At 46.8% G+C, this 488,527-nt stretch overlaps 15 protein-coding genes and 1 long non-coding RNA gene across 33 annotated transcripts; 9 read left to right on the top strand and 7 right to left on the bottom strand.

Moving 5' to 3' along the window:
• Positions 1–37,239: 37,239 nt before the first annotated feature.
• Positions 37,240–129,676, top strand: SPTLC2 (serine palmitoyltransferase long chain base subunit 2). Of its 8 annotated transcripts, XR_004968339.1 has the most exons (14): positions 37,405–37,646; positions 65,700–65,894; positions 72,402–72,556; positions 74,424–74,572; positions 77,777–77,901; positions 85,077–85,170; positions 88,124–88,229; positions 89,172–89,391; positions 94,484–94,610; positions 116,505–116,640; positions 118,909–119,038; positions 125,121–125,275; positions 125,590–125,922; positions 126,023–129,676. XR_004968339.1 is itself a non-coding variant. In XM_036314199.1 (13 exons), the coding sequence occupies exons 1-12, from the start codon at positions 37,255–37,257 to the stop codon at positions 125,262–125,264; spliced, it is 1,611 nt and encodes a 536-aa protein (XP_036170092.1). In that variant the 5' UTR covers positions 37,240–37,254; the 3' UTR covers positions 125,265–125,275; positions 125,590–125,973. The 8 variants fall into 8 exon arrangements, 7 of the variants coding, with proteins under 7 accessions (XP_036170092.1, XP_036170063.1, XP_036170108.1 ...); XM_036314199.1 differs by lacking the exons at positions 37,405–37,646; positions 126,023–129,676 and adding an exon at positions 37,240–37,284 and having other exon boundaries at positions 125,590–125,973; XM_036314170.1 differs by lacking the exon at positions 126,023–129,676 and having other exon boundaries at positions 125,590–125,973.
• Positions 129,677–143,071: 13,395 nt separating this feature from the next.
• ISM2 (isthmin 2) lies at positions 143,072–160,009 on the top strand. Its single transcript, XM_036314156.1, has 6 exons — positions 143,072–143,372; positions 153,019–153,243; positions 154,471–154,801; positions 156,657–156,797; positions 157,057–157,140; positions 158,322–160,009. Exons 1-6 carry the CDS (start codon positions 143,238–143,240, stop codon positions 158,837–158,839), a joined length of 1,434 nt encoding a protein of 477 aa, XP_036170049.1. The 5' UTR covers positions 143,072–143,237; the 3' UTR covers positions 158,840–160,009.
• Positions 160,010–163,853: 3,844 nt separating this feature from the next.
• Positions 163,854–172,612, bottom strand: AHSA1 (activator of HSP90 ATPase activity 1). Of its 3 annotated transcripts, XM_036314130.1 has the most exons (9): positions 172,340–172,610; positions 170,791–170,981; positions 168,859–168,941; positions 168,349–168,466; positions 167,216–167,304; positions 166,147–166,275; positions 165,589–165,690; positions 164,591–164,642; positions 163,854–164,247 (listed from the first exon to the last, which is right to left on the bottom strand). In XM_036314130.1, the coding sequence occupies exons 1-9, from the start codon at positions 172,417–172,419 to the stop codon at positions 164,075–164,077; spliced, it is 1,017 nt and encodes a 338-aa protein (XP_036170023.1). In that variant the 5' UTR covers positions 172,420–172,610; the 3' UTR covers positions 163,854–164,074. The 3 variants fall into 3 exon arrangements, with proteins under 3 accessions (XP_036170023.1, XP_036170038.1, XP_036170033.1); XM_036314140.1 differs by lacking the exon at positions 164,591–164,642 and having other exon boundaries at positions 164,108–164,247; XM_036314145.1 differs by lacking the exons at positions 168,349–168,466; positions 168,859–168,941 and having other exon boundaries at positions 172,340–172,612.
• A 413-nt stretch (positions 172,613–173,025) lies between these two features.
• VIPAS39 (VPS33B interacting protein, apical-basolateral polarity regulator, spe-39 homolog) lies at positions 173,026–198,190 on the top strand. 3 transcript variants are annotated; one of them, XM_036314114.1, is made up of 20 exons: positions 173,027–173,160; positions 177,309–177,401; positions 178,046–178,148; positions 179,599–179,745; positions 181,131–181,169; positions 181,507–181,571; positions 182,300–182,356; positions 184,220–184,312; positions 185,032–185,065; positions 185,555–185,657; positions 188,191–188,218; positions 190,784–190,857; positions 191,369–191,444; positions 191,884–192,018; positions 192,610–192,651; positions 192,992–193,081; positions 194,870–194,956; positions 195,500–195,589; positions 195,994–196,098; positions 196,956–198,190. In XM_036314114.1, exons 2-20 carry the CDS (start codon positions 177,309–177,311, stop codon positions 196,974–196,976), a joined length of 1,482 nt encoding a protein of 493 aa, XP_036170007.1. In that variant the 5' UTR covers positions 173,027–173,160; the 3' UTR covers positions 196,977–198,190. The 3 variants fall into 3 exon arrangements, with proteins under 3 accessions (XP_036170014.1, XP_036170007.1, XP_036169997.1); XM_036314104.1 differs by lacking the exon at positions 196,956–198,190 and adding an exon at positions 196,237–196,516; XM_036314121.1 differs by lacking the exons at positions 194,870–194,956; positions 195,500–195,589; positions 195,994–196,098 and having other exon boundaries at positions 173,026–173,160.
• Positions 198,191–199,214: 1,024 nt separating this feature from the next.
• On the top strand, positions 199,215–222,998 carry NOXRED1 (NADP dependent oxidoreductase domain containing 1). The gene is made up of 7 exons (XM_036314092.1): positions 199,215–199,744; positions 201,377–201,564; positions 210,506–210,699; positions 215,762–215,942; positions 216,775–216,926; positions 218,041–218,263; positions 221,839–222,998. The coding sequence occupies exons 2-7, from the start codon at positions 201,410–201,412 to the stop codon at positions 222,011–222,013; spliced, it is 1,080 nt and encodes a 359-aa protein (XP_036169985.1). The 5' UTR covers positions 199,215–199,744; positions 201,377–201,409; the 3' UTR covers positions 222,014–222,998.
• LOC118658584 (solute carrier family 41 member 2-like) lies at positions 202,781–205,474 on the bottom strand. Its single transcript, XM_036314075.1, has 2 exons — positions 204,607–205,474; positions 202,781–204,534 (listed from the first exon to the last, which is right to left on the bottom strand). The coding sequence occupies exons 1-2, from the start codon at positions 205,267–205,269 to the stop codon at positions 203,548–203,550; spliced, it is 1,650 nt and encodes a 549-aa protein (XP_036169968.1). The 5' UTR covers positions 205,270–205,474; the 3' UTR covers positions 202,781–203,547.
• On the top strand, positions 209,640–210,273 carry LOC118658595 (60S ribosomal protein L29-like). The gene has a single exon (XM_036314080.1). The coding sequence runs from the start codon at positions 209,665–209,667 to the stop codon at positions 210,148–210,150; it is 486 nt and encodes a 161-aa protein (XP_036169973.1). The 5' UTR covers positions 209,640–209,664; the 3' UTR covers positions 210,151–210,273.
• A 1,376-nt stretch (positions 222,999–224,374) lies between the features above and the next one.
• SAMD15 (sterile alpha motif domain containing 15) lies at positions 224,375–236,010 on the bottom strand. Its single transcript, XM_036295692.1, is given in 4 exon segments — positions 224,375–224,452; positions 224,573–224,785; positions 232,503–232,601; positions 233,977–236,010. Coding segments are annotated over 4 exon segments (2,247 nt in total). The 5' UTR covers positions 235,834–236,010.
• On the top strand, positions 235,971–265,603 carry TMED8 (transmembrane p24 trafficking protein family member 8). The gene is made up of 6 exons (XM_036314070.1): positions 235,971–236,301; positions 248,688–248,769; positions 253,722–253,851; positions 256,012–256,138; positions 256,361–256,666; positions 258,113–265,603. The coding sequence occupies exons 1-6, from the start codon at positions 236,184–236,186 to the stop codon at positions 258,328–258,330; spliced, it is 981 nt and encodes a 326-aa protein (XP_036169963.1). The 5' UTR covers positions 235,971–236,183; the 3' UTR covers positions 258,331–265,603.
• A 3,681-nt stretch (positions 265,604–269,284) lies between these two features.
• GSTZ1 (glutathione S-transferase zeta 1) lies at positions 269,285–279,719 on the bottom strand. Of its 2 annotated transcripts, XM_036314062.1 has the most exons (10): positions 279,582–279,719; positions 276,889–277,221; positions 276,560–276,611; positions 274,754–274,821; positions 274,187–274,267; positions 273,120–273,245; positions 271,952–272,030; positions 271,403–271,455; positions 270,629–270,678; positions 269,285–269,838 (listed from the first exon to the last, which is right to left on the bottom strand). In XM_036314062.1, the coding sequence occupies exons 2-10, from the start codon at positions 276,904–276,906 to the stop codon at positions 269,712–269,714; spliced, it is 654 nt and encodes a 217-aa protein (XP_036169955.1). In that variant the 5' UTR covers positions 276,907–277,221; positions 279,582–279,719; the 3' UTR covers positions 269,285–269,711. The 2 variants fall into 2 exon arrangements, with proteins under 2 accessions (XP_036169955.1, XP_036169958.1); XM_036314065.1 differs by lacking the exon at positions 276,889–277,221 and having other exon boundaries at positions 279,582–279,718.
• Positions 279,720–279,738: 19 nt separating this feature from the next.
• Positions 279,739–319,631, top strand: POMT2 (protein O-mannosyltransferase 2). The gene is given in 23 exon segments (XM_036314058.1): positions 279,739–279,919; positions 279,922–279,975; positions 279,978–280,287; positions 287,903–287,987; positions 292,270–292,374; positions 294,097–294,205; positions 295,885–295,993; positions 297,640–297,799; positions 299,091–299,197; positions 299,856–299,938; positions 302,241–302,350; positions 302,939–303,005; positions 305,989–306,058; positions 309,804–309,882; positions 310,948–311,099; positions 311,526–311,617; positions 313,151–313,227; positions 316,514–316,585; positions 316,869–316,928; positions 317,017–317,122; positions 318,079–318,219; positions 318,329–318,443; positions 319,265–319,631. Coding segments are annotated over 23 exon segments (2,550 nt in total). The 3' UTR covers positions 319,371–319,631.
• Positions 319,632–325,384: 5,753 nt separating this feature from the next.
• NGB (neuroglobin) lies at positions 325,385–329,757 on the top strand. The gene is made up of 4 exons (XM_036325434.1): positions 325,385–325,709; positions 327,001–327,112; positions 327,747–327,866; positions 329,281–329,757. Exons 1-4 carry the CDS (start codon positions 325,621–325,623, stop codon positions 329,413–329,415), a joined length of 456 nt encoding a protein of 151 aa, XP_036181327.1. The 5' UTR covers positions 325,385–325,620; the 3' UTR covers positions 329,416–329,757.
• A 6,656-nt stretch (positions 329,758–336,413) lies between these two features.
• TMEM63C (transmembrane protein 63C) lies at positions 336,414–401,048 on the bottom strand. The gene is made up of 25 exons (XM_036314049.1): positions 400,813–401,048; positions 386,565–386,706; positions 371,640–371,702; positions 369,803–369,965; positions 369,197–369,276; positions 368,689–368,770; positions 363,807–363,844; positions 360,301–360,443; positions 358,851–358,899; positions 356,436–356,544; positions 355,098–355,171; positions 354,403–354,483; positions 354,165–354,288; positions 353,343–353,476; positions 351,873–351,995; positions 351,275–351,428; positions 349,569–349,675; positions 348,550–348,636; positions 347,955–348,020; positions 345,748–345,910; positions 345,445–345,550; positions 344,866–345,033; positions 343,057–343,166; positions 341,567–341,635; positions 336,414–339,128 (listed from the first exon to the last, which is right to left on the bottom strand). The coding sequence occupies exons 4-25, from the start codon at positions 369,950–369,952 to the stop codon at positions 338,928–338,930; spliced, it is 2,418 nt and encodes an 805-aa protein (XP_036169942.1). The 5' UTR covers positions 369,953–369,965; positions 371,640–371,702; positions 386,565–386,706; positions 400,813–401,048; the 3' UTR covers positions 336,414–338,927.
• A 19,398-nt stretch (positions 401,049–420,446) lies between these two features.
• On the top strand, positions 420,447–428,520 carry ZDHHC22 (zinc finger DHHC-type palmitoyltransferase 22). The gene is made up of 3 exons (XM_036314044.1): positions 420,447–421,156; positions 422,963–423,502; positions 428,255–428,520. The coding sequence occupies exons 2-3, from the start codon at positions 422,977–422,979 to the stop codon at positions 428,518–428,520; spliced, it is 792 nt and encodes a 263-aa protein (XP_036169937.1). The 5' UTR covers positions 420,447–421,156; positions 422,963–422,976.
• Positions 428,521–445,938: 17,418 nt separating this feature from the next.
• Positions 445,939–463,747, bottom strand: CIPC (CLOCK interacting pacemaker). Of its 5 annotated transcripts, none has more exons than XM_036314020.1 (4): positions 463,156–463,739; positions 456,170–456,355; positions 451,780–451,949; positions 445,939–447,744 (listed from the first exon to the last, which is right to left on the bottom strand). In XM_036314020.1, the coding sequence occupies exons 2-4, from the start codon at positions 456,303–456,305 to the stop codon at positions 446,854–446,856; spliced, it is 1,197 nt and encodes a 398-aa protein (XP_036169913.1). In that variant the 5' UTR covers positions 456,306–456,355; positions 463,156–463,739; the 3' UTR covers positions 445,939–446,853. The 5 variants fall into 5 exon arrangements, with proteins under 5 accessions (XP_036169913.1, XP_036169918.1, XP_036169914.1 ...); XM_036314025.1 differs by lacking the exon at positions 463,156–463,739 and adding an exon at positions 460,999–462,226; XM_036314021.1 differs by lacking the exon at positions 463,156–463,739 and adding an exon at positions 461,010–462,226.
• An 18,393-nt stretch (positions 463,748–482,140) lies between these two features.
• On the bottom strand, positions 482,141–484,446 carry LOC118658473. 2 transcript variants are annotated; one of them, XR_004968331.1, is made up of 2 exons: positions 484,068–484,446; positions 482,141–483,733 (listed from the first exon to the last, which is right to left on the bottom strand). It is a non-coding gene; the product is annotated as an uncharacterized LOC118658473 (long non-coding RNA). The 2 variants fall into 2 exon arrangements; XR_004968332.1 differs by having other exon boundaries at positions 484,072–484,445.
• Positions 484,447–488,527: the final 4,081 nt, after the last annotated feature.

The following is a 488,527-nucleotide window of genomic DNA, read 5'->3' as shown; positions in this document are numbered from 1 at the left end:
GTGAAGGAGCAGGGCGCTGGTGGTTACTGGAAATTTTTTGCTCCCGCACACTGTGGTCCCGGCACTCACACCTGCTGCTGGCACCAGCCCCAATCACTCTGCTCCATCAGCAGGTGCAAGTGGAGCCAGTGCTGTCAGCACATGGGAGCAGGGCTGCAGCAGGAGGGGCTGAGCAGGGACACGGAGGATGGGCCAAGACCAACCCCTCTACCCACTGGAGCCTCATGGCCCACAGTTCCTTTCAAGGTGCACAAATTTGTGCACTGGGCCCCTAGTGTAGTAATAAAAAATGGAGGGACTTCATCTTTCAACTCTGTAATTACAGTTTCCTGTTATAGATCAGATCTGATGCTGTGTTAAATGATGCAGAAAGCAACTGTTCAGCTGCTTCTACAGAGGCTTTAGTTCTGGTCTCTGGGTTGGATTCTGGAGGTGGGGTGGAAGTGGCTAGGGGGGTCCTCTACCTATACAGGCAAGAGGACCAAGCTCCACCGTATTTTTGCATATCCTAAGCTCAGGTAGTTTGCTGTGCCCAGAAACCTTGATCTACCTCTACCATGAAAATATTAGATGTGGGTTTTAGTTGCTAGGTCAGCCTTAAGGTGGAACCAATGTTTGATGGCCATAGTCCCCTAAAAAGAACCACTGTTCCAGGGAAATGGCTGGGCAGAAAGCGTTGAAGGCCACACAGCCCCAAGATCTTTTATTTCTGTGAGCCCTCTGGTGAGAGTAAGAGAGAAGAACGGCAAAGCCTGTACATGTCCTGGGTGCACTGTGTGTTCCCTGGTGTTAGGTGGTAACCATCTGTCCACCACAGTGAGATGGGGCCTGCGGTGTGCCCAGCCAGTGGTGGCTGTTTCCCTTTGTTCCCATCAGCAGCGACCAGTCACCAGCTACAGGCCCTACAGATGTTGCTTCTTCATTTTTAGAGGTGCTTAACGCCGAGGCTCCAGTCTCAACAGCTGGGAAGGAGTGAACAAACCATCTCCCCTGGGTTTCTGGCTATGCAAGATTTTTCTTCTCTCTGAGGATAGTCATGCCATGTCTATGTCATTAACCAACTACTCCTGCCTTAGGAAGGGTCGAGTGGTGGAACAATTGCCTACGGGGGTAAAAGAAATATCAGCCTCTGATGTCAGCAGCCCTTGTTACTTATTCATCCAGCAGCTATTGAGCATCTGTGAAGCGTGAGTCACTGTGTTGTATGCTTGTGACAGGCATTGTTTCTGCCCGCAGGGCAGGTCCTACAGTGAGTAGGAAAAACACCCACATAAACAGGTTGTAATCTAGGCTGTGATGGGCCAAGTACAAGGTGCCATGGAAGGCGCACTTACCCCACAGTGGGTAAGGAAAGGCTTCCTGCAGGAAGTGACCTAAAAGCTGATAAGGAAGGAGCCACAGTTAGCTTCTCTCCCTTCTGTCTGGCAAAAGACCATTTATTACCTCTCGTTTCAAGTGGCCTTGTGGGAATAAAAATGTCTGGGAATGTGAGGACTTTAATAGTTTATGATTCTGTAAAATTCATATTGAGATTCATTTATTTTGTTCAAAGCCCTTAGCAATGTCTGCTATTACATCTTTTGTTCACTCTTATTATATGTATCCTCCACAGAATAAGCTCCCCAAGGGCAGGCATTTTTCTGTCTTGTTCACTGATATTTCCCTGACATCTCAAATGCTGCCTCGGCCTTCAGACCAAAGGGTCCCGGGTTCGATTCCAGTCAAGGGCACATACCTTGGTTGCAGGCTCCTCCTTGACCTGGGCCCTGGTCAAGGCTTATGCATGAGGCAACCAATTGATGTGTTTCTCTCAAATCAGTGTTTCTCTCTGTTCCTCTCTCTCCCATTCTCCCTAAAGAAAACAAATAAACAAAAAAAAAACAATTGAAATATCTTCGAGTGAAGATTAACAACAAAATAAATAAATAAATAAATAAATAAATAAATAAAATAAAATAAAATAAAATAAAATACTGCTGCCTGACCTGCGTGGCTCTGTAATTGAGTGTCAACCTATGAACCAGGAGATCACAGTTCAATTCCTGATGAGGGCACATGCCTGGGTTGCAGGTTCGATCCCCAGTAGGGGGCGTGCAGGAGGCAGCCAATCAATGATTCTCTCTTATCATTGATGTTTCTATCTGTCTCTCCCTCTCCCTTCCTCTCTGAAATTAATAAACATATTTTTAAAATAAAATACTGCTTGGTGTATAGTAACTGCTCAATAAAACATGTTGGATGATTGAAGAAAGTTTTCTTTGTCATATTCTTAATGTGGCATTGCATATCACAAAAGTCCTATGCAAATGACTGCAGAAAGGTAACAGCATCATTTTGCATATACATGTGTCCAGGCAGCCTTTTCTGAGAGAGTCTCTGCTTATCCTAATTGGGAATGTGGCTAGAAAAGACATTTCCAGCACCCAAGTTCTCCTCCCACACCTATCAAATTACAAAAAGCGATCAAGGGCTGGAAGAACATCCAGCCTCCCTGTGAACTAGAATCAGAACAGACTTCAGGACCACGGCACCTGCAGTATTTCCCTCTCCCATCCTCCCTCCCTCTCTGATATTGGCTTCCCTCTGCCTGTCTTCCTTTTGACTGGACCCTCTTGGCTGATTTCTCTTACACCAGGCTGCCCCCTTGTGGCATCTTCAGTCCCTGACCTCCCAGGTTGGTTGTGTGCAGATAATTAACCTAAATCCAATATGCTGGAGGAAAGCCAGCTTGGTATTCTTCAGGTCAGCTGTCTGCCCCCAGTCCAGTCAGCTGTGACCAGGGAGGCAGGGATACTTTCCTCTTCAAAAACAAAGGAAGGCCCAGCCAGTGTGGTTCAGTGGTTGAGCATCAACCTGTGAACCAGGAGCTCACAGTTCAATTCCAGGGCACTTGCCTGGGTTGCGAGCTCGATCCCCAGTAGGGGACATGCAGGAGGCAACAGATCAATGATTCTCTGTCATCATTGATGCTTCTATCTCTCTCTCCCTCTCTCTTTCTCTCTAAAATCAATAAAAATATATTTTTTTAAAAAACAACAAAGGAAAGACAATGGGTAAAAGGACAGGAAATGATTAGTTGAAGAAACTATCAGCATCCCTATTGATATTTATTGCACAGTTTTCCTTCTAGAATGAAGTGCTGGAGAATGTTAACCCCAGATCACTGGACCAGGAGAAAATAAAGGTGGGGCCTGTCCATGGCTCTCCCCAACCCCCTTCACCAGAGCCTACTCCCAGACCCTCTCCCAAACAAAATTCATCAGCGTCCCAGCGACATCTCCCCCTCTTATCACCTCTTGGGCATTGTTGAAAGGTTGGAGATGAGGGTGAAGCATCTGGTGCCCCCACAGTCCCATTGCTTTGTAGACCAGAGGCAATCGAGGCGCTTTCAGCCAGAAAAATATAATTTAAGGGCTTGACATCTGGCTGGGAGCAGAGAGCTGTGTTGCCATGGCAACGCCTCGCTTCATTAAAAGCAGCACATACCTGAGTTTGGTCACATCCACACTCAGGCACGTAAAGCACCCTGTCAGCAGCCCCACAGCATGCACACGTAGCTCTGGCAGAAACCCTCTGCAGGAGCAAAGCTCACTCTCTGCCCTCCTACCCAACACAGACACGACACTCATACCCTTTCCTGCAGCACCTCGGCCAGTCACAGAGACACCAAGAGCACCCCAGCCAGCACTGCACTCCAGGGAGCTGAGGGTGCTATTTGAGTGCAAACCCTGTGACAGGCCCACATAGAAGCCTGCTGGGGTCCATATGCTTTTCCAACGTTCCTCACAGTCGGCATATCTTCATCTTCCTTTATGAATCTCCTTTGTATGTCATCTCCAAGTTTAACAACTCCCAGGAGGATGGGGGGTAGGGGCGAGAGCAGTGGTGGCCCTGTGCACAGATGCTTCTCTGTTTTCTTGAGAGGACAGGGCTTTGGCCAACACCCTACAGGTACTTACCCAGAGGCCCCAAGCACCCAATGATGATGTTTCTGCCCCTCCCTTAACTCGGGCTGTGGTGGACAGGATGGATTAGAACAGGGAGGCATGAAGGCACAAGAATATTTATTGCAACACTATCTGTAACTAAAAAATCTGAAATAGCCTGGATGTCCATTCACATGGAATAGGTAAATAAATGGTGGCACATTCGCACGGGAGAACTGTAGAGATTTCAAAGAGGTATGTACATAATCCGTATATATTCACATGAAAATAGGCCAGGATGTAAAGTGTGATCCCACAAGGTGTTTTATCATGTGTAGTTTTACCACTTATACACATGGATTTTTATAATGTGTGGGGAAAGGTCTGAGAAGAGTGGGATCAAGAGAGGGATGAGGAGCCCTAGCCGGTTTGGCTCAGTGGACAGAGCACTGGCCTGTGGACTGAGGGGTCCCCAGTTCAATTCTGGTCAAGGGCCCGTACCTTGCTTGCAGGCTCGATCCCCTGCCCTGGTCAGGGAGTGACCTTGGTCAGGGAGCGTGCAGGAGGCAACCAGTTGATGTGTCTCTCTCACATCGATGTTTCTCTTTCTCTGTCTCTCCCCCTCCCTTCCACTCTGGAAAGCCCTAACTGGTTTGGCTTAGTGGGTAGAACGTCGGCCCATAGACTGAAGGGTCCCAGGTTCGATTCCAGTCAAGGGCATATACTTTGATTGCGGGCTGGATCCCTAGTAGGGGGTGTGCTGATGGATGTTTCTAACTCTCTATCCCTCTCCCTTACTCTCTGTAAAATCAATAAAAAATATATTTAAAAAATAAAAATCACTGGAAAAGTATCCTCGGGTAAGGATTAACAAGAGAGGGATGAGAAGAGCCGTTTCAGTTATCCTCTGTTGCGTAACCAACCACCCTAAACCTATTGTCTTAAAATAACAGTATTATTTTTCCAGATTCTGTGGGTTGACTAGGTAACGCCTGCACTGGGTTCCCCTGAGCTCAATGACGTGGCTGTCCTCAGCTGGCGATGGCTGCCAGCGGGCTCCTCAGTCTACATGACCTCCTACTGCAGTGGGTAGACCGGCTTCCTGAGAGCAGTCCCGGCAGCATTCCCAGGCGATGAAAGCAGAAGCAGCAGGACCTCGGAGGGCCGAGACCACACCTGCCACATTCTGTTGGTCAGAGCACGTCAGAGGTCAGCCCAGTCTCGAGGAGTGAGAAAACAGATCACCTCTTGGTGAGATGGATTGCAAAAGGCCTATATATTGGGATGGGAAGCATTTGTAGCCTTTAAACAAATGACCATGGGCACCTCTCACTCTGTATGTAATCCTGTACTTTGTGTTCATGTGCCACTCTAGTAAATATTTAAAATAAATGAATGGGTGAATCTAAAAGACATGAAGGAGTGATGAGGATTCTGTTGACACCTAATTCAGTCGAAGATGACCTTAAGGTTACTAATCTGGAATACTAAATTGTGGCAAGCTTTTTTTTAAAAAAAATCAACTGTGAGGAAATGTAAATTGGGATGCCCAAGGCTAGCGATGTGATGATGTTGACTGGTGATATCGTGGGCAAGTAGCATGACATCTGAAATAGAGAGACATGTTATTACTGAGCTGTGAAAATGGATGACAGGATTTTCCATTCTCTTCTGGCTCTCTGCCATCTTTTGAGGGTCATTAAGTAATTTGCAACCACATCCCCATCCATAAAATGGAATGATTCTTTATGGTATGGTCTTTGTGAAAGAGGAGTAATGATTTCACATTTATATGGTATTCTTGTAAAGATGGTTGGATCCATCAGCATTGGTGATTTAACAAAACAGTACCTGCCCAAAGGCTAGGAAAAAAAGACCAGCTAAAGAGAAAATAAAACCTCAGTCTCAAAATGCCGTGGGTGAAGCATCTCGCTTTTCATTCTGACCTGAGGAGAGAGGGAGGGCCTGGTATGTGCAGAGCACTGTGCAAAGTACCAACTTAATCAAGAGTTCCCAGGACACACAAGGAGAGGCAGTAGACTAAGACTACTGGGAAGATGCCAACCCCACAGGGAAGACAGAGGTCATGTGTCATGTATGGGATAGGACCACAGAAGCCATCACTGACATTTTATTCTTTAGAAGCAAGCAAGTCTACCCTGGCTGGGTAGCTCAGTTGGTTGGAGCATCATCCCTATACGCCAAGGTTGTAGGTTTGATTTCCAGCCAGAGCACCTACAAGAATCAACCAATGAATGCATAAGTAAGTACAACAACAAGTCAATGTTTCCCCCTCTCTGTCTCTTTCTCTGTCTCCCTCCCTTCCTCTCTCTAAAATCAATTTTAAAAAAGAAGCAAGCAAGTCTGGTCCAGAAGGGAAATTAGGCTCCATCTCTTTAGGAGTGTGTCAAAGGACTTGTACATCTTTCTTAAAACTACAGAGCCCTCCCCTCGCCAGTGTGGCTCAATGGTTGAGCATTGTCATATGAACCAGGAGGTCACCGTTCAATTCCCAGTCAGGGCACATGCCCAGGATGTGGGCTTGATCCCTAGTGTGGGGCATGCAGAAGGCAACCGATCAATGATTCTGATCATTGATATTTCTAGCTCCCTCTCCCTTCTTCTCTGAAATCAATAAAAATGTATTTAAAAAATAAAAACAACACAGAGCCCTCAACAAAGGAAAGTGACTGGGCTTTGCCACACAAGCCAATCAAGAGTTGAAGAACTCATTTGTCTAAGTAGCTTTTATTAAAAGCCCACTAATTGCTAGGCATCATGCTGGGCATTGTGTGTAAGATCCTTTCATGCAGGGTCTGTCCTTTAACTATGCCCCTCCCTTTGAGGCGATTCCTCACAGGCCTGAGGGAAGTGCCAACCCAGAGCCCTCAACCCCTTCTAGTCTGTGCACCTAGACCCCCAGGATTCTCTTTTCAAATGGCCCAACCTGCTCCCTGGGCCGGTGGAGTCCTCACCGTTCATCCTCCTACCAGTGTAGGTCCACAGCAGCTGCTTGTGGGCGTGAGGAGAAAACTTGGCCCCAGAGGCTGGGGTGTCCACATACCTGGTGTGGGCCAGCAGCAGGGACAGAAAGAAACGGAGGATGAGCTGGGAGGGTGAAAAGAGGTCAGTTGTCAGATGCATGGAGGTCAAGGTTCCCACAGCACATCAGGGCGTTTCTTCCTAACTTGCCAGTGCCCTTGTCCATAATCCAGCAAGTCTGTCTCAGACTGTGTGAGGGGCTGATGGGAGTTGGGATTTGGCTGCCCCTGGGACACCCCTTCTCAGACGTCAGGGACCAGCAGCCTCTCAACAATATGCAGTGGGGCACCACTTCTGAGCCCAGGCTTCCCTCTAGTGACCAGACCAGGGACAACAGCCAGAAGCTCTTGGCCACTCTCCCAAACCGACACCTCTTGCAGAACCTATTCTCCAGGACACATAGCTGATCCTGTTGTTCTTTGCTTAGAAACCTCAAAAGCAAAGCCAGCCGACATTTCCAAGGCCACTCAGAGCCAGCTTCTGCCATGCCCACCCACCCCCAACACACACACACACACACACACACACACACACACACACACACACACACACACACACACGGGGCCACCGCCTCCTCCCACCACCTCTGCTTCCCTATTGATACCCACCTGTGCTTAAGTCCTTGCTCTTCACCAACACCATACATGTATTTCGTGCCTCTCTTCTTTTGCTGGTGATAAACTGCCCACATTTTCCCAACAAACTCTTACTCCTCCATAACGACCCACTTCTTGCTCCTTTGTGGCTTTCCCTGGCCCCCTGTGGGTTCCCCTGACCACGTTTGTGCAGAGTAATAGCAACACAGATGGTGCACTGAATGCCAGCCCCTCAGCTGAGGATTCGAGAAGCATTATCTCATTTCATCCTCGAAATAACCCTAAAAGCCAGGAGCTTATCATCCCCCTTTTAGATGAGGAAACAGAGGAGACGGGTTGGTCACGTGTCCACCGTCACATGGACAGCAAGTGAAAGAGCACTGTGGTCTCAAGTGTTCTCGCTTGACCTCCAGCCACCTCCTCAAAGGCGGCTCTTGTTTCCTGCCTAAGCAGACGTCCAGGGAGAATCCTGTCCTCCTGTCTCTGAATCCCCAGGGTGGAGCACAAGCCCCCGTGCCTGGTGTCTGGACAGCTCTCAAGCTAACCCCCTAACTGATGGCTGACAGGAAGGGTTGGCTTTGCGTGCTACACTCTTTCTCAGGTCCTTTGGGCCTGGACCCCTCTTAGGCTGAAAGTCTTGCTCCTGACTATAGCCAGTCACACATTCTTAACACGTGAGGACAGAAGCTGTGGGCATACTTTGCAGTGTGAAGATTCACTGAGAGTAAGAAACGGGGATGTAGCTTTGTGCTGGTGGCCAACACAACTGGTACCCAATTCCCCCATCTCTAAATTAACTCACTCCAAACTGGCCAGGACTCCGGGGTTTGTGCTGACACACCCAGCTGCTCCCTCAGAACTGCCTGGGGCCAGAGGGCTGCTTCCCCTACCCAGGCCCGCAGTCCCTCTGTCCTTCCTCCCTGGTGGGACCAGCCGCCAGCCGGTCTCCCTCCGTCCTTCCTCCCTGCCGTCCTGCCTTCCTCCTCCACTCGCTTTTCTCTAATTTAGGCAACAAAACATTAAATCACTCCTTTTTTTGTCCATCTGGCGGGCTCAAACTACTAGGCTTCATTCACTTCTTCCTTTTTTTCTTCAGAACGGAAGTACAGAATGTTATTTTTCTTCCTGATTATGAACAAATATGTCCTGTTGTAAAAAAACAAAATGCAAACACATAAATGTTTAAAATAGGAAGTGAAAGTTACCAGTCACACCACAAGATATCCACTGCTATCAATTTGGTGTATAGCATTCCAGGTGTGTGTGTGTGCATGAGAGAGAGAGAGAGAGAGAGAGAGAGAGAGAGAGAGAGAGAGAGAGAGAATGAGAAAGGAAGAGATTTCAATGCAAAAAAAAAAAAAATGTACTACAAAGAGAGCACAAATCTGACTCTGGAAGCACTCATGCTGAAAGTCCATTTTCCTAAAGGTTTTCTGAAAAGAAGAATGAAGAGGTCACAGATCACAAAACTTTCTCAATATCCCATCTGTGTCTTTTCCCTCTGGTCCCGCTCCCTCCGACAGCTGTCCACACCCCTTTCCTCCCCGACCTCTGCCCCGTCCCACGGTCCTCCTTTCAGGACTCCTCCTCTAGGCCTTTAGGCCTTCCAGATTTTTCCTCCCTCTTCCAAGATCTTTCCCATGGTTACTGATCTCAGGGATTACAGACTGATAACCCCAAACACAACCTACGAAAGTGTCTCACTTGGCCCACACTGCATTTCAGAATTTTGAATTAGTACCAGCATTTTAAACCCAGCAGATTTCACATACAAATTTGATTTGCAACTCTTAAAATTAAATTTATTGGGGTGACAACAGTTAATAAGATCACATAGAAAAAAAAAAAAGATCACATAGGTTTCCAGTGTACGTTTCTATGGTACATACTCTGTATATTGCCTTGTGTGCCCACCACCCAAAAGTCACATCAGCTTCCATCACCATATATTTGGCCCCCTTTACCCTTTACTAGCCCCTTCCCTCTGGTAACCATCATGCGTTGTGTATGTCTATGAGCTTTATATCCCACATTTGAGTGAAATCACATGGTTCTTAGCTTTTTCTGACTCATTACGCTTAGCATGGTATTCTCAAGGCCCATCCACATTGTCACAAATGGCAATATTTCATCTTTTCTTTTGGCTGAATAGTATTCCGTGATATATATGTACCACATCTTCTTTATCCAATTCTCTATCGAAGGATACTTTGGTTGTCTTCAGGTCTTGGCCACCATGAATAATGCCGCAATGAATACAGGTGCATAAATCTTTGCCAATAAATGTTTTCGAGTTTTTCAGGTAGACAAACTGGGTCAAGTTCTTAATTTTTTGAGGAGCTTCTATACTGTTTTCCATAGTGGCTGTACCAGTTTACATCCCCATCAGCAGTGAGTGAGGGTTCCTTTTTCTCCACAACCTCTCCAACCCTTGTTATTTCCTGTGTAGTTGATAATAGCTGTTCTGACAGGTGTGAGGTGATATCTCATAAGGCTTTTTTCTACATAGCAGCAGCTGGACAGCATCTGCTCCCTTTACAAGTGCTGCAGATTCTTTACATTTATCTGTCTCCTCCCTTCCCTACAGCCTGCTGACCATGAATCTGAAGGTCAATTGCTCTTTGTTATCATTTTTACCACTTACCTTATCGGCCTGACGCTTCCAGGTATTGGGATTTCCAAGCCCTCTCTATGTTTGTATTTGGATATGATAACTAGCCAGCCAGGTTTTAGAACAGTCCTGGGGGTGAATTTTCCTGCCATGATTTTCTTGACTGATGAGGAAGACTTTATCTCTGCACTGGTTCTTATTGAAAATTCCAGGCCTGCCGAAACCGGTTTGGCTCAGTGGATAGAGCGTCGGCCTGCGGACTGAAAGGTCCCAGGTTCGATTCCGATCAAGGGCATGTACCTGGGTTGCAGGCACATCCCCAGTTGGGGATGTGCAGGAGGCGGCTGATCGATGTTTCTCTCTCATCGATGTTTCTGACTCTCTATCTCTCTCCCTTCCTCTCTGTAAAAAATCAATAAAATATATTAAAAAAAAAGAAAAGAAAAGAAAATTCCAGGCCTGGTACCTTATCCAAGTGAGTTCTCCCCTGAAGCATGTGCCCTCTGCATTCAATTGAATGCAGGAGCCAAGGTCAGGTATATCTTCTAGAAACACGTTCTTATCACAGGGTAAGAGTCAGTTGGGCAATAAAAAGTGAATGCTTAACACAGCACATGGTGATAATGACATAAAAAATGTAATGCTTATTCTAAGGTGGGTGCTGCTAGTCTGACTTTTATATTTATGATAAGTAATAAGCTCAGTGCTTGGTGATTCAACTTTGAAACAAGCTTTCTCATTTTTATTGCAAGCTTGGGAGTTCATTTAATTAGAGTCCTTGAGATTGCCAGGTGAGCTTTTATCATTCCTCCCGATCTTTCTGTTAATCCAGAGTTCTGCAGTGTTTTGCTGTGTCAGGCTGTATTGTTGTTTGTGAGGATTCACTGCCTCTCCCTTGGATAGGATCCTATTTCCTTGCCTTGTTGACATCGGGCTTGACCATGTGATCTGACAATAAAATGTGAGTGGTGGTGATGTTAGTGAGAAATTAACCCTTGTAACATGCCACTGAAATGTTGGGATCATTTATTATGGCAGCATAGCCTATTCTGACCAAGACATATGCAAACAAACCAAAAATACTAACTCTGATAGCACAACAGATTGCAATCATCTCCTTGCAATTTTCTCCTTGATTGTAATGTAAATGTAATTTTCTTCTTGATTGTAATGTAAATGACATCAATTTAAGCTCATAAAATAATTATATACTAATAAAATGCTCTCTATAATATGATACATAAAATTATATATATATATATTTTAGAGGCCCGTTGCACAAGGAGATTCGTGCAATAGGCTTTCCTTCCCCTGGCTGCCGGCACCGGTTTTCCTCCGGCCCTTGGGACCCAGGCTTTTGGTCCAGCTGCAGCGGAGAAGCCAAGCCTCTTCAGTCTTCAGTCTTCAGTCTTCAGTCCAGCCAGAGCCTTCAGTCTTCTTCTTGTGCCTGCATATGCAAATTAACTGCCATCTTTGTTGGGTTAATTTGCATAGTCACTCTGATTGGCTGGTGGGTGTAGTGGAGTGATACCAATTTGCATGTTTCTCTTTTATTGGTGTAGATATATAATCAGATCACCCTCTCAGGACAAAACTTAGATGGAAACTGTTAATGTGTGCTTTTTTTGCATCTCCTTTTTACAATACAATAGGATTAGTGCCCCTATCAGAAGAGACACCAGAGAGCTCACTTGCTCTCTCACTCATGCACAATGAAGAGGTCATGTGAGATGGCAGCCACTTCAGCCAAGAAAAGAGGCCTCAGAATGAAACATACCTGCTGGAAGCCGCTCCACCCTTGCTGCTTGACACAGTCGCTCCAGGGAAGAAACATCTGCACAGCTTGTTTCAAAGGACCTGGCGTATATGGCATATGTTTGCTCCCCCTCTTAGCGCTATGTGTTTTAAACAGGACCACCTCCCCAAAAAAGGTTGTTTCCCCAGGTGAGGATTTTTCCCTAGAGTTAGGGATTAACAGGACTGAGGAAGAGAATAAATCAGTAAAACCCCCTAGTGTTACAGAAATACCATGTACTACTTATGAAGAACTTGGACTAAGACTGTTGGCAATAAATTTGGGACTTGTTGGGCCCACATCCCCAGGGGTCTGCCCACCAGGGAAAGCACCAAAGCCTATGTATACCCTTGGAAATCCACTGACACAGGGCAGTCCCAGGGAAGGCAAGCAGCGAGGCTGGGAGGACATAACCTTTACTGGGTAGGAGAATCTCCTTCAGTCACTTCCTTGTAGCTTATCAGTAGAACAGCGACCTTGGAATAGCCCTTATAATGGAACACAGAGATTAACCTAGACAAGATTAAAATCAACAGAACTAGATAGAGACAGATTTCTGGTAAAAAGGTCAGATAAGAAACTATGAAACAAGGAACTGTAGAAGGTTACCCAAAACATACCATGATGTGATTATAGAGGCATGCTTATAGGATCAAATAGTATAAATACAGATGTAACAGGACAATAAAGAGAGAACCTAGCTATGATGATCAACTGAACACTGCCTCCGTGTCATTCCTTCTGTGCTGACTCCGTCCACACCTTTGGGAACCCCTGGACCTGCTGGGTCTGGACCCCAACATATACCTTCATGGCACCTTGATATTGGACTTCCCAGCCTCCAGAACTGTGAGAAATAAATTTCTGTTGTTTGAGCCACCCAGTCTATGGTATTTTGTTACGGCAGCCCGAACAGACAAAGTTCTCTGCATTAAGATCCCTCTGTTTCAGATACTCAGGATGATTTCCCTTTTCCTGACAGGACCCTGAATGATTCACTGTGTCATTCTTAGGGACATTACATGGACTAAGATATATCCATCTCCAGTCTCTGGCAATACAGCGTGCTGCTTAAGAAATACACCATCGCCCTAGCTGGTCTGGCTCAATGGATAGAGCATCCGCCTGTGAACTGAAGTGTCTGAGGTTTGATCCCAGTCAAGGGGCACATGTCCAGGTTGTGGGTGTGCAGCAGGCAGCTGATCAATGATTCTCTCTCATCATTGATGTTTCTATCTCTCCCTCTCTGAAACCAATAAAAATTAAAAAAAAATTTAAATAAAGAAATACACTATCAAATTAGGCTGACCTGAGTTTGAATCCTGACCTCACCCACATCCTTGTTCCATCATTATAGTGTGACACTAGTCTCCCTAAGCCTCAGTTTCTGTAAAATGGGGATAAAAATCCTAAAGTCTCTTCTATAGAGAAAATAATGCTTGAGAGGTATTTAGCATAGATATTTAGCACAGAGAAAGTATGTAGTATTAGCTAATATAATAGGTGGAAGGACAGGGCATGGTGAGAAGCTGGCATTGTCAGTTACAATCACCAAAGTGCTCTTATAAATTTACCCACAACAGTAAATGAATAGGTGTGGCTGTGTACCAATAAAACTTAATGGATACCAACATTTGAATTTTGTATAATTTTTCACTTGCCACAAAATATTATGCCTCTTTTGATTTTTTAAAAATCATTTACACATGTAAAAAAAAATTCTTAGCTCTCAGTCTGTGCAGAAACAGGCAACAGGCAGAATTTGGCCTGCAGGCCATACTTTTCTCAAGTTCCTGTGCTCTTTTAGTTGTTGTTGCCTTCTTTCTTTCCTTCTATGCTGGGTGACACTGAATCAGTCACTTAGCCTCTCTGGGCCTCAGGGTTTTTCTTTAATTAAATAATTAATTTGGTTTTTCAGTTTTATGGAGATGTAATTGACATGCAATACTGTATAAGTTTAAGGTGTACAGTACAATGACCAGATATACATATGTTGTGAAATGTTACCATAGTAATTTCAGTTAACATCCACCTGGGCCTCGGTTCTTTATTGGTAATCCTGGAGTATCAGATGAGTGTTTTTGAAAGCCAGTCCTTCAGTGAGGATGGGGCAGGAGAGCACTGCTGGTTTGTGTTGTTACTCTTTTTCATCTCTTTTATTTGTTTAGGCTTCCAGGTAAAATTTCGTTCAAACGAAAAGTCCCCCTCCTACAATTCAGTTTGGGAAATTACTCATTGGTCCAATGGTTCCAAATCTTTTTCCTGCCTCCCTAGCCTTTACCGGCACAAAATAAATCCGTCAGTAACAGGCCAAAGGTGGAGCTGAAATGTCATAAAAGTGTCTTTCCTCCCTGAGTACCACCTTATTAGACAAGCAATGCATTTGTTTATGTCTTAGGTTCTTTCTTCTAATTACACATTTCCGTTCACTTATTAAAGAAGTATTTGTTAAGCACCTCCTATGTGCAGAGCATGGTACCGGATGTTTTGTAGTGAACAAAACAGACAGGAGGAGCAGTGGAAAGTGTGTGTGCAGGGGCCAAGTGCCATGGGGATGAACTATGTGGAATGCAGAGAAAGAGGGAGGGAGAGTTGGATCAAATCAAGCCCAGTTTCTGTGTTCCCAGAATTGTCCAACATTTAACTCCAAAGTTCCTGCTAGCCTGCCTCCCTGGCTTCCTTCCCATGTTTTCTCTTTAGTTTCCGGGCCTAGCGCCTGTGCCAGCTCATCCTTTTCACCCCTGACCCTTCCCAGCACACAGGGAAGAGGGGACTGAGCTTGGATATCACACCCTTCTCCCAAGCATGTCCCCAGTCCGCCCCCCTTCCCGCTCTCCCTTCTCAGAATTGCTCCCTACCCCACCCCTAGCCTCCATCTGACCACTGCCCCTAAGGGATAGGCACTGTGGGAACCTGGCCACCTCAGGGCATGTGCTGGCCTCCACAGTGTCCTCATCTCTGTTGGGAAGCCGTTTTCAGGTTGACCCCAGTCTGTTTCCGTGAACTTTTCTAAAGAGAGAAGTTGCTGCCAGCAATTGTCAGGAAATACACACAAATTATAAGAACACTCCCTCTGTGGGAAGTCAGCCTCAAATAACCGGAACTCCTGGCTTTCACTTTCTTTTCTTTTGTCTTGAAGTATGGTAGCAATCATCTCAGATAGAAACTATAGTTTAACTTTAACCCTGCTGTTCGGCTTCTGTAGTTATTTGCTTTGTTTAACAATAGAAAGGTTATTTTGATTTTCTGAATTATATAAATCATCCCATTCGATTGAATACCTTATTGATTGTAATGTGAATACCCCATTGGTTGTGGTCATACTGGTTTTAGAAAGCACATTCTTCTGTGCTGGAAGCCGATCCACCCTTGCTGCTTGATGCAGTCGCTGTAGGGATGTTTCAAGGGACCTGGCGAATATGGCATACTGTTCTTAATATGTTTGCTCCCCCTCTTAACGCTATGTGTTTTCAACAGGACCACCTCTCTGAGAAAGGTTGTTTCCCCAGGTGAGGATTTTTATCAGTAAAACCCCTTAACTAAGTGCCAGGCGGGTAGTCACGCTTAAACTACATAATCTTTACTTAGAATAACCTCCTTCAGTTACTTCCTTGTAGCTTAATAGAACAATAGAGTAACATTGGTATGGAGATAAGAAACGCCCTAACCTTGGGAATAGAATGGATAGGATTAAGATCAAATAGTATAAATACAGATGTAAAAGGACAATAAAGAGAGGAATCTGGCTAGGAGGAACCTGGCTAGGAGGAACCTGGCTAAGAGGAACCTCACCATGATGATCACCTGAAGGCTGCCTCCATGTCTTTCCTTCCTCGCTGACTCCGTCCACACCATGGGGAACCCCTGGACCTGCTGGGGCTGGACCCCAACACTTCTGTACCTGGGAACCAGGAGAGCACAATTATCCCAAGGTCAGAGGGCTCCAGATAATATGTCCCTGTCGACTCAGTGGTCCCAAGACCCGAGGGCTCTAGATAATGTGTTTCTGTCAACTTAGTGATCCAGAGACCCAAAACTATAATTTAGATAACATGCTTAAGTCTGCTTCTGTAAACTACTTTTTGCAAACCAGGTTCCTCATTCCAAACCCTGGGATGTAATCAATACCTTTGTGATCTTTGCCTATAAATCTGGTGGTGGGGCTGGGGAGGGGACTTCGAGATTTGGGACTCCTTAATTCGACTTCTTGAGGCGTCCTTGTGTGATTCCCGGGGTACATTGCAACAGCCTCAGTGGCAGGAAGGTTAGAATGACAATTAATTCTACCCTCTATTTTCTCAGTAACAACTTTTTTTTCCCTCGGGCCACTCCTTTCTTCATTGTTATTTCTCTACCCACTTCTTTTCCACACTAATTCAAGAAAAGCCCTTCCGAGATTGCATTTTTACTTCTTTTCTAAGGAATTTCTCAGCTACTCCCTGGAAGAGCTTTTTTTTTACCTCTCAGCTTTTCTTTTTCTTTTTTCTTTTTTTATTGCTTAAAGTATTACAAAAAGTATTACATATGTCTCCTCCCCCCCTCCCCCCCGCACATTCCCCCAACCGACCCTACCCCCCAGTGGCTTGTGTCCATTGGTTATGCTTATAGGCATGCATACAAGTCCTTCAGTTGATCTCTTACCTCCCCCTCCCGCCTCCAAACCCTCCCTGGCCTTCCCGTTGTAGTTTGACAGTCTGTTCAATATTGCTCTGCCTCTGTATCTATTTTTGTTCATCAGTTTATAATGGTCTTTATTATCCATAAATGAGTGAGATCATATGGTATTTTTCTTTCATTGACTGGCTTATTTCACTTAGCATAGTGCTCTCCAGTTCCATCCATGCTGTTGCAAATGGTAAGAATTCCTTCTTTTTTAAGGCAGCATAGTATTCCATTGTGTAGATGTACCAAAGTTTTCTAATCCATTCATCTGCTGATGGGCACTTAGGCTCTTTCCAGATCTTCACTATGGTAAATTGTGCTGCTATGAACATAGGGGTGCATATATCCTTTCTGATTGGTGTTTCTGGTTTCTTGGGATATATTCCTAGAAGCGGGATCACAGGGTTAAATGGGAGTTCCATTTGTAGTTTTTTGAGGAAACTCCATACTGTCTTCCATAGTGGCTGCACCAGTCTGCATTCCCACCAGCAGTGCCCAAGTGTTCCCTTTTCTCCGAATCCTCTCCAGCACTTGTCATTTGTTGATTTGTTGATGATAACCGTTCTGACAGGTGTGAGATGGTACCTCATTGATGTTTTGATTTGCATCTCTCGGATGATTAGTGACTTTGAGCATGTTTTCATATGTCTCTTGGCTTTCTGAATGTCCTCTTTTGAAAAGTGTCTATTAAGGTCCTTTGCCCATTTTTTGATTGGATTGTTTATCTTCCTTTTGTTAAGTTGTATGAGTTCCCTATAAATGTTGGAGATTAAACCCTTATCGGAGATAACATTGGCGAATATGTTCTCCCATGCAGTGGGCTTTCTTGTTGTTTTGTTGACGGTTTCTTTTGCTGTACAGAAGCTTTATATTTTGATGTAGTCCCATTTGTTTATTTTCTCTTTAGTTTCCAATGCCCTAGGAGCTGTATCAGTGAAGAAATTGCTTCAGCATATGTATGAGATTTTGTTGCCTTTGAATTCCTCTAGTATTTTTATAGTTTCCTGTCTTACATTTAAGTCCTTAATCCATTTTGAGTTTATTTTTGTGTATGGTGTAAGTTGGTGGTCTAGTTTCATTTTTTTTGCATGTATCTGTCCAATTTTCCCAACACCATTTATTGAAGAGACTGTCCTGACTCCATTGTATGTTTTTGCCTCCTTTGTCAAATATTAATTGAGCATATTGGTTCGGGTCGATTTCTGGGTTCTCTATTCTGTTCCATTGATCTATATGTCTGTTCTTGTGCCAGTACCAGGCAGTTTTGAGAACAGTGGCTTTGTAATACAGCTTGATATCAGATGTTGAGATCCCACTTACTTTTTTCTTTCTCAGGATTGCTGCAGCTATTCGGGGCCTATTTTTTATTCCAGATGAATTTTTGAAGAGTTCGTTCTAGGTCTGTAAAATATGCCATTGGTATTTTAATTGGCAGTGCGTTGAATTTATAGATTGCTTTGGGAAATATGGACATTTTAATGATGTTGATTCTACCAATCCATGAACATGGTATGTTCTTCCATCTGTTTATGTCTTCCTCTATCTCTTTTTTCAATGTCCTGTAGTTTTCTGACTACAGGTCTTTTACCTCTTTAGTTAAGTTTATTCCTAAGTATCTTAATTTTTTTGGTGTGATGGTAAATGGGATTGTTTTTTTAGTCTCTCTTTCTGTAAGTTCACTATTGATGTTTAGAAATGCCATAGATTTCTTGGCGTTAATTTTGTATCCTGCTACATTGCCAAATTCATTTATCAAGTCTAATAGTTTTTTGATGGAGTCTTTAGAGTTTTTTATGTACAATATCATGTTATCTGCGAATAAGGACAGTTTTACTTCTTCTTTTCCAATTTGGATGCCTTTTATTTCTTCATCTTGTCTAATTGCAATGGCTAGTACTTCCAGTACTATGTCGAACAGGAGTGGTGAGAGTGGGCATCCCTGTCTTGTTCCTGTTCTTAAGGGAAATGGTTTTAGTTTTTGCCCATTGAGTATGATGTTGGCTGTGGGTTTGTCATAAATGGCTTTTATTATGTTGAGGTATACCTCTCAGCTTTTCCACCTGTTGCTGGAACCTGGTCATCTCTCCCAGGCTGGATGGCCCCTTCCCACCCACTCATTCCCTAACATACTTAACCTGACTTTTTATCGCTTCCCTTCTTCCTCACCCAATATGTGTGTGTGTGTGTGTCTCTTTCTCTCTCTCTCTCTCTCTCTCTCTCTCTCTCTCTCTCTCACACACACACACACACACACACACACACACACAAACACACTCACACACTCTCTCCTCTCTCTCTCTGTCTCACACACATACTCACACTCTCTCCCTCTCTCTTTTTCTCTCTCTCTTTCTCTCTGTCTCTCTCTCTCTCTCCCTCTCTCTCTCTCTCTCTCTCTCTCTCTCTCTCTCTCTCTCTCTCTCACACACACACACACACACACACACACACACACACTCACTCACTCACTCACACTGGATGGGCCCTCAGCAACCTTGTTTGAGCATGTGACCTTTCCTCCATGGTGTTAATTGGACCAGGGATGTACAAACTAACAACTGGGTCAAGCCTATTTTCTATTCTAGACTTTGGACATATTAGTTGCAGCCCGAGCTGGTCTCTTAGATGCAGGGAATGCAAATGGGGTGGGGGTGGGGGGTTGCCATATAAATATTGAATCAGTGAAACTGGTTTGTTGAGGCTGGAGAGAGAATAATTGCCTAGGGATGTGACAGCTTTCCAGTTCCTGCTTCCTGGGCTTTGAGAGTAACTGCCTTTAGTTAGGTTCCTGGATATGATATGAATGTAGTATAAGGTCTACATGAGTTAGGATGTATTTGACTGCAAGTAAGAGATAACCTAAATGATAGGGATTTAAATAATTAGAATATGTTATTTCCTTAAGGAGTCTGGAGGCAGGCAGAAGCCAGGGTGTGTTCAGTTCAGCTGTGTCATCAAAAGACCCAGGTTCTTCCATCTTTTGGCTCTGCCTCTCAGCATGTTGACTTTTCATTGTGTGCTTGTTGGTTCATGGTCTCAATATGGCTATCATGGCTCCAGACATCATGTCCTCACATCATAGCAGCAAGTAAGAAGGAAGGGAGCAGATGGAAAAGAGGTTTAATTTCTGTTAATAAAGAAAAATCCCCCTTTCTCAGTCTGCACAGTAGACTTCCTCTTATATGTTATTGACTAGAACTGTGTCACATATGTACTCTACCTGCAAGAGAGTTTGAAAAAGTGAGTGCCTAGCAAAAGGTAATTGAATGGCCACAATTACCTTACCAATTATGCCCCCACCCCTTGAATTGTCTGGGTATTCTTGTGGAAAATCAACTTATCATAAATATTAGGGTTTATTTCTGGATTCTAAATTCTATGATATTGCTCTATATGCCTATCCTTATTCTAGCACATTGTCTTGACTACTGTAACTATGTTTAAAATCAGGAAGTGTGAGTCCTCTTTGTTCTTCTTCATCAACATTGTTTTAACTACTCTGGGTTCCTTGCATTTCCATATAAATGTTAGGATTAGTTTGTTAACGTCTTTTAAAAGGCAGGTGGGTATTTGACTTATAGGGGTGATGACATTACATGAGTCTATAGATCAATTTGGGACGTATTGCCATCTTGACAATATTAAGTCTTTCAACCCCTGAATGTGGGGTATTTTTCCATCAATTGCATCATAATATTTTTCAGCAATATGTGTAGTTTTCAGTCTACAAATCTTACACTGAGAAGACTAACCCCTATTTTGTAAAACTACTGTTTGGAATTCTCTGCTATTCTTTAGCCGGCCTCTTATTCTAAAAAAAATAATAACTTTGCTTTCTAGCCTGCTTTAGCTTGCTTGAATAATGAGGAAGATAAACTTAGCTGTCTGACCTTGTAGGCTAGAGACTAGATACGCCCATACTCTCAGTGCCATGCCAGGTGTATTTTTTAATTGGATAGAACTGTGTAGTTTTCAAGGCCACCAGCAAGACAACCACTAAGCACACATAGGGCTGGCTCTTTCATAAAAAGGGAAGTTCTGCTTGTAGCCCTGCTTAGAATTTGAATTCATTTTCTCTAAGCCCACCGCGATGAATAAAGTGTAACTCCAAACTCTCTGAGCATTGCTTGATTTATTCTGGTTCTCTGTAACTACACCTCTATTGTTAATTTTTCCCAAGAATTTTAGTCTTTTTGATGCTAATGTTAATGAAATTGTTTTAAAGATTTCATTTTCAGAATGTTTATTGCTAGAATATAGAAATATAGTTGACTTTTCAATATTAATCTTGTATTTTGCAACCTGCTTAACTTGTTTACTGGTTTTAATAATTTGTTAGTGGATTCATTGGGATTCTGTATGTATAAGATCATATCATCTTCAAACAGAGATTAATTTACTTCTTTCTTTCTAATCTGGATGCTTTTTATTTCATTTTCTTGCTTAATTACACTAGCTAGAAGTTCCAGTACAATTTTGAATAGAACTGGTAGAAGTGGACATCCTTGTCTTGTTCCTGGTCTTAAAAAGAAAGCAGGTTTGCCATTTAGAATGATGTTAACTGTAGGGGTGCCGGGAGCCAGTCCATGCTTGCTGTTTCAAGGGACCTGGCATATATAGCATACTGTTCTTAATATGTTTGCTCACCTTCTTGGCACTATATGTTTTAACCAAGGTCTCTGAGAAAGGTTGTTTCCCCAGGTAGGGATTTTCCCCTGAAGTTAGTGAAAGGGCGAGGGCTACGCCCTCCATCTTACCCTGGATCCTCCATGTTGGGGCAGAGGCCATGTGCTCAGAAAAGTGCCTTCTTCCCGAGCCCAGGCCCCTGCTGGCCACGCCCAGGATTTCTTTGAACTAACCAATGACAAGCAAGGGATGTGCGTGCCATAGAGATGACCACATCCTGTGTAACAAGACCCGACTTGCGCCTGGCCAATCGGCAGGGCCACAGCCAGCTCCCCTCCCCTCACTATTAAAGCCCTGATTTTCTCATGGGTGGCACTCGGTTTCCGGTCGCTGCGTCGACTGGAGGTCCGGGTCGGGTTAGCTAACTCAATAAAGGACCTTCTGCTTTTGCATCGGACTGACTCCCTGGCATGGTTTCTTGGGGATCTTGAATTCTGGGCATAACATTTTGGGGGCTCGCCGGGATCCCCAACACCATGAGGGACCCCCAGTCCGGAGGGCCTGACTGACCGCGGTAGGTCTATGTTTTGTTTGTGTCGTGTGTTTTGTTTTGTATCTATCCGGTGTGAGCTCACTTCTGAAATCTGTAAATGCCTGTAAATGCCTGTAATAATGATCTGAGTGGATGCACAGGATCAATAGGCGGGAGGAGCCGGGGGACGCCCTGATCCTCCATCTGAAGGGGTATAGCTTTGCTTCCGCGGAGTCGGAAGGTCTGTAGGAAACCCCTTAATCTGAGACAGGCAGGATGAGTAGGGGGGCTCCCTGATCCTCCATCTGAAGAGGGGAAAATTTGCTTCCGCGGAGTCGGAAGGTCTGTAGGAACCCCTCAATCTGAGAAAAGGCGGGTCGCTCCTGCTGGTTGGCGCGCAGCCATCGTCTAGCTTTCGGTTTTTGCTTCCATGGAGTTGGAAGGCTGTACTTTTTTGGGCCCTTTAGTTGTTTGTGTTTCCGTTTTATTTTGTGGACTTGCTGGATTAATAATTTCAAGGAGATTGGGGGAGGCTTTAGAGCTCCCTCAGGAATGGGGAAGTTGTTAGGAATTGAATGGATTGTTTAAACTCTGAATGGATGTCTGGTGAAAGTGTTTGAATGTGGAGGGAGGGGGACTGCTCTCACCCCTCCTTTGTGTGGCGGTCGGACGGCGGCCTGAGTGAGGGTCTGTGGAAACAGGTCACCCCCTCCCCAAGTATTCTAAAATTAAAATCCTTCTTGTAATTGAAAAGCGTTTACAAATTTATAAATGCATCCGGGATTTCTGTGCACATGTAAAGGGAAAAGGCCAGTTTAAAAACGAGTGCGCATAGTTTTGAGCTGAACTTGACCTTTTGCTGTGTACAGAATAAAAACCCAAGACTGTTTTGGCCTTAAAAATGGCAAAGTTGTTTTTGTTTCTTGACCATTTTAGCAGCTATGCCAGGCTTATTGGCTGGAAACTTAAAACTTTTACGTGCAAATCATCTAAAAGCATTGAAATTTGTAATACTGAAATGTTGATCTAAATATGCCTAATATGAGGTCTAAATGATAGAAGTTAATCTGTTAATTGAAAATGCCTTTGCTTATTAATCTGATTGAGAAGAGAGGATTGATTTTGTGACCTCAACTGAAGATTTTTAATACAAAAACCAGTTTAAACTTAATTGATATTAAGATAATTATAAAAAGTATAAACAGCTAATGAGATTTCTGTTTGTCTACAATATAATGTTGGCCATCTACTTTTAGGGGTTTTGGTTTGCTCTGTCAGAGAACGGTGGACAGCCACAATGTTGAGCTGCCTGACTTGGCAGCCGCCATGTTGGCCGCATGGCCTGCCGCGCCCCTGGGGGCCGCCATCTTGGAACAGCCCCTCCCTCTGACTTAGCCAATCACAAAAGGAGTGTCTGCTCACTAAGGGAGGATAGAATTTCAGAGGTGGAGTTTTAAGGCGGAGTTTTACTGCAGAAATGCGGATGGGGCAAAAAGTGTGCTAGCCTCGCGGATTTATTTAATACTTAATAAATTAGCAATCACGGTCTTAATATAATTTCAGTGGTATGATAGCAGTAGAACCACAGTTATACATAATATCATAAACAAATTAAGAGTAATTGATTCCATGGTCAAGACTAAATCCTATTATGTTGAGAACTGTTTTTAAGTGTTGAAAATGTTTTCCTAAGTTTTACCTAGGTTACCCAAGAAAGATTTTTCTTTTTTCTGTGTCTCTTAAAATGTATTGCTAATCACCTAAGAATTAAGGCTAAGAGTTCTAGCTACCTGGAAAGCATGGCCTTGGTGTGATAGGAGAAAAAAAGAAATGTTAAGTGAATAATACAAGCCAGTGTCATTTAGCTTGCTGGTTAAAGGAAAACAATGGACCTTAGAATCTGTAAAGGTGGGCGGGAATGAAGCTGGTCAAATGTACTGAAAGAGTTTGGTACCTGTTGCTGCTAGCAAAGGAGGGGCTGATACCCACTTCTAGCGCACTCCCTTGAAAGAAGCCTGGTTGCTGCTCTGCCACAAAGGGAACCGGTAGAAAGACAAAAAAAGCAGAGTGCTGTAACTGATAAACAGGGTTACCTAGAAGCCATCAGGACTTGGAAGTTCTCCAAGAGAGGAGGAATCTGACTCAGAGACTGGTGAGGACTGGGTGGCTTTTCTTTAACAATCTCTTTCCTTGAGAGGGCTCCAGAGGGTGCACGAGGACATTTGGTCGTGCCTCCGCGCCATCTATGGGACCAGCCCAACCCCACCTCCTCATCAGACTGCTGGGAGACCCTAGAGCCACGTTGGAAGGGTCCCTACACTGTGGTGCTGAAGACCCCCACCGCTCTCAAGGTAGACGGCGTCACGACCTGGGTCCATCCGGAAAGACTTCATCACCAAATGGAGCATCGATCGATCAAGATCAACACAATCCGCTCAAGCTCAAGCTACGGAGTGCTTGACCTGCCTGATGCCGGTAACATGACTCGCGATCGCTCCTGTCACCAGGAGCCCCCACAATACTGTGTAATACACTTAGATAATGCCTGCATCTTCATGGATATGGCTCCAAAGAGACAAGGACCATTTATAGGATCACAAGTTTAGTGGTAGATTTGGCTACCTGAAGCGGCCATGATGCCAATATTATGTTTCATTGTATTGATATGTTATATTAACCTTTGATTCTTTTGCAGGTTTGAATGTATGTTGGCTGTCCTGGAAGGGAGCTGTGTGGGGTGACCCCCAAAAGTAAAGGGTGTCTAGCTGCCAAGAGGACAAGTGCCCAACTGGGCAGGGAAGGGTGCCCATCAGGTTTTGGTCTCTGTTGAGAGACAGCTAACAGTTGACAGCCTGTAATACTGTCTTGCAGGCCTGAGTCACCATGCCCATGTCAGGGGTAGTAAAGCTGGAAAAAGCCTGTTTAGATTAGAAAGTCTGAGGCATGGACCAACAATTACTGTTTTGTTTTAAATCCATGAAAAGAAATTAGCAAGGAAAGTCAGAAAATCTTAGAGTAAATCAGTATGTTTTTCTCCTTATGTAATTCCTCCCAAATCTGGCAATGCTAAGTAAGTACGTTTCTTTGCATAGATTCAGTAAGACTGGTGCCTAGTAGTGGTTTTATTAACGGAAAACTTTGACTGGAGTATCATGTTTTAAAGAGCCCTATCTGAGCTCTAAAGACTTGAAGCCACTAAGAATGCCACGAAGAAAGCCTGGTATGCTGCCTGGGAGCCCTGAAGACGGCTGGCGCTGGAGCGTCAGGCCCATGCCCTACCATCACTGGCGGTTGGTAAGAGTAGAAGGGGAGCAGTAAAGATGCCTCTGCATCCCTGCAGAACCCCCACACACTCTGGGCCGCAACGAGTAGGAGGGCTACTGAGATGGGCCTTAAAGCCTGGAGCATGGGCTCAGGTGGAGTTGCTACAGGTGAGGGATTCACCTAACTCAGCAGATACTGCAGGCAGGCCTGATGGCAGCTGGATGGCTTGGCTTCCTGGCCCTACGGGGCACATTAAGGTTCAACCATGAAATTCCAGCAAAGGTAGTCAGTTACCATTCTTGTTGTGTTTATGCAAACATCAGGACAGTAAATAAATTAATCTTTATTTGGCTTTTTAATAGCCATGGAGGAATTTTAAGAAGAAAAATCCTATTTCAATAGAAGTTGTTAAAGCTAAAATGGTTTCTTTCCCTTCCACCGGACCATTTGTTAAGTGTATAAAATAGTTCAGTTGATAGTTCTGTGTGCTCACTACGGGCCCCTAGCGACGGTGAAATAGAAGTGCAGTCCGTCTCATGATTGAGCCGGAAGTTCCAAGACAAGGGGGGAATGAAAGGGCGAGGGCTACGCCCTCCATCTTACCCTGGATCCTCCATGTTGGGGCAGAGGCCATGTGCTCAGAAAAGTGCCTTCTTCCCGAGCCCAGGCCCCTGCTGGCCACGCCCAGGATTTCTTTGAACTAACCAATGACAAGCAAGGGATGTGCGTGCCATAGAGATGACCACATCCTGTGTAACAAGACCCGACTTGCGCCTGGCCAATCGGCAGGGCCACAGCCAGCTCCCCTCCCCTCACTATTAAAGCCCTGATTTTCTCATGGGTGGCACTCGGTTTCCGGTCGCTGCGTCGACTGGAGGTCCGGGTCGGGTTAGCTAACTCAATAAAGGACCTTCTGCTTTTGCATCGGACTGACTCCCTGGCATGGTTTCTTGGGGATCTTGAATTCTGGGCATAACAGTTAGGGAGGGAATAAAACCTCTTAACTAAGTGCCAGGTGGGTAATTAATCACTTTAACTATGAACAATCATGCTTAAGCTACATAATCTTTACTCCCTGGAATGGAGATAAGAAACGCCCTAACCTTTGTAATAGAGATTGATAGGTTTGAATCAACTGGTATAAATACAGTTGTAACAAGACAGCAAGACTCAGAACTTAGAACACAGAACTCAGAAGACAGAAGGGAGAAGACAGAACCTACACTCAGAACCTCGACACAGAACCTAGCGAGAGAACATGGCAAAAGATCCTGGACTGAACCTGACTACAGAAATTGGCAAGAGAACCTGACTAGAACCTGGTAACTGAATCTGGCTGGAGAACCTGGACAGAACCTGGCTGGAGAACCTAGCGAGGGAACATGGCTACAGAACCTGGAGAACCTAGCAAGAGAACATGGACACAGAACCTGGCTGGAGATCCTAACCAGAACCTCTCTGGAGATCCAGACCAGAACTTGGCTGGAGATCCTGGCTGGAGATCCTGGCTAGGCTGCTGATCAACTGAACGCTGCCTCCATGTCATTCCTTCTTTGCCGACTCTGTCCACACTTTTGGGGACCCCTGGACCTGCTGGGGTTGGACCCCAGCATAGGGGTTTTTTGTAGTGTCCTTTATCAGGTTGAAGAAGTTCTGTTCTATTTCTAGTTTATTATTCCTGTTCTATTCTTAGTGCTTTTATCATGAAATGTTAGATTTTGTCAAATGCTTTTTTCCCCATCTATTAAAATGACCATGTGGGTTTTGTCCTTTATTCTATTAAAATGGTGTATTAAGTGAGTTTTTTGGATGTTAAACAACATTATAGTTCCACTTTGTCATTAGATTTTTATTATCATAATTATAAATAGATTCATTATTTTTAAAATGGAAAAGTAGGAAGACACTGAGTTATCTAGAATTCTTGGGTTTATTCTCTGGGATACAAATACATGACCAAACAAGATGCATAAATAGTCCCACAAACTAACCAAGCACATTTCATTAGTTCCCATTTAGTGGATGAAAAAACAAACACACATGGGTACACAAATACCTTGGATATAAAATGGCACATATTGAGTGCTCTATTTCATTATGGGATTACTCCTCTAGGACTCTGCTCCAGAGATAACAAGTAGCTGTGCTGTCTACCCACACTCTGCTTTGTATCTTGTGATTGCTCATGCTGTTCATTTTGCCCCAAATTTTCTTCCCTTCTTTCACTACTTTTTTTTCCTATTTATCATTCCTGGAAGGACATATATAAAAATATATTATCCGTGGTTTTCATTTGGGACAACATGGGTAGACCTAGAGGGTATTATGCTAAGTAAAATAAGTCAGACAGAGAGAGACAAATAATTTGTCACTTATATGGAATCTAAAAACCAAAATAAATGAACAAATGAAACAGAAACAGATTCATAGATACAGAGAATAAACTGATGATTGCCTGTTGGGATGGATATTGGAGGGCTGGGTGGAAAAAGTGAAGGGATTAAGTAACTCAAAATAGTCACAGGGATATAAAGTACAGCATAGGGAATATGGCCAATAATCCTATCTAATAAAATAGAAACATGGTAATTAGCCGTGTCTCCGCTACCCTTCTCATTGGCTAATCAGGAAGATATGCAAATTAACTGCCAGCCAAGATGGCGGCCGGCAGCCAGGCAGCTTGAAGCGAACATGAGGCTTACTTGCTTCAGTGACGGAGGACTCCAACGTTCCCCGCCTGCCCGTGCCGGCCTCTGAGCTTGCAGTTTGAAACATTGTTACAAATATAGAAGCTAAACAAAACCCCAGAAACCAGCTTTCAGCCAGCTGGGATCTCAGAGCTGGAGTTGAAACAGTGTTTCGATTATAGAACCCAAACAAACCAGATACCTGCTTTCAGCAGCCGAGTCCTCAGAGCTGGAGCCAAGCCGCAGAGCTAAAGCTGGCCCAGATAAAAAAAAGAAAAGAAAAAAAGGAGTGGTTGGGAGCTTCAGTCACTCGCCAGCCTGAAAACAGCCCTCAGCCCCTCACCCAGACTGGCCAGGCACCCCAGTAGGGACCCCCACCCTGAAGGGTGTTTGACCAGCTGCAAACAGCCATCATCCCCTCATCCAGGCTGGCCAGGCACCCCAGTGGGGACCCCCACCCTGATCCAGGACACCCTTCAGGGCAAACCAGCCAGCCCCCACCTGTGAACCAGGCCTCTATCCTGTATAGTAAAAGGGTAATATGCCTCCCAGCACCGGGATCAGCATGACAGGGGGCAGCGCCCAAACCCCCTGATCGCCCTGCGGCTCTGTGTGTGACAGGGGGCGGGGCCACAACCTCCCTATCCGCCCTGCTCTGTTCATGACAGGGGAAGGCACCCCAACCCCCTGGTCAGCCCTGCTCTGTGCCTAATAGAGGGGAGCTCCCCAACCCCCTGATCGCCCTGCGGCTCTGTGTGTGACAGGGTGCGGTGCCCCAACCCCCTGATCGGCCCTGCTCTGTGTGTGACAGGGTGCGGCACCCCAACCCTCCCCCCCCTGGCCCTGCTCTGTGTGTGACAGGGTAGAGCCATAACCTCCCTATCGGCCCTGCTCTGTGTGTGACAGGGGGGAGCTCCCCAACCCCCTGATGTGCCCTGCTCTGTGCGTGACAGGGGGTGTCGCTGCAACCTCCCCATCGACCCTGCCTTGAGTGTGACCAGGGGCGGTGCCCCAACCCCCCAATCGGCCCTATCCTGAGCGTGACTGAGGGTGGCATCGCAACCTCCCGATCCGCCCTGCTCTGTGCATGACAGGGGGCGGCGCCCCAACTCCCCAATCGGCCCTGCTCTGAGCCCGACCAGGTGCTGCACCTAGGGATTGTGCCTGCCCTCTGCCACCCGGGAGCAGGCCTAAGCAGCAGGGCGTTATCTCCCGAGGGGTCCCAGACTGTGACAGGGCACAGGCCGGGCTGAGAGACACCCCCTCCCTCCTGAGTGCACAAATTTTTGTGCACTGGGCCTCTAGTATTGTAATAACTATGTATGGTGTCAGGTGGGTATTAGACTTATTGGAGTGATCACTTTGTAAGTTATATGAATGTCTAACCACTACACTGTACACCTGAAATTAACATAATATTGAATGTCAACAGTAATTGAAAATGAAAAAAAATATTTTTTAAAAAGATATAATAGTAGTGTTTTTATTTTTTTATTTTTTTATTTTTAATAGTAGTGTTTTTATAAAAAAATACTTTTTAAAATTGATTTCCAAGAGGAAGTGAGAGGGAGAGAGAGATAGAAACATCAATGATGAGAATCATTGATTAGCTGCCTCCTTCATGCTCCCTACTGGGGATCGAGCCCATAACCCAGGCATGTGCCCTGACCAAGAACCATGTCCTCCAACCACTGAGCCATGCTGGCCAGGCTATAGTAGTGGTTTTAATTTCTTCCATTTAGGGCCTATATCATATTCTAACTTAACTATATTTAAATATATGTTGCTTTTATAATAGAAAAAAATTACTTAAAAAAATAGACTCCACTTGGGGCCCACTGGAGCTGCACCTGGAGTAGCCAACAAGCTAGGTGCCAGAATACAAGAAGCAGAGCCTGTGACTCAAGAGAAATTGTGGGCTGAAGGCCCTCAGGCATTGGTGGCCCCTCCTTTGTACACTTCCATTGTGTTGGACAATAGCTCAGGGTTTCTGTTGAAATGACTGACTACCTCCCAAATGGTTCCTGTGTCACACTCCTCAAAGGTATTTTCTCATTCTTAACAATATGGATAGGCAGAGGATTTTCAAATCTTGAAGTTCTGCTTCCTTTTTCATTAACAATTCCATTTTAAAATCATTTCTTTCTTCCTTTATTTTTCTATAAGCAGTCAAGAGGAACCAGGCCCACTCCTTCAACACTTGGCTTAGATAGTTCCTTAGGCAAATACCTAATTGCATCACTCACAAGTTTTACCATCCACAAAACACTAGGACATGAACACGATTCAGCCAAGTTCTTTGTCACTTTATAACAAGAATGGCCTTTCCTGCCCTGTCCAATAGCATGTTACTCATTTCTGTCTTAGACCTCATCAGAATGGTCCATATTTCTACCTATATTCCATTCAAGATGCCTTGTATATTCCCTAAGAAGACTGAGGCTTTCTCTGCAGCACTCCTGTACCTCTTAAAATAGGTACAAGAAAGTTCATTTTCCCTGTCAACTGTTTGGGCACCACTGTTGCATCCCCACTGCCTGTTTAATTCCTCTGATTTTCAGGACTACTTTGAGAGAATTTGTCATGTGGCTTTTACTAGTAAGATACCCTGTGAGCATAAACAATAGAATAACACTTATAGATACAGGTTTAAATGGCTTTCCTAGACACTGGGCACCAGAAATTGTTGGTTTTGGGGTTGGTACAAGATAGGAAAAAATATGAGAAAAAGTTCAGAAATATTGAGGACAGGGGGAAGAGCTCCAAAAGGCCACTTCAAAGGAAGTTATTTTATCCAAGAATATGCAGCATTACCAAATAAATATATAGAGAGTGATGGGGAAGATGCAAAAGGATTTTTATAATAAAGTGGAAAAGAAATGGCAGCCTCACTTAAACCTATTCTGTTTAAATATGCAAATCCCATCACTCCATACAATGCATATATTACATTGCTTAGGAACCAATGAACCTTAATTGTCATTTTTTAAAACTATTATTTATTGAGGTAAATTTTAAATATAGTACAATTTATGTAATTTGAAACTGACAATAAATAACATATTCAGAGCTAATGTGGTTGTCTATGAGATCTTTGTCATCATTAATGCTCTCTTAAAGAGTAAATTCTCAGTCTGTTGAGATGACATTTCTATTTTATTATACAACTAACTAAACAGAGGATGTTTATGAATCGCTTTGGGATGATGATTTGCTGAAAATGAAGATAAGATATCAATCACTCTAATCAGGTTAAGTAAACATAAATTTGGGGTAAATTTTGGAAGTTGGATATGAAAAAGAGGGAGAGTCTGAAACTAGTATTTCTTATAACATCTAAAAATGTTGAGAATCTCCTAGGCATACCTACTTCCTGTTTCTTGTTATCGTTATAATATTCATCATGAACAGTATAATGCACATTTGTTGTTTATTCCTGCCTAGCACCCCTTTTTCTGGTGATAGCATCCATCTCTTCCATTTGGGAATTCATTGGTCTTCCATTCTCAGAGCCTGTGGCTCAGAACTGGAGGGAGTAGGTGGGCATAAGATTCAGTCCTGGCCAATCAATTCAACATTCATCTGAGGCATGTGACCCAACCTGGGCCAATGGAAGCTTACCTAGGACTCTCACAGGGACTCTAAAAAAGAGGCACTCTTCATCAGCTGAGGTTTTATTTTATTTTTTAAATATATTTTATTGATTTTTTACAGAGAGGAAGGGAGAGGGATAGAGAGTTAGAAACATCGATGAGAGAGAAACATCGATCAGCTGCCTCCTGCACACTCCCCACTGGGGATGTGCCCACAACCAAGGTACATGCCCTTGACCGGAATCGAACCTGGGACCCTTGAGTCCGCAGGCTGACGCTCTATCTGCTGAGCCAAACTGGTTAGGGCCTCAGCTGAGGTTTTAAAGCTGGTTGACAGCAAACTTGCCAGCCATAAGCCATCTTTACTATCAATGGTGACCTCCTATCTAGGAATGAACCAAATTTATTGGGACACCAAACCCAGGATAGAGACAGATTTTTGTTTGTTTTTTTCTTTGGGACAGATTTTTTGATGGCCTGGTTTGAGCACCTAGATTCAGTCAGATCTACCTAGGTTTTTCTTTTTGGTTATATAAGCCAACAAATCTCTATGCTTAATACAATTTGAATTTAGTTTCAAAACTGAAAGTCTTGACTAATACCATCACCATCATAATTGTTATCTGCAGCACCACCCCTTCTCCTCCTTCCTGGCGCCAGAAGTAAAAGTCCACTTCCTGAAGCAGAGCCTCAGATGATTGCAACACTCAGTCGCATCTGTACCCACAGGAAGTCCAGGGTGGCAGTGTGGGGCATGGCAGTTGAGTAGGAGGCTCTGAGGTGCTTCTAGGGCAGAGGAAACACAACGGCAGAGACCTACCGTTGAGAGACAGGCTCTTGCTGCCTATTCCTGGAATGCTCATCTATTTTATCTCCAAGCTCCAATTACAAAAGCCTTGGTAGATACAGATTGAAATCACTCTAGTGGATGGTCAACAGGCACCTTGAGCCAATGAGAAACCATCATTTTCTCTTAAAGCTTATTTGCATGCATCATTCCTTTAAACAATGTAAGTCTAGCAATGATACTACAATTCTAAACTGGTCCTGAAGCTGACTCAGTTCTTGTAGCTGCAAATATTATCACTGGAAATGGTCCAAAAATGTGATCTAAGATTTTCCAGCAAAAATAGGGCCAGAAACCCAGGGAGAGAAGAAGTAGACTTTTCATTCATTGTATTAGATTAGAAGTAATAAAAAGGGAAATAGCAAGTCCATTTCTTGTAAACCAGGACGGCAGCTCCATAAAGGCAGAGACCATGTTGTTTATTTGTTTGGTTGGTTATCATTGTATTTGTAGTACCCAGCATGATGCCCTGAATTAATGAAGCCTGAAAGATTTGGAAAAGGAAGACCAAATGATGCTCTCAGAGTCAGGATCAGATATCTCTGAGTTGCCCAGCCCTGGGTTTTGTATGGAAGTAGATTGCCTCTATATCTGCTATCTTTACAGATATTGTGCACCTTGGTCATGTTTGCCTGTCCAACATCTATCCCCTTTTTCTAGAAGGTCCCCAATTTCCTTTTGGGAACATCCTCTCCTCATTTTGTGTCCTCTTTTTGGGAGAGTGAATCCTGGTAAACACCGCCCACATGAAAGGTGAAGAAAGCACATCCTTCTTTTGTTTGCCCCACCCTCCCATTTGGACCAAAGTGACCTAAAGTCACTCAATCTGATGATCTCTCCCAGGACTTTGACTCTTGGACAAGTGCCAAGGAGGGAAGAGCTAGTTGGAGCTCATTTATTTTGGTGGTTAATTCTCCAGACAGTTTCTGCCACAAACCCTTGCCGAGGTCCTTGCTGCCTAGCCCACTGGAGCTCCTTACTTGTCTAAGCCTGGTCACTCAGCCTCCAGCCAGGTCTCTGAGCTGCTAATGACCTTCCAATGAATTCCCTTTTGTGTAAGTAGGCCAGCATTAACTTGCACTGCACGCAACCAAGGCCTTTATCTGATAGTGCAGGTGGGCTGCTTCCCCGGCTAAATGGTCTGGTTTCTCTCACTTCATTTCTTTTCCTCGGCTGCAGTTCTGCTCGTCCCTTTTAAAAATGCTGTCCTGGAAGCTTCCTCTTTTAATATCCATTCCAATCAATGGTTATTTGTCCTTTCCATTCCCATTCCTTGTAATGGACAGTGATAAGGTTGTTCCTTCCTTCTCTGCAGCAAATCCTCCTTTTCTGTAACTGACTCCTCACCTCCAGTAGCTTGACTTTGTGCTTTGGCCATCATTGATTGGTTGGTCAAGCATTAGACAGTTTACCCTAAACTGGGCCCATCAGATTTCTCTTTTCTGGTAGCTTATGTTCGACCTAGGGAATGTGAAAGTTGTAGGTTGCTGCAAGCTGAGCCTCCAAAGTAACTTGATGCGGAGAGGAAGGTTTGTAATTTTCGTTGCTGAGGTTTGAGATTTTTTTCTGGGTCCTAACACCTATCTTGAGGAGAGTTCCAATAAACCTGCCTTTCTTGATGAAGTTTTCTATTATTGGCTTATGTTATCTGCAACCAAACACATCTTAATTAACAGTTTCCATGTGCTAAAAGGCTTTTTGGAGACAGCAGCAGATTTTCATTCATTCATGCATTTATTCACTCATGCCAGGCACTGTGCTAGGTGCTATGAACCTAGAAATGAATTTGACAATTCCCTGAACTCAAGGAGCCTGCTCTCTGTCTAGTTGGGGTGTAAATGTATTCAATCAATCATTCATTCATTTGATAAATAATTCATTCATTCAACTAATAATCACCAGCACTTATTAAATATTATGTAACAGGCCCTGATACTAAATGCTTTTCTAATAGGTATGTCCCATTTTACAGATGAAGGAACTGAGTCACAGAGAGGTTAGACAACTTTGCCAAAGTCACAAGGCTTCTAAGTGCTACAGCTGGATCTCCAATCCTCTCTAATCACAGAACTCTGGCTTCTCACCACCGTGTAACCTCCCTTTCAAAATAGAATCCCAAAGCAATGCCCCACATGCTTACACAAGTGTGTGGAGGTTGGAGGTCAACAAAGGTTTTACAGTTGAAGTGGTTTGAGCAATCTTGGAGGAAGAGAAGAGTTGTAACCCTGGTGCCTAACACAGTATTTTGCATATGAACTCAGTAAAATGATGATGAGGCTGCTTATGCATCTGGAAGGAGTTGTTTTTCTGCTTACACAGAGCCTGGGGTGTTTCCTACTGCCTTCTGAGGCATCCTTTTTGTGATTTAGCAATGGCGTGCAAGGACATCATTTGTGTAGTGTATCATTGATGCTCACAAAAGGCTTTTGAGGTAGTAGTATTGACTTCATAAGATGGGTGAAGAAACCAAGGCTGATGTTGCATGACTCGTCCAAGACCACACATGGTGAATAAGTGGCAGAACCAGCCAAGGACCTGGTATTCTGCCCTCCGGAGGGAGAGATTGGCTAACAGGATACCTCTAATCTAGTCAGGCTTCTTTACTCTGAGTTTCCAATTTAAGGCTTTGCTCTTTACAGCCTCTACACCTGAGCCTCTGAAGGTTCCCTCTCCCAGAGACATCCTCCCATTCTTTCTCATTTCCAACTTACTAAATCTTTATCATCCTTAAGATTAAACTCATCCCACATCGTCCTCTCAAGTGGTCTCCAGTTTCATTCAGCCCACTAGCTAAATGTCAATTAAAATCCCTTAGCCATGTTTCCAATTAGATTCTTGCCCTGAAAGTGTCTTATTTAGAAACTCCAGACTCATCACTGTCATCCAGCCTTCCTCATCAGAACTCCTGTTGCCTAATCTCTCCAGCCTGCAGTCGGCCTTTTATTGTTGTTTACTATGTGAACATCTTGTCTTTCACTAGAATGTGAGGCACAAATCACATGCTGCTTTTTTAAAATTTTTAAAAATATATTTCATTGATTTTAGAGATGAAGGGAGAGGGAGAGAGAGCTAGAAACATCAATGATGAGAGAATCATTGATCAGCTGCCTCCTGCACACCTCCTACTGGGGATTGAGCCCACAACCCAGACATGTGCCCTTGGCTGGAATCGAACGTGAGACCCTTCAGTCCGCAGGCCAACGCTCTATCCATTGAGCCAAACCAGCTAGGGCCACATGCTTCTTCTTCTTCTTCTTTTTTTAAAATATATCTTTTATTGATTTTTTACAGAGTGGAAGGGAGAGGGATAGAGAGTCAGAAACATCGATGAGAGAGAAACATCAATCAGCTGCCTCCTGCACACCTCCCATTGGGGATGTGTCCACAACTAAGGTACATGACTAAGGTACATGCCCTTGACCAGAATCGAACCTGGGACCTTTCAGTCCCCACGCTGATGCTCTATCCACTGAGCCAAACAGGTCAGGGCCACATGCTTCTTTTTTAGCTTCATACATCTATCGCAAACTTGGGTTCTTTGGGGTCATGTTGTTTGTTAGTTCATAGAGGATATGTGCTCTGCCCACCTGCTGTTAGATTGTTTAGCTCCTAAATCATGCAAAACTGCTAACTTGTCAAATCCCCTTTCTAAAGCTCCTGGAGGGTCTGAGAAGAATGTAGGGGCTCTCACAGGCACATTCAGCAATTAATAATAACCAACACTTATTCATGTTTACTAATTGCCAGGTCCTGAACAAAATACACTACACGTATCAACTCATTAAATCCTCAGGACAGCTATTACCCCCCTGAACAGATGAAGACGTATAGAGATCACTCTGCTCATAAGTGGTGCAGCCAGTATTCAAACGCAGCCTGAGCTGAGTCCATACTTTTAACTCCGACACTAAATCCTTTATGGGTAACCAAAAGTCTCTTGCTATAATATACATCCACTTCCTTTCTTTCTAACCTGCGTAGGAAGATAGGATTAAAGGAGTGAGAAAATAATAGAGGAGTTATTATACTTCTAGTCACGCAGTGATGGCGAACCTATGACACGCGTGTCAGAGGTGACATGCGAACTCTTTTTTTGGTTGATTTTTCTTTGTTAAATGGCATTTAAATATATAAAATAAATATCAAAAATATAAGTCTTTGTTTTACTATGGTTGCAAATATCAAAAAATTTCTATATGTGACACGGCACCAGAGTTAAGTTAGGGTTTTTCAAAATGCTGCCACGCCGAGCTCAAAAGGTTCGCCATCACTAAAATCTAGTGTGAGCCAGGTATCATGATAGGTGGACAATGCTTCATTAAAATAATTCTTGCAATGAGACTATGAAGCAGGAAGTATTAACTCCATTTTAAAGAATGTGGCTCCTAAAGTTGTGAAGTATTCAAGGTTTAACTTGCCGTTATTGGCAGAGTTGGAAGGGAAACCAGGTTTCCTGACTTTCAAGGAAGTGCTCTTTAAAGGAAATTGAACACAAAACATGGATAGAGACTGTGTGGAGGGGAAAGAGACATTTGAATGATTACTTAAGAAACGTGTTAATGCAGTGTAACGTATATGATTGTTTAACCACTACATTGTAACCTGAAACTAATACAAATTCATGTCGAATGTAAACTGTAATTGAAAAATAAGGTTTAAAAATATGAAAAAAAATGTTGGCAGCTAGGGGAAAAAGATATGTGTTCATGTAAACTGAATAATGGTGAGATAATGTAAAAAATGCTACTCTAAGAACATCCATAGAGGAATTGTTAATTAAATAAAGGAGCCCTGTCTTGGCCTGGAATTAAACCCGCGAATTCACCCGGAGGCAAGAGAGAGGGGGCGCCAGCTGTCCAGAAGAACCAGGGAACCCGCTCCACAGACGGGCTCGGCCCCCTTTTCTACCCTCACACTCCAATTGGCTAATTTTCCTCGGCCCCGCCTCCTCGTCAGGGTGGACCATTAAGCAGAAGCCAAGCCAATCGGGTGCCAGGTCCACGAGTCCCTCCTGAAGGCCCCTGGACAAGGGCGACCAGATTTACTCTCGCCTGTGATTGGCCAGGCGGCAGCATGGGGTCCGCCTCCTCCTCCTCCAGATTGGTCAGTGGTCCGTAATCTCCTGACCCTCCTTCCAGCCCCCGCCCGGACTTCCCGCGGGCGGCCGGGCCTCCGCGGGAGTGGGCCCCGCCCCCTTGTGACAGCCGGGAATTGGCGGCAGCGTGCAGCCATTTCCGGTTTCGGGGAGGTGGGTGGGGTGCGGAGCGGGACTTGGAGCCGCCGCCGCTTCGGCCACCGCCTACAGAGTCTGTCTTGCGCCTGGTGCTGCCTGGACCATGCGGCCGGAGCCAGGAGGCTGCTGCTGCCGTCGCCCGCTGCGGGCGAACGGCTGCGTGGCGAACGGGCAGGTGCGGAACGGGTACGTGAGGAGCAGCGCCGCTGCCGCCGCTGCCGCAGCCGGCCAGGTACGGTGGGAGCGGGCGGCCGGGCCGGAGCTGTGGGCCGGGACCCCGCGAGCTGGCACCCGCGCGGAGCCGGCGGCCGGGCGGGGCGAGGTCGCGGTGACCGTCCGCCTGGCGCGCGTCCGGCGCGGCTCAGGTGTGTGCTGGCGGCCGTTCCTGGCGCTGGCCGGGCCTGTCCGGAGCTGGAGCCTCAAGGGCGGCACGGGGGCTCCCCCGTCTCTCCTCGCTCGAGGTCCTCCTCAACTGTGCCTGGAGGTGTGGGGTGTGCTTCAAGTCCGGGTACTTTCCTCTCTACGTTTGGGCCAGAAATGTGGGCCGCCGAGCAGCGGAGGCAGGGGGTGACTCCTCGGACCCTGGAGGAACCGCTTAGGGGCTCTTGATTCTCCCGAGGCGCCTTCCTCATGCCCTCGAGATGGAGGCTTCCTCTTGGAGCCCTGAAGCCCTCCTAGGAAGACCATCCTGGGGTTCTCGGGAGGCAAAGAAAGTTAAGAGGCGGTACCAGGCGGAAACGAAATTAGTCACTTCCTACCACATACCCTACCCCTTCGGCAAGCAAGACATTGGACCACCCACCTGCAAGTAAACGCGGTCGGGTGCCTCGAGAGCCTTAAGCTCATAGCCCGTGGTGAGACCTCATCCCCGATCCAGGTTGAGGTAGGTGGTCCCCTGGGCCCTTTGAACAACAGTTCTGTCACCCAAGGGGGTTATTTAACCTGGCGATGACTTGTGATGACTCCATACGAATTAACCGAGGCTGAATCACCAAGCAAATCCAGGCAGTTCTGAAATATCTTGAAAAGTTCTCAGTTCAAGACTAATTATTAACCTTCCAATTCTCTGGATTGGCATAGTCTGCTGAAATGTGCTTTTAAAGACAAACTGATTAAAAGGATGCAAGATCCGTGTTGCTGGAAGAGAGTGCTGTGATATTTGCAACTGTCTTTCATACTTAAAAGTCATGTTCAGATATTTAGGAAAACTTTTCCACCCCCAAAGGTAATCTGTTCCCTGTATTTGGCTTGTGACTGTGGTTTAATTTGGCTTTAACATAAATATCTGGCAGGCTCCTCCCCCAGTCAGTAGATATTCTAGATAGGCCTGTTGCTGTTTGGTGTGAAACAGAAAATAAAACATTTCTCCAGGTCATGCTGAGAGAAGAAGACTATAAGAGTTGGGGAGAGGAAATAACATACAAGAGACTTGACCTCCCTAGAATTTATAAGGCATAAGGCAGTATAGTACTAAATTCAAAAGATTTGTTGTCATTTTTTAAAATAATTAATTGTGTGAGAGAGGAAATGATAAGAGTGGGCTCATTATAAGCAGTGGGAGGAATTGTTTTCCTAGTCATGGCTAATAAGACAAAATTGTGGTATAGAATATAACAGGGAAATCTCACAGGAGGAGTCAGAAAATACATTGCAGGTGAATGAGTGGATTATTTATTATTTATTTATTTATCGATTAGTTTGTCGTCCCACCTCTTTATGCATTCATTGGTTGATTCTTGTACGTGCCCTACCTGGGGCTTGAACCCACAACCTTGGGTGTATTGGAACGATGCTCTAACCAACTGAGCTACCCAGCCATGGCCCAGTGGGTTATTTAAAAGGGAAAAGGAAATCAAGAGAAAGGTATTCAGATTTTCGAGGTGTTTTGTGTTTAAGTGCTCTTTTCACTTAACATAGGAGCTATGTTCTGATTTAGTAGTAAATTAAATTTCTGCCTCCCATAATTACTAACAGCTGAGCATTAGTAAGCATAATGTTTCTTCAGAATTCACGACCAATATGATGATGAAATAGCAAGTTGTTAAAATGAAACTTAAAAACCTGCCTGACTTTTCCTAGTACATTTTAGGGGAAAATTCCTCTCAAAGCACTATGGTGGTATTTGGAAGAATGCGATAATGGAATACGCTAAACAATGTTTAGGGCTGCTTCTAGGAAGTCTTTCAGAAGTCTTTTTAAACAAAGAATTTAAGTATATTGCTTTGTACACGGACATGAGAATATTGTGTGAGTTTTTTTATTTCCTTTTAAGCAAAAGAGAGATTTTTGGTAACTTCATGAGAACAAGAATATCTTAAAAACACATTTTAGCCCGGTCAGCATGGCTCAGGGGTTGAGCATCAACCTGTGAACCAGGAGGTCACGGTTTGATCCCGGTCCGGGCACGTGACCAGGTTGTGGGCTCAATCTCCCAGTGGGGGACTTGCAGGAGGCAGCCGATCAGTGATTCCCATCATTGATGTTTCTCTCTCTCTCTCTCCCTCTCCCTCCCTCTCTGAAATCAATAAAAAATATATTAAAAAATATATATATTAGTTAATCCCCACCTGAGGATATTTTTCCATTGATATATATATATATTTTTTTTTAGAGAGAGTGGAAGGGAAGGGGGGGGGGGGGAGAGAGAGAGAGAGAGATTGATTTATGTGAGAGAGGCACATCAATTGGTTGCCTCCCACAGGTGCCCCAACTAGGGCCTGGGACTAAGCCTGCAACGGAAATACATGCCCTTGACTGGAATCGAACCTGGCACCCTTCAGTACACAGGCTGACACTCTATCCACTGAGCCAAACCAGGTAGGGCCTTAAAAATATTTAAGTTAGTTTTGTTTTTCTTAAAGTGATATGCTACTGCTCTAACTCCAATCAGCAGTTTCTGGGGGATATGTGTGCCATAAAAATACACATAAGGTGTTAAATGCTGGGGATGTCTGTAATACTTTCAGCAATAAAGATAAATTTTTAAAAAAAGATGTTATGTGCACAGGTGTGCATCATGCTCTTACTGTAAATTTATAGTATAACATGTTTTTAAACCCAAGGTATAAGTTCATTTCCTCACATATTCCTACATTTGTCTTTTATGAGCAGAGAGAAGTTAGAAACTTCTAAGATTTCTTTACATTCTCCAGAGTCTATGTTTCTGTGTTTGAAGGGATGAATGTGTAACTGAAACCCAAGGTGGGCTGCCTGCTGCCACAAAAACCAAACTCATTAGACAGATGCTGGTGAAAAAGAGGTTTTAATTCAAGTGCCAATTGCCTGAGGAGATGGGGGACTCTTGTTGCAAAGCCCATCTCAACGTCTAAGTGCAGGCAGAGTTTTTATAAGGAGGGAGAGGCAACGCAGAACAAAGAAATCAAGGGAAGGGGGTTGAAAAATTCTCTGTGTGCAGTCCAGCACAGTCCATTCTAATAAGACCTTCAAAACTGCTCAAGTGATAGTCTAGTGTGGATCATCCTGGTACTTTGTCTTCCTGGTTCTGCGTTTGAAGGTCAGCAAATCTCCTGGAACTGGGATGACTGAAGGTCGGAGTTGGTAACTTCTGAAGTTAGTTCCTAGGATTCTTATACAAATGTACTGTTTATTTACAAGCTACATATTAGTCAGAATCAGCATTTACAGGAACAATATCAGAAAAATAGTGGGGTGGGTTACAAATGTACAGATGCTCAACTTACAATGGGGTCACCAGTTGACGTCACCCAGGGTTTTTTTTTGGTGATAGCTGTGAGATAATAGGAAATACAGGGTGTGGCAAAAATGTACATACACTTTGAATTATAAAGGCAGTGTTATTAAAATGCATTTCATTAACGTGTGTATACATTTTCTTGGGACACCATATATATCCTCCTATATAATAAAATGGAGTTAATGATTGATCATGCTTACGTACTGGCCAAATGGTGGAATGACCAGAACGACCAGTCGACCAGTCGCTGTGACGTGCACTGACCACCAGGGTGCAGATGCTTAACGCAGGAGCTGTCCCCTGGTGGTCAGTGTGCTACCACAGTGGGAGCACCGCTCAGCTGACTGGGATGAGTGGCTGCTCCTGCTGTGAACCCTGGGCCGATAGGCAGGGACCCGGGCTGCGATCATCGTCTCCTCACCCCAGGCTCCTCCTTGCTCCCTGCCACCTCTTCTGGATGCCCATAGGCCGTGCAGTGCTGCTGCCAGGCTTGCAGAGCTGATCCTGGAGGCTGGGAGGCGGATTCATGGCCACTGCAGGACTGAGGCCTACTCCACTGCTTCTCGGTGCTATTGTCCCTGGGCCCGGCGCTGACCAGGTCTCTTGGAGAGGCAAGTGCTCCGGCTCCACGGAAGATGCCAGACCAGGGAGCAGCTGCTCAGAGGGTGGGTCTACAGCCGCTCAGCTGACTGGGATGAGCCGCTCGCTCTCTCACAGCGGGCCCATCCCAGCAGGCTATGCTCCCCCACCAGTGCACGAATCCCATGCATCAGGCCTCTAGTGTATATACATAGATAGATAGATAGATAGATAGATAGATAGATAGATAGATAGATGATAGGTAGGTAGGTAGGTAGGTAGATAGATATAGATATAGATATAGATATAGATATAGATATAGATATAGATATAGATATAGATATATCTGTCTATATATCTATATCTATATATCTATATCTATCTCCGCTGTTTCTGGCACGGAATTCCTAAAACTTGTGTGATTTCCTAAGTGAGAAGTGTATTAAGAGCATGTTTTGTTCTAGTATTTGATCTTTGACCCTGATTCCTAACCACAGAGTACCTAAGTCTCTTGGAGTGTTCTGGGTGACCATGGTGTTCTTTGTTCTGTGAGGTGACTCTGGGTGGGCTCCTGGATAGGGGCTGGTCACCAGAAGGACCAAGCCATGACTAGAAGCTTGGAATGCTCAGCCCTACCTTCCATTTTCCAGAGAGGAAAGAGGGGCTGGAAATGGAGTTAATGATTGATCATGCCTACGTACTGAAGCCTCCTCCATAAAAGTTCCCATAAGTACGGGGTTCAGAGAGCTTCCGGGTTGCTGAACACATGGAGGTGCTGGGAAAGGGGCGTGCTCCTTCCCACACATCTTGCCTTCTCTTCAAACTAGATGTTCACCTGTATTTTTAATATCTTTTTATAATAAACTAGTAAACAGTAAATAAACAATTTTCCTGAGTTCTGTGAACTGCTCTAGCAAATTAATCAAACTGGAGGAGGGGATGGTGTGTACCTCCAATTTATAGTTGATCTTAAGAAGCACAGAGGACGATCTAGATTTGCCATTGGCGTCTGAAGTTGGGGGATGAGAGAGAGTCTTATGGGACTGAGCCCTTAACCAGTGGGATGTGATGATATCTCCAGGTGAATAGCATTAGACTTGAGTTAATTGTAAGACACTGAACTGTTGTCGAAGTGTTGCTTGCTGGTGTGGAAGCACACACGCTTATTGCTCCCATTCTGGTGTCAGAAGTGTTGTGATTGTGGTAACACATTAGTGGGAATAAATGAGAAACATCACAGGAGTGCTGGGTGTTAGGTTTTTTTCTTTACAGTAGCCATCCTCATGAGTGTAGACATTACTGTTTTGTTTTTTTAAATGTTTTTATTAGAGAGGAAGGGAGAGGGACAGAAGAAGAGAGAAACATCGATGTAAGAAACATTGACCCGCTGCCTCCTGCATGCCCCTCATCAGGGACTGAGCCCGAAACCGGTGACCTTTGGTGCACAGGATGACACTCAACTAACTGAGCCACATGGCCCAGGACAATATTACTGTATCACTGTTTTTTAATGATAACAGTAGACAGAGTTTTCACAAGGAAGGGTAGCAATAAAGCAGTAATTTTTCCTCCCTACCATTCAGAGGAATGAGAGGAGGGTCAGCCTTTATTGGAGGTAAAGAGTTCAATTAGCATTAGGGAAATTTTGAAAGAGAATTGGAAGCTTTGGCAAAATTAGAGCTGGAAGGACCTTTAGGGGGTTATGTAGTTCAGTCCCTTTATCTCTTTGTAGGACTTTATTAAAACTAATCTTAATAGATGATTCCATCCTATTTTTAAAGACCTCTGGAGGATTTGCAGGACATTTTCTCATCAGCATGTTACAGTATTCAGTGATCTTAATTTCCAAGAGTTGGGTGTGTTTTTTTAAAGCTCCTTGTTAATGGCACTTTTTTTTTTAGATCTTTAATTTCTTTATAGAACCTTGTGAGATGTTCCTTAATTAGTTAATAAGTATAGAAGGAAAAAAATTATCTGCTTTTGAGACAGTTTTGAACCTAACTTTATTTTCTTTAGTAGTAATTTTAATGAAATATTAGAAGGATGATAGCCTTTTAGCCACCAAAATAAATGAGATTCTAAAGGAGGAATTGGGGTACAAGTTATGTTCTTATTTAAATAATAAGCCAGGAGAAATAGGAAGAACAAAATGCTGGTCCTGCTACTTATATGGTTCTTAGAAGGCTACAAATGAATAACTAATGAAGGGTGGCTTACTAAATAGCTACTAGCTTTTGTTTCCACTTAATAGAAACCGTAACTCTGAAAATAAGTTATGAGACAAGAACAGGAGGAGTAGCTAGAATGTCCAGTATACCTGTTCAGGTTTCCCAGGGCCTGATGAGACACTGGAAGACCTAAGGCTTTGCAAAAATGTAACTGTTTACTACTTGTGGGACTGAATTATTGTTTCAAATGTTTTTGTTCCGACAGGAAGAGCATTTCTATCTGGATCTGAAAGATTCCAGAGTCATTTGAAGTATTCAGGAATTCTCTAATAAAAATTCTTGAGAGCCCTGACCGGTTTGGCTCAGTGGATAGAGCAACGGCCTGGGTACTGAAGGGTCCCAGGTTCGATTCCGGTCAAGGGCATGTACCTTGGTTGTGGACATATCCCCAGTGGGGGGTGTGCAGGAGGCAGCTGATTGATGTTTCTCTCTCATCGATGTTTCTGGCTCTCTATCCCTCTCCCTTCCTCTCTGTAGAAAATCAATAAAATATATTTTAAAGAAAATTCTTGATAAATGAGACCAGTAGTACGTTAGAACTTGAATATTCAGGGAAGACAGACTTGCCTGCTTTTTAAGGTTGGCCTAGGTGCCCTAGGAACTTCCTAGTGTTCTGAGCAAGATAGTTAATTGGTTGAGATTCAATTAGATTCATTTTTTGAAAGAAAGAAGCAGTGTTCATTGGCAGAATAGGCAATTGAAAGGGATGGGTAGAGGCTGTGTTTGCATTCTGAGTGGGTGTGCCTTCTTTGATTAAATACATGGTTTGTGGCCTCAAAAGTCAGTTGGCTTCTGAATAGCTTCTAAGAAGGCTTTAATAATGTAGTTTGTATTTTGTGACTGATTAAGCAAATAAGCCTTTTGCTCTTGACTCATTTAATTTCAGAAAATTTAGCTTATTTTTGTTGTCTTTAAGATTACCTTCAAGACCCATTATGAATGTTAAAGTGGGTATTTTTTTCTTGTATTTTAAAATAATTTTTGCTTCTGACTAGAAATAATGCACGTGTACCATAGAGCCCTAAATATTGGGATACCCCTGTGTTGGGGGTTCATTTTTAAATACGGTTTGTTGTAAATCAGTATGCTTTCTGAAATAAGCATGCAGTTCAGTAGAAAATGGGCAAAAGATAGGAATTGGCAATTCGCAGGCAAAAAAATTGAAAAATAAATATATGAATATGTTCATTCTCACTAGTTCTTGAGTTACTGTAAGTTAAAACAGTGAGATAATGTTTTCATCTTTTCCAATTTGAAAGCTATTAAAGTATGACAGTATTAAATGTTGACAAAATTTTAGCAATTGGAACGTGTATGTGGGTGCTCTTACTATAAAATGGTACAATTGCTTTGGAGAACAGTTTCTAGAAAAGTTGAGATATGCATATTTATAATGATTGTTCTACTAAGTCTCTATGTAGATATATATGATAGCAGAGGTTTTCAAATCTTTTTATTTCAACCCACACCAAGAAATAACATTTTTATATCACAACCCAGTGCACCCATAATGTATGTATATTTTATGTGCTTTACATATTTTATGTCCACATACATATGTAACTGAAAGAAAGGTTTCACAAATCAGTGTTTACCCATGCAACACTGATCATCTGATCGTCTTTATTCTGTACTACTCAATGAAAGTTTTGAACTGAAAGTTTAAAATACGCTGATCACAAACCAGTAAATTGACATCATGAACCACTGATTGGCTGTAACCCACAGTTTGAACACTGCTAGGGCTGCCATAACAAAGTACCACAGAATAGGTGTCTTAAACAAAAAAATGTGCTTTCTCATAGTTGTGGGGACTGTCTGAGAGAGGGTTTGGTCAAGGTTGGTTTCTTCTAATACCTCTCTCTTTGACTTGTAGTTGAGCCTCTTCTCCCTGGATCCTTACATGGTCTTCCCTCTGTTCCCAAATTGCTTCTTATAAGGACACTAGTCATTGGATTAGGACCTACCCTAATGACCTAATTTTAATGTGATTGTCTCTTTAAAAACCTTATCTCCAAATATAGTCACATTTTGATGTATTGGGGTTAGAACTTAAGCATATGGGGGGTCAGTCAGTTCAGCCCATATATTAATGTTTTCCCAACAGATTCTGCTCATGGCCACAGCAGACATATTTCAGAAAATATTTTAAAAATCAACAAGCCCAACTGGTGTGGCTCAGTGATTGAGCATTGACCTATGAACCAGGAGGTCAGGGCACATGCCAGGTTGTGGGCTCGATCCCCAGTGTGGGCGTGCAGGAGGCAGCCTATCAATGATTCTCATCATTGATGTTTCTCTCCCTCTCCCTTCCTCTCTGAAATCAATAAAAATATTTTTTAAATACATTTTTTAATTGACTTCAGAGAGGAAGGGAGAGGGAGATAGAAACATCAATGATGAGAGAGAATCATCACCCCACACTGGATATCAAGCCCGCACCCAAGCATGTGCCCCTGACCAGAATCGAGTCTGGGACCCTTCAGTCCTCAGGCTGACACGCTATCCACTGAGCCAAACTGGCTAGGGCAATAAAAATTTTTTTTTTAAGTCGTTTTATTTAAAAATATTTTTTTAAAAATCAGCAAAGACACTGTATGGCGTAGTCATACAATGTAATACTAGATAGCAGTGAAAAGTTGAATCATGTCTATATTATGAACTTGGGTAAATCTTAGGTACATACTGTTAAAAGTTGCAGAGAGATACATATAGAATAATGTGATTTTAAGGATTAAAAACATGCAGGACAATTATTCATGGCTATGTATTTATATAGTAAAGGTACTTTTAAAATTCATGGGAATGATAAACACCAAATTAAGGGTAGCATTTATACTTATAGCGAAGTGAAATAACACTTCCCCAGGGCAAATTTCTTAAAAGGACAAATTTCATGTGGCTCTCCCATACCTCCCTGACTTCATATCCTTCCAGGTCACTCCGCTCCAGCCAAGCTGGCCTTTCTGCTCTTCCCTGAACACATCAAGCATGCTTGCCTCAAGGCTTTTGTCCTTTTTATTTTGGTCTGAAAAATATTTTTTCCTTAGTTTGTTTCTCCAATCCATATAGGTCCCTTACATCCTTCAGACAGCTTATTCCTGTTTAAAATGCTCTTTTATTACTGTATTCTTCTAGTTATAGCATTTATAATTGCCTGATATTAAATTATGTATCTTTTTGCTTATTTATTGTCTGCCTCTCTCACCAGAATGTATGCATTTTAGTGCTCAGATAATGCCTAGCTTATAATAGGGGCTCAATGAGTATTAATGGAATAAATGAATGAGTAAAAGAATGAATGGTAACTTCAATGTTTTATTTAATGGAAAAATAAGATCTAAAGCATATAAGCTAGTTGTTAAATTTTGATAAATCTAGGTGTTGAGTATGTTTTTATCTATTTTAAAAAATTAATTATAGTATGGTATTTCATATGTGCTTGCTTGTTGATGAAAACCAGTTTCCCAAAATAATATTATAAACATACTAGAGGCCCGATGCATGAAATTTGTGCAAGGGGCTCGGCCCTTGCAGCCACAGAGGCTGTCTTGGCTCTCTCAGCCTCGGCTTCGTCTGGAAGGTCATTCGGCTGTCTGGTCTAATTAGCATATTATGCTTTTATTATTATACTAGTAGATAGGAGAAATAGGTTGTGCCAGTAAAGAAACTCATAGCATAACTTTTAGTGTTCTAGGTTTACAGGTGGTTAAAAATAATAGGGGCTTACTGAAAATTCTTACTAGGAAGGGTGACCGTTCATGAGGAGGAGTGGGAAGTGGTCAGTGACATTCCTAATAGTCTGGAAATGGCACGGACACACTCCAGTATATATAATCACCTTTCCGTTAGCTCTTCTAAGGAGCAGCATGGCCAGTAGTCACTTCTGCAGCACCCCTTCCAATAGTCTTACAAGGGGTGTAAGCTGTGAGATGCTGGTTGGTGCTTCAAAGGAAAGGAAACCTGTTAGCTTTGACTTTCTGCCTTGCCACCCTTTCTCACCTTGACTTGGAATGCCAAGAAACTGGGCTGAGAAACCTGGCCTGTGATCACTGATGAGACTGTAATAGAACTACCTGAGGAGACTCCTGCTGTATGTGCTAAAGGTAATTAATATCTTTACCTCCTACATAAGCATGGCTTGTGTATAGGCAAAGGAAGCAGTACATCTAAATTAGTTCTGGTTTCCTAAAAACAGACTTTTTTTTTTAACAGAGGAAACTCATATACCATCATTTATCTCCATTCTAGGATAGCTAGTAATATGAATAGCAAAAACTGCTAATTATCTGAATAGAAAAATTAAGCATGAAGGGTGAGTTTAAAATGAAATTCTAATATTAAGCCATTGATGATTTTAAAACAATCAGATTAAGTTGTAATATCTCTGATATAATCAAGGGAAATTTTGATTAATAGAAAATCTCAGGAATGAGATTAAGAAATGCCAATAAATGGAAAAGGTAACGACTTGGATTCTAGTCCCAACTTTGAATTTAACTTTTTTGTGACTAGACAAATTGCTTAATCTCCTTTCCTTGATATTGCCATTTCATGTGGAGAGGAAAAGTGAGCCAGCTTGAGAATCAGTTATAAAAAAAGGCTTCTCAAGTTGTGTACATTTTTCATTTAAATATAAATCCCTTTAGTAAGTATTCTTTAAAATAGTTTTTGTTATTCTCTTATCTCAAAAGTCATGTAGCATATTTGAAAGTAGCTAAAAAAATGGATCTTGAAAGTTCTCATCATAAGAAAAAAATATGTAACTATGTATGCATGATGTTATCTGGACTTTTGTGGTGATCATTTTGCAGTACAGTATGCGAATATATCAAATCATGAGTTATATACCTGAAACTAATATGTTGTTATATGTCAATTATACCTCAATAAAAAATACCCCACAAAAATGTTGATTTTTGCATCGTTTTGCTCTCTTAAAAAAACTGCAGACTTCTTGAAGACAAGGATTATCTTTTACTTGTATCAACTACAGAGCACAGTTCTTGACATATATAGAGAAATGAAATATTTTTGAATGAGTGAAAAAGAAAGATAATTATGATTTTGAGCTCCTTGATAAAATGAGACTCTGGGTTCCTAGGAGAGACTTTGATGTATGAAAATTATTTTTGCAGCTTGGGAAATGTTAAAAAATTAAATGGGAGGAATCTCTACCTCTTGGCATGTGAAATTAAAGGGAGGAAGGGAAGATCAAGTTGAGAGAGATTTCCCAAGGCTAGCAGTGCTGAAGTAGTGAGAGGTGAATGTGTAGACTACTGTACACTGTGCCTTCTCTCTTTTTCAGTCATATTCATATTCCCTCCCTGCCTACTCGCAAAGCAGAAGCTTTTGATTGCTGGACAGTATGAATAAAAGACCTCCAGAGACTAAAGTCAGTGTTTTGTTTTGTTTTTTCAGCTTTTGCCCTCTGAGGTAGATACAGTAAGGGGCTAAGCCAGCCGTGGGCAAACTACGGCCCTCGGGCCGGATTCGGCCCGTTTGAAATGAATAAAACTAAAAAAAAAAAAAGACCGTACCTTTTTATGTAATGATGTTTACTTTGAATTTATATTAGTTCACACAAACACTCCATCCATGCTTTTGTTCCGGCCCTCCGGTCCAGTTTAAGAACCCATTGTGGCCCTTGAGTCAAAAAGTTTGCCCACCCTTGGTAAGCACTGCTATCTAACCAGAGGTAGAACAGGGTGCGGCTGGGCTGAAGTTTTGGGTAGATTAATCTACTCTAGTGAGCACAGTGCCTCAAGGGTGGGATCCATTGTGTGTTTGTTGGGAGCCCTCCCTGTAGTATGTATGACTTTATTGCCTAAGCATTGTGAGATTGTGGTGAGTTTCAAGTCACCTTTCTAGTGCAGCCCTCTAGCTTCTCTAGAACTGTGTAAATGTCTTGTGCAGAAAATTGGCCATGTGTTTGGTGTTAATCTAGAATTCAGTCATACCAACTTGTACAGCTCTACCATAAGCTCCGCTGGTTTTTATTCCTCTTGGTAGAGTGTTTCTGCCTATGGCAAGCCCAATTATGATCAGTTTATGCTCAAACCCTGCAAATACCACTAGGAAAGAAAATGGCTAGCAATTTCAGCTTACCAAGAAAAGGCTCTTTCATCTTTGGAATTTTAGTTCATCATGTGCTCTTTACTTTGCATTGAAGACAACTCTACAGTGTTATTAAAATTGTTTCTTTTTCTGCCTTGCTGGTATTGCTCAGTGGTTGACTGTCAACCCATGAACTAAGAGGTCACGAGTTTGATTCCTGGGCAGGGCACAGGCCTTGATTCTGGCTCAATCCCTCGTAGGGAGTGTGTAGGAGGCAGCTGATCGATGTTTCTCTCTCATCGATGTTTCCATCTCTCTATCCCTTTCCCTTCCTCTCTCTCAAACCAATAAAAACCTATTTAAAAAAATGTTTCTTGTTTTGAGTAATCTGTAGTTTTATCTAGTTCTGTGTAAGTGATGGCTTGCCTCTAACTTTTAACTCCAACCTGGAAGCGGATGTCTCAATATTGGTTTTTGATTTTTTCAGTTTTGTTTATATAAGTGGCATAAAAATAAAGTTATCAAAACAAACTGATATTTACAGAGAACAAACTGATGGTTGCCAGATGGAAGGGGTATTGGGATGAGCGAAAAAGGTGAAAGGGATTAAGTATAAATTGCCAGTTGTAAAGAAAAGTACGGCATAGGGAATATAGTCAACTAGTGACCCAGTGCATGAGATTTGTGCACATTAAAAGGGAATTAACTAGAGGAAATATTTTAATATTGCTATTTGCCCTTTCTCTATAATAGAAGTGTCAGAGATGAAACAAAATTAGTAAGATGTATGTGAAAATCTTCCTCCTGTCAGAGTCTGGGCCGCGCCACGAGAATGAGAGTCAAGTCCCCGTCCACCCATGTGCGCCTTGAAATCACACCAGACCCAGACCCGGCCGGCCCCACCTCCATTGGGCTAGATCCAGACCTGGCTGGCCCCACCCCTGTCAAGCCCCGCCGAGTGGGGGGCACGGCCTCAGGTTGCCTGGCTTGGTGCTGGGGTGAGGTGCGTGGCCTGAGGTCCCCTGGCCAGGGGAGGGGGCATTCCTTGAGGTCCCCTGTCAAGCCCTGCCATTCAGGAGGCGGAGCCTGAGGTCCCCCAGCCTGGTGCAAGGGTGGGGGCATGCAGCCTGAGGTCCCCTGTCAAGCCCCACCAGTCGGGGGATGTGGCCTCAGGTCCCTGCTGATTGTTCGTTAAAGGCTCGTTATGGGAAGTCAGCCTCCACTATGGGCGCAGCCATCTTGTGTTACGGAATCCCTACCTCTGCTGTGGGTGCAGCCATCTTGACCATTATGGCATGATGGTCAATTTGCATATTTCCTCTTTATTAAATAGGCTAACATTGTGATTTTATATATATATATATATATATATATATATATATATATATATGATTTCAGAAGGTTACTAGATTTATCAGGTGATCACTTCATAAGGTATATAAATATCTAATTGCAATATTATATACCTGAACCTAATATAATACTGTATATCAATTGTAATTGAAAAATAAATTTATTTTTTTAATATATATTTTATTGATTTTTCACAGAGAGGAAGGGAGAGGGATAGAGAGTTAGAAACATCAATGAGAGAGGAACATCGATCAGCTGCCTCCTGCACACTCCCTACTGGGGATGTGCCCGCAACCAAGGTACATGCCCTTGGCTGGAATCGAACCAGGGACCATTGAGTCCGCAGGCCGATGCTCTATCCACTGAGCCAAACCAGCTAGGGTGAAAAATAAATTTTTAAAGAAAATAAAAACATCTTCCTTTTTTAAAAATATATATATTTTATTGATTTTTTTATAGAGAGGGAGGGAGAGGGATAGAGAGAAACATCGATCAGCTGCCTTCTGCACACCCCCTACTGAGGATGTGCCTGCAATCAAGGTACATGCCCTTGACTGGAATCGAACCTAGGACCCTTCAGTCTGCAGGCTGACGTTCTATCCACTGAGCCAAACCCGTTAGGACAAAACATCTTCCTTTTGGAAGAAAATTAAGTTCATCAAGATATAAGTTATTATTATTATTATTATTATTATTATTATTTGTAAAGTCTGGATGTAGATAAGTAGTCCTAGGTAGGTAGGTTATGAGGTATGTTCTGTTATTCTGCAGTATTTTAGCATTTTGTCTTCATTAGCATCTGATTCTTCAGCCACATCTATATTCCAGGCCATAGGCAGAGGGAAGGAAAAGTGGAGGGAAAGCAATTTCTTTCTTAGAGGATGTAATCCAGCATTGGTATCCATCACCATGTTCACTTCCTGTTGGCCAGAACTTCATACCATGGCTACTTCTAGCTACAACAGAGACTGGGAATTAAGCTTGTAGTTGGGTGGCCATGTACCCAGCTGAAACAGATTTGGTTACTAAAGGGAAGATAGGGAGAATCTATACAGGGGGCAGTTAATGGTCTCTGCCACAGTATGGGATGAGAAGTTCTAACTAGAGTTATTTTTTCAAATAGTCAGTTTTCCTAAAGTCTTGTATTAAATAATTGAATACTTCCCTTTTTGTTTGTGATTGTTCTTGCCATGAAAGAGTTAGTCTTGTTTAATGATTATGAGCATTTTCTCTGTAGTTGGACACTGTCTAAATTAATGTTATGAGCATGTTCTCTGTAGTTAGACACTTTAAATTTTGATTTGTGGTCTGCTGTTGCCCTTTTTTAAATATTAGCTCTTTTTTGGGGGGGGTGGGGGGGGATTGTCTTCATGTGTATTAATGATAATCAGAGAAGTACTTGGTTATAGCAGGCAGTTAGATTCTGATGTCCATTTATATATATAAAAAGCCAGTGTAGCCGAAACCGGTTTGGCTCAGTGGATAGAGCGTCGGCCTGCGGACTGAAAGGTCCCGGGTTCGATTCCGGTCAAGGGCATGTACCTGGGTTGCGAGCACATCCCCAGTAGGAGATGTGCAGGAGGCGGCTGATCGATGTTTCTCTCTCATCGATGTTTCTAACTCTCTATCTCTCTCCCTTCCTCTCTGTAAAAAATCAATAAAATATATATTTAAAAAAAAAAAAAAAAAAAAGAAGCCAGTGTAACGCCAGAATGACCAAACGACCGGTCGCTCCTGACCACTAGGGTGTAGACACTCAATGCAGTCGCTGTGAGGTGCATTGACCACCTCTCAGTCCCTTCCCCCAGCCCGCAGGCTCCCATTGCTGGATGGCAAATGGGAACCACGGGAACAGGGCTGGGTGGCAGCAGAGAGGGACTGGGGACTGGACTCGCGGGGCACCCGCAATGTCGCTGAGGGTTGCAGGGCAGCGGCAGCGTCACAGAGCGTTTCAGGGCAATGGACATGGCCCTGATCACAGGCCTAGGGACCCTACGCACACACGATTTTGTGTGCTGGGCCTCTAGTTATATATAATGAAGTACCTACTAATAATTTTGAACCAGGCATCCCTTATCCTAGAGAAGATAGTAAACAGTGTCCCAAATATACAACATTGACCAGGTTGGGAACCATTTGAAAAAAAAATGACTGAGCCCTAAAAGTTTCAGGCAATGTTAACATATAAATACACAGTGTCGTAGCTGGTTTAGCTCAGTGGATAGAGCATTGGCCTCCAGACCAAAGGGTCCCGGGTTCAATTCTGGCCAAGGGCACGTACCTCATTAGGCTCCTCCCCAAGCCTGGGCCCTGGTCGGGGCTTGTGCAGGAGGCAATCAATTGATGTGTTTCTCTCAATTGATATTTCTCTGTCTTTCCCTCTCTCCCTCTCTCTATAAAAATCAATGGGAAAATATCCTTAGGTGAGGATAACAAAACAAAAACAAAAACACCCAGTAAGGGTAGAAAAGAAGTTCTAAGAGATTTTAATATAGAATCAGTATCAGATTTCTTTCAGTTGATAACAGCAGAAACTGACTCTTGCTAAACAAAAAGGTGATTTATTTCAAGGATGATAGATACGCAAAAAACCAAACAAACCAAAAAACAGAATGGGGAGGAATTGATGAACAACTAAGTCTCAGGAAGTCACAAGAGCAAGAAATGGCACAGCGATTGGGACCTTAGTGGCAGGAGTTTATGGACCTTTTCCTCCGGGATGTTGGTGCAGTGTCTTCAGACTCTTTCCCCATTAAAATTTCCAATCCCATGAGAGGGTGTGTTGGGTTTATTTTGGCTTACCCTTTGTCAGTCAGTTATGACCTAGGAAATACAGTCATATTGCACAGATGGGACCACCAGGGGGACCATCCCTGTGTATCAGGGCATATTTCCAAAGAAGGAAAATTGGTGTCAACCGGGTTGTCTCTCCAACTGGTGTTTTTTACAAACCTCTGTGGAGTGTGTGGAGGGCTGAGTGGAGGGCATGGTGCTATAGGTAGGCCCAGAACACATTAGAGGCAGATGATAGCGCTAATGGATGCAGAATTTGCAGCAGAGCTGCACTGGTACTCACTTCCTAACTATTATATTGTTTGTTATACCATGAGGCTTACCTAGGGGTAGGAAAGTGCTACAGAGGAGATCTGGGTGGCAAGTGAAAGTGGTCGCACCCATGCACAGTGCACAGGATGCCACTGCACTTAAATGTCCCCCAGTGCACATATACTTTGAGGCCTCCATTTTGGGGTCAATGGGAAAATAGTAAGTCAAAATACGAATTTGTTTACAGATAGCTTTGGAAGAACTTTTTCTTTTTTAATATTTTTATTGATTTCAGAGAAGCATGGAGAAGGAGAAAGCATAGAAACATCAGTGATGAGAGAGAATCACCGATCGGCTGCCTCCTGCACACCCCCTGTTGGGGATTGAGCCCGCAACCCTGTCATGTGCCCTGACCAGGAATTGAACCGTGACCTCCTAGTTCATAGGTTGATGCTCAACCACTGAGCATACCAGCTGGGCAATTTTGGAGCACTTTTCAGTGCATTCTATATGAGATACTTATTGACAAAATTAGGGAATTTATCCTGTTTGCAAGAAAAAAAAGTGTGTCCCTACTTTTCAAAATTTGCCTGCTCAAAAACGAAGACTCTTCTGAAAATATATGTTCAGAACATGGAATAGCTTGTGTGACAAGCACAAAGCTCCTAACTATTTTCTCTAGTATGTATGGTATGCAGTAGGGAGAGATTAAAACATTGCAGTAAAATTCCAAGAAAAGACCATTTCAGCAAAACTTCTTCTAAGGGATAGCAGGCTATACCACTGGGAATGAATAGGGTTTATTTACTGGAAAATGCATAGTAACAGCCCTTTGATTGTTGAAGAATAATGGATATTTCATATTGAACACTTAACTTTTTTTATATAATGTTCCAAATTGTCCACCAGGTGGGCAGTGTCTGTGGTGATGGGGCAAGCTCAGTCATCCTACTGCCACATTCAGCAGGAATGTTTATTTGCTTTAAACAAAGATGCTTATGTGGTTTTTGTATTCATATCAGAAATTTACGCTGTTTCCCAATAATTACATCCTCATTGTTGTATAATTACATAGTTACTCTGTGTACTTTCATGGGATTCTTTATATATTTCAGAGAGGAAGGGAGAAAGAGGCTAGAAACATCAATGATGAGAGAGAATCATTGATAGGCTGCCTCCTGCACGCACCCTGCCCCCCACCTCCCCTCACCTCCATGGGGATTGAGCCTGCAACTTGGTCGTGTGCCCCTGACCAGAATCAAACCCAGGACCTTTCAGTCCTCAGGCCAATGCTCCATCCACTGAGCCAAACCAGCTAGGGCCTCTCATAGGATTCTTGAAACCTCTGCTCAGGATCATTCAGGCCAAGTCAGTGTACAGTGTAATCAAAACATTTCTTTTTCTTTTCTCAAACTAAGAGACAGAATGCAACACATGATCCAGGACTTACTTTTTTCCTATTAGCTTTTTATTTTAAAAATTTCATTTATTGATTTTTGAGAGGAGGAGAGAGGGAAGGAGGGGGAGAGACAGAGAGAGAGAATGAGAGAGACTAAAACTTGTTCCACCCATCCATTCACTGGTTGACTCCTGTATGTGGCTCGACCTGGTGTATGGGGATGACACTGCAATCCACTGAGCTACCCAGCCAGGGTGATCCAGGACTTTCTTTTGTTGTAAAGGACATCATTAGGACAATTGACAAAATTTGAATTAAGAATGTGGACTAGTTATTAATATTCTATCAATTTTCTTTTTTTTCCCTGTAAATTCCATTTATTTGGCAAATCTATCAATTTTCTGATGTTGATAATTGTTCTGTAGTTATGTAAGAGAATGTGTTGAAGACATACACACTGAAGTATTAAAAGGTACTGGTATATGCCCTAACCGGTTTGGCTCAGTGGATAGAGCGTCGGCCTGTGGACTGAAGGGTCCCAGGTTCGATTCCGATCAAGGGCATGTACCTGTTGCAGGCACATCCCCAATAGGGGGTGTGCAGGAGGCAGCTGATCGATGTTTCTCTTTCTCTCATCGATGTTTCTAACTCTCTATCCCTCTCCCTTCCTCTCTGTAAAAAAATGAATAAAATTTATATATTTTTTAAAAGGTACTAGTATATTTACACAAGGGAATACCATGTGGCTGTAAAAAAGAAGGATCTCTTACTCTTTGAGACAGCATGGAGGGATCTGGAGAGTATTATGCTAAGTGAAATAAGCCAGTCAGAGTAAGACATAATCTCACTTATATGTGGAATTTAATGAACAAAATAAACTGACAAACAAAATATATCCTGAAACATTGAAGCATGCAACAGACTGACATATTTCAGAGGAGGCGGGTGGGAAAAGTTTAACCAAAGAACTTATATGCATATATGCATAACCCATGGAGATAGACAATAATATGCCGAATGCCTGGGGAGTGGGGCGGGAGTGGGATGGAGGGGGTCAAGGGGGGGAAAAAGGGGGCACATCTATAATACTTTCAACAATAAAGATAAATTTTAAAAAATAAATAAGCCATTGCTGGTGTTGTTCAGTGGTTAGAGTGTTGGCCTGCACACCAGAAGGTCTTGGGTTCAATTCCCTGGTCAGGGCGACTGCAGGAGACAGCCAGTCAATGTATCTCTCTTGTGTCAGTGTTTCCCTGTCTGTCTCTCTCTCCCTCCCTCCCAGTCTCGCTGAAAAAAACAATGTAAAAGATATCCTCAGGTAAGGATTAACCGAAAATAAAAAATAAATAAATGGTAAAGGTACATACCCTGGCTGGTGCTGTTCAATGGTTAGAGTATCCGCCTGCTCACCGGAGGGTCTTGGGTTCAATTCCCTGTCAAGGGCATCTGCCTGGCTTGCAGGTTTGATCCTCTCCCCATGTTGGGCTGGGGTGGGTGCGGGAGGCAACCAATCCATGTGCCTCTTCCACATTGATGTTTCTCTCTTGTCTCTCCCCCTCCCCCGCCCTTCCATTCTCTTTCGAAAAAACAATGGAAAAAATATCCTCACTCCCTGGGTGAGGATTAAAAATAATAATAATAAAATAGTAAAAGGTAAAGGCACATTATAACTGCAACTGACTCACAAATGGTTCGTGAAGAAAATTCTTCATCATTCTCTTTACACATGTGCTCATGCACAAACATGGTTATTTTTTCCTAAACCAATTGGGAGTACATTGTATGCATTTGTTTGTTTGTTTTTTATTAAATCTTTATTGTTCAGATTATTACATTTGTTCCTCTTTTTTTTTCCCCCATAACTCCCCTCCTTCCAGTTCCCACCCCACCCTCCGCCCTCACTCCCCGCCCTCACTCCTCACCCACTATCCTCATCCATAGGTGCACAATTTTTGTCCAGTCTCTTCCCGCATCTCCCACACCCCTTTCCCCCCCAAGAATAGTGAGTCCATTCCCTTTCTATGTCCCTGATTCTATTATAATCACCAGTTCATTCTGTTCATCAGATTATTTATTCACTTGATTCTTAGATTCACTTGTTGATAGATGCATATTTGTTGTTCATAATTTGTATCTTTACCTTTTTCTTCTTCTTCCTCTTCTTAAAGTATACCTTTCAGCATTTCATATAATACTGGTTTGGTGGTGATGAACTCCTTTAGCTTTTTCTTATCTGTGAAGCTCTTTATCTGACCTTCAATTCTGAATGATAGCTTTGCTGGATAAAGTAATCTTGGTTGTAGGTTCTTGGTATTCATCACTTTGAATATTTCTTGCCACTCCCTTCTGGCCTGCAAAGTTTCTGTTGAGAAATCAGCTGACAGTCATATGGGTACTCCCTTGTAGGTAACTGAGTTTCTTTCTCTTGCTGCTTTTAAGAGTCTCTCTTTGTCTTTTGCTCTTGGCATTTTAATTATGATGTGTCTTGGTGTGGTCCTCTTTGGATTCCTTTTATTTTGGGTTCTCTGCTCTTCCTGGACTTGTAAGTCTATTTCTTTCACCAGGTGGGGGAAGTTTTCTGTCATGATTTCTTCAAATAGGTTTTCAATATCTTGCTCTCTCTCATCTTCTGGCACCCCTATAATTCTGATGTTGGTACGCTTGAAGCTGTCCCAGAGGCTCCTTACACTATCTTCGTATTTTTGGATTCTTTTTTCATTTTGCTTTTCTGGTTGGGTGTTTTTTGCTTCTTCACATTTCAAATCTTTGACTTGATTCTTGCGCTCCTCTGGTCTGCTGTTGGGAGTCTGTATAATATACTTTATTTCAGTCAGTGTATGCTTAATTTCTAGTTGGTTCTTTATCACAACATCGAGGGTCTCATTAGATTTCTTGTAGATCTCATTAAGTTTATCAGCAGTTTCTAGAAAATTATTATTATTATTATTTTTATTTTATTGCTTAAAGTACTACAAAGGGTATTACATATGTGTCCATTTCCCCCCCCCCCCCCGCCCTAGACAGTCCCCTAGCCTCCCCTATCCCCCAGTGTCTTATGTCCATTGGTTATGCTTATATGCATGCATACAAGTCCTTTGGTTGATCTCTTTCCCCCCCCACCTCCTGCCCCCCAACCCTCCCCGGCCTTCCCGCTGCAGTTTGACAATCTGTTTGAGGCAGCTCTGCCTCTGTATCTATTATTGTTCAAAAGTTTATAATGGTCTCTATTATCCATGAATGAGTGAGATCATGTGGTATTTTTCCTTCATTGACTGGCTTATTTCACTTAGCATAATGCTCTCCAGTTCCATCCATGCTGTTGCAAATGGTAAGAGTTCCTTCCTTTTTAGAGCAGCATAGTATTCCATCGTGTAGATGTACCACAGTTTTCTAATCCATTCAGCAGTTTCTAGAAAATTATTGAAAGACCTTAAAAGTGTGGTTCTGAATTCTATATCCTCCATCAACATTTGTGTCCTGTTTCTTTGTCTCCGCGCTTTTTATGCTTTCTTGGTGCACCCCCTAGTGGTCTTTGTGCGCAGTCTTGTTGTAGTTAAGCCTTGATTGTTGTAGGTAATACTGGGGGTGATTTGACCTCCAGGCCAACTGGCTGTGAGAATCAGCTGTGTCTGCAGTGGGAGAACTTTTGTCCTCTAGGGAGGTGCTAATCTAGCCCTTGCCTGAGGCTATCTGGCAAATGGCTCTGTGCAGAGCTTGGGCAGGGCGGGTCGCACGGGATCAACAGGGCGGGCGGAGGGAGCAGTTATGGCTGCTCTCAGTCTCGTCCCCAGAGGCTCTGCTTCTCAGAGTCCCAGCAACTGCTGCAAACCTCGGAGAGAAAGCTGCCCTCGAGTTCCTACCAATGCCAGACAGTCCCGCTTCTCCCGTTTGAGTCTGGGTCCCTAGAGATTCGCCCAGAACTGGAGCTCAGAGCCTGAGACTCCCTCCCGATTGAAACAGACAACCGCGTCTTCGGCCGCCAGCCCACTCCGTGTGCACCTCCGCACCTTTGTATTTTCCGCACTGCGTCTCCTCTGAGTCTCGGTATGCTGTTCTTTTTCCTTCTAGTTGAAGAATTTCCCCTCAGCCAGCCTTCCTGTGGTTCTGGGTGATGTCTGTTCCGTCTCTTAGTTGTATTTTTGAAGTGGTTGTGCGAGGCAGCAATCTCCGGTGTTTACCTATGCCGCCGTCTTGGTTCCTCTGTATGCATTTGTTTACCTGTCTTTCTTCAGGCTGCCAGAACCAAAATACCATAGACTGGGTGGCTTAAACAACAGCCATTTATTTCTTCTGATTCTGGAGGCCAGGAAGTCCAAGAATCAAGACTTGATTCTTGGTGAGGGTCCTCTTCTTGGCTTGTAGAGCTCCTTTTATATCGAGCTCACATGGCCTTTCCTCAGTGGAGATCTGTGCTTATTCTTCTTATGAGGGCTTTAATCATATTATGACATAATTTGAACCTAATCTAAACCTAATTATCTCCCAAGGGCCTCACCTTCAAATATCATCACATTTGGTGGAGGAGACACAAATATTCATCCTATAACATTTTGCCCATGGGTTACCCCAAATCATGTCCTTCTTGCATGCAAAATAGATTAATTAATTTCATCCTAACAGCACCAAAAGTATTAACTCATTCCAGCATCATCTCAAGTCTAAAATCCAAAGCCTCATCTAAATATCGTCTAAATCTGATATGAATGAGACTCAAGATAATTAATGCTGCGACAGATTTCCTGTCCAGCTGTGAACCTGTGAAACATACAAGTTACGTGCTTCCAAAATACTATGGTCGGACAGGCAGCAGGTAGGCATTTTTGTTCCAAAAAGGAGAAATTAGAGGAGAAAAAAGGAGTCACAGCTTCCAGCAAGTCCAAAATTTAGCAAGGTAAATTTCATGAGATCTTAAGGCTCAAGAATAACCCTTTTAGGTTCAGTGGTCAATGCTCTGCCCTCTGGCCCTATTGGAGTATGGAGGTCATGTGTTTTCCCTGGCCTTCCCAATCCCCCATGCTCCAGGCTGTCACTCTTGAGCCTCTGAACTGTTGAATCTGAGGCAATTCCTCCTAGAAGGAGATGATCTCTGAATCACCTTTGCAACCATTGTTTTGTTGTTGTTAATCCTTACCCGAGGATATTTTTACCATTGACTTTTTTTAGAGAGTGGAAGGGAGGGAGAGGGAAGAGAGAGACATTGATGTGAGAGAGACAAAGTAATCGGTTGCCTCCCCTACGTACCCGACTGGGGCAGGGGATCAAATCAATCAGCCCGGTATGTGCCCCTGACCCCTGACCCCTGACTGGGAATGGAACCCATGACCCTTTTGTGCATGGGTCGACACTCTAACCATTGAGTAACACTGGCCAGGGCTGGAGTCATTATTTCCTTTTCTTGAAAATAGTGCACATTCACAGCCAAAATAGCTCTATGGTCCAGTGCTATAGGACCTAAGAATTCCTAGCAACCCCTTACCTGTAGCACTTGGTATGGAGCATCGGACAGTTCCACAAGGCTTGTTTTCAGATATACAACAGTCTTCTGCTCTCTTATACCATTTTCTTCATCTTCAGAGGTAACTAATTTATATTTTAGCAGATTCTTTTGAAGTTTGCCTCCATAATCTAACATGCTTATATTACTGCTTCTTGCCTTTTCAGTATTGGACACTAGTCATTGACATCACTATTAGAGGAGGATTCTTTTTGGAAAGACTGTGGCAAGAAGTTTAGTGTGACTGAAAGGATAATTGAGTGCAGGGAGGGTATTGCAGTAGCTCACTGAAGGAAGAGGTATTGAGCTTTTGTTTTTAAATTGAGGAGTAACATACATTTAGTTAAGTGCATAAAATGTGCTAGCTGTACAACTCCATGATTTCTTACCTGTATGTATACTGTGTCTCCAATGCCTCCCTCAAGATGTAGGACATTCCCAGTCTCTTTAAAATTCCCTGGTGCCCCACAAGAAAATTTTGAATTAAGGCATGAAAATTCATTACTAGTTCTAGGTGAAAGCCAGAAGATAAGGTGGAGCTAAAGATGACTCCAAACTTGGGAGACTGGGTTGACTGGATGGTGATTCTGTCGACTAGGTAGGTAATATAGGAGGAGAGGAGGGTCAGGTTTGAATTGAGGGAGGAGTTAATATGGTGAGATGTTGATTTGGGCACATCTAAGTGGAGCTAGATAGGAGGCAGGTGGAAATGTAAATTTAGAGTTTTGCGGGGTGGGGGGTTTGGGGATTGAAATGTAGATTTGCACTTACTTATCAGCATGTCAAGTCCTTTCGAGATCTTAACAAGTAGATGAGAATTCTCTAGAGCAGTGGTTCTCAGCCTTCCTAATGCTGCGACCCTTTAATACAGTTCTTCATGTTGTGGTGACCCCCAACTATAAAATTATTTTCGTTGCTACTTCATAACTGTAATTTTGCTACTGTTATGAATTGTAATGTAAATATCTGATGTGCAGGAGGTTTTTTCATTGTTACAAATTGAACATAAAGCATAGTTGATTAATCACAAAAACAATATGTAATTATATATGTGTTTTCCGATGGTCTTCGGTGACCCCTGTGAAAGGGTCGTTGGACCCGCAAAGGGGTCGCGACCCACAGGTTGAGAACTGCTGCCCTAGAGAGTCTGTAGACTGAGCTGACCTAAAGTTAGGATGAGAAGTGTATGTTGCTTTTATTAACTTCGTTTTAGTCCAAATAGTGAATAAAATCAGTGAGAAAATTGAGTTTAAACATTTAAAAAATAAAACGATAAACAAAAATTCAATAATATAGAGTCTTAGAAATAAAAAGTAAATTGGTTCAGAGGGTTATAAGTAGGAAGTATGCTTCCTTCCCCCATTCCTCTCCCCATTCCAGTTTCTTGTATCTCCTTCCAGATGATTTTAGTGCATATTAAGTTTATGGTTTTATCTTTTGATTATACGTCACCCCATTATTGCTTTGGTTGGGAGTGTCTTTCCAGTGACTTAAAAGTATGGTTGGTAGCTTATAGGCATGTGACCAAAATGGAAGCTAGCAATCTACCAGATACAGAGTTCAAAACACTGGTTATAGGGATGCTCAATGAACTTAGGGGAAGAGTAGATGAACTCAGAGAGAACTTACAGAGAGAAACCATAAACAACAACAATCAGAAATGAAAGATATAATAACTGAAATGAAGACGACTTAGATGGACTCAGCAGCAGATTCAGTGACGCAGAAGAGTGACCTGTGTTTTTGACTGAGGCCACATTCCAAAAGTTCTTTCAGAGTTGAATCTCAATTCCTTCAAATGCATTTCATTTTAAAAGGGGCTGCGATAGAATCACATAGTATTTAAAAGCAAACTAATGGTTTAACTTCCTCCTTCCTAGACAGTGCAACCATCTGTTTACATTTACTTAGTCCTGCTGGTTTGGGTGTATCTCAAATCCAGGTGGATATCTTTTAAAGAGATAGCCACAGCATTCCTGACATATAAATCTGCCACACATATTTTAGACTTAGGCGCTCTGAAAATTGCCTCACATTTTACTTTTTTGTTCAATTGAGAGAAAATAGTTGAAACAATTTTAGAGTTCAGAAGAGTTGGGTATTGGTATGACAATATTTTTAAATGTAGTTTTTTAAAGAGATGATCAGAATGTTATTTTTCTTGTGTTTTGATTGCTTTTGATTTTGTTTTGTTTAGCTTATTAGCTTATGTGTTATATTGTTAATTTTAAAATAATTTTCTATCTTCAGATAATGGCTCATTGCTAGCTATTCTCTTCTAAACATATTACAACCTTACTTCTGCATAAAAACTTTAAGTATTAAATATTGACACAATCTCTTGGAGAAGAGATTGATGAAGACTTAAACCAGTTTTACGAATAGTTTTCCTAAGTTCTTTGGGCAGTCAAATTGAATCAGAACCAATAGATCCCATGTATTATGCCTATCTGAATGTCTTTTCTTTGTCAAATACAGCTATTTTTTCCCAAACTGTTCTAACTTGCAGCATTCAAGTAACTTTCTCAAACTAACATTATCAGGATACAATATTCTAAACCATATTTAGCCCAGGGGTATGCATATATTAATTTCTGTAGTTTTGTAAATTTTTATTAATTTGTTCTTATTAGTTTACATCGGATATCTGATCAGGTTGCCTGAGAGGGCAAAAATCTTTTCTTCCTTTGGGACTTTTTATAACTCTAGCTCAGAGCTCACTTGAAAAATATGCTCCTGCCTGGTGGTGTGCTTCAGTGATTGATCTTCGACCTATGAACCAGGAGGTCAGGGCTCGATTCTTGGTCAGGGCACATACCCAGGTTGTGAGCTTGATCCCCAGTGTGGGGTGTGCAGGAGGCAGCTGATCAATGAATCTCTCTCATCATTGATATCTCTCTCTCTCTCTCTCTCTCTCTCTCTCTCTCTCTCTCTCTTTCTCTCTCCCTCTCCCCCTCCCCCTCCCACTCCCTTTCCTCCCTCTCTGAAATTAAAAAAAAATGCTCCTGGTAAATTCTGATTGACTGTCCTCACTGTTCTCAGTTGTTTCAAGTAAGATTAACATTAACACACAAAATACTCTAGTGGGCCCTGGCCAGGTAGCTCAGTTGGTTAGAGCCTCATTCCGATTCACCAAGGTTGCAGGTTCAGTCTCTGGTCAGGTCACATACAAGAAGCAACCAGTAAATGCATAAATAAGCAGAACAACAAATCAATGGTTTTTTCTCTCTTTCCAAAATCAATAAATTTTTAGAAAATGCTTTGTGGATTTTTTCTGTAAAATAAGATTTCCATTAAAATTGACCAAAAAGGCTCTAACTGGTTTGGCTCAGTGGATAGAGCATCGTCCTGTGGACTGAAGGGTCCCAGATTCGATTCTGGTCAAGAGCATGTACCTGGGTTGCAGGCACATCCCCAGTAGGGGATGTGCAGGAGGCAGATGATCAATGTTTCTCTCTCATTGATGTTTCTAACTCTCTATCCCTCTCCCTTCATCTCTGTAAAAAAATCAATAAAAAATATATATATTTTAAAAATTGACCAAAAAGTAAAAAGCTTTAGGTTATGATATCAAAAGTATGGTGGTTTGGTATCTGTATATTAAAACTCAGGTACCCCAAAGAATGTATGAAGCCAGGGATAATCTTGCAGCATTTAAATGGACACTTAGATGGAGGGGCAGAATGATTTCATTCACAGTTACTGATTGCTGTATGCCTTGCATTGGATTTCACTTTCTCCTTTTATACAATGCTGAATCACTCACAAAAGTAAGCATTGTGTGTGTTTTCACAGGGGCCTAATGTTGATGTTTGGAATACTGTGATTGAGTGGCTTTAAGGACATAGAGCAGTAAAACATTTACAAATATTTTATTCTAAAACTGAATTTACTTTTGATCACTTTATTTATTAGCTAATACACTATTTTTCAGGATAGGCTTTCTCTGTTGATTTATATTTCTGTGTGCTTTTTTATTTTTTTCAATTATGGTTTACATTCAATGTTATTTTGTATTAGTTTTAGGTATAGTGGTTAGACAGTCACATACTTTACAAAGTGTTCCCCCCGATATTTCTTGTTTTCTTTATTAGAACAAAGGAAATTATGTATTCTCCAACCATAGTATTTTAGGATCTATTTCATGAAATCAAATAATGAGAGAAAAGAGTCAGGCATTGTTCTTAGGCAGTCCCTCTCCCTCTGTTTTTTTGTTTGCTGTTCATCTGAATTATGTGTAACTTAACTTCTGTTGAAAAATAATGATGCCCTATTTAGATCTTAGTGGGTTTTTTAAACTATAACTTAGGGAATTCCAAAGGTATAGTTATACAGATCTGTGAAGACTACTTAGATTTTTAAGTAGAAATCTTCCTTAGTGTTATTGAAGTAAACATTTTAAATCTCTCTTTCAGGTCCATCATGTTACACAAAATGGAGGACTGTATAAAAAACCGTTTAACGAAGCTTTTGAAGAAACACCAATGCTGGTTGCTGTGCTTACTTATGTGGGGTATGGTGTACTCACCCTCTTTGGATACCTTCGAGATTTCTTGAGGTATTGGAGAATTGAAAAGTGTCACTATGCAACAGAAAGAGAAGAACAAAAGGTAATTGTTAGAGAATCTTTAATTCTGTGAATGGAAGCCTTTTATAGAAATCTTGGTATTTTCTTTTTTTTAATTTTTTTTTATTGATTTCAGAGAGGAAGGGAGAGGGAGAGAGAGATAGAAATATCAATGATGAGAGAGAATCAGTGATCAGCTGCCTCCTGCACATCCCCTACTGGGGATCGAGCCCACAACCCACGTATGTGCCCTTGACTGGAATCGAACCCAGGACCCTTCAGTCCACAGGCTGGTTGCTCTGTCCACTGAGCCAAACCAGCTAGGACAAAATCTTGGTATTTTCACTCAGTTTTTTCTTTAGATATTTTGGTACACATTAAAATAAAAATATTCCAGATGCAGTTAAACTTTCCACAAAGAAAGTTGGAAACAAGGTTAAAGGCATGAAGAAACTAAAGAACTTAACTTTTCTTGCCCTAGCTGGTTTGGCTCAGTGGATAGAGCATTGGTCAAAGGCACATGCCCGGGTTGCGGCCTCAGTCCCCAGTAGGGGGTGTGCAGGAGGCAGCCAATCAATGATTCTCTCTTACCATTGATGTTTCTATCTCTCCCTCTCCTTTCCTCTCTGAAATCAATAAAATATATATATATTAAAAAAAAAAAAAGAACTTTACTTTCTTTTCAGTCCTCATCGAGGATATGTTTTTTTCATTGATTCTAGAGAGAGAGGAAGAGAGAGAGAGAAACATTTAATATGAGAGAGAAACATTGAGCCTTTGCCTCCGATACACGCCACAACTTGGGATCAAACCTGAAACCCGGGTATGTGCCCAAGTTAATGTTTCCTAAGGAGCTTAGTTTCAGAACTGGTATGCAGACACAGGTTGGTGAAGAGCCGAAAGCCATGTTCTTTCTATTCACAATACCATATTGTATCCCAAGTTGTGTCCACAGTCATCTGAAAAGATTTTGTTCTATAGAACTTGGGATGTGTTTTCTCATAGACACATTATACATAAATGTCTGGTTCACAAATCAGGTCCTGTCCCCAAACAAATAAGCCCTAAAGCAGAATGGCTGTTTATAGTAGAAACCACCTTATGTTAGTAATGGTAAACAGAAGTGATAATGTCTCTGGGGAGGAGGATCTAATTCACTTCCCTTTTCTCTGTATACTCCTTTGCCTCTCTAGAGTTTTGTACAATAAACACACATTACTTATTCTCAAAAAGAAATAAAGTTAGAGTGAAATGCCTGATTTTACAAAAAAGAAACTTGTTCTTGGCAGGTGAAGTATGGAGAGGTTGTCCTGCAGCCCAGGGAGTGTACTAGATTAGAGAAGGGATTCAGAAGTTAGACTCTTGTTGTCCCTCACTTTTGTGGGTGTAGAGGAGAGAGATGTAAATGGCAGCAAGGTCACCACTGAGAGAGGAGCCAGGAAACACTGGGAATGTATTGTGAGGGCATCCGGAAACATGAGAGAGGAAAAGGTTCTTTCTGGAACTAGGAAGTCAAAGCCAGTCAGGATTGAAGATTCTGGCCCTGGGGAAAAGGGTCCAGGCATTCTTTGTCATCTCAACCATTCTGCATCCTTCCCAGCTCAAGCACCATAAGTTGGCCATCTTACTCTTTGCCCTGAGATCCCTACAAGTTAATTTCATTAAAAAGGTATTTCTTAAATACCTAATGCAAACAAAGCCCTGCATTCAGAACTTGATCCAGTTGGCCAAACTAATTTTCATAATTGAAAACCAGAACAAATTAAAATTTTCTTTACCATTTTTTTTGACCCCTGTATGTCTCAAATAGACTTTCTAGCTAACATGCATCCATGGTATGTTGATTTTTTTTTTTTTTTACATCCCTCAGGTATGGCTTACTTACCATAACTTACAGCTTACTATACACTTACTGTATAGTGTGGTATTGCAATTACTTGTTCACAGGCAATCTTTTCCTACTAGACTGAGTTGATGGCAGTTATGACTGGATGGGAGCTAAAGTTTTATCACATATTCAGACTAGAAAATCTTTATCTACGAGGACCCCCCATAGTGTCAACATACTGTAGAGACCTAATAAATGACAGGTAGAGGTGGAGATGGGATGAGCTGATTATGGTATAGAGAGGAAAGTATAGGTAAAGGCATGAGCAGTGTTTGGAACCAGTGTTTGGGTGTATGAAAAATTGTGTTTTGAATGTAAACTAAGAAGTTTGGTAGGCACTGAGGAGTCCTGGGCAGTTTTTGAGCAGGAGAATGACAATAGAGTTTGCACAGCTGGTGCTCTGTCAAGCATGATGAATGGAAGGGACAGAGGGAGGGGATTCATCTGAATTACTTGGTGAATAAGTATAGTATCTTTGGAACTTGTTTCATGTTTCAGGGTAAATTGTTTAAGTATTGGGGCTATCTGTGTGAAAGAATTGGAATACATAGATTTTATTCTTTTAGTTTCTAATTTTGTTGAAGAAACATTAACACTTTGAATTTATAGGCCTTTGCAAAGCTTTCTATATGTAAATAGTCCTTGAATTGTATGCAGATTTAGAACAAAAAAGTAAACTGAGTAGCATAGGATTAGTCAGGAAACAATTTTTGGAGGAAGTAATAATAAATATTACTTTTTTATTTATTTTTTATTAATCCTCACCTGAGGTTATTTACCATTGATCTTTTTTAGAGAGAGTGAAAGGGAAGAGGAGAGACAGAAAGAGAAACATTGATGTGAGAGAAATGCATCGATTGATTGCCTCCGGCAGGCGCCTCAAAGGGGCCCAGAGATTGAGCCTGCAACTGAGGTACATGTCCGTGACTAGAATTGAACCAGGGACCCTTTGGTCTGCCAGTTGACACTCTTATCCACTGAGCCAAACCAGCTAGGGCTATTTATTTATTTATTTATTTATTTATTTATTTTATTGTTGACAGTATTACAGATGTCCCCCATCCTCCCATCCCTTTTCTCCCCTCCACCCAGGCCACACCCCATATCTTCACTACATTATTGTCTGTGTCCATGGGCCTTGCATATATGCATATAATTCTTTGATTACTTTTAGAGGGAAAGAAAGAATAATTCATCGTTATGGTAGAGCTTGTTTTCTGATGCTGGATTAGATGTAGTCCAGGGTTAGGCAAATTTTAGTGTTAATATTGGAAAGAGGTGAGGGAAAGTGCTTGCTTGGGATCATAAAATCCTATATAATAAAAGCCTAAGATGCTAAGTGTCCAGTCATCTGGCTGGCCATTCAACCAATCAAAGTGTAATATGCTAATGATATGCTAAGGCTGCTCTACCACTCACTATGACATGCACTGACCATCGGGGGAAGACGCTTCGACCAGTAGGTAAGCTTGCTGCTGGGATCCGGCCGATCTGGACTGAGCCAGATGGGCTGGACATATCCTGGAACCCTCCCGCAGTCCCTCCCCAACTGGCCAACTTCCCATGTCCCTCCCTGGCCCGATCATGCACCAGTGGGGTCCCTTGGCCTGGCCTGCACCCTTTCGCAATCCGGGACCCCTCGGGGGATGTCCGACTGCTGGTTTAGGCCTGATCCCTGTGGGCCTAAACCAGCAGTTGGACATCCCTCTCGCAATCCGGGACCGCTGGCTCCTAACTGCTGGCCTGCCTGATCACCCCTAACCACTCTGCATGCCTGTCTGATTACCCCTAACCACTTCTGCCTGCCTGCCTGATGTCCCTAACTGCTGGCCTGCCTGCCTGATCACCCCAAACTGCTCACTTGCCTGCCTGGTCACTCCTAACCACTCTGCCTGCCTGCCTGATTGCCCCTAACCATTCACCTGCCTGCCTGATCACCCCTAACTGCCTCTGCCTGCCTGGCTGATCACCCCTAACTGCCTCTTCCTCAGCCCCCACCACCACGGCTTCGTCTGGAAGGACGTTTGGCTCTCCGGTCTAATTAGCATTATTATGCTTTTATTATTATAAATTAACTTAGGTTGGCACCAAGCCCAGACCCGAGGCCTTGAAGCTCAGTGGTTTTCTGACTAGTAAAACTGTAGTACAGTTTTGTTTGTTTGTGTGTTTTACCATTTACCTTCAGGATTTAAGTAGATTCTATGTGGTCTAGTCATGTGTGTTCTGAGCAATGGTCAAACCACATGGAACATAGCATATTCATTCATTTTAGCTCATGGTGACTTTATTTTTTACAGGCTTAATTTTAGTATAACTTAACTTCAGGGATGAAAAAAAGGGTGTTAAGTCCTTGATTATGGAATTCATTTTTTTTTTTTTTTTTTATTGATTTCAGAGAGGGAGAGAGAGAGAGAAACATCGATGAATCATAGATCTGCTGCGTCCTGCACACCCCCTACTGGGGATCGAGCCCACCACCGGGGCATGTGCCCTTGACAGGAATCGAACCAGGGACCCTTCAGTCCGCAGGCCAACGCTCTATCCACTGAGCCAAACTGGCTAGGGCTTTTTTTTTTTTTTTTTTTTTGAATTCATTTTGAGAATCTTTCTTATATATATATTTTTTAACTTTTTAAAAAACTATTTCTCATTATTATTATTTTTAATCCTCACCTGAGGATATTTTTCCATTGATTTTTAGAGAGAGTGGAAGAGAGAAGTAAAGACAAACATTGATGTGAGAGAAACACATCGATTGGTTGCCTCCTACACACGCCTTGACCAGGGCCTGCACCAGGGAGGAGCCTGCAACTGAGATATGTACCCTTGCCGGAATGGAACCCTGGACCCTTTGGTCCGCAGGCCAACGCTTTATCCACTGAGCCAAACGGGCTAGGGCTGTTTTTTAATTTTTATTAAAAACTTCTATCTAAGGAAAGAAACCAGACGCAGGGATCTTTCTATAAGCTACTTAAGAGTCTTTTGCTTTTATCATTTTTCTTTGAATTAATTTCATTTTGATCCTTAAAAATATGCCAAGAATGGAATCTTAATTTTGGAATTATTTTTCTTGTTAGAAACTGAAATTATAGGAGTTTTTATGGCATTTCCCCCAGTCAGTATTTTACTTGGGGTAGGGGGCAGAACACTAGTCTTTTTTATTTTATTAGGAAGGAAAACTTTTAATGACAGAAATGTACAACTAAGTTTATTTTTAGAGGCCTGCTTTATTCAATTCTTTGGCTCTGCATTCAACCATTTCTTATAGATCAACCATCAAAAAACTGTGTGACTTTTACCTAAGAGTTGTTTTAATATAAACAGAATTTATGCCTTTCAAAATGTTTTCTGTGTCAGTTAACTCAGTATAATTTTATTTAACTAACCTTTAAAAAATATATATTTCTAGTCCTGACCTGTTTGGCTCAGTGGATGGAGCGTCGGCCTGCGGACTGAAAGGTCCCAGGTTCGATTCCAGTCAAGGGCATGTACCTTGGTTGTGGGCACATCCCCAGTAGGGGGTGTGCAGGAGGCAGCTGATCGATGTTTCTAACGCTCTATCCCTCTCCCTTCCTCTCTGTAAAAAATCAATAAAATACATTAAAAAATATATATATATATATACACACACACACACACACACACACACACACACACACCCAAGCTGGAGGCTGGCTGGAAGCAGGTATCTGGGATTTGTTTATCTTCTATAATTGAAACTTTGTTGCCTTGAGCGGAGGCCACAGCTGGCCAGGGCAGGCAGGAAGCTTGGCTTCCTCTATTGCCGGGGCAACCAAGCCTCCTGCTTGCTCCAGCTTCGTGGCTACCGGCTGCCATCTTGGTTGGGTTAATTTGCATATAGTTGCTGGTGGGCGTGGCTTGGGGCGTAGTGGAGGTGCAGTCAGTTTGCATGTTTCTCTTTTATTAGATTAGATTTCTACTAGAGGCCCAGTGCACGAAATTTTGTACACTGGGTATGTCTGTGGGGGGGGAGGGGGGTCCCTCAGCCTGGCCTGCGCCCTTTCGCAGTCCAGGAGCCCTTGAGGGGATGCCCAACTGTGGCTTAGGCCTGTGGGGAGTGGGCCTAAGCCGCAGTCGGACATCCTTAGCACTGCTGCAGAGGCAGGCTCGGCTCCCACCACCACAGCTATGCTTGCCAGCTGTCAGCCTGGCTTGTGACTGAGCGGAGCTCCCCCTATGGAGTGCACTGAACACCAGGGGGCAGTTCCTGTGTTGAGCGTCTGCCACCTGGTGGTCAGTGCGTATCATAGCGACCAGTCATTCCAGCAACTGGCGTTCTGCTGTTCGGTCAATTTGCATATTACCCTTTTATTATATAGGATTGATTTTAGAGAGAGAAAGGGAGAGGGATAGAGAGATAGAAACATCAATGAGAGAGAAATATGATCAGCTGCCTCCTGCACACCCTCTATTAGGGATCAAGCCCACAACGCAGGCATGTGTCCTGGTCAGGAATTGAACCTCAACCTCCTGATTCATGGGCCATGAATGGCTGAAAACATTTTGAAAGAGCCATGCTGGCCGAGCTAAATCAGTATAATTGACCTCATTCTCAAGTGCTATTGCAATATGAAAAGGGAAGTTGTAAATTGTTAAAAAGTAACTTAGTTAAATTTATGGTATTTCACCATTTGTTGGTAGGACTTTGTGCCATTGTATCAGGATTTTGAAAACTTCTATACAAGGAACCTCTACATGAGGATTAGAGACAACTGGAATCGACCAATCTGTAGTGTGCCTGGAGCCAGGATGGACATCATGGAGAGACAGTCTCATGATTACAACTGGTCATTCAGGTAAGTCTTGTTTGGGAAATTAATTCCTAACAACAAAAAAAAGGAATTTTTTGACTTTTTAAAATATTCTATTGCAAATTTGACAGTATTTTGTCAAAACAGCAGTGGAAGCTGAAAATACAATACAATGTGATTAATTTCCTTGCATATTGTTCATTGTTATTGGGATGTTTAAAATACATTTTTTTATTAGTTTGATACTGTGTTGGGTTATAGTTGAAAGCAAAATTTGACCTAGTAAAACAAAACAAGCCCTAGCTGGTTTTGCTCAATTGGTAGAGCGTTGGCCTCTGGACTGAAGGGTCCCAGATTTGATTCTGGTCAAGGGCACATGCCTGGGTTGCGGGCTCAATTCCCAGTGGGGGGCGTGCTGGAGGTAGCCAATCAGTGATTTTCTCTCATTGATGCTTCTATTTCTTTCTCCCTTTCCCTTCCTCTCTGAAATCAATAAAAATATATTTTAAAAAGACAACATCAACAAAAAAACAACACAAAGAAAAACTGTCTTTTCTATTATACTACTTACCAGAATCAAGTATCTGAATTTATTTCTGGGTATTTTGATTTCTCAAATGAGTCAAGGATATGTAGAGTGTTTTTACTTAAATGGGTTCAATAGTTTAAAAGAAAACTTTATAAAATTTTATTTTGTTTAGATTGCTCAAGTATTACATGATTGCATTGCGATTAAAAAAAAAAAAAAGACAAGCACTAAAGATAAATTGAAAGTCCCCATGAGAACTAACCACTATCCCTTTGCAAATCCACTGCCCTACTAATCCTCACTCCCCAGAGGTAACCATTGTTATGTCAGTTTATAGTGTGTTATTCCTCCAGGTGTTTTCTGTGGGATATGTATATAATGTATCTAGTAGGATTACACACAGTTTTTGATTTACAAAAATGGCATCATACTATAGAAATGATACTGCATCTTGTTTTTTTACTTGCTAACATATCAGTAACATCTTTGTGTATATTCACAGCAAGCTCATTATTTGTAGTGGCTACTTAGTATTCTATAATTTTGATGTTTATAGTGTACACATGCAGGTTGGGCTGCATCATCCTGTGTTAAAAACTCCAAAATCTCAAGTTAAAAGATTGGCAATTTATTTCTTGTTCATACTTCATGTTCAACTTAAGTTGGATGTGCCTCTGAACCATGTCGTCTTCACTTGAGGGGTCAACTGTCTGAGCTTCCACAATTAGGAATGTCACTGGTTTGTGTGCCTCGGAAAGAGACATGGTCACAATTGTATTGTGACTCTTTTTTTTCCTTTGGTTAGTCCTCACTGGAGGATATCTTTAAATGGATAAGTACTGTCAAACTGCCTTCCAAAAAAAGTACTCTGATATTCTTTTTTTTTTTTTTTTAATATGTTTTATTGATTTTTTACAGAGAGGAAGGGAGAGGGATAGAGAGTTAGGAACATCAATGAGAGAGAAACATCAGTCAGCTCCCTCCTGCACAACACCTACTAGGGATGTGCTTGCAACCAAGGTACATGCCCTTGACTGGAATCGAACCTGGGACCCTTCAGTCCGTAGGCCGACGCTCTATCCACTGAACCAAACCGGTTAGGGCAGTACTCTGATATTCTTATCTACAGTGTATGAAGTAGTCCTGACCAATGCTGGCTATGGTCAGTTTTTAAATCTTTATCATTATTGATAAGCAAAAATTGGTATTTTAACTTTCATTTCATTTATTGGTAGTGAGTTTGAGCTATTTTTCATTTAGACCATATTCTCTCTGTTTCTTACATATATTGCTTCCTTTGGTATTACTAATACATTTATTATCATATGTAAGTGTTTGACCATGTTCATGGGTTTCATGAACATTCATCCTATTGAAATACAGGTACACAGGGAATACGATTAAAGGTGTTATAAACATGGGTTCCTACAACTATCTTGGATTTGCACGAAATACTGGATCATGTCAGGAGGCAGCTGCCAAAGTCCTAGAGGAGTATGGAGTTGGCGTGTGCAGCACTCGGCAGGAAATTGGTGAGTATAGTCTGTTTGGCTAGCTGATGTTCTTAACTTTTTTACTCAGGAGGGAGTAATACGGATAGAGTGCTAGAATATTAAGTATCCAAATACATACTTTGCCATGTAGTTTAGATCAGATAAAGAATGCTTTATTTTTCTGAATTAATGGATGATTTTAATGCTTTCAACACATTTTGAGACGTATTTTTCTTTTCCATTATGTTATACATACAGAGTATGTTCGATACTATTATTTCATTTATAACTTTAGTGTTGACTTTATTGACTTTTGCAAATGATAGTTCATTAAAGAGCACCACTTCATATCTGAGCCTGTGAGCATATGAAAGTTAATTCTATTTCCGTACTGGTAATTTGGGGCTAATAATAATTCCTACCTTATAGGATTGTTTTAAGAAGCTAATTCATGTAAAGTGCTTGTAACATGGTAAATACTCATTAAATGCTAATTCTTTTTATTAGTAGTACAAGTCTATAAAATGTAAAAGAGAACAGATTTATGTAAAGAGATTTAATTTATTTAGTTAAAAGGAAAATTTCAAATTCTTCATTTTGTTCTAGTGACTGATAACCATAGAAGTTATAAGGCATCAGTCTGGATATTTATTACTGTGAAGCACATCAAAACTTAGTGGATTAAAACAATTCAGCACGGCCAGTGTGGCTCAGTGGTTGAGCATGGGCCCATGAACCAGGAGGTCATGGTTTGATTCCCAGTCAGGGCACATACCCGGGTTGTGGGCTCAATTCCCAGTGGGGGGCATGCAAGAGGCAGCCAATCAATGATTCTCTCTCATCATTGATGTATCTATCTTTACCTTTCTCTTCCTCTCTATGATTAAATAAAGAATAAAAAACAATTCATTGTTATTCGCATGGGTCTAGAGCAGCTGTGGGCAAACTACGGCCCACGGGCTGGATCCGGCCCATTTGAAATGAATAAAACTATTGAAAAAAAAGACCGTACCCTTTTATGTAATGATGTTTACTTTGAATTTATATTAGTTCACACAAACACTCCATCCATGCTTTTGTTCCGGCCCTCCGGTCCAGTTTAAGAACCCATTGTGGCCCTCAAGTCAAAAAGTTTGCCCACCCCTGGTCTAGAGATTGGCAAATACAGCTGGGTTGTTTTCACTTAGGGTCCCTAATGATGTGGTTAAGGGAGCATTAACCACATATAGAAGTCACACATCTTTATGGCAGTTTATATTTTATAAAGTACTTTTTCATAAAGTGCAGGCCAAGGTCAACTAATGCCTGTATTCTGCCTGGGGACACCCAGCATGAGCTACAAAGCAATCTGCAGATGGTTGCTACTTATGCTGGGCTTGGAGTGCAGCAAGGCAAAGCTGCAAACTAAGGCTGGCTGCTGCTTGTGCTGGGCCTGGGGCCACTTAGTGAGAACAACAGGGCATGCTGAGGCCAGATGCTGCTTGTTTGAGAGATTTTATTAAAATCTGAAGCACAAGCCAAAACAGGCTATTCATTTGGAAAAGCAACTGGAAACAGTTTGGGTGGACCCACAGTTGGGTGGGATGGGGGTCTCAGGGAATCACCAGGGCCAGGAGAACAGTGTCAGCCAGATTCATGGAGACTCAAATATGGTGCACATCTACCAGTTCTGTGGGTAGGGCATGAGGAGGGTCTCAAAAAAGGAACAGTGGCCTCTGCCAGCACTTCTGTCTAGGAGAAAGCTGCCCCTCCAGACAGTTCAGTTCCTCCCTTTGTTTCCCTGGTGCCTTTTGAGCTGCTGCCCCAATGCTGGAACCCAGAGGGAATGAGTCAGAGCAAGTCTACGCATGGACCCTTTAAGAGAAACTGCCTAGGACTCCAGCAGCCCTCCATCTCACTCAGCCACAATCAACGCTGGTTTTTACCCCCAGAAATTATGTGGATTTCTCTTCCTGGCACTGGAACCCTGGGCTGGGAACCCGGGTTGGGTGCTGCGACCCCTCACTTCTCAGAGGGGACCTCCACAGCTGAGATATCCCTCCTGATTTTTAAAAAAAATTTTTATTGTTTAAAGTACAGGTAGTCCTCAGGTTACGTCGGACTCGATGTAGGTTGTTTCGTGGTTACGTCGTCATCTCCCATTTACAGCATTTATAAAAAAAAAAAGTTCTGTCATTTTGACATATGTGCTTTATGTTTTTTATTATTTATTTACCACAAGTAAAGGTCAGAAATTGGTATCTTTCTTTTAAATTTTTTTTACTGTTTCACTTCATTACTGCTGTGTATGTGCTCCATGTGAGTGATGTAGGTGCTTATGTAGGTGGATTCTGACTTAGGGCGAAAATCGGGTTACATTGCGCCATAGGAACAGATCTCCGACGTAACCTGAGGACCTACTGTATTACATATGTCTCCTTTTTCCCCCCATTGACCTCTACCCGGCTAGTCCCACTCCCTAGCACATGACCTCACCCCCCCCCTCCTCTCTGTGTCCATGGATTATGCTTATATGCATGCATACAAGTCCTTTGGTTGCTCTCTTAACACCCCCCCACCCCCCACCCCCCGTCTAAGGTTGGACGGTCTGTTCAGTGCTTCTATGTCTCTGGACCTATTTTTGTTCATCAGTTAATGTTGTTCATTATATTCCACAAATAAATGAGATCATGTGATATTTTTCTTTCTCCAATTGGCTTATTTCGCTTAGTATAATGCTCTTCAGGTCCATCTATGCTGTTGCAAATGATAAGAGTTTCTTCTACAGCCGTGTAGTATTCCATTGTGTAGATGTACCACAGTTTTTTAATCCACTCATCTGCTGATGGGCACCTAGGCTGTTTCCAAATCTTAGCTAGTGTAAATTGTGCTGCTATGAACATAGGAGTGCATATATCCTTTCTGATTGGTGTTTCTGATTCCTTGGGATATATTCCTAGAAGTGGAATTACTGGGTCAAATGGGAGTTCCATTTTTAATTTTTTAAGGAAACTCCATACTGTTTTTCACAGTGGCTACACCAGTCTGCATTCCCACCAGCAGTCTTCCTGATTTCTTATCCGCCACACATGAGTGTGGGACCCAGCCATTCCTTGTTTCCACCCCTCCAACCAGTTCAGTGTGGCTTTTTTTAATATTCTTAGTTGTAGGTCTTTCCTTCAGCTAGATTTCAGGCAGTAAAGTAATGAATGATTCTTAAATTTTGGGTTTGGTGATATTGACTTCATTAACTTCTTCACACAGGTAACCTGGACAAGCATGAAGAACTAGAAAAGCTTGTGGCAAGTTTCTTGGGAGTAGAAGCTGCTATGGCATATGGCATGGGATTTGCAACAAATTCAATGAACATTCCTGCTCTTGTTAGCAAAGTAAGACTTAGTCTGTCATTAATGAAAACTCCCTTATATATATCATATTTTGTTTTATAAAACATTCAGAGCAAGCCAGAAACTATTATAAATTTAGGTTAAATATAGTCTGCCCAAAGATATTTCTATCACAAACTTTTGGATAAGTATATACCATAAAGATTTACATCAATTGAAGCTTTCTTATTAGAACCCATGATCCCTTCCTCTCCCATTAGATGACACTTGCCTTCTTCATTTCATACAGTTTTAAAGGGATTCTAATAAATAAAACCTTATGAATGGCTAAAATTATGGAAGAAAGAATGTTTCATTTGGAAAGTTATTTAACAGGTAGTTTTTCCCCAAATAGAAAAATTTGAAAATATATACTTGTTCTCACTGTAATGTATATTACTGAAAGACATATGAGCAAATTATATGTGTGTCTATATATATGTTAGTAATAATGTAGGTTAATAATGTGTGTAGAGCTTCTATGAGGGGACAGTAGAAGAGAAGAGATGAGACATTGTAAATCACATTTTAGCAGATTAGCACTTTCAGTTTGAGCAGTTCTTCAAAGGGTATTTATTCTCATTTTAACCGTGATCTGTGAATGGTATCTTGAAAAAATCATCAGTGCCTTGAGTCCAAAGACTTGAGTTTTTTGTTTGTTTGTTTGTTTTTAATATATATTTTATTGATTTTTTTTTACAGAGAGGAAGGGAGAGGGATAGAGAGTTAGAAACATCGATGAGAGAGAAACATCGATCAGCTGCCTCTTGCACACTCCCTACTGGGGATGTGCCCGCAACCAAGGTACATGCCCTTGACCAGAATCGAACCTGAGACCCTTGAGTCCTCAGCCTGACGCTCTATCCACTGAGCCAAACCGGTTAGGGCAGAAGACCTGAGTTTTCGCTTGTTTGATTATATGGTCAAATTTAGCTGTGTGACTGAACAATGTCAAAACCTTTCTGAGCCCCAAATTTTCCTTTGTAAAATTAAGTACTTGAATTAGATTAACTCTAAAGTCCTTTTCAGTTATGTAAATCCAGGGAACAGAAGAAAGAGAACAGAAAGCAAGAGAGGAAATTTAAACCTATATTGGCATTACATTAAATGGAAATGGTTTATACATTCCAAGTAAAAGACAGAGATTGTCAGATTAGATAAAATTTAGTATGTTTCTACCAGAAATCAACTTTAAATTTAAAGACACAAGTAGGTTTAAGTAAAAGAATGGAAAAGATATAGCATGTAAATAATAATCAAAAGGAAGTTGGCGTGCTCTTGCCAGGTGACTCAGTTGGAGCATCATCCTGTACACCAAAAGATGGCAGGTTTGATTCCTAGTCAGGGCACATAACCAGGTTGTGAGTTCAATCCCTGCTTGGGGTGCATGCAGGAGGCAACTGATCAAAGTTTCTCACATCGGTGTTTCTCTTCCTCTCTAAAAATCAATAAAAATTCAAGAAAAAACACACAAAAAAATTGATAGAACTAGTATGAAAATCTAAGGAGATAGAACATTTGAAAAACACAATTAACCAACTTAACATTTATGAAACATTTCAACCAGCAACAGCAAAACATTTACCAAGAGACCATTTTCTGGGCCATTAAACCAACCTTAACAAATTTAAAAGAATTGAAATTATTCAAAATACTAGAGGCCCGGTGCACGAAATTTGTGCACTGTGTGTGTGTGTGTGTGTGTGTGTGTGTGTGTGTGTGTCCCTCAGCCCAGCCTGCACTCTCCAATCTGGGATCCCTCTCACAATCCAGGACTGCTGCCTGCCTGCCTGCCTGATTGCTCCTAACCACTTCTGCCTGCCAGCCTGATCACCCCCTAACCACTCCCCTGCCAGCCTGTCTGATGCCTCACTGCTTTCCTCCTGGCCCATTGCCGCTAACTGCCCTTTCCTGCTGGCCTGGGCACCCCTAACTATCCTCCCCTCCAGTCCTGGTCCCCCCCAACTGCCCTCCCCTGCTGGCCTGGTCGCCCCTAACTGCTCTCCCCTGCAGGCCTGGGTCTCCCCCTAACTGCTTTCCTCTACAGGCCCGGTCACCGCTAACTGCCCTCCCCTGCTGGCCTGATTGCCCACAACTGCCCTCCCCTGCTGGCCATCTTTGACCACATGGCGGTAGCCATCTTGTGTGTTGGAGTGATGGTTAATTTGCATATTACCTTTATTAGATAGGATGTTCTCTAACCATAATGGAATTGACTTAGAAATCAGTAACACAAAGAAAGATATCTGGAAAATCCTCAAACAATTGAAAAGTAAATGACACACTTTTAAATAACCCAGGCTCAAAGAAAGGCAAAATTGAAAATACTTGAACTAACTGGAAATGTAATATAATTTGTGGGAGGAAGCTAAAGCCATACTCAGATGGAAATATATAGCATTAAATGCTTATATTAGGGGGAAAAAAGAGTTTTGAATCAGCCATCTAAATTCCTACCACATGAAATTAGGAAAAGAAAAGAGCAGATTAAACCCAGAGATTTCAGAGGAAGGATACAATAAAGGTAAATGCAGAAATCAATAAATTAGAAAATAGACAATAGGTGAAATCAGTGAAACCAATACTGATTCTTTGAGAAAATGAATGCAGTTGACAGATCTCTAGTCAGATTGATCAGGATAAAAAGAGAGAAGACAAAAATTACTAGTAGTAGGCATGAAAGAAGCTACTTCACTACATATCCTATGGACATTAAAAGGATATAAGGAAATATTAAGAACAACTTCATGCTAGTAAATTCAACAACTTAGCTACAGTGGACAAATTTCTTGAGAAAAAAATAAGTGTATGATTCTTTGATTATAGTACATTTTGACATCATAAACTTGAGATTCTTATTTGGAATTTCATAGAATTTTTTACACTAAAGGGTTAAATAATTTCATTTTGCTTCCCCTGTGTGTTCACAAACTAACAATCACTATCTAGAATTAGATGTTTTATATACAGACGTGGAAGATACTACCTTAAACATTTATTGTGCAAATTAAATATTATAGTTGAGATGTTATGAAATATATTTTAATCTATTCAAGGCAACAACAAATCCAGTTTTACTCTTTCTTTAAGACTTATATTACATTTCAATAGGAGGTGATCAGTAACTCACCTTAAAGTCAGAGGCAGACAGTATATTGACTAAGAGCATGTATTCTAAAAGCAGAAGCTTTGTATCAGACACTTAAATGCTCTGACCTTGGGCAAGATTTGTAACTCCTTAGTTCCCACATGTAAAGTGGGGATAATAATAATAGTTCTTACCTCACAGATTGTTGTGAGGATTAAAGGTAACTATGTGTTTACAACCCTTAATATAATGCCTGAAACATATTAAGCATTTAGATGTTAACTGCTGGCATTTAATTTTTATTTTTGCATAAATGACATAATAGACCCTCATAGTATATTAGAAGAAAAAATAGGTTGATACACAGAAATGGTGAATTAGGCTGTCTAAAAAGGAGATGATAAACAAAAAGAACATAATTATATTGCTGATTTTGCAAAAAAGAAAAATTAAATGGAAAAAGAAAATTGCATTCTTTTTAAGGTACAGTGGAATGCCAAGAGTGGTTAAGGAAAGGATTTAAAGACTTGCAGAAGAGGAATTCAGCCTCTCCATTTTTCCCCTAATTTTTTCAATTTTAACGCTTTTTTTCAGAGATAAATTTAGACTTACAGAAGAGTTGCAAGAGAGTATAGAGCGTTCTGGGTACCTTTCATTCAGCTTCCCTTTATGTTAATATTTTACATAACAGTGAAACATTTACCAAAACTAAAAAACTAACTTTGATTCAATACTACTAACTAAAGAACAGAACTTGTTTCAGTTTCACCAGTTTTCCCACTGATAACTATTTTCCTGCTCCAGAATTCAATCGAGTATCTTCATTGCATTGAGTTCTTGTCTTTCCTGGTTTTGACTCTTCTGAAGGAAGTGTTATTGCTTCTTCCCTATTTATTTATATCAGTATGGGTTCATGAATATTTTATTATTTGGGTTCAACATGATTACTTTTAATTTTGTTGCTCAAGTTGATCCAGTTTTGGTCATTAGTAGATCTTTCAGGTGGGCTCCTGCGCCCTTTGAGTATGCCCCATTTTTTTTTTTCCTAAAGCACTTTCTTTGCAGCATAACGAGATGCCCCAGGCCCGTGGTCAGCAAACTGCAGCTCGCGAGCCACATGCGGCTCTTTGGCCCCTTGAGTGTGGCTCTTCCTAAGCCTTAGGAGTATCCTAATTAAGTTAATAACAATGTACCTACCTATATAGTTTAAGTTTAAAAAATTTGGCTCTCAAAAGAAATTTCAATCATTGTACTGTTGATATTTGGTTCTGTTGACTAATGAGTTTGCTGACCACTGCCCCAGGCTCTTTTTACCTATCCTCACCTTGGGGTCAATCACTAAGTTCTCCATTGAGCCCTGGTTCCTTTTATTGGAGGATTGTATTTAGAAACCAAGATTTGATGTGTTCATTGCCTCTCGGTGGATAGAGCTAGAAAAATAAAAACATGTATACTAACTCATGCATAAACATATCAATTAGTATGCATGTGTATAAATTTTTTTAAATTCTTTATTAGTTAAGATATTACAAATTTGTCCTTATCCCCCCTATTAACCCCCCTCCCCCAACTCATGTTCTCATCCCCCTGTTGTCCATGTCCATTGGTTTGGCTTATATGCATGCATACAAGTCCTTTGGTTGATCTCTTCCCCTTACCCCCTCGCTCCCCTACTTTCCCTCTGGGGAGTGATAGTCTGATCGCTGTTTCTCTGTCTTTGAATCTGTCCCTGTTTATCAGTCTATGTTGTTCTCTATAATCCACAAATGAGTGAGATCATGTGGTATTTATCTTTCTCTGACTGGCTTATTTCACTTAGCATAATGCTCTCCAGTTCCATCCTTGCTGTTGCAAAAGGCAAGAGTTCCTTCTTTTTCACCGCAGCATAGAATTCCATTGTGTAGCTATACCACAGTTTTCTAATCCACTCATCTGCTGATGGGCACTTAGGCTGTTTCCAGATCTTAGCTATGGCGAATTGTGCTGCTATGAACATAGGGGTGCATATATCCTTTCTGATTGGTGTTTCTGGTTTCTTGGGATATAGTCCTAGAAGTGGGATCACTGGGTCAAATGGGAGTTCCATTTTTAGTTTTTTGAGGACACTCCATACTGTTCTCCACAGTGGCTGCACCAGTCTGCATTCCCACCAACAGTGCAGAAGGGTTCCTTTTTCTCTGCATCCTCTCCAACACTTGTTTGTTGATTTGTTGATGATAGCCATTCTGACAGGTGTGAGATGGTACCGCATTGTCGTTTTGATTTGCATCTCTCGTATAATTAGTGACTTTGAGCATGTTTTCATATGTCTTTCGGCTAGATATACATTTTAAAAACTATTAGTCCATATGGGTATTTCCAACTCCACTTCTCTTCATTTTTAATCTACACATTTTTAATGAGAGAGCTTTTTAAAATCTTAATAATGAAAACTTTACATACAGTAAAAATTTCAGGTGGACAATTGCTATTGCAAGTTCATAAGTATCCATCCAGGAATACTCTTCCTTTTATTCTGGGAGCACGCTGACACTTTCTGCTCCTTCCTTTTTTCATCTATTCGGATATTTTGAAGGCCATTGTTGACAGAGAAAAACCTGTTTCTGAGTTCAGACTTTATAGGTTGGAACCTGCAGGAGATGTGGAAGAGTAAGAACTGGGGAAGAAATAAATATTCTGAGAGCTTCAGATGTTTCTTGTTGCCTTAACAGAAACCCATGTTTACATGGATTTACAGAAAAACTTGTTCAGAGATTTTAAGGGCAAAACTAAGCCTACACTCTGTGTGATTTTGGGAATCCTATCTAATAATATACAAACATGGTAATTGACCATACCTTTGCTACGCCTCCCATTGGCTAATCAGCATGATATGCAAACTAACCACCAACAAAGACGGCAGCTAATTTGCATACTGCAGGCAGGGCGGGACAGTGCCATCCCGCCTGCCCCGCCGCCATCTGGGCCTGCTATTTGCGACCCGGGGCGGTGGGGCGGGACAGTGCTATCCCGCCTGCCCTGCCGCCATCCGGGCCTGCTATCTGCGACCCGGGGTGGCAGGCGTCCGTGTACGACCCAACCCGGGGCGGCTGGGTGGTGCAGCAGCAATCTGCCGGGCGTCCCATGTGCGACCCAACCCGGGGCGGCTGGGCGGGGCAGCAGCGATTGACCGGCCCACCTGGGCGTCCCGTGTGTGACCCGACCCGGCGCCCCAACCCCCAAATCGGCCCTGCCGTGTGCACGACCTGGGATGGCGCCTTAACCCCCAGATCAGCCCTGCCGTGTGCGCAACCTGGGGAGGCGGGGCAGGCACCGAGGGATCAGGCCTGCCATCTGCCACCGGGGGAGCAGGCCTAAGCCATCAGGTGGTTATCTCCCGAAGGGTCCCAGACTGTGAGAGGGCACAAGTAGGGCTGAGGGACACCCCTCCTCCCCCGCCAGTGCACAAATTTTTGTGCACTGGGCCTCTAGTCCTATATAATAAAGAGCTAATGTGCTAATTAGATCAAACAGCAGAATGACTGTCAGGAGGACCTTCAGGACAAAGCCGGGGCTGCGAGGGCCTATGCTTGCTTGAATTTTGTGCATCGGGCCACTAGTTAGATTAATAAGTGGGATTGTTACTGAACTCTGGATGGTTAGGAGTGGGAGGAAGAATGCACTGTTTCCATAAGCGTTACTCCCTCAACTGCCTTCTCCCCCACACACTTTTTCTGTGAGTAAAATAGTACATCATACCATACTCATGAAATGACATCATACCAACAAAATTGAAACTCTATGAAGACTATCTGGTATCTCAGATTTTAAGTATAAATAAAAAACCTATTGCTATATATCTGGGTATTTATGTCCATCTCAGGAATGAAGAAGTTAAAAGGCTAGAATTTTGCATCTACTTCTAAATTAATTTTTTTGGGGAAAAAAAACAACTATACTTTTTTTCTTACTGAAATTGATTGTTTGCTGTTATACAAACTTTCCTTAATAGGCTATAATTATTAATGATTTTAACATTTGATCTTTTGTGTAATGAAACCTCACCTGCCTCCACCCCAGCTTCTTACTTCCTGTCCTTGTGGTTTTGCAGGGTTGCTTGATTCTGAGTGATGAACTGAACCATGCATCACTGGTTCTGGGAGCCCGACTCTCAGGAGCAACCATTCGAGTCTTCAAACACAACAGTGAGTTTGTTGTGGAGGTCTTAGTGTTTAGTATTCCTTGGATTAGTGGCAGTGGTCATATTAATAATAGAAAATATAAATGAAGATGAAATAGCAACATTTAAAATGTTTTTCTGAGCCCTGGCTGGATAGCTCAGTTGGTTAGAGCATTGTCTCTATACACCAAGGTTGTGGGTTTGATTCTCCAGTCAGGGCACATACAAGAATCAACCAATGAATGCGTAAATAAGTGGAACAACAAATCGCCCTCCCTTCTCCCTTCGAAAGCCAAAACTTTCTTCCTAAATGGAAATGTGTTGTGTATTATTAAAATATTTATTTGCAATAAAAATGCATAACTTTTGTAATTAAAACATTCACATGTAGAGAAGAAAGATTACCAACTGTATTTTTAATAACATCTTTTACCAAAGTGAGTACATGTACAAACAAGTCTAGAAGAATATACACCAAAATAGTAGGTCTGTGCTCCTGGTTGGAAGGTTAGAGATGGTAATAACTTCCTGCCTTTTGTCTTTGTCTTGTCTAAAATGTTTTACAATAAGAATGATGCAAATAGCATTTTGTTTTATGTAAATGGAAATAGCATTTTGTTTTATGTAAATAGGACTTATTAAACACCACTGTGGAACCTGCTCTTTTCTTACAACACATTGGGAACTTTGGCAATACATGTGACTCTCCTCCTCCCCTAATGTCAGGGTGGCAGGCAGTGTCTGGAAGTGCCCTTATTCAGACTGTCTCTCAGTTTGGACATCGAGGTTGTTTGTAAAATTTTCTACTAGAAACAGTACTACCTGTTACCCACATTTTTGCTCAATGGTGTGATTAGTGCCTTGGGATGAATTCCTAGCAGTCTTAGAATGCCTGGTTAAAAGGGCACACATATTTTTGTATTTTTCCAAATTGCCTCCAAGCATTGTACAGACTTTTACTCAACAACATGACAGTGACTCACAAGCCAACTTAGGCCATTATGAAATATTTTAAAACTTCCCTTCTCTAATAATCAACATGTTAATTTTATTTCTTTCATTATTAGGTGTCAAGCAACTTTTTATACAGTATTGTGTTTGAATTTCTTTGTAAATTGGTCATTTTCAAATGTTTTCTCTTTTTTACTGATTATAAGAGCCCTTCCTATTTTCTTTGATACTGCATTATTTTTTATGTTACTTTTAACTTTGTTTTTAGTTTTTTGCTGTGCAAACTTATTAAAATGCTTATGTTGTCACATTTATTATCTTGTGACTTCGATTTTGTGTTAATACCTTCCATATTTAAGATAATAGGGTTATTCTCTTATTTTCTTCTGGTAGTTTTGTGGTGTTTTTTTATTTACATCTTTATTCTTACATGGGATTTGTGAAGTATAAGAGAGATACTAGATTTTTCTCCCTAAGTTGATAATATGGTTTAGCATTGTACAGATATTTCCTTTCATCTAAAATTTTGAATCAGTATTTATTTTTCTCCTCTTTTCTGTATGTAAACAGAGGAAACTAAAACAATGACTACATTTTTACTGGCTCTTGCTGATTGCCAGATGCTGCCCTCTGCAGCAGGACTAGCCACTTCAACACTTCCGGGACAGCATCTCCTGTCTCTGGGTCAGGTAGCAGACAGATTGTGTTCTTACGAATAACTGAAGGTGTCAACACAATCACAATCCACGGCCATCTTATCTGTGTTTGTGGTGTTTTTATTATTTCTCTTTTCTACCGAAGTCCTTTCTATGAAAAGAGCAAAATCATGTAATTTTGTAACACCCTCCTTCAGTGAGGAGCAATAAAGACTATAAAATCAGATTTTATGATGGCTTGCCTCCCACCCTTGTTAAATATACTGCAGTCTTCATGTTACAGTTTTCTTGAGGTGTTTTTTGTTGTTGTTTTTTTTGGTTTTGGTTTTGGTTTTTTTGAGCGGGGTTTCTTAAGGGCAGTGTTTCAGGGCAAAAAAATTTAAATAAGAAGTTGATAGCAAAAATTTAAATAAGAAGTCGGCAGCAAAAATGGTCTTCAAAGCATTTATCTTTAACAGGAAAATTATGACCCTCATTAGTGGTAGTACTAGCCACGTTGTTTCCTAGACCTGTTAACCATCTTAAGAACCAACAGAGCCACAAGAACTTGGTTGTGTACAGATAGCAGATCAAATCAAACAGAAACAATCTCAACTGATTGCCAAGCTTGCTTAACACAGAGATTCATGCATTTAGGAATTTATTCTATAGCACTAATCAGACTACTGTATTTTTAACCCACTACTAAGATAAAGTTATTTAACAAGCATTTATGAAGAACATCTTCTGTGAAAGGAAATGGGCATGTACTTTGAAGTTTTTCCCCATATTTGATTTTTAGGAGGTGTATGTATTTACAGTGGGACCTTGACTTATGAGTGTCCCGACTAACGAGTTTTTTGAGATACCAGCTGTCTCTCGGACAATTGTTTGCATTGAGTTGATAGAGTAATTTGAGTTAAAGAGCTCCTTAACGAGTTCGGTCTCTGAACAAATTAAACTCGTAAGTCAAGGCCCCACTGTATAGTGGTTTCCATACTCTTGCTCAGTCTTCTTTATGCATTATTTCTGAATGACTCACTAAGATACAGTTGATTTTATAAATACAAAAAAAGCTAACTGAATGGCCAAGTATTTAACATGAAACATTGGTAATTTCATAAGCCTGCTAACCACCTGACTCAACTGTGCCACAGTCATTTGTTGAGTTCTGTGACTTTGAACATTTGTTACATTTCAGACGAGATTTTAATTCAAGATAGCAGTAGCTCACTCATTTTGCTCCATCTTTTTCTGCCCTGTTCTGACTTTGTTAATGTCCTTTGCTGTCTGAGACAGTCTTCCTAAATAAGAAATGTTTATTTGCATTTCTGGAATAAAGTTAGGAAAGAGAAAGTACTTTATGCTGACATCTTTTTGTGTGTGCTATAGACATGCAGAGCCTAGAGAAGCTATTGAAAGATGCCATTGTCTGTGGTCAGCCTCGGACACGAAGGCCCTGGAAGAAGATTCTAATCCTTGTGGAGGGAATATATAGGTAATCCTGCTTTATGTTCTAATTTTTCAGATTTGGTTCCATGAAGTCTTAGAATTTTTCAGCCTCACTTCATTCTCAAGGAAACACTAATTAGACCCCCCTGGAAACTAAGGAGACAGTGTTTTTGACTTGTTAAAGTACCTGGAAGCAGAGTTAGCTCTAGGACAAAAGTCTTTTTGTCTGGCTTTTAATCTTTCCATCATGCTACATGGTCCTCAAATCTCCCTTCTATTTGGATCCTTTATTTTTCTGTTTATAGAGGGAATTTGTATATAGGTCAAGAATTGAAATATGTTTTCTAATATGTCAGAACTAAGTTACACACCATTTAATATTAAGAAATTTTTATTTTATTTATTTGCAGCCCTTCCACTTACTTTCTTACCTCCTAATGTTTTTTAATTCTTTCTGTAGAATTTCAATTGCATACCTATGTGATGCAGAGTCTAACGTTGCCTATAATTACAAGCTTTAGAAGAATCTGCTGTGACTTTTATTCCTCTGTAGTGAATTAAGATTTGCCCTGACCTGTTTGGCTCAATGGATAGAGCGTCGGCCTGTGGACTGAAGGGTCCCGGGTTCGATTCCGGTCAAGGGCATGTACCTTGGTTGCAGGCACATCCCCAGTGGGGGATGTGCAGGAGGCAGCTGATCGATGTTTCTCTCTCATCGATGTTCCTAACTCTCTATCCTTCTCCCTTCCTCTCTGTAAAAAATCAATAAAATATATTAAAGAAAAAAAAAGATTGTGTTCTAGTACTTGTTTTAAAAGATCCATTCTAGCCATGGCATCATTTGATTTTGCCAGTTTAAAACCACAGGCAGAGTTGTTGTTAGACTATTTCAAAAAGCAGTAAAATTCAGAAATTAATATAGTGGCCAGCTCCTAATTTTGAGAGTTAAGAAGTCTCAGTGTATGTATTGTTTACTCTGTTTTGCCAGCATGGAGGGATCCATTGTTCGCCTTCCTGAGGTGATTGCCCTTAAGAAGAAATACAAGGCATACCTGTATCTTGATGAAGCCCACAGCATCGGGGCTCTGGGCCCTGCGGGACGAGGTGTGGTAGATTACTTTGGCCTGGATCCTGAGGATGTGGACGTTATGATGGGAACATTTACCAAGAGCTTTGGTGCTTCTGGAGGATACATTGGAGGGAAGAAGGTAAATGGGCTGTGATTATTGAGCAGTTAAGAACAAAGGCACTGGCTACTAGGTTTAGTAAGTCATGTCTAATAGCTTCCAAACTGGGATGCGAGATCCTGAATTTGTGGTTTAGGCTCATGGTGCCAGCGGGTTCACACTTCAGCTGCCTGGTGAGTGACTGAGGCATTGAAGGCTGGTTCTGTTCATTGTTTGTTGTTTTCTTCTTTGAGCTTCGTTCTAAACTACATGCTGGTTTGAGATATAGAATACCCTCTTGTATGAAAGAACACACAGTGGTGCTGCCTGTTTGCCACACTCTTTTGCTGGGTTTGAGTTGTGCTCAGTTTCAAAGTAGTGGGGTTGTCATGGGAGCTGATGGGAATAAAAGGCCAAGTTCCTTGCCCTTAGACTTAAATGCATCTTGGGTGAACATAAAGACAGGAAGAAAAATGATTATTTTGTTAGCTCTGGTGTATTATAAGGCTTTGTTTTTTATTTTGTTTTGTGGGTTTTTGTGTTTTTGGTTTTTCAATTTAAAAATCATATACTGACCTCTAAGCCATTTGAGGCGTGTGGCATGGTAAAAATGTTTGAACCATGGAGACAGAGGCCTGGGTTTGATTATTTCCTTAACTTTGTGAGACCTTGGACAAAGCATTTAACTTTTCAATTTCCTTATCAGTAAAACAGAGGTAAATATGCTGGCTTATAAGATTGTAGTAAGGGTTTAAGAAATAATGTATGTCCATGCTGCAACATGGATGAACCTTGAAAGCTTTATGTTAAGTTAAAGAAGGAAGTCACAAAAGGTCACATGTTATATTATCTCTTCAACTAGAAGGCCCAGTGCACAAAAATTTGTGCACTGCGGGGGGTCGTCCCCTCAGCCCAGCCTGTGCCCTCTCGCAGTCTGGGACCCCTTGGGGGATGACCACTTGCTGGCTTAGGCCTGCTCCCTGGGGGGATTGGGCCTAAGCTGGCAGTCAGACCTCCCTCTGGCAGCCCGGGAGCCCTCAGGGATGTCCACTTGCCAACGGGGAGCAGGCCTAAGCTGCAGTTGGACATCCTTAGCGCTGCTGAGGAGGTGGGAGAGGCTTTCACCACCACTGCCATACTGGCAGCCGTCAGCCTGGATTGTGGCTGAGCAGAGCTCCCCCTGTGGGAGCATACTGATCACCAGGGGGCAGCTCCTGCATTGAGCGTCTGCTCCCTAGTGGTCAGTGTGTGTCATAGTGACCAGTCATTCCCAGATTCCCAGTCATTCTGCTGTTAGGGTCAGTTTGCATATTACCCTTTTATTATATAGGATAGAGGCCTGGTGCATGTGTGGGGGCCGGCTGGTTTGCCCTGAAGGGTGTCCCGGATCAGGGTGGGGGTCCCGCTGGGGTGCCTGGCCAGCCTGGGTTAGGGGCTGATGGGTGTTTGTAGGCTGGTCACACCCCCTTCAGGGTGGGGGTCCCCACTGGGGTGCCTGGCCAGCCTGAGTGAGGGGCTGAGGGCCGTTTTCAGGCTGGCCACAGCCCCCCCGGCGACAAAAGCTCCCAACCTCTCCTTTTTTTCTTTTTTTTTTTTTTTTTTCTGGGATTTATTTACCTTCTATAATTGAAACTTTGTAGCCTTGAGAGGAGCTCAGAGCCGGCCAGGGCGGGCGGGAGGGAAAGCCTCCTGCTCGCTCCAGCTCCGTGGCCATGCCCGCTGAAAGCAAGTCTCTGGGTTTATTTATCTTCTATAATTGAAACTCTGTTGGTTTGAGTGGAGCTCAGAGCCCGCCGTGGCAGGTGGGAAGTTGGCTTCCTCCATCATTGGGGCAACCAAGCCTCCTGCTTGCTCCAGCTCCGTGGCTGCTGGCCGCCATCTTGGTTGGGTTAATTTGCATATAGTCGCTCTGATTGGCTGGTGGGCATGGCTTAAGGCGAAGCGAAGGTACAGTTTGCATGTTTGTCTTTTATTAGTATAGACTAGAGGCCGGGTGCACAAAAATTTGTGCACTCGGGGGGAAGGGGGGGGTCCCTCAGCCTGGCCTGTGCCCTGTCACAGTCTGGGACCCCTCGGGAGATAACGCCCTGCTGCTTAGGCCTGCTCCCGGGTGGCAGAGGGCAGGCCCAATCCCTAGGTGCAGCCCCTGGTCGGGCTCAGAGCAGGGCCGATTGGGGAGTTGGGGCGCCACCCCCTGTCATGCACAGAGCAGAGCAGATTGAGAGGTTGCGATGCCACCCTCAGTCACGCTCAGGGTAGGGCCTATTGGGGGGTTGGGGCACCGCCCCCTGTCACACTCAAGGCAGGGTCGATGGGGAGGTTGCGGCGCCACCCCCTGTCACGCACAGAGCAGGGCCCATCAGGGGGGTTGGGGCTCCTTACCCTGTCACACACAGAGCAGGGTCGATCAGGGGTTGGGGTGCTCCCCCCTGTCACTCACAGAGTAGGGCCGATAGGGGAGTTGGGGCACTGCCCCCTGTCACACACAGAGCAGGGCGAATCAGGGGGTTGGGGCGCTGCCCTCTATCACCCACAGAGCAGGGCCGATCAGGGGGTTGGGGCGCCGCCACTCTCACACTCAGGGCAGGGCCGATGGGGAAGTTCTGGCTCTACCCTGTCACACACAGAGCAGGGCCCGTGTGGGGTGGGTTGGGGCGCCGCACCCTGTCACACACAGAGCAGGGCCAATCAGGGGGTTGGGGCGCCGCACCCTGTCACACAGAGCCGCAGGGCGATCGGGGGCTTGGGGAGCCCCCCCGTATCAGGCACAGAGCAGGGCTGATCAGGAGGTTGGGGCGCCTTCGCCTGTCATGAAAAGAGCAGGGTGGATAGGGAGGTTGTGGCCCCACCCCCTGTCACACACAGAGCCGCAGGGCCATCAGGGGTTTTGGGCGCTGCCCCCTGTCACACTGATCCCGGTGCTGGGAGGCATATTACCCTTTTACTATATAGGATAGAGGCCTGGTGCATGGGTGGGGCTGGCTGGTTTGCCCTGAAGGGTGTCCTGGATCAGGGTGGGGGTCCCCACTGGGGTGCCTGGCCAGCCTGGATGAGGGGATGATGGCTGTTTGCAGCTGGTCACACACCCTTCAAGGTGGGTGTCCCCACTGGGGTGCCTGGCCTGTCTGGGTGAGGGGTTGAGGGCTGAAGCTCCCAACTGCTCCTTTTTTTCTTTTTTTTTTCTTTATTCTGGGCCAGCTTTAGCTCTGGCTCCAGCTCTGAGGCCTCTGCTGCTGAAAGCAGGTATCTGGTTTGTTTGTGTTCTATAATTGAAACAATGTATAACTCCAGCTCTGAGATCCTGGCTCGCTGAAAGCAGGTTTCTGGGGTTTTGTTTAGCTTCTATATTTGTAACTATGTTTCAAACTGCAGGCTCAGAGGCCGGCAAGGCAGGCGGGTAACGTTGGTTTCCTCCGTCACTGAAGCAAGCAAGACTCATGTTAGTTTCAAGCTGCCTGGCTGCTGGCTGTCATCTTGGCTGGCAGTTAATTTGCATATCGCCCTGATTAGCCAATGGGAAGGGTAGCGGACGTACGCTAATTACCATGTTTCTCTTTTATTAGATAGGTATAGATATGCTTTATCCAGAATAGGCAGATCATAGAGATAGAAAGTAAATTGGTGGTTGCTAGGGGTTGAGGAGCTGGGGGAAGTGGAAAGTGACTGCTAATGGGTGTGAGGTTTCTTTTTGAGGTAATGAAAATGTTCTAAAATTAGGTAGTGATGACAGTTGTATAGTTCTATGAATATACTAAAAAACACTGAATTGTACACATTGAAAAAGTGAATTCTATCGTATGTGAATTATATCTCATTAAAACTGTTACTTTGCCCTAGCCAGTTTGGCTCAGTGGATATAGTATTGACCTGCAGACTGAAGGGTCCCAGGTTTGATTCCCGCCAAGGGCACGTTGCAGGCTTGATCCCCCGCATGATCGGAGCTCCTTTGGGCAGCAACCAATCGATGTGTCTCTCTCAAATCAGATTTTCTCTCTCTGTCTCTCCCCTTCCCTTCCACTCTCTTTAAAAATCAATGGACAAATATCCTCAGGTAAGGATTAACAAAAACAAACAAACAAAAAAATGCTGTTTAAAAACTGCAGTTTTAGGGAAAAAACAGTGTATGTTAAATATTTGTATGTGGCATATAGTTGGTAATTGTAAATTTCTTTAATTCCTCTTTAATACTTTGGAAATCTTAAAGCATGGATTTTCTCTTAATAATTGATTGCCCTTTAGAGAAAATTTATTATCAGTAGTTTTAGTCCAGTTTGGTAGATTTTTTACCTTGAGTTTTGATAATGGGACCAGGCTACTTTGGAGAGTTGATTGCCTTTTGGTAAGATTTATTGCTAAATCAAAGGACAGATAATAATACTCTGGGAGGTATTTTCGGTACATTATATTTATGTTATTGTGGGTTTTATATAATTTTGCGTAATTTTGCGTACACTATTAAAAAGCCACATTATGTGTCTTCTTGATTCTGGTACATAAGCTTTTTTGTGTGAATGTTTAAAGACTTAGTGAAGTTAGAAGGTATCAGTGATTGGGGATAGACAACTGATTTCTTTGAAAACCTTGTATCTTATAAACAAGGTTTTTCTTTATTCTTTGTTGCAGGCCTTAGTGTTCTGTGAAAGACCCAGGGATTTTCTGCCACATATAATTTTATAAATATATATGTGGAGGATATTGAATGCCTTTAAAATTGATTTAGAGAATTGATTTTCTCTGATCTAGAAGTGTAAGGAGGGCTTTGCAGATGTGGGATGCAGATGATATTTTCTTTAATACTTACAAGTAAACCACTTGTCCAAAAGTAATATAAACACTTTCTTGTTTAATTCTGCATTGTAGATCTATTTATATCATTAAGTGATACGCTGTCCAAATTTAGAGGGTTTCTTTAAAACTACTTTCTCATTCTGTGTGGCAGGTTTAAAAAATAAAACAAAGCGTAAGGACGTTGCCATGTGTCCAACCCAGTTGGTTGTCCTTGCCTCTCAGATTAGTGTCCCTATTCCAGTCTGCTGAAGGGAGGAGGAGCCTGCTTTCTCCTGGAAGGTAGGCAGTGACATTGCCGGTGAACCCAAACATTGCCTCTGATGCCTTGCTTCTGTGAACTCCCCAGGAGCTGATAGACTATCTGCGAACACATTCTCATAGTGCAGTGTATGCCACGTCACTGTCACCGCCTGTTGTGCAGCAGATCATCACCTCAATGAAGTGCATCATGGGGAAGGATGGTACCACCCTTGGTAAGTAGTTCTTTCCTTGGAAAATGTCCTGGCCTCTGTAAATATTTAGCAACCAAACAAAGGTTTGTTCTAGAGCTTTTTGCCTAAAATGAGGAGCCAGGTACCCTAATCAGCAAGCTGGCAGGTGTGTGAGGCCTTGGTTTCTATGGACACTCTTCAGTGTTTGATACACATGCCATGAGAACTAGTCTGGCTTGCTTCCTGTTGAATTTTATTCTCTATCGGTGGTGAGATTTTAATCTAACAATCCTCCCTACCCTTTTTAATCACAGGAAATAAGTCTTTAGGATCTTTCTTGAACTGCACAATTTTATGTGAAAATAGAATTCACTATATAGTGATATTTCATTCCCATGGTATTTAAAAGCTGCTGTTTTCATGAATTAGTGTCCTTGACTTGGTGCCTTGAAAAGAGTTTGTAATTTAACATACAGTAGCTAATATAGGTCATCCTGAATTTGTTTATTCTGTCTTTGGTGGAATTTGTAGAGTAGGTGCCCTAACTTAAAATACTAAAATGAACAATCAAGTGTGCGTTTGCTTTCAATAGTTCACTTTTATTCTGCATCCTTAGGAGGCAGTGTTAACTGCAGAAAAGTTACAATGAAAGGGGAGCAGGTGGATTTTTGTTTTGTTTTTTCACTTTTAAAAGTATTTTAATTGAAGAGCCATACATTAATTGTGCATGTTGGTTTTTTAATGCTTCTAAAATCATTTTTACTGTCATAAAAGATCTCACATTCTCAGCCTTGAGCTCTAGACTTTTTAGTTAAATAACACTATAGTAAGATTAATTTGGTTTGCATTGAAAAACAACAAAGAAGTGATATGTCTGATTTTGATTGATTTAAACCTGTTTTCTTAAGTCAGAATTTTACCTTAATATTACTATTACTTCTGATCTGTGATACATGCTTGTTATCTCTAGTGAGAGATTTTTGGAAATAGATTTTTGAAGTGTTGATCATTTTCAATTTCATGAATTGATTCCTGGAGAAAAAACATTTCATTAATGTTGTGAACACAGCATGGAGCCTTGAGCTTAGCTCCCTCTTAACAGTTATAATGTTATCTTCTTTCCTCCCCACATGGTGTTATTGAAATAGTGTGCTTTGATCTGAGATATAGTGATATATCTATTTATCTATATAGCTAGCACTTATCAAGCTACTTCACATAGGTGCATCAACCTTATTGATTCAGCAGACAGCTTTAGACAACTAAAAAAATGGATGGCTAACAGCTATCAAAGTTAACTTTGGATAATTTATTTGCCCTGACCCCAGAGTGTGAATCTGTGATGCTGACCTCTTGATAAGGATAAGTGACTTATCTGTACTAAATAATGAAATCTAGGTGGTGAGAAAATGAAATATGGTAATTAGATATAGGCTTTGGGTTAGCATTCGTTTTCCAGTTTATTGCCTCTCTAACCACCCCCCCCCCCAAGCTTAGTGGCATGAAACAACAGCCATCTTATTACGCTCACAGATTCTGCGGGTCAGGAATTCGGTCAGAACACAGCAGGGATGGCTTGTCTTTGCTCCACAATATCTGGGGCTTAAGCTTGGAAGACTCAAGCCACTGGGTTAGACTCAGATGGCTGGGGGCTGGGATCATCTGAAGGGTTCCACACTCACATGTCACCTGGGCTGGAGTGACTAGAAGGCTGGGCCCAGCTGAGGCTCTTGACTAGAGCACCTTCACATGTCCTTATCATGTGGCATGGGTTCTTCATAGCATGATAACTAGGGTATCCAGAGAGGATGCTTTAGCAAGCAAGTGTTCCAAGGAACCTGCTGCAACCCCGTGACCTTTTCTGATCTGTTATGAGCAGGTGACTAAGGCCAGCCCAGATTGCAGGACATGGGAAATCACACTCCATCTCAAATGGGAGGTGGGTCAAAGAATTTACAACCATTTTAAAAAATTGCCACTACCAGCTTTTAAATAATATATTTTTAAAATTACTCCCTAAAGCTTTTCTTTATTGTTGACACTGTTACAGATGTCCTGTTACTCTCCTTCACCCAGCCACCACCCTCTTCACTAAAATTTTAAATTAGTATGACAAACTTCTGTTGCCTACATTGTTTCTCTGCCAAAATACAGGATAATAAAAATCTAACCAAAAATAGACTTACAAACCATTTTTCATAAAGCCTTTTAACTGATCTTAATTAATTTGGCCTGATTTATTTTATTTTTGAGTGCATTAGGTAATGCTTATTTTTATGGCACCACTGAAAGCATCTTTTTATTGTCCTTGTAGAAAAAGAGCTGTGAACCATGCAAGAACCTCTTTACTATGTCTTAAGGTGGCCTTAAAAAGAGGCATCTCCAATTAATTACCTGAGTGTGATTTTACAATAGAATGACCTGCTTTAAGAGAAAGTTAATCTCTGATGTTCAGGACATGGCATTTCATTGATCTCACAAACGTTGAGTATCTCACTAAATGTTAAGATGGTGTGAATCAGAATCCACAGGAAATGGGCATACAAGCAGATCATTTAAGTGACGTATATACTTGGGGAGTATTGAGGATGCAGGGGATAGTGGGCTGTTGATTAGTCCCAGAGACTAGTGCTGCTTAGAAAAATTGAAGTTTTATTAATCATAACATATGCTGTGTGTTAGCAAGTGGTAAGTACCTTGGGGAAAAGGTAAGCCAGGATGGTGGGCGATCAGGAGTTCTGGGGACCAGTTTGCAATTTTAATTAGGGTGGTCATTGAAAGGGTAGGATTTTAGCAAGGACTTGAAGGTGAAGCTTTAGCCCTGAAAATCCAGGGATAGAAGGCCCTCAGATGGAGGCTACTCTTTCCTGTACTTTGATGCTTTTACTCTGTGTTCAGGAATAGCAAGGAGGCCACTATGGCCAGAGCATAATAGTACAGGTGAGTGAAGTGAGGATAGAGGTTGTGCAGAGTGTAGAAGTTCCAGCAGGGGGCAGTCTTACCTTGTAAAAGTATTAGGTTGATACAAAAACAGACAGTTTTTGGTAATACAAGGATGAGTGTAATAAAATATTAGGATAATGCTGTTTTAGAAAGATGGAGACTTTACCAAAAATGAGCTTTCAGTTAATAGGTAGTATTATTGGGCAGAAACACCAAAAGCCTATTGGTCGGTTGGAGTAGATAGGCTTAGGGATTTCACTGTATATGAGTTATACCAAAGCTGAATGTATGAAAGTTGACTAACGCTTTACTAAATTTTTTCCAAGTATATGTCATCTCCCCTATCAGATTATAAATTCTTTGAGGGCAGGGACCCATGTCTTGCTTCTTCTTTGCATCTTTTCTTTCTTCTTCTTTTTTTGGGGGAGGGGGGGTGGTTATCCTCAATAGAGGATATTCTTGCCATTGATTTTTTTTTTTTTTTTTTGAGAGAGAGTGGAAGGGAGGTGGAGAGACAGAGAGAGAAACTCTGATGTGAGACACACCAATTGGTTCTCTCCCATACTCTGACCTGAGCTAGAGATCCAGCCTCCAACTGAGGTTTATGCACTTGATTGGAATCGAACCCGGAACCCTTCAGTCCGCAGACCGACGCTCTATCCACTGAGCCAAACTGGCCAGGGCTCCTTTGCATCTTAAATAGTGCTTATTTCAAGACCTTAGAGTCAATAATTGACTTCATTGTTCTCAAAATTATTTTCTCTCTTCCCCAAGTAGAATGAAAATTGGGAGTTTTGGCCACCTTTTGTTTCTTCTGTTTAGAGCTGTGTTTGGCACATAGTAGGCATGCAGTAAATACTTGGTGAATGATTAAATGAATAATCTTTTGGTGCCTTGAAGAGAAGCAATATGACTTAGTGACCTATGATTTAGTCCTTTATTATATTCTTAAACTCTGAGAAGTTAAGAACTCTGTACACCTAAAGAGGATAACATTAGTCATTCACTCTTTCAGGATTATTTCTGAATTAAAGCCTCATGTATACTGACCAATGTGACTTAGGAAAAAATATACAATAGATTTATGATTGATAATTTGTTTTTTTAATATAAATGCAATATTTGATTTGATGCTGTTACAGATTTTCTTTTAGTGAGAAAATCTTCGTACTCTTATGATACAGTTGGTTTGGCCTTTACTATCTTAGCCAGGTCCGCTTGTTACCAGAAGCAACTATTTATAAGCTAGGTTTCAGAGCCAGGGAAGCATTTGCTCCATTTTAACTTGTAGATTTTGTATCTCATTAGTGATATAGATATAGAAACTAACCCTTGGAAGAACATTAAAAATCAAATTAGAGAAGCTAAACTTAGTTTTTTATAAAAAGGACTTACAGGTAACTATAAAGCAGGTTAGACTTTAATTAAAATATAAATACTTGCTTGTCATTAAATACTTAAGTTGATTTTAGGGTTGTCTATTAATATCTGTTTTATTTCAAGCAAAGACATGACCTGTGTCAGATTGTAGAATTTATGGCACTATATGTCCTTCACATTTAGTGGCTACTATTCTCTCTCTGTGGGCTTCGTATGATTTTCATCTTTTTGCCCCCAACCAGAGTTAGTGGATCTGAAATAGTTGTTTCGTAATGATAATACTTAATGAGCTATGAAATATAAAGCAAGTCTTTCATTTAAGATGAAGTCAAAACTAAAATATTACTTGAGATCTAGGGGATTAAAAAATGAGAAAATACTTAGCCTTGACACTTGAGAAACTTTCCTTTTTTTAACACAAACGTAGTGAAATAATATTGGTTTTAATTAGTTTCGAGTGTTTAGGGCCAGTTAGAGCTAAGCATTCAAGGTTTAGCTATGGTTATAAACCAGATGTAAATATCAAAAATCTTGACAGTGTAAAAGTAGCCACAAGAAGGCTGGGGATGTCGAAAGTAGGGAGAGAGAGGTGAGGGCGTACAAGTGTGTCAGTTTCTGTCATCATACTTGTTGGAAAGTTAGTAGATACTACCAACTTTATAAATAACACATTTTGAAGTTAAGAAATAGTCTTTAAATTTATGAAGTTATGTAATCAGCCACGAGAAGACTTAAAAATAGTAATATTTATTACAAGATTGGTTGTGATTTGTGGAGCCAACATGGAAAGTAATCGAAGTACAAACGCATACCATGTAGGTGGAACAAGAAGCAGAGGTGTAAGTGTAGTGCTTAGCATTGTGGTACTAGCTACCAGAAAAGCCAGAAACAGAACCTGGAGCCACTTCCTGGTCAGGGGGGGGGGGGGGGGGACTTCTATTTTTTAGTTAATACTCTACACTACTAGAATTTTATCAAGTAGTTTTAAAACTGTTCTATTTTTAGATTCCAACGTACATTTATAACATATGGAAATAAATCCTGCTTATAAGATTGAAAGTAAGGCCTAAACATATACAGAAATAGTTTATAGTTGATTATTAATAAATGTTTTCTTTTGGGGGGGGAAGACATGTTACTCTTTGGGGACTAGAGTGGAGCCTTCAGAAAAGCTGCAGCTTACAAGGGAAGTTGAGATCTGTTCCCTACCTACTTTGTAAATTCTCCTTTCTCCTTCTTCCCTACCTTTTCCACATTTACTCTCCAGTTCCTGTCCTTTTCCCAAAGAAGAGAGGGACATGTGACTAGGAACCAAAATAGGTTGACAATGGGTGGAGGTTGTGCTGCTCATGTGCTTGTATCTTGAGTGGGTATATTGAGTTAGAACAGGCTGGTGGAGAGAAAAAAAATGAAGCCTAGGAAATTCTGACCAATTCCTTTAGACATTTGAAGTTCTAGCTTTTACTTTTCACATTACTAATCCAAGTCCAGTAATGGAAATGTAGCTGTAAGGTCTGTTTATGAATCAAGGCAAATTGTCTGACCAAAGCAACTAAAATTGTGCTTGTCCATTTTTCAGAGCTTTGCTTTGATGTGTTTTATTTCTGGCTAAAGATATAGTTAATAAAATGTGTCCAGCTTAGTGTCTGACATTTAGTATAAGCCTTTCAGTAATTTTGCTGAATGAATGAGTGCACACATGATCCAGAGATAACTAACTAGAAAATGAGTGGGTTCTTGTATAGTGGAATCTTAAGCCAGAATGGCAAAATTATGGAATAAAACTAGATAGGAACCTTTTACTAGATCAATGATGACAAAAAACTTTCTAGAAAATTACTTTTAGTACTTCATTTTGAAAGGAATTGGGCCCATTTAGCAATGTTGGTATAGGAGAAAAAAGACTTTGGGTAGATTGAGGTGTAATTAAAATTAGGTTTGGCTCGCCCTGACCGGTTTGGTTCAGTGGATAGAGCAACGGCCTGCGGACTGAAGGGTCCCAGGCTCGATTCTGGTGAAGGGCATGTACCTTGGTTGTGGGCACATCCCCAGTAGGGAGTGTGCAGGAAGCAGCTGAATCGATGTTTCTAACACTCTATCACTCTCCTTCTCCCTTCCTCTCTGTAAAAAAATCAATAAAATATATTTTTAAAAAAATTAGGTTTGGCTCATTTGCCTTAATTCCTATAATAGACTTGTTAACGAGGTATTGAATGATCACCTTGAGAAGCCCAGGAACTGTCAAAAACAAATTTAAGAGAACTGAAAAACTTAAAGGAAAACCAAACAACCACAAAACAACCTTCCAGGATTCCCATGCTAGAGGGGCAGAACTGTTCAAGAAAACAGTGTTTTGGGGGTGGGGGTTATAAAGAGAATTTCCTGCTTCTCTGCAGGAGGCTAACAGCTTCTAACATTCACTTGTTATGCTTGGCAGGTGGAATTTTCCTTTGGCTGGGCCTGGGTACTCCCCTCTCTAAACCCTGTGCTTTCTGAGTCCAGGAATATTTGGGTTTCACTTTTTCTTTATTATATTTATCTGTTTACGTAATTTGTTCATGTTACTATTAGAAATTCATCTAAATAAAAGTGAAGTTTTCTAGTAAACACAGTTTTATGTTAGCCATGGTATGTTTAGAGGTGTATCTGAGGGTCAGGCTAGACCCCTCCTGTCTTATAATTTACTACCTGAACACAGTTAAAAAATATTCAATTTCACATTAATCAAACATTAATTAAACCTACTCTGTGTCCTGTGGTGGGTATGTTCTTTAGGAGTTGAACAGTGCATACTTCTTGCCCAGTCTAGTGGTAGGGGTTGGATTCCAGGGAAGCATTGATCTCAGAGCCATAGATAAATTCTTCCTTCGTTCAGCTTCCTCTTTTCTCAGTTTCCTTTCTCGCTCACCCACCCACTCCCCAAAACCTTAAACTTCCTTAAAGTCAGCTAATTTTTTGAAGCAAACTCAGATCTTCTGTTTCTTATCAACCTTTTGTTAATGTAAAAAACCATTGAAACCTGTAAAGGATTTTTGTGAGTTTATTTGAGCCAAACTGTCGACATATGCCGGGAAGCAGAACCTCAACGAATTGAGATAGTGCTCCGGAGAATGGCGGGGTTACATCCGTATTTATACATGAAATTCATTGGTGACACATTTAAGGAGGTGGGATTAAGCGAAGTGGGGGAAACCTCTGTGATAGGATAAAAAGTAAAATGATGGACACATACTTAGGTGGGTGCAGGAACAATTAACATGATAAATGAAAGAATCTGCTGCATCTGTCCTGGGCTTAGCACATCTGATTGTGCCCCAGGGGCTCCAGATACAGGGAAATCACAAGTTACCCAGACATTTCAAGGATATGTTATCATAGATGCAAAAAGACAGATAGGCTCAGTTACGGTAAAGGTTGACCTTATCAGTGAAGATATTGGCTTAGGACGTAACTGCCCACCATAACTGCTTTTAGTTAAGGTTTAATTTCAGACCATCCTTTGTGGTTACTTTAGGTCTCCCAGTCTGCAAAACTGCCATGCAGGCCTCTCCTGAGCTTGTCAGGTCAGCATGTGGCCCCTTTCGTCCACACTTTCTATGTGGATTTTTTTTCTTACACAATCTCACTGTACTAAATTACTAGCAATCAAAGAAAAATAACGATTTTTCTTTTGTAAAGTAGTCTCATTATCATCTAGGTCAGTGGTCGACAAACTGCGGCTCGCAAGCCACCCGCGGCTCTTTGGCCCCTTGAGTGTGGCTCTTCCACAAAATACCAACTTTTGCGCATGGGCCACGAAGTTTCAATCGCACTGTACGTGCGCGTTCACACGTGGTATTTTGTGGAAGAGCCACACTCAAGGGGCCAAAGAGCTGCATGTGGTTCATGAGCCGCGGTTTGTTGACGACTGATCTAGGTTATAGGACTTTTTAACCATTGGCTTAAGCTTTCTGACATCAGCAACCAATATGAACACTACAGGTGAAGAAACTTGAGCTTACAAATGCACCAAGTTTTCTTAATATCTTGTCTCTGAGTAGAATGTACTTTCTTGAACTCCATCCACTTCTACTTCTAAAGTTGCATTAATGATATTTAACATTTTCTTAAAACAGGCTATTTTACAACCTATTTCTGATTTTGTGATTTCTGGTCTGCTTGTTTTCCAAAAGGCAGCAAAGTTGAGTTGTGAGTGATCAGCCCCACGAATGAAAGCCCTTTGGGGCATCTGCCTACCTGTTTCCTCTCTGTGGATTAGTAATCCCTTTCACCTCCCTCCCTGCTCCAGAAATCTATTCTGAGTACTCATGAGCTTTTATATCATGGTCTGTCTATTTCTTCTTCCACTCCCATCTCTTTCTTCCAAATCCAAATGCTAATAAAAGTTTCCTGCCACAAGAGTGGTCTCTCCTTTTTTGTCTTGTTTCAGAGTTTGTTTGAAGCTAGCTATTATAATAGATGCCCACAGGCAGCAGGCTGAAAGCTAACCTTTGAACAAATGTAGACTTGTTCATTTAGTAAAATATCGTTCTTAATTCAAAACATAAATAAGGAGTTTGAGTTCATTTCTCTGGAACAGAAAAGGAGCCCTGAACTAGAAGTTCCTCCCTTAGTAGATGGTGTAAGATGATATAAAGGAACTAAACTCTTAATTGAAGTACAGTACTGTTAGGCTGTTTTTTTGTAAGATTGAAGTGAGGGAATTACTGTAGTTTTTTCATAATAAAATATCTTTAAAATTTCCCCCCACAGCCCTAGCTGGTTTGGCTCAATGGATAGAGCATCAGCCTGCGGACTGAAGGGTCCCGGGTTCGATTCCGGTCAGGGGCACATGCCTGGATTGCGGGCTGGATCCCCAGTAGGGGGCGTGCAGGAGGCAGCCGATCAATGATTCTCTCTCATCATTGATGTTTCTGTCTCTCCCTCTCCTTCCTCTCTGAAATTAATAAAAATATATTTTTTAAAAAAACATTTTTTGCCACAGTTTTATATATTCAGATACTGTTTAGTTGAGACATGTGATCATTACTTCAGCCTTTTCTTCTCATCACTTCTAATTTGTTAACTTTATAGCCCAGACTCTGTTTTGTTTGTTGAAGAATAACTTTCTAAATCTTAACATGGTTGGAGTTGCATTCCTTCCTTTCCCCCTCCCCCCAAATTATTTCTGAGGACTTTATCTGGGAGACTTGAGCCTAGCTTTCATCAACTTTATTGCTGTTTATTGCTGTAAGAATACTTAATACATATAAACAAGTGACAAGTTAGATGGCCTCTGTTCTCCATTAAGAACTGTTATGCTGATGGCTTGCCAGATTTGAGAGCTTTCTGAAGAGGAGTTGGTTTATTTTCTAATGGTCACCTACGGTTTTTCTAATTATCTAAATATTTGTATCTTCCTGCCATGTACTTAGCAATGAAGTGAGGTTCAGAAGGACCATGCATTAAGGTGTTCTCTTTCAAGCCCATTCTCAAACTTTGTCCATAGACAATTTGCATCAGAGGTACTTTTAGTATGGTGTTCCTACCATTGCTCACACACAGAAAAGCTTAAAATTTAGTAATAATGCTGATATCAGGGTGATATCAGGCCCCTTGCAGACCCAGTGAGGGTGAGACCCTGGCAGGGTGTTATTTAAAAGCACCCCACATAATTTTTTTTTTTTTTAAATATATTTTATTGATTTTTTACAGAGAGGAAGGGAGAGAGAGATAGAGAGTTAGAAACATCGATGAGAGAGAAACATCGATCAGCCGCCTCCTGCACACCCCCCACTGGGGACGTGCCCGCAACCCAGGCACACGCCCCTGACCGGAACCGAACCCGGGACCCCTCAGTCCGCAGGCCGACGCTCCATCCACTGAGCCAAACCGGTTTCGGCCACCCCACATAATTTTACTACTGGAGAGCTTGTCCACTCTACCAGTCCACTAGGACTTGGTGGTCAAGGCCCTGGTATATACATTTTAAAGAAAACCTCAGTTAATAATCAAACTAACTTTTAAGAGATTTAAGAATTGCCCTGTAGCCCGGCTGGCATAGCTCAGTGGTTGAGCGTCAACCTATAAACCAGGAGGTTACGGTTCAATTCCGAGTCGGGGCACATGCCTGGGTTGCGGGCTTGATCCCAGTATGTGGTGTGCAGGAGGCAGCCGATCAATTATTCTCTCTCATCATTGATGTTTCTATCTCTCTCCCTCTCCCTTCCTCTCTGAAATCAATAAAAAAATATATATTATTTTAAAAAAGAGAGATAAGGACACATATGTAATACCTTAATCAATAGAGGGGGGAAAAAAAGAATTGCCCTGTTTTTTGAGCTTGCTTACATCAAAGAGAACCAAAAAGAATTCTACTGATTGATGGTAATTGGGGAAAGGAAAGGAAATCTGAAGGCAAGATGTATGATCTCTTTTTTAAAAAACAAATAAGGGAAATGTTGACTTCTGGAGCAGGACTTTGGTGGTAAAGCTAAGTTGCTAATTTTCATTGTTTTTGGAAATCTAAATACCTCGATGCTTCCTTCTGATGATTCTTGCTGAATGAATCGGTGGCATACATGAAATTTAAAACCAATTAGGGAAGGGAGAAAAGAAAGCTAAGGAGTCAGAGGTCTATGATCAGGCTTCTTAAGGCTGGTTGGAATTACCTTTTGTTTTACTTTTTTTTATAGAGTATTAATTATCCAGAATCTCAAATTTTCTAGTACATAACCTACAAATGGCCTTGCCCACTATAAACTTTAAAAAATTTTGTGAAACTCTTTATTGCCTTGCCTTCTACCTCTAAAACTATTGGTTGAATTCCAAGCCTAGCCTTATTGCCTTATTTGCTAATAGTGCTCCTCATCTGAAGGTGGATGCTTGACCACAGTACATGTATTTCCTCATCCTTTTAGTTCTGTCTAAAAGTGTCCTGTGATATTTTCCAGCCCCGAAGGGGGATGGTAGGATCATCTTTGGACAAATTAAGACTTTCTGTCCTGCCTGTGAGCTGGTAGCATTTAAAACTCAGTGCCTTAATTTTTCATAGGTACTTGGCCTCCTTTCTTCCTTTTGTTTAAGAACCTCTGTTTTGGGCTGTGCATTGGCAACCATTCTTTTAAACTCTTGATTATATTGAATCAACAACTTTAAGCCTTGGCCCCTGCTGCTTGTCGCACATCCTGCGGCTGTCCTCAGGAAATCCTGCTTTTTGGCATTGCAACTAATTAAAGGATTAAGCTACTACTAGGGAGGAGGTGATAGACTGTGCTTGTGAGAGAAATTTACTGTGCAGGGCTTGGTGCTAACAAAGGCTGCTCTAGTTGCAGATGAGAGAAATAGCAATAGTAATATGGGAAAGTAGACTAAAATACTTGGACACAGTCTTGTTCAGAGGTAAAAAAAAGAAAACAAAACCTAAGGGCTGCTTTAACACTAGAAAGACTGAAATTTAGTATATACCTATATTGCCCAAAAGCAGTCAAAATGACTGCATTGTGAAAGAATAATATCGGAGCACTCTTCACTTATGTTCCTTAGCTTTTCCAATAACTCACTTCTAGTCGACATTTCTTTCATGAATTTAGGGCACAAAAGAAATACAATAAACAACTTATTAGAACAAGTATCACTGCATAAAGATTCGAATAACAAGTACTAGTTTAGCTTATTGAGCAACTGCAACTTATCAAGTATCGACAATTTATCATGTACTTGTATGTTATCATGTGACGGTAATCGAAAAAAAATGAAAACTGTTATTTCAATACAGAGCCGACCTGGTCATATAAGAAATTTACTCAATTCAATAATAAGAGTCATAATTTCCCCCGCCCCAAGCAGTCAAAATGACTGCTTTTGGGCAATATAGGTATAACACATATATATATACCGGAAATGAAGGAGGGGGAGGTAACTACAATTATTAATAAATGCATTCATATGTTGTAAAAAAAGTCACAAAATTCTAAGACATTGTGTCCTTATATACATAATTGTTTTTCTAATTGAAATTAAAAAACAGTCAAAATGACTTCCTTGGGCAATCTAGTGTTAAAAAAGTATCGCTAGGGTAGGGAGAGGAGTCTGCTTTGATGTTCTTCAGCTTGACAATTGTCCGAGCTGAGCACTTTCATAGTTGTCCCCAGTCCAGCAATATAAGGGCTGTCTCTAAGAGATGCTAACCAGCCGTGGGCAATCTACGGCCTGCGGGCCGGATCCGGCCCGTTTGAAATGAATAAAACTAAAAAAAAAAAAAGACCGTACCCTTTTATGTAATGATGTTTACTTTGAATTTATATTAGTTCACACAAACACTCCATCCATGCTTTTGTTCCGGCCCTCCAGTCCAGTTTAAGAACCTATTATGGCTCTCGAGTCAAAAATTTTGCCCACCCCTGTTAAACCTAGTTCGCATTCTTTTTGCCTCAGTGTCATAAAGGTACTGAACTCTTGCTGCCCGAAGTTGCTTATAAATAACGCTTTTATGAGACTGTTTACTGAATCATGAACATTTCCAGTGCCGTTTAGTTGGTACAAGGGGAAGGAAAAGTTACCCTAGGGTGAGCTCCTTGTTTTCCCAGTTTTGTGTATTGCGCTGAGCTTTCCACCTTGGTGACCTGTACCTGGCTCATTGTCCTTGCTCTCTGCTCATGTCTAAGTGCCTATCACAAAAATATGGGATTTTTTTTTAATAATTTTTTTTAATATATTTTATTGATTTTTTTACAGAGAGGAAGGGAGAGAGATAGAGAGTTAGAAACGTCGATGAGAGAGAAACATCGATCAGCTGCCTCCTCTCCTGCACATCTCCCACTGGGGATGTGCCCGCAACCCAGGTACATGCCCTTGACCGGAATCGAACCTGGGACCTTTCAGTCCCCAAGCCGACGCTCTATCCACTGAGCCAAACCGGTTTTGGCATGGGATTTTTAATACCACATTTAAATTACTCATTTATTCATTCATACTTATTTTGTTCATAAAAGCAGTACATATACATTTTCAAAAACCCAAATATTGCAGATATATGTCACAGAAAGAAACAGTTCTCTGTGATCTCACTAACCAACCAGTGTCTGTTGTTTGGCATATAGTGTACAGATTTCTTCGAGTGCATGCACTTATATACAAATGATTTTTATTACTGCTGTTACTTTTTAGCAATAGCTTTAAATGCCACTTGATTAGGAGAGTTTAATAGTCGGTTACTGTGGGAGGGAGGAATGAGAATATTTATTGCCTTTTCAGCAGTTATTTGGGATATTTTCATAATAGGTTGTTAGAATTTTCTCCATAATTTTGGCAAGAACAAAAATAGATGAGTTCTATTTGAACACCTCCCTCCTCCAGTGTTTAATAGTACTTAAGAATAACAAAAGAGAAGGAAATCACATTGTGAGAAAACCCTCAGTTTGTAAATTCTCCATAAGTGGGGTGCTAGCAATGCCTAAATACGTGATAAATATCTAAGTTGACTCTCTTGTCAGTATGGTAAGTGAAGTGTTCCATATTGTTCCTGCATTTTATGTGCATACCTCCATCTGCTAGCACTCCATAGAAGGCTGATGTGTTTCCACATTAATTCTCTCTGAAATATTTTTCTTTAAAAAAACAACAACAAAATAAGGCATTTTGTTATTGTTTCTTTTTATTCCCTCCCCCCTTGTTTTAAGAGCAAATGAGTGTTGAATCTTATCAGTTGCCCCCCTAAGTCTTTGACCAATGAGAATTGCCCTTTGACCAATGAGAATTGCCCTCATAGAACACAGACACTCTTGGGCAGGAGTCTCTCTGTCCCTCCTTGATAGTGTACTCCATGCTATCTTCTCTTTCTGCTGTGTATTTTATGTTCTGACAAACAGTTTTGTCATATGTGCAAATAATAAAGTTATGCCTGGAGTCCAGGTGCACATTTTATGACTTCTGAAAGTTTCTTCAAGGAAGGACATAACTAGTAATGATTAAGAAACAGGATGATATAGTAAAGACCTTTGATGTTGTATAAAGTATCATAGGTGTCACTGCAGCCTGGGTGTATTAAACATTAATTCTAAGAATAGTAGTGAGAAGAAATACTGGCATTGCCATAAGTGTTTCTGTGACCTCAGTGTTCTGATTCTGCCTGCCTGAATGCACTGGCCCAAATAAATTCACAAGCAGGAGTCTGCAGTATAGAAAAGTAAATAGTTTAATATTGAATTGGCCAATCCGTTGACGGGGAGCTAATGCTTAAGACCTGACTCCTTGATGGCATTGTAGGTCACAGATTACTATATAAGGCAAAATTATAAAACAACTGGGCTTTGGGGGTTTGGATTGTGCTGTTCGCTGATTGGTTAGATGTGAAGGAGGGTAGTGAATCATTTCTTCAGGTCTTGAGGTCTTTTACCTGAATGCCTCTGTCAGGTTTCATGTAGCCAGGGGATTATTCCACCTGGGGCTTTAGGAGCAGAGACATCATTTAGATGAAGATGTTATCTTTAGCTTGCCATTGGTGCAGACTGTGTGACCATTAGTCACATTCAGGCTACAGTCTTCTGCTGCCCTGGGTGTTACTGATTATCAGAGGAAAGGCTAGGTCTCCAAGGGGCAAAGATATAGAAAGAAGGATATGATTTCTAAAGCTAGAATTTAAAACTAAATCTCATCAAATCATAAGGACCTTCGGTTTCAGAAACATGCCCATGGCTACATGGGATTCTGTATGTTTAAAGTTATTGCAAACATACATGCTTAATACTGTTACATTTTTGTTTATTCTTGGATTTTGCATGCTAACGCATATTTTGGGGGCTATAAACAGATTGTGCAGCACATTTGTAATCATAATCCACCTCAGCAGCTAAATATGTACATCAGTTGTTTCCCCCTCAGTAGAACTGGCATATATGGACTTATGTGAAAATTAAATGTTAGCACTCAAATAAGTCTTTGTTTAAAATAACAAAATATACTTAAAATTTAAATGAACACTTTTCTTAATTATCTGGGTATCATCGCTGCTGTACTTCCCTTCCCCCATCTTCACAGTTAATTGAGAATATGTTGTTAAATTTATTTTATTAGCAGATAAGAGTTGTGTCTATTACATGTTTATATTTTTTGTTTTTTTAAGGTATATGTCTTTATTTGATATCTGATCTTTAAAACACCTAGCATCTCCTGTGTTTTGTTTGGCCTATTTATTAGTTTCAGTTATGTTGGGGCAGAAAAAAAAATTTTTCTTTTATCCTTCTAAGTTAATTTGCTGGTCTAAGAATTAAATAGAGAAATTAAAAGGAGAAAATCAAATTTCATTACGTACATACGTATGGGGAATCCATGCAAACATGACAGATTCCAAAGGCAGTCAGGTAAAGTGAAACTGATAGGCTATTTTGAGCTAAGGAAAGAGGGTTAGTGGTTTGGGACTTCAAAGGGAAGGAAGGCAATTCACAGGAAGATGAAAAGAGCAAATGTTTGGTAAACAATGTTTGCTGGCCCATCCAGGATACAATGAGACACTGAGAGGAATTTTAACAAACAAACTTTGCTAGGTTCCTCCCTGTCTACCACACCTAGTTTATAATTATACTACTAGAGGCCTGGTGCATGAAATTTGTGCACAGGCACAGTCCCTAAGTCTGGATGGCGAACAGAGTGCAAGTGTCTGGCGTGGAAAGGCAGATCCCAGCTGACCTCTGGGCCCTGGCCCCTGGGCTCCCACACGCACCCCTCCACCTGAGTCATTGGGTCCCCGCCACCGGTCACTGTCTCCTGGGCAGTTGGCGGGACGATCAGGCTCCCACCTGGCTCCCTCAGTGCCTGGGAGCTGGGTAGCAGCCCCACCCCCCCACCGCTGCTGCCACTGGTTGCCGTCTGCAGGGTGATCGGCCGGGCGATTGGGCCCCACTCGTACCCACCTTGGTCTCGCGCCACCCGCTCACCTGCTTCACCATCCCGCCGCGGTCCCGCTCTTGTTGGGGCCAGCAGCACCTCCACTGGTGCCAGCACCACGTCTCCCACCATGTTCCACACCGCCCCCTGGTAGTCAGTCCACGTCATAGCGAGCAGTCGAACTCCCAGTTGAGGGGACAATTTGCATATTAGGCTTTTATTATGTAGGATACAGTTGACCCATGAACAGTGCAGGGATTAGAGACTACACCCCATGCAGTCAAAGATTCACATATAAAATTTGACTCCTCAAAAACTTTACTAATAGCATACCAATAATATAAATAGTCATGAACATATATTTTGTATGTCATGTATTATATACTCTATTATTACAATAAAGTATGCTAGAGAAAAGAAAATGTTAAGAAAATCATGAGGAAAAGAAAATTAATATACAGCATTGTGCATATTTATTGAAAAAGATCCTCGTATAAGTGGACCCACACAGTTCAAACCCAGGTTGTTCATGGGTCAACCATAGTTCTCTATGATGATGGCTCCCTTTCTGGAGCAAGCCCTCTATCTAAATTCTTTTCACCCTAGGGGGAAGAGCAGAGGTTCTTCGTAAATCTTTTGTTTCCTAAAAAAGTCCTCATGCCAATGAGACACATCTTGAGGTGGCAAATTTTGCTCCATCACAGCCACAATAAGAATTTCATTCATTCAGCAGTCTTTTTTTCTTTTTTTTTTTTTTTACTATTTACTGTGCTCCACCCATGAAAAATGACATAGTATCTTCAATAGCTTCTTAAGGCAAAGCATTCTGTTCTTTGAATTCTCAAAATAACATTTCCTTAGCATTTCTAAATACCTCTTAACCCTTTCTGTGTTTTATTAATTTTATTCTCTGCTTTCTTGGTGTCTGATTAGGTCTTAAAGTTAGAAAAGTCAGTTGGCATGCTTTTTCTCTTTTTACTGAAGATCTTTAACATCTCCTTAGAAAACAAAGTATATATATTCATTTATTCCTGGGTTTTTCCAATTTGAAGACAGAAGGATAATACCTTAAAGCAGTGGTTCTCAACCGTCTGGCCCTTTAAATACAGTTCCTCATGTTGTGACCCAACCATAAAATTATTTTCGTTGCTACTTCATAACTGTAATGTTGCTACTGTTATGAATTGTAATGTAAATATCTTATATGCAGGATGGTCTTAGGCGACCCCGGTGAAAGGGTCGTTGGACCGCCAAAGGGGTCGTGACCCACAGGTTGAGAACCACTGCCTTTAAAGTATTATAAGTAAAATAATAAAAATAATATAAATTATCTTAGATATGTAAATGAAAAGGAGTTTTTAAACACCATGTATCAGGCATTTCATTAAGCACTTTACATGCATTATCTCATTTAATCCTTAAAATAACCTTATGAAGTAGATGGAATCATAATCATCATTACTATTTTGCAGATGCGGAAACTGGGGCTTAGGTTAACTGTCCTGGCCAAAGCCTTTCTGCTAGTAGATGATGGAACCACAATACAAACCCAGATGGTCTAACTTAAGAAACATTTATACCACCAAAAAATCAAACTAAACAAGTTATTGGTGAAATTTAGGAAGATAGTGGATTATTTGTTCCTCTCTTTCTCAGACCTGCTTTTACTGCTTTGATATATTACATCCAAATAGCTTTTGGATGGTTTCACGTTTTACGCTTCTTCCAGATCATTAGGTGAGAGAATCAGTTTAGCCCAGGTAGAGACCAGGTTCTCTCTCTGTTACAATAAGGAATTGTTTCAAAGTGTATATACATTTTTGGGGGGACGCCCTGTATATCAAGCATATTTATAAATTGTAAATCAGAAAGTTTAAGAATGTCAGCTGTGTCCTGAGTTATTGACTAAGAGTGTGATTTCAGAGAGGAAGGGAGAGGGAAAATGAGATAGAAACATCAATGATGAGAGAGAATTATCGATCAGCTGCCTCCCCCACACTGGGGATCAAGCCCGCAACCTGGGCCTGTGCACCTACCAGGAATTGAACCGTGACCTCTTTGTTCATAGGTCGACCACTGGGCCACGCCAGTTGGACTGAATGGCATAATTTTAAGGGAAAAATATATGCATGGAAAGAAACAAAATAGTGGACATTCATTGTATTTACTGAGCATGGTTCCAAGTGCTTTTCATTAAATTCTCAGAAAAAATGTTAGACATACTTTTCCTTACTTTACAAAGTGAAGCAGCTAGGAGATGAAATTGCTTACCTAAGGCCATGATTTGAACCTGGGTGTCCAGTGTCAGATGCTTTTTGTATATGAGATATTTAATTATTAATTGCCTTAATGTAATGAACATAGGTCATTCCACTGTGGAATTTAAATTAGTTTGAACACATAAAAGGGTTTTCATTTTCTCAGAATATTTCAACTTGAATGTCTGCTGTGTATACTTGGGAGAGGTAAAGGGGGTGGGGGGAACAATATTTGCCCTCAGCATTTAGAGTTGGTTTTTGAGGGCACAAGATCACACATGAAAGGCGTAAGAACAGAAACAGGAACTTACAAACAAGAGCAAATTAATGAAGTACAAAGTAAAAGGCATGTCTTAAAATGTGCCAGGAACTTTTCATAACCAATGTTTTTTACTTCTAGCCATCATCTTTCACAGTGCTCTTGGTTCTTTTGGAGTATCTAAAGATTAGAAATACATACATACTAGTAGAAAAATAACAAAAACAAAATGAAAATGAAAGGATAAATTGCTCACGTTTACTGATTTGTGTGATTTTTTTTTTAATATATTTTATTGATTTTTTACAGAGAGGAAGGGAGAGGGATAGAGAGTTAGAAACATCGATGAGAGAGAAACATCTATCAGCTGCCTCCTGCACGCCCCCTACTGGGGATGTGCCCACAACCAAGGTACATGTCCTTGACCGGAATCGAACCTGGGACCCTTGAGTCCGCAGGCTGACGCTCTATCCACTGAGCCAAACCAGTTAGGACTTTTTTTCTTTCTTTTTTTTTTTTTAAAAAAATATATGATTTGTGTGATTTTTATCTAAATTGCAGAAAAATTATCCGTATGAATTTTCATTAGTAGAGTTTTATCTTGACCACTCAAGCAATGGCAGAGAAAGACTTAAGAGTTTTAAGAGAGGTGTGGATTTTTTTCCTCAGAAGTTATCCCATAAGGCAGTGGTTCTCAACTTGTGGGTCGCTACCCCTTTGGGGGTCGAACGACCCTTTCACAGGGGTCGCCTAAGACCATTGGAAAACACATATATAATTACATATTGTTTTTGTGATTAATCACTATGCTTTAATTATGTTCAATTTGTAACAATGAAAATACATCCGGCATATCAGATATTTACATTACGATTCATAACAGCAAAATTACAATTATGAAGTAGCAACGAAAATAATTTTATGGGGGTCACCACAACATGAGGAACTGTATTAAAGGGTCGTGGCATTAGGAAGCTTGAGAACCACTGCCATAAGGCTTAGGTTTATGTAGAAAAAAAGTCACTGAAGGATAAATTATATTACATTCTAGCTGCCTCCTGCATAGGCTGGAAAGATTGGGGTACATTGGCGATTATTTGCTAATGGGTCCTCATTTTGGGGGAGGGGTGATGAAAATGTTCTAAAATTAATTATTGTGACAAGACTAGGTTCCCCACCCTTTGCAGCACATTAGGACCTACTCTAGTAGCACAGGGACAATCCAAAGGCTCACCTCCTGTTAACCTTCTCAGTCCTGCACTGCCTGTGGCCCAGTAACTGGAAACCATTGTTTTATATACTTCATCCAGTTTCCTATTGTTTATAGCAGGAAGATAATCTGGTCACTGTTATGCTATCATGGCCAGAGTGGAATTCTCTTCTTTTGAGTAAGAGTAAGCATATATTGCTATTTCTAGAGCATATGTCTCATCATTCCTTAACATACTTAAATATAACACACTTTAATGTCTGCTTTATTATTTGTAAGAGTTATGTCATAATTTTAGCGATGTTCATTAGAGTTCATACTAAGCTAATCTATGTTTGAGTGTTATTTTTTGGTCAACTTGAAATTATTTACATAGAGAGTATTAAATTCGGGTTATTTGTTAAACCTCACCCAAGGATATTTTTCCACTGATTTTTAGGAAGAGTAGATAGGAGAGAGAGAGTGAAAGACAGAGAGGAACATCAATGTGAGAGAGACACATCAATTGGTTGCCTCCTGCATGAGTCCCGACCAGGGCCTGGGCCAGGGAGAAGCCTGCAACCAAGGTACATGCCCTTGGCTGGAATCAAACCCCAGGACCCTTTGGTCCATAGGCTGACACTCTATCCACCTGAGCCAAACTGGCTAGGGCAATTTGGGGTTATTTGTAGCAAACATATCTAAAGTAGCTTCCCATCAATGATGGATATAGTAGTATTCTAATTCTAAGGAAATATATTAACCATTTGTATTTCTGGTTGATTGATTTATCTTTTGAACAGTATGATGTTTGTTTTTAATATTAATTTTCTGGCTTTCTAATATATGTGAGAAAATGACTGCAAACCTTTTTTTTCTTATTGGATTTATTGGGATGACATCTATAATAATAAAAGGGTAATATGCTAACTAGACCAGAAGCCCTTCTGGGCGTCATTCCAAATGTCCTTCTGGACAAAGCCAGGGCCAGAGAAAAGCCTGGGTCCTGGGTGCCAGAGGGAAGCCTGTGCCAGCAGCTGGGGGAAGGAAGGCCTACTCTTGCACGAATTTTTGTGCATCAGGCCTCTAGTTGGTTAATAAAATTATATAGGTTTCAGGTGTACAATTCTATAATACATCCTCTGTTTGTATTGTGTGTTCACCACTCCAAGTCAAGTCTCCTTAAAGCATCACCATTTATCTTCCTTCACCCTCTCTGACCTCCCCCAACCCCTTCTGCAAACCTTTTCTTTACTTGGGCATATTCGTAATTAAGATCATCGTTTGAATTCATGGCTTGCTCTCTATTACAGAACAGTTGTTGGGACATCTATTCATAGATTGACCTACCATAATGTCAAAAACAGGCCAAACGTTTAGTCACTTAGCAGTTAGAGAAGTGTATGTTTCAATCCATTGGTGTTATAGGGAAGATGGACAAAGTGGGATTAAAAATATGATTTTACATTATTATGGATATGCTGTTGCTGTCTGGTAGGAGTTTTGGGGAAATGGTAACATAAAATCAGACTCTTAAGAGGAAAATTTGGGTCTCTACATGGCTCTGTCTCTGGTCTTATATGTAAAATTATTCACAGCACCGTTAGGTGGAATGAATATTAAAGTTGAGAGACCTAGATTCTAGTCTCAGCTGTGCCACTTATTACCATGTGACTTACCAGCCAATCACCGCCTTTGTGAGAGTCTCCTGATCTATAAAATGAAGATGAAAATAAATATCCTACCTACTGCAAAAGGATAGTAGGGTGTTAAATGAGATGACAGTGTTTGAGGACGCTAATGTGCAATGGAAATATTAGCTGTTAAACTTATTTTGTACATTACTATAAAATCTGTTGTCAACACCTAGTCTGACAAAATACAAAGCAAGATATAGTTATATTTCATACAGCTTGCTGTGCAAAAATATTTTATGTTGGAAAGGAAGAAATAAATCATAGGACTGATTGACAGAATGGAGATAGAGGCGATTGCTCTCTTTTTTTTCTTAATATTATTTTACTTGTTTTCCCATGATTTTCCAGGCAAAGAGTGTGTACAGCAGTTAGCTGAAAATACTAGGTATTTCAGGAGACGTCTGAAAGAGATGGGCTTCATCATCTATGGAAATGAAGATTCTCCAGTGGTGCCTTTGATGCTCTACATGCCAGCCAAAATCGGGTATGTTTTATTGCACAATACAAACTGGTCTCTCTAGGCTTAAGGTTTCCGTGATGTGAGACTCAGAATTAGGTATTTCGGCCTCTTCATGTTAACATGTATTCGCTAGATATGCCATTGATTAGTGGATTCCAACTTGTAAAATATGTTAACTTGTTAGTCTTTCATTAAACATACGTTTGAGTTTAATGCACTCTTCTGGGGGATCGAGATAGATCAGCAAACAATACACAAAAGTAAAAATCCCTCTCCCGTGGAGCTTACGTTCTAGTGGGGCGACAGACAAACATAATAGATAAGTAAATTATGACATATGTGAGAAAGTATTTAGAGCTATGGGAAATACAGAGCAGATAAGGGTCATTGAGCGTGCCCTGTGGCGGGCAGTTTACAGCATTAAATGGGGTGGTCAGGGTGAGCCTCAGTGGGAAGGGAACATGACACCTGAGCTTAAAGGACAGAGAGAGTTACCCACCTGGAGAAAGAAGCTTTTGTGCAAAGGCCATAAGGCAGGAACATGCTTAGCCAACGGAAGAATAGCAAGGAGGTGAGTGGAGCTGAAGTGCAGTGCCCATGAGGGCGAGTGGTGAGCCATGCAGTGAGGGTGTGTGCTTGCATAATTATCAGAAGTGCAGATTGCACCAGCTTCTTTGGCTTATGCAGGGTGTGTATAATAGGAAGCCTTGTCCTAGAATGGCTTCCAGTGTATAACAAAACCAGAAGACATTTGAAAAGCAAATATGAAATGAACCAATACACTTATTTGCAAAGTAATTACATGCAAAATTGTTCCAGAGATGGAAAATAATTCAGATTTGTGAGTTTTGACTGGTTCTTAGATATAAAATTGGATAAGGTTTAATTGAAGTCATTAAAGGAGCAAGTATTTTATTCATCTTTGAATCCCCAGTTCCCACCGCAGGCCCTGGCATTCAGAGGCCCCTCAGTAATGTTTATTAAAATGAATAGGAGGGAAAATTCAATCAGGGAACCTAGAAACATGGTGATTCCTATGATAATAATGAGGGGAAAATTGGGCAGGGGTGCTTACTGAGGCAAAAAGAGTTCAGTTTTCAACAGGAAGTCATATGGGCAGTTGGCCTTAAGGCCTTCAGAAGCAGTGGTGGAAATGAGCCAGGCAGAGGTGTAGAATTTTCCTCATTCTTGAAATGGAATTTTCATGAATAAACTGGAAGAGTTATTCAGTCTGGAGGACTGACTGAATCTAGAACCCTTTCTTTAGAGAGGACTGTGTCTATTTTGCCCTAGTAAAGCTGACTGTGTACATCATAATTAAGACTTGGAGAGAGTGAAGCAGAATTGGAATAAATCACTAGATAGTTTGGGAACATGAGCTGAAGATGCAGGCACTCAGGCCCTTGCTGCCACAAAGGAAGTACATCGAAGACTGTACTGGTACTAGAGGGAGTGGGGACTGGCTGGCGCTAATGTAATTAGTTGCTAATGTAACTAAAATGTGTGGGATTCTTTTTATTTTCAAAAAAACACTTTAAACAACTAAGGGGAAAATACAAAAAGGATTGGTAAGTCAAAAAGAGGAAAAGACAAAGAACATAATTTAGTAAATATAACAATTTACATGAGAGTTAGTATTATGTTATTTAGACAAGATACAGAAGTGGAGCAAAGTCACATGCCACCAGGGTGCCTTGGGGTTGGGGGTTAATGAGAGCTGGGTACTCACACAGCTGGAGCCTGGGGATGTGCTGGCCTCACAAACACCAAAGGAAACCCTGAATTCCAGAGGCAGATTGATGCCCACCTCAGTCAAAGAAATGCCTAGTGTTGGGGAGTTAGTGCTACCAGGCCATTTTACGAGCAGAAGTCCATGGAACAACAGATCCTCTGCGTCCTTATAATCTTAAGAGTCTTCTAAACTGCCAAGCCTAACATTTCAAGAGCCAGTTTTTAAACTCTAGTTCATTTTGAAGCCTCTGAACCACTGTTACATGTCTGGGACACTTTAAGGCCAAAATTGCAAATTACTTTAGGCAAGCCCTATTAAAAACTGGTCTCTGCCAACTGTCTTCTTCACCTTTGTGAAGAAAACCATTTGGGAGACAACCACTTTTGGACTGAGTAAAAAACGTCTTTGTGAACTGTCCATGTTAACTTGAAGAGGAAATTCCTCATAGAAGTGTCCAGCGCCTCTCACTCAGGAGTTTAGCTCATTCAGCCCTGCAGGACCTCTGTACTGTATGCTTTATGACTCTTCCTGGTTTCTTTTCCTTGCTTTCCCTTCGTTAGCGCCTTTGGACGGGAGATGCTGAAGCGGAACATCGGAGTAGTTGTGGTGGGATTTCCTGCCACCCCAATTATTGAGTCCAGAGCCAGGTTTTGCCTGTCAGCAGCTCATACCAAAGAAATTCTTGATACTGTAAGTAGACACTTTAACCTTGGTATAAAATACCTTATACTAAGAGGGCCTGATTATCAGATGAAATTATTTGTTGATCGTGACGTTCTTTGAGCACCTAAGATATTTACCAGTAAAATAGAGGAGGGAATATACAATGCTACTTAAAACATTGCTGTTTACCAAAAAATAACAAAGAAAAACCATTAGCATCACCCACCAGACCCTGTGTGATCATGGGGACTTTGGGGAATTTTTTGACTTCATCTTGTGCCATGCCCTCCCTCTTTATGGCCTCTACAACTAACTATACAGTTCTCTTTCTACTCTATGTTTCTACTCAAAACGATCTTGTTTGTTTTTTTTGTCTGTAGGATTTTCTTTCTTGAGCCTTCTCTTATCTTTTCCCTGCTAATTCCTACTCATTCTTCATATCTCCACTTAAAGGAAACTGGCTCAAGGCTATTCCCAAACCCTCTTGCTTGATGTTTCCTTGGAATCTTAATATTTCTCCTTAGCTCTCTAGCCATTTTGGCTCAGTGACTAGAGCATCAGCCTGTGGACTGAAGGGCCCCAGGTTCGATTCCGGCAAAGGGCACATGCCCGGGTTGCAGGCTCAATTCCCTGTAGGGGGTGTGCAAGAGGCAGCCGATCAATGATTCTCTCTCATAATTGATGCTTCTATCTCTCTCTCCCTCTCCCTTCCTCTTTGAAATCAATAAAGAAATATATTTTAAAAAGAAAAGATTTCTCCTTAGGGAATTATTCACACCTTTCATTGTTTATGGAAATACTCTCCATTAGATAAATCTTGAGGATAGGAGCTAAGTCTATTTTGCCCATTCTCTATCCCAAGACCTAACACAGTACCAGGCACATTTATGATAGCATTCAAACATTGCTGAAAGAAGATTTAAGTAAATGGAAAGACATCCTGAGTTTGTGGATTGGAAGATTTAATATTGTTAAGATGGTAGGCAGTACAGCAAGATCCATAAATCCATTGTGCAATCCCTATCAAAATCCCAATGGCTTTTTTTGCAGAAAGTTTAAAGCAGAGCCTCATATTCATATGGAACTATAGGGTCCCCAGATAGCCAAAATAGTATTAAAAAAGAAAATTGAAGTTGGAGGACTCAAACTTCCTGATTTCAAAACTTACTACAAAGCTATAGTAATTCAAAACAGTGGGATTCTAGCATACGGATGTTCTTATAGACCAGTGGAATAGCACTGAGAGGAATAAACCCAGGCATCTGGCTAATTAATGTTCAACAAGGGAACCAAAGCTAGTCAATGGGGAAAGACTAGTCTCTTCAACAGATGGTGCCAGGCAATTGGATAACCACATGCAAAATGATAAAGTCGGACCCCCACAGCATGGGTGATCTTAGAAAGCATTATGTTAAGTGAAAGAAGCCAGACACAACAGACCACATTTACATAAAACGTCCTGTAAAGGCAAATTCCTAGGGTCAGCCCTAGCTGGTTTGGCTCAAGGGATGGAGCGTCGGCCTGCGGACTGAAGGGTCCCAGGTTCGATTCCAATCAGGCACATGCCCGGGTTGTGGGCTCGATCCCTGGTGGGGGGCGTGCAGGAGGCAGTCAATCCATGATTCTCTCTTATCATTGATGTTTCTATCTCTCCCTTCCTCTCTGAAATGAATAAATATATATATATTTTAAATTCGTAGGGTCAGAAAATAGATTGGTGCTCCTGGCTAGGTGACTCAGTTTTGAGCATCATCCCGTACACCTAAAAAAAAAGGTTGCAGGTTCAATTCCTGATCAGGATATGTATGGGAGGCAACCGAACAGTGTTTCTCTCTCTCTCTCTCTTTCTGTTTCTCTCTCCCTTTCCTTTCTCTAAAATCAATAAACATATTGAGGATTTTTAAAAATTACTCTTTAAAACTAAGAAAGGAAAGAAAATCTATTGGTAGTTATCAGGGCTAGTAGTGAGGGAGGAATGAGGATTGATTGATAGGAGTATGAGGTTTCTTTTTTGAGGTGATATGCTTTATAATTAGTGATGAAAGTTGTACAACTCTGAATATATTAAAAGCGTTGACTTGTACACTTTCAAAAGGTGAATTTGTGGCATGTGAATTGTATCTCATTAAAGTGTTTTTTTTGTTTTATTTTTTTAATATATTTTTTATTGATTAAAATATTATATATGTGTCCTTATCCCCACGTTACCCCCTACCCCCCCCCCCCCCCCCCCCCGCTCTCACCCCACCCCACCCCATTGTCCGTGTCCATTGGTTCGGCCTATATGCTTACATATAAGTCCTTTGGTTGATCTTTCCCCCTTACCCCCACCCTCCCCTACCTTCCCTCCAAGGCCCAACAGTCCAATCAATGCCTCTCTGCCTCTGGATCAGTCCTTGTTCATCAGTTTGTTGTTCATTCCACAAATGAGTGAGATCATGTGGTGTTTATCCATCTCTGACTGGCTTATTACACTTAGCATAATGCTCTCCAGTTCCATCCATGCTGTGGCAAGTGGTAAGAGTTCCTTTTTCTTCTTCCTCTTCTTAAAGAATACCTTTCAGCATTTCATATAATGCTGGTTTGGTGGTGATGAACACCTCTAGCTTTTTCTTATCTGTGAAGCTCTTTATCTGACCTTCTGTTCTGAATGATAGCTTTGCTGGATAAAGTAATCCTGGTTGTAGGTTCTTGCTATTCATCACTTTGAATATTTCTTGCCACTCTCTTCTGGCCTGCATGGTTTGTGTTGAGAAATCAGCTGACAGTCATATGGGTACTCCCTTGTAGGTAACTGACTTTTTTCCTCTTGCTGCTTTTAAGATTCTCTCTTTGTCTTTTGCTCTTGGCATTTTAATTATGATGTGTCTTGGTGTGGTCCTCTCTGGATTCCTTTTGTTTGGGGTTCTGTGTGCTTCCTGGACTTGTAAGTCTGTTTCTTTCACCAGGTTGGGGAAGTTTTCTGTCATGATTTCTTCAAATAGGTTTTCAATATCTTGCCCTCTCTCTTCTTCTGGTACCCCTATAATTCTGATGTTGGTATGCTTGAAGTTGTCCCAGAGGCTCCTTACACTATCTTCATATTTTTGGATTCTTTTTTCTTTTTCAGTTGGGTATTTTTTGTTTCTTCGTATTTCAAATCTTTGACTTGATTCTTGGGATTCTCTTGTCTGCTGTTGGATCTCTGTATATTATTCTTTATTTCAGTCAGTGTATGCTTAATTTCTAGTTGGTCTTTTTTCATATCCTCCAGGGTCTCACTAAATTTATCGGCGGTTTCCATAAAATTCTTGAAAAACCTTATAAACATGGTTTTGAACTCTATATCCAGTCGTTTGCTTTCCTCCATTTCTGTCATTTGTGACCTGTTTCTTTGTCTCCGCATTTTTAATGCTTCCCTGTGTTGGTAGAGTGGTTTTGTGTGCTAGGTGTCCTGTAGGGCCCAGTGGCTCAGCCTCCCCAGTTACCTGAGGTGGACACTCTTGGTGCACCCACTTGTGGGCTTTGTGCACAGTCTTGTTGTAGTTATGCCTTGATTGTTGTAGGATCACTGGGAGGAATTGACCTCCAGGCCAATTGGCAGTGAGAATCAGCTGTGTTTGCAGTGGGAGAACTTCTGTGCTGAAGACACCCTTATGGGGCAAGACTTGCTTTAATGGGGCTTTGGTGCTCACTGAGTCTGCCCCCTGAGTGTGTCCCTTATGGATCTGAGGAGTTGTAATCTGGATATTCCCACTCTGGCCACTGGGTACACTGGCTCTTGGATCTAAGGAGGTGCTAATTCAGCCTCTGTCTGAGGTTACCCAGCAGGAGCTACGAAGAGAACTGCAGATTCCCCTTCCTTTTTTGGAGTTTGGAGGTGCCCAGATGAGGCCCAGCTGTGAAGCAATGCAAACTGCTGTGGGGCCTTGGCCTTCTCTTGGAAGTTCTGGGTCTGTCTGGCCCAGCTGCAATTTGTTAGGTAATTTTCAGGTTGCAAAGGGCCAGGGCATTCATATGCGAAAGCCTCTGCTGCAGCCTGGGTGGGGCGGGGTCTCAGGGAATCAAAGGGCGGAGCAAGCAGCTATGGCTGATCCTCAGCCCTACCCCAAGGGGCCCCGCGTCTCAGTGTCCCGGTAATTACTGCAAGCACCTCTGAGGGAAAGCCGCCCTCAAGTTCTGAGTTCTGCCTGCTGCCAGACAGTCCAGTTTCTTCCCGTATGAGTCCTGGGTCCCCAGAGACTTCCCGGAACCAAAGTTCAGAGCAGTCGGGAGCTTGTGACTCCCTCCCGTTTCAAAAAGACAGCCACGTCCTTAGGTGCCAGCCCCTTTCTGCGCGCACTCGAGCCTCCGTACCTCTGCACTTCCGCAGCTCCTCTGGGTCTCAGTGTGCTTTTCTCTTTCCTTCTAGTTGTAGAATTTCCACTCAGCCAGCCTTCCTGTAGTTCTGGATGATGTCCGTTTTGTCTTTTCATTGTATGTTTGAAGTTGTTGTGGGAGGCAGCAATTTCCGGTGTTTACCTATGCCGCCATCTTGGTTTCCTAAAGTGTTATTTTTAAAAATAAGAAGGGCAGTGCTATTGGTTCAGGAGCCCAGCTGTTCTAAAATACTCTTATTAAAGGACCACAATCAACCCTATAATTAACACTTTTTTAACTAAGAACCCATCTTACCCTGTGATCCAGTGGTCTGGTGTAGACTATTTGTTAACAAATGGTGGTCCTTATAATGGTTCCTTATTTCTAATCTAACCAGGTAACCCCACATAATAGCCGGCAGTTTCTAGTTACAATTTTACCTTTTATGTAAATAAAACTTACTCATCTGAAATATTTGGTTTGGGATCAGAGAAATTTTGTTATCTAGATCCCTTTGGGCTACTGTGGGTTTATTCCTGTCTCTATTCATTTTCTTTTTTAAATTGATGACAAAATATTAAGTTCTTCTGAAGTTTGAGTTCATAAATGTCCTTTACTCTGTGATCTTAGTAAGTCATGTGTTGTTTTAAATTACAAATTCTATATCAGAGGTCAGGAGCATAAATGGCTAATGGGTTCTCACAGGTAAAATTCAACCTTAAATTGTTTCCATATGGAGCTTTCAATTAAGCCTCTTCTCAAAGATACCACTGTTCTGATAACACATTGAAATCCAGCTCTTACTTGCTTTTTATATCTTTTCACATTTGGAGTGAAGAATGTTTTATCTTATGCTGGAATAAATAAGGAATACTATTAGTGGGCTTTTCCTCTCTACAAACACTGATTTTTAAAAGTTAAACTTAAGAATAGGTAAGTGTGGCTTTTTACTAATAACGAACTGATTCCCTCTTCTGAAGTAGAAGGTGTACATTTTTACATGTTATAACCATAAGTGGACAGAAGATGTAGATGGCTTGATGGAATGCAGAGAGTTACAGGGCTTCTACTGCCCACCTTGCTGTTTCTTATGAGATGGTGTCATAGAGCCATCATCTCTGAAGCCAAGCGCATTCACCCCAGGCTTGTTATTAGACCCACTAGGTAATGTCCACGGGTCTGGGGAGTGAGTAACAGGGCTGCAGAGCTACCGTGAATTGAAAATTGCATTCTTTGACCTATGCCAGGTTCTTTTATTAGAAAGTCTTAGCATCTAGGATTTGAAACATTTTGCTGTCTTCCTTGAATTTCTCTGAGGTATATCTGGGGCTTAGAGTTTCCCTATCCTTGCAGTAAAATTTTCTCTGAGAAATTCTGAACACATCCCTTTCTTATATTAGAATCCTCTATTTTGACTGTGTGTGCTGCTTTTTGGAAAGGTTAACTCTGTGAACTCTGATTCATATGTTGCTCTATGTATGTCATATTTCAAGAGCTTTTTTCTTCAATACACATAAGAGACCATACGTGGATTGCTGCTACCAGGTAAACCAGTGTAGCAATCAGGAAGACTTTGCCTTTTATAGCTTGCCTTACTGTTTGAATTGTTTTATATGAAGCCTATTTTCTTTGAAAAATAAAGGGCTAATTTTACAGGAAAGAACATTATACTGAGCAGAGTTTTGATGGGAAGATGAGATAATCTCCCAAGATTGGGCTTCTGGATCTCAAATCGAGCTATGTCCTTTCCCTGTTCCTCCCTTACCTGCAGCCCGTTCCTCACCCACACAGTCTCCTCCTCACGTTTCCACTTGTTCTTCCTGAGTCAGGGCAGCAGTCCACTTTGGGGACTTTCTCCATCTTGCATCTGGGAGGCATCTCAGCGCAGACTTCTCGTCAGTTTTCTGGAGCGTGATACTGGAAAGAGTAAGCACTGAAGTATAAAAGGAGAGAGAACACATTGTGGCCGGCCTGGCAAGTCCAGGGCACATGTTTCTTTTCCTGCCAAGCATAACATACTGTGGTGAATTATACCCTTTATCCTGAATACCTGCTATTCACAACCCATTATTCATGGTCAGCCCCACGTTCTTGCTCAGAAAGCAGCTCTTTGCATAGCTGCACTGTGGTCCAGCTGGAGTAAGCGCACTGGATACAAACAGTCCCACCGGAGGATGGGAAGCACTGGCCGCGCCTGCAGCCCCTGGCTCTGACCACCTCTGCTCTGTCTTACGTTTCAGGCTCTCAAGGAGATAGATGAAGTTGGGGACCTACTACAGCTGAAGTATTCCCGTCACCGGTTGGTGCCGCTGCTGGACAGGCCCTTTGATGAGACCACATATGAAGAAACAGAAGACTGAGCCTTTTTGGTGCTCCCTTACGGAAACTCTCCCTCACCCAGGACAGTGTGTGGCCTTTCTGAGCCAGTTCCAGGAACCACACTTCTGTGGCCGTCTCACGTGAAAGACATTTTCTCAACTACTGACGGTGGCCACCTCCACTCCAAATGGCATTTTGTAAATAGGAAAAACTGCTCCACGTCTTCCTTTGCTGCATTTCACCTTTTGAAAAAGGTGACTCACTTTGCTTTTTTGTCCATTAAAAAATGTTTTATTTTATAACTATCCTATTTGTGAAATCACGCTGACCCGCCTGTCTCTGCTAACCACGCAGGCTGTTGCCCTTCCCCAGCCGCCTTGCAGCCTTGGGCCCATCCAGAGCTGCCAGCCGGCATCACAGCCTCAAGACTCACCTGGCCCCCCCTCCCTCGGGAGCAAGTGCCTTCCACTTACTTCCACTCCAGATCCCGGAGGTTGCCAACCTGGGAATCCTTATTTAACCAGTCAAGTAATCAACCAAAGTGTTCTGCTTTTAGTCTTAAGTTTAACCTTTTAAGAAAAACAGAAAACGTTAACACTGTTGATATTCTCCCTCGTTGTGTAACTCCCCCTGGTCTAGAGCCTCCCAAGTCGTGATCTTGTTCCATTTACTGGAATGGAACAAAGATTTCTTCATTCACCATCAAATATTTCTTCATGATGGTCACTGTCTGAGGGTATGTCCAATTTCTGGATTCTCCCCAAGCTGTAACTTAATGCCCCACCCCCTACGTAGAACACTTAAATTGTTTTAAAGGCACCCGTACCCCACCCTGATCAGACCTCCATGGTGAAGCTGACTCACACTTCATGATTCTGTGTTCAAAGCTGCTCCGTGAAGTGATGTGCAGTCCTGCTGGGTGAGGGGCAGGGGCAGCTGGAAGAATTGATTACCACTTGCAGAACCAGACTGTCTGTGGTTTGCTCCTTAATGCTATCTGCTTTTCAAAATTATGATGGCCTCTGCCTGGGTCTAGGTCCAGATTAGGATTTAAACTGATAAAGGGAAATGTTGGTAAATCCTCTGCTCAGAAATAATTTGTCATGTTCCTATAAGGATTAAAGTTATAAACTTGCCCTTTTTAGAAGTTGGCCCATTTAAATATCACTCTTCTGAGTGCTGGTTCTCTTTATTCTTGATGTCCTAAGACAATTCTAACCTGACATCAGGGGTTTAGTCTCCCTTGCCTTCCATTACCTTCCCTTCTTTTAAAGAAATTCTGAACACATATCTGTTGGCCAAACTGGCACCGTCTCTACTGACTCTGTTTTCATATCAGGTAAGGGGACTTCTTTCAGAGAGCTTTATGCTGCTTGACCAAAGAACACATCTGAAAATCACCATGTTAAAGTTCTTTTATTTTTATTTTTTTCTGTTAATCAAAGCTTCAGTGAAAAGAACTTTAGACTTTATTCTGCCCAAGATCAGCTTGTCTTTTTTTAGTAGCCATCAGGTATGATAGGGAAAGATTGAGAACCCAATGGAAAAGAATCCTGTGAAAGTGTTTTTGCACATCTCTAATTGTGAAACCACTCCTTTCATTGGTAAGAATTCTCAGTCCAGATTCTCTTGGGCATCTTATCATCAGCTGTGGTATGTTTGTGCTAATATGTGTAGTGGAGGATGTATGCACTATTATTGTTTGTGAAGTTTTGTTTTCGTGTCTCAACTTGTCTTTGATCACTCTCAGCATCTGAGAGCCTTAAGCCCTTGAAATGTTCCAAGGTTTCATTTTACTTTTTTAAAGAATAGCAAGGGGTGAATAAAAGAACCATGTGGATATGCGGGGACTATACTTAGCATGTACAAGCTGCAGTAAGAAAGAAATTGTGGTGACCAAGTAACTCGTCCTGTAAAATAAAGTGCATTGCTACCCTTTCCTGTACATCTAGTGTCTCACCCTAGGACCCCATAGAGTACCAGAAGGCTTTTGCACTGCAGTTACTATGTAGTGGTGTAGGGTTTGCAAAAGTCACAAACTTTATGCAATGAACTTACTTGCTAGTCTTTATTTTGGCTTGCATGAAGTCAGTGCAATATAAAATATCGGTATGGGCATTTAAAAAGTTATATATCACTTTGCTGGCATAAAGTTATTTCAGTATAAAAGTAGTTAAATTATAAGTTTATTTTGAAGAAACAAAAGTCCTATGATCGATCCAGGACCTCTGCTGTCTAGAGGACAAAACATTATACATGCTGGTTGTCTCTTCTTGAAACTGTAATATAAATCTAGGATCCAGTCATATAGCAAGTATCATTCTTTAACCAAGCCCTTGGGGGAATACAAGTGTATATAAATACAGTCCTTGAGAACAAGTCGAAATCTGGGACTTGTAAGTATTGTTTAGTACATGGTTTAACACAGCCGGATTCGAGAATCTGATGGGATTCAAACAGGCATCAGCTAACCGTGACTACCAAAGCTGATCATCTGAGTCAGTCAATGCAGGTGTGACTCAGCCTTATCACATTTCCCCATCTCTCTCTTTAGCATTCTTGACCCATTCCCGGTTTAGGAGACTTTCCTGCAGATTACATCAAAACCCAGGAAATCTATAATGAGGGGACATCAAAATCACACACAAAGAATGGAGCAGATAGCAGATCATCCTCCCACCTTTGCCCTAGAATGTGATGTACATTCTAAAGCAAGGAACTATGGGAAATGCTCAGGGGCTTTGAAGCACTTTTTCAACTTTTTGCTTTGCTTTGGAAAATTTCTTCTCTATTTAAAACATCCTAGTCTCCAGAACCCCAAAGTCTCTATCTTAAACTTTGATGATAGGCTGAGGATTTCAGATGGTCAAAACACGCTTCTTCCTCATGTAGTCGCGTAAGGTGGACAGAATATCCTACATAACTACTGAGGACTATGTGTGCCTAATGCCCTTTCAGAGGCCAAGGAATTGGATATTCTTCCCATGATTTATCTCTGTACTCCCCTCCCTCCTGTATTTGGCTTCTTTCTTTCTGTTCTTGATTTTTAGAATTCCACAGGCAGTGAAGAAAAAGATTTGGGGGGATTCTTGTTTTATTAGACTTCATAGGGATGTGACAGAACCTGTCTCCTGGTTCTCTTGTGCAAAGAATTGCTGTGTCCTAACTCCCAGGGTGTCTCCTGGTGTTCTAGGTAAGCCAAAATGGATTCTAATCTCTACTTGCTGAAACCTGTGTGGTTAGGCAGTGGGGAGAGTGAGTGGTTTTCCTTCTGTCTACCTTCATGAAGATCCAGAACTGGAGCATTTCACACAGGTAAAATCAGCATAGCCCAAAGGGATTGTGAAGGTTATAAAAGTCAAAAGATTCTTATAGCTGTTGAGCAGCTGTTCGCTTAACTGCAGTCCCAGAACCTATAGATGTGCTGCTACCTATTTATCATGGAGGCTCAGTTTATCATGGGAACTCAGTGCCCAGCAGGCATCTTAATCCATTAAGCAAGTTAATCAAAACACCTCCATGTAGAGGAACGCATGTCCATTCTCTCCTCAGCTTTATCCTCATGAAATTTAGTGTCCAGGCTCCTAGCCAATTGCTATGTGCCCAGATAGCCAAATTAGAAGGCTGGCTTCCTGCTTATCATACTGAAGAAATGCTAGGACTAGCCAGTGATCCATTTGCTTTCAATTGTATGGAAAATGCTATTGCCTCTTTTGTCGTTTCCAGTGACCTGTATTCCAAGCATCTTTTGCTATGGAGTGAGTCTTTTCTAGGGAGGAAACCAAAGGGATTAGCTGGAACCCCTATTGAAAATGTTTATTCAAGTCTTCTGTGGTGAGTCTGCAGGTATCACATTCCCAGTCCACCCTTGGGAGTGGCTTGGTTGGGGAGCTATGGGCAAGATCTTGCTTACTGCATAGTATACATGAAAAAATGGCCTTAAACTGTGATTCTTTGTGGTATGATGAGATATAATAAACTGACCCTGAGGATGCAATGGCTCTTAAACTGCAGTTACTGTGTTTTTAATGAAGCAATACCCAAAGCTCTGTTCTTGTGGAGCAGTGGTGGGGAGGTTAGCAGTATCATGATGGGCTAAGTGTCCTGTCTTGCTGCCATCTGCATGGATAAGTGGACCCCTCCATGTATGTGGACCCTTGAGCCAAGTCACAGTCTGCTTTTCCAACACAACTCCCAAGCTTCTTGTGCAAAAGCTTGGTCCCTTGGTTCCTAGGGAGTGTGGGACATGTCACAGACTAAGGTGGAATGGTAACTTGTCTGCACCCTAAACAGGTCTTACTTCTGTGATGTTAAACCAATGATTGGAATGACAAAAGTCATTCTTGATGGTTCTTCACAGGATACTGGTGAGTTCGTGCTCACAGCCTCAATGATCCCTCTCTGTATAAAAGTAGCTAACATTAAGAGAAGGGGAAAGAGAAAATAAGAATAGACAAATAGCTTATGGGGAGCTGAGATCTTACTTTGTTGGCCCATATTTTTCCATTGACCAATTTGCCTGTAACCTGGAATTTGCAAGAGGTGCTGTGATAACCCCTCTCCGTTGCTGCAATGCTCATAATCTGACAAAGTGAGAGAAGGGGAAATTCAATAAAAATGTAAGTGATATTAAAATGTCTTTCTTTCTCCCTTACCCCTGTCTCCCTTTTTTGCCAAGTGATTTTTTTTATTTTTTATTTTGTTGGATGACTGGGAAGCTATAAATAGTGGGTTGGGATAGGTGTATGAGCTTTAAGAGTGCATGTCAAGAACTGAAGGGTATCAGAGGGGAGGGGGGTTGCAGGGCTGGGTGAAAAGGTGAAGGGATTAGGCAAAAAAAACCAAAAACTCATAAACACAGTGTGGGGATTACCAGAGGGAAAGGAGGGTAGGGACAGGCAGAAGCGGGTAAAGGGGATAAATGGTGAGGGAAGGAGACTTGATTTTGGGTGGTGAACACAATACAATATACAGATGATGTGTTATATAACAGTACGCTTGAAACCTACGTAATTTTATTAACCAATGTTGCCCCAATAAATTCAGTAATTTTAAAAACTGAAGGGGAGCTACTTGAGATAACTTAAGCAGTTGCCAACCGGTGGTCCGTAAGGTCTGAAAGGTTGGCGACCGCTGCTTAAAAATCATCCCATACAAATATATTGGTTTGCCCCAATAAAATATTTAGAAGGTTACATCTGCCTTTATTCATCAACCAATAAACGTTGGGTGCTATTTGCATGCCAGGCACTGCACTGAGCATTACCAATAACAGCAACAAACAATTAGATATGGTTCCTACTTTCTAGTAAACAAGCACATGAACATATATATCCTTTTACAAACTGCTAAGTGCCATGAAGGAACAGTAAAGAACACGGTAAAAGATTGTCACCAGGGTCTGGTTTAGACAAGGATGAGACAGAAAACGTCTCTAGGGAATGGAGGACTTGAATGACAGTGTGGTTGATGCTCCCTGAGCAAAGGGGAGATGATGAGGTGGTCTGGGGAGGAGGTGGTGCCGGCCTGCTGCACTGGGCTGTCCTGTGCACTGGGGAACACTAGTGAGAAGTTTAAAGCATTGGAAAAGCACTTGATTTGGTTTTTTTTAAACCCTCACCCGAGGATATTTTTCCATTGATTTTTAGGGAGAGTGAAAGAGAGAGGGAAAGGCAGAGAGAAACAACGATGTGAGAGAAACACATCGATTGCTTCCCTCAAGCATGAGCCCTGACCAGGGCCCGGGTGGGGAGGAGCCTGCAACCAAGGTACGTGTCCTTGACTGGAATCGAACCCAGGACCCTTTGGTCCACAGGCTGACACTATCCATTGAGCAAACTGGCTAGAGCACCATTTTTTTTTTTGTAGGCATTGACAAGTTGATGAGATTTATATGGAAATGCAAAGGATCTAGAATAGCCAAAACAAAATTTTGAAAAAGAAATTACACTACCTGATTTCAAAACTCTGTACAAAGCTGCAGTAACTAAGACTACAGTTGGCATTAGGATAGCCGTGTAGAACAATACTATAGTAAAATAGACTAGAGTTCAGAAATAGACCCACATATATATGGTTAATTGATTTTTGACAAGTGTCAGGCTAATTCAATGGGGAAAGTACAGTTGGTCAACAAATGGTGTTGGAACAGCTAAAAATCTAGGGGAAATGACTTTTGTTGACGTCTGTATAAACGTAGCTAACATTAAGAGAAGGGGGAAAGAGAATAAGAATAGAAAAATAGCTTACAGGGAGCTGAGATCCAAACCTGTAGAGAATTTTTACTAGTTTATTTGAGCCAAACTGATAACAATTGCCAGGAAACAAAATCTCAGCGAATTGAGAAAATGCTCTGGAGACTGGCAGTTCTGCAGTTTATTTTATACATTTGAATCAAGAGACATGAGGGTTACATGAAATTCACTGGTGGTAGATTGGGGAGCAGGAAAAGGTAAAGTGGGGAAATCTCTGGGATTGGATAAAAGGTAAAATGGATAGACACATACTTCTTTTACAGGATAGGAAATTAGTAACATTTACAGCACTTAGAGATGGTATTCCGGGAACAAATTAACAATGAGGGGTTCTATGGTCTCATGTTCTGCTGGAATGTTGTGCTCTGAGCGTCTTCTTGCCATCAAGGGTGAGCACGTAGGGAAGACCCCTGAAAGGCTGAAGGAGGATGCTTGTTGGGAGGCTGGACTGTGCCAGGGGACGCCTGGCAGGGGTGGCTCAGTGGTTGAGCATAGACCTATGAACCTGGAGGTCGCAGATTGGATTCCAGGTCAGAGCACATGCCTGGGTTGTGGGCTCGATCATTGATGTTTCTATCCCTCTCTCCCTCTTCCTCTTTGAAGTAAATAAAAACATATTTTTGAAAAAAAGAGGCGGTGGGGCACTGGCCCCTAGAGCAGTGGTCGCCAACCTTTCGGACCTCACAGACCACCAGTGGTCCATGGACCACCAGTTGGCGACCACTGGCCTAGAGGATAAGGAAAGGATAAGTCGGTCCCAGAACAGGGTCGATTGGCACGTACCCCCCCCCCCACAACATGAAGCAAATGTCTGTGCAACCAGGAACACTATGAAATCACTCACTGTCCCCCTCCCTGCAGAAAGACCATTTTTAGGCTTTAAATATGCAAAGTGAGCTTTGAGTTAATGCTATAAGTTATTTGTCCCTCACTGATGGTAAACCATCTAGCTGTGGGATACTCTTTACCAAAGAGGCAGGTTGTACAGCAAATGTGCAAAGATACAGCCAAAGGGAGAAAGAGGCCTTTCTGGTACCAAGGGGAAGACTCCAAGTCAATTAGGAGCCCCTGGGCCCTGGGACCTGAAACTACTTACGATTGGAGAAACCTTGTCCAGGCCCTTTTTGAATGCACTTCTCCTACAGCAGGAGAAAGCCTTCTGGTTTTAGCCTGACTACTAACCCCACTCCCATCCCCAGTCCTTCTCTGAGTGCTTGTCTCTTAGATAGGAGGAGCTTAACCATACTATACCCCTAGGCCCGTGGTTGGCAAACCTCGGCTTGCGAGCCACATGCGGCTCTTTGGCCCCTTGAGTGTGGCTCTTCCACAAAATACCACGTGCGGGCACGCACATACAGTGCAATTGAAACTTCACGGCCCATGCGCAGAAGTAGGTATTTTGTGGAAGAGCCGGTATTTTGTGGAAGAGCCACACTCAAGGGGCCAAAGAGCCGCATGTGGCTCGCGAGCCGCGATTTGCCGACCACTGCTAGGCCACCCCACTAGACTGGGAAAGGCAGATGGGAATAGGGACCTATTGTCTTGGGCCCTGTTGGAAAGTATCTCCATACCTGCATATCCAGTGGAGGACTGGGTAATCGGCCAAAGGGAAAGGATGAGTCATTTGGTCTGGGCCCACTCTGTGGGATTTGTGTATCTACCAACCATAAGAGATGCCCCCCTGGGAGGGTGGCAGCAAGTAAGGGATAAAACTTCAAGGATATGGGGAACCAGAAAAATCCCCCTTGGGGTAGTTATTACAGAATTGGGAGTCACTCAGTATCACCCCTTAACTGAAAAGCTACTTATTTTCCTTTGTAAAACCACTTGGCCGTATATGAACTGGGGGGCTGGGAGGGGGTGGTGGTGGAGAATCAGGCCAGTAAGCAGGTCTCTAAATTATAACACAATTCACCAAAATGGTATGAAATCCCTTATGTTCAATTTTTCATGGCCATGCACCAGAATAAGAGATGACAAAATAAAATAAAAATGTAGGACTACATCCTGAAGAGGGACCCCAAAAAACTAAATCAGTTTTGCCAGCTCTAAATTCAAGACCAGAAGACCTCCTTGACCTACTCCCTCCCCAAGGCCAAGTGCTCCCCTGATCCCACCTAGTCCTAATGGCCAGCCCTCCCCTGGACAGGATGCTACATCCCCTTCTGATAATCCTTCAAGAACCTCACCTCTTCCCTCACCACCTCCTTCATCCCCTCAACCCTACACCTCATCCACACCCAGGCCTCAGCCTGGCCAGTACTCATAGTGAGACAAGTTACCAACCTGGGGGACAGGAAAGTTGTTCCCCTCAGCAAAATTCCCAGTGGATAAAGAGATAAACTAATGACTGTGTATGTACCCTTGCCTTGTCAGATCTGTATAATTGGAAGGCACATTCTAAAGGATTAAGAGAAGACCCAGAGGGCTTCCTTAACCTGGGGGAATATTCCAGACCCACTACCTCACTTGGACAGACATCCAGACCCTCTTTTTTTAAAAAATATATTTTTATTGTTTCAGAGAGGAAGGGAGAGAGAACATCAGTGATGAGAGAGAATCATTGATTGGCTGCCTCCTGCACGCCCCCTACTGGGGATCAAGCCGCAACCCAGGCATGTGTCCTTGACCAGAATTGAACCCGGGATCCTTTAGTCCGCAGGCTGACACTCTATCCACTGAACCAAACTGGCTAGGGCCAGACCCTCTTAAATGTCCTATTAACAGAGGAAGAGAAAGCCCTAGTCTTTACAAAGGCTAGAGAAGAAGCAGACAAAATTAATAGGGATAATGCAGGTCATCAGATCTACCAGGAGCACAAACCATCCCCAAGAGGGATCCTAATTAGGACTTTAGGGACAATATAAGAGAAGGTCTATTTAGCCATTTTAGAAATATGATCCTTAAGGGAATACAGGCAGTTGGCAGAAACCTATTAATTGGAGTCAGATCCAGGAAATTAACCAGGAGCCTAAAAAGAGAATCCCTCTGCTTTCTTAGAAAGACTTAGGGAATGCCTGAGCATCCTCACCAATATAGACCCAAAGTCTATAGAAGGAAATGCAGTAATTCGGTCCCACTTTATATCACCAACTGCTCCAGACAGTAGGTGAAAACTGCAAAAATTAGAGATAGAACCTACCACCCGACCTCTGATAGGTGGAATTGGCCTTCCGAGTGTTTTAGCAACAAAGACCTCAAGGCAGAAACCAAGGAAGGCCAAAAGAAAGCCAACATTTTGGCCGTGGCGGTTCAAGGTCAACCAAGCTCCTGGAGACGATGAGGCCCACCCTATGGGACACTATAATACCAGTGAGTCACTTGGGTCCCTAGACAGGGGCACCCAGCAGCCCTAGAGACGTGGGCCCAACCAGTGCGCCATATGCAAAGAGGAGGGCCATTGGAAAGGATAATGCTCCAAACATTTCATAAAGAAACTAAAGGGGCTGAAGTCTCCTCAGAGGTCCTGAAAGTTCCAAGGCTGACCCTGACCATAGGGGAAAAAATGGTTGACTTCTAAATCGACAGTGGGGTCACCTACTCGGTCTTGAACACTGGACAGGGTAATATGATCAAGGAGAAATACAAAATAATGGAGATGTAAGGAAAGCTAAAAGATATAACCATCATCAAACCTCTAAAATGTGACCTAAATAAAAATAAAACAAGACAAAGCAAGTCAGCCCATTCCATATTTATTAAGCTGATACCTTCACCCTTTAGTTTATTACTTTTACTTTTCTCTTGCAGGAGGACTCCTCCCTGAGATATATTAGCTCATAACACAAGTCCTAAAACTATGAACATCCAGGTCCAAACCTTCCTCCTCACCTTCTCAGTCATTATCCCTGAATTCCTTCTTGCAACCAATTTTAAAAGCCATGGGCCCTGGCCATCCAAAAGGTAGCACAGATAGGCAACCTATCAAACTGTTGGATATGCACCAAAATAAATCTTTCTGGAGAGGACCCTCAACTCAAAGCTATACCTCTAAATTTAATCTCTCTGATACACAGCAATGGGTCATATGCAGGATTTGACTACATTCTACACACCAGGATGACGAATGATGGGATTGGAGGCAAACTGCACTTAGTGGGTTACAAAGGAAGAGGTAGCTACATACTGTGAGGTTGTCAGGCAGGCACTCACATTAGTAAAAAAGCTCATCTCTGTGCATTAGAAATCAATTTGACTCAGGTCTATTTTTAGGAGAAATTTCCCCTGTCTATGTAATAATACAATATCACCGATCATAGCCTCACCCCGTATGTAACAATGCTAGCTATGAAGTCAAACCCATTAATAACTCAGTTCATTGGAGGAATAAATTACTAAATGACACTGCCACTGGGAGGCAGATGTCCTACCATTAAAAGATGAATTTGGCAATGAAACATGTGGTCCCAACTAACTATTGGGGGTACCCTGGAAACTAGATAGTAATGGCAATTTAGCCAACAATCTTACCCTCCAAGCCATTAAAAACTTTTGGCTCACCTTTTTTAAAATTATATATTTTTTAAATTTATATATGTTTTTTCCATCACCATTTATCCCCTCTTTGCTCTCTTCCACCTCTACCCACTCCTCTCCCTGCCCTGCAATCACCACACTGTTGTTCATGTCCATGAGTTCTCTCTCTCTTTCTTTTTTGCTCAATCCCTCCATTCCCCAAATCCCTCCCCCACCAGAGCTGTCTGCCTGCTCTCTGAGTCAGTCTGTATTTTGCTTGGTAGTTCAGTTCATTAAATGCTACATATGAGCCCTAACTGGTATGGCTCAATGGATAGAGCGTCGGCCTGCGGACTGAAAGGTCCCAGGTTTGATTCCAGTCAAGGGCAAACCTTGGTTGTGGGCACATCCCCAGTAGGAGGTGTGCAGGAAGCAGCTGATCGATGTTTCTAACTCTTTATCCCTCTCTCTTCCTCTCTGTAAAAAAATCAATAAAATATATATATTTTTAAAAAATAAGTAAATAAATTCCACATATGAGTGAAATCATATGGTACTTGTCTTTCTCTGACTGGCTTATTTCACTTAGCATAATGTCCTTAAGGTCCATCCATGCTGTTGCAAAGGGTAAAAATTTTTTCCTTTTTTTGGTGGAGTAGTATTCCATTGTGTAAATGTACCACAGCTTTTTTATCCACTCATCTACTGATGGACAGACACTTGGGCTGCTTCGAAATCTTGACTATTGTAAATAACGCTGCAATGAACATAGGGGTATATGTATTCTTTCGAATGAGTTTCAGATTTCTTCAGATAAATTCCCAGAAGTGGAATCGCTGAGTCATAGGCAGTTCCATTTTTAATTTTTTTTAATATATTTTATTGATTTTTTAAAGAGAGGAAGGGAGAGAGATAGAGAGTTAGAAACATCGATGAGAGAGAAACATCGATCAGCTGCCTCCTGCACATCTCCCACTGGGGATGTGCCCGCAACCCAGGTACACGCCCTTGACCGGAATCGAACCTGGGACCCTTCAGTCTGCAGGCTGACGCTCTATCCACTGAGTCAAACCAGTTTCGGCCATTTTTAATTTTTTGAGGTAACTCCATACTGCTTTCCACAGTGGCTGCACCAATATGCATTCCCAACCAACAGTGCACGAGGCCTCCCCTTTCTCCACATCCTCGCCAACACTTGTTGTTTGTTGATTTATCGATGATAGCCATTCTGACAGGTGTAAGATGATATCTCATTGTGGTTTCAATTTGTATTTCTCTGATGATTAGTGATGGTGAGCATCCTTTCATTTGTCTATTGGCCATCTGTGTGTCCTCTTTGGAGAAGTGTCTATTCAGGTTTTTTGCCCATTTTTAAATTGGTTTATTTATTTATTTAATTTTGTGTGTGTGTGTTGAGTTTTATAAGTTCTTTATAAATTTTGGAAATTAACCCTTTATTAGATGTATTATTGGCAAATATGTTCTCCCATTTAGTGGGTTGTCTTTTCTTTTTGTTGATGGTTTCCTTGGCTATGCAAAAACTCTTTAGTTTGATGTAGTCCCATTTATTTATTTTTTTCTTTTCTTTCCCTTACCCAAGGAGATATATCAGAAAAAATATTGCTATGAGAAATGTCTAAGATTTTACTGCCTATATTTTCTTCTAGGATTTTTATGGCTTCGACTCTAACATTTAAGTCTTTAATCCATTTTTAGTTTATTCTTTTGTGTGGTGTCAAAAGTGGTCTAGTTTCATTTTTTGCACATAACTGTCCAATTTTCCCAATATTATTTATTGAATACACCAGTGATGGTGAACCTATTACACGCGTGTCAGAGGTGACACGCGAACTCATTTTTTTGGTTGATTTTTCTTTGTTAAATGGCATTTAAATATAGAAAATAAATATCAAAAATATAAGTCTTTGTTTTACTATGGTTGCAAATATCAAAAAATTTCTATATGTGACACGGCACCAGAGTTAAGTTAGGGTTTTTCAAAATGCTGACATGCCAAGATCAAAAGGTTCGCCATCACTGGAATACACTATCTCTAGTGCATTGTATGTTTTTGCCTCCTTTGTCAAATACTAATTGACTATAAAGGTATGGATTTATTTTTGGGCTCTCTGTTCTGTCCCATTGATCTATATGTCTGTTTTTATGCTAGTACCATGCTGTTTTGATTATTATGGCATTTCGTATAGTTTGATATCAGGTAGGGTGATTCATCCAACTTTGTTCTTCTTTCTCAATATCATTCACCAGGTTAGGGAAGTTTTCAGACATAAGTTTTTCAAATAGGTTCTCGATCCCTTGCTTTCTCTCCTCCTTCTGGTGCCCCTCTTATGTGGATGTTGTTATGCTTCATGTTGTCCCAAAGGTCCTTTAAATTACCCTCATTTTTAAAAGTCTTTTTGCTGCTCTGATTGTGTGTTTTTTTTCTACCTTGTCTTCCAAATCACTGATTCCATCCTCTGCTTCATCTACCCTGCTGCTTATTCCTCCCATTATTTCAGATATGGTATTCTTCATTTCTGACAAGTACTTTTTATGGTTTCTTTATCCTTTTTCATGCTGTTGAGCATCCTTATAATCATTACTCTGAACTGTGTATCTGATAAATTAGTTACTTCTACTTCATTTAGCTCTTCTTCTGGAGAATTATCTTGTTCCTTCATTTGGTGCCTGTTCCTTTGTTTTTCCATTTTGGCTGCCTGTTTGTGTTTGTTTCTATGTATTAGATAGATCTGCTATGACTCCCAGTCTTGGTAGGTGGCCTTATGTAGTAGGTGAGCTGTGGGACCCAGTGAGGCAATCTCTCTGATCACCAGAACTGGGTGCTCTAAGAATGTCTCTTGTGCCCATTGTGTGGGTGCTCCTATTGTAATTGAGTTTTGATTGCTATTGACCCATTAATGCATGGGCTCAACACTCGGGCTGGCTGACAGTGAAGCTCAACCTGCAACACAGCCTGCAGGCTGCTGTGCAGGTGCTGATCACACGAAATGGCATTTGTCTCAGCAGGTTCTGGTGCCTGCCAATATATCCCTGTGGATACGCTGCTTGTGAAGCTTATTGGATCCTGCTCTGTTGTTGTCTGAAGCTGGCCACTAGGTGTGTTGGCCTGGGCCTCTTTGGAGGGACTCTGGTGCAGGACAATGTCAGATACTCTCTGTGATTGGCCCTGGGCAACTTGTTTGGAGCTATCAGCAATCCACAGTTTATGGCTCCCTCTACTGGGCCTGGCTACATGTGGAAAGGACCAAGCTGCAGGCCAAGGTTTGCTTTTACTAGTCCCAGGCCCAGGAGCTGGAGAGGCAAAGATTCAAAGCACCCATAGATCCGCCTCTGCCTGTAGTCTGTCTATTAGTCTCAGTCACTTATGAGTCTCTGGCTATAGTCCTCAGCAGGGCATAAGCTCCACAGGGTGGGGTGAGAGGGATTCCAACAGGTAGGGCTATTGCTTCCCCCCAGGCTAATGCTGCATGATGGGAAAGGTCTGCCTGAGAAAGATGTCCTCTGCAGTATGAGGGAATGACTCAGCACAGGGATCCAGGCAGCTGTCTTCTCAGCTCTCACCCCAGAGCCACTAACCTGGGACTCCTCGCACAGCTCTCATCCACTCTGCCCTTCCTCTGCTGGAACCCAAGGTGAGTGGCCACAAACGAAATTTGTGCATTGGCCCTTTAAGAGGGTGCCTGCCTTTCTAGCCATCTCTCCTTGTCAGACAGCAACCCTGCTTCTTTTTCCTGCCAGATGTTATGTGGGCACCTTTCCCAGTTCTGGTGCTCTGGGATGGGGAGCCTGGCTTGAGGTTTAGACCCCAGACTTCTTACAGGGAGCCCAGCAGCTGAGATATCCCTCCAGAACTTCAGCAGCTGCTGTGGGAGCCCTGCCAGCCCTCTCACGCCTCTACACTTCCAACCAGTCGCCATGTGGTCTCCTGGGTTGTAAGGCTTCTCTCCAGCTAGTCTCCAGTTAGTTATTCAGGGTGATTTTTTAATATTTTAGTTGTAATTCCAGTTTGGTCCTGGGAGAAGATCAGTGTGGTTCCCAACTAATCCGCTGCCATATTGGACTCCCCCCTGGGTTCACCTTATTAATATTCAGAAACCTAAGATGCCAATTTAATCACTCATATAACCTTGACCAACAACTACCTAATTACCACCCTTTATGCTTTCTGGAAATATGCCTTGTAGAGTTTGATCCATGGAAACCATGGGACCCTTCACTTAAGGGCACAGGAAATGTCTGGCTATGTGATACTAATCCTATCCTCATCCTACCTAATGGTGGCAAGAGATCTACTTAACCCATTTGGGTCCTCAAGAGAAATCCCCAATCTCACCTCCTTTCTGTCCATTGCATTAAAAGAAAAAAAAACCTGGAGAGAGAAAAAAACCTGTGCCCTAAGAGAGGTACAAATGAATAAAACCATTATTATTTCTTTAATAAATATTTTTATTGATTTTTAGAGAGAGAGGAAGGGAGAGGGAGAGAGAAAGAGAAAAATCAATGTGAGAGTGAAACATTGATCAGCTGCCTCCTGCACACCCTCCACCAGGGATCAAGTCTGCAACCTGGGCATGTCCCTGACCAGGAATGGAACCAGCAACCTTTTGGTGCATGGGCTGTTGCCCAACCAACTGAACCATACGGGTCAGGGCACCCTTTATTTTCAAACTCCGAGTTTGATGCAAAAGTCTGATGGAAAGACAAAATATTTGGTTGGATTCAAAAATAGTTTTATCAAAAAAAGTTCTAAAAAAACAAAAAACAAAGTGGTCTCCCATTTAGTCTAGTAAAAGCAATACAGTGTAGCAGGTGCTCAAATGCTAGGTTTCTTTTGGCCAACAGTGTTTACACGTCACAGGCCTCTGAATAGGTTGCATCATATGAAATTGCCAGTATTTGACCTTGTTTAACTAACAAGTGGCAACTTTATATAGTTCATCCTAATATAAATTTTTTCACATACATTCTTAGTTCATTCTCACACCTGTGAAGTAGGTACCTTTCTCCCTCCACCCACCCGACACACACGTTTACAGATGACAAAAGCACGGAGAGGTCAAAGAACTTGTCTAATAATATCAGCTTCTTCGTAAATGATTCAAACGTGTGGCCGACTCCAGACCCAGGTTGTAATCTCTGTGATGCACTATTCAAAACACTGCAGAGTCCTGGGCTGTGCTATTGGGGATAGAAGCAGTTTCTCAGAAATAAGCCAGTCCCCTAAGAGTTTCACTATGGCTAAACCCAGATCCCAAGTCTCAGCCCTGTGTCAGGTTTCCTAGCCATCCTCCCCAGCGCCTCCCGAGAGCTTCTATCCCTTCCTTGAAACTGAGGCAGACTGTGCGCCCTCCTACCTTCCTAATGCTCCTTACTAACCTGTCCAATCCCCATCCACTCTCGCTTGCCCTGTGTCACCAAGCTCACATCCCCTAACAGCCCCTATCTAAGCCACTAAAATTGTCATCGCCCCTTGAGTTCCTGATGTTTACCATAACATTGAGGTGTTATTCCATGCCCTACCCGCGAGGATCCCTGCACTGGGGAGAGTGGCAGTCCCACTGAATAAAACTAAGTGACACCAGCAGCATGGCAGGATCTACTGGCCACTCCCTCAAATATGGTTAGCAGCTGTCTTTCTGGGGCTTTAACCTGTAGGGGCTCAAAAAATATTAACACTTTTCCTCCCACTCGCTAAGTTCTGGGTGGGCTAATAATCAAATGACCAGAGACAGATTAACAGGAGAAAATAAAAAATTTAATAACGTGTATGGGGAATTCACATAAGCATGAAATCCAGAGACAGTGAAGCAACACTGGGTATATAAGACATTTTGGACAGTGGAGAAAAGGGGTGGGGGGCGGGGACAGGGGTCTTAGATTTCAGAAGTGAGACTAGGTGGTTTACAGGTAGTTGAGGAAGAGTGGGACACATGTACCTCAGAAGCCGCTGCCCGAAGCCCTCTCTTTACCATCCTTAAATCAAATTAGGCTAAAGCAGCATCCTAAGATCTCCTTCCTAAAACAGGTTTTTCCGTCTGAATCTCTTGGGCAGGAGAGGGGGAGACATAAAGGTTCTGAGTCTTGTTTCTTAATAAACAGCTTAAAGTCAATAGCCCAAAAGGCAGCTTCGGGGTTGCAAAACTTCGGTTCCCTTCAACCCTCCATCCGAGTCTCAGCGCACTCCTGGTTTGAAGTGTTCTGAGGACAGACTCCCTGAGAAAACTGGGTGCAGGACGGCAGGTGTTTCTCTGGTCTCCATGCCCAGCAGGGGAGCTGGAAGTCCGGGGGTTACTTTCAGGCCTTCCTCCCCACGCAGACCTACCTGGAGTCATAAATATTTTGCCCATAATCTGAGGGGTCCCGCGTGGGGCCGCGGCGAATCCCTTAAGCGCTAGGCCCTGGCTCTCCTCGCGCCCCAACGTCGCCGTGGGAGTGGGAGCGCCGGAGGGGAGAGCGACCTCGCGGGAGTCCTCGCCCCGGGCTGGGGAGCGCCTGCCGGAGGGCTGCAAACTCCCCATTACAAGAATTTGCTTGGGGCTGCGATGGCGACAGCGGCGGGGACAGAGGGTGGGGAGGGGGCCAGATTAAAGGAAGCGCGGAGGAGCCAGACCTCCGGAGAGGGCGGGGACCCCCGGGCGCTGACCCTAAGAGCCGTGAGTGCTCAGTGCCTGGGTCTCGGGCCGGAGAGGGCGGCGCGCCGCTCGCCCCCGCCCCGCGCCCCCGCGGCCAGGCTGAGCCGTTGCCCCCGGGCTCCCCGCCCCTGGAGGCCGGGAGCCTACAAACTTCGGCGGAGCGGAGCGCATCGAGAGGCACCGAAGGAGCGGCTTTGGAGAGCCACGATGCCTCGCTTCCCCAGCAGAGCAGGGCTGTTCTTCGGCGCGGTGCTGCTGGCAGCGCTGCTGGCGGAGGGATGGGGTCTCCCCACGAAGAAGCCGAGGGGTTCCCGGCTCCGGAGCCAAGCGAGGCTGGCGGAGGTGAGTAGCGGGCGCGGGGCTACGCGCTTGGTCCCCCTCCCCGCACGTCTGCTCTGGCCGCTCGGGGGAACGCGGCCGGGACAGAGCAGCGGCCGCCCCGGGCAAGGGCTGGGCCGGGCGAGGGCCAGGTGCACGGGGCCTCAGGAGCCCCCACTCCCTGGGCTGTGTGGCGCGCAAGCCTGGGGAGCAGCTTCCCTTCTGTGCCGAGTGAGGAGCGTAGACACCCCAGAAAGGCCCGGCATCCGCTCGTCGCCTGGCCCTGAGCGCACGTCTCCTGCAACCGCGCTGGCCAGGTGCGCCCTCCCTCCGAGGGTGCGAGGGTGGCAGAGGAGTTGCTGAGGTTCAAACGGTCAAGGTGCAGCCTCTTAAATCTGCAAAGGGTTTGGGCCCCTTTGGGCATGAATTGAGACAAGGTGAGGTAGTAAGTGGGGTCCTCCAACTTGCTGGGTGTGAGTAGTCCGCCAGGGAGGGACCTTTATATTATTATGAACTTAGAAAAGCAGAAGGGATCACCCAGACATCGGGAAGCACTTTCTGGGTGGCCTGAGAGTGGGCCCTAGGGGTGGGTGTAGGACAGGGGTGAGACCTTAAAGAGTGATGTTAGTCGTGGAGAGAAACCATAGTCTGTTGAAACCTGTGTCTGCTGTCACCGGGGGATCAACAGTCCAGCTGTTCCTTCCTGGACTGGAGTGGACATTCATCCCCATAAGGACAAAACCTGCTGGACTCGTTCCAAGGTATGCAGGAGTGGGCCTGCGTGGGAGGGGTCCTGGCCCCTCCTCTGCCCTGAGCTGTTCTTGGAGGAGGTCAGAGCAGTTCTTCCCATTTTCCGGGTGAGGACACTGAGGGGCCCAGACAGATGTGCTGGAGATTGGTGAGTGAGTGAGAGCCGAGCTTGGGACACACTATTAGTGCCAGGCTGCTGAGGCCCTCTGGGGGCATTGGGACCAAAGGCACTTCAGGGGCATCTGTGTGGACCAGGGTCTGTCCATCTTTTTTCATTACTGCCCCCCCCCCCCAAGGAGCCTTTTATTTTTAAAATATATTTTTATTGATTTCAGAGAGAAAGGGAGAGGGAGGGGGAGAGAGAGAGAGACATCAGTTATGAGAGAGAATCATTGGTCAGGAATCAGACTGTGACCTCCTGGTTCATAGGTAGATGCTCAACCACTGAGTCACACTGGCCAGGCTAAGGAGCCTTTTAGGCATTTTTTTCCAAGTGCTCCCCCCCAACCCCCATGAAAGTTTAATAACACAGATAAACTGTTCAGGTACCATGGCCCTTTGGAGTGGTACAAACCATTGTAGCATCTAAGATTTTATTTTTTATTTTTTGGCCCCTGAGATCCAATTTTCCCCCTGTTGAGACGCACTACTGTCGTTTTGGTCATATAATTCTTTGTTGTACATTGTAGGGTGTTTAGCAGCATCCCAAGCCTGTTAGATGCCTATTGCATTCCCTCCCTGACAGAGCCAGACTTTGCTAAATGTTCCCTGAGGGACACCATTGGTTGAGAACCCACTGCAGTCTAGAGCAACTAAACAGCCTCTGGCTAGTCCCACCTCCTAATGAGAGATGACAGTGGTCATAAATTAATTACATTGGCAGTTTTTCTACTCATTTGGCTAAATACTTTCTATTTTAGTCTTACTGCTTTGTATTGTAATTATTTTTAGTAGGTTTGCCAGATCTTCCTCCAGCGGAGAGGATGAGTTATTTCAGAGCCAAAGTCATATCCCCAGTCCCAGTAGGGCCTGGACGAGCCCTCAACATGTTAAAGCAAATTAGTGCCATGAAGGAAAAAACAGAGCTTGGAGCCCAGGGCCTGGGGTTCTGGTCCCAAGGGGTCATTAACTCCTATGTGAGTCACCTTGGACAATTTCCTGACATTTAAAATGAGGGGGCAGGCCCTAACTGGTTTGGCTCAGTGGATAGAGCATTGGCCTGCGAACTGAAGGATCCTGGGTTTGATTCCAGTCAAGGGCACATGTCCAGGTTGCAGGCTTGATCCCCAATAGAGGGCGTGCAGGAGGCAGACAATGGATGATTCTCATAATTGATGTTTCTATTTCTCTCTCCCTCTCCCTTCCTCTTTGAAATCAATAAAAAAATTTTTAAATGAGGGAGTTAAGTTGCCCTGGGCTGCATGGGTTAGTGCAGTGATGGCAAACCTATGACACGCGTGTCAGAGGTGACACGCAAACTCATTTTTTTGGTTGATTTTTCTTTGTTAAATGGCATTTAAATATATAAAATAAATATCAAAAATAGAAGTCTTTGTTTTACTATGGTTGCAAATATCAAAAAATTTCTATACGTGACAGAGTTAAATTAGGGTTTTTCAAAATGCTGACACACCGAGCTCAAAAGGTTCGCCATCACTGGGTTAGTAGTTAGAGTGTCCTGCCCCTTCCCCCACCCCCAGCACCCCAAAGATCCAGGGTTTGATTCCCACTCAAGGGCACATACCTGAATTGCGGGTTCCCTGCCCTGGTCGGGCACATGCAGGAGGCAACTAATCGATGTGTCTCTCTCTCACCCATGTTTCTCTCTCTTTCCCTCCCCCTCCATCTCTCCCTCCATCCCTTACACTCACTTTAAAAATCAATGGGAAAAATATCCCCAGGTGAGGATTAATAACAACAACAAAAGTGAGGGGCTAAGTTATCTCCTACACATCAAAGGTGTTTGTTAAGGAATTGTTGAGAGGATGCAGACTGCTATTCTAAGGGCCTTGGTCAGAAATGACCAACTCAAAGACCTTTATGAAGAAACTGAAGAACTACGGAAACCCATCAGATCTAAAGGTGTAGGATGCCTGAGGGGGAGTGAGCATTCCCTGGGCCTTGCAGAGTTGGTACAAAGACTTTAGTGATGTTATTCCACTGTCACACCATTCTGACTTGGGCATTATTCCCCTTTTCCAGATGAGAAAATTGAGGTGCAGAGATGTTAAACCTAGCTGGGATGGGGAGCCAGGTCTGTCATTTCAAGAGCTACCAGTCCACTGAGGACCTTTTGGTTTATCTTTGCATACCATGCCCCAGCCCTCTCATTCAGTTTGAAATCATCAGCATCGTGAACAAAACATGCCACCCCCTCTCTGGGCAGGCCTGTTGCTGAGACCCAGTTTGCTCCTACAGTCCAACGGGATGGCGTGCTTGGTGTGAAAACACAGCACACATACATGGGTGGCACCGTCGTTGCCAGGGGCTGGGGCCAGGCAGTTTGTTACAAGGGTGCTGGACAGGCAAAGAATGACACAGCTCTGCCCATTGGGTGTCTTCTATTCTGGTTAAGATCAGACGAGCACCCAACAGCCACTGTGCCTAGCATTTTGTGTTTCTTGTCTTGTTATCCTCATTATAGGGACGAGGAAACTGACAGTGGATCCAATAACTAACCTACAGTCACACAGCTAGTAAGTGGTGAGCCAGGATGCAGACCCAGCTTTGCTTAATTCTACAGCCCTGGGCTGTAGTCTGGCACGAACCACTTCCTAGGCAGGCAAGGGAAAACCTGGGGGTCGGGGAGGGGGGTGTTGGGTACTTTGGGCATAGCTTGGGCCATGCTATTAGTGTGCAATAGAGCAGCCGTCGCCAACCGGTGGTCCGTGGACCACGGTGGTCTGTGAGGTCCGAAAGGTTGGCGACCGCTGTGATAGAGGGTGATGAAGATCAGAATGGGCAAGAGAACTGAGCGGTCCTCTCTTCCAGGCTGCAAGGACTGTCCTGCATGAAGGGGTCCCTTGTGGGGCAGAACTGGGGAGATTCCTGCAGCAGCAGCAGAATGAGTCTCCACTCTGTGCCCTGGCCAGTGTGGCACAGTGGGTTGGGCATCATTCCGTGCACTAAAAGGTTGCTGGTTCCATTTCCGGTCACAGCACATGCCCGGGTTGTAGGCTCAATCCCCAGTAGGGGGCGTGCAGGAGGCAGCCAATCCGATGAATGTTTCTCTCTCCCCCTCCCTATCCCTTCCTCTCTCTCTTTAAGCTACATAAAAAATGAAGAGCTAAGCTCAGAGGAAGGAGCCTCCAAGCCTGGGACCGGCATGCACAGGATAGGCGTGTTTAGTTAGCACCTCAGTCCTGGTCCATTGTCCAGCCAGTTGCCTGGCACAGGGACTGGATGGTAGGAGGGGCATTGTGGGGTGAAAGGTCTCACCTGCCAGGTGGGTAACACTGAGAAGCAGGTGTTTTCCTGCAGCTTGGCCTCTGACCCTCAGAGGGGAACCGGGTCTCCCCGATGCCGAGCCTGTGGTCTGGCCTCATTCCTCCTGCAGACCATTCTTCTTGCTCTTAGAGTTCGGGACCCCTGGAGAGCTGGTTGTGGGAGAGAGGGAAGGACAGGAACGGGCAGGCGCCTGGAGGCTTGGCTGCTCATGGTCCCAGGCAAGTCCCCAACCTCACTGGCTCTCAGTCTCCTCATCTCCTCCTCCCGTTGGCTCCTCATTGGCTTGTTATGAGGATCAAAGGGAAAATGGATGTGAAAAGCAGAACATCCTGTTCTAGTGTTTTGTTCATCACCACACTCAGGCCCCCAGAGTGGCAGGCAGTGAGCCAGAGGTGCAGCCCCTGGAGTTGGCAGAGCACGAGGGTTAAGAGCACAGAGTCCAGCCAGCCCACCTGCCTCAAATCCTGCTCTGCCAGCCCCCTCTGACCCCAAGCACGTAACTTCACCTCCGATCCTTGACTGCCTCATCTCTTAAGTGGGGAGGATGCTAGTACCTGCCCAAGGAGTTTGGAGTCGATACATACAGAGAGCTTGACCGGACCCGCTGCATGGTTTGTGAGGCCCAGTGCAGAATGAGAGTGTGGGCCTCTGAGCATTTCACAATGGCGACAGCAGAGCATAAACCATAGGTCACACAGCCTGAGCCAGCCCTGGTGCTGGGAGGGTGTCTCTGTCAGGAGTACTCTGATTACAGGGAGGAGCCAGGGTGGGCTGGGTGAGGCTGGTCCACACCAGCCAGGAGAGTGAAGGAGTGAATTCCAGCCCCCTCCCTCTGCCCGTGGTCCGCCAGCCTGGCCAAAGAGGCAATTGCTGTTGAATGCTGGGTGACTGTGTGCGCAGCTTGTCTCTGGATGGATGGGCTCGGGCCTCAGCAGCTGGGGCTGTGGGGAGGGGAGGTGCTGGCCTGCATCTGGCAACTGGATTCCATTATCCGGAACAAGTTCCCGACCCCGAGGCAGAGAGGAGCAGGGAGAATGGAGGAACTGGAGGGGCTGAAACAGGTTAGCAGGCAGGTGCGTGCAATGCAGGAAGGCTTTTTGGGGATGAGGGCTCTTGTGTTAACTGGGAACACATGGGTCAGGGCTGCTGGCCAAGCCTGGGAGGGCACATGTAGGGGTGTGTGTGTGTGTGTGTGTGTGTGTGTGTGTGATAGAAAATGGAGATATAGCTCAGTACAGGCATGTCCCGTTTTTCGAAACTTTACATTGCGCCTCTTCACTTTTACAGAACTCACATCAGTACCTGTTTTTGCTAACTGAAAAAAGATCCAAGAGGATTGTTGCTTTTATGAAAAAAGGGGGAACATATAGCAGCAATAAAAATATGGTAGGAAATATTTTTTTAAAAGGTGGAGGGAGGAAGCAGGTTTGGCTAAGTGGATAGAGCGTCGGCCTGTGGACTGAAAGGTCCCGGGTTTGATTCCGGTCAAGGGCATGTACCTTGGTTGCGGGCACATTCCCAGTAGGGGGTGTGCAGGAGGCAGCTGATTGATGTTTCTCTCTCATCGATGTTTCTAACTATCTCTCTCCCTTCCTCTCTGTAAAAAATCAATAAAATATATTTTTTTTAAAAAATAGCGTTCCGATTTTGTCTTGCCGCAAGCTGATACAGGGGTGGTGCACTCCCAAGCAGCGAAAGAGCCACTGCTTTTATTACGTTAGTTTGTTTCGGTTTGGGGGGTCTGGCAAGGCTGGAGACTTTCCATGTGAATGAATGGTCAATGAATGGTCATTGCTTCTTTACCTTATACCATTTCTCCTTGTGAAAGGTTTTGTAGGAAAGCCCTACTTTTGGATAGTGGGGAGAATCTGTGTAAATTCTACATCTCAAGACTCTCTGGGTAATGATTCCATCCCCCTCCCACCACCAAAGAATGGAGTTGCATATTTGTGCCTGCGTGAAACTCCACGTGCAAGCTTAACAGGTGGGGGCAGTTTCCTGGGGGCACGACAGGTGTTCTTACACAGGCAGGCGGAGCCTCAGAATATTGTGGAACATACCTGCCCAGGTCCTCCATCAGCTGTGGCAGGTGGAAGGTCTTCAGACCAATTAAGATGTAAAGAGCTGACACAGTGCCTGGAGAAAGAGGCACCTCCTCTCTCTTCCCTTTCAGAACCATCCGTCATCACTTCTAAGTAACATTCACCAGTTAACTGCCACATAATACTTTGAATTTAATTAAAAAGGGTCCGCTGCTTGCGTCTATACACCCTTATGGCATACAAATGGTTCATTGCATGCTTGCCACATATGAGGCACCTCATGAGACAGGGATGGTGTTTCCTAATTGACACAGGGAGAAACTTGGGCAGATGAAGTAAGCTGCCCAAGGCCACACAGCTCGTTACCACCGAGTTTAGCTGCCAGACAAGATGATGATAGTGGGTGTGCTTTGTAAATGCAGAGGTGGTTGCACTGATGCATGGACTTGAGATCAGGCAGAGCTGAGTTTGAACCCAAGCTCTGCTATTGTAACCTTTGAGACTTTACGTAAATCCTTACCCTCTCTGGGCCTCCATAGCCTCCTCGTTCACATAGTCCCACTCATTCCTCAGGATGCTGGCATTCATTTCAGCCCTCAGCAGTGATTTATTGAGCTCCTACAATATACCAGGCACCGTGGTAGGCACAGGATACAGCGTGAACAAAGCAGACAGAAATTCCTACTTTCACGGAGCTTACACTCTATTTGGAGTGGGTGGCAGAAGGTACGTAAAAGGCTTGGCCCATATGTGGTTAGACAGGGGTCACAGGTCATGGCTCTGGGGCTCAACCCATGTGCCCTCAGGCGTTCCAGTTGCCAGTGTCCAGCTGCCTGAGGGTGTTCACTGGCACTAGGGATGGCTCTGAGCTGTACATGGCAAGCCCGACGTACCTGCCTGGAGAGCAAACTCTCCTCCATCCCAGCAGTCCTTAGCCAACGACTGGCGGAGTGGGTAGTAGACAGCCCAGCTCCCCTTCTCTGGGGATAACGGAGGCGTCCAGGGGGACTGAGCTCCAGTTGCCCACTGTGGTCACCAGCCAGATGGAGCATTCTTTTTTAAAAAATATATATTTTTATTGATTTCAGCAGAGGAAGGAAGAGGGAAAGGGAAAACATCAATGATGAGAGAGCGTCATTGATTGGCTGCCTCCTGCATGCCCCCAACTGGGGATCGAGCCTACAACCCAGGCATATGCCCTGACCAGGAATCGAACTGTGACCTCCTAGTTCATAGGCTGATGCTCAACCACTGAACCACACTGGCCGGGCATGATGCAACATTCTTTATTAGCTGCCTCCCTTCCCTGATTTGCTCTCTCCTCCACCCTTCCACCCCCGCCACAGTGTCTCCTGGGATCAGATCACCTGCCACTTGCCCTCGAATCCTTGTGTCTGGTTCAGCTCTGAAGGAACCTAAACTAAGACCAGATGTCGTCCCCCCCACCGCTCCCTGTTCCACACCCCAGAACCCCCAGGGGCTGGTGCACCGAGCAGGAGGCTCCACAAAAAGGGTGGCCTCTGTGGCTGGGATGTGTAGCCAGGGCTTTCCATGGCTTTTCTTCATCACCTGGTCCGACCGGGCACCAGGGAGAGCTGGAATTGACCATCCTCAGCACCAGCGAGATTCCAGCTCCTATCCATCACCTTTCCCATTTTATTTATTTTTTATTTTTTATATTTTATTAATTTTTTACAGAGAGGAAGGGAGAGAGATAGAGAGTTAGAAACATCGATGAGAGAGAAACATCGATCAGCTGCCTCCTGCACATCTCCTACTGGGGATGTACCCGCAACCCAGGTACATGCCCTTGACCGGAATCAAACCTGGAACCTTTCAGTCCGCAGGCCGACGCTCTATCCACTGAGCCAAACCGGTTTTGGCAACCTTTCCCATTTTACAGAGAAGGACACTCACAGAGGTGATGTGCCCCGCCAGGGTCCTGCAGTCCAGATGCCAGCCACCGCCAGGATTCAGACCCAGGCAGCCTGCCCCTAGAGCAAGAGAGACTGCAGGGCCAGGCTGAGATGGGGCCACAGCTGCCCTGGGACCAAGTGATTTGTGCAGGAGCCTTGGAGCCAGGCATCTGCATACCACAGAAGGGGAAGTCAAAGGGGAGAGACTTTTCCAACCCAAGAAAAGAGTGAGAAACTAGACTGATTAAGCCCCAGATCTGTGAAGGGGACTCTCAGTGCTCCCGCCTATAGTGTTAGAGCATAATGGTTCAAATTCTATATGTCTGTGTGCCCTCAGGCAAGTTACTTGCCCTCTCTGTGCTTTAGTCTCCATTGTCAAAATGGGAATGGCAGGAGCACCCCCCCTGAGGGGTGTTGGAAGGATGAAACAAATGATTAAATGTTTAGAATAGTGGTTGGCACACAGTCAGTGCTGTGGAAGTGTTTGATAAATAAAATTCTGACTCCAAGAGACTCTGGGTAGGAATTATCCTAATTTTACAGATCAAGTTGAATGAGCTCGTGAGAGGCAGAGCTTGGATTTAAACCCAAGCTGGTCTGACTCTCCAGAACCCATGTTTCTCAGCCTTACCACACTGCCCAGGTGAGATGGGAGGTGGGCTCAAGGCTGTGGCAGGGTTCAGAGTAGGCTCATGGCCCCTGAGGCTTATAAGGGTAGCTCTAAACAGTGCTCTTTCTGCTCTGGCATGAAGACTGGGCAATGGCTGCAGCCTGGAGGTAGGTAGACGGCCCCAGTGTCCCACTGTCTGAGCAGATGGGCCCTGGAGCAGGTGTCAGAGACAACTAGGATCGACCTTTCACCTACTACCTGTGCTGAAGCAAGGATGGTGCAGTGTGGACCCCGTGGGTACAGGCTGGTGCAGGGAATTAGCTGGCAGCCAGCCATCCATATGAGCAGCCTGGAATAGGAAAAGGGACCAGACCCAGGTGGGCAGGCAGAGACAGACAGGCAGCTGTGGTCAGAGATGCTAGGGAATCCAGCCCCCACATGGGCCGCTCGGGAAGGCCAGGCAGTGGGGAGCTCTGAGGGGAAGGGCCAAGGCCTGCTGCCACCCAGAGGCCTTCCTGGGGCTTCCTTCTCTGACTTGTGCTGCAGGAGGCTGTTCTCCGATGACCACAGCCTGGGGGATTCTCGGGCAGGTGGCCTGCAAACTGCACTTGGAACCACTGTCTTCCCTCCCTGGGCCTCAGTTTCTTCCTCTGTAAAATGAGGAGGATGGACTGTTTCTTCCGTGTGCAGAAACCTGATTTCAACCCGCCCCTCATGCCTCACATTGGCTCTTTGTCCAAGTGCTCTGTGGAAACAGCCCCACTTATCCTATGAGGCCTTAAAGCTCTCATGTTTGGATATACAGTCACGGCAAGTTTGTGATCTGGTCACACCCAGCCTTTTTTGGGTCCACATGGGGCAATCCCTGATCTCAGTCACCTCTCCCACCCCCCTCTCCCCCTTAGGTTTCAGCCTCCCCAGATCCAGGCTTTCCTAGGGAAGAGGAGAAGACCCCACTCCAGGCAGGGCCACAAAGACGCAGGCACTGGGTTGTCACTGAGCCAGCAGCTCTGACCCCAGAAGACACAGCTGCTCCTGGGACCCAGGAGGACACCCCCTTGGTGCTGGAGCTGCAGACGCTGCCAGGATTGGCCAACACGGACTTGAGTACCCCAAACCCCGATATCCAGGTAAGAGCTGCAGGAGGGCCATGGGCCCAGTGGGAACCAAGAGAGGAGCTGGGCTCAGGGCTCAGCTCTGAGGTCAGGTGTCCTGTCCGGCCTTCCTTGGAGGTGCGGGTGCTGTGTGGGGTTGGAGAAGTTGACTCCCCATGCTGTCCCCATGGAGTTGTTGGGAGAGAACCCGCTTCTCTGCTTTAAACTGCAGACCATGAGCAACTCATGTCCATAGCAAGGGACAAACAGCGCCAACCTGGCAGCACTGTCATGGGGACCAAATGAGCGGAGACTGCTTCTTGAGCTGCAAGGGACTCTGGAAATCCCCGGGGGAAGCCTTGTGGAAAAGCCTGGAGGTCTGATCCCCACCCAGGCTCAACCGCTTATGCAGTCCCCTGAGGGGTTGAGTACAGTGGGTGCGGGATCGACATGCCCCACTGCCAGTCCTGAATCCCTAATGGTAATAATTCTGCATTTTTGTGTAGCATCTACAGTTAGAAAACACTTTCACTGAAAGAGAAAAGTGTAGAACATAACTATAAAATTGTTTAAGAGTATGTGTGTGTACACATGTGTATATATATATATATATATATATATATATATATATATGTAAAACTGGGGACGTTAATCCCCAAAATGTTCTCCATTGGTGATGGAAGGTGGGCAACGTTCACTGCTTCTTTAGATTTTGCTGTTTTCCCCCCAGATTTTTTCAGTGACCTCAGATTAATTTAACCCCAAATGATGTTTTTAAGGTTCACTTTTACAAAAATGATTTCATGTTTCGTTTTCCCTTCCACATGTGGTGAAAGAGAGCCCCTGCTCCCCCCCAGGGGCTGCCCTGGGGATGTGCTGTCTCTGCTCTCATTTTCTGGTTCTACAAGGAAGAAATGGAGGCTCAGGGCTGTAGTGGCCCCGGAGGCTGTGCAGCCTGAAAGCCGGTGAAGCCAGAATTCAAAGCCAGCTTCTCTGACACTAGTGGGTCTCTGCCCTGGGACCCGCTAGAGCCCCCATGCTTGGCCTCACCTGAGACCAGTTACACCCATGTCTGAGGTAGTGTTGGGGAGTCTAGGACCTTCAGGGGATTCTGACGCATAGCCAGGTTGTAAGCTGTGACCCCATGTGACCAGAAGGCCAAGAAGGTTGGGCCTCTTCCTCCTGCCTTTGTCCTATTCCCTCTCCTTGGTGTCCAGCTCTGAGCCTCCCTCACTGACCGGCGTGGAGTCTGTCTCCCTGCAGGTGACCATCGAGATGGTGGAGGACCCCCAGGTCAAGGTGGAGAAGGACGTGCTGGCCAAGCCAAGCAATGTCTGGCCCTTCGGCTGGCTGTCTACCGCCATGGAGACCTCCAGGTCCCTCCTCCGGGACTACTTGAGGGGTGAGGAGGCGGGGTCCAGTCTCAGGGACAGAGCCCTAAGAGAAGAGGAGGAAGCAGAGGAGGAGGAAGCAGAGGAGGAGGAGGAGTACCTTACAGGCTATGAGTACAGTGAGAGCGAGGACCAGGAGGACAGTGATGAGGAAGATGACAACAAGGAGCAAGACTGGCTGCACCCCTTCAGGGACTTCTACGGTGAGCACCTCCATCTTGGCATCCCTGGTTGCTTCCCTCCAGGTCCAGAGTGGAACTGGGGGTAAAGAGAGGGCTGAGAGCTTCCTGGGCAGGGGCAGCTGGGGAACCAGGAGCTTAGGCCTGTACAAACACCATCATCCGCTAAATGGTAACATCACCCATAGCTTGCAAAGTTTTTGCCCAAAAAACATTTGACCCTCACAACAGCTCTGAGATCCCCTAAGCAAAACCGACATATTAATATTATGTATATATATTCATATCTGTCAGTTTCCAACAAATTGCAAAATATTATAAATCCCACCACTCGCAACTGACCTCATTTTCAGACTATGAGGGTTTGAACCCCGACTCTGCCACTTACCAGCCGAGTGACATTAGGCAAGTTACTGAACCTCTCTGTGCTTCAGTTCCTTCCTCTATAACAGTGGTTCTCAACCTTCCTAATGCTGCGACCCTTTAATACAGTTCCTCATGTTGTGGTGACCCCCAATTTCATTGTTACAAATTGAACATAATTAAAGCGTAGTGATTAATCACAAAACAATATGTAATCATATATGTGTTTTCCGATGGTCTTAGGCGACCCCTGTGAAAGGGTCGTTCGACCCCCAAAGGGGTCGCGACCCACAGGTTGAGAACCACTGCTCTGTAAAATGGAGTCTAGCACAACCCTTACTACATAGGATTGGGTGTAGAGGGTATTAAGTCAGTTAATACAGTTAAAGTGCCTGCATGTAGTGAACACAGTATCCACTATTTTGATTAGAAAACAATACGATATAGTCTGTTCAGAAAATATCACCTGGATCCTGCCAGCCCTCCAGGCAGCCATTTTTATTTTTGCACATTGTAGTTCAGGATTTCCTGGGTGCAGACCACCTCACACATATTTGCAGCCATTCTCCCTAGAGCCTTGTTGTTTTGTCATTGGATGGAGGTACCTATGATTAAGACTAAGTTATAGCAGCCTGTTCCCAAATTCACCAAAATAATATTAACTAACAGGCAGAATTTTTATGACTTTCAGCTTTTCTTCCATTTATTATCCTTAAACTCTTGGTGCCAGCCTGCTCGGGCCTGCCAGGAAGTGAGGAGAGCACTGGCTGTGTCATTACTCTGGGTTTCCCCAGAGAGCCCTGGGCCCTGCACAGCCAGAGGGGTGTGGGTGCAGTCAAGGGTGTTCCAAGTCTCTCAGCAGGACCGGGCCCCTAACATGGGCAGTGGGGACATTCATATATATATATATATATATATATATATATGATTTCAGAGTGGAAGGGAGAGGGAGAGAGAGTGAGAGAAACATCAATGATGAGAGAGAATCATTGATCAGCTGCCTCCTGCATGCCCCCTACTGGGGATCGAGCCTGCAACCTGGGCATGTGTGCTTGACTGGAATCGAACCAGGGACCCTTCAGTCTGCAGGCCGACGCTCTATCCACTGAGCCAGCTAGGGCAGGGACATTCTTTAATAACCCCAGGAGAGTATTGTCATCCTGGGTTTTGATTGACATAAAAACTACAGCTCAGAGATGGAGGGAGACTTGCTCAAGGTCGCCCTGACAATGGCCAGATGGCCTCCAGCCCAGATACCGTTTCCTCTTTGTTGCTGTGTTGGCATAGAGTATGTGCTGGGGGTTGTGCTGCCTCTCTAGGGCCACCTCCTGCATTTGCACAGGTGTTCACTGCACAAAGGGTCTGAGAGGGGCTGAAATCTAGCCCCTGCTCCGTGCACTAGGCTTGGAGCCCTGCCACGGGTTGCATCCTCCTGAGAAATTTAGCAAAAGGCGAATATTCTCCAGTGCAGCCTGTGGGCTGTGCCCACTCACCCCGGCTCCTTGCCTTGACACAGATGATGAGCCTCCACAGGAGTGGGGCCCCTGGTCTCCTTGCAGAGGGAGCTGCGGCAACAGCACCCAGCAGAGGACCCGGCCCTGTGGCTTCGCCTGCACTGTCACCCAGACCAAGGACTGCGACCTGCCCCACTGTCCTGGTGAGACAAGCCACAGCTCCTGCACAGGGAGTGGCTTACACACCGTGCTTGGTCCCCTGGGAATGTGGGCATGTGAGCCTTACACCAGGGTGGTCTTGGGAGAGGGGATGTGGGAGCTCACAAACATGGTGGTCCTGCCTCATCCCAGGCCTGTCCTAGATGCTGTGGGCACCAAGCGCCTAGGGAGGGCTGGGCTTCCCCATCGGGAGCACAGAGGTGCCTTGGGACCCCACCAGCCTGACCGCCTCTCTTCCCAAAGGCGCCAAGGACAAGGACCCCTTGGACTTACCCAGTGAGGAGTGGCCATTCCCGGCCCCCAATGCTACAGATATTCTGGACTCAGGTCAGTGGAGGGCTATTTCCCCCCCCCCCCCCCCCCCTCAGCATTTCATGGGCAGAAATCTCACTTCCATCCATTGAGGCAGAGAGTACATTTTCCAACAGGAAGGTCAGCCTCCCCAGCAAGGATGCCCTAGCATGTGTGACCCCTGTGGACAGGCCCGTTGGCCTCCCCAGCTTTATATTCCTGCTGGGAAGGTCTCCATGGAGCTGAAGAGGTCTCCATAGTCTCCCTGGCAGCAAGATGGGAAGGGGACATTCTGGCTACTCCTGAGTCACCCTTTGAAGACTCCTGGGCAGGCTTTGTCTGGGAAGGGGGTGCTGCCAGAAGTGGACCGGGTTCCAGAACTCTGGGACTTCTCCCTCCAGCAGCCCGGAGTAGGCCACGCCTCCACCAGCATGCACAGCATCTGGGTCCCTTGATCTCACCTGCCCCTTGCAAGGAGCCAGGAGGCTGTGGATACCACCTCCCCCACCTCTTCCCGCCTGTGCAGAGGAGGCCCCTGCTCAGTGTCACAGCAGCTCATGGTTTCAAGGGGTCAGAAGCCACATTTCCCAAGGCAGAGAGATAGGCGAGGGCAGCCACTGGGGGCCCAGAGTGGCAGAGTGACTCACCCAAGGGCATATGGCCTGAGAAAGGCCGAGTTAAAAACAAGAATGGGCCAGTGCGTAACGTACAGGATGGGGCAAACGTAGGTTTCCAGTGTGAGTACCCAAAACGGTTTATTTTTGTACTGTTATTTACTAATTAGTATATTATTTTCCATACGAACAAGTGCAAACCTACTTGTGCCCCACCCTGTATTGAAACATTTTCTTACCAATTGGTTTAACCGTTCTCCCTGCTCTCACCACCCAGCTCCTTCCCCAGGACCTTTCCTACCACCCAGCGTTGAAAGCAACAGCACCTTAGCAGAGCAGAGGCCATCTGGGCCCCTCCTCCAGCCCCTGGGCCTGCATCTATTTTAAACCAGGGCCTCTTGCTTCAGGTTGCCTGGTGTTGTGTGGGAACCCCTGTCTGTCAGCAGTGGAGGCCAGGTCCGGGAACTCCCAGTTCTGGCCCCTAAGGCCTTACCTGGCCACACCTTTGCCCCAGCTGGGGCTCTGGCCTCCTCTCCACCCATTGGCCTCACCCCCCACACCACAGGGCTGACCCAACTTCCCCCACTTCCCTGCCCTCTGCAGGTGTGGACCACTGTGAGAAGTGGCTGAACTGCAAGAGCGACTTCCTAGACAAGTACCTGAGCCAGGTGCTGCAGGACCTGCCCAGTTGCCCATGCACATACCCACCGGAGGCTGCGCACAAGATCATGAGCTTGCAGGACAAGCGGACCGGCCGCAGCGTCCAGTGGAGGGACGCCAGTGGCCCGGGAGAGCGCCTGGACATCTACAAGCCCACGGCAAGCTACTGTCTGCGCTCCCTGCTGTCCTCGGACAGCAAAACGCTGGCTGCCCAGCACTGCTGCTATGACTCCAGCTACCGGCTGCTGACCCGGGGCAAGGGCGCTGGCTCACCTCACCTCATCAGCAGTGAAGTCTCACCTGAACTGCACTTCAAGTTGGACAAGATGCCCTGGATCATGTGTAAGGGCGACTGGAGCCGCTACCACTCTGTGCGGCCCCCCAACAATGGCTGGGCCTGCCCTGACAACCCTCCCGAGCCAGAGTACCTGGCCCAGCTGCAGGAGGCCAAGGAGTACTGATGAGAGGGCTGCTGTGCTGAGCGCTTCCCTGGCAGGCCCCTGTCCCTGCCCCTGCCCAGGCTGGGTGAGTGTAAGGGCTTAGCCTGTGAGGCCTGTGAACTCCAGGCTGGTCAGCACCCAAGTGTTGGGTGGGTTTGGGGAGACGGTTGAAGGGTGTACAGGCTCAGGGTGAGGCGAGGAGCTCAGCCCCAAGGTCCCTGTGGGTCCAGCGGAATTCTGTGTCTGTGGGGGCTACCCTCCTGCCTGCTAAGAGGTGCTGTCCCACCCTGGCCGGTCATTTCCCTCCCCCATCTGGGAGCTGGGCTGTCCTGCCCTGGTTCTGCACACAGGTGTGCGCCCGGCTCTCCACTCTCCACACAGCCTGGTTCCCAGGACCTGCGGTGAATCACTCAGACCCCCCACCCCCACCCCCACCCCCACCCCCGAGGCCAGTCCTTTCATCTCAGCCCCCACAGCTGCCCTTGGTCAGCCCTGGGTGACCAAGCCCTCATGACCTCTGAGTGGCTACACGTGGCCCTCTTGCCTGCTGGGAGCCACTGAGCAAAAGGGTTTTATCCTCAGCTCCGACCTGCCTTTCGGCGGACACCACTTCAGTCCGGGGCTGAAGCTCTCAGTGGACAGACAGGCTGAGGCTGCCAAGCCAGGGCAGGCTCCAGGCAGGGACGGGATCCCCAGGTCAGGTCCCCTTGGTCCAGCCCACCTGTGTTCTGTCCAGGTGGTGGGAGATGGCACTGCCCCACATGGGGGAGTGGCAGCTTGTCACAGCAGCCAGGCTTGCGGTGGACTCAGAACAAGCTCAGGAGGTGCGGCATGCTCCTGGTGCCCCGGTAAACCAGTTTTCCGGGCAGGGAGAACCCTTGAATGTAGCATCTGGGTAATTTCTGTGGTGTAGATACTCCCACCACGGCCCATTCCAGGCTCCCATGGTGACGTCGGTGAATGCACTGAGCTCAGAGTTGGGGAGACGAGCACAGTCTGCTCCCCTCCCCCCACCCCCCCACCCCCGCTCACCTTGTGCCTCTTCCTACCTCCCCTCACCCCCAACCACACCGCCATGCCTTCCACGGGGCTGAAATGCTCAAGTCCCAGCCGTCCCTGCTCACAAAAGCCTCCGCTGGGTAGGGGATTTCACTGCCAGCCCCTAGACAGCGGCCGTGAAGCTCTTGGGATCCTCAGCAATAAAGCACTTTACGTTCCAGCTCTGTCTGTCTGATGAATTTGTGGCCCAGCAGAGCAGCGTGGGTCGGAAGGAGCTCCCAGCTCCCACGGGTTTCGTGTTTTGGGTTTCATTTGTGACTGCCTCACCCAGCTGGGCAGGCCGAGCTCCTGGGTGCAGGGATTTGACCAAACTCACACTTGCAAAGGGCTGCCTGGGAAGCACATTCACTCTAAGTTTTTTGGTCAAAGAGGTCAATTGCATTTACTCTGGAGGAAGTGGCCCCACTTCCCCAGGTAACTTGCTGCAAGGGAATCCAGCACAGAGCTGCCCAAGGACATACCTATAGGATGGCAGAGTTGGACCTGGCCCCTGCCTTAGTTGGCACCCGTACCAGACACTCCGTTGTCACCCCTGGCCTTTGGGAAGGGAAAGAGACGCGCCAAGGAAACAGAAAGTAGAATGAGGCAAGGTGTTTCCAAGCTGCCACTTGGAGAAGCCCAGAGAGCCACATGTTTCCCATTAGCATCACAGCTCGAGGTGAGTTTATTAGTCTGGTCCTGGACCACAGTCTAAAAATACTCCAGTGCAATTAGAATATTACAGGGTCAGAGAGGGCAGGATCTCAGGTCACCAGCTGGAAGCCAAGTTTACTGTCTCGTCTATAAAATTCAATACAATTAATTAGCAAGGACATGTTTTAATTATTTTTTTAGCATAAACTTAAAAATTAGAGACATCCCAGAGTCTGTTTTCACAGAAAACTGCAAATTCTCCTCCTTTCTAATGTAACTTACTTGACACACACTGCTGTATAAATTTTTAAAAATATATATATTTTTTTATTTTAGGAGGGGAAAGGGAGTCAGAAAATCAGTGTTGAGAGAGAATCATTGATCACTGCTTCTTGCATGCCCCCTACTGGGGATCGAGCCCACAACCCGGGCATGTACCCTTGACTGGAATCGAACCCAGGACTCTTCAGTCCACAGGCCTATGCTCTGTCCACTGAGCCAAGCCAGCTAGGGCTGCTTTCTAAAGTTGATCTATACCTAATGGTTGTTTATTACCCAAACAGTGCTTAGTCCCTTTTTTAATCTGTAATCTCAGTGACATGCTAAATTGCTACCATGTCAGGCACAGATGAGAAAAACTAAGAAAAAGGCATTAGGGAGTAGGTCAGCTACAAAATGATGTGTATTCAAGCTCTACAGAGGAGAAAGAGACACCGCAGGCAGCTGCAGGCGGGGGAACACCTGTGTGAGGAGACACTGTGATGGAGGTTGCACAGCACTTGTGAAAGGGGGCGGCTTGGTAGTGGCTAGTTAGTATCAGAGCCAGGAGGGGCCCAGGAAATCAGAGGACCCCCTCCCCCCACTCCTGTCCACTGCCAGTCACCTCACTGCTGTCATTTACTGTTCTCCCTGCGCCAAATGCCAGGAGCCACCTTGGCCATGCATGGCTTATGACCACCACTACTGTTTCCAACTTTGCTGCTCCAGCCACCTCAATGGTTTTGCACGATTTTCCCCTCTGGTTTTTCTCATCTGGGATCCTAGTTTAGGAAAGAAGGGTCCAATTGAATTCTTTTTTTAAAAAGAATAGTTTATTGATTTTTTTAGAGGGAGGAAGGGAGAGAGAAACATCGATGTGAGAGTTAAGATCAATCAGCTGCTTTCTGTACCCCTCCACCAGGGATTGAACCTGCAACCTCCACAACCTCCCTATACACGGGAGGATGCCCAACCAACTGAGCCACACTGGTTCAGGCTCAAATTGAATTCTTACTAGGGTTTAACCAGCAATACAAAGCCTGTTGGATCCTGCTGACCTCCCTTGTCTCTTGGAAGATACGGTGTTTCAGATCCTTTGTCCCGTTATTCACAAAAGGGACCTAAGTATGCTTCTTTGGCTTGGCCATTACAAGATTTTCTTAACATGTTGAAGCACTTCTCAAAATGAATTCCTGATATGGAAATCACCTGAGATACCTATCAAAATGCAAGTTCATAGACCACACCCATTGAGTAAGAATCTCTAGTGGTGGGGTCCACTTTTCTGCATTCAACAGATGGTTCTTAGGTGAGGAGACTCCTTGGTCTATGATTTACAATTTGGCCAATTAACCAACTTTTCAAAATATTCATTCTTGCTCCAGAAAAAACATGTGGGCTCATGAGTACAGAATTAGCAGATACCATTTGCTTAAGGCTGCCAGCTGCCAGCACGTCTAGGTCCATCATCTCTACTTCTCTAAGTCACCTGTTATCCCCATTATACAGATGAGGACATTTGTCCCAGGAAGTGGCATATTTACAATTCAAACCCAAGCTGAACCAAGTTCACAGTTTTGTTTTTAGATACATCATTCCGCTTTGTGGGCTCAGATGGCTAACAAATGCTGTCAAATGGCTGTGGGAAACATTGGAACAGCCATCAGTACTGGGGATGTGACATGATCATGTGTATGTCATGTAACAGATACTTGGCTTAGTGCTTTGGTTTGCTTTAAGGTGTCTGTAGACTTTGCCTTAGGACTTGTTGTAAGTACTATTTTCTTAATTGGTTACTCTCCAGCCAGGCGTGAAAGGGCTCCTTTTTGACACTGGTCTCTGCTGGAGTGGAGTCTGTATTAGGAGAGGCCTGTTGATTTAAGCTGGAGTCCAGGCTTTTTATCAAAATACCTCTTTTTGGAGCCGCAGGAAGCAGATATACAGAATTAGATGTGTATTAGTTCAGTCCCGTACTCTTTGAGTAATTCAAGACACAGGTGGCTTTTGGGGGTCAAAATTATCCAGATCAGTGCTTCTTTTCTGCTTTAACTACAACATTGTGGCCAAGTCATTTTGGTAGCATTAGCCTGCGGGCCCGCCCCCTAATAAACAGGCGAAAATAGGAGGAAAATAGTTGTAGCTGCAGGAGGTAGTGTCCCGGGGAGCAGGCATTGACTCATCCTGGGGGGCGGGACGCCAGGGCAGGGGAAGTGACCCTCCTGTCCAGATAGCTACCTCTCCTGCAACAGGGCAGGGTGAGCCCCCTAGACTGAATCCTCAGCACTTGGTCAGTGCTCAGGAAGCTTAATGCAACGAGAACATTCACTTCTTCCTCTTTCTGGGAGTGCGGAGGCCTGGAATTTTCTACTCCAGGAGGGATGCCTAACATACTAGCAACACAGCTGCTGCTTTGTGGAAGGGAGTCCGATGACAAGGCTGTAGACAGTGGTTTAGACTTGAGTCCTGGCTCTGTGGTTATGGTCCCTCTTCCAAATCCCGACTCTGCTAAGTATCAGTTGGTTCTTGGATGTTACTTAAGAAATCCAAGGGTTGGGTTCTTGTAAAACAGAAATAATGGTAGTATTTATTTCATAGGGCTCTTAGGGGAATAAATGAGCTAATACAAAGAAGCTACTCAGGGTAGTGTCTGGTACATAGTATCTGCTCAATAATAAACAGAAGCTGTTAACCCAAGGCCTATAGTTCTCTGCCACAGGGTGGGAATTTCTCCCCATATCTCAAATCAGTACCTGGTGATCACCTATTCTCTTAAAAGGTTAAGAGGCCATGGAGAGTGGAAAGCAAAGGATGCCACCTCCACCAGTGGTTTGCTGACTCTGTTTATGCCAGAGCCAACCTGCCTTTCCTTTCCCTCAGTGAGAGGAGCAGACCCATCTGCCAGCCTGCGGTATGAGGCCAGCGCAGGAGTGCTTGGAGACAGGCGAGTCCCCTCATGCCTCTTAATCACATACATTTTTCCAGAATGGAGGCAAGGCCTCATTTCCGCCCTCGTTTTTTTAAAAATTCAAAACCATCAAGGGAACTCTTAGTACCAGCCACCCAATCAACACAGGTTCCAGATATGCACATTTTTTAAATTATGTTTATTTAGCATATGTACACATAAAAGAGAAATTGCCCTCTGATCCCTCCCAGCAGAAAACATGCACAAACCCAAGGTATACGCAAGGGAAAGGGCCCCGGCCCCAAGTTAGTGGTTGGGATGGTGCAATCCTGTGAGTCAAGCCTCAGTCAGGAGAGGGCTGGACTGAAGTGTCGGGCAGGCTGGAGCTCCCGCTGCTGGCTCTAAAATAAGCGTGCGCCATAGCCAAAGGTCTGTTTGATGCCCTCGAAGTAGTAGCGCTGCCAGCCCTGCCGTGTCCTCTCCTCCTCGGGAGCAGGGATGCCTCGGCCTTCCATGCACAGCTCAGTCTCTCCATTCTTATCACTGAAGGTCAGCGTGATGGTGGCAAAGTGCCCTGGAGAAAGACAGAGGGGAGGGAGGCTTCAGATCCAGGGTTTCCAGGAGAAAATAAAAAGTAAATAAAAATCCTGGGGTTAATGGCAGTAAACAAATATGCTTACTGCCCGGCTGCTGTGGCTCAGTGGTTGAGCACCCACCTATGAACCAGGAGGTCACAGTTCGTTGCCCAGGTGGGCACATGCCTGGGTTGCAGGCTCAATCCCAGTAAGGGGCGCACAGGAGGCAGCTGATCAATGATTATCTCCCATCATTGATGTTCTATCTCTCTCTCCCTCTCTGAAATCAATAAAAATATATTAAGATAAAACAAATCAAAAAGCACAAATATGCTTGCTTACCTTCTGGCCAAGATTTGAACCTCCACTTCATCGCAATATGTTTCTCAGGGACCTAAAATACCCAAAGAGATCAGTCTATACTAAGGATTTTCAACACTTCTCATCTCATGGTGTACATAAACTATTACTAAACTTCTGCGGCACACCAAAAAACATATTTTGCCAATCTAACAATAAAAGCAGGTATAATTTTGGTTCATTCACACCAGACAGTTATTGTTGTGTTGGCTGTTGTCATTTTTTAACTTTAAGAATTTTTAAAAGAGAGGAAGGGAGAGTGATAGATAGTAACACTGATGAGCAAAACATCACTGATCAGCTGCCTCCTGCATGTCCCCTTCTGGGAATCAATCCCTCAACTGGAAATCAAACCGAGACCTCTTGGTTCCTGGGTTGACCCTCAACCAATGAGCCACACCAGCCAGGCTGTTGTCATTTTTAAATTTGACAATCTAAGGGAAAAGAGGTCAGTGCCCCTCATGAAATAGGTACATATTGCATGTTTTGAAAATTCTTGTGGCTTACCAGTGAAAATCGCGGCTATAGACCAATTGAAAATCGCTGCTTTAGACCAATGTGCCCAAGCCTGGCTAGGTTAGCTATCTGCCTTACATACAGAGTCTACCATCAGTGCAATTATACTACTTATGAGGGCAAAGTGGACCACAGAGTTCCTAATATCTCCTCTTAATCCTAAGTGGGATGTGCTCAACTGTGCCCAGGTGAAATTTCAGTGCAGCAAATGGAAAGCCATAGCCACCAATATATACAACCTCTCTTCCATTAGTTCTTCTAGAAAGAACTGATTTTAACTCCGTTAAGGAAAAAATTCTAGGAAAGCAAGAGAATCGAAATGGCAGCATTATTTTGAAAAACAAAACAAAAGAGATTAATAACCAAAGAGATAAAAGCCTTAAATTTTACCCAGAGTGGAAAAAAGGAGAAATAATATTCTTCTGACCAGACAGAGGCTGCATCCTGGGCCTGGAGGTACTCACCAGATCAGTGAATTCCCCAGTGACATTGCCATCTACCAGGTGAAACTTCCCACCTTTGTCTGCTTCTAGCGTCGCAGGAGCATGGGTAAAGGCCTGCACCAGCTGTAGAAAAAACAAAGTAGGGAGAAGATGCATGACTTTCAGTGGGATCCAGGGACAAATGGCAACCGACACCTGCATGCCTCCACGCTCATTCCAGACACCACTTTGCCCAATGACCGTTCCAGGTTCTATTCTATTCCATTGCAGACCAGGCTTTGACTTGAGTGAGTGGGAATCCATGACATTACTTCAGCCTCACTGTCTAAAAAGAATGATTCCTAGTGGTTTCCAATTAGAGGACCCCAAACTAATATATATGAGAACAAAGAGGGCAAACACACTTCGAGGAGTAGGTTGAACAAAAGTGGGTTTTCCTTTGCCTCTGCTTGGAAGAGGAAAGCCTCAAGGCTCTACTCACTGGTACTTCCTCTGATGATGGGGATGCGCCCACAACCCAAGTCACCTGGCCTGGCAGGTGCCACGAGGCCGTCAGACAGGCTACACTTATACACTTACCTCCTGGGTGGTGAGCACTCTGTAGAGCTCCTCTGGGGACGTCAGGAAGGTGTCTCGCAGGGTGATCTTACAAGTGGGGATTTTGACACCAACAGGTCTGGTCTGGGTTTTTGAAGGAGCAGATTTAGCCTGTGAAAGTCACAATGAAGTTGTTAGAGTAACGGTGAAACCTCAATTAACATGGCTTCCGGGGCAAATGTGCATTTAGTCTCACAAACTTATTCACCTCCAAGGCTAATTGTTCCAAGGGGTTGGAGAGAACTTGATGTGTGTTTCAGTCACAAGGGGAACTTTTCCAGAAAATCCTTAGTTCCCACTGAAAACAACCACTTTAGGTGAGGGAAGACCACTACTGTTTTAAAAACCCATCAGCAGAAGGACATGTTAAATCACTAGGTATTTCTGAAGAGCACACTGTAATTCTCAAACAGAATTTCTATGCTTAAATAGCTCAAAACTGTACCTCCAACCCCACCCCATCTCCAAAATATCCTCCACTGTGCTGACAAAGGGTAATAGGGCTGAAAACTGAGTGCTGAGCCTGAATTATGCAAGTTCCATTTCCAGAAAAAATGTACTTGCTCACCCTGCCAATGGGGTGAAATCAATCAATTTTCTGATAGGTGAAGTTAGTGGCCTAACCCAATACCTTGATGAGACCTCTAATAACGAAGTATGAGATATTAACACCCCAGTTAGAAATAATACTGAAGACGTATATGGGTGAAGACCATGCTGTGTCCACAGCGTGCAACCAAGGGTGAGACTCTGAAATCCCTAAGGGCTTACATTTGCTCTAGCAATAGTTATAAATGAATAAAAACCAGGTGAAAGATGGGTAGACAAACAACTACATATTGTGGACTCTTAAAAAGCACCACACTAAACAAAAAACAAAACAAAAAAGAAAGATTAAAAAAAAAAAAAGCACCACAAGCTGCTCTGGCTTAGAGGTTAGTCAGAGAGCAGCAGAAATGTGGCCTTAGGAGGAGGCAGTATCCCAACACCCTTTGCAGACAGCCCCCCACTCTCTCCCCCCGCCCTGCACACATGCTGGAAAACCGTTTACCTTGCGCTCCTCAGTTTTCGGTGCTGGCTGACCAGCTGGGGCTACTGACTCTCCATTCAGCGTAGGCAAGATCATGCCCTGTGTGAACTCTGAAAAGATAAAAAACCCCGCTCTGGAAAGTTACTTCTTAGTTGAGATTTGGGGTTTCAAGCAGCTTAACAAATATGGCCATCTTAATCCAGAATGAGCTGATGACGAGGACAGGTCTATCTACTTTACATTTTTAGCCCTGGTCTAGGCTAGGCAGGTATCTGAGTATATGTTATATAATGTAGCATGTTCACTGGAATTATTTTAAACCCGACTCAACTGGAAGCATTACAACTTGTTAAATGTACGTGAAGTCTATTATGGAGGGTAGCCAATGAATGTCGTACTTCCAATGACTTCCAGAGTGGGGCAAGATACCTAAGGATGCGTGTTTACTACCCTTTCTCCACTCTGCGTAGGTAGAACGGCTACAACTAGTTTGGCATCAGAGCACAGGTTCCCACCTTGTAGGCTGGTTCCCTCTGATGGTCATTACATGTGCTCCACCAGGATAAAGCCGTACTGGCAGAGCTGGAATTCTAGGGAGAGCTGAGCTGGTTAGTATTCTAGTCACCCCCTAAAGGTCCCTGGAGAATGCATATCAGAGATACTCCAGGACTGTGCTCAAGCAGTGAGGCTGGGGATGCAAGTCTGTACACCAGCATTGTCCAAGAGAAGTGTAATGCCAGCCTCAGGTGTAATTTACAATTTTCTAGTAGCCACACAAAAAACTTAAACAGGAAAATTAATTTTAAAATATATTGAACCCAATGTACCCAAACTATCACTTCAATATATTATCAATATAAAAAATTTGATATTTTACATTCTTTTTTGTACCAAGTCTTCAATCCATTGTATTTTATACTCAAAGTACATCGCTATTTGAACTAGACACATTTCAATTGCTCAACAGCCAGCATATTAGACAATGCACCTCTAGATCTTTTCTTCCTCAGAGTGTATACATTGACTTCAAGATGAAATAAGGCCCCTCCCCCCAAATCTTTACCCATTTGCCAAAGAAAAGACTGTCAAGCCCCTTTATCAGAGTCTGACAGGTGGAAACTACCTCAAGGCATACGTAACTACTCCAGGGATACCTGTTTTGAGGGTGCTGATGTAAATTCCCATTGCTTCTCTGAGAAGTTTCACCCCTTCTTCTTTCATTAAGGCCACGAGATTTGTGTCAGGCTCATCTTTGGCAAGGCTCACACTAATCTGAGTGAAAGATCAGAAGTAGGTGGTAAATCACTTGAGGGGTACCTGCGCTGTGGACTGTGGGTGCTGAGCAATCAGATAACTGACGTTTCCAAAGGAAACGGGTGAGGGATGGGGCATTCGTACAATCCCCATGAGTGTCCCTTCTCAGGTTCTCTCTGCCAAGGCAAAGGTGGCCAATGTTAGAACCCACATCACCAGCTAAAGCAAAGCAGCTAAAGAAGCACAGGCTGCTCTGGAGGCTGCCAGTGGCACCACCGACCTAGAAAGTCACCCAAACGGGGTTCTGAACGTGTGGGCCCAGCTGGCCTTTACTTCTGAGTGACAGCTCATTTTTCTCCTCTGAGAACAAGAGGATGTGGAGCACAGAAGAGGAGTTAGGAAGCACAAACCTCTACTTCATCCACGCTGTTTTCATCAGACAAATTGGGGATCTCCACATGTCCCTTGTACTGCACTCCAGACTTAGAGGTACCTGTCAAAAGCAATGCAATGTCACTTTCTCCTCTGCGCGAAAAGTCATCTGCTCTGGAGCCCTAACTACTACCCTGCTTACACTCCTTTTGGACGACTGAACTGACCCTCTTTATTCTGAGAAAAATGCGACACGACACACCGGATGCAACTGACCTTCCCCCAGCAGAAATGTCTTTCCTCGTCAAATTTCTTGAACTTGTGTGTTATTACCATGTGGGACCAAGAACTGCCAAATTCTGCCAGGGAGGACTCGAGTCAATAGCCAATACAGTCAGTTCTGCTAGAATGCTTAGTTAGAAAACACAAATTTGTCCCAATGTGACTGATACATTAGGGGACATTGGATCATAACATGAATTTCACATTGGCTCATATGTGATTCCCTCTATGAGAAACACTAGGTGAACATAAAAAACCACACCATTTAATTGAGCGGCACAGGAACACACAAAACACATCTCAAACATCTCCTTGCTAGTGACTTCAGTGCACTATGCCTGTTATAAGCCACGCCATTCACAACTGGTGTTATCCAGTTCCTTCTGATTTTAGATGACCCTCCTCCCATCACTTCACAATAACACCCAAGCCACAATTCGGCCACCCATTTTCACAAGTAAACTTCAGGTCTTTTTCAAGTAAAGAACCGTATTTATTGTATTATTTATGTATTTCTTATAATTTAACATGTTTAAAACTGTGCTATCCACATTTACGTTCCTAAAATTTCTTGTTAATCCTCACCCCAAGGATATTTTTCCCATTGATTTTTAGAGAGGGAGGAAGGGAGGGGAGGAGGGAAGGAGAGAGAGAGAGAAACATTGATGCGAGAGAGGCAAATTGATTGGTTGTCTCCCACAAGTACCCCAAGCAGCACGGGATTGAACCTGCAACCTAGATATGTGCCCTTGAGTGGGAATTGAACCCCAGGGCCCTTCAGTTGCCTGGGCCAATGCTCTAACCACTTAGCAAACACTGGCCAGGGCTTGTTCTTAAATTTTCAAAAACGAGTCATTGATGAAATTTTTGCATGTTGTATACCTAATCCTCTCTTCTGCATTAGCCCTCTGGTTTTCATTGAGCAACTTTGCATAGTGCAGTGACTTTTAGGAATACATTATAGCAGAACTGACTGTATTTCAAAACATTTATTTACTTTCACTTCACGAGGCCTCAGTTTCTCAATCTATGAAAAGAGGATGGGGCAAGATGATACCTAAGGTTCCTTTTAGACCACTATGCTTTAGTTGTTAAATCAAACAAAAAAAAAACCCAAACCTGATACATCTATTTTCCCCCTCTTTATTACCATTCATTTGAGAAATATTTACTGAAGCATAAATTTATTTTATGATGTGCCTCCTACACATAATTCTTTAGCTTTAGGGCCTTTTAAACTTCAGCCTCCCAACTGAAGGACCTTCTAGTAGGGCATATGCATGGTCCCAATTCTTTGCTAGTATCACAGAAGGAACAGAGGATAAAGCTGCCCCAAAGTAGTCACATGTGAGCTTTGCCAGCACAGTGGTTTAACCTGCCAGAATCACACTGAAGGCAATTAATAAGAGCAAGACCAAAAAAAATAAATAAATAAATCCCTCTCCCCACTTTCCTATCATCCAAGTGACAGAAGTAGCTACAGCCCAAGCCCCCAAAATATAGGTGCACAGCGGCTTCACTGTGGCGACTCTTTGAGACTCACAGTGAGGAAACCCACTTGGTGTCCCAGCATCCCACACTGCTTTCTGTAGGTCACCGAAGCAGCACACCTCCCCTGCAGCTCATGACCTCTTAAACCTTGTGCCTGGCTCCTTAACACATCCGCCAGTGCAGCCCAGCACACTCACCTGTCCAGTTTAGTTTGATGCTCCACTCATAAAAGAAGATAAGTTTGCCTTTGCGATTGTTAATGGACGCCTCTCCATCAAGCTTGTTCACTTCTGTCACCTCACACTTGCCTTCCTCATTTTGCACCCGCACTGCCAGGAACAGTGTTTTCAGCTTATCCGTGGACCAGTTTGAAGCATCCCTCTCTGTCCTGCAAAACAGAAACAAGGCTATGGACCAGCAGCCAACTCAGAGCACTCTGCTTGCTCTAGTCAAGGGAATGACAGGCTAGCGGAGGCCTGACAAATGGTTTGAAAATGACAGAAAACCCTCAGTCCCATTCCGGTATGTCCACAAACGTGTCACTCTCTTTTAGGAAGACAAGGAGTCACATACTGTCAATGAGGACAACTGCTGCACAGAACAGTCACAAACTAAATCAGCATAATGGTTCTGGGTGGGTATTTGACAGGGCACCTTCACGCCGCGCACAGTGCCACTTGACCCCGTGGAAATCTGTGCACATCTTACCGAAGCAAGCAGCACAGAGGAGGCCACAGAATGCATGAAAAGTCCAGGGGCGAATAAACCAATAATCTTGACCCGATTAGCACAGTGTTCTGACCTGGCAGGTTCAGGCCGTCATACACGCCCTACACGTTGTGAGCCCTCTAGACGGGCCGTGAAAACAATGGAAGCCCAGAGCTTCAAAACAAACAAAAATGAGGCCCAACACTCCGTGTCCGTTCACAGGAGCGGAGGCCGGGCTGAGATAAGGAGAAGAAAAAGGACTATCTGCCTGGCAACTTACTAAACGAGCAGAGAGGAACGGCAAAAAGCTGCAACAAAGTGAAAAACAAACACACAGTGAAGACAGTATGAACAGAGAGTTCAGCGAAGTCGGGAGACAGGAAACTCCCCCCGGAAGATTTCATGCAGGAGAGGCGGCTTTGGAAGAGGGCTTAGGATATAAAACCACGCTTGCCCGGCAACCGGGGGCAGCCCCTGCAGTTACAGCACAACCGACCCAACAGTTCCGGGCGAGGCCAGGCGTCCTCACCGTCCTGAGCTCTGGGCGCCTGCGGAGCACGCTCCAAACCGCTCTCGGGACAGAGGCGGTGGTCCCCAGGACTTCCCATTTCATCCCTAAGCCGCGAAACAGGAATCCGAGCCCCCCCCCCCCCCCCCCCCCCGTCCCCCGCGTCCTGCGCCCGAGCCTTACACAGCGACCTCCCCACGCGATCCGCGCCCGCCGTTTGGCCGCACTGTCTCCTCCGACCACGTGCGGGGACCACCTCTTTGCTCGGGCTGGAAGCAGGAGCCGGGGGGTTATGCTTTCACCTCTCGGAAACCCCTCCTCTGGGGACACCCCTCCACGCTGCTCCTCGCCCCCTAAACACTGAGACGGCAGCCGGGGGAGGCTTGGGGCTGGGACCACGGCGTGGAGAAGAGCCCACCCCCATCCCGGGCAGGGCTGCCTCGGCCCCAGCTTGGTCCCGGCCGAGGTCCCGGGGACCCCGCAGCCCGGCGCGGCGCGGCGCTCCGGCGGCCTGGCCCGCTAGCCCTCACCAGTGCCAGTTGTTGACGTTGGTGGCGTCCGCCCGCTCTTCCACGATCCAGCGTGGGTCACCCTCGCCCCACTTGGCCATCGGCTTTCCAATCGCGCCGTCACCAGGTCTCGAGCAGCCCCAGCAACCACCTCCGTACCGCCTGATCCCGAGCAGCGCCAGCAACCACTTCAATACCGCCTGGTCCGAGCACCCGGCAGCGCCTAGAAACTACTAGAAGCGGCCGCAGAACCTTCTGGCTTGCTTTTCCCTCCACCCCCCACCCCCTCCCCGCCTTAACTTCCGGCTCCTCCTCACTCCCACCCGGTACTTCCGTCCCCCCTCGCCGGACTTGGCTTCCGCCAGTTCTAGGGTTCTTTCAGGCTGCCTTGGGTAATCAAGGGGCCCGAACCGCAACCGCTCATTCGACCTCTCCTAATCCGCAGGGACACAAAGGACACGTCTCATTGTTTTCCTGGACCCCGAGTGGCCTCTGCTGAGCCTCCTGGGAGTTGTAGTCTCGCTAAGTGACCCGCTGGGTAACTACGGAAGGTCGCGCTAGAAGTGAAGGAAACGACCTCAGCACCGTGCTCTGGAGATTCTGGGAGCTGTAGTTAATAAGCCCCGTGGTCCTGCCGAGCATTGCCTGACGCCAGAGCGGGAAGAAACTACAACTTCCAGCATGCCCTGCGCCGCCTTTCTCCCCGCAGGTGCCCTCTAGCCGCCCCTCCGCGACTGTCGCCTTCCGCCCCTATGCTATGCCGCACACCCAGTCTAGAAAGGCTTGTCTAGCAGCCGAAGAGCCTGGCGCGGTCCTGATTGGGAGGGCTCGGTGTGGAAGAGGTGAGGGTGTCCCAAACCCCTTGAGCCGCGGGTCTGGCTGAGTCCAGCCTCTTCGCACCATGATCTTTCCCCCTGTTCTTTGAGGCGTCGCTAGACACCCCCAGGCCTGACTCTTTCTGTCGGAGCTCCCCTGGCTGGGAGACCAGAGTACGCTCAGGGTTGGAGCTGGGACTCAGCCCCGACGTTTGATTTAAACGAGTATTTAGTCAACCAAGGGCCCGCCGGGCTGTGGCAACTGCGGTAGATCCTTGACTTCTTGGACGTTTGTCACTAATTTAACTCACATCCTCTGGTCTCAGTTCATAGCCTCATCCCTGTAGGCCTGGCTTGGCAGAGGATAACCGAATCCGAATCTAACTTCTCCGTAGCTGGCTTCTGGGTTGTCCTGAGGCAGGGAAGCTTGTTGGTTATGGATTTATTTATTTTATTTTTAATTGATGTTTTAGAGAGAGAAACATTGATTTGTTGTTACACTTATTTATGCATTTATTGTTTGATTTTTGGATATGCCCTGACCAGGGATCCAACCATCGACCTTAGCGTGTTGGGACCACACTTCAACTGAGCTACTCAGCCAGGACCTGGTTTCCGGGTTTTGATCTCCTCACTCCCCATCTTTCTTGGTCATGTTCTTCTCCCCTCGTGGGCTTTTATTAAATAGGTGACCATAAGGACAAGTCTCTTAAGTATTTTTTTTAAAATATCGTTTAATTGATTTCGGAGAGGAAGGGAGAGGGAAATAAGAGATAGAGACATCAGTGAGAGAGAATCATTGATCCGCTGCCTGCTGCACGCCTCCTACTGGGGATCAGCCTGCAACCTGAGCGTGTGCCCTGACCGGGAATCAAACTGTGATCACCTGGTTCATAGGTCAATGCTCAACCATTGAGCCACGCTGGCTGGGCCTCTGAAGTATTTTAAACGGTGTTAAAACAACCTTTTTCACTCTTAAAATTGTACCTGCTTGCTTTATAAGTTCTTGAGCCATTAAATATTTACCCCTTTACTTGCCAAGTAAATCTGGGTTCTGATTTGGCAATAGACAAATTGATGTCAAGTATCTGTCCAAGTCTAAAATGTGTGGTTAAAAAATTGCAGCCCTGGCCAGTGGCTCAGTTGGTTCTAGTGGTTGAGTATACCAAAAAGTTTCGGGTTCAATTTCCATCAGGGCACATACCTAGGTTGCAATTTGATCCCCAGTGGGGGCGTGTACAGGAAGCAACGGATCAATGTTTCTCTCCCCCCTTTCTGTCTCTTTTTAAAAAATTTTTTTTGATTTCAGGGAGGAAGGGAGAGGGAGAGAGAAACATCAATGATGAGAGAGAATCATCGATCGGCTGCCTCCTGCACGCCCCCTACTGGGGATTGAGCCCAAAACCCCGGCATGTGCTCTTGACCAAAATCGAATCCGGGACCCTTTAGTCCGAAGGCCTATGCTGTATCCACGGAGCCAAACCAGCCCGGGCCCCCCTTCCTCTCTTACTAAAATCAGTAAAATCATATCCTCTGTGTAGATATTTACAGATTTTATTTACTATAGTGAAAGATGACCTGCCCTAGTTTTTCCTATAGTGAAAAAATAGAAGGACCATGCAGGTCAAAGTGGAAATGATCCAGGAGTCAGCAAACCAGGATCATAGGAGCAATTAGCAAGGTGGCTTTGATAGCTAATCCTTTTGTGCCTCATTTCCCTCAACAGTGAAATGGAAAAAAAATCTGCCAGGCCTGCCTTACAGGGTTGTTCTGAGGATGACAAAGTGAGTGCTTTATAAATTGGCACCTGTGCCAGAGACTTTACAGTATATGCTCTATGCATGCCTACAGTGTTTGTGATGGCCACTAAGAATTTTTATATCAAAAAATTTTTTTTAATCTCTAGGATTGCTTAAAAATATTTTCTTTCTAGCTTCTTCCAAGGTACCATAATACTTTATTAATAATAAAAGTTAAGGGCTCTGATTGGGTAGGTCAGTTGGTTAGAGCATTGGCTGGATACACCAAGGTTGTGGGTTCAATCTCTGGTCAGGGCACATATAAGAATCAACCAATGAACGCATAAATAAGTGGAATAACAAATGGATCTTTCTCTCTCTTTCTTTAAAAATAAATAAAAATAAAATTAAATTTAAAAAATACTAAAAGAATACTGAGCATTAATTTTGTGTCAGGCATGTATTAAATGGTTTAAGCCTCACAACAGTCCTATAAGATAGGTTTCTATTATTAATTTCCATTTTACAGATGAGGAAACTGAGGTAGGAAGATGTTGGTAAGAGATACTATACTAAAAGGAACTAATGTTTAGTGTTTACTTTCTGCTAGGCACTTTGATAGGTGTTTCCTGAGTCCTATATATTCTACACTGCAACCCTGTGTAGGTAGGATATGATTTTCTCCAAGGCTTAGAGGGAAAATTATTACCCAGTTTGCTCAGAATTGGAGAAATAAAGATTTGAACTTAAGGCTACCTGACTACAAAACCTGTGCTTGTACCACTAATGAGGGATGATTTCATTGTTTGCCAGCTTTTTAATTTGGTTTTGACTCCCTGGAGGTAAGTATACAAAAGAACTTTTAAGCACCCTAGCCAGTTTGGCTCAGTGGATAGAGCATTGGCCTGTGGACTAAAGGGTCCCAGGTTCGATTCCAGTCAAGGGCATATGCTTGGGTTGCACTGGGGATGTGCAGGAGGCAGCCAATCAATGATTCTCTCTCATCATTGATATTTCTATCTCTCTCCCTCTCCTATCCTCTCTGAAATCAATAAAACTATAATTACAAAAAAAAAATTTTTTTTAAGGTACATCTGGGCTCAGTAGAATGGGAAGGGATCAGGCAGTAGAAAATTGCCAACCATACCTTTGCCATCCCTATATGCCCTGAAAACAGAAAGGGAAAGTAGAATATGGTAAGGGCCATTGGAAACCACAACAGGGCTGCCAAGATGAGCGTTTCTGAAGGCTCTCTTGAGAAAGGTGCTATTGTAAAGAAAGGAAGGGCACATTGATCCTTCCTTTGACACTGTGGAGCCTTTGGAGTTATTTGTGGTGCTGTGGAAATTTTGGACCTAGTTCTTGGTTTAAACCAGTTTTCACTCTATCCAGTGAGCATTGATAACTTAGTTTGTAATTTTAGGGCAAATATTTTTCAGACCAGAATCTAATTTTAGAGTAGATGAGAGAGGGATTTGTGGTCTTTCGATCAAATGTGTATGTGTGTGTGTGTGTATATAATATACATGTATGTGTGCATATATACACACATATTTTTTTGCTATGCTCTTACTTCCCAAGTTTGGGTAGGTACTTGTTAATAAGTTAATGAAGATTTGAAGATATAGGAAGGAAAGTTCTGCTTTTTAAAATTGCTTTTATTCTTTCAGGCATTTAACAAGCATACATAAGAGCAAGATGTTTGTCAGTTTTATTCACTGTAGTATTCCCAGAGCCTCAGAGCTGGCACTCAATATATATGTGTTGAACACATGAATGCAGTAATGACCTGCTTGTTTGTGCTTTGATCTTGTGTTCAGCAAAGTTGATAATGAATTCTTAAAATATATATATATTTACTGATTTCAGAGAGAGATAGGGAGAGGGAGAGAGAGATAGAAACATCAAAGATGAGAGAGAATCATTGATCAGCTGCCTCCTGCATATTTCCCACTGGGGTTCGAGCCTGCAACCCAGGCATGTGCCCTGACCAGAATTCTAACCGTGACCTCCTGTTCCATAGGTCAACATTCAACCGCTGAGCCACAATGGCTGGGTGGCAATGCATTGTTAAAACACTTGCCTGCCTTGCACTGTTACCTCTCTAAATACCTGTGCTGAATACTCCAGCTCTGTTATTGGGTCCTTCAGGAGATGAACTGTATCTTGCACTTTTAAAATATCCCTTATAATACCTGAGAGAGTGCCTTGAACAAAGTAGGTATTGTAGGAATGAATGACTACTTGTAGGTAATTAGAGGATCAAAAGTATGGTTTGATCATTTGGATACCCAAGAATCTGATTTGACATGGCAGCTTCAGTATTTGCTTTACCACATTCTTTTATACATCTCTGATTACTGCAGGGGATTTGTAGTGTTTTGGGGGGGAATCTAGAAAGGGACATACTGTACATCGGTCTTCCTCTCACTCCAGATGAATCGGACAAAGGTTGATGAGGAGGAATATTGGAACAGCTCCAAGTTCAAGGCTTTCACCTTTGATGATGATGATGATGAGCTCTCTCAGGTAGGTTTCCATGAACAGTTGCTGAAGGTCGCACCCTTCCCTTCAGTGCCTCTAACATTCCTTCCCTTTGCGTGCTTGGTAACCTGATTCACCAGGTCTCCATTAGGCTCAGAAATCATTTGGGTCAAATCTTTAGGAAAATGTTCATGGAGAGGAGCCCTCAGAAAAGAAACAGAAGGATTGTAAAAACCAACTCTCTGCCCTTCTTCCTTTATAGTCTTAAGATGATTCATTTCTTTCTGTTTGTTTTAAGAATCCTGTCTTTTATCATGTGATATAATTTATTCTATTTGAAAGATGGACTGGGGTGGAGATTTTGTCCGTTTATTGTGTCTGTTTTATAAATGCAGGAACATATCCTTTTAACACCCGAGAGAGTCGGTGAACTAATTCAGGTTTACACAGCAAGGCATTGCCAGGAGTATGATTAGAACTCCGAGCCCCCCAACTCCTTTGCCACGGGACTGCAGTGTTGGCTAAAAAGCAATTTGTTTTCTTGGCAAATATTTAGCAGACTAGTTTTCTGTTACAGAAGGTGAAAGTGTTGGCCATTTTCAAGTTCCAGTTCCTCAGCCTTCTTGGTTTTCAAAGAGAAGGGTGGGCATTGCTGATTGCCTAAGTGTCCACCTGATGTTCCTCTGCAGTTAAAGGAATCCAAGCGGGCAGTGAATAGCCTTCGAGACTTCGTGGATGATGATGACGACGATGACCTGGAGAGAGTCAGCTGGACTGGGGAACCTGTGGGAAGTAAGTAGAAAAGGCCCGACGAGGGGAGTGACATTCAGGGTTCTTGTCACCAATGAAGGCCCACTTGTTTGTCTCTTCAGTGCTTGTCAGGAAAGGGAATGAGGGTAGCTATTTTCAGATGCACACATCTGGAAATTTAACCCCAGGAGAAGATCCTTGGGGAAATACAATAGTATTTCCCATGTGGGTAGGTCTGCTGTCCTAGGGCTAATACTTAACTGGCTATTTTAGACCCATTTGGATGCTTGTTAAAATGAGGTTCCTAGGGTTCACTCCAGAGACTCTGATTCAGCAGGCGATAGGGATGGGGTGGAGGGGGTCTCATTGTATAAAAAGCACTGCAGATACTTCTAATATGAGAACTACTGACTTACATGCTCATAACTATTGGCATAACTGACTTCCTTAGCCACCAAGTCTCGCTGCCTAGTATTTATATAATACCACTTAATACCTTTGCAGAGTCTATCAGATTTTTAAGGATATTTAAAAAAAAATTTCTTAATAGGAAATACTATCATGTGATTTAAAAATAAAAAAGTGTTGAAGGTATATAGGCAAAGGTTTCCCTCCTACTTAGTTCTTAGTCCCTGTCCTTCCAAGAAATTACTGCGATTGTTTGCTTCCTATGTATGCATCAAAAGATTCGTTTTACATTTATAAATACGTATAGGAATATACTTATCCTTTTTTTATACAAGTGATAGCATACTTTATACCCTGCATGTTTCACTTAATGCTATAGCTTGGAAATGTTTTCATATCAGTACATAAAGAGCTTTCTCAGTCTCTGTTTTTTTAAATAGCAGTATGGTATTACTATATATGGATTTTCTGTAATTTATTTAATCAGCTCACTGATGATGAACTTTATATTGTTTCCAATGTTGTGTTGTTTATTTTGCTATCAATAACCTTGTATTCTCAGAGGTGACTATGAACGATCAAGTCCTATAGAGTGAAGTTATTGGCAGAGGGCATTTGCATCTGTATTGGATAGATATTGCCAAATTGCCCTCCTTGTGGGTTGCGTCAATTTATACTCCCACCAGCAATGCAATGTCAGAGGGTTCCTGTGTCCCCCACAGCCTTGCCGACACAGGGTGTTATTAAACCTGGGGATCTTTGCCAGTCTTAGAAGGGACCAGTGGTGTCTCAGTGTACTTTTCATGTATGTAATTATCTTATTAAAAGTGAGGGTGAGCATCTTTTCATGTATTTAATAGCCCTTTGAATATTTTTTCTGTGATCCCTTTATTCATTTCCTTTGCCCATTTTTCTGTTGATTAGTCTATCTGATTCTATCTTTTCTCCCTGCCTTGATTTTTGGAGTCCATGTCAGCCAAAGGACTAGGGCCTCTGGTGAAAAGCCTTTAGAGTTTGTTGGAATGCTTGTTATCTAGGATTTATTTGGATGAGAATGACTGATTTAGTTCTTACTTTCTCACAGGTATCTCATGGTCCATCAAAGAGACTGCTGGGAACAGTGGGTTAAACCACGAGGGGCGTGAGCAGCTGAAGAGCCGAAACAGCTTCTCCTCCTATGCGCAGCTACCCAAACCTACTTCTACCTATTCCCTGAGCAACTTTTTTAGAGGTAAAAAGTGGTGGTTAAAGCCACAGGGAGTCGTCTTTTCTTTTTTTCAAAAAAATGCTCAGGTTCTAGCTGGTTTGACTCAGTAGATAGAGCGTCAGCCTTCAGATCAAAAGGTCCCAGGTTTGATTTCAGTTAAGGGCACACACCTTGGTTGCAGGCTCCTCACTGGCCTGGGCCCTGGTCAGGGCTCATGCGGGAGGCAACCAATTGCTGTGTTTCTCTCACATTGATGTTTCTCTCTGTCTTTCCCTCTTTCTTCTCCTCTCCTTAAAAGCCAATGGGAAAATATCCCCAGTTGAGGATTAAAAACAACAACAACAAGAACAACAAAATACTCGGGTTATTCTATTTATTTACTGTGGGAGATGATTATTGAAGGAAAAAGAATTATCTTTGGAGCTGGCAGTTGGGGATCAAGAGTGGGAGAAATGAGAGAAATTCAGAGGGGTTGGTCTGGGTTTCTAGAATGTGAACACAATTGGCATTAACCCCTTGACAGGTACTGAAGAAATTTGCCTAGGTCAGAAGTTCTCCCCACCCCTGTGCATTGCTGTTGGGAACCCGTGTGCACTGCTGGTGGGAATGTAGAACGTGTGAGAGACAGTATGCAGTTTTTAAAAAACTTAAAAAGTTAAACACAGTAACCACATGATTAAAAAATCCACTTCTAGGTATATACCCAAAAGAATTGAAAGCAGGAGCTTGAACAAATATTTATTCACCAATGTTCATAGCAGCAATATTCAGAATAGCCAAAGGTAGAAATAACCCAAATGTCCATTGACTAATGAGTGGATAAGCAAAATGTACATGCAATGGAATATTATTCAGCTAAAAAGGAACAGAATTCTGGTACATACTACCACATTGACGAACCTTGAGAACTTTGTGCTAAGTGAAATAAGCCAGACACAAAAAGATAAACAATGTATGAGTCCACTTATACACGTATGTAGTATCTAGAAAGTCAGATTCATAGAAACAGAGGGTAGAATATGTAGTGGTTACCAGGGCTGGGGGTGAGGGGAACAGGAAGTTATTGTTTAATGGGTACAGAGCCTCAGTTTGGGATGATGAAAAAGTTCTGGAGGTGGATAATGGCGATGGTTGTACTTTTGCTGTACTCAGTGGCACTGAACTGTAGGCTCAAAAATAGTTAAAATGGTAAATTTTATTTTATGTGTATTTTATCGCAATTAAAAATTTTTTCCTTCTTGCCTTTTCCCCCCATGGTGTCTTAAATTTCTGAAATTGAATAAAGTTTTTGTTAAGCCTTAAGTTCCCATAATGCATAATAAGGTTTTATACACACTACATCCTTAACCAAGTCAGAATGGGTCTGGCTTAACTGCTCACCTTCTCCCTCATGTGTTCTTTATCTTTAGGGAGAACTAGACTTGGAAGTTTCCAGTCCCTTTCTGATGGTAGGCATTGACCCTCTTTTCTTGATTACTTTGGGAGACGTTACTGATCTGGCGTATAGTCTGGGAAATCATGGAGAAAAGTGGTAATTAGACGATTTAATAAAATTTATTCTGAATCTCTCATCATTATTAGAGAAATTTTCTCATACGGAGTAAGAGATAGATTCTGATTACAGGGGAATGGGTGACTTCTGGGATACTGGCTTTGGAGAGGTACCGAAAATTACTTTGGGCCCTAAAACATACCTTGGGAGCCTACAAGTCAAGAAGGAAGCATTGAGGAAAGGAATGACAAGAAGGTGGTGTCCTTCTAAAACAGCTGCCTGCTCTCTTTCAGCTCTTTCGGACACACCTGCCAAAAGCTATGCTCCAGAGCTGGGGAGACCCAAGGGGGAGTTTAGGGTGAGTAATACCTTACACTGGGTTGACACTGGACACAGTGTAAAGTGCTTTGACATTACCTTGCTTGATCTTCCCAACTTTTTGAGCACCTGTTAATTTAACCCCGTTTTATAGATAAGAACACTGATTTCTAAACATTCAGGCCTGCCTGGGGTCTCACAGCTATGAAATGGTGGAACTTGGACTCAAAAGTATCTATTTTCTGGTTCAGTCCTAGCACACTTTCCTTCCCCGTTGTGCTGCTCTTTGAAGGCTGTACTTTGAAACTTTTGATCATCAATCTGAACTGGAAACTTGGTGAAGCTTGTACTCCCATGAAGCACATAAAAAAGCAAATGGATTCATAAGGAAGAAACTATATCCTAAAGTCTGGAAAAGGAACATGTCTCCCTCTTTCCTTATGCTGGCATAGCTATTATTTAGAGTCTCAAAAATGGGATTGATTGCATCGAGGGGTTGATATCCTAAACCAGTAGGCACAGTGTTACTGATTTTGTCAATTGGTTCATTCTGTCTTTGATTCATCTCTTCCCGTCTGTATTATTCCTGTTCTAGTTCCTTCAGAAATTCAGAACAAGACTATCTCAGTTCATTAATTTTTCTCCATTCCCTCCCACAAAATATGTCCCCCTTTAGGGACTAAGACACTGAGTTTGATGTGGGGAGCTGGCACACTGATAATTCTGATCCCTTAACTTCTTGGGATTCATGTGTTGCTAATATTCCAGGACTACAGCAATGACTGGAGCCCCAGCGACACGGTGCGACGCCTTCGGAAGGGCAAGGTAAGACCACTGGGGAATGAAATCTTGTGGGATTTTTTTAGGAAGCTGGCGCTGTTCCCACAGGGAGGATTTCTTGACCCCTCTATTCAATTCGAATTGTTAAATGAAGTGGTTTTCAGGAAGAAAATAAATTCACTAAGATGAAAAGTCAGCTGCAAAATTTGAGATTCTCTAGAGTTTAGTGTTACTTTGATAGGGTAATGGGGAAAGAGTGATGGACAAGAGGGAAAAGTGCTTTTAAGAATGAGGGTGGCCATGGCCAGTGTGGCTCAGTTGGTTGGGCATTGTCCTGTACACCAAAAGGTTGCCGGTTCAGCCCGGCCAGCATGGCTCAGTTGTTGAGTGTCGGAGATCACGATTCAGTTCCCCATCAGGGCTGGATCCAGTTGTGCAGGAGGCATCCAATCGATGTTCTGCTCTCATATTGATGTTTCTCTTTCTCTCTCCCTCTCCCTTCCTCTCAAAAAATAAAAAAAAATTATATATATATATATATATATAAAAGAATGAGTGCGATCTTTTATGTTTAGGTCTGAGATCCATTATGAGTTAACTTTTTTGTTGTTATTGTTAATCCTCACCCAAGAATATTTTTTTCCATTGATTTTTAGAGAGGGTAAAAGACTCGGGGCTGGGGGAGAGAAACATCAACGTGAGAGAGACACATATGAGCCCTGACTGGGGCTGAGATTGAACCTGAAACCCAGGTAAGTGCCCTTGACCAGGAATTGAACCTGTGACCCTTCGGTCTCTCTCTCTCTCTCCCTCTCTCTCTCTCTCTCTCAGTCTCTCTCCATTCTCTCTAAAAATCAATGGAAAAAATATACGTGGGTGAGGATTAACAAAAAACAAACTAAAACTTGAAAATATCATTATAGTTGGTAGAAAATAATTGCAAAATATACGTATTATAAAGGATTTTCATACAGAATATATAAAGAGTTATTTTCAGTAATAAGAAATAATCCAATAAAAATTGGCATAAGATTTGACCAGTTATATTACAGAAAACATATATGAATGGCCAATGAGCACTTGAAAAGGTGCTCAACATAGTTATCAAGAAAATGTGAATTAAAACTGTATGATACCACTATGCAGGTACTGGAATGAATGGCTAAACTTTAAAATACTGATCATACCAAATATTAGGAGGATGTGGAACTCTTGTACACTGTCAGCCAGAAGGAAAAATAGTAAAACTGCTTTGGGAAATAGTCTGGCAGTTTCTTACAAAGTTAATCATACACTTAATTTCATTCGTGGACATTTACAGTGCATGTTTTGTATGGACAAAAACATGTCCATACAAAGGCTTATACACAAATGTTCATACAGCTTTACTCATAATAGCCCCCAAAGTGAAAATCCAAATATCCATCCAGAGCTAAATAGGTAAATAAATGGTGGTATATATAATAGACTGGGGATGGGATGGGAAGGTATGGACATTAAAGTAGATAAGGAAACTTACTGGGGTGATGGAAATATTCTGTATCTTGATTGTGTTAGTAGTTACATGGAATTCTATTCTTGTCAAAACTCACCGAACTGTACATTTAAATAGGGTAGATTTTATTGTATGTAATTTATACCTCATTATAAAAAGAGGAAGTGATCTCTACCTGTTGACTTTGGCAAGACTTCATCAGGAAATGACATACAAAGCATAAGGCTGACTAGAGAGGGTTTGGTAGGAAACTACTGTCGATATTGTTCTGGGCACCACAGTGTAAAAATAAAGTGGCTTGCTTTGGAGACATTTCCTTTTATTCTTGCCTGTACTTCGGTGTCCAGCGACAGAGGAATGTAGTGAGTGAACAGTCTTCTCCCAGCACACTAATTCTCTTCTTATTCCACCAGGTCTGCTCACTAGAAAGATTCCGCTCCTTACAGGACAAGCTACAACTTTTAGAGGAAGCAGTTAGCATGCATGATGGAAACGTCATTACTGCTGTGAGTGTGGGGTTTTTTTGTTATTTAATTATTTTTTGTTAGTTTCTGAAAATCCCATCAGAATAGACTTCAACATTTTAGGTTAAATGTCAAGTAAAGATCCTGGACTTCCTTCTGATGTGTAGGATTCTCAGTAACACGTACTTTAAAGCCTGGCTGGTAGGACGTGTGTTGTATGTGGCACTCTTGATTATAATCAGGAAGCAGTAGGTTGGTTACTGTACTCTGAGGGAGGAGAGGTGTGAGAGAAGGGAGGCATCTCTTGCCAGTACAGGCACGGGCATGCGGTCTCCCAAGACACAGCGCAGTTCCAGATGTCCACCACCTGTCCTTCCATCACATCAAGAAATGTGTTGTCTGGGCCTGCAAAGGTGCCTACTGAGTTGCTGACCTCATTCTTAGACATTGGTGCTCAGGGTGGGGCTTTGTGTTTGAAAGAATACACTGGGTAATTAATTTTTTGTTCTCTCTTTAAAAAAAAAACCACATATTTTTATTGATTTCAAGAGAGGATGGGAGAGGGAGAGAAAGACAGAAACATCAATGGTGAGAGAGAATCATTGATTGGCTGCCTCCTGCACACCCCCCACTGGGGATTGAGCCGGCAACCCGGGCATGTGCCCTTGACTGGAATTGAACTGGGGACCCTGCAGTCCGCAGGCCAGCACTCCATCCACTGAGCCAAACCAGCTAGGGCTCTTTGTTCTCTTTTCCTCCAGGTTCTGATATTCCTGAAGAGGACACTGAGCAAAGGTGAGCATGGTTTGAGGAAATCTTCATTCAGCATGATGTCTGCTGCCCTTGAGGGGAGATAGGCATGTGGCTTTATACCAGAATTTACCAGCATCAAGTCTGCTGCAGAGACAGCTGGACTGGCCTGAGACCTCAGAGTTCAGCGCACGTCTCTGAGGGCAGTCGTCATCCGTTAGTGGCAACTACATTAACTGCAACACCCCTCTATGTACTGGGCACACAGACAGCTGTGTTGGTTTGAGAAAGTCAGAGTTGATGCGAGTACCTTATGTTTGGATTGGTGAGAACTGAAAGCTGACTCAGTGGCATAGAGCTGCCCTAAACCATGGAGTGTGTTGATGGTGGATTGAGCCTTAGGGATGGGTACCGTAAAAAAAATTCCTGATTGGCTTTGAGGAATTAATTTTGTAATGTGTGAGTAGGGAGACCAATTTTACACTTAAGTAATAGCTTTAATCTTTCTCCACCTAACTTCTTCCTGCCTTTCAGAGGTCCTCTTCCGAGAGCTAGAGGTGCGACAGGTTGCCCTGAGACATCTCATTCACTTCCTTAAGGAAATAGGGGATCAAAAGCTGCTTTTAGATCTCTTCAGGTAAGAACTGGTCATCTGGTCCAGTAAATAAATTAAGTATTTTGTTCAAAGAACTCTGGGGAACACAAAGAAGACACTGTCTGTTTGTTCTGGAAATGCTTATTAGACAAGATATTGAAATGTGATGGGATAACTAGCACCACAGGCTGTGATAAGGTGACTGTAGCACGTGGTTCAGAACCAGGTCTGGAGTCAGACATACCTGCATCGAATACTGGCTCCACCATGAATTCGTAGCATGACCTTGAGCAAGTTACCCAGCCTCTCCAAGTATCAGTTTCACATCTGTAAAATGGAGATGGTGATACCTACCCCGCAGGGTCATTATAAAGATGAAGAGTTAGTGTTATGTAAAACACTTCCATAATGCCTAGTCTGTAGTGTTAATAATTAGTAAGCATTTTTAAAATGGAAGATCTATAGTGAAGGTGTCTTCTTTTTTAAATTCTCATTCAAGGAGTGAGGATATTTTTTCCATTGATTCTAGAGCAGCGGTTCTCAACCTGTGGGTCGTGACCCCTTTGGTGGTCGAACGACCCTTTCACAGGGGTCGCCTAAGACCATCCTGCATATCAGATATTTACATTACGATTCATAACAGTAGCAACAGTACAGTTATGAAGTAGCAACGAAAATAATTTTATGGTTGGGTCACAACGTGAGGAACTGTATTTAAAGGGCCAGAAGGTTGAGAACCACTGTTCTAGAGAGAGTGGAAGGGAGCAAGAAAGGAGAAGATTGGGGGGAGAAAGAGAGAGAAACATCAGTGTGACAGAGACACATTGATTGTTTGCTTCCCACACCCGTCCCAAATGGGGGCGGAGACCGGACCTGCTACCCAGGGGCGTGCCCTTGATTGGTGCACAGGCCAATGCTGTAACCACTGAGCATACCGGCCAGGCCTGAAGGTATCTTTTATTACTGATCCCAGGGCTGAAGGTACCTTAAATTACAGTGTTGGTTATGAGAAGTACAGTGGAAGAGCAGTGCCGGGGTCCAACCCCAGCGGGTCCAGGGGTCCCCAAAGGTGTAGACGGAGTCGGCGAAGAAGGAAGGACACGGAGACAGCGTTCAGTTGATCAGCAGCCTAGCCAGGATCTCTAGCCAGGATCTCCAGCCAAGTTCTGGTCTGGATCTCCAGAGAGGTTCTGGTTAGGATATCCAACCAGGTTCTGTGTCCATGTTCTCTTGCTAGGTTCTCCAGGTTCTCCAGCCAGGTTCTGTAGCCATGTTCCCTCGCTAGGTTCTCCAGCCAGGTTCTGTCCAGGTTCTCCAGCCAGGTTCAGTCACCAGGTTCTAGTCAGGTTCTCTTGCCAATTTCTGTAGTCAGGTTCAGTCCAGGATCTTTTGCCATGTTCTCTCCAGCGAAGTTCTTCTGTCTGTGTTCTAAGCTCTGTATTCTAAGTTCTGTGTTCTAAGTTCTGTGTTCTAAGTTCTGTGTCCTAAGTTCTGTGTCTTGCTGTCTTGTTACATCTGTATTTATACCAGTTGATTCAATCCTATCAATCTCTATTACAAAGAAGCAAATGTAACTTTTAGTCAGGATACCGGAGGATAGCCTTATGGAAGAGGTTAGGAATTGAGTTGGGCTTATGAGACTAGGCAGGATTCTGATTGGTGGAGAGGTAAGAGGTAGGCATATCTGCTGGGGCTGGAGAGTGGGTTGGGAAGGGGGTGTCTTCTATTTTCCTTTCCTATCTCATTCTAATCAGTAGGTTATTTCTTACCTTTAGGTTAAAATGTGTGTATGTTTTGTTCTTTCTTCCGTGTCAGAGAAGGGGTTGGAACCTCTCTTGAGGCTGACATGTGGCCTAGGGTAACTCCAGTTACCAGTGACTGCAGCACAGTGATGAGTTCCCCAAAGACTAAGGTGGGGAAAGCAGGTCATCTGGTTAGAGTCAAGATTACAGATGGTTAGCCATGAGTTTTCAGAAGGCACATTGATCGAGGCAAGGTGTTCTCTCCCTCCTTCCCTCCTTCCCAGTCAGCAGGCTTCAGTAAGCCTCACCTCTGTGTCAAAGCATGATGTTGAGTATAGTGGACCGTTCAGAGTGAGAAGGGATCAGAACATCAAAGTCCTTGTTCTCCAAGGCCTCACCGCCTTTTGGGAAAGGCAAAGCACACTTCACTCTGCACATGAAAACAAGAGAACAATGTAGAAAACCTGTTCAGGAGTCGGCAGAGAAGGATAGTGCTTGACTCTTCCTCAAAGGGTCCATGGCATTACTGTGGGCTAAGGAGGCTCTGACCTTCCCATGAGCCCAGTTAACCCTACAGTTATTAGTGCCCTGCGGTGCCTTCTTGTCCCTGCTTTTTGCTCAGCTAGAAAGATGAGGGGAGCACTGATACCTCGTCCACCATGTGTTTTCAAAGGGTTGCTGTGGTAGAAAGTTTAAGAAGACAAGGGTTTATCTTACATGTGGAGGCAAATGAGTTTGAATTGTGTTCTCTTAGAGCAGTTGTCTTATTTTGTGAAGTTATGCTGCCACATGTCAGTAGATAAAAATGCTGTGTTCCTTCTGCTTCTTCCCAGGTTCCTAGATAGAGCAGAAGAGCTTGCGGTAAGTGTGGCCTTTGTTTCAGTTGGGGACTTACTTAACTGAAATCTAAGCCAAAACCCAGTCGCCAGGATCCCAGAATGATGAACATACTTATTTTCCATTTGTATTGATTATATTCAGGAGAGAGAGACATCTAGGAATCCTGAAAACTTAGTCCAAATGATGTACTGCTTTATTGTTTTTTCTGTGTTCTTTTAATTGGGCTGTAAATTTAAAAAAATGAATGAAAATTGGCTCATCAATTTGTAATTTTGTGTGTTTCTTTCTAGTTGTTTTCAATTCCTGGTTTGTAGGAGCTTCTGGATTTTGGCTTCTAATACTAAAGAAGATGCTGGTCCTTGGCTGGATAGCTCCATTGATAAGAGCATTATCCTGATATGCCAAGGTTGAGGGTTTGATCCCCGATCAGGGCACATAGAAGAATCAACCGATGAATGCATAAATAAGTGGGACAACAAAATTGATGTTTCTCTCCCTTTCTCTCTCTCTCTAAAATGAATTAAAAGAAAAGAAAAAAAAAGAAAAGAAAAGACACTATTGAAAGCTAAGAGGGATAAGAAACCAGATATATGTGAAGAAGGAAGATAGGTCAAGCTAGTGGCACAACCAGCACATACTTTGGCTAGAGCTCAGTGACTGAATGTTAAAATAGATTTCTGACAGATTTTCACCATTATAGAGTGAACTTGTGGAATATGAGAATAAATCTGAAATTTAACCAAAAGTTTAATTATATTACTAAAACTTTAGTGATCCATTTTTAAATATATTTTTATTGATTTCAGAGAGAAAAGGAGAGGGAAAGAGAGATAAGAGACATCAATGATGAGAGAGAATAAATGAACAGCTGCCTCCTGCACGTCCCCTACTGGGGATCAAACCCACAACCTGGGCATGTGCCCTTAACTGGATTCAAGCTTAGGACTCTTCAGTCCACAGTCTGACGCTCTATCCACTGAGCCAAATGGCTAGGGCCATTTTTTGAAGTTTGTTAAAGCGCGGGGCTCAACTCCCCAGCGCTGTCAGTGGCAGGATTGTTCCTTGAGTCACTGTACAGCACATGTGTGGTGAGAGCAGTGCTCATGTTTGGCTGGCACATTTAATAATGTTGTTAAACTTGTTTACACAACAGAGTATAACTCAGGAAAATCTTTTATATAATATTTTGTGAAAGGAACATGTACTTGATATTTTAAGTCAGCGTAAAGTCTCAAAAAATGCTTTATCTTATTCTGCTGAAAATGATTGGCAATTTGTAGTAATCATTTTGAAAAGTCTTTGTTTCTATTTTTAATCTCCATAGATTTGAAACTAAGGAATTTTTTCCATACGGCATTCTTATAAAGTTTGTTGTTTCGAAGTTTGATTAGTGAAAATAAATGTGGTTTGAGTAACTCAATTTTATTTAAAACTTTATTTTTTTTTTGCATGTACTTTATTATGTTTGAATTGAAGATGTTTTATTATAGATCAGCATGCCCAATAGAACTTCCTGCAATGATGGGAATATTCTGTATCTGTGCTGTTCGATGTGGGAGCCACAGATCACTTGTAGCTGTTGAGCACTTCAAAAATGACTAGTGCAACTAAGGACCTGAATTTATTTCTTTTTAATTAGTTTAAATTTACATATAAACAAACACATGTGTCTACTGGCTACCATATTACATATTGCAATTATAGATAAACCAAAGAGTGACTTTTTTGGTAAAGATTTTTAAAATATATTTTATTGATTTTTTTTTTACAGAGAAGAAGGGAGAGGGATAGAGTTAGAAACATCGATGAGAGAGATCGACCAGCTGCCTCCAGCACGCCCCCCAGTGGGGATGTGCCCGCAACCAAGGTACATGCCCTTGACCGGAATTGAACCTGGGACCCTTGAGTCCGCAGGCCAACGCTCTATCCACTGAGCCAAACCGGTTCGGCTTAAATTGATTTTTAGAAAGAGGAAGGGAGAGGGAGAGGGAGGGAGGGAAGGAGAGAGAGAGAGAAACATGGTTGTGAGAGCAAGAAATGGATTGGTTGCCTCCTGCATGCCCCCTATCTAGGATGTAGCCTGGACATGTGCCCTGACTGGGAATTGAACTGGCAACCTTTTGGAGCATAGGACAATGCCCAACCAACTGAGCCACATTGTCCAGGGCCCAAAGAGTAATTTCAAATCACTCTTTGCTCTCTCCATTCCCACATCCAATCCATACCAAGAAGGAATCTCTGATAATGAAGAATTTACCTTTAAAAATATGTGTGTGTGTGTATTGTTGTTGATTTCAGAGAGGAAGGGAGAGAGAGAGAAAGAGATAGAAACATCAGTGATGAGAGAGAAGCATTGATCGGCTGCCTCCTGCACATCCCCTATTGGGGATCAAGTCTGCAACCCAGACATATGCTCTGACCTGGAATCGAGCCGTGACCTCCTGGTTCATAGGTTAACACAACCACTGAGCCACACTGGCTTGGCAAGAATTTAGTTTTTAGGCATGGAAAGTCTGCTTAAGGAGTTACCTCCCCCTTCTAAGGAGACAGACTAGCTCACAGCCTTTCTATGTTTTTTTTCTTAAGCTGTCCCATTATCGAGAGCACTTGAGCATTCAGGACCCTGAGAAGCGGAAAGAATTTCTTAAGACCTGCATTGGGTGAGTATGGAGAAGAAATGTTTTTAAGTATAAATACTCATATGCAGAGGAATTAAGTGACTGAAAGGGGGTGGAATGGATAGATAGTTGAAGGGAAAGCCTAACACAATGGGTCATACAAGCATCATTAAAAATTGTCTTACTCAGTGGTTTGAAATACTAGTCCCCAATAGGATTTTCATTGGTGGTAAATTAAGGAAAATAAAGACAATATAGAGTTTTGTTTTTTTCTTTTGAAAGTTACATTTATTTAATTGAAAGACTGCCTTTTATTCTGGGATTCAGGATCCCTCTTTAGTTGGCAAAAACCTTAAATGCAAAATCCCAGCCAAAGGTCTGCTCTATTTTCTGCTTTCTCTCTCTCTGCCTTTTAAGGACGCTCCAGAGGTGAATTGAGATCAGATTTATGAAGCACCATGAACCTCTTATGTTATAGCAGTGATTTGCTTTAGTTGGGTTTGTTTCCTGTTTGAGTAGAGAAAAAGGTACTAACCTTCTGGCTCTTTATCAGTTTGCCATTTTCAGTGGAAGATTCTGCACACATACAAGACCATTACACGCTCCTGGAACGTCAGATCATTATTGAGGTTAGACTCCTCGTATCTGTGTTTTCTGCTTCAGTGCCGAAGCTCAGTGCCATCAGCCTCTGGGACCCATCTGTGCTCTGCCCACATATGTCATCTCCTGTTACAGTCTCTAAGAGCCTTTCATTTTCTCCCTCTCCACCGTAGCCCCTTCCCTCCACTGTTCTTAGCATCATTTTCCTTCTCACCTGCAGTTAACCTAGAATTATTTCCTCTTCATCCCAGAATTCCCATTGCATTGCCACTCCTCTGTCTGCCTCCATCCAACTTGGATCTGTCATCAGTTTAGGGCTTTTAGACTCCCGTGGGTCATTCCAGCCATTTCTTTTTCTCTTCCTTGCCTCTTTCCTAGGGTAGGAAATGCAGCTACTGTAGCATTGTTTCTCTCTGCTTCTACTGCATGGACATAGTTCTTTTTTTCACTTGGCTTGCTCCACTACAGGCAAATGACCGCCATCTAGAATCAGCAGGACAGACTGAGATCTTCCGGAAGCACCCCCGCAAAGCTTCCATCCTCAATATGCCACTAGTGACGACACTCTTCTATTCCTGCTTCTACCACTACACGGAGCCCGAGGTACAGGCAACACGGGAAAGACCCCACACACTCCCACTGCACAGAGGAACTTAGCTCGAAGTCAGTATTTTGATGTACCCTGTTATCAAAGGGTGCCTGTAGTTCTTGGGAATCCACCTGGAGGCTTTCCTGGCCCTCAGGGGTGAGCCAGGAGGGAAGAGGGGTTTGTAAGGCTTGTGTGGTGCCCGGTGAACTGGCCTATAGCATAGCACGTTCTGTCTCAGCAGTGCTGGTCCCACAGCGGGCTCTGTTCTAAGGCCCATAAATGCACATGGATTGACACAGAAGAGCAGCAGGGTGTCAGGTAACTGGATGTTTGAACACATTTTATAAAATTTAATGATCACAAGTGGACTTTGGATTAGCATAAAATTGGGAAAAATACCGTACTTATTAACCCAGTCTTGTTAAGCTGGGTTGCAGTGATACCTGATTAGACCTGATGGAGCTTTGCTCTCAAAATAATTTCTGGGTTTAATTGGTTACAGAGTAAAATGTAGAAAGTCTAGTCAGTACAAAAGAAGATGGGAGATTGGGTGGTATTTTGGGAAAGTTGGTAACACTAGAGTTTCTTCTCCACTTTCACCCTAGGGGACATTCAGCAGTCCAGTCAACCTGAAGAAGACATTTAAGGTAGATATAAAACGGTCGGTGCTTTGGTGAAAGTAGTATCAGGGTACCTATGTGGAGGGGATGTTGCTTTGTAACCCTGCACAGTAGGTGTCTTATATTCACGGTTAAAGGTGGGAAGGGAAGTGTTTGTGGGGAGTGAGGTAAGGCTTTAATTGAACGTCCTACCTCAGTGCTGGGGCTTGGAAACTACAGGGTTCTTGGTGACCTGAGAGACTTACAGATTTTTAAGAGGCAGAATCAACACTATGGTATATTTTTGCCTATCTTTTCCAGAATTCTCAAGCACCTCCTCTGGCACCTTCCTACTTCCCCTTAAATTCCTCTGGTCTCTGCTTTCTAGATCCCAGATAAACAGTATGTGCTGACTGCCTTGGCCGCCCGCGCCAAGCTCCGTGCCTGGCATGATGTAGATGCTCTCTTTACCACAAAGGTGAGTGCCTGGATCTCTCTGTGCTGCTGATGCCTTAGGCACATCCTCTTGTTATCCTAGACCAGTGATGGCGAACCTATGACACCCGTGTCAGAGGTGACACGCCAACTCATTTTTTTGGTTGATTTTTCTTTGTTAAATGGCATTTAAATATGTAAAATAAATATCAAAAATATAAATCTTTGTTTTACTGTGGTTGCAAATATCAAAAAATTTCTATATGTGACATGGCACCAGAGTTAAGTTAGGGTTTTTCAAAATGCTGACACACCGAGCTCAAAAGGTTCGCCATCACTGGCCTAGACTCATGGGAATCTTCTGTTCCAGTGACTGGCTTACATCTTTCCTCCAGCTTTTTATTTTCCAAAATTTCACGCCTAAAGAAAAGTTGAAAGAATATTATAGTGAATACTAATAGTCTTTACCTACTTCACTCATTAACATTCTCGCTATATATGCTTTCTCTTTTACTATGCACGTAGAAAAAGAGACAGCAAATAAGCTTTTTTTTCTCTCGCTGAACCATTTGAAGGTAAGTTTTAGACATCATGCTACTTCTCTCTTAAATATTTTTCTCCTTTGTAACTCCTCTCAAGAAATGTAACATTAATACTATAATCATATATATAGTCTGTAATAAATTAGCTCCTTAGAGCGGTTTCTGTTTGTTCTTGTGTTTGTTTGTTGCCAAGGATCTTGCATTATATTTGGTTGTCATGTCTACTGGTTGACATGTTAAATACTGATTTGTTTTCATTATGGGTTTGAGAATTTTCTGTTTTTCCCCCTTTGTTAGTTATTTAATTAACTACATTAACTACCAAAGCAATACGTGTCTGTGTCCAAATCAAACACTGTATGGAAGTGTAAAGAGTAAAGAGTGACGTTTCTCTCCCACTGACTTCCTGCTCCTAGTCTCACCCACTTCCTCAAGGCAGATGCCATTAAAAGTTTGATGAGTGCTTTCCAGATCTTTCCTCACGAATTTATAAAGAAACCTCTTTGCCCTAGCTGGTTAAGCTCAGCGGATAGAGCGTCGGCCTGCGAACCAAAGGGTCCCGGGTTTGATTCCAGTCAAGGGCACGTACCTTGGTTGCAAGCTCCTCCCCAGCCTGGGCCCTGGTGAGGGCTCATGCAGGAGGCAACCAGTTGAAGTGTTTCTTTCACATTGAAGTTTCTCTCTCTGTCTTTCCCTCTCTCTTCCACTTTCCCTAAAAATTAATGGGGAAAAAAAATACAAAGAAGCATCTTTATATAAATGTAAGTTTGGCTCAGTGGATAGAGCGTCAGCCTGCAGACTGAGGGGTCCCAGGTTCAATTCCCATCAAGGGCACATGCCCAGATTGCAGGCTTAAATCCCCAGTAGGGGTGCAGGAGGCAGCCAATCAATGATTTTCTCTCATTGATGTTTCTATGTCTGTCTCCCTCTCCAATCAATAAAAATATATATTTTTTAAAAAAGTAGAGATGTAAAGAGTAGGACTTTTCTCCTAGATAAGTTCATACTACAAGTGTGGTTGTGTAAATTACTTATTTCATTTAGCTGTATTTCACACTTTTCTGCATTAGTGCCTATAAACTTAAGAATTTATTTTATACTTCTGACTCTCTCCCACCCTCTCAAGTTTCTTGACTTTTCTAAAAAACTTATTTATTTCCCTGTTCCCCACCCCAGTCCATCCACTCTCACCATCACATTATTCTAGGCTGACTGTAAAATGCAGGGAGACAAGCTCAGGGTGTACTGTTCGTGTCTGGCCTACCTACTACTGCCATCTTCTTTCTCAGAACTGGCTGGGCTACACCAAGAAGAGAGCACCTATTGGCTTCCATCGGGTTGTGGAAATTCTGCACAAGAACAGTGCCCCCGTCCAGGTAATGGCTCCTGAAGAGAGTTGGGGACAGGATCCTCTAGGAGACCTACCTTGTAGCCTCTTACTGGTCAGTGATAGGAGACCTGACCTGTTCTGTTCTCCCCTTAAGGGCAACATGATGGCTATATTGGTCTTGATGTAGGACAGGTCAGGGAGAGACGTTCTCCTCTGCCCTTTAGAAGTAACCTGCCCTCTCTGAGGAGCACTCACTGTGTTTAGCCCGTGTGAAGTACTGCCATATTGGTGAAATGATACAAAGGAGAACTCACTGAGAAGGGACATCAGGGCACAGTGGAGCATGCCCGTTGCTGGCCTGGGTATCCAGCTCTGGGCTATGGAGGAGCATGCTCTTCCCTGCTTTCCTGGGGAGTGTGGAATGCTGCTTGGGGTCCACCTCATTTCCCATCACAGAACTGGTCCTGTGGTTGCTGATGGGAATTGTAGACATCAGATGTTGTAGATGAACTCGTCTACCTTCTTCCGGATTTTTTTCCTACTTTTCAGTGTTCTGGGAATCATTAATGAGAAGTACCTCTTCCCACAGATATTACAGGAGTATGTCAATCTAGTGGAAGATGTGGACACAAAGTTGAACTTAGCTACCAAGTTCAAGTGCCACGATGTCGTCATTGATGTGAGTCCCCAGGAAATAAGAACCTTGAGTTAGAGCCTCAGTGGAGACTGGGGGGGTTATGGTAGTCTCTGTCCTGGACCCTGAGATCCTGCCATCAGTTTCGATGTAATGGGCAAAATGGTCTGGCAGGAGTTAGTTTGGAGGCCAGCACTTCTATGCTATTTTCCCAGCCTTCTGACTGGTTTCTCTGTGCTCTTAAAAGTCTGTTGCACTCAGAGAACTCAGAGACCTGAATCAAGTCACATAAGCTCTGTAGACTTCACTCCAGCATGAGGTTCTGAGGGGACTTGGCCCCTGTCACCCAGCCTCTTGAACCTTGGCTCAAAGTGGGAGTAACAAAAAGCAAAAGACCTTCCTAGAGAAGGCTGATTTGGGGCTCACTGCTAGTCTGTTTTGGTGTGCAGACTTGCCGGGACCTGAAGGACCGTCAGCAGTTGCTAGCGTACAGGAGTAAGGTGGACAAAGGATCTGCAGAGGAGGAGAAGATCGATGCCATTCTCAGCAGCACGGTGAGCAGGGCAGCTACCCTGCCACAGCCTCGGGAGACAGACAGTTCTCAAAGTAGCATCAAGTGTATAAAAGGGTAACCTGGGGACCTCCAGCTGAGACTTAACTGTAACCGCTCTGAAAATTATTAAACCTAGCAGGTAGGAGAGACTTACTACTGGCAATACAGGAACAAATGTTAGATTCAGAACATCCCCGGAATGGATATTACCTACCTGTTGGAAGTAAGGAGAGGGTGAAATCGATTTTAGCAATTTTGGAAATACAGCCTGCTTGTCTCTCATAGCATGAAATTGCTGAGCTTTTTGTTAATGTTGATCTTAGTTCCTTGTTAGATGTTTTGGGACCTACCTGGGGTCATTGAAAGCTAGTGAATCTTTTTTTTAAAAAAAAATTATTGTTCAGCTATTTATTTTTAATCCTCACCCAAGGATATGTTTTTATTGATTTTAGAGAGAGGAAGGTGGGGGGGGGGGGAGAGAAAGAGAAACATCAAAGTGAGAGAGAAATATCAATAAGTTGCCTCCCGTACACGCCCTAACTGGGGATCAAACCCACGACCTGGGTATGTGCCCTGACTGGGAATTGAGCCATACCAGCCAGCGCAGAAGCTAGTTTATTCTTGGCCCTGAGAAGGTTAGGATCAGAATAAATCCCCAACTCAGGCTTGTGAGAATCAGAATGGGTGTCTAGTTCGTATCTGAATAAATGAACTCCACTACATATTTTAAAAAAATTTCTTCCCCTCCTCCTCCATTCCTCTTGTCCTTACAGTACCTACCTGTGAGTCTTGTTTTATTGCATTTCCACTACATCTCTGTAGGGATCAGTGCAAAATGATCATTGTTTTTTCCCACAGCAAATTCGGTGGAAGAATTAAGTGGCATCAGCTACCCTGAGACCTGACTCGTTTCTTCCTTTCCTGCCTTTGAAAAGAGTGTACTCTCTTTTTTTTGTTTTGTTTTGTTAATCCTCACCCGAGGATATTTGCCATTGAATTTTAGAGAGAGTGGAAGGAGGGGGAGAGACAGAGAGAGAAACATCGATGTGAGAGAGACACATTGTTTGGTTGCCTCCTACACTTGCCCAACCGGGGCTTGGGATCTGGCCTGCAACCAAAATACGTGCCCTTGACTGGAATTGAACCCAGGACTCTTCAGTCTGAAGCTGACAGAGCGCGCACTCTCCTTTGGGAGAGTTACAGCAGCACATCGCTTGGGCCTGTCATTAACAGGTGGCACCTGCTACTCTTGGGACAGAAACTGGCACCTGAGCACTGATCTTCTGTCCAAGGGCCATTGTCTGAGGGCCGAGATCTAAAGCTTCGACTCATGGGAAAGATCCCCTCCACCTGGTGCTCACGTGAAAGTGGAGTCATTTCTAGACTGGGCCCGTTTGGGGCAGGATCTCCCTTGGTCTGAGGAAAGTGACTGCTCTGCTAAAGAAGTCTCCTAGACTAGGAGGTGCAGCTATCATAGAGTGACCACTCAGTTCCTCTCAGCGACTGTGACCCTGGACTTGGTGCTGGACATGGCCAATTCTGCTGTGAATGGGGTCACAACAGAACCAAAATGGCTCCTTGAGAAGGGTGCCAATGTTGCAGGACCTCCTGGAGGTGCCCTCACTCCAGACTGCACAGAGCACTCCAAGTTATGACAGATGGCCCAGACGTGTCTTCAGCCAGCGTCCCTCTGCTGCCCCAGTCTAGCCTCTGTTCAAGGACCTCTGGTTCCTCTCTCACCTGCAGACTGAGATGACCTTGTGTGGGTGACGAGAACATCCCCACTGCCTTTCCCTCTAACACTCCTGCCCCAGACTGCCCACCTGTGTGGAGCTTAGATTTGGCAGTACCAGAGCTCTCCCGGATGCACAGAACTCGCTGTTGCACTAGGAGCCTCCACTAGGGCTGACCTCAGCAGCATTTCTGACTGTTAGGATATTGAGATGGAGGCTTTAGTATCACACTTGGTTTTAAGAGGATGTTCTGTAATGCTAGATGCCTGCCCTATACAATGTTAGCCTCTCTTCTCTGTGATTGGATTGGGTTTCCCCAGACATGTGTGGACTCCTAATAAAGCTGTTTCTTCCTTGGTGCCTTCTCTTTCCCTCCAGTTGTTTTGTGCAGAACAAAGAAATAATTGCCCAGTCTCTTGGGACAACTACCTGTCTGCCTCAGTGACTGCATTCAGCAGCCTACCAACAGGTGTCAGGGTATGGAGTACTGGTGCTTCTAGAGAGTGGTTAACAGAAGGAGACCTGAGCCGGGGATCAAAAGACCTGGCCTCTGGTCCCGGCTCTACTGACAAGCTGTGTGATGCTGGGTGAGTCCCTCTCTGGACTCATGATCCTAATCTGTAATAGGAGAGCACAGTTCTCTCGGAGCTTGTAGGATTCTGTCTCCTGTGACTGCGGAGTGCAGAGGCACACACAGGCTTTAAGGCAATGTGGTCCTCAAGTGGGTGCAATTTTGCCCCCCAAGAGATGTGTGCCAATGTCTGGAGACACATTTTGTTGCCACAACTGGATGGTACTACTAATGGATAGAGGCAAGCGATACTGCTAAACATCCTACAATGCACAGGACAGACTCCGCAACATTTACCCAGCCCCAAATATCACTAATGACAATGCTGAGAAATCGGCTTAAGCGGACTGGACTCCAACTCTTCTCCCCCCCCCCCCTTTATTGATTAAGATATTACAAATGTGTCCTTATCCCCCCAGTGTGGATTCCAACTCTTGCTCCTCCACTTTGCAGTCCTCTTTGTGATTCCTGGTAACCATGTTTGGCTCCTCCCCTAATCATCTCTCTTGCTGTGAAGGAACAGGAGTTTAATTTGCTAGCTTGTGCTAAAGTTATTGGCTGGTCTTCAAACATTCATAGCTTTAGTAACTGGTGTATTTGGGTTCATTTAGAGAAGCAGACTACTGGAGTATGCAGTCTGTGTCTGTCCATCTAACCTATATGTGAGATTTATCACCGGGATTTGACCTTATTCAAGAATGGCAGTTATTTAAACGGTCTCAGGAAGGTTGTCTACATGGCTGGTGGTAGAGCTGGGAATCCATGTGGCAGGCAGTGGGGAAGGAGGGATGGGAATACAGTGAGGGGCGAGCAAGGACAAGCTGGAGCCCACTGGGCTGGACTGGAACCCGAGTCAGCTCTCACTTTTGATGAAGTGGGGGTCCTGCAAAAGCTCACTGGTGGCCTTTGTCACCGAGCTGAAAACAGCCCCGGCCGGGTGTGTGAAAAGTGCAGGGGGATCCAGGGGAAGGTAGCAGTTGCAGGCCCAACTGCTGCCCCATCACCAAGTGGGTCCCCAGCAGACACCAAAATGCCTGCCCCTCCCTCACAGGCATCACCACAAACTGACCACTACTTCACTTCCGCCTTCCGGACCTTGCCCAGAAATCTCTCCTGTGGCACATCTAACGGGAAATGTACGGAGATGGAAAGTCTGGAAAATGTAGGTCACCTAGCCCCCTTGACGTGTTACAAAGCCACAACCACTGGCTTCCCATTTTGAGATGAGGGGAAAGAGGGCTCTGGCCTCCGGGCTTGTACAAGTTAACCTGTGCGGCGGTGGTCATGAGGAGCTGGACGTCTGGAGTTCTCTTTCCTTTGGAGCAGGAAAAATCACTCGCAAAGTAAGGATGACTTACCCACTGTTTTGGTCTAAGGAAGTGTTTCTTGGACTTGATGAGAACTTCCACACTCTACTTCAAAGTGCTGGAGATTTTGCTTTTAAAGAGGTCGGGAGAGTAATATAACAGCCCTCCTATAAAAAGGATTAGAGAAGCCAGGTACAGGAGGTCCCCTATTGTGATTCCATTCATGGGAAATATCCAGAAAAGGTCAATCCATAGACAAAAAGCAGATTGGTGGGTGGCAGGGGCCGATGAGAGGGTCGAGTAGGGAGTAACTCCCTGATAGGTACAGGGTTTCCTTTGTGCGGGAGATGAAAATGTTTTGGGACTAGAGAGGGGTAGAGGGTGCACAATATTGTGAATGTACTGAAATTGTTCACTTTTAAATGTCCAGGTTACGTGAATATCACCTCAATAATGATTTTTTACTTTAAATGCAGATTAGAGATGAGTAGTTTTAAATTCTGGTCTCAATATCAATATTGTTATATAATAGAGTTTGGAATATCATTGATTTTTCCCAGCTTTCTTGAGGTATAATTGTCAAAAGTTACATATATTTAAGGTATACAACATAATTTGATATTGTGAAATGATTACTACAATATCAAGTTAATTAACATACCCATCATCTCATAGTTACCTTTTATGTGGTGAACACACTTTAAGATCTACTCTTAGCAAACTTCAAGTATACAATACAGTATTATTAACTATAGTCACCATGATGTACATTACATTCCCAGAACTTACCTTATTCATTGATTTCTTGAAAATAAAAAGAAGGATTTGAAAAATAACTCTGAGTAGTGCTAAGACCTGTATGGTAGCCTAGTCTACAAAAAAATCTAGAAGTCCAGAACAAAGGACTTCTAGAACATTCTGTTGCGAAAAGCAGGACCCGTAGCCCTGGTGTAGAACTTCTAGAAGTAGTGAAAGGAATTCATGTCCTCGTGTTGCAGATGAGGAAAACCTCTAGGTGAGGCTGGCCCCTTTAAGACTCCAAGGCAAGTAATTTGGTAACTAAGGAGTCATAATGGCAATTTTTCTTGGGTAGTTCTCCCTGGAAATGTAGTTCTTACCCTGAGGACCAGAGTAATGAGGAGCAGAGCCATATCCTCCTAGGTTGGGTTGGTGAGAGGTCTATGTAAATGGGCTTACACTTCTTTGGCTTCCTTTTCTAAAATCTAGATGTCCCTGAACTAGACCAGAGAGCATGGTATTTCGTTTGGGCTCTTTTCTATTCTGTGGGGGAACACAAGGTTTAGTGAAATGGGAAGACTTTCTATGACATATGGTTTAAGTGTTCAGTCCTGTTTCTAAAACAGGAGGGAATGGGAAGGAGAAAGTCTTACCCCAAAGGCACCTGTGAGCCCCATTGCTAATGCTAATGCATCTGCTGAGAGAAGTGCCTATGGAGGAACATCGCTCTGGATTTTTGTTCAGGTTTTTCATGAATCCAGGTATTCTCGATTAACGGGCAGTCAGTGCTTAGGACTTCTCACGCTGAAACAGAAGTGGATGAGAGCTGTGAGTTCAGGACCTGGAGGAGAGGGGCTGAAGCCCACCGCCATGAGAACTTAGGACTTGGGCACACACACACCATCCTTCATAGACTCCCTCTTCTTCCAGGATAGGGAGCCAAATTGATCCGTCGGCTTAGAGATGGACATGCTAAAGGACCTTACGTCCATGCAGTTTGAATATGGGATTGAAGAGGAAGACCGCTGCTGGCTGTATTTGCAGGGTCGTTATCAGGGGCGGATGATCGAGGCCTGTGCCCACGCAACCTTCTTCTGCAAGGTTCTCCATAATATGAGGTAAGCAAGGTCTCCAGGGTCAGACAGATGGAGAAGAATCTCACTGCAAAGACGCCAAATGGCTTTAACTTTTTATATTGGAGCATAACTTTGGTGTCTTCCTAACTTTTCCAACCCATCTATTATTCCTGGTCTGAAAACACCAGAGAAATGCACACTGAGGTCCCTTGGCTGTGGTTCTGTCTTAAAGCATGGATCAGTGGTGATTTCCTTTCAGTGGGTGGATTGATTAAATAATAAATTCATTCATCCCTCCATTCATTCATTCACTCATGGAGATGACCAATGACTTGTCATCCCATGAAGATGGCATGAGTTCCTTTTATGGGGCTAATAGTGGAATGCTCCCTCATAGGAAAGCCATTTTAGACTCCAGGGTCCCTATGACCAGATGACTTGTTTGAAACCAGGAACACTGATTTACAGAGAAGCTCTCAGACCAGTCCTGGCTTCTGCTATCTTTGTACAATCTGGCTTCAGACACTTAAATAGAAGTCATGTGAGGGCCAGGTACCTAGGTCTAAGCTCTCGGGTTCTGTAACTCTAGGGTTACTCTTGGTGTATTTGAAAGCACCCGCTCCCCAGTCTACTTCTCAGTCTACTTGCATTGAAATTAGATTAACTCCTTGTTGATGGAACTAGACCTGAAATGAACTTGTTATAGATACAGCATATACCCAAGGAGGCAGGCTGCTCAAGGAGTTTGCTGATTTGTTGACTGATAAGAAGCATAAACCTATTGTTTAATTCAAGATGAGTGGGGAGAAACTGATATGTGAAACTTCCAGGAAGGATTTTATATTTGGAAGGGTCAGGCACTGAGAGAAAATGCTCTCCTGTCAGCCAAGAGAGAAGCTTTAAATAGAATGTGGCTTGTGATGCTTATATGGAAACTCCAGAACTTTGATTTTTATTCTTTTTTTTTTTTTTTTTTTTTTTTTAAATGGCACAGTGGTTTTTAATAAGAAACAATTATCATGTAGGTAAGAAATACTACATTCAGGACAGTAACAAAATTTTTGGACCAAATGACAAAAGTATGTCAATAAAGCGTATTTAAGAATAACTATATAATGCTAACATTCTAACAGCACTATGATCTTTGATAATAACAAGCCAAGATCAGTTCTCCATCAAAAATTTCTCTCTCTCTCTCTCTCTCTCTCTCTCTCTCTCTCACACACACACACACACACACACACACACACACACACACACACACTTTCTCGTCTCCACAAATGCAGCTTGGATTATTTCCTGTTCTTAACTATTAAGTCTTTTGAACAAGATCGACATTCTTTCAACAAATCAATGATCAAAAATGACCCACTGCTTTCATGAAAGATCTCTCAAGGTCATTCTGTGTTTCAAGGGCAGCCTGCCAAGGACTTGCAGAGATGAAATTGAATTAGCATTGGCACAGGGAAATTCATAGCAGCAGGTCAAAGTCCATTTATCTTATGCTCAGCAGAACCTATTTAGGTCAGGTGAGGAGTAAGTAATTGGCAAATTGTTCCTCATCTAGCAGAGAGGCAGGAATAGTTAAAAACTATTGAAAAGCGTGGTTGGGCCCCTTTCATTCTATGGATGGTATGCGGTAGGCACCACACATCCGTGAGACAAGAGAGGTTAAACTAGAACTCTCCCCTAAACTGGCATTATAGGTTAAACAATAATCAAGTACATTTCTGCTGTGTCTGTGGTTTTAAAATGATTCACTGTAAACATCCTATAGGCTTTCCTACTTCATTAACTTCGGAGATTGAGCTTGATTCTACGTCTGTGTGAAATTAGCATAAATACTGTTCATTCTGGTTCGACACAAATTCCTTTAAAAAACGTTAAGGCCATTTAATGGAATCAGGGCCAAGTGCAGAGTGCCCTGACTGAAGTCAAACGACTGATTTATGATTTCTGAAAAAGCCATTGGCGGTTATCTTGCGTTTTCCTTCTCGGTACCTTGAGAGCAGTTTGTAGGATTAATTAGTCTCCAACATCTCCATCTCGATCTCCAATAAGCCAAAGAAAATGAAAACTTAAGGCTAACAACGCTGTCCCAAGAAGGTCCCCCAGTGCCGTTAGGTAGGGGATGGAGAAGCTGTCCGGGTCCTTTCCCTTCCTCCAGAAGTGACGGACCATCCAGTCAGCGATCCACAGCAAGGTAAATACCTGTAACACAGCAGCAAATAAAAATACTACTACGAAGATTACAGTTAGCGAAGTGTGACCACTTTTCATCAGATGAATCGTGTAGAGGAAAATTAAATGTCCGGGAATTACTAAAAGCAGCAGAACTTGAGCAGACTTATGATTTACTCCTGAACCAAAGAAAGTTCTAAATGGGTAGTAACAGCCTTTGCGTTCATCGGGCAGCTCTCCTGGAATGCTATGCAAGTGGAGGTACGTAGAAATCCTGCTCGCCTGAATGGCCACCAAATTACCACCAATCCCATTAATAACTGGTGTGTAAACAACAATTCCAACCAAGTTTGGATCAGATACAGTTGTGTCCAGAATAAGGCCTCCAATGCTACTTATAACCATAGCTGTTATGACAGGCTCCCAGCCCGAGTGGAGCACTGTCCTGGTGGCTGGATGTTTGGCTGCTACTATAATCCAGATAGGAGTTAGAGCCAAGAAAAAGACACCAACCAATGGAGAAATGTAGTAATAATTCTCAAGACAGGAGTACAAACCCTGGCTTATCCAAGCCAATATGGCAAGCGTTATAAGGTCACCAAAACTAGCAGCAATGGGTGTGGCAACATTATCAGGATTTATACCAGTCTTCTTTGAACCAACGATAACCCCAACCATGATTATTCCCTGCAGAAGAGAGGCAATGAAGGCAGTTGCTACGCTGCTAGAGCACAACAGTATGGAGTGATCAAGGTAGTATTTCCCCTCTGGGATCCAGCCCAATATAACTGCCGCCACGGCTGCTAGAAAACCGACGACTGTTGCTTGAACCTGTTTTAAAGCCAAGTTGCCAATTATTAGGTTCCACTTTTCAATGGGTGAATCCATCTTCCCAATATTTACTGCAGTGGATAATCTAGATGCCAATGTCATTTCCAAGTTCCCTTTGAGACCAAGTAGTGCAGGAACTAAAATGAAAACTTCGGTTACTTTTTTGAACACCTCCCAGTGCTGGACTATATCCAAAACCATGCCGGCAGAGACGGTTCCAAAGCCAGCTAGCAGAAATGGCACGAGGATCTGCAGGGCCATGATGCCGCTGGATTCCTTCGGCAGCTTTGGGTTTGCTTCCACGATGACATCTTCCTCGCCGTCACTGGGCCTTTCCTCAGCTTGCAGCATGGCGGTCGTTTCGGAGGCCTCCCCTCCGTCACAGTAATTGTAGTTGGCATAGTCGTCGTACTTTGGGCTATAGCTTGATGGCGTGTGCCCATTATTGCCATGGAAAGACGGCTCCGGGACCCTGTGATACTCCACGTGTGGCTCAGATCTGGTACCAAACGTCTGTGCCACAGCTGATAACCCCTCTTGCCAAATGCCGTTCGCTTTTTTGTGCCTGTCTTCCGGGTTCTTCTGGTAAATTACTGGAACCATACTCAACAATAAGTTTAAAAACTTATCAGATTGAACTGTATGTAAGCTTAAAGTCCAGTCTACGAAACCTCCTCCACTGCTTGGACCACCACTTGTTTTATTAGTAACAGATCTTCCTTTACTATTAGTCATATTGTCATCGCAGAAGACCCTGTACTCCTTAGATCTGAAGCTTCATAAACCATAGCAGATGAATCAGAACCACACAGATGCTGGTTTCAATTAAGATGCTGAATTCATTTTGTAGCAAAATAATGTTTCCACTAATAAAAGTTGTTTAGATGTTCCACACAGGGATGGAATCGGCATCAGGCAGGTCGAGCACGCCGTAGCTTGAGCTTGAGCGGGTTGCGTTGATCTTGATCGATGCTCCATTTGGTGATGAAGTCTTTCCGGATGGACCCAGGTCGCGATGCCGTCTACCTTGAGAGTGGTGGGGGTCGTCAGCACCACAATGTAGGGACCCTTCCAACGTGGCCCTAGGGTCTCCCGGCAGTGCCTTCTGACGTAGACCCAATCTCCTGGTCTGTGCTGATGAGGAGTTGGGGTTGGGCTGGTCTCATAGATGGCGCGGAGGCGCGGCCAAATGTCCTCGTGCACCCTCTGGAGCCCTCTCAAGGAAAGAGATTGTTAAAGAAAAGCCACCCAGTCCTCACCAGTCTCCGAGTCAGATTCCTCCTCTCTTGGAGAACTTCAAAGTCCTGATGGCTTCTAGGTAACGCTGTTTATCAGCTACAGCCATCTGCTTTTTTTTTGGCCTTTCTATCATTTCCCTTTGTGGCAGAGCAGCAACCAGGCCTCATTCAAGGGAGTGCGTTAGAAGTGGGTATCAGCCCCTCCTTTGCTAGCAGCAACAGGTACCAAACCCTTGCAGTACATTTGACCAGCTTCATTCCCGCTCACCTTTACAGATTCTAAGGCCCATTGTCTTCCTTTAACCAGCAAGCCAAGTGACACTGGCCTGTATTATTTAATTCAGCACAGGCAGGGGGAAGGACCCATGGAATCTCTGCCCTGAGGAACTGTGAGCCCCACCCTTAAATGTCCCAATCAGACTAGAAAAGCCACAAATACCTTTTAAACCTACCCCAGAATTCCAAAATCCCAACCCAGCACTGAATATCACATAGCAAATCAAAGTTCCCAGCAAACAAACAGACAGAGATGTTTACTAGTTAGGCGGGCTGATTCCACCTCTGACAGAGAGCAAGCGCTCTTGGGGCAAGCGTGTGACTTTTTTTCCCACAGACTTCCACACTTACATGAACAAATAATTATACCCAAGTAGACATACAAACATCAAATAAATATTTACACTTACACCCTTTCAGTGAACAAGTACCTTTACAGTCTTGGGATCTTGAGCAGATAACAGGAACACCGCCCAAGTCCCCTGATGGGGGCCTGACAGGAACAGATGTGGGGGCCTCCCTTTCCCACATCCCAGGACAGGATTCTTGACCTATGTCTCATCCAGATAGAAACGGTACTCATATTGAACAAGGAAATCAAGACTAAATAGACACGATAACTAGATACATTCCCCATTAAGAACTTTGAGGTACATGCCACATTTATACCACAAAATACCAACAAATCAGTTTCAGTTGTGTCGAGATACAGAACAAGTCCCTGAACAGAGGCAGTAGAAAACTGCTTAGGAATGCTTCTTTTCTACCTTTTTAAAAGATAGGCCAGATTCGAACCCTTAGCCAGTCCGAGCTTTGACTTCCCTCCGGAAGTCCCAGAGATGGTGAATACCATCTAGAAGCCATTCCTCCAGATACAGGACAAGTCCCTTAGAGATTCTTGATAATCTACATCAGTAATCCATTCACACAATCCCCCAAAAGTTAAAGAGGAAGGAAAGAACCATTCAATGTCCTTCAAGAGGATTTCAGCGAAACAACAAAATCGACAGATTTAACACATTGGAAAACCAAGGCCAGAAGTACCCTCAGACGTTTCAGGGGTACCAAGGAAGGAGAAGTTAGGCCACGTCCAGCCCTTTTCACAATCCACCATCAGTGACCAGTCCCAGCTCACTGGTCTACCATCCATTTAACATTTCTTTTTCCTCCCATCATACCAAGGCCATGCTTTCCAGGTAGCTAGAACTTTTAAACCACAGTTTCTACCTGAAATAATTGTACTTTACTTTAGAAATTGGGTTACTGCTATCCTGGCATAGCTGCTAAATTTCAAAATGGTCACAATTTTCGTGCTGGGGAATTCAAGAAGCAAACCCATAACTATTAAGGCCAAAACAGTCTCGGGTTTTTATTCTGTACACAGCAAAAGGTCAAGTTCAGCTCAAAACTATGCGCACTCATTTTTAAACTGGCCTTTTCTTTTACATGTGCACAAAAATCCTGGATGCATTTATGAATTTGTAAAAGCTTTTCAATTCTCTATCTACAAGCCCTTTAAGAAATACAAGCTCTATTGTCGGCCCTTATAAAGCCAACTGCTCAAAACATTGGTCTATCATACCACTAAAATTATATTAAGACCATGATTGCTAATTTAGTATTAAATAAATCTGGGAGGCAGGCACACTTTCTGCCCCATCTGCATTTCCTTAGTAAAACTCCGCCTAAAACTCCACCCCTGAAATCCCATCCTGCCTTAGTGAGCAGACATTCCTTTTGTGATTAACTAAGTCAGAGGGAGGGGCCTTTACTGTTCCAAGATGGCGGCCCCCAGGGGCACGGCATGCCATGCGGCCAACATGGCGGCTGCCAAGTCAGGCAGCTCAACATTGTGGCAGTCTAAACTGTTCTCTGACAGAAAAGATGATTTCCTCATTCTTACAATAAACAAGGGAAGAGCAAACCAAAACCCCTAAAAGATAGACGGCCAACATTATATTGCAGAACTTTTTAAAATCTTAGGTAGCAAATTAAATACGCTAGCCCAAAACCCTATCCGAAAACGGACGGTGCGCACATTAGTTTTAAGCCAGCTTTTCTCCTAACACGTGCACAGAAATCCCAGACGCGTTTACTTGGGGAGGGGGTGACCTGTTTCCACAGACCCTCACTCAGGCGGCCGCCCGACCGCCACACAAAGGAGGGGGGAGGGCAATCCCCCTCCCTCCACACTCCCACACTTTCACCAGACATTCATTCAGACTTTAAACAATCCATTCAATTCCTAACAACTTCCCAACTCCTGAGGGAGCTCTAAAGCCTCCCCCAATCTCCTTGAAATGATCAATCACAATACCCAAAGGAGCAGTCTGAGTCCATCCCATAACATCCGTCCAGTACAAACACAGAACACTAAACAGGGCCTGAAAATACAGGCTTCCAACTCCATGGAAGCCAAACTCGAAAGCTAGACGTTGGCCTCACGCCAAACCGGCAGGAGCGACCCGCCTCGTCTCAAATCCGCGAGGGGCATATCCATCCCTCGTGAGGGGCATATCCATCCCTCCTGGGGTGAGGGGCATATCCATCCCTCCTGGGGAGCGGAACGTCTTCCAACTCTCCCCTGCCTGTGGTCGTTCACAGCGCGTCCACCTAGACCCCTCAGGCAATTACAGATTCCAGAAACGAGCTCACACCGAACAGAACATACAACGACACACACATACCGCGGTCAGTCAGACTCTTCGGATCGGGGGTCCCTCGATGGTCTTGGGAATCCCGGACGAGCCCCCAAATGTTGTGCCCAGATTTCATGATTCCCAAGAACCCACAGGGAGCCAGCGAGTCCGATGCAAAAGCAAAGAGTCATTCATTTCAAACCTAGGTTTGGCTCCCCTGCCACACTCACCGATGCAACGGTAAGCTCCAGTGGCCGAGAGAGCTGATTTTTATTCTTTTATTTTTTTGAGCTTTAATTTTTCAAAAACTAAATACAGAACAAATATAAGGCTGTCATGTAACAACATAAAACAATGCCTGCTGATTTCTGAGGTCAGACGGTTTATCTTGGGCCAAGGAAATACATCCAGAACCAACAGTAAGTGAAGTGAGCCTCTGGACAGAGAGGGCTCCAGTCCTTGACCCTCACTCAGTTTCTCAGGTCTGTTTTCCCTCATGATAAACCATTTTCTTCTATAAATCATAGGTTTGAAAAAAACTAAGTTACCTGGTTTCCTGGATCTGTGCGGAACTGAAACAGCAAACTAGAAAGAATAGGTGTGTGGCAGAGACGGGTGCGCTCGCCCTGGTGGCAATGGAAATTGACTGCTGTCTGCACAGAAAACAAGAACAGGCCCATGTTCCCGGATGATGTACAACAGTGGCTGCTCACAACGATGGTCCTGAGTCAAAAAATGGTTTAACATTCAGACCTCGTGTTTAAAGCACTCAAGCAACAATGATAAATACTTTAATGTGATTATAAATATGCATCACCAGCTCAAAACCTGGCATCTTATTCAGTGGGGTAAAACCAGAGGCATTCCCATGAAAACAGGAACAATAGACATGAAAATCCACTATTCCTACCACACATTTCACCAAGAAAAAGTTCACTTAAAAATGTTTTAAACCGGCCGCGGGCTTCTGTGCAGAGATGGCCAAGTCCAAGAACCACACCATGCACAACCAGTCACGAAAATGGCACAGAAACGGCATCAAGAAACCCCGGTCACAAAGATACGAATCTCTTAAGGAGGTAGACCCCAAGTTCCTAAGGAACATGCGCTTTGCCAAGAAGCACAACAAGAAGGGCCTGAAGAAGATGCAGGCCAACAACACCAAGCTCATGAGTGCACGCGCTGAGGCCATCAAGGCCCTGGTCAAGCCCAAGGAGCCCAGGCCCAATATCCTAAAGGGCTGCAGCCACAAACTCAGTCGACTTGCCTACATCTCTCACCTCAAGCTTGGGAAACGTGTTCGTGCCCGCATTGCCAAGGGGCTCAGGCTCTGCCGGCCAAAGGCCAAGGCCAAGGCGGAAACCAAGCCCCAGGCTGCGGGTGCGGCTGCAGCTCAGGCTCCCAAAGGGGCTCAGGCTCCCGCTCCCAAAGGTGCCCAGCCCCCCACGAAGGCTCCACAGTAGAGGCCTCTGTCTGCCTGAGGACGGAAGGACTGGTGGGCCCCCTGGGCTGCTGTCTGTGTGGTGCTGGTGTCCTCCTGTGCTGTTTGTACAAATAAACCTGCGGCAGGAAAAAAAAAAAAAAAAGTTTTAAACCAGTGTTGGTCCTTTGAAGGGGTATGTTTTACTTTCTGGAAAATTCACTCAGGGAGCACATTTCATTCCCTAGTGATGCAGCACAAGTGCTTCTCTCGCCTCCTTAAGGTGCCCCAGGCTGCCATCTGAGGAAGTCAGAGCAGGGAATATCAGAGGTTGACAGGCAAGAAGAGCGCCAGGGTGAGTGTGGATTTATGCATGTATCTGTGTGTTCATTTTCCAGAGAATCAATACGTAAGTGGCAGATGTCCAGATATCGCTCCATTGGATCGCATGCCACTGTTCCTAAAGATGAGTTAAAGGTGGGCATCATTGGAGGCGGCCACCTTGGGAAGCAACTGGCTCAAGTACTGCTTGATCTTGTCCCCATCCCTCCTGAGAGGCTGTGGATCTCCACTCGGAGGCCAGAGGCCCTGGGTGAGGAGTAGTATACGGTAGAAAGGGGGCTTGGTGTGCCCTAGAGGTGTTGACCAGGCTGTTGATGAAAGGGGAATCCTCATGTGCAGCATGCTGAGTTCTCAGCTTTCTAGTCTGAGAAGAGCTAGAAAGATTGTTTTTAACTTGTTCCTAAAAACAATTTTCTTCTCCACTAAAATGTTTTATAACCATCTCTCTTCCTTGTGCCCTTGGTGATGAGATATCTTTCTGGATCTTTGATGCAGAGCTTTCCAAATAGAGTTGAGCCCGGCTAGTGTGCTCAGTGGTTAAGCATCAACCTATGAACCAGGAGGTCAGGATTTGATTCCCTGTCAGGGCACATGCCCGGGTTGTAGACTTGATCCCCAGTAGGGGGCCTGTAGGAGGCAGACAATCAATGTTTCTCATCTTTGATGTTTCTATCCTTCTCTCCCTCTCCCACCTCTCTGAAATCAATAAAAACTTAATAAAAATAAGAGTTCAAATCTAACTGGACCAGTTAGAGTCTGGTGTGTGTTAACCAGTTCCAAACATGTGGCCTTGTATTTTTATAAATAACATTTCCTGAATTTTTAAAATTATTCTCTATTGATTCCATCCACTCTGGCGATAGAAATCAGAATGGTTGCTTCTGGGGAGACTGACTGAGAAGAGGCCTGAGGGGACTTTCTGAGGAGATGGAAATGTTCTAGTTCAGGGTGGGGAACCTTTCTTCTGCCAAGGGCCATTTGGATATTTATAATACCATTCTCGGGCCATACAACATTATCAACTTAAAAATAAGCCTGTTCTATTTGGTCAAACATTTAATTAACTCACCCCTAATGCCTTGGCAGGGCCAGACCAAATGATTTTTTGGGCCTTATATGGGCAGTGGGCTGGATGTTCCCCATCCTTTTGTAGATCTTGAAAGAGGAGTGAGTTACATGGGTGTATGCATATGACAAAAGTGATCAAACTGTATTTTCTTTCTCTCTCTCTCTCTCTCTCTCTCTCTCTATCTCTCTCTCTCTCTTTCTCTCTTTTTCTTTCTCCTTACCTGTGGATATTATCCCCGCTGAGTTCTAGAGAGAGTAGAAGGAGAAGGAGAGAGAGAGAGAGAGAGAGAGAGAGAGAGAAAGAGAGAGAGAGAGACATCGATTGGTTGCTTCCCACACACACCCCTACCAGGACTGGGGAACCTGCAACCAAGGCAAGTGCCCTTACCAGGAATCGAACCTGAGACACTTTGGTTTGTGAGCTGACACTATAACCACAGAGGCAAACTGGCCAGGGCCAAACTGTATACTTTAGACCTGCATGTTGCACTGTATGTAAATTATGCTTAAATAATTTCTATAAATGTAAAATATTATATGCTTATTTTATAAAATTTTGAAAGTTACTCTACAGGAAAATAAATAATAACTACCTATAATCCCCTTACCAGGGATATTACTTCCTGTTTTCTTCTCTGATTAGATTAGATTAGATCAGGAATTGAGACTGTACAAAGTTATTTGTATTCTGCTTTTTCACTTAATATAAGCATATTCTTATTTTAGTTAACATTCTTCAAAATCATGATTTTAAAGTTGTATGGTATTACAAAGTATGGTTGTATGATAATTTATGTAACTGTGGCTTATTGGATTTCCTTGTACATGTTTTTAAAAGTAAAATTACTAGGTCAAAGAAGAGGTACAGCTTTATTAAAATACTAGAAGCCAAGCCTGCAGGGATTGGACCAAAAAAAGCTCTCCGACATCCCCCAAGGGGTCCTGGATTGCGAGAGGGTGCAGGCCAGGCCGAGGAACCCCACCAGTGCACGATCGGGGCCGGAGAGGGACCGTGGGAGGGCTTCAGGGCATGTTCGGCCTGTCTCACCCAGTCCTGATCAGCCAGACCCCAGCAGCAAGCTAACCTACCGGTCAGAGAGTCTGCCCCTTGGTGGTCAGCATGTGTCATAGCAACTGGTTGAATGAATGGCTGGGCACTTAGCATATTAGGCTTTTATTATATAGGATAATTTGCATATAGTAAACTGAACATTTCTTACATCACCATAAACTACACATTTTAAAGTGTACAATTTGATGTTTTGCACAGGTGTGTATTTGAAACCATCAACACAGAATGAACTTACCCATCATCCCCCAAAGTTTCCTTGTAATTCCTATCTCTCTACCTCTCTGCAGTCCCCTACCTAGGAAACCACTGATCTGATTTCTGTCATCATCAATTATTTGCATATTCTAAAACATTACACAAATGGAATCATATAGTTTGTACTGTTGCTTGGTCTGATTTCTTTCACTTTGTATAATTACTTTAAGATATAGTTTGTTTCATGTATTGATAGTCTTTTTATTTCTGAGTAGTATTTCATTGTGTTAATATTCCAGTTCATCTAGTCTTTTGTTGATGGACATTCCAGTTGTTTCCAGTTTGGGACTATTACAAATAAAGCTGCTATGAATATTTGTGTACAAATACTAGTGTGGAAAAATGTTTTAATTTTTCTTTGGTACATACTTGGGAGTGAAATGGTGGGTCATATGGTAGGAATATTTTTAAAGTAACTTCTAATACATTTTTTTCAAATTGACTTCCAAAAAAGGTTGTTCAGATATAAACTTTCACCAGTGTTGTGTAAGAACACCCATTTCACTACATTTTTTTTTTTCAATTCTGAGCCTCTTGTTGTTATTCCACTTACTTATGCATTTATTGGTTGATTCTTGTATGTGTCCTGACTGGGGATTGAATCCATAATCTTGGTGTATGGGGTTGACACTCTAACCAACTGAGCTACCCAGCCAGGGCCTGAGCCTCTTTTATTTTTTTTTATCACTATTTTACTATGCCTTTAAAATTTTTCTTATTTTAATATGTCTTTTACTGACCGCTAGAATAGTTGGATATTTTTATATGTTTATTGCTATTTTTGTCTTTTTTGAGTTCTTTTGGTCCAGTTTTTCTGTTGGTATGCCTGCTTTTTTCTTATTTGTAAATGTTCTTTCTAATTAAGGAAATCTTAACATTTTATCACTCAAGGCAAATTTTGAAAAATCTCATCGATAGGACTAGTATGTATGGTATTTCAACAAACTACATATATTTTTTGGAAGCGATATGTTTATTAATAACTAGAGGCCTGCCCTGGCTGGCTTGGCTCAGTGGATAGAGCGTCAGCCTGAGGACTGAAGGGTCCCAGGTTCGGTTCTGGCCAAGGGCACATGCCTGGGTTGCGGGCTTGATCCCCAGTAGGGGGTGTGCAAGCGGCAGCCGATCAGTGATTCTCTTTCATCATTGATGTTTCTCTCTCTCTCTCCCTTTCCCTCCCTCTCTGAAATCAATAAAAATTAAAAAAAAATAACTAGAGGCCTGGTGCACAAAATTTGCACACTCAGAGAGGGGTCCCTCAACCTGGCCTGTGCCCTCTTGCAGTCTGGGAGCCCTCAGGGGATGTCCGTCAGTCAGACATCCTTAGTGCTACTGTGGAGGCAGGAGAGGCTCCTGCCACCGCTACTGCGCTCACCAGCTGTGAGCCCAGCTTCTGGCTAAGCAGCATTCCCCCTGTGGCAGCGCACTGACCATCAGGGGGCAGCTCCTACATTGAGTGTCTGCCTCCTGGTGGTCAGTTCTCGTCATAGCGACCAGTCGTTCCGCCATTCAGTTGATTTCATATTAGCCTTTTATTACATAGGATAAAGTTACAGTTTTAGAATATCACTGTCTATTGAGTAAGAAAGCAAGAATTCAACATGCTCAGCATCAGCCTCTATGTACTTTTGAGAACATAGAAGAAGGGAGGTGCCTGTTTTCTAAACTTACTACCTGGAAGCACCTGAGTACCGCAATGATCTCAGCATCAGATTTATCATGTATTCTTGCTGGTTGAGATAAGGAGTGACCTCTCCAGTGTCTAATGCTCTCTTTTCTTTTTTAAAAATATATTTTTATTGATTTCAGAGAGGAAGGGAGAGGGAGAGAGAGATAGAAACATCAATGATGAGAGAGAATCATTGATTGGCTGCCTCCTGCACACCCCCCACTGGGAACTGAACCCAAAACCCAGGCATGTGCCCTTGGCTGGAATCGAACCTGGGACCCTTCAATCCACAGGCCGACACTCTATCTACTCAGCCAAACCAGCTAGGGCTTTAATACTCTCTTTTCAATACCATTTAAAACATAGGACCATGTGTGACTTTATGCTTTTACTTTTGAAAATACATATAAGGACAACCTAATGATCAAATACCAAGGGGTGTTTTTATACAACTACATGATTTATCACATTTATCTCTACATTTATAAATATCTTAACATTAAATTGTGTATCCTTTATAGAAACTGTAAGCTTATTTCCCCCAAATCTTCCCAGCTTCTGCCCTAGACTCTTCCATTCTCTTAGTCTTTCCTACTAACTCAAGCCAGTTAGCTGTGTAATTTTAGCCCAGTTATATAACTTCTTGAAGACTCAGTTTCCTCATCTATAATATATGAATAATACTAGTCTCTGACTTACCCTGGCTGGTGTGGCTGTTGGCTGACCATGGTCCTGTCCACTGAAAAGTCACAGTTCAAATCCCAGTTAGGGCACATGCCCGGGTTGTGGGCTCGATCCCTGTTCAGGGTACATGTGAGAGACAGCTAATCAATGTTTCTCTTACACATCGATGCTTCTCTAAAATCAAGAAGTATTAAAAAATACTAGTTTCTGCCTCATAAGGTCCTTATGAGAACTTCCTTCGATAATACATATAAAGTACTTTGTGTATTATCTGACACATAATAAACCTTCAGTAAATTGGAGCAGAAGGCGTCTGAAAACCTCCAGCATTTGAGGTAAGCATTTGAGAAATTGTCTCATAATCTCAAATGCTGCCGCTGTGGCTGCCAGCGCTGCTAGCAGGGGGCAGGGCATTGCTGCATGGCTCCTAGATGACATGAGCACATCTCTTCTGATTTATGTGACAAGAGTTGAGATAAAATAATTGTCTTCCTCTCCCTACAGTTGATGTTCAGGCCCAACTCTCCTCTGTACTGTGATTTTTCTGTCTTCTATCCCTCCCAGAGGAGTTGCAGAACCTGGGGGTCCGGTGCTTTTACCATAATGCCTATCTGGTGGGCTGGGCCGATGTGATATTCCTCTGCTGCCTGCCATCTCAGCTGCCTAATATCTGCGCAGAAATAAACACCAGCTTTAAAAAAGACAGCATTGTGTACAGCTTTGTAGCTGCCATCCCAATACCCAGGTACCTTGCTAGGGGGAGCCCAGAACTGGCAGACCTGCTCTGTTGTCCTCCGCCCTGGCTTCTGCTCCCACCTCCACCCAGCTCCTACCTGTGGGAGGTGGTCATTCCCAGGAGTAAGGTGGAAACCGCTTCACCTGCAGGGCCCAGCCAGGCTTTCTTTTTTTCTTTTTTTTAAATATATATTTTATTGATTTTTTACAGAGAGGAAGGGAGAAGAATAGAGAGTTAGAAACATCGATGAGAGAGAAACACCGATCAGCTGCCTCCTGCACAACCCCCACTGGGGATGTGCCCGCAACCAAGGTACATACCCTTGACCGGAATCGAACCTGGGACCCTTGAGTCTGCAGGCCGACGCTCTATCCACTGAGCCAAACCTGTCAGGGCCCAGCCAGGCTTTCTAATTGTGTCTTTCCCCATGTCTCTGCAAACCGCCCCTGGGGGTGGGTCATTTTCTTTGATGTGCAAAAGGTTGCAACTGCAATACAGCATTGCCTCCCACTGCTTGCAGTTGGCTCATGTTCCCCTTGTGCATCAGTGAGAGGGGAAACCACCAGTCCACAGGATGAAGAGTGTTCGAGAGCATGTCAGGTGTTATTTTTCTACTCCTAGTGTCTAGGCCAGTGCCAGGCAAGTGATAACATTCAGTGAGTGTTTGTTAGGCAGATGGCTAAACAATCCAACTAGGTAGTGTCCTCAGCACTGACCCGCACCTGTGCTGTGGGGGGCTGGGGAGTGGAGGTGGGGATATCTGTTGGCTGTTAACCCTGTGGATCATGTGGTTTATTCTAGTCCTGGCCTGCACTCCCTGACTTTGTGGCTTTACTTTCAGGTTGAAAAGGCTGCTGGACCACACCAGTATCTTGCGGCCTCACTATCAATGTGTTGAAGGTTTTGCTAATATCTGGCAGTCCAACAGGGAAATCACAGCTGCTCTCCAAGATCCTGAGATTCTTCAGGCTACCTGCCCCTACAACCCTGCTGGTAATGGCTCACCCTAGTTTTGGCACTCTTTTAAAAATTACTTTCCTCCTGGCCTGTTACTATCTTATTAGATCCAAGCGTGTGTGTGTGTGTGTGTGTGTGGGGGGGGGGGGGGGGGGTTGGGGAGTACTGTATAGCTAGATGCATTCTCAGCTATTTAGGTTTTATACAGGAACAACTTTGGTGGCAAAAAAAACAAAAACAAAAACACCAAAAAAAAAACAACGGTCCTAATTAGGGAAAGCTGAGAAGTCTGAATATTTGGATCCTTTAAGAATGAACTGGAAACAACCTGAGGGGAGAGTCTATTTAAACAGGAGGATGTACTGTCTGAGACTAAATGGGTTTTTTTGTGCTTTTCTTTTATCCTCACCTGAGGATGTGCGTATTGATTTGAGAGGAGAGAGAGAAAGAGATGACAGAGAGAACATAGACTGGTTGCTCTCACGTGCACCCCAACCTGGTTTGGAACCACAACCCAGGTATGTGCCCTGACTGGGACTCAAACCTGCAACCCTTTGAACATGGGATGATGCTCCAACCAACTGGGCCACACTGGCTGGGCTGGGATTAAGGGGTTTTTCCCTGCTCTAATCTTTTCCCTAGCTCCTTCTTAATTGGTAAAGTCTGATGTAGAAATTCCTAGAGATGCTTTTGCCATTAGAAATGTCCACATTAGCCCAGCTGAGGTGGCTTAGTGGTTGAGCATTGACCTATGAGCTAGGAGGTCATGGTTCAATTCCTGGTCAAGGCACATGCCAAAGTTGCAGGTTCCATCCCCAGTGTGGGGCCTGCAGAAGGCAGCCAATCAATGATTCTCATCATTGATGTTTCTCTCCCTCTCCCTTCCTCTCTAAAATCAATAAGAACATATATTTTAAAAAATGTCCACATTAGTCATACTTGTCCTACCGTGGCAGGATCAACAGGATGTGTTATCAAGGTCACAAGCAGGGCTCTTGGCCAGGGAGGGGGAGTGTTTGCTTATCTTGAGGTTCATATGACTAACTTGTCTTTGAAAAAAGGTGGTTATTCACTGTCTAGGTTGGTCCTAGGGTCCCTGCAAACGTTTTTGGTGGCGCTAACTGGTCTTTCCTTTGTCATTGATTTGTAGGCGGGATAATCCTCAATATCAAGTGGTTGGAAGGAGTGTTCTACGCAGCCTTGAACACCTGCACAGCAAAGGACTTGCCCCACCCACTAACACTGCAGCTTATAAATGAGCTGTTCCTCTCTGTGCACACCAATGACTGTGGGGAACGTAAAGAATCGTGCCCAAAACTCCAATTACAAGACTTTGTCAGCCAGGTCTATGCCAAGGGCCTGACTCAGAGAAGGTAAGGTATGGCGGCTGGCTGTTCTAATTCCTCCCACACTGTTGTCTTAGCAGGCACTTTGTTCTTCCCCTTTTATGTTATCTTTGAAAACTTAAAGAATACATTCTTGTAAAAAACCCGGCTAGTAGAAGAAGGAAAGCCTTCCTTTGCTTCCCAAGTACCATTTCATAAACTTTACATCTAATGGATTTTAGATTTCTTTTCATTATATTTAAGTGTGGACATCTATATCAATATACACATTTTAGAAACATGGGAACTATACGTACTGCATTTTCACTTACTATGTCATGGATACAATCATATTTGTTTCATGTATGAGCAACTGCATAGGCATCCATTAATACATTTGAATTTATTTATCCTATTTCCTCTTGATGGTGTTGAAGTCCTCCCTGCCCCAAATTTGACATCAAGGACTACATTGAACATTCTTGTACTTGTTTTGCATACTTGCATCAGTATTTCTGTTGGATGAATAGTTAGAGTAATATTTCTGGGTTTGAGATGATATATATATATATATATATATATATATAGTGTGTCCCAAAAAATGTATACACACTTTGAATAATTATTAATTCCAGTGGGTTAAAAGAAAGAAACATTAATTGAGCTATCAGCTGTAAAGTGTGTATACATCTTGGAGGGACACCCTGTGTTTTGTTTGTGGGCATTTGTAAATTGCTTATCGAAAACATGGTGCTTATTTTTATTTCCACCGATAGTGTAAGAGAGTGCCATTTCCTATGGCTTCATAACTTTAAGATCAATCTGTTTAACCTTTGATAATCTAATGGGAAAAAATGCTGCTCTTATTACAATTGCCTCTTGTCACTAAATTCACTGGACACATTTAAATCCTCTTCTTCCTTGACTATTGAAACGCCATTCTTTTTGGTGCAATCTCCTCTTTTGGCTTTCCTGATACCCTCCAGTTCTCCTCATTTTCTTTCTGTCTTTCCGGCCCCTCCTTGGCCAGCTTCTCTTCTGCCCCATCCTTAAATCTGGGAGTTTTCAGGGCTCGGTCATAGGCCTTCCTTTTCTTTCTACACTTGGTTTCTGGGTGATCTTTTTCCACTTTGGGAACTTAGGTTGCCAACTTTACAGGGACACCACCAAGCCTATATCTCTACCAGGGGTCCTCAAACTACGGCCCACGGCCACATGCAAATACAAATATTGTATTTGTTCCCATTTTGTTTTTTTACTTCAAAATAAGATATGTGCAGTGTGCATAGGAATTTGTTCATAGTTTTTTTTAAAATTATAGTCTGGCCCTCCCACAGTCTGAGGGACAGTGAACTGGCCCCCTGTTTAAAAAGTTTGAGGACCCCTGTGTCTGTTTCATGCCCAGGTAGTTCACATTATCTGTCTCCACTCAGACTTGGTGTGTCCAAAGCAGACCTGCTCTTCCTGGATTTCTTATCTAGTTACAAGCTTCTTCACCAGTTGTTCAAGCCAGACCTCTGGAAGTAATCCTTGATTCTTCCCTCTTTTGTATTCTAATCAATCACCAATGGCCTGCCTTACACTTCCAGTTTCGGGATTTCCCTCCCCCATTTTCCTGGAAATCCCTCCACGGCTCTCTTATTGTGGATCTTGTTCTGGATCTCTCTTCCTCTGGCATGGCTTACTCCTTCATTGGGGATCAGGTCCTCCTCCAGGGGCTTCCTTAGGAAAGGATGCCTTGGAAGTAATTGTTAGAGACTATGTCTGAAAATGTTTTTATTCTAACCTAATATTTTTATTGGGAACATAGCCAGGCATAGAATTCTAGCTTAGAAATAATTTTCCCTCAGAAGTTTGAAGGCATTGCTCCATTGTCTTTCAGTCGTTAGAGTTACTATTGAGAGAGAGGCCCAGGGTACCTCTAATTTTTGAATTCATCCTTTCTCTGAAACCTGAGTCTTTTGTGGGTAAATGGACTGTGCCTTGGCTCATGTTATTGTCCATATTCTTTCCAGCTTCCAAACTCATTGCTCTTGTGTTCTCTCTCATCATTTTATGTTCTTGGACTATTTTTTATTTGGATTGTTTACTTTTTATTTATTGTTTTACAGGGGTTTTCAATAGGGATATGTTTTAAGTATCCTATATAATAAAAGGGTAATATGCAAATAGACTGAACGGCAGAACAACTGAACAACCAATCTAAGTGTAATATGCTAATGATATGCTAAGGCTGCTCAACCACTTGCTATGATGTACACTGACCATGAGGGGGCAGACAGTCGACCAGTCACTATGACGTGCACTGACCACCAGGAGGCAGATCCTCTGACCAGTAGGTTAGCTTGCTGCTGGGGTCTGGCTGATCGGGACTGAGCCAGATGGGCTGGACACATCCTGGAGCCCTTCCGTGGTCCCTCCCTGGCCCGATCGTGCACCGGTGGGGTCCCTCAGCCTGGCCTGCGCCCTCTCACAATTCAGGACCCCTTGGGGGATGTAGGAGAGCTGGTTTCAGCCCAATCCCACAGGCTACTCCCCTTGGGAGGGTGCCAGACACAGGGCTCATGGCTGGCGAACGCTGCTGTGGCAGCACGAGCCTCTCCTGATCGAGACTGATTGGGCACAACCTGTGGCAGGCACAGTGGGGCCAGGATGAGTGGGAGCAGCAGGTAGGAGCTGCAGGCAGCATTGGACCCTAGGTGTCAGCTTTATCCCTGCAGGCCACCCTGAGGGACCCCACCCGTGCACAAATTCATGCACCGGGCCACTAGTTAGAAATATTTTTCATATTCTTTTTGGTATCTTTTGCTGTACAGAGCTTCTAATTTTTACAGTCAAAATTTTCAAGTTACTTCTTTATGGTTTCAAGTCATACTTATAAAGACCTTCTTTATCCCAAAATGTTCTAAATCTTCTTCTAGGATTTTATTTTTTAAATATTTAAGTCTTTAATAAACTTAGGGTTTTTATTCATTTTTGAAAGCCAGTTGTCTTAACACGATAGAGTAGCCAATCCTTTTCCTACCAATTTGAAATGTGATTTTTATCATTTGGTAAACTGCAGGATATTAATGGGCATGCTAACTTCTACTCTTTCCCTAAAGAGTTGAAGAGGATGCCTTTTTTTTAAAAGAGGATATTTGAAATATTTTTCATTCCTAATGTTCATGATCCTTTGATGTAGTCTCTTTCTAAATTCAAGAAAAATACACTGAAAAGGATGTCAATGTCACTATCATAATCATTCTCTAACTATGAATTCCTCCCAAGATGCACTTAGAGAAATGTATGTAAGTACAATTAAATCTACATATTGGGTAGTTTCAGCTGAATTTTTTTATTTAATTGTGAATTTGAATTAGTTTGATATAGAAAAATGAAGAACCTTATTTCCAAGTGGAGGAACACGTGTTTTTTTTTAAATTAAAGGGCGGGGGGAGAGAAAGAGAGAGAGAGGAGAAACATCCATTGGTTGCTTCCCACACAGGGTGGTGCTCCAACCAATGGAGCCCCCATTTGTCAGGGCACAAAACATTCTTTAAAGGAAATGTGTACAGCTAAATCATTTGTTTTGAGCAGACCTAAAGGTAACAGTTGTTTTGTTTTTTGTTTTTCCCACCCAGGCCTCTACCCTGGTTTGATCTGGCTTCTGTGCAACTCAGGGAAACTCCCTTTACCAGGAAGCTCTTAACCTGTACTAGTCTCCAGGACCACATTATCCATTTCTACTGTAATGAATTTGGCCTCTCCTTTACCAAAGAACAACAGCCAATGGTTTCCAGAAACTGTCTGTTCTAATAAGAGAAGATACCTCAGGACTCAGGATTCTTTCTCTCACTACAATGGTCATATTCAGATCATCACAACTGACAGTGGGGACTCATGGGACTGTTTGCAAAAGTTAGGCAATCAGGAATTAGAAAATGGTACTGATGGCTCTTTATAATATAGATTAAAATGAGAGGTCCTTTACATTGGTATATGTGTGTATCTGTGAAACTACATAACCCAACACACTTAAGTAAGCTGCTTCCCCATGAGAGCCTTGCTAATACAAATTATCTCTCTTCTAAAAGCTGAATTTAAGAAGGTATAATGTCATTATTAGCTTCTTTTCCTGTAGTGGTATATAGCTGACAAATGATACAGCTTCACTTTCCTACCATTTTAGATAGAGAAGAAAAATGTGTGGTAAACAACTTAACTGTGACTCATTTCATGCTTATTTTAGCTATATGTGACTTGGTACTATCTTATTTAAAAAGCTATTCCCATTTAAAGCATTTTTAACCATACAAACATTTTTTTAAATAGCTGGCATTTTTATTAAGTGGCTAAAAGTACTTTTGTAAAATAGAGACCTTATTTCTATAGTGCAAGTTTATTTCCTTTATGTTGTAAATACTTTATGCCAATTATAACACAGCAGGAAAGAGCAGCAGTGACCACTAAGTGGAGAAAGAGGAACAAAACCTTGTGTGCCAACTGCTAAAGTGCTTTTGAACAAAGCCATTCGCTCCATAAGTAAACCACCATGGCCCTACCTTAATCATTCACACTTTTCTTTTCTTCATAATTATGACTTAGGCAAATTCAATGGTATTGAATGATTTGAGATAAAAATGTTAGTCCAATTTAAGGAAAATCAGGCTCATCACTAAATATATATGTTTTTAAAATGTATTTTTATTGATTTCAGAGAGGAAGGGAGAGGGAGAGAGTGATAGAAACATCAATGATGATAGAGAATCATTGATTGCCTGCCTCCTACATGCCCCACACTGGGGACCAAGCCCGTAACCCCGGCATGTGCCCTTTTCTGGAATCGAACCTGGGACCTTTCAGTCCACAGGTTGATGCTCTATCCACTGAGCCAAACTGGCTAGGGCTCATCACTAAATATTAACATTCTGTGTGAATGCTAATTTGAGGCACTGTTCCTTCTCTCAGTAGAAAAAAAAAGAAGTGTATTCCTTTGACTATTCATTCAGGTGTGGGGAACTGGACAGGATACATCTTTGCCCTTCTGGATTATGGTGGCCCTTTAGTGGTTTTTAGGATTAAGAAGTGAGACTGGGGGGGGGGGGGGAAGCAATTAAATCTATAAAAGTAGAGAGGAACTGGAGTTATTCGAGTGACAAAAAGTATTTTGTAATTTCTTTTGAGCAGTACAGTCATGGGTAGACTCTGGCCTGAATTTTATTTTATAAAGGTCTAGCAGGTACCACATAAGAGCCTTTAAACAAACCTCAGCCCCTAGTTCATAAGGGTACTTCCATAGCCATGCTATTTGTAAGGACAAATACAAATCTAAAAACAGATTTAAAAAATATTTCTCTGATGCTGAAATATTTCTTTAGAAAACTTGTAATATAAATCCCTTTTCTCTGTTTTTGAGATGTATATAAATATTTTAAAAAGCTGAATAAGCCTTCTGACAATTTTATATCCCAGGACTGATTTTCTGGGGGGCCTTGGAGCCATCTCTGAAATGTGAACACCCGGTCTCCCTGAATCTGTGGGAGTTTAGCCTCGTGCCTGACTCCAAATAATAACTTCTTGTTTGTCATGGAGATGTGAGATACAGACAGTTAACATGTATGCAATATGTGCCTGGCTATATAAAGGGGTGATATTTCTTTGTCTTTTCAATCTCTTTAGCAGCTTGCTTGTGATGTGTATCACAGTCTGATTTAATACTCATTCAATAATAAAATAATTTTTTTTAAAAAAATACATTTTTTATTGATTTCAGAGAGGAAAGGAGAGGGAGAGGGAGAGGGTGAGAGAAACATCAATGATAAGAATCATGGATTGGCTGCCTCCTGCATTCCCCCACGTGGGAGTTGAGCCTGTAACCTGGGCATGTGCCCTGACTGGGAATTGAACCATGACTTCTTGATTCATGGGTCCATGCTCAACCAGGGAGCCATGCCAGCCGGGGCAAAATTGGGTTTTTTTAATTGATTTTTTTTTTTTTTTTAGAGAGTGAGGAAGGGGTGGGGGCACAGAGAGGGACATCGATTTGTTTATACATTCATTGGTTGATTCTTGTATGAACCCTGACTGGGAAACAAACCGATAACCTTGGTGTATTGGGACTAAGCTCTGACCAACTGGCCTACCCGGCCAGGGCATTATCTTTATTCTAATGACAGTCTAAATTGAAACAAATACAGGAATGTGCTGCGAGTTGGCGACAGATCTAGGAATAGTGCCAGGAGTTCTACTCTGATTCTTAATGAGGAGGAGAAAAAGAAAACCCAAAAAGACCACACTTCTTCCACCAAGTAATTTAGTTTGATCTTTCAAGCTAAGTGAAATGGCTTTTCTCTGTGGCTCAGTATAATAGAATGCCTAATAATCGTCAGGGGCAGTTATTTTCGGCTCATAATCTTGTAATCCTGCTGTTTGCACAAATTCAGAATAGGTCAAGGAATCAGATGTTTCCCCAGTATGACCTTTTTGTTCTAAAAATAAGCCAATATTGTCCCTATGGGGAAGACGGATGGAGCGTTTAAATAATGGTTCTTCAAATCCCAGTAGTTCCCGCGTGTGCCGAGAAATTGCCTGAAATACAAGGATAATTTTTTAATGGGACTAACCTGAAAATACAACTAAATCAAAGCAGTTCTACTTACTGTCATAGGCCTTTTGAATGCTAACCTCTTAAGCTATTTCTATGGGAAATTTAAATAATGAAATAACACTTTAAAGGCTTACTAGCCTGACCTTCTCTAACAAAGATCTTGAGAAACATAACATGATTTCTCTTTTTAAGAGTCCTATTTAAAGGTGTTTCTAGGCCCTTGCATGGCCACGGATGGGTTAATTTATTTTCTTTTGAGCAATCTGACCAATCATCTGAGCAAATAATATGTTCAGATTAGGAGCCCTGACTATCTCTGGGAAGTTTAATAAATAACTTGTCTATAGGGAGCTCAGTTAATCTACAGTTATAAGACTGTAAAATTCATGCCACAGACCACTCTAAACCTGATACAAAACTGCCCATTAGCCATATATTTCAGATAGGAAAGATAACTTTCTTCCCAAATCTTACTTGAATTGGTTTTGTTTACATTCTAGAGATGGTCTGTGGGTAAAAGAGTTGCCTTGCATTTCCAGTGGGACTACTAATTAAGGTCTGTGGCAAGGGGTTTCTAAGAGTTCAGATCCACATTACTACAGGTGGCTTTTAAGAATTCTCATTTATAACGGATGTTGCTACATTGAGCACCTTGCTTGGTCAGCACCTCACCCTGACTCTCCTTTTGAATGTCCCTTAGCAGAAGGAGTTATTTCACAAATTCATTGAGGTTTACAGAAATGTGCCTATTGTAGGCCAAGAGGGTCCAGTATTGTTTAATATTCTAATGTAGAAATGAAGTGTGTTGTAAAGCAATTAGTTACATGTGGAATCAAGAAATATAATCTGATCATTTCTCTAATTCAATGATTCTTAAAGTATATCTGAGGTGTACTGATGGACCATGAGGGCTACAAACTTATCTAAAACTGTGAGTTCTTTCTTTAATTTTTATTAATAACAAACAATAGACTTTATTTTTGCCTAAGAGTTAGAGCAATTTACTAGTAACTTGAGTTAGGAAGGATTATTAAAACTATGTATTCAGGAAGATTAATATTAGAGTTTTCCAAGGATTCTTAATTCCATATTCTAGGATGGTGGCCCATACTCGATGCTTGCAGAGCACCTACTTCACATGGTCTCAAGTAGGAATTTGTATCACCTATAGTTTTCAAGAAGATTCTAATTATTCCTATATCATCATTGTATTGTGTGTTGATCATGATTTTCAAAGGATGCTATTTTTGCTTTTATTTGTAAACTACTAATAGTTTTGCATCATCATTATCAATTTATTAGATACTGCTTAGTTACCTTATAGTAGCAGTGCTCACTTGCTTAATAGAAACCTAAGATTTATTTTTTTTTGTTGTTGTTAATCCTCACCTGAGGATATTTTCTGCACTGATTTTTTAGAGAGAATAGAAGGGTGGGGGAAGAGACAGAAAGAGAGAAACAATATATAAGAGACACATTGATTTGTTGCCCCTCGTACATGCCCCAACTAGGGCCAGGGATCGAGTCTTCAGCCCGTGGGCTGACACTCCAACCACTGAGCAAAACGGCTAGGCCCCTGTGAGTTATCTTAATTAAACCTAAAGACATGATTGTTGTGATTCAAATATGAATCATCTATACTATCATTATTAGAAAACATGTATAATTCCTTAAAATCTGCTTGTTGATTCATATAACAATGTGGATTAATTAAACGCATTTTGCTAAAGGAAAGAAGCCAAAGTTAAAGGCTATGTACTATTTGATTCCATTTATGTGACATCCTAGAAAATTCAAAAAGTGATAAAAAACAGATTAGTGGTTGCCAGGGACAGGAGGGATGGGCTGTCTACAGAGGGTACATGGGAAATATTAGGGAGATAGAACTATTCTGGATACATGACTCTGTGTATTTGTCAAAACCCACAGAACTGTACACTATAAAAGGTGACTTTATGCAAGGTTTTTTTAAAGTACATTTTTATTGATTTCACACAGAGAGGAAGGGAGAGGGAGAGAGAGAGGGAGAAACATCAGTGATGAGAGAGAATCATGGATCGGCTGCCTCCTGCATGCTCCCTCCTGGGGATTGAGCCCGCAACCCAGGCATGTGCCCTTAACTGGCATCAAACCCGGGACCCTTCAGTCCACAGGCCAACGCTTTATCCACTGAGCCAAACTGGCTAGGGCTATGCAAGTTTTTAAGGAGCCAGGATGTTGTGGTAACCCTGATGGCATATATGAATCAAATGAATCTAACTGTACTACAACGTAAGACATAATATCATTGAAGGAGGTAGGGAAGAAAGGAGATGACTTTGAAAAAACATTGCTTTGTCTAGGTAGTGTAAAGCTAAGGACAAAAACCACTGCACACAACACTGTGCTCTATCTGATAAATGTGTTTCTCATAGATACATATTTACAGATAAGGAGAGCCAACTTCTCACTGTCAGAGAAAGAAGTTATAAAAAGCAAAGGGGAATAGGGAATACGAAGGATGGGAAGGCTGGAATGAACCCTGTGGTGCCAGACTAGAGTCAGAGATATTAATCAGTATGAACTCATAGTACCAAAAAGTACCAAAAAATGCAAATAAAAATAGGGGAGCATGCAAACAGGACACAGAGAGCCAATGATAGAGTCCCAAATGGGGGAGAAGGGACAATTAAGCATTGGAGAGAGTTCTTTTTTTATTTTAATTTTTATTTATTGATTTTAGAGAGAGAGAGAGAAAGGGAGGGAGAGAGAGGAACATTGATTTGTTATTCCACTTGTTTATGCATTCATGGATTGCTTCTTGTATGTGCCCTGACCGGGATCAAAACCATAACCTTGGCGTATCAGGACAATGCTCTAACCAGCCAAGCTACCCGGGCAGGGCTTACAGAAGAGTTCCCTAAGAAGAGTTCCAATTAAACATGGAAGGGCTCTAGCTGGTTTGGCTCAGTGGATAGAGTGTTGGCCTGTGGCCATGGAAGGGTCCCGGGTTCGATTCTGGTCAGGGTTGCTGACTTGATCCCCAGTAGGGGGTATGCAGGAGGCATCCGATCAATGATTCTCATCACTGATGTTTATATCTTTCTTTCTCCCTCTCCCTTTCTCTCTGAAATCAATAAAAGTATATTTTAAAAAAACATGGAAGGAATGAGGGAAATAGAAAATCATCATTAGAACAACATAGTAATAACTGCTGCAGGCAAGATCCATTGATGAATGCTAAGATTAGTAAGTACAACTTGAAGGAGAAACAGGATATTGCCACAATCTCAAACTATCTCCTCCAATCTATTTATTACAGTGGTAGTTTCACTCTATGTCCATAAACTCTTTGATACTCTTCCCTTCAGGAGGTGAAGCTTATTTCTCTTTTCTTTGAGTGTGGGCTGGATTTAGTAACTCACTTCTAATGAACAGAATATGAAAGGGAAACACAGTAACTTCACAGTGAAGAAACCTGGCAGATACCACCTGAACCAACTGATCAAGATAAACATCTCCAATGATGAGTTGTGTTGATGTCATGGACTGCCTGAACTTAGGAGATGAGAAGGGCCCTTCACCTCTGTGATAGTCTTTCCCCCCAAAGCATGGGAAACATGGTTCAAACTAAAATGCCTGACTGCTACTCTTCAAAGTGTCACGATCATGTAAGACAACGATCGATCAAGAAGCTGCCACCTATTGGAGGAGACCAAGGAAGCATGACAGCTAAATGCAAGGTAGTATCCCTGATTGGACTGTGGAACAACAACAAAAGGGCATCAGTGGAAAAATTGCAGAAATCTTTTTTTTTTTTTAAATATATTTTATTGATTTTTTACAGAGAGGAAGGGAGAGAGATAGTTAGATACATCGATGAGAGAGAAACATCAATTAGCTGCCTCCTGCACATCTCCTACTGGGGATGTGCCCGCAACCCAGGTACATGCCCTTGACCGGAATCGAACCTGGGACCTTTCAGTCCGCAGGCTGACGCTCTATCCACTGAGCCAAACCGGTTTTGGTGCAGAAATCTTAATAAAGTCTGTAGTTTGTTTAATCATGCTGTACTGATGTTAATGTTTTAGTTTTGACAGACCATGGTTACCTACTGCAAGAAGTTAATATTGAAGAGTATGCAGAAACTCTCTACATTATCTTTGCAACTCTTTGGTAACACTAAAACTATTTGAAAATTAAAAGTTAAGAAACTATTTTTGTCTAGTGATAATTTAGGACATGTAATGAATTTGTGCTATTTAAATAGTTTGCAACAAGGAAATTGCTGAAATCTTATAAAGCTTATACAGCTATACTTTGTAATATGAAATCATGCATACAAGGAATAAGCAATCCATCTACATCCTACAAATATTTATCGTAGAGTTCTTTTGTTCACTTTTTGGAGAGAATAGTTAAAAATATTTTGAGAATTAGAAATATTAGAATATTTGAGAATTAGTTAAAAATATTTTGAGAGAAAGGTGAAATAAGTCTGATGCTATCTTGTCTAGCTCATCCCTAGAATAGGATTGGCTTCCTTATCCCCATTACCAAGGCAATGCATTGCTACAAAAGGGAAAGACTGGACAATGGTTTCTAGAGCTCCTCTGGCCAGGTGAAGAGTTGGTGCTTCTTTCCTCTTGCACTCTTCACCAGTCTCATTTACACATTTACCTTTTCTCTGTCACCCAAGTGTGTTGTAGGAAGGGCAAAGGGAAAGGTGAGTTATTTCTGCAGGTGAAGCATGAGTAATTGCCAAATTAAGGAAGTTGAAGAGAACAGAAACTGGCCATTATGAACTGTAAGGCTTGTGAATGTGGTACATAGTTCAAATGTGGTCCCATTTCTCAGCAACATGTTCAGAATTCTTTACTCTCAAGCAACCTGCTCTCCCCTCACTCCCCACCTCTCCCAAAGCCCACGAGTGGGGGAGAGAGCATGAAAAAGATAACTTCATTGCTTGGGCATTGTTATGGGATAAACTGTGGATGTACTTGGTACTATAATTACAACAGTGGGAATAAATATGCTTGGTATATCTATAAGGAAGGGAACTATGGCATAACTAAGTTCAGGTGTGATCTGTAAAAAGTTACCTGTGTCAGACTGTATAATTAGCTTTTCTATGTGGATCTAAGTGTCAAGCAAAGCTTATCCAACATATCTTTGAATGTCTTGATCTTTATGTTACTCTAGTGACGTTAAGGAGCAGCCACATTTGTCTGGTGATTTTGATAATAAATATTCCTAAGTTTGCTTATTCAAACTTCTTGGGATATTAGACCACTGGGTTCATCATTTACTCAAGGATTTCAGAAGATTTTAAAGACCTCTTCTTACAAGACCAGAAAAAACACAATTGGAATTTTCATCATTGCATGTTGATATTGTACTTTTGGAATCAAAATGTCAAGGCGGCAAGATGAATCAGCAGACTCTTAAATAAGCTTTCTATATATAGGAAACCCTAAGTGACCAGTCGACCAAACAACCGAAGACCATACGACCATTTGACCGGTTGCTATGACGCGCACTGACTATCAGGGAGCAGACACTCAACACAGGAGTTTCCCCCTGGTGGTCAGTGTGCTCCCACAGTGGGAGTGCAGCTCAGCTGACCAATGGGCGCCAGGTGCTGGGCTCATGGCTGGTGAGTACCACTGCAGCTGCGCAAGTGGCAGCGCTACTGAGCTGTGGTGGCAGCAGGCACAGCAGAGCTGGGATGAGTGGGAGTGGTGCAGTACCCCCTGGGGCTTGGGCTCCTCCTCGGCTGCCTGCCATTTGTACTACTACATCCCTGGGGGATGTCAGACTGGTTCGGCCTACGGGGATGGGGCCGAAACTGGCAACCAAGGGATCTGGATTATGAGAGGCCACAGGCCAGGCTGAGGGACCCCACCAGTGCACAAATCTGTACACTGGGCCTCTAGTTTTATGATAAAAAGGTAAAATTCTTGGTACTTAATGTTTCAGAAATTTGGATTACAAGTTACTATTTTGATAATTTTGTTCTTTACTTTTATTTAGAAAATTTAGTATACTAAAAACACAAGTGGGAATTAGAGCTCATAAATACAGTCACATCATCTTTGAACATAAAAAAAACAGGATGTATCTGGTAGCACTTGTAGCTATGTGAGGGCATGGTGGGAAATACCAATTTGTCATAAGTAGTCCTTTTCTACATCATGAACATGAGGTTCAGGTTATAAAATTGCTCATTTAGATAGGCAATATAGGATTGTGGTTTAAATAGAGTATGGTATGGGAAGTCACACAAAATAGATTTGAATCCTGGCTCTTAAATTTACTATCTAGATAATCTTGTGTAAGTTGCTTCACTCTTCTGGGCCTCAGTTTTCTCTTCTATAAAATGGGGATTAAGTAATATAATACATATATGGTACCCAACACACAGTAAGCACTTAGAGAGGATAATTATTAGTAGAGTTCAAGAGATTAAATGTTCAGTTAGAGCTATGTTTTTAATAATTTAAAGGGTTTCTTTATATCTTGTTGGAAAAGGGGTTAGGGTATTAACAAGTATTAATTTTCTTATTTTCTAAATCATGTGGTTGATGGAATTATATGGTTCTAAGGCCTGATCAAAAGTCACCTAGGGAACAGAGTCCAGGGTTTACCTTAGATGTAAAGAATCAAAATCTCTGGAGTGTGGAGCCTAGGAATCTTTTTATAAAAATCTCACTTGATTTCGAAGACTATCTGAGTTTGAGAATTACCGAGGCAGAACCATTTACAGGCAATAGTGTACTGAATGAAACCACGGGTATGTTGGGGAATATTAAAGGAAAGGGTATAAATGATATTATATGTGTGAGGCTTTGTAAACTATCAAGCACTAAAAATGAAGGGTACTGTTATGCAAAGAAGCATGATCATGGACTGTTGGTGCTAGAAAGATCTTAGGAAACTGAGGTCCAGAGAGGTGAATGTAAGTTGTTTTTCAAGTTAGGTAGCAAAGGAGGCAAAACACATTTGGTGTTACGGAAGTGCCAAATGGATGTCAGAGACATAAAATGTATAGCTTGGGAGGAGAGGTTACTGTGACCTGGGAAGGTCAGGAAAGACTTCTTAGGGAAATGGAAATTGAGCTGGGTCCTAAGGATGATTAAGATTCATATTAGTCTAACAGGGGAAGAGGGAACCAAGCAAGCTGCAGAGGGAAGAATGCAAAGGCCAGGTTTGTGAGGGTGTGAGTTAGACCTGTGAGGCTGGAGCAGAAGACTCATGTGGAAGAGTGGTGGGGAGAGAATGGCGGTTGGAGAAAACTTGTGGAGGACCTCGAATCCTAAACTAAGGAGCTGAAACTATATCGTAGGCAGAGGGGATCCAAAGAAGGGTTCTGAGTAGTATATAAATGGTTGGAAGGCGAGAGTTTAAAAGTTGTGCCTTTGAGTCCAAAGGGCCTACAGACAGAGGCTAAAAGCAGGAATATTCTAGTCATAAGGCAATAAAGATCTTACCAAGTGGGAATGGAGAAAAACAGATGCTATAGGAGGAACTGACGTTCATGGGAACTTTGTGGTGATCAAAGGAGAGAGAAGAAGAAACCACGGTGAGCCTGGGGGACTGGGAGTATACTACTACTACTGACAGAAATAGGAGGCCAGGGGAGAAGAAAAGGAGGTTGGGTAGAAGATAGACAGCAGCATTGTCACAGTGCTCTATGGGGAAACTTGATACACCACTCACCTTCATGTCTTCAAAATCTGTTATCCCTATCTGAGGGAGGTTTGAGCAGTTTACATGAATGAGTTTTCGGCCACTGATGAAGTTTGTGATAAAACACTCCTGTCAGTACAATGAGAACATCACTCAAAAGATGTACAACAAATGGAAAGAATGAAGGAAGGGAAGAAGAGAGGGAGGGAGGAAGAGGAAAAGGGGGGAAGGTAGGAGGAGATAGAGAGAGAGAGAGATGGAGAAGGGAGGGAGGAAGGGAGGGAGGAAAGGAGGAGAGAAGAAAGGTAAGGAATAAATCATGTTTGTCTCCCATTATACACTGAGAAATTTTTTTTTAAAATATATATTTTATTGATTTTTTACAGAGAGGAAGGGAGAGAGATAGAGAGTTAGAAACATCGATCAGCTGCCTCCTGCACATCTCCCACTGGGGAGGTGCCCGCAACCCAGGTACATGCCCTTGACCGGAATTGAACCTGGGACCTTTCAGTCCGCAGGCCGATGCTCTATCCACTGAGCCAAACTGGTTTCGGCAACTGAGAAAATTTTAAGTGTAAATTTACCCTACCAGACTGCTGTACCAATTTTTCAGTAATTTCTGAATCTGCTGCTATACCACTGTACTTAATTTTCGGTACTTTGCCTAGACCTATTTTCTACAATGTCTCCAAGTTCCATCTTATTCTAACCACTTGTTTGCATGTAACTAACATTTTTCTATAGCATGTTGATTTTTTCTCTTTAATGCTCAGGAGCCCAGGTATAGGGGACAGTTAGGTTCAGGGCCTCAGGTCTGGTATGGTTTAGTAATAATCCTAATAATCCCACATATTTTCCATCTAAATTTTTGATAAAATTTCATACTCCTTAATTTTTTTTGGCATGATACAACCAGTAGTTCTTTCATGCCTCAATTACATTAAGTACAGGGTTACATAAGATTCTAGATCTTGTATGGTTTTATTGTAGCCTAAGAACATAGTTGGCATCAATGAAATGAGGATTCACTCTATCTTTTAGATAAAACTAATTTTGATTAATTGGCTATTTAAATTAGTACTGCTAGGTGCTCATGATATATATAACATATTTGGGATACTTAAGATCAATAATACAAGTTCAAGTTAGGGAGCTAAAATAACTTCACAAAGAACCAAAACGTCTACCTTGAGTGAAGTCTATTAAAAAATACAATTTTTCTATCAAAAGAGGCCTGTATAAATTTCTTAGTCTTTATTCAAGGATTGCAGAGAAATAAAGTAACTGTAATGAATAGAAAAAATCATACAAATGTGACTCTCCCTTCCTGTCCCAAAATATACATCAGTGGAAAGGCCAAAATTAAAATTCAAGTTATCGCTACCATAGTCCAGGACATTTCTATAATCCTTCTAGTAAGGCAGAGGCAAGAACTCAGGTAAGGTAGAGGAATGAGAGGTAGACAGATGAGAGTATGATTTCAAAAAATGTTATTTTTGTATACCTTGTATTGAGGGAAGCCTAATTCACTAATCCACTCTGCAACTTTTTCTGGGCTCCAGTTAAGATACTCAAATTGTAGCTCAGTCCTTTCATTTTGCTGGGTTTCTTTTTCATCCTCCAGCATTTGGAACAAATCTAAAACTTCTTCACTCAAGGACTCACTTAAATCCCTCTGCGAGTCTGAGGAATATAAGTCCTTACTGGTAAGCTCATACTCTATTAGGTGTTCTTTTGAAAAATCATCATCGATATTTACTGACTCTACTTCTCTTACTGTGAAAGAGCTTATGTCTTTAGTAAGTTTTTTAGTTCCTTTTACTAATGACTTTAGATATTCAGACTCCTCCAGATCATCTTCATCTACAAAATGCTTAAAACTGGTTGGTTTTGGCTTATCTTCCTTGGTAAATTTATCATGTGTCTCTCGTCCAAATAGTGGTTTGGCTTTATCTGGTAACTCTAAATCTTTATCCTTAGTTGGCTCTCTTTGTGTCTTCTTTTGAAGCTTTGATTTGGTGTTCTGTAGTGGCAACTGAGGAGTTGATTTACTTGGGGTTTCTGATTCTTTCTTTAGAAACCATGGTGTAGTCTGTTCTGGAGGCTCTAGACCTTTCTTTTCAGTTGACTCACTCGGTATATCCTTTGATTTGAACTTCGGTGGTGGTGCTAGTCCTATCTCAATTGATTTTCTTTGCTTATTTTTTATAACTGTTGGTTCAGTATCTTCTGGTGGTTCAAGAACTTTCTCCAAAGTTGACTTCCTTTGTGTCTCCTCTTGAATTTCTGGTTTGGTCTTTTCTGTTGACTCCAGACCTGTTTTCTCAATTAGTGTTCTTGATTTTTCCTCAGGAAACTCTGATTTTATCTCTTCTAGTGGCTCTGGAACCTTCCCCTCAGTTAACTTCCTTTGTGTCTCAGTAGACTCAATTGGTTTCTGGTCTGGAAACTCTGGTTTAGTCTGCTCAGTCCCTTTTTCCTTAGGTGGTTTTCTTCCTGTGTCCTCTGCAACCTCTGGCTTAGTCTCTTCTGGAGGCTTTAGACCTGCCTCCTTAGTAGACTTTATTGGTTTCTCTTCTGTAAACTCTAGTTTGGTCAGCTCAGATGGTTCTGAGCTTTTCTCCTCAGATGACTTTCTTTGTGTCTCTTCTGGAAATTCTGGAGTGGTCATCTCTGGTGACTGTAGATCTCTATCTTCAATTACTTTTCTTGGTTTCTCACTTGGAAATTCAGGTTTGATCTGTTCTGAAGGTTCTTCATTTTGCTCTCTAAGCAATTGCTCTGGAACCCCTAGTTTGGTCTCCTCTAGTAACTCTACTCTTGTCTCACTGATTATGGCTTGGGGAACCTCAGACTCTGTTTCCTTTGGGAGCTCTAGATTTGTTTCCTGAGCTGACTCTATGAACACACCTTCTGTAACATCTGGTTTGGTCTCCTCTGCTGGCTTTAGATCTGGCTGCTCCTGTTTTTCATCCATAGGGACCTCCAAATCCTTGAAAAGCTCTCTTCTCATCTCTCTGGATGTCTCCAACATTACCTCTTGGGAGATCCCTATCTCAGTCCCGTTAGAAAGACCTATCTCTGACTCCTTGAGAATCTCTTCCTCTGATATCTTGGTTGATTTTAGGTGTGGGTGTATAGTCTCGGCACTTTCTGGCGTCCGGTCTTTCAACTTCTCTTCCTTCGTCTCTGGCTGTGGTTCTTGGTGGATCTCTTCAAGTAGCTTCAGGGCTGTCTTTGCTGTGATGTCTGGTTCAGCATCTTCATCTATTTTAGGAGGCCTAGGTTGTTTTGGTCTCTCAAACTCCAGGTCTTCATTTTCATCCGGGCCAGAATCATAATCTTCTGGGACTTCAGCCATGGCGCAGATTAGCCAATGCGCCCAGGCCTCCTAGCAACCCCAACTTCCGATAACGTCTCTATGGATACTATGACTTCCGGCCGGGTCTTCCCGGGTCTTCCCCAGGTTTTGTTTGTTCTCACAGTCCCGGACTTTAAAAACCTGCCATCAAAAGCACGCCGTAATCCTCCCCACGTCCGCGTTGCCGGCCCCCTCTGGCCAGAGCTCCCGCGACCGCTCGGGGCGGGCGCGCTGCCCCTTCCGGCCTCGGGCTCCGCTCGGCTCTTCCCGGCGCGTCGCGGCCGCGGGCGCTCTGCCTTCGGCTCTTTCCGGAGCCACTCGGGCGGCGGAGGCACTGGCGGCGGCTGCAGATGTCGGACTCCCGAGCGGCTGAGGGGCCGGGCTTCTGGGGCGCCGCAGCGGGTCGAGAGCCGGCGGGCGGCATCGGGGACGTCCCGGGAGTGGAGGGGAGCCAGGCGGCCGCCTCAGGTACGCAAGGCCGGGGAGCCGGCGGGTGGGCGCCGCCCGGCCTCAGGGCCCGCACCTCGGCTCCGGGCTCGGCCGCGCTCTGCCCCCCTGGGCAGCCCCTTCGCGCGTGGAGCCCCAGCCTTGGCTTCTGTTGGGGCCACGCTTTTGGGGGCCGCGACCGCCGACCCCGCCACCCTCTCCCCGGCGGTGGTCTGCGCTAGAGGTTATTTTCTACTCCTGTTTCGAAATGTCTTGGTTCCTGCCCCGCTTCCTTTCTCCGATCAGCCCGGATGGTGCTGACAGGGCTGCTCCGTCCGGCATCTCTTCAGCTTCTGCACACCCGCCGCCGAGCGCTCCTTGGCCGCGGACCCCAGCTCCCCTGGCCTCGCTGTCCCCAGGCCTGGCTCCCCACCCGGTCCCACCGCTGTACCCCGCCTTTCCACGCGCCTCTTTGCCCCCACCCGGGTAGGCAGCCTCGTCTTCCGTGCAGAATCCCGCTTGGCTCTGGCCTCCCTGCCCGAGGGCCCCCGCCTCGCCTCCATCCTCTCCATCGCTAGTGGGCAGGATGAAAGGAGAATTGGAATAGGTTAGCTCGGGGAGGGGGGGTGGGGTGGGCGTCGGGGGTCTTTGGAATGAACGTAGGGACCAGGAAATAGGGGCTGAAATAGGAACTTGGGCGACCTCCCTCATGCTCCAGGACCCTCACCATCTTGTTCGGGGGACCTGTCTCGATTTCTAACCACACAAGTTCCTCCGTGTGAATTATTTGGGAGTCCAAAGGCAAAACGGCCCATCTATGCCCAACCTAACCGGTTTGGCTCAGTGGATAGAGCGTCGGCCTGCGGACTGAAAGGTCCCAGGTTTGATTCCGGTCAAGGACATGGACCTTGGTTGCGGGCACATCCCCAGTGGGGGGTGTGCAGAAGGCAGCTGATTGACGTTTCTGACTCTCTATCTCTCTCCCTTCCTCTCTGTAAAAAAAAATCAATAAAATATATTTTTAAAAACAAAACAAAAAAAAACCAAAAAGAAACAGCGGTCCATCTATCACATTTTTACCCGTCCGGCCTGTGTGATCACCACACAGTTCACAACTGAAAGGATGCGCTTTTGAAATGCAGAAGGATAGGGAGAGAGAACTGGTCTCACCAAGTAGCAAGTAGAAATGAACTTTACAGGTCTGAAATGAAAATAGACACCTTCGTATAGCGGGAGCGGTGGTGCCACGGTGCCTGGGCTGGAATCTGACTTTCCCAGTTACAAATGAAGTGACCTTGAGTAAGTCACTTCTGTCTGTCTCAGGTTCCTCCTCTGTCAACGGGGGTCCCTGCCTCATAAGATTGCTGAGTTACATGAGCTACTGTGCACAAGGCACTTGCTGCCTCGCCCAGCGCACAGCATGTGTGTTGTCCATTATTATGAGACTAAGATCTGGTTTTGCTCATCTAAACTCCGTGGGCTGGCAGAAGTGTCCCTGTCTGCGTGTGTCCCAGCATGGTGACTTTTCCTGTCTTTCACTTCTGTCCCCAGTAGCTCCCATCTCCTAAAGCTGCTTGGGTCAAACACACACATATCTTTGAGTCACCTAGCTTTCCCCCACGACTTGATGTTCTGTCCTCTTGCTTTTAAACAGGTAACAGTTTTTGTTTTGTTTTTCCTTCTTACGAACGCCATGCCTTCTAGTAAATTCAAAACTGACGGCATGTATTTAACTTGATAGCAGTAGAAATGTGAAGCACCATTTCTGAAAGATTAAGCAAAGAAACACCCAGAAAGTCTCGTAAACATCTGTCCCTTGCATGTGTCAACATTTATAAAATAAGGATTTTTTTTTTTTACTTCCCCTTGACATTCATGTGTGGTTATGGCAAACACACCCAAGCATTTAAAATAGAAAGGTCTTGGCTGCCAGAGTGTCCCAGTAGGTTGAGCATTGTCCTGTGCACCGAAGGGTTCAATTCCTGGTCAGGCCACATATTTAGATTGTGGTTGGATCCCTGGTTGGGGCATGTGTGAAGGGCAACTGATTGATTTTGATGTTCTCTCTCCCTCTCTCTAAGCAGGTGAGGATTAAAATAATAAAATAAAATAAAATAATAAAATTAAATGAAGTAGAAAGGTCTTAAGTATAGTTCAAGGCCCTGGCCAGGTAGCTCAGTTGGTTAGAGTGTCCTCCTGATTCACCAAGGTTCGATCTCCCATCAGGGCACATGCAAGAAGCAACTAATTCATTCTCTCTCTTTCTTTCTCTCTCTCCCCCCCCTCCCTCCCTCCCTCCTTCCTGTCTCCTTTCCTCTCTCTCTAAAAAAAAAAAAAAAAAAAGAATTGTTCAAGATATATTGGAGGATAATGGGTTTGTTTTTGAACCCCGCTATATCCCCAATTGATTCCTGCATTCACTTTTTCCTCCCAGGACACTGACAGAAATACTTAGGGTTACTTTCTCCCTCTTGCCCTTAAAAAGGGTGAGTGTTGATTTCTTTTTATTTCATGTAGGAACTTGTTAATGTATCCCAGAGCAGCATTTTCTCCTTAGGGTATGATTTGTTGCTAATAAAATAGCTAATAAAATAATAGTAATGATAGCTTATATTGCTTGCTTTGTGCCAGAATGTGGAAAAAGATTTACTTGTATTATCTGACTTCCTGTCAGCAATCATTTTCTCTGAGAGATGAATTTATTGCCCAAGTTACCTGTGGAGTTTTTACTGACCTTTTGAAATTGCCACCTTGTTATGATGAAATTTACAATAGCATATTATAATTTTTATCGGCCAAAAATCAAGTATTAGTACTCCAGGGCAGGTATGGTGTTTGCTCTCAAGGTGGTTTTATTTTGGTAAGATGAGAATACCTACCTACAGGAACAAAAACAAAAAAATTCAAAACATATAAGTGGATGTCTTTTATTACAGTTCTTGATGTACTTACCCCGCTTCCCCACCCCCAAAGAAACCTGTTTGAGGGACAGACTCTATCTTGTGTATCTCCTAGAGCCCTTAATGTTGTGTCGTAGAGGTTCTGAAAATATTTGCTGGATTGTGAGACAAAGTCTCAACACAGATTTGGAGGAGCATCAAGTGATTAGGAGGAATTAGGGTTGAGATATACAGGAACGTTCTTTGGGTGAAAGCAGTGGTTCTCAATCAGGAGTGATTTTGCCTCCCCCAGGGACTTTTTAGTTGTCACAACTCTGGGCTGGGAGGAGGAGGAGGGCTGTTGCTCACATCTAGTGGGGTAGAGGCCAGAGATGCTGGCAAACATCTTGTGATGCACAGGACCGCCCCAAAGCACAGTTATCTGGCCCCAAATATCGGTAGTGCTACTACTGAGAAACCTTGAATTAGAGTTAAGCTGGGTTTGCAAAGCATTATGGAAATTATGCATTTGGCTTGGCTCAGAGTTGCATAGACTTGGGGTAACTCAATAAACTGCTTCAAATTAGGAATTTGATTGGATCCTTCTACCACCTTCCTTTGGAAAATGATCCATGAGTAAGCAATAGAGACCTAAGAAAGAATGAAATTGAAGGAGGTTTCTGTCATCCTTCCTTAGAAGGAAAACAGTAATAAGAAATGAGATTGGGCCCTGGCTTATTTGGCTCAGTGGTTAGAATGTAGGCCCATGGACCAAAGGGTCTTGGGTTGCATTCTTGGTCAAGGGCACATACCTGGGGTGCAGGTTCGATCCTCGGCCCTGGCCTAGGTGCACGTGGGAGGCAATTGATGGATGTGTCTCTCTGAAATTGATCTCTCTCCCCCCCCCTCCCTTCCACTCTCTCTAAAAAAATCAATGGAAAAAATATCCTTGGATGAGGATTAACAACAACAAAAAAGAGGTTGGACATTGCAATTTTTATTGAATTAAGGGTGTTGATTTTCCATGTACATTCCTTCAAAAGCAGGATTTGTAATCAGGATAATAACTTGTTTTTAAAAAATATTCTCTGCAGAGAATACCTTTTGAAGGTCTTTGTGTTTGTTAGCTGAGGTTTTTGTGATAAAGAAGGAAAAGTGTTTTCATGTTCTTCTAGTCTAACACTATGATCTCTCCAGTGGTCGTGTGTTCTTATTGTTTATGAACTGTAATTGTCTTTTAAGAGTCTTTTATTTGGGGCACCTGGGTCCTTCAGTCCCTAGGAGGAGAAAGATATCACTCTTTATGAGTGAAACTCTCTGAGGCATACATACTGTATCACTTAGAGCAGGCTTTTTTTTTTTTTTTTACCAATAGAGAGCTTTGGGAAAAATAAAGAGCAAAGTCTGTTATGACCCTAGAATCAACAATAGACTTGGTTTGGTGTATATGACCTGAGAGCTATCAATGCATTTAGACATTAAGGACTAGAAACAGGTCAGGTAAACTTGTTCATGGTTCAGTGCAGTAAGTCTTTCTGCATTGATGAAAGTGTTGCATTTTTGTGGATATTTCAATTTAAATTTTAAATTTAAAAATTGGTAGGTACCATATTGGATGGAACAAAAGAACAGAAGTCTATGCCAAAGAGTCCTCTGTTACAGTTTTATGTCAAAATGCCCTACAAATTTGTTTGCCTGTGGGTTATTTTTTTTTTCTTACAGCGGTTGAGTTTTTATGGTATTGAGATAGCCAATTTGTCCTGTCATAATTCAATCCATAATATACAACCTAAGATATATAATCCAGCCAGTCAGGAGCATGTCCCATACATAAGGACTGAGGAGAAATTGGATTACATGGTCTCTGGATTTGGTTGGAATATAAATTTAGCCAATTTCTTTTTGTTTGAACTTCTCAAGTCTGTAACCACATAACCTGCTTTTGGTTGCTCTGCTCTTAAATGTAAAAGCCCAGGCTAATTATCCCTTTGCAGCCTGTTTAGTGAAAGGGAAGTCCTATGAGACCTGTTCTAAAGAACTCTGACCTGATATTCAAATACTTTAGAAAACCTACTTTTTGGTTCTCTTTGCAGAGGAAGTATAAGTGCAAAGTAAATTTAAATCTGTAGCATGATCAGAATGCCTTAAACCATACTCTAGTAACATGGAAAGAAAACTCATATTTTAAAAAATAGAAAAGAAATCATTTTGAGAAAGAGTCATTTTTCCCCTTTCTCCTGTGGCCATTAGTTATAAATTGAGTTATTCTTGAGCTTCCATTTGTCCTTGGTTCACTGTTTTTAAGACCTTGGCCATTCAGATAGCACCATCATGATTTTTGCCACATTAGAGAATACATTCCAATATTATTTTTTTCTTTAAATAGACATTGAACATTTTGTTTTATTCTAAATAATATTTGTGATATTACTAGTTTGATGTATCAGTTTTTCCTAATACATATTAAAATAAATACATGCCCATTATAATAAAATAAAAACATTTTCCCATTTACCACCTAAATTTGCAAAACTTGTCCTGGTTTCTCTGGTCTCTTCTAGGGATACTTATAGAATTGGTCTATATTTGGTTGACGTATTAAAAGTTATGCTATAGAAAAATTGGCTTTTGCTTCTTTATAGTAGGTCTAAATTTCCCTAAATAAATTTAGGAAACCTAACAAGCTGTGTTTGTAATTGCTTTCTCTTTAAAACAAGATTCCATCTTCCACACTTTATACTTCTGGAAATAAGCTTATGTATTTCTTTTGTTGTTATTAATCTTCACACAAGGATATTTTTTCTATTGATTTTTAGAGAGTGGAAGGGAAGGGGAGAAACAGAGAGAGAAACATCGATATCACTTGGTTGCCTCCTGCATGTACCCTAACCGGGCCAGGGATTGAGCCTGCAACTGAGGTACGTGCCCTGAACCAGAATCGAACCACAACCCTTCAGTCCCTGTGCCAACACTCTAACCACTGCTCAGCTATGGCAACTTATGTATTTCTTTCTCCTTTTCTTATTTCCTGCCTCTTTGAATCTAATTACAAGTTGTTCTATCAGCAGTTCTTACATAATTTAGCATGTATCTTTAACCTTAAAAATTTTAAAGCAATATCTTTTCACTTTTTTTAGGCGTACATCAAGCTGCTAAGATGCTATAAGCAATGGCTCTTAACATATGAAAAATGCTCAACCTAACTCATGATAAGGGAAAAAAATCATAACTACAATGGGTATGGTTTGATATCTCGCTATGTTGGTAAATATGTGTAGAAACAAGCACTTCCATGCATTGCTGATGGAAATGTAAATTGGTACAAATGCTATGAAGGTAATTTATCAATATCTATCAAAATTATAATATATGCCCTCATCAATACATTCCTTCCAGGAATTTATCCTTTAGATTTATTCATGTGCCTGTTTAATGATACAGGTACAAGGTTATTATAATATTATTTGTAATGGTAAAAGATGAGAAAGAACATAAATGTGCATCAATACAGAACTGGTTAAGTAAATTATGGAATATACAATGAATAAATTATTAATAAGCTGTAGAAAAGAATGAGGAAGCTTTTCATATATAGTTGTGGAGAGGTCTAAGATGTAAGTGGGAAAAACAGAAGGCTTAGTAGTATGCCTAGTATTTTCATTATTTGTGTAAAAAAGAATATATATGTATGCGTATCCACATACACACCTTTTTATATGCATAAAGTATCTCTGGAAGACTTTACAAAATGTAATAACATTTGTTGCCTTTGAAGGTGGGGACTGAGATAGGAGAAAGTTTTCACTGTATATGTTTACCTTTTTGAATTTTGAATAATATAAATATATTACCAAGTCAGAAAAAATACAAATGTATTACAAGGTTTTTACTATGTTTATATTGTAAGAGCCATTCTGTACATCTCTATTGCCTTTCTGGTCATCAGGAATTGACCTTTTGTAGGCCTTTTTCTCTCAGATGAATTTTTTATGAAATACAGGTTGTAAGTCTCCTTAGGGATTAATGTTTTTGTTATTTTTTAAACCCACTACTATCTTCCATTACTTTTGTGCTAATTTTACTTCTGTCTGAACATTCAACCTTACTGAAGTCTTCATTATGATCTAAGCGACATGATAAGTCAAAGGGAGATAGAACAATTACTTAGATAAGCTCATACTGTTAGCCAATGACAGAAAGAAGGAAGACTCTTAAAATTTCTATTTGTTTCCATTTTATTTGCTAAGGTACCTTTAAACTGAAAAAGGTAAAGAGACAATGTAGATTTCTGTTCTGAATAATGGCAGACTAGGTGGTTGAGATTAGTTCTCCCACTGAAGACAATTAGGAAATAATTGTCAAAATATAAACATCTGCTTGAAGATACTGGAGAGCCAGCCACATAATGAAAAATTACCAGGCTATGAGAGTCCACTGTGGTGTTCCTTTCTCCTCTGAGGGCATATGCTGGATTTCTGGGTGGGGAGTCTGAATGGCAATGCTGTAAAAGTGCCTTTCTGGACTAAAGCAACAGGGATTAATGCTCAGGACCAGACAAGCAGGGGAAATCTTGGGGAATCCCCTTTCCTTTGGGTTAGGACCATGAAAGGCCATGTTCTAGAATTAAGGGAAGATTAGAAGTAGGCCATTGCAGGGACTACAGCTCAGCTCAGATACAACTAAGTTCATGTAATTGGATTAAGGTGACTGCAGGGTACTTGTGCCCCTAAGTACATGGAAGAAGTAAGGCAAATCTCTGAAGGATCGTTGTAGGCTTCAAATTATTTCTACAAATAGTTTTGCAAGGACAATTTCTGCCACATATCAAAATGACTAGATGCACGAGAAGAGATATGTGAACAACAAACAGTAAAAGTGGATTAATACAGATACCAGATTTTGGAGTTACCACATACAGACTTAAAAATAATTATATTTATTATGTTCAAGGAGAGAAAACTTTGAGAAATTTGTCAGAGAATTGAAATTTATAAAAATAGAATCAAATAGAAATTCAATAACTGAATAAAAATGAAGAACTTTAAGTGAGTTTAGCAACAAGCTATTACACTTGAAGAGAGAATAGTGAACTGGAAGAAAGGTCAGAACAACATATCCAGAAGGAAATATATAAAAATGAAATCATTGAAAATTCAGGAGAGAGATAAGAGATAGAGGATGTGAGAAGGTCTAATATATGTATAATTGAAATCCTAGAAGGTGAGAACTCAGAGCAAGAATGGATAGAAGCAATGTTTGGTGAGAATAGCTGCGAATTTTCCAAAACTAATGCAATCTACAGATTCAAGGAGCTCTATGTACCTCAAGCAGTATCAGTACAATGAAATATACAGTAGATATTCATTAAGTAAAACTGCTGTAAAACCAAAGAGGAAATATTAAAAGTAGCCAGAGAAAAATTTCAATTTACCTTTTTTTAAAAAAAATCTTTATTGTTCAGATAATTACAGATGTCCCTCAGTTTACCTTTAAAGGAATAGTGATTACACTGAAAGCTGATTTCTGTACAGAGCAGTGAGAGCTAGATTATCTTTAAAATAGTGAAAGAAAAAACTATTGATATAGAACTTTTTCCCCCCGGTAAAGTGAAAAGTCTTCAAGAGTGAAGATGAACCTGACTGGCGTGGCTCAGTGGTTTAGTGTAGACCTATGAGCCAGGAGGTCACAGTTTGATTCCAAGTTAGGGCATATGTCCAGATTGTGGGCTCGTCCCCAGTATGGGGTGTGCAGGAGGCAGCTGATAGATGATTTTCTCTCATCATTGATGTTTCTATCTCTCTCTCCCTCTCTGAAATCAATAAAAACATATATATTTTTTAAAAGAATGAAGATGAAATAAAGATATTTTCAGACAATCAAATACAGGTTTTATCATCTTCACACCTGTACCAGAGGAATAACTAACTCAGGCAGCATCAAAATTATCCCAGATGAGATCCCAGTTTAATCTCACTCATTAACATAGATGCAAAAAGTCATCAATAAAATATTAACTTTGAATCCAACATTATATAAGACCCAGTTGGGTTTTTCCAGGAATGAAAAGTTATTTTAACATTTTTTTAAAGCCTGTAAATCACCATTTTAATACACCAGAGTATAAAAATTATCAGTTTAATAGATGCAGAAAAAGTGTTTGGTAAAATTTAACCTCTATTTATGATTCAAAACTTTTTTTTTTTAATATGTTTTATTGATTTTTTACAGAGAGGAAGGGAGAGAGATAGAGAGTTAGAAACATCGATGGGAGAGAAACATCGATCAGCCGCCTCCTGCACATCTCCCACTGGGGATGTGCCCGCAACCCAGGTACATGCCCTTGACCGGAATCGAACCTGGGACCCCTCAGTCCGTAGGCCGGTGCTCTATCCACTGAGCCAAACCGGTTTCGGCCAAAACTTTTATCAAACTAGTAATAAAAGGAAATTTCATTATATGCTGGATTAAGCATATCTACAAATAGCCTACAAGCAACATAAAACTTAATGGTGAAATTTGAGAGTTTTCTTCTTAAGACTGGGTATAAGATAAGGGTAACCACTCTCACCACTTACTATTTATTATTTTACTGGATATTCTAACTAGTATAGTCAGGCAAGAAAAATAAAATATATGAGGATTAGAAAGAAATCCTGTTAAATCTGTTGTTTTCAGATGATGACTATGTACATGGAGAATCCAAAAGAACCTACAGATAAGTTATTTGAATTAATGTTTGGCCAGATTGCTAGATACAGAGCCAGTATGCAAAATTCCATTGCATTTATATATATCAGCAACAAAGTAAATAAAATGTTTACCACAGAGTAAAAATATGAGGAATAAATATCACAAGTTGTATTCAAAGTCTTTCTGCAGAAGATTATAATATACTAGAGGCCTGGTGCACGGATTTGTGCATCGGTGGGGGTCCCTCGGCCTGGCCTGTGCCCTCTCGCAATCCACAGGAGGTTATCTGGCTGGGGAGGGACTGCAGGAGGGCTCCAGGGCATATCTTGCCTGTCTCTCCCAGTCCCCATCGGCAGGACCCCAGCAGCAAGCTAACCTACCGGTTGGAGTGCCTGCTCCCTGGTGGTCAGAGTGCCTCATAGCGACTGGTGGAACGGTTGAACGAATGGTCTCATGAATGGTCGGACACTTAGCATATTACGCTTTTATTATAAGGGATTATTGAGAGATAATAAAGAATATCTAAATGAATGGAAGGATATAACATATTCTTAGATTGAAATACCCAATATTGAAAAGATGTCAATTCTCCCTGACTTTATAGGTAAAATTTAACCCCAATAAAAATCCCAGCAGGGTTTTGGCCTTTTTGGAATTTGACAAGCTGGTCCTAAAACATATGTAGAAGCGAAGGCCACAAATAGCAAAGACACTAGTAAGAATAAGATGGAAAGATTTGCTCTAGCAGGTATCAAGACTTATTTTGAAGCTTTCCACAACAGTGTCATAGGTCCTAGGAATAGGATAAAGCTTTGATTTGCAACGAAGATTGTACTGTAAAGTAGTGGGGGGAGAATGGTGAATGTTGCTGGGGCAACTGGATATCCTAAGAGAAAAGAGAAGGAAAGAAAAAAATCTAGTTGGACTGTAGATCAAAATGAGAAAGTTGCTAATGTGGTTCAGTGGTTGAGCGTCGAGCTATGAACCAGGAGGTCATGGTTCAATTTCTGGTCAGGGCACACTCCTGGGTTTCGGGCTCAATCTCCAGTGCTGCAGGAAGTAGCCGATCAATGATTCTCTCTCATCATTGATGTTTCTATCTCCTCTCCCTCTCCCTCTTTCTGAAGTCAATAAAAACATATTTTTTAAAAATGTGAAAGGCAATACAATAAGCTCCTAAATAGAGATAATAGAGGATACTATCCTTTTTTCGTTGTTAATCTGAGGAGACTTTTTTCCATTGATTTTTAGAGAGAGTGAATGAAGGGAGAGAAGGAGTGAGGAAGAGAGAGAGAGAGAGAGAGAGAGAGAGAGAGAGAGAGAGAAGAACATCAATTGGTTGCCTCCCCATGTTCCCCGACTGGGGCAGAACAAACCTGCAACTGAGGTGAGGTACATGCCCTTGATCGGGAATTCAACCCGAGGCCCTTTGGTGCATGGGCCCCCATCCAGGAGCCCACCAAGCGTCACCTCATTAGAACAAAAGACACTACGATCACCCAGCCCAGGGATTTAGGAACTCAGTGTCAGCAACTGGGATCAAAGACCAAATATTAGAACAAAAGATGTTCCCAGTGCTTTTGTCACTTAAGAAATTATAAGGGTTTTGGGAATTCTGTGTTAGGAACCAGGGGCAGAGACTAATATATATTTCCTATTATCTTACAAGAGGAAAATTGCGTGGCATAAGCTCTAAGGTTTTTCTATCTATGAGAGTGGGGATTGATGAAAAGAAAAACAGGTCTTATTTACATAGAAAAATTGAGACTAGATTAAAATTGAATCACAAATATATGCTTGTCATTTGCACTTTTATGTTGTCCCCTAAACTCTGAAACTTTCAGGGTTTGAGGTTTGATTTAGTAAATTGAATTTTGAATTGAGAAGTGAACTTTAGACTTCAGTCTTAGCCAGAAGAGGTTAAACCAAGGGTTATTTAATATCTGAGTGCTCAAGGAAAGGCTAAATGAATAAACCACAAAACCAAGTATCACCTAATGGTTAGGAGCATGACTGCCTGGCTTTGAATCTTGTCTCTATGCCTTCTTTTCCTTACCTGAAAACGGCAATGATAATACCAGCCATAGGCTTGTTGTGAGCTTGGGACCATAACCTTTATTATGCACTTCACTATACTCCTTGAAGGTGTCTAACAGTATTCAGTAAGTTATTGGTGAATGAGCGAGTTAGTAAATGAATGAAATTACAAAAAATCTTTTACCTGATCTTGGATACAGTGATCTGAGCTTATTGGATGCTAGACGCCTGGTGCATGAAGTTCGTGCAGGGTAGGGTCCCTAGGCCTGGCCTCCCCGCCGCCTCCTTTCCTCGCTCCCTCAGCATCCTGCCACTGCCGCTGGTTACCCGCCATATTCTGTGCTGCCCCTGGTGGTCAGCGCACATCATAGCAAGTGATTGAACTCGCGCCCTCCAAGTCGAACTCCCGAGTGGACAGTTTGCATGTTAGCCTTTTATATATATAGATAGAGGTGGCACTGTATACTTTGGCACTGAATTACAGTTCATTTCATTCTACATCTCACTGTGCACTATATTTCTTGCCTAATTTTAACCATCTGCTTTCTGAGAAATAGTGGTTCTTGAGTTAGAATTAATTCTGTGGGTACTTATTTTGGAAAAAGACTTACTTTTTTATAAATGGGTTATGACTATCTGAAAATACTTGGATGTGATGACTTGAATAATTTATGTACTGAGCCTCCCAGAGTATAAAGTTTATGCCCAGAATATTTTTGGAAATGGAAAGTTGTTTGAAACTGCCAGATTTTAAAAAAAGATACAAGATAATTATGGTTGTGTTCCCTCTTAGATATTGTTTTTCTTTCCATAATTTTCTAGAGAATGAAGATCTAGAAAACACCAAGGACATCTCTCCAGTGGCTTCTGCCTCTGATCCAGAGCCCCATTCCTCACTGTACAGGTAGGGACAGCAACTGCTTTGGATAAATGCTTCTAGAGATTTTCTCTTCTGAGATAAGGGATTGATGAAAGAAGTGGACAGTGATATCAAGGGAGAAGACAAGTGAATGGTTTTGCCATTAATTAATCAACCCTTAAGTGTATTTAGGGCAATGCCAGATCTATTTCAAGTTATAAAATGTTCTTTTACTCTCAGAAAATAAAACTGTAATGAACAGTGTAGTGTCTTTATTTATGCTCTCTTGAAGACTATGTTCAAATGTGAAAACATTTGAAATGGGTCCCAGGTGGACTTTCAAGAAAATATGTGTTTGGATGTGAGGGCGATCTGGCTGCGACATCTGTCACCCCATTGATCGCCAGGGTTGATTTGGCTGATCTGGCTGGCTAGGCGGGTGTCCCCCTCCTCCCTCACCGATCCATGAGCGTCCCTCCCGAAGCTGCGCGCTCGGTTGAAGAGGATGACCTCCCCCCGCGCCCCTCCCCACCCCCAGGAGAGGACTGGTCTTCGGTGAAGGGTATACGAGTAGCTGCGCTCCCCTGTTAGAACCTCCAAACAAGCTCTCAAGAAAATATGTGTTTGGTTTTTATTCATAAAATGCACACACATACACATACACATACACTATTGGAAGCAGTGTTTTTATTATGTAATTTTCAGATTCAACCATTATGATCACCTTCAAGTTATCATTCTTAATTTCCCTCTCTGTCCATCTCATCCCCCCACCATCAGTGATATTAGAATATATAGCAGAAAGTTGTACTGAGCCCTAGAATGAGTGGACACACGAAATATTAATGGAATAGTTAATGAAAAACTGTATCTTGGAGAACTTTCGCTAGTGGATATCATAGTCCACGATCAGGGAATAGCACAGTGTTGTCAAGCAGAATGGGATGATGCTCAACCAATTGAGCTACACCAGCTGGGCAAAATTCTATGACTTCTTGAGTAGAAGTTCTTTCTTCTCACCTTTGTATATGAAATAAAACTCTTCCCCCCAGAATTTAGATGATGAAAGATAATGATTAATATAGTTGCTGATAATAATAGCCACACTTCATTGAATCTTTTTCTGTAATAATGATAAAATTGCCACTTTTTATTGAATATTTATATTTGCTCAGTACTATTCCAGGTGTTAAAATGTGTGATCTCATTTAATCCTCATAGCAACTCTCATTAAATAAGTATACCTATTGTTTATTTTCAGATTAGGAAAATCAAACAGTGAATTCAGTAACTTGCTCCAATTTACCTAGCTTTAGTTTTGTTTGATTCTAAGGATTAGTCTCATAAATACGGATAGAAGGGTTTTGAGTTCTATGCTTAGAGCTACTAGGTTACTGTATATAACACTCCTTTTAGAAGGTATAGCCTCCTCAGGCTTTGGTTATTTGAGATATTTCATGTTCTCATCAAATCCCCTGAGGAGAACTTTCCATCCTGCCACCACCCTTTTTCTGTTGAGTTGAAGGATCTTTGGGGGATGGGTTTTGGCACAGAACTGATTTTTCCTCCTAAGAATAAATACATTTTTTTTGAGTGAGGAATATAGAACGTTCTAAGAAAAAAGAAAATTTAATTTTAAAGTTTTTTTCTAAAATCTAGTGTATGAAGAAAAAAAACCTCCGCAATCATGATAATTAGTGCCTGAAGTTTAGTGTTTGTGTTTTGTGTGTACTGGGAACGGAAACGGCAGAACGCTCTATCTTCTCTAGTGAGGCTGGCCCTGGGCTGGCCCTGCCGGCCCCTCCCTTTGGAATGGCCTGCCTGTTCCGGGTCAGCACAGCCAAAGGCTTACAGTGGGAGTGTTTTCTTTACGTGGTTTATCACTGGCATCAAGTGATTTGCAATTCATCTTTCCCAAAATACCTTTCACTGATATTCTTCAGAGCATAAAATGCTAATGTGAATGTTAAATTCATGTGGCTGGTGCATGTCCTGTGTAAAAGATATATTTTTAAATAAACAGAACCGTATTTGTGCAAAGTAGTATACACAAAGGCAAAGACACTAAATTTTAGATGCCACATACCATAAGGGCAGGCTAATGGTCAGATTAACTCTCATCTCCTCACATTCCAAATATTCCTCCTCTGTTCCCAAACGAAAATTAACATTCATTCAACAAATAATGATTGGGGGGGGCTGCTGTTTATTCATGCAACAGATATTTATTGAGAGCCTGCTGTGTACCTGGCACTGTCCTAGGCACTGAAGATGCCACAAATGAACAAGCAGTCCAAGTCTCTGGTCTCATGGAGCTTATATTTTAGTGAGGGAGGCAGGCAGAAAACAAGTATACCGTAGAATTAAGAATCTATTTCATGGAATCTAAGTTGCCATCAGCTGTAAGATGAACTGCTACTTCATGTACCAGCAAGAAAGAAAAAATGCCCGATAGTGAGTCTAATAAGAGACCCCCCCCCCCCCCCCCCCCCGAGCTCTGGCTCAACAAAAGCCTGCACCTTCCGTGAAAAGACAAATGAGGGGGAAATCGCCTACACAGCAAAGGACAACAGGGAACCGTGAAAGTCTCAGCCTTGGCACTGATGAGGGCAGGGCAAAATATGTCCCCCGAATATACGAGCCACAAGTTTGTAGTCACCAGTTTGTTTCCTAAATTCACTCTGCCTGTCTGGTCTAAACAAACCCTTAAACAGAACCTCAAGGCAACTCCGACTCCGTTGGTAGTGCTCCCGGGCTCCCGCACCCTGGCAGAGCAGATGCACTTCTTCTGTGGAGGGACTCATGCCAGCCCAGGCCCCAGGCAGTTTGAAGACATCACCAATTTTTAGGACAGCCCATATTTCAGTTGTGTTAAAATCTGAAAACAAATATGCATCTTACAATCAACAAAATATGGTACATAATATGTCAGGCAGTAATGAGTGCAGCGAGAAAAAGTGAAGCGGGGGAGAGGGGGCAAAGCGTGATGGACCAAGGAAGGGAGAGCCATTTTATACTCAGACATCTGGGAGGACTCCCAAAAGTCATGGCTGAGCAGGAACCTGAGGAAGAAGCCAGAAGGTAACTAGGGGAGGGGATTCTAGGCAGAGGTGACAGCAGGTGAAAAACCCTCAAGTGGGAGAGTGCTTGAACTGATGGGGATTCTCAAGACATTTGGAGGCCCTTGTGACTGGAGTGGATTGGGCAAGGCGAGAGGGGGTCATTCTAGGAGAGATAGGGTCAGAGTGCAACTCCTAGGGTCAGAGTGCAAAGGGCCTTAGGGTTCTATGTGACAGGCTTGGGAGCAGACACTGTGCATACAAGAGGGAGTAAGACCAGTCCTTGTTACCAAGCTCACCTAATAGTGTCAAGAAATAAGAAATGGACTGTAATTTCTGGGTTTAAGAGGATAAAATAGACTCACACATAGGTCAATTTACAATTCACACAGGATTACTCAAGCAAATCCATAAAAATCAACAGTATCCATAGCTAATTTTCATAATAACTACCTCTTGTTTATTCTGAAGGAGGTTGGAGTGACTAGGATATTTCAAAAGATGGCTCTGTTTTATCTAAAGAAGAGATAGTTTATAAGCTAGGAGTGGGTTTTCTTGTTTGCATTGAAAGGAAGAAAGAAAATGAAAAAAAGAAAGAAAAAAGAAACTGACAAGCTCCAAAATAAGCCCTCTCTTTCCCATGTGGTTAAAAGTACTGTTCCCCAGTCATTTACTCAGAGGAAATGATGCCCTAAAGCAGCAGTTCTCAAACCTTTACGCCCCAAAGAATTTTTATTTATGTGGGTTGTATCTATCAATGTTTACTATATTAGAAATTAAAACTGAAAAATTAAAAAAATTATTACTGATTCATTTAAAAAGAACAATAACAAACTCATTACATATTAATATAAATAACATGTTTTTAATGAAAAACAACTGTTTTCCAAAGCAAAAATAATTTAGTGGGAAGAGAGATGCCGTAAGTCTCTGTAATGTCTGCATAACAAAAGACAGTTGGGTTCTCAGATCTGCTTCTGCATTCATTCTGTGGCAATATCACATGTAGCCTCCAGGAAACTCCACTGCTCTTGAGAAGATGACAATGAAAAAAGACAAATCATATTTTAGAATTTTTATGAAGAAGTTTTGACTTCACAGATTCCCATGAAAGAGTTTTAAGGACCCAGGGATTCCGCAAGATACTTTGATAACTGCTGCTCTGAAGAATCCATGCCTCCTCTTGTCAGAAACGGATCATTCCCAAGAGACCTGGATGTTGTGCTGCAGCCCTGGCGCTTCACACACTCTCTAGTCTCTCTGGAAGCCAGGGAAGATGGAAGCGAGCATAATTATTTTCTTGCTTCTTTGAAATAACTATTCAAATATATATAGTTCAAGCCATCAGGATAATAGATTAAAAAGAAAAGAAAGCGATTGATTACCTATTCTTAGTACCCTGTGAGTTGGGTGCACTATGGAGATCTGTGACAGGGTTGCAAAAGGTAGGCTGTGTGATGGCAATGCTGAAACCCTGCTCCTGGGATAACTGTGGACAGGGATTGCCTTGCTAATCAGTTTGCATTTTCTTTGTCTTAACGATCAATTCATTTTTTTGCTTTTAACCGGTGACTTTATGTGTACTGAGATTCTATCTCTGGTTGAAATTCTATGTGGAACAAATAGCATGGGTCCCAGAGAGAGGAATAAAACCAGACCTGCAGTCCATCTCAGATGACTGAGCTATGTATTTACCATGGCTCCTGGAGCCTGGGGTGTGGCTTTGTCCGTCTGTGGGCCCTCATGTACTGTCACCACTTTATTGTGGCCTTGTTCAGCCCTGGGCAGCGGTCAGCTAAATTGATAGGAGACCTGAATGCCAGAGGAAAGCAAGGGGTGTGGGTGTGTCCTTTGAAGTGTGTTTTATTGCTGAATTTCTCCAGAGCTAGTGTGGCTTTTAAAAGAGTTTTTGAATAACATGTTGTCTTCCTCTGAGAGGCCGCAGATGGTACCTCCAGTGAGTGAGGATGCCGCGGAAGATCTTCGGAAAGCAGCCAGTGCCTTGGAGGCTCAGGCCTTGGTGGAACAGAAATTGCGGCCTACAGACCAGGGCCAGGTCCTCAACAAGGTAGGAAGCTCATTCTCACTCTCTCTTTCAAAAGGAGGAGTTTACAGCACCAGAACCTAGGTATATATGGATGGGCTGGAATTAGAAAGCACTGTGGGTGGCTCCCAGAATTCTCTTTGCTCTTTTTGGGCATCTCATTTTTAGTTACTTGGCGATTGATCATGTATTATCTTCCACAGGGCCCTCAGTGCATCAGTAGGCACCTATTTAAAAAATGAAGCGTTAGAAAGAATGTTTACATGTTGTCTAGAATCTCCTCAATGTGAGGAGCCTAAACCATTGGACTGTGTTTCACTCTCACTTATCTTGTGGTGGATCTACGGTAAAGCTTCTATAGAAATGGCATTGATAGCAGTGGTGTTCTGCCATGGAATAATAGGTTGTTTATATCATTACTAACATCTGTATATATAAAAGACTAAGCGACCATCCAACCATCCGACCGGTAGCTGTGACACGCACTGACCACCAGGGGGCAGATGCTAAACGCAGGAGCTGCTGAGCTGCAGTGACTTGGCAGTGGCGGTTCTTGGGTGACACACCCTGGAACCAGAGAGAAGGGAGCCCGATTCCAGGGTATGTCACCCAAGTACCGCCTTCTCATAATCTGGGACCCCTTGGGGAATGCTGGAGAGCTGGTTTCGGCCTGATCACCGCAGGCCAGGCCAAGGGACCCCACCTGCCGGAGGGACCCTGCTCACTGCGCAGACGCCCTTTGAACTGTGGTGCTGCCCTTTGAGCTGTGGTGCCACCCCAGGTGTAGCCAGCCAGAGAGGGACCACAGGAGGTTGACTCCAGGGCATGTCCAGCCCATCTCGCCCAGTCCTACCCCATGGGCCACCTTCTAATTAATTTCCTTTTAGTGTGCACGATTCCATGCACCGGGCACGAGTGTATATTATAATAACAAATGGTATTAGTGTCAGTAAAGACAATGGCAAACATTATAATTACATTTGTATAATGCATTAGATTTTATAAAGCATTTTATTCACAATGCTTCATTTACCCCTGAGAACCACCCTGTGAGATAGGTACCATATATCCCCACTTTACAGATGAGTAAACTGAGGCTAAGAGCTATTAGTGACTTTACTAAGGCTTTGTAGCTAATCAGTTTCAAGCTAAATCCTTTGTTTAGCCTTCTGGAAAAGGAAGGACTCATTTAAGCAAGTTAGCCACAGTCTGATTCACTTCATTTAGTAATGGAGTTAAGAACTGAAAGACTATTCTCCAGAAATGGGTAGTATGAGAATATAGTTTGGGAGGTTACAAAATTTATTTATTTTTTGCAAATATAATTCTGGTCTCTTAACTGGACCGCTGTCTCACTGATGTGTTCTCCCATGTTGGCAGTAGGTACTGGTACACTACTTGTGTTACCTGCCAACTGCTTGTAAAAGGAGCAGGAAATTCAGGCGTAATAGCATGAAACAGAGGAACCCTAATCTGAGTGATTTGAAGTGAGACCCAGTCAGGCGAGAGTGCAGGCTCCTGCATGGGTTGTCGAGGGCTTTGAGTATCGAGTGACATTTGCACTCTTCCATGCAGGTTAGATGTCTGACAGCAAATACACCGTGTAAATGCAAATTCTGGGGCTGGTCTAAGGGGAAGTTATAATTATTTATAGAACACTGATGCTGGATGAGACAACCGATAGGATAAGATAGACGGACAGAAAGAGACAACAAACTGGATTCTCTCTGCAGTGCTTTAGCGAATTGATTGACAGTGGCCTGGAAGGGACCCTTGAATGGGAACTGTAGCAGGAGGACTGTGTGGCGGAATGAGAGTTGAGCTAAACCCTGGGGGCAAGAGCTGTCATGAGTGACACTGTAGGGAGGTACTGTGCAGACCAAGCTGAGACCGAGGCATGGCCCAGAGAAGCTGCTGATGCACAAGTCAGGAGCAAGCTCTGAGGATGTGTGGGCAAGGATTCTATAAAGTGTCTTGAGTGGGTAAGTTCCAAAGGGTAGGAGAGAACACATCTTTAAGTTAGGGAACACTTTGGTGGCATTAAAGTAATTAGAATTTATTAACAACCTGTAGCTGGAAGAAAGAGAAGGGATGGTGACTAGCACATTAAGCTCAGAGTTGGGAGAGTGGAGGTAACTGGGATCTGCCACTCTAACATGTCCTCTAACTGGAATTGTTGTGCAGATGGCCAAATATCAAGCTCCACAGAGGTCTGGGGACATTGTTATGATCCAGTCTGAGCACACGGGAGCTATAGATATTCTTTCGGCTGACTTGGAATCTGCAGATCTTCTGGGGGACCACAGGAAAGGTAAGACCTTTGGGGGGTGGTTTCTCTGATTCCAGCGGGTACTTAAAAGAAAGGCAGGCAGACAGATGAGTCGGAAGGGAAGAAAGAAAGTAACTTGTGAAAGGAAGTAAAAAAAAAGCCAGTAGAAAGAATGCCTTTGACTATGACAACCTCCCTAAGCAAATGCCAGGCATGGCAGCATTTCCTCCTGGTTCCTTTGTAGTAAGCTGCCTGTCCTTTCAGTCTCCCCACCGCTGATGGCTCCTCCCTGCATCTGGACCTTTGCCAAGATGAAGGAATTCAAAAGCAAGCTGGGCAAGGAGAAGAACAGCTGCCTGGTGGTGAAGCGGGGTGAGGTGGTGACCATCCGGGTTCCTACCCATCCAGAGGGGAAGCGTGTCTGCTGGGAGTTTGCCACCGATGACTATGACATTGGCTTTGGAGTTTATTTTGACTGGACCCCTGTAACCAGCACTGACATAACTGTGCAGGTCAGTGATTCGAGTGAGGATGAGGATGAAGACGAGGAAGAGGAGGAGGGGCTTGAAGGTAAATGTAACTTGAACATAGTTGGCAGTTTCCTTTCCAGGCTTAGCCTACTATCTAGTGACCACTTCCTGTGTTGTGCCAGTCCTCCTCTTCCTCAGCATGTGGGCGAGGAATCCCTCCCAGCATCGCCTGCTAAGTTGAGTGACGCAGGCTGAAGTCAGACCCTCAGAGAGCATTCGGGTGGGATTGGATAGATGCCTTAGTGGAAGCGTCTTTTCCTTTTAATCAGTACCTGCTGTTTCCCCAACATCTCCCTGGGGACAGGGAGGGGACGGGGGTAGGGAAACGGGTGGGTCATTGCTATTGTGGATAGAGGCAGTGTTACTCAGATCACACATAAACCTGAGATTTTTTTTCACTTATCACTTAGTTTTACGATATTTGCATTTATTCTTGGCCTAGAACCATACTGAGTGATTATAATTTGCTAAATGTACCCATAGTCTCCCTCCTTCCCCCAACAGATGGTCACAGCTGGCTGACTACTGTTTGTTTGTTTGTTTATTTATTTATTTTCTATTTTTTTTAATATATATTTTATTGATTTTTTACAGAGGAAGGGGGAAAAATAGAGAGTTAGAAATATCGATGAGAGAGAAACCTCAATCAGCTGCCTCCTGCACACCCGCTACTGGGGATGTGCCCGCAACCAAGGTACATGCCCTTCACCAGAATCAAACCTGGGACCCTTGAGTCCGCAGGCTGAAGCTCTATCCACTGAGCCAAACCGTTTAGGGCTACTGTTTGCTTTTTTATTTTACGCCTGGAGCAGTTTTAAAAGTAGTCTCTGTGCTCCATTCTAGTTGTTACTAGGAATACCTTCTCAGGATGGTCCTGGGGCACTTTGGGGGGTGGGGACTATAATATAAATCTAAGCATTAGTTTTATTCCTCGATTTTCCTGTATCATCTTAAAATCAATTCTTTAACTTGCTTCTTTGTGAACAAGCAAGTCTGCAGGGAAGTCGTAAGTTATTCAGGGAAGGGAGAACCTCATATCTTATTTGCTGCTCTTTAGGAGGCCAGCTGGAAGGTCTAGGTCACTCTGTGCAGCGTGTTTGTCTGCTTTTCCTACCTCCATTAGCTAGTTCGTTCCCTGGTTGAGTGAAGGACGTGAGAATCATCCCTTCTAAATATCTTCCTCTCCCTTGTTAATGTCTGGACACTTTGGGAGCTAGGTAGGTTCCACAAGGCTAAATCCTCATATCTCAGTGGAGGCTATTGGCATTTGGGGGGGATGCTTGTTTGTGAGGCAGGTGCTGTCCTCATGTTTAGCACTCCTGGACCCTTGGATCACCCAGATATTTCTACATTCCTATTGGAGGGCAAGAGCATCCCCCCCAGGTTAAAGCCACTAGTTCACCCGGTCCATTCTCTTACCTTCATGTAGAACTTACCTGTGTTCTCTGAACTCATGTCCAGACACTCTGCCGTTTTGCTCATGCAGACCCTGTCCCAGCCGGAGATGTGGAGAGAGGCTCCAGAAGCTCCCTGCGGGGTCGCTACGGGGAAGTCATGCCTGTGTACCGGCGGGACAGCCACCAAGACGTGCAGGCTGGCAGCCACGACTACCCCGGGGAGGGCATCTACCTGCTCAAGTTTGACAACTCCTACTCCCTGCTTCGCAACAAGACTCTCTACTTCCACGTCTACTACACTAGCTGAAGGCCCGGGGGACCGGGCAGGCGGTGTTTGCTGGCTGAGCAGGCTGCCAGCTGGTGCCTCTTCTTTCCGACAGGCAAGAGCTCGAAGTGGAGCATGAGGCTTCTGACCCTCATGCCCCGCCTGGCATGCCTGACCGTTGACCCCACGTAGCTTTGCCCACTCCTCAGCTTCTGCAGGTGGTGGTGTAGTGCCCCTGTTCTGTGGTCCATGACTCACACTCTTCTTGCTTCAGACTCCAGCAGAATCCCTCTATGAAGGCGCCCATCAGGCAAAAGCCTAAAAGCAAGTTGGGTGTTGCCTTCTAAAAATAGGTATTTGGTACAGGATTGCTGCTTTCTCCTCTCCCAGAGCCTTTATTGCAGATGTGTTTGGTGGTACCCACTCGCTTTTTGCAAGTGCTGAGAGAGGGAAAGCACACTGTCCATGAAGGAGCCCAGTTCCCTGGCTGGAGAAGGCTCTGTCCAGCCGCTCACCACTGCCATATTCCTGCCTGCCAGTTCTTCATGGTCGCTAGCACAGGCTGGGAGCCCTCACGGCCTATGAGGGGCGTTATTAGTCCTGAGGGCTCGCCTCTGCCTCTTTGCCTCCTCTTTTTCCTTTCCTATGCCTGTGTGTTCACCATCACAGCAAGGACTTCTGTGCAATCCAAAGGGATGGTCACTGTAACTTTTCTGGGAAGAAAAGCTGCCCCCATTACTTCCTGTTTCAGGAGGCAGTGACCCATACCAAGGGCACCCGTGGTTGAAGGGCAAAGGGTGCCAATTAGGTACTGGATTGATGCCAGAGCCCACATCTTTGAAAGGCAAGTGTTACTAATGTTTGTTTGTTTTTTGTATAATCAAAGACGGGGTATTAGAAAGAACATTAAAAAAAAAAAAACCACCATCTAGATTCTCACCACTTTTTCCTTTCTTTGGAGTAAGAATGTTATTTAGAAACCAATCAGACTTCCAAAGTTTCTGTGTTTAGGTGTCTTGCATCGAGGGCTTAAAGCTTTTGATGTTCAGAGTCTCTTAGGAAGGGTGGTAATGAGCTTCACTGTTGCTGCTGATCGGATGTGTTCTTCACCAGGCCAGACCTTGCGTTTCCCTGGTGGCGGCCTCTCCCACTCTGACCCTGAGGCCCAGGAGTGCCGCAGGCTGCTGCAGCTAGCGGTCACCACAGCGGGAGGGTGGCAGGGCCTCTGGCAGAGAAGGGACCACTGTGGTTGTCAGTACCTCCTTGTTCGTATTCCTGTGTCACGTCTGTTACTGCCTTAGACTTTTGAAGAAAAATTAGATTTATTTATTACTTTATTTATTTTTTTTAGCACATTTCATTTTGTCTTTGAAGCAGTTTCCATCTGTTTCTTAGAAGACTTACATCTGCTCTGAGCCATTGCGGCCGCCTCCTCTATGGAGTTGATGATGATTTTAGGAGAAGCTGGAAAGTGATGAGTGCCCATTCCTGCACTCCAGTCCTGTGATGCTTTGGGAGGAATCTTCCCCCTTCTGAGCTGGATGACCTACCCCAGCATCCCCTCTGAGGAAGTCTAGGTTGTGAGGAAATCTGCCCATTTGCCCCGGGTTGAGTACAGAGGACCTGACTAGCCAGTCAGAGTTGTCCTGTGATTCCCAAATATCAAAGTCTTTTTCTGCAATGAGGAGTCACCTTCAAGATGATTTCTCTGGCTCATTCCTTCCTTGTGTGGGTGCTTTGCACCAGGCCTCCCCTCCCTGTTGGAGCAGGAAATGGAAGACCAGGGCTCCTCACAATAGGTGTGTAGTAGCATCAGCTACTACATGGACAAGGAGCGGTACAGCCTGCACCCTCTGTTCCCCTGGGAGCAAAGCCCAAAGTAGGGTGGGATTAGTGGACTGCCATAGCATCCCCGTCCTCTGAGCAGCATCATGCCGCCATTATTTTATATATGAGTGCATTTTGTAGAGGATTACACTGGCCAAAATTGATATACCTTGTAAGAAATTAGAAATTATTTTAGTGACTGTCTATTTGGGCAGCGAAAAGCCAACTTGCTGTGCATTATCCCATCAGATAGCTGAGTGACCACTCTTTCATCACTAAAGCTGAATCATGCCTTTGCTAACATAATCTTTACAAAATAATTTTCTACTGAGCTGTTCTCCAGTCAGCCAAAGCCTTGCTTATTTTTCTTGCTTATTATTAACTTCTGACTGTCTCTTAAAATGGAGCTGCCAGGCCGTAGCAAGCTCCCTGGATAAACTTACTGTGTATTTTTGCTGTGAGAGTCTCTGTACTTATTTTCTTTGGGATCTTAGTTCTGTTGCTTCAGGGAAGCCTGAGGGACTTGTTCCCATAGCCTCTGTGTGCCTCTTACTGTCTGGTCACTTTTGAAGTCCTGGATATTGTTATATTTCACTCTACACTGGTGTTTCCCTGACAGTCAGGGCTTCTTTGTTCCATTTGCACATATAGCTGAGAGAAGGTATTTTTTAAATTCATTCACTATTCTCATATTAAATTTCTGAAATTATTGTACTGTGGGAACAAAATATTATGTACTGAAGCAAAGGTAATTACTGAGAATTTCATAGCCCAGCAAATCCTAAGAGGTAGTTATTTCCTTAGTCTCACCCTGTCCAAGTTTACAGAACCAAACAATGAAAAGAAAATCCTTTGTTTTCACCCTCACCCTGTCCTCCAGAGCACAGATAAATATTAACAAACAATCGAAAGAAAGTACTTCATCATAGGAGAGAGCCTAGAATTCTCTACACAGAGTGGCCGAGTCCTTAAATTTCTTCATTTTGTTTGGTTTTGCTACTTTGTTGAGAGATGGGGCTTCTAGATAGGAAGACATGTTTAAAGGGTTAATTTCCCCCAACATTTTACAATGAAAAATTTTCAGCAAAAATTTAAAAAGAAAGATATAGTAAACATCCTTATGTATACCCCACCACATGGATTTAAAAATTATAACCTGCTAATCTTTAGGCAAAGATGATTTTACCATTCTGTTCCTTTTGACAAGTGTCCAGTTAGCCTGTGTTCCCTGCACAGACACCAACTCTCCTATGCCAGGGAGTTCCTGGATCTTTGCAGACTTGTTTCATGCAACATGAGTTACCCAGGAGGCAGTCTTCATAAAAGTGTTCCCTGGTCTCCCCCTTTCAGACTCACACTGTATTGCCCCTCTCCCTCGGTCATTTCTAATGTTTTCTTCTCCAGTGTGCCAGCATTGGAGTGAGGTAGTTGTGAAGCTGCTGTGGAAGGACTTTACTGTAATCTCTCTTGCTCTATGAGACATCCTCAGGACTCTGACATTAAACCTCAATCCTCAGACAGTCTATAGCTTTATAATGGAAGTAGGTAGCAACTTGAAATGAGGCCATTGTTATTTTTTTCTTAATTGACTCATGCACTTTAAAAATATTGTTATCTGTTACTTAGGAAATAAAACCTCAGACTTTGAAAATGTATATACCTTCCCCTATATTATATTTGTGGAAGAATTAAATCTGAAAGCTCACTGCCTTATATTAATCATTGGGATTAGATATTAATGTAAAATTTATAGGAAATATCTGAATTGATGTGTTTTTGATGAGCCTTCCCAGTCCCCCTTTGAAAGAATTAGGTGAAACCCAAAAGTCTGTATTTTTATATTTATTATTTAAGACCACTTCTCTGCAAAAGTTTGACCTTTAATCCCAAAGTATGTGGTTTAAGATACATTGTTGGGTGACCCTAATATTTCCCTAAAAGACTTGTTTTAGGGAAAGTGGCCTGAGTGAGACAGTTGTGTACACCTTGAGAACTGCCTTTTTAAATTGATAGTAAGGAATGAAAACAATAAAATGAGGGGAACAAAGAAAGCTATCAAATATATATCCTAGAATTTTGCTCATATCTGATTTTTAGTTCTTTTAAATTTTGTTTTATTGATTTGAGAGAGAGAGAGAGAGAGAGAGAGAGAGAGAGAGAGAGAGAGAAACACTGATGTGAAAGAAATCTTGATCGGTTGCCTCTCGCACGTGCCCTGACTGGGGATTGAACCTGCAACCTGGGTTATGTGCCCTGAGTAGGAGTTGAACCCACCATCTTTTTGGTGTATGGCATGATGTTCCAACTGAGTCACACCAGTCAAGGCCTGATTTTGTTTAGTTCTTAGTTTGTGGTTCATTAGTTGGAACTGTTCTTTAAGCCAGAAGCCTCACTGGTTCTCACTGTCCTTGTTGTAGAAATCCCAAACCCACTTTGCTGTCTTTTCCAGCAGGACTGACTTTAGACATATTTTTGAGAAGGTCTTCTTTGCTTAGTGTACTCTTGGCCCGAGGCCTTAGTTCATCTCTGTCTTCTCTGGGACTTACAAGTCAAGTGCCATGAAAAAAGATGGTAGGTTTAGAAAGAAGCCAGGCGGACTTCCAGCTGTGCCACTGTGGCCCCAGTTAGTTTTGATTCTGGCTAAGGGATGAAATAGGTTAATTTTGACCAACACCATAGGAGAGTCTCAAGCCATAAGAGTATGTCTCAAGCCACACTCCTTGTGAGGTGTAGGAATCAGATCTTCTTTAACCTGGGTGGGCTAAGGACACATAGTAGTAAATGGAACAGACCAACGGAACCTGCAGCTAGAGCTTCCCTTTAGATTTTCTCCTGCGTCTGAAAGATCCACATGGACCTGTAGCTAGTCTCTTCCCACCTGGCTCCAAGTGCAGAACTCCTGAAGCTGCTGGAAAGGGCAGAGCATCATCCCGGGCATCTCAGTGGTTGGAAAGAGTTGGAAAGTGAGTTTCAGTCTGAAGGAAGGTGGTTTCTGTTGTTGTGAGGGGAGCTTGTTAAGGGATTTATGGTCTTTAGAGAGCAAGTCATTCTGTTCATTGTGTTTGTGCTCAGGGAGCTGTGATGCATGATTCTTTGGGGAGGAAGTAGGAAATGGGTGTCTAAATCCAGTCACAAGCCGGCGCTTTCCAGCAGTCAGTGCAGTGTGTGGTGAGTGTCCACATGGCCAAAGTCCCAGTCTTCACGCACATGGGATCCTATCCCTGGCCCACATTTCCACACAGCTGAGAGACAGAAAGGGACGAGCCCCTTCCGTTTCATTCTGATGTCCTGGGTATTTCTGGTATTGTTTAGCACTGCCAGCATGGTAGCCACGGCCTCAGTTTAGCCAGTTAACCAGAATTAAATAATAGGGATCATAGAGTTGAGTAGATAAAGCAATCAGTCAGGGTTCGAAGTAGAGCTTTGAGCCAGAGGCCTCCCTGGAAGGAGGGATTGTGACTCGTGGTCCCATATTTGGACAGCTGGGTGACTGTGCAACCAGAACTCTTGTTAACCTCACCAAGTGCGTGAAGAGGATGTGACAGTGCTGTACTGATGAGGACGACAAAGTAGTTGAGTTGGCTAATAAGTGGAGCGAGCCCTCCATCTGTGGGAACTATTCTCTTTCTGGCTCTAAGTGTAATATCAGTGGAGTGTTCTTAGAGTCTGGCCTCAGGGCCCACTGAAGGAGCCAAGTCTCCTGTGGGCAGTAACTCTGGTATTCTGCAAAGGAGAACCCTGGGAGCTAGTTCCTGGCGTCTTCTTGGAATAGGGGAGGCCCTTGGGTAAGAACTGCCTTGGCTCTCTTGGTGCCTGGTTATGGTCAGTGTCGCCCCTTCGCTCTGTCTAACCAGTCCAGCCCCTGTGGACACTTCTCTGACATCTATCCAGTTATTTACGTAATGAGCTTAGGGCAAGATTTGGGACTCAAAGGCTGAGAAACACTTTGCTGTGGGGCCAGATTTCAGAAATCACTGCTGCTCCCTCTGGAGCACTGCATTGTCCCTGCCTGAACCAGGAAGGCCCCTCCTGTTGGAATCTCTCCTCACCAAGCTAAGGAACCCCAATTAATTGCCTAAAGCCTTGAGTGTGGGATTCATTTACAAATAGTCATTCCCTCAAAAACTAAGTCCAAAAGCAAGACTCTTCATTAGAGTCCTGGTACTGCTTTGAGCTTGGTTTCTGTTCCATGTGCTTTGATTTCTCATAGGCCCCAGGCATGTGGATGAATTTCATGGCTCTTCACTCTCAGCGACGAGGAAAAGGTGCCCAGCAATCTAGAGATACAGACTTTCTAGATTAAATTCCAGTTGCATGTCACTTGAAGCAGGTAGTTTGGGCTTGTCCAGGGGTAAAATATTATATGTGAAATCTTTTCAGGGACAAAGTATATTTTCTAGAAGTTCTGATATAGGGTCAGGAACAATTCTAAAGTTTTGGCTTGAACTATTACAGTACATAGGGTTACGGAGGAGCTCGTCACTGGCATCGCTTTAAGGAGCTCTTCTCCTGAACTCTCATCCTCACTTAGGGTTCACCTGCCTTGCCTGTGATGTTCCTTGTGATTGGTTGTTACTGTTGCTTTTTAGGTTCAGGCAAGCGTCATCTGGAATACATTATCTTAATTCCTTCTCTTATGTCTTAAACAGTACATTTAATTAGGAAATCACATATTAAAAACTCTACTAACATCCCTTTCTGAGATGATTGTCCCATTTTTGTTCGTTTGTTTAATCAAGCTGAATTATTTCCACTTAGCCTTGTTCAAGAGCAAGTCCAAGCCTATAACCCATGACTGGTGTACCCATCCATGCTCCCTTCATATGGGAAGTGTTTTGAAATTCCCAGGAGAAAGCTGCTTTGTAATCAGAGTGATGGGTTATAAGAAAGCCAGGCTTTGGATGAGGGTAATTGGAATTGAGGGAGGTGCTTGAAGATTTCCTAAACCACATTGTGCCATTTTGCTCATTTCTGAAAGGCCTGCTGTGGTGCCACACACTGAGCTCTGTCCGTTGATGGAAAGATGATCACGCTTTCTTGGTAAATATTTAGCAATTGGCAACCACAAAGGTATTCTCTCCTTATTCTATATCATGTGCTGATTCTGACATTACAAAGAGGGGTCTGAAAGGGGAACAGCCTTTTATTTAAAATACAAAAGTATCTCATTGCAATTGGTTTTACGTGTTCTCTATCCTGAGAAATGCTGTCACCCCCTCCTATGATTTCTAAGTTGAGAGCTCTGTACCAAATTGTTATTTAATTATGTCCTCTGAGTGGTTTTTCCTTTAAAATGCCATATTTACCACCCTGTGCCACTGAATGTGTTGCTGTGACACACAAATGATCCTGAGCTACGGTTCTCTAAGTACTCAGTCCTGTGTTTTTATATTATGTAACAGTTTTGTGATGCTTTTGTGCATTCTTTGTCTTCTCTTCCGAGTTTTGAAATCTGTCATAAATAAACTTTTTCACTATGCACCTGAAACATTTGAGTTATATCTTAATGAACCTGATTTACATTAAATTTTTTTTATTAATCTCTCCTTTGCATCTTAAATGAAAGGTATTCTGTAAACTTAATCTATTGAGGCTATACAAATTAAGAAAATTGACAATTAAGAAAATATTGAGAATGAGGTTAATGATAGATCTTTCATCTGCATTTAAATTTATAGCGGAGTATTATGAATTGGGAGCTAGGTTTGGCACAAGAGTGAAAAAAACTGGTTTAGAGTAATGATTACTAAATAGAACATTATCAGGTTTTGTCAGTATTTGGTCCCCAGTGATGTTCATTTTCCAGTGAATTTACTTATTTACTCTGTTCAAATTTGGAACCAGTACTTCAAACACCAGGGTAATCATTAACTCAGCCAGGGCAGTATTAATTTAGCCTATTTTCACTTGCAAAATTGACACTATAAGCTGTCGTTGGCATCTCTTACAATGCTGCACATCCTTGCTGTCTGTTTCAGAATTTGAAGGACTCACATCTGAGCAGAGAGGGGTGCCGTTTAAATATTGCCTTTAGTGATATCTGTGGTTCCAAGATGAGCTTGTTCCATCTTTCCTTTGCTACATATTTTATAGGCTGTTGTATCAGGAGGCAGAGATCCTAAATAATTGTGAGTTAAATGATATAATCTCACCACCAAACTACTCTGCAACCAATAATAAGAAGCCCAGGCAGACTGTATGTACGAAGGATCTTGAATGTGTTATGTTTGGGTATGTTGAATATGTCACTGAGTGAAGATTTTTTGTTTTTAATCCTCACCCAAGGATATTTTTCCCATTAAAAATTTTTTTAGAGAGAGTAGAAGGGAGAGAGGGAAAGAGAGAGAGAGAGAAAAAAACATTGACATGAGAGAGATACATCAATTGGTTGCCTTGCACGTGCCCTGACCAGGGCCAGGGATCGAACCTGCAACCAAGATACATGCCCTTGACCAGGAATTGAACCTGTGACCGTTTAGTCCATGGGCTGACGCTCTAATCTGAGCCAAACCGGCCAGGGCTGAAGATTATTTCTTAATTTTTAATGGCACTCATCTCTGTCATATCATTGACCCTGACATAGTTCAAGCTTATATAAGGAAGCTCACAGACTGCAACTCGACCTTCAGCTGATGTTTTTTAACCCGTGAGGTTCTGGCTGTACTCGGCAGCTTAGTCAGGTATCCTCACAAAGGGGAACGATGCCTGCTGTGACCTTGGAATCAAAAGGTAAATAAGTTGTGTTTAAAGTTAGGAGGAGCCAGTAAAATGAATACTTATCTTATGAATGTGTGTCTCCACCTGTTTGCCCAGTCAGTGTACTATTTTCCTTAATGGATATGTAAAAATTCCTTTGGAACAAAAATCTTGTATTTTTGGCTTTGTTCTCAAGTCCTCGCTGCTTTCATCCTTCTAAAGTATTTGCCAGGACTTAACTACTTCCATCTAATTGCCAGTATCAGGCCACCCCAACATCTGTTGTTCGTCCCGTGGCCACACACACTGTGGGAAGACTGCAGATCAGTCTCCCTGTGGCCTCCCAGGCCAGGATCAGGTGCCTGCTGATTGCTCTCCACAGATCTAACAACTGATGTAGACTTTGACCACTCGCTCGGCCTTTGGAGAGAAGCCCCTTAGAGGGGTGATAGTTTTGGATCGAGAAACACATTCACCCCCTGAAAATTAGAATTTATCTGCAGACCGGAAGGAGTCAAAGAGGAGGTAATAATCTTCAAAACACTTTATAGAAGCGTAATTATCGCTAAGTCTTGGAGCCGTTTGGTCTGACCTCTAGACAAAAGTCTATGCACTTGGGGAAATATTTGTTCCTTCATGACCTTCTAGGGCCCGAAGGAGGAGAGAGACCTGCAGGGAGGCCTCCCATGGTTGCACAGGAAGGATATCTTTCCTTTAACAGACATTTATGGAGCAAAGCTACACCTTGCTTGGCACTTGGGTAACAGAAGGGAGACAGGAGTGCAGCCCTAGAGGAGCTTGGGGGAACGCCACCCTCCTGCAGGGGAGATGGTGCAGAAATGCTTTCTTGTACCCCTAAAGCACAGCTAAGTTCTCTAGGGGCAGAGAGGTTTCTCTCTCCCATGAAGCCAGCCCCAGGTTCCTGAGGATGGCTCCCTATGAGGAGGGCTGGAGCCAGCGAAATCTCAGATCTCCAGCCGAGCAGCTAACCATGCTGATGACCTGGACTCCATGGAAGCCCCAGGGCTGGCAACACATGATAATCTCACTCTGCCTCAAAACTTCAGGCCCGGAAGTCAGGCAGACTGCTCTTCTTTCTCATTAGCTGTGGTCATTCGGTGAGGCCACAACCTGGACTCATCCCATTGGTCCCCTTCTTCCCCCAACACACACTGCTTTTCCACCCTTTAGTTGATCCTGAGCTGGTGGCTGCCCTGGGCCTGCCTTCTGTTTGCAACCCTCCCAATTCCATCTCCCCAGATCCCCTCACTTCTCACAGCCCTCGTCCCTGAAACCCACAGGAGACATCAGAAAAGTTGTTGCAGGCCCCTGAGAACTGAGCTGGTCCTGGGTTGGTTCTCTCCTTGGTTCTAGGTGAAAAAGGCAGCAAGGGTGGTCCCAGTGCTGGCCTTGAGACCAGCTTGTATTGCTACGAACTGGGGGAGAGCTGCCCCTACCAGGACAAATTCATCTCGGGAACTAGAGTGGCCCACTTGGGTCATTCTAAAGTCTGGAACCCAGGTTGTCCAAGAGAGAAGGAGGAGCCCCAAGGGAGCCCAGGATGAGAGAGAAGAATAGATCCCTGGGGTTAAGGCTGAAGAAAAGGGACTCATGGCTGAGAAAGGTGGCTTCCATTTGAACCAGACACATATATCTTAGTTCCCTATTTAAACCTCAGCCATGCAGGGGAGATGCAGTCGCAGGTATGGGACCCCAATTTCCATACATCTCTGCCAGGTGGTGATCCTGGTTGTGGTTGAACATTGCTCGGCATGGGAACCAAAGGCACACTGTTACCTGCCTGGTCTCCTGAGCTAGTCTGGTCGGTAACTGTTCACACTGCCCATGGAGGAGGCTGCCTCCAGTTCTCGGCCCATTCATTCATGACTGGATTTACCCTCAGTGCCTGATCCGGGATTGGTCCAGAGAATGCTCCCTCTAAAGGTGAGGGACTGGGCTGGAGGGCACTTCCCTGTCAGTGCTGGAGTGGAACCCTTAAGGGTGCCATTCCGAGTCCTGGGAACTCAGCTGGTCACAAGTGCCTTCTTTCCTGCTGCTTCTTTTTGTAAAATATATTTTTATTGATTTCAGAGAGGAAGGGAGAGGGAAAGAGAGGAACATCAATGGTGAGAGAGAATCATTGATCGGCTGCCTCCTGCCTGCCCCCGACTAGGGATCAAGCCTGCAACCTGGGCATGTGCCCCGACCGGGAACCGAACCGTAGCCTCCTGGTTCATAGGTCGACAATCAACCACTGAGCCATACTGGCCGGGCTTTCCTGCTTATTATCTCTCTTCTCCTCGGGATCTTGTCTGACTCTCTCAGGCAATCTTTTGGGCTTAGGTCCCAGGGGCCACAGGGTGGGCAAGGGGCTGCTGACTTCCTCTCCTGGTCCAGGCACGGCAATTCCATTTAGAAAGAATGTTCATCTTCGGGAACTGCCTTAACCAAAACCTGAACATCTCAGTCTTAATGAACAACCAGGAGCCCTGGGCTTCAGTTTAATGATCAAATTGCAGGGTGGGCATTCTTTGGAGTCAGGTACAGTAGAGGGTTTGGGAGGTGGCACACAGACTTCCTATGGCTCTTGGGTAAACTTGCCAGGCAGTTCAGTCTGCATTCTCACTTCACCTTAATGACTGCACCCTGACTTAGGGAGCAGGTAATGTTCCTCCCTCCCTCCCTCCCTCCCGAGTCCTCCCACCCTATCCTGACTGCATTTGACAGATGAGGGGATGAAGGCAGAATGAGGTGTAGTGTTAAGGCAGATCCACAGCTACAGTTTAATTTCAAGGGCTAGGAGTGCAAGTCTTCTGCTTCTCCAGTTAGGGCTTGCTCATTTTCAGGCCTGTTCAGCCCACCCAGCTTCTGCTCCTGCACCAGTGGGCATGGTTTGAGAGCTAGGCCCTCAGCTCCGGGGGCGTGTCTGGCTGCCGGCAGGGGTGAGACACTTGGAAGGCCTCCAGGGCCAGCAGTGCCTTGTTGATACGGCTGATGGTAGGGTAGGGAGTGAGATCCACCTTGTACCTGTGGCAGAGAAACACCCACCTCAGGCAAGGTCAGCAGGGGTAGGGGAGACTGCCCTGTGGGTGATGAGGGCAGCACAGAGGCAGGGCTGGAGGAGGCCCCCGGGGCTGGCCAGGGAAGGGCTGGGAAGGTGACCCTGCAGGTGGAAGGCTTATTCACAGACAGCTCTCTGGGGAGGGCTAGCTCTTATGCAGTATTGTCTGATGTCTCTGTTGCCTACCGTTCCTATTCCAACCAATGGCTATTTATTGAGAACCTACTATGTGTAAGACACAGTGCTAGGCATTTATAAATGGAGACACTGTCTCTCCACCTGAGTCATAAGCTTCCAGGGGGTAGGGAATGGATCATACATTTCCGAATCCCTAAGGGTCCCTAACGCAGTGCCTTCCACAAAGAGATTCCCATTCATGCTTTCCTGAGGGTTGATGCAGGAAACAGAGGTGGAGCTCACACAGACACAGCATGTCTGGGATAGCAGGCTCTGGGGGTTTCCTCTAGGGGTGTCCACCAGGTGAGCCGCCGCCTCTTAGAAGGAGGGGCTGGGTATGCAGGATCACCTGGACTGCAGCTGGGCCTGAGAGAGGATGCTCCACTGAAGACCTCTGCCTGTCTCTCCCAGGCCACAGTGGCTCGTGTGGCCTGGTAAGGGGCCAGCCAGGAGGGTCTCTGCGTGAGATGATACCTCAGTAGCTGAAGTGGGGGTGGAGGGGCTGACTATGGGAGGAGGCTGGGCACTTGGAGGGGAAGAGCCAGGAGGAAGAGGGAGGGTGGCAGAGTCCTCGCCTACCTTTCAGCATTTGCCACCTGAGGCACTAAGCAGAGGTCAGCCATGGACACCTGAAAGAGAGTTGGGTGGGTCTGCATCAGGGTGTGCACTCCAGACTCACAGGCTGGGAGGGTGTGTCTATTGGTGACAGTACTGGGGTGTCAGCCCTGAGGTTCCCATTTGCTTCTGGCTCTTCCATCCATCCCCACTGCCCCCTCCCCCTCCTTGTCTTCCCTGGGCCTGTTTGTGGTCTGTCTCCAGAGCTGAGGGCCTTGCTCCAGTTGCCCTGACAACCAATTCTGTGGGTGGCCAGAGAAGTTCTGATTGCCTTAGTGGATGTGCTGTGCTTGTTAAGGGCCATCGTTGGCCCTTAGTGAGGGCTCCCAGAATGGAGGCGATGCCTTGGGGGGAAGAGGGGCTAGAACGAGAATTATCACAGGCCAGGGCCTTAGCAGTAGGAGTCAATGGCACTGAGCCCTAGAGTCTCAGGATTGGGAGGGAAGGAAGACATCATCTACTAGTAGTTTAATCCCTCATTTGCTGCCTAGGCCACCTCCTTATCTCAGACATGAGATCTTCAGCATGAATACCTGCAGGAATGAGACTCCCTTCCTGCTGAGGCAGCTGGCTAGGAATGAGCAGAGCTCCCTTCTGCTTGGCACAGGGAGGACCACCTCGCCCTCTACTCCTCTCCATCACCCCCCACCCCTTGCTGAGCCTGCCCTGGCTTAGTCTAAGTGGGAGAGGGTCGACATGAGGCAGGAGGCCGCTGTGGGCAGGCCTGGGGGTGCTCACCTCGTCTCCCACGCAGTATTTCCCCGCTGTGCTCTGCAGGATCTGCTCCAAGGCTGGGGGGGGGGGGGCACGAATAAGCTTACTCTGGCACAGAAAGGGGAGACTGGCCTTTCTGGGCCTTGGCCTCCATAGTTCTGAAATGGGTGGGATCTGAGTGACTGGCTGGGGCACATGTGCTGGAGGGAATTTGGCAGCCATGTCTAGAGTGAGTTGGTAGGGACATGGGGATGAGATGTTTCCCAGCTACTGTTCCCCGAGGTGAAAGGCCTGCCACTGGCCCAGGCAGAAGCTCTTACACTCATGGGCTGGCACTCTGCTGGCCTTGGTTTCCTGAAGCAGAGGTTGGGCCATCCAGCTCCAAAGGGCCTCAAGTTCTGAGCTTCCCAGAGGTGGAGGCCAGGTTTGGATGCCGCCCAGCCCACTGCCTCCTCAGCCCTGCCCCCCATCCTCATCTATGCCATTGTCAAGACCAAGGAGCCTGGAAAGCTGTTTCAGATGCTCAGGACCCTGGGCATGAGGGCCGTTTCTGTGAGAGGAGTAAGGACTCACCGTTAAAGCCAGAACTGATGGCCTTCTGGGCCCAGGCCAGCTGGTTCTCCTGTCCTACTTGCTTCAGGATAGACAGGTTCTGTGCAGCCCAAGGAAAGTCTGTGATTGGTTTTGGGAGCCAGGCTGGCCTGCTCAGCCAAGCCCTCCAGGAAAGCTTAGTTCCCAAGTGTCCCTGGCTGTACCTGTTCTTCTCTGCCCCAAGACTCTCTGAGCCCTTTTCTGCTATCAGGGCCCCAAGGTTAAAGGGGTTGGGGTGGGGGCAGTGATCTCAGTAACCACCTTCTCAGGCTGCCCCAGTGGTCCCTGTGGTCTGGAAGCCTGTGATTCTGGCAGAGATGTGCAAGGGTGGGGACCTAGGACACAGCCATGGCTGTGATGGGTGTGGCTATAACCCCAGCATATCTCCCTTGCATCCCTTCTCCCATACATGGTCCCTTGTGAGGAGTGGAAGTAAGATATGGAGGTAGGATGGGGAAGGCACATAGGACTGGCTGTCAGGAGATTTGGACTCTGGTTCCATCCTCACACCCCTGGAGCCATTTCACTTCTGGGCTTCAGTTTCCTCATCTATAAAATGAGGATGACTGTCTGCTACAACCTCCTTTGTTACAAAAAACAAAGGGACATGGGGGTGGGGGCACAGGTGCACAGCCATGGTCCTGGGCTCCAGTCCTTGCTCTGTCACACTTAACTGACTGCAAAGTCACTCCGCCTTTCTGGGGCTATTGCCTATTTGCAAAGTCAGGGGTTAGCACAGATGAATTGTTGTATTACCTTTTTAAAAAATCAGTGATGACTTCACAAAATAAAAATCTTATGGGAATCCCGATCTATTTTACCAAACAGATGAAAGGGAGGCTGCTCTGGTTAAAGGCAGGCGGCCTGGGCTCTGCTGCTCAGACTCTCTTCCCCTCTCCCCCCTCAACGGCCCCTCCCCCCCTCAACGGCCCCTCCCCTTCCGCACCTCTGGATGCCCAGGGCTTCTTACAGTGCGGGTGGGGACCCAGCAGAGTGGGGGGTTTCTGGGATCCCTCCCATTCCCCTGCCCCACCGTGTGATCTAGTATAAGTTCTCGAGAATCCCTCCCTGTCCGGCCACCTCACACCCAAGCTGGGCCCCTAGTGGGCTGGCCAGTCAGCGAGGGAGTGCGGAGACACCAGTGCTGCACCTGCAGGGGCTGGATGCCGCCAGCGATGAGGTCGGAAATCATGCGCACAAGGACCCTCTTCTTTGGGTCCTGAGGCAGGAGCCGTGGAGTGGGCCGAGTTTCCTCCAGGTACTCGATGATGGCAAGCTGTCCAGAGGGAGCAGTGAGGGGAGCAGGAGAGGGCCCAGGGCTACTGGACCAGAGGGGCAGGGCCTGCAAACTCCTCCCCCTCCTCCTCTCCCCTCCCCCTCCTTCTCCCCCTCCTCCTCTCCCCTTCCCCTCCTCCTCCTCCTCCTCCTCCTCCCTTCCCCCTCCCTTCCCTCTCCTCCCCCTCTCCCCTTTCCCTCCTCCTCTCCCCTCCCCCCTCCTCCTTCTCCTCCTCTCCCTCTTCCTCTCCCCTCCCCCTCCTTCTCCCTCTACTCCTCTCCTCCTCCTCCTCCTCCTCCTCCCTTCTCCCTCCCTTCCCTCTCCTCTCTTTTCCCTCCTCCTCTCCCTCCTCTTCCCCCTCCTCCCCTCTCCTCCCCCCTCTCCCTCCTCCCCCTCTCCCCTCTCCCTCCTCATCCCCCTCTCCCTCCTCCTCCTCTCCCTCCTCTTCCCCCTCCTCCCCTCTCCCTCCTCCCCCTCTCCCCTCTCCCTCCTCCTCCCCCCTCCCCCCATCCCCCTCTCCCTCCTCCTCTCCCTCCTCCCCCTCTCCCCTCTTCCTCCTCCCCCTCTCCCTCCTCCCCCTCTCCCCTCCCCCCTCCTCTTCCCCCTCTCCCTCATCCTCCTCTCCCCTCCCCCCTTCCTCCCCCTCTCCCCTCTCCCTCCTCCTCGCCCTACTCAGCTTGAAGCCTGTAAAGCCCAGAGGCTCCCTGTGGGGGATGAGCTCTTTTTGGACCCTCATCCTGCAGAATTGTTCTCCCTCTGCTTGAGTCTCCCTTCTCGTCCCAAAGCAACCAGCCAACCTTCCTCCCTTTAACAAAGATTTATGGCTGTGGCGTTCCTACTAAGAGCTGGGTGCTGTGGCCACACACAGGCAAGGATGAGCTGTGAGGCCCTCTCTTTCGGGGTACCACTCCCTGGAGGGGCCTCCCAAGCTCTGCACTCACCGACTGGCCAATGGTGATGCCATCGATCTTCAGAGCTGGCACCTGCTTCATGGGGTTAAGTGCCTGGAATTCTTTGGAGAACTGTGGAGAGAGGGTCCTGGTGGGCTGGGTGGCCTGGCCTGAGTTGGCTAAAGCAGAAAGGCCCCAGGCCTGCTGCCCACCCCCGCACCTCCCTCCCCTGGGGAAGGCCCTGGCTCGAAGGCTGGAGGTGATGCCTAGCTGATCTGCGCAGTATCCCAGCCTCCAGTGGCTGCCGAGCTCCAGGCTTCATTCATCCCAATGGCCTGTACACGAGCCCCTCACTGGCCACCTGGGTACGTGCGGAGGGCCCAGCATGGGACAGGGCACACTCGCTACCCACCCTCCTGGGGTCAGGCACTGCGAGGCCGGGCTGTGGTATGGAGCCTGAAGCCTGGGCCCTTCCCATGGCTCCTCTTGTTGCACAGCTTGCCAGCCATTCCCATGAGGGAGAGCCAGCAGCCTCCTCTGCCAGGGGGCCTCTGCACCCCCTGCTGGGTTCTCCAGGGCCTCCAACTCCCACATTGTGGCCAGGGGCAGCCTCCTCACCTGCTGGCCCCCATCCTTTATGAGGTTGACGGGCACGGTTTCATAGTCGATGCTCTTCAAGGCCAGAGCTAGGAGAGACAGCAACAGTAGAGTCAGGGGACAGCCTCTGGCTCCCAGGGCGACAGGAGGCTGCAGGGGGAGGCTCCTTTCTCCATATTGCTAGGCAGTCCGGCTTCATTGAGCGCCACCCACTGCCCCAACCCAGGTCCATGACACTCTGCCTCTCTTGCCTGGCACAGTGGGCGCTGGAGGACAGCAGGGAAGTGTCCTCCTCGCCTCTTCCCCCTCCAGGGCCTTTGACAGCGCGAGTAGGGCTTTGTGTTGGAGACACGCAGTTATTCCCTCATGAAGGCCTCTCAGGGCCAAGGGAAGGGGCTCACGTGACCATAGAGCACACACACAGGCAGAGGACACTGTTTAGAGAAGAAGCATTTTGCAATCCATTTTCTCTGCTCTGTTTACTGCGGATTGCAAGCAGAGCATCTGCTGTGACCCCAGTGACCAGGTTTCCTCTCCATCCCCTCTGATGATTCCCCCTGGCGAGGCCAGGGTAGGAACCCTGTCAGTGCTAGTGTGGAGGTGTGTCCATGCTCACTTGTGCATTAAATATGGTGATGGCCGGTCTCAGGCAAGGGCAGAGGAGCTAGGAGCCTGGGAGACAAGGGGCTCCTCCTCAGCACTGGTCAGCTCCATTCTGGAGAGTGAACGTGGTTGAGACCGAATGGGAGAGACCATGTCTGCAGGCCCTTCAGCCAGGGCAGAAGCTCTGGGCCCAGGGAAGGCATCTTCTTGGAGAAATGTGCCCTCAGGCCCTCCAGTGCCCTTGCCTACTGACTCCAGCAAATACCAAATGCCTGTGGGATGGGGGCGGGGTCATGGAGGGTGGCTTCCCAGTCAGGGCCAGCTTCAGATTTCATCACATTCATTTGCTAGCTTGTGAAGCTCTGGGCAAGTAACTTCCCGAGCCTCAGTTTCCTCCTCTGCACCATGGGGACAATAATAGTACCTCCCTCCTAGGGTTGTCAGGTTTAAATGGAATTATGCACACAAAAGCACTCAGCGCATTCTCCCTCAGCAGGAGCTGCTAGGACTCTGACCTTTGCCAAGGGCTGTGTTAAACTGCGGGAGGGAAGGATTAAGCTGGGGTGGACAATGGCCAGTTCTGTTTAATTGGCCAGATCAAATAAGATAAGACCTGAGGAAGGCCAGCTGTTTCCTGCCAGTTACCAAGGTCCTCTAGATGTGTGAGCCTGCTTTAAGCATGGTTGCTAAGGAGCTCTGGAGGGCAGGGTGGGAGAGGCACGGCCCAAGAGAAAAAAACCCTCCAGGCCTTGTACCCCGCCCCCCCCCCCCCCTCCTCTGGTTGGACTTCCTAGGTGGAGGTGCCATTCAGTGCTGAGGGCTCTAGGACTGGGATGCTGGTTGCTGGAGGGGAGGAGAAGACCTGTCCGGTAGAGTACCCCTCTGTCCCAGGCCTTTTTTGTTGTTGTTTTGTCTGTTAATTCTCACCCAAGGATATATTTCCACTGATTTTTAGAGAGAGTGGAAGGGAGAGGGAGAGACAGAGAAAAATAGATATGAGAGAGACACATCCATTGGTTGCCTCCTGCATGCATCCCAACCAGGGCCTGGGAACCTTCAACCAATGTGCCCTTGACTGGAATCGAACCCAGGACCCTTCAGTCCATGAGCTGATGCTGTATCCACTGAGCCAAACCGGCGAGGGCCCAGGTCATCATCTTCACCTGGGGCTTCCTCCACCCCATCCCGCCCCAACGAGGCTTGCGGTGGAGGCGCAGCTCTTACCGATTCGAACTCTCCAGGAGCATGAGCTTCGGAAGTAGGAATAGAGGATGGGCTGAGGGACGAGAGGACAAGGGGTACATTAACCCATGTGGTGGGTCCCAGCCCAGGAGCCCACTGGAGACGAGGCCCCAGCCCCGGCCAGGGGTCCACGCCAGCACTGTGCCTCCCCATCCCGCCAGGCCTCCTTCCTCAGGCCAGAGGCAGAGCATCTGGGTCAGAGGCCTCAGGAGTCCTGTGTAGTCCCTCGGCTCCAAACTGTGCTGTCATGCATTCCTGAGGTCTGACAAGAACCCCCAAAAGGACAGCCAGCTTGCACGGGCTCTCCTTACCTTGCCAGACTCAGTCATGGTGCTGTGGTGACCCTTGGCCTCCTGAGGAATGTCCCGTCACAGAGCAGCAGGGCAGGGGGAGGGATCCGGAAGGGGCAGATCCCATGAGCCAATGGGGAAGCTGCGCTCAGCAGGTGGCAGGGGGACTTTGACTCAGGTCTGAAGGGGCACCTTTTCCCAAACTTTGGGAGGTGTCTTACGCTCCTGGTGGAGCTAGGCTTGGTGTCCTGGGCAGACAGGGTAGTTTTGAGGTAAGTAGTTCAGGAGGTGCTGTAGGCTGGGAGCTGGCATATGGGGGTCTGATCCCCATGCAGGAACCAGCTCTGTATGACCCTGGACAAAAAATAGTAAACCCCTGCCTTCTCTATTCTGTAAAATTAAGAGCTGCCCTAAAATGATGGCTTAGATTCCTTCCAGCAGTAGCAGAAAGACCAGGAATTCTAACTATTTTTTATCTTTTATTGCTGACAGTATTACAGATGTCTCCCATTCCCCCCCCCCCCCTTTTGCTCCCTAGGAATTCTAATTCTTGATACTTTTGTGTCCATTGCTTCCAAACCCCCGACCCACCAGCCCTCCAGGCTATCAGCCGGTCTCATAAAAATAGCTGGGGTCTATGCCCATTCACCCCAAAGCTGAGGTCGCAAACTGGCAGCCCAAGGTTCTGTTTGGTCTACACAATTTTTAAAAATGTTTCGATTACACTTATCTCTCCCCTTATCTGAAGGTGTGGATTCAACCAAGTACAGCTGGAAAATATTCAGAAGAAAACATTACATTGTTATTGACGTGTACTATGTAGTCAAGCCTATGATGGTTGCCTTGGTTGGGTCTGTACTGAATAGGCACAGACCTTTTCTCTTGTCATTATTCCCTAAACAATACAGTAGGGCAAGTACTCACATAGCAGTTACGCTATGTTAGGGATTATACATAATCTAGAAGTGATTTAAAATATACCATGCTATTTTATATAAGGGACTTGGGCATCCTCAGATTTTGGTATCTTTGGGGGACAGGACTTCTGGAACCAATGCCCTGTGGATATCGAGGGATGATTGTAGTTGCCAACATTAAAAAATCAGGATGTTTCATATACAAATCCTGTTGTCTGTTTTTTCGTTATAAAATCTGGAGGCAGTGGACTTGGCTTCCTGAGCAGCAATTTATTGGAGCTAGTTAATGGCCCCCTTAAGTCAGGGCATGCCTTCTCCCGTCTGCCATGGCCCCACTTCTTTCTTGTTGCCCTCAGGCCTCTGCAGCTGAGTATGTGACCTCTCCTCTAAAGTTTAAGAGACTCAAAGATAATCCCTCTGGTGCTTCTTGGGTAACCTGCATTTCAAAGCAGGACCCAGGACAGTAATTAGCACTCACGAATGTCCCGGCAGACACATGTATCCACATGGATGAGGGAGAAAATAGAATTTTTCTACTATTCCTCTGACTACCGACACTTCACCAAGTTCCCTCTCCCTTTTGCGTCCCTCAGCACACCAAGCTTCGATCTGAACCCGCTGGCATCATCCCTGAACTACCAGTTCTGTCCTCTAGGTGGGCAAGGGCACCTGTCATAACCCAGGCCCGCCCACGTTGGTTCCTGAGCCGGGAAGCTCCAGCCTGTACTGAAGGCACCTTTTGTCTTGGCACAGAGGGCAGGTGATGGGCAGCGGGTGTCCTCAGAAGGACAAGAGTTGGGTGGCTACAGCTGGGTGCATCATTTTCCTTACTGAGCCAGACTAGAGGCCCCTGGGGCCAGGATAGGGACTGCTGGCGAGGGACGGACCCCTAGAGAGTGGCAGGCGTCAGCTCAAGAACCCTTTAAGCAATGCCCTCCTGACTCCTAAATGCTACACCTTTGACCTGTACTAAGGGCGACCAGAGTCACTGTAAACTTCACTCTTTCTTTTACCAACAATTACATAAACCATCCCGTGTTCTTTTCACACTTGCAGAGCTGAATTTTAAGCCCAAGTATCCCTCCCACCACCACTCTGGGAGGAATTCTGTTTCCAATTTTAGTATAGATTCCAACCACTCTAGCAGACTTTATTTTTTAAATCCTCACCCGAGGATATGGTTTTCATCGATTTTTTAAACCATCATGACTTCAGAGAAAGACCCCTAAAATCCCATCTGGGACTGGGCGAGCTCTACAGTATGGAAGCGATATCCCACCCGATGTGCCTGCCACCCTCCTTCGAGCTATGACAGCATTTCTACGGGGGCGCGTTTAAAAACCTGCAGATTCCCGGGCCCATTCCTCCAGAGATTGACACAGGCAGCTCCTCAGGGGACTGGGAAGCGCCACCGCCGCCCCTCGCCCCTGATGTGCTCTCAAAATGCAAGCAACCCTGGAAGCCATATGTTAACTGTTCTCTCGGGCCGACACGCAGGGCTGTGCCGACCCAGCTGGCGAGGAACGATGTTTGGGAGCCCAGGAAGAGGGGTGAGGAATCAGGCGAAGTGCGTGGGACCGGCTGTCCGACCCCACGGAAGGGCCCCACGAGGGTGCGCCGCCGCGGGCCACAGCCCCCCCCCATCAGGCAGTGCGCAGGCGCGAAGCGGGACCAGCGCAGCGCACTGCAAGCTGGGAGTCGTGGCTGGAACTGTGGGCGGGGCCGACTTCCCTTGACCCCGCCCCCAGGTTCTCAGCGTTGGAGTAGCGCCCCTCTCCCCGGATGCGAGGCACAGACCTTCCCCACTTGCATCTCGCACTTCCGGCGACCCCTCGTTCAGAAATCGCGCCTGGGACTCCCCGACTCGTCGACGCCTGAGGCCCGTGGGACACCGACACCTCGGAACCCAGGCTTCCGTCTGGGGAAAGCGCGGGGTTGGACTAGAATTATCTTCATGGTCCCTCCTAGCTCGCCACGCCCCAGGCCCGGCGCTGCTGGGAATTGCAGTTCCTGGAGCCCGTTTTCTCCTGGCCCGGCCCGCATGGCCCTCTGGTCCGTCATGCTCTGCGCCACTGGCCGCCTCCTAGCGGCCGAGTCCACCGCGCTCCCCGCCCAGCCCAGAGGCCGAGGTCCGCGCCCCGCTGCCGGCGCAGGGAACTACATTTCCCAGGGCACCCCGAGCTGCCCCTTTGTGGCTTCTAGGCAGGACGGCCAGCGTGCCCACGGGCCGGAGGGCGATCCTGAGGAGGGGAAGAATGCCGTCGGCGGTATGCGAAGGCCTGGCAGGGTCCGAGCTACGTCCTCGGAGGGGCCGCTGTGGGCCCCAGGCGGCTAGGGCCGCGGTCCCGGAGGAGGCCGCTGAGGCTGCAGCGCAGAGCCCCAAACGGCCTGCTCCGGGCTCACGGCCCTCCGAGGCGGCCTGCCGGTGGGTCCTGCTGGCCCTGGTAACGCTGCTGGCCTTCGCCACCCGCTTCTATCGTCTGGACCAGCCACCTCATGTCTGGTGAGTGACGGGCGGGACTCGGCGGGCACCATGGTAACCTGGAAGGAGGGACGCGTCCTCTGATTGGTCGTGGGGCACGGAGGGGGCGGGATCCACAGGGAGAGGGGCGGGGTCGCGCTGGAAGGGAAACTGAGGTTTCCGGTGTTTGCCCCTGGCTAATAGCAAGTCTGAACCTTTGCTCTGGTGGGTGGCAGTGGGATTCTTGGAATCTGAGGAAGCAGCCTGGATGCCTTCCAGGGTATGCTGCAGGGTCTCATCTGGCTCTCAAATTGTGGCTCTTAAAGGTGCTTTGAACTTTCCAAGGAGAACCGGAAATCCTTAGTACTGAATTTTCTAAGGTCTGAGTTCCTGATCTGCAGAATTTCCAAGCGTCAGTGGAGGGGGGAATTCTTAACTGGGGTACCTTGATCCTTGGGAGCAGGGACAACTTGGGTGTCCCGGGATGGTGACAGAGGTTCTAGGAAGCAGGTTTGGGGCCATGCGGTGAGGAGATAGTTATTTTCTGAAAGATTTTAGTTTGTAGAGTCAGTTGCAGGACTGAGGTATGGTCAGATTTTATTAGATGAGCTTAAGAAGTCGCCAGCTGGGAGGAGGAAAAGTTTTATACAATCTGAAGATGGTTCACTTGTTTGACCAACAAATGATACCATATTTTCTCATTATCACCGAGGAGAAAGTTACTGTTGGAGTGTTAGAAATGGAACTCCTAAAAAAGCAAGTACACTAACAAACTGCTAGCTTGTAAGTTAATAAATTAGCTTGTTGTTTCATGAGTCTTGGCAGAAGATATGAGACTCCTGGGTCAGAGACAAAGGACATTTTACCACCACACAGGAAGCAGGATGAATAGTGGCATGATGGAGTCCGTTTCCCTTGTCCCCGCAAGTCCCACTGGGTCATGCTCTGGGCCCAGATGGATGATTGCACACAAGTGGTTTTCTTTGCAGCTTTGAGGAACAACAGCTTGGGGAATGTACTATTTTATAGCAAGCAGTAAGCAAGCTTACTTTTTGTCCTGGTGAGTGACATTACCTCTTTAGTCAAGGTTGCTTGGTGTAAACACAGCTCTGAGAAATGGCCCAGGTAAAGCGCAGTCAGGGCCTTGCATTCTTGGCATACCCAGCAAGACGTGTGGAAGTACAAGAGACTCATGGAGGATTGTATCTCCCAATAGTCTCACCCCTCCATCCTACACTGTCTTGGTTTCTAGCAAATTCTCACATGAATATGCAACTCCATTGGCTACTCTGATTAACTTGGCTGACCGAGGCAGGAACCAAATCTGTTCAATTTGTTCATTTAATGAAGGCTGCTTTCATTTCTAAGCAGCAGGATGAGGCCAACTTGTGCTAATCTCAACCATGTTCCCCAGGGTACTAGATCCAACCACCTGTGAATAATTAAGTGTACAGATCAGGGGGTGAGGAAAGGACCAGTAGGTCTTATTTTAGATAGCTGGGATATAGTCTAATGGTTCAGTGGTTGAGTGTCGACCTAGGAACCAAGAGGTCACAGTTCAATTCCCGGTCAGGGCACATGTGTGGGTTGTGGGCTTTGTCCCCAGTGGGGGCATTCAGGAGGCATCTGATCGATGATGCTTCTCTTATTGGTGTTTCTATCTATCCCTCTCCTTCCTCTCTAAAAATCAATAAAAACACATATATATTTTAAAAAGTCTGAGACCAGTATGTTATCCATTATGATCTCTGCACAGGTATTTAGACTGACTTCTAATCGTTGGTGTCATTGTCAATAATTACAGTGGGTCTCCATTAAAAAAAGAAAGCAACTTTCATGCCCAATGGGAAGACATTCTGTGGCCCACTCTTCCTAATATATTACCTGAAGGGGTACAGACCACTCCAGTTCAGGACTTTTTGTAAATTTTATTTGGATTATCATGAAATTTGATTGAGATTGCATTACAGTAGTTTGGTTAAGCCACATGGGCAGTGAGTGTCACTGAGTTGTTGCAGCCTCAGTTGCTATACAAGGCATAACCTAGGGCCCCTAGAGTGTCAGGAGGAGCATATGAATTTGTATTAGATTGAGAGAAGGTTGTTCCAGTTTGTGTGTTTGCACACATATGGTGTCTGTGTTTGGGAGTTGATGCTATCAGGCACGTCAGAATAGTTCAAGATAGGCCACATCTACATGAGTTTTTCTGATTTCATAGCACACTGACAAACTCAGTAGAAAGTCAGATTGCCAGCTACAGCTGCCACCTGATTTAGATGGACCATATGGATGTTTACCAGGCATTGGTTCTGGACCTAGAGGAGAAAGGATCATTAATTGTTTCCCTTTTCTTTACGTTTCCTGAGGCCTAAGATGTTACCTTCCCAGCTTCCAAAATTGTTTCTTTTCTTCCTCTGCCATCATATAATTATATTAGGGTGTATCACTTTAGTACCTGTAACTTCACCTTTTCTCCAGGTATCCCTTATAATATCCAGACCTTTTTTTGCCAAGACCATTACTAGAAAATTGGCAGAGACCAGATGAGTCACTGTAGCGGGCTTGACAAGCAGTGCACTCAACCAAGTGGTCATTATCTTTATACTCTAGGACCATGTCCCTCCAGCTTCCGGTGCCTGAGCTAGAATTAAGTTTGTATCCCATAGCTGTCCCCAGGCTGATCTGGGGTTGCTGTTAGGGAATCACGCCCACGAATGGTTTGGGAAGAATCTCAAGTTTTCAAAATAGGTTTGCAACCCTCTACCCCTTTTATCCTTGCCATTACCCAATTGATGGCCAAGAGGAGGCGAACCGTTCCTGGTGCTGACTACATTAGGTGACAGAGCTGTTTTACTAAGGTGTGTGAACCAGGAGAGAGTAGAGTCAGAAATCTTTTTGAGAGGACTGTTCAGTCCTTGACAATATCAGGTGCCTGTGGATGCTAGGGAGTGTGGAATGTCATCAGATATCTTGACTATTGGCCCATTATTGGATGGCTATTGCAAAAAAAAAAAAAAAAAAGGCACCATTGTCAGACTGTGGATGCTTTGGAAAGCTGGAAACATGACTTGGTTTAGTTTAAAGGTCCACATTGGTGTATCTTGAGTTAGATGATTGTACTGGAACAGCATCATCAACACCGTAATCTGAAATGAGGCACCAACGATACTCCAGAGGGGTAACAAAGTCCTACTGTAGTCACTTTCCTTGGAGCAGTCGATGCCCCATGCAATTGGCTTCCTTTACTGGAAGACTAACAGGCCAACTTTTGGCTGCCACAATGCAGTGATGGCTTCAACTTCAGAAACATAGAGTCCTTTACTTTGCACCCAGTCCACGATAGTAGATGTGTTTCCAGGCCTGGTGCAATGGCAACAGTCTGTGGCACAAGTTTGATCAGCAGCTTAATTCCAGTCAGTCTGATCAGATGTACCAGCCCTTACCATGGTCATCCATGTGAGTGATCCAGGTTGTCCTATCAGTAGGCAGCATGATTTTTTCCTGCAGTTCTTGGCTCCAAAGAGGGATGTTTTAATCTCTCAATACATAGTCTTCCAAGTGGCACAACAGATGGCTAGGCCAATGGCAAGTGCCCAAGAATAAATATAACTTGTCCATTCTTTAGGAGTATTGCCCAAGACAAAAGTTGTGAAATCTTCCAATTCAGCCCATTATGCCCATCACCCTTTATTGCAGGCAGCCTTCCGGAGTTGTCACAGGGGCAGGATGACTGCTGCTGCCGGTGGACTCCATCAGCTTTTAGTTTAGTCTAACCATCAGTGAACCAGGCACAAGCATTGAGAAGAACCTCTGCATCAAGGGCTCCACTGAGACAGCGGCTTTGCTTTAGGTGGTGGAGAGAAAGGTAGTTTTTCCCAAAGGAAGAGCTACCATCTCTTCATGTGAAATCAAAATGTCTAAGGCCGGGTCAGCTATACTCTTCAATATACCATTTCCATTTGACCAGTGAGGCTTGTTGAGCCCTTTCCTTATTAGGCATAGATTCCAAGTTGGCCCACCCCAAAGTGGCAGGGGTCCTAAGGCCTTCATGGCAGGCACTCAATTTCGGCAAGAGCTTAATTAGTATGGTAGTAGGTTGATAGCTGCCCCTTTAAAAAAGTATGTACTTGGTGCCTGCGTCCAGCAGGGGGTGCTATTATCATGGAGAATTGCCCCTGGGCGCTCCAGCTGCCCATTCCGTCTTTAAAGCTGTGCTTTCCCTTTCTCTTCTTGGGATTTATATATATATTTTTTTCCTGGACCAAGGAGGGGATAGTATCAGCTCAGTATGTGGCAGTCCCCGAATGGGATAATCCTCCTTGACACTTACGGGATCAATACCAGTTATACATTCAGCAAGCCGTAATAATGGTGAAGAGCACTACCCACAAGGTCACATTATCTTCACTTTCCCACTGGGAACTTGGTTCAAACCTTCCAATTGAATTGGGCATCAGTAGCAATAGTGACAGCCACACAGAGATCACACCATTCCCCAGTAGTGAGTATGGGGAGTGCTGGATGCAACGGGTGGAGGAAGTTTTTTCCTTCTTTAGTCCCTTGATAGGCTTAGCACCACCTCCTCCCCAATGTACTGCCATGTGCCTGGTGAGCCCCGGGCTTAGGGGCCCTTTTCTTTCAGCCCTTGTACACACTGCTGTGGCTCTCCATGCATTCCTCAGCACCTTTGGTAACCCCTGCACCCAGCAAATCCTCCTCTCATGGGATTGAGTAGGGAGGGAGGAGATGTGGGCCCTTGATTCCAATAGAGTCTTGAGTTTGAGTGCCTCTCCTCCCTGGAGTTGCCCAGCATGGTAGGATGGGTGTGTATGGCCTTCAGCCCCCTTTGGGGACAGTGAGACCTTGGCCTACCTTTAATCATCTTACTTTTTAAAGCAGCTGAGGTTATGGTAGAAGGGGAGGGATCATGGGACATGGAGGGAGAAAATGGCTCTGAACATCTAAGCAAGGAGCATTTACGTTTGGCTTGAGTACACAGCTCACCCAAAGTTTTCATTTCATCTAAAGTTCTACAGTGAATATTAAGGTCCTTACTGCTGGCACCATTGATGTAAGCTTCAGAGATTTCTTGATTCAGCAGCTACATCCATATTGCCTTTGGGCAGGGGCTCCTAGGTTTGCTGCCCATGGCCATGATCACATCTCTTCCTCCTCCCACCCAGAGGAGAGTGAGCAGTAACCAAGGCTTAGGTGGTTGGTTTCAATCCTGCCTCTCTCTCTGCTCAGCCTCATGCACAGGTAGGATAGTGAGGACTTTTACTACCTTCCCTGCCTATCACTGGGCAAGAGCATTCACTACCAGATTCTGGGGAGTCTTCTCATATCCTCTAAACCGGCCTGTGAGGGGTCCTTGTCCTTTCTCTTATAGAAAGCTATCTCTCAGTATCCTATGCTTGTCGCCAAATACTGTCAGGATCTGGGATTTTATTTTACCCTACTTGCAAGCTAAGAAGTTAGCCTGTCACGGCTCTGTGGATGCTGGCAGAAGACAAAGTCCTGGGTCAGAGACAAAGGACTTATTTTTCGTGGCACAGCAAGCAGGATGAGCATCAGCACATTGGCATTGGTTCCCTTTATCCCCAATTCCATGTGATGCCATGGGCGGATGAATACCTGCATGTTCACTGGGCTGCATCAGCTGAGGAATACTGAGCTTGGGGACTCCGCTGTGTTATAACATGCAGGAAACAGACTGCTTCTGTTACAGAGGGAGACGCTAACTCTTCCCTCAAGGTTGCTTGCTTAACCATAGCCCTGAGCAATGGCCCGAATAAAGAGTGGTCAGGGCCTTGCATCCTTGGGACACCTTGCAAGGTCTGTGGGAGCACGAGATCCAAGGAGGACTGTTTCTCTCAACACAAGCATGCAATAAAAGCCAAGAAGAAATGTGAATACTGCAATAGCAGGTCCTCTATTAACATTGATTGACATAGTCTCGTTCATCGTAGTTTTGTTGTAATATCGAGATGCCATAGGGATTTAACTCTTGTTTATATCAATTATCCTATGGTAAAATTGTTTTTGTTATACATCATTTTGCTTAAAGTCACAGAACCTATTGACAATGTTAAGTGTGAACTTACTGTACTAGTTTTACCTGGGACATTTTTGAAATGAAAAATCTCATACCTTTTTGTCAGTAGGTTTCCAAACAGACTTCATAGCTAACCACAAATGCTGGTTCAGTTTAAATCGTGCCCAGCATGTGTGAGACTTTTTAGTCCATAGAGTTTTTTCATGTGTGTCATCTGAATTGAGCCCTAAAACCTCCCTGTGAGTGATCATGGCAGATGCTGTTACTGTCTTCATTGTGTAGATACGAATGGATCTGGAGAAGGTGAGTGATTTCGCTAGGCCATGCTGTTAGGAAGGGCTGGCGCTGGACTGGATCTCTCTTGCTGCAGATTTGTTTTGTCACAATGCTTGGAAGTTATTTCTCCCTTGGACATCACCATTTTTGGGAAAAGCATCTTTTGCCTGTTATGTTGCAGGTCAGTAATGAATAGTTACGGAAGCTGGCCTGGAGATGGGGTAGTCACGAGAAAGCAACCATATCTGAGCTGCAGAGAGAGACTGACAAACAGAAATGGCCAGGCTCTGCTGGGTAATTGGGCTGCCACTGCAAAGCCCTCATGTGGGGTGTAAAAAGTTTGATGTGGTTTTCTTCCAAGGCTGTACCCTTGTATAGAAGAACAAGACTTTCATTGTGTTCAAAAGGTAATGTGTTACCTGGCCAGTGTGGCTCAGTACTTGAGCGTTGACCTATGAACTAGGAGGTCACGTTTGATTACTGATCAGGGCACATGCCTGGGTTGCTGGCTCAATCCCCAGTATGGGGTGTGCAGGAGGCAGCCGATTAAGGATTCTCTCTCATCATTGATGTTTCTCTCTCCCTCTCCCTTCCCCCCTGAAATCAATAAAAATATATTTAAAAAAAAGTTTTATGTCGTTGTATAGAAGAACAAGACTGCAATGTGTTTAAAAGATAATGTGTTAGAATCACTTATTGCCTTGCAAAATTATTTGTGCAGTGAGAATATATTTTAGACTCTTAACTTAGTAAGAAAACCCTCAACTTTTACATAATAGTTCATTGTAAGAAGACCAGCAAGTTCATAGTCAGCAGGTTAATTACCACAGTTTGATAAACAAAATCGGACTTCTGTAACAGCGTGGTTTCTAGGCTCTCTCTGATCAGTAGCCCACAATGTAGGTTGTGATTATAGTAATGTAATTTCTAGTAGCAAACGTAGTCTCAGATTTTGAAGTTTAACAGCCTTGGAAGAAAACCCTTACTACAAACCTTTCTATATTATAAGAAAACTCTGCCTCTTTGAAATAAATAGAAACTCAAGATACAGAATAAATATAGATTCAACTTAAATTTATGATAAATGGTTGGTAAATATTTGCTAACTTTTAAAAATTTATCTAAATGAAGTTTAATGACCAACTTGATGTCTTGCTTCCTCAAATCACTATGTCAAAAACTTTTTTTTTTTAATTCACATTTTCTCATTAATTGCTTGAAACTCATAGTCTTTGGTTTTAACTGTAATTTTAATCATGCTCTATTAAGGCTATTTGGGTTGTATGATAACTTAAAAATTCTCATTTCTCTTTGTTTTTCTTTTAGTTGGGATGAGACTCACTTTGGAAAAATGGGAAGTTACTATATCAACCGTACCTTTTTCTTTGATGTGCACCCTCCTCTGGGAAAGGTAAGCAGTGGTGAACAACAGCCAAGTCTTGGTTTTGGATTTAATTCTTGGCCTCGTAGAAAGAATTCCCTGACATTCCAGACCAGTGCTTTCATGAAAAGTCTTTGGTATTTTTAGGGGTCCTCTGGGCTCAGAAATGGAGAGAGAGTCCATCAACTGATGGATGGATAAGCAAAATGTGTTATATCTATACAGTGGAATATTATTCAGCTATAAAAATGGAACAAAGTATTGATACATGCTACAACGTGGATGAACTTATAAACAGTATGCTAAGTGAAAGAAGCCAGACAAAAAAGGCCACATATTGTATAAGTGCATTTATATGAAATGTCCAGAATTGGCAAATCCACAGAGACAGAAAGAAGATTAGTAGTTGCCAGGGTCTGGGGGGAAGGGGGATTGAGGAGTGACTGCAGATGGGTGCGGAGTTTCTTTTTGGGGTGATGAAATGTTCTGGAATTAGGTAGTGGTAATGGATGCACAGTCTTGTGAATAAACTAAAACCTCAGTATACTTTAACATGGTGAATTTTACAGTACATGACTTTTATCTCAATTGAAAATAAAAAATAAATGGAGAGAAAGAATAAAGCCTGGGAACCGGACCTCTGGAGAGGAGGCTTTTTGTAGGAAATCCAGCTTAGTCTTTCAGCCTGTGGCTTTTGGAGTCCCCTTGTGATTGGCACAGTGATGATGGAAAACACTGGCTGATTTGTTTTTCCTGAGCCTTCCCTTCCTCACTCTGGCCCTTTGTGGAGGGAGACACGTGAGGCTTCGTTCTAAGCCTGCCTCCAGGGAGTGCAGTCCACCTGCTCCTCTCACTTACCTCCTAGTGGTCCTGTGCTCTACCTGGCTGAAAGACAGTGATGAGCAAATTAGAAAACCGTGAAAGAGAGCAGAGTAGCTTCCATAGGTTCTGAGGCTAAGCCAGTCAAAGCCCCTTTAAGGAGTGAGTAGGGCATTTTCTCTTCCAGTACTGAAGCCCATACCTGACACTTCACACAGATCCCAGCCCTGGGCACCTGGGCTCCAGTCAAATAGGTACTATTAAAGAAATAAAAATGCCTGCACATAGTAAAAAACGTGATCGGTACAGAAGGAAATAGAAGGTCAAAAGCTACCTTCCCTCACATTTCAATTCTTCAGAGGTTACTCTATGGTCACCTTTGTTAAGTTTCTTATATATCCTCTCAGAAACTTTTTATACAAATACTAGAGGCCCAGTGCACGAAATTCATGCATGGGGGCAGGGGGGTACCTCAGCCGGGCCTGCACCCTCTCACAATCCAGGACCTTTCAGGGGATTTCCAACTGCTGGTTTAGGCCCGATCCTGCAAGGATCCCTACAGATTGGGCCTAAACTGGTAGTCAGACATCCCTCTCGCAATCTGGGACCACTGGCTCCTAACTGCTCGCCTGCCTGCCTGATCACCCCTAACCACTTGCCTGCCTGCCTGATTGCCCCTAAACACTCTGCCTGCCTGATTGCCCCTAACTGCTCCCTGGGGGGTGGGGCAAGCCGGGACAAGGGGCAGTGGTGTTCTGGTCTCTGGTCATTCTGGTCATTCCACCATTTCGGTTGCTGGGCTTTTATTATATAGGATAAGTGTGTACATATTTATAAACATAAATATTAGTTCATATGAACAGCACATTATGCAAACCGGATCAGACTAAAATTGTTCAGCAACTTGTATTTAAAAAAAAAGAATAGTTTATTGATTTTTTTTTTTTTTTTAGAGGGAGAGAGAAAAACATTAATATGAGAGCAAAACATAAATCGGCTGCCTCCTGTACACCCCCCCCCCCCCCCCCCACACACACACACACACAGGGATCAAGCCTGCAACCTGGGCATGTGCTCTAACCAGGAATCAAACTGGCAATCTTCCATTGTACAGGACAGTGCCCATCCAACTGAGCCATACCGGTCAGGGTAGCAACTTGTGTTTTAAACATGATGTTTCTTCAATTCTTTCCACATTAGCACATAAAAATGTACTCCATTCTTTTTAATGACTATGTTATTCCATTATATAGATGTGCTCTAAATTATTTTACCTCTCTTCAATTCATGGGCATTTATGTTATTTCCAACTTTTAGTCATAGCAAAAGATATTTCATGGACATCCTTGTACCTATATATTTTCATAGTTGTACAAGTGTATCTGAAAGATTCTCAGGGGGCAAACTAGAGAGTTAAAGGAACATTTAAATTTGTGTTAGAGATTGCTAGGTTTTCCTGAAAATTTTTGCAATAATATATAGTCCCACCAACAGTGTATGAGGGTGTTTGCTTCCCACACCATTGTCAGCACTGGTATGATTATACTGTCAAAACTTCCATCTTGAAAGTAAAAAGTGGTACATCACTGTTTTCATTTGCATCTTTATGAGTTAGGTTGGACATTTCTTTTTCATATGTTTATTAGTGATTTGTATTTTCTCTTCTATGAATTTGCCCATTTTTCTAGTAGGTTGTTCCTTTTCTTATTGATTTGAATGAGTCTCTTAGTTAGGAAATTAGCTCAGGGCTACTTTTAATCTTGAGGGAACTGAGAAGGAACAGCCTGACCAGCCAAGCAATCTGGGAATGTAGATCAGCTCCAGGCAGCTTGTCCTCTGAGACCCCAGATAGGTAGGAGCATCTGCTGTGATGGTCACCTGCCAGTTTTAGTTCATCTGGGTATTTGGATGACTCTGTCTTTCTAATACCTTACATTACTTTGTATTAAATTAATTATATTAAATTAACCGCTGGACCCTGGGATTCCTTCTTTTTATTTTTTTATTTTTAAACAAGGCTTTGTAATCACTGCTGAACTTGGAGTTCTATACTTCGACATGGAACTATAGATAGCAACTCTGTTTGGAACTACTTAGAGAAAAGAGTGAGCTGGTTTAGTGGTCCAAATCCAGGCCCCCACAAGCAGTGCTGCTGGGAGAGGTTTTCCCTCCACACAGCCTAACCCAGTGGTCGTCAAACCGCGGCTCACGAGCCACATGCGGCTCTTTGGCCCCTTGAATGTGGCTTCCACAAAATACCATGTGCGGGCGTGCACGTACAGTGCGAAGTTGACTTAAAACTTTAAGTAAAGTTTATTAAGTTAATTTTAGGGAACGTTGTGAAGTGAAAGAAGATGTAGTGTCAAGGGTTAGAAAGGTATGTTGAGATGATTTGGACATAGAGAGGATGAACGAAAGGAGATAGACGAAACAAGTATACAAGACGAGTGTGGATGGGAGAGTTGGGAGGGGTCGACCTCAGTGAATGTACCTCAATCAGATTGAGGACGTTTTTAGCAAAGGCCAGCTTAGGAGTACCCTAATTAAGTTAATAACAATGTACCTATCTATATAGTTTAAGTTTAAAAAATTTGGCTCTCAAAAGAAATTTCAATCGTTGTACTGTTGATATTTGGCTCTGTTGACTAATGAGTTTGCCTACCACTGGCCTAACCGAACACTGGTTGGGCTGGGCAGCCTGGGGCTGTTACAGATGCTTGGCGTTTGCTGGCAGTTTTTATGTTTTCGCTGCTTCTGATTGCTTGTGTGAAAAGAATTTTACACTGTTGATGGCCAAGGAAAGATAGAAAGAGGCTGACCCTCCTGAATGTTTTGAAGGATTCTCATCATAGTTTATGGTTGATTTGTTCTGGTTTGGGATGTGCCAAGGTTGCCACTCTTTGGAATACTGGAAAAAGGAGAAGCCAGTCTCTGGCCTTTTGGCATTTTTTCCACTGGGACTTTTCTGTTCCCCTCTGGGGAAATGCAGCTGTCTTTACTCTTTTCTATTCCCCTGGCCCCCCCCCCCACCCCCCTTCTCTATTCCTGATGTGTAGAAACTTGGCCACTTTTCTGCCTCCTCATTCTGAGTTGGAACCTCATTTTCCAGTCTCTCCAGGAATCAGCCCCTCTCCTTCCCCTCCCCCACAATGAGCTATCAGCTTTTATTTCATAGCAAATAAAAGAAGACTGATGAGCGAGCCTCACTGGCCCTGCCCCTCAAATTGTGGGATTTTTTCTTTCTAAGTGTCCAGTCTGCACTGTTCCCAAGAACTTGTCCTTAACACAAGAGAGGATTTGTTTCAAGCAATGAGCTCTATAGACAAAAGGTTCTTGCTTTGAACAGCTGCAGGAGAAAATGTCACATTGTCAACTCCTTCTATGGACAGTTGTCAAGGGAGACGAAGTCTGGGTGCTGCTGGAGGGAAGTTTGGGGGATGAAGGACTCTCCTCTCAAACGTTTCTCATTGTTTCTGTTTGCTCTTTCTGTCAGATGCTGATAGGTCTTGCTGGCTACCTGAGTGGATATGATGGCACCTTTATGTTCCAGAAGCCTGGGGACAGATACGAGCATCACAACTACATGGGAATGAGAGGAGTAAGGCTTCATGACTTGAAAGAGCCTCACTGCGCCCTGTAGCCACACTCACAAATGTTACAGTTGGAAATCCTGGGGTGGTGGCAGGTGCACACAACGGACTTTGGGGTGGGGGGAGGATGACTGGATCCATGCCCTGTAGTAGAAATTCAGGCGTAGAGACTCGGAACTGGTGTGGGTAAGAAGCGAAGGGGAGGCCACAGATAATGGAGATTACACAGATAGGAGCAAGCCCACCCTGTCATCTATTATGCCCATGTGAGGCATAGACTGCAGGTCGGAGAGCAGCCTGGGACCCAGGCAGCCAGGCAGCCAGGAGTCTCCTGTAGTCCCAGCATTGGCCTCAGCACATTGGCAAGCTACATGTTCTTCCTCTCTCAGACCACACTTACTGGGGTATTGCTTATCTCTGAGAGCCCTTTCTTAAGACTTCAGCATCCCCACACTCCTGGCACCAGGTTCCTACTTCTTTCCCATGAAGGTTTCAGGCACACACAAGGGGTGTGTCAGTCTTTGGAGGGAGGCCATGTGTCCGCTTCCTCTGTTCTCTGTGTCCCAGCAGCAGCCTTGATGGAGCATGGCAGGGCCTTAACACCCAACTCTGGGTACTCCATACCAGTAGCTGAATGAGACCTGAAGAAACTGACCTTCAACGTAGAGCTCTCAAAGCAAGTTACATTTACAAACCCCTTTCATTGAGGAGCTCAAACACTTTAGATAAATACAAAGTGCTTATTTGGACAAATTGTTGGATAATTTGCATGGTCATATGATACCATATTAAATAAGAAGTGTCCCATACCCTCAAGTTCATATTCTAAGTGATCCTGTGTCTTCTTAATGACTTTTGAATACCATATAGCATGCATAATTGGATATAGGCCTGACTCACTGTGAACTTGTTATGGGAATTGAGAAGGCAAATATGACAGTGGTGTTCCCTTTCACACTAGGGCACATTGCTTTCTGTTAACAAAAGGCGACAGCCCAAATGTGAGAATTTCCACTCCCTTGGGCTTGCCTGTTTACTCTTGATGGATGAGGTGGAGAGGTACAGAGAAGGCTTGTGGTTGAAAACAAAACAAAAACACCCTCCAGTTACTGAAGCGCAAAGCATTCTTTTTGCTAAAATAAGAATACCACCTGTAGATTAAAGAGTGGTTCCTGGTATGACTGAAGAAAAGGGCTAAGGGAGAAATAACAGAATTCTCTACAATATTAAAACACCTCAGAGAGGTCTTAACTTGTGCCCCTAATTTTGTAATAGAAGCTAATGTTTATCAAGTACTTCCTGTGTGTTAACAAACTTTAGGTCATTTAATCTTCAGAGTATAAACCCTTTGAGGTAAGAACTCTGATTCTTCACATTACACAGAAGGGGAGGCTGAGTAAAGAGACATGTGACTTCCTCAGGGTCACAGCTAATAATGATAGGCAGTCTAACCGGCATCCCCTACCTGAGACCAGTGTGCCATCCTGCTCACGCCTCCCTGGCTGAACTTTGCTGATTTCGTGTCAGTGCACAAGTTGGTGCTCAGTGGGAACTAAATGCTGCTTGATTTGATGCCTCACGGTTACACCACCCCTTTCTCGTTCATACATGTGCCAGCTGGTTTTAGGTCACCATGTCCTCATTGGGGTCTTCCATCTTAGACCTGAGCTTGTAGGTCTCTGAGCCTTAGCTAATCTGGTTATTTGACTGCTTCTCTTTTCCTTCCGTAGTTCTGTGCGTTCCTTGGTTCCTTGCTGATCCCCTTTGCCTACCTCACAGTACTGGAGCTGTCCAAGTCCCTCCCCGCAGCACTGCTCAGCGCTGCCCTCCTCACCTTTGGTAAGTTGTCTTCTACCACGTTTCTTGGGAAATTGTCTGCTACACTGTGAATGTAGCTGGAAATCAACACATTTACAGGTCTGTCTATGGGCCCAGTTGTTAAGTAACTTTAGGATTGAGTACATGTATTACATTTACATTATTTTATTCACTAGTAATACTTACTATATGTATACTTGTATGTAGCAAGCCTTTACATTATTGGAAGGGAGAGTTGGCATAGATGATCTCCAGTTGTCCACATTTAAGATTTAAGTCTGGATTGGATAAGAAGATAGCTGTGTGTGTGTGTGTGTGTGTGTGTGTGTGTGTGTATGTATATGTGTGAAGGAGGCCTATAATTCTAATTCTGCTTCTCTTAGGTTACTATCAAGATTAGTTTGTACTCCTTAAACTAATTTTAGCTGAATGCAAGGGCGATGCCTCAAAGTAGCTCGGCAGCAGGGGGTAGTAAAATGGGAACTTACATGTTTTCTGTGGATAATCCTCCCATGGCTAAATGAGAGCTGATCCATGGAAATTGATCTTGTTGCTAGCCTTGTTCTTCTGAAAGTGCATTCATGACCTTACAGAGCTTAACATTTAGGAAGTCCAGACCACTGTAGGTGGGTATTTTAGGGGTGATTCTGGCCTTGTTTTGATCGATATGTTGCAAGATTATAGGGCTTCTTGGTGGCTTTTTCTTTGTGTCTTTAATTTCCTTTTCAGTTATTTATTGTCATTTATGTATTTTCTCAGTCAATACTATTTTTAAAGCATCTCCTCTTTCTAGGCCACTTTTATCGGCCTCAGAGGATGAGGAGCTTACTCCCTAGTGGGGCAGATGATAAGTAAGCCAGTAAATTACTAAGTCTATAATGTAACATTCTATGCAATAAATGCAATGTAGAAAATAGAGTCAGGTGAAGAATAAAGTCATGAGGAATGATCCTGTTTTAGGTAGGGTGGTCAGTGAGGAACTGTTTAAGGAGGTGGCCTTGAGCAGAGACCTGTGTGAAGCAAAAGATTAAGCCATGCAGAGATGGGAGGGAAGAGTGTTCAGGCAGTGGGAACAGCATGTGCGTGGTCCTGGTATAAGGTGGCACTTAGTGGATTCAAGGAACAGCAAGAAGGCCAGTGGGGCGGGAGTGGAGTGAGCGAGGCAGAGGGTGTTGGGATAGGAGGTTGGATAGGAGGGAGACCGTGCAGGCTTTGGCATCGTCACGAGGAGCCTGTTAGTCTGGGTGAGATGGGAAGACATTGGAGAGTATAAGCAGGGGCATGATGTACTGAAATTGTGTTTCACTTTGGCACCTACCTGGAGAATCAGCTCCCAATATAGACTTTCTACAAAATAGTCAGACTGCCCTCGGTGTGGGCCATTTGTGGCTATATAAGCAGGCGGCGGAACTGACTTTGTAAGGCTGGAAATGAGCTAGAGCCCTCACCTCGGGACTGCTCTATCTGAATGAGTCACATGATCCTTTCTTGAGTTAAGGGCCTGGAAGACGTGGGATACTATTTCGTATCATTGGGCTTTGGTGTACCCCCAAGCTGTGACCTTCCACCTCCCCAATGACTCAGTGGCCCATCTAGTCTTGACTGCAATTAAGCGCAAGGGGGACTTATTGCTGGGGTGTTTGGTTCTTGGGGGCCTATCTCTGATCTCATTTTTTGACCACTGAGCTCATGTTTTTCAGACACAGGATGCCTCACTCTGTCCCAGTACATCCTCCTTGACCCCATCTTGATGTTCTTCATCATGGCTGCCATGCTGAGCATGGTCAAGTACAACTCCTGTGCTGACAGGTCAGAAACACCGTCTTTGGGAGTGTGTGTGTGTGTGTGTGTGTGTGTGTGTGTGTGTGTGTGTCAGGCAGGGGGTGGGTGGGGCGGGGCGAGCGGGGGAGTGAGGTGGTCCAGAGGCTACAGCAGCTCCAGAATTTCTATAATAGCCAGGGACAGGGTAAGTGCCTAGAGGACTTGTCTTGAGGCTGAGTTTAAGGCAATCCAACTTTTTAAAAAACTTAGATTACCCATTTTAGATCATGAACATAGATTTGAAAAGGTTTTCTATAGATTTATTTTTGCTTTACATAAGACTAAGAAAATGTCAATTGTAGTTTTCAAGAATATTATCATTTTTACAGTGGGGGTGGACTTAGATAGGGGCTTGTGGATATTATAGAGCGTCCTAATGCCTTCCCACCAACTTATAAGCCACCCCTTGGCACCAGTGCTGGTTAGGAGATCCCAGGACAACTTTATCTTTCACATTCTCCATCCTAGAGGGGAGGGAACCAGGGTAGATACTGCTTGGGAGTGTTTGTCTCCTTGCCCTCGGTGGTTGTTACATCCAGCCCTGACCTAACGGTGGGAATAGTGTACATAAAGGTTGGCTTGAATGGTCCATAGTAGTCAAGAGGATCCCTGCAGGCCCTGCAAAGTTCTGAAGCTGTACTAGAGGGCCTCGTCTTCCCCAGGGTAGTCTTTTCCAGATCATCCTTCTACCTCTGAGAGAGTAGAATACATTCATTCTATTCAAACCAAAGAGCTGGCTCATCTGGGCTTTTCTAGAAGTCAACTTGGTTTCACCATGACAACGCTCATTAAATGATGTTATCTCATTAAATGATGTTATGCTAATAAAGCCTGATCCAGGTCTCTCTGGCTTTGGGTTATCTTCTGTCTCTGCCACATTCACTTCCACCTGCCGTTTCTGGAATGCATACTCTGTGCCAGGTACTGTGCTAGGAGCTGGAGGTACAGCGGGACTTAGGTCTGGCTGTTAAGGAGCGTTTGCTCTGGCAGGGGAGGCCACCAGAAAGTGAGAAAATTGCAGCACAGTGTGTTAGGAGCTGTAAGTACAGCAAACCTTGGCACCGACTGCCCTGGCTGGAACCATGCTCCACCGCTTGCTAGCTGTATTACCTAACCTCTCTGTCCTTTGCCTTCCCCATGTGCACTAGTAAAAGAGGATAACAATAGGATCTACCCATGGGCTTAGCGAAAGTTGAAGAGTTAATTGTGTAGAGACTTGGAACAGTGCCTGACACATGGTAAGCACTTGACAAATGCTGGCTTTGACAGGTCCAGAGGTGGCAAAAGAGAGGGCTGACTCAATCCAGTGGCTTCTCTGGATTTCCCTTTGACATCCATGTGATTGGTTATCCCTTGAAGAAAAGCTTCTTGCTTACTTATCCAGGAAAGCATTGATCCCTCTCACAGAAAAAGCTCCTCCTCACTCCCACCCACACTGTGCTTCCTGCAGTTTCAAGTTTCACAAACCATGCTGTTCTTGGAGCCTCATGGTCCCCTGAGGTTAGGAGCCCTCGCATAGAGGGCACAGCACAGCCCCTCAGAGTCAGAGAACCTGTGCCCTTGCCCACTGATGCTCTTGCTTTTGAGTTTGGTTCCAGCTGCCAAACTGAACTCTGTGTCTTGTTGGTTTTCAGGCCCTTCTCTGCCCCCTGGTGGTTCTGGCTCAGCCTGACTGGCATTAATCTGGCTGGTGCTATAGGGGTCAAGTTTGTTGGCCTCTTTATCATCCTGCACGTGGGGTGGAACACCGTATCAGACCTTTGGCACCTGTTTGGAGACCTCAGTCTTTCATTGGTGAGAACCAAGTGCTTGTAGAAATGTCTTTGCTCCCCAGTATTGCTCAGCAGAGCCAGTGGCCTACCTCTGCCTCTGCTGCAGGCACGGCGTGGCTGTGTTCTGGGCCCAGGCAAGCTGGACCAGCTGCTCTCTGTAGGCAGCAGGACCGGGGAGTGGGCAATGGCTGAGAGGCTGGAGTGGTATAAAGGGCGAGGATAGACTCACATTCCTGGAATTCATTTTTGGCATTTGTTTCTGAGATGTTTTAAAAATGCTCTGCAAACTGCCCAGCTAGAGGATTCTGTCCAGTTGGGCTCATGCCAAATACTGGTATATGTCAGGCGCTGACGCAGGGGACCTTGGGTGAAATGGTCAGGGAGACTTTCTGAACTCACAGTTTTCTTTTCCCGATCCAGGCTTTTCAGATTTGGAAGCCAGTAAGGTTTATTACAATATTGTTTATTAAGGGCTGATTCTGTGCTGGGCACTATGCAATATGCGTTACCTTCCTTATCTCATTTTCTTTTCATAACAATCTTATGTGGTAGGTAGCTACTACCCTCTCTTTACAAATGAGGAAATCAAGACCTAGAGAGGTAATAATGTGCCCCAGGTCATACAGGCAATAGGGGCAGATCTAGGGTTCAAACTGAGGGAAGGCAGACTGCTTACTAAAGGCTGCTCCATTGCCTCTGAACCAAGTCCCAACAAGTTTATTTATTCAGAAAATACAGGCATGCTATCCTTTAAGTGTGAGATACAACATGCAGATGAATAAAACAATGATCCCTGCCCTCTAGAGACAATGGAGAGAGAGAGAAATAAGTGAGCAGGCAATTATAGTTTAGCCAACAAGTTCTGTGAGAGCACAGAGGAGGGTGTGACCCTGTCTCAGGTGATGCAGGAAGACTTCTGGGAAAACACTGAGGCTTGAAGTTAAATTAAGGAGCAGTCATCCATGTGATGGGTGGTGCTGGCCAGTACAGGAAGCTCGGGGAAAGTGCAGGGGATCAGTGTGACTGGGATGTACAGGGGACTGATGAGTGACGATGCTGAAGATATAGGCAGCGCTTTGTTGGTGGCGCAGTGACAGTCTGGGGTCCAGGGTGAGGGCTCGGACAGCCAGCAGGGGGCTGGCTCCTGTTCAGTCCCCGGCATTGTTTCAGTGGTGGGTGCTATGGAAAGCATTTCCACATAGTTTTTCTTTATGGCTGTTAGTTTTTCAATTTTATTATGACTATGACTTATACATGAAAACATATATAATGCACATGTAAGGTATAAGGAATAACATTGGCTCTGTCTACAGGTGACTGTGGGAAAACACCTGACTGCGCGCATCCTGTGCCTCATAGTGCTGCCGCTGGCTCTCTACACAGCCATCTATGCTGTTCACTTCGCGGTGCTGAGTCAGAGGTACAGCAGAGCCTTTCTAGCCGCTCACTCTGTCTTCCTCCTGCCTCTAAGCCCGCGGATGGGCCATGTGATTTCCTGGGTCTGTGGTTGGGATGACAGGAGGGGACCCAGGGTGTTTTCCTGTTGGTTTTCTCCTGTGTTCTATCTTTTGGGTATCCAAAATGCTCAGAAAGGCCAACACCCTTAGTAAAGAATTTCCTAACAGCCAAAAGCCCCTTCTCCCTAAACAAAGCCCCTTGTGTTTAACAGGGATGAGCCACCATAAGGTGTGCAGTTGGGATGAGGATAGTAATAACAGTAGCACCAGCAGCAGCTCCCATTTAACGAGTAGCTACCGAGTGTCAGGAATGTTCAGCATTTTGTACCCATTTTCTCATTTAATCGTAATTACTTTGAAGTCTTTAAACCCCTGTTTATAAATGAGGAGCAGAGGCTAAGCCAAGTTAGGTACCTTCCGAAGGCCCCCTAGCTAGTAAGTGGCTGAGTTGGGATTTGGACCCAGTTTCTCCTCCTCCATCACCCATGTCTGTCTCCCGATGCCTCACTGCCACTCTGGTTGTCCTTCTTAAACGAGCCAAGCAGGGCTCTTTCTAGGCTCCTGGGAAGTCATGGTTTCACTGCACTCACTGGGCTCTGCCCTGCTCCTGCTCTCCCACAGTGGTCCCGGCGATGGCTTCTTCAGCTCCGCCTTCCAGGCCCGGCTCTCAGGAAACAGCCTTCACAACGCTTCCATCCCTGAGTGTGAGTGTCTCCTGGGCCTGATGCAGGGCAGAGGGTTTTCTGGGAGTTGAATTAGAAAAGACGACTATGATAGTTTGAGTTATTTCGGTCTGCAGAGGGCAAAGTGGGAGAAAGATCCAGTTATTTCCAGTACGAGTACTCAAGAGAGGGGGTCGGGACACAGGAAGTGCAGAGGTAGACGTCCTGAGCAGCAAACTCTTTGTCCCTAAAGAGAGACTTCTCCATTGCGGCTGTGAAAACATCCAAGCCAGCTCTGTGGAAAGGCCAACCAGAGAGACTCTGTTTGGACCTTCAGGGCCACTGGTCAGTTTCCACCGTGGAGTGCTGTGGCTCGCGTGTGTTGTTATTCACAGGTAGTTACTGAGCAAGCCTTAGCCACGTTGGCAGCGGTAGGTGGACGCCCTCCAGCGTAGAGTCTGAAGTGACAGTCTGATATGACTGTCGGGTTCAGTACATAAAGTGGGGACACAGGGTGTGAGAGATAGAGTGAGTGGTCTGGGAGTCAGGCCTTGGCAGAATGTGTAGGTTTCAACAGATGGAGAGGGAGGAGAGGGCATATTGGGCAGAAGGGACAGCAGAAGGTCAGCATGGTCAAGGCCAAGGACAGGGCAAAACTCAAGGCACAGATTATTTGCAGAAAAGTACCTGAAAATAAGTTTGAAAAGATAGGTTGGGCCAGATAGTGAGGGTTTGAAATGTCTGGATGAGGTGTTTGGCTTCATTACCCAGGCATTGGAGACCCAGTGGAGGTATTGGGCAGGGCAGAGGCCAGGAAGGCTGCGCCTTAGGGAGATGACTCTGGTGGTTAAGTATAGGATGGCATGGGAGTGGAGGCAGGAGATGTCCTCTGGGAAGCTGTTGCAGGCATTGAGCTGGGCACAGAGGTAAGGCAACCGGGCATAGACAAGGGAGGTTGGACACGGAAAGGGGGGAGCAAGATGTCACTAAGGACCTGAGCCCAGGTGATTGTTTCCTGGGGCAAAGACTGTCTTTTAGTCTCCCCAGTGCCTTGTACAGTGCCCAGAGCCCTGGGCTCTCCCAGACAGTGGAAAAAATGAGAAAGAGGAAAGGCTAAGAAGTTGGTTTGGAAAGGCAGATATTGAGTTCTACATCAGAGACTTTGAGGTACTTGGGGAAATTGTGCAATGGGGCCAGTGGACTTGGAGCTGAAGCTTTCAAAGGAGGAGTCAGCCAGATAAAGGGGTGACTAATGCGGTGGCAGTGCTATGACCCATAAGGAAACTGCAGAGAGAGGAAGAGAAAAAGGGTGAGGTCAGGTCATTGGGGATGGCAGGAGGAAGGTGACCTAAGAAGGAGCTGCAGAGGAGCCATTCATGAGGGAGTATGGGGCTAAGAAGGAGGAACAGAGAGCATTTCAAAAAGCAAAGGTGGTCAGCAGTGTGCAAATTCCTGTTCATCATTTATAAAGCCGAGCTCAACTGTGATCTCTTCCAACAAGCCATCCTCTTCTTACTCCTGGGGCGAGAAGTCATCCTACCCTGTCTGGGCTCCCCCATGTCACACGTTGTCACACCTTTGCCAAAGCACTTGCCCACTGTCATGTGCTCGTCAATGCATGAAGCCCTTTTCCCCAAGACTGGGCTCGCCGTGGGTGCAGCCAGGCCTGCTCCACCTCGGATCCAAGTGTAATCGGCACAGTCTGCTGACCTAGTGAACGGACAAAGGAAGACAGGGTGGGCCATCTCTGGTGGAGTGAGACCTCTTTCGGTGGAGTGGGGAATGGCAGGGTGGCCACAGTTTGAGGGATTGAGAAAAGAGGGACAGTAAAAAGGAAATGAGGTTTACTGTGCCCTTTTTGTTTTTTTTAATTTGGAGTAAAGAAAAAGCCAAAATACCATTAAATAGTTACTCCATATGGTACTGGATTCAGAAGCACAGAAGTCTGTCTTAACCGTCTATCATACCATCATATCTTGGGGAACATTTCAGATAACGACAGAGAATGCTTCTTCCTTTATTCCATTGAATGTATGTCCAGACCTTGACTGAAGGACACGTGGGTCTAATCTTTCACTATTACAAACAGTGCTCTAATCACACTGTTACTACCCAGGTTCTTCCGAAGTGCTTAGTGGGGAGGGAAGAAGGGCACCCTGGAGTGAACTCCCTCCTAAGTTGACCCTATAGGAGTGTGAAGGCAGTGGCACACCTGCTTTGGGTATCCTCAGCCCAGTGGGGTTTGTAAGAGGGTTATGAGCCCTAGGTCTTGGGAGGCCCCTCCCAGTCAGCGGTGGCTTCTAGCACTGTACTACTCACCCCCCCCCCCCTTCCTTCCCCCTAGACCTGGCCTTCGGCTCTGTGATCACTGTGAAGAACCTGCGAATGGCCATCGGCTATCTCCACTCCCACAGGCACCTCTATCCTGAGGGCATTGGCGCCCGCCAGCAGCAGGTCCGTGAGCCTCTTCTGCACCGAACCTGCCATTCCTGTTCCTGCCGCCCGCCCTTTGCTTGCGTTGTTTCCCCTGCTTCCTGCGCTCTCTTCCTCTTTGCCGTGGCTAACTCGGCTTCTTTAGGCTTCAACTTAGGCTTCAGTGTTCCCCTCTGACCACCATGATACTGGATTCCCTGGTACTGGATTAGGCGCCAGGGCCAGGGTTTGAAGCTGCAACCCAGGTACATGCTCTTGACCAGGAATCAAACCTGAGACCCTTTGGTGCATGGGCTGACACTCTAACTACTGAGCACACCGGCCATGGCTTAATTACTTTTTAAAATGCACTAAATCCTCTCTGTTACACAAGGTACCATGCTTCTTCCTTCTTGTGGGAAAAGTCTTCTCAATGCAGAAGGAAGGAGAGAATCTCACTTAGTGCTGCTTCTGAGTCCTGCTGGGAAACGTGGTCCCTTGGGTTGGTGGCTGGGGTTCAGAAAGGCTTAAGCAATGTTGGTTTGCTGTTGATTGTCCTGTGGCTGGTTGTGCTGATAGTGATGGTCTCCTCCCTCCTCCTTCCTCCCCCTCCCCGCCACCTTCACCCAGGTCACCACCTATCTGCACAAGGACTACAACAACCTGTGGATTATCAAGAAGCAGAATACAGACTCAGGTAATGTGGGGAACTGATGCTTCTTGTGTGATTACTTACTCTCAGTCCTCCACATTTCTCATGCCTCCAGAGAAGGGTAACAAGATGGGCTTTCCTGAGCATTCTTTGACAATGTGTTTACTATCTCAGTTATCCTTTCAACAGTTATTTATTGAGCACCTGCTAGTTCAAAGTGCTATTGTCAGCTTAGGGGATTAGCAGTGAGCAAGACAGATATGATCTCGATCTCAGAGCTGCATTTTAAAGACAGCAGGACCAAAGCTCAGACTTGATTCAGACAATTACCTGGGCATGCCACCAGGGGCTGGTGAATAGCCCCAACTGGGGCACATGCTGGCTGCTCTCATTTCTAATTTAGAACACGCCACGCATTGCAGACCCTAGCATATGGTGCAGCTCCAGTTGTCTTGATATGATAGTGTTGCTGCCTACTGGTCATCCTTGGACTGGGCAGTGAGTTGGAGATCTGAGGGCCTGCCAGCCCTGTGCTGGGCCTGTCTAGGCTGCTGTCTGGTACCTCACTCAGTGCCTGCTAGTCTGCTTCTGCCTCACTGGACAAAGCTGCTCTGAGGCACACCTGTTGGGCTCTCAGGGCGTATGACATGGGCTGTATCTGGATCTTGCTTTTTTGGTCAGGCAGCTAGCTCTCTGCAGGCTATGCCTTCTGCTGCAGCTGCGAGAGAACAGAGGGCATCTCCCACTCACCTGAGCCCCTGCAGATTGTCCTGTGCCACAGGCATCCTCTGTGACTCCCCAGCAAACACCACCTGGCTCAGCCTGTCTCAAGTCAGCTGCTCCTGAGCCTTTGTGGGGAAGGGGCAGATGATCATCTGAATTTACCTTCTTTGTTCCTTTCCCCACTCCTCTTCTTGCTGTGGTTTTTGGATCAGAATATGGCATACACAGTCACTGTCTTTGCATCCTGTTTCTTAGTAATATGAGTTATGACACTCTTGGGCAGGTTCTATGTCTATACCTTTTTAATATTGGTATTGATTGGGTTTTTATTCAACAGGGCAAACTTAAGTGGTCTATCACAATGAGGTTGTTAGTGAGGGGAGACCAGCTTTACTTTGAAAGTCATGTGGGCATAGCCGAATCTTTGAACATCCCTGGTCCGTTATTTCGTTGTGGCTTGTAGGTTAAAGTAGCTGCATTTCACCCGGGCAACTAAGAACTTGTGAGAAGGCAGTGTCTGCAAGCACTGTGGGAGGTGGGCACTGTGGCACTGAGGTCGTTGAGACCTTGATGGCTATAAATTTATATGAAGTAAATTTATATGAAAGAAAACTTCCCTCCCATTGACTTTTTTAATGTCATCTTGCTAGTTAATTTTTTTAAGTTTATTTATTTATTTATTTTTTAAAATATATTTTATTGATGTTTTACAGAGAGGAAGAGAGAGACATAGAGAGTTAGATGAGAGAGAAACATCGATCAGCTGCCTCCTGCACATCCCCCACTGGGGAAGTGCCCACAACCCAGGTACATGCCCTTGACCGGAATCGAACCCGGGACCTTTCAGTCCGCAGGCCGACGCTCTATCCACTGAGCCAAACCAGTTTCGGCTTAAGTTTATTTTTTTAAAAAATATTTTTATTGACATCAGAGAGGAAGGGAGAGGGAGAGAGAAACATCAATGATGAGAGAATCATTGATCGGCTGCCTCCCACACGCCTCTACTGGGGATCGAGCCTGCAACTGGGGCACATGCCCTTGATCAGAATCGAATCTGGGACCCTTCAGTCTGTAAGCCAATGCTCTATCCACTGAGCCAAACTGGTTAGGGCTAAACTTTTAAATTGAAAGAGACCTTAAGAGTCCACATAGGAGTGGGAATCTGTGTAGTTAAGTTCTCTGATTCACTTGAGAGCCATGATTTGTGCTAGTAAATTTGTCTTCTTGACCTGGAGTGTTCGTGTCTCACTGTTTGGGATGGAAATTTGCAAGAATTCCTCTGTGTTGCTGTGATTACTGCTGATTCCTTTTCCATCGTCATCACCTTTCTAGATCCCGATCAGTTTTGACTTCTAGATGATACTGAAGTACAGCTGACTCCTGAACAATGCAGGGCTTAGGGGCACTGGCCTCTTGCGCAGTCAGAAAGCCATGTATAACTTTTGACTCCCCCAAAACTTAACTATTAATAGCCTACTATTGACCAGAAGCCTCACCAATAACATACTCAGTTGGTTAACACATACGTTATATGCTATATATGTTATAGACTGTATTCTTAGAGTAAAGTAAGCTAGAGAAAAGAAAATTATTAAGAAAATCATAAGGAAGAGGAAATACATTTGTAGTATTTATTTTAGAAATCCATATATAAGTACCTGCTCATTTTAAACCTATGTTGTTCAAGTGTCAACTGTAGTCCCTTTTTTCATCATTTCATCATTATCTTTACCTAAGACTTAGCAAGTATATTGCCAGGAACAAGATAATCACTGGAAAAATGTGCAGGGTTTAACATTTGATTTTTGAGGAGAGCTTGGAAATGGTAATTTGCATGGAATTAATTTTTGGAAGACTATTTTTTTACTACTAAAAGGAAAATCGTAGTACTACTTGCCTTCCCAGCTTAAAAATCTTCCAGTGGGGGCTTCAGTGCCTGTCAGAGATGGCCATATTTCTCGCCTGGCCCCACTGTTCACACACTCGTCCATTCCCACCCTTCCTGCCTGCCCCCTTAACCACAGGAGACCATCAAATGAGTTTTGCTCTTTCACACTTCTGTGACTTTCCCCCACTTGTTCACCTAGCAAAATTCTCCCTCTCCTTTAAGAGTCTTTCAAACTTTATTTTGGGACACACCCTTATCCAGTCTTCTGAAACAGTCGGGACCTTTCTCTCTGGGCTCTCTGTCTACTGACAGCATCTCTAGCACCTGCCAGGCACTGTAACTCCCAGTGGGCCCTCACTCAGTACTGGCCCGGTGAGCGAATGGTTTCAAGTAACAGTGCTTGTTTCTTCTTGGCAGATCCCCTAGACCCCTCATTCCCAGTGGAGTTTGTAAGACATGGAGACATCATTCGACTAGAACATAAAGAGTAAGTAAGTTTGCTCTTTGGGATAAATGAGTGGTATGGGCACCAAAGGTAAGGAGTTGTTTTTAAGCTGGAAATGAACAGAAGTCAGGTCTGAACAAGGCTCTGGCAAATGGAACAAGCTGCTGGGGGAGGACGTAGAGCCGCATTAGGAAGGTCCGTGAAATAAGCAGATGAGCCTGTGCCTACCTAGTTTGGCTCTGAGGAGCTTTGTAGTTTGAAGGTATCTTTCAGCTTCCCTTTTCTTAGAGGACAAAAGAAAAAACTTCAGTTGCCCAAGCTGCTTCTTTTTTTTTTTTTAATTAAATCTTTATTGTTCAGATTATTACATTTGTTCCTCTTTTTCCCCCCCATTACTCCCCTCCTCCCAGTTCCCACCCCACCCTCCGCCCTCACTCCCCACCCGCTGTCCTCATCCATAGGTGCACGATTTTTGTCCAGTCTCTTCCCGCATCTCCCACACCCCTTTTCCCCCAAGAATAGTCAGTCCATTCCCTTTCTATGTCCCTGATTCTATTATAATTACCAGTTCATTCTGTTCATCAGATTATTTATTCACTTGATTCTTAGATTCACTTGTTGATAGATGCATGTTTGTTGTTCATAATTTGTATCTTTACCTTTTTCTTCTTCTTCCTCTTCTTAAAGGATACCTTTCAGCATTTCATATAATACTGGTTTGGTGGTGATGAACTCCTTTAGCTTTTCCTTATCTGTGAAGCTCTTTATCTGACCTTCAGTTCTGAATGATAGCTTTGCTGGATAAAGTAATCTTGGTTGTAGGTTCTTGGCATTCATCACTTTGAATATTTCTTGCCACTCCCTTCTGGCCTGCAAAGTTTCTGTTGAGAAATCAGCTGACAGTCGTATGGGTATTCCCTTGTAGGTAACTGAGTTTCTTTCTCTTGCTGCTTTTAAGATTCTCTCTTTGTCTTTTGCTCTTGGCATTTTAATGATGATGTGTCTTGGTGTGGTCCTCTTTGGATTCCTTTTGTTTGGGGTTCTCTGCGCTTCCTGGACTTGTAAGTCTATTTCTTTCACCAGGTAGGGGAAGTTTTCTATCATTATTTCTTCAAATAGGTTTTCGATATCTTGCTCTCTCTCATCTTCTGGCACCCCTATAATTCTGATGTTGGTACGCTTGAAGCTGTCCCAGAGGCTCCTTACACTATCTTCGTATTCTTTTTTCATTTTGCTTTTCCAGTTGGGTGTTTTTTGCTTCTTCGCATTTCGAATCTTTGACTCGATTCTTGCGCTCCTCTGGTCTGCTGTTGGGTGTCTGTATAATATTCTTTATTTCAGTCAGTGTATGCTTAATTTCTAGTTGGTTCTTTATCACAATATCGAGGGTCTCATTAGATTTCTTGAGGATCTCACTACATTTATTGGCAGTTTCTAGAAAATTATTGAAAGACCTTAAAATTGCGGTTTTTAGCTCTATATCCTCCATTTCTGTCATGTTTCTTTTTCTCCGCATTTTTTATGCTTTCTTGGTGCACCCCCTTGTGGTCTTTGTGCGCAGTCTTGTTGTAGTTAAGCCTTGATTGTTGTCGGCAATACTGGGGGTGATTTGACCTCCAGGCCAACTGGCTATGAGAGTCAGCTGTGTCTGCAGTGGGAGAACTTCTGTGCTGGATCTCTAGGGCGGTGCTAATCTAGCGTTTGCCTGAGGCTATCCGGCAAATGGCTCTGTGCAGGGCTTGGGCGGGTGGGTCCCTGGGGATCTACAGGGCGGGCCGGAGCGAGCAGTTATGGCGGCTCTCAGTTCCGTCCCTAGGGGCTCTGCCTCACAGAGTCCCAGCAACCATTGCAAACCTCGGAGAGAAAGCTGCCTTCGAGTTCCGACCCAAGCCAGACAGTCCCACTTCTCCCGTTTGAGTCTGGGTCCCTAGAGACTCACCCGGATCTGGAGCTCAGAGTCTGAAACTCCCTCCCGATTGAAAACAACAACCACGCCCTCCACCGCCAGCCCGCTCCGCGCACACTCCGCACCTTAGTATTTCACTTCAGCACTGCACCTCCTCTGAGTCTGGGTATGATATTCTCTTTCCTCCTAGTTGTAGAATTTCCACTCAGCCAGCCTTCCTGTGGTTCTGGGTGATGTCCGTTCCGTCTTTTAGTTGTATTTTTGAAGTGGTTGTGCGAGGCAGCAATCTCTGGTGTTTACCTATGCCGCCATCTTGGTTTCTCCCAAGCTGCTTCTTAAGTGACTACCTTTAGAAAGATGTAAACGTGTTTCCAAGAATATGGCAAATTAGTTTATTTACCCAACGTTATCCTTGAAAATGACTAATATGAAAACTGGAATAAAAATATAAAACTGGAATAATATAAGAGCATCTTCTAGAAAGCATCAAAGAGCTGATAAGATAGTAAGGAGTTACCAAGTCAAAATCTAAATGAAAGGGAGGATCTGAGAGAAAAGGGGGACACTGTAGCCACTTCTGCCATGATCCCACAATCTTGAGTGTTGAACTTTGGTTTGGACTGCCTCTTAACAGAGGGAGTTTTAAAGTCAAAGTTCTAGGTTCACCCAAAGTGGTAAGTTTACTAAGTGATCCTTCCCCCAAATTGGGAGCCCCAAAAGGGTTAGGGCTGGGTAAATTTGCCCTGTCCACGTGTACTCTGGAAAAGTTACTGTGGTGCTGAGCAGAGTGTGCTTGGGAGGGGTGAAGCGGGGGTTGGGAGGCTCTGTCTCTGGTGCCTGAGATGTTGTAACTACCAGTTGATCCTCACATGGGTTTGCAGCCCAACGTTATTTCACCCGGATGGTCTCAAGATCTTCAAGCCAGGAATTTAAATGCACATAATCCTAGATTGGCAATGTTTCCTAGCAGCCTGGTGAAAGGCAAATTAAGACAGTTGTGCCTTAAGACAGTTCTCTCTTCTAACTTCTAAATCTTTTTGGAAAAAACATTGTTACCTATTCTTATCAATGGTTTTTTGGTGACAGTGAATAATAATTAAATAGTATAAATAACTAAACACACAAGGAATAGGACCCCACATGCAAGAATAAGCAGGAACAATACATAGCAGAAGCAGCCCTCAGAAGTTTCATATACTAGAATTTTCAGATACAGATTTTTTTTAAAAATCAGAATTTTATATATATAGAAAAGCTATGAGAGTTTTTTTTTCTGGTATGATCATGGATACTTAAAATTTTAATTTCATTATTAAATAATTTTTATTTTTTAATAAATTAAAATTTATTAAATTTATTTTTGAGAATTTCCAGAATTTTTATAATGAACATCTATTTCTTATTATGGATTAAAATAAGCACAAAGTAAATAAAAGCTAAATTAAACTCCTATTTTCCCTATAGATCCCCACTTTATAAAACTGGTGGTGGGAATAGAAAATAGATAGGAGAGAGAGGTTTCTATCTCTGGGATATGCAGATTATAGATTTTAATATTCTTCTACCCACACCTGCAAGCTAAGTGCTTCAAAGCCACCAAATGTGTTGTCACTACCTCCACCCGCACCTTCCACCTGAAGGTAGCCCCTTTCTTGGCACACAGTCCGGTACTCCTACCATTTGTCCCTCCTGGTTTGAGCAGTTCTCCAGTTCTCTAGGTATTTCTTGTGAGTAAATAGTCAAGGAGTTCCTGATACACTGAATTTCCTATTCAGGTTCTTTTTAAGATCTGAACAGGTGACTCTAAGTATCCTTTGTTAAAGAAGAAACGACACATCTCTTTTCTTTCAGATAATGGAACTTTTCTCTTCTAACTTCTAGGACCTCTCGGAACTTGCACAGTCACTATCATGAGGCCCCCCTGACCCGGAAGCACTACCAGGTCACTGGCTATGGCATAGTAAGTGAGCAACTGGAGTGTGCGCAGCCTGACTCAGGGCCATATGGCAGAACACATCCTCCCCAGAATTCTGGCATTTTCCTAAGGATGGAGGCTGTACAGGGACTCAGCATTTGGGAAAAGCAGCCTATGAAGTCTATCTGTTTCCATCTCTCTCCTCCCATAATAACCACGCCACTTTATGTTCTGACACTTAATAAATGTCAAATATGAATACTGTGTGGGTCCCTTTTAAATCTACATTGGATGTAGACGCCACAGACCCACAATGTGACCCCAGATGACTGTGGACATTTATCCTTTGCCAGGTCCCAAATCCCTGTTTGCCTTGTTTTTAAGGATTACTTCCCTCTGCAGAGGGATATTCACCACATTGCTTTTGGATTTTTACTACCTTGGGTGATGCAGTTCATAGAGGAAGCTCAATGAGTACTTATGGCTTGGACAGTAATTTGAAAACAAAAACAAGAGGGTAACTAGACTTATAACTATCAGTTACGTTCCCCTCCAAGGGCTTTGGTGCATCAGTAAAAATTCTGGGTTTCATAAAATGGATTTTCCAACCCTGTTTGCTCATCCCAGTGTGTGCTAGAGCCAAGACTCTGAGCGTCACCTTTTTCTTGTGGGCATCTCCCGAGGAGAATTAGGCACAACTGTCTTAATTTCCAAGTACAGTGTCCAGGCCAGACCTTGCTGGCTTAGCTGAATGGGTGTCCACATGGCCAAGGTCATGGATGCAAATGGCCCAAATCGATTTCTGTTGGCTCAGGGTGATGTCTTGAGTTTGGTTTAAGGGCAGAAACATCTATTTGGAATTTAAACTCTTGTCCTATGAAGTGCAGGCTTGGACATCAGGTTCCAGGAGTTATACTAACTTTCTTGGTTGGGATAGTGAGTGCTGAAGCAGTATCCATCACTTGAAATATTTCCAGGCCCTTTTGTTCCCTTCCCCCCTCAGTCATTGAAGTCAGTTTAGTCTTTGACCTTTGTAACATGGGGCATCTGAAATGTCTTCTCTAAAGTCATATTATTTTCTTTGCATTTTTTCCTTGCCTTATGTGTTAGAATGGGACAGGGGACTCAAATGATTTCTGGCGGATTGAGGTTATAAACAGAAAATTTGGAAACCGGATCAAAGTGCTGAGAAGTCGAATTCGCTTCATTCATCTGGTCACAGGCTGTGTCCTGGGCTCCTCGGGAAAGGTTCTGCCCAAGTGGTGAGTCTCTGGGGTTTTGATGTTCCAGTTGAGGCTCATGCTGTTCCTTTCTCACTACAAGCATTCCAGAAGATTCAGTCTCCCAGTTGTCAATGTTCACCTAATGTTTGCTTATTTTGAGTGGTAGGTGGAGGGAGAAAAGCATCAGGTGTGTTGTAGAGCACAGAGTTCCAGAGTTCCCCTGGTGTTTTATGTGCTCTGATAGTTGAAGGTTTGTACATGTGCAAATGTTTGTACTCTCTGGATCTATCTGTCTTTCTAAAATGGGAATACTGTGTGCTAGAATACTCCTAGGATAGCTCAAGGTTGAAAAAAGCATGGCCACTGGGTTGAAAAGAGAGGGGTTCCATGGATGTAAGGGCAGTTAACAGTGCTCTCTGGTGAGTTTCAGGTCTTCTGGGAGACACCTGTGACTGTTTTTCACAGGGGCTGGGAGCAGCTGGAAGTTACTTGCACTCCGTACCTAAAGGAAACCCTCAACTCCATCTGGAATGTGGAGGACCACATCAATCCCAAGTGTGAGTGAGGTTACTTCCTGGGCTGCCTCTTACGGGAAACAAACCTTTTAAACTGCTGTTGCCTTATCTTATTGTTTCCACTTTCTTCCTTTTTAAACCCAATCTCTTCATATGAGTCGTCTAGCGAGGCGGGTCCTTTTGCTTCCCATCCACTTACACTTTCTCTCCTTGAAATGACCAGTGACCTCACTCGAGGCCAGAGCTACTTGTCTCTTCTCATTTTCCTTGTCTTTCACCAGATTGGACTCTTTTCTCCGTGGCCTCTGTAATGCAGGTCTGTCTGTCTCATCTCCTTCTGGACTCTTCTCCCTCCTGCACCATGGGCACCTCCCACCCTCAAGGCTTAGAGTAGGCTGGTGCTTTCCCTCTATGCCCCTGTGTAGAGCTCCTCCACTCCCCACATCCAGCCAACACGTTTACAGAAAGTGACAGCCACAGCCCTGGCCTGGGCCCTGTATCTATACTCCCAGGCTCCACTGTGACATTTCCACATCAGTGTCATCTTCAACTCAGCGAATCTTTGGATTCATTGCCAGTTCTTTTAGACTGCCCTCTTCTTGCCTGACTTCTTTTCTCACTGCTTCCCATTTCATTCTTTTTTTTTTTTTTTTTAATATATTTTATTGATTTTTTACAGAGAGGAAGGGAGAGGGATAGAGAGTTAGAAACATCGATGAGAGAGAAACATAGATCAGCTGCCTCCTGCACACTCCCTACTGGGGATGTGCCCGCAACCAAGGTACCTGCCCTTGATAAGAATCGAATCTGGGACCCTTGAGTCCGCAGGCTGATGCTCTATCCACTGAGCCAAACCGGTTAGAGCCCTATTTCATTCTTTTACCACTAATTTAACCAACCAGCTAATTAATTACCTAAATAAACTCTTTTTTTTTTTTTTTAATCCTCACCCAAGGTTTTTTCTCATTGATTTTTTAGAGAGAGTGGAAGGGAGAGGGAGAGATGGAGAAAAACATCCATGTGAGAAAGACAAGACACATTGATTGGTTGCCTCACCAGGGTTGGGGATTGAGCTCCCAAATGAGGTATGTGCCCTTGACTGGAATCGAACCCGGGATCCTTCAGTTTGTGGACCAGTGCTCTATCCACTGAGCCAAATCAGCTAGGGCTTAGCAACTCTTTATTGAGTATGACAGAACCATGTGGGGCCCTGGGGAGATATTGGTGAATGAGATAGACTTGGTCCCTATCCTTGCAGCCTTTCTGCCTAGCAGGGAGGGCAGCTGGGCCAGTACCGAAATGAAGGGTGACTGTGCCAAGAGCTGCCAGAGCACCCAGGCCTTGTCGTCTGTTGCCTTTGTATTTCTCAGAATGCATGATGAGTGCTTAATACAAGCTGAAGGAATAATCAAGAATTGGGCCAAGTTTTCTTCCATCTCCCCAACACTTTCACCTACTTGATAGTCCGCTTGTCAGGAAAGCTGCACTCAGACTCTGGCAGCTGTGTGGATGCATGGACAGCTGTGAGAGCGAAGGTGTGACAAACGTTTCCTACTCGGTCATTTCTTTTTCTAGTGCCGAACATCAGCCTGGACGTGCTGCAGCCCAGTTTTCCTGAGATCTTGCTGGAGTCCCACATGGTGATGATCCGGGTAAGAGGGCCCCCTCTCATTTGGTGTTTTCTCGAAGAGCTTGGGGCCATCCACAAATTCAGATCACAAACCAGTAGCATGGTTTAGATCCACTGCCCCCTTGTGGAGGACTTTGAAAGTGTCTTCACTTACTGGTTGAGTTGGTCTTTAAAGGCATTTCTGTTGATCACAGAGTGATGGTGGTGATGAAGATGATGACAATAATGATGACACCAGTGAAAACTTATGTAGCTCTTATGTGCCAGGCGCTACTCTAAGGGCTGTACACGTACTAACTCATTTAATACTTACTACAATCCTATGGAGATTATTGTTCCCGGTTTACAGAGGAGAGGACTGAGGTACAGAGATGAATACCTTGCTTAGAGTCACACAGCTAAATGTGGGAGGCGGATCCAGGCTTCAAAGCCAGGCTGGCAGGCTCTCCGAGTCAGTGCTAGTCCCACTACCTTCCTCTGGCTCGAAGTGATTCTCCAGGCTGTTCAAGTGGCAGAGCCCTGAAAACCAGTGTCCTTGGTTGAAGAGTGACAGTACATTCCATCATAGGAAGTTATGATTAATTAAAATAAAGAGCTAATTTGAGTGTGTTGTTTACACGCAGCATAAAATCCCAACCATGAGCCACTCCTGTTGCAGACAGAGACAAACCATTAGGGTACATGGCTGATTCTTTTGAAGGTTTTTAAGACTCATTGCTTGTGCTCTGTATCATTAGAAACTGACAGCAGTTGTAGCATCAGAGGTTTAAAAACAATTGAGAGAGGAAATCCTTAAATTGAGCAATTCTACCCACTAGCTTAAATTCTCCCCTGTGGTTGGAAAGACCCTGCTGCAGTTTTGATGTTCAGGGGAAACCCCTTTACTCTGGTTTAGGAAGAACCGGTATTCTGTAGGAACGGTGTTGAAGAATCACTGTTTCTCAGCCCACAGGGTTGCAGAGAGGTGTAGCAGTTGTTATTTCCCCCTATGAGCTGATGGCAAGTGGACTTTCCTGGAAGTGATTATGGAAGCAGTGTCAGTAAATACAGTTGACTTAAACCACCAGATTAAATTTAAAAATTCAAATTTTGTCATTTCTGCACTTTGGCAGGTGATGAGTTGACAGCAAGCAATCTCTGGGTCACTTCCTCTCTGCCTCTCTGCTTGTAGCTGTCACTTTGGCTTGATGACATAGTTGTTTTCAATACATGTCTGTCAGTCTAAGTATCATTCTGGGTCTAGGTAGAATTTTAAGACTAAGTCTAACTAGTCTTATTTCCTCTTTCATCATTGAAGAGTTAGAGTCCAACAAGAAAAGGGACATTTATTTTATTATTGAAGAGGAAGAGTCCAAGAAGAAAAGGGACATAGGGGACTTACTCAGCCGATGTAGAGTCAGAACAGGGAGAGAGACCACAATAGTCTAGATCACAGAAAGTGCAGGGGAGAGCGGGGAGGGCCTAAGGCTGGCAGGAAAGGCTGCCGTGCCTGGTGAGGTTAGCTGGATCAAGCCCGCTCTAGGTTTTAAGCAAAGAGAATAGTGTACAAATGCATATGCCTATACTGGTTACAGATTTTTCCTTTCTTCAGTTTCTTGGTTTAGTAAAGGAGCACATTTCTCAGAGTTTAATTTAGTGAGTAGGCTGCCCTTAGATTATTATGGTTCTGGCTGGAGTCCCTGCATTTGGGGCTGGACTGGACTGGTTTGAAGGAATTGTGTTCCCGCAGCAGATGCTCTAGGGTTCAGAATGATTCATTCTTCATTCTTCATTCAGAGGCCCTTCACCTGGCCATGGTGGTTCACTGGTGGGGCAGCTGGGCCCTTTGACCCTGGAAGAGCAACCTAGCTACCACGTGGAGGCCTGCAAATGACCCCAACTCCTCAAGTAGCTGGATGAGTGAGGCACTGGATGGTGGTTCACTGAATCAGACCTTCTGGACCTTTCTTGGGCTAGACCAGTGGTTCTCAACAGAGGGTGATTTTGCCTCCCAGGGAATAATTGGCAATGTCTGCAGACATTTTTGGTTGGCATAGCTGAGGGGTAGGGCTGCTTCTGGCATCTAGTAGGCAGAGGTCAGGGATGCTAAGCATCCTACACTGCACAGGACAGCCCACACCAAAGACTTCTCCAGCCCCAGAGGCGGTAGTGCTGAGGTGGAGAAACCCTGACCTGGCCCAGGGCACCTGACTCCTCCTCAGGAAATGCCTTCTCAGCGGGCCCTGATGATGAGGCCGATGCCAGTCCTGGTGGTTAGCACCCAGGATCCTGATCCTTTTCCTTCCTGTTTAGTAAAGGCCGGGTTTTACCATGTAGACACAGGCTGTTGGATATTCTTGGCTATTGATGAAAGGAGCGGAGTCCCTCGGATTAAATGTGCATTCTCAACCACAGTAATATCACTTCCAGTGGGTAAATGTGTTCTTGAGGGCAAACCTCCCTTAACTTTGTAATGTATAAAGCACAGGTATTCATCTATAATAATAACAGCGTAATATACTAATTAGACCAGACAGCCGAACGACCTTCCGGACATCATTCCAGATGTTCTTCCGGACGAAGCTGTGGTGGCGGAGGCCAAGGCAGAGGTGGTTAGGGGTGATCAGGCAGGCAGGCCAGCGGTTAGGAGCCAGCGGTCCCAGATTGTGAGAGTGTACAGGCCGGGCTGAGGGACCCCCCCCCCGCCCCCACTCCATGCATGAATTTTATGCACCGGGCCTCTAGTATAATATATAAACAGATTTATAGTATAGCTGTGATATATAATATATAATATAATATATAATATTATAATAATGTCATGGTGGGAGGTGTTTAGAAAAAAGTCTGAAAAGTCTGGGAGGGGCAATAATTTAAAAAGTTGAGAACACTGGTCTAAAGTAAAATTTCAAAGTCCAGGAACTCATCAGCATTCCTGGGTTTGTGTTTGAAGTTGGTCTTCTGAGGGGACAAGTAAGTCAGCCCTGATTTTATATGCCCCCTCCACACCCTCTTGACACCTATCTTTGGCCTGAAGATGGGTCTATGTTTTGTGCCCATAGGAAACAAGTCCCTTATTCCTCTCTCTCTCAAGCAGGGAGGTCTGACTGGACTGTCTCAGGAGGGAGTTGGAGGCTTCCTGTTGGGAGAAGTGAGGTGATGGCATAGGCAGGTAGACAGTGACCCAGAGTGAGCACCTGGTTCTTCCTCAAGGGAGAGAGGAGGGAGGGCTTCTCCTGATGCTCGGCCATTACCAGAGAACCTGGTCTGCACACCTCTGTCTGCCCTCGATCTGTCTTGACCAGCTTTCCTCTGCCACTTTCCTGCAGGGGAACAATGGCCTCAAACCCAAGGACAATGAATTCACATCCAAACCCTGGCACTGGCCTATCAACTACCAGGTAGGCCAGAGGCTAGAGCTCCTCCCAGGACATGGAGCCAAGAAAGAGACTTGGTGGAGGTGGGGTGTGCTGGGTGACTGGGCGAGGCCTCACACCTGGCATGGGGTGGCCAGGACGGGGCTCTGTTCTGCCCTGGTTCTGCCCTGCCTTCCTAGAGAGCTCACATTCTGAGCCTCCCGCCCAGGCTCCATGTCTGTGAAAGATGACCAGTCTCCTCGTCCTGGAACCTGTGCAGCGGGGATGAGCCGGGCCCCAGATCAGCAGTGTGTCCTCTGCTCCGCAGGGCCTGCGCTTCTCAGGGATCAATGACACGGACTTCCGAGTGTACCTGCTCGGCAACCCGGTGAGTGCCGCACGTGCCCCGTACACCCTCGGGACGGGCCTGTGAGAGCGCAGCTCTCCATTCACCCTCTTGTCTCACTTCCGTGCAGATGGTTTGGTGGCTGAATCTGCTGAGCATTGCCCTCTACCTCCTCTCAGGGAGCGTCATTGCCGTCGCTGTGCAGAGAGGGGCGCATCTGCCTGGGGAGGTTGAAGGTCAGGTCCCTGGGCCTCTCCCTCCCTGACCTGGCAGCTGGCAGGGAGCTTGCAATCAGGGGAAGGCCTGCCTGCGGATGGGCCCCTCTTCCCCTTCTCCTTTGCTTTTTAAAGCTCACAGTCACCGAATGCCTGGTGCCGTGTTCAACACACATCCTCCCAAAAACCCTACAGGGAAGGGATCACTGCCCCATTCTATGGACTAGGAAACCAGGGCACAGGGGTTAAGGAACTTGTCCCAGGACATATGCTAATAGGTGACAGAGCTGAGGTTCAGACCCAAGCAGCCCGAGTTCAGAGTCTTCACTTTTAACCTCTGTGCTCTATACAGAGCTGCTATCTTTTCTCTTCTGCCCCCTCTTGTTCCGTGGCCCTGTCTTCTAGTGGGGAGAGAGGAGCCTCCAGGGCACGGTCTGTGGGTTCCCATCCTAGTGCTGGTCCTGGTAACTTTCGCTGCCAGGCCACGGACCACAGCATCTAAGACATTCACCTGGGCTGCTTCGGCCTCTGCAGCTCCCTGTCTGAACACCAAGAATCCCAGACTCCCTTCTATCCCACCTCCATCCTCCCCTCTGACTCACCTTGGCCCTATCTGCCGCTGCAAACATTTGTGTGGCAGCAAAGATGTGGGCAATGGAGGTGGGGGAAGCCGTCTGTGGGGTGTGTAGGATTTTGGTTTCTTTAGGGACGGTGCTGCCTCTGCTGGTGTTTGGCACACCTGCTGTGGGTACTGAGGCCTTACCAGGCTGGCTGGGTGGCGAGCAGGGCTCTTGAGAGCCAGCTGCTCCTCTCCTCTGCCAGCTGCTGGAGGTGTTGGGTTTGGTCCAGGAGAGGGAAGGAAGCCCAGTAGGTGATGTGGCCTATTCATGACACACAGCAAGGATGGGGCAGAGCTGGGCTGGAGCCCAGGATCTCCGCCCCTTCCTGCGCTGATTGGGGCTGTGCTCCTTGGGCAGGGCTGGCCCAGGTCCTGCTGCGAGGAGGCGGTCAGCTGTTGCTGGGCTGGGCGCTCCACTACTTCCCCTTCTTCCTCATGGGCCGGGTCCTCTATTTCCACCACTACTTCCCAGCCATGCTCTTCTCCAGCATGCTCACAGGTCAGACTGCCACCTGGACTGGGTGGAGGGCGGACAGGGTGGGGAGGAGGCCGCCATGGAGCAGCAGGGCCATCCGACAGGCTGTGCCAGGTGTCTGTCCTCTCACTAGGCATTCTGTGGGACACGCTCCTGAGGCTCTGTGCCTGCGGCCTGGCTGCCTCTTCGCTGGCCAGCCGTGTCCACATGGGGGGAGTCCTGAGCCTGCTCCTGGGAACTGCCTACAGGTGAGCCTCCCCTGCACATCGCATTGCTGCTCCCCGGCCCCACCCCGATGCCTCAGCCCTGGATGCATTTTAGAATCCCCTGGGTACTCCCCACGGGTGCTGGTGCCTGTGCCCATCTTCAGACGTTTGATTCACTTGAGCCCAGTTTGGGCCTGTCAGTTTTCAAAGCTGCCAGGTGATCCTAGTGTGCAGCCACATAGGGGAAGCATGGGGCTATCCTTTGCATTCTTTACTATGCCACTGGTTCCCAGCCTGGTACCACAGGCACACCTGGAGGATACCCCTCTTCCATCCCAGTGGCTCCCTCCTGGAGCAGTGCTCAGTGGGGTGAGGGTGGGTCCAGGGGTACAGGGTGTGTGTGGCTCAGAATAACTGGAAGGAGGGTGTTGTTTGGAAAGCCATGCCTCTCTCCACCTTGCAAGTCTCACAGATCCCCTGTTGAGAGGCATTGGCCTGTAGGGGGCCGGGGGCAGCATGAAAACGTGAACAGGGAACGGTGACCTGTGACCTGAGAGCATTTCCACGTTTTGACAAATACTTAGGCGAGACAGCCCACGAGCAGACCCCCTGACTGGTCTCTGTCCTTGGCCTCTGGGGGAAGAGCCCTTCCCTGTACTGTCACTAAGTCAGTGTCTATAAGGTGACAGGCTACAGCCGCCCGAGGGCGGGCGAACTCGGGCAACGCTGGGTCTGGCAGGGAATGGGTGTTGTAGGTGAGAAGATCTAAGGAGGCCGGCAGGAGGAGATGCATTTCAAAGATCTGTAGGGCAGTTGGCTGCTTGTCTCCACAAATGCCAACTGCCTCCTTCTGATTCTCACAGCTTCTACCTCTTCCATCCTCTCGCTTACGGGATGGTTGGTCCCCTAGCCCAGGACCCCCAAAGTCCGATGGCAGGACTGAGGTGGCTGGAATCATGGGACTTTTGAAGCCACAGCCTTAGTCCTGGAACTTCCTGGGGACAGCCAGCTGTGGAGCCAGTCCCTGAGCCCTCCCAGCTGTGGAGGAAGCTGCCCGAGGAGCCTGAGGAATTCTTTCGCCTGCAGGACCAAGCTCTAGGAGCAGACCTGGAATCGAACCCAACATTAGAGAGCCACGGCTGTGTCTGCAGATTCCACTGCTGGGGATGGCTCAGCACCGAGGATGTCTCTCAGGCCGCTGCCCCACATGTGCAACATGAGGAAGGATGAGTGTGCGAGAGTGGTGGGAGTGCGAGGTGAGGGCACGTTTGTCCAGGCACCTGTGGAATGTGGACTATGGCTGCGGACAGCTGTGTCATAAACTCTAAGAGAGTCCAGGGCTACAGTAGTTTTTTCTGGTAATTTTTTCACACTGGATTTGGTTTGTAAGTAAGACCCAGCAACAATTCTCTGACCTCCAAGAGGGATGAGAGCCTGGCCCCATCTTGGGACATCAGCAGTGGCGGAGCAGAAGGGACTGGCGGAGCTGTGCTGCCCTCCTCCTCACAAATAAACCAGTGCGCTGCATGCCCCTGAGCTGGTGGGCGGCCCGCAGCTGCTTCCCCGCATGGCTGCTGTTGGGACAGCTCCTGTGTGGCAGCAGGTGGCTGGACTTCCTGTCTGCGGTGGCCACAGCGAGGCAGCAGAGGACTCGCCACATCTGAAAATGTCACCCGATGAGATTGGCGGGAGGAATGGTGTCCCATCCTTGGCTACTCTGTGTTCCAAGGCCCTGGGGGTTAGAGGCGGTTTCTTGCTACCCATCCTTCCCTCTGCATCCAGCTGTGACGACAGGACAGTTGCGTTCTCCTGGTGGCTGGCAGAGCCATTGGGCCCCTTGCTGAGCAGCCAAGGCAGATGTGTGGCAGGGCAGGGGTCTATGTGGTGCTGGGCGGGGGTCACTCACTAAGTGTTCCCTACTTTTACTTCTCAGTACACCCTCTACACTCCTTTTCATTTCCCTTTCTCTGTGTCTCGGTGTCATCAATCTCTTTCTCCCCAAAGACCCGGAGCACCTAGAAATGCATTAAAGTTTCACCTCTCTTACTTTGAACCCAAGCAGGAAGCTCAGAGCTGTTCCTTTCACTTTCTCCCCAAATGAAAAGAATTAAGAAAGCCCTGGGGTCCCAACTGAACCAACCCGAGGCCAGCCTTCCGCCTGCCTCCCTCCTCCCAGTGCATGACAGAGTATTTATTTGGTCTCAGAGGACTGTGATGCTTCAAGGTTAATGCCCAATCTGCCACACTCCATCTTCCCTCCTCTGTAGCCCCTACCAACTCTGACAGGGTCAGAGCTCTTTAGAGCATCTTCGGAGGCGGTTGCCACGGAGACTGGAAATTGGTCCTGGGGACAGGCTGTGCTACCTACTGGGTGATGGGAAGGGAAGCTTCTGGCCATGCTTGGACCTTGAGACCAACCATCATTAATGTTAATAGAGGAAATATAGCAACATCAAAAGCAAGGCAGGTTTGTTAATTAGATCTGGGGCCTGATGACCTCCCTCTCCCAGGGCTGCAGCCCTTTTGACTTCCCCCAGCAGGAAACACTGCCTGTGTGCTGAGTCTGGGCTGCTTGCTTAATTGTATTTCTGGAAGGGAAGGAGAACAGGATGGAGAAACCTCTGCTTGCCCTCCATCCTCCCCTCGCCCTCCCCTCTTCCCATCGGTGGAGTTGGTTTCTTCTGAGCTGGGTCAGGGCAGCCATGTGGGGGGCTCTCCTGGAGGTAGAATGCAGGAGTCTGCGCTTGGCTCTTAGTGAAGAACAACGGCCCACAGTGACATCCAGGAGGTGGCTGGTGTTCCCTGTGCCTTGTGTTTCCCAGTGGAGACTCGTTGGAAGGGAGGACTCTGAAGGAGTCAGCGGGGCAGCCACTCTGAGTGAGGGTGAGGGAGGAGGAATCGCAGGCAGCTCCCTGCCCATCTCTGCTGCTGATTTGGCCACATTGGGGACAAGGCTTCCTCTCTCTCTTGCACTGCTTTGCAAGGGTGGGAGAAGGAGACTTGTCTGCTCATTCCCTCTTCTCTTGCCCAGACTGGCAGACACTTCTCTGGGGACAAGGCCACATGGCTTGATGCAGCTTCAAGTGCTGGGGTTCTGTTGCTGGGAGATGCGGGGAGAGGGGCTGTGGGGTGGTGCTTTGAAATGGCCTCCAGCCCCCAGGAATTGGCAGAAATGTGTCCCACACACTTGCTGGTGGAGAAAGAAGACATTGGTTAGAAGATAACCTCCAGCCAGCTTCTTGAGCCACATTTTTTTAAAAAAAGTTTCCACAGGTAATCAGAGGTCGTTTACTTTTGTAATAAATAGCTGTTATTTTGAATGCCATTGTTCTTGTTGCACTTAATTGAACCTGACTCGCCCTCTGGCTCCTGGAAAGAGGAGAAGAATGTTTTTTATTTTCTTTTTTATTTCTTATGGTTGACAGTATTACAGATGTCTCCCACTTTCTCCCATTTTGCCCCCCTTCACTGCCCCCCCCCCCGCCCCTACCCAGGCCTTCCCCAAACTATTATGTTTTCAGTGTGAGAACCATTCTATTGAGTATCGTGGTCTGAGGCCATTCTAATTCCAGCAGAGGCCCTGGGCTAGGCAGGGGAGCCTGATTTTACCCCGGGGGGCATTTGGGCCCTCCATTAATAAGGTTACCTGAGTAATGTTGGTTATTTTGTTTTATATAAATTTATTTCAAAGTAACTAGGAAGCTGGACCTGATTTTTTTTCCTTTTAACTTGCCCACACCAATGTAGAAAAGAGGGAGAAAAGCAACAGTCCATGACTTCTGAGACAGCTGAGTGGCCCAGCATTGTAGCAAGTTCCATTCTGCCCCCATCTTGACAGGGGTTGTCTGTTTTCAGGAGTGATATTAAGGGTCCAAAGCAGGTGAGAGCTGATGTGTTGGACAGCAGATGGGGGGTGAGATGGAGAGGAGTAGCACTGTACTGTGAAGTTGGGGGCTTCTTGGCTAACTAACCACCCCCCTCTTAGGACCACCCTCCTCTTAGCTGGAGGTGGGGATGGCGGGCCATGCAGACTCTCAGGAGATGGGAAATGCTGAGGGCAGGTAGGTTAGAAGAGACCGAACACTTCCTGGCTGGCACAGCTTAGTTTACCAAGTCCCGACATCTGTGACCCTTGTCCCCATAAAGGTCCAGTGAAGTCATTGCTGGTTTTGTCCCCATTCTACCCATGAGAGATTAAACTACTGGCCTAAGGTCCCACGATGAGTGATTAGTGGAACTTGGCCTAGTCACCAAGGTGGGCTTTTTGTGCTTCTCCAGCCTGGTCCTGGGGCTAGAAGCACCTTCCCAGAACAAGCTGGCAGACCTGGGTCCCTGGGGAGAAGGCCTGGGCCCAGCTCGGAGGTGTGCAGAATCTGCCTGCTTCTTCGCACATTCTGCTTAACACATTGACATCTCATCTGGGGCCCGGTGTTTCCTGGTGCACCCAGCCTCTGGTTTCCGGGAGGGAAAAAAAGCCCTGATTTGTAGCATTTGCCAATTTTCATGGTGTAAATACTCCTACCATGTCCTGCCTCAGGTTACCAACCTGATGCCACTGTAGGAGCTGGGCTCTCACAAGCCATCTAAGGAGCCAGTTCCAATACAGCCTTGACCCAGACCCAGTGACCTTGGCTTGGTCTGAACTATGGAGATACCTTTTGGTCACAGTCCACTAAAGTGAGGGAGGCCATGTAGCATGGAGGCCTAAAGGATGGGCCAGAGTGAGACCTGAGGCCAAATCCTGGGCCTGCCACTTACTAACTATGATCTCGGGTTAGTTACTTAACCTTTTTGCCCCATTTCCTCAATGGTAAAAAGAGGGTATAATAAATAGTACCTACTTCATAGAGTTACTGTGAGGATGAAAAGAGCTCATGATGAAAAAAAGATGCAAAGTGCCTTGTTCAGTGTCTGGACATAAATGCTCAATAATGCTAGCTCTTTGTTATTGGTGGTGACTGATCCCAGTGACAGCATTGGCTCCAGAACAGTATCTGACTTCCTCGATTAGAACCTCCTGCCCCGATCATGGGCAGATGCCGGGCAGGGAGGGAAGCTCCTATGACTTTTCCCCAGTCACTCAAATATGGATTCAGACCCTCCACCTCTGGTGAGAATGTTTGGGCCCAGCCAGGTCCCTGGCCTTTTCTCCAGGGGAACAGAGGTTAGAGTGCACTCAGCCCTCCCCTGCCTCCTCCTGGTTCGAGAAAGGCAGAGGGAGTGCTGACTTCACCACCTACATGCTAAGGCCATTAACGCATCAGACCCCAGGCCCTGTCCCACGGAGGAAGGAGGCCAGAGGGTGCCAGTGTAGACCATTGCCAGGACATGTAAAGGTGGAGTGGGAAACCTCCGAGGAGCCAGCTGGCCTGAAGGGAGCACTGGGCATCTGGTCACTGAAAGAAGGTAAAGGTCGCTTGAGACTTGACTTTCCCTGTGACCTGCTGTACCTGGCTGCAGGGCTAGGGGGTGCCATTCTGGAAGACTAGTCCCTGAGCACCCTGGCCTTCTCCCCTCAGCCTCCCGTCCCTTTGTGCTCCTACATGGGGCTCTCAGACTCTAGGACACAAGCCAGGCTGCCTTACAGCCTTGTTCTCCCTGCCCCAGCCCAGAGAGCCGAGCTGTGTGGAGAGATGGGGGAGAGATGACTAGGGGTACTCAAACTCCTGGGTCCTTGGAAGAGGGAGAGCAGCTGGACGGGTTCATCAGGCTCAGTTGGATGCAGGAAAGGCGAGTTCTGCTGAGGCGCTTCATCCAGATTCAGGGCCAGAAGGAGAAGTTCTAGAAGGCAGGGACTCAGCACTCCATGCCTAGCACAGGGCTGGCCGTGGAGCTGCAGCCTGGCCATAACTGATGGCCCCAGAGCACCCGCCCCTCCTTCGTGTCTGTGAAAACAAAGGCGGTGGACTGAGTGGCTGGGTATGGAGACCCAGCCCAGCTGTACACTGAACACAACTGAGGACACAGAGAAGTGGACAGCCTGAGAGGAGATGGGCTCTGACACTTCCAAATAATGAGAAATGGTGAGCAATGTGCCTGCTCTCCCAAACCTGGGCCCCTAGAACTTGGTGGGGCTTGAGGAACCTTCATGACTGAAACAGGAAAGTGGGTCTAATTGACAGGTGGCCAACTTTACACCCTGAATGGCAAGCCTGAGATTCTGGGCCTGAACTTTAATAACATACATAGTACTTCTATTTAATCTTTTAAAAAATCTATTAAAAATTGTGGGATGGCCCAGCCGGCGTGGTTCAGTGGTTGTGTCTACCTATGAACCAGGAGGTCACGGTTCAGTTCCTGGTCAGGGCACATGCCGGGATTGTGGGCTCCATCCCCATTGTGGAGCATGCAGGAGGCAGCCGATCAATGATTCTCTCATCATTGATGTTACTCTCTCCCTCTCCCTTTCTCTCTGTAATCAATAAAAATATATTTTAAAAATCATGGGATGGTGGACTGTTCGCGCTTAACTCCCTCAAAGTCCACATAGGGCGATGCTCACAGCTGCTGCAGCTGCGACCCCACCCTGCCATGCAGAACTGGGGCTGGAGTTGGAGCCCACAGGTCTCTACGCATGGAGTCGCGGGAAACCCTGGCTGGAAATGGCTGCGGTCGGGCCCTGTCCCTAAGGGTGAGTGCCCCTGAGGAGTCGGGGTTTCTCAGTCAGATCCAGAACCAGGGCAGAGGGCAGCCCTAACCTCAGCCTAGTCGTACAGGTAGCGGCCCTGGCATCCCCCGGCCTGACCCTGGGAAGGAGGGGAGGAGACCCTGTGCCAGGGGGGTGACAACTCAAACGCTTCAGGAAATGTTTGAGAGGCTTGTGGAAAGGTGGCTCATGCAGAGCCTACCTGAGACAATCAAATTCAGTGCAGGCTCCATGATTTCTGTGCAGCTCTGAAGCCGGCACTGCCCGTGCCACCAGGTCTGGGCCAGAGCCTTGCCCAGAGACGTGCGCTTTGATGGCCGGAGGGGGCGGGGCCGTGTTTGCTTTAAAGCCCCGGGTGGGTCGGCTCAGGGCTGTGCAGCGTGGGGCACTCTCGGAGCCGCGGGGCGCAGGGAGCTGCGGCCGGAGCAGGGTCCCTAGAAGCGCCAGAGGGGCCGGCAGGATTGGGGCGCCTCCACTAGGGCAGGGCTGCCAGGGGTGCGGAGTGGCCTCGTCGCTTCAGAGATGGCGCGGCACCTGCGGTGACAGTCTCTCGCCCCGCGTCCTTGGGCGAGCATGGAGCGCCCCGAGCCCGAGCTGATCCGGCAGAGCTGGCAAGCGGTGAGCCGCAGCCCACTGGAGCACGGCACCGTCCTGTTCACCAGGTGAGGGTGGCCCCGAGCCAGGGCGGGCAGGGGACCTGGCCAGGAATGGGTTCCAGGTGGCTGGCGGCTCCAGAGGAGGGAAAGCTGACCGCTGCCTCTGCACCGGGCGCCTTCAGATGTGCGCCTCCAGATGTGCGCACAGGAGCGGCCCAGGACCCCTTCTTGCTTCCCGCGCGGTACATCCGGCCCAACGAGGCTCTCTGGGGGCGGAGTGGGTCCTCTCGGGAATCTCCTTACACTCGGGCCAGCAGACACCACCCCAGGCGCTGGCCTCCTCCCCGGCTCTGAGCCTCCTGAGTTTGTTCCTGGGATAGCAACTCCAGGGGTGCTCGCCGCTGCCAGTAAGGGGAAACCATCCGTGTGGGGAGGGGGCGCTGGGTGCCTGGCTGGCAGAGCACGGGGTCCAGGTCCCAGGAAAGTGCACTTCCACCAACTAACAGGGGGATCAACCTTTCCCAGGAAAAGACCAGGCTAGGACAGAGAACCCCCAGGCGGGGGAGGACAGATGCCCGAGTCTCACCGCCTGGAAGAGGGGTAAGGGGGTGCCAGCCCCTCAGGGGGAGGAGGAGGCAAATCTTCAACCTCAGCTGGAGGGTCTCTAACCACTCAACCATCACAATGAGGCACAGTTACCTTCCACCAGAGTTTTTCCTAAGCCAGCACAGAACTTCTGAGGAAGCTTTTGCAAATCCCAACCCCCAACCCCCCAGCCCTCCCCCACTGCCTTCCCCCACAATGGAAATAAATTCACAGTTACCCAGAACCCAGATGCTCCCTCTCAGATGTGGCTGAGAGCTTCTGCTTTGTGTCTCCCGACTTTCCCCGGCTTACTCAGGCCCCCTCTGTGGTTCTGAACTGTGTGGCCCTAGGGAAGCTCCTTAACCTCTCTGGGCTTTTGTTTCCTCCATAAAATAGGTAAGGAGTTCTTAACTATTATTATCATCCTGGCCAGAGCCCCCTCAGACACGATGAGACTAGGAGATTCTGACCCCAAAATGGGAAGGGTTGGGAGAAGAGAGAGAGAGAGAGAGCCTTTTCCCAGGCTTTCTGTTTGAGAATCCCTTCTTGCCCCAGTCCCCTCAACATGCTGGGTCCTAGAGTGGCCTGGGGACCCATGTTCTTTCTAGGAAGGGGTTTCGGCAAAGCTGGTGAAGGGGTCAGTACCAGGTTGGAGGGTATGCTGTCGTTTACGGCCAAACCTCCAGCCCACCCCCACTCCCACTGTGGCAGCCAGGGCTCGTGGGGCTTGCTGGGGCTAACACCTGGGGCTGACGCAGGCCTCCCCCTGCAGGCTGTTTGACCTGGAGCCCGACCTGCTGCCCCTCTTCCAGTACAACTGCGGCCAGTACTCCAGCCCCGAGGACTGCCTCTCCTCCCCCGAGTTCCTGGACCACATCAGGAAGGTGAGGGGAAGGATGAGCTGGGGTGGCCTCCAGGATCCAGCAGGCGCCTTCCTGGGAGAGAATGAGGGACATGGGGTAGTGAAAATGATGGTTTTCTGCCCCAGGCCTGGGCTTACTGCCCTCCTCCTTTCCCTCTGCACTGAGCTGGACCCAGTCTGGGCCAGTCAGCCTTCTCCCCACCCTGTGTTCGGCCAGCTGGTCCCAGCTCTGTCATTGCCCTGGGCCTCGTCCCTGGCTCCTTTGGGTGGTGCTGGCGCTCATCTACTAGGGGCGTTCATCTACTAGGGGCTGGCGCTCGGCTGGGGGTGGAATGTCCAGGGTGGCCTGGCATCCTCGGGGTCTCTCTCCCTGCGAAAACCAAGCTGGGTTTTCTTAGAGGCTCTCCCAGGGCCTCTGTTTCCCCTCGTCCCAGGCAGACAACACTGTCCCGCAGGCATGCTTAGAGCTTTGAGCCCCTCAGAGGCTTCTCTCACCATGTCGGCCACCACACATTGAACACCTACTGTATACAGACACAGGTTACTTTCCATTTCTCATGACTCTTTTACCTCTAGTCGGGACCCCCAGGCTCTAGACTGTGGGTGTGAGCAGGAAGATGGCTCTGCCTGTCTCACGGCTACCTTGGCCTTGACAGGTGATGCTCGTGATCGATGCTGCGGTGACCAATGTGGAGGACCTGTCCTCGCTGGAGGAGTACCTGGCCGGCCTGGGCCGGAAGCACCGTGCAGTGGGTGTGAAGCTCAGCTCCTTCTCGGTGTGTAGAGGGGCTCCTCTCTCTCCTGAGCTCCTGACCTGAGGCCACCACTCTCTCCCGGTCCTCTCTTACCTCCCCCTTCCTATACCCTCACACGACTGGGCGAGGGACCTGCATCTGTTACACACGTGCTGTGTGATCCTGGTGCTGCCTTGACCTCTCTGAGCCTCCAACTTTTCTTCTCTGGAGTGACTTCTCTTAGAACCATAGAACGTTAAGGAGCCTGTGTGATTAGCCAGTCTGCTCAGTTTTCTGTTCCCGTGTATAAGACCATCTCAAACCAACAACGATGCCTAATTTCTCTGGGCTCTCTTCTGTTCCATGTGGTGTGGCTAGAGCCACTCATGCAGTGCACTCAGCTGAAGCTCGGCTGGGGGTGGAATGTCCAGGGTGGCCTGGCATCCTCGGGGTCTCTCTCCCTGTGGCCTCATCACTCGGTGGTCTGGCCCAGCGTCTGTCCAGCGCAGCAGCTGAGTTCTAAGAGGGAGTGTTCGAAGAGGTCAAGCCCATTGTGCAAGTGCTTTCCCAGACTCTGCTTGCACTACTCTTGCTAATGCCTCATCTGGCTAACAGCCCATGGGCCAAAGCCAGTTACACAGCTGAGCCCAGTGTCAAGGGGGAGGATCCCTACTCAAGATGGGGTTCACTGGGGCACTGACGTGGCCGTCTACCACATAGACCAGTCATCCTGCCAGATGGTAGGCACTGGAGGACGGGGCCGAGTTTGTCTGGCGCTCTTCATCTCCCACGCTAGCACAGTGCCTGGTCTCCAGTGGACAGTCAGTAAATATTAGTGGAATAAATAAATCGTATTTTATTATGACTAAACATGAAGGCTTACTGTGCGCAGATGCTATACTAAGCTTTTTATAGATGACCTCATTTAATCATTTCAACAACCCAATGAATCAGAACTTTTTTTTTGGTTTTACTTTCTTGGTTTAACGGATGAAGCAACGGAGGCTCAGAGAGGTGACATAACTTGCTCAAGGTCGCAGTTCATAAGTGGTGGGGTCAGAAAGTGAACCGAGGCCCAGCTGGTTACAGAGCCCCCGGGCTCTTCACACCACGAGTGCTGCCTTGCAGAGGAGGAAACAGGCCTGTGGGCAATGGCTCTGCTTGGTCTGAGCTGGGAGTCCCAGGCAATGCCTCTGTCTCACTCCTTGGGTGGTTTCAAGGCTGGGAGTGGGGTGAAAGGCTTTGTTCACTATAAAGACTCACTTTAAGGGGGAAAGTGGGTGCAGTGTGGTACCCAAGGATTGGGGCAGAATCCTGCTCAGAAAGCATGAACCCTGTGCAGGAGAGAGGAAAGGCCCAGGAGTCCGTCCCAGCCCCAGGCCTCGGTTTTCTCACCTGTGGAATGGAGTGATGCCTTCCTGCCTTGGGAATGACAAGGTGCTCCTTGCCTCTGCAGACGGTGGGCGAGGCCCTGCTCTACATGTTGGAGAAGTGCCTGGGCCCTGCCTTCACACCAGCCGTGCGAGCAGCCTGGCGCCAGCTCTACGGGGCCGTGGTACAGGCCATGAGTCGAGGCTGGGATGGCGAGTAAGAGGCATTTTCTGCCCAGCAGCCTCCACCTGGTGGCCTTCATCTGACTGTGTCTGTCTGTTGGTCTGTGTCTGGTGTAGCCTTGTCCCCTTGACCATACTGAAGGGGTGATGGAGCAGGGCTGGGTCCCCGTCCCACCCCCACTTAAGTACAGAGGGGTGTGCCTTTCCTCTAGGAAAGGGCTTCTGGATTTCCCTGCACCCCAGTGGCTTCTTCCCTGCCTCCTTCTCTCCCTCTGGTGTCCCCTCTTCTGCCATGAGGAGGAGCAGCATTTTGGGGGCATTGGCGTCCTGGGTCCAGGGAGGTATTGGGCTTTGAGAGAAGGGGCTCTTCCATCAGCCATCGTTCTGGGGTGAGCCTGAGTCCAGTCGGGGGGGAGGGGGGGATGAGTCGGGGGGGGGGGATGGCCGAGCTCCAGGCACCTTTTGAATGCTGTCCTCTCCCAGGGTGTTTGCTTTTCACAAGGAAAGGGAGGGACAGCTTTAGCCTTCATGGTGGAGTCACAGGCAGGTCATCAGGAGAACTGCTGAAGGGACAGGTGACTTGGCTCGTGAGGGGCTCCCTGGGGTCTCAGGGGCCTACTGAGATGTCACTGCAGTCTCTCCCCTCCCCTCACTCAGCACTGTGGTGGCAGCTCCCTTACCATCTCTCTGTAGGAACCAGCTAGCCAGCCAGGGTGGGGTGGGGCTGCGGAAGGCCAAGGAAGGAGGGGCCCCTTCATTCGGAGAGACCTGAGTTCGGGCAGCTCTTCCTCACCACCCACCCCAGCAGGGCCCCGGTCTCATCTCCTGACCCTCCTTTCTGCCTCTGCCAGCACCCAAAGGTGGGCCCACAACTCCCCAGCTTTCATGCCCGGTGTGTGCCCTACTCAGGTGGGTGGATAGATGGGAAGGCAGTGTGAGAGGCCCTCTACCCTCGCCCTGAGCTGTCTGCACTTTATCTTTTGTTCTGTGCTGTGGTTGTGTAAACTCATGAGGAATAAACCTCTTCTGTGTGCCTCTCTGACCCTCAGGGGCTGGTCTTTTCTTGGGTGTCAGCTTGTACAGGATGAAGCTGCAGAGTGACGGATGTAGGACAGGGCAGGAGTTTGGGGTCAGGAGGGCCAACGTGAGAACAGGTAAAAAGAAGGGAGGGGCCTGGAGAAGCCAATGGTGGAGATGGAGCTAGGGGTCTGTGGTGGAAACTGCCTGGCAGGGCACCAAATCCAGTTCTTCTTCCACCTGGGCGTAGAGCTGGACTACGTTTCCCAGCCTCCCTTGCAATTCGATGGGTCATATGACCAAGTTCTGGCCCATAGAATGTGTGGACATGTATGCTATTCCCAGACCTGGCCCCCCAAAACTCCTGCATGCTCCTCTGCTCTGTCATTTGTCTGCTGGCTTGATGCAGACCTCACAGCGACCTTGAGGACCGTGTGTTGAATATGGCAGAGCCACTAGGTGAAAGGAGCCTGGGTCCCTGAATCACTGCTTGGAGGAGAGAACCCACTATTCACAAGTGCCTGGTGGGGCCAGGTACTTCTTCAGGAGGAAGAGCAGGCGCTCACCCATTTTGAATTTTACAGGAAAGAGACATACACTACTCTTGTGTTTGTACCATGATACATTTTGGGGTTGGTATGTTACAACACATGCCCATGCTAATTCAGATCTGAAGTAGGTCATTGGTCAGGGACCTGGGAGCGCCCACTTGCTGGTGGACAAGGTGAGGCCAAGGAGAGGAATGGGCCAGATGCCAAGACAGCAGCAAAGGGCACCAAAGACTCTGAGGATGTCTTGTAGATCCTACTTGGAGGGGAAGGTACCAATCCCAGGGCAAGGATTTTAAGGACAGTAAATGAGTTAACCTGGAATATATATACTGGAGTTGAAGAGCAGGTGTGTGTGTGTGTGTGTGTGTGTGTGTGTGTGTGTGTGTGTGTTCGGGAGGCTCAGGCAGATAGGGGTAGAGAGTTAGCCAGGGCCTGGGGAGGGAGCAGCATTAAGAGTGGGCATATCATGAGTCAGAGAAAGACAAATACCATATGGTCTCGTTTATATGTGGAATCTAATGAACAAAATAAAATGACAAATAAAATAGAAACAGAGGCATGGATACATGAAACAGGCTGACAGCTGTCAGACAGGAGGCTGGATGAAAGAAGATGGAGTGATTAAGCAAATATGACACAGACACAGACAACAGTATGGTGCTAGTCGGGGGATAGGGGAGTGGAGGTGGGCAAAAGTGTGGGGGGGTATGATTGGGGCAAAAAGAGACTTTATTTGGGGAGATGACTGCACGATGCAATGTGTGCAGATGATGTTTTGTTGAGTTGTACACTTGAAGCCCGTATGGTTTTGTGAACTGTCACCCCAATAAATTCAATAAAAAGGAGTAGGTATCATATCAACAGGTTTGGGGTTAACCCCAGACATGCTCCTGGCCTCCAAGGTGTGGGGTCCTAGAGCTGGGCTGTGAGTGGCTGCAAGGGCTGTACCCGGGCCACTGTCCTCACCCTGAGGCTTCAGTTTTCTCAGCCAGGACCATGTGGCTGGTGCCAGCAGACCCCCAGCTCCCAGCCAGGCTCAGTTGGCCAGGCCTGCCAGGCAGGGTGACTACAGACAGTGGGTCTGGAGCATGTTAGGGATGCTTTTCCCACTGTGGCACCAAAAGCATTTTTTCCTCGAGCCCCACTCTCCACGGAGAGAGGGCCTCTTCCACCGTGAGATCTGGTAACAGCTTAGACTCAGGCCCACGGTTCCCGAGTGTTTGACACCCACTCACGCGACCGGGGTGACCTGGCTTCGGCAAGACCAAGCACTCTCCTCTGACCTGTGTCTTGAGCCACCCCAAGCATGACTGCTTTCCTCCTGTCCTAAAGGCTACCCTTCTGCCTGTGCACGTGTGTGTGTGTGCATGTGCATGTGTGTGTTTTGGGGGGGAGTAGTTCCTTCCCTCTCTTAGCCCTATAATCCCCCACCCCCTCCTTTATTCCTCCTCAGTTTTTTTTTTTAAAATATATTTCATTGATTTTTTACAGAGAGGAAGGGGAGTCAGAAACATCGATGAGAGAGAAACATCAATCAGCTGCCTCCTGCACACCCCCTACTGGGGATGTGCCCACAACCGAGGTACATGCCCTTGACTGGAATCGAACCTTGGACCCTTCAGACCGCAGGCCGACGCTCTACCCACCGAGCCAAAAACGGTTAGGGCCCTCCTCAGTTTATCCATTCACGTGTCCCATCTTATGCAAAGAACTGCCTCACCTACACGCCTCTTCTCTCCCCAGCTCCCACCTTGTTACTTCCTTTGTAGCAAAAAACCTTAAAAGAGTTGTCTTACTTGGCAGTTTTTCATCTCCTCCCTCGTATGAGCAAATGGGAACCTATTTCAACCAGGCTTTCATCCCCACCCTAATCTGTTCCTGGCAAGGTCACCAACAACATTGATCCTGGGAAATTTAGGGTCATGTCTCCATCCTCATCTTGCTCTTCTGCTCAGCAGCACTGGGAAGAGTTGATCACTCTTTTCTTTATTTTTAAACGTTTTATTATGGAAAAATGTTCACATACACAAAAATCAGAGCCTCATGAATCTCCATGTACCCTTCACCCAGCATCAGTGGTGAGTGCTCAAGAGCTCCCCACCCCTTTTATTTGGATGGAGAGTCTTAAAGCAAATCCCACCTTCCTGGTCTTTCACCAGTAGCGTCTTCCATATGATCTTCTAGCTGATACCTTGTTCACCTCTTAACCCATTCCATCAACACACCTACCCAGATGAACAGACTCTCCTCAACCTCACCTAATGCCCAGTGCATATTTGAAATCCCCGATGTCTTTCTGCAGCTGATTTGTTCAACCCAGGTGCAACCAAGGGCCACCGATTGCATCTGGTTGTGTCAAACCTTTCATTCTCTACAGCAGTGGTTCTCAACCTTGGCTGCACATTAGAATCACCTGGGAATCTTTTTAAAATCCTGATTTCTGGGCCTCATCCTCCGGAAATTCTGTTTCTTTGTTATGGGGTGGGGCCACAACATTAGTAACAAAGAAACAGAATTTCCAGAGGATGATCCAGTTTATCCCTACCTGACACCCACTATATATATTCTTTTTTTAATCCTCACCCGAGGATATTTTTCCATTGATTTTTACTTTTTGTTACTTTTTAAAAAAAATATATTTTATTGATTTTTTACAGAGAGGAAGGGAGAGGGATAGAAAGTTAGAAATATCAATGAGAGAGAAACATTGATCAGCTGCCTCTTGCACACCCCCTACTGGGGATGTGCCCCCAACCAAGGTACATGCCCTTGACCGGATTCGAATCTGGGACCCTTCAGTCTGCAGGCCGATGTTCTATCCACTGAACCAAACCAGTTAGGGCTCCATTGATTTTTAGAGAGAGTGGAAGAGAGAAGGAAAGACAGAGAGAAACATCGAGGTGAGAGAAACACATAGATTGGTTACCTCCTGCTGGCACCCCGATCAGGGCCCTGGCCAGGGAGGGGCCTGTAACCGATGTACATGCCCTTAACCAGAATCGAACCTGGGACCCTTTGGTCCACAGGCCAACTCTCTACCCACTTAGCCAAACTGGCTAGGGCTGCACTATATACATTTATCGTGCTGACGTTGGTTGCATTTGAAAAGGGAAGGCTGACAGTTCAGTTCGGCCACTTTGAGCTCTGCGCTTGGAGGGGAGGGAAGAGGTAGCCAGAAGTGACCCTGAGGCCTGGTGTGTGCGTGTGGCCCACACAGTAGTACTTACTGCAAAGTAAGATTACAGAGGAATTGTGCTGGGTACTAATCCTTCATAAGCCGGAGAGCAAACGTTTGTTTGGGCCTAACCTTTGATTACCTACTAGGTACTCCATGGAGGCAGAGTGCAGGAGGGTTCCTGGCCTGAGGGCTGTAATTATTTCCAGGCTGCAGGGCCACACCCTCCCCAGGTGAGACACAGTGTGAGGTGCTGAGACCAGCTTCCTCCATTCCAGGGACTCAATTCTCCTGGCTCAGGAGTCACCTGGGGGGCTTGTGTAAACTAGGCGTGCCCAGGCCCCACCTCAGGAAGTTTAGTTTGTCCTGGACCTGGGGTTGTTGAAATCTCCAGGAGGCTCATTTGCAGCCAGGATGGAGAGCCCAGCTTTGGCGGCTTGAGAGGGGCCGGGCTGGTTGTCAAGGCTGGGGGATAGTCAAGTGTCCAGGAAACATCCTCTGCCGAGAAAACCTGCGGACCACCGTCCCACAAACAGGCTCCCCCATGCCTGCCACGGAGCAGACTGAGACACCTGGAGATGGGCCCGCATGGAGGTCACTGGACGGACCTGAGTCTCCCCGCACACCCCCGCCCCCCAACAGCTTTGGGAGAGTGCTGGCCCTGGAGGGCCTCCTGGAGCCCAGGCTCTCCTGCCTCCTTCCCAGCCCCAGGGAGCTCCAGGGCCCTCTTAGGCAGAAGCCACCAACCCAGTGTCCTGGGCCTCCCTCTTGACCTGTCCCCAAGTCCCACCCCCTGCCCAGCCCCACCTTCCAGGCCTCCAGTCTCCACGGCTGCTGAGGACAGAGGAGACTGACCGACCCCACTCTCCCTTCAGGACTTAGCGCGTGAGGGACCACAGCCTCCCTCTCCAGCTTCTCTGTCTTTCTACGCCTGTCTCTGCCTGAGCAGAGTCCCCTGAGAGGTCTGCTGGACCAAGGAACGGCCCAGGGCGGCAGGGGGGACCCTGAGCCTGCCGGTCCCTGGAAGGAGACCCTGAGAGGCAGCTGTTGGGGTGGGAGTTCACGGGTCCTAGGAGAAGGCCCTTGTTCCCACAGCAGCCGTCAGCCCCACCCCGTTCCCAGGCAGCCAGGTGGCCGTCATACTTCTCCGTCCCCTGAGGCAGCCCTCGTGCATTTCACCTGATTGATGTGGAAAAGATGACTCTGAGGGGAGAAGGGTCAAGGGCATGGGCCCTGCCGTGAGGGGCTGTGAGCCCAGGCCCGCTGGCAGACTGACAGGTGCAGGAGAGGGCCCAGGGAGGCCGGCGACAGCCCTGTGCCCGCCCGGGAGGCTGCCTCGGTCCCCGGCTGGACCTGCTGTGTTCAGTCATGAGGCAGAGCAGCCAGCCTCCTCCTCCTGCCCCTCCTTCCTGGATGAGATGACCATCCCAGGGTCATCAAGCGGCGAGAGGAAGGCCAGAACCCTGGTGTCCTCGGCCAGGACGCACAGCCCAGGGCAGGACACTTCTCTCCTCTTTTCCTTGGTACAACAGCAGACAGAGCTAGCACTGGCTAGAGCAGGGGTGGGCAAACTTTTTGACTCGAGGGCCACAGTGGGTTCTTAAACTGGACCGGAGGGCCGGAACAAAAGCATGGATGGAGTGTTTGTGTGAACTAATATAAATTCAAAGTAAACATCATTACATAAAAGGGTACGGTCTTTTTTTTTTTAGTTTTATTCATTTCAAACGGGCCAGATCCGGCCCGCGGGCCGTAGTTTGCCCACGGCTGGGCTAGAGGGTCTTTCTTAGCCCGTTCAGGCCTGACCTGCCAGCCCACACACCTCCTAACACCCAACCTCTCCACCCCCGCCCTGGGTGCAGACCTGAGCCCTCCTGCCTCGCTTTCTGGGGGCTTCCATCTGAAATCCTCATCGTGTCACATCCGGTTTCTAGTCTGGCCAACAGCCTCTCAGGGCCCAGCACGCACCCCGGGGCTCCTGCTCCCCAGGGAGGCTGCCGAGGGCTTGCTGGGTAGTCACAGAGCAGAGTTCTTTATTGCTCAGGGAGCTCTCAGGGGACCCCAGCAGAAAGAATGGGCAGATTCACGTCCCCTCTCTCCAGCAGACCAGGGGCACTTGTCAGGCCTTGCCTGGGAGGACAGGGGCCACCAAAGGCCTCGGGGGGAAGGGGTCCCCAGGGGCCAGAGCCATGAAGGTGTGGTGCTCCATCCCCGTGAGCTCATCCCTTCCAGGTGGAGGGAAGCCGCTGGCGGGGTGGGACAGAGGCAGAGGCACAGGCAGCAGAGGTTGGGAGCACTATTTATTCAAGGCACGGTCACAGCATTGATAACAAGAAGGTTCGGCATTCTGGCACATTCCTTCAGTGGTGGTGGCCAAGGGAAGTCATAGCCCTCACGTGGGTCCCCAGAGGTGGCAATGCTGCTGATAGGCACTTGGCTTCCAGGAGCGTCTGAGGAAGGGGCCGGCAGGCGTGGAGCTGCTCTAGGCTGAGTGGGGCACTTCTTGAAGGATCTATACCGGGTCCCCCACCCCAGAGCCAGCTCCCTCCAGAATGGGTCAGGTCTGAGAGGGGTGCTTCGGTGGACAGATAGGGGTGGGACAGCTGGGAAGTGGGCCAGTGGGGTAGGTGGAGGCCAATGCGTGAGGCAGGAGTGGGCTGAGAGCAAGCTGGTGGGGGGAGGTGCCTGGATGTGGGGGGTCAGGAGCCAAAGCACACCCACACCCCACACAGTGATGGAGGGAGGTTGAGCAGCTGTGGTGGGGCCTTGCCAGTTGCCCTGGGTCTCCAGGAAGGCTAGCGAAGGGAGGATTCTGGAACTTTCCTAACATTCGCATGGCCTTCTCTCAGAACCAGTCTGCACTTGACCCCAATTCAGAGGGGGAAGCCCCCCCTCTGGACATACTGTCCCGTCATCTGCTGTGACCCTTTGCATATGCAGCTTCCACAGGCTGCCAGGTGGGCAGGGGAGGAGAGAGGAGAGGTAGATGCCCAGTGAAGGCAAGCCCACAGGCCAGCTTTTGGCAGGATCCCCCCTTCCCCCCCCAAAACAACAACACAAAAAACCACTCTGGGGGTCAGGCAGTGCCTGGAGCTCTCTGCTGGGGCCCTGACCACCCTGCTCTGGAAAGGACCTATGGTCTTGTGGTTGGTGGAATGCTCGGGGGAGGGGCCTTGGGTTATGAGGGACTGACTGGGTATAATTCCCTCCTTTTCTGAGCTGGAGTAGGAGGGGGAAGCCTGCCTCCTCCCTGGCAGACTCAAGCTCTCTGAAGTCTGGGCCAAGGAGAATCTCTGGGTGAAGCTTGAAACTTCTGGAGCTGGGATGTGGGCAAGGATGAAGCAAGGACATAGTTCAGGGTCACCCATGAGCCTGGGACGCAGTGAGGGGCCCCGGGCTCTGGAGGAAGGAGCTCTAGAGCATGCAGACCCCATTCGACTTGGCTCGTTGTGGTCCACGGAGGCCCCCGCTGGCCCTTCTCTGTGTGCGCATCTGCTGGGCCGCCTGGTAGTCCTGATGGAGACCTGTCCCCGGGGGCAGAGGCCCGCACCCCCTGCCTGGGGCAAAGGTCCTGGGTGTCCCCAGCATAGGTTCTGCTCAGGATTTGGCTCCAGGCCTCAGGAGGTGGCAGCTCTGGGAGGCAGCCTTCCTCTGCCAGAAGGAGCTTCTCTGTGGAGGTCCCAGCCCCACCCCAACCCACTCTTTGCTGGGACTCAGCAGTGTCACAGCCAGGACCACCCTGGAGACCACTTGAGTCTTCAGTCCAAGAATAGAGGCAAGGTCTTACCTGGAGGGCGGGGAGTGGCCAGAGCTTCAGGGTGAAGCAAAGGCTCCTTACCCCAAGCTGCTGCCCACCTCGGCCACACGGGGCCCAGGCACTGAGGTGGGCATGAGGCAGGAGCAGTTCTCAGGGGCCACCTCCTTGGCCTGTGGGGTCCTCTGATTAGGCCCTGGGGCTTGGGGAGCTGTACCTGGTTTCCCATCCCCCGACGTGTTGGGAGAAGACCCCCACTCTGTGAATTCTGCCTCTGCCCCTCCCCCCTTAGAGAACAGCCGAGGTTTGCCTTTATCAAAATGCACACAGGTCCTGTTTAATGAGTCCTGAGTGATCGTGTCCCAACGACTCTTACAGGAATAGAAAGGGGAGGGTCTCTGCCCTGCTGCCCTGGGGACTTCTGTCAGGGGCAGAGGAATAGGAGGGCCTCATCACCTTCTCTCTAGTCTTGGGTCTCAGCTGCCCCTTGCCCGGTGGAGGCAGAAATGTCCTCTTTACAGAACCCCCTGCAGGGGAGAAAGCGGGGTGAGGTGGTCTCTATCTTGTCCATGAGGCCCAGCACACGTACCTTTGCCTCCTCAGAGGGAGGGGCCGGGAGTGGGGCAGGGTGGGTGGGAGCAGCAGCAGAAGCTCCTTGGCAGGGCAGCGAAGACCCCAGGGAGTCGTCAGTGGGCTTCTTTCCGCCTCTTCCCTTATGCACACGTTTCTCCATCTTGACCCCAGGAAGGTCTCCAGCCTTCCGGCTTTGTGTCCAGGGCTTCGGCCACTTCTCCCAAGGCATGGCCCTTGCCTGTGTCCTCTACCTCATCCTGGGGTCCCTGTGCACTGCCCAGCACCTCCCATTCTAGCTGGTCAGCAGGCCGGGGCCCTCCACGTGGCCAATGGCCAGATGGGCAGACGTCTGCCTCAGGCCTTTCCGAAGTCCGCAGGAAGTCGTGGGGAGGTCCGGGCTGCCCTCTGCCTCCCCCTGCCTGGCCCTCCCCTGGCTGCCACTCCCGGCTGGAGCTGCCAGGGCGAGGCCTCGGGTCCTGGTCAGTGGTACTGGCTCGGGCCCTCCAATTCCAGGCCTTCCTGGAACTGGGCCGCGTCCAGCTCCCTCGCAAAGCCCCTCACACCACTCTCCTCTTCTCCCTCTTCTGGCTCTCTGTTCATGGTGCCGTAGGTGTGCTGGGCAGGCGAAGAGGCGGGGGTCAGGTTCATCTCTGGCTCTTGCAGCACGGTGGCCACATACAGCTGCTCAGGACAGAGAGGGGGAGATCGAAGTGAGGTCACATTTGGGGCAAGATCCCGGACACACCCTTTACCTTACGCCCTACCCCCAAAGCCTCTGGCCCCTCGAGCCACGGTCCTTCTTCACCAGCTGCCCAAGTCCTGGCCATCCCCCTGCCCAGTTGCTCTTGGTCATTGAATGGGCATCTACGAGCTCCCAGGCCTAGTCAGCGCATTGTTCCTCCAGCGCCTGTGCCATTCATTCTGGGCGCCGGGTCAGGCTGGACCCGGAGGGGAGGTGCCAGTAGGGGGGCCTGTGCTGCGGTCTGGGGAGACCCTCCCCCCGTCCCTGAGCTAGTGATTTTCTAATACAATTTCAAAGGCGCACCCACAACTCCCTCAGGCTGGGTCATTGGCTGGGAATCAGGATTTGAAACCGAGACTGTTAACTGAGGTTTTGGTCATATGACCTGTCAAACCCAGGAAGACACACAGGAAGTCCTAGGGATAGCACTTGGAACGGCTTTCAAACCAACTCCTTATTTTAAAAGTAGGTAATTATGGGATAGAATTAAGCCTTTCCTGTAGGAATTCATTTCAGTGAAACCAAGCAGCCCTCGCTGATGCGGGAACAATTTCCCTACAGAAGAGTCTAGACATCTGCTTAACACCAAAGCAAACCCCACAGATGACCTGTTGGCGGTAAGTGGGGAAATTGTAACCGAACAATAGAAGAAGCCGGCTGTCACCTCTGATCAGGGAGTCACCTCAGCACCATGAATGGGAATAAGAGGGACATGACACATCTGGTGTGAGGCACAGCACTGCCTGGAATGTGGTCTGGCACCTAGTGTCAAACTGGTATCTATCAAGCCTTTGGAACTAACTTCTAGTTTTTAGGAAGTACAGGAGACAGTGGAATTTGCTGTAAGAAACAGAAAAACCCAGAAAGCAGGACATTCTGCAGGACTACTGGCTTGGTTTTTCCAACGAGCATTAAAAAGGGAAGGTGCTAGAATTAAAGGGACATGCATAAGGGCCGGATTAATGGGGCACAGAGAATGGATTCTTTTGGACAAGCTGTGAAAGATATTTCTGGACCATGGAGGACAATTTGAATATGGACTGAGTATTTGAAGAGGTAAAAATTTATATGGAAAGATGGAGATCGTTAACGGAAACATGAGTTATATATCGGTATACAGTATTATTTCACTTTAGCAAAAATTTTATATATGGAAGATTATAACTTAGGTATCAGTGCTCATCTCTGGGTGATGAAATATGGGCTTTTTGTTTTCTTATTTTTGCTTAGCTGTTTTCCCCCTTAATATCTGCATATACCACTGTTGCAATGACGAAAGATTAGAAAAATCAATTCCAGTAATTTTTATTTTTAAGCTCCTGCTTTAGAGTCAGACCTGGCTCAATCTTTGCTATGCCTTTCCCTGCCTTGTAGCACCCTGGGGTCTAAATTAATTGGTCTTTTTGAGCCTCAGTTTTCCCATCTGTAAAATGAGGATAAAAACCCTTACTGTGTGGGTTTATCATAAAGATCGAGAGCGAGAATGGCGGAGTTTCCTGCACGTCCACCTGCTCTGCCAGGACTAAAGAGCCTGCTCTCCACCGGGCCCTGCCGCCCACTCTGAGTTTCCATCAGGCTGTCTTCAGTTCCCCACATGTTCCCGATCGTCTCTTCCAGGCCTTTGCATAGGCTGATCCTCTTCCTCGAATGCTCTTCCCCCACACCCTTTTCCACCTGGCAACCCTGACTCCCATCCCGGGAGTGAGATTAGATGTCCCCTCCTCCTCCGGGAAGCCTTCCCTGAGTGCCCTCTTCAGTGTTCCTCCAAGGTGCCCGGGCCTTGGCCTCGGTGGCCCTGCATCCATACTTGTGGCTGGGAGGTGGGTGAGTACTCATGTCCCTCTAGGCTGAGCCGCCGTGTGGGAGCCAATGCCCAGCCTGCTGGACCCCTGCACTCTGAGTCTGGCTCGTCTCTTCACATGCCGCTGGGCCCGCTCATCTGGCGCTGCCCCGACCTTACCATTCCATCCAGACCTGCAATAGCTCCCTGTAGCTCTGTCTGCGCACCTGTGCCCTTGGAGGCAGCCTTCGCTCCTGAGGCCGAGCCCCAGCACGTCCCTGCGTCTACACGACTGAGCTCTCTGCGGATGTGTCCGAGTTCACCCTGACCTCTCTCTTCCTCTTTGACTTCCTTCTAGAGATTGATGATTTAAACGTGGCTCTTCTATCTTCCCTGCTCTTCAGCCAGGGCCACGGCAGCATTTGGACCTGGGCCAAGTCCTGCTGCATCAGAGGAGGGAGCCCAGGGAGGGGGCCCGTCTCCTCCCCAATACCCAGGGCAGGCACTAAATGCTGGTGCCCCCACAGTGCCACTGGAGTAGCCCCCCTCTAGGCATCCCCTTCTGACCTGTCCCCTGGGGAGAAGTCATTGACTCACAAGGGAGGTGGGTGTGGAGGAGGTGCTGCTTGGCTCCATGTCAAACACGGTCTCCATCTCCTCCTCCGGCTGCAGCAGTGGGGAGAAACGTGGAGGGTCACAGAATGGGGGTATCTGCCCTTTGCCCTCTCCCTCCCCACGTCCAGAGGAGCCTGGCCCTGGATCTGGGCCCTTTGCTCCCTTTGAACTCAACTGATCTGCTTTCCCAGACCTGCAGCCCAGCTGAAGCCAGGGGAACAGAGAGGCGACTGGGATGCTAGGGCGACCCTCCAGGACGCGCCATTCCCAAGGGCCACACTGGGGGAAGAACGTAGGTTTGGGATCGGGGTTCAAAGATGATTCTGCTTTGAGTCTAGGAAATGCCTTTATTTCAAATCTCTCTTCTCTCCCCGAGAATTTCCCCCTGTAGCTGGAACGCATCCTAAACCGCTATGGTCTAGGTCCCCTGCCGCCTTCCTTCTCCAGAGGGGACACTCAGACAACATGATCACGTGGCATTGTTGTATTGGGAAGACAGAGCCAGAGGTGTCATTCGCTAGCCTGGCACTCAGGCCAGGGGATGGAGGAGGGGGCCAGGAAGGGAGGGCAGTGAGGGCTTGTGCCCAGGGTCCCAGATACGGCAGATCCACTAGAAGCAAGAGGCTCCTCTTCCCAGAGGCTCCCTCCTCGGACTCCGCCGGTGCCAGTGCTGCAGATCAACTTACTTCTTTTCGTTACATAAGTGCATTTTAAAAGGAAACACTTCACTAGTATAAACAGAAAACTTGTGTCAGTTGCTATAAGCAGAAGAAGAAATAAATAGGAACCCACAGAAAAATAAACGTGTAACCACGAAAAAGCATGTCAGGGCCCACTGGAAGTCCTTCCAGCGCGTACACAGATGCCTCCCTTTGGGAAATGCTGGTGAGAGCGCACAGCGTTGCTGGCAGGGCCCTCGGTGGGCAGGGGTTGGCTCCCTGCTCTACTGACTAGGCTGGGCCCCACTGGCAGAGCACGGAAGGAGTCATGAGGCCCAGAGAGCCAGGCGCCCCTCCAGACACCCTCAAGGCCAATATGGTGGAACTCCTAAAAGTGATGACTACCCCGTGCCCAGGCCACTGTCCTTCACTACCCCTGCCCTTCTGCTTTACTCCATCCTCTTTTAGCTCGCCAGCCCCTGGGGTGGTGCTCCCGGCTCAGTGCTGAGCAGCTCGCACTGTAGCAGGGATGGGCCAGAGGCCTGCTGTTGGGAGGAGGTGTCAGAGGGGAGAAGGGGAGAGGACAGCTGTCTTCTAAATATCCCACCCTGTGAGGGGAGCAGTGCCAGGGACACACACACACACACACACACACACACACACACTGAGTTTGTGCGCCCCATAATCAGAGAGAAAGGCAAGAGCCTTTCATCTATGTGGTGCTGTGGGTGCCCAGGTCAGGAGGGTGTCCTAGGGCTATGTCCCCCAGGGGCTGGGGAGAACCAGTGAAGGAAAGGCAGGCGGGCAACTCACCTCATAGTCTTCTGCCCTCGGAAGCCTCCCTATAAGAGTGCCCAGGAAGGCGATTACCACAGAAACGATAAGGGAGGTGAGGGAGAAGATGGTGATGCTGTGGAATGAACCTGCCAAGGAGAAGAAAAGGGGTTGGTGCTTGAGGAATGGAGCTGTGCCCATTAAACACGCCCCTCTCCACCCGTCAGTCACCTCCTCTCTCACAGTCCCTGGGAAGTACCTTGGAGTTACTCGCTTGTGCCACTGCCCCCACTTACAGTCTGTGACCCACACCTTTCCTGTGAGCCCTTTCCAAGTGCGCACGCACAGTGATCTGTGCTAAGGGCTCTGAAAAGCAACCCAGAACTCAAAAGTCACTTCTGTTGCCCTGGCTGGTGTGGCTCAGTTGGTTGGGGCATCGTCTCATGCACCAAAAGGCTGCAGGTTTGAGCCCCAGTAGGAGCACCTGCGGGAGGCACCCGATCCATGTTTCTCACATCGATGTTTCTTTCTCTCTCTCCTTCTCCCTCCCTCTCTCTATTTAAAATCAATTTTAAAAAGGGAACTATTTATAAAAACAAAAAAACAAAAGTAAAATAAGTAAAAGTCATCTATGTTTCGCTTGGTGCTATTTGGTAACTTTTTTAGGGTAGCAGTGAGTAACTAGGTAAATATTAAAGATCAGTCTTTACGTCACTGCTGCATAGGGCTTATACCTATGTGTTTATAATAGCAAAAAATGGTAAACAGCACGGATCTCCAACAACGGAGAACTGACTAAAAACTGCTGGTTTAATGCAGCCAGTAAGAGGCATGAGCTCAAATAGTATTTTAATAACACGGGAGGTTGCTCAGAACATGATGCTCAGTGAAGAAACTTGGGATACAGAACTGAATGTTATAAAGAGAATTTCAAAATTTCAAAAAGCAGCAATAAATCTATAAACTCCCTCCCACTTTTGCCCTTCCCGCCCGCCCCCCCCCAAAATAAACCAAGCACATGTGCACAGAATGAGGCCTGGGAGCAGCTGCCTTCAGGCTCCAGAGGATTCAAATGATGACCTTTCTGATTTTGATCATAAACATGCAGTCCTTCCTACTTAGAAAAGGGCATTATAAAAGTGAAATCTGCGAGGTGGCAGGAGAAGGCGAGGGGGATATGAAACTGGGGGTGCCTGAGAGCTGTGTGTTTACGGATGCCATGGAGGTGGGGGAGGAAGGACCCATGTTTGTGATTCTCCCTTCTCCGTGCCACTGAGACGGTGAAGGGCAAGTGTCCCCAAGGGAAGGCCCGTGTCTGGGGAGGCAGAACACAGTATGGGGCCCGAGGAGGGAGGAGGAGAGGTCAGCGTGACCCTTCTTGCCTCAGAGTGGATTTCCAGTCTCTGGCCCGTAGGAACAGGGACAGCAGCTGCGTGGAGCCAAGAGGAGGCAAAAGCTGGCTGCCGGGGGGCAGACTCGGAATCCTCCTCCGGGTTTTGGGCAACTCATAAGACCAGCCATCCTATAGGCTCCCAGAGGGAATGTCATGGGAACTGAGCCTGAGGGCTAATATCTTATTTTCTGCCAGCCCTGAGTGAGAAGGAAGGAATAAGATGTTTCTTCCCTGAGGGTGGTAAACCAAAATGCACAGGGTTTGGATGGCGGAGGTCCAAGCCCTCGCCTTATCTTAAAGGCTCTACTAGAAGCCCCGAGGCCTCGAGAAGCCACTGGGCTTGGCTGTGCTCAATGAGCAGCGCCTGCTCCCCTCGCCTCTTCTGTTCTAGCAGAGCTGTGGGGAGGGGAGCGGGGCAGGCAGAGGTGGAGTAGCTGGGCAGGCCTGGTACCGACCTAATCGTAGGATGGAGAAGAAGAGCATCCAGAACAGACCCAGCAGCGGCGCGAAGATGGCCTGGTTGACGCCGGCCATGTGGATCTGCTCGTTGAGCTTGGTGGGCACGTAGGAGTAGTACATGTTATAGCGGTCCGTGATGTGCTTCATGCACAAGTACAGCAGCCCTGGGGCCGGAAAACAGAGCCACACTCAGTGGCTATCCCCCCCCCCCCATCAGGGCTCATGCTATCCAAAGGCCCCCACACAACTGAGAAGTCAGAGCAGCAAGGGCCAAGGACAGGCTGTGGCAGCCCCGTGGTGCCAACCTCTGGAACCAGCATCTTCCCATGAGCTCCAGAACCTATTCTGCCAACTCGGTGAAGAGTCATTCACTCACGCATTCACTTAACAAACGTCCTATGTCAATAGCCGTGCCACCTCCACCTCCTGACACGGCCCTGGCCCTGACACCCCTGCCCAACTGACAGGCCATCCCATCCCGGTTTCCTCCTGTTCCCAAGCGTGGCCTGATGTTGTGGGGCTCGACTCCTCCTCTTTCCAGACACTGAGGGTGTGCAGCCCTGGGTGTGACTCACCGAAAGGGACAATGATGGGGCAGGTGATGCTGTACGCCACCACCACACTGAAGACGTTTAACATCCACGCGTACTCACGCCCGTACTGGAACTCCATGGCCTGGTCCTGGGCAGGAAGCAGGAGTCACCGAAGGTGACCTGGCTGCTCCTGGGGCTCCTTATCAGTCTGGGAGCCTGCCTTCCAAGCCCAAGAAGCACCCCTCCACCACGCCCGCCACACTCGGGGCTTCCAGGAGGCCCCCTTCCTGACACCCTCCCAAGGGCCACTCTGAGGGCTGTGCTTAGGGGAGAGCCGGCCCTCACCTTCCTGATGTGGACTCTCGCTGGCTCCGACTGGGAGAAGAAGAGGCGGGTGGTGTACAGGAAGAGGGACCCCGGGCGCAACAGCTCCATGCCCGTGCCAAGCAGAGCTGATGTAATCACGTAGTTGATGAAGAAGGCGCCGTTGTCCGGCAGGAACACACACCTGGGCATGGTGAGGGTGGGAGACAGCAGCAGAGCCAGGGGAGAGAGAAAGGCAGAGGTGTGAGAGGGAGGAGGAGAGGGAGTGAAGAAAGGAACCAAAGGGGTGGGGATTACATATTTGAAAACCAGGACTCTCCACGTTTGTTAACCCTAAACATAAAAAAAAACAAAATCGAAATTGGCTGGACGTCCAACATGACCTGCCTGTTGCCTTGACAAGCTGGGGAGAACTAGTTTCCTACACGTGTTCCCAGCCCTGTTTATGTTAGCAAGGGCCCTCTGGAGCAGCAATGGGGATGGTGTCCATAAAATGTGGATATGTTGGGAGGTACATGCGCTGGCTTTATCTAAAGCAGGCTGTTTGTCCTGGACCCACACACCCTGGAGAGTCCACAAGTAGAATTTGAGGGGGAGGTGGGAGTTTCTGTGGCTTTAAGTGGGGAAACAATAGCCCTAGCCGGTTTGGCTTGGTGGATAGAGTGTCGGCCTGTGGACTGAAGGGTCACAGGTTCAATTCCGATCAAGGGCACATACCTAGGTTGCTGGCTCGATCCCCAGTAGGGGGCGTGCAGGAGGCAACCAATTAATGATTCTCTCTCGTCATTGATGTTTCTATCTCTCTCTCCCTCTCCCTCTCCCTTCCTCTCTGAAATCAATAAAAATACATTAAATGGAGAAAAATTACATCTTTATTTCCACTAACTTCTAACTGCAATTCAGCATTTCCTCCCATTAAGAATGTGAGCAAAGAACCACCGCCATGTCAACCATGGCTGTGGGTCTGTCAGCCACTGAAATCATCTTGTTTTATATGACGCTGCAGTCATTGCTGACATCTTACAGTATCATCTGTGCTGATCCCCACTTCAAAATGATGCGCGTTATTCGGCATGTCACTAGATCCTGCCTGATTGAAAATTTCCTCTCTGCCAATGTATATTTGAGATAACTAGCCAACTTCTACTAGGAGTCATTCAGCCACCTAATGGCCAAGCTGCCTGGTCTCACACTGGTGTCCCCATCTACACAGTTCTGTCACCTTCCTTGAAGAGAGAAGTCAGTGAGCCCTGGACATATTTCAGAACTCCTTCTAAAGCTGTCCTTCCATGGCATCAGAGTTGTCATGAACTCCCAGTGCTTTTCTTTCTCATATATAAACCGTGTTCAAGATGTAAAATAGCCAAAGATGAACTCATTCATCTTGGGAAAACACTTACAACTTATTGCAATTAGGGTTTGCAGAAAGTACAGAAACCTTGGAGAATTCTGGTGCTTGCTCTACAGAGCAAGCTATGGTAGCATGGATGTCATTAGCAACATTAAGTCTTTGAAAATTGGGCTTTTCAACATTGGCAATCTTAAAAATAAAACATAAAATTGAAATTGGCTGGAGGTCCAACACGACCTGCCTGTTGCCCAACCCCATTTAATATTCTTCTTCCAGCTGAGTCACATCAGCGTTCACACTGATGCCTCTAAGACAATAAAGCGTAACGTTAGCTTGCCTACATTTCAAACGCATTGTCCTGCCATTAAATGTGTTACAAAGATCGTGTTACAAGTTTGATTTTTAAATTACTTGATAACTAGACTTCAGTGTAGTTGCTATTCTTTGTAACCCAGGTATGTTGTGTATTTAAAGACATCTACTTGGAGTATATGTAAAACTGGCCAAACCTGAATAAGCTCTGTGAGTTGTTTCAATGTCAATTTCCTGGAAATGATATTGTGCTAGAGTCATGCAAGATATTACCATTGCGAGACCCTGGATGAAGGGAACACAGGGCACTTTGCGGGGGAGGGACAATTTCCTATGAATCTACAATTATTTCAAAAAATTCAGAGAAGGGGCCCTGGCTTTACCAGATTGCCCCGGGAGCCCACAGCACAGGAAAGGTTAAGAGGCTGCCTAATGAGGTGCCTGTATGCATTCGTCTCTCCCTGTGTGAACAAGTAAAGGATGCACACATCCACATCCTGGTGCGAACCCACAGAGCCCCAGTGCACACTGGGAGTGCACCTGCAACATGCACTTGAGTACTCACTGGAACCTGATGGAGGCCTCCTCCAGGTAATAGATGTCAAAGAGCCAGCGTAAAAAGACATCCAAACTAGAAGCAAGAACAAGGCAGGCCCTTTAGTTAATGAATTTATGAACTAAGGCCTTAGGTTCAATTCCTCTTGGACTGACTTCCCTTTCCCAAGTCCCAAAGAGTCTTGAACCCTAATGTTCTAGCTGCCTCTCTTCCTTCCTGATGTTGGGCCATCCTGCCCTTAGCCCTTGGCCTTTTAGCTCAAGGCCACCTCCTTTAGCAAAATTTCTCCCACAACCATTTCTCCCATAGTGCTCTCTCCTTCTGAATTTCTACTGCGTGGTTCCCAGTTTGGCTTTCAGTTAGCTGGTAGGCATGACTTTTCACCCCAGCTCGATGGTAAGCTCTGTGAGGGCAGCGTTCATGGCTGACACCTTAGAGTTAGCATGATACCTGGGACATGCTAGGCTCATGACAGGCCCCCTGGACTGCCAATCGAGGAATGGATTTGCAGCAACTACAGGTAGACCTACAGTATCCGAAAGAGGAGGTTCCAACGCTAGGCTGAGCCTGACTGAGAAAGGAGAAATAATTAGAGGTGAGATACCTGGCCAGTCCCATAGAGGGCAGAATGATCACCATGAACACGAGAAAGATGTAGCACTTATGCACGATGACCAGGTTCTGATTTGATCTGGAAGGGAACAGAGATTCATCAGTGAGATGTGATAAGAACCAAACGCTTAAAACTACAGAATGAAGAGACAGAGAGAGAGACTGCTACCTGGCCTAGAAAATGGATTTACTAGCGCATACCAATGCCTTCTCCATGGAGGACTATGAGGTGTGCTGTGCCTGGTAGCAGCAGGAAAGCATCGCATGATCAACTAGTGCTATCTACCCTGGGCACAGGAAGGGGAGGCATCTGTGCTACATAGTTAAAGGGACATTACCAATGATATTCAAAATACCTTTGGCGTTTTAATGATCAACACAAGCCCTGCTCTTGGCCACAGGAGACACCAGGAAGGATTTGTTAGGACAAACCTCCTGGCTTGCTGCCGGGAGGATGGTAGGAATGTTGGTGCAGGAAATAACTTTTGAGACCCATGTAGCCCTCAGACCAGAGCAGGTCCACCTGCCCAGGATATAATAAATACTTTCCATCCAATTAGCCACCACAGAACTACTAGGGCTCACCCATGGGAAATGGTTCCTGATTGCTTAAAATGTGGGCCCTGTATGGGCTAGATGGGTCCACAGTCAGTCTGAATTCACGGGCTCCTCTGCGCTGGCCATAGCAGCCTTCTGGACATTCTCCAAACCAGTCCTGCTCTCTCCTCTCTGCCCACAGCTCCACCCCCTCAGTGCACAGCTGGAAGCTCTCGCCCAAGGACACCTGGTTTTGGCCCCACATCTCTTATACAGTGGCCCTGTCTCAGCATCCCTGAGGCCAGAGACCCAGAGACGATGCAGCCCTCCCCTTACCCTTTTGGGATGGCTTTGGGTATCCAATTCCATTCCTTAGGCCAGATGGGAGGACAGAGCACCAGGCTAGTGGGTGGTGGGGGGAGGACAGGGGAAGGGCTGGGAAGAACAGGTCTTGGAGAGGAGGCCCCAGCTCACCTGGTCCAGTGGGCCTCCAGGAAGACAGAGAAGAAGACGATCAGAGGCAATATCACTGTAAAGGCCCAGAGCATCAGGGAGGGGAAGAACTGGGTTATGATCGGGTTCTGCAGGGGTGGGGCAGGAGAGGGAGAGAGACATCAGTGCAAGAAGGCCCCTTCTCCTTCCAGGCTTCTCTGCCTTCTTCCGCACACCTGGCCTCTTCTCCAGCTTGGTCCCAGCGCAGGCCTGGTTTCCCTGAGGTACACAGCGGGCCTGATCCTTCTCACTTGCCTTCTTGGCCAGAGGTGGGCTTGGCTGGTGGCACACAGAGGCTCCCATCCTAAGGTCAAGTGGCATCCAAGGGGCATAGACCTTCTATGCTAAGGTCGCTGGAGGGACAGCCTGGACCAGAACCAGCTGCTGTCACTCATGTCTCATACCTCAGGGAAATGACACTGTGTTTAATGTGATCCTGTGTGAGAAGTGGCAAAAAAGGGGGAGGATGTGAATAAAGAATCCCCAGGGAGGCCAGCCTGCATGGCTCAGTGGATGAACCAGGAGGTCACAGTTCAATTCCAGGTCAAGGCACATGCCCGGGTTGCGGGCTCAATTCCTGGTGTGGGGTGTGCAGGAGGCAGCAGATCGGTGATTCTCATCATTGATGGTTCTCTCTCGCTCCCTCTCCATTCCTCTCTGAGATCAATAATATATATAACGAATCCCCAGGGAGAGCTGTGGAGCTCCTGCCTGGAGCCTATCGTGAAGATGACAAAGGAGGGCCCAAGTAAGCGAGAGAGAGAGAGAGACAGAGAGAGAGAGAGAGAGAGAGAGAGAGAGAGGAAGTGTGTGTGAGGATAATCTGAAAAGAGGCCTTCTAGGCCCGTGACAACAGCCTGAGGCTATAGAATTTGGAATGTGCCAGCTTGGTTCCTGGACCCCCTGTCAGTATGGAGCATCTTCTGACTCAGGAATGGCTCCTGTGGGCCCAGCACTCCCATCTTGGAAGTGAGGGACTCAACACAGATCTGGGGTGTTCCTTCTACCAGAAGGCTGTGCTGAAGCTTACCGCACTCTTCCCACCCTCAACCCTATCCCTCACACACGGGCCCCGCTCTAGAACGTGGGGGACCAGAGCTGCCGCACCTGCCATGCCTTCCGCTGCCCTTTCTGCACCGTTAGGCCTGGATGGTGTATCTAAAAAAGCTCTCTGAGCCCACGATTGACTAGACCAGCGGTTCTCAACCTGTGGGTCGCGACCCCTTTGGGGGTCGAATGACCCTTTTACAGGGGTCGCCTAAGACTATCGGAAAACACATATATAATTACATATTGTTTTTGTGATTAATCACTATGCTTTAATTAGTTCAATTTGTAATAATGAAATTGGGGGTCACCACAACATGAGGAACTGTATGAAAGGGTCGCGGCATTAGGAAGGCTGAGAACCACTGGACTAGACCATCCTTTTCCTCCAAACTCACCCCAGAACCTCTCTGCAGCTCCCCCACTCTCCCTTTGCTTCTCAGTCCCAGTCCCTAAGATGGGAAGCAACGAGTATTCGTCCCCTTTAGAACAAAGGAAACTCCATCCACCATTTACCCTGATGCCACCTCCACCAAAGTGTTCGTGCATGGGCTCTGGATCCATGTCCTCGTGGGCCCCCCATTCCATCCTCCTCTAAGTTCTTCCTTCACCTCCCTGGCGCCCCTGAGCAGAGGAGGTACCTGTAGCTTCTCGAGGGGGCGAGTGACGTTATACATGTCGATGGTGTTGATGATGATGGCGGGAGTGGTGAGGAAGAAGAAGAGGAAGAAGAGGAGGGTGTTGATTACGATGAAGCGGGCCCACCATTTGAAGCGGCGGACAGACAGGTGTTTCCTAGGAGGGATGGATGAAAGAGATGCACTTAGGACCCCAGGTCCCAGCCCTTCGACAGAGCCCACATGTCATTTCCTGCATGCCAGCTCTGGGCCAGGCTGCCCTGGTCTCATTCAGCCTCTTGGACCTAGACCTGCATGCCACTGGCTCTGGACCTTTCCCTCAATCATACCCTTTGTAAAAGCTCTCAATATATCACACAGGTGAGCCAAAAAAATAGATGAGTTCTCTCTACTGGAAAACCTTTCCCCCAGGAGTTGGTGCCGTCCTCACCTGTGGTGGGGTGGGCTTGGGGGTGGCAGAGGCTGGGGTCCTCAGGAGAGGATATGGCCCAGCCCAGAGGGGGCCGTAAATGGGCAACAAAGTGGGCCCGATTCATCTTCCGTCCTCTTGCCCGTTGCCTTCTTCAGTCTCAAAGGGGAGGGGGCGGAAGAGGGGGCTTACCAAATAATGTCTTTGGGATGCGGGGCAAAGGCAACCCTCCAGCGGTGGGATTTGATGATGGTGGTCACCGAGGACTGCTGGGGGCGCACCCCACACTGGACGAACTTGTAGTCCCTCAGGATGCTGCCGGGATGGGGGAAGGAGACAGAAGTCTAGGGGTGAAGATGACAGGCTTGGGGGGTCTCATGCCAGGGTTCCCCAGGTGGTGGCTCATACACTTCCTGGGGCCTCTTGAAGCCTTGGATATGTCTCCCAGGCCCTTAGAGGTGGGCAGATTCTGAGGTCTAGTCGCTGGAGGAAAGGGGTGTTAGAGGGAGGGACTGCCCAGGAAGGGGGGAGACCACATGGCTCTCAGTTAATGTCTTGGCCCCTTGACAGCAGAGATAACACCAAGACATTTTCTTTCTCTGAGCTTGACAGGGGAGGTACTAATTTCACCCTCATCCAATTAGCAATATCTGCCAATCACGGAGTTCTTTCTGTGCGTCCAGCACTGTGCTTGTTGGTGATTAACATAATCCCAATGGCACAGATTACTAAATTGAGGTGCCTGAAGACACACACATAAAGGACCCCATCTCGGCCTTCTCCTCCACACTTCCGCCGTAATTAACCATGTCTCAGAACATAAGAAGCACAGTCTTATGTAGACGCAGTGTTTCATAGAACACGCACACTAATTAGAACGTATATCCTTTCTTAAGCCTCTGGGAGCTGGACAGGGAAGATCTAAATAAGCAAATTTGACAGATAAGAAATTTGAGATTTGCAAAGTTGCACACAATTATTCGTGACTAATTGCTAGGCTATCCCACTGCTCCTTTGTAGGGCTGGGTGGGTGAGGACAGTGTTGTCCATGATCAGGCTCCTCAGGGAGAGGTGGGCCCCCATGACCCTCAAGAGGCTGATTCTGGGGCTCTCGCCTATTTGATCCAGTCCTAAGGATCTAAGGATCTGTCCAGAACATTCTAGAGTGGACATAATCCACTCCTTATTAAGGTGGGGCTGCCAGAGGCTGGGGTCCGGGAGAGAGGAGGCTGAAGGCCAGGAGTGGGGAGGCCTGCAGCAGGAGAGGAGAAACGCAAGCTGGTCTTCTCTACCCTGACTGTCACTTGTGGTGAGGAGCGGATGATGAGTGATGAGGGAGAAAATGGGTATCGTTCTTGTCCCAGAAGAGGAACCAAGAGTTCAAAGGCTACTCTGACCACCCCTGTGATTGCGGCAAGGACATAGGGGAGTGAGGCGCTCAGGACCTGGTGTAACCAGAGACAAGCTGAGCTGGCCCCTGGGGGAAAGGGTGTGGCCCTGCTCTGGGCAGGAGATGGTGCTGCCTGTGAGGATATGCAGGGGCTGGGGAGGGCAGGATATTGCAAACTGGAGAGAGGCTCTCTCATCCTCCCCTTGGCTGAAATTCAGGGAAGGAGGTAGCTTCAGAGAAGCAGAGGCCCACTCCTGGGATGGGACACTCACCGCGTCGCCATCCTGGTGTCCTGGAAGGTGACAAAGATCAGGTCCAGACGCTTCAGCGGAACGCGGCTGAGCTCGGCATTGAATTCATCCGTCAGCTGTTCCTCCAGCTCACTGTAATATTGCTCTGCGTCTACCTGGGAGAGAGGGGCCCTCAGAGCTGGGGGCAGAGCTCCGGGAAGGCCTCGCCTGGACACAGGGCAGTGGGCCCGAGGCCTCCGTTCATTCCCAGCTCCCAGGGAAGCCTGGCTCAGGACCCAGGTGGGCTCAAAGCACCCAACTCTAGAACAGGAAGAGGCTTCAACTCTAAAACTAGTTCCCTGCTTCTAGGTCTGGGGAAAGTGAGGCACAGCTGGGGGTTAGGGGTGCTTTTGGATTTTGAGTGGACTCCAGAGGAGTGAAAGGGTATGTTTGCAGCATTTTCAGGAAAGGGGGTTGATTCTTTCTCTGACTAGAGCTCAGTGCTGCCCTGAAGCAAGTGTTCGAGTCTTGAGGCTGCCTTCCAGCCACAATGGGTGGGTGAGAAGATGAGGCCCACTGTCTTCAAGTGTTCCTGTCCTATCTCTTCGAAAGCCCGAGGCCTGGCAGGCTACTGCAGCCCAGTGTTTTCTCTCTGGTCCTCCCATCCAAGACTAGAAGCGGGACAAAGCAAGCCTCCCTGGTCCCTCCTCCACATTCTCCACGGAGGCAGGAGGGGTGGGGAGGAAGGCAGGGTCTGGGGTCTGAGGGTGCAGGCTGGGCCACTTCCTGAGCCCTGGACAGAGCCTGGAGACCCAGGGCCCCAGCCCTTCCTCTGTTGTGTCCCCGGATACCTGTGCCACTTACCTCTTTGAAGCAGGTCCAACATTTGCAAAAGCACAAGCGGGAACAGGGGTGGATCCTGATCATCACTCTCCCATGCCTCTTGGCCTTGGCCGTGTAGTAGAGCCGGCCCCGCATCGCATGGCGCCTGTCAGCCGGCAGGCAATGGGGAGCGGGAGGGTCTTGTAGTCAGGAGTCAGCGGAGCCACACCCTCCCATTTTACCCCCATCCCAGAGGCAGATGGCCCCGCTGCAGCCTCACCTTTGATCGTCCAAGTCAATGAGGGTCCTGACGTTATAGCAGAAGTGGACTCTGGTCACTACACACCCTGGATAGGCCTCGCTGCAGCCACAAACATGGATGCTGAGCCAGCTGTGGAGCTGAGGATGTGCCACACCACCCTGGGCCCAGAGCTACAGCCCACAGAGCTGGGGGTTCAGCTGCCTATGGTTCCTGCGTCTTGGATGGAGAATCCAGCTCTTGCTCTTAAAGCCAAACTTTGGGGTTGATCCCTGTAATCTGAGATTTGCCACATCCTTCCCAGATGACCCAGAACAGGGCCCAGGGGCAGAGCTAGAATGGCTGCTCATGGAAAGAGAGAGAGAGAGCGCCTGGGGCTGGACACTTGGGTGACAACAGATGCCCCAAGATGATTTAGCCTAGGTGACTGTGGCTCAGGAACACCCTGGGCTCGTAGTTGGAGTGACAAGGGAAAGGAAAACTAGCTCCCCCACAATACCCATGCTATGCAGGGAACCCCTGACTTTAGAAGACCTGCTGTGGCTCTAGGACTCCCCCATTCTGAAAGGCTGATGATCTTTAGCCCAGTCCAGGGTGAGCTACCACCCGGGGTGTCTCTCACCTCACCCTCCTGTGCTGACTCACTACCCACAGAAGAATCCAGGCAGGGTTACTGGGAGGAGGCCATCCATGCTTAGTCCATCCAACCCACTTACTGAAAATGCTTTATGATGATATCAGGGTCTTGGATGCTTCTGGGGACATAGGTGATCATCAGTGTCCTTGTGACCTAGGTGGGGAGGGTACATGGAGAAGGAAGACTGCTTACTCAGGACCTGGATGTCTGGGGCTTTGGGGGGCCCTGCAGCATCTAGAGCAGGCCTGCTACTTGCCAGGCCTGGAAGGCAGAAGCCTTTGGGGTGCTCTTTCAGGGGTTTGTGGATTGGGGTTCTGGGGTGAGGTCAAGTCAATCAGCTCATCAGGATGGATGGCCTCGAAGGAGCGGATTCCACTCCATTGAACCTTTGAAAGGCTGAGGGCAGGAGCCAGGGATGTTCCTCTGAGCTGGTTCCCTTCCCCACCAGAGCCTGCCCACAGCCCTTGGGCGCTCCCCTCACACCCCAAAGACGCCCAAGCACTTCAAACACGGGGCCTCTTTCCTGACCTTGGCAGCTTGCCCAGCCCACATGCAGAGCAAGGAGTGAAGAAGAGTTAAAGCTCCAAACACAGCCCTCAGCCAGCGGTGGACAGGGAGTAGGTGGGAAAGTGCACCCGACTCTCCCCACTAGCTTCAGCAGCTCTAGGGCACACACTCTACTCCGCTTCTCAGCGTTTCCCATGGATTAGAGGCCAATTCTCAGCGTTTCTCATGGGACTAGGGGCTGGCTCCCACAGTGGTGAATTGCCCCTTCCAGCCCCTTTATCAGAGGTCTTTCCTCCTAGTCCCACTGCCCTCCTCCCCTCCCCCCAGGGTCCAGTGGTCTTTCCTGGGAATCACCTCCCAAATAAACCAATACTACTCAAATCCTTGTCTCAGGGTCTGCATGGGAGATGGGGTAAGGGTAACCCAAACCAAGACAGCGGGGAGACACAGGGGCAAGACATGGGGTTGCTGAATTTAGGAAGACTCTGGAAGGCCAAGGAGGCTGGGCATGGTTGGAGTGGGCCAGGCTAGTGAAAATAATTACAGTACCCAGTGGTTCAGCAGGAGACACTGGCCACTTAGGATGCAGGGCCCTGCTGGGCTAGGGGTTTCTTAACTTTTGAGTTTTCAGACGGTGAGGAGGTCCAGGGATCTCTAGAGAGGGGACAGGGCAGCAAGAGTGCAGGGGTAGGAGGCACCAGGGAGCAGCTATTTACCAACCAGTTTGGAAGTGAGTCAGTGGTTTCACGACTGGGATGGCTGTGCAGTTCAGAGGGCTAAGGAGAGACTTCTCCCTACAGGGGTGCAGAATGTGCCCCACTGAGAAGCCTCTGAGGCTGGGAGTGGGGAGGCCCAGCTGGGGAGGGGCTCCAGCTGGGAGGGAGCAGTTCTGGCAGCTCCTTGCACTTACCTTGGAGTTCCTCCTGGGCACAAACCCTAAGCAGTGATGGGCCATGAAGAGGAGGTTGGTGATGAAGTACAAGAAGGCAAAGGAGGTGTGCAGCCACAGGACCTTATTACTGCCGGGGCAAGACACAGGAGGTGAGACCCTCTCCACCCACAGTCCCCCAGGACCCCTCTCCACCCACAGTCCCCCAGGACCCCTCTCCACCCATAGTCCCCCCAGGACCCCCTCTCCACCCACAGTCCCCCAGGACCCCTCTCCACCCACACAGTCCCCCAGGACCCCCTCTCCACCCACACAGTCTCCCAGGACCCCCTCTCCCACCCACAGTCCCCCCAGGACCCCCTCTCCCACCCACAGTCCCCCCAGGACCCCCTCTCCCACCCACACAGTCCCCCCAGGACCCCCTCTCCCACCCACACAGTCCCCCCAGGACCCCCTCTCCCACCCACACAGTCCCCCCAGGACCCCCTCTCCCACCCACACAGTCCCCCCAGGACCCCCTCTCCCACCCACAGTCCCCCAGGACCCCCTCTCCCACCCACACAGTCTCCCCAGGACCCCCTCTCCCACCCACACAGAATCCCCAGGATGCCCCTCTGTTGCTTCCAGACACTCGGGTTCTTTGGAAGGGATGGCGATGGCGAGATGGAGGTATCCCGCCCGCTAATGAAGCTAACATTCATTGAGTGCTTACTATATGCCAGACCCACAGTCTCCCCTCAGGGTGGGACTATCAGGGGTGGGCAAACTTTTTGACTCGAGGGCCACAATGGGTTCTTAAACTGGACCGGAGGGCCGGAACAAAAGCATGGATGGAGTGTTTGTGTGAACTAATATAAATTCAAAGTAAACATCATTACATAAAAGGGTACGGTCTTTTTTTTTTTTTAGTTTTATTCATTTCAAAAGGGCCGGATCCGGCCTGCGGGCCGTAGTTTGCCCACGGCTGCACTAGACTCTCACACCAGGTGACTATCTTCGTGTCACCCTGAGGGTCAGGGTGGTAGGTGATCTCCCTAGGTCCCTCCTAGCCATAGCAGCAGCCCTTGGACTCTTCACCACTATGTCGTGCTGCCAGTGGCTGTGGCTCAGATCCCCACAGCTAACCGACCTCTGGGATGAGGGAATCTGGGGTCATACTCAGGCCTGGAGGAAGGAGGGCCCACCGATTCATGACACCTCCCCTGGGGCAGGAAGAGTGGGGGCACTTGAGCTTTGGGCCCAAGTGATGCTGGCCCCAGGCATCTGGCCAGGATGAGTGTTCAGAAATAGGGCCCACCTTATTTGGGGCGGTTGGAGGAGAAAAAGGCTGCCTTGCTTCAAAATACCTCCTCACCACTCGTCCTGGTGCCTGACATTCACCTAACATTCCTCATCTAGTGTCGACCCTCAGGTTCCTCAGAGGGGCAAGGTTATGTGGTCTCTAAGGAACACTCTGGCTCTCTGCCAATATGGATTTATGGATGTTGAAGACTCTACTGCCTTATATAGAATTGCCAGGAAGGTGTAGGTTCCTCACAAGAGTGATGGCCCGGGGAGAAGCTGGTAAGCTCTGCTCTGGGGTTGGCGGCACCCCAGGAGGAGATGGCTGAAAGGGAGGTGAAAGGAGACCATGACCACATTCTGCTGATTGGGGAGTTTGGTGCATTGCAGGGGTGTGGAGGCAGAGGCAGAGGAGTGGGGGAGGGGAGACGGGGCAGGAGTGTATGAACCCCCACTCACACCTGCTGGAACTGCTGCTTCTGCTTTCTCAGGAAGTTGGCTCCACCTGGCCAAGGCACCTAGTGCATCTATTTTCTCAGCATGACCAGCAGGGCTCCACTGGGCTCAGTACAAATTGATTTGACCACCCTTTGGTTTGGCTGAGGTTAAAACCCATGGTTCCTGGACCATGAGGGCTGGAGGGGGCTTAGAGATCATGTCCAACAGTCCTTCGCCCACCACAAACTAGGGATGAAGCTCAGAGGGGTGGGTGCACTGTCCCAGACCCAGGGCACCTAGTGGCAGAGGTGGGGCCTGAACCCAGGTTCCTCCATCCCTCCACTGTGGGAATCAGGCCTATGCTTCACTCGACTACCTGGCCCTATTTTTGGGCAGGGAAGCAATACCTTAATTATTGGCTATTATGGGGTCTTTGCCTGTTGGGAACTGACTAAGCAAATAGGGACATCGTTCCAAGTCTTCAGGAATGGCTGGTTTGGGTAGTTCCGCCCTTTATAGGGAACACTGGGCACCATGAGTTCTGCCCCACCAAGAGAATATGACTACTGGCATCTCACTGAGGGCCTGGGTTCCCAAGGAAATCAGGCCTTTCTTATCAGCAAAATGGTGCCCACGCTATGTGCCTCACGTTGAACCTTCTCTCCCCACCAACACTCCCAGCCCGTAGAATGGGAGGCAAGAGGATCAGGTACCTACTCTGTGGAGATATTGACAATGGTGGTCCGACCAAAGTGACTGTGCCAGTCTGCAAGAGAAGAAAGTTGCTGTCCTCAAGCCCGGCTCCTCGATTGCCATGGGGAGCCAGTATTCAAGGCTCTCGAATGAGTGCCCAGGGATGCTGGCCTGCGACCTGCTCTTCCTTCTAGCTCCCCAGAGCTTCTCCCCAGCTGCCAACAGAAACGGCAGAGGCCTCTTCTTTCCCCTGGGCCTGCTGATGGGGGCTCCTTGGCCATCAGGCAAGACCGAGTCTTGGTGTGGCGTCCCCAGAGCACGACTGACACATAACTGACGCCCGTTAATGCTTGTTGAGGGAACCAGGCCATGAGTGGAATAATGAAATTAGCAGCACTGTTACCACTGGCAACAATGACAAGGACCCGAAACTCCAGAAAATGTGATGCTCCCTCTTTCGGACAGAGAAAAATCCTTCTGGCTAAGTGTGTCTGTCCGTGTAGACATCTCCAGGTTTTGTGAGATCCCGTGTTATACTGACATTGACAACGCACTAGCTTAGGATGAGACTCTGGAAAGACAGGATCGGAAGTTTGCTCTGGTGGTGGTACTTAAAGGCATGGAGACTGTGCTATGTTGAGTTCCCTGAGGTCTACCTGTGGCCTGAGGAAAAATAAGTAGAAACCTGAGCAATTAGAGTAAAACTGGCCGTCACCGGGGCATTGAAGGTGCTATTCTAGACGACCTCGCTGTACAGCCTTCCTACAGCTCTGTCCATCTTCCTGTTTCTAAATGAAACACTGGCTGTTATTCACCAAGCACCTACTGCATCAGGCATTGTGCCAGGCACTCAACACGCATCATCTCCCAATCCTCATGACAGTCCAGGAAACGGAGCCCTGGGGAAATGGACTTACCAAAGATAAGATTAAATAATTTGCTAGATTGGGCAAAGGTATTTTCTGGGAAGTAGATGTGGGTCAAAGTTGGGGAATCAAGGTTTTTCTGTCTTTGAAGCCCAAGCCTTCACCCCCGATGCTATTCTGTCAAAAGGATTTACTCTGTTTTATAACAAGTGTGGGGAGACGCCTTATGAGACAAATTCTGCACTTATGATCTGTCCATCAGAGTGGATACAGGAAGAACTCAGGTTCAGGGACTTTACATCATAAAAGGGCCTCCAGGAACACCTGGCCAGGTGAGGTATGGGGTGGCAGCATTCAGTTCTAGACTGAATTATTCCTGGGTATCTGCTAGGTGCCAGGCTCTGGGTTAAACTTGTGACAAAGGAGGTATCATTTCCAGTCTCCAGGTGAGAAGACTGAAGGATAGGCTGCTAGGTCACATAACTAATTCTGAGAAGTGGAATTAAAATGTAGATTTCTAGACTCCCAGGACCTAAGTTCTGTCCTGCCTACCAGGCTGCCTCTCAGGTCTAGTGGCCCAGGCCCAGGGCCTGCTGAGCGCTGCCTACCCAGCACATTCCCACTGTAGTTGATGGGCAGAATAATGCCCAAGGAGGGGATGCAGAGGATGAGCACGTAGATGATGAGATGATACTGGAACGTGATGTAAATGCGGGCATCATCTCCACATTTGCTGATCAGATCTCTGTTCCTGGAAGAGACATAGACAAGGACACTCCTCAGGAGCCAATGTGGCCACAGCTTAAGTCAGGGGTGGGGAGAGGGAGGGAGAGGAAAGGGAGAGAAGATTACCACCTTAACCTGAAGTTTGAATTTTTTTGAAATATCACCCTTCTTTTTAAGGCCTCTGTTATGCCTGAAGCGTATTTCACTGAATTTCACAGGCATAGCAAAGTTAGAGGCTCTGCCACACTTAGTACAGAACACTCTTGAAATCAGGCATTCATTTGGTCTTTTTCTTGCGTCTTCAAGCATTTTAAGTGCTTGCTAAGGTGCAGGCAACTGACAAACCACTAGGTGCATTAAGATGCATCCTACTTTTAACAAGTTATTTATTTTAATTCTTTACATTAAAAAGGAGCACTTAAAATCCCAACGAGATATCACTTCATACTGCCAGATTGGCCAAAGTTAGAAACTGAATATACGCCCATCCTATGACCTAGCAATTCCATTCCTAGGTTTATATCCAACAGAAATGCATGCACCTGTGCATCAAAAGACATGTATAAGGATTCCATAGATGCATTATTTGTAATAGTCCCAAACTGGAAACAACCTAAACGTCTATTAAAGGTGGAATGGACATAGAATTGTGAGATATACAGTGTCCAAAAAGATGTATACATACTTTAAGAGCTGATAGCTGTTAAATGAAATGTATTTTAATAAATATTGCCTTTATAATTATTCAAAGCGTTTGCATACATTTTTAGGGATACCCTATATATGCATCTATGTGAGCAGCTGCTCACCTCACCTTTGAACTTTCCCAGCTGCCATTCACCAATCCCCCACCCCACACTCCTATCTATAAACAGACACCATCCTGAGTTTCCTGCTCAGAAATAGGGATTAGCTCGCTACTGCCTCTAGATCTCCATCATGCTGAGATTCTCAGTATGGTAGCCAAGATCCCAGCTGACCCTTCCAGCCCAAACTGTGAGCTCCTCTCTTGCCATGTACCCTTGCTTCTAGCCACATCCGAAGAATCACCACTCGGGACATTCCCTGCCCATCTCTGCCCCAAACCTTTGCTCACACAAGTCTTTATTTTGATGGGCTTTCACATCACAGTGGTGAAATTCTTCCCATCCTTCAAGGCCTAGCTCAAAACTCTGCTTCTGATCCTCCTAGAATTTCTTGCTCTCCTAAATGCCCTTTGCACAGCAATTATAACCTTCTCATTCTTAGGTATTTGTAGTAAGTCCTGTTAACCCTTTGCTTCTCCAACTAGACTGCATGGCCTTTATGCACTGGACCTCTGGCCTCCTTGTCCCTGCTCAGTAAGTGTATTAAGCTGTCTTCTAGACATTGCTCTCAAAGTCAGCAGGATGCACAGTGCACTGCCCAGCCCTCCTCCCTTCCCAGATCATGTGTTCATGTGTTTCTGATGGAGGGGCCTTAGGGTGCTGTGGGGGCAGGGGGAAGAGGATTCTCACACAGACACACCCTCCCCCCTCCGCCCATACACACTGACTTCCCACTGACCTCCAGGTCCAGGTGTGCACACACGAACAGCTGTACATACCGATTTGACCAACGTAGTGACCTGCATCTTTTATTTCATACTCACATGCACATCACACAGACACCTACTACATAAGCTTTATGTTTTACATGTATGTTCCCCTCTCCCAACACAGACACTTTCTCCCCTGCCCTGTGTATATCCACTGACATGTCAGCAAACAGCAGAGAGAATCCAGAAAGTCGGCCTCAAACTAACCTTTGCTCCCAGACCTGAGGATGTGGTCAGCACGGGCAGGCCCATTCATCCAGTTTTTCCTCCCTCTTTCCCATGCAAAGGGCTGCCTGATTTGCCATCATGCCCTGCCCATCATTCATGAATTTGCTAACCCAGGAGCCTAGAGCCAGCCCATACAGACTCTGAATGTTCAGATGCGTTATCGGTTGTTTTTAAAATGCAAAAATAGTAAATGCTTGTTGGAAAGAAAAGAAAATTCCCCTGAAACTGTTGATAGGGTTTGCCTCTGCAGAGGGGTTCGTGAAGAGGGGTGTGAGAGACTGAAGGCGGACATGTATGTTTCTCTTAATGAAATGTATTTATGTGAGCTTGTGCATGCTTTAAAAATTAACAAAGCAAAACTAGAGGAGGCACCAAGAAATAAAAGTCCCCTCTCTGCTTCCCCCCACATGGGGCTAAGCTTCCTGAACCACACACCCATTTGCCACATCACTTTCTGGGGACTCGGAGGAATCATGAAAGAAGACTGGAGGCCAAGGCCATGGGGAACTCCCCATCAGTGGGGTTGGGGCTCAACACCAGAGGCTGCTGCCTGGCTTGGATTCCCAAGGCCCAGCCACGCTGCCCTGTGCTCCCACAGTTTCTGGGCCCTTCAACAGTCTGGGGAAAGAGAGCTGCCCTAGTGTGGCTCACCTAGTTGGGGGCTTGGGACAATGTGCGAATGCTCCCAGCAAAGCCCTTGAATGGTGGGTGTGGAGGCCCACGAGAAAGAAGTCCTCTGAGTCTTTGCAAAGAAGCAAATTAGCAGGCCTCCCTTGTGAAGGTGGCCTGGGGGTGGTGGTGGGGTGCGGGGACAGTGAGGTTACAGCCCAGGGCAGGCATCACCAGGCAGGAAAGGAACCTGGAGGAGGAGTTTGAAGGACAAGCAGGGCAGGATGAATGGGGATATTTAGAGAGAGCCAGGAGCGTGCAGGGCTCAGGTGGAGTCAGAGCTGTGTGCATGTGTGCACGTGTGCGTGTGTGCATGTGTGCATGCGTGTGGGCACATATGTATACACACGCAGTGGGCCACAGAGCTCTGGAAAGTATTTGCTTGACTGAAGCGTTTGGCTGGAATGGGAGGATCGGGACAACAGTCACTAGGGGTCTGACTCCTCACCAGATGGGTCTGGCACTAAGGAGATCCCGAAGGTGAGGAGGGCGAGGGGTTGTCCCTCTGCCATTGGGCACCGAGGTTGAGAGAGAAAGCCCACCCTTCTGCCCAGTGGGTTTCCCCCCCATTTTGACAAATTTGATGAATGACGGTCACAGAAACAAAGCAAACAGCACTGGGGAGGGGTGTCCTTTTCCTGGTGTGGAGTTCATGAAAGCATTTTTATGAGCATGTGGAAGTGGCCCTTTCTTGAGGGCTGGGGCAGAGATAAAATGGGCTGTGGGCCACATCCAGGTCCCATGTCACCAACTGCAACCCCGGAGAGCGTCCTCTGCCTGAGCCATAAGGAGGGGGGGAGGGGGGATGGGGATACAGAGATCAGGCCCAGGCCAGCATGCAGGTAGGAGGCTCCACCCACCCTCCCCCAAGAAGGCCGCTCTGCTGTCACAAGCTCAGAAAGCTTAGGCACTTACTTCATGGTGATGGTGTTGATGAACCAGGCATAGGAGCCCTGGGGGGAAAGGAGAGGAAGTGTGAGAAAATCCAGGCCTGGGCCAGCCCCACCCAGCTTTGGGAACCCAGGCAGCCACGTCATCCCAGGCAGCAGGCAGCGTCCATGCGGCTCTCCTTCCCAGGCAAGAGAAAGAGCCCGAGACCTGGGAGGAGGCCGATTCGGGCTGGACCGGTGGTGACTGCTGAGAGAGATGTCTCCCCGTGAGTGAGTTGATATTCCTGCCGTCTGGCATCCTGTTACAGGAAATGATGCTTGGGCCAGAGGGAGAGATGGGACTCTTTCTGGGGTGCACATCAGTTGCTTTCCATCTGCCTTTGAATGCTTCCTTCTGGGAAATGGCCCTCCCCCATGCAGGTAGCCCAGTGCCCAGGCTGTCCATCAAGTAGGCAGCTGCCAACATGGTCAGGTGACCATCAGGAGCATGACCCAACTAGGGCCTGTCAGGATTCTCCTAAGGGGATTGATATGGGTGTTGGGAGAGAGGGTTCCTGCACTTTGGTAAATGCCACGCAGCCTGGAGTGGCTTGGCGCCCTCTTCCATGCCACATGCAGGATCTTGTCTGAGAAAAAGCCGGTTCAGAAGAGAGAGGACCAGAGAGGGGATCCTGGTGACAACACTAGACTTGCTGGATCCAGCTGTACCTGAGGCAGCTGCTTCTCTTGGACCTCCCCACCTCAAGCCACACGTTAGCCTTTGTTGTAACACTAGTGTGAGTTGGGTTTCTTCTCTTGCATCTGAGGGTCCCGTTCGTATGCCTTTCTCTGGGGCTCTGGCTGTCTGGAGTGTCTGCGTGGTGGAGAAAGGTAGCCTGGGCCTTGGGGGCGGGGCTGGGAGGGCCTAGAGTGGGAGGCTGCTTGGGAAGAGCGTGATGAGGGCTGGCTGGGGCCCAGCGCTGTAAGAGCTGCCAGGTCTGGCAGCTGGGTAAGTTACCCTGGTGCATGCTTCCTTCTGGGACCCCAGGGGGTTTGACAAAACCTTGGAAAAGGTTGTCCTCATTTGGGGGGAAGCACATCAGTGAACCAGGCAGGCCCATTGGCTGACGGTCCCTGGAGCCACACAGATTGGGAAGGGGGGTGTCCTCATTGTTATGAGGGGCAGGCAAACAAGGAATGAAGGATGGTCTTTGCTCCCTTCAGCATAAGGCCCACCTTCTAAGTCCCTGTCCCTGTGTTGAGTTGATTGACAGTGGGAATGTCCACGGGGACAATGCACCTCAGGGGGGACCATTTCCCCAGCTATGCCCTGGGGAACTAAAGTAAGGTCAGATGCCCAGGAATGAGTCAGCACCACAATGAGGAATAGCAGGATGAGGGCAGCAGCGAATGGGAAGGTCCCCAGGGAGGGGGGAACAGCTAGACGAGAGTGGGGCTGAGTCCTGCGGCCACTCCTCGCTGTATGGAGTCTCTCCACAGTCCATCCCTGGGCAGACAGGCTGTGGTTTACTACAGAACAAGTAGGTTTGCTGACAGCCCCTCCTGGTTACGCACACACCTTCCCGGAACCACGTCACAGGGTACAGCACAGGGCAGAGCTGGGAAGGAGAAGCGTGGCCTATGTACCCATGAAAATCACTTCGACACAGATGGGTGAGCACGTGTGGGCCCATCTCTCTCTCTCTCTCTCTCTCTCTCTCTCTCTCTCTCTCTCTCTCTCTCTCTCTCTCTCTCACACACACACACACACACACACACACACACACATGCGCACACACATCCATACACACCTGCATACACATCGCAGCTCTGAGAGGCATTCATAAAACTTAACAGCTGAACACTGGGCCCGAGAACCGCCTCTCGTCTTCTCCCCACCCCACGCAGGAAATGGCCACAAGTTCCAGGGGCCAGCTTAGCTGGCAAGACCCAGTGACAGTGGCCAGTTCACCGCACCCCTCTTGGTGGCCTCATCCTCCCCACTCTGCCACACGGGGTAATGCCCACTGCTCTGACAGGCTCGGGCACCTGGCGAGACGGTTTGCTTCCCACACCCCTCAGCCCGGCTCAGTCCCCTCACCCAGGCTGGGGCACTCGCCCTCCTTGTGGAACGAACTTCTACTCTCTTCAGTTTGACTGCCCCTTAGCTGCCATGATTTTTCTCTTAATACTTTAAAAATAAAATGATTTTTTTCACTGTACAAAAATTAAAAATACCAACCAAAGTGTTGTTTCTAAAAATAAACCTGAGAGGCGGGCGTGACTGCCCTTGCTCTGCGGAGGAGGAACCTGCCTGAGGCTCCCACTCCCATCGCGAGATCCTGGCAGGTAAAGGGACCCGCTCTCTTGGAGGGATGACCAGAAGGAATATGGTTCTACTTACTCCTTGCACCCAACAGCTAGAGCTGTGTCAGGTCCTAATACCCCACAGGCTGGGCTGGTGGTGGGACAGCAGTGAGCTAGCCCAGGTCAGCACTGGCTCTCACTGGGAAGTGCCCACACTGGGCTGCGGGGTGGGTGTATCATTACAGGCTGCATTAGGGGCGCTGAAGAAAAGGGATGCTTTCCCTGTGAGTAGATAGCAAAGGATCTGGACCCCGATGGGGTGGGGAAGTGGTGCTTGAGCTGGAGTCTAACAAGGGTGGGTGTGTTGGCTCAGAGAGGGCCAGTGGGGGAGGTGGAGAGGGAAGAGCAGGGGAGGGAGGTGGCACTTTTGAGGCTCTAAAACAGGGGTGGGGAAGCTTTTTCCTCCCAAGGGCCATATGTAATTTTTTTTAACATCATTCTCAGGCCATACAAAATTATCAACTTAAAAATCAGCCTGCTACCTTTGGTCAAACACTTAATTAACTCACCCCTAATTAATGCCTTGGCAGGGCCTGACCAGATGATTCCGCAGGCCTTATACAGCCCACTGGCTGGACGTTCCCACCCCTGATCCAAAAGATGGCCAGGGGTGAAGGAGTTGGAAGGAGTTACTGATAAGTGGGCAAGAGGCCAAACCACGAGATAAAGGTGCACTAGGAATTTACACCAAGAACATTAGGAAGCCACGGAAGTTTTAGCAGGGGAATGGGTGTCCCCACTCATGTGGATCACTCTGGATGGGGTCCGGGGCCATTGTGGACCTAATCAGTTACAGCCACTGCAGTCATCCAAGCAAGAGACTGACAGGGGCCTGGACAGGGATGGGGCAGAGGTGGAGGGAAACAAAGCCGAGAAGGTCAAAGCCACACAACGGGGTCATGAGCTGGTCGTGCCCAGGGGCCTGGGCAAGAGCACAGGAGGCGCGCCTGGTGGATGTGGGAAGAGCCTGAGACCAGGGAACCAGGGAGGGAGATCATGGCCTGTGTGGACATATTAAATACAAGTGCCTTTACAGTATTCATGTGGATGTAGTTTTTAAACTAATTTGTTGGTTTTTAGAGAGAGAGGAATGGAGAAGGACACACAGAGAGAAACAGCAATGTGAGGACAGCATCAATTGGCTGCCTCCTGCACGCCCCCACCGGGATCCAGCCCACAACCTGGGCATGTACCCTTGACTGGGAATCAAACTGATAGCCTTTGGTGCCCGGGACGACGCCCCATCCACTGAGCCACACCGGCCAGGGCATGAGGAGATGTGTTGAGGCCATTGGATAAATGGGGCAGGAGCCAGAGGAAGGCTTAGCTGGAGATGGAGACGTAGGAGGGATCCGTGTAGAGGTGACAACTGAAGTCATGAGTGGGATGACATTGCCGTGAGGGGGAGGAGGCGAGGGTCTGGGGTCAGCTGTGGGGGCTCCCGGTGGGGGGAACAGACAGAGGTAGAAAGAAAACTCAGAAAGCATGAAGTCGACCGAAGCAACCAGAAGTGCCTGCTTAAGACGGGGAGGATGGGCTACAGGGTCAGCTGCTCTGAGAGATGAGACGAGAGATGAGGAACGTCCCCTGGGTCACCCGGCCTGGGACCACGATGACCTTGGGGCTGTCTGAACCAGGGAACCAGGGAGGGGGATTAACCACCTGTGGAGTGGGGGGCGGGGGGGGGGTGGAAGCCACATTGGAGGGAGCCGAGGAGTGTATGGGAGGTGAGAAAATACAGCACACACGGCGGCTATGGCAGGGCAGGGGGAGACCGGCCATTTTGGGGGTTTTGGGGGGCAAGGGAAGTTTTCACGGCTCCCTCCCTCTCTACCTTTCAGTCCTGCTCAAATGTCATCTTAGGGCCCACATCATCCCTGACCACTGTCTGTGGTACCTCAGCTCCGTTCCATCCTTCTGAGTGCCTTCCTTGTCCCTTTTTCCTTCGAACACTTACCACTGCCCTGTATGCTTCTGTCTGTGTCTCACCCAGGAAGAAAGTGCCATGAGGCAAGACTGGCTCCATTTTACTCCCTGCCCAGTGCCCAGCCTCCAGACCAGTGGCTGGCCCACGGCAGGTGCTCCCAGCAATTGGCTGAATGAACAAACAGGCCCCAGCGGAGGAGTGGCATTCGACAGGAAAGAGAAGGAAGGACGGGCGGGTTGGGAGGTCCTGCCTGATATCTCGAATCTTCTATGTGAAAAAGAAGGTGAGTCCTCGGCTCAGAGTGGGAGCTTGGGGCAGGATTGGGGCTGCGAGAAGGGCTGGAGAGTTGGGAAGAGTAGACATATTAGTTTCTAAAGCCCCTTTACAGCATTAGAACCACCTCATGCTTCCTTGGCACCCTAGGAGGTAGGTACAGGTGCGATCTCCATTTTTCTGATCGGGAAACTGAGGCTTGGCAAAGCTGAGGAATGTGTCCACAGTCACATTGCCAGAAGTGGGTGGGTCTGGCTGACTTCAAAGCCCTTAATTAGGACCATGGTCCTTCCTGCACACAGTAGGGCTACTGCTGAGCCAGGACCCCCACCACGCCCAGCCGGGCCTACCTAGCACTCACCTTGTCCTTGTGCTCCATCTCCAGGGGAATGTCCGAGGGAGACGTCTTCTCACTCTGCTCCCCGTAGATCAGCGAGGCCAGGCTGCCGGCAGGAAAAGCAGCGAGGAGGAAAAGGAGAGGAGAGGCCTCAGGTGCCTGCCTTGCTTCCCGCCTGCCCCCTGGGCCGAGGGCTGCAGTCACCTCCTGCCCAGTAGCAGACACACCTGAGCTCGTTTGCTGAGCACACAGCTTTGGATACACATGGTGATCACCCCTGTTTCCAGGTGCCCAACACCTCTTGGGAGTCACGGGATCCAGAAAGCCTGAGTCTGAGGAAAAAGCGGCCTTGTGCCCAGAGATGGCTGCCCTCCAAGTCACCTTCGTGTCAGGAGGGGCAGGGCAGGGCAGGGGAGGGGATGGGGGATGAGATGCCACCCGTTGACATGACCCTAATGACTGCTTGGGCACGGGTCAGAGCACATTCTCCAGGGAGCAAGCAGCTCTGGGCATGACCCCAGCGCCTCCTCACCTGTCATTGTGTATCAGCAGACCCAGGCGTCCATAGTCCCACGCGGCTTTCCGGAGGAAGGAGTAAATGAAAATGACGAGCTGCAGGCCAGGAAGGGAGAGATGGGGCAAGAAGCTTGTGATGCCTTCCCTGGCTGGGCCCAGGACTTCCCTGCAGAGACCCTGTCCTGAGGTCCTGGGACTCCCCCACGAGGTCGCCAGCTGTCGGGGAGGCCCGCCTTTCCAACTCTGGAAGCCCAGTGCCCAGCAGCTTCAGGGTGCAGAGTGGATGCTTAGCGTTTGTTGAATGAAGGCACTGGGGCATATTTAGGACTATCGAGCAAGACTCCCCTTGAAGAAATCAGCAAGGGGAGGGTGCCGGGAGGCCCCAGGGCACTGCCAGGGGGGCCTCTGGACAATGGCACATGGAGGGCAGCCTGTACTTCCAGCCCCTCCTCCCCAAGGCCCACCCGGGCCACCCCTGGGTGGGACTGTCATTCAGGGAGTCCCTACACTGTGGCTGGTGTCCATTGAACAGCTGGGGCCCCTGTGGCATCACTTGTGAAAGTTCGACTGTCCGCCCCCAGCTGAGACCTCCCGTCTGCCCACGGCCCTGCCCAGGACTCACCACCCACAGGATGATGTTGATGACCAGCACGGTGGGGATGCCCCCGAAGGGCTGCCCCTGCAGGACGGTGCTCCGAGAGCGAAAGCAGTCATCCTCCGTCAGGTTCTTTGCCTTTTCCACCACATTCAGGTTGCCCGACGAGGCAGCCATCCTGTGAGGCTCCCTGGGGAACAGAGGGGTGTCCGGGTCAGACACAGGAATCTCTCTGCAAGACGCAGGAGCCTGCGGGGGAGTTGGGGGAGATGCACCGAGCACCCAGTGCCCGCTTGGAACTGATGGAGGCAGGAGGGTTGCCCTGAGATGGCACGCAGCCCCACCCTGTAAGAGAACAACCTCCTCGAACCCGGGGCCATGATGGCAGAGTATCCCAGCTCGCTGGGGAGCGAGTACATTTTGCACTACTTGATCCCTTTACAAAAAGAATTGTAAAATGCACATCTCAATGTTCTTAGTTCTACCTCTGTAAAGCTTTTCCTGGATATAAATGAGCAAACTTCATAAAGGTGGATCAGATCTGAGTGGAAATATGAGGTTCAGAGGATGGAGCCACTGCATTCACGGGACACCCACACAGACAGGGCTCCCTGGTGTTCACCACTAAAGTCCTACAATTCTCAGACCCAGTTCCTAGAAGAGGCAATGGCTCCAAAGACTAAATTGGGTAAGAAAGAGCACAAAAATTAGGTAAGAAATGCTCAGTAAACGTCACTGTCTAATGTTGACCTCGAACCCGGGAGATCAGCACCTGCCAATCCAGGGAGCCTGAGCATTTTGGGAAGACTTGGTTGCAGGGTTCACGGTCACTGGATCCGTGTTCTTCAGGCAGGGATGGGAGTGGAAGGCGTGGGTAAAAACTGGAGGCCACTGATAACAGCTTGGGCTTATCTGCAACGTTGTCCTGATTTTAAAAGCTCATTTGTTTGGGCTCCAGACCGCATCTCACCCTAGAAACTCTTTGTTTTCATTCAAGAAAAGTAGGCTTTTCTACTGAATTTTCTAATGAATTCATTTTCTAATGAATTCATTCATTCATTCATTCATTCATTCAACAAATACTTAGTGAACAACTAACTGCCTTGTGCCAGACTAATGCTGGTGATTACCAGTGAACAAGACAAATAAAACCCCTCCCTTGTGGGATTCTGGTGGGAAGAAGCAGTGCAGGGGTGAGGGTGAGGTAGGAACTGGAAAGAGTGTAATTGGGGCAGGCCACACTGAGAGGGTGACATTTGAGCAAAGACTTGAAGAGAGCGAGCAAACCATGCAGCTACGGGGAACAGGGCACTGCAGGCAGAGCCAGTGTTGCCTGGGGTGCTGAGGAGCAGCAAATAGCCCAGGTGGCTGGACAGGGGAGAATGAGGGCACAGATGGCGGGGCGGGGGAGGGGGGCGGGGGGGGGGGGAGGGAGAGGTGAGCCAGGGAATGACATGAAATGAGTTATGTATTAACAGATTCACTTTTTTCCCTCTCACCTGAGGATATTTTTTCCATTGATTTTTTTTAAAGAGAGAGTGCCCACTGTTTTATTATAACCGGGTCACTGGTTAACTCGTTTACGCGAACACAGTTAGTAAAATGTAAACTTAAGTAGTTTATGTGGAACGTGGTACGTTTTAGCAGCCTCTGCCCGAGTCTCGAAGTGGCGGGGATGGCATTTCTGGGGTCTCTTGGTGGATGTGGCAGGCATCCATCCAGCTTTCTTACTGTGCTGGTCACCTGCGGCAGAAGCTACAGTTCTGCTGGTGGCCACTGGGGGGAGCCGCGCTGAGGAAGCAGATGGGGAAAGAGGGAGGGAGGCGACTCTGGCGCGTCTGAAGGCCTTGGTGAGAATTCTTACCTGGGTCAGTTCTCCAGCGAGGGGCCAACTCAGGCCTGGAGGCTCCACTCAGCTACCCGGCTGCTGCAAAGGAACAAATACAGTGGGGAGACCAGCAGGCTCAGTTACCCAGGCTTCCTCTCTGGCAGCGACATCCCTCAGGGCCCCTTTCCTCATCTCCATGCTCTGGAAGCTCGTCCTTTATCACATGTGTGTTTTACACATAGTCATTCCCAGTCTGTTCATTTTCATCACAGTGTCTTTTGAAGCATCAATATTTTGAATTTTGACACAGTCCAATTCATCCAATTTTCTTTTATGGGCCATACATTTGGCAACATATCTAAGGAATCTTTGCCTGACTCAAGGTCTTAAAGATTTTGCACCTTAAAATATTATAATTTTAGGGGGGCAGGAGCGGGGTGGTGGGATGAATGGGGGGAGAAGGAGGGATGTCTGTAATACTTTCAAAATAAGGATAAGTTTAAAAAAAATCCTATAATGTTAGCTCTTACATTGAAGTCTATGACCCATTTTGAGTTAATTTTTACGTATGATGTGAGATAAGAGTCCAAGTTCATCTTTTTCCATGTGGCTATCCAATGGTCCCAGCTCCATTTGTTGAATCTTCACCTTTCAAAGAGGCCAGTGGCTTATGAGCCTGTCTCGGGTCTGTCTGGGGACTGGACCTAGGCCCAGGATGGGAGAGCACTGGGTGAACTGCTACACAACCGTAAGGACTGCTGTTATTATTTGCTTAATACTATGCATGCGGAGGGGGGAGGGGTCCTGGGCTGAGAAGAGCTCTGGGCACCCATCTGGCTCTGAGAAGGAGGTTTGCCTTCTGGATGCTGCTCTTTTCCACTCAACTCCCGCTCCCTCATCCTCTCCCATCCCAAAAGCATCCCTCCCTCTCTTCCTCCCCCTTTCATCCCTTTCTCCTTTCCTTCCTCCCACAAGGAAGGGTTGAGTACCTACCCCAAGCCAGCATCATGCCAGGCTCTGGGGGCCTGGAAGGCTGGTCCCCACCCACATGAGGCTGTGAGACTCGCTGAGGAGACATGCAAGCCAGGAGGCAAAGGCTACCACATGCCCCCCTAGCCAATCACTGGGGGGTAAAGGGAGCCATGGGAGAAGTCAGAGGAGCCTTCTGCAAGGATGTGACCTCCAGGGGGAGCTGTGAGCAGGTGCAGGAACCAGCACAGTGCGGTGGGGAAGTGTGGGCAGAGCCCAGAGGGAAGACTGAGCCTGGTGTGGTAGGAAAATGGAAATGAAGACTCGGGGGCCAGCGTTGGGGATGGCTCACTGGCTTGTTCTTTCATTTGCTCATTTAACCCTTAACAAGTATTCAATGAGTAGCTACTCTTGCCAGGCCTTGTATAGACCCTGGAGGTATAAACAAGAGGTCCTCTTTGTGGGGTTCACAGCCTTTGGGATTTGGGAGGAGGGTTGCTGTTGGGAGGTCTGGCCTGGGTTCCTGTTCTGCCTGGAGGCCCCCCCCATTACAAGCTCCCAGCATCTAAGCTTAGAGTGGTGGAGTCCATCTGGCAGGCTGGGTCGGGCACAGGCTTCCACTCCCCTGGCCACCCAGCCTGAAGGGGAGGGAGGAAGGAGAAGAGAGAAGAGAACTCACCCCCATCTTACCACCCTCCTCAAGCTGCAAGTGGAGACAGTAATGAGGGAGACTGTTGCCATGGAAACCTAGTGCAGCACCCCACCTTTTCTGACCGCCCCTAAACCATGCCTGGACCTTCTTCCCTTCTGGAGGGAAAGTTAGCTTTTGAGTGTGAAGAAGAGGGACACGAAGCTTTCTGGAGATCAAAGCACCACACTGGACAGAGCAAAGCTTGAAATCTGAGTCGGTTAAAGGAACATGGAGCAGAGGCACCGATCTGCCTGTTGTGGGGGTGAGGTGGAGGTGGGAGTGGAAAGAGGGGGGCATCAGGGAACGCCTCTCTTTGGCCGTGAATTTCATTCAAATCAGAGCTCAGGGAGGCTGTTCAGGGTGTCAGGGAGATATGGGCTCTCTGGAACAGACTGACTGGGTTTAAATCCCAGATCCATTCTTGCTAGCTCTGTGTGACCATGGACCATCAGACCTCCTGAGCCTCAGTTTCCACCTCTGGAAAGTGGGGATAATAACAGTATTTCCTCACAGGTCATTGTAAACAGGAAATAAAACAATTCCTATAAAGCCCTCTGCACTGTCCTTGAGAACTGTATGTGTTCAATATTAGCCCAGGCGGGACCATCCCTGGTAACCCTCCACCTACTCTGTTCTGGAACCAGCACAGGGAAGATGTGGAGTATGGGAAGAATCGTCCCGTACCCCACAGACTGCAGCCGGTAGGGGACTGCTGCCTCTGTTCTTGCTGTGCTTGGAGAGCAAATGGGAGGGGTGAGGAGGGCCCACCCCACCTACCTTCTCCCTTAACCCTGACCCCCCAGAGTTCACAAAGCCAGAGCAATGCATCCACCCACCCCCTGCTGCCATCTGACCTTCTCAGTCTCTTCAATAATTCATCACCATTTTGTTACCCACAGCAAAGATTATTTCCCATGGTTCTGGACCTGGTGAACATAAACTGGAGCTCCTGGCCGTGGGCATCCCCTCCCAGCTCCCCTTCTGCTCTGGGATGCTGCTCACATCCGCTTCCATGCCCACTGCTCTCAGGTCGGCCACCCCAGCCCCCTTTCAGGACAGCAGCTCGGTGGCCCAGGTTCGCAGGTCCTTTGGAGGAGTGGAGTGTCACTGTAATGAGGGTTCCACTTAATGTCCTTCCCCGCCCACCATGCCGGCTGGCCGTGCATCTTCTCCTAAGTATCAGTAAGCTCTCCCTTGCTCTAAACTGCCCTGGGGCCCCAATCTCCTCATATCTTCACACCAGGGAATGGTTTGCCCAACTTCATATATGCAGAAACTGGGTTGCCAGTAGGCTAAGAGATTTGCCTAAGGCTGGGGTAAGTATTTGAATTTGAATTTATGGCTCCACATTCAGTGCTATTGGCCTTGGATCAGTGAGTCCTCGGTGTGGGGTGGGATTGTGGGGGGGGAGGGCACTGGAATGACCTGGAAGGTGTTTAGTAGATCCAGATACTCACACCCGACTCTGGACTCTAAGAATGAAAATCTCCAGTCAGTTCTTAGGTACAGACAACATAGAGAAACACCAGCTTAACGTTATGAGGGTTACTGGCATCTGAATCAGGAGTTCTTGACCATCCAAAATGTTTTCTAACTCCCCCTAAATAAGGAGGGAGAATAAAGAGATTTGGGGGTAAAGGATGGTAGCTCAGTGTCCTTTAAACCAGCGGTCGCCAACCTTTCGGACCTCACGGACCACCAGTAGTCTACGGACCACCAGTTGGCGACTGCTGCTTTAAACCATGTTGCAATGGGGCATGAGACCTGCCCTCTTTATAGCCTCCTCTCAGGAGCTCTCCCCTCCCCCAGCCCCAGCTGAGTCTGAGGAAATCTGGCTGGAGACCTACAGAGGCCACACCCTCTCTTCACTTGAATCCGCAAACTCTTGCATTTCTCCCTGTGCCAGAGGTCACCGGCATGGCCTCTTCTTCATGGGGCACCATGCCTGCCCTCTGTCCTGTCCTCATGTCTCAGTGGCTGAGCTTGAGCCACTTCCTCTTGGGCTACACTGGAACCTTGGTCTCCTCAGCATTTACAGCCCGAGCCCAGCTCAAATCCTATTCCCTGAAACCTTCCTCCACTGAGCAGCCCAGTCTGTGCCTTGTCCCCACCCTCTTTACACAGTTGGCCTTTGCTACCAGTGCCTGGCACTATTCTCTCATTTTTGCAGGCACACGAACAGCCAGTTCCCCAGCAAATCTGTGGACTCCTTGATGGCAGGCCCCTTGTCATTGTGGTCCTCCCACAACAACCAGCATGTTGGTGGCCTCAATGAAAGATAGATGCTCCTTTATCCAGGGCTACACTCAGGAGCAAGACTTGCTCTCCAGCTCACAGCATAGAGTAGAGGGAATGTATGATTTGGGGTCAGGAGATTGGGTGTAAATCTGGATCTATTGTTTATTAACTGCACTTTAACTTGCTGTTGCTCAGTTTTCTCTTCTATAAAATGGATATGATGCCCCAGTCAATTTGGCTCAGTGGATAGAGCGTCGATCTGAAGACTAAAGGGTCACAGGCTTGAATCTGATCAAGGGCACATGCCCAGGTTGCAGGCTCGATCCCCAGTGGGAAGCATGCAGGAGGCAGCCAATCAATAATTCTCTGTTATCATTGATGTTTCTATCTCTTTCTCCCTCTTCCTTCCTCTCTGAAATTAATAAAAATATATTTAAAAAATAAAATAAAATGGATATGATATGTCCATCCTGCCTACATCAGGGTGGCTGTGAGAGTTAAAGGAGAGGGTATGTGGAGACATTTCTGTAAACTAAGAGTACCACAAATGTTGAATGTTAACTTTGCTATCTTCTTCCTAGGACTGAGGGAAGACTTCCTTCAGAAGCCCCAAATGGCCCCCTCAGGTGAGTGGACTAGGGTTCCACCTTGCCATCCAGCCCACTACAATAATACGCCAGGCAGCCAGCCAGCATCCGGGAGCAGCAGAAGGGCGCTCAGCACCATGGACAGTGCCACGTACCCGCTGCAGTTACTGCTGTTGCTGCTGCTTTTCTTTGCCAGGGTTCTGTGGGTAGCGCCCAGCAGTTCCTGCAGACGCCCCTGGCCTAATAACAACATTCACCGCTAACATCTACTGAAAGGTTTCTATGTGCCAGGCAGTGTGCCAGCTTTCTTAATGCACCTATCAGATGACATGTTGGATCTAGTCAATGGCCTTTAGCATCCATTCCCCCCTCTTTCTAATGTGCCTTGCTATACTGCAGAAGCTAGAAAGTTAAAACTACATTTCCAGCACTCCCTTGCAGCAGGGGTTCTGACTGCAGAATGGGTTCCATCAATTACATGTGCTGGGGGTAGATTTATAAGGCGGAAGGGGGGAGGGGCCCTCCTTCCTGCTGCTTGGGCTGTGCTCTGCTGACAAGCAAGGCTGAGGAGAGGAAGCAATTCTCTGCAGCAGGCCAATGCCCAGCCTCTGGGTCCTGGAGGGTGATGGGTGGATGAGGAGCGAGAGGCTGCAGGGGCTCCCTGACCCTGGCTTGCAGGTGAGGCTCCAGGAGTCCCGTCCTGGCTGTGGCTGAGGCGCTGTCTGGTGCGGCAATTCTGTTCGGTTCTGAAGACCCATATTTTAACTCTTCCGATGATTTTGTGAGCACAGAATTCCCTGTATTAACTTCTGCTTTGCTTAAAGTTCTTAGAGTGGTTTTTGCTAGAGAACAGGTAGGTTCTGCTAATATCCTATCTTATAGATGAGGAATCTTGGGCACAGAGAGGACAAGTAACTAGTCCAGGTCAGGCAGCCGGTGAGCAGTGGGATCTCAACCCAGGACACCTGACTCCCCAACCCCCTCAAGAACAGAGCCCCCAGGCTGAAGACAGAAGCTAAATGGAGAAGAGTAAACGCTGACAGGAAGTGTTGGGAACACATTCCAGGCCAGAGTGGGCACAGCCCCTGAGAAAGCCTCAGAACAAGGGGGAGAAGACGTGGGCATTGGCATGGGCCAGGCATGGGTGCCTCCTTATGGTTATCTCACTGACCATCAATGACGCCTCACGAGCAAGCTAAGAGGTAGCAGCCTAAGAGGTGAGCATCAGTATCCCCCCTTTACAGGTAGAGAAACTGAGGCTTGCAGAGGTTAAATAATGGGCCTAAAGTCACACAACTGGAGAGAGACAGAGGCAGGACTGGAATCTAAGTGTCTGGCTCCACTGCATCCTGGGGCCTCTGAGGCACTTTGGGGATGGAGCTGCTTTGCCCATCCCAGGAGGGCTGTATTTCTGGGGTACAGATCTGTACTACCTCTAAGGGCCTCTCCGCTAACAGGGAAGAAATGCTGGGGGCTAAGGGAGCAGGAGCGCAGCAAGGGGAGACAGTGGCCATCTGGCCCTGGGCTGGAAGCTGAGAGTGCGGGCTTCCCCCTTACCGACCTCATCTCTGGGACCCCTCTACTTGCCAGGAAGGTTCCTTTTCTTCCCCTCAAGACCCTGCACCCCCATCCAGGGGCCCATGCCTTTCTGCCCATGGCCCTGAGTCAGCAAGTAGCCATAACAGTTGCCAAATGGGGCCAGAGGCAGGAGGAGGCGGCAGTGTGGGGACGTCATCTATGTCCACGCCCCTGGGAGCTGGGCAGTGACTCAGAGACACCGGAGGAGGGGTGACTCCCTGCTGGTGCTAAAAAGACAAGAAAGTAACAACAGCAAGATATGATGCTGTTAAACTAGACGCTCTCAATTCTAAAAATGAAAAAGGGAAAGAAAGAGTAAAAAAAAAATTATACCTGTAGGAAAAAAAGACCATTTATCTCTGGGTGGTGGAAATGTGGGGTTTTTTAAAACTTTTTTCTGAATTTGACAAATTATTTAACATGAACATGCTTTACTGTTTACCATTAGAAAAAGTCATATTTAGAAAGGAAGGCTTGATACTTCCAGGCATGCACACAATCATCTTTCCTTCATTCTTTTGCATCAAATTTTTCTTCCCTCTTCAAGTGCCCTATTTTTACCAGCTCCTGCTCAAGCTTGTCGATGGGGTGGAGGGAGTGCAGGGGCCTGGGGGTTCTGTACAGGCTGCCTACTCAGAAAGATTCAGGCCTAAATCTGATGCCACCCCCTCCTCCCTCCCCTCAGGGTCTGGCTGAGCCTGGTGCAGGAGGATCAAGGCTTAAACCTGCATCACGTGGGCCACAGTAACCACCATAGCCCTGGGGTTCTGCTAGGAAGCCAGTGGTCCCTCCCCAACCCTCTCTCCCTAGATGTGGCATGGTGCTGGCTGGCCACAGCATTAAGACCCAGGGGCAGTGATCAAGTGATCAGGGAGGGGGTTCTGTCCCACCAGTACAGCCCTCAGTTGCGCAAGTGGGGGCCAGCCTGCCATAATGTAGCATTTAAGTCTGGGTTCCTAGGGGGACCTCGGCTCTTTGGGTCCAAACCCTGCCTCTGCTATTTACTAGCCCCATGTCTTTGGGCAAGTTTCTTAACCTGGGCCTCAGTGTCCTTATCTGTAAAATGGAGATGTTAACAGCATCTATTGGGTGCATGTGAGGACAGCATGAACCGATTCACACGAGGCAGAACAGTGCTTAGCGCCCAGCAATGCCTCACTGCAGTTAGGTATTATTTTCCTTGTGAGGACCTAGAACTGTGCTGTTTATTTATGGGATGACGTAGCCAATGGCTGACTCCTCCAGTGGATGGAAAGCTCCTCGATGACAGAGCCCACGGCTGTGTCTGCTCATTTTTTCTGCTGTGCTGGGCAGAGCTCAGTGCTTTGTAAATATTGATTGGAGAAAGGAATGATGGGCAGTGGGGCTAAGGGGGCTCATTTGGCCCCATGATCTCAAACTCAGAGCATTGTGGCAGGAGGGGCCCTTTCAAATGCTTTAACCGAAGCCCCTCCTGCCACAGGTGAGCAGAGGGTGCTGCTGGCGAATGCTGCCTCGGCCTCCCATCGCACAGGGCTGGCAGCCCCTGCCCAGCGCTAGCTCCACCTTCCCCTGGTGCTCTGCTCCAACAGGACATGGAGGACATGGTGAAGTCTTGGGCAGAGGCAGCATTTCTGTCCTGATACAGAAAAAATGTGGCACATCTCCTATCTGCGTGTTGTGGAGCAAATACATTCCCCCCAGAACCGGCGAAGCTGCAGCCTCCAGTTCAACCCTGAGTTATTGCAGTAATTCCCGTCTCCGTGGTAACAAGTCCAGACTAAGCCTTCAGCTAGCAAAGGCCTCTGGGCAAAGGGGTCCACAGCAGCCGCACTCCCCGCCGCTCACAGTGCTGTTCTTTTCCCTGCCACCCCCTGACACCCCCTGCCCTGCAGGAGTCCCGAGTGGACTGAGAAGGGGCAGGGAGAGGAGTGCAGCCGTGGCAGACGCCCCACGGATCTCAGAGCCAGCCCCAGCTAGAGCCTCGAGCCGGGATGAAGGCGCTCAGCCGCAGGAGCAAACAGGCAGGATGCTGCTGGGCGCCACCCACCCAGCAATGCCTGCTGCCAGGACGGGCTCTGGTGGATGGTGCCACAAGCCGGGGGAGACAGAGAGACCTCTGGAGCCAGGAGGCTGAGCCCCAGCCCACACTGACCCAACCAGCTACTGATGACTCGTCGATGTGTAGAGAGAACCAGCCTTAAATGAACACTTGCTCTGTGTGGGCACTGAGCTAGGATGTGCGGAGGAAAGACAAATCGCAGACGGCTCTGCCCTCAGTGAGAGCACAGTAAGGTGGGGGGCTGGGGGGCGGGGGGAGGAAGACCCAAACAATGTGAAAGCAGCCAATCAGAAAAAAGAGTAACAGATGCCTGTTCAGCGAAGCAAGCAGGAAGCAGGCGGCACACAGAGAACAGTCTCTGCAAGCCTGCCCGGCTGGGTTTCTCTGAAAGGAGACCCAGGAAACGCGACAGTGCTGCCTTCTGGGAGAGTCACTGGGTACAGGCTGAGGCAGGGAGAGGACGGCTTGCGTTCATTATATTCCCTTTTTCACTTTTTGAGTTTCATACTGTGCGTAGATCTAACCAAACAAAACAACAACAGGAAGCAAAGCCAACATGAAAAGCATCACCATGGGACAGACACTATCATAGGATGTGACCCACTTTGTGCTGGGCCCCGAGGAAAGGGCAGCTCTGGCACTGGGGGGCTCGCCCCGCCTCAGGGTCTGAGAGCTCTCCCCCGCCGGGGCTGGGTGTGTCGGTCCCTCTGTCTCTGTCCCCGTCCCTCTGTCTCTGTACCTGTGTGATTTGGGACGTGTAGAGGTACTGGGTTGAATAGTGTTCCTCCCACAGTCATGTCCATCTAGAGCCACAGAATATGACCTTGCATGTAACTATGCATGGTGATGGATGTTACTATGGTGTTCATTCCGCAATATATGTAAATATCAAATCATTATGCTGTACACCTGAAACGGGGGGACTAGCAAGGTTGGAGCAGCAACCCCTCAGTCCTGGGCCGCCTGGGGAAGGGGAGGTCTATGTGGAGAGTGTCCCCCATTACCCCTATCCTATGAGCAAAAGGGTCTCAAGCTCAGGAGTGTGGGTCCAACAGGAGCCAGTCCCTGGGGGCCCAGCCGACGGCCTTCCTGAAAGCCCTCAGCAGAGCAGAGACCCCGAGAGGGGCTCCACCTCCTCTGAATCTGCGTTCCTGTGAAACATCAGAGCCACGTTGCGTGGGCATCGTCTGGGGGGCTTGTTAAACAGGTGGCTGGGCCCACCCCAGAGTCTCTGATGCAGGTCTGGGGTGGAGCCTGAGAAACTGCACCTCTAACAAGTTCCCAGGTGAGGTCAACATTGCTCAGAGTGGGCGTGTGGTCTTCCAGGACAGGCCGTGGAAAGTCAGTCCTGGCAGCTCAGTCCTAGTCTCTCCCAGCTGCCCACATGCCGCTCATGAAATCATTTGTTCAGCAAAATAATGGGCCAGATTTTGGTGTCTGCTCTCAAGGCACTTAGAGACTAGGCATACGATTTTAGTGACCCCCCCACCCCGCAAAGAAACCATGACAGGCATGCATAAGTAGACTCCAGAGGCCTGGTGAAAGAGTGTGGGGAGCACAAAGGAGGAGCACTTGCCTGAGCCCTGGCAATCTGGAAAGGCTGCCTGGAGGAGGTGTTAGCCAAGGGAGCTCTTAGAGGATGGATAGCAGCAGTCACATTAACTGAAGGATTATGGCTGGCACTATGATAAGACGCTGCAGGTATGCGTTCTCTTAATCCTCACAACAACCCCAAGATGGGAGCTATTGCGGCTGAAGAGAGATTTGAGCTCAGACAGTTTGCGTCCAGCAATCACATTCTCAGCTCTGAGTACATGTGGGGCTTTCCCCCTGAAGAGGAGTTGCCCTGTGGAGGCCAGGGGCAGGGCGTTCCAGGAGGAGACCATGCCTGCACCAAAATAGAGGGGGAGCTGGACTCAGACTGTGTTAAGGTTTTCCCCTGAGGGATTTGGGGTCCCCAGATGGGAACACACCACCCCTTGGGGCAGCAGAGATGGGAGGGACACCAGGCTCTGGCCCCATCTGTCTAAATAGGAAAGGAGACGCTGGCTGCCAAGGGTTGGGGTGGGGAACTGGAGAGCGGTGGAGGGGCTCTCCCTGTGAGCTCAGCTGCTCCAGCGATCAGCGCTGGGTGATGGGCAATGGGCGGGAGCCAGAAGGCAGAGGCTGGGAGTCTGGCTCACATGGCTTCACAGAGCCTGCAGGGCAGAGAGCCCAGAGCACCAGGGGCTGAGAATCATAGGGCTCCTGTGGTGGGGGCTCTGTTTATGGATTTGCTTGTACGGAGGGTCAGCTCTGAGAGAGGCTGAGGGGGCGACTGGCTGGCACAACCTCTGTGACCCGTGGTGGCCCCCACGCTTTGGCCCTCAGGTAGTCTCTGTGTGGCCTCCTCAACTAAAGCACAAGCCCCAGGCCAGGGGTCAGCCTCGGGATGGCCTTGCTCCTGCCCCTTGGGCTTGCAGCGGTTCTCAACCTGCTGGTGTCGAACAATGAAAATACAGCCTGCATATCAGATATTTACATGACGATTCATAACAGTAGCAACATTACAGTTATGAAGTAGCAACAAAAATAATTTTATGGTTGGGGGTCACCACAACATGAGGAACTGTGTTAAAGGGTCGCGGCATTAGGAAGGTTGAGAACCACTGGGGGGTCAGGAAAGCCACTCTGATCCATGCTGAATGTGGATTCAAAGAGCAGCCTGAATCCAGAGGATGGAACCAGAGGAAATGAGCTCCAGCTGCAGCAGAAGGTATGCTAGTTAGACACAAGGAAGCACTGGCCTGAGATGCTGAGGGGAGGGAGCAGTAGCTGTTTCCGGGGGAGACTCATCCATCTGTCTCACAGTCTGCCTCTCTGGAGGACACTTGGTGCGGACTTCTCTCTCCCCTTCCTTCACTAGCTCCTTCGTTTCAGTTCCCTCTCTCCTTTCCTGCTGGCCTCCGCCTGCCTCTTTGTCTGAGGAGACCAGAGGCTCCCCCACTCTTCTTGTCCCAGTATTGCTGGGGGCCTTTGAGCTCCCCTCACATTGAATTCAGTCAATGCTTGCTCAGGCCCCCACCTGCAGGAGGTGAAAGACCTCCAGGCCCTGTCCAGGGCACTTCCTGCCCAGCAGAGAGATCAGACAGTTAAGCCAATGCCTACACCCAGAGGAAGGGCCAGGCTCTAGAAAGGTACATGCCAAGGTGATGGGGCTCAGAGACCACAGCCCCAGGGGGGCCGGGGAAGGCTTCAGAGAGGTGGCAGGTGGGATGTCTGGGCTGACAGACACCAGCAGGAGCAGGCAAAGGGGACAAATGAGTGAAGGAGGGAAGCAGAGGGTGGAATATTCCAGAAATGGCCAGGTTGACTGGCTTGGCTGCAAAGGTAGGGTGAGAAGGATCTGCTAAGAAAACAGACACATTGGGGCTAGACCGCGAGGTCCTGCATCTCAGGCTGAATGATCTGCAGGTCATTTGTAGGGTTTTGGAGGAAGGGCGTGCCATCCGGGCTGGGACCAGGCCTTCTGGATTTTGCTCCTTTCCTAGGACCTCATGAAAGGCACTGGCCCTGATTCTGAGCCCACAGGCTTCCCAGGGGTTCCTCAGGGGAGCAGGTGATTGGCACCTCAAATGACCCCTTTCTGTGAGGCCTGTCCTGATGACCCTATTATTTTTTTTTTAATATATTTTATTGATTTTTTACCGAGAGGAAGGGAGAGAGATAGAGAGTTAGAAACATCGATGAGAGAGAAACATCGATCAGCTGCCTCCTACACATCTACTGGGGATGTGCCCGCAACCCAGGTACATGCCCCCGACCGGAATCAGGCCGACGCTCTATCCACTGAGCCAAACCGGTTTCGGCTGACCCTATTATTGACACGAGTCCCTGGCACTGCCAATCCCTCTTTCCTTCGGTTCCATTGCTTGTACCTCCTTCTAACGTACTTCACCCATACTTTATGCCGTTTATCGCCTCCACCCGCATTAGAACGAAGGCCCCATGAAGGCAGAGTCTGTGTCTGTTCTACTGGCTGCTGAATGTCCCAGTGCCAAGCGCGGTGCCTGGAATCCCAACAAATCCATTCATTTGTTGAGTGAATCAAGAGAAAAACACCACCCTGCCTGAACCAGCAGCAGGGTCTGTCGCTTTACTTCTGGCTTCCTGAGCTTGGCATCACCCAAGTGGAAAAATCTCTGGGAAAACCAGACAGAACTACTTCTCCCCTGCTGCACCTCTCACGCTTGCCAGGAATCTGGGAAGATCTGGACTGTTCCTCCTCTCCTCCTCTGCCAAAACACCACCCCTTTCCTTCATCTTGGGGTGCAGGCCAGGCGAGGAAAATTTCTGCTACAGAGAACAAGAGGCTGGCAGTCTGGAAGAACAACTGTGATGGACCAAGCAGAACATCTGCAAGTTACTGAGTGCCCATGCGGGCACTGTACAGGTGCTCTGGCATTTGTTCCATCCTACAAAATGGGTATTATCTTCCCATTTTATAGATGGAAAAACAGAGGCTCAGAGAAGCTCATTGACACGGACAAGTTCTCCCCACCAGGTGAAGAATCTGGTTTTGAACACGGGCCTCCCTACTCCAACCCAGTGCCCCTTCCTCCATACACTGGCCTGCCTTCTGCCAGCTGAGATGCAGGGTGTGACACTTGCTGTGTTCTCTGTCCAGGGCTCCAGATCAGGGGCAGGGGGTGGGTGGTGGCTCTGCTGCCTTAGGCTTCCCACCTGAGCTATAGGAGCTGAGGTTTGGGCCACCTTCAAGGGCTGAATGAGAACAATGATGTCACATCTGCCACCTGGCCTGAGCTCATCGCTGAGTGTGAGTTATAACTGCAGTGACTGCCTGTTCTGGCCTGTGGCCAGACATCCTGTCCTCACCTTTAGGTTGGGGCTGCAGGTGGCCGCATTTCCGTTCCTGGGGGTCTCAGTTCTCCCACCTTGAGGGTGGGCACTCCCCCAGCAAATGTGAATGACTTCTTACTATGTTCAAGGAAAATGACAGAGTTTCTGCCTCTGAGGCCCTTAGAGGGCAGGTCAGAGAACAGTCACTAACGTGCAGTGGGAGCCACGGGGGATTTTCGAGCAGGGGTGTGAGAAGAGGGCTTTAGGGAGGTTAATCGGGCAGCAGGTGCGGATGTGGAGAAGAGGCTTTTATAAGGATCAGAACTAACATGTTAAGCATGTAGTAAGTGCTAGATGTGGTTTCAAGCACTTCATCGTTACTAATTTCAATCTTCACTGGCATTATCTCCATTTTACAGATGAGAAGACTGACTACATAGAGATGACACGGCTCGTAGGTGATGAGCTGGGAATCAGGCCCACCTGACTCCCGAGCCTGAGCTCTTTACTTCTATTTGATGCTGCTTCTCCCAGGAACCTAGGCTGGATGGACAAGGGTTCAGCACCGGGTTGGGCAGTGGGCACGGCCAAGGGGCAGAAGTGACATACCGCCTGCAGCTAAGCCTCCTTGCCCTGGAGAGCTCTCACAAGCCAGGCCAAGAAATTATAAGGGAGTGTGAACATCGTCCACTTTGATCTGCACAGAGAAGAACTATACCTAAGATTACTTTTCTTGATAATAACAACGATGGCAATGTTCTTGGCCAACAGCCCACACAGGATAACTTCTTTCATGGAAAAGAGATTTTAGAGACACTCTCAAATAAAGAAACCTTATCACCATTATAGCTTCTCTTGACAAACCAATCCTTTCTGGATGTTATTAACTTGTCTACTTAATAGGGAAGAAAGCCTCACTTAGATGCTAACCTGGCTTTATACCTTCCAGCTTTGGAGGTTTAATCACCTCCTGTCTCTCTCACAAGGGGCGGGGTGGGGGTGTTGCTAGGAGTCACCAGATGGGTGGAAAGATAGGAAAGGAGAGAGGGGCAGAGGCTGTGGGGGGCAGAGGCTGTGTGTGTGTGTGTGTGTGTGTGTGTGTGTGTGTGTGTAGGAGCTGGCGGAGGCAGGGCAGGGAGGAGGCAGCTGAACTGAGCAGGGCTGCCTGAGACCCCGGCTTCCTGTGCTGTTCTGACCAGCTTATACCTGAGTCCTCTGAGCTGTTCAGTTACAACCTTTAAAAATTTTTTTTGAATGTTTTAATTGATTTTATTTTTTGAATATATTTTTATTGATTTCAGAGAGGAAGGGAGAGGGAGAGAGAGACAGAAACATCAATGATGAGAGAGAATCATTGATCAGTTGCCTCTTCCACACTCCCTACTGGGGATCGAGCCCACAATCCCAGGCATGTGCCCTGACCAGGGATCGGACCATGACCTCCTAGTTCATAGGTCCACACTCAGCCACTGAGCCACATCGGCCAGGGCATTTTAAATGACACTAATGCTTGAGAAGTCAAACAAGATTGAAGTTGACTGTACCACTAAGATCTCTCCCAGCTCTAACGGTCTATGAAGATACCATTTGTCATAACCCTTTCTCAAGGAAAGGGGGTGAGAGGCAGGGAACTCTCAGAACAGCCATGTCTGGCTGGGCTCTGGGCCTGTCTCAAACCAGGGCCAGCTGGGTAAGAGCCATTCCGGGGACCCAGCTGGCAGCCCTGGAGGGGCATTTCTGTGGAGTAGGGGGCGTCCTAACCAGAGCCAGAGAGCCCTTGCCCCCCCCAGCCCCCACCCACCAGGCCTTGGGAGCCAGGGTCCTCTGGAAGAGTGTTCTTTGGAGATGAGATGGGCCCATCCTGCACCCCCTCCCCATCAGGTTGTGGGTTTGGGGGCGTAGGGATGGCCTTTGCCCAGCACTGAGAGGAGAGCCTCAGGCCACATTTCCCAGGCTGAGGAAGGAGCTGGCACGAGGGGCTTAGCCCTGCTGAGTGGGAGAATGGCAAGAGCACCTACCTGGGCAGCAGGTGAGGTTTGGGGCTCAGGCAGATGGGTTGTCACCAGTCGTCCCTCCTCTCGATCTGTCGTCAGGGGCTTCCGAGGGGCCCAGCCACCGCCCAGCTGGACTCCTAACCACGAAGGTGGCTGGCGCAAGGCTCTGTGGCACAGGGACAATGAAGCACCGTCAGTGCCGGCGGGCATGGATCCCAGGCCTCCCCTGGCCTCCGTGGGCTCCTCCCCTGCCCAAGCAGGCCAGGCCCCTCCCAGGTCCAATATGCTGGTCAGCATCTTTCCCCAAGGCCTGCTTCAGGGGAGCCCTGACAGGGTGAGGGGCACCCCAGATGCAGCTACGACTCTCAGTCTGCCCCACCCCCACATCCAGCTGCCTCCCACCCTGGGGTGAGTGAGCAAGGGCCATCCTTCATCTCAGCTGAAGGGGGGGGGGCCAGAGGGGGACATGGATGGAGCACTGCCTTGGGGGTCCAAGCACTTCCACTGGAGCACCCTACTTTCCTCGCTGGGGTGGAGGGCTTCAGCCTAGATACACAGACACTACCAGCAGGACTGCCCGGGGGAGGTCAGAGGGGCCCAGAGCCATCGGGTGACTTCAAGTGGGACTTCAGAATCATTTGGTGGGGACATTGCTAACGCAGGTTTAAAGGCCCTGCCCTAGCCCACTGAGTCAGGCTCTTTAGGAAGGCGCCCGGGACTCTGCACTGTAATAGGTTCCCCACGTCGATGCACATGGAGTAAGACTCGCTGGACTATGTGCTGAGAAAAGTCCAAGGACGGAGCTTTGGTCACATGCATAAAGGGGCAATCAGTCCCTCTCCTGAGAGCAGCATCAGAGCAGCCCAGTCTCTGCCGATAGACTGGCCAGGGGGCCTGGGCCGCCTGCTGAAACCTCTCTAGGCCTCCCTTTCCTCATGACAGAATGAAGGTTGGAAACAGTCTCCTGGGCCCTTCCAGATGTAAAATTTTAGTGTCAAAACTGGTGAACCACCCTAGCTGGTTTGGCTCAGTGGATAGAGCATCAGCCTGTGGACCAAAGGGTCCCAGGTTCGATTCCAGTCAAGGGCACATTCCCGGGGTTGCCAGCTTGATCCCCAGTGGGGGGCATGCAGGAGGCAGCCAATCAATGATTCCCTTTCATCATTGATGTTTTTCTCTCTCTCTCCCCTCTTCCTTCCTCTCCGAAGTAAATAAAAATATATTTTTTTAACAAACATCAAAACAAACAAAAAAACCTGGTGAACCCACTGAGGAAAGAATTTGAAAAGAAAGTTCAGAGTGAAGCATCTTAAATAGTATTCTTCCTTATAATTGGTTCCTTTATAAATACTCTTTTTAAATTCAGAAAATAATGTGCTTATGGGGGGGAAAAAAGAAAACCACTAAAAATAATACCCAGACCTCTGTTCCACCCCAAATATAAACACGGTCAAGTTCCTTAAGTTTTCTCCCAAAAGTTTTTCCATAAATATTGACAAATACATATATATGCCTGTGTTTTATTTTAAACCCAACCAGGGACACATTCCTGGTACTCTGTGTTAGTTAACATACATCACACATCTAGCCATAGCAACATAGATCATTCATGTAGCAGCTCATAGAGTTCCCGTGAAGGAGGCTATAATTTACACGAATCTATCCTGTCAATGGACGTTTCAGTCGCTTCTACATTTTTGCTGCACAATCAAAGCTGCAATGACCGCCTATGATTACAGATCTTTGTGCATATGTGTGAGGTTAGCTGTAGAATAAATCCCGGGGTTAGGAGTTAAAATTTAGGTTTATCTAAGATTCTGATAGATATTGTCAAATCGCCTTCAAAGAGGATGAACCAGTTTGCACTGCCCAGCGGTGCATGGGAGTGCCTCTGCCCTCCACCCTCGACAGCACAGTGCATTATCCAATTTCCAATATTGCCAATATGAGAGATGAAAAGTGATATCATGTTTCAATGTGTAATTCTTTTTATAAAAAGGGTTTTTATTGATTTCAGAGAGGAAGGGAGAGGGAGAGAGCAATAGAAACATCAATGATGAGAGAGAATCACTGATCAGCTGCCTCCTGCAAACCCCACACTGAGGACTGAACCCACAACTGGGGCATGTGCCCTGAGCAGGAATTGAACCATGATTTCCTGGTTCATAGGTCGATGCTCAACCACTGAGCCATGCTGGCCGTGCTCAATGTTTAATTCTTAATCATTAGAAAGGGCAGACATTCTTTTTGTGTTTATTGAACGATTGGCCTTTGCATTTATTTTTCTGTGAACTGTCTGTATCTTTCCTAATTTATCTCACTGATTGTTAAGAGGTTTTTCCGAGTGAAGGCAACTAACTTTATGTCATGTGTATTGCAAATTGTTATTTGTCTCATTTTAAACATTACTTATGGCATCTTTTGCTTACATGAATTTCAGATTTTTCTGTAGTCAAAAGTATTTCCTACTAGAGGATCCTAAAAATATTTGCTTGTGTTTTTCATGAGTATTGTTAGGGTTTTCTTTCTTTCTTTTTAATCTTTCCTTCCTTTTAATCTTTTCCTTCTAGAATTTACCAGTGCTTCGGTGTAAGGAGTGTGATAGGGCCTAGTTTTATTTTTTCCCCAAGAGGCTGGATAGTTGTTTCAAAATCATGTTTGAATCATCCATTTCCTTCCCCCACCATCACCCTCCCTCTAGATTAAAAATCTCAATTTATCTGTGCAGTAGGATGGGTACAGAGAGCATGACCTCTGAGTCAAGTGCTGGTTCAAATTCCAATTTCATGAGATCTAGAAGTTTCCTAACCTTCCTGTGTGTCAGTTTCCTCATCTAAAAGTGGGAACCACAATAGCACCCTCTGCAGAGGGTTACTGTGAGGAGTAAATGAGTTATTTCAGATAAAGGGTGGAGAGAGATGCAACTATGTGCTGTCTACAGGAGACTCGCCTCAGCTGTAAAGTCACACATAGGCTGCAAGAGAAAGGATGGAAGAAGACATTCCATGCAAATGGTAACAAAAAGAGAGCAGGGATGGCCATACTTATACTACAAAATAGATTTTAAGTCAAATACTGCCATGAAAGACAAAGAAGGGTACTATCCTATATAATAGAGAGGTAATACGCAAATTGACCCTCACCCTGTCACGCCATCACAAAATGGCTGCACCCACAGCGGAGGCGGGGTTGCTGTAACGAGCGATCAGCAGGGACCTGAGGCTGCGTGGCGCTGGGCCGGGGCAGGGGACCTCAGGCCACGCCAGCCAGCCAGGTCTGGGTCTCACCTCGAAATCGCATGAGACCTAGATCTGGCCAGCCCCACCTACATTGGGCAAGATCCAGACCCAGCCGGCCCCACCCCCGTCAAGCCCTGCCAGCAGGGGGTGCATAGTGAACAACTGGTTGCTATGACGCACACTGACCACCAGGGGGTAGACACTCAATGCAGGAGCTGCCCCCTGGTGGTCAGTGCACTCCCACAGCCAACCTCCCCCGGCCAGCCAACCTTCCGCGGTCCCTCCCCCTGGCCAGCAGGCCCCAGGATGGGACAGGGAACTAGGGGTATGTGGCAGTGGATGCAGCCCCTTTCCCGGGGGGGGGGGGGGGGAAGGGTCAGCTCCCTCCTGGGGCTGGCAGCCAACCTCCTGCAGTCCCTCTGTGCCCCCCGCCCTGCCCCGTCCTTCCCCTGGCTGGCAGGCCACGATTGGCCCGGCCCCAATTGGCCTGGCCCCAATTGGCCCTGATCACTGGTCAGGCCTAGGGACCTCACCCGTGCACAAATTTTGTGCACCAGGCCTCTAGTATAATTATAAAAGATCAATTCTCCAGGAATATATAGCAATTATGAATATATATGCACCTAACGGGAGAGTACCCAGGTATATGAAGCAAACATTGACAGAGGTGAAGGGAGAAATAGTGGTGCAAAAATAGATTTCAATAAACCACCTTGAATAATGGGTAGAACAACCAGACTGAATATCAATAAGGAAACAGAGGACTTAAATATCTTCGACATTATAGACCAACTGGACCCAACGTGTTAGGCTATAGGTGAGGGGTGCAGAACAGTGCCTGGCACATGGGAATCACTGTAAGTTGGCAATTACTTTGATCACCACTGCATAGCAAATGTGCTTTGTCTTTATCTAAATACACTTTTCTGTTCCATTGATCTGTGAGCCAGTTCCGCCACGGGACCAATATCTATAGGGTGGGGCAAAAGTAGACTTACAGTTGCTCCTATGGAAAACAATATAATAATTAACAAATAATAATACAAGAATAAACTGTTTCATGTACTCACAACTGTAAACCTACTTTTGCTCCACACTGTATTTTTAAAAATATATATTTTATTGATTTTTTTTACAGAGAGGAAGGGAGAGGGATAGAGAGTTAGAAACATCGATGAGAGAGAAACATCGATCAGCTGCCTCCTGCACACCCCCTACTGGGGATGTGCCCGCAACCCAGGTACACGCCCTTGACCGGAATCAAACCTGGGAACCTTCAGTCCCCAGGCCGACGCTCTATCCACTGAGCCAAACTGGTCAGGGCCACACTGTATTTTTAACAAATTGTTTTTTGGTTAATCCTCACCCAAGTATATTTTTTCCATTGATTTTTAGAGAGAGTGAAAGGGAAGGGGAGAGAGAGAGATTGATTGGTTTCCTCCCACACGCAGGCTGGGGTTTGAACCTGCAACCCAGATACATGCCCTTGACCAGGGATTGAACCTGAGACCCTTCGGTCTGGTCCACAGGCCGATGCTCTCATCAACTGAGCCACACCAGCCAGGGCTGCCCCACACTGTATTAGGTCTCAGGGCTGCGGAACAAGGAGTAAACAGCATTAATAAGAGCTGTTCTTGACAGTGCTGGTTAGACTTTCCGTATGTTTAGCACTTTTACAGATATTGCAAATGTTTCCTCCCATTATATTTTAAGAGGCTAACACGTATGCATAGAAAAGCTATACAATTTTTGTTTTAATATTTATTAGTGGTCATCTTAGTATATTTTTATTATTTCTAAAACACTGTTTTCAATGGACTGTCTTGTTCTTTTTTATTCCTGGAGATCAATCTTGTCTGCAATCTTAATTGATAAATTGGCCTCCTTTTATAACTTCTATTTTCAAAATTTGTATTTACTTGCATTTCTAGAGAAGTGTTAAAGAATAAAGGGAACGGTGGTAATTTTTTCCTTGTATGTATGTATATCTGTATACCACACATATACACATACGTGCATAAAACCATGTTCGACAATACCCATCTATTTCTGCTAACTATTATAGACATATGTTCAAGTTTATCAAATGCCTTTTAGGCATTTTTAACACTTATGGAGCTGTTTATATGATTTTTTCATCTCTTTTTAACTATTACTTTGTTCAATTATATGAATAATTCTCCTAATACTGAATCTGTATTTCTGGAATATAGCCTCACTTGCTTGTGGTGTATTCATTTTTTAACATAATGCTGTGTGATTCTATTTGTTCTTATTAATTCATAAAATGTGCACCAATATTCATAAGTAAGATTTTTAAGAGTAATTTTTGTGTGTGTTTTGTGTGATCTTTGTCAGTGTTGTGCTGGCTTTATAAAATAATTTGGAATCTTTCCTTACCTGTGATCTGGTACTGTTGGTACAGTTTAAATGACATTGGAATTATCTGTTCCTTGAAGGTTTGATAGAAATTAAAACAGCCAAACCTGAATTTTTTTGGAGAGGAATTTGATGAACACTCAATTTCTTCCATGATTATTGGCCTGTTGGGGTTTTCTAATTAGTTCTTCTGGAGCCAAACTAATGATTTATATTTTCTCAGAAAACTATCAGTTTCAGTTGGTTTTCAACTGAATTTACATGTGGTCGAGCATGGTATCCTCTACGGATTCTATTTTTCCTGTATCAGTGGCTGCTTCCCATTTTTTAATGATCAGTTTCATATATTTGGCTATTAGATTATCTAGACTTAAAAAATCATCACATGACAGGTCATCCCCACGCCCCTACGAGCTGCCGGAGCCTATGCACTATGTTCACAGCCCAGAAGTTGAGGAGCTGGAACCAGGGATGAGGGTGAGGAAGGTGGCGAGGGAGGGGCAGCCTGACAAACACAAGTCATTCATCCAACACGGAAAAGGGCAGGAGCCTGCTCCTGAGTCCCTGGCCTTGAACCCCTGCATCTCCTTTCCAGCTCCCCGCACCCAGTTCAACGTCAGCTCTCACCCTGCCTTCAACACCCAGCTGGCACCTCCTTCCCAACCTCCCCTGACTTCCCAGGGAAAAGTTGGCACCTTTCCTCTGATGTCCCAGGCTACTTTTTTGTTTAATTTTGAAATAATTTCAACATAAAACAGGTAAAAGTATAAAGCCAACAGAACTGACCAATGGTAACATTCTGTCATTTGTGCTTCAGATCTTTTTTGTTAAAAGTGTTGCTGACAAATGAGAAGGCCTTCCTTTCTCCCTGTCCCAGCTCCCTTCCCTCTCTGAAGATAACTAGAAGCATAAACTCAGTAGGAATGCAACACGGTAACATGTCTGCATCCATAAATCACAGATAGTATTGTTTTGTGATTGTTATTAACATTGAATTTTCGCTAATGGCATTATTCTGCATTTCCCTTTTTTTTTGCAATATTGTTTTTGAGATTTATTCATGTTAATACAGAAATGTGTATGTATATACCAGCTTTATTAAGGTACTAGAGGCCCGGTGCATGGATTCGTGCACCAGTGGGATCCCTTGGCCTGGCCTGCAGGGATGAGGCTGAAACTGGCTCTCTGACATCCCCAACGGGGCCCAGATTGTGAGAGAGCAGTTCTTGGGTGACTCACACCAGAATCGGGTTCACTCCTCTCTGGTTCTGGGTGTGTCACCCAAGAACGACAGCTGCCACATCACCACAGCTCAGCAACTCCTGCATTAAGCGTCTGCCCCCTGATGGTCATTGCACATCATAGCTACTGGTCAGATGGTCGGGCGGTCTGACAGTTGCTTAGGCTTTTATATATATAAACTAGAGGCTCAGTGCACAAAAATTTGTGCACGGGGGGGGGGGGGGTCCCTCAGCCCGGACTGTGCCTTCTTGCAGTCTGGGACCCCTTGGGGGATGACCACCTGCTGGCTTAGGCCCAATCCCTAGGGATTGGGCCTAAGCTGGCAGCCAGACATCCCTCTGGCAGCCCGGGAGCCCTCGGGGGATGCCCACTTGCCAGCGGGAATCAGGCCTAAGCTGCAGTCGGACATCCTTAGCACTGCTGAGGAGGCAGGAGAGGCTCTCACCACCTCACATTCCTTCTCCCTCCTTTTTAATCCTTTGCACACCCCAGGGAAAAGCAGAGTAGATGTGAGTAGCCCACTTGATAGATGTGAAAGCTGAGGCTCAGAGAGGTAGTAATAGCCACATAGCCACAACCACACAGATGCACAGAAGTGGCAGAACCCAACTGTCCCCCTCACCCCTCACCCCCACGCCACCCCCCGCCACAGCTCCTGCATTGAGCGTCTGCCCCCTGGTGGTCAGTGTGTGTCATAGTGACCAGTCATTCCCAGTCTTTCTGCTGTTAGGGTCAGTTTGCCTATTACCCTTTTATTATATAGGATAGAGGCCTGGTGCATGGGTGGGGCCGGCTGGTTTGCCCTGAAGGGTGTCCCGGATCAGGGTGGGGGTCCTGCTGGGGTGCCTGGCCAGCTTGGGTGAGGGGCTGAGGGCCGCTTTCAGGCTGGCCACACCCCCTTCAGGGTGGGGGGGGGGGTCCTGCTGGGGTGCCTGGCCAGCCTGAGTGAGTGGCTGATGGCTGTTTGCAGGCTGGCCAAGCCCCCCAGTGGGGACCCTCACCCTATGAGGGTGTGGCCAGCCTGGGTGAGGGGCTGATGGCTGTTTGCAGGCTGGCCATGGCCCCAGCCACCCAAGCTCCCAGTAGAGGTTGGCTGGGAGCAGGTATCTGGGGTATATTTATCTTCTATAATTGAAACTTTGTTGCCTTCAGTGGAGGCCAGAGCCAGCGGGAAGCTTGGCTTCCTCCATTGCTGGGGCAACCAAGCCTTCTGCTTGCTCCTGCTTCGTGGCTGCTGGCCGCCATCTTAGTTGGGTTAATTTGCATATAGTCACTCTGATTGGCTGGTGGGCATGGCTTGGGGGTGTAGCGAAGGTATGGTCAATTTGCATTTTCTCTTTTATTAGATTAGATAATTACAAAACACAAAATTCCCCAATCATATATATATATACTGACTTCTGCGCATGGGCCACGAAGTTTCAATCACAGTGTACATGTGCGCCCGCACGGGGTATTTTGTGGAAGAGCCACACTCAAGGGGCCAAAGAGCCGCATGTGGCTCACAAGCTGCAGTTTGCCGACCACTGGTCTAGTAGAAGAGACAGGTTAAAATGGGAAAAGTACATTCAAGGCTATGAGACCTCCTCTGGTTGCCATCCAAGAAAGGCTTCATGGAGGAGGTGGCATTCAAATTGGGATTGAAGGGCAATGAGACTGAACAGATGAGGATGGGGATGAGGACAAGGACTGGGCTGGGGGAGGAGGTGGATGAGACAGTTTGGACATGTTTGATTTGCCAGAGTAGTGGTTCTTAGTCAAGCAGGAAGTGGGCAGGGTAGAAAAGCAAGGTGTGTCTATTTTGTAAAAACTTCAAGTTGATCTGATCCATCCTGCCCACCCAGGAGAGCCCCTGAGCCAGAGCAGAGGGTGAGGGAAGGGCCAGGAAGCAGGAGGGCAGGCTAGAAAAGATAGTTTGTGCTTAATCCCAGATGAGTCTTCCACAGCAGGCTCTGGGGAGCCAGTGAGAATTGACCGGGTCAGAGCTGGGCTCAAAGATGATTCATCCAATAAGCAGGCAGACAGTCAAAATAGCCAGCCCTGGAATAAGGCCTAGACCCAGAGCCTGCTCTTCAGGCTCTGCCAGGAACAGATCTGAGCTGCCTGGGCTGGGTGTCCCCCCTGGACCCACAGGAGAGCTCTGGGACCTGGGTCCTCCTGCTCCTCCACTTTGCAGCTCTATGAGCCCAGGGCCAGGGGCTTGCACATTGCTTCCTGCCCCTCCATCCCCACAGCTCACAGCTCCATGCAGGTGCCCGAGCCAGGGCTCCAAGGAGCCCCTCCATGAAGCATGGAGCCAGGGCCTGGCTGTACTGCGTCTCCTCCCCCTGCCTCGGCTCAGGCTGGGCCCCCTAAACACACCTTCAATGTGTCCCAGGGCGTTGGGTGGGGGTAAGTGAATCAATCTTTCCATTGCCTGCTGTCCTTCAGCAGAACCCAGCTCTGGGCACCCTGCCCAGAGTGGAGGGGAAGGGGAGAAATGCACGACCTTCACTTCCAAGTCCTTTTGCCTTAAGCAACTTCAGCAAAACCACCAGCAGAGCAATAGCAGGTGAGCTGGGGGTGCCTGCTAGGCTCAGGGGGAGGAACACTCCACTGGGGTCAGACTGCTGTGGCGGGGGGTGAGGTGGGGGTGAGGGGTGAGGGGGACAGTTGGGTTCTGCCACTTCTGTGCATCTGTGTGGTTGTGGCTATGTGGCTATTACTACCTCTCTGAGCCTCAGCTTTCGCATCTATCAAGTGGGCTACTCACATCCACTCTGCCTTCCCCTGGGGTGTGCAAAGGATTAAAAAGGAGGGAGAAGGAATGTGAGGTGGCTGAGTGGCACCAGGACTCAGGCCAGTGACACTGTGCAGGCTATTGTTCTTCTGGTGCCCAGGAGGGTCTCCCCAAAGCCTGGCCTAATTCCCAGGCCTGAGCACCCAAAGTCCCAGCCCAGGGATTCCTCATTCCCAACACTTGTGTGCTGTACCCCCATGCTTGTCAATTCCCCCAACACCCTCTGGTTCTGAGAAGATGTCCCCCTCTGCCAGGTCTCCGGGCATCTGAAGTTCTTTTGAAGGGAACGGCTCAAAGAGTGCCTGGAGCAATCAACATTGTTGGTCAGCACTACCAGCCCAGAGACCCCTGGGCAGCCCGCCACTGAGCAGGGAAAGGGGTGAGCAAATAGAAAGAAGGGGGCTCTCAGTCACTAGGCACATGCTGGGCAGCTTTCTGCTTCCTCCCATTCACCCTCGATGGCCCTGTGCTGGGATTACTTCCCCATGTTGTGAAGAAAAGATTCACAGGAGAAAAGTGAGCAGGCGTGAAGCAGGCGGGAACGCAGCTCCTCAGTGCCTCCCAGGACTTGCCTTGTCCTCCATGCTCCCATGACCCCTCCAAAGCACAGCTGGTCTCCCACGGAGCCCAGGGTGAGTGTCCAGTACCTTCTGTGGCATTTCCAGCCTATTATCAGTCACTACCACTCAAGACACCCCAGGTGATGAGGCTTCCACATCAAAAACTCAACACAGCCATATCCCAGGCCACCTGGCCATATGTCTCTCTCCAAAGACCTCAGGATGCCTTGCTCTTTGCCAAGACCCTGTGGCCTGAGGCCAGTGTCTCTCTGATTGGACGCAATTGTGAAAAGACTCAGCCAGTTTTGGGGGGAGACTCCTGTCCCCAGGGCCACTTTCTTTAGTGAGACCACTCAGTGACGGGGAGGAAAGGCTTGGCTTTCCGCTGGAAGCTGCCTGCCTCTGAGGATGACAGAGGCCCTGACTTGGCATGAACAAGGGTCTGCAGACCCAGGGTGGTGTTGTATCTCCACCGCCCCCAGCCCAGCTCCTCTGAGGTCATCGTGAGGTTGCTGGTGCAAAACTGCAGAGTCGAGGGGTGGGAAAAGCAGAAGGCGAGAGTCTAGGACACCTGGATCCTGGTTTTCTAAGTAGGTTCAGGCTTCGTTTCCTTTTGGAACATTACCAATCACCAGGAGGAGGCGGGAGGTAACAAGAAGGCACCCCCTCTTCTCTCACCCAGGCTCTATATGTTTCAGTGCCAGCCCCAAGGGTGCTGGGAAGTAACATGGCAGCTCAGGTGCCAACCCTCCCCTGGAAACATAAGACGCAGAGTTCTGGCCACAGCTGCTCTTCTTCTAAAGAGCCACCCTCGGTTGGGCCAGAGCCATCCAGACAGATCTAGAACAAGAACACATCATACCTCTAGAGCTGCCCCCCACCCTCCCACACCCCCCGTTCTCATCTCAGCTCCCTCTGTGATCCTATTTTGCATGAGTTGCAACAGCCAAGTCATGGGCAAGAACAGGAATCTGATCGACACCACTCACGCAGGTAGATGTGTAAGCTGCGAAAACCATGCTCTCCCAGGACAGGGAAGAGGCGTGAGTGCCGGGCCCACCTCGGGCAAACAATGCACTAAAAGCTGCTGATCTCACTGGAAGCTGAGCACTTCCCCTAAGCACTTCTGTTCCCACTCACGGCCCTGAATGCCCTGTGCCTGTCATCCTGGACCATCTGTGCAAAGAGCTCCCAGAACTTTATGCCCATTATCTCTATGGCTCTCCCACCAGCTGCTCTTCAGGAAGAGAGTCCATGGGATCCGAGAATCAATGGGGAGGATATCAGCCTGTAGCAGTGCTGGCGAACCTTTTGAGCTCAGCGTGTCAGCATTTTGAAAAACCCTAACTTAACTCTGGTGCCATGTCACATATAGACATTTTTTGATATTTGCAACCATAGTAAAACAAAGATTTATATTTTTGATATTTATTTTATATATTTAAATGCCATTTAACAAAGAAAAATCAACCAAAAAAATGAGTTCGCATGTCACCTCTGACATGCGTGTCATAGGTTTGCCATCACTGGCCTATAGGAAGGTCTGCTGTGCTGCCAGTCACCAGCATTTTATGGAAATCCTATTAAATATCACAGGCAGTGAGGAGGAGGGGGAGGGGGAGGTCCTCGGGGCCAAGACACAACTTGAAGTGGGTTGGGGGGGAGAGCCTGCCTTCCAAGCCTAGAAGGGTGCTCTGGACTGGCCCTGGGGGTACAGGGAACAGCCACTGTTCCCCCGCGGAGGCCGGGAACAGATGGCTTCAAATGAGCCCAAAGTCTCCAGGAATAACACTTTCCATCTCTAATAAACACTTGACAGGTTTCCAAAGCCCGCCCATCCATCTGGGGGTGGTGTTTGCATGCCCAGCTGTCAGGTAGGGAAACTGAGGGCAGAGTGCCAGCCTATAGGGGCTCTGGTCCAGAACGAGGTGCTATGTTCTGCAAGAGGCTCTCTTCCCACGGCCCAGAGGCCTCTCCGAGGCCTGCCTCTGCCTCTGCTTGCTGGGAGGGACACGCCACCACTTTCCCGGACTGTGAGGCAGTGGCCTTCCTCCTGGAGAAGAGCCGGCAGGGACCCTACTGGCAGCCCAGCAGAGGAGCCCGACACATGGTAGATCCTCTCTCCTCTCTGGCAGCCCGGTCTCATCTGGTTTCCTGGGAACCCCAACCTCTACCACAGGTCACCCCAGTGATTACTGGGGATCCTCATGCAGCCAGGGCATGCCTGGTGCCCAGGAGCCAGCTTCTGAGCTCTGTGCTCAGAGGGTGTGTCTGAAACACACACAAGGTAACTCCCTTCGACTCAGAATAAATAACAGGCTGTCATAGAGGTCGCTCTGCCGTGGGCCCCTCCTGCTGTGGTCACCGCTGCGGGCACCCAGGCAGGAGAGATAGCTGCTCTTGGCTCTGAGAACCCCTAGAAATTGTGTGTCCGCTGTGGGTGCACAACGAGAAGATGACCCAGTCACTTTGGCCCCCTGTTCCATTTGCTTCTTTCCCACGTAACTTGAAAACGTATCTTAAAGGAAGAAGAGAAAAGGCTGGGGCTGTCATTGTTACTGACACCCCCTCCACCTACCAGGAGGCGCTCAGAGCCTCCTCTTACCAGGGCTGGGGACTGTGGGGGGAGAGAGGAGAGAGGAGGAGGCCTTGTCCAGTCTGCCCTGAGGTGGGCAGGGCGTCAGGAGGCCTGTATGTAGGTAAGAGACCTGGAGAAACTTGTCTCATTTTCCCCATCCACCCAATGATGCTGGCTGGCTCCAGCTCGAAAATATCACTCTCTCCCCACCTCAATTTTCCTCCAAAGAAAGGCACCTGCCCCGTGGAGTAGGAGGATGAGGTGATGCGGGAAAAGTTCCCCTCCAGGGCAAAATCTCAAGCCCATTTCTCCTGGGGACAGGAGTTGGGAGAGAGCAGGGATGAGGGGATACACCACGAGGGTGATGCTGAGAGAAGGCAGACTGGCCAATGTGGTCCTCCTGCCTCTTCGCCTGCAGGCGTGGGCTGTCCCCCATCCTTCCCCCAGTGGCCTGGGAACTGCCACTTGGCTTCCATCAAGGCTGGAATAGGAGCCTGACGCCTGGAACTGGGCATCCTCTCCCCGAGGCCCATATACCCTCTGCTCAGATGAGCATTTTTCATGAACAATTTTTCCTGTCCCAGACAATTCAGATCCCCACAGTGTTCCCATGACACCCTGGAGCCCCAGGCGGAAGTTGTAACTCCCTCTGTCCTCAGGGATGAGGAAAGGGGCGCTGGGTGGGGGAGTCCACTCCAGATTGGACTGGAGGTCTAGATAGCAAGACTGGCCCCTGTCCCCCCCGAGAGCATCGGTCACGGCACTGCCTGGGAGGCCAGCTCGGTAGGTCCTGCTAAGTGGTCTCCCCGAAATCACAGCCCCCCTGGAGCTCAGGTTGCCCAGGTCGATCATCCAAATGCAAACTTTCTCTCTCTCGGCCAAGGCGAGGATGAAGGCAGGAAGCTTTCTTTGAAAGCATGGGAGAAAAGGCAGCATCCTTTGCCCCTGGGGGCCCGGGAGCCCAGCCCACCCGGCATAGAATGCGACCCCATCCGGCAGCAGCTCAATGGTGATGCTGTGGTACCTCCTCACGGTGGAGAAGATCGCAGAGGCAGCGCGCACCCCTCCCAGCTCAGCACCCCTCCCAGCTCAGCCCGAGAGTGGGCGGCACAGCCCCGGGGAATCCCTGGGTGGGGGTGGTCTAGGGAGGCAACTCCCAGCTGGCTGTCAGCAGGCGGCCGGGGACCCCCAGGCAAGCCTCCCGCCCACCCTCCTCCCCCACCACCCAGTGAAGACGGTCGACCCAGACACGGCCCTCCGCCCTCCCCAGTCGGCGGCTCATTCCATCCACCCTCCCCTGGGTCCAGCGGGGCCACAGCCAGCGAGGCAAAGGAGTGTGGCGCAGTCGCCCCCACCCCCACCCCTCCCACTCAGAGGACCCTGACAGCACAGAGAGCGCAGCCTCCCCCCCCCCCGCCCCCCACCTCGTTTAAGACCCGGATTCTGCGCTCCTCCTCCCACCCCGATGCGGGGCTCAAACCACCCGCGTGCTCACCACTTCTGCGCCTTCCGTGCCACGGCCCAGCCCCAGGCAAGGTGTTCAGGCCTCGGAGATGCTCGCTCCGGATCTGGGAGGAGACTGCAAGCGGGTCGTCCTCCTCACCGGGTGGGTGAAGCCAGCCCCGCTGCCAAGGGACAGTCGGCAAATTCCCCCCGGCAGCACCACGGGAGCGGCACCCCGGCTCCTCCCGGCTTGAGCCGACCTTGGCCCCGCCCCAGGCTGCTCTGACCAGCCGCTGGGGAAACCCGGGCGGGACCATCTCGGAGAGGCCCAGGCTCCGCCTCAGACACCTAGACCAGGAACCGTCTGCAAATTACCACCGCAAACGCACCAGGCTACGGGTCCCTGACTGCCTGCTGTCTTGCTCCTCTCTGCCTACCCTCCAGCACTCACCCCACCCAAGCTGTCCACGGAGGCATGTTCCTTACCAACCTCCCCAACCCTGCCAGCCAAAGCATAAACACAGAACACCCCCAAACGCACAACCCCACAAAGGTAGCAGCGCTCGGCCCCACCCAGGCACCAGCTCCTGGCACCGGCCCAGTGGCTGTTTCCGCCTCCTTCTTCCCCAGCGAAGGAAAGATCCACAGACTGGCCATCGCCCCGCTCGCTCGCTCGGGAAGTCCAAGGGAGTGGGCTGGGTCGTGTCCAGTTTGCTGTGGGGCACAGTCTGCAGGTCTCCAGTTTCATCGAAATCCTGGCCACTCTACTAGAGGGGACTAGTTTGGAGGCAGGAGCCAGTGTCTGAACCCCCAAAGGTCGGTGTGAAAGGTAAGGGGCAGTAGTCAACAGCCACCCTCGCTCTCTCCCAGGGAGGGACCTAGGTGCGTTTATCTAATAGACATTATCCAGGACTTGCTGTACAAAAGCTAGTGGGAGAGGAGGGCTGCTAAACAGGATGTGAACGTGGCTCTCAATAGTGTTATAATGGGAAGAAATTGTTAGAGATGTTAGCAATATACTAAGAAAGTGATAGAGGCAGCAGTGTGAACACAGGGTTAAGGGGGCGGGGCTCAAAGGGTAGCTATGCTTTCATGGGTTGGTTCCCCATACCCAGCAGCACAGTGCCCCCTCCAGGTGGGCACACCCTGGATTATGTCTCTCCTGGCCAAGCACCTGCCTCCCACCCCCAATCCCTAGCCTCTGGTTCTTCTGATCCAGCTGCTCTATGAAAATTCAAGGTGAGCCACAAGACACCGTCTGTCTGTCCAGTTCTTCTCTCACTCACCCATTCATTAGTTTTTATTCTTTCATGGGACAGTAAGGCTTTTGGCCATCTATTGTACAGGAGCAAGAGGGCATCAGGGGTCTGGTTCTAGCCCTGGCTCAGCTGTTAGTGTGCTGTGCAATCTTGGGTAACTTGCTTGATCTCTCTGTTTTCCCTCTCATCTATAATATAGAAAGCATTGGGCTAGTCGGGGTCTAAGGTCCCTCTGGTCCAAACATTTCTATCACTCTCTTCTAGGATAACAAAGATAAGCCAGATACATAAAAGAGCAGTGTTTAAGAACTCTAGCTGCCTTGATTTGAATCACATCTGGGCCACTTAAATACAGGACTTGACCTCTCTGAGCTTCATTCTTTGCATCTATAAAATGGGGGAAATAATAATAACAACCTTAAATCGTGGTTGTGAGGGTTAAATGAGAGATTGTATACAAAGTGGGTGATGCTCAGTAAACATTAGTTGCTGCTGTGATGGTACTGGGGGAAGAGTAGAACCTGGACAGAAGCAGTTTGTCCTCTGTCAGCTTCCTCGTGACAAGTGTCTGACCCCAGGGAGGAAGAACCAAGGTCTTGTGCATGGAGGTAATGGCTGTCCCTTTAGAAAGGCTCTGTGTTACGTGGAGAGAGCATGGTCTTTGGATACAGTTGAACCTTGATTTAAATCTGGGCTCTGCCTCCTACTTGCTGTGAGACCTTGTACTAGTTCCTTAACCACTCTGAGATTAATTTTCACGTCTGTAAAATGGGCACCATAGACAACTGAATGAGCCCAATCATAGTACCTACCTCAGTGAGTGACTGTGACTAATACAACTAAGTTCTAGCCAAACGAATGTGAATGGAAGGGATATGTTTGCTTCTGGGACACATTCTTTACTCTTTTATTTTTATTTTTTTTAAATATATTTTATTGATTTTTCACAGAGAGGAAAGGAGAGGGATAGAGAGTTAGAAACATCGATGAGAGAGAAACATCGATCAGCTGCCTCCTGCATACCCCCTACCGGGGGATGTGCCCGCAACCAAGTTATATGCCCTTGGCCGGAATCGAACCTGGGACCTTTCAGTCCGCAGGCCAATGCTCTATCCACCGAGCCAAACCAGTTAGGGCTACTCTTTTATTTTTAATCCTCACCCGAGGACATGCTTAGAGAGAGGAGGGAGGGAAGGATGGAGGGAGGAGGAGGAGGAGGAGGAGGAGGAGGAGGAGGAGGAGGAGAGATGAGAGTGAAACATCGATTGGTTGCCTTCCGTACAGTCCCCGACTGGGGGTCAAACCTGAAACCCAGGTATGTGCCTTGATGGGGAATCAGACATGCAACCTTTTGGTGCACGGGACAATGCTCAACCAAGTGAGCCACCCGGCTGGGCTGGCCACATTCTTAAAAAGAAGCTGCATGCTGTCCACTTCCCCTTGTGCAAACTGGACTGTGGGCATGGGGATGGAGGTGATGGGCAGCTCTGATGATGCCAACAAGGTCAACACCCTAAGGTTGGCCAATCAACAAGACATTAAGAACCTGAGTTCACGCTGACCTGGAGGAGAAGAGCCCTGGACTGCTGACCACCCTGGTCTCTATGACAGCAGCTGAACCAATAACCTCACTGATAAACCTAGCCTCCTGATTTTCAAGTTCACAGCAGATGAGCAGGGGCATACTGGAAGGAGAAAGGACATTAAAAAAAAAAAAAAAAAAAAGCAAGTGCCATGAAATCAGCAAAAGTCAAGAGCAAGAGGAAATAGGACAACTGTGAAAACTCAGACAGGGGCCATTTGGTTCAGAGTCACTCCTTGAGGCTTGGGGACATCATTGTATTACAGGGTGACATTGGAAATATGCTACTGACAACAACCCTGAATCATTAGGAGAAATATAATGTTCTGATTGAAATTTTATTTTAAAAGGAAAGCAATTATATGATATATTTAGAAAGCATTTTTGAACAAAAATGGTTAACATAAAATAAAACTTGTGCCCTAACCGGTTTGGCTCAGTGGATAAAGCATTGGCCTGTGGACTAAAAGGTCCCAGGTTCGATTCCGGTCAAGGGCATGTACCTTGGTTGCGGGCATATCCCCAGTAGGAGGTGTGCAGGAGGCAGCTGATCGATGTTTCTCTCTCATCGATGTTTCTAACTCTCTATCCCTCTCCCTTCCTCTCTGTAAAAAATCAATAAAATATATTTTTAAACAATAAAACTTGTATGCTTATGGGTAAAAATCTTCGGCATCCAAAAAACTCAGCCATTTAAGATGATACTTTTCCTCAAGGGGCAGAAAGATTTTGATTCACTGATATTTATTTTTATCTTCCACTAGATTATAAGTCCTGGGAAGGTCAGATTGTTTCTCCTTTTTCTTTTTATTCTTAGTATCCAGCACAGATACTTCTTAATGGCTATGGGAGTCAAGTCTGTGTTACCTTGGATGCCAGCGCTTGGCAGAGGCCTGCTAGCGGATTTGAAATACTGATTAATGAAACTGCTGGGGGTCCTAGACCATGCCAGTGAAGAGCTGCAAAGGCACAGCCTCGCTGCCAAGAGTGTGATGCGTCCACGGTGGTCCTGGGGCCTCACCCCTGTTGTCTGGAAGTCATTTCATCGGGAACTCTCCCCTGAGCTCGGAAAGACCTGCGCACAAAACTATTCATTGCAGAACGGATTGTAACTGCTTAAAACAAACACAGCTGTGCACAATCTACACCACTGCACGTGGCCTTTCTGCACTGCCCACACCTGATGATCAGGAAAACTCAAAGTGAGAGGGAAGAAAGAGGTGGGAGGCTCAGGAAAAAGTCCGCAAGGTGTGTTCTCTGTTTCTCGCCAGTTCAACTCCAGTGATTTAATGTTTTTATTGATTTCGGAGAGACGAAGGGAGAGGGAGAGAGGGATAGAAACATCAGTGATGAGAGAGAATCATTGATTGGCTGCCCCCTGTACGCTCCCAACAGGCATGTACCCTGACCAGGAATCGAACTGCGACCTCCTGGTTCATGGGTCAATGCTCAGCCCCAGAACCACACCGGCCGGGCCAACTCCAGTGATTTTAGGCTTTGGGGCAGGAGAGCCACACTCATGTCCCGTCACTCCAGGGCCTGGTGCTTTGTGAGACTGACAGGCAGGGAGTAAGTAGGATGAGGTGGGGGTTCGTAGGGGGGATGGGAATGAAACGCGGCAGGTTTTGCTGTAGGAGTCAGAATGCAAACTATGTCACTGATGGAGACAGTATTTTCAAAGTAGGACCACATCACTGTTCACACATGAAGTGACAATCCAGATACTCTGCAGTGGTTCTCAACCTTCTGGCCCTTTCAATACAGTTCCTCATGTTGTGACCCAACCATAAAATTATTTTCGTTGCTACTTCATAACTGTAATGTTGCTACTGTTATGAATCATAATGTAAATATCTGATATGCAGGATGGTCTTAGGCGACCCCTGTGAAAGGGTCGTTCGACCGCCAAAGGGGTCGCGACCCACAGGTTGAGAACCGCTGCTCTAGGGTATCCTCTGTCCTCAAGAGCCAGATCGAGACTCTCCAAGACAGTGGACCCATTGGGGAGCTCAGGCTTCTATCACACACTCTAACCTGCCTTTCCAAAGGGTAGAGGATTCGACTTCCGGTACAGAAGGGAGGGGAGCAACGTATTGAAGTGGAAAACTACTTTCTAGTCTCCTCTGATTAACCACACTTTGGGCTTAGGCCTGACCTCAACTTTAGGTCCAGAACACAGCACAGACCCCTGATTAGAAACTGGCATTCCCCCAGGTCGGTGGGGCCAGAGTGGAGAAAGCAGGGCCCTCTAACCTCCTGGCCCTCCACGGCAGAGAATCGGGGCCTCCCCTCTGCTGGCACAGCCCGGCCTCCCTGTCCCCCTTCCCTCTGGCCTCGGGCAGGGCCCCACTCACCAAGACCCCAGTAGGCAGGCGCTCTTAGCTAGCAGAAGTCCCTTTTACTAGTACTTCTCTCCTGGAAGAGGGGAAATCCGTGATTGGTGTGAAGTCATTGTCAGCCGCTCCCAACAGCCACCAGCAGTTATCAATATTGGAAACTTCTGATGGGCCAGGTCAGAGGCAAATGTTGATGACATCACAAAGGAAGTTCCATTGTTGTGTTGGAATCCTGATGACATCTGAGAGGGAGGGTTTCCCAGGCAGACTTTACCTAAACAGCATTTCCAGGTAGATGTGAGGTGGGAAGCCTGTGCCACCTCACTTCAATTCCCTCTTGACCCTGGCTGATGCCCTGCAGGATTAGGTCCTTAAAACACACTTGGGTCCAGCCTGGCCGGTGTGGCTCAGTGGTTGAGCATCGACCTATGAACCAGAAGGTCACGATTCCCAATCAGGGCACATGCCCAGGTTGCAGGCTTGATCCCCAGTAGGGGGCGTGCAGGGGAGGGCGACCTATGATTCTCTCTCGTCATTGATGTTCCTATCTTTCTCTCCCTTTTCCTTTCTCTCTGAAATCAGTATGTATATACTGGGTCCCTGTGTTGATATTATTGAGGTTAAAGACCCTCCCCAGCAGATCCTCCTGGGACAGAACATGCCTTTCCTATTGGGTTTCCTCTGAGCTCCCTGGCCAGGCTCCTGAAGGTAGCTTTGTTGTGCTCATCACTGGGCGTTGGCAGCTGCTTTCCGTAATGAACCCTGTCTTTGTTTATAAACGATTAACTCTGTGAAATATAATACACATACAGAGAAGTGTATAGGAAATGAGCACTATAATGAATACTCAGAAAGCAAGCACTTGGGTAGCCACTACCCGATGCAAGAAATGGAACATCATCACCAGGTACTACCTTGTTTCCAATCACACCCCTTTCTCCTCCACCTGTCTCCCACCAGCGCTAACCCTCTCCTGACCTTAATGGTAATTTTTCCTTCTTTTTCTTTATCATGTTATCACCCCTCATCAATATAGTTTGTTTTGGTCTGTGTGTCTTATTAATATGTTTTTATTTATTCCAGAGAGAGGAAGGGAGAGAGAGAGAGAGAGAGAGAGAGAGAGAGACATCAGTGATGAGAGAGAATCATTGATCAGCTGCCTCCTGGTTCATGGGTCAGTGCTTAGCCACTGAGCCGTGCCGGCTGGGTGGTTTGGTCTGTTTTTTAAGCGGACATTCATGGAAACAGTCTCTATATACTTCATCTTGGGCTTCCTTTACTCAGCATTAACTGTTAAAGATCCGATCACGCTGTAGTATGCAGTTGTTGTGTATTCATTGCTGTTGCTGCGTGGTGCACCCCAAGCTCCCTCCTGTGCCTGGCCTCTGTCTCCTTCTACCATTGGGTTTGATTCCTGGTGCCAGCAGAAGGCGAGCATGAAGGCACCGTTGTAAGCTGCCTGCCGGAGGTTTGCAGGTATGCCCCGACACAAACACAGAGCCATCGGCACGGATGAGGAGAGATTTTTTCTGTTACGGATGTTTAAAGAAATCTCTACCAAATCACTAGCTGCCCTCAAAGCTAATGGAATAGGGCCGTCGGTGGCCACATACACCAAAAGTGTAGGTTGTACAAAATTAGCTCAGAAAAGACTTTCAACACACAACACCTGCTACTACAACAAGCAGCAACAGCAAACCCCTGAGAGGGGAAGAATCTGATTCCCAGAGTTGCCACATTATAATATTCAAAGTTTCTAGTTTTTAACAAAAAAAATTATGAGGCATTGAAAGAAACAAAAAAATATGGCCCATATACAAGAAAAGAAGTGATGAGAAGAAATTGTTCCTGAGAAGCCCAGACATTGGACTTCCTTAAAAGGATTTTAAATCAACCATTTAAATATGCTTAAAGAGCTCAAGAAAGCCAGGAGAATGGTGTCTCACCAAACAGAACAGCAATAAAGAGATAGAAACCAAAACAACAAAAAGGCCGGCCGGATGGCTCAGTGGTTGAGCATCGACCTATGAACCAGGTCAGGGTTCGATTCCTGGTCAGGGCACATGCCCAGGTTGCAGGCTCCATTCCCAGTAGGGGACATGCAGGAGGCAGCCAAGCAATGAATCTCTCTCTCATTAGTGTTTCTATTTCTCCCTCTCCCTTCCTCTCTGAAATCAATTTTATATATATATATATATATATATTTAAAAAACAACAACAAATAGACATTCTGAAGTTGAAAAGTATAATAACTGAAATTAAAATTTCACTACATAGGTTCGACAGCAGAATGGGAGGACCAGGGGTGTCGGGCAGCCCTCAGCTAAAGAGAGGTGGGGATCACTGTGGAGTGAGGCACTTCCTGGGGCATGTGCAGTTCCAGGACCATAATTTGGGAGGAGTGGGCATGGAAATAAAAATGAGTGAGCCCTTGTTCAAACATGATGAAGAATTTCAAGACAGCAGAGCATTAGGCCATTAGCGCGGGGTGCTTCTGGGCATGGGGCCCTGTACAACTGACTACACAGGTCAGAGGTTCCCAGGCTAGGACAAGTGGGGGAAGGGCTCCTAGAAACTTAGTCACAGAGAGTGGGGTGCCTGTGAGGGGTGGGGCTGGCATCTCATCTCTCAGCTTGGTACCTGAGGACAGGCCCACCAGTCCTGTGTCTTATAGGAAGGAGGTTGGGAAGGAGAATGGGTAGAGCAGTGAAGTGGAGGTGACCTGCGTGCCTCCATGTGTCATTTGTCCAGGGCAGGGTGCAGGGGTCTCCTGAGGCTCAGGTAAACACTGGGGAGGTAGCTGGGCAGGGGATTACAGTGGTGGGCCTCTGGGGTTCAGGTTGCCAGGGTGTGTTGGGAAAAGTCTAGCTGGAGAAGCCCTTTCCTGAGAACTCAACCCCTCACCCCACTTGGAAGCCTGTCCCCCAAGAGGCACTAATCACAGGAAGGGTTGGCCAAGAGTCTAGGCCTGTGGCTGCTCCCCTCTAGCTCTCATTTCCCTCTTACCCCACCCCCCACGCCCACAGGTCAAAGCACTCTAATGGGGGAGGGAGAGGATCCAGCCCCCTTCCCAGACTTGCTGGGCACTGGGGGCAGAGGGGACTTGCCCTGCATTTGCATATGATGTTTAACTTTTAAATTGGACTGGACTGATCTGAATTCTTAATAACCTGAAAAAAACAACAACTGGGAAATCTAATCAGAAAACTAAGAATCTACCAGGAATATTGTTCAGGGCCAGGAGAAGAGATTTAACCACGCATAGTCGAAGGCTGAGATAAGAGACAGAGCAAAAACATTTCCTGTTTGAATCCTGTCAGATTCAGCCTTTTCCATAAACAGGTCCATGTGAATAGAAACATGTCCAGAAGGGTGTAAAGCCGGGTGTTAGACAACAGTCAGGTGCTGGAGTTTTGTTTTAAGACAAAAAGGGACTTTAGTGGAAGGAATCATGATGTCCCCCATGCAGCCTGCCCTCTGAGTCTCTAGCCCATCCAGAGCCCTGTCACTTACAGGTGTCACAGGCAGACCCACCCCGTCACCCAGCACCCACCCAGCTCTGGCAGACAACTCTGTCCTCAGCCTCTCCATGCTGTACCCCCAGAGTATAAGCCTCTCTGGGCACAGGGATCCAGCCTCTCCCATCTCTGTACCCCACAGCACTAGTCTCATCAAAGTCGAAGCACCCCTCCGAGCCAGGAAGCTTCTGTCACCCCTAGGGGTCATGCTGGGGTGATGACAGGGGAACTGGACCAGGGGGCAGGTGCAGGATGAGGAGGGAAATGGAGAAGGGCAAGTAGGGTGGCCAGTTTGTCCCTGGGACTGTCTGTCATCCTGGGCCATACAAGACGGTGGTCCTAGGGGCAGGGGCAGGACTGGACAGTGGGTAAGAAATGGCAGCTGGGGGAGGGGGCATCTGGGGGAGAGGGCAGCAGGAGCAGCCTTCCCTTTGTTTCCGTGCCTTTTACATTTGATAGAGAACAAAGCCTCAGTCTGCTGGGAGGGGCTCCTTTTCCTCATGCTGGGAGGGTGGTGTGTGTGTGTGTGTGTGTTGCAAGTAAGTCTCTCTTCTCTCTCTCTCTCTCTCCTCTCTCTCTCTCTCTCTCTCTCTCTCTCTCTCTCTCTCTCTCTCTCTCTCTCTTTCTCAGCAGGCCTGCTCCCTCCTTCAAAGCCCCATGGGAATGACTCAGCAGGAAAGCCAGGCCTGCTCCTCACTCTGCTCCAGTGCAGCTGCTGGGCCCCCTAACACCCCCTAACGCACTCCCCTCTCTCCTCCCTGTGGCAGCCACACTGCTGGCCAGGGGCACAGATCTCTCTGGCCCAATCACAAGGGTGTGGACTTCCCAGGCTGAGGCCCTGCGATCCAACCTGGGTGGCCTTGAGCAGGGGAGCTGGCAGCCTCCTGCCAGGCAGCTGGGCCCTCACTGACCCGGTTCCTGGGCTCCTGCCCTCAGGAGCTGACATTTACGGTTGGTTGTGTGTGCTGGGCACTGTGCTAGCGCCTCCTCACCCTTTGCGGTCCATGCTCTGACCGTCTCTATCTACAGATTCAGAAGGTGAGGTACCAGAGGCCAAATAACCGCCCAGGCCACACCTTCACACCCACTGCTGGCGGGTGTGCACGCCCACGTGGGCTACCGTGTACACACAGACACTCCCAGAGAGCAACGCACTCCCAAAGGACACAGGCAGCAGCAGGTAAAGCACACAAGCGGCTGAAACAGTCGGCTCACCCGGGCAGGCACAGTAAATACCGCGAGGTGCGCCTGCGTGATGGGACACCAGGCCGCCACCAAAAGGCCGAGGCGCTCTGTGTGCGCATGGACACAAGCGGGTGCCGCGTCGTACCGCAATGGGGCTGGGAAAGGGTTTCCGGCAAACTTTCAGCAGCCTGAGCCTGGCAGACGGGCACCAGCGCTGCAGATGGCCCGGAGGGCGCGTTCGCACAAACAGGAACTAGAGCAGAGTGCAGAGCATGTGCCGGTGGCCTGCCGTGTGTGCGTGTGAGTAAGCATGTCCTGAAATAGAGGCTGTCAACTGAGACCAGCTCTGGAAGGAGACACAATGGAGTGGTGACAACAGTTGCCGCGGGGGAGGGAACAAGACACGGGGCGCAGGGGGTGGGAAGCTGACCCTGCACTGACTGCATCCCCGCGTTGTTCAGATCTCCTGCTGCCTTCTGAAATGAGAAACCATGGTTTAAAAAGCTTTATTGCAGTGTGGGAAGCACACGTCTGATCTCAGAGTTCAGGCTCTGGACCACAAGCGTGTACTGCCTTAGAAGAATTTGAACTAAGGTGCGTGTGTGTGTGTGTGTGTGTGTGTGTGTGTGTATGTATTTGTGAATGTTTGGGTGTGTGAGTACAAGCATGCTGACGTGTGTGTGAGGATGTATTTGTATGTAGGAGCAGATGTATCTATATAAGCTTTCAGAACTTCCAGCTCCTGCTCCCCAAGTCCTAATTCAGGATGTAGGCTGAGCCGGCCTTAGCCCCTAACTGCCCTCCCAGCCCCCCACCTGCTTCTCTCCCTCCTAGATTGATGAATGGAGCTGTGCGGGAGGTGAGCATGCTGCCCAGACAGGTCTCCAGGTGCAGGACTCTCTGGGGAACTGACCCTTGCAGAGGGGAGAAGTTCCCAGCATCACCCTGATCTAGAAGCTCTGGGACTGGGGAGTAGGGAGGGAGGAGCCAAGTGGTGGAATGGGGAACTAAGGGCAGGGGTATGAGCCTCCCTTGCTAAGGGGAGGAATGACTGGGGGGGTGTGGGGAGTGGGAGAGATGGCGGAGCCAGTGTCCCTGGAGATCAGGGATTGGAGCGTGGGGAAGCAGGCCAGGGAGCATGGGGCAGGCATCTCAGGGGGGCACTTCTCTCAAGTGTCCCCCCCCAAATGGCAGGCCAGTTACGTGGCTTAATGCTAACATCACAGCAAGGTCGTGTTTTTCTCCCTGCTCCAAGCTTATCCCTGAAAAGCAGAGAGTAGGGGGGAGGACAGTCACTGCTGCAAACACTTTCTTTTTTAAAACTTATTAGGGTGACATTGATTAATAACATTGTATACACTTCTCAGGTGTACAATTGTATAATACATCATCTGGGTATTGTATTGTGTGTTCACCACCCCAAGTCAAGTCTCCTTCCACCACCATTTATCCCCTCTTTACCCTCTTCTACCTCCCCCACCCCACTTTCCCTCTGGTAACCACCACACTGCTGCTTGTGTCTATGAATTTTTTTCTTTTCTTAATCCCTTCACTTTTTGTAAACATTCTCTTGCCCCCAGACATCTCCTCTGCCATCTGGCAGCCTGCTTGAAATTCTGCCATCAGAATCTTACCTGGGACAGAGAACTCATGGAGGTGTTGTGGGCTTCATGGTCAGAGAGCTATTTCCATTCCCAGAGCTGCCACCTAAGAGCCAGGGGAGCAGGGCCAACGGGCTGACAGCTCTCGGGCTCCGTGGCTTCATCTGCCAAATGGGGATGAAGTACCTGAGGTGCAGGGCTGGTGTGAGGGTGCAGTGGGAAACAGTGTCAACATGCAGTCCTCCCTCACGCCCTAGGGTCCCTGGGGGCTTGAGGTCCCCTTCTTCCAAGAATGGGTAATGATCAGAGAAATGAGTGTTTTAAAAGTGGGAGAGGAGAGACAAGGTGGGACTGAAAGGCCTCAGCCCCCAAGAGATGTCTCCTAAGCAAGAAAGAGAAGACCCGTCAGGAAAATACATTTAACAGCATCCGAGGCCTCTTTGCCCAACTCACCAAGGCAACCGCCTCCTGATCCCGCTGTGCAGCAGCTGCTGTCGCTGGGCCTCCCCCTCACTGCTCCCCTGGATTTCATTCCAGAAAGGAAGGAGGGGACAGTGCTGGGTGCATGGGGGGGGGGGCGTTGTGTCAGGGGTGACAGAGTGGATACTGTGGACCAGCAGGACCAGGCCTGTGGGCAGCTGAAAGCATGGGGGTTGACAGTACTGAATGTTGGCAATGATGATAATCACAGCCAAACACGAATGTCATTTATACTCGGAGAGCAAATTACCTCATTACTGTCTTTGCATAATTATTGTTTTGTGATCTTATGGTTATTAGGTTATTTTCCTGGCTAATTTAGTCTGAGGAGACTGCTAGGTAGAGGCACCCTCTGTAGGCAGATGGAACCTCATAGGCAAGATGTGGCAGAGAATTCTCATGGTTGCTCAATAACCATTCTCCTTTCCTTCCCCAGAATTGGACCTACCTGGAATAAAGACTAATTTCTCAGTCTTTTTTCTTCTATACCTAGTCATATAACTAAGTTCTAACCAATGGAAGTATCATGAGTAACTCCCAGGAGTGTCCTTAAGCAGAGAGATTATGCCCTTGCTCAGCCTTCTTTCCTGTTTATGCTGCTGGAAGGTTGACCTGATGGCTGGAGCTTGAGCAGCCATTTTGGACCATGAGGTGGAAGCTGCATGCTAAGAATGATGGGGAAATGATACAGAAGGAGGCTCAGTCCTGATATCAAGAAGGGCTTTGCCAGCCCTAAACTGCCACCTCCACCATATGATGAGAACTAAACCGAGGGATGACAGCACAGGGTACTAGAAAGGGTTTGGGTCCTTCCTGATACTGTAGAGTGACAGTATTGGCTCTGGACTTCATTTACTTGAGAGGGCAATACATGTCTACCTAATTCAAGCCACCACCACTATTGGGTTTCTTGCCCCTTTGCCAAACCAAATTCTAGGTGAACCCATAGTGAGTTTGTTCTCTGCTTCCCTGACTTGGGCTTCCCTGAGTAGGAGAGGGGCAGGGAAGACCACAGCTAAGCCTCTCTAGACCTTAGAGGATGTGTATAGTGGTGGGGGTCAAAGATAATATCGTCATTAAGTGGCCTGGGAAGTAGGAAGGAAGGGGACTGGGCAAGGCCTCTTTCTCCTTAGAGTCCCATAGGAATGGGATGAGGTCTGAAGATTCAGAAAGAAGATGGTGACTATGCTGACTGTATTGCCCCACCTGGGACTATAAGCAACCGGAAGACACTGGCTCAGCCCACAGCACATAGTATATACTCACTGAATATTAGTTGACTGACTGACTTACTCTACTGGACTAAGGAGTTTGGAGCAGAGACTGAAGGGGGCCAAAGCAACCCCTGGGGATGCGGGGATGGTGGAGACCAGAAGAGAGATCCCCTAGGAGAAGATGGCTGGAGGTGGCAGATGAAAAAACTGGAGTCACATGATCTGCAGTACTCCCCTGCCCCAATAGTGCAGAATACCCTCCCAGGGTCACCTGGGAAGTCCTGGGCAGAGGTGCTTTATAGCCAGTGGTACATGGCCACATTCAGGGCAGGGATTATTCCTGCACTCTTTCCAGAACAGGAAGCTAGTTCCAGAATTACAAGGCCATTTGCCCAAGACCATGCACTAGGACACGCTGGACTTGAACCCAGGGCTTCTGATCACAAACATTACCTTCTTTGGGACAAAGGATGTAGATGGAGATTTCTGGCTCTAATGGCTCTTTCCCTTGAAGTTCCTAGGCCAACACTAAGACCCTGGGCATCATTTAGAAAAGCCTTGAAGTGAAGAGGAGGTGGGACAAGGCTGGGGACGGGGTATTGGGCAACCTTTCAACAGACTGGAGGGTGGCAGACAGATGCACCTAGCACTGCAGATCGCCCAGATAGTGCATTTGCGTGGAAAAAAGTGCCCCAACCCAAGATGCTTTACCGCCATCTACTGGAAAATTGACATAAGTACTATACAAATTTGTGATTACTGAAGTTTGAAAACAATGCCCCCAGGAACTGTAAAGTACAGAGCCTGACCAACTGGGTAGGCAGCCCTAAATGCATCTTCTCTTACTTGAGAGAATAAAAAATGACAGGGTCCCTGCTGCCATGTCAGCTCAAGTCCTGCCCTCATCTTTCTTGCCTGTGGCTCGTACAGAGGATCGGTAGCAATCTGTCTCCCATAGTTTTGTCACCCAGGCCCCTGAAGAGTCCATTCATTCTTCCTTCCACTCTGTGCACATACCCTGAATAGCTTCTATGGGCTAGGTTACATGCTGGATAGTGTGGGTACCTCATGGACAGAGCCTAGTCCCTACTCTTCCTGAGGTCACAGTCCAATGGAGGTCAAGGGTTATAGAAATGAAGTAGGGTATACTTGCCTGTCTGGGTCAAGTAAAGTATGTCTATCTGTCCTGGATGATTCGGGTCCTTCACCATTTACTAGCTGTCAGCTCTTAAACATTTTCCTAAGCCTCTGGCTCCTGCCCAGTAGGATGTGGCTAATGAACCATGAGGCAACATGCTTAGTATGATGGAGCAACAAGATGGAAAGGGTCTGGGTCCCTCATTATCGTGAAGCCTCTACAGTAGTCCCAGACTGGTGCCTTGAAACTTCTTTAATGTGAGAGTGAAGTAAGCTTCTATCTCCTTCTGCTCCTTTCCATCCTCTGGCCCCACCTGACACTTTTGCAGGTCTATTTATGTTAACTCTACTTCCCATCCTACCCCACTCCTAGTCTCCAGCAAAAAGCCCTTCCTGTCTTTGCCCCTCTTCACTGAGAAAAGGTTCTGACTGGCTAATTCATGCTAAAGTGTAAAAGATCAACAACAGCATAATACGTTACCTCTCCATAAGGAAAATGGGCTCTTTATTTCTATGTCCATGTGAGGGTTGACGGGTGAGAGACACAGAAGGAAAAACATTGGGTGAGACATGGGCACTGAAAGCAAGTGACCTGGATTTTGTTTCTACTGCCAACAAGCTTTACAATCTTGGCCTGTCTTGTAGCCACTCTGGGCCTCCACTTCCCCCTCCATAAAACAGGAGGAGTCAGGCTCTCATTACGCAGAGCTGTTGTAAGGGTTAAATACAGCAACCAATGCGAAGGCACCTGGCCCTCTAGCAACCTGGCACATAACGGGTGTCAGTAAACATGAATCTTTGTTTGGTTGAATTCTGTTTAGCATGAATTCTGTTTATCCACTGCTCCCTCGAGCCTATTTAGAGGTCAGATATTGAAGTCTAATTTACATACAGTAACATCCACCCTTTTGAGGGGTGTAGTTCTACAATTTGGCAAACATAGTCATGTAACCACCATCACAATCAAGGTATAGATTTCCAAATAGTTCCCTCATGCCCCTTTGTCCCCCCAAACGGTTTCTTGTTTATTCTAATATTTATTACTGAGCACTCACTGTATGCCAAGCTCTGGGCTGGGTCTAGATTACAAAAACGAAGATGACAGGTAAATCTGTGCCCTTGGGGGTTTAGAGTCTATCAGATACAAAGGGGCAATAAACAGGCCAACAGAGGTACCGACAAACAAAATCATCATAGAGGCAGTAAGTGCTATGCGACAAGCAGGGTTATTTGGCAGCTGGTAGCCGGGGGACATTTCAGTGGAAAAGGCAGGTGCTATTGAGATGGTATCTTTGTCATTTAAAATTCATGACAAATTCTATAACTTATAGCTCCAATTAATTAATTGATTGATTAATTACATAGACAGGGAATTTGAGGCTCAGAGAGGCTAAGGAAGTTGCTCAAGGTCACACAGCAAATGAATGGGAAAACAGGTCAAAGCTTATGCCAAAAGCTCATGCTTTTTTCATCACGCCCCACCGCCTCTCTCCTGGGCCTCGGTCACCTCTGCTGGAACAGGGCAGGAGATGGAGGCAGGGCTGTGAGCTCTGTGTGGCCTGCTGTTCTATGACCATAACACCATTTTAAAGAGTCCTCTAAACAGCCAAGGGCACTGCAGTGACCTCATTCTCCTGGCCTCACGTCCCTCCTCCTCTAATTGAGATGTTAACCTTCTGGCTCATTCCCTCCCATCCAGGACACCTGGCATTATAGGATTCTCAAGGAGACAGCTGATCACCCCCTGCACTTCCTATGACCTTCGATCTTGGTCATGAAGACATAAACCGAGGTTGTGTCAGATGAGCGTGTATTCTTGCAGCCTCCCTTTTCTTTTCTTTCCTCTCTTCATTTCCCTCTCCTCCCGTCTGCTCCCCATCTTTTCCCTCCCCATACCTTTTCTTTCTCCCTCCTGCGTGCTTTGAGACAAAAGGGCCTGTTAATCTTGCTGCCACCACCTCTGCTGAGCTGCGCCCTGGTCCACAGGCACAGGCCTCCCCACCAGGACTGCCTGCGAGCTCCCTGGAAACCAGTGCTAATTGGTAAAGGATCACATTCATTCTTCCACAGCCTGAATGCTCCAAAGGAGGTTCTGCCAAGCCAAGCCAAGGTTTTCACCCTGAGGCATCCGTCACCAGGGAGACCGCTGGGGTTACCTGTCACCCAGTGCTGACATTCAGACCGGCTGTTTCTCCCGTGACATGTGGGTTTGGATGATGAGTGAGCACCACTGCCCCCATCACATACACACTCTAGCGCCACAAGCCACAAAGTGCTTGAGAGCGTTTGATTAATGTGCTGCAGGCTTACTTATTTATATAATTTTACATAAAGATCTTACATAAAGAGAGATCTTGTAGGTCGTTTACCCTGAGGGAGTATATTATATACCTGCTTCCTTTATGCAAGTGCCATACTTACATGCTTTAGAAAATGTAAGTATCAATAGGATATTTGCATGTGAAATCACATTTTAATTTGAATGTGGGCAAGGCTTGCAAATTAATGTATAGCAAATCTTTGAACCTCAGTTTCCTCATAAAAAAAATGGGTTTAATCATTTTTGCCCCAGCTAGTTTATGGGGCTACTGAGAGGCTCATGGAATGAAATTTTAATTTTTGTGGATGTACTTCGTAAGGTTACTAAGCACTTTATTACATCAAAGTAATGTTATTGTTAAAATGAAGACATAGTTGGCCAAGTAAATTATCACCTCCAAATAGAAAATCTGCGATAATCCAATTCTCATGTACTCGATTGGCTAAGATGAAAATTACACTGATATGTTTTCCAAGTCCAGGCAGGCCAGACAGCATCTCACTAAGCCTTCTGAGACTTGGGGAGCACTTTGTGGTTGCCTCTGACTTGCTATTGGCAGTAAAGAATATCCTGTCCAAGGATGCCTATTAAAACCTTAATTTCAGGACACTGGTTAACCTGGAGACCCCATTCAGCCTTTATCCTCCACTCCCCCTGATCAATCTGAGATAAGAGCATGAGAATGAAGGAAAATCCCCAGCGCCTTCTTGGGTGTGACCCCTTGCATCTTGGAATGTTCTCCACCCCAAACTCTTGGGAAGTTATAGGGCCAGACAGACATGTGTGGGCGGCTCCCCACCCAGGCAGACGTGGCTTGCTGCACGGAGCTCCTCTCTTTGTGTACAACATTTAGAGACAAAATGGAATGATCGCCACTTGGGAGAGAACTCATTTTATTCAAATAACACCACCAAATAGCAAGATTTATGGCATATATTTCTGGGAAAGCTCTCGACAGCAATCAGATGCCTGTCTGTGTTACCGCCCCCTTGGGACAGCCTGCAGGTAGAGCCAGAGCCTAACTACGAATATATGACAAAGGCAATGGAGACTGAGGTTTATAAATTATTTTCTGACGCTGTTTGTGAAGGATGAAACTACAGTTGGTGTGGGTGGCAGCGGACTGCAAGATCAATGGCAAATGTGTCCTCACCAGACATTTCAAAGACCTCATAACACAGCTTTTCCTCTCGGAAAGAGACCAGTATCAACTCATCCGTCAAGACACTTGAACTCTTCTGGGTAAATCATCAGGCTAGGAGATATGAAGGAGACCCCTCCGCCCCCCCCCCAAAAAAAAACAAAAAAAGAAAACATTTCCAACATAGACCAAAAGCTCTCGTTTTAGTTGGAAAGAGGAGACTTTCTTGTGGATACAGATAAGGGCCAGAAGGGAGAGAGGAAGAGAAAGAAGCTAACACTATCCAATCTCCTGCTGGGCCCGTGGCACTTAGATTACATCATCCCATCCGATCACCATCATCACAAGGTGACGTCGTCATCCCCTTCTATGGATGAGCAAACTGAGGACAGAGAGGTGAAGTGACTTGCTCAGGTCTCACAGCTGGTAAGTGGCAAGAAAGTGTTCGTTCTTAGGCTGCCTCATTCTGATGGGGCCAGAATCAAAGTGAAGTTTTAAAATTGGCCTCCCTATCGATTTTGTCAGGGGAAGCACCAAATTTTGAAAACCAAATAACATTTGGCCATGCTTCCTCTTACTCAATTCACTCAAGGGGTGAGGGCTACTAACTCCAGCTCTGAAGCTTTAATGCCCCTTTCTGTTGATCAACTATATTTTTAAATAAATCATCATTTAATTATTCCTGTCCACCCTACAGCCAGATCTCTGTCTCTTCCCTGGCTGAATGTTCCCTTCCCCCACTGACATCTTCCCACATTCATTTAGCTTCTCTCTCTCTCTCTCCCGCCCCTCACACACACCAATTCAGACACACACCTTCCCACCACACACCCATATGCAAAATAAAATTAGAAATACCACCGGAATTTCAAGGTTTTTAGGGAACAGCGATTTTCAGTCAATACAGCCCAAACCAAGCCCTCCCGGCTCCTCGCCTCCAGGGCCAGGTTGAGAGGCAGGCAGAGCTTGTGAAAAGGGCGCAGGCAGCCATGATCTGACACAAAGCGGCTCTCAAGGAAGAAATGCCACTGTGCTTCCCCGTGAACGCCCTGTGGCCGCTGGAACTCACAGGGCTACCAGATCCTCAGAGGCCATCACCTGGCAAACGTGTCCAAGCTGAGTTTTTTTGCATTTGTTTGTTTGTTTTTTCTTATACATAAGGTTTCCTGCCCCCCCCCCCCTTTTTATTGTAATGTACACTGATAAAATACAGAGAAAACAGTATCTGATGATTCAAAACTATAGGTTGGGCTGATAAGCACATGGCCCTCATTTTAAGGGATTGCTCTTGTTTTAATCAACCGGTTGAGAAAGCAAGAAACAATTATTTATTTATTATGTTTGCCTTCACCCAGAGGAGTGGAACAGGGTGAGGGGAAGGGGAGGTGAGACATGACAGCCCGGGAAACTGAAGTAGTCACGGTGGCTCCAATATGCCTGCAGTGTTTCTAAAGCCTCTGCGTCCCTCACCCCCGCCCCCATTTGACACACACTGGCCAACTGCACCCACCCTCTTGGTGTCCCTCAGCACCCACCTCAGGATAGTGGAGTCGGGAGGGGAAGGAATGGGAACAGGGAGATGGGACAGGATGCCGGGCAGATGCTCCTGGTTCAAGCTCTGTTGTCCCCCCTTCTCCCAAATGAGACCCCCCCCCCCGGGTCTCAGAGGGATGTTGGGGTGTGTAGAGGCAGAGAGAGGGTGCATTCGTTCAAATCCAGGCTCTGCCACTTACCTGCTGTGTGGCTCTGGGCATATGGCTTAGCATCTCTGTGTCTCAACCTCCTCATCCACACAGTGGGGATCATTGAGCTTCTGCTGAGGTTAACAAAGCTGCTTTATGCTAAAAGCTTAGCACAGTGCCTGGTTCTAGAGCCCAGTAAATAGTGACACTAACAAGGCACTACTGCTTAACTAGTGCTTACCATGGGCAGGCCCTGTTTAAGGGCTTTGCGTATATTGTCATAGAATCCTCACATCTCTGTTTTACAGATGAGGAAGTGGAATCTGACGATCACACAGTAGTGAATGGTGGCTATTCAGACCCAGGGGGACAGGCTTCAGAGTCGGGGTCTCAACCCCCCTGTGACAATGACGCTGGTCTTTATGGGTGTTGCCCCTGGCAGGCTGAATTCTAAAACCCCCAGGCTCCTCTCTGTCCCAGAGTGGAGAGCAGGGAGGGTTGTCAGCCACAGCGGAAAGGCAAGAGCAGATGATGGTGAGAGCATCCACATCAGGGCTGAATCCAGATCCCAGTTGTCACCGGTGGCTGAAGTCAGGCAGGGTGCCCCAGCCCACTGCAAGGGAACCAGGGGAGGGGTGGGGGGCAAGTCCCCGATGCTGAGAGGGGTGGTCAGGGAGCCGCCCCCAGAAGGGGAAGAGGGGGTTGCAGGACTGGGGGTACTCAGCTGCCATCCCCGCCGCTTCCTGGCCCCCACTCGCTGGCGCCCAAGTGGGAGGACCGCAGCTGCCCGCTCCCTCCTCCCCACACCCCCGCTACCTGCCCAGTCCCCGAAGCGAATCGTGAGAAGGCTGCGAGCCAGCGGGGCCGAGCCCACAAGTTTGCAGCCTCGGAGAGGAGGAGAGCCGGCGTCCAGGGCTCCTCTTATCGGCGACCGGAGCTCGGTGAGTTCCTTCCTCACCCCTCTGCGGCGGTGCGGCGGCGGCGGCCGCACAGGGGGCGGCTTCCCGGGCGCCCGGCAGGCGCTGGCCGGGAAGCCGGCGGCCGCCTCGCTGGGGCTCCGGCTGTGCCGCCCTCCGCTGCGGGCGAGGCAGGCTCCAGTGCTGAACGGACAGCTCCCCGAGTCCCCGGGCGGCTCGGGCGGTCTCCGCCGTCCTCTCTCCCGCGTAGGGCCCGGGCTGCGGCCGCCCGCCCAACGCCCCCCACTCCCCCAGCCCCAGTCCTTCGCCTTCCAGGCGCCGCGGCGCATCTGGAGGCTGCTCCCGCGCCCCCCTGGCGACCGGCGTGGGGAAGACACTTGCTTCACCGGAGCCCGGGGCCGAGGGCTCTGTCTGGGGTGGGCAGCGCCGCGGCAGCTCCCGGAAGCGCATGGCCAGAGGCAGTCCCGAGCCCCCAGCGACCACCCTTGGGCGTGCCTGGCGCTGGAACCCTGCCGGAGAGAGACTCGCGCTCCCCGTGCGGCCGCGGGTCCCCGGGGCACTGGCACCTTCAGAGGGGACTCCAAGGTGATCAGTCGCCCAAAGGGATGGGACAGCCTGGATGGTGGCCTCCCGGCACTCGCCCATCCCGGGTGCAGCTGCCTTCCCAGAACTTTTCTCGCGCCTCGGCCTCCCGACTCCTTAGCCCTTGGAAAAGTTCTCTCGGGCGCCCAGAATTCCATGCACCGGTGGCCTCCGAAGCTGGGCAGGAACCCGGGCTGGGGTGAGGGAGGTGGAGTGGGGATGCGGCGGGGGCTGCGCTCAGCGGCCGGGGTCGATCAGCCGAAAGGCTGGCCAAGCATCCGCTCCTGCGCCCAGGGCGAGCTTGTTGGTACCGAAAGGGTTTCGGCGCCATCGGCGTTGTTTGGATTTCTCGCTCCAGGAGGGCGGGAGGCGGGCGGGAAAGGGGGATATCGTCGCCTCAAATGAAAACGCTTTTTGCAAAGAAATAGCCAGGGCTGCCAGCGTGGAGAGGTGGGCTGACCAAGACCGGCTGACACAGGTCAGCTGCCCCCGCCTCACCCCACTAGATGCCTCAGCGCCTGTGTGAATGGATCGATTGTTTTAATTGATTTTTTTAAAAGCCAGGTGGCAGCGGCTGCGTGTGTGTACACAGATATACACAAACACAGACACCCAGGCACACACAGATTACATGTACAGAGTCACACACAGACCCTCCCTCCACACACACACACACACACACACACACACACACCCCAAATATCACGGACCCCCAAGCACACATACCTCCAAAGAGTCAGATGACCTGTGAGGTCCCTGAGTGTTGCCCAAGATGGGGTGGGGGCGGGGGCTGAGAAAGGGGAGGTGATTCAGGGCTCCCATAATTTCCCTCGGCCCCACCCCAATCCTCTGCCTTCTCCTCCTGGGAGGTCTGAAGGAGAAACCCCAAACCTGGGCTCTTTTCCACAGCCATAACGGAGCCCAACCCCTTGCCCCTCCTTTCCTTACAAACAAGCCCCAACCTCGCTCTCCTTGTGTCTGACTCCGGGGTGCCAGGGCGTCGAAGTCCCTCGGAAACCATGGAGCCAGCAAGGGGAAGTAGAGTCTGACCCTCAGAGGCCTTGGCGGTGGGTCTCGGGGTCTCATGCCTGCTCCACCCGGGTTAGGAAAGAGAGGAGGGGCGGTGGAGGGACAAGGATGGGGAGCATGGACTGGTGTGAAGCTGGGCCAACGGAGGACGCCTGGGGAGCGCCCTAGGGCGCCCCCTGGACACCGCAGTAAGTTTTCCTCTCCCCCCGGGCCCCTTAGGAATGTAATCAAAGATGCTGGCGCTGAGGCTGCTCAACGTGGTGGCCCCCGCCTATTTCCTGTGCATCTCCCTGGTGACCTTCGCGCTCCAGCTCTTCCTCTTCCTGCCCAGCATGCGCGAGGACCCGGCGGCCGCGCGGCTCTGCTCCCCGGCGCTGCTCCACGGGGCACTCTTCCTGTTCCTCTCGACCAACGCCCTGGGCAACTACGTCCTGGTCATCCAGAACTCGCCCGACGACCTGGATGCCTGCCAGGGGGCCTCGGCCAGGAAGGCTCTGTGCCCCCCGCCCAGCACCCACTTCTGCCGAGTGTGCGCCAGAGTCACCCTGAGGCACGACCACCACTGTTTCTTCACCGGCAACTGCATTGGCAGCAGGAACATGCGCAACTTCGTCCTGTTCTGCCTCTACACCTCCCTGGCCTGCCTCTACTCCATGGTGGCGGGCGTGGCCTATATCTCGGCAGTCCTTTCCATCTCCTTCGCGCACCCACTGGCCTTCCTCACGCTCCTTCCCACCTCCATCAGCCAGTTCTTCTCTGGTGAGTGGGTCTTGACAGGCAGGTTGGGCCCTACACAAAGACCCCACCCCAACCCCAACCCCAACCCCAAGTTTGCCAGATTTCGCAAAAATAAATAAATAAAAATAAAACCCCCCACAACAAGATGCCCAATTAAATTATAATTTTGGATAAACAATGCATAACTTTTAAGTGTATAAGTAACTCCTAAATATTGCATGAGACATACTTATACTAAAAAAAATGTTCTGTTACCTATCTGAAATTCAGTTTAACTGAGCATGCTGTATTTTATCTGGCAACCTCTCTTCCTACCCCAACCTCGTTCATCATCTCCTTTTTGCTCACCATGGTCCATTTGCTCGTAGAGATGTGGTGATACAGGCAATACACCTGCTCTGTGCCAGGCGGGCTGGGTGCTGGCTCCCCTTCCATGCAGCCTGTGAGGGACACCCATGTTTTGACCTTTCCTCTGCCTGGACCCCAATGCTGCTCATGCATTCCCTTAAGGACTTTGCCTTCCAAACATCTTGCCAACCAACCACAGTAAGATCAACAGGGTGCCAGCCAGCTCCAGCAAGAGACTAAGTTCTGCCCTCCTGCCCATTATGTTTGACCCCACCAGGTGGTCCCAGCCTGCAGATGCCTCAGAGCAGGGGGCACCTGGTTGGAGATGCAGCCATGTTTAATGGTTGCATCCTCACCACAGTGATGGGACTGGTGTGGGAACTGATCCTCCAGGAGGCTCGTACACCTGCAGGAGCCAGACATGTGGGCCTTGGAAGTGGCACTCAGCTGGGCACCCTGGTGAGGACTGTGTATAGAGTGCCCTGCGAACAGCTCCCTGGTACTTGGCCCAGAGGGACCTGTGGCAGTTCTTACCACTTTACCTGGCCTTGCAACGTGTCCCTACCTCACTTCCTTCCTCTCCATCCTCCCTTGGCCTTTGACTCTGATTGACCTGGTTTTTACAATTGATAGTGTGCACACATGTGTGTATGATATCAATATCTCTATTTCTCAGATGAACGAACTGAGGCGCAAATGGATTAAATGGCTTTCCCACAGCAGCACAGGGAACACAGCATGTTTCCTCAGCCACTGACCTTTCAGGGACAAAGAAAGGTGGAGTGCAGCTGCTTCCACTGAGAAGCCAACATTGTCTTGATGTGCCTGGGCTGGACATTGATAAAAATTTTGCTCCTCTCTGGGGGTGGGGGAGCCATTATTTCAGCCTTTGTTGGGCAGCAGCCTAATCTTTTGCAGGCAGAGAACTGTTGTGCCATTTGGCAGAGGGAACACAGAGACCCAGGAAGGACCCAGATAGGGGAGATGCCTTGAGGGCTGGTGGCTGAGCTGGGCCCAGAACTCAGAGCTCTCAGGCCTTCTGGAACCTGGCGCTGGCATAGGAGGCTGCTGGGACTGAAATAACCAGGAGGAGGGAGGGTAGGTGGGCGAGCTAGGGGGTGGAGTGTGAGCACAGGCAGGTGGAGAGATGAGGGGAGCCAGAGAACCTAATTACACTTTCTTTTGCAAGTAGTTTCCTCACATAAAAATGGATGTTTCCAAAGGGAGGATCTTGAAATGGTTTGATTTGAGATAAGCCAGGCTTAGAGGCCTATCCATATGTGCTAGGTTTGGGAGGCAGGAAAGAAAAAAGAGGGATCTATGTATTTGCTCTGGTGGGAGAAGAGAACCAGTAAGTGCCTACCTTGGAGACCAGATCCCATTCCAGCAGAAAGATGAGTGCCATTATCTTTTACCTCTTCACCATACCCACTAGGAAAAGAAAGGCCAAGATTTGTAACCTCAAACTCTCCCATCTCATCTTACTCCTTTGCCAGTACACTCCTCAGTGCCTTCCTCCCTATCTCTTCTCCCCCTATTCTCAACCCAAGTGGTTGAGGACACTACCTACCTCATTGCTCAGGAGGACAGGAGGGAGTTGGAAGGCCCAAGTTGTCTGATTGAGCAGTTATTTTCCAGCGGTGGTACTTGTCCTCAACTGTGGTACTGTCCCTGACTTATATCGGCATGAGCATGAGATGGCTGGGAGTGTGGACCCTGTGAGCTAGAAGTAGAAGAGGTCTTCTGGTGGCTGCTGCCCATGGGTCTTTAGCTGATGCTCAAGAGGTAGGAGGCTGGCCAGGTGGATTTTAGAAGTTGTCTTTTCTTGTGGCTTCACGGGATCAGCGTAAATTGTGTCACCTCTCTGAGCCTCATTCTTCTCACCTAGGAAATGGAGATGATGCCATCTGATCTGTGTCATGACATTTGTATAAGTACACCAGTGTGGTGGATGCCTCCAGAAAGTCCAGTGAAAGGGAAAGGGGATTAACATTTGTTGAGCACCTATTATGTGCTACCCACTGTGCAGGTCTCATTTCATTCAGTCCTCACCACAATTCTGTGAGGTAAGTATTATCATATCCATCTTAAAGGCTCAGGAACAAAATGGTCAGCAAGGTTAAGTTGCTTTGAAGCCACATAACTAGTTATGATTCCAACCCAAGATTTGGACTCAGGGTTGCTAGCCTCCAGAGCTCATATTCCTTCCACCACACCACACTGCCTCTCTGAAGCTGCTTCTTGATGAATGAGCCTCTTTGGGAGGAAGGGAGCCCCTTGTCCCTGAATGTATGTCAAAGATGCCAGGCAATGATCTGTCAAAGGTGTTATAAATGCTTGGTGGGAAGCAGGGAGGGAGAGATTGGGTGGCGTGACCATTCAGGCCTTTAGAAAAACTCTGATTTTTTCTAAAAGAAGCAGAACTATTATTAGATAGTTCAGAGAGCTGAGGCAGCCAGGTTAGCCAACTTCAAACATTTCAAGAAAAAGCAGGTCACCAGAAGAGCCTTTTGTAGTTGCCACAAGGGGCCAGGAGAAGGCCACAGGGTCTTTTCCGCATACCTTGATTTAGTGCCAGAAATAAAGCCCCTAAAAAACAGCTTCCATCAGCTCAGGCTTGTCCCCGAGGCTGAGATGCAAGGCAGGCCCGCATGTGACAGCTCTGATGTTCTCAGGTCCCCGCTCGAGGGTCATCTCTCCCTGTCAGCATTCCCGGAGCCCAACGGGAACCCCGGTCCCTGGATCCTTCATCCTCCATGTGCTTCCTGAGCTAACCTGTGCTGACAAGAAGAAGTGGGTCAGAGGGAGGGCTGGCCCAGTGTGAGCCCCGTCCCACTGCTGCCCCCAGCCAGCTGAGGAGCTCCTCAAAATGCCAGCTGGAACGAGCCCTCCCTCCCCTGGGCAGATGGACTTATTGTCACCAACTTCACAAATAGAAACCTGCTATCAAGCTCCCAGGGGCTGAGGGCAAGAGGAAGCTGCTAATGAGCAAACCCAAATCCTCCTGGTGGCTGAGTCCATCACTGCTGAGACTGGACAAGTTGTAAGAGCCCAACCCTCAGGGGTCTGGAAACTGGAGCCTGGGGAGACCGGGGAAGAGCTAGACCGGGGCCAGGGGAAGCTGGCAAAGGGAGGGATATGGTTGTGATTTGCAGAGGTCAAGTAGGTTGTAAGGTGGGGTCTGGAGCAGGTACCCTCATCTCACTGGAGGAGGTGGTAGTGGGCTTGTTCTGCAGGAAGAGCAGCTGAGGGGGGCTTTCGAGTTCTCTCCTGGGTTCACTGCCCTGGCTGCTGGGCAGGTAAAGGTGGGTGTCTCCCATGGCTGCCAAAGATGCAGCCCAGCTAGGACTGCAAGCCCTGGGAAGAAGAAGAAAGCTTGACGATCTAGAAGGAGTTAATGCTGAGATCTTTTGGGGTCAAGTCTCCTCAGCAGGGAGCGCTGTGCTGTGTGGGAACCAGAAAGCTGACCACTTTGCACACAATTTTCCTGGATCGTGCAAACCTATGGAACCATTTTACAGATGAGCAAACTGCAACTCAGAGAGGTTAAGAAACGTGTGCGAGACCACAGAGCTGGGAGATTCAAACTTAGCGTGGACTGCCCACCCCTACTCTGAAGAAGAGTGTGGGATCTCTTAATCAGATGACATTTAAAACCTAGTAATAGAGAGGGCTTGTCTAGAGAGGTTTACAGGAGGTCGGCCCAAGGCAGGAGGCTGGACTAGTGACCTGGGGAGGCGGGGGGGGGGGGGGGGGGAGGGCGGGGGGGCGGGAGGAGGGCGGGGGCCTTTCCAGGCTTAGCAAGTTCTGACTGACAGGAGAGCTCTGGCCAAGTGTTCTGGTGGCCACACTGTCCTCTTGTTAACACTAATGACGGGTTTATTCTCTCGGTTGGAGCTCTGTGCTGCCCTGGGAACTGGCTACTTATTCTTCTTGATGACTAGGCCCTGCTCCCCGTCACGCTGTCACCTTCCTGAGCCCTCCCGCTGATGCTTCCGGCTCCATGGGAGCAGGTGCTTCAGTCTAGACAGCAGCCCAGGCGCCAGCTCCCCCTCTAGCATCCTCAGCTCACCCCTCGCTCCTCCTAGAAAAAGCCCTCTCCCTGTTTCCAGACCAGAAAGAGAAGGCAGAGAAAGACCGGTATCTACGACTCAGGGATGCTAATATCTAGGCGCCGCGCAGAGCAGCTTCCTTCCCTTCTCCCGGACATCCCCAGTTCTCCCCTGGCCGTCAGCACTAAGAAAAAGTTAGGGCAACTAGTTTATCCTTCCTCGCCGTCGCTGCGGCGCTGAGATTGCTGTAAAATATCGCTTCAATCTCATTAATCTCCCTCCCTTCCGAGCGGAAAGCGCCTGCAGGGATGGCAGGTCCGTACGTGGCCTGGGTGTAAAGCGATGCTGGTGTTTCCCCGCCCCACCCCTGCAGGAGCTGTCCTCGGTTCTGAAATGTTCGTCATCCTCATGCTGTACCTCTGGTTTGCCGTCGGCCTGGCCTGCGCCGGCTTCTGCTGCCATCAGCTGCTGTTGATCCTCCGGGGGCAGACCCGCCACCAGGTGCGGAAGGGGGTAGCGGTGAGGGCCGGGCCCTGGCGCAAGAACTTGCAGGAGGTGTTCGGGAAGCGGTGGCTGCTGGGCCTGCTGGTCCCCATGTTCAACGTCGGAGGTGAGAGCTCCAAGCAGCGGGACAAGTAGGCACGCCCATCATTTCTCTCGGTGTCTTGACTCCTCCTGAACACGAGACTATAGCACCCTTGTCCCCACCCATGACCCACTACAACCTGGATGGGTAATGTCCTAGCACCCACCCCTGGTCTGTGACACAGAAAACAGCATTGGCTGGTGGATCAACGGCAAGGAGGAAAAAATGGCCACCCAGGCATTGTTCCACTCTCCATGGGCCGGCCAGGCGGGTGTCAGGAGGCCTCTGCGTTTGTTTCTTTTCCTTGGGGCCCCTCTTTGCCCCTCTGCCCACTTGATCCATGCCCTCTGCCATGTCTCATGTCGTCACTGCCATCTGCTGGATCTTGTCCTCTAAGCCCCATGTTGGGAGTAGGGAATGAATTCTTGCTGCTGATAGGATACTCCCTGGGACCTGAAGTCTGGCAAAACTGTTGAAAATTACAAAGTGTTTAAAATTACCAAGTCTGCTCTGCCAACTTCCAGGGAGTTTGGGAAAGGAGGGGGAGTGTCCTCGTCCCCTCTGAGGAATTGTGGGCAGTGAGAGGGGAAAAGAACTCAGTAGCTTGCTGCCCACCTCACCCCCAAGTTGCAAGGCCCTTTCTTTGGGATGCAGCAGCCCATGGTCTGGGATTTCTTTTCCAGCTGCTGTCGCCTGTGCAACCTACTCCAGCTGGCCACCCAGCCCAGTCCAGGGCCTGGCTGGATGTTTTCTTTCCCTGGCACTCTTCCAGCCTTGGCTAGATGCTGGGAAAGGAAGGAGAAGGGAGAAGGGAAGGGGACATACTTATAAATGAGAGGCATGTGACTACATAACCATATAGGAGAGCGAGAGTGAGAGCAAGAGAGAGAACTTAGGGGAGAAGGAAGAGGGTGGCACAGAGGCTGAGTGCTGGGATATTTGAAGAATGAGAATGAGAGAAGGAAATGGGTTCATTTTTTCCCCGTATAAAGGACATTCTGGCAGCTAAAGCTCTTCAACATTAGGATGGCTTCCTGGGTAGGTAGTGAGGGCCCCAAACCAGAGGTATTCCAGCAGGGACTAAGCAGTCATCTAGCAGGTGCGCCTGGAAAGAATCCCTGCACAGGCTTAGGGAAGGGAACATCTCTCCCACCCAGGATTCTGGTGTCCGCTTTGTGATCGCCAGGTCCAGATGATCTGTAGAGAGTTATTTGTTTTCATGGAGGTGGTATGGGCACGGAGGAGTCTTAAAATGATGATGCAAACATTTAGGATCCCACCCAGCCACCGAGGAGAGCGTCTCTGGAGAGACAGATCTACCCGGGCGCTAATGCTAGTTAAGGCGGTTGGCATTTGAGGACAGGGAGACGGAGCAGTTCAGGGGCAGGTGGGGACAGTGGTGGGGAGAGCAGAGCTTGAAGGTCATGCTCAACTCGGAAGGGGAAGATTGGGAGAGTTGAGGCTGTGGAATGGGAAGACCAGAATATAGGGGTGCAATTGCCAGACCAGCGCTGTTATCTGACTGGCTCTGAATAAGGGCATGGCTGTGTGTTTTAGAACCCGGAGGACCAGACCCCTGGGGCATATGAGGGAGTGGGGACAACACATGTGCCCCCTCCTGACTGGGTCCCAAGGCCAGTCTGCCATCCATGCAGGCAGCAGGGCTGAAACCCACACCCTACAGTGCCTAGCTGGTGGCCATGGCAACCCCAATTGTTACTACACAACACCCTGAGTTCTTGGGTGGAGCTTGGAAGGACTTTACCTTGGTCCTGCCTTCAATGCCCCTAGAGGGCTGATGTACTAATGGCTCCATCTGCTTATACTTCCTCCCATGTCCCTTCGTTCATGCATCCTACATGTATTTATTTAGTGCCAAGTATGTACAGTAGTGACCAAGATCATGAGATTCCTGCCATCAGGGGCAACTTGTTGCTGTCATCCAGGCACTGACTCCCACCCCAGAAAAATGGCCACTCTGCCATCTTGGTGGTCAGTAGGGCAGGTCACTGGAGAGGAAAGACATGGCAGAGAGAGCTGAAGGAGAGCCCGGCTGCTGGATGGAGAAGTCATTGGGGGGCATCCTCACCCTCGTTCTGGCCATACTTAGGTGGTGGGAATGGAAGGGTAGGGGGAGAGGCCTGGGTGACCCAGGCCCTGGTTCTCTCTTGACCCCCAGCTCAAGCTTGGAAGCCAGTCCAGCCATTTTCAGCCTCCCGGAGCCTCGCCTCGGCGCTGTGAGGCTGGACATTGGGGGAGGAAGCCAAAGGGACACCTGCAGGAGGTCGGCTCCTGGCAGATTGGACAGTGTGTGTGGGGGTGGGAGGTGGGGGGGTGTAGTGGGGAGGAAGTTGCCAGTTGTGGGACTTGAGTAGCATTTGTATACATGACCCTGCATTGTCGATGAAGAACATCAATAAAATATGTGGTTTTAAATTGGATTTGATGTGATCATATGGGTACTGTGGTTGGTAGCAGGGCTGGAATGTACCAACGCAGTAAAACTGGCTATTAAAATATTTAAGGTCAGGATCAAAAATACTTCTGTTCAAGTGGGTACATCATCTTTGTCTAGACTGCTGCTGCCCCAGATGCTCCTGCTCCTCCCCTGGGGCCCTGGTTCACTGCACAACCCAGCGATTAAAAGGGCATCTATGCGGGACCCCCAGGACCCTGCCCCACTCTTTCAGCCAGAACCCACTGTGATTGGTCAGGGTTATGGGTGTGGTTGGTAGCGGGTCCACAATGCTGGGGTCTATGAACCCATGGGACCAGGGATGGACTATCTAACCTGGGACTTACTTCCTCTTCTCCCACTCCTCCTCTCCTCCTACCTCTTTCCACATCAGAGGACAGGTGGAGGGAGAATGAAGAATCCACCTGATCCTCCAACACAACCAGGGCTGACCACTCCTGAGGATCAGCCAGGGCCCCCTGCTCTCCCAGCCCCTACTGACAACACTTGGAGACCTTGGGCTGCCCAGCCCTGGAGACAGCAGGAAGGGGGCTGAGCCCTCAGGAGTGGTCCCTGAGCAGGTGAATGGGCATGACCTCTGATGCATCTTAAAGATGTGTAGGCCTGGGTTGATAGAGACACAGCTGCAAGGTGCTGATTTTACTTGGGCTATTGAACAACCTTCAGCCTAGGCTGGAGCCTGCATTGCCGGAACACACACCAGTTGGCGGCAGCTCCCTGATATGCAGGGGCAGGTGGTGGGAGATGAATGGAGCTGTGGCTAATCCCTAACGTTCAGCTAGTGCTCAGCGCATTCTAGAGCATGGGCTGTCTACACTCCACAGGGCAGACACCTGCCTGGTTCACCATTGTATCCTGGATGCCTAGCAGGGGGTAGGCATCTAGTAGGTGTTCAATAAATATTGACCAGATGAATACACAGCTCAGTCTCTCACTCCACATCTCTCATTCCCCTCATGTGCCCAGCATTGTGCTTTGCACATTGTGGGGCTAGAAATGGATGAGACAACTCTGTACTCGAGGGGCTTACAGTGCCTCAGTATTCCCATCTGGAAAGTGGGCACTCTGCTTTGGCCCAGGCCCTAGTGTCGGACTAGGCAAAAGATGAACTGCCATATGAGAGAAGGACAAACTGAAAGAGACCTGAACCACATTCCCTTCCACTATAATGAGGAAGCCAGTCCTTAGGTCTCTGGGGCCATCTTTTAGCCAACCTCCTTCCTAAGAATATGGTTGTCTTTGTTACTTTATACATTTGGTCCTCTAAGTGCCCTGGCTCCTCTCTGAACCCTCTGTCTTCCAACTGGCCTCATTGTCCCCCGCCCCTGACCCCCCTCCTGCCCTGTCTCTGGGCATGCTCTCAGGGAGGCAGCCCCTCCTGATGGGGAGAAAAGGAGGGGATGTATAGGGAGCAAGGATGCCTTGCCCTGCCCTGTCTGAGAGGAGTTATAAGTGAGCCAGAACCTTGGACCTGGATACTAGCCAGGGTGAGCCTACTGGTGGGGCTGGGGATGTCTGGGGTAGCTCAGCTGCCTTGGTGTTGGCCTCTGCCTCTGCCCTCATTCCTCACTCTGTGGGTGGTGCTGGCCCAGCTCCTCAATTCATTCCTCAAACATTCATTGATGCCGGGCATGAGGCCAAGAACCAGGAATTCAAAGATGAATGAGACCTATTACCTGACTTCGTGGGGAAAAGGACCAATTGTAGAGGGTTAAGTTTCAGTGGCTGATGGGAGGGAGAAGGACAGGGTGCTATGGAAGCCCAGAGGGGAGCACTCACTTGGCCGTCAGTAGGCTGGAAGACTTCCCAGAGGAGGAGACTCAGACTCATGCAGGATGAATAGGAGTTGGCCAGGCAGAAAAGCAGGGCCATGGGTGGGAGTGGGGGTAGGAGGGACTGTGCAGAGGCAGGGATGGCTGGTGATTTCTGGGATTGTGAGTCTCCTTTTAGGAGTGATGGGGACATGAGTATACATGCTGCAGGCACATTGCCCGTGGACCCTGCCTCCTTCTTCTTCTAAAACCCGGACTCACCCTCATTTGAGGTTGTTCCTCTTGTGTGAGTCAAGCATAGATTGTCATCTACTTTTTCTACCGATTAGTGGAGTTCTCCAGGGTGGAGATCACAGGGAGAGGGTCACGTTCATTCCCCCAGGGAATCAGCCTGGGAACATCAGAGACCCCTAGACCTCTCTCTGGGCCCCAAGAGGGGCCTCCGGGAGCTCCCCACCAATCGTTTATGCTCATACAGCTTCAGAAAATGGGGTTGGAAGGAAACTTTCTACCAACATGGCTTCCAGGTGTAGAGCAGAACTGAAAGGCTGAAGACTGAAACATAGGGATAAAGTTTCACAATGTACAATCCCCCCATCCTGACTGGCGAGGCCCTCTGCACCCAGGTGGACAGCTCCAGCCCACAACCTGGTGGCCCCAACATAATTCCTCCTTCAGCCTCAGCCTCTCCCAGCCCCTCTCTGTCCCCCATCTCCACAGGACCTTTCCTCACCAGGTCCAGCCCCTGGGGGAATCTTCCCCTACATGCGGCAGCAATCCATGGCTCTGACCCCCTCCTGTGTGGGTTCCATCTCTCTGCTCTACTGTAAACCTTGGAAGGCAGGGAAGGTGATGGTGGAATCCTCTGGTTTCCCCCATACCTAGCACATAACATAGAACATGATGTTGATGCTGTAATTCAACCACGAGTAATAATGACCAACATTTACTGAACTCCATGCCAGGCCCTTGTCATACACACACTTCACCTGTATTAATTATTACTTATTATTATTTACTAGTGGCCCGGTGCACAAAAATTTGTGCACTTGTGGGGGGGGGGCAGGGGGGGGCGGGGGGGGAGTCCCTCAGCCCGGCCTGTGCCCTCTCAGGGGATGACCACCTGCTGGCTTAGGCCTGCTCCCTGGAGGATCGGGCCTAAGCTGGCAATCAGACATCCCTCTGGCAGCCCGGCAGCCCTCGGGGGATGTCCACTTGCCAGCAGGGAGCAGACCTAAGCTGCAGTCGGACATCCTTAGCGCTGCTGAGGAGGTAGGAGAGGCTCCTGCCACCACCGCTGTACTGGCAGCCATCAGCCTGGCTTGTGGCTGAGCAGAGCTTGCCCATGTGGGAGCTCACTGACCACCAGAGGGCAGCTCCTGCATTGAGTGTCTGGCCCCTGGTGGTCAGTGTGTGTCATAGTGACCAGTCATTCCCAGTCTTTCTGCTGTTAGGGTCAGTTTGCATATTACCCTTTTACTATATAGGATAGAGGCCTGGTGCACGGGTGGGGGCTGGCTGGTTTGCCCTGAAGGGTGTCCCAGATCAGGGTGGGGGTCCCGCTTGGGTGCCTGGCCAGCCTGGGTGAGGGGCTGATGGCTGTTTGCAGCTGGTCACACCCCCTTCAGGGTGGGGGTCCCCACTGGGGTGCCTGGCCAACCTGGATGAGGGGCTGATGGCTGTTTTCAGGCTGCTGGCACCTCCTTCAGGGTGGGGGTCCCCACTGGGGTGCCTGGCCAGTCTGGATGAGGGGCTGGGGGTTTTCAGGCTGGCCAAGCCCGCTGGCAACTGAAGCTCCCAGCCTCTTGTCTTTTTCTTTCTTTCTTATTCTGGGATTTATTTACCTTCTATAATTGAAACTTTGTTGCCGCTCCAGCTCCGAGGCCACGGCCTGCTGAAAGCAGGTATCTGGGGTTTGTTTAGCTTCTATAATTGCAACTTTGTTGCTTAGAGTGGAGCTCAGGGCCCAGCCACAGTAGGGAGGAAGCTTGGCTTCCTCCATCACTGGAGCAAGCAAGTCTCCTGCTCGCTTCAGCTGCATGGCTGCTGGCCACCATCTTTGTTGGCGGTTAATTTGCATATCTCGCTGATTAGCCAATGGGAAGCGTAGCGGAGGTATGGTTAATTTCAATCTTTGTCTATTATTAGATAGGATTTTTTCTTTACCTGTATTAAGTATTTATTCTCATAGCAACACTTGAGGTATGTTTTGTTTTCACTACTTTTATTTTCCAGGTGAAGGAACTGAGACACAGAGATGTTATATAACTTGCCCAAAGCCTCATGGCTAGTAATTGGCAGAGCTGGGATTCAAACCCAGGCTGTCTGCTCCTGGGTTTACCATGTGAACCCAGATACTAGACTTTCTTTCTTTCTTTCTTTCTTTCTTTCTTTCTTTCTTTCTTTCTTTCTTTCTTTCTTTCTTTTTTTTAAACATATTTTATTGATTTTTTACAGATAGGAAGGGAGAGAGAGATAGTTAGAAACATCGATGAGAGAGAAACATCGATCAGCTGCCTCCTGCACATCTCCCACTGGGAATGTGCCGACAACCCAGATACATGCCCTTGACCAGAATCGAACCTGGGACCCTTCAGTCCGCAGGCCGATGCTCTATCCACTGAGCCAAACCAGTTTCGGCAATCTTTCTTTCTTTTAAAAAATTTTTAGATCCTCACTCAAGGATATTTTTAAAAATGTATTTTAGAGAGAGGAATGGGGGGGAGAGAGAGAGAGAGAGAGAGAGAGAGAGAGAGAGAGAGAGAGAGAGAGAGAGAAACATTGATGTGAGAGACAAACTGATTGGTTGCCCCAAATGGGGATTGAACCCCTGGGTATGTCCCCTGATTGGGAATCAAACCCTCAACCCTTGAGTGCACAGAATGACGCTCAACCAACTGAGCCACACCAGCCAGGGATAGGCTATCTTTCTATTGTGGGCTATTGTAGGCACCCAATTAATGCCCTGCTGAAAGGTAACAAGGACTCAAGTTTTCATTCATCAACTCATTGACTGATTCATTCATTCAATCCCACCATCCTGATACGTTTATTGAGCACCTACTATGCAGTAGGCACGGGCGGGTACAGAGAAAGGAACGAGGCTCAGCCTCTGCAGCCTTCACAGAGCTGACAGTCAGCTGCTTCAGGTGACTGACTCTGCAGATGCAAACAGGCTGGCTTCAGGGTTTGCAGGATGTATCTGGTCCCTCCCAGGCTGATGATAGTGGGCAGGTTGCCTTGCATGAAGCAGTTTCTTCAGAGGTTGACTGTGGAGGTCTGAGGACAGTCCAGGCTGGAGACCCTCCCCCAGGGCTCAGGGAGATGCCTGGCCAGGGGAAAAGAACTGAGCTATTTTGGGGCTGCTTCCCTCCCAGGCAGGGTAAGAGTGCCTGCAGAAGGGGACCGGACACTGCCAGAGAGCTGAGCACAGCCACCCGCCAGAAACCAGGACATGGGAGGCACCCAAGACCCTAAAATGGAGTGGGCTCAGAGGGGAAGAATATCTGCCAAAGCTCCTCTAGGACATGTGAGAAAAGAGAGGCCTCTGGAGGGGCCAGAGGGCTGGCGGGTGCAGCGGGATCCGTGTTAGTGTCCTCCCCACTGACAGCAGCCTCAGCACAAAGCTCTGCAGGCTGGGAGCAGGGCACTGACCTGGAACCCTGAGCCAAGAGCAGCGGAGAGGAGTGCGAGTTCTGTGAGGCCTCCAGAGAGGAGGCAGACCTCTGTGGGCTCCTCCCCAGACTCCCTGTCCCTGAATGCCCCCTTTCTGTCTTGCTTATGATGCCTGAAATCCCCGTCATTAATATCTCTTTAAAAATAGCATTGCTCCCCTCCCCCAAACTCCTCCTTTCACATTCTGGGAGGGATTTGCTTGAGCTGCCACTTTTTCTGCCTGACAGCTGAGGGTTGGACCAGAAGTGGTCTGAATGGGAAGGTTTAGATAGAGAAGCCCCTCTGGGGGGACCTGAGGGGACTCTGAGGGGAATGGGTGCCCTGCATGACTGGTGGGAGGGGGACCAGCATGGGTAACTCCCCCAGCACGGGGTAAAACTAGCCTCTGATGGGAAGAACTGAAGGTGGAGGGGGGTCACATATCCTCCTCTATGAGGTGTCATTCTGGAAAGATCACCACACTGCGAGTCCAGAGTGTCCAGTGGTTTGGCCTGCGTGACCCTGGACAAGTCACTACCATACTAGACTCCCTCTTAGACTTACCAAGAATTGGACACTCTTGGCCTTCAATGGGGCACATTGTTGGAGTAACTCCCCACAGGGGAAGTTCTGTTTTGTTCTATGTTGCCACAGACTCCACCCCTCCCCATTGCCTACACAGAGCGACTCCCAGTTTGGTCCCTGGAGGCGTCTGAGTTGGTGATCCCTGAGAGACTGAGCTTCGGGAGGTCTGAGCTCTAGCCCCCACTATGCCCTAGAAAGGCTGTGTGACCTTCCGCAGCCACTGGGTCCAGTCTGGCAAACCGGCTGCGAGCACTGTGCTGTGGCCATAGGAGGGAAGGGTATGATTGGCGAGCTGGGGAGTCAGAGGAGGTGAAAGGCAGAGGTCTCCAGCAGTGGGGGAAGGGGTGTTCCGCTCTTGCTTAGCCTTGGAGCCTTGCCCGCCGGGTTCAGGTGCAGAGAGCTCCGAGACCCAAGCCAGGACGGCAGCCAGGGGAGCGGGCAGCGAGGCCCATCCGCCCGAGCCAGCCTGGCAGCAGCCGAGGAGTCGCCTCGCACGTGCTGCGTAATTAATAAACAGGAGGGGGGACGCGGCTCACCGGAGAAAGGATTTAATTAGCATCGCTTTCAGGAGAAAATTAAATTACAGGAAGCAACGGTGCCCTCGGAGGAACACGAACCCCGCAAACCGATTCCTCAGGCCCCCGCGTGGCCCCTGGCCGCAATTCCACTGCCAGGCCCCACCCCGCGGGACCAGGGCCGCGCGCGCGGGGCTGGGGCTCAGCCGCCTCTCCGGGTGCGTGTCCGCGTCTCCCGTGGCACCCGGCGCCCTCCAGGGCCCGCTGCCGTGGCTCCCTCCGCCGGAAGGGGGCGCCGGCGGGCCGCGCGCCCGGCTCCCCTGGCGCCCGGCTCCCCTGGCGCCCGCGCTCCCCCTGCAAAGGTTGGGGCGCCCGGGAGGACTCACGGGGAACCAAGCTCCGATTGAAGGGGCTGCTGGGCTTATTGTCCCACCGAGCCACAAAGGCCTTCAGGGGACAAAGGGTGAGATCTGGGTTCAGTCTCATGCTGCTAATAGTGGTCTCACCCCAGACTCTTCTACGCTTCAGAAAAGTGGGGCGAACCAGCCGGATTCGGGGAGATGGGGTCAGGAAGTGCGAGAACAGAGCAGCCTTGTCCACACCCCGGTTCCCCCAGAGGCTCCCGTGCATCACCTCCTTAGCGCGCACCTCACTCTCATCCCCGCCCCTCCCTCTCCACCTCTTCCCTATCACCTGGGAGTTTTTTTTATTTATAACAACAGCGACCATTCCTGAGCTCTCGCTAGATCCAGGCCGTGGGGAGATACTTAGCCTAGGGAAGTCACGAAGCCCTGTGCGTGTGACTAGATCTGCAGAAGAGGAAACTGGCGCTCCCAGAGGCCACGGAGGTCGCCCAGGAGCACGGAGCTGGTAAGAGCTGATGCTGACACTCACACCCCCTTGGCCTCTGAGCTCTTCTCCAGCAGGGAGCTTCCCCCCACCCCCAGCCTCCAGCACGGAGCCTCTCTCAGGTGCTCAGTAAGGATTTGTCAATGAATGGCAGGTGCTTCCTTGTATGTCAGAGGGGGTGCTAATAGCTGAGAGGCTGTGAGGATGGAAGGAGATGTGTGTGTAAAACACCAGGCACCGCACTTGGACTACTGTGAGCATCGAGTAAAAGCTGGTGCCAGTGCTTCTCAAACTTGACAGTGTGTGGGAATCGCCGAGGGTCTGATAAAACACAGGCTCCAATCAGGTGAGCCTTCGAACAAGCTCCAAGGGGGATGGTGGTGCTGCTTATCGCAATCATTGTGTTGTGCTGGCTAGTCCCTCCTTTTAACCACCCAATCCCAGTCCCAATAGGGAGCCATTGCAGTGGTTGCCAGAGTTGTCCACACATTGCAATCATCTGCAGAGCTTTAAAAACCACTGATGGGAGTGGGGGAGGGCGAGGTCCTCCCTCCCAGAGAATGAGAGTTGGTCTGGGTGTGGCCTGGACATGGGTGTGGGATTTTACAGGTCCCCAGAGGCTTCCACTGTGCAGCCAAGGCTAGAACATGGGTAGCAGAGGTGCCTGAGGCAGGAGGTAACGTGAGCAAGAGGGGATTAATAAAGTTCATCTGATACAGCTGTGGAGGACGGGTTGCATGGGCAGGAGACTGGGCAAGGAGTGACATTAAGGATCCTGGTTAGGGTGGGGGGGAGCCGACAATCAATACCGTTGATCCTCAATAGCTCCCCACCCCTTGGCTGTAGAGCCCTGAAGAGGGGTGGGGCCTGGGACAGGCTGGGAGAGCATGCTGGCCAAGTACTCCACCAGGTGTGTTCCAAGGAGGGGCTCTGTTCTGGGTACAGCAGGGTGTGGGAGGCAGGGTGGGAACTGCGCTGGTTTGCTGCTCACTGCCTGGAAGTACAAAGTGAAAGGTTGACCTTGGACTGAGGCCAGCTCAGCCGGCCCATCCTCGCTCCTTCAACGGCTACAGTAACAATCTTTTTCTTTTTTTTTTTTTTTTTAAAAAAAATATGCTTATTGATTTCAGAGTAGAAGGGAGAGGGAGACAGAGACAGAAACTTCAACGATGAGAGAGGGGCATTGATTGGCTGCCTCCTGCACGCCCCCTACTGGGGATCAAGCCCACAACCCAGGTATGTGCCCTGATCAGGAATCGAACCCTGACCTCCTGGTTCATAGGTAGATGCTCAACCACCGAGCCACGCTGGCTGGGCCGCAGTAACAATCTTGGAGCACCCCCCATGTGAGGCCACTGTTCTAGACACTTTACACATTATGGCTAAATCAGTAACCTAACAAATGAGGAAACAAGGCCCAGACCCAAAGCCATGATATTCCCATCTCACCCTGATGCCTCTATGCACGTTTCCTTTGGTGAAAACACTGTTCCCATCATCTCAACTTGCCTCAAGTTCCTTTCAAGGCTTTGGAGTGCTCTCCACTCCGGTCTGAAGTTGGCCTTGGGCACCAGGCCATACTACCTTGAGTTTCTACTCTCCCTGTGAGTCATGTCCTCTGGCTCAGCTGTGAGGGCTCCCAGGCTGGGACCACGTGTGTTCTTCTGTAGGTCCTGGGCCTCAGTAAGGGTTGGTGCTGCCAGGGACAGGATTAGCATGAGACAAGCAAGGTGCCTACTGCAAAACTTGGGAAGGTGCTTATGCTTGGGTTGTGTGCATGCTTCTGCTGGCAGCGGCTGGGCGAAGGCCGAGGAAAGCAGACACAGGTGCCGTTGTGGATGAGCTCACGAGTCTGAAGGTGAGTCACCCAACAGGATAGTTCACTTCCTAGAACTCTCTCCTAGCGTGTTTGGGTGTGGCGGTGAATTTACCAACTGATTAATATATTATACCTTTATCAACACTTCTGTTCTCAGCTACTAGACATTATGGTACATTCTGGGGTGATTAGGAGTCCTTTAATGAAGGACTCTTGCACTAATCAAAGGATGTTAAACCCAAAGGTTATCAAAGTGTTATGTTAATCTTTGAAATACAAGTAGGAGTAGAACGTATCACTTTAACCAGGCTTACATGCCCAATTTTGGATGTATTAGACCCAGTGAAATCCAAACTATCAAAGGGTTGACTAATTGATGGTCATTGCTACCCTCCCACTAGAATATCAGCAGGGGCCACCTCTGTTTCTTTTCCCAGTTTATACCCTACAACCAGGTCAGCATCGGCGACATAAATGTGTTGATGACTTCATGTATTTATTACCCTGAAGTAACAACTACAGTGACAATGTTGGATCAGGTGAGCTTCAGGGATCATGAAAACTTTCACAAATGGAAATGATCAGGGTTTGAGAATATACAAATTTGAAGGGTGTGTGTTGAAAACAGAGTAGTGAGGACCACATATTTGAGGAAGTTTAAAGGTTTCTAAGGTGGGATCTACCCTGAGGCTGAGTCAAGTGCCTGCTCATCTCTGACCCTATGTGTTCCAAAGCCCTTTTTCCTCACGACTAAAAAAAATTGTGTGATAGAGACATTCACCACCCACTCAGTGCATGCGCTCCCTCATTTCCTAATCCCCTGCAGCTGGCGGGCCAACCTGATTAATGCAACCAGCAGCATTAGGAACTTGCTAGCTAACTACTAACTAGTTAGAGTCTTCACAGTGTAACTGAGGCTGAGAAAATGCTTCAAGAATGAAAGCAATGCATTCTTCCAAATACATCTTGACTAGACAAGCATCAACTTGGAGGCTTTAAAAAGAGACTTTCACCTTAGCTCTCCTGGCCCCCTCGGCCTGCCGAGTGCCGGGACCCTTAGTGAAAGCAGGCTGCCTAAACCACACTTGTGACTTTGCTGGCGGCTGTGGGTATCCTGGGCTGTGCTTTGGGCAGTTCCCGGCCCTTCCTCTCCTGTGGGGTCTGTGTAAGTCAGTGGTTCTCAACCTTCTGGCCCTTTAAACACAGTTCCTCATGTTGTGACCCAACCATAAAATTATTTTCGTTGCTACTTCATAACTGTAATGTTGCTACTGTTATGAATCGTAATGTAAATATCTGATATGCAGGATGGTCTTAGGCGACCCCTGTGAAAGGGTCGTTTGACCGCCAAAGGGGTCGCGGCCCACAGGTTGAGAACCCGCTGGTGTAAGTGAACACTGCCTTGCCTCTCCGGGGCAGCAGTGACACTCAGAAGAAGCCCAGAAGGCTCACTGGGGAGCAGAGGGCTCAGACTTGACCGTGCACTAGGAGGACCACACCTCAGAACCAGGCTCTCCTGTGTTTGTTCAATACAAGGCAGTGCCGGCTGAGGGAGCACCTGAAAAACCAAAACCTGCACCTGTACCAAGATAGTAAAAGCATACCCGACAGGGAGCTGGGCTGACATCACCATTTCTGCTTCCTCCTTATACAAATTAATAAACTGCCCCAAAGACAGGGGAAGAGAGGAGGCTTAAAGATGCCCAAGGGCAGGTTCCAGGCCACGCTCTCCCATCTGCCGACCCAGTGGTGGAAGTAGGGGAGCCCCCGGAGACGAGAGACCCAGGCCGCCTCTGTTACAGAGACGTTTACCAGAACTATCGAGCACTCCCCCAGAACCACTGGATTCCTGAGTCTTTAGGAAAATCAGAGGCGGCTATTTTTACTCTCAGGCTCTCGAGCAGCTCTGAAGGCCTGGGGCTCGCTAATCACGCAACCTGGCAGGGGCCCTCGCACAGGCGGGCAGGGTCCTGCTTTCCGTTTTTATTCCCCTCCTCTCCTCGCAGCTCCCACCCACTTGCTGGGTTGACTTCAGACTCCACAGGCTTCTTGCTCATCTCCTCCAGCTGCTGCAATCTGAGGCAGTAACCATCCAGGCTGTTCTTGCAAGCAGCTCTCTAATGTCTTGCATAACCACCCTTCAGAAAGACAGACAGGAAAGCCACGTGTTCTAAGAAAAAAGGAGGAATTCTGAGAAGAAAACGCCAAAGTGGTTGGACCCACAGACGAACTCCTTCCAAGAAATCAGACAGAGGATGAGTTGAGATTTGCTCTCTTCCCATTAGTTGTAAATAAGGTTTTGGTAAAAGTCTTAATTGTCCAAAGCAAATGACAACCCTAAAGGATAAGGAGCCTGCCTTGCTTTGTGGAGCAGCTTAAAAACCCGTCAGAGTCATTGTTCGCACTTCACCATGACCCTGGATGTCACGTGACATCCTATGACAAAGAACACGCGGGAACATCCTTCCTCGCTGTGGGAGAGAAATCAGGAAGGAAAGAAAAGCTAAATGACATACTCTCTGAAACATAAAACCAGGTCTGTCCTTCATCTCAGATGAGAGGAAAGAGCTTTTGCAGATGACTGACTAGGAAAGACCATGATTTGATTTAACCCCAAGCTATTCTCCTTTGGGGCTAATAAGTCTTTGGGAGTAGTCTTTTATATGGGAATTAGTGAATCCATGTTAGCTGCAAGGAAGGCAAAACCAATGAATACAGACTAGCAAAAAGGTTCTTCCAGAGTCACCTGCAGTAAAAGTCTGACAGCTAAAAGTCACCTGCAGTAAAAGTCTGACTGTAATATAAAGCTATCCTAACAAAGCACTAGGAGCCTACATTGTAGGTAAAAAATAAATAAATATAAAAATAAATTAATCTATTAATTTTATGGCTCAGCTGTAACCTAGTAGAGGTCTTACAAATGGTTAGAGCTGAAAACTATGGAGAGACCCAGGTCCAATACTTTATTACTCAGTGAGAGGAGTGACACCTAGGCAGGCCCAGGGACTGAGCCAAAGTCACCTAGCTAATGAGTAACACGTGACAGGCATGTGCAGGTCTGTTGACCCCAGCACACCAGGCTGCTATCTGCAGTGCTGCCATGAAAGATGTGGACTAAACAGACATGTTCACGAACAGGCGTCTAGGTGGAATTATTTCCATGCGCAGGAATCATGCCGAGGGGGCCAGGGGTTACACACTCAAACCACGGTGCTCTCCTCCGTCTTGCAGGGTCCGCTCTGGGTGCTCTCCCTTGCCTGGATTCTAAGTGACAGAAAATTGTGTTGGAGAGAAATAGGGCTGTTAGCATTAAAACCATGGCATCTCTGTAGGCCTTTAAATGAGGACAAGCTTTTCATTTTTCCAATGTCTTAAAAATCCCAGGAGGGGTATCCTGACTGGCCTTAGGGGGCACCACACCCTTTTGGGATTCTCTAGGTGAAGCCTGAGGAGGAACAGAGCATCAGGAATCAACTCCGAAAGCGTGGAGAACGGCTTGGAGATGCACGTCTGTTGTAGAAAGAACGTCACTTAACGTGGCTTTAGTTTATCCCGTAGTGGACAACTGAAGTTTTGTCACTTAAAAATTCTCTATGTGAAAGTGTCACATCAGATGGAAGAAATAATTGGACTCCATTCTCCTCTCCTCCCAACCTACCCAATATAAACGTCCAAGACTCTAGGGAACACTGGGCCATTCATTTGCCTCAAGATTGTTTGCACACTGGTCAAAGTCCGAACAATAAATTTCTGCAAGTTCAGTATCTAATCCCAAATTGCCCAAATGACATGAGTACATATGTTCAAAACTTAAATCCATTCAAATATTTACTCTAGGTTTCACTTAGTATTTTTAAGCAGTTATAAAGCAAAAAGGCCAAATAATTTTCAAGTATGTGTCTTTTATTTTAATCTGACATTTCACAGTCAATTTCTACAAAACTTCATACTTCTTCAAAAGAATTCACATTTGGTAAAGAAATCTCTACCCTAAAGAACTCATAACTGGAAAAACACTTTGATATATGCATGAGTTACCTTCTGCTGAAGGAATCAATAAAGTCAGACAATACTATAATCAATAAATGGTAATGAGAGCAATAAATTACAATGTCATTAAACTCCATTCCCATAACCAATTCAATCAGCAGCTTTTTCTAGTTTTGTGTTTTTTTTTAAACATTGCCAACAAAATCTGCCAGAAGGACTGATTTGAGCTAAGAATGGCTTCACATGTTCAGAAAACAGTAGCTCCGCCACGGGACATCATACCAGATCAAATCAACCTTGTGCAACCAACAGAGGTCTTTCTGGTCAACTCCAAGGTTCCTCCATTTGCTGAAATGGCCCCTGGCCCCAATGTCTGCTAGCTTCAATGGACTCTCCTTCTCTACGTGGCTTCACCTACCCCAAGCTCCACTAGACAACAAGCACCCAAGCTAAGAGCTTAGAGACTTCCAGCACTAAGTCATAAGGCCAGACAAGAGCTGTGAGGATCAACGATGGCTTTCATCATCTTTTACTGTGACAGAAGGGAATGCATACCTTAATCTGGGAAGAAGATTCCAAGAGGCTTAGAGCTCCAGAAGGTTTTCGGATGGAATAAATTTGGTTCTCAGCAATTGTGTTCAGATTTTGACACTCAGTAAGACTCAGGGCTAGCGCCAGGCTGTTCCGAACACACCTGTCTCTGTAGCTCTGCCGCCAAATGCATTCTGCCAAAAAGGAAGCTTCCTGGCATGGTGCGCAGAGCAGAGCTGCTGTAGTACCGCAGACTTGGGGAGGCAGAAGGGGGAGGCCCAGACAAAATACTCAAAGGAGCTGGGTCTGCTTAAAGACACACTGGCTCTAATCTCTGACACTCTTTCAGAAAGCAAATGGCAGATAATAGTTCTGCGTTAATCAGGTGTCTAGAGATTTTACCAAGTTATTTATTTCTACTAGTAAATCGGCCTTACCTAACTCATGTACGTTTGAGAATAAAGTGGAGGCGATCCAAAGCCTTGTAATTTTTAAACTACGTTAGACTTACCACTACCTAGCAGATATGAGCTTTAGCTGCTTTCTGGCCTTGGTAAAACTTCAAGAACATTTTCCTGTGTAAAAGCTGGTCATCCAGAAGTTGTTAGTTAGATTTTCAAGAGGATGACATTTTTAAATGAGAGGAGGAAACGTTTAAAGCTTTACTATTAGAATCCAGCTTACCTTGACGATGAAGCTGGAAGCATGTGTGTCTGTAAATCCCCATCACAGCCTCCATTCCCAGGTGAACCTCACATACGCAACACCACACCTCTGGGCTTGCTGCCAATACCCAACGCATGGCAGACACACAGAAGACGCTGCTCCTGCTCGCTCCAGGTCACCGTGCGTCACATGAAAGCTTTGGAGGCGAAACTGGTGAGAAGCCAACTTTGTGGGCTTATATTTCATATAATTTTATGAAATTAAAATTATTAGGATGATTTTAATCTCAAATCTATCGAGCTTAATAATCACATCCTCTTTTAGGAAAACAAAAGAAGAAAAAGTGGCAGCAGAGGGTTAATTTACACCACTCACTCACTCTCAGGCACCACGAAGCTATCTTTAAGATTTTCACACATAGCCCTAACCGGTTTGGCTCAGTGGATAGAGTGTCAGCCTGCGGACTCAAGGGTCCCAGATTCGATTCCGGTCAAGGGCATGTACCTTGGTTGCGGGCACATCCCCGGTGGGGAGTGTGCAGGAGGCAGCTGATCGATGTTTCTCTCTCATCGATGTTTCTGGCTCTTTATCCCTCTCCCTTCCTCTCTGTATACAAAAAAAAAAAAAAAAAAAAAAAAAAGATTTTCACACATAAAACAGGTTGCATTGTTTCAAAAGTAGAAAGAAAAAAAGCACAAATTACTGGAATCTTCCAGCTCCTGACCAAGGGATACTGACCATGTGTTTCTTCAGACTCTAACTCAGAAAAGCAATTCATCAACTGTAACTCCAGATGGTACCGCATCCGTTCCATACTTTAAAAAGCTGAAGTTATTTTGCCTACCAGTTAAAGTGAAGAGAAACCTGGTTTGTGATGAAAGTGTCAGAGTTAAATGGTACCACCCTTTTCCCTTGACTTTCAAGTTTAAAAAAACAAAGCTTTAAGTCATTAAGTGTTTGCACCCAAGGCCCAGCCTGTGCCCAAAGCATTTTAGGTTTTGGCCAAATGGCATGATGCCTTAAGGAATGCAACCACACCTCCTCTTATTTTTCTCTAAGATATTCAAGGGAAGATCTGGAAAGGGATCCTTGTCACCTACTCCCTGGCTTGACAGGTGTCATTCAGTACGCTCATCCATGTCACTGCACCTCTGATCAGTTAGTGAGTGGGACAGTGGGAGGTGATCAGGGTTAGTGACTGGGACGGTGGGAGGTGACAGCTAGAGCTCCACACACTCCTCTCTTCTGCTTTGCCCCGTGACCCACCTAAGCACCTGCAGGCTAAGGAAAAGGGACTCATGGACACCCCGAATCTGAGGTCCTCAGTGGAACAGAGGCATATGTAAACTGGGCACAGATCACAGGTTAAGACAGCAGCCAGGGACTGGCATGAGGCTTCATAAGTGAACTGTTGAACAGTTTAAGAGTAGAAGGAAAAGACCTTACATAAGCTTTGGGAAACAGGAGTAAGATAACAGCAAGAGAGTTAAAAAGAACCATTCAAGTAACAGGAAAGTCTGCCTTCTGTGCTATATGTCTGGGTGATCAGAGAATGCTTCTAGGTCACCGCCAGCATGACTAGCCCCCAGGGTTAGCGATGCCTGCAGCCTGGCCCACGCCTGAGGAGCCCTGCTCTTGGCGGCCTCTATAAACAGCTGGGTCTGCTCCTTTAGCTGGTCTAGCTCCACCTGTGTTGCCTGGTTCTGACGAATCAGCTCCTTGGTTTTCAAAGTGATCTCCAGCAAGCCGGACTTGTGCAGGACTACCAGGGTGTTCTGAAAGCGCCTGTGTTTGCTGGGCAGCTGCTCTGAGAAGAGATCTGGGCTGCGGCAGAGGTGCTCTGCGGCCCACAGAGGTGAGCTATAATTAGCTGACAGTGGTGACAGGGGGGAGGTGCTCTCTACCCCATGCAGAGTGCTGTCTGATGCGCAGACAGGACTGGCAGGGGAAGCAAAGGTCAAGCTGGGAGCTTTAGCCACATGGCTGCTGGACACGGGCTGAAGAGTCTGTGGACTTCCGCCTGCCACGAGGGAGGGCACACCCTGCAGAGCTGAGTCCTCCACCAGCTTGGCACTGGGGGGTGCTGCAGTCGGGGGACTGGATGACACAGCACCTGTCTTGGTGGGCTCACTGGCGGGCAGGCTCAGCCCAGGTCTCTCAGTACAGATTTTCTTCTGCGTTCCACGATCTTTCTCTTTTGGGCTGAGGGAGAGGCCCCTTTTGCCTGGGTGTGGGGCTATTTTGGTGTAAGAATTCAGAATGGGCAAGTAGTTTTTGGAGTCGGACCTTTTCTCGCCAGCGTGACATCGGCTGACAGGCGATGGCACAGGCGGGTGAAGGAACAGGAGCTGTGGCTGTGCCGAGATCACTTCGAAGGAGGGCTGGACGGTCCATGACTGGAGCTGGGATGAGCTGCTGCCCTGAAAGCAGATGAAAACAGCACACTCCTTGTTACCTGCTTCTGCTAAGGGGCAAAGCAGAGATTTACAACAATTTCACGTACAGAGCTTCCCTCACAAAACAGGTAGCCTTTTCTGAAGAGTGTGATTGGATAAGTAGCTTAAAAATCCATTTGGGCCTGCCATTATAATTTTTTTTTTTTTAATCCTCACCTGAGGATATTTTTCCATTGATTTTAGAGAGAGTGGAAGAAAGAGGGAAAGACAGAGGGAAATATCAATGTGAGAGAAACACATCAATTGGTTGCCTCCTGCACACGCTCTGACCAGGGCCCGGGCTGGAGAGAAGCCTGCAACCGAGGTACATGCCCTTGACCTGAATCAAACCTGGGACCCTCCAGTCCACAGGCTGACACACTATCCAATGAGCCAAACCGGGTAGGGCTATAATTTCTTCCTTTCTTTCTTTTTTTACACTTTTCCTAAGGCAAAACTGAAGGAAATACCTATTTTTATTCAAGTGCTACCACTCAGGAAGAGAAACTGTAGGTAGATGAAGTAATGACATAGTTAAGGTCACAATTGAGGCAATAAAAATATGGGCAATACAATTGCTTGGCATGGTTAAAATGTGCTCATTTCACGACTACAAATGTGACTTTACACAAGAGTCTGTCTTCATTTAGTTACATCTGGACCCTCTTTTACCTGAACACAACTTTTGATTAAAGTCACATATTGTCAGGAGTCCATGGGCCCCCTTTTTAAGGCAGTGGCACCGAACAATCATAAAACCACTCAAGATAATAACAGTTATCAGGTATTGGTGCTTACTACAAGCTAGCACTGTGTGTGATGTTTTACATGGATTGTTTCCATAACAACCCTGTGAGGTAGTGATCATTTCCCTTCACAAATAGAAAACTGAGGTGTAGAAAGTTGAAATAACGTGCTTTAAGTCAACAAGATACTAAGTGACAGAGCTGGCTCTAAAACCTACCCTAACCATTCTACTACATTGCCTTTGTTATAGTACTCCTCAGTTATGCATTTTCATTTTTAATTAAGTACTGATTCAGATGGAAAGCTAATAAAGAAGGGTATGGCTATCTTTTTCCAATATTTAAAAGCCAGTCCAGTTCCAACCTGGTCCCAAAAATATGAGCTGGTGGGGTGGTCATTGCTGAGGAGAGCTATCTCCCACATATGCCCACCATTTTGCACACCTTTGAGCTTCCTCGATGTGTGGCTAGAATGTTAGGCCAGCTATAGTTCATCTCCTATGCAAAAGTTGGGATCATCTGGGGAGTCCATTCTGAAGCCCTCTTGGTATTCAGATATACGCTGGATGTACTATGTAAGCAAGCAATGCTAGGCCTAGCACCACACTTCCCTGTCAGAGCAGGTCCAAAAGCAGGGGTCTTTCGAAGCAGACATCAGCCTAGTCCAGCTCAGTCAGAAGGAAAACATCAGGCTATTCCCCCAGTCACTCATGCCCTAAGGGTGGACCTACTATGAGGCAAACGGATCCAGAAAATTTCTAATTCACTGCTTTCCTAAGCTGATTTCACTGGATTCTTCCTAATGCTGCTATGCCCATTGCTGTAGTAGATACTAAGCTTACTGGTTCTAATTATTAGATTTTACAATATATTATTTATATATTATTTATATATTATATATTATTATATATATTATATTATATATTATATTATATATTATTTATATGTTGAAAAAATCTGAGGGAATACGGGACAAGATTTTAGACTTGGCTACAATCTCAGGGTCATTTTCCATGAAGCCTTCACACTGAAGATGAGGAAATTGAAGCCCAGGTTATTAAGTAATTGTGTGCAAGATCACACAGTCGAGTGGCAGAACTGGAATCAGACCTTCAAAAGAAAAGTATCTAAAACCAAGACATTAGCCCAGCTGGTGTGGCCCAGTGGTTGAGCGACGACCCATGAACCAGAAGGTTACAGTTTGATTCCCAGTCAAGGCACATGCCTGGGTTGTGGGCTCGATCCCCAGTGGGGGGTGTGCAGGAGGCAGCTGATCAATGATTCTCTCTCATCATTGATGTTTCTATCCTCTCTCCCTCTCTCTGAAATAATAAAAAATATCTATATATATAAAAGCCTAAGCAACCGGCCGACCAGCTGGTAGCTATGACATGCACTGATCACCAGGGGGCAGACACTCAACACAGGAGAGGAAAACACCAGCATGGAAACATGGAACAGACTGATGAATCTCAGAGGGAAGGGGGGTGGGGGGAGGGCAGGAAGAGATTAACCAAAGATCTTATATGCATACTAGAGGCCCAGTGCATGGATTTGTGCACCTGTGGGGCCCCTCGGCCTGGCCTATGTCTTCTCGCAATCTGGGACTTCTCAGGGGATGTCAGAGAGCTGGTTCCAGCCAGATCCCCACAGGCCAGGGCAAGGGGCCCCACCAGTGCATGAATCGGGCCTCTAATACAGCGGTCGCCAACCTTTCGGACCTCACGGACTACCAGTGATCTTTGGACCACGGGTTGGCGACTGCTGCTCCAAAGGTTTCCTGAAACCAGTGGTCGCCAACCTTTCGGACCTCACAGACCACAGGTTGGCGACCACTGCTGTAGTATATATATAAAAAATAAAATAAAACCAAGACATTACACAAAATACACATATTTTTAAAAGTATATCACTATTTTAATGTTGGAATGTGCTGGATTCTAACGTGTGAAAAAACAAGACGAAACTCCTAGACAACTCCATCAGGTCCACCCGCCCCAAGCTTCCCATCTGCTGATGGAGCCAGCAGTCCCCTGCAGGCCTTTGTCCTGGAGAATGCAGCCCTGCTGGAAAAGCCTACCCACTCCTCAACTGTGGGCTGTTCTCCGCCCTGGGGAGCTGCCAGCCTGCCTACAACAAAGAAGGCATATAAACACAGACACACAGGAAGGACTGACAAACAGGGAGCCAGAGAGGAAGGCGGGGACAGAAAGAACCGGGAGAAAGGAAGCCCTGAGAAGCATCACAGCACTGATGGGGTCTGGACAAGCTCATCTGGGCTCCATTACGTGTCTTTATTCTCTCTCTTCGTTTCAATAAGCAGAGCTGTTTTTCCTGCTGAGGTGATTTGTCACGCAAAAATTTCCAAATTCTTTGTCCAAACTCACCAGGTTGGCTTGTTAAAAATCCGTTTGTGTTCCTCGGAAATAACTAGGTAATAGTTAAGACATAAGGTTTCATGTCAGGCTACAGCCGTGTATGTTCTTCTACCTGAGCTGGAAGGTCAGCAGCATAAAGCCAGTTTCAAATGTCCTAGCTTCCTGCAGCCTCATCAATGGCCCCATGGGAGAGCTGATATATTTTAGAGCAAAGCAGGGTAAGGTTAAGTGTTCTTGAACCCAGTTCATCTGATTAAGTTCTCGGTTCCAAACATGGGGGCTTAGATTTTCATCTAAATCTGTTCTTGCATATCTGGACAATAATCACATATTATGCATAGTTATGTAACCAAGCCCCCAACAGGATGTGTTTCAGCTCCACAGCAATGCCGTGCAGACTCTGCTGGGGCAGCCACACCTTAACCAAAGAGCTGCTCTTCCACTAACGGCACGTCCTTGGCTGATTACTAAGAAAAGGCTCAGAATGTGACAGGAGAAACATGGAAATTGCCTCCACTTCTCAAACAAATAAATGCATCCTACATTTCTAAATTCCTAGGGCATTTCAAGTTAAAAAGAGATTCTTTTGTTTATACCCTGAATTCTGTCATCTATTAACTGTACTATGAAAGTTATGACATTTCTGCTTGGTTCTTTTATACATGACTAAAGAATTCCGGTGCTCCTCTGGATAAACTAGGGATACAGAAATAAAATAGTCTTGCTGTCCTGGAGTCCTTTTTAAACACTGTCAATAGTTGAAAGGAAACATCCTTTCCCCAGGACAGAGTACTCGGCAGCGGCGTGGTTCTGTGCTCTGCGTCTAAATCCCTCCCAGGCGGAGGGGAGCCTCTGCACACAGGGAGCCCAGGCACTTGAACTTGCACCCCCCTCACCTGTTTGACCAGCACGTTCTTCATGACGACCATGGGGGACAGAGTGGGGAAGGCACTGCTCGCAGCCTTGGAGTTCAGTCTTGGCCGGTCTTCCCGGCTCCAGCCTAAGGCGCTCAGCATGTCCTCGGACTCCATTTGCTCCGCCGAGCTCAGACACTCCGAACTCCCATCTGGTGGGCAGGAAAACGGACAGTTCACCCGGGCTCTAGGCTAGAGGCTGCTAACCAGGCCTCCTGGGGAGTGGCGGGACTCCTTGAAACTGAATGGAACATTTGTGAGATGGGTTTTTGTGCATTTTTCTGAGGAGAGGGTCTTTAGCTTTCATTGGACTCTCAAAAGGCATCCATAATTATCACCTGTGCCCCCAAAGACTAGGAATGACTGCCCGAGGACTCCTTTCTAACTCTTACAGACAAAAGCCTGCATCAGTTCAGGTTCCTGTGAAAGTAATCATCACCAGCCTACAGAACTGGGTGGAAGGCTTCAAAGTTAGTTCATTTCATTACTTTCACATTGACATTTCTATCTCTCTCTCCCTCTTCCTTCCCCTTGGAAATAAAAATATATTGTAAAAAATAATAATAAACACAAAATCTTAAAACTTACACCCATGCGGAAACTGAAAGAGCTTCTTCCTAAGTTTCCTAATTGTAAATTCTGGGTAAGTTCATCAAAGCTGAGGTTTAAAATGTGTCTGTCGTTGTTGTTCCCTCTACCCGGTTAGACATCTCCTTTGTTGCTGTGTCTACTGGGACCCTGCACATCGGTGACAGATACTTTCCAAGGCAAAGAAAATAAGAATGCCCTCCGTGAATCCATCACAAAGGACTTATTTAGCTATCTACTGGAGCATCCCCAGAGACTGCTGAAACCCTGCTAGGAGTCTGGGGATACCCTAAACGCTCATCAGGAATCACAGAGTCAACTAGATGAGGCAGGCCCAGAATGAAACTTTAATTTAAATGAGGACAACTGTCAACACTTGCAGTTAAGTCAGAACCACACATGTAGTGCTTGATTTGGGCAAAGATCATCAATGGATGTCAAAGCCACAGGTCAAGAGTTTGTTGGGGAGCAGAATAGTCACACAATTTCAAAATACCATCTCATAAATTGCTTATAATTACAAAGAAAAAAAGGGTACTTTTACATTAAAAAAATCTGGTATATGCTACCTTAAGCAAGTGTAAACACCACCTTAACCAAGTGATCAACCAGAGCACCAGCAAGAATAAGACAAACATAAGAGTCTCCTTACGTGTGCAATGAGGGGATATAACAGAAAAAGTGCAGTAGGCTGTAAAAAAATGTTCTCCTGATTCGAGTAATGGGGAAGCTATCAGAAAAATCCAGAGTGTGGGACATTCTACAGAACAACAGGCCTAACTCATTCAAAGATGTCGATGTCATTAAAGAATAAAAAAGGAAAGGATATGAAAGATGAGGGAGCTGCTCTAGATTAAATAAAACTAAAAAGACAGGACAACTAAATGAAATGTACAGTCGTCAATGGACCCAGGATCTAAAACGAATGGACCAAAGGACACTACTGGGACAATGGGCAAACTCTGACTATGGGCTGCAGCTAATTAAAAATCGCAGATTAGCCCATGCCGAAACCGGTTTGGCTCAGTGGATAGAGCGTCAGCCTGCGGACTCAAGGGTCCCAGGTTCGATTCCGGTCAAGGGCATGTACCTGGGTTGCGGGCACATCCCCAATGGGAGATGTGCAGGAGGCAGCTGATCGATGTTTCTCTCTCATCGATGTTTCTAACTCTCTATCTCTCTCCCTTCCTCTCTGTAAAAAATCAATAAAATATATTTTAAAAATAAATAAATAAATAAATAAAAATCGCAGATTAGCCCTAACCGGTTTGGCTCAGTGGATAGAGCGTCGGCCTGCGGACTCAAGGGTCCCAGGTTCGATTCCGGTCAAGGGCATGTACCTTGCTTGCGGGCACATCCCCCGTGGGGAGTGTGCAGAAGGCAGCTGATCGATGTTTCTCTCTCATGGATGTTTCTAACTCTCTATCCCTCTCCCTTCCTCTCTGTAAAAAATCAATAAAATATATTTAAAAAAAAAAAAATCGCAGATTAGCTCCAGCCAGTTTGGCTCAGTGGATAGAGAGCCAGCCTGCAGACTGAAGGGTCCCAGGTTCAGTTCCAATCAAGGGCACCTGCCCATGTTTCGGGCTCAATCCCCAGTAGGGGGTATGCAGGAGGCAGCAAATCGGTGCTTCTGTCATCATTGATGTTTCTCTCTCTCTCCCCCCCCTCCCTTCCTCTCTGAAATCAATAAAAACGTATTTTTTAAAAATCGCAGATTACATCATTCACCAAGTGACTGAAATAATAACTCAGGCAGTGAAGAAATCACTGGCACCTGGCCCAGGTGTGGCTGGAGGCATTCCCTGGGGTCACTTTCTGGAGCACAACCAGTTTGGTTGGTTTTAACAATGCCTGTGTCTGACCAGCACAACACTGCTTAAAGCACTTCTACAGAATAAGGAAACGATCAGAAACACCATCCAGACTTTGGGACATACTACATAACAACTGCCTGAAGTTGTGGGAAAGAGAGGTACCAAAATGTCAACAGTATTGAGAAAAAATAGGTAGTGGGATGATAGATAATGCTTATATTTTTCTTTCCAAGTTTCTACATTTCTAAGCTTCTACAATGAGCATGTATCACCTTTGTGATATGAAAAACAGATGAAAACAAACATGACCTTAAAAAAGAGAGAGAAAGTAAGCCCGCAGTGTTTCCCAAACCTGTCTGAATACACAACTCACCAGACACAAAAAATAACCCCCACATCCCAGGCCCTCCCCCAAGGCCCTCAACATCACAGCATCCAGGAGCGGGGTCTGGCAAGCAGTGTTTTTAACAAATGCCTCAGATGAGCCTTATGATGAGGCAAGTTTAGGAAACAGTGCTAAGCGACAGAGAAGAAAAACCAAGGGGCTACACGTTGGCCCTCGGTTTCCCGACTGTCCTTATTCTAATCCCTCTGTCAGTAGGTGTTCTGTTCTTCTCTGAGCAACAGTCTATTTATAATTTGGCTTCTCACACAGCCTCCCTACGGGGAGGAAATATAATATACCAATCTAAGGATGAGGCAGATCTAGCATTCCTAACAGCTGTATTTCTCAGTGTAAGTTAATAAACAGGAGCATGGACTGATTAGCCCAGCCGTGGGCAAACTACGGCCCGTGGGCCGGATCCGGCCTGTTTGAAATGAATAAAACTATTGAAAAAAAAGACCGTACCCTTTTATGTAATGATGTTTACTTTGAATTTATATTAGTTCACACAAACACTCCATCCATGCTTTTGTTCCGGCCCTCCAGTCCAGTTTAAGAGCCCATTGTGGCCCTCGAGTCAAAAACTTTGCCCACCCCTGGATTAGTCTCTGTGAGGCTAGATAACATTAAGTCTTCATCTAGGAGAGGGTTCCATCCCAGGGTGCTAACCCAGCCAGAATCCCCTAGCATCACCTTTCTGCATCCAGGGCCAAAATGTTGACACTAGAGCTATGGTATGTCAAGCCACTACTCTCAGATCTGGAAATAAAGGCGCCTCAGCACAAAATTGAAAGGTTCACCGGGTATGCAGCTAGCCCTTTCAGGTAAGGTTTGGACAAACTAGTAAGGAAAACTGGTCTCCTTTCTCGTCTCTAATAGATTCTCAAGTCCAAATGCGAAATACATGGATATTGGGAGGATGGGCTGTAGAGGAGAAACATTTTTAAACAAAGCAAAATTACTTTCTTAGAAAAAAAGTTACTTTAACAAATTGTATACTCTTTTCGTTTTAATTTGTTACATGGTAACAACATGCAGTATTTTTTCCTGCAATGTAACTATTCCTATGAAAAAGGAGTGAAAACAACAGAATTATGAGTACTTATTTTTTCCAGTAACTACTTGCAACAGTTCTAAGATTTAAAATTGAGTTGAAAAAAGATGTCAAATCCCCTGGACAGCGTGGCTTAATGGTTAGCATCGACCTATGAATCAAGAGGTCCTGGTCTGATTCCCAGTCAGGGCACATGCCTGGGTTGCAGGCTCGATCCTCAGTGTGGGGCGTGCAGTAGGCAGCCGATCAATGATTCTCTCTCCTCATTGATGTTTCTCTCTCTCTCTCCCTCTCCCTTCCTCTCTGAAATAAATATAAATATATTTTTTAAAAAAAGATGTCAAATCACTCCTTCAGAACTAACCCCGTGGTGAGCCATATGGCACCAGAATTGTCATTTTAAGAGATCAGATACTTATTTATTCTGTATGTGAAAGTTTCCCATCCCTATCACACAAAGGAGTTTGGGGGAGGACCTCTTTCAGGCAAATCATTCGTTACAATGTAGAAAGAACGAGGTATTTTAACCTGAAAATCCAGAGTCCTTGTCTGACTCGGCCGCTGCCATGCCGAGCTGACGAGCCACTTTTTTCATCTCCGTGCCTTTGCCTAGTTTGGCCGAGAGTCTTCTGGGGCTCTCTCTGGACGGGGCTTTCCTCTCCATGTTTTCTGGGCTGGCAGTGAGTTCACTAGGACTCTTTCATCTGGGTTGCCCTGTGCAAAACAACAATTACATAAGAAGTCACTGCCTAGAGAGCTGAAACAGGTGACTGAAATGGTGAGTAAAGAGAGGGCAAAGAACACTGGCCTCACCCACTTCCTCTGCATTTTCTCAGAGGTCTCAACTGAAAAGGCTTCCAGTTTTCTGAGCCGTAGAAGGGTTTCCACCCAAAAGGAGGTCCACTGTCCTCTCCCTGCCCTCTACATCTATTACAAATTCAAGGCACACACACCACATTCACTGGTGGCTTTGAAACAGCTAACAAAGGCACATTTGATTAGGTTTCTGGACCGGGTAACTCACCCTGCTCCCCGAGGGAGGAGAGCAGGGGGGATGCCCATCTGGGACAGGGCTTGCTTTCCCAGGTTACATCTGCCACTCCCCACTTACTGCCACCTCCCATAGTGTGCTTCTCAAGTTAACCTTTCACTGAACAGAGTAAAAACAACTCCTTTTATATGCATGCTACTTTTGGGCTTAAAAAGCACTTTTATGCACAAATAAGATCATATAGAATAGTGCTTTGCTTCTATAAAAGCCCACAACATTATTGCTGTTAATTTTATCTCACTCGACTCTCACGTCCTCCTCTCTGGCCATCCCATTTTATAGAGCAGGAAGTTGAGGTTCAGCTAAGTTACATTCAGTCCTTTAAAAATCTTTATCAAGTGCCCACCATGAACCAGGACTGGGGATACAGGGTAGACATGGTCTACCTTCCTGGAGCTTACATTCTAGAGGGAGACAGACATTAATCAAGTAAGCACACAATTAATTACTATTTTGATAACAGCTATGAAGGGGAGGGGCTAAGAGTCTGGGGGGACAGGTGGGGAAGGCTTTCCCGAGGAAGTGACATGTAGCTGGGATCTGGAGGAAGACAGAGTTAGTGGGAAGGAGCAGAAGTTGGGAAGTTGGCTGGGGAAGGGGGCTGGTGGGTGTGAAGTCTGAAAGCCCTAAGGAGAAAGGAGCCTGACACATTCAAAGAGCTGAAAGGCCCAGGGGGCCAGGGCACAGTGCAGGGGGTAGAAGGCCACGTGACACGAGAAGGGTCGGTGTGGGCCAGACAGGCAGTGCCTTGTAAGCGATGTTGTGAAGACTTCGGGTATTAAGAGCAAAGAGAAGTCACAGAAGGATTTTAACCAGAAAAGTGACAAGATCAGATCTGCATTTTAAAAGCATTTGGGCCGAAACCGGTTTGGCTCAGGGGATAGAGCGTCGGCCTGCGGACTCAAGGGTCCCAGGTTCGATTCCGGTCAAGGGCATGTACCTGGGTTGCGGGCATATCTCCAGTAGGAGATGTGCAGGAGGCAGCTGATCGATGTTTCTCTCTCATCGATGTTTCTAACTCTCTATCTCTCTCCCTTCCTCTCTGTAAAAAATCAATAAAATATATTTAAAAAAAAATAAAAAATAAAAATAAAAGCATTTGGATGCTGGAGACTAAATTTAGGGAGAGGCCGGATCAGCATTGAGACCATCTAGATCAGCGGTTCTCAACCTGTGGGTCGCGACCCCTTTGGGGGTCGAATGACTCTTTTACAGGGGTCACCTAAGACCATCGGAAAACACATATTGAGTATATAATGACATACTGTTTTTGTAATTAATCACTATGCTTTAATTATGTTCAATTTGTACAATGAAAATACATCCTGCATATCAGATATTTACATTACGATTTGTAACAGTAGCAAAATTACAGTTATGAAGTAGCAACAAAAATAATTTTATGGTTGGGGGTAACCACAATATGAGGAACTGTATTAAAGGGTCGCGGCCTTAGGAAGGTTGAGAATCACTGATCTAGATACTACTATGTAGTCCCGGTGACTTAAGGTGGTGGCAGTGACAGGAGAGAAGTGAACAGATTGGAGACATTTATTTAGAAGGCTGACTTGAGGGGGCTTGGTGACTGCATGTTGGGGGATGGACGGTGGAGCCCAGAAGACATATGGTGGTGGCGAGGCGGTTCAGTTTAGGCTGTGAGAGAGAAGCGACTGTGGGTCTTCCAAGTGGAGATGCTTGGTAGGCCGTCACATGTACATGTTGGGAGCCCAGGAAGAAGCACAGGTTTGCCCAGTGAGAGCCAGTCCATTGCAGATCCATAACTAAGCTAATAGTGCAAAGAATTAGATGAATGAGCCCTTCAAAGGGCTGATAGAAGCTGAAAGCATTCCAGATATTCTAACAAGGCCATTTGAGGCAAAGAAGAATGGCAGCAAGATAAGAACACAAGAGCTATCACAGGGCTCAAGACAACAGGAGGCCAACAAGGAAAATGACAATAATAAAACTGCCTAAGTGCTGGTCTCAATGTTTGTGTTCCCCTCAAATCCATATGTTGAAATCCTAACCCCCCAAAATTATGGTATTAGGAGGCGGGCCCTTTGGAAGGTGCTTAAATCATGAGGGTGGAGCCCTCGTAAGTAGGATTAGTGCCTCATAAAAGAGGCTCCAGACAGCTCCCTAGCCCCTTCCACCACCCAACCACCCTCATCTCAGACTTCCAGCCTCTAGAATCACTAACAATAAATTCCTGTTGTTTGCAAGCCACCCCGGCTGAGATATTTTGTTATAGCAGCCCAAGTACACTAAGACAGTAGGTGTAAACAAAGCCTGGCAGCATTTTAATTCGCAGTCCACTCGCAGCTCCATCCGCTTGTCCTGAGTGCAGAGAAACACGAGCCCCCTGCCAACAGCACTGTATCTGGAACACCCTGAAAGGCCAAGGCTGAACATTTCTGCCAACCAGGACCTCATGGAGAACACCAGCTACTCCAGAAGCAGAGGAGGGATTCAAGATAAACAAAAATTAAAGAGAAGACAAGGATGCTTTACGAGCGTCCCTGAGCAGCCCTCTTGTTCATACGTTTGCACACAGTATAAGTGGGCAAAAGGGAACACACACTGATCTGAATGAGACTGAATCATAAACACAACTGCAAGTAAAAATTACTTTGTACCATACTGAGTTCATTTAAAGCAGTGGTTCTCAACCTTCCTAATGCCGCGACCCTTTAATACAGTTCCTCATGTTGGGGTAACCTCCAATTTCATTGTTACAAATTGAACATAATTAAAGCATAGTGATTAATCACAAAAACAACATGTAATTATATGTGTTTTCCGATGATCTTAGGCGACCCCTGTGAAAGAGTCGTTCAACCCCCAAAGGGATCGCGACCCACAGGTTGAGAACCGCTGATTTAAAGGAACTGGTCTCCCCATGTCAAACCAAGCACCCGTTCACAGGTCACAGGTTTAGTCCTTGGTGCACAGAAGATAAACAATGGCACTGTCACATCTTGTACAGCACTACGCAAAAACAACATCTCTCTATTGGATGGCCAGGAAGTTCAACAGTGCAGCCTCAAAAACAGACTAACATGTATAAGTGTATCTCTAATTACATCAGAATCCCTTTGTATGAAAACCAAGAAATGTGCATGGAAAGTGAATAGGAGGTTTCTGCAAAATGGAAGTAGATTTCGCTTGTGGGTGACCAATCAGATGTATCATTCAAGTCTGCCCCTACTGTTGATTTAGATTAGGAAAGCAGCTCATGTTAGTTGCAACTGAGTTAGAACTTGACAAAGTTTCAAATTATCTTACAAAATACGGATTACTTTACGGGTATTTTAGATAAGGCATCCCAATTTAGCCTTCTACAATCCTTGTGACAGGAGGAGAAAGGTCTTGCTGGTGTTATTAAAGTGTATTCAATGGAGCTCCAAGAAGATAAACAGGAATTTATTCTGGCCAGTCAAGAATATGTAGGGCGCCGAAACCGGTTTGGCTCAGTGGATAGAGCGTCGGTCTGTGGACTGAAAGGTCCCAGGTTCGATTCCGGTCAAGGGCATGTACCTGGGTTGCGGGCACATCCCCAGTAGGAGATGTGCAGGAGGCAGCTGATCGATGTTTCTCTCTCAACGATGTTTCTAACTCTCTATCTCTCTCCCTTCCTCTCTGTAAAAAATCAATAAAATATATTTAAAAAAAAAAAAGAATATGCAGGACAACACTGAGTATGAAATAAAAAAACTGAAACGTTGACAAATTGGTTAAAAGGAGAACAGATGCTAAAATTTTAGATCCTGGAGAACTGGCGGCAGTTGGAGGTAAATAGCACTGTAGAATAGTAAATTAACTACCTTGGATGTGAAAGTGACTAAAGTGTGAAAGCCCTGTCCTAAGTTCTCCTCATGCCGCAGGAAGCCTGAGTGCCCAGGGACGTTCAAAAAAGATGCTGAATGAAGGGCTACACCCAACCTGGACCTCTCTGCTGAGAGGAGCGGCGCTTCCTCCCCAGAAGCGGCACTGAGGTCATCAATCAAACAGGCCCACTCGCACACGGCACAGGGAGGTAGCAGGGGATGGCATTTACTTCTGCTCTCAAACCCAGGGCCACACAAACGGCAAAGTCTGAAAACCTCAAGATTTTCTTCTTTCTCGGCATTATTTTACTCATAAGCTGACTAGGGGTTAAAAATGGGTTATGGGGACTCTTTCCCCCTCCCCACGTGGGAGTCTGTGTTGTGGGATTCTTTCCCCTTCCCCACGTGGGAATTTCTACTTGTTCTTTAATAAATTTCCACATTTGCTATAAAAAAGGAAGAAAAAGAAAATGGGTTACCATGCTCTTACCCACTGTGCCATCTCTGCTTCCTGGCACAGACTGGAAACTGCTACCATCACCTACAAACATCTCAGATCCTCATGAGCCTGACTCTGCACGAAAAGGACTCCCACTTAAGCTCCCCAAGCTGTCAGAATCGACCCTGACTGGGCCTCTTAATAAGTAACAGGTAACACAGTGTCCAAAGGTTCCCAGAGAGAACAGTACGTACTAAAACTTATCATGGAAAGTGAACATAAACACAGAGGCTTATATAAACAGGTATAAGATAAAATTCTAGCAAGTGCTCCACAGCACTTGGCTCCTGCTTCTATTTTTGCACTTCTAACATTAGACTCTAATTATTTGTCTCTTCAACCTCAACAGTTTTTTTTTTTTTAATCTTTGCAACCTCAGCTCCCAACAATATGTGTGAGATACTCAACAGAATAATAAATGCCTGCAAATCCCCTCCCCTGCTGAGCCTCGCTGACAGCCCTAGCAGCTTAGCTGTCACTGAAATACCTGAACAGCTTGAAGGTCAAGAGTCGGCATTTCCAAACGCCATGGTTACCTCAAGACCTAACTTCCAGCTCTGGTCTCCTGCAGGAAGCTCTCTCATCCACCCCTTCATCTAAGATGAAAACTCAGGGATAAATCCATCAACCTAATTAAAGGTTGGTCTAATCCAAAAACAATCTCTATGATGATGTAGGCTTATGAATAAAAAAAAGGACACCCAAGGTTTACAAGGAAAGAATCTGCAATGCTGCTCTCAGATATCTCCTTTTATAGATACTTGGCAACTTTCCCGAGAGCTCAAGTTTCCTTTAAAATGTGTCACATGTCTAACAGCCATGCATGGACAGAGTTGCGAAGAGAAAGCCCAAGCAGAGACCTTACAATAAAGTAACAAGGCCAGGAAAAACTAAGACCTTACAGCCCAGAAAACCATGGGTAATCCCAGTGTGAATTATGAATACATTACAGAAGTTGTTTTCTCTTGGTCTGCATGTTGGGAGATACCATTCCGGGGAAATGTCTGTGTATTTTAACAGGGAACAACCCCTTTACCTCCCGGTTATACCTAGATCTCTTCACATTCATCTTTCCCTTCACATCCATTTGCATTCTTCAACTTGGCTGCAAAGATTCATGTCAAAGATCCTAAACCCCACGCCCATACAACGTCCTGTTCGGCACCTGCTGTGGCTCACTCCATCCTCCTCTTCCAAAGAGCAGATGATTAGAGAACTTCCCTCAAGCGCTCCCCGCCCCCCCCCCCTTCCAGCAGGGTTCGCAGCAACAGTACCCACTCCCATTCGCACCAGCCCACGCGCGTCTGTGCCAGGCAGCAGGAGCGCCCTCCAGGCCCCCCCCCCCCAGCTGCCAGCTCAGCAGGGCACCACTGGGCAGACCCTAGGACTGTGCTGTGGCTGGCATACCACCAGCCGCCCAGGGCAAACGCCCAGGCCATGCAACCTGCCAGGACTTGGGCAATAGCCGGGAGCCTCATTTCGGCCTGGATCAGAGCCCCCCCCCCCCCCCCTCACCCACTAACTCCTTTCTTGGCACTTCTTTCCCATCTCCCCAACCCCTGGCACCAGGCCTGGCCGCCTGGCCACCCAGGAGAAATAACCAGCCAAGTGAGTGGCAACACGTCTCTGGAAAGGACAGCACACCTGTGCCGGGACCCAGAACGGGGCGCCACCTCCAGCCCCCAGACCGGATCCCAGGGCCCTCACCAGGTTACCAGCTCCCTCACCCACTCACCTGCCCGCTCCCTGCCCCCTCAGTTCACAGCCCGGCCGGAGGCCTCCAGCTCGCCCGGCCCCGAAGCCCACAGCTGTCACCTCCAGGGCTAGACCCGGCCCCCCGCCCTAAGGGTCTCACCCCACTGGCACCCCACACCAGCCCCTCTCGGTACTCCGCCCCCTCCTCGCCCTTGACTCCCTCTCCCACCAAAGCCCGCCCCTCAAAGCTAAACCCACCAACGAACTGGGGGAGGGACGCACGCCCTCTGCTCCCACCATTTGGGCCTCTGTCTGACCCCCTGAAGTCCTGATTCTCCCTCTTGCCTACCTCGCGACCCTTCTTCTTGCCCCTATTCCCACCTCCTTTCCCACGCTCCCCGCCCAAACCCTCTCCCCGTGCGCCCCGTCCTCCCTTCCTCACCTCGGGCCGGGGTCGGGGTCGCCACTCCAAGCACAGCCTGCGGGTCAGGTGGCGCATGCGCCGGCACGGGCCCGCGGCTCCATGACAACCCAGTCGTCGCCGGGTCTGGAGCAACCCCCTAAGCCTCCCGCCCCTTTCTCCTCCCCCGCCTCCGCGGCGGCTTCCGCCGGCCACGTGACAGGCTCGGAGGACCCGGCACCATAGAGACTGCTTGCTGTCCTCCTAGACGGGCCCTTCGAGGCGCACCCTGTCCCCGCCTCCGCCGGAACGCGAGCCCCTCCAGCCTCTCAGAGGGCGCGGACGTCCCGAAGAGGCCGGCGCTCTCTCCGCGGAGGGCGGGCGTCTCTATGGCTTCTTCCCAGGCCCCGTCGCCATTTTGTACGGGGGGGCTTGAACCCCGAGCGGCTGGAGTGCGGTATCGGGGCAAGGTTGGGAGAAGTTTCCGGCAGACACGGCAGGAGGCACGATTCTCCTGCGGGAGCGGGTGGCGGTTGGCTCTCGTTTTGTACGCCGGGACACCGCCAGGGTTGGGGGCCAGGACAGGCCATGCTGACTGGCACGCGCGCCCCGGGTGGCGGCGCCCCGCGTGGGAGGACATGCGGCCAGCCTCCCGCCCCCTCTGCCGGCGGAGGCGTGACCGACCGCCCTGCGCCGCTCACGTGTTTGCCACGCCTGTCCGGGCGGTTGGTTACCTTCCCCACCACTCCGCAGACCAGGCGGGGACGCAGTCCGCGTTCCTGTTGGGTGATTCCATGTCATTTGGTGTGTAAGTTACTTTTTCTCGGGACACTGTCCTCCGTCCAGCTCTCAGTGAAGCGACAGAATGCAGACACTGCACTCGCTAAAGACTAAAAGGGGTGGCCCTCGCCGGTTGGAGCAGTGGGTAGAGCATCGGCCCACAGGCTGAAGGGTCCCGGTTCGTTTCCGGCCGAGGGCGCACGCCTGCGTTGCAGACTCATCCCCAGTAGGGGGCGTACAGGAGGCAGCCCATCAGTGATTTTCTCCCATCATTGATGTTTCTCTCTCTCTAACCCTCTCCCTTCCTCTCTGGATTTGCCATATCAAGACTAGTAGGAAGGGGAGAGACGTGAAAAAGGCTGGCCCTGCTCCCACTCGTGGGAACTAAGATTCTGGAGGGATATCTCAGCTACGAAGGTTCCCCCTAAGAAGAGTGGGACTTCAACCCCAAGCCAGGCTCCCCAGGCCAGAGCACCAGAGCCAGGAAGAGACGCCCACATAACATCTGGCTGTGAAAACCAGCAGGGATTCTGTCTGCCAGGGAGAGAGAGGAGTCTGCTAGACACATAGGCGCCCTATTAAAGGGCCAACAGACAAAATCTTTGTAGCCATTCACCCTGGGCTCTGGCAGAGGGTGGAACAGACTAGACTTGCATGAGGGGAGACTGGGATTGTGGCTCTGCGGAGAGAGCTGTCAGGATCCCTGTGCTGAGTCACTCTCCCACCCCGCCTACTCCATCTTTCTTGGTGGGGCACTCCCCTCCATACAGCATCAGCCTGCGGGAATGCAATAGCCCCACCCCTTTGCCTCATCCTGTGGAGCTTGCTCTGCTGATGAGTCAGCTGCCTGGGTTAGGGTGTAGAGGTCTAGGCAGACTCAGAGGGTATCGGTGACTGGGTTGTGTGGCTTTGGGACAGGCCATTCCTCCCACTTTCCCGTGAAGCTGACTGGCACCTCCCCCTCACAAGAGGTGCACTAGCCTCCACCTTCCACCTAACCTGAGATCAGGCTCCTGGCAGAATCTGGGACAGACTGAGTTGTGTGGCTCTAGAACAGGGCCATCTTTCCCTCAAATACCTGACTGTGCAGAGCCCTCCTTTCACAACTCTTGGTCTGTTTGGACCTGATACACTGCTGGCCTCACCCTGATGACTCCCTGAGACCCCCCCCCCCCCCCCACCATACCACAAAGGTGTGCAAGCACCCTGAGGGGGGCAGCTAGACTTGGCATACCCTGGGACATTTGCTGAGTGGCCTCAGACCCAGCTCTGGCACCAAGTTTGAACCTGTGTCAATCTGTAGAAGCTGTGTCAAACTTGCCCCGACCTGGTGACTCACTGGGAACATACCTCATGCAACTTGATTACCACCAGTGACTGAGCCTAACCAGCAGGCAGAGGCAGATCTTGGGGTGCCTTGGAACTTTAGCTGACCTGCTTCTGGGCCCAGTGCAGGTAAAAGCCAGCCTTGGTGCACAGCCTGGTCCTTCCCACACTCACCCAGGCCCAGCAGAGGCAGCCACAAACTGTGAATCACTTCGTAGCTCCAAACAGGTTGCCGAGAGCCAGTCACAGGCAGGATCTGACATTGGGCTGCTCCAGAGTCCCTCCCAAGAGGCCCAAGAACCAACACACCCAGTGGCCAGCTTCAGACCAGGATGCAATTAGCTTCACAAGTGGCATATCTGAAGGGAGATCTTGGCAGGCCCCAGACCCTGCTGAGGCAAATTCCACTTCATGTGGTCAGCACCACCTGCACAGTAGCTCGTACACTGTGGGCAGGGCTTATCTTCACAGTCAGCCAGCCTGAGGGTTGACCCCACACACAAATGAGTCAAGAGCAATCAAGACTCAATTACAACAAGAGGGCCCACATAACCCACACGAGGGATATTCGTGGAGCACTCAGCCCAGGTGATCAGGAAACTACGCCATTGGGTCATCCAGGACACCTACTGCATAAGGCCACCCTACCAAGACTGGGAGGCATAGCAGATCTACCTAATACATAGAAACAAACATAAAGAGGCAGCCAAAATAGACAAAAACATGTTCCAAATGAAAGAACAGAAAAAGATCTCTGGAGAAAGAGCTAAATGAAGTGGAGACAAGCAACTTATTAGATACAGAGTTTAAAAAAAATGGTCATAAGGATATTCAAGGAACTTAGAACTACAACAGCATAAAAATAGGACATAGAAATGGATCAGTCAGAAATGAAGAATATAATATTTGAAGTGAAGAATTCGCCAGAAGAAATAAAACAGTAGATTGAATGAAGCAGAGGATAGAATCGGTGTTTTGGAAGACAGGTAGCAGAAAACAATCAGCACATCAAAAAGAAAAATATCGTTTAATTCTTATCTGAGGATATGTTTTATTGATTTTAGAGAGAGGAAGGTGGGGGGGGGGGAGAGCAATAAATCCGTTGCCTCCCGTACGCGCCCCATCCAGGTATTGAACTTGCAATCTAGGTATGTACCCTGACCGGGAATCAAACCTCCAGTCTTTTGGTGTACAGGGTGATGCTCCAACCAACTGAGCAACCTGGAGAAGGTGAGAAAAAAGAATTTCAAAAAATGAGGATAGCTTCAGGGACCTTTGGGACAACGTGAGGCGTAGCATATCTGCATCACAGGGTACCATAAGAAGAAGAGAGAGAGAGCAAGGGATCAAAAACCTATTTGAAGAACTAATGACTGAAACCTTCCCTAACCTGGTGAAGGAAAAAGACACACAAGTCCAGGAAGTGCTGAGTCCCAAACAAGATGAACTCAAAGAGGCTCACACCAGGACCCATCATAATAAAAATGGCAAATACTGCTTAGAGTAATGGCAAATAGCTCAGAGTCTGATATAGGCAATAAAGACATGCTATAAAAAACACTATGAGAGAGAATGTGATAAATGCCAGAGGAGTCTGAAAATCTAATAAAATCAAGGGAGTAAAAAATAGCCTTCAGCTTGTTTTTTGTTGGAAGATGAAGAGACCAGGAGGTAAAGCTTTAAGAAGGACAGATAAAAGTTGGATTTACAGTAACGGAAGTGGGTGAGGTCATAATTCATATCAGGCAAAAGAGAAATTAAGCAAAGGCACGAGGATTAGTGTAGTCCTTGAAAGGTGCAACTAAGTCAAACTCCTCTGATTTTACCTAATTCATGAGCACACAGCAGTGCTATATCAATAACTTGAATTTCAAAGATAAGTTTGGTAATAGAACCAGTTGCAATTTACTGGTAGGCACGATCATGACTTTTATTGAGCCATTGTATGGTTCTATATGATTACACATGCAGAATAAGTAATTCATGAAAATGGATAGCCAAACCAATGTGAAAAAGAAATCTTCCTTTGTTAATTCAGCAGGATTTGAAATCAGCTTCTTTGTTGATAGTTTCCTGGTGCCACCAGTTCTTTAATCTTTGCTGTCATACTCTTGCTCAGGCTGAGGTTCCTATGATGGAGCGCAAGGCCTTTCCAGTTTCAGTGCTCAGTACCAGTTGTGGTTCAAGACTCATTCTACCACCACCACCGCCAGCAGGGGGAGACCTGCTCCCTCCGGTGCCACACTTAGGGATTTCTTTTCCCTTCTCCTGTCACGGAGTGCCACAGAGCAGGACAGAGACTGCACCTGCACCCAGCCTACTTCATTCAGCTGTTACCTGCCCTGTCCCTGCCAGGGTGTGGATTTTCAGTCCTGCATAGGATGTCATGAAAAGTTAACCTTGTGCTGAGCTTTATTCAAAGACATTTTAAGGTATACACTATAGTATATAGTTTAAAATATTTTTAAATATTCTTTTTTTTTAAAATATATTTTATTGATTTTTTACGGAGAGGAAGGGAGAGAGATAGAGAGTTAGAAACATCGATGAGAGAGAATCATCGATCAGCTGCCTCCTGCACATCTCCTACTGGGGATATGCCCACAACCCAGGTACATGCCCTTGACCGGAATCGAACCTGGGACCTCTCAGTCCGCAGGCCGACGCTCTATCCACTGAGCCAAACCGGTTTCGGCTTAAATATTCTTTTAATATTTAAGGTTGAGTTTAAAACAAGTTATTTTAAAATTATTTAAAAGTAATTAAAATAGTGTAATAGCAGTGAATGTATCCAAAAGATCTCGTTTTAAATCCTAACTCTTTATCAATATCATGTTGTAAAAGAAGGAGCATTGCAACATGTTCCCCCATATATACCCAGGAGGGAAGATAGGCCATAACCTCAATTTAAAAATGGAATAATTTCTGCTTTATGAAAAAATTCATTGCATTTTTTCCCCCTCAATTTTGCTGAGGACCAGTGGAAACATCACTACAGGGTTGGCATCAGTTCTTGGACCGGCTTCTGATAGCATCTATTTCATTTTTTCTGAACCTTTGTTTGGCCATCTATAAAATAATTATCTTCTGGCCTGCATCAAGTATTATAGTGCTAACCACATTACAGTGTTTAAAGAGGATTTGATGGCACGGTAAGTGTGTGTATGCTCCAGCGTCCCAGAACCACGAGTCAGTGGGAGAAGAGACAAGCGGTCCAGCCTGACAGAGGCAGAGGTAGGGGATAGCAAGATGCATGACCTTTTTTTCCCCTTAGCAATCAGGTGACTAGACCCCCACTGGCCAGATTAGTTCTTGGCTCGTATTCTTGGGGGATACCTGGAAGAGCAGGAACAGGAATGGATACCTTTCAGGTTACAGTCAGGATGTTAATATATCGGCACAGGTTTGATTTCAGGAGCAATGGACGCCCCTCCCAAAAAACGATCTTCTTGCCAATACCCGGAATTCCTGTAACTAATTGCTTGTCATGCAAACTCTAAAACCCACCCTCTGTCATTGGAGGGTCATTACCTTCAGAGCATTTGCTCAAGAATGCCCTTGAATCCTCCTCCCTAACATTTGATTCACCTCCTGGCTGACTCTTTGGAATTCCATGAAGACCTTTATAAATAAAACCTGGTGGTCAGTGGAGATGACAGATGCAGTGGCACACACACACACACACACACACACACACACACACACAATCTTCACACCCAGCTTGGGGTAGGCAGGGCAGACGCTGCTTCACTCCACGGGGCTGGCCATCGTCTTTAAGTCAGCATCACAACAGGTTGGATAAATGGGCGCCAGATGTTGGGGTGGAAGCCTTGCCCAGTTGTTCATCAAAACTCCTTTGTTTAGCTGAAACCAGTTTGGCTATGTGGATAGAGTGTCGGCTTGTGGACTGAAAGGTCCCAGGTTCGATTCCGGTCAGGGGCATGTACCTGGGTTGTGGGCACATCCCCAGTGGGAGATGTGCAGGAGGCAGCTGATCGATGTTTCTGGCTCTCTATTTCTCTCCCTTCCTCTCTGTAAAAAATCAATAAAATATATTTTAAAAAGAAACAAACAAAAAAAACCTCCTTGGTTTAGCTCTGGCCAGTGCGGCTCAGTTGGTTTAGCATCATCCCATGCACCAAGAGGTCGCCAGTTCGATTCCCAGTCAGGGCACCTGCCAGGGTAGCAGGCTCCATCCCTAGGAGGGGCATGCAGGAGGCAAGCTAATCCATGTTTCTCTCTTTCCCACTCCCTTCCTCTCTCTCTAAAATCAATTTTAAAAATATATTAAAAAAACAACATACCCCAGATAAAAAACTACCTGGTTGATTTTATCTTGATTCAGAATCTGCTTTCTCTATAACTGACTTCCTGATCCCAGAGTCCAAGGTCTCAAAGTTAAATCTCAAACAGGGGACTGAAAAGCAAGCAACTTCCAAAGATGATGTTCATGGAAGTGGGGGGGGGGGGCGGGGGCGGCGGTAAATATCCTTTATTTAAAAAAAATTCTGGGGAGATGGTCCTTTTGGAAATTCATGTGAAAAAGATGAATCCTCTTAGCCCCCCCAAATTTGAAATGGCATTTAAATTTTTCTCTTTTTCTTACTTAATGTCAGAGAAGCTTAGAGACAGCCTTTATTCATTCTCCGGTGCCTTGTCGTGTTTTCAGCCTGTTTCAAAGACAACGGTGCCGATACCTAAAGTGGAGTGGAGTCTTTACAAGGCAGCTCATTTGCCTCAAATGCCTGGGGAATCACCTCCAAACAAACAAATTACAAGGAGCATTTTCTTCTGGTATAAAAAAGTGTGGTTTAGTCATCCAGAACTTTGAGATATTGAGGGTCCCCTTTAAGACTTGAAAGGCTGCTTTTATCTGGTAAAATCTCACCGCAGCTGGAGTCATGGGACACGCTGATCTGGAGCTCTTATTGACAGCCATCCACACGCAAAACGACAGTGCTTTTGGTCTCCCGCTTTGCGGACAGGGATAACAGGATAACCCACAGCATTTACCCACAGGGTAAACCCAAGAATATTCTTGTGTTAATAGTTTAATGACAATTTCCCTCCAGCGCTTTCTGACAGGGCGTGGGGATTTTCTCGGGTGTCAGCACACTTCAGGAGTGATCGTGTCATCCAGGTGCAGGCGTTCTTGCCTGTCCTTCACCTGTCGTCTCTGCATGTCACACACAGCCAGGGAAGCAGATGACAGGTTCATTTCTATTACACGGGGAATTACCAAGTGGTTGCCTAGCAACTCACACAGCGCAATCAACATGGTCTCTGTTGTGGAATGGAGAGTGCTTGGCTTGCCTTCAAGAATGACTTTATTTGCATCTTTCTTTGGGGCTTCTGGAAAAATAGGTATGTTTTCCTAGACGTGAGGGTATTAAAATGGTCTTTTTATAAAAAAAAAAAAAAAAAGCCAAGAAAAAATTAGCTAAAAAATGGCCTTTTGTTTTGCTTTATCCTAGCATTCGTTTTATAGTAGCCTATTCTCATAAAAATTAACGGTTACATGATCAAATTATTAACACAGCAATTGCTTCAATTAAATTAAATTGTGTAAGCATCTTCAATGTGGATACTGTAAGGAGGAATAAGGATAAACAAATATGGTCCCTGTCTCAAGGAACCTATAGGTTTAACAGGCGGGTATAAATCATTTGTTTACACATGTGAAGCAGACAGCGATGATGCGTGTGTACAATCAAGGTATTTTTCTTTGGAAGATTTCCTTTGTGTTTGATCAAAGGATTTTTCACTTTTCTTCAGATTCCTTCCTTTACAGCTTACAGCAGCAATCAGTTCAAAGAGCTGCAATCAGTTCAAAATCACCTCTAAGATGTGGCTCTTATTGGAATCTCAGTAATTAGCAGCTGTTCAACGGCTCTTGCTGAAGTGTGACCCTGTGGGTGCTGCGGGTGGAGGGTGGCGAGGGTGGCGCCGCAGCCTTTCTGCATAATCGCTGCACGGTGTTCACAGCCTGCCCGCCTCCATCTTGCACGTTCCGGTGTAGAGTCCCTTGCCTTTCTTTGTCTGCTTTGCAGCAGTGCCATCCGTCTCTCCACTGGGTGAGGCGCTTTGGGATGCTCCAGCTCTTGAATTAGGGAGTCTTTTGATCACTTGAGCTAAGTTTTTTCCCCACTGGGGAGCCGGTTGCTAGCCAGAGCCTGGGGTGTGACTACCCCTTGCCCGGGAGTTGCTGTGTCTGGTGGATTGGCTTGGCATCTCTTCTTCCTCAGGAAGGTGCCCTGGCACGGAGTGGAGTAACTGGTCCTCACAGCACGGGCACAGTGCTGCCCACACCCATCTGATGCCCCTCCTCGGGACTACATGAGGATCCACAAAGAAAAGGAAGCTCTTGTGGGTAGCTGTATCGTGGTGCCAGGATTCTTGCCACCCCCTTTTGTCAGCGCACTTTCTCTCCAGATCCCAGTGCGGACCTGCCTCGGCCCATTTTCACCACCATCCAGTTGGCTCAGATCCTTCGTCCTTCTGGAGCAATCACTCAGCCCTCTCGTCTTCACATAGGGCCCCCGCCCTGTGTTTCCAGGCCCAGTGCCAGGCAGAGGGGGCCAGGGGAGAAGGAGGCTGCATGAGACCAGGCACTGTGAGGTGTTCGCCCTGTGCTTCCTCATTTCACCCTCATAACAGCCTCTCCGTAGCTCCACGTGGCCCATTCCACAGATGAGCTCAAAGGGGGCTCGCAGGCGTTGCTCTAATGCAGTGGTTCTCCACCTTGGCTGCACATTAGAATCACCTGGGAATCCTTTCAAAATCCTGATTTCTGGGCCTCCTCCTCCGGAAATTCTGTTTGTTACTAATGTTGTGGCCCCACCCCATAGCAAAGAAACAGAATTTCCGGAGGATGAGGCCCAGAAATCAGGATTTTGAAAAGATTCCCAGGTGATTCTAATGTGCAGCCAAGGTTGAGAACCACTGCTCTAATGGGTCCTAACACACTCTCCTGTCTCCAAGTAGCTTTCCACTCACGACTGAACCAGCCAACATGTACTGTGTACCATGGGCCGTCCAAGGGTCAAGGACACAGGAAAGAACAAGACACAGTCTCCATCCCTGACAGGTTCACAGATCAGTTTTGTCAAGTGCTGTGAGGAGGATGCAGGAGCAGAGACGGATCAGGGAATTCAGGTGAAGGGTGGGCGTTCAGGAGAAGACACAGAGAGAGCCTTTTAAATAGATCTGGGCGGCTGGCTGGCAGACAAGGCAGGCCTCTCACTTTATCGTTAGAAATGGGCCTAGAATAGAGAATCTATTTCCCTTTGACATTGGGAAATCCCTTACTGCTCTAATCTAAATTCTTTACCTGGCAGTTGAAATAGCAAAAATTCTTTACCTAATAACCTAGTCACAGAAACCCTTGGCAAACCATAGTTGGTGTTTTGCCAAACATAGAAACAAAACTATTTATTTTCTCCTACCCCCAAACCCTAGTTAGGCTTCTCCAGCTGCCAGGGGACAGTTTCTGAGAGGTGCTACCCCACAAGGGTAGGGGAGGCAGGGCAATAAATCAGTGGAGGGGGGGTCCCCCAGATAATTGCACTGGAAAGGAGTCTACACAATAGGCATCTTCACTCAAGGTAGGATTTCTGAAGCTGAATGACATGTGGGAGATAAAGTGTGGTGTTTCGCACAGCACACGACCAGACTTCACCAACCCCGGGTGCCCACCAGGTCATATTGACATCCAGACCTAGGTTTCTGTAACTCTGAGCCCCTCTTGAAGGCCTGTAGACCTTTCTACTGGCCCTCCACCCGGCCACTCTTTCTGAGTTATTCCTAGAGGCCCCCAAGGTATGTCCCATAGGCCCCTGGGCAGACCCCATGTGCTTCTGCCCCACACCCTCCCCATTGGTGGTTTAACTCTTCACAGCCCCCTAAAGGATGCCTCATCAGCCTGTGTGGCCTCAGTGGGAACACTGCTTCACGGTGCTCACTCCTGTGGCCACTGGGCACAGCATTCTCTCCAGGGCCACTCTAAGCCACCAACTTGCCAACCTGGCGGGTGGATGGAGCAATGGGGAGCTAATGACCGTCCCACTGATTGGCTGCACTTTGTTACCTGTTCTCACCACTGTTGTCCCAAAGCAAAACTGCTTGTACCTTTAGTTGCTCAAAGGCTTACATGATGATTCCTCTTCCTGTTCTCGTCCTAACTCTTCCCTCGAGAGGTCAGAGGTCAGGATGGGGACGACAGCTCATCAGGTGCTTCCATGACTCTTACCTTTCTCCCCAGGGAGCTCTGCACCCAAACAAACACGCCCACAAAACAAAACAAATGAAACAAAACACTTTTGCGTCAATAAAAAATCAAAGCGTGTTGATTGATGAAAGTAGATACTAATATTGGACTAGGGCAGTGGTCGGCCAACTGCGGCTCTTTGGCCCCTTGAGTGTGGCTCTTCCACAAAATACCGACTTCTGCGCATGGGCCATGAAGTTTCAATCGCACTGTACGTGCACGCCTGTACGTGGTATTTTGTGGAAGAGCCACACTCAAAGGGCCAAAGAGCCGCATGTGGCTCGCGAGCCGCAGTTTGCCGACCACGGGACTAGGGGGTGGGAATGTTTCGTGAACTCCATCCCAAAATTCGTAAGACCCAGAGTGTGAGGGTTTCTTGTATGACTTGAAAATGAGGTAAAGACTGCCCCCCCTCCCCCTTAAAGGTACCTTTTGTTTCCATGAGGAATCTAATTCACAGGAGTTCCCATCTCATGGGCAATTTGTGAGAAAGCCATTTTTAAGAGAAATTACAAACGTGACATTGTTTTGTCAAACAGCATCCTTACTCATAAGAATTTTCTCTGTAAACTAAGACTCTAATCCAGCCGTGGGCAAACTACGGCCCGCGGGCGGGATCCAGCCCGTTTGAAATGAATAAAACTAAAAAAATAAAAAAGACCGTACCCTTTTATGTAATGATGTTTACTTTGAACTTATATTAGTTCACACAAACACTCCATCCATGCTTTTGTTCCGGCTCTCCGGTCCAGTTTAAGAACCCATTGTGGTCCTCAAGTCAAAAGGTTTGCCCACCCCTGCAATCCATTCTCCCGCCCTGCTCCCAAGAAAAACAGCCAGCACATAACAAACTACTTAGATCCAGAGCAGGCAACAGAAAAGGTAGAAATGGGACTGCCCTAAAGGTAGATTTCAGGGTAAGGTGGGCAGAACCTAGGGCGTGGCATTGAAGGTCCCTTGCCAGGGGGGACCCCTGAGGAAGTGAGTCCCTTCATCTTTTCAAGTTGCTATTTCTGTTTTCTGAAATGGAGTGATGACAATGTCTGCCCTCCTTCCCAGGCTGTGAGGAAGGGATGAAATGGTGCAGGTGAAAGTGCTTTGCGCATGGTAAACTGTTCGCTTTAAAGGCAGCTGGGCGCAATCACGGCAGCTCCATCACGTCCAAGTGGCCTCCACGGGCGGACGGGGTCCTTCCCAGGGTGGTTCTGTGCCTACACATCATGTCACCTTGTGTCTCTGGCACAAATGTGAGGCCTGGAGAGGCCAGGTCCCATCCTGATATATTACCTTGTCTAAGGCACCGTGCAAAACAATCCAGTCTGGTGAGGCCGGTCTTACAACCAGAGGGAATGGGAATGACCGAGAGGAGATGAATGTGTGCGTGCTCACCCCCACTGAGCATCAAATGCCCTTTCCACCAGAACCCGGCTCTTCTGAGCTACGTTTCATCTCAGAATCACTGCTGTGTTTTCCCCGACAATATCAGCCTTCGTGCCAAGAGCACTGGTGATGCAGCATATCTTAACATCTCTGGGATTTTTCCAAGCCAGGGGCACTCTTTCCTTCACGTCTTAATGCTGGCACTTTCTTGAATTTACCAGAAGGATCCTGCCTGTGCAGGAAGTGCCAAACACCAGGTCTGCTGATACCAGGAAAAGCAGAGCCCCTGCCTGGAACCCACTTACACCAGCACAAAAATGTGTTATAATAAAAAAGGAATGGTACGTCATGTCATATCCATGGAAAGTCCAGCTTGTGTCAGTTAGTAGTCATGACTTTGGTCATCACTGGCCTCTACCAAAGACTCAACCCCAGCAGCAAAGACAGCCCTAAGTCGAGGCATCCCAGGCTTCGGGCCAGATCCATGAACCTCCGCTGGGGAGCCTGGAAGCTCTCAATATTGGGTGGTGATTGGAGTTACAGTAGTAGATGGATGGGCTGTTTTGTTGTGGCTGTTAAGGATTGGCCTTAAATCGATTTTGGTATAAAGGTTCTGTGGTCCCATCTCCAACTCAGAACCTTTTCTTTCTCCTTTGCTGTTTCTGTGTAGTAGTTGGTCTGTTTCTCACCCATTTGGGAATGATTTTGCCACCCAGGGACACTGGGCAATGTCTGGGGGAGTTTTGATTGTCACAGTGAGGGGGGAGCTGAGGGAAGGAATGCTACTAGCATCTTGCGGATGGAGGCCAGGCATTGTCCTCAGCATCCTACAATGCTCAGGGCCGTCCCCACAACAAAGCCTCACCCGACCCAACATGTCCTTCGTGCTGACGCTGAGAAGCCCTGCTCTAACCCCATGCAGGCGGAGCTTAGCCGCTCTGGAGTTACTCCCCTGGGGAAACTGAGGCTCACTGAAAGGGCCGTGTTCTCGCCCGGGAAAGCCTCGCCCTGAGCCTCTCCAGGCTGGTCAGCTCCAGACAACATGACAGCAACTTGTTCAGGATTAAGCTCTTCGGGACACTGATCCCGGACACTGATCCCAGGGTGCTGTCATTGCCTGGTTGAGGTTGTGACTGCTTCTTGGCACCAAGATCTGGGAGAGAGAGAAATGGGCGGCCTTGTGACAGATTTTATTGAGGGGCTAGCATTTTCAAAGAGTGTTGGAGCCCTCTCTCCATCAGACTCAAAACTAGGCTTGTTTAGGTCTTGAGATATCACTGTCATCATTAGCACGATAAATCCTTTCTGCTAAAATATAGAGAACCCGGGTCTGTGCTCCCTGAAGACGTGGTGCTGGGGAAGGCGGGCGACTCTAGAAGCTCTGCCTGTGGACGGAGCTTTATGTCACCGTCCAGGCTCACAGCTCCACTTGCATTCCAGCCCCTGCTCAGCGAGGTCCTGGCTAGAGGCTTCTGGGGGTCTGATCAGCAGACTGATGCTCTGGAGACCCTGCGCTCCCTGCAGAGCCCGGCTCCTGGCTGGCCCTGCAGCCTGCTCCCCAAGGTGACCCTCTTTACAAAACCTGACTCCTAAAACTACACTGAGCTAGTCCCAAGCTTGGTCAAGGGCAGTGAGAGAGGAGAAACTCAGGGGCAGCCTCCCCCCCCTCCCGCCCCCCCCAGTAGTAACAAATAAGATACTAGGAGGACTGATCAGACCACAACTCCAACATCCCCGGGGAATGTTTTAAAAAAAGTTAGTAGACCTCTGCTTCCTGATGCTCTCTCCTGGCTTTGCCCCAGCCCCTCCCCCACTGACTTGACTGAGCACAAAGATTTCGGAAAAACAGCCAGTGTTCCCAGGCGCCGTGTCCTCCCAGGAACCTCTCCTCCCGCACGGGCAACCCGCTGACCTCATCTCGCTTCCCCTCGGGTGGACTCAGGCCGAGGCAGGGTGAGGAGTTCGGAGGGTGTGGGTGTTTTGCTTGGGTACAAGGAGTCCTTTTTGTTATTGCTGTTGTTCTTGGTGTTATTTCCAGAAATTAGAAAGGAAAAAATAGTAAACATTCAATGCTGAACAAAAGCTGAGACGGAAATGGCGGGGGTGGAGTAGGGATATAAGGCCCAGCTTCCCCTGAGAAAGCTCCTGCTCAGCGACACCAATCTGCTGAATGCGGGTGCAATCAAAAGGCAGCTTGGTCTTAGCCTCTCATTGTCCGTTTGGGCCATTCAGCAAGGAGGCATTTTCCCTTCCCCCGGGGAGCCGGGGGGGGCCCACCCCACGCCTCTTCCAGTTAGACTCAGGTTTGGTCACTTTATGTCACAAAATCTACCTTCGATTTAGAGGTTTAAGGCATCCAGTCATAGATATGAAATGCCACTCCTGTTCCTTCAAAGATAAACCTTCTTCCTCCTGCCCTTCCTAGGTCTATGGTTGGGGCGTGGGCCTTCGGGGACCGGGCTGTGGTAAGGTAAGATTTTATCTGGTTTCTCACCTGACTGCCCCCACCCTGATTGGGGCAATTCTTCTTCTTCTCCTCTTCCTCCTCCTCCTTCTTCTTCTGCATATATTTTTTATTGATTTCAGAGAGAGGAAGGGAGAGGGAGAGAGAGATACAAACATCAATGATGAGAGAGAATCATCAATCGCCTGCCTCCTGCTCGTCCCCTACTGGGGATCGACCTTGCAACCGGGGCATGTGCCCCAGACCAGGAATCAAGCTGTGACCTCCTGGTTCATAGGTTGGCACTCAACTACTGAGCCACCCCAGCGGGGCAGTGGCAATTTTTCTTTGACTGCCCAGTTGCCAGCTCTCTGGGCCTGGCAGGTGGTGAACACTTTTGGGGGGCATCTCCTGGGTTCTCCTGACGTTCCCAGTCTGCATTTCCTTTCCAGGTAATAACTTTTGATTCCCTCTTCAGCCCCTAGGAATCCAGGATCCCCTTCCAACTTCTTCCTGCTGAGCTCCCTTTGCCCCTCTAGGAGGCGCTACAGGACTTAACCCTATTTTGGACCACTCTGCTCTCGGGACTGCATCTGGTCCATAGGGGGCACTCACATGGCTCCTGCCCCAATCCCAGTGCACAGGTGTGGGGGCCCGCAGCTCTAAATGGCTTCACAGACGCCTGTATCACAAGGCTTGAGATGGAGGTGGCAGGGCCTCCAGTCCTACTGGAGGTGGAGCTCAGAGCATAGCTTTACTCTCTCTGAAGTGTTTTCTCTTTCCAAACCCTCCTGTCCTCCACACTCTGACCCTTTCTATATGCTTGATAGGTTGAAGGGCCCAACTGCTGTGCAACTGGTTCTTCCTTCATTGCTTCCTTTGTAAATGCTGCCTATGAGGCCTCCCACCTACTGATATTCACACCATGGTGGCATCCGCTCCCACCCTGAACAGGGCTGATCCTTGTAAAATAAACACTTGCTATTGCATAAAAGATAGTCTGCAACTTCTGAGGCTAGGTCACGGCCGTGGGTTCCAATGTGTACCACAAGAAGATATGTCGAAGTTCCAGCCCCCAGTATTTGTGAATGTGACCTTATTTGGGAATAAAGTCTGTGCAGATGTAATCCAAGGTCATATTGAATTAGGATAGGTCCTAAATCCAATGACTAGTGTCCTTTATACGGAGAGAGGGACGCAGAACAGACGCACACAGAGAAGGTGAAGACGGACGCAGAGTTTGGAGTTAGGCTGCCACAAACCAAGGAACATCTGCGGCCACCAGAAACTGGGACCAGCCGGGAAGCTTTCTCCCCTACACCCTATGGAGAGAGTGTGGCCCTGCCCACACCTTGATTTCAACTTCTGGCCTCCAGAACAGTGACAGAGTAAATATCTGTTCTTTTAAGCCACCCTGTTTGTGGTACTTTGTTATGGCTGCCCTAAGAAGCTAATCTAGATATAAGAGACATTGTGAATTCTCCTTGCTCCCTCTTGACTCACGTCCTGGAGAAAGCTGGCTGCCATATCATGAGGCCACCCAAGCAGGTTTAAGGAGAGGTCCACAAAGCAAGGAACAGAGCGGGGCCTCCTGTCAACAGCTTGTCACCATGTGAATGAGCAGATCCCACAGCCCCAGTCGAGCCGTCAGATGACTGCGGCCCCCGTTGGCATTTGACTGCCACCTCCTGAGAAATCATGAGCCAGAGCATCTGGTTAAGCCATTGCCCAGTTCCTGACCCACAGAAACTGTGAGACAATAAATGTTTATTATTGTTCTAAGCTATTAAGTATGAAAGTAATGTGTTGTGTGGCAAGAAATTACTAATACCGATATCGGTGATATTGGGGGCTCAGTATAACCCAAAGCAGGAGGAGTTGCATTTTGTAATTCTCATATGGCTCTTAGAATGGTCAGGGGCCCCAGTGCCTTTCTCTCTGGGGACATTTCCAGCAGTGTGCTTCACAGCCATTGTAGTGAGGTGTCTTACTCATTCACCCAGCCATGAGCACCTTCCACCTGCCAGATGCTATTCATGGCTGGTGGCCATTATGGCTGTTCCTCGGCTAGTGACAGATATGAACAAGAAGGGCGACATTCATTTGCAGATGCAGGAGGAGGAGGGGCCGTAGAGACACCGAGAAGAGAAGCCTTCATCTGTGTGATCGTGAGGAGATGGGAAGAGAACCAAGTTCAAGGGTCCACATGAACCAAGCTCAAGGGTCCAAGTGGGAGGTGAAGCTAGAACTGGGATCCAGACCCTTTACTCTGGCCTTGGATTTTTGCTTCCTGAACTACATGAGGCTGGTTCATGGTACCAGGGTCTCTGCAGATCCCGGGAAGCATGGCCTTGAATCCTGCTGGGACACTGTCCTTTAGATAATAGTGTCTGTGTGGGAAAATGGAGGCTCAGAGTCCTGGGATCTTGTGTCTGCTTTGCCACCCTGACCAAGTCACACTTGCAGATCCTTTGAACAGCCAAGGACACATCAGCAGCTCCTTCTGAAACAGCACAAGCCGGTGGGTGAGAAGGTTGGCCCTCCCTCCATCGGAGTCCCAGCCCTTCTTAGCGGTGGTGCTTTTTAAAGAGGCTGGATCAGAATTTGTCACTCCCAAAGGTCAGTTTGGGGTAAGATAAGAATGCTGTCATTTCTGGAGGGCTTACTCAGCAGCAAATGTTGTCTCTAATCTTCACAGCACCCTCCAAGGCAAGGGGTTATGCACCATATCTGGCAATTCAGGAAGATGGGCTTAAGGACCAAACCCAAGGTCACAGCTAATGAGGCACAGAACTGGGGCTCTAACCTGGGCCTGTCAAACCCTATAGTCCCTCATGTCCACCTGCCTCTGGCTGTCACAGAGGGTGACCCAGGGCATTCAGTCTAGGGATTAAACCAGTGCCCCAGGAATTGAGACTTTCTCCAGGCTCAGGAATTACGGTGGGCGGGGTGGTGTGGGGAGACACTGGGGGCAGTGAGGTTGCCCAGAGTGGTGGTTAAAGAGAGAGGGTTGTGATGCCAGGTTGTGCAGGTTTGAAACCAGCTTCCCCTCATGCTCCCAGTCTCAGGTTCCTCATCTGAAAACTGCAGATGAGAGCAGGCACCTCATTTGGGTTGTTGGAAAGATGAAAGGAGATAATGCATGAAATTCATGGCAAGGATAGACGGTCAATTACATTTTATTAATATTATTATTGACATTATTCTTCCTCTATGACCATTAGACTCTTCTATCAGGTCAATATTTGTAATGGGACAACTTTAAATGAACCAGGTATATCGATGGAGACGGACGGACATTTGAGGCCGGAAGTTTGTTTCCTGTTTTTTGCAGGTTTTCTTTTCCAGCTTTAATACGGCTTCCCCTGCCAGGTGATGAGTGTGATTAACTGCAATGAGCTCTCCACATAAATGAGGAAAGTTGGCTGTCACTGTGGCTTCCATCCAGGCGGGTGCAGTTACCCATTGTGTCCACGAGATGTCGCTATTAATCACACTTCAACTACAGGCAGCCAACCCGAGATCCTCACGGCATGGAACTCATTACCAGACTTCCCCTCAGGAAGGAAACTCCCATTCAGCGAGGGCTGAGCCTCCTTCAACCTCACCCTTTGAAACTTTTCATGACGCCACAACACTGTGTAATAGGAGGAGGGTGTGGTGGTGAGGAGTGCCTCGCCTAGTGTCCCAGATTAGGCTCAGAGCTGGTAGAATACCAGCCTCTCCGGCCTCCCAGTTAGGTGCCCCAACCCCACATCTGTCCTGCATGTGTGTAAGAGGTTTGCTGGGGACTGGAACCTGGTTTCCAGGTCTCTAGGGGCGGCCAGTTCAGGGGATGTGATTTGAAGATGAGGGCTCAGGGCGACTCCCTGGAACCTTGGTACTGCCGGGTTGCAGGCCAGCTCTCCGGGCTCTCTGGGCTGCCTTTCTGATGACTGCTGTTTCCATGGCAGGAGAGCGACCTTCCTCCTTAACCTGGGAGGTGCTCCGAAAGCCAGCCCCCAGCGGAGAATGCTAGGTCCTAGTCCCTACTCCTGAGCAGGGGGGTCTCTATGGCCCTTGGGGAGCCTGGGCCGCGCCTAATGCAGGGGAGGAGAAGACGCTGCCAGTCCATACAGATTTCTCCATCCAGACTCAATTTTAGGGGCTTACTCTGATGTTAGATGAAGCACCAGAAATGCAAGAAGCTAAGGGCAAGGTACCTCCTGACCTCAGCTGCCCCACCCGCCTGTGCAAAGGAAGGGTGTTCTGGGAGGAGGGACGTGTCTGTAGAGTCCACTGTTTGGACATAGTAGAGGCTCAGGAAGCTCCGTTCCCATTTCCTTCCTCGTTTCCATGGAGCTTCTGGAAGGGGCCAGCCTAGCCCCATCCTGAGGCTCTGCTCTTTCTTCTCTGATGAGGAGGCGCTTCTGCGATTTCTTTCCCCTCGCTCTTCATTTTGCAACAATCATCTCTCAACCTTGGAGCCACTGACCTGGGCTCCAGTCCAGTGACCAGGAGGGCCTTGCCCCTGAGCTCCTCGGCCTCAGGGCAGGCGGCCTCAGCCTGCAGGAGCAAAGGATGCCTGGAAAGCTGGGCACGTCCTCCCACGAAAGGGCAGCCAGGGCCTCCCACCTGGTGCATTTGACAGAGGCAGGTCAGTGAGGAAGGGCCAAGGGTGCAGCCTTCACCTCTTGTTAGTCAGGCGAAGGCTTGCTGGAGTAGGTAGGAGCCCCCACCCACCACAAGACGTGCACATGGCAAGAGGGAAGGCCCAGGAATACAAAATTGTGATTTGGGGGGCGGGAGGGGGAGGGCTGCTGGGGGTAGGCACAAGGGCAGAGACAGGTACAATCAGTCTGGGATTGGTTTATTTTTATTCTTAAAATCATGAGAATAATCAATGTTCATTGAAAATAAATAGAAAACACAGCCAAGAGAAAATAAACAAAACTCATTGGTTAACATCTTGGCAAATATCCTTTTTCTATACTTAGATACATAGAAAATAATTTTGTCTCATTAATAAAATCTTTTCTTTCTGTCCTCAGCTTTAAAACATGGTTTCTTTTCTTCTCTTCTCTTCTCTTCTCTTCTCTTCTCTTCTCTTTTCTTTTCTTTTCTTTTCTTTTTTCTTTTCTTCTCACCAAGCAATGCACTAGGACATCTTTTCAGGCCAATGGATCAGTCTGTCGCTGTTATTGGCTCTGCCATGTTAGCTGGTGGTTGGGAATTTCCTGGTCTTTCTGCCTCCGTCTCCTCAGCAGCAAAAATGGTCTGGGCCCTGTGCGTGGCTTGGTGCCGAACGTCAGTCCTTGGGCAGCAGGGAGGCTGGAGACCCGAGGCACAAACAAGGCCACACCGTCCCAGCAGACCTCCTGGTGATGGTGATCCTGACCACGTGGGCCTCCAGCAGGGTACAGCGCCAGGGAACAGGGGTGATGGACAGAGGACAAAGCCACGGGGGGGGGGGGGGGGCGCAGTGCCCAAAGCCACACGGGGTTGGGGGCCCCCCCGCAGTGCCCAGAGGCTCGCCATCTTTGTGCCCCCCTGAGTGGGAGGAGCAGCTGGAGGCTGGAGCAGTGAGGTGGTGAGGATGGCTCTGTCCTTCGCCAGCTGGGACATTTGAACAAATGACCAAGCCTTGGATGATCATAAGCAGCTACTCGTCACATTGTTGTAAATGTAAGGATTAAATGAGAAAATGTGTAAGTGGTAAAACGTTCTACGTGCTAGCTGCCTTTCAATTATTATTATTAGTTTTGTTATTGTTGTTGCCATTCTCCAGGTGCTGCAGAAGGCTCCGTCCTTCCCCAATACCCACCCACCTTTCTTTCTTTTTTTAAAAAACATATTTTTATTAGTTTCCGAGAGAAAGGAGAGGGAGAGATAGAAACATCAATGATGAGAGAGAATCAGTAATCGGCTGCTTCCTGCATGCCCCACACTGGGGATCAAGCCTGTAACCCGGGCATGTGCCCTGACTGGAAATCAAACCCTGACCTCCTGGTTCATAGGTCGGATGCCCAACCACTGAGCTATGCTGGGTGAGCCACCCCTCTTTCTGCACTTCTTTTCTCTCACCTTCCCACTTCCACATTTCTCTTCCCTGCCCTCTCCCGGCTGGAGCCCAGGCATAGCAGCGACAGCAGGAGGAGGGAGTTGTGGCAGCCATGGCACCAGGCCACAGGAGGGCAGCAAGCCCCTCTGGAATGGGCCTACCTCCCTCTCCCAGCCTGCAGACCTGGGCAGCCTGGGGAAAAGAAACCAGCCCCGCCCTGGGCCCAGGCAGGGAGGTGCTGCCGGAGAGGGTCCGTGGGTCTCAGGCTGCGCTGCCTCCCTGCAAGCAGAGGGAGTGACTTACAAGAGTCCCCGGCAGGCAGGGAGGCCTGTCAGGTCTGGCTGGCCTGGAGCGGGGCTGAATCTGTAGGAGAGAGTTGGAGAATCTGGAGAAGAAGGGGAGGGACATGTAAGAGTCTCTTCTCTGCCAGGAACCCCTACCACACAGCCCCACGGACCAGATGAGGCAGCCCCACCCCGCCAGGGGGCAGCCCTGGGAAATTGGCCAGCTCAGCCTGGTCTTCAGGACAACCCAGAAGAGGGAATGAAGGGAAGCCAGTGGGAGCCAGGGTAGCACAGTGGTGAAGCCCATAAACCCTGGAGTCTGATTGGGACCTGGGTTCCAGTCCTGGCTCTGGCACTTACAGTTGTGTGACCTGGATCCAGCCACGTAACCCCTCTGAGCCCCCCTTTCCCACCTGTAAATCCCAGCGTACGTACCTACCTCGCAGAGAGTGTGAGAAGTAGCGCCCCATCCCTGGCAGCTGCAGTTATCTTTATCGTGATCAGTAGGTTGGCTTGGAGGGCGGGGAGACTGCTGGGGGTAGAAGATGAAGGCATGTTCCCCCAAGTTCATAGCCATGGCTGGGTTTTCTGTGCAAGGCCAGCTGTGGGCGGGGGTGGTTAGAGGGTGAGGCTTCTAAACCTGCTGCCTTTGAAACCAGGCCAAGGCCCCAGTCACCCTGGCAGTTAAGGAGCATGGATTTGTCCACACCAAGCCCCCCCACCCCACACACACACTGCCCTCGAGAGGCCCGCCTCTCCCAGGGGTGCGGGACCAGTGTCTTGAGCTGGATAATAAGGACTAAGAGGTGCCTGCACCCGTGTGTGCAGGGTGGGGCGGGGGGGGGGTGGTGTTGTACTCAGCTGGAGGAACCATTGGCCTGGGGAGTAGGTGGAGAGGAGTCAGTGGAGGGTTGCCAACTGGCTGCCAGGCGGCCTCTTAAGCAGGTGGCAGAAGGGGGCAGGTATTGGAGAAAGGGGCTCCGTGACCCTGAGCAGCTAAGGACCTGATGGTCAGCTGGGGGCACCTGCTCCTCCGGAAGGTGGAGGAGCAGGTGCCCCCTCTGGCCTCGCTGCCTGCGCACCGGTAGCACTGGACCAGGCCTCCTCCTCCCCTCCAGGCTGCTAATGAGGGGCGGCTTCTCCCAGGGCAGAGGGCTGAGCTCAGGCAGGTGGACTGTGGTGGGCGATGGGAGTGAGAGTGTGTCTACCTTTGTTCTCTTCACTTCTCCAGAGAGGTCACCGAGGAGTCTCCGTTATGAGTGGTCTCGGGCCCAGTACGATTTTTCTCCTACAATTTAATCTACTCCCTGGATGGCCTCCAGGGCGCAAGCACTGACGACCGCCAGTCTTTGCGATTGATTTCCTGGAAGCAGCCAGCCCAGCCAACTGCCACTTGATGGATGTGGGCCAGGGGGACTGATGCGGCCGAGCGGGTGCAGGAGGCCCCAAGCCGCCCTCCCACACCATGGCAGGGCCCCTGCCCACCTGCGCCACCTCGGGGCATCCACGCCTAGAGAGTGACTCACGCGTGTGCACCGGGAGGCTGGGCGAGGGCGCTGGCTTCAGGATTGTTTGCAAGGACGGATCAGAAAGCTCGGCGATGCCTTATCTGTCCCTGAGGGGAAGGCACTGCCACTGTCTGAATGTGGACGGCATCCCGCTGGAACTGTCAGAGCCAGGGATGCCACCCACATTCAGAAGCCTTTTGGCCCACGCTCCCGGGATTGGGTGGGTAACGGGGACCCTGTTACACCCACATGAGCAGTATTATATGGAAGATTAAAAAATCAAAAGCTAACAGGGGTGCTCCTGTATGTCATTGGCATGTCCGGAATGTGCATTTCCAGAGAAAACATTGCAGAGCCATATGGTCAGCTCAATCCCATTTATGTAAGAGCAAAGACAAGCAGAGATCCTGGCATCACACACGTGAGTGTGTGTGCGTGAGCATATATATGTGTGTGTGTGCATGTGTGTGCATGTATGCATGTATGTGTGTATGTGTGTATGTATATGTGTGCGTGTGTGTGTGTGTGTGTGTGCGTGCATGTATGTGTGTGTGCGCGTGTGTGTAAATGCCCAGAAAAAGTCAGGGTGATATACGATACACAGCCAACTACTAATATAGGTCACTGCTGGGGAAGCAGTGACATGGGTCACACCTGGGAATAAAAGGACCTTTTCACTTTTTCTCTCTTTAGCTCTGTGTTCACATTTTTTTATGGAGAGAAAAAAATGAGTGTTAAAAAGAAGAAAGAAAAGGAAGCTGCCCTCTTTCCTTCTTGCCGCGCTCTCACAGCCGCCCCAAACCCCGCTCCGTGCCCTACTTCTTGGGACAATGGGTCCCTCCCGAGTCCCTTAGTTTCTTCTCTTGAAGGGGAAACCCTGAGCGGGGGTCACTGCCTGCACCCACATCAAAGGCTCCTGTGACAATGGAGGGGCCAGGAACAGCCCACACTCCATCCTGGACTTGTGGCCCGAGTCCCGCACCGCGGTGGTGAGCTGTCGGGAGACACGGTGGACACAGCCTGCGGGGAGCGGCCCCTCCCACGGGGGTCTGCAGCGGGGGAGATGGCCGGAAGGACCCAGCAAGGCCCAGGGACTGGAGGTTGGGGCTGTGTGGAGTAAGGCTCCTTTATCTAGGGGACCCCCCCCCCACTGCCAGCTGACTCCCCTCTCCCCAGGGGATGGTGGCCAGGGGGAGGAACAGCTTTGCCTCTGGCTGCTGCCCACACAGGGATGCTGGGGAGCTCTCTGCCTGCCAGGCTAGGGCACAGCCCTCACACTGGCCTCTGGATCGAAGCGACTTGCTGCCCAGGGAGTCAGGGCCCCTCCACTCTCTGCCTGGCCTGGCACTGCCCACCTGCTCCTAGCGGCCTGGGCCGGGGCTGTGGCCCTCGGGGCTCTGCTCTGAGGAGGAAGCCCTGTGTCCTGGAGGCGTGGGTGTCTGCCTGGCCCCTTTAGGCCCAGCCCCAGTCGCCGTGGGAGCCTTCGCTTCCTCCTTCCTTGTTCTGGAAGGAAGAACAAGGATTGAGGGCAGGACACCTGGGCCACGCACCTCTTCTGTGCCAGGAGCCTACCTGGGTTCTTTTTTTGTTTTTGGTTTGTTTTGTTTTTCCTTTTTAACATGTTCCTAATCTAAAATTTTTTTCAATTACATTTTACATGTAACATTATTGGTTTCGGGCGTACAGTATAATGGCTAGACCAAGCATGTCCAACTCAAAGGCTCACACAGGCCAAATAAACAAGTTTAAGTTTACGTGGGCCGCAAAAAACCAAAAGCTTCAATTTTTATAGAAACGTAGGTTTACTTTGATAGAGACATGCTGAATACAAAGGGCTGGAATAAATGAGTCATTGTTAACATAAAATAATAGAACATTTTAATAAAAGTTAATATTGTTTTCTTGAACATTATCTTATCAGACACTGAATAACTGCACAAATTAATAAGCGTAATTCACATAAACCTATTTTTCTTGTTCTCCGAAAGTGAAATATTTCCTGTTGCGCACACCAAACAAGTCAGGCCAAGACCAATGACGTGGCCATCGGCTGCTAAGATATTCGCTGCTAATATTAGTGGAGAGAAAATGGTGCGCCTGTGCGTAAGGTGAGTAAGGGAAATGAATGCAACACGATGATAGTAATCAGTCATTAGTGAACATTGTAGTTCATTATTAATAATTATGTGTAACAGGATACTGTAAAAATTAAGTTATGAAATTTTTATTAAAACGTTTCTTACATACGGTTATATTGGCTGGGCCGAGAGTTTGACATGCTTGGGCTAGACAATCACATACTCTACACCTGGGTTCTTGACACCAAGCTCATTCACATTTCTTAACATGAGGGGAGCAGCCCTATAGATGAGAACACAGACATGGGGTGGGGGGTGACTTGGCCACAGCACACAGAGCTGCGATTCGTTCCCAGGTCCCTCTGCTCCAAAGGAGGCTCACTCCCACCACCGTGGGCGCAGCCTCACCTATCACTCAGAGAACACAGTCAGGGAGGGGCCAGCGGTGAGGGCCTGAGCTGGGCAAGGAACCAGGGAGGACTGTCTCCAGGTCTCCTGCAGGCTCCCAGAGGCTCCCTGGCCAGCTCCCCATGGGGGCTCCTGGCTTTCCAGTCCTGGGGGGCTCCCTGGCTCTGCTGTTCACTGAGCTCAGAGCCTGGTCAGCCAGGTCTGCCCCTCCTCGTGGATTTATTGGCCTTTTCTCTGGCATCCCTCTCTTCCGGCCAGGTGGGCGAGATCCCTTTTTCTAAACTCTCTTCCCCTGCTTCCCACATCTTTTAGCCAAGATTGGGTTTTCCATGTACGAATCAGCAGAGTCTGATGCTTCCTGTGGCTCAGGTCCCAGTCTGCCATCACCAGCCACGTGAGCATGAGAATGTTTCTGATCGTCTCCACATGTCAGTTCCTCCCTCTGTAAAACCGGGGTGGTGATAGCGGTCCACCCCGGCCCCCCGGGGCTGTTGCAAGCATCCTGACACCTGCAGAACCAGAACCAGAAGCGCTCCGGGCCAGCAGCGAGCGCTCTGCACGTCTCCGCTGTTACTGTTGCCTCTCTCCTTCTGCACGTGCCCCGCGAAAGCTGGATCGCTCTGCAGACCCGGGGCTGGGAGGAAAGCAGAGTGGGCTGGGTGGAAACGGGCCATGGGCCTGATGAAACTGCCAGATGGTGCTTTTTCTCAGAGTCTTAGAAAGGAAGAACAAGTTCATATGCCAGCTGGGGGTGGAGGGGTGGGGGAGATCAGCGAGGGAAACAACAGGGACATGTTTTTAAAACCCCCCCCCACCTTTCCCCAGAGCCCGTGGCCTCCAATCCTCGTCAGGTTTGCAGGACGCCACGCCAGGAGGGAAGACAGCAGGTGTCTCTTGGCAG

Source organism: Myotis myotis, unplaced genomic scaffold (genome assembly GCF_014108235.1).
Source record: "Myotis myotis isolate mMyoMyo1 unplaced genomic scaffold, mMyoMyo1.p scaffold_m19_p_1, whole genome shotgun sequence".
NCBI classification, from domain to species: domain Eukaryota; kingdom Metazoa; phylum Chordata; class Mammalia; order Chiroptera; family Vespertilionidae; genus Myotis; species Myotis myotis.
The sequence above is the reverse complement of the archived record's forward strand: the minus strand, read 5'-3'. Positions and strand labels throughout refer to the sequence as shown.

Coding starts and splice junctions, on each gene's coding strand:
- AHSA1 (XM_036314130.1), bottom strand. CDS start 172,419: ATGGCCAAGTGGGGCGAGGGTGACCCACGCTGGATCGTGGAAGAGCGG. Junction 168,942..170,790: donor CATCAAACTAAACTGGACAG/GTGAGTGTGCTG, acceptor TGCTTTTGACAG/GTACCTCTAAGTCTGGAGTG. Junction 168,467..168,858: donor ACAGCGTGGATGAAGTAGAG/GTTTGTGCTTCC, acceptor TCTTTCACTCAG/ATTAGTGTGAGCCTTGCCAA.
- CIPC (XM_036314020.1), bottom strand. CDS start 456,305: ATGGAGAGGAAAGCCCCGTCCAGAGAGAGCCCCAGAAGACTCTCGGCC. Junction 451,950..456,169: donor CAAGGACTCTGGATTTTCAG/GTTAAAATACCT, acceptor CCTGCCCACCAG/ATGGGAGTTCGGAGTGTCTG. Junction 447,745..451,779: donor AGAACGTGCTGGTCAAACAG/GTGAGGGGGGTG, acceptor ATCTGCTTTCAG/GGCAGCAGCTCATCCCAGCT.
- TMED8 (XM_036314070.1), top strand. CDS start 236,184: ATGTCGGACTCCCGAGCGGCTGAGGGGCCGGGCTTCTGGGGCGCCGCA. Junction 248,770..253,721: donor CCCCATTCCTCACTGTACAG/GTAGGGACAGCA, acceptor TTCCTCTGAGAG/GCCGCAGATGGTACCTCCAG. Junction 256,667..258,112: donor AGAGGAGGAGGGGCTTGAAG/GTAAATGTAACT, acceptor TTGCTCATGCAG/ACCCTGTCCCAGCCGGAGAT.
- ISM2 (XM_036314156.1), top strand. CDS start 143,238: ATGCCTCGCTTCCCCAGCAGAGCAGGGCTGTTCTTCGGCGCGGTGCTG. Junction 143,373..153,018: donor GCCAAGCGAGGCTGGCGGAG/GTGAGTAGCGGG, acceptor TCTCCCCCTTAG/GTTTCAGCCTCCCCAGATCC. Junction 154,802..156,656: donor CCCCTTCAGGGACTTCTACG/GTGAGCACCTCC, acceptor GCCTTGACACAG/ATGATGAGCCTCCACAGGAG.
- LOC118658584 (XM_036314075.1), bottom strand. CDS start 205,269: ATGACTAATAGTAAAGGAAGATCTGTTACTAATAAAACAAGTGGTGGT. Junction 204,535..204,606: donor CATCTAGATTATCCACTGCA/GTAAATATTGGG, acceptor GCTTTAAAACAG/GTTCAAGCAACAGTCGTCGG.
- VIPAS39 (XM_036314104.1), top strand. CDS start 177,309: ATGAATCGGACAAAGGTTGATGAGGAGGAATATTGGAACAGCTCCAAG. Junction 179,746..181,130: donor CCTGAGCAACTTTTTTAGAG/GTAAAAAGTGGT, acceptor CTTTATCTTTAG/GGAGAACTAGACTTGGAAGT. Junction 192,019..192,609: donor ACCACTACACGGAGCCCGAG/GTACAGGCAACA, acceptor CTTTCACCCTAG/GGGACATTCAGCAGTCCAGT.
- NOXRED1 (XM_036314092.1), top strand. CDS start 201,410: ATGGACATGCTAAAGGACCTTACGTCCATGCAGTTTGAATATGGGATT. Junction 210,700..215,761: donor TCGGAGGCCAGAGGCCCTGG/GTGAGGAGTAGT, acceptor TATCCCTCCCAG/AGGAGTTGCAGAACCTGGGG. Junction 216,927..218,040: donor CTGCCCCTACAACCCTGCTG/GTAATGGCTCAC, acceptor ATTGATTTGTAG/GCGGGATAATCCTCAATATC.
- NGB (XM_036325434.1), top strand. CDS start 325,621: ATGGAGCGCCCCGAGCCCGAGCTGATCCGGCAGAGCTGGCAAGCGGTG. Junction 327,113..327,746: donor TCCTGGACCACATCAGGAAG/GTGAGGGGAAGG, acceptor TGGCCTTGACAG/GTGATGCTCGTGATCGATGC. Junction 327,867..329,280: donor TGAAGCTCAGCTCCTTCTCG/GTGTGTAGAGGG, acceptor TTGCCTCTGCAG/ACGGTGGGCGAGGCCCTGCT.
- ZDHHC22 (XM_036314044.1), top strand. CDS start 422,977: ATGCTGGCGCTGAGGCTGCTCAACGTGGTGGCCCCCGCCTATTTCCTG. Junction 423,503..428,254: donor CATCAGCCAGTTCTTCTCTG/GTGAGTGGGTCT, acceptor CCACCCCTGCAG/GAGCTGTCCTCGGTTCTGAA.
- LOC118658595 (XM_036314080.1), top strand. CDS start 209,665: ATGGCCAAGTCCAAGAACCACACCATGCACAACCAGTCACGAAAATGG.
- GSTZ1 (XM_036314062.1), bottom strand. Junction 272,031..273,119: donor GCGGCATCCAGCCCCTGCAG/GTGCAGCACTGG, acceptor TGGGCTGCACAG/AACCTGTCTATCCTGAAGCA. Junction 270,679..271,402: donor AATACTGCGTGGGAGACGAG/GTGAGCACCCCC, acceptor ACTCTCTTTCAG/GTGTCCATGGCTGACCTCTG.
- SPTLC2 (XM_036314170.1), top strand. CDS start 37,518: ATGCGGCCGGAGCCAGGAGGCTGCTGCTGCCGTCGCCCGCTGCGGGCG. Junction 37,647..65,699: donor CCGCTGCCGCAGCCGGCCAG/GTACGGTGGGAG, acceptor TCTCTCTTTCAG/GTCCATCATGTTACACAAAA. Junction 119,039..125,120: donor CCAAAGAAATTCTTGATACT/GTAAGTAGACAC, acceptor CCTTACCTGCAG/CCCGTTCCTCACCCACACAG.
- TMEM63C (XM_036314049.1), bottom strand. CDS start 369,952: ATGGCTGCCTCGTCGGGCAACCTGAATGTGGTGGAAAAGGCAAAGAAC. Junction 351,996..353,342: donor GACACCAGGATGGCGACGCG/GTGAGTGTCCCA, acceptor CCATCCCGGCAG/CATCCTGAGGGACTACAAGT. Junction 341,636..343,056: donor CGAGGGCAGAAGACTATGAG/GTGAGTTGCCCG, acceptor CCACTGCTGCAG/CCGGAGGAGGAGATGGAGAC.